The 576716-nt window shown below is 38.1% G+C and overlaps 1 protein-coding gene across 1 annotated transcript; it reads left to right on the forward strand.

Moving 5' to 3' along the window:
• Positions 1-124893: 124893 nt before the first annotated feature.
• NXPH1 (neurexophilin 1) lies at positions 124894-420902 on the forward strand (the record flags this gene model as incomplete). Its single annotated transcript, XM_080936334.1, has 2 exons — positions 124894-124947; positions 420141-420902. 2 exons carry the CDS (start codon positions 124894-124896, stop codon positions 420900-420902), a joined length of 816 nt encoding a protein of 271 aa, XP_080792460.1.
• Between the last annotated feature and the right edge of the window lie 155814 nt (positions 420903-576716).

The raw sequence follows: 576716 nt of genomic DNA on the forward strand, positions 1-576716 counted from the left end.
ATCTCTTGGTTTTGTTGATTCTTTGTATAGTTTTTTGTTTGTTTGTTTGTTTCTATTTGGTTGATTTCAGCTCTGAATTTGATTATTTCCTGCTGTCTGCTCCTCTCGGGTGCATCTGCTTCTTTTTGTTCTAGAGCTTTCATCTGTGCTGTCAAGGTGTGAGTGAATGCTCTTTCCAGTTTCTTTTGGGCAGTGCTCAGAGCAATGACTTTTCCTCTTAGCACTGCTTTCATTGCATTCCATAAGCTTGGGTATGTTGTGTGTTCATTTTTGTTAAATTCTAAAATGTTTTTGGTTTTTTTTAAATTTCTTTTTTGACCAAGCCATCATTGAGTAGAACATTGTTCAGCTTTCATGTGTATGTGTGATTTTTGTTGTTTTTGTTGTTTGAAGACCAGCCTTAGTCCATGGTGATCTGATAGGATGCACGAGATTATTTTGATGTTCTTGTATCTGTTGAGTCCTGTTTTTGTGACTGACTATATGGTCAGTTTTGGAGAAGGTGCTATGAGGTGCTGAGAAGAAGCTATATTCTTTTGTTTTAGGATGAAATATTCTATAGATGTCTGTTAAATCCATTTGGTTCATAATTTTGTTAGTTTTACTATGTCTCTGTTCAATTTCTGCTTCCATGATCTTTCCATTGATGAGAGTGAAATGCTGAAGTCTCCCACTATTGTTGTGTGTAGTGCAATATATGCTTTCAGCTTTAGTCAAGTTTCTTTTATGAATGGGGGTACCCTTGTATTTGGACCATAGATGTTCAGGATTAAGAGTTCCTCTTGATAGATTTTTTTTCTTTATTAAGTAAAAAGTGTCCTTCCTCTTTTTTTTTTTTTTTTTTTTTTTTTTTTTTTTTTTTTTTTTTTGATGACCTTTGGTTGAAAATCTATTTTATTCGATATTAGGATAGCTACTCCTGCTTGTTTCTTGTGGCCATTTGCTTGGAAAGATTTTTCCCAAATCTTTTACTTAGAGGTAGTACCTGTTTTGTTGCTGAGATGAGTTTCCTGTATGTAACAAAATGCTGGATCCTGTTTATGTATCCAGTCTGATGGCCTTTCTCTTTTTATTGGGGAATTGAGTCCATTGATGTTAAGAGGTATTAAGGTATAGTGATTGTTGTTTCCTGTGATTTTTGTTGTTAGAGGGAGAATTATGTTTGTGTGTTTTTTTCTTTGGTGTTTGTTGCAAGAACATACAGTTTCTTCATCTTCTTAGGGTGAATTTTCCTCTTTGTTATGGAGTTTTCCATCAATTATTCTTTGTAGTGCTGGATTTGTGGACAGATATTGTGTAAATTTGGTTTTGTCCTGGAATATCTTGGTTTCTCCATCTATGGTAATTGAGAGTTTTGCTGGATATCGTAACCTTGGCTGGCATTTGTGTTCTTTTAGGGTCTGTATGACGTCAGTCCAGGATCTTTTTGCTTTTATAGTTCTGTTGAAAAGTCTGGTGTAATTCTTATTGGTCTACCTTTATGAGTTATCTGTCCTTTTTCCCTTATTGCTTTTAGTATTCCTTCTTTGTTTTGAACATTTGTTGTTTTGACTATTATATCTTTGGAAGAATTTTTTTTCTATTCCAATCTATCTGCAGTTCTGTAGGCTTCTTGTATGTTCGTGGTCATCTCTTTCTTGAGGTTAGGGAAATTTCTTGTATAATTAGTTGTGCCTTTTAGTTGGGAGTCTTCGCTCTCTTTTACACCTATTGTTCTTAGGTTTGGTCTTTTCATTGTGTCCTGAATTTCCTGGATGTTTTGGGTTAGAATATTTTTAATTTTTACATTTTCTCTGACTGTTGTGTCAATGATTTCTATGGTATCTTCTGCTCCTGAGACTCTCCCCTCCATCTTTTGTATTCTGTTTGTGATGCTTGTATCTATGACTCCCAATGTCTTTCCTAGGTTTTTCCACTTCAGTGTTGTCTCCTTTTGTAATTTCTTCACTGTTCCTATTTCTGTCTTTAGTTCCTTCATCTGTTTGTGCTTTCTTTAGCTTTTTAAGTGATTTTTGTGTTTCCTCTTTAATGGCTTCAACTTGTTTGCCTGTGTTCTCCTGGCTTTCCTGTTCTTTTTAAACTGTGTTATTTGTGTTCTTCTCAAGAATCTCCATCATCATCATGAGGTGTGATTTTAAGTCTGAATCTTGTTTTTCAGGTGAGTTGGGATATCCACTATTTGCCGTGTTGGGAGAACTGGGTTCTGATGTTGCCAGGTTGTCTTGTGTCTGTTTCTTAGATTCTTGTGCTTGTCCTTTGTTATCTTGTTGTTGGTAAGGCTCAGTGATTTTGTTGTTTCTTACTGGATGTTGTTTCTTACTGGAGTTTTTTCTTCTGTGGGTCCCCAGAAAGAGATTGTTCCTTGGTGTTTATCTCTCTGTGTAGGCTGTGAGTTCCAAAGGCAGTGCCCAGTCCTGATGCAAATGGGCTGATTCTGCTCTTGTGTGGAAGTGTCTGTTTCCAGGCAGCACCACCCCTGCACCCTGAGAGTTCTGTGTGGCCTCTCCCTGGATAGACAGTGGGGAGGGAATGTGGACTCCACACTGTGCTCAGAAGTGAGAGCCCTCCTGTGGCTCTTCCAGGTGCCCAGCTACACACACACACACACACACACACACACACACACACACACACACCCCATAAAACCCTCTTACCCTGATTAGAATCTTATTGCAAATGAAACCTCTGTCGTGCTTATCTCTAAGAGACATAGCTGCCAAGAAAATACATTGGTAGTTCTTGTAATTAAAAGTACAAATTGAGATCATTTATGTGCTTTGTATGTACGTATACAATTTCACTTATGCTAATAAAAAAGGTTACAGGAAACTTGGTTAGTTTTACTGGCAATACTGTAATTTAAGAGGGCAAAGTAAACATAAGTGGATGTAAGCTATAACATGATATTCAGTTAGGCACCAACCTGCTCAAATCACTGATGTCATTTAGTAGCACAAGTGAACTAAATCATACCAGCCTCTTGTCAGCCATGTTAAAATTATTCCATTCATTGAAAATGGACTGTTTTCAAATCATGTTTTGTTTTTAGATCCTTCTAGATTACATTATGAGAAAATTGGCAAAAGAAATAGGAAATAAATCAAAAATGGAAAAAATTCACACATGATTTAATCAACTGGAAATCACTGCTCTCTGTCAGCTGTGTTTGGGCAAGATCAGGAGGAAGAAAGATATTGAGCTAATCAGTGCAGCAGGCATCCCAGAGCAGCTGCCAGGGCATTCTTGACTTCGGCTTCTTGTGCTCAGAGCACTTACGTTTTGCCCAACTGATTGGACTCAGCTGCTATCTACCCAGCCATTTACGACTTATATTTTTAAACTTCTTTAAAACTACTTTTAAAAAGTTAGCATGCACAGTGACTAGGGAAGGGAACTAACCTACATGACCATCAACAGATAAATGGATGAAGAAACATGGTAATCACATAATGCAATTGCATCTATCCAGAAAGAAAAAAATAAGATCATGGCATTTGCGGGAGAGTGGATAGTAGTAAAAATCACCATGTTAAATAAAACAAGCCCAGCTCAGAAAAGTGGATCCTGAGTGTTCTCTTTCTTGTGTGGAATAAAAGGCTCATTTATAAAAAGTCTTGAGAGGTTAGTGCAGAGAAGGGCAAGACCACTATTTAGAACCTCATAGCAAACCATCATGATGGGTCGTGAACTAAATGTCACACAAGAAAAGTCACTGAATGGCTGATGCTGCATTTAAAGGTCAGGTTGCCTTGAGGGCTGAGTCTCCACTTAGAATATTCCATGTCTGTGTAAGAAGAAAAGTGTCTGAGTTAATGGAGGAAGTTGGCTGGAAGCTGACCAGACTGTGGGATAAAGCCAGCTCATACATAATCGAGAGAAACAGGAAAGTATGAGAGATAGAAAACACATCTGACTTGACTTGTCAGGGCAGACTTAGCCTTTGACCTTCTAGAGAGAACTTGCCATTAATATTTGTTTCTTGAGAGTCTAATTTTTCTTTTCTTTAAGTCATCTCTATTCCATGAACTTGAAAGACCAATGATAACTTCTAGATAAAACTTTAATGCCACTTTTGATGCCACACAAAGGGAACTATAGTCTCTCTCCCATCCTGCAAGGGGAGCATTCTAGCAATTTCTTGGGACCTGCCCAGGAGCATTCTCACCTTCAACTATTTCTTTAGTTTCTGTAAAACCTCATACAAATTGGGTGGGTCATATTTTTATTGATAAGCCAACTGGGTAGACTGTGTGGTGGGCCGTAGTTAAGGTTTGACCTCCACCCATTCATTTCACTTTCCTGTTTTCTTTTTAATGTTCATGACAGAGTTTATTAGGTAATGAGAACAGTTGTCACCACAAAAACAAAACAAAACAAAAAAAAAAAACCCAAAACAACCACAAAGAAAATAGTACAATGTTCACATTTCATATGAAGAATGACTTTGGTTAAGGATATCGCAGTGTACAGGTTGCCCTTCATAGCAAGCAAACCTTTTCTATGCAGAAGGACTGAGAAAAAACTGAACACGAAACAAAGAGAAACACACTTCTGTGACGTGACACAAAGATAAATAGATGCTGTGAGCACACACATGAATGATGAGTTCAATCCATGGACTTATCTACCTTTAGACAAACAACCGACCACCATGTAAGACTCTCTTCATCCACAACATATTATTGAAGCATTCTGACAAGCTCCCTTTCATTCAACTGCTCAACTATATACAAGAATAAAAATGGGAATTTCTTTTATTAATGGTTGTTTTCATTGTTCCTTTTATTAACAATAGTTTCATTTCCTCACATAATATGTCTAATTATGGTTTCCTTTTTCGATACTAATCCCAGCTCACTACCCCTCTTCCCCTCCCATCCATATCCACTTCCTTTTTTTTTTTTTTTTGTCCTGTTTACAAAACAGGCCTCTAAGGAAAGATGATAAGTTAATATAAGGTATAAAATAAAAACAAAACAAAACTAACACATTGAAGTTGGAGAAAACAAATATAAAGGAAAGAGCCCAAGAGAAGGCACAAGAAACAGAAACTTGGTCTCATGCTCAGGAATCTGATATAAACACTGAACTGAAAGCGATAATATATTTGCAAAAGATCTAGATGACTTAAAGAGAGAAGGAAATTGTATCAATAAAAAATAAGATGAAATTAATACAAAAAAGAGAAAGAAAAAAAATAAAAGAAAGAAATAAGGATGTGTCTAAGTGGTAAGACAAGGAACGTCATTGCTATCAGGTTTGCTTTCTGTTGGCCATCTACTGCTAAGCATGCAGGCTACACTTAATGTAGTGTGTTTTCCCAGTGAGTCTCCCTTGAAGAAAACTCAGATTTTATTTGAAAGTGGTTATTAGCTGGAGATTGCTCCTGGGTTAGGGAGTTGGTCTTGTTTCCACTTCTTTCAGCTCTCAGGCCCCATGTGGTCCATATCCATACGGGTTCTATGCACAATGTGTCAGACTCTGTGGGTTCATATGTGCTTAGTTCATGTTTGATTTAGAAAGCCTTGACTTTTGGTCCTGTATTTCTTCTGGCTCTTACATGCTTTCTGTCTTCCCTTTAGTAGGTTTTCTTTCCTGTTTCCTTAATCCCAACTCTTATGCAGTAAGAGAGATAGAATGGCCTTTCGTGTATGAGAGGTGGTCCAGCCATCTTCCCTGTGTTGCCAAAGTATACAACAGCTTGGCTTAGGCTGCTGCATGTAAGGATAGCAAGGGACAAGACAACTTTAGGCAAGGGATAAATGTCAGCCTCCTTGTTGTCAGCATCCTTGCTGTATCTTGGCACCAGAGATGGGTTTTATAATGATTCCTTCCCTCATTGCTATGAGAATGTAGGATCTCCCGGAATAACAACTGAAACAGAGAGTAGCCCAGAGTGAAAGAAATAAGAGCAACAATACTTTGTGTGTCTCAGCCTAAGCTGTGTTCTCCAATCCAGCTTTCTTAAAAGCTGTCTTGGAGAGTGTTGGCTGTTTGTTACATGTGAGCAGCATGTATTCCACTTCCCATGTGTACTATAATGTTTACTCTCTGGGTAGGAACACTGAGTGATAGAGAGATGTGTGGCACCTTAGCATTCAAGCTAAGTTTCATTTCGTTATTCTAAAGAAAGTTCAAACCTAAATTGTACTTTAGAACTACTTAGTTATTTGCAGAGTTGATCATCTGTTTTAGTAATGCAGAAAAATATTGTCAACTTGGCATTTTGATGAAATAAAATCCCATTTGATAGTTTAATTTCTATTAATGGGAATACAACATACACGTATCAAAAGCTTACAACAAATTCTCAAATTCTGGTAAATGGACACATTTAAAGACATTTCTTGTTCTTTTCAGTTTACTTTATTGAATGAAAATGTACAGAATGCAGGCTCTGGGCCAGAGGAAAGGCTGAAGCCAAGCGATTGCTTATCTCCACCATGAGCACATAGATGATCTCTTTGCTTGGTTTGGGTGTGGGACACTCTATGGAAGTACCAGGAAACTTTGTTGCCAGATAATCAGGGTGGAATATATTTCTGCAACATTGTTTAAACACCCGATAGTCTATTTAGCAAACCCCAGAGAGGGGCCTAGAACAAAACTTCTGTGCCCCACCTTTGGGTGAGCTTTCTGTTTGGTGTTTTGCAACTCACTCTTCTAATCAAAAGTTCCATTTTTCCTTCTCTGTCTACCGTTTTATTCCTGTGATCACAGGTGTTCTCAGAACTTCACATTTTATCCTAGAAAGTATAATTTCTTTCTCATATTTTTTCTGTTATATTTCCCAGCTTCATCTTTAAATACACGTACACTTTTAAAATTTACTCTTTCATAATTTTATATCTATGTCAAAATTATACTTTACATTTTTAAAGGTTTATTCACACCCCTGGAAATAAAGGTTATAAAATCACATGAAAGAAACCTATACCCAACACATCAAACAGTATTGTAACTTTCTATAGAATCTTTCTGGTCTGAGCCATACAGCTTGATTTAATAGATTTTGAAGTATCTGAAGATATATCAGTATTTAATTGTCCCAGTTAGCTTTAACTACCAATTTATCACAGCCGAGAATTATCTGAGAGGAGAAACTTTAACTGAGGAATTGCCTACAATAGATTGGCTTGTGGGCATGGCTGTGTGGGATCATCTTTTTCTTTTCTCCTTGTTTTTTTTTTTTTTATTAGATACTATGTATTTACATTTGAGATGTTATCCCTTTGCCCCGCCCTGCTCTCTTCCCCCTCCCCCTCCAGTTGCTTTCACAGAGGTGCACTCCCTTTTAATCCCCCTCTCCACCCCATTGCCTTGGCATTCCCCTACATTGGGAAAACATGCCCTCTCTGGAACAAAAACCTCTTCTCACATTGATGCCAGACACTGCTATCTTCATCTACCTACACAACTGGATCAATAGGTCTCTCAAAGTGTGCACAAAGGTTGGTGTTTTACTCCATGGGAGTTCTGGAGGGTTTGGTTGGTTGGTGATGTTGTTCTTCCCATGAGGCTGCCACCCCTGTGTGGAATTATCTTGATTGATAAGGGATGCAGGAGGGTTCAACATCTGTGGATGGCATCATACCCTTGGCAGGTAGTCCTGGCCTCTATTAGAAGTCAGAAGAGCATAGAGCTGCCAGCAAGGAAACCAGCTAACAAGCAGCATCTCTTCATGGTTTCTGCATCAAGTTCCTGCTTGAGTTCTTGTCCTTATATCCTCCAGTGATGGACCACAATCTAGACAATGAAATAAACACATTATTCCCTTGAATTGCTCATTGTCAGAGTGATTTAAATCTAGGCAACAGAAAATGCAGCAAGAACTCTAATGCAAACAGCTCATCAACGGGCAGGGTTAAAATAGTGCTGTGCCATTCTTAATGGTTAGTTCCAGGAAGAATCACGGCAACAATAGCTTAATGTTCTGGAGAGTTTACACTGTAACAATGACTTTTCTTATTAAATGGAGATGAAAAACATTGGCAGCTGTTTCTTTATGATTCAGATTGTCCAATATTTGAGCTTTTTCTCCCTAGGTCACAAAATGATAAAATACTGTTTGCAAATAATACCCAACATTTTATATAAATATAAATGTTTTATGTTTATATATCTTATATAAATATAAAATGTCAGGTATCTTCAATAGCATAGTTTTATAAAAGACCTATATATAAGCATTTATATTTAATAATTACTCCAGAGATGTTTGCCATTAACATTTCCACTGACACATATGCACATAAATTTCTTTGCAGATATATATATATATATATATATATATATATATATATATATATATATACTTGATATAGAATAGAAAAAAGCAAGCAACTTTATAGTAGTACACATTTGATAAATCTGTCTCTATCTCTGCCTGTGTCTGTTCTTATTTCCTCTGTCTCTTGCTCTGCGTGTGTGTCTGAGACAAAGGTGTGTGTGTGTGTGTGTGTGTGTGTGTGTGTGTATGTGTGTCTGCTTTTAGAAAGTTCCCATGTTGGAGCATCTTTGGGGTATATGCCCAGAAGTGGAATAGCTGGATCTTCAGCTATGTCCAATTTTCTGAGGAACGGCCAGACTGATTTCCAGAGTGGTTGTACCAGCTTACAACCCCACCAACAGTGGAGGAGTTTTTCTCTTTCTTCACATTCTTGCCAGCATCTGCTGTCATCTAATAAGGACACATGCTCCATCATGTTCATAGCAGCCTTATTTATAATAGCCAGAAGCTGGAAAGAACTCAGATGTCCTTTAATAGATGAATGATACAGAAAATGTGGTATATTTACACAATGGAGTACTACTCAGCTATGAGAAACAATGACTTTACAAAATTCCTAGGCAAATGGATGTAACTAGAGAATATCATCCTGAATGAAGTAACCCAGTCATCAAAAAAAAAAAAAAAAAAAAAAAAAAAACAAAAAACAAAAAAACAAAAAAACAAAAAACAAAAACAAAAACAAAAACCCACACACATGGTATGCAGTCACTGATAATTGGATACTAGCCTCAGAAAGCTGTGAATACCCAATAAACAACTCACAGACCTTATGAAGCTCAAAAAGAAGGAAGGCCAAAATGTGGAAGCCTCAGTCCTCCAAGGAGAAATAAAGAAAGAAAAAGAAAAAAAATCATGAATTCATTGTATATTATTATGTAACAAAATTTGTAAGCTATAAAATAAATAACCTTAAAAAGCAGAGAGAAAGTTTTCATGTACCTCAGCCCGAGCTCCAGCTCAATGCAAAGTCAAGGATGACCTTGAATTAGGGATCCTCTCGTTTCTACCTCCCTAATGCTGGATTGTAGGCAAGCTTCACTCTACCTGCTTTATGCTATGTTGAAATTTGAACTTTGAGCTTTGTTCATGTTAGGCAAGCTTTGTACCATGGAAACCTCTGGAAATTTCTTTTAATGAGGCTTATTTCTAGTTGGATGTATTTGAATTATACTTGATGCTTATGAGTTGATAGATATTTTTAAATGAGAATAAATGAATCAACAAATGATTTTGAAATTAGAAAGAGGGAATCTAATTAAACAGTCTGTTTTTTATAATAATTTATAGGATTAGACAATTTCAATTGCTGCATCATAACATGATAAAAGCCATGTGAAACTAGCCCATGGCTAACATCACATGAAAGAAGGAACCAGGTCTGGAGCAAGCAAGATGCTAACCTTTGCCTGTTCATTAGAAGTCATGGCCACAGCAATTAGAGTAACCAAATAAGAAAGAATAAAGCCAAGCTGTCACTCTTTACAGATGACAGGGCTCTCATCTGAGAAAACTCTGGATTCCACTACAAAGCTACAATACTATCAAGTTAACTTAGTAAAGTTTTAATACACAAAAGATCATAAAACAACAATTCTATATACCAATTTAAAGTTATCTGAGAAAAATACCCCACTTATAACAGCTACAAAAAAGGAAGACAATACAATAAAAACTGTAAAATATTTGCAAAAGGTACTGAAATGACATTAACAATAAAAATTCATTCTTTACTCATGAGCTGAAAAATTAATAGTTAAACTGTCTATATGTCACAAAGTAATCTACAGATTCTAGTCATCCTCTATCAAAAGGAAAATGGTATTTTTCATAGAGATTGGTGGGGGGGGGGAATCATTGTTTTCCCCTAAGAAACACCCTTGACAGTTCAGAACATTCTTGAACAGCAACAACAACAACAACAAAGATAAAGCAGTGCACAATTACCTGACTTCAAAATACACTACAAAGCTACTGGTCACAACAGCACAGCATCAGTATTCAAGTGTAGCAATAAACCAGTAGAACACATTTCAGAGTTCATTTATTAGGGAAACATGAGAATTTAAAAAGAAAAAAAAAAAAAACAAAGAGGGCAGGGATCGAGCGGTCACATGATCCTCGGGGATAGAGCCATCACATGATCCTGCAATCCAGCACTGAGTGCAAAGCTAAAGAAAGTGAGGGTAGGGGGAAGGATTAAGGAATGTCTGTATTCCCAACTAAATTGCGGCTCTATGCAAAATAACCAAAACTCCTAAGAGATGGAAATGACTATTAACTGGTGAGTAGACTTACTGTGAGACATAAACACAAAGGAATACTCCAGTCAGGAAAAGATGAAACTGTTACTTGCAGTAATGGTTGATTGTGGAGGACATTATCCTAAATGATAAACTAGGCCTAGAGTTCTACTGCACGAACTTACTCAAATATGCAGTCTAAAAGCACTAATCTTAAGGAGGCTAGGAAGTTAAATGGGGGTTACAAGAGGTTTAGAATTACAAAGGGGAAGGGATAAGGCTGGTCTACATTAGATGGGAGAAAGTTCAAGTCTGCTATTTCAGTACAGCATATGATCCGCTCTGTATGTCTTGGAAAAGCTAGGAGAAAGCATTTTGAATATACTGTCATAACACAATGAAGGAGAGAGATGGGTTTATTCTGATTTAAATATTTTCACAAGGTACACACATAAAGAACTATGAATGTGGTACCCAGTATGTATAGTTTATTAAGCAAATTAAAATACTTTAAAGTTATCCTGACAGACTTCACGTCATTCCTGAATCTAGTAAGGACGGGAAGTGGGACCAATGTGTTGAGGTTGGTGAGGTAATAGGAGATGTACAGTGAGCTGTTGAGAACTTAGCATGCATTTAATACTGGCCTATGCTCTTTCACAGGTGTTATTCTAGTAAAATTATACAAGAACCCTGTATAGATGATGCCATAGCTCTGTTGACTGGGAAGAATGTATGGGTTCCAAGAACTAGGCAGTTGCTCAGGATGGTGCAGTACCAGTGTGGTGGTACCCGAGTTTGTACTAGTTTATTGGTAGTGGTCCTGAGATACTGGACTTGTCTGGATTTCAGTATTGTTTTATTGAAATACTATAGAATTTGCAAGCTGATAGATGAGAACAAGTTCGAGAAGTGGGAACAAGCAGTATTACATGAAGACTTGAGAGGAAACATGATGACTTAAACACAAAGTGAATCAAGGACATGCTTTCCAGGGCAGTTCATCCCGTTGGTGCATTTATGACTTGTTTACTCAAACTTGATTTGGCATTTCCTACACACCATGAGCTTAGCATTCTCAGACTTGGTGTGGGCCTTGGGAGACTTTCTGGTGCTGTGTTCTGTTTTATTTGGCTCTCCGACGTGAAATCTGTTTATATGTTGATGCTGTGTCTACTTTCTGAAGTTGAGACGGTAATTTGCCTCTGCATCTGCCGCCAGGGGCTTTCCAGTTATTCAGAGAGGTTGGAATGAGGAGAGGGAAGAGCTCAAGGAGGCGATTTGTCTCCATTTCTGCAGATAGGACTGCCCAAGCACATTTTCCTGAGACTGTGATGATTTACAAAGCTGTCTTTCATTTGCTATCTTGTGACTCTGAAAACCAGTGGCCACAGTAGAAAAAATATGCTACTGGGTGGCCAGGGAATACCAGGCATTGGGGACCAGTTTTTCTGTTTACTTTCCTTACTGGACACACATGCTTAGTGAAAGAGGTGACATACAATAATTAAAGCAGATTAAAAGTTAACTGGTTACCTAGGAAGAGAAGAGGGACCAGGGGATACTGCCAAAGAGTATGGAACACCAAAGTGCTACGATGTATTTTTCTGTGAGTCCTTTATGGTGTCAGCTATAATGGGCATGAGAAGTCACAGTCTTCAGATCCCTTAACAACTCTTTAGGAAGGCTGAGCCTGGCTGGTACAGCCCAGAAAGCAATGCTCCTCCGAAGTTCACACGGAACGGCTCCCTCTGGGATTTTGTTGAAAGGTGGGCCCTGAGTTGTCGAGCCGGCTTGAGAAGACGTTGCCTCAAAGCTCTCAGTTCAGGGCCGTGTGTGTGGGTGGTGAACTAGTCTTCAAGTGACACAGATGCAAAACCGAGGATATTACTCCTTAGTTCTGGGGAGCCACAGGATGTTCAGTTATACATACATACACGTGCATGCACACGTGCACATATTTCTGGTGTGTTCACCTCAGGACACCGGTTGTATTACCAAATTACCTTTATTTCTACTTTCCAGCACTTAAAACAAATGAACAAAAAAAAAAAAACAAAAACAAAAAAAAAAAAAAACAAAAAAAAAATCAAAACCATTTATAGTCGTCATTTCATGACACTGGTTGAAGATTTTCCCCAGATACTATGCCTCTCTGCTCAAACTTATATAATAGACCATCCTACTGTTAATTAAGACCATGAACACAAGAACACATTCACTAATTAGGTTGCAGGCCCAAGACACTAACCAAACTCTGATTGTAATTTAATATGGAAGCCTCATGTGGCCCAGCCTGGGCCTCCTTTCCCTGAAAGTTGGCCCTGTAAAGGGACTTTCATTAGCTTTCTCTCTTTTCCCTTCTTGGATCCTTTTATTTAAAGTAGATCGTCTTCCTTCTTGGGTTGTTTTGGGAATTTTTGTCATTTCCTTCCCTGAGGACCTCCTTCCTGCTGTTTCTCATTGTTAGCTGAAAGAGCTATTACAGCTCCAAATGGACACTTGCTTTTCTTGATTTGGATCCTTAGGAGTCTGGCTTCACTCACCACCTTGTGCTGTCTCCCGTGTGTCCCACACTAATACTTGCTCTTCCCTCTGCTTTCTTATTCTGGTCCCTAAGAAGCATAATGATGTGTTGTCCTTTGGAAAACTCTGAAAGGATAGGTGGAGCTTTCCTGAAAGTAGTTATTTTGGCTCCCTGGGTTTAAAAACAAGATCCAGGATCTCAACAGTGCAGTGTCTGGGCCTCCAAATGAGACCGTTTGAATCCTTTATACTACACCCAAAAGACTATTGTAAAAATACAGATATTTATATAACAATTCATAAATGTAGCAAAAGTTACATTGTTCTGAAGTAATAGTGAAAATAATTATATGGTTGGGGGGTCACTACAACATGAAGAACTGTACTAAAGGGGGTAGCATTAGGGAGGTTGAGAACCCCTGCTCTACGAAGTGTGATGGGGGGAAGCTATAAACAAGCCCATTGTCATCCCTCGGTGCTTTCTTCAGAGGTGGCCTTTCTCGTTTTCTCAGGCTTTCCATATTCTCAAGTTGGGTCAGAGGGTTTGGAAGTGAAAATTTTCTTTGACATTATTTATGTTGCCAGGTTTGCCTCCCTTTAAATATTGCTTGATGTTCTCTTATATATAAAACATATAGTGTGATAACCTAAGTGTACTAAGTCAATTATCATGTAGTACATTATGTCTCGTTTCACAAGTGAAAAAAAAAAAAAGAAATACCAAATATTAAGTTAAAAAAAAAAAAAAAAAGCTAGCTATAACCATCCTTACCATACTTAGGTTCTCATAATCTACATGAATGTCAATATTTTGGGGGATGCAGTTCCTGATAGGCTGCCACTGCTATAGTAAGTAGTTCTATACTTCTATATATTCTGGCAACACTAAAGGATTCAGTAGGAGGTAAAGTGTTTTACCAATACCAAAGGATTTGAGTGGGAGGGAGGTGGGGGAGGACAGAGTTGACCAAAACACATCATATGCATGCGTAAAATTCATTCTATTGGATTTCCCATCTTCACTCAAACTCGATGCTATTAGTTGGCTCTTCATTAGGATTCACTTTTGGTGGAGACATGCCATTTAGGACTGAATGTATCAAGATATCTCACTTTCTGCATTGTCTAGCTGTGTGTCTCTGCTAATACTAGGTCTCATCTACTGCTGGAAAAAAATTTTCTGAAGTTGGTTTACCAAGATATTAATCTATGACTATAGCACAATGTAATTAGAAGCCATTGTATTATTATGTTCCTTTAGCAAAACAGTAGTATTTGGCCCATGGACTATCTAGTCTCATATTCTTGACCATCTGAGCCATGGCAAGAATGGGCTCCATCTCTTGGGTCTTGAACAAACTCAGATTGGTTGGTTGCTTGCACAACTTTTATGCCACTACTGTGCCAGTATATCATGCAGACAGGTCACCACTGTACATCAAAGGGGATCTGGGCTGGTGTTTAACGTTCTCCTTTGGTAGTGTGCTGAGTATCTTTCAGTACTGTGAACACTAGGCAGCGGAGGTGAAGACTCTGGGTCCCATCCCTCCCCTTGGAGCTCTGGGAACTTTACAGAAGAGGAGGCAGAAAGAATTAGTGGGGATGGAAGACACCAAGGAAATAAGGTCTTCTACATACAGAAGGGCTGACACATATCAAACTCAAACACTGAGGTAGCATGTACAGGGCCTAAGTAAGCTCAAGCCAAATGGTTCCCAGCACTGAGAGGCAACATCAGCCACCAGATGTAACACAGAACACACTTCCAATCGACCACTCTTGCAAAGGAAAATTTCTTTTCCTTCAACAGAGTCTAACTGGGCATGCAACACACATTAAGGGTAGGACTGATACCCAGCAGTTGATGACAAACTCAGTGGGGTTTGTGGAGAGTGTTTCTCTTATAAATTTTTTGTCTGGTCATTTTATACTTTATAAAGCCTTTTGCTTATATATATTATGGTTTCCGAGTTTGTATTTTTATGAGATTTCTGTATGTGCAAGTGTGTGATGGTATGAGTTTCTTGTATTTTTCCTCCCTTTGGTTCCTTGTCCCCTGTTTGTTTTGTCCCATTCTGTTGGCTTTTGCTGTTGTCATATGTTTTCTAATTAGGGAGAGTAAGTGACTTAGATTTGAATTGATCTGGGAGAAATTGGGGGAGGAACATCATCAGAATATACTATATGAAAAGAATCTATATACAATAAAAGGTAAAATTATAAATAACGGAAAAATCACTTTTTTGGAGTTTCGCAGTGAAACTCATAAATTCAAGGATGTGTACAAGTGCATTTATTCATTGTGATTTTTCTTTTGCTTGGTTGTGAGGTGCTTTTAACTCCCCCACCCCACAATGTACAAGTTTAACTGAGGAGTAAGCCTATTTTTACAATAACACTGAGACTAGCAAAGCGACAATGCATTAACACACGCAAGCATACAATGTGAGGTAAAGAGTAGTGGCTCATTTCTGCTCTCCTATTAGACTCTCTTGGGAAGCTTTTAAATGTCTGACAACTCCAGCATACCCAGGCCAATTAAATCTAAATCTCTGGGGTACAATTCAAGCTTGAAGATCCAAGGCTGTGGTTGAAACCTATCAGGGCTTATGTGATAAATGACCTACTTTAAACCACCTCTTTAAAAAGAGATCAGAGGGGCCACCAGGAAAAGATTCATTCTGGGTAGATGTGCAAGATTTTCTATTAAAGGAAAGCAGAATATTCATGAAAATGCACATCACCCCCTCGTTGCAGATCATGGCAGTTGTCTAGGATGTTTCTTATTGACGCGCTGTGATTGATGACCCCTCTTGAAGACCCCATGTCCTCACCTGGCTTCTATTTTTCAGTTTCATATTTCTACTCTACACTCCACTGAAACTATGGAGCCGAATCGATACAGTTATGTTAATGGCTGTAATATGCACCTCATTTGCAAAGGAACGGTGCTACATCATTTCCTAGGCTCTGAATTACTCAATTCATTGACCAAAAATGTGTCATGACAGAACACTGAATGCCTGAGAGGCACACTGGCAGCATCGTACAGATAAAAAGCAGCACACACAGGAACCTCGAACGGGACGGCACTGGGCATGCTCCCGTGACCATTAATGCCCAATTTGTAGGTGCGCTTGGTATTCAGATCCGACCATGACCCTAGGAGAAAAAGAAGCCAAGGATGTGCTTTGCTTTGTCTTGACTCACAACTCTTTGGCACATTGAACCTCAAGCACAGTTCTCCTGTGAAATAAAACAAAAGCAAAAGCATGTGCCAGTAAAAAAAAAATGTCCTAGTACTGGAATCACCGGATTTCACCCAGACAAGGCAGCAGCAAATGCCTCCAAGCTGCACCTCTATGGGGAACAGAGAGGTGTTAGACATTTTCCCCCTGAGACCGGAGTCCAAGGCCTGAAGGTGGGAAGGAATGAGAGAACTACATTTTTGTTGGAATACTTAAGTGAGGTTGCTGAGCCAAGAGATCTGTTCGAGATAGTATGAGTTTATGTAAATTGAGGGCAGCTTTCTGGCCTATCAGGGAAATGAAAGGCTGGGAACAGTACAGCTCATCACTTTATAAGCAATAGAGAGACTAAAAACTAATTTCAGATATACGCACTCGATGTGCAGTTCCTCTGAGGTTTCCCAAGCATGAACTGCATTTAGGGACTGTTGCTTAAATGTCTCCTATTTGAAAAGAATTAGTTTTAAATAGACTTTGATGAGCCAGTTCTTTGTGAAGGTCTCCTTGCCGGTGCATACAGCAGAACCTTTATAAAGGCCAATGAACAGACACCGACACTTGACACGGGCGATTATTTGGATATGGTTCTTTACAGCTGCGGCACCCTAGCCCGAGGGAATCACTGGGCTTGTTTAATTCAAAAGCGTGGAAAAGCAAAACAAAAACATGAAACAAGAAAAGGGCTAGTGTTTGGGGTTCTAGACACAGTTTTGACTTTTCAGCCAGGAAGTAATTAGATCCTTGTTTCAGGACTTGTCTAGCTTGGATACTACTGCTAGGATCCGGACACACACACACACACACACACACACACACACACAGAGAGAGAGAGAGAGAGAGAGAGAGAGAGAGAGAGAGAGAGAGAGAGAGAGAGAGAGAGAGAGAGAGAGAGAGAGAGAGAGTCACTCATTCACATAAACTAGCCTGGAGCTAGATTTGGCATATTTATTTAAACCAATAGTGACACCTGGTGGCTGCCTATACCAATGACTATTAGCATCCTTCAGACTTCCCCAATAGCATTGTCTTCAGTTTTAAAATGGCTTCCTTTCCCATGTGATACTGTAAAGTATCAAAGGCCAGTTGGAGATCGTACTGGTCTTTGTTGTTTTCGTACAAATTTTTAAAAAATGTTAATGGTCCTTTGAAAATCCACCCCACCCTCCAAATAACACAATAAATAAGACTCTAAATTGTTTAGTCTTTGTAGCTACTTCTTGCTAACAGATTGCACCACCCCACAGTTGCTGGGATTTGTGCCAATTTCAATTTTAAAGTAAGTTAATTGGTTTTATTTTGTCATTCACCCAAGTTCCCATTCTCTGCCAGCCTCCATACTAGGCAGCAGGACTGAATGCAAGATTGCGGTTCGGACACAAAGGCTTGAGTTGTTGGGGGCCTGGCTTGGAGTTCACCAGCTGACCATGTACCACCTGCAGTTCGAGCCTTCATTTTCTAAAGAGAGGCAGGGCGGATTGGGGGTTTTGTTTCTTTCATTTATCCTAATTTTGTAGTTTCTTCTACCATAGCAGGTGCACAGCCCTGCTTTGAATCCCAACTCTGGTTCTCTTGGACCATGTTTGTAGTTTTTGTACATGAGTGTGAACATAGCTCTGTGGGATGCTTAGTGTTTGACCACACTTAATGGTCACGGTTTATTCCGTGTGTAATGTTAATGCTCCCTGTAGCTCACAGTGATCATTGCTCTCATCATTGTATTTCTCCAAACTGTTGACTCAGAAGCCCATTATTCATAGTGTTTTCTAGAATGCTCTATTTTTTCTCCTTTTTCACAAATAAGTTATGAGGTCATTTAAAAATATTATTATTTTTTTTTTTTGGTCATTTGCTGCTTTTTCCTGGTGTGTGTGTGTGTGTGTGTGTGTGTGTGTGTGTGTGTGTATGTGTGTGTGTATATGTTATGATTATATATGTTATATTTTCATACACACATATGAGCACACACATACGTGCACATTCACACAAATGAAAAAAAATCAGGTTTTAGTATGTACAAAAATTTCCTAAGACTCTAATAAGGACCAAAGTAAGGGACTAAATTCAGTTTCTTGTCTGGGACAATGGCTCAAACTCATCCTGAAGGTATAGAGACCTGAGTGCAAATTCCCAAACCCCACATAGAAGCTAGACCCAGCCCAGGCATCTGTAGTCCCATTGATCCTATGAAGAAGTGGGATAGGACACAGGGGAGTCCCCAGAAAGTCACTTCAGCCAACCTGATGTATATATCGGAAAAAAAAAAAATCAGAGGCCTTGCTTCTAATGAGGTAAGGAATAGCACCCAAGTTTGACCTTTAACCTCTGCATATACTCTATGCCATGTGTATGCCCACAGTCACACACATGAATGCTGGCACACATGAGTACACACACACACACACACACACACACACACACACACCCAAAATTCTTACACTCTGTGGTATTCATTTTTTACAACCCACTCAATGCCTCTGGAAGACTTGCCCACTCTTCAACTTCTTCAGGAACTCTTTGTTGAGCACTGTCTAGGGTTTTTGGAATGTCTGTGACAAAAAAGATCCAGTGATGGAGAATGTGCAGAAAAACCTCTTCATCTTTGTTCACCGTGGCTTTGGAAGCCGGAAGTGAAGTCACAGCCAGCTCTCTATTCCCTTTGGTTTTCTTAAGATCACAGGCAGACAGGTGGCTCAAACAGAAGTCTCAATTATTTATAAATGACCACGGGGAAATATTTACTCTGGGAACACTAACCGTTTTCTGCATGAATCATTTATTGTCTTTGCTATTTAGAACAGCAGTTAGCTTTTCTATCATCTATTCATTTCTACGCTGAGTCAGAAACACTTAAGTCAGCAGACATGCAGGAGTAAGCAGCAGGTTCTTTCTTAAATAGTAGACACAGAGTAAATCTGATTGTTATACCTGTGTTTCTAAAATCTTGTTTCTGGATCACCTTTCTCTGTGTAGGAAGAGGAAGGTGAATTGAGACACATAGGAAGGGCAGAAGGGACAGTAATAGCTGTTGGTCCCCAATCAAGGACACGTGAGTCAACCCCCTTAGCACCTGCCATGGAGTACATTGTTTAGAATTGCTGCTTACTGGCTGTGTGGTTGAAGATCCTCTAAGAACCTCCTATAATACAGGGATGAAGTCTCCTGAAGGAAAGTCTGTGACCTTCAACCTTTGCTTTTCTTTCTCACCTCATCCATACAGTTCTATGTATACTGGGGTTTTAAAACATTATCTTATCCAAGGATTTCTCTCATACTGTACTGGCTGGTTTTGTGTCAACTTGACACATGCTTAAGTTATCACAGAGAGAGGAGCCTCAGTTGAAAAAAATGCCTCCATGAGATCCAGCTGTAAGGCATTTTCTCAACTAGTGATCAGGGGGGAGGGTCCAGCCCATTGTGGGTGGAGCCATCCCTGGGCTGGTAGACCTGGGTTCTATAAGAAAGCAGGCTGAGCAAGCCAGGGGAAGTAAGCCAGTAAGTGACATCCCTCCATGGCCTCTGCATCAGCTCCTGCTTCCTGACCTGCTTGAGTTCCAGTCCTGACTTCCTTTGGTGATGAACAGCAATGTGGAAGTGTAAGCTGAATAAACCCATTCCTCCCCAACTTGCTTCTTGGTCACGATGTTTGTGCAGGAATATGAACCCTGATTAAGACACTACTGTTTTCCTCTGTTGGAATATTAGTGTGTGTGTGTGTGTGTGTGTGTGTGTGTGCTTTGTGTTTTTCTGTTCTTCCTCAGATCTCAGTTAAAAATGTCACCTTCTCAGACAGACATTTCCTGGTGCCTTCTTTAGGTAGTTTCTTTTATTACTTGGCTTATTGGCTTTGTAGTGTTTGTTCTAAACTGTATTACAACTCCGCATATTTTAATAAGTCACTATTGGTCATTGTGACCATGGTGGTTTGAATAGGAGCAGCCTCCATAGGCTCATTGGGAGTGGAACTATTGGGAGGTGTGGCCTTGTTGAACTAGGTGTGCCCTGGTTGGAGAAAGTCACTGGAGGTGGGTTTTGAGGTTTCAAATGCTCAAATCGGGTCTAGTGTCTCATTTCCTTCTGCCTGCTGTTCTGGGTGTAGAACTCTTAGCTCCACCCTGTCTGCCTGCATAAAGTCATGCTTATGCTCCCCGACATGACAATAATAAACTTAACCTCTAAACTTGTACGGCAGCCCTGAATAAACGCTTTTCTTTATTAGAGTTGCCATGGTCATGGTATCTCTTCACAGCAGTAGAAACCCAAGGTAAGACAACAACCATAATGAATTTGCTGTGAGTCTTTTAAGATGCCTAAAGAGGATCTGAAGCCAATATATTTTTCCCTATCCACTTTAAACCACAACAGGCTTTTTTACTGATAGGGTCAAAAACCCCCATGGGTCTTGTGATTTTGGTTACACATTTAATCATAATTTTTTCTTTACTTTGTAGAGGAAGACATGCTGGTATTATGTTAGTATTTTCATTAAATATTTCCTGAGTATCTGCTAGGTTCTAGATACAATTATCACTGTGGTTTGACAGTAGGGTAGAATCCCCATGTCTTTTACTCTGAGTCAGCTACACTTTTGAATGAGTGAACCCATCAGTTAGGTAGAAGTGTTTGCAATAATAATAATAATAATGATGATGATGATGATTATACTTGCTGCTGAACCAGTCTTACCCAGTCATTGTCATCCACCCCCTGTGGCCAGCTGCTACCAAACCGCTCAGCACTCCCAAATTTCCAAGGCTAGCTGGGGTGAACTCTCACCAACACATGCTCTGCTGCGGTTACCTTCCCCCCTGGAGCTCAGCACAGTTGCCAGGAAATGGAAAACACTGGACAATCTTCGTTTAGAATCAACAGATAAGTCAACCACTGGGCTCGGACTCTATCATCATAAACTCTTCCACTATTCTATGTTGAACATCTTCTGGTGGTGAATCCGCCTTCAGATCTAACAATGCTTTTGCTCCCTCTGTCCAAAAGGAAGTGCTCTCCTCCTGTGTTCCCTCTTCTTGTCTCCAATCCAGAAGGGCTGCCTCCTCCTCACCCAGTGATTGGCTTCTTGTCATCTTTATTATCCAACCAATTAGGGGAGAATTCCACTACGTGGAAGAAAAAGAGTGTTTTGTTTTTTTGTAGATACGGAAGCTGGAAGCATGGGTTACGTCATGGTGAAGGCCATGATGTCACAGCAGAATTAGCCTCCTTCCTCTTCACAGTCAGCAGGAAGGAGCAAGGATCATGAGCCTTTACAGGGTTTCTGGAGGCTGCTGTAGGACAAGTCCCCTAGTGGCAGCATTGACCACACACATCAACATGGCCTCAGGCAGTGGTGCAGGTCACTCAGATGAATAAGGCTGTGCACCACAGAACAGACCATGAGCATCTGTATGGCCTTCAGTGGCAACACTGGCCACAGACATCAAATCATGTTTCTGTCTTGCATTCTTAATTTCCCTTTTCTGCTGGATCATTTTAATCTGCGTAAAGACATGTTATCTGGATTTCCCTGGCTTCCAAGACCTCATGCAGATTTGCCCATTTTTCTTCTTTTCCTCACACTGAAATTCTTGTGAAGATTTTCAGACTTTTCTGTCACTACTCTCTTAACACCTAATATTTCTGAATTCTGCCCCAATCAGGATTTTTGTCTCTGCACTTTATCTAGACTGGTCTTGTGAAAGCTGTTGGTTGCCTTAATCTTGGCAAATCCAAAAGTCAAGTCTTGCTAACAGTCTATCTCTGCTTTCTGAGGCACTTGGCAGTGAGTTTCTACATCCTTCTTGAAGTGGTTTCATTGGATTTGGAGGCCCCCCACACACTACTTTATACATTTTTTTTAACTAGTATTTTCTAAGCATCCTTTTGCTACCTCCTTTGCCTAGGTTTGGCCCTCGCTAGGTTAGGAGTAAACTGGATGCCTGTGGCTTACTCCTTGGATGTGTACCTTTTATCTCTCATCATCATCTCGTTCCGTGTTATTACTTCTCTGTTGTGTTTATATGACCTCCCAGTTCCCATTTTTTATTCAACTCTCACACTTAGTTTGCTCATGTCTCCCCCTTCGTATCCACTCAGTTCCCAGGTGCTCTGCCTCTCGAGTCCATTAGATGTTCTCTTGGCTCTACCTTGTCAGTATATATGAAATCCAGCTACTCTCCCCTTCAATCACTACCCCCAGATCTAACCCACCTTCATCTCTGGCATGGGATATTATCTTATGATTTTACTCCACAATGGACTTTCAAAACCAAATAAATTAGTCTGTCCACGGTCACAACTCTGGTTATACTATATATAGACAAATGTTATGTACTACTAAATGTCATTGGGTTCAGTTTTCTTATTTGTATAATAGAAAAGAAATGATACTTCCCTTGTAGGCTTTGTGGGATAATTCAATGACTTTGCATGTTAAAAATCACTTAAAGATAGTCATAATTGCATAGTCAGGATGGTATAAGAGCTTTTTACATGTAGTAACTCAAACTTCAATTGCTTCTCTTTACACTTAGAACCCAGACTACCCCCTGTCATTAATGGTTAAGGCCCTATGCTACTCTGGCCTATGGCTGCCTCTTAAAATCTAGTATCCGAAGGTCTTCTTTTGACTTACCCATACTGACATTTTGACCTCACTTTGGTTGTCAGAACTGAAAACATGCTCTTTCTGCATTGCTTATTGGCTTACTCTCATATCCTCAGGATATGCCTGAACTCCAGTGTGCACTTCATAATATCTGTTGTGGAAATCACAGAAGACTCATAAGTGTGCTTCAGTGTATGACATAATTATTTGTATCTTATTCCTTCTGAAAATGTATCATGTCTGTAGTGTGACTCTCTGTCTTTAAATTAACAGTAATGGCTTGATTGAAGTAATTTCAGATTTACTTGACTATATATAGTACAGGCTGTAGAATAATCTCATGATATCATGTTTCAGAGCATGGATTGTTTGTGTTTTCAGGTTGCTGACTTTTTAAAGAACCCTGAAGTGTGACATTTTTCAGTCACTACCAAATTCATTAAAATGTTCTATAAAAAGTTGTTCCTAGTAAGAGTTGTAATTTAAATTCTTTGGAATAGTCAATAATTCTTAAAAAGAACAAGGAAAGTCTGCAGAGGTGGCTCAGTAATTAAGGGCAATGGTTTTCACAGAGCACCTGGGTTTAATTCCCAGCACCCACATGGCAGCTTACAACTGCCTGGAACTCCAGTCTGAAGGTATCCAGTAACATCTGATCTCCATAGGCACTAGTCATGCACATGGTGTAGAGGTATGCGTGCAGACCAAACACTCTTCTACAGTAAACAAACACGTTTTAAAAAGAACAGGGAAATAGGCTGGGGTGTATTCTCAAGAATCACAACCGTTCAGGGATATATATTCTGATTCATATACAGTTTGAATGTATGAATTTGGTCATACATTTGGTCAGTTTGTCAAGAATGAAGACATTTATATAAAATGGTATATTAGAAGCTGCTTTCATTTTCCAAGGTGAAAGGAGATAACAAAGAATGGGTTATGGTTCAAAGAAAGGAAGGATAAGAGCATCAGACATCACAAATTGCTAGAGAGATATAAATAGATAGATCGATAGTGAGAGAGAGAGACAGAGAGACAGAGAGACAGAGACAAAGCTGTGCTTCATAAACAAGGAAACAATCTGCATCCTCAGGTCTAGCAGGGGCTAGACTCCAAAGGACTAGCAGAAGCAAGAACTCTTCCATGAGATGTTTCTTTTCTTTTTTCATAATGTTACTGGGAATTGAGCTCCCCTCCCCCCAAAAAAAGATGCTCACCAAAAGACCCTCAGATTAAGCTGGAAAAGGGATTTATTCCAACAGATCAGAGATCACAACATAGGAACACAGGAAACACTAGAAAGCAATATGGCTTCCTCAAAAGATCACAGCACTCAATAATCAAATTCAAAGATATTGAAATGGCTGGGCTGCCAAAGAATTTAAATGTTTAATTGTCAAAATTATAAACAAATTTAAAGGGAATAGAGGCAAGCATAGGGAACTCAATTCAGGAACTGGATTAAAAAATAGCAACATGGATTAGAATAACAAGGAAACTAAGACTTTTGAAAATAAAACCAAACAGAAATACTAGAAATAAAACTCCTACTCCTTCTTTTTGAGCTTCATAAGTTCTGTGAATTGTTTCTTGGGTATTCAGAGCTTTCTGGTGCTAGTATCCAATTATCAGTGAGTACATATCATGTGTGTTCTTTTGTGACTGGGTTACCACACCAAAATGTTATTCCCTAGTTCCATCCATTTGCCCAGGAATTTTGAACTTATGAAGCTCAAAAAGAAGGAAGGCCAAAATGTGAAAGCCTCAGTCTTTCTTAGAAGAGAGAGAGAGAGAGAGAGAGAGAGAGAGAGAGAGAGAGAGAGAGAGAGAATTTTGCTGAATATTGTAGTCTAGGTTGGCATTTGTCATTTTTTTAGGGGTTGCACAGGAAATGTCCATGCCCTTCTAGCCTTTAGTATCTCAGTTAGGAAGTCCAATATAACTCTGATGGGTCTGCCTTTTATGGTACTTGGACTTTTTTCCTTGCAGCTATTAAAATTCTCTGCTCTGTGGAGGGAAAAAAGGAAAGAAAAACTCAAGAAATCAAAAATCAAATTGGAGGAATCATTAATAGATTAGATCAAGCAAAGAAAGACTCAGAGATCAAAAGCAAAATCAAGGAAATACTATAATCAAACAGATTGATTTGAATCAGGGGAAACAAACAAACAAAAAACTCAACTAGCATGATTACAACTTTTAAGAAGCCTGGGAAATGATCGAGAAATCAAACCTTTGAAAACAAGGGCTAGAGAAAGGATCTAATATACACATTAAAGGTATAGAAAGCATGTTTGATAAAAGTATAGTAGATAAAAGCTCAAAATCTAGTAAAGAAGTAGACAGGCACACACAAGATGGCATAACCCAAAGAAGCCGTGACTCGTACTTTTTCACAGTTAAAATGCCAAATTAACAGACCACTCAGGAAACTCTTAAAGATTGTGCATGGGCTGGTTGGTTCTGTAAATGCACTCTGCTGCCTGTATAGCCAGGAATTTCTTAGAGGCGTCTCCTGGCCAAAAGCTGCATATCAACTTCTTTTTGATATGCAAAAAGGGTTTTTGACGTTTTAGGTTATCAACAGACTAATGTAAACATTTTATATTGTGTGTCTTTCCTATACTAAGTACACTTTAGTTTTACATTGAAATGAGTCTCTAATTCTTCCAAGCTGAGTTTTGGACAAGTATTTTTGTTAGTATTTTTTCTTTTAAGAAAGTGACATGTTGAATTTGACATCCTCTATTGAATCATGGGACTGGTCTTTGTTAGTGCGTTACCTAGAACAATGTGTAATACAAAATGGGATATTTTGACAAGCCTGTCAGAATACAAAATCTGTTTTCTATTCCTGATCCTTAGTCAATTACTGGAAAGTTTGAGTTTCCATGTTATTCATTGTTATAATGGCTGGATTTTATTTTAAACAAAGACGTTTATACTTGTGACAAAGTATGAAGTTAATTTAAGCAAATCTTAAGTGGTGTTGTATTCCATCTAAAGTAACTTCCCATGGATTTCTTCTTCCTTTTGTCCAGTGTGCTTTGGTAATATCCCTTTCTTCAGTTTAGGTCAAACATGTGCTTAATTTGCCAGATGTGATCAGATGACATTCTTATGGTAACACTGTACAATAATATTACGTGACATTCTTCACATATGGACCAGACTCTATCAGGTAAAAGCTGGTAAATGTGAGCTTGACTCCATTTCAGAGATGAGGCATTTTCTACACATTTTTTGTATCCTCCCTCCCTCCCTCCCTCCCTCCCTCCCTCCCTCCCTCCCTCCCTTCTTCCCTCCCTCCCTCTCTCCCCCTGTTCTTTCTTTCTTTTCTTTCTTTTCTTTCTTTCTTTCTTTCTTTCTTTCTTTCTTTCTTTCTTTCTTTCTTTCTTTCTTTCTTTCTTTCTTTATTTCCAGACAGCATTTCTTTGTGTAACCCTGGCTATCCTAGAACTTGCTAAGTAGACTAGGCTGGCCTCAAACTCACAGAGAACCACCTGCCTCTACCTTTTGAGTACTATTAAAGGAACTGTGTCACTTTCCAGTTCTTCTTTTCTTAAGATGGAAATCTCCCAAAGTATGACCGGGCTTTAGAGAGGGTCACATGGTCCTAAATGCTACCCACCAAGTGAATTTGGCAGAGGATTCTGAGCTCCAGAAAGGAACAGAGCCACCTAACACCTTGATTGCAGTCTTTTTACAGAGGCCCAGCTTAGTCACCCACTGGCAATGTTTGTAGACTGCTGTGTTTTATTATGTATTGATAGAATACAAATACAAGTATTCATTCTCTTCACAGGTATACACAAACTGCATTATATATGAGTTCTGTGATGTCAAATATAATATAGTCAGCTTATCTCTGAGCTGTCTGAGAAGTCAGGGAAAGGAAGGAAAATATGTAAAAAGGAGTGGGGGAGGGAAGAACAGAGAAAGCATAGATGAATCCCCAAGCAGACAAATTGTAGCCGGCATAAGGAACTCCTCTTTTGAGGAAAGCAACATGAAGTAGCCTAATACTAGGTGATTTCCAGTCCATTTGTCAGGGTTCCTGTTGTCTTTGGCCCTTTTATAACTAGAGACTCCAGTCCTCTTCCTCTCCAGCCCAGAGAAGAGCTCCTTCTTAGGAACCAGACTTGCTCCTGCAATTGAAAGTCAATTAGATGGTTTAATAAACTGAAAGGTAATGTTATATTTTGACAGGGGTAATTCATGTTAACATATTTTTCCAAATTTCAAGGTCCCACGCCATCTGGCCATTTCTATCTTTCTTAGGAAGAGAGAGTCAAAGGGGGGGGGCAGAGGAGAGAGGACATCAGGTATCTCCCCTCCGCTGCCCGGAACCCACGAGAGCACTAGGTGTCCATGGGAACAGCCACTGCAGTCTGTACTCCAACTGCAGAGCTACTGTAAGGTGGGTTCTATAAGGGACAGATGGGTTCACAGTCACTTCTTTAGGGAGATGTCATTCTAGCCCTCAGCCCATTCCTAACGCATCTCATCTTCCATCTCTGTCACATGAATTTCAGAGAAAAAAAATGACAGAGCTCATATATGACAAAAGTCCAAAGATAGAACTGGGCTGTTCTGTGCCAGTCTTGCTGCTTCAAGGTCATCTGCCTGAAATGGCCTAATTATCTCGCTCTTGGCATCAGAATGGCCCTGTCAAAGCCGTTTCAGCAGTGGCTCATACACTCAATACAGAACCCAGGTACAGCATTACATCAGCACCAGACTTCGTTAGATGGTCTGCCCTTGTCAATGTGCATCCCCGCTATCCATGGTGATTAAATCAAGTCGATAAGGACTCAGCCATGACCTAATGCCATGTCTAACACATCAGAAGCTGTTTGTTTATACCAGTGAGCGGAACAGGGCAGCCAAGCTGTGTAGATAATTTATATGGGACTTTCTAAATGGTGTAGATCAATTTAAAGTGAGTTTGCTGAAGTGGCTCATGGTAGAGCCAAGAGATCAAACTTGTAATAAATAGTGCCTACAAATGGAAGAGGGTGTGACAAAGTTAAAAATAAACATAATAGCATAATTTAAATACTTCAAATAAATGAACCCAGTTAACAACCACTTATTGAATGCCTGCAAGGTCCTGGGCTCAAAAATCTCTACTTCCATGGGGCTTTTTAGTTATGAGAGAGAGAGGCGATTAAAACATTGAAAGATATACTATACAACAGAAAGCAATAAGTATTATGAAAACTAATAGAGTAAACAAGGGCATTTCATATGGAACCACTCTCTTTGTCTTGATAGTTTTCCTTTCAAAATTATGCTCGGAATCTGTACTTTCTTCAATGCCTCTGAACAGGCCAAGCCACCAATAGACCTAGGAAAAGTAAAACTTCCTTTTGACTGTTCCCCTGCCTCAGTGTTTGGCTTTCAATTTATTTCTACTACACAATTCAGGGAAATCCTACTAAAGGGAAGTTTGATAATATTTCCTATCACCGAAACCTCCAGCAGTTTGCAGTACTGCCCAGCATAAACAAGTCTCAAGCCTTCCAAGTCTTCTGCCCTTATCTTTGTATTCCAGTTTTGACACTTCCAGTGTCCCAGCCTGAGTAGCCTCTGGGTGGTCCTCAAACACTTGGGATCTTCTGCAGGACCTCTGCTCTTCTTACTCCTGTGCTGAGGAATCAACTCGATTCATTTGTTGTGCTAGGTATCAGATCCCAAGTCTCTTCTGAAATGTGCACAGGGTTGAGATGATGGTCCAATCACAGAGTAGGACAAGCAGAGTTCTGGACCCACCTCATCATATTTTACCTGTTATTCCTGTCATGCCATCACGTGCCACAGGAGACATTAAAGGACAGTTTTCTCTGTGACCTTCTCATTTCACCTTCGTCTCATGCACCATGACCCCGTTCAGGAATTGCCCTGGTTGTGTCTTGGCTCCTGTGCATAGGACTTTGAGTCTTCTTCATGATGAATACCCACAATGTTTTGGAAGTGCAACCCACTCCTGATTCTGATTCCGGGAGCATTTCTAACGGAGGACCATCATTAAGTTCATCTGTGCCCATTCACAGGCAGCAGGAGGTAAACAGTGCTGGCAGGAGAAAGCGACTTAATTCTAAGAGCAAATAGCAAAATGTGGTCAGATATATCTACATTTATATCTCTATATCTAATCTATCTATATCTCTGTAGATATATATATATATATATATATATATATATATATATATATATATATACATATCTATCTACCTATCTATCATCTATCTATCTATCTATCTATCTATCTATCTATCATCTATCTATCTATCTATCTATCTATCTATCTATCTATCTATCATCTATCTATCTATCTGGTTTTACCTTAGAGTGAGTAATGATGCTTAGAGTGAAGGGGAGGGTCTTCACTCAGCTCCTTCCTCAAAGAATGAATGACTTAGTCTGTCATTCATTCCCCTCCCTTCTTTAAAGGTTACTTTCCTTTTATTCTTCACTTTTTTTTTGTTCCCATCTTGGGGACTATTAAGATCAAGTATTTGAGGTTAGGCTGGGTGAGATAAAGGGACATGGTTCAACTTAGCTTTCTAGTGTCCTTTCTAATTGATAACCTCATTTTCCCCCACCCAATAAAGTATATGTGTATAATCTACACACACACACACATACACACACACACACACACACACACACACACACACACACACACACACACACACCAGGTACACGTGCATGCGCACATACACATATTGCTAGACATACATAAATTGATAAATTTGGATCTTTGTGTCATGATGTCTAGGATGCTAGCTATGAAGAATTAAGTGGCTAGGAGTGAGAGAATGGCTAAGAGCTAGAATTATCTAGAGGCTCCTGCTGCCACAGATGAACCTTGATAATAGGTTCAGTTGAGACACTGACAACTAGAGAGTCTATGTGATCACCATTATGTGGCTGCTGCAGGGAGATACAGCCATGATCTTCATTGTATGTTAAAATGTAGTGCAGTCTGTTATGCCTTTAGCGTGAAACGTCACCCACATGCTCACGCGTTTGTTCCCCAGTGATGGAGCTTTTTCTCCCTTAGGAGGCGGAGCTCTGCCGGAGGAAGTGGATCACCGAGGACTGGGTTCCAGCTTTCTGTGCTTGTTGGCTCCACCTTACCTATCTTGCCATGGGAGACTATAGTCCTTCAAACTGAGTTAGAATAAATCCACATGTCTGTATCCGTCGTTCAGTCTGTCATGCTGATGGTGTCAGTAAACAAGCATTATCTAAAGTGTAGCTTCTGACTGAGGAAGCAGCTCCTTGTTCCAAAGCTTGTCACCCTTCAGTTAATTGCAAGTCTTACTTTCACATGTGGTTCTGTTGTGGATATGTCTCATATTACCTGGCCAGTAGTAGATTCTAAGAAGTTGATTAGACAGGTGAGGTTGGATGCTACAGGCATGTGAACACAGAGGGCAGTAACTGTCTGATGTGCATTAGGGAAATCAATTAGAGGGGATGCATTGATCATCACTGTGAAGCCAGAAGAACTGACTATAGTAATCGATACCAGTCCTCTAAGACAGTGTGGTGGCGAGGAGCATGATTTCATTTCATCTCCCGTGTAAGGACACACTTGACAGTGAGATACTCTTGGTTTCGTGTTCTCTTTTCATTGTGTGTTACCGTGTTAACACGTGTGTGTATACAAGTACACGCTCTTGCACATACATGTACAAGCAGAGGCCAGAGATTTATGTTGCATGTCTCCCTATATTCTTCTCCTCAGTTTTCCAGACAGGGTTTCTCATCCAAACTTGGTATTTTGTCTAGGCTGACTCGCCAACTAACTACAAATGCTTTTTATGCCTTGCTTGTGTGCACGTGTGTGCGTGTGTGCACATGAAAACTGGAGATCTGAACTCGGGTTCTCACACTTTGCGTAGGGAGCCATCTCCCTAGACCGTAGAGATGGAATTATTTCTACTTATTACTCACCCACTATGCTTCCGTGATTTTCTACAACGGACTGCCGACCAGTTTCAGTTCTTATCCTGCTTCCCCTCCCCACCTCACTGCCCCAGTCTGCATATATGTGAGTGTAAAAGGAAGGATTTGATGAGGCAATGTCTGTAAAGCACAAAAGCACAGTAGATGGAAGACGCAGATAAACAATTATGTTATCTCCGAGAGCCCTTCTGATGACCCTGAATCATTACAAGAACACGCTATCGTATGACACTCATTTGCTTTCAGGAAACAAGGAAGCATATACCATCAGTATCACAAATATTAAAATGAGCAGATCATAAATAAAACATTTGTATCACCCAGAGGGCTGGCAGGAAACAGCCGGTTCATATTGAGCAATTTGAAGAATGTTGTTGCTATGTGGGCATTGTAGAGGGAAATAACTGGATAAAGGTGGTAGAAAGTGGATGATAAAATGGCGTTAGTACTCCAAAGCCTTAGCTGAGGCCAGGAGATTACCAGGACCTGAGCACAACGAAGCTGTGTACTAAGTGTTGCTGAGACCTTTCATAGGCCGACAGAACCTATCCCTCAGGGAAGCCAGCAGGAAGGATAAGTGCACTCACCTTGTTCAACTCAGCTGATGTCGTATATCGAAACATTCTAAAACTTAGTGAGTATAAGAGCCTGCTGATGAGGAAGGAGCATGTGGGCTTCCTTCCTAGAGCTTGAAACAGGGCAGGTAACAGCATTCTTTTTTTCATCTTCCAGATAAGAAAAGATGAAAAGACAAACAATATGCAGTCATGTAAGAATTAGGTCCTCTTCAGGTGTAGTTAAAGAGCCTCTGCCTGGATTAGGTATGCTCTCTTGCTTTTCCCTGGACATGTTTTGAGTTTTTATAGATGAGTCATGTGAAAGTGACTTGCCTGTATCCTACAGTAGGCTTTGTGTGGGCTGGTGGGCTGTTTAAGGTAGAAATTATTGTCCCTAGGTAAACATTTTCACTCAATATGTGGGTACAAAACTGAGCCAAAACTATTAAGGAAACTGATTGAGGAAGGGCTCTATCTCATATAAAAATTTATCCAATAGAGAGATAGGACAGGTCCTTAATATGAATACTTCAAGGGTGTGTATAGTCTAAAAAGTAGTTGGGATTCCAAAGAGGGACATCATTGAAGGTATGGTAAAGGGAGGGGTGTTCTCCTGGTGTGGGAGACAGTACAAATGAGGTGTGTTTTGAAGATGGGGTTGTCATCTGGTGATCAAACTCTATAAGCAAGAAGAGTGGTTTGGGGGTCTGTAGTGGTACCAGTTGACACCAGTAACCTTGTCAGCAAGGTAGAACAAGACTGGACTGGGAGGTTTAGGAAAAATTAATATAATATAATATAATATAATAATATAATATAATATAATATAATATAATATAATATAATATAATGAACATCAAAGGAATACAGATGGCTAGCTCATTCTCTTGGTACAATGATAGATCTGGGGTATCACACAGAGAGATCAGAAACTTGTACATGTTGACTTTTAACCAATGCAGAATTTTCAAATGTGATCAGGTGAATTTAACTGTTTTTTCCCCCTTAGTTTTCCTTATGGAATTTGTATAAAAGAAGAAGAAGAAGAAGAAGAAGAAGAAGAAGAAGAAGAAGAAGAAGAAGAAGAAGAAGAAGAAGAAGAAGAAGAAGAAGAAGATACTGACTTGAAACCTTAAAATAACAAAGTTGGTGGATTTACATTCATGAATATGATTGCAGGAATTTACCTAATGCAAGCATTTCCCAAGACTGTACATTTAATTATGCAAATAAACATAGAAATGTACACCATTGCATTTAGGAACATAAAACAATTGTATACTGCAGATGGGGACTGTACTGGCTGGTTTTGTGTCAACTTGACACAAGTTGAAGTTATCACAGAGAAAGGAGCCTCAGTTGAGGAAATGCCTCTATGAGATCCAGCTGGAAGGCATTTTTTCAACTAGTGATCAAGGGGGGAGGGCCCAGCCCATTGTGGGTGGTGCCATCCCTGGGCTGGTAGACCTGGGTTTCTATAAGAAAGCAAGCTGAGAAAGCCAGGGAAAGCAAGCCAGTAAGCAACATCCCTCCATGGCCTCTGCAGCAGCTCCTGATTCCTGACCTGCTTGAGTTCCAGTCCTGACTTCCTCTGGTGATGAGCATCGATGTGGAAGTGTAAGTTGAATAAACCCTTTCTTTCCCAACTTGCTTCTTGATCGTTTCGTTTGTGCAGGAATAGAAACTCTGACTAAGACAGGGACTTTCAAGTGAGCCTCTAAAAACATCAATGTATTTTATTTATATAAAATAAACTATTGCTGGACATGGTCACATATGCTTTAAAACTCAGCACTTGGGAGGTAGAAATTAATAGATATCTGTGAGTTCAAAGCCTGCCTGGTCTACAAAATGAGTTTCATGATGGCCAGGGCTGCTACATACTACACAGAGAAACCGTGTCTTGAAAAGCCAATACATACATATGGACATACATGACCTCCTTGCTCTTGTATTCTTAGAATTGCTATTGTAAGCTTTTAGCTACTCTCTTTTAAATTTTCTTCTTGGGAAAATTCAATACCTATGTGATTTGCTTTATTTCACAAGTCTCTGGTCTAGTTTGTGAAGAAGAAATGAAAGTTATAAGCTGAGGGCAGAGCCCCCCACAAATATTATTTTTTGTAATAAATGCAGAGGGTGGAAAGAATATTCTACAGAGTTAGGGGTGTGACTCAGTCCATAGAGTCCTTGCTTAGCACACATAAGGTCCTTGATCCACAATAGTTCAGAAAATTGACAAGTGTTTCATGTTTATAATCACAGCACATAGAAAGTTCAAGACCAGCATGGTCGGCAAGTATCTCTGTCTCAAGTGAAAATAACTTCTGCCCACCAGGTCCTTTCATATATTTGGTTTTTACTACTATGCATGATAACCTAGTTGATGGCTAATATGATTTCTGTTTTATAGTTTAGGAAACTGGGACTTAGAGAAATTAAATTGGGGCTTAGAGAAATTAAATTGACTGTGGTTAGACAGCTATAAACAGAATCAGGATTTGAATCAGGCGTCATCTAACTCTATCTCGAGCCTTATGACCTTTGTTGTAATTTGCTGAGCTAATTCTTAGGTATTCAATTATTATATTGATAATCAATCTTAGATATTCAATTAAAATATGGTTATATCAATATATGCACTTTTTTAGAATTTCAGAAATTAATATTTCACAAACATTGGTGACTTTTACCTTGGGAATATCAATCCCAGAAAAATATGAATAACACATATTTCCTAGGCTTTTATATCTAAAGTTGAGGCTTTAGGCTTTCCTGGATGACGTCCTCCCTATAGGCATATATTATTTTATATATATATCTGAGTATTGATACCCTAGATAGGTTTTGCATGTCTTTTACTTTTATATGAATGGAAGTCTACAGTGTATATTTAAAGACTGGCATTTTCTCAGTAAAGTATCTTTAAGATTAATCTGTATTTTTCATTGTGCTAATATCTTGTCCATTTTAGCCTATTCCATTAGGAATTCTGTGTTACTAATATACTTGAAGTTTTATATCCCATTGTCAAAACTACTGTATGATATTAAATAGAGTGACTTTTCCTTTGCTAAGTAAAACAGGGAGTATTCTGTGTAAAGGGGTATTTTTGATATAATGTCAGTGTTCTATTACTGTGAAGAGACACCATGACCTTGGCAACTCATGAAAGCATTTTATTGGGGCTTACTTATAGTTTCAGAGGTTTAATCCATTATCATCATGGCAGAAAACACGTAAGTGTGCCTACAGGTATATTGCTGGAGAAGTAGTTGGGAGTTCTACATCTGGATTCACTGGCAGAAGACAGAGAGAAACACTGAGCTTGGTTTGAGCTTTTGAAACCTCAAAGCCCACCCCCAATGAAATATTTCCACCAACAAAGCCACACTTACTGTAACTGTAGGGAAAGGAATGAGTCTACTGGAGCTACTTTTATCCACCCCACCACAGATGGTTAAATGGATTCATTTATCAACATTTTTGACACAGTTGTTTTTGATTGAGGAATGGTATAGAAGACAAATTCTAATTGTGGGCCATATTTGTTTGAATGCAAATTGTCTTGTAAGTACATGAAAGGGGGGGAGAGGGAGGGGGACGGGGAGAGGGAGAGAGAAAGAGAGAGGAATGAAGTGGTCTGGCTGTGGCTCTTTAGTTTGTTACATACTTGTTACATCATTGCCTCCTCTTCCAAAGAGATCCCAGGTTTGACTTTACTCTTCTGTTCTGTGTTCCATGTGCTCCTCTGGTTGTAAGGTCAATGTGTGTGCAAGAAACAATGTGGAAAAGTTGTCATAGATAAGGGTGCTGAGAGCTGAAAAGATGAATTCAGTAAAGTTTAGTTACATTGCATTTTACAAAAATCATTATCATTTAGATCCTTGTTTATTATTTATGTAAACAGCTTCTAGTATTCCACTAATGTACTTTTTCTTGTAGATCTGATGACTTAATATTAATATTGGAGTAAAATAAACTATTCCTTTTTCTTAATACTAATAAAATACTTTTTGTTAAAACCTTTTTCCTTTTCTTTTAGAAAATTGGATATTCTCTATATTTACAATTCAGGTGTTATCCCCTTCCTCCAATCCCATCCCCCTATGCCCTCTCATTGCCTCCAGGAAGGTGCTCCCTCTCCCAATCTCCCTCTCCTACCTCATCCCCTTGTCATTCCCCTACCCTGGGAAAATGAGCCTTCAGCCTTCACTGGATCGAAGTCCTCTCCTCTCATTGATGCCAGAGAATGCCATCCTCTGCTGCATATGCACCTGGAGCCACGGGTCTCTCCATAACAACTCATTAGTTTCAATGTACTTGGTTTTGTGTGGAGGTCTTTGATCCCCTTGGACTTGAGCTTTGTACAAGGAGATAAGAAGGGATAGATTTGCATTCTTTTGCATGCTGGCTGCCAGTTGAACCAGTACCATTTGTTGAAGAGATTGTCCTTTTTCCGTTGAATGTTTTTAGATCCTATGCCAAAGATCAAGTGACCATAGGTGTGTGAGTTAATTTCTGGGTTTTTGATTTTATTCCATTGATTTACCTGACTATCTCTGTACCAATATCATGCAGATTTTATCACAATTGATGTGTAATACAGCTTGAGGTCAGGTATGGTGATTCCCCCAGAAGTTTTTTTATTGTTGAGAATGGTTTTTGCTATCCTGGGTTATTATTCCAAATGAATTTTTAACTTACACTTTCTAACTCTATAAAGAATTTTGATGGGGATTGCATTGAATCTGTAGATTTCTTTAGGCAAGATGGCTATTATTACTGTATTGATTCTTCCAATCCATGAGCTTGGGAGATCTTTTCACCTTCTGAAGTCTTCTTTAGTTTTCTTTTTCAGAGATTTGAAATTCTTGTCATACAGGTCCTTCACATGCTTGGTTAGGGTCACACTAAGTTATTTTATATTATTTGTGGCTATTGTGAAGGGTGATGATTCTCTAATTTCTTTCTTAGCCTGTTTTTCCTTTGAGTAGAGGAAGGCTACTGATTTGCTTGAGTTAATTTTATATCCAGCCACTTTGCTGAAGGTGTTTATCAGCTGTAAAAGTTTTCTGTAAAGTATTTTGAGTCACTTAAGTATACTATCATATCATCTGCAAATAGTGATATTTTGACTTCTTCCTTTCCAATTTGTATCCCTTTGACCTCTTTTAGCTGTATGATGGCTCTGGTTAGTACTTCCATTACTATATTGAAGTAGGGAGAGAGTGGGCAGCCTTGTCTAGTTCCTGATTTTAGTGCGAGTGCTTCAACTTTCTCATTATTTACTTTGATATTGGCCACTGGGTTGCTTTATATTGCTTTTACTTTGTTTAATTATGTGCATTGAATACCCGACCTTTCCAAGACTTTTAACATAAAGGGGTATTGAATTTTGTCAAATGCTTTCTCAGCATCCAGAGAGATAATCATGAGATTTTTTTCCTTTGAGTTTGTTTATATAGTAGATTATGTTGATAGATTTCTGTATATTGAACCATCCTTGCATCCCTGGAGTGAAGCCTATTTTATCATGGAGAATGATAATCTTAATGTGTTATCAGATTCAGTGTGCAAGAATGGTATTGAATCTTTTTGCATCAATGTTCATGAGGGAAATTGGTCTGAAGTTCTCTTTCTCTGTAGGGTCTTTGTGTGGTTTAGGAATGAGTGTAATTGTGGCTTGAATGAGTTGGGTAGTGTCCCCTCTGTTTCTATTTTGTGGAATAGCTTAGAAAGTATTGGTATTAGGTCTTCTATGAAGGTCTGATAAAATTTAGCACTAAACCCATCTGGTCTTGGGTTTTTTTGGTTGGGAGGCTTTTGATGACTGTTTCTCTTTCTTTAGAGGTTTTGGGGCTGTTTAGATGGTCTATCTGATCCTGACTTAACGTGGTACATGATATCCATGTAGAAAATTGTCCATTTCCTCTAGATTTTCCCACTTTGTTGAGTATAGTCTTTTGTAGTAGGATGTGATGACTTTTTAAATTTCTTCAGTTTCAGTAGTTGTATCTCCACTTTCATTTCTGATTTAGTTAATTGGGATACTCTCTCTGTACCCACTCTTTAGTCTGGCTAAGGGTTTATTAATCTTGTTGATTTTCTCAATGAACCATCTCTTGGTTTTGTTGATTCTTTGCATAGTACTTTTTGTCTTTATTTGGTTGGTTTCAGCTGTGAGTTTGACTATTTCCTGCCATCTACTCCTTTTGGGTATACCGGCTTCTTTTTGTTCCAGAGCTTTCAGGTGTGTTCTCATGTTACTAGTGTATGCTCTGTCCAGTTTGTTTTTGGAGGCACTCAGAGCTATAAATTTTCCTCTTAGCACTGCTTCCATTGTGTCCCCTAAGTTTGGGTATGTTGTGCTTTCATTTTCATTAAATTCTAAAATGCCTTTGATTTCTTTCTTTATTTCTTACTTGACCAAGCTATCATTGACTAGAGCATTGTTCAGCTTTCATGTGTATGTGGGCTTTTTGTTGTTTTTGTTGTTTTTGAAGACCACCAGCCTTAGTCCATGGCGATCTGATAGGACGCATGGGATAATTTTGATGTTCTTTTATCTGTGAGGCCTGTTTTGTGACAGACTATATGGTTAATTTTGGAGAAGGTGCTGTGAGGTGCTGAGAAGAAGGTATATTCTTTTGTTTTAGGATGTAATATTCTATAGATGTCTGCTAAATCCATTTGGTTCATAATTTTGTTAGTTTTACTATGTCTCTGTTCAATTTCTGCTTCCATGATCTGTCCATTGATGAGAGTGGGGTGTTGAAATCTATTATTATTGTGTGTGGTGCAATATATGCTTTCAGCTTTAGTAGAGTTTCTTATATGAATGTGGGTGTCCTTGTATTTGGAGCATAGATGAATAGAATTTAGAGTTCATCTAGATAGATTTTGCCTTTGATGAGTAAGAAGTGTCCTTCCTTTCTTTTCATAACTTTTGGTTGAAAATCTATTTTATTTGATATTAAGATGGCTACTCCAGCTTGTTTATTGGGACTATTTGATTGCAAAGTTTTTTCCCAACTGCTTACTCTGAGGTAGTACCTATCTTTGTTTCTGAGATGAGTTTCCTCTATGTAACAAAATGCTGGATCCTGTTTACATATCCAGTCTGGTAGTCTATGCCTTTTTATTGGGGAATTGAGTCCACTGATGTTAAGAAATAATGATTGTTGTTACCTTTCATTTTTGTTGTTAGAAGTACAATTATGTTTGTGTGCCTTTCTTTAGTTTTTTTTTTTTTTTTTTGCAAGAGGATTATTTTCTTGCTTTTTCTAGGGTGTAGTTTCCCTCCTTGTGTTGGAGTTTTCCATTTATTATTTTTTTTAGGGCTGGATTTACGGACAGATATTGTGTAAATTTGGTTTTGTCCTGGAATATCTTGATTTATCCATTTATAGTAACTGAGAGTTTTGCTGGATATAGTAACCTGGGCTGGCATTTGTGTTTTCTTAGGGTCTGTATGATAGCTTTCCTGGATCTTCTAGCTTTCATAGTCTCTATTGAGAAGTCTGTTGTAATTCTGAATGGTCTGCCTTTATATGTTACTTGTCCTTTTTTACTTACTGCTTTTAGAATACTTTCTTTGTTTTGAACATTTGGTGTTTTGATTATTATGTGTTGGGAAGAATTTCTTTTCTAGTTCAATCTATTTGGAGTTCTGTAGGCTTCTTGTATGTTCATGATTATCCCTTTCTTTAGGTTAGGAAAGTTTTCTTTTATAATTTGTTGAAGATATTTACTGGACCTTTAATCTCTTTAATCTCTTCTACACCTATTATCCTCCACTTCAATAGAGGGGGAGGGAGAGGAAGAGAGAAAGAAAGAGAAGTATAGGTAGAGGTGTTGTGAGGTAAAAAAAAAAACTGCTGGAAATTTGATTGAAATTACATTGAAAACAAAATTTAACTGAGTTTAGGAATAATTGTTATGATGAATGCTTTGGTGTATTTAAGTCTTTGTCTCAGCAATGCTATTTTTATCACTTTGTTTAAGGAAGTCCTTCTTTGAAAAGGGACAGCTTATTATGAGAAAGAAAGCATCCCCAAGTATTGCACTGGTGAGTTGAGAGCATAGCTTTGCTTCTTTCAGTATCTCCATATTTTAAGGGCAGAGACTTCTATAGTCACAACCAAGCTACCAACCCTGGCAACCTGAGACTCTGCTTTTGTTTCCCTATCTCTAATGTCTCCATTTTTGCAGTGTAGCTCTTCAACAGACCCTTCCTATAAAAAGGTTACTACATGCCTGGAATTGCAGCACTTGGGAAGTGGAGGCAGGAGGATCAGGTATTCAAGGCTCTCTTTGGCTTCATAAGCTGGAGTCCAACCTATGATACATAAGTCCTCACCTCAACATCCAAAAGAAGTGACCAACTAAAACACAAAGCAGGTCAGCAAGGGAAACCAACCCACTTCCTCCTGGGATCTTTCTGTTTCAGATTTTGGCCTCGCCATCTGTCATGCTCCAGCTTTTGATATTTTTAAGAAGGCATTTGGAATCCCTACAAAATGACAATTCATCCTACACTTATCAGTTTGTGGAAAGAATCAGTGTCAACTGTGTCATCCGCTAGTGCAGAATCAGAGCTCCCTGATCCATTCCCAAGGCAGTTTTGTGAGGAAAAAAAAGATGGGAGGCCTCATGATTAAACTCTTCCATTTGTTTGATTGGTAGAAGAGGTATGTCTTATGGGTAAAAGTATCTGGCAAGCCAGCTCAGAATGATCACTGCTTTTTTTTAAAAAACTGTATTCTGGCTTTGTGATGCTTATGGACAAAGTTTAAATTCTGGAACTGTGCATACCGGCAATGAGAATAAAAAATACTCCTGTGAGTGCACAGGATAACTCTTAATTTAAACTAAATGAGATTTGTTGCTTTTTGTAGTAAACACAATGTATTTATTATTACCATCTCTTCCCTCCAGCAATAGCAACCACTGTGAGTTTCAAGACCTAAAACTACATAGAAATCAGTGATGGATCACTGTCTAAGTTGATAACTGCAGTATCATAAGTATCAGTTATGAATAAGTGTCTAAGTTAATTCTGTAGTATCATAGGTATCAGTGATGGGTTACAGTCTAAAGTGATACTACAGTATCATAGGTATCAGCTATGAATAAGAGTCTAAGTTAATTTTGCAGTATCATAGGTATCAGCGATGGATAAGAGTCTAAAGTGATACTGTAGTATCATAGGTATCAGGAATCACAGTCTAAGTTGCTACTGCAGTATCATAGGTATCAATGGTGGGTTGGATTCTAAGTTGATGGTTCAGACAAGTGCATACTGTCACTGTCTGGAAGGCATTTTATGTTTCTAGACTAGGAATTGATTTCTTTGTTTATAAGACCTGCTAAGTCAAATTTAAAATCTGTTCGGTCAACATAAATTCCTCTTTTTTTTATAGATCTAGATCAGGGTATTATTTATTTAGTATAATTCTGGGTCATGTTTTCCATCTGTAATTCTGGTGCCATCCCGTCTGAAACACTGTAAGACCAGGGAGGTAAGAAACCTCCCCTGGATTTGCTGAGCTGTCTTTAAATGCTTCTCTTCTCCCTGCTCTCTCTGCTTTCCCACCATTAAAAACTAAACCAAACCAAACCTAAACCAAAACAGCAATAATATCCCCCCCCCATACCTCGATTCTATTGGGAAGCATGACTCCTTCAAACAGTTGCTACAGAAGAAAAGATGAAAGATAAGACCCATTTTTCACTGCTTGCAGAGCTGAAGGATGGGCAATTAATTTAAACTTTCATCGGATGATGGCTGAATCTCTCGGGAGTTCCTAGTTCCAGACTTCATCTCTTTTCATTTATGCAGGGACACTCGGGTACTGCAGAGCAGGTCTTCTTTGCTCTGCCACGGTGTAGTCTATCCAGCGTTTATTAGAGAAACACTGAAAAGGAACTAAAAGTGCATTTTCTATGAAACAGTGCCCCCTCTGCTATTGTGGGCTCTAGTTTGAACGGCAAAGTCAGTAAACAATGTTATCAAGTCATAAACAGTTGGCTTTAGGTTAGTACTAATCCAATATAACAACACTATCTGGATCACATACCTGGTAAATGTTTTAAGTGAACTATAACTGAAGACTCCTGCTAGGACTCATTTGACTTAAAATATTAGAAATGGATATCTAATAAGTAGTTATCAATGTGTTCTATAGCATATGTAGTTGATTTTGGTTATAAGAGCAATTTCAATGAAAGTTATTATGGAAAAAAGGAAAATGATGGCAAGAAACACAGAAGTCTGTGATAAATAAAAAGCCTGCACTAGTGAAAGGGCCTCCTTCTCCCACACCCACCCCAGAAGTTAATTTAATTAAATGGGCAAAACTAACTCAAATTGATTTTGTATACTACACTCTATTGCTCAAGATAATCCCTCAGTTTTATGTGGTGAATACCTATAAGACAGGCAGGAGAAACGATGCATTTATATTCCTGCCTCGTGGAAAAGAGATACTTTTTTTTTTTAGCTTAGAAAATAACATATTTTCCTATCCCATGCTATAAAATATGCTGTTTTATGCCGTTGGTTTGCAATTTCAATAAACATTGGCTAAATCCTGCATGTGCTTTTTTTTTTGCTATTATTCCTTGCAAAATATTTCCAAATAAAAGTTGTCAGCACAGAAGGCTGAACAAATGCCAGAGAAGGGAGAGAGACAAGGTTTTCAATCGGAGGACCTTAGATGTGAGAATATCAGAAGCCCTAACATGTAACCTTGAGATCAAAGCACCAAAGAAATGTGAATATGGCACAAAATAGTAGTAAAAATATCAAATTATAGAGTCTTTGGAATAACACAGCACACAACTGTCAAAACATGACAGGTATTATGGCTGAGCTATATTGGGATAGCTTAAGGCGGTTGGCATAGTATTAATTTTAATTGAAATCAGATGTTCGACGTTTCCAGCCATTGAATTATATAGAAAAAGGTCGTTTCTTTTAACACATGATCAAATGGGTTGTGTGGGAAGGAAGGTGAAAGTAAAAAAGACAAGGGTTGGATTTTTAAGTGCTCAGAACAGCCATTGGAAGAAACACATGGAACAGAACAACAACCCCAAGATAAGTGTGAGTATCAATATTACTCAGGATTATAAATATGATGAACCTGGGATGGGGGCAAGGGAACCCAGCTTAGGTAAGTGCAATGAATGTGGAGGGACCTTCTTCGGGAGACCTAGGCTTGGTTCTGTATGACTAAGCTCCCCTAACCTCCCACCTCCCCAGGTGGTACCTGGTAAAGGACACACTCCTTGTGTGTCCAAACTGTTTATTTATGGAAAAAAGGATACATATAACTTAATCAAGGAGAACCAGAGGTAAATACCTTTTGTAGGAGGGGATGCCCGGGAAGGGAAGCTTATTGGCTAAACCCTTGGGGCCTATCTAGATACCTAATCAACATGAAGAACTCTAGGCTCTATACCCAGTGACCTGTTGTCAACCCTTAGTGGGGTGTTGTGGACACGTGCTCCAGGACAGGAACCTGGTGTGAAGTAGACTTAAATCCTAACATTCTCAATTAGGAGAATTCCCTGGGCTCCTTCATCTGCTCGACCTTACCAGGTTTTCTGTCTGGAGGCACGGCCAGCAGACAGGCATATAAAAGAGCAAAAGTGGAAGGAAGCATTGCTTAAAATTCGTAAATTCACACCCAAAGTGCTTTTAACTTAAAGTAGGCAGGGCTATACCTATAAGTTCATTTTACAGTGGAAAAAAACCCCCAGGCTTGGAAAGCCTGGACTCACTTAGTAAGTTGTAGAATAAGATCTCTTCGGTTACAAACCTGGCAATAATCCTTTTACTCTCTTACGGAGTCCCTAAGGAAGAGCGGGAAGGACGTACACTGAGGATGAGCAAGGGCGCTGAAGAGAAAGGAACAGGTCATGATATTGAGGCGTATTCAATGGACATAAACCCCAGGTCTCGAAGGACATGGTACCCACGCTCCAGTTCTTCCCAGATCTCACCAGCCCTGGAAGCAGCATTTAAAACTACCATAAAAATGTGAAAGTAATAGCTGCCCTTCCTAAAGATGCCCAAGCGATTACTGGTTATGCTTTCGCCACCAGTGGCTTTGCATTCCAAGGTTGTCTGACATGGAGCACACACTGGAAGAGAAATTCTGGCAGCCACATAGAGGCTTATCATTTTCAATAAGCTTACATTTCACAGCCTCATCTAACTCTCACATCCATTTTATCCGGGTGTTTCGGATAGTGCTGCAGATGCAAATTTGAACGGTTAGCAACCTTTTTTTCAAGATACAACATAGACATTGGTTGAGGGGGAAAAGGGGAGATAGATGAGCAGTATGATAGAGTAAAACTCCGGGAAAAATGGAGCTAACATCTCATGCACTTTCAAAGGCATTGATTCTTCCTGGAGTCTGCCCGTTTGCTTTGTCCTGTGGTTTCAAAGGTTCTTATGGTCTTTCGACTTCAGTGAACAGGTCCTGGAAGCGGCCTTGAAGGCTATCAGAAAGGTCCTGGAGAATTTATGGAGTCCTAACTATTCTGTGGCTGCAGCCAGGCACAATGTCAGAGCCACACTTTCCTTGCTAGGAATTATGGGAGTGTGCTCCAGGGTCTCAAACAGACCCGTAGTAACGATGCTTCTTGATGCGACTGTAAATCCTATAGGATGCAGATAACTCGGAGTCCGGGTCCTCCTTCCACACAGCTTCACTGACAAGACTAATACTACTCCTTGAGGACCAGCTCAGGATGTGAGGAGCGCTGTTAACCTCTCTTGGACCACGGCTGCTTCCTCTTATCAGATTTAGCGAGTGTTTAGTTTTCCATGGGCAGCCCGGAATCTTCGCTAAATATTTAGGCGTGGGCCCTTCTCACAATATCTGTTTTAGTTCTTCACTTCTCAAAAAAAATACTTTTTGAGTTTCTAACCATAGAGTGGTAAGGAGACACAAGTTTCCTGTTTCTTTTTCTTGCTTCGTTCGAGTTGCCGCTTCCGAGAGGGCGCAGAGTCAGCGCTCAGGCATACCTGCAAAGCTTAATTACTCCTTTCCTCTGGTTGTCTCACCTGCCATTGTTCCTGGAGCCAGGCTAATTAATTATCTCATTCCAGAAATATCCATTCAAATCTATTCTAGCTAAATCAAAATGTCTTCCATAATATACTTTTCAAGGTACTGAGAGAATGTTGATCCTAATGTCTCTCTTTCCCCTCGCACGGTGTGACTTGAAAAGATGCTATTTTAATTGAATGTACAAAATTACCAAAAAAAAAAAAAAAAAAAAAAAAAAAAAAAAAGAGGAGTCTGTCAAACTATTAAATGCATCAGTGATAGCAAAATAGGTGAAATGCTGTAGCAGCGCAGTCTCAGGGTCATTACATTTGATGAATATTTTCCCGTGTTAAGGAGCTTAGCTAATATAGTTTAAGAGAGCAGAGAGGATGGTGAAAATGTATCTATAGATTGTCTTTTGCTAAGAGCTTTAACCCTGAACAAAATCATGTCCATAATCATAGCTCGTTATCTTAATTAGATCTACCCTACATTATCTGACAATTTATTCTCATTACTTCATAGGTGATCAGCCTTTTGAAAGGCATTGGGACAGAAGTCGCTGATTTTGATTGTGATAGTGTCTGTCTTCTCATTCAAACTCTATTTAGATCTGTTGGGCACAATAATGGTGATGCTATATTTAATTAAAAATTACATTAGAAAGATATTAATATTCATTCTGCTGAATGAACACCAGATTAACTCAAGAATTAAAGTCTCTATAATGGCTAATGAGGTGAACTGTGCTGGGATGTTCATAAAAACAGCGATGCATTGTAAAAGCAGCCTAAGATCTGAAGCTTTGCTTCCCCATTATTAAGCCCATTGTTTGGGAAGTGGAGATCTCAAGTAGCAAGTCACCTCAACATATGCTTTTCTTCTAATGATGGTTTCTGATGTTCAAGGTATGACTTCTTAGGATGAAGATTATGTTGCAAAAAAAAGTTATATCTTTTCTCTCTTCTGTCTCTCACCCAGGTAGACACAAACATAGCTCTCTTTCCAAGGCCTTGTCGGTTAAAATGGTTATGTGTCTTTGAAGTAGAAAAATACATACTGCAATGTCGTATTTTTGGTTCCTAATGTAGATTCTGAGGGGGAGAGTCCACGGTTGAAGAAGGTAGACTGGTGACCATCATTGCAAAATAGAAGAGCTGAGTAGAAAACCAAATACTTTTTATAGTAAGACTTTCCCCACAAACAGGGTGAACGCTAGGAATTTCTGCATAGCTTGGTTCTATGTGGAGGGAAAATAATCGAACCACGAAATTCAGTGCCTGGAAGGCTTTTATCCTCATAAACATAATACATAAGGTAGAAGCAGGGTAGAGCAGGCGTCAGTGAAGGACCCATACCCAAGTAATAACGGTCTTTGCTGGCTACTTTTGGTGGCATAGATCATAATGGCTTCCAAGCAAATATGGTGGATGAAAGTGTATAAAGCAAAAGCATATTGGCTCAGACTTGCAAGTGTTCTTGGAAGGAAGGCTAGTGTATGCTGTGGAAATAGCTCTAAGCGGAATCAGAAATAATTCACATTACTTTGCCTATGAGCCATTAACCAAATTACTTAACTTCTTTGGACCTCAGACTATTATTTTTTTCTTTAATTGACATGGTATAGTAGAGGATGGTTAGCAAGATCTCTCGACCCCAAATTTCTGAGAAATTAGGAGAGTGTAACCAATGTTCTATTATTTTGTTTTAAAAAAAGGTAAAAAAAAAAAAAAGCAAATAAAACAATCTTGACTAATACAGGAAGCAGCAACACTACAATCTTGGTCCACTCAAAAAAATCTCATTTTCCCACTGAGGAAGAAAGCTGACATCCCTTACTGAAGGCCACAGCCTTTACTAAAGAGCTATAGGAATTTCAGTTCAACACATTTTATTTTTCTGGCACCTCTGTCTTTCCAGGATGTATGTAATCGGTCAGGACCGAAAGTGAATTAAGATGTACCACCTCAGGATCACTTTTTGGTTCTACCGTTAAAGTTTCCTGTGGGCTGAACTTTTGGCATGCTTACACCTTTCCCTCCTAAGGATAAGCTCTTTGCAAGAGGTTCCTCTGTACAAGCAGGAAACATACTTCTGTAAGTTTGCTACATCGTTATATGAGATAAAGACAAAAGTATTCAAGCCTTAGCCTGGGAAGGGGGGGGGGGATATCCCAATTTAATGTGTACATTGATGAGATCTTCCTAAACCCATTATTTTCTATTCATGAGTACCAGAATCTGTGAGGTTCATCATAGACCTTACTAAAACACTTTGTGGGAGGAATGAAAATGAGATGTACATTAAAAATACACATGAAGTTAATTTTTAGTCAGCTATGCTCTGATTTTGCAGCCACAGTGAATTTTTCATAATTAAAAGGTTTTCCTCTCTCATGTAGAATCTGGCCTTCTAGGCCACAAGAGCAGGACATGTGGAGACCAACCATTATGTCAGTCTTTTAAAGGCTTGATCTTTTTGAGTGATTCCTCTCCGATAGATACAATGGAATTTGGATAGGTGTATATATTAGGTTGGTAACTTCTATTTTCTGCCATCCTTGACGTATCCAATCACCAGTTTTCAATCGATTGCTTACTCATCCACATGATCTCTCAGCCCAACTCCAAGGAAGAAACCTAATGTGTACTACAGCCACTACTTCAAGAGGTCTGGGTTACATGGACGTCTGTGTCAAGTCTGGGGAATCCTTCCTGCCCAAAGGATTATGAACTGTGGCTGCACGAGTGTCACACTTCTCTTGATAGGAAGGTGATACATGCTGTACTCTGGAAGCCATGTTACACATTCCTTGCTTGAAAATAAGACACTGAGCAACAAAATATCACACAGCGGACATGATAAAGATTCAAGGTCAATGCTTATCGATTAGTTTTTAGTTTCAATCCCTAGAAAGGGCTCTTGTTGTTGTTTGTTTTTCAACCAACTGCACTGTCCTGGAGCAAGCTATGCCTGCTAAGATGTCCTATTCTTTTCTATTGCTCTCTTCAGCTACATTCAAGTGGTGGAGAACATGTTCTTTGTTCTACATAGTACAGAGAATCCTCTCTGACAGTTCTCCTTTCAGTTCTGAGTGAGTGACTTTATTAAGTGTGTGTCAAGAAAAGGTAAAAGAATAAATAGCAAGTAGCAGATAGTTAGAGCAGCCGATAGAAAGCCATGGTCACGTCAGTCGTTTTACAGCTTTCAGTTAAGACTGGAGTAGCCTGAATTTTGAGGGGGGGAGGGAGAAGAGAGCACAAACACGGTACCCTAATTGGATTTTGTGCTTACGAATATCCATCAATCAGCTGGAGAAGTCGAGGATGTCAGCCTGTTCCCAACTGAGTTTTCTTTCCATTCATGAGCTTCTTATGGCTGAGTTACAATCTCTGTGCTCACCTTAGGCATTTCCATATCACGGGATAAATGTAACTCTGTTGAAAATGGTTTATCTTCTAGCTGTTCTTAGGGACACACTATTATTATTCTTGGGCTCTTGTGTTGTTCTCTTCAGGGAGGTAGGGGCAGCCCTTATCTTGGTTTTAGGACACTTGGAAACAAATTTGTTTGGCTCTGGACCCAGAGGGAGTGGCAAGCTTGCTTTCAGGGCCAGATTCTCAATGAACTCAACACATGGCAATTGTTCAGTATAATGTGCGTTTTGCCCTCCTTCGATGCTGCAGTTTTCTCATCAATATCCTGCTTTAGTAAAATAGTTATTGTGGCGTGTAGTTTCTACTACCTCTAATATGCTTTTTAGCTCAATGGTTGGGCACTTCTAAGCCTCCCACTGCTAATGTGTCCTTCTCTTTTCTCCTTGCTCCATATGCTAAACCTGCCCTCACTTAGTTACCTGTTTACCTTCTCCTTGCTCAACACCCTAAATCTGCCCTCAGCTTAGTTGCATTTCTAATCTCCTGCCAGCTACCCTAGGCCTAAGTCTGGGAAGTGGCCAATGGCCACTCCACCCTAGATCTTTCATGGCTGGTGGCTCTTTCTCCACCTGAAACATGGGGAATTTGTTCTCCTCTCCTGTGTCTGCTAGCTTGCCTGCAGGAAACTGGAAGTCCCACCATTAGCTGCTAGCATCTTTATTGATGGCTCAAGAACCAATTCCTGAACAGAACCTTCAGCATTTTCCTGCAGATTCCAAACCAAAGCATCAGAACTACCCCCAACAAGTTATATTGCAAGTCTCCAAATGTCATTGACAATCTTTTTTAAGCCTGGGTTTATAGCTTCTTTAACAGGAAGATCCCATGAAAACAGTAGGCTTCTCATCTTCCCTACTCTTAATACATTTCCCAGGCCACCAAGCATACCCAGAACTTCCCTCTAAACAGTTATGAAGTGAGCTTTGAGGGCTTCCTCTCTTCCATGTATTTCTTTCTAAACTTTAGAATGGCTCCTTCAAGTCTTGGAAAGTTCACATACTCAACCTTGCCTTTGTCCTAAGTGTCTCCCCTCCCCCACCCACCTCCCTGCCTCTTCCCTACTTCTCATGGGCATGTCATGTGATTGGTGACAAAGCTCTTTGATACATCAAGTCTCAGTACCTGGAGTTGCCAGTAGTGGTCCCTTTTCCAACTTGTAAGTTTCCCAGTAGCAGGACTAGTCATATCTCTCTTATTTCAATTTGCAAATTACTTGAGGTTTTCCTGAGTTGGTGCATTTTTATAATCTTTTTTCAAACACAGCTAGCATGACTTTTAAATATTTTTTTTCTAAGCCACATGGATCCTAAGTATTCCAGATTACCAGGATTTCAGTTTTTCTAGATATTATTCTTTTCCCTCCCTCCCTCCCCGCCCCCCCCAGTCTCTCTCACCTAGACAGGATGTTTTTATGTAGTCCTTGCTGTCCCAGAACCCACCCTATTAATTAGTCTAGCCTCAAACTCAGAGACCTACCCGCCTCTGTTTCCCAGTGCTGGAATTAAAGGCATCTGCTACAACCACCTGGTTCTTTTTTTCCCTTGATATGTTTTGATTTTTTTTTTTTTTTAGGAGTGGCTGACATTCTCTATGTAAACAAATATCCCCATTCCAACACACTTGCTAGTCCTAATGCAGTTTTCTTCTTTGTTTATACAAAATTAATCTCCATGGTTCTGTCGTATTTCACTGTGGGTTATGATTATATGATATGGTCAGATCAGAGTGAGGAAAATGGAACAGAAGTTAAAGACATTGGGTACTTAGCAAATTTTTCTTATTTTGACCTTTATTTTTAATTATTTTTAATTTTATATGTATGGGTATTTGCCGGCATGTTATCTGTATAGTACCTCTGGAGGCCAAAGAGGGCATCTGGATCCCCTGGAGATGGAATTACAGAAGTTTGTGTGGGTGCTGGAAATTGAACCTTGGTCCTCTTGAGGTGCAGTTAACGATCTTAATCATTGAGCCATTTCTTCAACACCCACAATGTTGCAGTAAATATTTAAAAAGTGGCAACCTGTTCCTGCACTTACTGCTCCATGCTTTCCGGGCTCCCTCTGGCATGGGTGGTCGCTCTCATGCTAGCTTTAGGAACCAGAGCCAATCTATCTCAGTGACTCCATGCTAGCTCCCAGGACATTCTCTGACCCTGGTGGTTCTCAGGTCCTCTAGTGTGGCACCCCGCCACACCACAATTCCCTTGGTGGATTGCCACCACACCGGTTCCGCATATCCCAGTTCCTCAGGTGGGCTTGGTGTCCTGCCACTGCACTCTCTCTTGAACTAAGTCACCACATGAAAGAATACACCACACAGCACCTCTAATCCAATTGATAAGATATAATATTCTCATCTAGACAGCACAAAATCCTGTACACACACACACACACACACACACACACACACACACACACACACCCCTTTAAAATATGCATGACAACCTGTATCTATGCACAGAGAAGAATCTTAACATCTGCCACCATCTTGCTCCCAGCTGCTTCTCCTTGTTCTTTCTTCTCCCTCTCTTTCTAAACTTTGTTTCTGCTCATCCTTCCTTCTTGTCCAATGACAGGCCTTGCTTCATCCTGCACCTGCCTTCCTGCATAAAGACATCATCTTCACCCACAATGACATTTTAAAAACACTGAGATGATTGGTCTCATTCTTCTGAAAGGGTAAAAACACCAGAAGAATATTTTATCAGGTTTATCAGTGAAAATTAGCAAAAAGATATACAAATTCTTCGCTAAGTCACAATCATATTTAGATTTTTTTTTTGTCCCATAGGAGAGGGAATGAGTATTAATTTTTTTTTTTTTTGGTAGACACAAAGCACAGACATTTAAATTACTTATAGACTTTATGGTAGTACTTCAAGAACCTAACTAGGCTGGCAAGATAGAAATGATAGAACCATTTTCTTCTTTGATTATGTGGAAATAGGAATACCTTACTACTGTTTCTGGCACACAGAGCCTTGAATTAATTTCTTCAAGAGAACAAGTGAACAGAAGTTTGGAACATTGAATGAGTGCAATGACCAGCTCTGGATTAGTTATTCATTAACAAAACCTAACTGGGTTTTCTCATGCTCCACTAATCCTGCTTCCGAGCAGCTCCAGAATGCACGCTTATATTTGTGCTGTAAATGTTTTCTTTAGAGTTTTGCTGATGATGTAGAGTTCCACAACGGGAAGAAAGCAGATGGCCTTTGGAAGGAAATTGTGCTGCTCTTTCAACTGTGTTGCTGTTTCTCTTGTTGATGCAGGCATGGAGGTTGCCAGAGCCTTAGTTTCAAACTGCATCATTTAATAAAATACAACGAGAATTAAGGAACAAGGATGGGGGGGGCATTCTGCTTATTATCTCTGCATTGTAAGGACTATATCCCCGCATTGGTTGCCAATGACAGAATTTTTTGTTTGTTTCTTTCTGTCTGGGTGTGATTACGATCCTCAGTGAGAGGAGTGTGAAGTACCACTTTAAACTCAACTTTCAATTCCTCCTAATTCACAAGGGAGAGAGGGGTCAAGTTGTGCAGCTGGGAAGTGATGCTTCTTCCCTGCAGCTGTCACTGAAGAGACACATGCAAACCACAGAAGTCATTTGTCACAAGAACCCTGTCCAGAATTTGCTATGTGTGTCTCACTTGCTAACGTGACATGAAATAGTGAAGCTTTCAAAATCGAGTGCGGAAACTTCCTTGTGTTGACATGGGCAAAATAAAATGAAAAGCGTTGGCAATTACATGGATAAATCAGCCCCAAAGTAACCAACCACCGAGAGAAAAAGTTCCTTGGGCTCAATCATTCATAGTGACTGTCCGTGCTCATTACAAAGTAATGAATTTTACCCTATCCTTTACTTTGTCAGTATAGATATATCTTTAGTCTATGAATTTGAATGACTTTCTGATATTTTCTTTCACTGGAAATTATAATAGGAACAGAATGAGCAAGAACTACATTGAAAGATGGCTACTAAGCTATGATAAGAGTCTAAGAGAATTTAAGCTTCATTATTCAATAGCTCTCAGATAGGACTATCAGATAGGAGCTGGAGAGGGATATGTGAAATCATTAGAATCAAAAATCTGTCTTCCTGTTCCATGGCCTATTACCCGAGAGTATCTTGGTCTGTAGCTCCTAGATGGTTTTCTGGTCATTACAATTTGCTAAATGATCCTGCAAGCCTCATCAGGATTTATATAGAGACCTGTATATGTTTACAAATGGACCCATTGGCTTTCAGTGTTGTAGAAAATACCTAATCTCAATCCTGGCTTCTACCTCACCTTTGCTCATTCAGTGCCTGGAGAAAAGATGCACAACTTTTATTATTTACAACAAGCCATAATCAGCACTAGAGCTGGGCAGATGTCTACCTTCTATGCTAGTACAATCTACTCTCTACTAACCCTCAGTTACTGCTTGCTATGTTTCATCTGTGCTACTCTTAACTCCAACTGGCCAGCTCTCACGGAGAGGCTTTATTGACTCCTAACCCATGGCATCTTTCTCCCCCTTCTTCTCTCTTGGTCTCCGCTGACACCAAGGCTGGGAACACCAAGTCCTGCCTTGCTCAATACTTCTCAGCTATAGGGTGTAGGCATCTTTGTTGTCCAATCAGAAATACCTTGGGGGTAAAGTCACATAGTATCATTTGGGTCTATGTTGGAGTCTCTTGTCTCTGGGGCAACCAGGACTTGGGTATCAGCACTTAGCATTACAATTCATAGCAACAGATGACATCTCAACATTTCTGTATTTTTGCATTCCTTATTTATTTTCAAAGAGGTGAACAATTTAAATGCAAAAGTGATACACACTCAAGAGGCAGAGGTGGGTAGAGCTCTGTGAGTTCAAGGCCATCTTGATCTGCACAGTGAGTTCCAGTCCATCCAGTTGGCAAAGTGTTTAATCATACAGGCATGAAGACTGGAATTCAATCTCTAGAATCCACATGAAAATATTGGGAAAGAATCATGGGCCTGTAATCTTAGAACCGAGGAGGAGAAACAAAAGGATGCCTGGCTAAACTTGTTGGTCTAGCCTTGGTGAGATCCAAGCTCAGTGATGGACTGTCTCAAAAAATAAGGTAGTAAGCCACTTAAGATGGTATTTAATCTCTCTCTCTCTCTCTCTCTCTCTCTCTCTCTCTCTCTCACTCACTCACACACACACACACACACACACACACACACACACACACACACACGGGGGGGGGGAGCAATGTATATTTTTACGACTCCTTGCATTATTATTAAGCTTCAACTTGGGAGTTTAGCATGCTATTTGCTTTAGTCATATTTTTTTTCTTCCAGAATCATTAGAATCCTGATCAGTATGTCAGAAGCTTATCAGAGGTCAAGAGAATAATATGCTGCACCTGGCTGATAAGTTCTTAGAGGTCACTAATCGCGAGTATAGTTATTACAATGATATAATAGTAGGTGGAAAATAAGCATAACACAAATGACCTTTTTAATCTTTGTTACAAAGCTGGGTCATAAGAAAGGAATTTAAAAAGTGATTGTGACTGGCATGTTTCTGTTATATATATATATATATGACAGAATATATATATATTCTTGGGCAATATAATTGACCTTTTAAGTTAGATTTCTTGGTTTTAAATGAAAGTAATAGAACTATCTATTCAAAAGCTTGCCATGGCTCTTCAGTGATATGTGATAAATAAATCATGCATGCATCATGGTGTATAACACTCAATAAATTACAACATAAAATCTGTGTTTTATGATAATTGACAATTTATATGTCTGAAGCAACTCTTCATTTCATAACTGTTGTGTAGCAGTTTCATCTGGACGGACGCTTGTTAAGACACAGGACACTAGAAAAAAGGTGAAACAACAGGATGTTCTGAAGGTAGATGAGATGTTCTATCCTGTAGGGAAGCTCTTTAAACACAGGAAGTCCCTAAAACTGACCAGATATACTACTACATCCTGCCTCCCTAAGCACAGATAAGCTGTAAAAGCTGCTGAGAGAGACGCCCTCAAAGAAGCGGAGCTTAAGAAGGGCCTCCGATGAGCCAAACTGCATGGACGAAGCCGAGACCAGCTAAACCACCTAAAGCAGACACAACTAGCTACCCTGAAGAGCTGCCAGAAAGAAAGTCTCCAACCCATCAATTGATAAATTGTTTAGTCTATTGTCCAGGTTTTTAGCTTTCATGATCTGTCACTCATGGTGGAGTAGGGTTCTGGTAATGCAGCTGTCTTTGTCATCTCTGCTTCTGCAGAAGTAACCCCAGCAAACCTGATCGACTCACAAAATTTGGCTTTAAGATATCCACATTTTAGTCCTCTTATCAGTTTCCCATCTGGAGTGAAGAGAGGTTTCTCCACATCTTCTGGCAACATGTCACACTATTTTCCTGTAAATTCTAAATTTATAAACAACATGCCAGAAGGTAAAATGTATTACCTTACCACAAAGCAGTGTGTGTATGTATATGTGGGTATGTATGTATTCTGTGTGTTTGTATATATCTGTATGTCTCTCTGAGTGTGGGTATGAGTATGTATGTGTGTATTTGTGAATCTATCTGTCTCTGTGTATATGTGTGTGTATGGATGTGTGAGTATGTTTGTGTATGTGTGTATGTGTTTGCATGTCTATGTATGTGTGTATATGTATGCATGTGTATATATATGTGTGTGTATGTATTTGTGTGTATGTGTATGCATGCCTATGTATGTATATATATGTATGCATGTGTATATATGTGTGTATGGTTGTCTATGTGTGTGTGTTTGTGTGTATGGTTAGGTTAGTTTTGGGAAAAAGAAGTAAACATATGAGAATATGCTAACATGCTTTCACAAAAATCTATCAGGGATAACATAAACCTTTACTGAGCAATTACAAAACTCCAGGGCATGATAGGCTGTGTTAAGCTGAGAGTTTAGGGCACAATGGGTTGTATTAAGTTGTGCTGAGGCAAGTATTTGAAATATTGGTGGACAAGGCAACATCTTTCAATTTCTTAGTTGACATGCATCCTATTACTCCAGCCATTGCTAGATTTAACAGTCCTTTCATTTATTGACAGTCTCAGCAAAAAGTCTAGGAAAATCAATTCTGCACATGAATTATGGCATTTCTTTGAATACCAACCATGTCTGTTATTTTTAAAATCTGCACCTTTGGTAGTATTTTTTATTTCTGAGTTGTAGGTTATTAAAATTTTCTACTTGTACCATTTTCTATGCTTGTTATCATTTTGTCAGAAAGATAATAGCAGTTCCTGGCACAGTCACCTTCCCACTGCTTTGATACTTGATTTGTTGCGATTCCTACCCTCGCTTCTGCAGCTGAGGAAGAGGTGAATAGTAAGGTCACTCAAGGGACAGAAATTATCAGAGTGTTTAGAAACTAAGTCACTAAAGAGCTGATATCGTCCCATATGGCAATGATACTAACAACAAGAAGAAATGATATGAAAGCATTTTTTCATGAATCAAACATAATGAAAAACAGGCATTATATAGGATTACCTGTTTCCGTGTTAGTTACATAGTGGTCTTTGGGAGTCATCCTTAAGGGTCCTGGTTTTTTTCTCTACTTTATTTTAAGAATAGCAAGTCCACATGACATGTGTGAGTTCTTAAACTGGTCTTTTTCCCTTTAAAATGCAGCTATTATGTTGGTCACATGTAAATGTTTGCAGTGCAACCTATTGAAATAGTAACTTCACCAACCAAGAGCACCAGAGAAAATTCTTTGTGGAGAAGAATTTTATATTGTTCTGTTCCCCTCACTTCTACATAATTATCCCAACGAAATATGTACATTTTTAAATCTAAAGTTTTTTTATTGATCTACCCATCAACCTCTCTGATATCAAAGTATGTTTGTAAGTAGAACTTCCTCCTAATTTTGTAATGTTATAAATGTCAAAATTTTTTACATTATTGGATATTCTCTGCATTTACATTTTGGATGTTATACCCTTCCCCCAGGGAACAACCAAGAAAAGAAAAGAAAATGAAGAATAAATGATTGTTTAAAGAAATTTTTTTCTATTAATTTGTGGCATTACTCTTAACTTATGATTTACAAACCTAATGTATTAGGAAGTATTTTTTAGAGAAATATTGCCATGGGTTTGTTCAATGCTACTTGTATTATGCTAATTTGATCTCCACATTACACTAGAATCCACATGTCTGCATGTAAGATGCTGGGGGACTCTGCCCCAAGTTGCTTTTGACAGGTAAATGAAGTTCCTGGTTGCTAATGCCTGGGCAGAGAGACAGAGGTGGGGCTTTTAGGATACCTGGGCAGAGGACCTATCAAGGAGGAGGAGGAGGAAGGAGAGGAAGAGGGATAACTGCCAAGTCTGGGAAGGGAGAGAGACTCCAGGCCTGAAAGGTGAAGAAGACAGAGAGATAGCTGTCATGTGCTGTCATGTGCTCTGGGGAACACAGCCCAGTCTGGCTCTGGGAAAGCAAAGATGGAATATAGATATTAGTAAGAGATAGCTCAGGGATATCAGAGGAGGGTACATCAGCCATGTGGAGGTTGAGAAGTGGCCCAGACATTGAGCTGCTCAAGGCATATAAAAGTAAAAGGGTTGTGTGTGTGTATTTCTTTCAGGAACCCAGAACATTCGGGTAGGTAGCAAGGAACGTGTGTTGCTCACCACAGCCGCCAGGATAGATTTGGGTAGCGTTCATTGGGTCCAGCCACAAAATATTTGGAATGTATGTATGGTAAAATATGAAATACTTACATATATATTTATATATGTGTTTAGCTTACATCACAAAATGGTATTTGTTAGACTGGTTCATACAATAGAGACATGCTTGTTTGACAATGACTTTCTGCATGCTGGTGAGACTGAGAAGTTGGTCATGGCTCAGGCCACAAAGGTGGGTGCTGTGGCAGGCTTGACTCAGAGCTGAAGGCCTGCAGTGCCCTGGAGAATCCATGGTAGAAGACTGAAGAAGCTGGAGTCTGACAGTATGGAGGATGGTAACATGCACTTGTGGATACACTCAGGAGGGAGAAGTGAAGGCAGGTCATCAGTACTGTTTCTTCCTTGTACCCCTCTGGATGTAAAATGCCTGCTGGAAGGTGACCCCCAACTTTGAGACTGGGTCTTCACCTCTCAGTTAATCCAATCTGGAGACATTTTAGCAGAGATGTCTGAGGTGTGTCCCTTAGGCGATTCCAAATCTCATCTACTTGATAATTAAGTTCAACTGTCACACCAGGTAATCATATTAAAGCACTTGTTCATGATTATAAAAAATATCTTAAGTTATTAATAAGAAAGCTGTGTGTCTTTGTGTATTTTGTGGGAGAAGTGTCTGAGATGACTTGAGGATACGTTGCTTTTTTGTTTCATTTTTTTGAAATTGGATAATATCTTTATTTACATTTCAGTGTTATCCCCTCTCCCAGTTTCCCCTCTGGAACCCCCCATCCCATCTCCCCTCCCCTGCCTCTATGAAGTGCTCCCCCACTCATCCAACCAATCCCTCCTATCTCCCCACCCTGGCATTCTCCTACGCTGGGGCATCGGGACTTCACAGGACCAAGGGCCTCTCTTCCTGTTGATTCCAGACAAGGCCATCCTCTGCTACATATGTGGCTGGAGCCATGGGTCCCTCCATGTGAATTCTTTGGTTGGTGGTTTAGTCTCTGGGAGCTCTGTGGAGGGCTGGTTGGTTAATATTGTTGTTCTTCCTATGGAGTTGCAAACCCTTCATCTCCTTCAGTCCTTTTTTGGAGAGAAATATTTTAAAGTACTGATAAGAAGCAAATGGGAGAATAGAGGCATCCAGCCCTTACCTGTTCCTCACAAAGAGCTGCAGCAGCAGATGTAATGCTAGATACAGACCGAGTCAGTGATTACAGGAGACCGTTGGAATTCAACAGTAGAAGAAAAGGAAATTTTAATATCCAAAGAGCTGGGACACCAGCAAAGCAGAGGAGAGAAAATATTCTAGTGCTCACTGTTCTGTCTGTACTGCTGGGGGAGAGTGGGTCTCTCCTCCACAGAAGTAAGGGTGAAGAAGGGAAGTGTGAAGGAAAAGTATAAAAAAAAGTAAAATCCAGATTTTAGGATGCATGTATTAGTTAAGGATTTTGAAATCATGCTTTTCTTTTTAAGTCTTTGATATACCTTGGTATTTATGGAAATTTTTAAGTTAGACAAGAAGTGGGGAGTGAGAAAGAAGGAGGAAGGGGAGGAGGGAAGGAGGGAGATAGACTGAGAAAGGTCAAAGGTGGAAAAGAGAGGAAAAGAGGGAGAGGGAAAGAGGAAGAGAAGGAATAAATGAGGAGCTATTAGGACTGGTATCAGAGAAATGCAAAAACATTCCAGGTTATTTGGAAAACTGTATGATAACAAATTGGAAAATCTGAAAGAAGAAAAGACATTTCTGGACATCTATGATCTAACCGTATTGAACTAGGAGAATCTGAATAAAAACCAGGATAGATAAGAGCAAATAGTGCAATCATATAAGTAGTAAAATGTCTCTAACAAAGAACAGCCCAAGAGCATAGAGATTCATTGCTGGAGTTTACCAAATCAGGAAAAAGAAAAACAAAACAAGACATTCAAGCAAACAAACAAACAAATAAAAAAAACTAGTGCTAATGACTCTCAAAATATCTGTAGAGTTCATAGAATTCAAACAATTCTTCTAAATTCATTTTATAAGGTCAGCATTACCATGTTACTAAAGCAGTACAGGAATATGCAAAGAAAAGAAAACACAAAATAGATATAGGGCAACATTTCTGATAAGCCAGATGCAAAAAAACCTCAACAAAGTGCTACAGAATTAAATTCTGCAGCATACATATCACAATTACCACACATTATAATCAAGTTGGTTTCATTTCAGGAATGCAAAATATTTCCACATAAGCAAGCAATCATATAAATAGTAATAGAATTCAATGTGAAAGTCTTATTATCATTGTAGTAGATGATGAAGAAATATTTAATAGATTGTTTCTTCATGATATTAGATCTGAAAAAAATATGTGCAGACTAACCATCTCTCAGCACAATAAAAGCTATATATGACAAAAACATAGCCAAGTGTCATACCTAATTGATAAACCAGAAAGCATTTGTCTGTAAAATTTGGACAGGGACAGAAATTCACTGTCATTGTTTTTATTCAATACATTAACATACATTTTTAGCAAGATTAAAAAGGGAAGAACAAGAAATCGGATGTATACAAATAGGAAAGAAGGAATCCAAACTACTCCTAATGCCAAATGTTATGATTCTGTACACCGAGGTTTCTATCAGTCAAATAGAATGTAAAAAATGTAGAACTGAAAAACAAATGCATTGAAGTAGCAGGATAAGTTTTTCCGAGAGAAAAATCATGAGAAATGGTCTCATGTCCCAATAAGCAGATAATCCCTTAGGGACAAACTTAAGGAAAATGCAGGACAGGAAAAAAAATCACAAAATATTGAAGAAAGAAATCAAAGAATATAGTATAAGGTGGAAAAATACCATGCTCATGGATTGGAAGAATTAATATTGTCAACATGTTCACACTTCCCTAAGAAATCTAAAAGCTTGATACAATTTTGTTATCAAATTGCCAATGAGATTTTGCCAGGGAGGGATGGTAGACATGATATTGGGTAAAGTAATTCTGACACAAATGACAAGTATCATTCATGCTTTATCATATGCAGAAGCTGATTTGAGGGTAGAAGTGGCAATACTCAGGAATAGGAAGTGGCTGAAGTAGTAGAGGATGGATATGGTACAGGACCAGTGGGTACCATGTGTATACTAATGGAAATCCTGCAGTGATTTCTATTAATTTATACAATGAGTCTGCCTTCCTGGTAGTAAATATACTTTATGTGTGAAATGAGCTATGATTAGGAAGTTCAGTCCTTGAAAATTTTCCATACCCATTTTTTTATTTGAACAATCATCTTGAATCCTGAAAAATCAATAACTCAATAACTCAGCCATGTATCTTGGTAGAACATCGTCAAATGTGAAAGGGTGGAAAAAACCCACATTCAAGGCTCTCCATTGTTTCTAGGTACAGGGACTTGGTCTTCCCAGGATCCAGAACAGTTGCTGTGTTATACTGTGAACTCTCTGGCTCTCACTGGTCGATATTTGTTATTTGTCAACAATTAGGCCATCTACGCTGTGAAATTGGGATAAATATGCATATCATGAAGTTGAGATAATCTACATATTGATGTTACAGCTACTTGGCATAAAGATTGGTGAAATAACACAATCAAAGCACACGGATGGTTATACACACCAGTGGCTTAAACAATAATTTAAAATATATACATACCCAGGGTTTACTTGTTAAAGGATACATTTAGGTACTTATCATTTTACAGGGTTTGTTTGAATGGCAATTTGTTAATCCAGCAACACCACACTACATCCCCTGAAATGATGTGAGGTGAACCATTTCTAACGTGTTCATGGAAGAAAGGTAAGGCCAATCTTTGATTGGATAAAATAGAAGGGAGTCAGAGGTCTGTGATGGGCAAAGTCTCCGTTGGCAGTACGTGTCAGTGAAGCTTGTTTGATCTCTCTAGGGAGAACCTTTCAGTCTCAGCTGGGTGTCAGTCTGCTTTAGTAGCAACCTGAGGTACAGGAGCTATTTCTGTGTAATGGTCTCACTAAGTTTGAAGCTTTTTTTTTTTTTTTAACAAAATGGGAAAAATGATACAGTTGGTGTTGGTAAAAGGCTTGAATGAGAACCAAGTTCTGCACCCCACCATCCATGTAAAACAAACAAAACTGAGGGCTCCAGCATCTGACTGTAATCATAAGGCGAGAGAGGTGGTTTCTGGGTTCTTGACCAGCCAAACTAGCTGAATCAATGAGTCTGGGCTCTGTGAGAGGTAGTCTCTAGAAACAAGGGGGAAAATGATTGAGGAAGACACCTGATGTCAACCTTCAGTCTCCACCAGCATATGCATGCTTCTATATATTTATCTACCTGTCTACACACACACACACACACACACACACAAACTCACACACGTCTACACACACATGAATACACATGCACACGCACATAAACATACATACACACACACATGAATACATACACACACATGAATACATACACACTCATATACATGCATACACACACAAACACACGCACTCACACAAAACCATACACATGCATATACACACACGTATACACACACTCATACACATGTATACATATACACACATCTACACACACACAGATTATATGTATAAACATACTCTGTATAGACATACGACTCCACAATTGCTACAGATAGATACAGACCAGATACATTTAGAGTCGTAACTATATTCCCTGCTGATTTAGAGATATTTTCACTTATTTTCTATTTTTGGAAGAAAAAAAGAAAAAAAGAATTTACTGGTTTCCTAAATTCTGCTTGTAAAATTGTAGACATTTTTCTTTTTCTAGCCACATCAAGCAAAAGAAGATATAAAGTCATTCAAAGAAAAGGCTTTCTCATTCTGAACTCTTATCAGCCAAACACAATGCTCAACAAACAGCTAGAAGGTTTCATTCCACCAGAGAAGAGCTCCTGCTTTGAAATGTTTTCAAAGTTTCCATGACAAAATATTCTTTCAGAGTCTCTGCATCAGTGAGCCGCTTTGTGCTTCTAGCAGAGCGAAGCAATTAAAAGAAGATGAATAGATGTATTCCGGCATGTGTGGTAACAAATGACATACTTAAGGTGACAAGGTTTTCTGTGTTAACTGGCTTTGCAGTCACTTGCAAGTTTTTGAAAAATATTCCCTTTTATTGGAAGTTTCTCCCTTCTTAATCTCAGTTTAAAGGCCATTTTTTTTCCTCCAAGCAAATTGGAGGAGAGATCTTCAAGTCATCTTTGATGGCACAAAATATATGTACATTCTCCCTGGGCAAGGCAACTGCATCTTGCCTATGACTATTTACGATGGGCTAAAGTTTTAAGCAGCAAGCCATTCACATGACAAAAGATGTTCAGCCACCCGGGATTTGAATGATGAGACCTCTGCAGGACACTGAGCTGGCCTCTTTAAATGCAACTATGCTGTGTGCTTTGTAGGCAGCTATTACAGGCTAAGGGTAGATTCAGGACATAGTTGGTTTTTTTTTTTTTTTTTTTTTTTTTTAAATCTGGTTCCCAGGAACAGGGAATAATGGCCATTTAAATACCATTTTGGTATCTAAATTCATGATCAAAGGGCTGGATAACACTGAAAGCCCCTGTTGTGGAATCTTTAGTTCCTCTCTGCTTTATTTTCTCTTGCCCTTCTGAAAATGTATTTATTCTATTGAGTTAAGATGTCTCTACCTTTTTGAATGAATATATGTATATTTTTAAATTTGATAATGGGAATCAGAGGAAAAGGCCCACTTCCGGCTTGTCTTAGGAAGCAGGCTTTGTGGTTGAAGGTGATAATTTACAACTTGGAATGGAAATAAACGTGGATCAGATTTTGAAATGAATACTTTGAGTTTTGTGACCATGTGCAAATTAGCTGACCTTGCCCAGCTCTCAATTGCAAGTATACATTGAAGCCAAGGGATCATTATTCTAAGGAATAGTTAAAGTGTCTTTGTGATCCCATAGACTTGTGTGTGCTAGACCAGTTTCACTTCTGCACCTGTAAAATCATCACAATTCTATTGGAATGTTCTAGGCTTGACTAATATTTTACTTAAAAATACTTCAAAACATCAGCAAGTTATAGGGTTATTGCAAAGACTAAACACAACAGTGGGAATATAAAGGATTATTCAGTTAGATTGGGATTGTTTGCCTAAAACCAAAACTAAACCAAACAAACCAACCAAAAGTTAAGAAGTGTGCATTCTACAACCCTCAAAAATGATTCAGACCAGAGAGCATTGTAAGGAAAAGGGATTATCTACTTTCCATTCCTCCTTTAACAGACAGAGATAAAGAGGTAGTATTAAAGCCACATAATGAAGATCCCACAAGATCCCACAGACACTGTGACCCCAGAACCCCTAAGCCTTAGGTACATTCAACAAAGATGCAGCTTATGACAAACTCCACATACAAAATGCTCTGCCCCAATCAGAAAGTGCAATGAAATCTTTTTCCTTCTGTGAGTGTGTGTGTGTGTGTATGTGTGTGTGTGTGTGTGTGTGTGTGTGTGTGTGTGTATGTGTGTATGGTGGGGAATAGTCACAATCACAATGTTCCCCTTTCTGAGTAAAATAGAAAATTTCCTGTAAGAAAGATGTTCTGGACTGATAATAGAATCCCACTTTCATTAGAAAGAAGAGTTAGGGCATTCTTCAAGACAGAGCCCTTTGTTTTGTTCATATCCAGCTGTTCCTTTCAAGAAGGGCAACAAATATCTGCAAACTTCTCAGAAGAGCACTGGTGGAGAAATTTATATAAAATGCTTAAATTCCGTATTCCGGTTTTCATCTTCTCCACACACATTTCCAACTTTCTCTAGCAGCCTTTAAGCCCTTATGAGTTATTTTTATTGTACCTTCACAAAAACAGTTGTCCCTTAGTGCCATTTTAGACACTTCACTTCATTAAGCTGAAACTAACTAGAATTCCAAATAGGAGAAAGGAGAAAACGTGAAGATCCAACCGTAAAACAAATATGTATTTTATGACCTGCACTTTGTGAAGTTACCTTGCTATGTGTTTAGGCGATCTGGTACCTTTATACACAACAAATTGTACTCTGCTAGAAGGCTGCTTAGAGAGGCTAGAATACTGCCCAGCTGTTTAAAAACGTAGAGAGGGACATTAAAAGATAAAATGACTTCCTACATCCTGTGGTCTGTGAAGTAAACACATCTGCCATTTCATAGCTCCATGTGCCCTGTCTTTTAAAGTATCCACTTTCTCCTGACTCCTCATCCTTCGCTTCTGTGTTGGATAAAAACCTTATGCAGAGGCACAGAGAGCAAATATTGTGTTGGCTTTTTAATCTACAAAGCATGTTGGGGCTGGAGCTGTAATGTTTACCCATAGTCTCCAACCTCCATCTGGATAAATAAAGTGGCATCTTGGGACGGGCTGCTCCGTAGATAACGAGTTTTAAACTCATTCACCCTGAGAAAATTTAACTGATACAGTTTGTCTATCAGACGGATTTAAAATGGCATTGCCACTGCCCTGCTTCCTATGGTGATTGCGGCTGCACCGTGGTCCCATGCCTCAGTAGCTGGTTTGATTGTGTGTGTCCGTACTTCCCTCACATGGCACTGATCGCAATGATCTCTAATGCACAGCTCTGCTTTCCTGTAATAAAGCTGCACATGACCCCTTCTGTGATTTTAGCTAAGGAGTTTGTGTGCTTCTTGTATTCCTTCCTGAGAGGAGAAAAATACCCTCTTTTTTTGTTGATGAGTCTGTCTCTTTGTTCCCTTCTCCCCCTTCCTGTCCCTTCCTTCTTTCTTTGATCTAGGTATCTTTTGTTCACAAAGGGCTTAATGAATATTTCTCCTGGATTCTAGTAAAGAGAAGATAAGTTATCTATCCATTCTTTCTTTGTTAGTGGCTTCAGCAGCTCATCATTTATTATCCAAGGGCTGCTTCCCCTGAATAGATGGTGAAGTAGATGTGGCAGCTTGGAAATCTACCCCCCAACTGTCAGGGAATAGTCTCGGGTCTTTGATAGAAATCAAGGGCTGTCACTTGCTTCATATGTTACTGGTTCTAGGAAGGAGGCCAGGGTTATATTATGCTGGAAAGAGAATCTGGTGTATTTCCTTCAAATGTCTTGATTTCATTCACTGGCTCAATTATCTATAAAAAGGGCTTCTTTAGCCAAGAGAATTCACCACAGAGAAATGAGGTAAAGTTAAATGGAATATAAAGAAATCCATTTATCAAACTATCTCTGATAATGATTGAGTATAAACTAAAAGCTGAAGTTTCAGAATTAAGGGAGAACAAAAACCACTACCTCAAAATTTGTTGCTTTCTTGGGGAAAAGGTTGTGAGGCTAGCTTGCTGAAGTGGGCCCCTGTTTCTCACCCCTGACTCTTTGATTTTTGTTTTGAGACAAAGTCTCCACATGTAGTTCAGGCTGTTCATGATCTCCTTGTCTGCCTCCCAACTGCTAGAATTATAAACACACATAGTCACTCATGCTTGTTCCTTTATTCTTCCCACAAAACATTTTTTCTGACCACATTCCTTACAAAAATCATTAAAACATTAATATTAGTTTATCATTAAATTTCGAACTGATCTTGACGTACATAAGAAGTGGACAACTATAAATAAGTCAAACTGGTTTAATCTGGAAACAGGATAAAGAAAAAGGGCTGGGTGTGCAGATATCAGGGTCACAGAAACATCAGTCTATACAAAGTAAAGAATAGGTCAGGAGACACAGAAGTCCCACATTCTACCAATGCTACACCTTTGAAGACATCTCTCTCTCTCTCTCTCTCTCTCTCTCTCTCTCTCTCTCTCTCTCTCTCTCTCTCTCTTCTCTCTCTCTCTCCCTCTCCTGTTATATCTAAGTGCTAAGTGATTAAAAACCCCTCATTTAAATTGTGCTTATTATCTGAGTTTTCTACTAGAATACAACTCAAAAAAGACAATAGCTTTGGCTCTCAAGACCTAGATAGTACTTGTAATAACAGTAGAAGACACACATTGGCTATTGTGCTAGTTAGTCTTTGTAAACTTGACACAGACAAGAGCCATCTTGGAAGATGGAACCTCCACTGAGGACTTGGCACCCATTCAACTGTCCTATGGGTATATCTGTGGGGCATTTTCCTGACTGGTAATTCATGGAGGAGGGAGCAGCCCACTATATACTTTACTACTTTCTGTCAAGTGGTCCTGGGTTGTATTTAAAGGTAGCTGGCTATTAGTCTGGGTGCAAGTCAGTAAGCAGTGTTTCTCCGTGTTCTGTGCTTCCTTTCTGTTCTCCAGATTCCTGCTGAATTCCTGCCCCGTCTCCCCTGAATGATAACAGGCAACTTGGAAATATAGTTTACACAGACACTTCCCTCTCTTCCATTAGTTACTTTTCTATTGCTATGATAAAACACTATGACCATGGCAACTTATAGAGGTAAGGGTTTATTTGGACTTATGGTCCCAGAGGGAAAGAGTCCATCACATGACATCAGGGAAGTGTTGCTGCAGGCTAATTTCTGGCTGGAACGGGAGCTGAGAACTTACATTTTGATCTCAAAGCAGGAATCATGGAGGGAAAAAATAAACTGGAATGATGAGAGACTTTGGATTCTCAGAACCCACCCTCAGTGACATACTTCCTCTAGAAAGGCTGGGCTGGCTGATTGTATGTCAACTTGACACAAGCTAGTGCCATTTTGGAAGAGGGACTATTGAGTATATGCCCCCAACATATTGGCTTGAGTCGGGTGGGGTGCAGCTTACAATGTGTAGTGCCATCCCTGGCTACTAGTCCTGGGCATGATGAATGACAGGCTGAACAAGCCAGAAAGCAGCACTTCTTCATGCCTTCTACGTCAGCTCCGGCTTCAAGGTTCTTGGCCCATTTATGTTCCTATCCTGATTTCCCCCAGTGATGAATAGGGATATGGAATTGTAAGATGAAATAAACCCTTTCCTAACCTACTTGCTTTTGGTCACGGTAACAAACATCCTTATTATGACCAAGGCTATATGTCCCAAGCCTCCCAACACCGGCTCTGCAGCAAATATTCAAATGTCATCGACTGTGGGCCACTTGTCACTCAAATCACCACAACCCCAAGTTGCTTTTGGTCAAGGATTTTACCACAGCAGCAGACAAGCACACTTATTTGGCTGTACCCAGAAGGCTTGATTAAGAATACTAAATTATAGAAATTATCTCAATCAACAGTTTTGGGTCTTATATAAGAACAATGTTTTGTTTGCTATACATATCTTGAGAAAATAAATGTGCAGTCTTTATAGGAATTTCTGATGGACTTCATTCCATTTAGAGAAGTTAAGGTAAGAATCTCTCTTGTTGAGGAAAACACCACAGGAACATGAGACTTAATAGCACGTATCGAGCACACATGGAAACATTTGATGTGTAGTGAATAATAGTGCCTGTCGTGTCGACAGTGGAAGGCAATATTTTCACTCTTTTACACTTACCAGTTCTTTTAACCTTTACAACAAACCTTTAAGGAAGGCTTGCCATTGCCAGGAACTTGGGTTTTTCTTTCTCTTTGGCTCATCAATGTTCTTGGAATTTCCAAGAAATAAGAGTGGTTTTTTGTTTGTTTGTCTGTTTGTTTGTTTTTGACATACATAATGGACCCTGGTTATGAGTGATGGCCCTTATAGAATGTTTGACCTGTTCCCATTCAAATCCAGCTTCCTCCACCCTTACTTTCCCAAAATGTGGAAACTTCATCTATTTAATTGCTTAAGTTAAAATTTAAAGACTTATTTTTAATGTGTGCTTGTGTGCGCGAGTGCATGTTTGTTTCTGTGTGTTTGTATATGCATGTAAACATGAGTACAGGCGCCCATGGAACCCAGATGTGCTGTAGCCAGAGTTAGGGGCAACTGTGAGCCACTCGATAATGGTACTGGGAATGGAATTCGCTCCAAAGGCAGGGAGTGCTCATGAACTTTGAGCCATATCTGCAGTCCCTGAAATAAAAATTATAGTCATCTTTCCCTTGGCTTCCCTCTGAATGCTTATAGGCTCATTTAGCATTCCCTGTGTCTGTCTATCTGTCTCTCTGTCTCTCTCCCCACCCGCTGTGTGTGTGTGTGTGTTTACATGTCTGGGAAGGTCTTTGTGCCCATGCATATATGTCTATGTATGTATGTTCAATAGAGGAAAAAAGTTAGGCCTCTTTGTCTATCATTCTTTGACTTATTCCCTTGAGACAAAACAGAGCCTGGACCCCCTCATTTTCTGCTAGGATGGTAGTCAGTTAAGCCAGCAATCCTCCGGTCTCTCTCCAACAGCACTTATGATGCTCCTGCCTGGCTCTTCATGCTCGAGCTGGGGATTTGAACTTGGAGTCTCATGCTTATGTAGCAAACACTCTTACCCACTGAGCCATCTTTCTAGCTCTTTTAAATCCATTTGTTATTGATCTGCTCACAGCCATACCTCTGACCTAGACAACTATGATATTTTTGTTTAAGTATAACACCCAAAAATAGTAGTTTGGGTGACATAAGCAATTCAATGCCTATTCAAGAGCTGAGAGAGATTTCTCTGAAGAAGAGAAAGTAGTGGTGGTGCTTGTGGGCAGAAAACAGAGGTAATCAATCATAAGTTTGTATATTCATTAAGGCAATTGGTAAGGGGCATTACACAGATGGACTGCATTCTTTTTTTTTTTTTTAACACTTTTTGTTGATTCTTTGTGAATTTCACATCATGCATCCCAATCCCCATCCCTCTATATCCACCCTCTGTCCATGTAAGCTACTCCACAAAAAGAAAACAAAATATAAAGATAAAAACAACAACAACAACAACAACAAATTTTCCATAGAAGCTTCAGTATGTCACAGTGTGTCACACAGGATAGCCTTTTGCCCACATAGCTTTACTTGCAAATGTTTATCACAGTGAGTCATTGGTGTGCTGTGAGGGTCCTCACAGGGACTCCTCTGGGATATCCTGTTGTTTCTTAGTTAGACCCTTGGGTATCCTTTCGCCTACTTACCATAAGAAAGTGAAGTCAGACACAAAAGATCAAAAGCAAAGGCTTGTTTCCTAAAGACTCCTACTTCACACACTCTTGGTATTTTCTCACGCAGACCATCTCACCATCTGGATTTTGCTTAGGGAACTCTATGAAAATAGTTCCTTTGGGGATGTTTTGTTTCATTAAATTTAACTAATTTCCCTCCTTAAGCCCTTATCATTTCTGCATTGGATAAAGTCCAAAACTCTCACCAGGGCTTTTAAGGCATCGCCTGCTACTGTTGTATCTGCTCCTGTGTAGACAAACCCATTCTCTCTGTAGGTGTTTGTGCTTCTGTCTGACATGTATTTTCCCTGCTCTTGATGACAACAGCGTCTTCTTGCCACCTGAGTCTCAACTTCAGTGTCATGTCCTCTCAGAGACGCCCCCTCTCTGTTGATCGAACCCATCCTTCTCAAACATTTTTCTTCTCTGTCTGCTGTCTTCTCTCACTAGAGTATGATGGCCATGAGAGTGGGGGACCTACTTGCATTGCCAGCACTGAGAAGTCCTTGGCTCATAGAAGAAACTCAGTATATATTTGTGAAATGAAGAGTTCCCATCTTTCAGACCATTGCAATGCCATGGAAAAATACAGAGCAGGATTTCAAGTACAGGCCTCTGAACGCTTGGGTAAATCAATTAGGAAAAGAGGAACAATGATGTAATAAACTTTTCCTTCCAGGTGCTCTTTATATATGTTACTTCCCATCACTGGGAACCTTACTGGGTTCTGCCTTCCATTGGTATGAACATAGCCAACTCAACTGAGGTGATTATCTATGAAAGGGGGAAATCATAGCCCTTGTTCAAAGAACAGGTATGGTACTGTACAGGTGAGGGGGCTGTACATCATAAAAATAACAGTGGATGTGCTCTTAAATGAGATCTTCAAGCCTTTAAGACGATTACAAGCAAGTTCAGCTGAATAGTCTTAAATCACTCACACTGAAAATCATTTTAAGAGCTTACTTTAAGTTTGCCTCAATCTTTTTTTTTTTTTAAAACATGATTTTCCCCTCACTATCATGTAATGTAAATATTCAGAAATTAAATTCCACTTCGGTTAAATTTGTGTCATACAGAACTCATGTACTCCGAGTAAATTTCAATGTTTTTATAAGTCTGAAACAAAATTTAAAAATGAATATTTTTAAGCCACATGAGAAGTCTACGAAATTTAATTTTTGTTGGTTGACGATAAATAAAGTTTTATAGAAACACAATGTGCATAAGTTATGTATTATCTATTATTATTTTCTTTTATACAATTATTTTTCATGTATTTGTATATCTGTGTACATGTTGTGTGTGTGTGTGTGTGTGTGTGTGTGTGTATACACTCATTCCACAGCAAACATGTGGAGGTTAGAAGACAACTTAGGGAGTTGGTTATCTCTTTGTATCACATGGGTTCTGAGGATTGGACTCAGACCATTAGGCTTGTACACAAGTACCCTTGCCCAATAAACCATTTTGCAGACCCCATTTATGAACACTTTCACTAGACAATAGTCACATTAAATAGTTAAGACAAAGCCAATATGACTTTTAAAGTCTAAATATATATTATCAGACTTCTTGTGGAATGAGATTGCTTAGCAATGTCTGAATACATAAAATGTTTGAGTAACACTTTTAATTGAGTAACACTATCCATTGTAGGCATAAATTTGTTATTTTATTTTTATATAATATTTTATCATTTTATACTTACTTTACTATTTTATATTATTTTATTTTCACTATAATATTTTTTATGATTTTAAGAAATGTTCGCCCTTTCCTCTTGCCTACTACCCAGTGGAAGTAGCAGAATAGAAAAGCTGTTAGGATATGGGGGAAGTGAACCTGTTTAGTAATAGTTCTTTGGGGACAAGCTCAGTCTTCTTTGTCAGCAGTCCAGTCATATAGCAAACTTCCAGCTACAGTCCAGTCCTCTTGACAGGCAGACAGCACACATGAACCAGCAACTGTAGTTCAATCCTGAAGAAACTGCAAGGCTTGCCTACTGACCCAAGGCCACAAAAGCAGCAAGCACCAGCAGAAACATCACAAGCAGTTTGTTGGTGAGTTTCTCTCAATGGCCGAGTTACCATAAGCAAAACTCAGCAATGCTATGTAAGGCGAACCAATACAAGTGTGTTGTTAGCAAAGTAAACCAATGCTCCGTGCTCTACCACTGTCTGTGGGGTCATATTTATACTCCCTCACCACATGCTTGCTATAGCAAAACATCCTTTCACTGTGTCTGCTTTAGCATAACATCCTTTCACCTCTGTGCCCCAGCAAACTGTCATTTAACATAACCGACTTTCTAAAGTTTACACTTAAGTTCATGTTAATCATCTGCTTAGAATACTGCAATGTAGCTCTAAAATTTGTTATTAAATGTGTCCTTTGCAGAGATGCTCCAACATACAATAAGGGCACATGCACCACAATGTTCATAGCAGTCCTATTTATAAAAGCCAGAAGCTCGAAAGAACCCAGATGTCCTTCAGTAGATTAATGGATACAAAAATTGTGGTATATTTACACAATGGAGTAGTACTCAGCTATTAGAAACAATGACTTCATGAAATTCCTAAGAAAATCGATGCATCTAAAGAATATCATCCTGAGTGAGGTAACCCAGTCACAATAGAACAGGTATAATATGCAGTCACTGATAATTGGATACTAACCCCAGAAAGGTCTGAACACCCCAGAAACAACTCACAGGCCATATGATGCTCAAGAAAAACAAAGGATAAAAAGTGAAAGCCTCAGTCCTTCTTAGGAAAAAAAAATCTATAGCACCCTCTCAGAGTTTGGTACACCTGGACCTTAAATCATTAAAAATCCAAAAGCTAAGAATATAGCCTTGTGGCAATTTTTGGTATTCACAGATCATTATGCTTAATCTCTACAGACCAAGAAAACTGACTGTTCCCATGTTACATTCTGTCCTACATGTAGTTTATGCTTATGGTAACTAGTGGGATTTCAATGCATGCTATTAAACCTCTAAAAGAATTAAGTACTGACAAAAATATATTCATATAGTGTTATGCCAAAATGTCTTTAAAAATCTGTACAAGTATCCCTTTTTTAAAAAATAAAGTTGTAAGAGAAAAAAATGCATCCTTTGGCATTTCCCCACATTTATAAAGTGCATTCTGAGTACTATAATCTCTTACCCTCTATAATCCCCCTTTCACCCTTGTTCACTCCTCTTCCCTATAACTCCCATTCAAGCATTCATTTCATTTTTCATTTTGAGACTCACAAATTTTAACTAAGTTCATCTGTGAGAGCATGGGTTTGGAGCTATCCACTGGAGTCTTGTAGTGCCTCAATGGGTACTCAGTTGAAGACAATGATTATGCCTCCTCACAATCCACTAGTAGCCAATATTTTATCGGGGAGTTATAGGGCTCCACGGGCCTGTTCCCAATCCATAACTCACTATTAATGAGTCGGGTCTTGTGTGGACCCATTGCTGGCATCCAAGCTGTTGTGCCTAGAACTCAGCATTTCAAAGAACTTCTCCCTGTCATCTTGTTCTCCCTCTCTCCCCTACAACAATCAGTCTAACAAATATAGATATAATTTTAACGTTGATTACCCAACTATAAGTTATTTTTGGAATCTTGATCAGCTATGGATCTCTTCATCCACTGCCATTTATTGAGAAGAGAGAAATCTCCGATTGAAGCTTAGAATTGTATTTTCATTATTTGTCTATAAATATAACTATTTAGAAGGTAGTTTGTTGCCATGACAATCTTGGTAAACAACATTGATAGGTTTGACTTTAGGGCCTAAGACATCCCAGTCATCACCCCCAGTCCTTCCTTTCTTCCTTCTTTCCTTTCTCCCTCCATCCCCCTTCCTTCCCACCCTTTCTCTTTCTTTATTTTTTTACTTTCTCTCCCCTCTCTGTTTCTCTCTCTCTCTTTCTTTTTCTGAGTTTACAGTACCCATATGTAATTATCTCTATGCAGTGAACCACATGTCTAATCAGAGAATAATTAGTTGCTTTTATAATAGTGTCATGACTGTGCAGGTGGGCCTACATTGTCTGGCAGGTGTTACTGCAGATTATAAGCTTCACAACTAGGTAGGAATACTGATGCCTTTTCTCCTCCAGAGACACCCCATAGCATCGTCCATAGCATCTTCTGCTACTGTGTCCCTTTTCTTCCAGAAACCCTAGTAAATTACCCTAATAACTACCTGACCATATAAAATATTTTAACAATAATATTATTGACCTGTTAACCTTAATCTTCTAGTTAGAATACAACAATGTTTTTGTTTGTTTATTTTTGAGAAACGACCATATGTAGCTTCAGGTGGATCTCAAATATCCTATTCTTTGGAAAATGACATTGAACTCTTGATACTTCTGTCTCTATTTTCTGACTAATGAAATTGCAGTTATGTAGTGTGGCTGAAATTAAAAGAAGACAGGTAGAAGGCTTGTCATTGGAAGAGAAGGAAGGGTAGGCAGAAATAAAGTGTTTAAAAAGAGGAAGAGAAGCAAAGTGAGGAGAAGGAGGGAAGTTGGAGGAAGACTCAAATGATTCTCTCTGCATGTCTCTGCATAGATACAGGTTGATATGAATATTTTATAAGGGATGGATTTGTACAGGGTGATTTGTCTTGTCTAGATAGGAAAATTAGATCATATCATTTGGCTCTGAGTTTATAATGTGGACATCTTGTGGAGTATACACTTTGTTGAGTAAATCTGAAATAAAGCCATTGGTAAATTACAAGTTTTTGTAGTTTTGAATTTGTTAGGCTGGTTGGAGTGTGGGTAGAGTTCACAGCTGGCCCTCTGCTGGGAAAGAGATGCCAGAGGGGAGAGGCCACTGCTAAGATAAATATATGTTAGTTCTATGTAGGTTGATGTCAAGGTGATATATGATTGGACAGTAGACAGTGGGGTGGGGACAAAGTTTTGGTAAGGCAGAAGAGAGATTCGAGGTAGAGCAACATGGAGGCAGACATAGTTGTTTCTCTCGGTGCATCACTATGTGGATAAAGGTTGTTATGCATATTTTATAAGGGATGGAATTGTACAGGATGATTTGACTTATGTAGGTGGGCAAATTATATCATACCAATTGGATCAGAGTATTTTGATGTGTTCTTTGATGTGGTGACTTAATTAAGATCAAAAGAGGGTGTAGTGGAAGGATGCACAAAGCCTGCCTTGGAGTTGAGCTATATGAGTACAAGGCTTGGCAACAACCCTCCAAGGGAAAGTGAGTGAAAACAACATGCTGAAGTGGTTGTGGACCACACAGATCAAAAGCCAGGGCAGGCAGAATGAATTGCCTGGGTCAAAGGAAATCAGGGTCTGAGAATACTTGGGGGTGGAGTGGAGTTGCTGAGATAAAAATACCCTAAGGTGCCATGTGGCCCTACTGGTGCCAGCACTAGCATGGGATAAACGGTTACCATCTTTTTACTTACCCGCAACAGTTATATATAGCCTGCAGGTGCCGGAACTAAGGTGGGAGAGGTAATTCTGTATGGTAATTCTGTATGACCCACTGGTGCCACTGAGATAAATTAGTGTTAGTTCTAGATGGCCCTTTGGTTCTGGAACTAACATGGGTGGGACCGTCTGGGTCAGAGAGTACCTGGGGGCAGAGTGGAGTGGTGACACACTGAAATCAGTTGTCATCTTTTTAATATTTACTACAACAATGTGCCACCACACATGTTGCTGGAGACTGAGTTTAGGGCTTTGTGTACATTAGTTATGCATCCTGCCAAGTGAACTGCAGCCCTAGTCTCTAGCTATGCTTACCTCTCCAGTCACTAACAATTCTTGTCATTCAAACTAAGAGAAACAGTACCACTAAGCACAAGAAAATGGACTGTTGTTGTATCTTAGACAACGTACATGAGAATAGGAGATTGATTTAGTTGAGGTGTCGATTATTTATATACATATGTTGAAGATCTATTTCAAGTCCTGCTGTAGTAACACGAAGGTAAACCTGGAGTCTCACCTTCATGGTCAAGCAGAGATTCTACATTCTCATCTAATTCTCATGCAGCTCAGTAAGAAATTTATGTCTATGTTACACATAAAACAGCAGAAACGGCAACATTTTCCAAACACTTTGAAATATTTTCTTTCATCATCCCATCCCCTGCATGACGACTGACGAAGTAGGAAACGATGTAGGTGTCTTATTTACAAATAGCATAGTAGTGAACAAGAGCACAGGCAGAAAGAAGAATCCAAGGAGAGTGGACACCTGGCAGGTTCATGTCAGAATATACTGTTTCTTTTGACTTCTGACAAGTCCTGTGTGTTCCAGGTTTAAGGATGAAGCTTAGCAACTACAGGGAACGAGAGGACACCAGATGTCCCATTTTCCAAGAGTGTGCTCTTTAGAAAAAATGCATTTTAGTGGGCCACAGACTCCATGCTAAGTTTTTCACTTAAAAAAAATTCCATAGTAGACTCCCCCGAAACCTGCAAAGTATCAAAATCCGCTGGCGTGTGGGAGAGCAGCTTGGGTGCAGAGAACAGCTCTGAAGTCTGACCTTTCTCAGATGTGGGTGTGATGACCCACTTCCACTCCAGGCAGAGACTGAATTCCAACAATTGCACATGAGGCTGCCCTATGAAGCCCATATGCAGAATTACAAATGGACCTGCAGCCAGAGCACAGCACACCCAAGGACACAGTTGCACTGGTAGTTAGTTCTGAGGCTTAGACTGGAAAGGCAACTCAGGAGATTAAAGCCTTGCCCGTGTTCATTCCTCTTGCCTGAGTTATTTCTGCAACCCAGAGATTATCAGAAAATATGAGTAATCAGAGGAGTACAGAGGAAGATATATACACATTTACCCAGCTCTGACAACTGACTGATACAGAACACCTTTCTGTGGCAACAGAGGTGGTTTGGGTGGCTTACTTTATTCTCTGAGCTTCACTCAAGTGTCCATCAGTATTCATGTCTGGTCTGTTTGTTATGCCCCCCTTCCCTAGCATAATGAATCACTATAATATTATGACAGGCATGCTATTATTAAGTAAGTTTTCCCCACCAAAAGTAGAAAAACACCCCAAGTAAAGTTCAACCTCCTACAAAGGTGTATCTAAGAAAAGGACAATGAAGCCCCTTAAACCTACCACCTAGTGTCAGCCTTTGATATTTTATGACTTCTGTCCTTGCATGGCCTCTCTGTTGTCATTCAGCCTAAGAACAGCTCTCAAGAGACCTACAGACTATGGTGTTTACAGCCCAGAAAAGATCCTAAGCATTACCTCTTTGTGCCTACCAAAATAAAATATAATTTGCCTCTTGTTTGAATGACTTGAGAATTAGCTGGAGATTTTTCTGACACTTTTAATTGTTTTCTAAGACATTGGCAGACTTCCACATAGATAAACATTAACACTATAACCAACACATTAACACAAATCCAAAAATAACCTAAAGCCTCAATAAAAATTTCACAATTGTCCCAACAATGGCATCTGTAGACATTTAGCACTTGACATAAGAATGGAAAAGCCTCAGAACTTGATCAGTGGAGAAAGCCCTTGTTTCAGAAGCATTAAAGACTTAATTGCGGATCCTGAGAAGTCATGTAAAGCAAGACCTAGAAGTACACATCTGTCCCCGGTAGAATACAAGATAGGAGAATTCTCTAAAGCTTGTGGACCAGTCATTTTGAAATATGTAACATTAAAACAACAACAACAACAACAACAACAACAAAAAAAACAAAACAAAAATTTCCCTCAAATTGGTGGGAAGTAAATTTAGACCAACACCTCAGGTGGTCCACCTCTACACATGTTATATGGGTGCCTACATTTACACAAATAGATTTATACCCATATCACACATATCATACACATCCACCCACTGATATGGGGATGGGACTTGGCGAACCAGGAACTTTCACAGATCATACATCATATTGACTTGCCACTTTCCAGTGTCTTTCATGTTCTTTCATTGTGAATGAGTTTCTTTTCCTCTAGGAACCCCATAAACCTTTTTGTAGATTGTTTTTCAAATTGGGTTTGTCTAGTCATTTGCTTATCCTTAGATTTATGGCTTTTGTTTTGTTTTGTTTCCAGGATCTGCCCAGGCTTATATAATGAAGAGACACAGCAGGCCAGTTTGGGTTCATCCTGGTAGGGTTGAACATGAACTTTGGGCAGGATGAGGTCCACCTGATTTTCTCACTATGATAAAGCCATGTAAATAATCCAGATGGCGAGAGTGTGGCTACCCCACCCTCTCACAACCTTCCTCCATATTATAATGTTTATTTCTTTTCTTACCTTTGTCAATTATTACTATTGTGGTTGAAGTAACTTTTGAATCCTATTATCATATCTGTATTTATAAGTTAAACCTATCTAATAAGTTAAATCTACTATCACATTTGTATTTATAATTCTTTTGGAAAAGGGTAGTTATTTCTCTATCCTATAGAAATATTACTTATTTTTCACATTATATGATATATATATATATAATTTATATGCACATTTATAGGTATAAGCTCATAGATTTAAATAATCCATTGTGCTATGATTTACTTATGTTTTTCTTCATTACTGCCTCTTGAATCTGAGTCAGTTGAGTTTACATCTGCTCTGGGCTTCTGAGATCCGTGATGTGTGAATATGTGTTGGACCAAACCTGTCCATGGACTTGTGGACTGTGGCTGTTAAGAAGCAGAGAGAACAAAGGGATTAGCATCTCATGGACCACAGACAGCCCTTTTGCATCTCTCTCGTAGGAGGAGTCCAATCAAGTATTACTCTCTTCTCTGGGATCTGGAAGATGCATGTCTTCTTCCAGTTAGCATGTGTTTGTCTATCTGATGGACCACACATCTTCTGCCATCTGGTGGTCAGTTTATGAGCTTGCAAGAGGAGGCTACATCATTTGGTGCAGAAGTGGGACCTGTGCTTGTTGCTTACTGTCTAGATATCAAATGACCACACTGAATCACCAGAATGCTCCTTTTAGATAGGACTCTTTTGTTCTAAATGCATCTCACATCTAAGCAAAGGGAAGAAAATGAGAAACACTCACTGTTCTATTTGCTACAATCACTTGCAGAGCTACTGAAGCTTGACTTCAACGAGTTTTCAAAGGTGGTCACTATTAAAGGGAATTGAGTATTCTACCATAGTAATATAAAAATTAATACATTGCTTTTTCTCTCAGGGCACTTAAAGACACATTTTAATGAGGATAACAATATTAATGTATTTAATTAGAGATGAAGACACTGAGGAGTCAACCCCCTGCAGCTACTTTAAGAATCCTCACTGAGTCTTCCCCAGCTCACATGCTGCCCAGCGCGTTGCCAAGGTCTTGTGGAAGATGTTCATATAGTATCCGGGTGTTCTAGTTTTGGCATCTGTAAGGTGTCATTGTCTCACATGTTTTTCTTCTGTTGACTATTAGAGAGCTTGCTACAAACTGGGAAGGTTGTTATTCAATCCTGACAATTGCTGCGTATGTTTTGTCTCGTTTTATGGGAGAGTAAGTTCTATGTCAACCATATAATCATGATCAAGATGTGTGTTCCAGAACTGTAATTTGAATATTAACTCCATTTATTCATGCATTCATGCATTCATTCATTCATGCATTCATTCATTCATGCATGCATTCATTCATTCATGCATGCATGCATTCATGTGTGCATTTAATGAGCAGATGTAGCTGTCTTCAGGCAGGCCAGAAGAAGGCATCAGAATCCATCACAGATGGTTGTCAGCCACCAGGTGGTTGCTGAGAATTGAACTCAGGACCTCTGAAAAGATCAGCCAGTGCTTCTAACTGCTGAGCCATCTCTCTAGCCCAAATCTTAACTCATGATCTTACGTTTCCGTTTAACTTTTTATAACGACTTCATAACTAACTAGACATTCATATAATTAGAAACCACAGTTTCATAAGAGATGGAGATAAAATTGTAGTTATCATTTTAGGAAATGCTCAAGATGAAAATCGTTTTTCCAAAGCTAGCTCCTCATTCCACTTTCTAGTGCTATTTCTGGGCGGGCTAATAATTTTATACAAACCATGTCCTCTCTACTGAGATATTAATAGCTACCTTCTATCATAGACTTCCTATTGCCAGGCACTGTGCAAAATTACATATATTGTATTTTATAATCACAGCAGATCTATTTTCCCTCTCCCACTTATAGGGAACATGAGGCTTCAAGAGATGAAGTTACTTGTCATGTGTTCTAAGTTTATTAGACCCGAGACACAGTCCTCATTCTGTCTGACTATAAAGCCTACATTTTTAGCAGGCAGGATGGGGTAATTGCTACAACACACAGTTTTCAAGTCTCAGTGACTGACCAGATAATGACTCTTGGATGTGTTCTTCTCATGCACGTCACAGTCCAGCAAATTGCTGAGCCAACAGCCTTACATATTTTTGATGTTGTTTCACTGACCTTGAGGGTGTGGAATGAATGCCTTGGTATTTTGCTTTATCAAGAAAGCAATAAAGAAGGAGCATGGAGGATCATGTCAGAAGATTTTAGGGCTGTCAAGTGAACAGCATCATCTCTGATCATCTTGTATCTTCATTCAGTTGGAATCTACCTAGCCGCAGGTTGGCTGGGAAATGTAGTCTACCTGGTTATCCTGCAGAAAAGGGCTATGCATTTTGGCAAACAGTAGCCTTTATCATTTCATATCAATTCTCCCCTAGGTGCCTCCTTTGAAAGTTTTATTTTAATAAACTTTGCTCTAAATGAAGTTTTTTTTTTTTTTTCTACTCTGAAGGCCTGCTTTATGGCTACAACCAATCTTCAAACTCAGGAAAAGTGAACACAAATCACACTAGTATATCTTCATGAGAAGAGTTACACTTTAAGATAGTACATCATGTTTCAGGTCATAGGACCAGTAATAATAGCCACCATAGGCTCTGCTTTTAAGCAGTACATTTTTACTGTTAAGAATTCTATTTTAAAGGTGCCATCTACTCTTTTAATTGAAGGGCTGTGTTTCTCCATCATTCTCCCATGTCATGCCCTGGGTTGGAATAGTATGGAGTCAGCCTATCTTTTCTGACCATGGTTTCATTCTTGTATCTTAGAAGAATTCATCCCAGTGAAACCTGTGATTCAGCAGGTACAAACCCAATGTCAGGGTGTTTGAAATTGCCCAAGAAACAGTATCAGTACTAAATGAAGAAAGCAACAATTCCTCTATGTGAGGTAGACATTTCCCCAGACGACTGGATTAGGTTCACTTAGAAAGTAGTATCGACACCTACAAGACCAAGTGCTATACTAGAATGAGGCAAATCTGCAAAGCAGATTAGTATAAGTGTTTTCTTCACTACACCTGAGTCTTTTAACTTGAACACATCTTTCCATGTGTTGATTTGGAAGTCTGAACAAATTTACAGACTTTCACTGCAAATACATGTGCCCTAACCCAGGACTTCCATTTCTCTCTTCATCATGACATTTCCGACTTTTTTCTGTTTTTAACATCTCTCTTTTTGGTTTGCCGGACAGGTGACTACAGTTGACCTGGTGTCTCATTCTTTCTCAGTGGTGTCTTTCCATCCCCAGATCATGACTCTTCTCTACCACTGTGTCTCTGGTTTTCTCCCTTCATGCATCCAGGATCCAGCTATTGTACATTCTGTATTCCCAGAACTTGCTCCAGTTCCTAGCACTGGAGTTTCTTATACCTAGAAACACCCCCATTCTCATCTCTACTCCTCCTATCTTTCCCGTGTTTTGTAGCCCCAGAAATCATTGATTTCTTCTGTGAAGTCTGTACCATGCATCTGGTTAAATAGACCTCCCCTTTGCTTATGTCTGTATGGCACGTTTTTTTTTTTTTTTTTTTTTTTTTTTTTTTTTTTTTTTTTTTTTTTTTGCCAATCATCACTTTGTGTTTTATCTTCCCTCTTACATCACAAGGAGATGGGTGATTTTTATTTATTTCCTTTCTTCCATGCCCAGAACCAAACCCTAGTTAATATAGATACTTAGAAATGCTTAGTGTGAAAATTTTAAAACAAGATGTGACATCAACCATATGAAGACATTTTACTTGGGGTCTGGAGGATGTAAGTCTGTGCCTATGAAGGTTATGTTATTCCCTCTTGGCTCTGTGTTTCCTGGGTACCATAGGGTGAGCATCCCTGCTTGCCTCACTCTCTTGCCATGATGCTCAAACCTTACAATACTCACTGACTGTTGACCATTGAAACCTACAAAGCCATCAGAATTCAATCTTTCTTCCTTCTATTTTTACTGCTCAAGAATTTGCCATAGTCATGAAGTAGAAACATACTGAAAAAGAAATTTAGGCTTGATGCAGTGACACATGCCTATGACCCTAACCAATCAGGAAACAGGTAGGAAGCTCAGTGGAGCCTAGGCATTGCAAATGCCCATCCCAATAAAGAATGGGGGTAGGGGGAGAGAAGAAAAAAGTAAAAACAAACAAACAAACAAACAAAAGCAAAAAACATGGTCTTGAGAAAAAAAGCCAGTTTGTTCAAATAGTCTTTAAATGGATCAATGGTTTTGGATAACCTTCACTTTCTTAAAGATAGTATTATATGGGCTACTTTGGTTGGATTGATAGGTGCTATTTCTATACAACATATTCCAATAATGTGTTTTCAAAAGGCACTGAAAGTGGTCTTTCATGTGCCTAGGATGGTACCCTGTAGGCGTCTTCCTCAGCAAACTTATGGAAACACTTTTGCAAGTAGATCAGCTTGCCTGGGACAAGCACAACTCTTGTTGCAAAGACCAACTGTGGTGTGTAGCAGGGCAATGGGAAAGAGCTGCCTGTGGCTTGGATCCTTCAGAGAGAATGTGTGTCTTCATCAAAATTCATAAGGCATTGGGACTGTCATTCAAAGAGTTAACATCTGTGGAGAATAAAAAAATCGCAATGGAGAGGTTTCAGGCAAAGCACGGGGAGACTGATAAAATTATCAGTGAATTAAATTCAGACAGATGGTTCTGGAACGGGATGAAATGCATAAACCTTATGTAGAGTATAATGGCTCTCACTTTGACAGGGCCTTTGTCAACAGGGAAAGCACCCCCCCCCCACCTTTTAATCAGCAGTGTAAAGCAATTGGAAGTCAGATTCTCCTTTTCTGAAGGTGTTTCTCAGTATTTACAGCAACCAAGACAACAATAAACTTATAACCTTAAAAACAACCTGGACAGCAAAAGCCCCCTCTCAGGGTCAGTGTGGGTGCTCAGCTTGAGAGAATTGGTCTCTGAGTGGTTGTCTGCATCAGTAGGTCCTTGGCAGTTAAAATAGTTCTACAAAACGCATGCCAATCATTAGCTCTGCTTATAACAGCAGGACGGCAGAGGAGGCTTTAGACATCCAAACACAGCTAAACAAACAGAAAACCCCATGCATCTCCCACCGAAAAATGAAAAGATACAAACCAATGCATCTCTGCTGGCTTAAAATGTTCAGTGTTTGAAAAAATCCAACTCCCAGAAGGCTGATTGGGAATTATTCTACATTTAGGCCAAGGCTCTGAGAAAATAACTCATAATTTCTTCCTTGGTTTTTTTTTTTTTTTTATTGTTCTGTTTTCTCTTCTCTTAGTTGGCTCCAAAGAGCTCTCCTTTCAGGTGACAGGACCGGGCATATTCACGCTTGAACAATGATGTCCAGGCTGCTTCTTAGCAATGGACTCTGCTTTTGTTCCAGACCAGATGTTCTGTTTCTCCCTGGAAACAGTTTCCATTGTCGTACCTTATTATGCCGTATTCTCTGGATCGGATGCCAGGGTAGCCTCCAAATCAGCCAAGAGCAGTGCTGAATCAAGGAGACAGCTGGCTGCCTCCCTGGGGAGGGAGCAGATTTTTGGCTTTTTTTTTTTTTTTCTTTTTGATTCATGCAGTCTCCCCTAGTTCAGATCCACGATACCATGAATGATTTTTCTTAGCGAGACAGGTGAGAACAACAACAACAGCAAACAGACAAACAGACAAAAGGCTTTGTAAACCCGATTCAATAGAATCTGGAGACTTGGTGTGTTATTGATTAAAAAGAGAAGACAGACCAAAAGGAAGTAGACACGTGGCTACTTGCATTTCCCCCATAATCGACTTCTGTGCTTCTGTCTGTATTGGACTTGTCAGGTTTGCCTTAAGGAAAAGCTTGAAATCAAGAGTATTGTTTATTGACCTAGGGTTAGGATTTTAATCATGTCTTCATGATTGCCTATTGTCAATAACAGCAAGATTAGCCCCCCAGCCCCCAAAAGGCTATAAAATTCCTTGACTTATTGCTAAATTTGCTAAAAATTTAAGGTTATTTTAATGGGCTTGTTTACATCATCTAAGAGTTAGTGGTTGAAATGTGTTTATCATGCCTATAAATTTTTTTTTTAACATAAGAACCATTCATTTTAACACTCAAGCAAAGGACTAAGTTCTGGTCCTTTTCCCATATCATGCTTACTTTAAGTACACTTCTTGGATCCATAGAAACTACCAGTCCTGGTTTCCCACTGCTCTGTGGATGCAGACCAGTTCCTCAGCCATTTTATTCCACAGGGTCATTGGGAGATAAACACTACAATATCTCGGAGATCCATTCCTGGTGTGGCTGAGAGAAAAAGATGTGACAGTAACAGCAGTCAGAGACCCTGCAGGGCAATGCCTCATCAATCATGGTAGACATATTGGCAACCTGATAGATTATAGCCAACATTGACCTTGGTGGTTTAGCCTTTGTTACATAAGTAACAGAATAAGTTAAAGCAGTGACTCTACCCACTGTCAGACAAGAGCAACAAGCTGAGCCAGCAACAAGAGGAGAGCCCACAGTAGTTGGAAACAGCATCCATATTTCTGAGCCACAAGTAATGGTTATCTTTTTGTTCAACCATTGAATAGTGTGCCGTATTTCAGGAATGGGAAAATGTTGGTATATGCCCTGGTAACGGTCGGGATTTTTCTTTCTTACTCTAAGAATAACTTAGGAGATAGTTCATCTTGAGATGTTAAGGGGTTCATAGATATTCTCTCAGGGTGAGAACTATTAAAGTTTGTTTCTTTACTTTAAGGGTCAGAAAAAAAGAAGTCTACGTTGTTAGCAAATATGGCATCAACTTAAGTGTTAATTCACATTGAGAATATACAGCTTCCAAACATAGTTTTCATATCTCGATTTTCAGTTGTTGGCATATGGTTTGGCTTGGGAATAGAAATAATTAAATTGGAAATTCCTGGTGATTTTTTAAAAATATGGTTTTAATACTTTTCTCTTAAGTAATTTTCTAAAATTTTACCACCTTTTATCACCTATTTCAAATACCCTTTTCTAGAGTTAAGATTATTTGACCAGTTACGATTATTTAAGGAGCCCTAGAAAGCAAGGAAAAACTCCCGGTAAGATGTTCCAATAATGTGTACCTAACTGTTTTCAGGACTCAACAGCTACAGAGAATAAATAAAGTAGAGAAAAGATTGTGCTCAACCAGCTTTTTCATGGGGAAAGTTATGTTAGAACAGATTAAAACAAGAGCTACCCAAATCCTCTCTAGATATTAAAAAGGTATGAATTTGAGCCAGGACTTGGGTCGCTTTTTCTAATAAAAAGAGTCAGTAGCTTCCACCAAACCTTAATCTTGTGGAATCAGGAAATGTTCTGTAATCTCTTCTGGCATAAGTAATTAAATGTGCACAGAAAAGATCCAGGTGCTATGTGCTTGCCTCTCTCGTTTCAGGTCGAAACACTTGAGTTGGTATCCCGGAGCACTCAAACACAAGCACCAATTACAGGGTAATAACATCTGGAGGTCAGACCCTGCAAATTCACAATCTGATCAATCAAATAAGCTTTGTAGTTTTTTTTTTCCCCCAAACATTTAAGCATTACAAAGGTCAGTTAAAGAAGTGGTTTTTAAGACAAAAAAAGCAAGAGCAACATTTATCACAGAAAGCTTTGAAATCCCTTATTTTAAATAGTATGTGCCTACCTAAAGTATTTGCAGAGTCAGGATTCAAGAAACAGGAATGCAGAGGGTGGTGAGATGGCTTGGTGGGTAAAGGTGCTAGCCACGAAAGCTCGGCAACACCCTGGTTCCCATACAAAGGTGGAGGGGAAGAATGATTTGACAAAGTGGTCTTTGAGCACCACACATGTGCCTTGGCACACATGCTCCTCTCCAATTATATTTATTCACACGTAATTTTAACAAGGAATAGATAAATAAAATATGCAATTAAAGAAAGAAGGAATCGAGAAGCAATATTCTATGTGCCTTTCTTTGTTAAAGGTAAGGAACTCAGGAGAGTTTCAAAGTTCACCTTGTCTCTTTTCAGTCTGATGCCAGGGAGGATTGGCTACATTTTCTATTTCAGGGATAACCTAAAGATATAAAACACTTCTCTGACTCTGTAAGACATCTCATGTGTTCTGCTGTTCCTTTGATGGGAACAGATGCCGAGAAGCCCAAGCATGCAGATGGGCTGTCTTTGGCTATGTGGGCTACTGTCTAGAGAGGATAGATAAAGCCAAGTACCAGCTATGATTGTATTCTGGGTGCATTTCTCTTCTTTCTGGATGAAAGCCTATGGTGCTGCTACACTGAAAACAGAATTACTTCTCCAGCTAATCTTTCCCATTCTTCTTGACTTCGGGATTTATAAAACATTGCTCTTTGGGTCCAGGTTTCATTTGGGGATCACATCATGATAACTCTATGTATGTGCGCCGGGAGGGCAGAGTTGCAAAGCAATTGCTCAGCAATGCTGGGGAAAGAAGCAATTACGGGAACACATTTTAGCCCTGCTTGTCAGAGGGAGTTTCATTGGGGCACAAGGGAAGTATTAACTTGGGCAGTATCTCTTTCAGAGCTTAATTTAGTTTTCTTCCTCTCTCACTACTGTGATTCCAGTATTTTAGCTGCAATCCCTAGGCCACGGGAACCTTTAAACAGGGCACAGACTCTTGAAGAAGAATAAATAGGGAGCTGCATAATTTATAGGAAAATGGCCTGATGGGGTCTTTCTTCACAAAGAACAGCAAGGTTACACTGGAAAAATCCACATACCTTTTTAATGAATAGTCAGTAATCAGCAGCCGACATGGTAAGGGCTCAGATTTGCTCTTTTATGTGCTATGTCCATAAATGAAACATCTGATTCTGACGGCAGTCGAGCACGCATAAGCCTATTGCCCCTCCCCCCCCAGATCTGCTGCAACTCACACCCAGTGCAGAGAGTTAGGAAACGTGGACGGCAAGTCTTGATATGTTCTTCAGCTTCCACCCACTCTGAACACCAGTGGAGGTATGGTGACTATACATTTCCTTTCTGGACTCATACCACTCTTTGGGTTAAAAGGTAGCAGTAATATTTCGGAATGTTAGAACAGAAGCTTGAACCTTGAGAGCCATTAAAACGAATGGCCAAAGCATCTTTTATGAAAGTAAAAAAAAAAAAAAAAAAAAAAAAAAAAAAAAAAAAAAATCAGCACAGTTTCATTTCGAGAGTAGCTTTGAGCTCGCTCATTCCTCCCGGATTTGCACATGATCTTTTCATCATCTGGAATGCATCCTTGCTTCTGAGCCCCCACTTCTCCAAGTTTCTAATTCTAACAATCTTAACCAAACAGCCCACAAAACCGCTTGTGTCTAATTTCTCTGACCAGTTCTTGTCTAGTGACTCTAATTCCTGACCTCTGTGCAGTTAATGGAAGCATATTCTTGGTTGATTTTTGCATGTTTAAAAAAATCTTTTATTTTTATTTTTGAGCTTATAGTGTAATGGCATAATTTCTACCCTTCCTTTTTCTCCTTCTAAACCATTTTACATACCATTCCCATATTTGCTCTCTATCAAATTCATGTTCCCTTTCTCATTAATTGTTTTATTTATATATATATATATATACATACATACATATATATTCATATGTACATATTCATTCCTAGATACAACCTGTCAGTTTATATAATGTTACTTGTATGTATGCTTTCAGGGATGACCAATTGGTATTGGATAACCAATTGGTGTGCTCTTCCTTTGGGAAGACTATCTTGCTCTCGGCATTCCTCAGTTGACTGTAGTTCTTTGTGTAGGGTGGATTTCTCATGTGAGCTTTCACTTGTCCACCTTATAATGTCAAGGAAATGTCTCTTTGTACCAGATGGAGGTCATTAAAGAAAACCGCAACCAGTCAAAATGCAGTGATAAAGTTCGGTCCAGACACATTTACAATATAACTCCCACATCTAAGGATCAAAGATCCTTGCAAAAGAGAAACAGAAGGATTGTAAGAGGCAGGGAGTCAGTAAGTTTGTTGTGACATTGTGTCTCTAAGGAATATTAAAAGCTACAGTCATAAAACCTCATCAATAAGACTGCCAAACACCAGGACAACAAGACAACAGTAGACATGATAATACTGTTGATGTTTAACTGAGATAATTTCTGAATGTTTGTGGGTATTTAAAAGAATATCATTCTATTGTCAAGTGAAGGCCATACTGATTAGTAGTTATCAGACCAAGACATGTCATGGGATCTAGTTAATTCAAAATACAAGTTAAGCACAGATATTTAAAGTTTTTTGTTTTTTTTTTAAAGGTAGCAACTAGTCTAAGGTGTGAGCCTGCCCTGGAGTGCGGTTTACTTACCAGGTGTCAGTCACACCATTAAAGAAAAGCGTCTCTTCCTCTATCAGTAGCTACCAAATGCCAATAGCTTCTCTGCTAAGGGGAGGTTTCCTGTCCATCTTCTCTCTCCGTGCGAGCATTTTGTCTGACTTGAGCCCTCGTGGTCCTGTACACAACAGCCCTGCTGTGTTTGGAAAACATGGTTTGTCCCGGCCATCCACTGCCTCTGGTCCTTAGTCTTTCTGTTCCCTTTTCCTTCCCAAGCCCCAGGAGAGGAATAAAGATTTTTGTTTAAATTGAAAATATGTTATCTTATACTACACACGCTGGCCATGTTCTCCTCTTTTTTCACTCTTTCCAGCTCCTCCCAGCTCTCCTTCCATTTCCTTTCAAAGAAGAGAAAGCCTCCAAGAGACAACTACCCAACAGATACAATAACACAAGGCAAAGGCCTCATATAAGGGCAGGACCTTGAGTCCCAGTTGGAGAAAGAGTTCCAAGCACAGGCAAGAGTCAGAGACACACCTACTCCACTGATTAGGCGTCCTACAAAAACAATCGAACAGCCAAGGACATCTACACAGAAGACACTGTATGTGTCACTTCAGTCTCCCTGAGCCTATATCAGCCCTGCTTAGGTGATTTATTGGGCCATGAGATTCTTAAAAGTTTAAATACTGGCCACTGAAAGAGGAATTGCACACAAGCCTAAGCTCCCTTATTGAGAAGGAAGAAGAAATGCCTATACTTGCAAGTCAGAGCAGTTTCCTCAAAGCCCCCCTGGGTGCTGTGAAGCATGTGATAGCATGGGGCTGAAGAAGCATATTTGGGTCTGTGGTTTATAGGGGCAAATACATTATACACACACACACACGAATATATGGAGTTTATTATTCAGTTATGCTGACTTTACAATTGCTATGGAATGGTGTTATTTGATTTGGGTTTCTGTGTTTTTTCTTTGGGCATACTATAGCATTCAGGGAGAGGACAGACTTACTGTATGGCTAGCTAGGAACCTGGCGGAGGTCATTCTACAGAGAACAGATTCTTACCTATGCCACAGATGGTCTTCCTTGTGGAGCTGTCTCTTTATCAGGGTGATTTCCTTACTGCACCTCTAGCCTCCAGTAGTTCTCTGTTTACTGTTCTCAGCTGATACTATTAAACATGTAGCATCCACATTCTCAATCTCGACTTTTTGATAAGTGCAGCGATTTTGTGGTTTAAAGATACACAATATCTCTCATCGTGTGCCGTCAACAGAGAGGCTGAGACTTCTGTCTTCTTTCATATTTTGCTGCTACTAGCCTGAGAGGGGAGTAATGTCATATGAAGGAAACCGAGGAGAGTCGTGTAGAATGTATGCACTGTGCAGAAGCGAAGTGCTTAGAGCTTTGCATTAGGTAAGCAAAATCTCAGCGAGTTGAGATCAGCAGATTTGTGTGATGTTCTGGTAAGCCACTTCCCTCCTGCGGCCCACTCATTAATTTTCGGAAGTCTGACAGAATGGCTAAAAGGATGATCAATTTCAAGTGTCACTCTTGGCTTGTTTTTAGCTTTCTGTCAAAGGAGTTCCTGACAAGTAACCCTGTTAGTGCCCTCAAAATGTCTCCTGTTATTAAATATTGGGAATGAGCTGAAATAATGAAACTAAGATTTTTATGTCACTAGAACTCTTGACTTAGAAGATGATAAGATTAGAATATATTAATGGCTCGTAGGTGGGCTGGAGCACTTAAACCAGAAGGACTTTTATTAATTGACTTGCCTGAAACATGGGGATGTCCTTGCTCTTGTTCCAAGTGATTGTATGACATTGTTACCACTTGGAAATAACTCTCATTCTCCCTTCCTCCTTCTCATCATCTGTAGTTATTCTTGCATGACAGCACACACACACACACACACACACACACACACACACACACACACATTTGAGATCACAATAACACCAATAACTCCTTTTCCTCTTTCTAAACACTCCCACCTACCCCTTTCTCTTTTTTAAAATTTATTTCATTTTTCTTTAATTGTTGTTGCATGTGTGTGTGTATGTGTGTGTGTGTGTGTGTGTACAGGTATAACCTGGTAGTCTTTATAATGTTACTTGTATGTATAGGGGTTTACAAATCCTTGTTGTTTAGTGGTGATCCTTGAATTGTACCAAGGGAATGCAGTTGTGTGTGGTGCTGTCTTTTCTTCCCTGGTTTTGTTTTTCCTCCTTGTATTTTTATCCACTCATTATTTTCCTTCTTTGTTAGATGTCTCCCCCCACTCCTCTCTTCAAGTAGCACATTCTACCCCTACATCATTAGGCTAAATTATAGAGAGCCACTTGAATGTCTATGGAATCTCCTGATGTTGATTTAGCCAACTGATTTTATTTCCAGTGCTCCTGGAAATAATGGGAGACTAATGGGGGAAAGTTATCATGGAACCAGTAGTAGAACTTAAAATTCGACATCAGGGCAAGTTTCAACAAAGATAGGTTCTTTAGAACAGAATCACACCACATGCCCCTGTGTAGCAATAAACAATAGCAGAGGTGAACATCTGCTGGCAGAGGGTTGGCTGGTTCAAGTAAATAGTAGCAACTAAGGATTAGAAGAATAGAAAAGTATGTAGCTATTCATCTCCCTGTTTCTACCTTTCAGCAATGTGAAGAGATAGGCAATTCTTCATTTGATATTAATTTTAAAAAGTTATCTTGACAGTGGTTGTGTGAGGTGAAGAAAGATTACCCTCCCCCAACCATAGAAAAAAGTAAACGAGAGAAAAAGAAATGCCACCTGCAAGCTTGGATACCACTGTGGCTTCTTTGCGACTTCTACCATAAACACTATAAAATACTGAGACAGAATGCCACACTTCTGTCACACCTGGGAAGCTTAATGTTTCCACAGTGGCCTGAGAAGTTTGAACACAGCCACTTGTCTCCATGAGTGTTTCCCCACTCAATTAAAACTCAACAAGTCATCAGAATGGGAAGCTCTGAACTAAGACTGAAAACAATAAACTGACAAATTAAGTAGGCGTCACCTGGTGCCGAAGTATAGAGAACTATCATTTTTAAAAGCTCATTGGATTTGAATTTGTCTATACCCAACCCTGAGGTATATTCTATTTGTTCTTTTGGTGTTTTGTGATAAGATATCTCACTATAAAGCCAATGTAGGTCTTTATCTCATATTTTTTCTCAGAGTTTCTCTCATTTCCCCCATCATCTCACACCTGTGTCCCCATCCATTTTGATTCAGAGAATAGCAGGTCTCCCATTGTTATCAACCAAGCATGGCATATCAAGTTGCAATATGACTAGGACCCTCCTCTCATATTAAGGCTAGATAAGGCAACTTAATAGAAAAAAAAAAAAGGATTCCAAAAACTGGCAAAGTGTCAGAGACAGTCCCTGCTTCTATTATTAGGAGTCCCATATGATGACTATGTGGTTGATATTCAGGTGAGAGAGGGCACAAGATAAGGCAAGGACTGTGACTGGGCAGTAAAAAAGATAGGCGGGAATAGAATTTTCGAAAAGGTGGAGGAGAAGAAGCCAATATGGAGGAGTTGTATGTTCTACCCCCATGTGGCTTTAAATAGCTACAAGTGCTGTGATTATAATCTAATAAGGGATGGCTAACTATACATTGTTTTATCTAGGTGGGCAGTTTATATATCAATATCAATTGGCTCTGAGTTTATTGTGTGGATGTTTTGTGAGTGAGAATTTAGTGATATAAATCTGATTGATAAATCACAAACCTCTAGAGTTTTGATTTTACTGGGTTGTTCGGAATGTGAGCAGAGTCCCCAGCAGGGAGCAGAGGGAGGGTGGCCACTGCTGGGACCAGAGAGTAGGCAGTGGCAGACTGGGATGGAAATTGGGAACTTATTGAGGCTGGTGGAAACATTTTGCTGATTGAGGTGAAAATACCCTGCAGATGCCGTTTGGCCCTATGGTGCCAGCAATAGTGAGGGCTGGTATTCCCCTTTTCTAATATTCAGTGCTACATGACCAAGATACAGCATGTAACAATCATATAGAGGTCCTATATCAGTCCCATGAAAGCTATTCAGTCTCTGTGAGCTCAGGTTAGGTGAGTCTGTGGGTTTTCTTCTGATATCTTTGACCCCTCTGGCTCCTAAAATCCTTCTGTCCCTTTTCTGGAAGGATTGCCTGAGTACCACCTAATGCTTGGCTCTGGGTCTCTACAGCTGTGGGCCTCTGAGGTTATGGTTTCTTGCCCTGCAGGTAGTGTCAAGGGTGAGCTTCCTCCCATGGCATAAATTTCAGGCTGGACCAGTCATTGGTTGGCCACTCCCACAATTTCTGTGCCACTTTCATCCCAGCACATCTTGTAGGCAGGGCAAATTGTGGGTTGAAGGTTATATGGCAGAGTTGGTATCCCAATCCTTCTACTGGAAGTATTGGTTGGTTAGAGGAGATGAATAGTTCAGGATTTATATGTCCTACTGCTAAGAGTCTTAGCTAGGGTGATCCTCCTAGATTCCTGGGAGTTTTCACTGAACTGTGTTTCTAGCTCAGCTGTTAAAAACAACAGCATCATGAAATTGAAAGGCAAATGGATGGGAACTAGGAAAAGTTATCCTGAGTGAGGTAATCCAGACCCAGAAAGACAAACATGGTATATATTCACTTGTAAGTGGATATTAGCTGTGAAGAATAACCATGTTTAATCCACAGCACCATAGAAGCTAAATAAGAAGGAGGGCTCAAGGAGGGATATATGAATCTCCTTAGGAAGGGAAAACAGAATAGACATTTCTGGGACAGTGGGGTAGAGGTGACAGGAACAGAGGGATCAGGTTGGGGGAAGATGGAGGGCAAGAATATCGGGAGAGATAACTAAAACTTGGGGATCATCTCACAGATGTTTTTATGGTGATGATTCCCAGTATGACATACAAGTTCTCAACAAAAGGCTTTCTTTAAAATAGTGGTATTTGGAAGGATTAAAGGTTATAGGCCAGCTCTATGGGACTATGTGAGTCTATTAGACGCAAAATAATTTGTAAAAGGCATTTAAAACCACAGCCTACATTGCATATACACTAATAGCTTGTCTTAGAATGCGTTTTCCTAATTTTGTTTTCTGAAATGTTTGTGCTGTCTGCATGAGTTGTTTTTAATTCTTTATCCAGCTAAGAACCATTTCCTTTTGTCTTAAAAGAGCTGTCAGGCTGTTTACAGTCATCCTAGCTTTCATCTCTGCCAGGAATAGATGCACAGAGAGAAGGGGAGAAGACCTGTGTGTTGGGGCATTCCCCCTGTGAATGCGGAGTGACTGACTTAGCCAAGTGGAAACATATGTCAGATTCTGTGATGGGGCTTGGGGACACAGGGTCATCAGGCCTGAAACCCTGACTGATGTTGGTGTGAAAGGGCTCTGTACGCATCTACTCAGATCTGTTTCTCAGATGCTTGTCTTCAAGGAGGGCCTCAGATCTCAGATGCTGTGTCTTCCATACTTTTAAGTTGGGATAACCTCTAACAGCTTCACGAGTCATTTCACTTTTTCCCTCCTGATGAGTTTCTTCAAGCTGTTGTCCGGTACTTTGGAAATGTGTTGCTTGATGGGCTCCCACTGATGTCCCCAATGTTCTCTGTGCCTCAGTTTCCCTGTGCCTACAAGGAACCTGGGACACAGCTTAGTCTGTAACAGCAAGGCTTACCTCAATGGCAATCTGAACATAATTAATTTTACATCCCTACTACAGGATGCTGTGGATGTGGCTCAGATGGTAGAATGCTTGTCTAGCACGACCAAAGCCCTGGGCTAGATTTCCTGCACTGCATAAAATGGCTGCCACGATAATCCAAAAACAGGTAGAGCATTTTTTAAAAATGTATTTATTTTCACATGTGTGAATGTTTTGCCTATAAGTGTCTATGAACCACCTACATGTAGTGTCTATGAAAGCCGGGAGAAGGCATCAAGATCCTCTGCATCTGGAGGTACAGGTGTGAGCTCTCATGTGGGTGCTGGGATTCAACTCTAGGTCCTCTGGCACAGTAGTTAAGTTTTAAAATCACCAAGCAGAGCCATCTCTCCAGTTTACTTGGGGGAGTGTTGGGATTAACGCAGAATTCCTAAATTCTTGAGTCAAGGGGCACGCATGCTCTAGATAGCCAGTGACCTTGCCACAGTGGCACAGTGAATACTATTCTCTTCCTCTTGGGAAGCTGGGGCTGTGCATGTAATCGGCAGTCTTCCAGCCCATGATTGCTGCTGGCTGTGAGTTGATACCTCTCAGAGTAGGTGACATCATTCATGTTCTTGGGCTCTGTCTGTCATGCTTGCCTGCCCAGTGGCCTTTGCCTTATATCCCTTGAGTAGTTTTACATTGATGGGTGTAGTCAATGCCAATGCTTTGTCCTTTGTCCCTTTTCCTCTAAATCAGGCCGCAGCCCTGGCTCCACTTCACATGTGTCTTCTCTGTCTGGCATTAGATACAGCCTCGGTGTTGTGCTGATGGGATGCACAGCCCAGAGTAAGACTGGTTGGGAGAACTCAGCCACCCAGTGAAGATCATGTCTTTATGAGGCAATTGTCAACCAGGCTTTGCTGAATGGATTTCTGTTTTTTCTGACTGGCCACCAACCTCCTGCTTTGTGTGTTACCCTCACACCCTCAAACGAGAATGATGATAAATGTGCAATGTGATTTTACCTTGAGCAGCTCCGGGCCATGAGGTGAAGACCCAGGGCAATATCAATGGGATGAACAGAGAGGAAAAATACAATCATAGTTAAATTGCTACCGACACACCTCTTTGAGACAGTGATAAAGAAACAAGGAACTTGGAAGAAGCATTTGTGAGCTGCCTTCAAGGTTTTGCACAAGAGGAAAAATAATCTATTTTATTTCAGATATTGGCTTATTGCTTTGGACACTGGATGCTCCTGTGGTGTGATTTCTCTCTGTCCTTTTTGAATGTTTCCTTTATCATTTTTCCCCCACCGAACATCACTTTCCCTAACAGAACTGAATTCAGCATAGCCATGATACTTCCACAGCAAAGGAGTCATGCAACTCCAGTATGTGTGTGACATGTGTAGTGTTTTTATCCCTGGACTCAGCTTTCTGTGAACAGTGCATGTAAACACGATACACACAACTCCATAACAGTTGCCTTGGCAACTTTGAGTAGGTAGGTCATGTGTGATGTAAATGAAGTCCTTAATTAGTTTTCACCACCTGGGCTTCCTTCTACCATCCCTTTTATCAGTACTGTGTTTAGAGTCAGGGTGACATTAAACACTTTCTGGCAGTTTGCATTCTTTAACTTACTAAACTACTTCCAATCTGTGAAATCTTTTTCCCCCTCAGAGTAGAAAACTTTATGATTAAATGGAGTGACTCTAACAGTCAAATAAAAAAATAATTTCTCAGGCCAACCCCTTGTGTCCTGTCCCCCATGTTCCTCACCATGCCCTTACTATGAGACCCGGCTGGCCTGCAGCTTCCCATGTAGAGCAGGGTGGCTCCAATTCATAGAGATTGGCCAACCTCTGCCTCCTGAGTGCTGGGATTAAAAGAGTTATGTCTTCATGTTTGGCATTTCTTGCAGCCTTCTTTTATACAACAACTTGCGAAGAATCTAAGGCTACATGACCTGAGGATTTATGTTTGAAACACACCGTTTTCAATAACTGTCATAAGTCAAAGCACAGATTGCAGACTTCTGTGCAGCTTCAGTATGTGCCTTCCAGCATCTGCTTTCTTTCCTGATCGCTTTTATCTGTTCTCCAAAGCTGTGTGAGAGTTCAGCGCTTCCTTTTCCAGAGGACAATGAAAGGCTGGTAGACGAGGATTTGAGGGAGTCCTTTTGGATCTTTGCATTTTTCTACTCATGCAGTATGCCTCCCCCTCAGTTCAGCCTTCTGATTCACAGGGAACATCAGAGACAGAAACCAGCCCCATCATCCCTTCAGCATAGAGGTGGACCAACATGTGTGCACTTCATGCTTAGAGATGATTGCTCATCTCTGGTGGGGAAGAACTTTTAAGTTTTCTTAGCAGTAGTACTCTGTAGCTTTTACTCTAAAAACATAACCATCCTTCTGAGAGTTTAGTGTAGGATTGTAGGAGAGAGAGAGAGAGAGAGAGAGAGAGAGAGAGAGAGAGAGAGAGAGAGAGAGAGAGAGAGAGAGAGAGAGTTCAGTTAAAGCCAGTCCAGCAGGCATCCAGCGGCCACAACAGAGGCCACAACTTCATTTTGTGTATGTTGTAGAGGTCACTACTGTGAGTGGCATATTTGACATCGTGGTTATAGAATTGACAAACTTTTTGTTTAGTTATGGATTTTATCTCTAAATAGAAACAAAACATCCCCCATTGAGAATAGAGAGAATATTTCTCCAGATATAAAACATTCATTTGGCTTATGCTATAACAGAATTCCACTATATAACGCTATAACATTCTCACTGTGCACATTAATCAACACTTAAAGCTATTGTGTTTTCTAGTGTATTTTATTTGTACAAAACAACAGACCTTTCCCTAGTTACTCAGACTTATTTCTTTCCCCCCTTCTTTTATGCCTTAAAAAATTTACATAGGAAAGAAGACATGGGATACTGTATGTCAGAGAATGCTTATTTCAATTAATGTTATGTCTCTGGTTCAATCATTTATTTCATATAAATGACATTTTATTTTAATGGCTAAATAATACTCCTTCGCATATTTATATGCCTTTATCCATTCATCTGTTGATAGGTACCTGCAATGAGTCTACGACTTGGCTTTCATAGATAGTGCCACAATAAATGTGCATGTTCAGGTATTTTTGCCCATATTTGGTATTTCTTGCTTTTCTTGACATTAGTCATTCGAATTGGAATGAGATGGTGTTCTGATCTGCGTTTCCATGGAGGCTAAAGATGTTAAGATTTTTTTCATATGTTTATTGGTCATTGCTATTTCTTCTGGTGAGTTTCAGTCTATGAATGGGGGAGCATGTTAAGAACATAACAAAGGCTGAGGAAAAACATTAAGAGAAAAAAACTATTGTAGTGAACTTTATTAAACTGATTTAATTAAATAATGCAAACTCTAAGTACCATGAAGAAATATTTTATAATCTGAAAATGCTAGGCAAATGAATGTGATTTGTGAAACAACAGCTTACTGAAAAATGAAATAAATAAAATGCAAACATTCTGCCTTTCTAAACAATATTGGTACTACATTATGAAAAATAGCAAAGGAGGGCATTTTTCTTCTTGCTATAACTATGTTGATATTAGTTCCCCAATAGAATTCAGCTGTTACTCTTCTTTTCTTCCACAAGATGCCTGTGAGCTGTATAATTACCCACATCTCATACTTCACTACTTTCATAGGCAGCTATAACATCTTTCATTGGGAGTGGTCACCACATCAATGCCAAATATTGTCATGTGTGGTTGATATCAGGAAGGACATAGAAGTTCAGGAGGAGAGATCCCTCACACCCAATATTGAGAATTTCCACTCTTTCTGAATGTTTTCAAGGGAAGCATTTGTGAGAGAACAAAATCTGCAACAAATCTGTTTTTGAAACGTAGGGTCACGAATTCCCCTGTGTTGGCTGGAAGGAAAACCAGGAGAGGTGAGCAGTGGCTAGACAGAGGACCTTCATGGCCACTAATCCTTAACCCTCCCTGCTGCCTCAGTGCAGTGAGTCCTAAATTTGAGCTGAGATTATAAAAGTTCACAAGTGGGTGATAGAATGAGGTACTGCTCCTGGAAAGACATCTTAATCTCTAAAACTTGTGCCATGTTTTACATGGCAAGTGTGATTATGCAGATGTAAATGTAAGATCCTGGGATTAGGAGATTACCCTGGATTAGCTGAATTGGTACCCTGTTATCATGCAGTGTACCTTAAAGAAGGATGTAAGCTTGTCAGGGGGGCCTGAGTGGCTTGGATGTGAAGGGACCAAGGACCGAGAAATTCAGGTCACCTCCAGAAGCTGTAAAGTTCTCCCCTAGAATCTCTAAAAAAAAATATAGCACTGCCAATATCTCCACAGATGCTCTCTCTCTCTCTCCCTCCCTCCTTCCCCCCCCTCTCTGTGTGTGTGTGTGTGTGTGGAGTTTTGAGTCTTGTGAATGTAAAGCAAGCATGCTTACTTATGAGATATACCCGTGGCCCCTGCTATAGATCTCTAATTTTTGTAATTTAAAATAATAAATTTATATCATCGCAGGCACTGTTTGTTACGGTATCAATAGGAAACTAACATAGCCAGGCTCCTGAGTCCAGGCATCCGTTTGAAGGTTCCCTTTGTCCTCCTTCTACATAACACTGCTCAGTGATTTCCATAAGCTGAGCAGGCAGAACAATAAAGGCAGCTACAGAGAGAAAGGCTGTGTGTGACTTCTAATGAACTCCAGGAATGTTTCTGTATTGGTTCATTTATTCTAACAGATTTTTTTTATTAGAGAGGATTTTAGTCTAGCTTAGCACACAAAACATTAACAATTTCTAATATATGGAGTCTTTTCAAATTTTATTATCTCCTGCTCACCTGATTTTTGCAAGATAAGCATTTTCTATTATAAATGAATTAGGTATTCATTATAGAAAATTGGAAGAAGACACTGTAAGGAAAGGAAAAAGCTTTTAGTTTTGCATTTTCAGAGGAAAAAAACCCACTCAATGGCCTGATGTATCTCTGTCTGAGTTTTCTGTACACTTTTAAAACTTCTTGCACTAATTTACACATACATAGCATTTTTTCTGTCCTGCTAACTTCACGTATTATTTACATATTTAGATTACAATTGTGGATTTCTTTTACAACTATACTTTTTAATTCTATGCTCTAATTTTGAGGACTCTACACACAAGAGGTCCTGCAAGTAAATTTAAGAAAGAAATGCTTGTTAATGTAAGTAGAAAGGCATTGACATGAAAGGAATCCTGGGAAATAAGGTGGGGCAAGATGTAGGCGGGATCAGACAGAGCAAAGAACTCTGGTCATTGTAATGTTTTCCACTGTCCTTCAGTGTTGCCTGCAGGATACACACAGGTTCAACAGGCTGTCTGTTGTTTTGCATGGTAGTAGTAACACCTTTCTTTTCTTTTATATCTCGGAGAGAATATTTTGCCATCTCTACACACAAAAGTCCATGAGTTGTCTTCAGTTTGACTTTATGAGATTATAAAAATAACTCATTTTGCAAACACAGTTGCCCCGCCTGCTGCCTGCCACCACCAACAGCCAGCTGGCTTTTGTATTGACTTGCAGATCACATTATTGTAATGTCCTGTTTGGCTCAAAAGTTTTCTGGACTAAGTTTGGACGTGGAATCCATGTGACTCTTAGGCAAGGTGGTTAATTGGTATGGTTTGCATCTTAAGTCTCCCTCAAAGGCCAAGTGCTAAAGACTTGTTCCATAGTGGGTGGCACAGTGGGGTCTTTAGAAGGTGGACCAAGTCAGAGGATGCAGACTATTGATGACATGTCTTTGAGAGGTACACTGGAACTCTGTCTCTTTTCCTATCTCTTTGCTCCCGACCACCTCTAGATGTGTGCTTTCTTACACTGTGATACTTTGACTCACTGTAGGCCCACAGGCCACAGGGTCACATGACCATGGACTAAAACCTCTGAAAGCATGAGCCCAAATGAATCTGTTCTCCTAGCGATGCCTGTGATGTCTGGTGTTTTGTCACAGTGGCACTGAGTTCACTCCCCTAGAAAGACACCGTTCATCAGACCGATGTGAACTCTTTCTGATTGAAAACAAAACAATAATATTCTATTTTCATTAAAAGTTATATAATACCCCCTTGCCCTTTGCTACCAATGGCAGTGGAAAAAGGTGGCCCTGGGTTCATGACAGTAGGTGAGCTGGTCCCATCCCTCACTGGCTGCAGCGCTCAGGAGACTGGACCCTGCACCTCACTTGTTCTGGCCCTGGTTCAGGGAGTATGAGTGAGGCAACCTTGAGGGTGAACGAGGGGAGCAGGCCCTGCCACTCCTCTACCAGGAGGTGGTGTGGGCACTAGGGTGGTTCCCTGCTTGCTTCACCCAGTGAGTTGAGAGAGCAGGCCTTGTCTCTCACTGCAGCACTCTGGAGAGCAATCCTGCACCTCACCTGGGCAGCACCGTATAGTTTGTATCGGTAGAGAGAGTGCAGTGTAGTTTTCTGCAGTGAGGTGACCTGAGTACCTTGGTGATGTTCTTTCCTCCTCCGCTCTTGCCACCAGTGGCAGTTGGGAAAGCTGGCCTTGGGGGCATGAGAATGGGGAGAGCTAGCCCTGCCCCCTCACTGGCTGTAATTCTCAGGAAGCAGGTCCTGCCTTTTGCCTGGGTAACCGTGATGGTGAAGGCACAGGTGAACCAGCCTTGAGGGTGTCAGAGCTGGAGAGCTGGCCCAGCCCCTCCCAGGCCGCAATACTTGAGTTAGTGGGCCCTGCACAGTGACGGGGGAACTCAGTGGAGCTGGCTCTAGAGGCATGAGTGAGGGTGAGCTGCCGCTAAGGGTGTGAGAGCAGATCTCTCTTGCTGCTGATGAAGCTGGGTGGCCTAGCAGGAGCAGTTCTGGAGAACTCACCCTGGTGGTGTGGATATAGGAGGGCCAGTAGGCTGACCAGCTCAGGTACCATCCAGGCCCACATCCATCGCTCTAAGTTGGCCCACCCCAAAATCTATATCACCTCACATTGTTGGGATTTGTGATATGTCCAGTCCTGCCAATCCAAAGCTGCAGAATTTCCATGATACAAGGCAGCAACAGGTTAACAAAGAGGGGTCCCAAAGAGGATCCAGTATTGATGGCATCACAGAAGGCAAAGACCTTGATCTAGACCAATGACTCATTGCAATGACCATTTGCAAGTGAAGATGTATGGACAGAGGGACATACTGTGGGACACACTGTGACAGACGAGTTTCCAAGATGAGAAGTTTTTCTATGTTTATTTCATTCTTTTTTTATTACTTATATCCAGATTGCAGCTTTCCCCCCTCCTCTCCTTCAAGTCCCCCTCTCACCTCCCTTCTATTCACCCCTCTTCCCCTTCTCCTCCGAAAAGGTGAGACTTCTCATGAATATCAACCAGCATACTGTTGAGGCTGGACAAGGCAGCCCAGTTAGGGGAGAGAGATCCAAAGACTGGTAGTGTAGTAAGAGACAGCTCCTGCTCCCACTTTAGGAGTCCCATATGAAGATTCAGCTGCACAAATGTTGCATATGTGCACAGGGATGAGGTCAGTTCCATGCATGAATTTTGGTTGGCAGTTCAGTCTCTATTAGCCTGTATGGGCCCAGGTTAGTTGATTTGTAGGTTTTTCTTGTGGTGTCCTTGACCCCTCCGGCTCCTTCCATCTTTCTTCCCCCTCTTCTACAGGATTTCCCAGGCTCCCTCCCCTCTCTTTCTGGTGGGATAAAGTTGTAAGAGTGAAAGGTGAAGCTGTGTGGAACTGAGGTACATGATGCAAAACTCACAAAGAATCAATAAGGTAAAAAAAAAATCTCTTTTTTATTCCAAAAAAAAAAAAATCATGTAATTGATGTTAACTAAATTTTCTCATGAACATCCAAGCTATATTAGCACCTTTGAGGAGAATAACAATTGATAGATCTAACATCCAATGGCTAATATAACTTCCTAGGTCACTTGTCTTCTGCACAAGCTGTCCCAAGCAGTTAAATGGAACTGTAGATTCATTTGTTCTGTCAAGTGGCCGGTCCCAATCTAGACCCTCTCAACACACCAGGGAGGAAAATGGAAGCTCCTGACTTCACTTGGCTTGTGTTCTAAGGAATGAGCTCCAGCACCTTCTTATGTCTCAGAAGAAGACTTGGCTTCTTCAGTCTGAATGAACTTGGATGGTCCACTGTCTGAGGGAGCCTCTTGGTGATGCTTCTTGCTGTGAAAGCACCCACTCTGTTTAATCATCTCCAGTGTGGTGGTTCCTCAAGTGTCACTGTGGATATTTGTAGTCATGGCTCTTTAGATTGTAGTTAAGTTTGGACAGTGATACTGAGTTTGCTGGACAATAAGATAAGGTAGTGGTGCCATGCTCATGACAGGCACATGCAGGAGAGAATCTTTCTTTCGGCTCCCTGTGTTATCTCTTCAGTTTTCAAGGTTATAGGTACATATAGCTCATTGGTGGCGCTCAAGTCATAAGTCATTGCATGGTCACCAACCCTCCCTCCCTGTCTTCTCTTTCAAATTCTCTTCAGATGGAACCCAGACACTAGACATCCAAGACAGATTATTCTGCCACTGACCTACAACCTCTGCCTGTGGAAGGTGAGGGCCTCGTTCCTTCAATTCCTGGGATTGGCCTTAAATCAGAAGAATGCATAGGTGTTGAGTAGGCAAAAAAGGGCAGACAGTTTACAATCAAAACATCTAGATACTTGTCATTTCTTTTTTCCAAATTTTAAACGATATTCTGATAATGGTGTTTTTATTTAATTTTTGGAATAGATTCTCAGAAGTAAACCTTTGAGGTCAAAGGACTTCAAAACCCCTTTAGGATATGTGACGTATATTGTAAATTTTCTTCTGATGTTTTGTGCTGCCTTATTCTACTGTAGCAGAGTTTGAGCGATTTCCCTTCATGGGGTCCTCACCACCACTGATCTGATTGAAGCCATTTGCTATGAGCAGCTCATTTGTTTTTTAAATATCAACTTTTCTTTTTATCTTTCAGACAACATAGCATCCTCCCCACTACTTTCATTTTTTTTTTTTTTTTTTTTCTCCTCAAGCTTCCTAAGAATTCACATAAGCAGCAAGAAGGACACAGGACCACCTTATGCCAGACCCAACCTGGACAGTTCACAGAATAATTGGCCATCAAAAGTGTCAAGACCATAAAAAGACAGAGATTTGTAAAATTCCTGTACCAGTGGAGAAGAGACAAGGTGAGCAAATCCAGCATGTACCTGAAAGGTGGAAAAATTGCTAGTATTTGCTAACCTGCTAGGTTAGTTTATAACATTCTATTAACATTACCTTCTTGGCTTTGGCCATTTCACCATGGTTGCATCAGATATTAAAATTGTAGGCATGAGGGTGAATAACACCCTTTTATTGTGACTTTTATATAAATACAAACTTGATCTAAAATTCAGCTAAAAAGCAGTTTTGCCGGAGGTGCAGCTCACTGGTAGAATGCTTTCCTATCAAGCAGCCTCGGGCTTCATCCCCAGCACCACCAAGCAGCAGAGGCAGGACACAGTGTGTGGTGCTTTTGGCATTAGTGCGCTTTTTTCTGGTGAATAGTTAAAGCCAAAACCAAGGCTGAATTAAAAGAGTAAGGCTTAACATGGAGAAGCAGGCCTTGCTTCTGTGGGTGGCATCCTGTCAATAAAGAATGATGGTGAATAGTTAGAACCATCTCACTGAGAGAAGAAATAAAATCTGACCATAAGAACAAACAAACAAAAATTAAAAAAAAAATACAAATAATGAGTGAAACCTATTCTGTAAAGATGGAATAAAATTGAAATAGTGTTGAAAATATACCAATGATTTGGGGAGCAAGGCTAATTTGGAACAACCAGAGGATGTCATATTTCCAGCATTTCACAGAATAGGAACATTCCTAGGCCACACGAGCATAGGAATTTCAGATCATATTGATAATGTCAATACAGACCTCACTCCACCTACTTTTTTTCAGAGCTTGTAGCTGTCCATACATCATAGGTGACAGGCCTGAGTCTAGACACAATTATCCTTGGCTTTTGAATAGTTGCTTTTTGGCCTCCATGAAGACGGTTGGGTGGGTGCTCCCTGCTTCCTCTGCTGCGTGCACATGCACTTGGTGTTTCCTTTTGTTTTGCCTTCTTTTTTCTTTTTCTTCAGCACATGAAGTGAAATCTAGAGCCTCACACATCCAGGATGCTGGGCGGTTTCTCCAGTTATGTTTTTAGTCCATTCCTTTATTTAACAGATGGAATTGATCACTTACTGTGTACTAAGACGAGTGTTATGCATTTAGAATATATTAGCACATAGAACAAAGAGCTCTTAGTCCAGGCGAAGAAGAAAGATTATCAACAGTGTGTGATATCTAAATCTTTAAATCTATTAGAAAGTGATAAAGCCCACAACAAAATAAAACTCAATGATTTTAAAACAGGATAATGAAGAGTCCAAATTGGTTCATGAGGCCTGCGGGATTAAAACTTTATCATTAATTTTTTCATCTGTCTGCATGTGCAGTACAAAAAACCTGAATGCATATGAGTTTTTTGTATATTGGACATATGCATGTATAGGAGTACATGCACATGTGTATGTGTTTGTGGGTACTCAAGGCTGATGAGGGGAAATATTCCTGTGTTGTTCTTCCATCTTATTCATTCAGGCAAGTTCTTAGGGCCAAACTCAGAGCTAACTGATAGAATTTGCCTTGCTAGCCCGCTTGCTCTGAGAATCATCTGTGGTTACCATTACAGATGCGCTGTTGCTCCCATCTGCCATTTGTATTCATTCCAGGGACCCAAACTCTGGGCCTCATGCTAGAGCAATAGTCACTCTAATCACTGGACCATCTCCCTAGATCAAGACCTGAGAGGTTAATAGGATAGTAAGCACGGGTTTTATAATAACATATTTGATGAAGGGCTTGAGGGAAAGGCAAGCGTTGCTCATTCAGATAGCCAGAGGAAGAAGAGTCTATCAGAGGCAATGTCTGTGCACAAGATCACAGGCTACAGCATGCATGCAGTACTTTTCAAATGTCAGGAGCATATTTCTCTCTGTGTGCTCCATTTATCTTTCCTGCTGGTTACAGTAGCTTAGCTTTTTCCACTGGGCTAGCCATGGTCATCACCATCTTGGGGCAGAGTATTCATAATAATTCTCATGAAAATTCCCTCCTGGAAGAATGTGGGAGTCATGGCACTCAGGAGAGTCTTCCAAGACCTCCACATGCTCCTCACTAGGCCCTATCTTCTCTGAGGTTCTACTAGGCAACCGATTCACTCATGTTAAGATTTTGTGGTGTGGCCACCTAAGAGTTTCCAAAACTCCTGCGTGCACCAATTAGAAGTTGGATGGAATACTTTCTTTGGTCTGGTGCCATTTCTGTCTGGGATGAATATATATCTCTTTATACTTCCCCGGGGAAAGTCTTGAGAGGGCTACTCACCTCAAGGCAGATGTGAACTTCACACACCATGAATTTCATGTCTGGTTATCCATAACACCTGCTGTGCTCCAGATGAATGCCCAACTCCTTCACATTTTTCTTCCCGTTCTCCCTTTCCTCCACAATCATACTTCATACCACCTGTTTCTAAAACGTAGCTGTGTGTCTCCTCTGAAGCACGCGGAGATGACATTTCTGTTCTTCAGTCTGTCACATAACGTAGGGGGAATGCCCTGGTTATATCCAAGAACAGAATGAAACAGGAAGTTTGAGGTTTGGTCAAGAAGAGAACACTTCCACTTTTATGTGACATGGGTTTAACAGAAACAGCATCTAGTATATTGGACTATTAAGGTGGCTACTATTAAAACCAGCATGCTGGAAAGAGGGAATTACCACCTGTGTACCGTTCTATGGTATTGTAGAAATCACCCTGTAGCTATAGAAAACACCCTAGCCTTTCCTCAAAAATTCAAAGTAGAAGCTAGTAATTTGACTTGTATTTACATAATGAAAAAAAAACTGAGAACAGGGTCTCAGATATCCACATATACAAAGTTATGGTGCATATTCTCTAGGGTGAACTGATCTTGACGACTTTAGAAATAAACCAGTCACAAAGGACAAATGCATTGCTTTATGTGAGGTGCCTAGAACACTCAGTTCACAGAGATTGAAAATATTCGGTTTTGCCTAGAGTTAAGCAGGGACAGGGCAACTCTGTAATGGGCATAAAATTTCCCTCATTTGTCTTCCGAAAGGTTAAAGCTTTTGGATATTAGCTGTTCAGTAGTGTGGGCACATGTAACTACTGAACTATTTACAAAAGCTCCCCGTGCACAGCTTACCAAAACTGAGAACATCCAGGCTCTCAAATGGTTCCAAAGGGCTTTGGCGACCAGCTTATGATTGGCGCTTTTGAGCCAAGAGGCTTGGAGGCTCAACTGTCTCTATGACCCTGGCTTCTTCTGATCACACAATATCAGACATTTCTGAGGGTTTCCTTGGCTACCCTTAGGCTTCTCACAGACTAGAGGGTGATCTTTTGAAAGATCACAGGGAAGACAGGTCTTTGCTTTAGCTTTTCTTATGTTAAGACCACATACACCTTCAGAAACTTGGTGAAAAATAAGAAATTAATAGTACACACCACAGATTTTCTTTCTTTCTTTTCTTTTCTTTTCTTTCTTTCTTTCTTTCTTTCTTTCTTTCTTTCTTTCTTTCTTTCTTTCTTTCTTCTTTCTCTTTTTCTTTGTTTTCCTGAAGCCTCCTTTCTCTTTTAGGGTGGTGAGGAGAGGCAGGACTGGGTGGGTGGAAGAGCACCCTCATAGAAGCTGGGGTGGGGGATAGGATGGGGGTTTGTGGAGGGGAAACTGGGAAGGAGCATAACTTTTGAAATGTAAGTAAATAAAATAACCAACAGAAAAGGATGGATGCAGTTAGAAATGAATTCTTTGGAGAATATCTATATGTACCTTTTGTGTGGAATATTAAGTAAATTCTGCAGAGGCTTACAGACATAACATAAGCAATAGATTCTAAGTAGTGGAAAAGTAAGTTCTATTAAATGCCAAAAATTACAACCATTGCTTACAAACTATTGTCTGCTTGATGACTGCCATTTTTTTTAACCAGGAAAAAAAAAAATGCAATGGCAGATCTAAAATGGTAAGGAAAATTTTCTCCTGCTTACTAAATGCTATGAATTAATCCCACATCCTTTTTTCATAAGCTTTCTTCAAATGACTCGAGCTTGAGGCTATAATTAATTAGGTGACATTTCATTCCTTGAATGCATGTTCTGTACCCTTTAGTCCCCTTTTGCAATGGTTTTGGGCAGATATTGAAATTTCTGCACCTTTGTTTGGTAGTCTTCTGGTTCTTTTCTTCTCCATAGACTTTGCATTAGCAATTTCCTGCTCCACTGCTCTTGCCTATAAAGCAAGCTGTAAGGTTTCATAGTCTTACACCAGAACCGAGGAAGAACACTTTCATCTCTCTTTATAAAAATCAGCCTTCTATTTCTTGCCTGGGTCTGCTTTAGCACTTTTTATTCGGGCTTTGAGGATATTTAAATGGCAGGAAGGAACCCAAGAAAACCACCCCATCAACTCAGTTTCTCTGCCTCTTTCCTGCTCCTACACTGACTTTTTATGCCCCTAACTGATCCCCCTTGCAGGGCAGGTCTGAGACCAGTGTCAGAGGATAGGCATTACAGAATGGCTGGGGGTAGTATTTGGGCTACAGTTGCTGCATTCACTCAAATCCAGACAGCAGACTGAAGGGGAAATTTGGCTTGAAGGCAGGAGTCACTGTTGATCTTTCGTAGGCTTTGCAGTCTCTCTCATTGAAAAGAAAAAAAAAAAAAGACAGCACTTGAACAATCCAGAAAGGGATAAGATAATTCTATTTTTATCCAACTTTGAATGAAAGCTAAAGAAAGATAATCTGAAAGCCATTATCTTGGCTTATGGGCTTACAGGCACACATTTTGGCTAGCATTTCCAAATTTGTACCCAGGCTTGCAACTTATTTAAATTGTTTCTAACCCTTTAAGATGTGCCTTAAGATAACCAGTCTTCAAATCTTCATTAACAAAAGTGTATTTAAAAATATCAGTGACAATTTTAGAAGCCTGAAAAATAATGATAAAAGATTTTATGGTGTAACAGTGCTTTGAAATCAATCTGTATTTTACACACACACACACACACACACACACACACACACACAGAGAGAGAGAGAGAGAGAGAGAGAGAGAGAGAGAGAGAGTACTGGAAAATTGTGTTCTCTCTCTATGGGGTGCATAATATCTACAAATAACTCTTGGTTAATTTATAGATTTTTAAGCATAGAGTCAGGAGCAGGGCATGGTCCAAGCAACCAGGTATAAGTGGCAGGTGATTTATTTAACTGATCTTATCAGGAATTTCAATTAAGAGGAGGCAAACGAGAGGGATTGAATATGAGAGGCAGAATTGTACTCTTCCAAAAATATTTACTAACAGACACTATAGTATCAACACATGCCTTTTTATTGCCAAAATGTCAATTTTATTCTTTTGATTTAGGAAGAAGTGTCGTAACTATATTGTAATATCAAAAGTTAAAAAAACACTCACAACCAAATCCTCTAAAAATAAGAAAGCAAACAAAAAATATATTACAAGTGTTCAAATAAAAACAACACAATCCACGTCACTGAACAGTTTTTTATGAAAATTGACAAACTGATCTAAGCTTCACGAGGAAGAGAGAGAGACATGGGGTAGTGTAGAAAAAATCTAAAAAAAGAACAAAGCTGGGTTCAAAGCCTCATGTAAAAACTACGTTAAGTGATACTGCCTGGATTTTTAGTTGTCCAAATGAAGACTGTTCAGTCTTTTTAGAATCACCTGATAACTTGAAGTAGAAGCTTGAGTAAGTCACATTGTTATGATAACAAGGTACAATACTGATGACCATTCATAGAGTTTGGTTTTAGAGACAGTGGGTAAAAATAACTAACAGCAACAGCAGCATCAAAACGCTCATGTTCTCTTGTGGTACTGAGAGAATTAAATTGGTACAACTCAGTGGTAGCAGTTTAGCAAATGTTATGTTAAATCTGAAATAGTTTGGTTTAGGAATTTTATGGAGACACAAGAATTTAAAGTTTTTTAAAATTCTATTTACATTTTAAATAATAGAAGTGTGGTTGAATAAATTATGGTCTGTTAAATAAGAATATTAAGTAGCAGTTAAAAAGGAATATCCACAGGCTTGGGGAGATGGTTCAGTTGGTACAGTGCCTGTTACACAAGCCTGAGGCCTCAGAGCTCATGTGGAGCAGAAACAGGCAGAATCCTGAGCTCACTGACCAGTGATTCTGGCTGAATCAATTGAACTTCAGGCTCAGAGAGACACACTGTCTAAAACATACAGGTGAAAAGCAATTAGAGGAGCAACTGATGGCTACTTCTGCCTTCCATATACATGCCTGCATATGTATGCACACTCACACATACACACATAGGGATGCACACACATGTTCACAACTTTGCACACATCCACATTTATACACTTATATATACCATATATATATGAATATATATATATATGAAAAAATTCAGTCTTTCAGAATAGATATATTATGGCTATAAATAAATTCTTTTATATATTTAAAATAATAAAAATGGTTGTGTTTTGTAAGGATGACTCAAAAATTTTCTTTTGACCTCTATATTATGAAGTAAGTATCCCTTTTGATATATTATTGAAAAGTTATGTGTAGATCTAAAAAGACTGAATTTGATTCAAATTCCAGTTTTAGAATCCAGGTGTATGAGTCAAAGAAAGAAAGGGGTGGTGTTCAAAAGCAGAAGGGAAGGAGGGAGGGAGGGAGAGAAGGAGGAAGGGGGGAGAACACAATAACCTTAGGCTCCAGTAGAAGGTATTAAGGTATTCCAGGTATCCCATATCCCTGGCTTGAAGCAACAGTAAAATGGCAATGCAGGAGATGCAGGGAAGCAGGAAATGCAGGGATGCAGGGAGCCTGAAGGATGGGAGATTCGGCAGGAGAGAGAAGGGGGAGATGGACCAGCATCATGTCTTGTGACCCCTTTCCCTTCCTCATCTTGACTGTATCAGGAAGAATGGTGGAAGGAGAAGGCAGTGCTTCTGTAAGGATTGCTCTGGCTGTGTGCTTTGAGAACAGACTCCACAAGAGCTAAATCAGTAGCAAGACAGTGGACCACTGCCAGGGCAGAGCAGAAGACAGCAATGGCTCAGACCACCACCATTAATGGTGTGCAGGGCAAAGTAAGACTGCACCTCTAGGTGGATCCCATTTCTAGACAGGCTCAGTCACACCTCTGCACAAGGTGGCACTTCCTTATAAAGACTGCCTGGCTTGTGACAGGTTTTGGGAAGTTCTGATTGACTGATGATGATGATTATCTCAATAATAGTAACATTAATAAACAGCTGTTGGAAGGGGTTACTTAAGTCCCACTCTAGAAGCAACATTGCCTTTCATGTTGTTGGATACTTTGAGAAGACTTTAAAAGACTAAGGCAGCAAACCTGATCCCTTTCCCAGGAGGCCAGCCTCATTGTTTTGTGTGTTCTTCCTTACGGTAGGTAGTGTGGTGTCCTGACACATCCCACCACAGATAAACGGAACGGGTCACTTCATCACAATACCATTCCTCCGCGTGCTGTTTTTACTTTCAGTAACTACTGCGAAGACAAATTAGACATCTGTAGCGGTTATCTGTGAGCACATGCTGTGTTCAACCATAGGTTTAAGGTGACCGCCCTGAGGACGGTCCCACTGTCGTAACTGTCCTTTTTGAGAACCAGAAGGATCTGGAATTTTATTCAACAGTATGCAAATGTTGGCTTTTGTTTGCCACCGAATATTTGTTTGCAAGTGTCTACGTGCTGTCCTAATCCAGTCTGATCCAGTCTGAGACACACTTCATTAAAACTCAGCAGTATGATTGCAAGAGCGTGGCTTTTTCCTTTTCCCAGTGACCACAATTGTAGAGACAGTGGTTGTTTGCTCAGTCCACGTTGTCAGTTAGAGAAAGTTGGATGCTCAGTGGTTACTTCTGTTTCCGAGATTTCTTTCCTGCTTCTCTAAAGTCAGTGTGATGCTTTCATTTGAACTGTCAACACAATATTTTTATTGACTTTTTGTGGGGGGATTTCACATCATACACCCCATCATGTTTCCTGTTCCTTCCATTCACTCACTCTCTGCTCTGCCCTTGTGACCCTCCCCTGCAAAACAAAATAAAATAAAATAAAAAACAACAACTAAATCCAATTTGTGGTACCTATATATTCATTGGAGTGATGCCTGCCTCTTAAATAGGACTGAGTCTTTCTCTTCCCACATCCCTGCCGGGACACATCAGTTGTGGACACTTCAGTATCCTTATCACATTTTTAATGAGTTTTTTGTTGGCTTTCTGGTTAGGCTGTTAATTTTAGGGGGTGCTCAGTGAACAGAGGAGTGGGGATAGGAGTTGTCACAGAGCCGTCCCTGTCCCCCGCTCTCGAGTGTGCATCTGCAGTCACTGCAATCACTGTATAAGTTCTTGTGACCCCCTTCTTGTTCTCCACACCGAGCAGGAGCATATGTAAAATAAAGTTTACACATTTTTTTAGAGCATTTAGATGTTCTGCCCTGACATGCCCAAATCAATGAATTGACAAGCAAGTATCATTTGTCACAAACAAGCTAACCTAGGTTATTGCCATGTTTTCAGGGAAACAGCATCAATTAGATGTTGAACAATGGAAATGAACCAAGGATGCATGCGTGTGTGTGTGTGTGTGTGTGTGTGTGTGTGCGCACACACACACACACACACACACACACACACACACAACTTTGTTAAACAAAAAGAACAGTGACATTTTAGAAACTTAAACAGTTAAAAAGTGGAAAAGACGTCAAGATATCAAAATCAAGCCTTGACACATTTCTGTTTCCTTTTATTTAAAAGATGTGACTATCTTTGTAAGAAACTTAATTTTGTTTAATGGGGGAGCAGGGTTTAAGCAATGCATGGAAACACTAGGTGGCGCTCGAGGACCATAAGAATTGACCACAATTAGAGCCCTTTACAAATTACCTCATTGTCAGAATCAAGAGGACTATGAAATCTTACATTAAACATGATGCATGTGATCAGATTTCTTTTTCTTCTGACTATTGCTTTTCTCACTAGAAATCCAGGCACAGTTCTTCCATGAGCGAAATAGAGTTTATGCAGTACTCACGGGGCGAAAACTTTTCAAGACGGATGAGACCGGCTGAGCGATCTTCTTTTGCTTGTGTGTTCTTATTTTCGATTTTTCTTAATATTCAAGGTCACGGTCTTAGTGTAGCTAAGCAGCGATCAGTGTTCTGTAAACAATCTCGAAGGATGTGTACTTATTTTTTATTTTAAAGTTTCTCTCTCTCTCTCTCTCTCTCTCTCTCTCTCTCTCTCTCTCTCTCTCTCTCTCTCTCATCATTGTAAATCTTGGAGCTGAGCAGAGCACATGATGAAAGGTAAAGTCACTGCCTTCATCCTCCATTTGCTCACGTTGTCAAAGAGAATGAAAAACATCTGCTGCATGGGCCAGTCTTTTTCATGTCCCATCCTTACTGTTGGGTGTGAAAATCCATTTCCTAATCATTTCATTGAAGCTATTTTTGTCCACTTTCATTGAAAGGCATCCACTTCCTGGAATCTAATTAACTTTGGGCAGAAGAGATGGCAGTGTTCATGGCTAATTGTCATTGCATTTCTATACTCTAAAAAACGGATTTTAAAGGCATATGCTTAGTTTTTCAGTAAGGGTTATTTGCCCAACTCCTCTGTAGTATCTGGGAGCTTCCATCTCATCAGTGATTCTGAAACCTAAAATAGGAGGTAGAAATAGTAAATCTGAGATTTGAAAGACATACCCTCTAAAGAGACAATAGTTCCTCAGTCATAAATAGCAAGATTATACTCTCAAATTAAACCAAGCTGATCTAATTCATTTTATTTTAAATTATAGAATGTAAATTCCAAACCACTCACATTGCAGGCTCATAATTTACTGTGATAATAACTACGAAATATTTAGTGTTGGATAAAATGAGAAGAGTAGTTATTAACATACAATTATCTTCAAATTAGATTATCTCACCTTGATATTCCTTTATCTAAGATGGTTTTAAAGTGGCTGCTTTGTTTCTATGTGCGATTTCTTCTGAGGCTTTCATACAAGTTTAAGCCTCAGTGCAGGTAATTTTAGGGACAAATCTTGTAAGATGAAGGGCTTGTCTGGGCACTTGGGATGGTGAAGGAAACCTAAGCTAGTTGGTGCCTCTTAGTGGAATATATATCTCATTTATAACCGTGGATGTTGCTATAGACCTTTCTTACTCTTTCTCACCCTTTCTTCCTTTCTCCCTCCCTTCCTAGTTTTCAGAGCTAATGGTTAATAATAAAGCAAAACCACTTGTGCTAAGGGGGATGGCACGTAACTTTAAGGTGGGAGATGGAGGCAAGAGAGTCAGTGGGAATTTGAGGTCAGCCATGCCCACATATCAAGTTCTAGGCCAGCCAAGGATACATAGTTAGACTCTGTTTCAAACAAAGAAAAAAAAATCCAAATCAAAACAAAAACTACTTGTTAAGCTGGAGGAGTTTTAGATACATTCCAGTAAGTGACTCATTTTGATTGCTGTTGGTTCCAAAGTGGAGAAATTAAACAGAGGGTCCAAAAATATACCCATAGCAGAGCCGAAATGGTCTCAAGAAAGTACTTGCTTGATAAATTATTCTCAAATTTGTGCTCTTGAGATTGGGAATCTGTAATCAGAATCACATGATGCATTCCAGAGAGGAAATGTTTCCCCCAGAGAACACTTCTAGTCTGAAAGCCATTGCTGTTTTAGTCAGTGGCCATTTGGGTCTTCAGGTTTAAGTGACCATAGAAAGGAGAGTTCTTAAACAGTAAGGTGAAGCCCTACTATGCTGATAACTTATAAGAAGGTAAGAGTTAGATATTCAAACCAATAATGAGACTCCAAATTGATTTGTTACCAGAAAGGGGGCAGGGGAGGACTAATTGTAGAACTACAATGTTCACTTAAAAAACAAAAACAAACAGAATATCTATCAATTCTAAGTGAAAAGAGACTTGGAAAACAATTTTGAATTAGTGGTGTTATATTTTTTATACAGGAAGTTACTGTTGGTAGGAGAAGAGAGGTAATTCTAGAATTGGAAGTCAGGACTTCATTGCCTCATAATAAATGTGACTTTTTTTTAGATGCCCCAATAATACTCTAGAACCTGTAAAGTTTGTGTCACCCTCATGGTTTTTCAGTAGATTGCATAGAAAAATGTATGAAATACAGACTAGAATTCTTCAGCTATCTTCCCGTTTATTCACTGAGTCATTTATTGCCACGTGTCTTTAAGTATAGTAGTATTTTGTTTCTCATCTTACTTTTAATTGATTCTGAGAACTCTAGGTGACAGATTAAGCAAAAATTTCAAATTGTTATAATTGGTTCAACATTTTTTTAAACAGTGAACTGTATATAAAAATAGAGTTATTTACTGCAGTGAAGAGGGTAAGAAAAACCTCATGTTACTGACGTGTAAACAGTATGACACAAAATCTGAACGACTTTCAAAGCAAATGGCATTAAAATAAGATGTTGGTTCTTTATTGGTTATTTTCCCAAAAGAATAAGGTTCTCTAATTAAAGAAGGCATTCCAGATAGGGATAATACTATAATTTAAAGGACGAAAAAATGACCTATCATAAATACTGAAGGTTGAAGTTAGAGCAGGCCAGCTTTCGGAAATCTTTACAGGTCAATTTGAGAGATAGAAACCGAATCTCAAGGTCTAGCTGTGAGAGCTGAGGCAGGGGCTGCGAAGAACAACAGAGGAATGCTTACTTCACTGTGTCACTTGAATGCTCACGGTGAGTGTGAACTGATACAAAATCCTAAGGGGGTTGCTGAATCTGTGAAATAAGATGGTGATTTGATCCATAATTGTTGGGGGGCAGGGATTTGTGCTTAAAGGGGAATTCACACGTCTGCTGCAGGTCCCTGCAACAGTTGGTCTTTTGATGGGATCAATGTACTAGCTGGTTTTGTGTCAACTTGACACAAGCTGGAATTAATCACAGAGAAAGGAACCTTAGTTGGGGAAATGCCTCCATGAAATCCAGCTGTAAGGCATTTTCTCAACTAGTGATCAAAAGGGGAGGGCCCAGCCCATTGTGGGTGGTGCCATCCCTGGGCTGGTAGACCTGGGTTCTATAAGAAAGCAGGCTGAGCAAGCCAGGGGAGCAAGCCAGTAAGTAACATCCCTCCATGGCCTCTGCATCTGCTCCTGCCTCCTGACCTGCTTGGGTTCCAGTCCTGACTTCCTCTGGTGATGAGCATCGATGTGAAAGTGTAAGCTGAATAAACCCTTTCCTCCCCAACTTGCTTCTTGGTCATGTTGTTTGTGCAGGAATAAAAACCCTGACTAAGACAGTCAATAAAGAGGCAGAAATTTTAGGATTCCTGGGCAGGAAATGGAGAGGAGAACAAGAGCTGAATCACCTTGATCAGACTTAAGAGCCTGGGGCCCCAGGGGCCACTCCCCTGATTGGGTCTGGGGTAGCAGAGATGAATATAGATTTAACAAATATTAACTCAGGAATATTGGAGGGGAGTGTGCTAGCCAAGTGGAGGTCCAGGAGTGACCAGGTGGGTGTGTCTTTCATTCATAAATCCACAGTTCTTGGGCTGGTACAGAGACGCAGGCACTCTCTGGGAGGCCAGAGTGGTTTAAACCATTTACTGTTACAACCAAGAGCTTTCCAGAAGAAGACACGATCAGAAGGAAGCATTTAGTCTCACGGAAGGTAAAGTAAGTACGATCAGTGTATGAGAGAGTCCTACATGGTGTAGACACTTGGGAGAAGGAAGTTGGAGAGATCTTGTAAGGCATCTTGATAGAATAGTCTATATTCACAAAGATGCTCTTATCCAGGTTACCAAGTACTTCTGAATTTCACTGGTTATTCCCAGTCATACATGATTCACTAAAGCACCAGATTCAGTCACTCATTTCTCTCTCTTTCTTTCCACCTATAGCACTAAGTGCCCACTCTCCATCTGCTTGGTCCAACCCATTCCCTGCTACTTCTTACACTGAAGAGCTCCAGGAAACCTTTTTTCTTTATCTATACCTGTTTGGCAGTTTCATTTTTTTTTTTTAAAGCATGAATATGCTGGCAATATACAAACTCATATTTTTATCTTAAAAGTATTCCCTGAATTCTTGGCTCATGATTCATCTCCATTGAGTACTTCATATGCATCTCAAATTTAACAGGCTGTAAGCTGAGCTGACTACTACCTGCTTTACTGTAGTCAACCGTGTCTCTGACATTCCTCCTTTAACCCTTCATACTATGTCACCCACCTTCTTTAACACGCATCCAGAGTCAGTGACATCTTGCCATCCCTTCATCTTGCATGCCACCACGTCACTATGGCCCACCTAGTGTTTGGATTGCTTGGGTGACTGCCTGCCTCTCCCAGGAGCTGCTGCTCTTTTCCTTAGGGTTGTTACTGTTTTTCTTTCACGGGCAGTCTAGCTTATGCAGCCAGACCGACCTTGAATTTTAGATCCTCTTGCTTTGGCCCCCTGGATGCTGGAATTACGTTCCTCAGGGCACAGGTTTCTGTGTGCACAGTAGCTACAGTCACCGTGTTAAACCGAGTTTGGAAGTGTCACTTCTCTGCTAAGCTTTAGGCACAGTGTAACATCTTATCAAGATAAATTGTTTCAGTGCTCCCAGTTGCTACTCAGTCTGTCACTCCTGTTTTCTTCTTTGTGTCACCTCTGTCTGGCTTACTCTTCCTTAGAGGAAATACCAATCCCCTTGCCTCTCCAATCCATGAAGTCTATTGCTGCTTAAACTTTCTTCACTTGCATTTCCTTCCACTTGAAAGTTTTACCCAAGATTTCTAGATGGCTTACTACTTCACCTATGATTTTTAGCTTCGCAAAGAGGCTCTCGCCAGTCACTGCATTTAAAATGGCTTCTGTGTTTTCAGTCCTGTATCTGTCTTCTGCCTCTTCTTCATCTCCTCTAAGGAACGTATTCCTGTCTAACTTGCTATGTACTTTAATCGTTACCTTATTTATTGTTGGTGTCTCTTAATTCCCTTGACAAGGATTTATGTTTACTTCCTTACTGCTGTGTCTCTAGTACCAAAGCCCAGCGTTTGTTTGGTTAATTGGCATTAAATTCCAACCAAGGGGGACAACGACAGAGAGGATTTCGGGTTGGAAATGATTGGAGGGTCATTCACAGTGTAATAGGCTGAAGGAACTGTTCTTGAGAACACTAAATTGCTGCATCTGTTTAAAACACATGTAATCCTGTTATAGGCAGGAAAGATAAGAAAGGTTTTGTATATGTGTCAAGAAGTAAAAGGACACATATGATAAGAAATCATCTGGAGAAAAGGAACCAATTCACATGGGAGGCAGATGTTGACTGAACATACACTGAACAGTAGGTGTCACAGACACAAGAAGACACAATAAAGAAGATGCAGGCCCTTCCACTGTGGGTCTCAGAGCCTCAGAATGAGACTCATGTGCTATAGAAAGATGGCTTCCCAGATACAAGTCATGAAAATCATATGTTTTGCAAACAGCTCTATGTCCAAAATGACAGTGGGTGGAAGAGGTATCCTGAAAGAAATCTGGGCCAGGCAATGTGCTGGTCTTTGATGTATAGGGAAACCAAAGAGAGGAAACTATAAAGTGTAAGACTATGTGAACACATAAAAACTATGCATGTCACTGGTGGAGCTGGGGAGCTGAAAATAGGCAGGTGTGCAACTTGAACACTGCAGATCAGAGTGACAGGTCATGGAGAACGTCCTCTGCTGGGTGGAGGTATTTAATCCTTTAGGTCAAAGAGGGGGCAGAAAGAAGGAAAATATGAGCCAGGAGTGATTAGTAAGGGCACTGAGTACAAGAGAGAAGAAGGAACTGGTTAAAGAACCAGGGAAGATCCCTGGGAAGGACATTTTGATGGAGTTGGTTACTGATACCTCATATTCTATAGTAAAAATAAAGGAAGGTCAGGGCATTTGGGAAAAGTACACATTACTTTGGGCTCAGTGAATAAGGTAATAAAAATATAATCCAAGGTGGGGCTGGAGAGACTGCACACACGAGGAAGCAAAACCCACTGGTATCTATTCTATCTAGAGTTTAACTACAATAGATGAAAAGTCTCGTAGTTTCCTTTTCACCAGAAATGTAATTCAAAAGCCCAGGGCGAAAACACCCAGTGCCCAGTTTTCCCTTGGACGTAGTTAACTAGGTCTAGAGTTGAGTTGGCTTTAACAAGAACAGGGGTTTACTTAGATTTACTCCCTCCATTTTTTTTTCACTTGGTCTGAGGGCAGAGCATGGGGTGGGGACAGTAATAAAGCATAAGACACTGATGACCAAGGGACTCTGATGACTAAGCTTTCTGGGGCAGTACTTGGTCCTAACGAACCAACTGTGTTAGTGCTGAAAACAACCTCACGTCTTGACAGTTAAGAAGTAGATAAAAATTTATTTTTAAGTTTACATGACAGCAGCTCAGCTTGGCATATCTGGACCAGTTAATGTTGTCACTTCTGGTCTGTTTCACATGTTTTTGTGTTTCAGGTCCCATGTTGAGGAAAATGACTCTCTCTGTCTCTCTGTCTCTCTGTCTCTCTGTCTCTGTCTCTCTCTCATGTATATGTGTGTGTGTGTGTGTGTGTGTGTGTGTGTGTGTGTTGGCTTCCTGCTGGCTACAGAAGCAAGTGGAAGCATACTTAAGCTGAGAGAAAGAGTGAGAGAAAGAGAAAGAGAGTGAGAGAGACAGAGAGGAGGGAAACAGAGAGACAGAGACAGATAGAGACAGACAGATACAGATTAGATATATAGAAAGCCTCATTTCACAAAAGGCCTTTTGACCAAGTTCCTTATAGTGTCAGCAATCAAAGTAGTACCAACAAATATGACCATGTAGTCTATAAAGTAAAATAAGGTTGTGGTTTAGTCATGTTAATTTTAAGTATCTCTAAGAGTATGAGTATGTAGACTATTGAATATTTGGCTGGAGGAAAATATCAGGATTGGACTTAGGAACTTGGATATGAATAGTCAGTCATAAAACTGAGCTGCTAAAAGACAAGGCTGTCCTCTCAGGGCAAAGGGAGAAGCAGAGTTACTGATGGAGTCTGGTACATGAGAAGAGTCTAATAAGTGAAGATCAGAGGTTGGAGGCCATGAAAAGGAATGTCTGGGCTTAGTCGGAAAACTTGCAAAGTAGAGGTGCTGAAATCAAAACAGGTAGGGCGCTTTCAAGGTGACCCCCAGTTTTCTCTGTGCTGACCTCATTAGAAAAGAAGAGAATGAAGAAAATACACTTATCTGATCTTATAGGTTTTCTTTCTAAACTAAATTCTTGGTTCAAGTTCAAGTGCTTACTAGGGGTGCTGTAGAAAAAAAAACCAAGGGCATAGTTCCTAGTATATGTAAGTATTGTTCTGTGGTAGCCATTATCCTTCTGAGAAATGCAGCTTTTGAGACATTATATTATGCATTTAACACAAAATCTGATGTGAGACCATTTTACTTTACCCAAAGTACATTATTACTAATTGAAAGCAGAAAAACACAGTATGTGATTCTTATGACATGTTTCCTGAAGTTAAACATTATAGCCCTTTTCAGTTATTGGATGTTCAAATAGGAAATAAGGAGGCTTGTGGAATCCCTTTTTGAACAAGATCTCATAGTGCAAAACAGTCTTACCTTTATGAAGTAGCCTTTGTTCCCTGTTTACGTCATTTTGTTTAAGACTCTGGCTTTATCATGTCTAATCAGGGCAAAGGCTGGAACAACATTAGTCTTTGAAGATATCTAGAAATGTTACACAGTGGAGATATTACAGTTTCGGATTCATTTTTTGGCTTCTAGTTACCATAATATTTGACATCATTGTCCTCATGAGTTCTTTGATCTCCACACACATGGTTGGGAGTTCCAGTGTTCCTTCTAGCTGAAACAAAATACTGCATTTTGCTTTGTCCCCAGAACATTGGCTGTCAAGTTCTTTTTCTTAATGATTCTACTTTAGGCAACTGTCAGTTAATCTCTGGGGGAGGGAGACAATTATGACAAATGTCTGTAGTTAGATTATGATGCAAAGGTTTGTTTAGTTACAATATTTAAAAATTGTAATTATAATTTGGGGGTTACGACCTCAATCTTTCTATCAAGTGCATTCAACTTTCCTTTCAAGGCTGGCTGTCTTTAATTTCTCTTTCTGTATTCATTTTCTTGTTAAAGTTTCTGGGTATAATTAAAACCAACCTACCTTTGAGAACTATGAGTCTTCACCTAGCAGAATAAATGAAATATGGACACAAAGACTGAGCATATAAATTACTTCTAAAAGGAAAAATGCCTTTTACATTGAGCTTTTGATTTTCTTTCTTTATTTTTTCTTCTCAGAACTTGATGGCTATGTTTCCTCTCTAGTCCAGTGATCTTGTTATTAAAGCATTCTTGTTATGGCAATATAACACACATGCCTCGCAGTTATTAACCAAATGCAACTACACTGAAATAAGAAATACTCTAGGCTGGCAAAAACAAAACAAAACCCAACACTGCGCTGCTTCTCGAACGATCCTTAAACTCCTTGTGGGCGTTGAGGGGTCAGACATCTTCTTAGTTGTCTTGGGTGACATTTAGGAATTCCGAAAAAGGACTAGAAATAGCTTTGCCTCTTTTGTAAGAGATATTCATAAAAATATTCATAAATATAATAAGGATGCCAGTCTTGGTGTAGATTCTCATAAATCAATGACATTAAAAACATGAGCAGCACAATTTCTGTGAGAAACTGGTATGATAAATACAATAGAGCCAACCCTTGACCGAGAGAAAAGGTTGTAAGGATGAGGCCGGAACAAAGTACAGAGAAAACTGATTTAATCCACAAACACTCTGAGACTCATTAGAGTGTTGGACAAGACAGTGTGCATTTAAATTGCTAACACATCCTTGAAAATCATGTGATATACGATTACTTTTGTGACACAGTTAAGTTTTTTAAAAACAGCTATGACTCCTTGCTTACTTATATATGATAACATGCATTTTATTCATTATCCAGCCTCACTTCCTCATTAGTTAGAGGTAGACTCTAGGCTCTTGCCCAAGGCTGTAATGAATTCAGGGTAGAAAAAGGATGAAGCTTTACAATTTTGGTGTCACAAGGAAAAAATAGGTATAACTCCATGCTATGTACAGAGCATGCATATAATTTGGCCTGAAGCTTAAGCAAAATCACAGCTGGATATTTCATAACAACAGTTTTCCATTTTACTGGGATTTGGGGTAAAATGTGATATTCAGTGTGTCTTAACATGAGCTCATTTTAGGACTTATTTTTGTCAAATTGGCAGTTAATTTCTATTTCTCTCTTCTCTTTAATCCCAAGATATATCAGCTTCAACTCTTGTATTTCCTGCATGCCAAAAAAGAAAAAAAGAAAAAAAAAAAAAAGAAAAGAAAAAGTAATTGTGTCTAACAGAATTAACAGCCATCTTTTAAATAGTAAATTTAGTCTTTTGTTTCAATTATCAGAAAATTACTTAATAGCTTCATTTCCTTTTGGGGGCGGCCCTTTGAACTCATTTGAAACATATATTGTTTAAATAGAAATAAGCTTAATGGTTCCAGTTTTATACATTTGACCAGGTTGACTTGGAGAGCAAAAGGTGTTGGTTATGTTTTGAAGTTGTTATTTCATATAGAGCAAAAGAATGATTTTCAAGGGGGGGGGGAACTCCTAGCACAGTTTGAAGTCTGAAGAATCTAATACCATTCATTGTTCTTTGTTTGGGCAGATTACTATCACTGTGCATTATGAAATGCTGGAATAGTTGAAACAGGATGTTTAAGAATCATTTTCTTGCCTTCATTTTTTAAATCAAGCCACAGGAATGCAAGAAAAGACGCCACGTTTGTGCCCCTCCCCGTGAGTACTAAGTCATTAAAATGGAAAAGGCCTATCAGGAACAATCACGGGCTCTTGCATGTTTCTCAGGGGCTCCTGATATTTTTTTTCTGATTATGGAAATCACTTCTCTTACGACACAAGAAGTGGTACATTCTTGTTTTATATCCCAGGTCAAGTAGCTTGTAGGATGTAAATATCCAGACAGACATCCTCGGGCTATTAACATAAAACAAAGATCCTTGGCACCTGACCTGTCATAGAATAAAGTGTCTGACCCTATCTCACCGCTGGGTAGCTATGATACTTTTCTTAAATAGGCCCATTCAGGCAGAAATTTTGAGGTCGCCGATCTATTCCACAAGCAATACATATACATACACAGCTGAATGGCTGCATAAGGTAGAATGTTTTTCGAGAAAGTTTAGAAAAGAGCTTGGTATACCTCAAAGCTGTCTTTCTTCATTTGTGTTTCCCAAAGGCCAGAGACATGTCTACCCATGAGAGCACTGTGTTTGGGTATCCAGGCAAACATCCACTCCTGTTCTGTGTTCCAGCCTGGGAGCCCCTGGGAACTTGGGTACCAGCAGCCATTGTATTCATAAGACTCTAACGAATCTTAGAAGGTGAAACTGGTTAAAACATTGTCCATGTGTTTACCATTCAGCAGCAGATAAGATGTTTCCTTGCTTCAATTTTTCTTCCTTAAACGTTATGGAATGTAAAAATTCTAACTAAATGAAAATGTCCAAGTCAACATTGGCATCATGTTACGTACCCATGTATATTACTTTTAGTGTTTCCCAGAGTCCTTATTAGAAAGCATTCTTCACTCTTACTCTGCCTCAATGCATTCCAAGTGATTACGGGGACAGGGTACAACTTATGAAATTAGAAAAGCTTTCCCTTTAAAGAGCCAGTTCTAGTGGGAAGATAATACAGGCCTCAAAGCACAGGAAGCTCAGTCCCGCAGTGGGATCTAATTTGCAGCCTTTTGGAGAGACCTGATTCTCAGTGGGCAGCCTCTTGCCTCTGCTCATGAGCATGGGACTTCTGCTTGATTGTCATTGCTATGTTTGTCGGCTATCCTGTGTTCAGTCGGGGAATTCAGCCAGTGGTTATCATGTCTAAAAGGCACATTTGAGTCTGGGTCACATAGACTGGAACAGAATCCACAGAGCCTGGAGTGTCCAAGAGCTACACTTGGGGGTGGGTGGCTGGGTGGGGAAGAAACTCTAAAGCTCATTAAAACAAAACATGATTCTATTTTAATGTTATGAGGCTCCTGAGGTCAATGGTGACTCAATTCCTATAGACTGATATCAAAACATTGTCCCGCAGTGTGTATCTATCACGCAAGACCAGGTTCTGACGAGCGGAGAGCGAAATAACCAGCAGGCGAGAAAGGCCTTTATTGATGTTCAGCCCTGTGGCCTGAATGTGGGCATGTTAGAAGAAAGACCTAAACTCAGTCTTTCATGAAGCTCATCTCAGGTTTGAGTGTGGGAGATGGTGGGGGGCACAGAAAAAGAGCCAGACTTGAGGTTTGAGGGGGAATGGTGAGCGCTTGGGGAAGAGTGGAGATTTGGAGAGAATGGGTGTGGAAAAATTAAAACCTAAGTAAAAAGATGCCGGGGGACAGAAAGGACTTAGGGGAGAGAAGGAGAAAAGGGAAGAGGAAGGGATAAAGAAGACAGAGGGAAAGATAGAACATAGACGATTGTATTCCCCGCTTTCTGCTTTGCCCAGCCTGTGGAGAAGAGTCCAGAGTCCAAGGTCGCACAGTCCTCTCTGCTGCCTCGCTCACTGAATGGCTGGCAGTCCGCAGCATCCCCGCCTCTGGCCACCGCAGCCACAGGTTTACAGTTCCGGGCAGCAGCGCCCCTCCTGAAGCCAACCGGAGCACCCTGCTCTCTTCTGCACCCACTGTTGCCCTGCGCACCTCCCTGCTTCACTTCTTGCCACTCCCCTGGCGGTCGCTCTCCTCCCAAGGACCCTCTCCCCCCAGGGGGCGCTTTGGCCACCAGAGACGCAGCGGGAGTCATTTCTCCCTGAGGGCCAGGAGGCCCGCAGAGAGCCTGGGAGTGGAACCTATTTACACACGCGGTATTAATTATTCTTTAGGGAAATCGTTCACCCACGTGCCAATGTAATTGTTGGTGTCCGGGCTGTAGGCTCGACCAGCCGCGGCCGGGAGGAGAAAACCCCGCTCACTCGGGGCGGGGAGTTGCAAACCGGCTCTGCGGAGCGTCCCCCGGTGGCCGGGCAGGACCTCGGACAGCGCCCGTGACACCAATCTTTGGACGCTTTGGGGGCTTTCCAGCGTTGCTGGTAAAGCCGCAGTCGCTTCCAGTGCTTGCAGCTTCCAAATTCTCGCCACCACACCCCTTATTCCGAAACTGGGACTCATCGCGCCTGTTGTGTGGCTTTTTCCCCCCTCTTCCGAAAGGCCCGCGTATTATCGCTCAAGTTCAAGTCCGGAGGACTTGCCCAGTCTCCTCCCCTTAAGTCATTCTCCATCCTCTGGCAACCGCGGAGATCCGGGAGTCCTAGGCTGCTGGTGTCAGTGCCAACACAGGCAGTCCGGTCGAGTGCGGCAACCCGGCGCATTCGCCTCTCTCCTTTTCTTCCTTCTTCCATCGTCTTCTCTACCTGCCCCTCCTTCTCTTGCCTCTTAAGTTTCCTGCACCGGGAATCCAACTGTGCCAAGCCTAGGCTACCGCGGACCAATCCCGATCGCGACCCGGGCACTGGGACAACGACTTCGCCAAGGCTGGACGAGGCAGCTGGACCGGTTCTCGCCCGAGCATGGAGACGGAGCTCCAGGGAGGGCACGTCCCGGACGCTGGAGACTCCAGGCCATAGTAGCTCCTTCATGGAGCCTGTTCAAAGCGGTCCTTGTTCGCTGCATTTGCCTCCAGTCCTGTGCGGTATGTACCGGTCGCCTCCACTGTTCTTGGCAGGGACACCTTGGGGCAGGGTGGTGGTCATCACCAGGAAGGGGCAGCGGGGTGGAACTCTACTTGGGCATAAGGCAGATCTGATAGGTGACCCTCAGAGTCCCAGACAGGTTTCTACTGCAGAAGTTAGCAACTGGCTGCGCCCCTTAGTTCCAAAAAGTAGTGCTGTAGATGTGATTGTGTGCGTCTATCTGTATTTCAGGAGGCTCGAATGGGTAAACTGAGCCCTGCTTTCCTGTATGCAAATTGCATTTCCCTTCCCCACCCCCCATCTCACAGGCACCTAATCCGGGTCAGTTCTACCTACCCTTTCTCTGCCCGCGCCCCCCTCGCTCAGTCTCTTGCTCGCTCGCGTTTGCTATCTCTCTCTGCTGCTGTGTACGTGTGTGAACCCTGCCAGGGCTGGCGAAGAACCAGCCGCCGCCTTTAGTCCCAGCCACCCGCCTGTCAAACACTAGGGCAAGTCTGGCTGCCAGAGACAGTTGGCCTCCTAAGCAGCCTGCGAGCTGCTCTCTGTGAGCCTAACACCCCTACGGCCTCAGCCGTTCGGGCACTGGCTTCCGAGACGCGCCTGGCTCTGGGAACCCCCGCCACCGCTCAAGCCCGCCCGCCTGGGACCTCGCTCGTTGGTTTCTGGAGCTGGATTGACTCGCTTTGCCAATCTTCGTGTCCCCCCTTCCCAGCTTTTTGACTCCATCACTCCACACCAAGACCCCCTTTCCCCCCCGCTTGATCATCAGCCTTGCCCGCGTGGTCATGGGATGTCTAATTTCATTTGTATCTAGGCTGCTGAGAGCGCTCCCTGCTCTGTAAAGTGGATGTCAGGTGGATCTATGTTTTTGAAGGAACAAAGACTCAGCCAAGGCACCGCCAAGGAAGTTTGAGAGGTGGGAGGATGCAGACGGCGTGCTGGTACGTTCTTCTTCTCCTGCAGCCCACCGTCTACTTGGTAAGTCCCGATCGGTCCGGCATCTTTTGAGATACCTCCCTAACCTGGAGGCCAAGCAACTGGGGTGGGGGTGGGGGGTGGGGTGGGGTCGGGAAGGCGAGGCCGCCAGTTCACTGAGAGCTGTGTGTTCCCAGAGACGGGGGAAGAACTTTGGAAAGCTGTTGTTTGGGTTCCTGCGGGAGTTTTTCAGGCTCTCACCCTCGTTTATGGCTCTATCCTCCCCATCACTTTGGACCATGATTCTTAACAGCGACGAGTGTACCCGTATCTTACAGGTCCAGAAACAAGGAGGTAGTAGGCGAGGATGCCTTGGGAGGAAGGAGAGAAGAAAAGTATTGGGAATCATGAAACTCTTAGCAGCACTTTTTCACCCACCTAGTTTAAATGAAAGCGAGTGGAGGTGGGGTAGAAAAGCTGAACAGGAATCTACCCACTGCCCCACTGCCCCAGCGCCCCCAGTTTGGATTTGTGGCACATGAAGAAAGTGCAGGTAACTTCCTGACACTTACAGGGGTGCAGCCGGTGTGAGTGTATCCACCAGACACATAGCAAACGGCCAGGCAGTTAGATCAGAGAAACACCTGCAAACACAACCCTCCCTCTCCTTCCAAGGTCTAGTTGCCATTAGATAACAGAACCGTAGCTTCAGTGAGGGGTTTCTTTTTAGGGAATGGCAAGCCTTGTCACCAGAGAGGGAATCTTGCCCTGTCCGGATTCCTCCAGAAACGGTTTTCGGAGGTTTGGACTCGACACAGTCGTAAAACAGACGCAGGGAGAATCGCTCTGTGTGACCTGGGAGTTCTGGGCATCACCGCGAGTCTAGGAGAGTGTGATTTTTTTTTTTTTTTTTTTTTTTTTTTTTTTTTAATTTCCGCGTCTGATTTCTCAGAGGGCCAGGGTCACTTGCATTCTGACAGCGAAGTTGAGCCTAGTGCTCTGAACCCCACAGCTGATTCCGGGCCTCGGGAATGCACCGAGAACTCAAGGTGTTCTGTGGAGGGGCGAGGAGCGCAGGCGCTGCAGTAGCAGCCGGAGTTTTCGAAACGGGCTGGATAAATAGGACTAAGCGTGGTGTTAGCGTCTTTCATTCCCAAGAGCGTCAGTACCCACAAGCCTGGAAGCAATACTGTGCTATCCCTGCAAGTGGCCGTGTTTTTTTTTTTTTTTTTTTTTTTTTTTTGGCCTTGGTTCTGGTGCCTGCGATCGCCGGACTGAGAGTTCAGTGAATCCGGTACATACGCGCGCGTCGTGTGTGTACGTGTATTTACCCGGTTCCGGCTTCCGGCTGCATCTCAAGAACCCCCTGTGTTGCCAGTCTTTGCACCTTTATCGCCTGACTGTAGCAGAAGCAGACGCCAGAGGGCGCTGTGCATCAATGTCCTCGCCCACAGGACACCTTGGGGGTAAACAGGTGAAAGCCAGGGCAGCCAATCCAAAGGACAGCTTTTCTGACTGTCGCGGGTCTGTGCTTTTCCCCTCTAGAGCGCAGACCGAATGCAAAAGGTGTCCTTCCTATTGCCCACCTCTTGTCATTATCGCTCTCACCTGTGTCCCGTAAGCCCACTGACATTGAAGACCCGGAGTTGGAGGGCGGAAAGTTTCATCAAAGAAACCACAGCATTTTTTTTTTTTTAAAATTGGGTGAGGTGGGAGGGGATGAAGGTGAAAAGTGAAAGCCACAGGGAAGGAACACCTTTGATTCTCTTGCTCGTCACAACAACCGAGCCCCTCTTCTCCCGCACACCTTACGATTCGAACCTCTGGACTGTAGTACGTCCTTGGTCTGTGCTCACACACCCAAGACCGGGGCTCTCGGCTATGGTGCAGTTTATTGCTTGAAGCGAGTATTTCGATAGTCTGGAAAATAATCTATCAAAAGAAGAAGTGAAATCAATACGTTGTGTTAAATTTTAAATGTGTTTGTTGGCAGTTAAACCGTTTTCCACTCATTACAGCAACAGTGCTGGATTTATTCTAATGTGCCGGCATTCTCAACAACAAGCGCATTAATTCTCCTTTAATTGTAAACTGGGAGCATTTGAAAACCATTCAGTGTGCAAATTATGCTGATTCAATTACCGTTTAGTTACAGACTTCATTACCTGAAAGCCTTTTGGCAATACAGAGAAAGGAGACGATTTTTCCAATTTCACTCAAAACAATACGAAATGTGAACAATAAAAAAGAGAAGGCGATTTAGAAGTCCGTTCTCTCCTCTCCAAACTAAAGTTGTTTTGTGTGTCGGGGATTAGAAACCACACACAACCACAAAAACAAAAGACTGATGGCTGTGACCCAAGACAAGGTTTCAGGGATTGCAACCCCACAGCTATTTGCCAGGAAAATTCCGGGGCTGTTTTTCTGGAGGAGGAAACTGACTTTTACCATCAAAAGGGGTTCCAAAGGATGAATTGGGGCACTTATGTTAGGGTGGTTTTAGGTAAATGAAGAAGTGGGGAGTCTTGATTAAAACTCTGTGGCAATAAACAGATGCAAACACACACACACACACACACACACACACACACACACACACACACACACACACACAAAGCTTCTTTTTTGTGAATTTCAGGAAGCACTAGTTACATAGAGCATGTAAACCAAGCATTTATTTGTGACTGCACCCCAGGACATTTCAGCCCTTTGCAAAATCTTGCTACAGACAGACACATACAGGTTAGCTGCTGCAGCTTCAAGATAAACCCAAGAAGGCAAGCTGGCCAAACAAACAAAACAAAAACAACACCCAAAACTAATCTCAAACAAGAATCATTATTATTTTTTCTTCCTTGAGCTATCATGAGCCAGGGAGGAATTAATAAGTAATTCCTTGCTTTTTTTTTGTGAATTACACCATCAGTTAAATGACTAGAAAAATCTGTGGCTTGCTTTCCAGCTTATGTTTTCAGTACACCCTTCCTTTATCCCAGCCACATTACCCAATAATTCCCACACGTTGAGCTTGAGCAAGTCTTGCTTAGATCTCTGCTGTACAAAAATATTTTAGGTGAGTGCTTATAGAACATGACTTTGTTTCTGAATTTTGAGAGTCCTTCTTATGAGGGACAGGTTTCTGTCTGGCAAACACCACAGCCAGCATGTGGGTAAATGCTCACAAAGTGTGTTTCTCAGCTCAGAGGTTTCTGAATGTCTGTCTGAAGTTGAAGGCTCTGATTCACCATGTGTTTATTGTGAGGTGTCTTGTTTCATACCAAAGCTTATTTTGTTTTTATTGCCTCGGGAAACTGAAAACAAGCATGTCTATAGGGCATACCGTCTGAAAAGCACTACCCTGAATTCTCAAGTTCCACCACTGAGCAAACTCTAACCATAAAAATAAGTAAATAAATAAATAATAAACAAATAAGGGAGGAGACCATGCTTTATAAATAAATGTAAGAAAAGCTGCTATTTACCAAATGTTGTATATTTTAGATTTAAACATCTGGAACAGCAGGAGGAAACCTATGACTTGTTATCTTTATTAAAGTCCTGCACAGCCTTTATTCTTCTTTCTTTATTCTCTGGACTGATTCCAGGATGTTTTAAATATGAGATAATGAGATAACCATACTACAGCAGTTAGATTGAATCAAAGTGCACATTGGGTACATTAAGCAGATAAATGTGGTTTCTTGTTAAAAAAAAAAAAAACAAACAAACAAGCAATGGGGAGTAGGGGTTATAAACTGGGTGGATCTGAAGACCACACCAGGGGAAAGGGAGAGAGGCTCTTCTAGGACAGAATGTGACTTCTCAAACAGTGAAGTGGATCTGATGGCACTGCGGAGCACATAAAGAAAAGCTAGTCAGAAACAGAGTTCTGAGACTGTGACAAAGGCTGGGTGCTGTCACAGCGATCAATGGTACATTCATGGTCCTCTCCTACTGGAGAGGTCCCATCAGTTGTGTTAGGAATTACAATAGCTAATAAATTTGGCTGTTTTCTTGGTCAAAATAGAAAATTATTGAAAATCTTCTCCAACCCTTCAGGTTTTTTTTTTAGCAGCCGAACTGTTAGCAGGTAGCACATTAGGTGAATCTAACTCACCATATGGCAGTTAGGGACCATAAAGGCCAAAGAAAATCAGGAGAGCAGCCACTCAGACTAGGTCTGTGTACTGGCTGTCCTTTAGAGACTAGACTAGCTGTTCATGGGCAGCTTTAATCAATTTGATTTCTTATAGTTGATAAAAAAAATTGCCCAGTCCCAACTAACTGTGCTTTCTGTTAAAGCTTGTTCTTGGAGGTAGCATGAACGTTTCCTCCTTAGGCCGAATTTCCTCTCCTCTGTGCCCCAGAGCACATATCCAGAGACAGGACCAAGCTCAGATAGTTTGAGGACCCTGTACCACAGTAGCCCAGCATGCGGTCTTGTCAGTCCCAAGGTGCATTTGGGGCCTCTCCAGGACAGGAAGCGGGCCTTGCTACTTCCAGGTTCTTTCTCAAAAGGCTCAACCCTAGCCAGGAAGGCAGCTCTCAGAGGTATAAGAAGCACTTGGGTTGTTCACACTCTTGTCCCATTTACAGGAGTATTATTATGGCCCTGGACCTTCTAGTGTGAGCTTCCAAGACACCGTCTTCCGCCTTGGGAACAGGAGGGAGAGAAAAATTCAGAGATTCACCAACTGTGTTCCTGGTGTTTTCCCAGAAAGCTATTAAATTTGTGGCTTCTTTTGTGTGAGGCTGATTTCTATTTGGCTCTAAATTGTTGACGGCTATTTTCCCTTTAATGAAAGTGTTGTCTGGGTGAAAAATATATCCGGTGGAAGGGAAATTGGTTGATTTTTTTTGAGATAGGTGCCCAATGTCCTACTTTTCTATCCGAGGGAAGATTTTCTGCAGACTACAGAAATTGACAGCATTGTCCTGGTAATAACCGACGTCGACAATATTTTCAAAAGGGCATTTGAGTGATGAAAGCATATGGATATTGCTTTTTCAAATAAGCAATTCTCTGTCTTGAGTTTCTTTGATTTTATAAGGGGTGGAGAATGGAGGTGGGAGCATCAAAGGAGAAAGGACCACATACTGGCAGAGATACCTGCTTCCTGTTCTCAGTCTGGGGTACTGAAGTGTTTGCTGCCTTTAGGCTGGAGTTCCCGAGATCCTAACAGAAAGCCAGGGAAGTCCTCCAGCGCGTCGTTGGCGTTGAGAGTCAAAGGAAAATCTAAGGAGCAATAACACGGATGCCTTACTCTTCTCTGCCTTATAACAGGCCAATGCAAACTCTGCAAACAGAGAAAAAGCTTTTCAAACAGCAGACTAGAAAGTGCACCCTTCCTTCCTTCCTTCCTTCCTTCCTTCCTTCCTTCCTTCCTTCCTTCCTTCCTTCCTTCCTTCCTTCCTATCTTAACAGTACGTGCCTAGCTTTGAATCAGTTCAGGAAAGTCCCCCTGGGGCAATTCTGTCCTCTTGGAGCTTCAGATCTCATTTTAAAGACCTAACAGTTGTCACCGTTTTAATTAAAGGGAGGAAAGCAAGGCTGGTAGCCGGCGCCATCGGGTCAGCGGCTTCTGTGAGCCGCGGAGTCGCAAGGTGGGTCCCGCTGTAGCCTCCCGCTGCCTCCTCCGGGTCACCGTTCTTCCGGGCCCGCCTGGAGTTTGCTGGAACTTGCGGACTTGATTTATCCGCTAGTTAAGTTCGAGATCAGCTCTTTTTCACCGTGTCAGCACTAACCCCTCCCGGAGCTTGGTAAACACACCGCGCTCATTTTTCTGCTGCAGATTGGCATGTTGACGACTCTGCTTGAAGGAATGTGACAATAAAGTGGGGAACCAAAGCTTGGCAAGCACTTAATCAAGGATAAAAAGGTTCCGCTGTAAGGATGTCACTCAATTTATTGTGAAAGTCGAATGAATTACGTTTAATGAAAGTGCTCCCCAGATGAATATTACCAGCAATTTCCTGAGTTGGCTCTGTCAGTTTGAGATGAGGAAATGCCAACCCAGATCAGAAAAGAGCGCCCGTCTCAATTACTATGCAAGCTTTCCAAGAGCGGCTTTTTATTGAGATGATGTGTGTTGGCGGCTTTTTCGCCCCCCACCCCTCGCGCGCGCCTAAGAACATGTTTGTTTATTTTTCAACTTTGTCGTCTGCCTTCCCTGGTACGGTACTAACTGTTGTTTAAACTTCAGATGCGCGCGCTGCCTCTCTGCTGTCTGCTGCAAACCTAATCACCTACTCTGTAAACAGCGTTTCCTAGTGTACTTTACTATAGAGGTGAGGGGCTGGTGTGTGTGTGTGTGTGTGTGTGTGTGTGTGTGTGTGTGTGTGTGTGTGTGTGTGTTTGGGGGGCATACAGAGATAATTGCTTGTTGGGTTGGGCTGCTCTTTATCTTTACCCTCACCCCCCCCCCCCCAGCCATCTCATTGGAGGGTGGAAATCCATGAGTCCAGCGGGCCACTGAGAGGGGTCTCCGATGTAAGCGAGAGGGCAGCATGAGTCCCTCAAGCGGAGCTCCAGAAAAGCTTTCTTAGCTCACACTTCCTTTAAATGAATGAGGGTATTTTACTGGCTCAAGCCGGAAATGGGTTGGGAGGGAAGTGGGGGTGGGGATTCACAGGGCGCCTCATCTGCATGAGAATGGAGAACCGGGAGGCTTTTCTTGTACTGTCCCTTTCTCCCACAACTTGACAAATTGTTGCCGGGAAGAGCCAAGTGTTTCCTTAGAAACTGGCTGCCGAGGGGCTACGCGCGTCCCCGAGAACCTGACACCAGCCCGGCTTCACCTACATTACCCCGGAGCTGCCAGGGGCTCGAACCAAGGCCAAGTACACTGGGCCCGCCAGAGGGAAGGCTCTCACCTCGCACACCAGACGCCGAGTTCTAGGTCCCCTACCCCCACTGATTTGGAAAGCCATTTCAGTCATCTTTGTAAGAATCGAGAAACTTTCTCCGACGTAGTAGTCTTCGTCCCCTTCACTTTGCAACTCACCCCTCAACCCAAAGCTGCAACGTTCAGGCTGGGAAGGTTGCCGGCCCAAATCCTTCGCCTTCACGCACTTCATTGTCTACATTTTTGCCTCCTGTGATCAGGAGAGATCCCAGCAGGTTTTATAAAAATAGGGTTGCAGGGCTCTTGCCTTTGAAGCCCATGCCATCGCACCAAAACGGTACTCCTGGAGATGCAGGCTGGCCAGCAGCGGTCCTCCATCCAGAAGCTCTGAAGTGGACTGGGGACCGAATCTGCCGGACGTCTATCTGAGGCCTGGAGAGCAATCTTCAGCACCACGGCCAGCGCCCCAAGCTCCGCCCCACCCGGGGCGCAGGGCCTTCCCCGCGGTCCTTAAAACCGGGTTAGGATGCTCCCTGTCTGCAGAACCTCCCTAACCACCCTGGTGCGATTTCAACAGCCCACTAGACCCTGCCAGTCATCTAGGAACCCTAAGCTCCAGTCGCTAGGCCCCCAACGTGTGTGCTCTGTGGTCAGAACCTCTGATTTACAACCTCCTCCTCGGACGCCATGGAGGGTTGGGACGTCACGTGATTATTAGTTTATTAGGGGCGGGGCAGGAGAATCCTCCTTTCTCTCACTTTTTTTCTGTTTATTAAGTCTATTCTTTCCTCCCAATCAGAAACATGTATCAGGTAATGTGCAGCTAGAAGACTCTTTAGCAATGCGTAAGTCACAAACGAGGAAACTGAGGCACGGAGAGGGAAACTGCCTTTCTGTTATCAGGAACAAAATCACTCAGGCATAGCTCTATCAGCCCTTATCGCCCTCACTGAGAAGTGACTAGGACTACTCAAACGCCGTGCTGGATCGTGCGCCTTTAAAATGTTGGGCTTTGAGGTGGGAGAGAGTGGGGGGAGGGGCGCAGAAGAGTCCTAATTATTATGAATTTCTAAAGGATAGTAATTATTCACGGGGAGCAGGACAAACCACTGCCTGGGCAAGGGAATCGATATATTTGCTATCGAAAGTGCCTGGCTCTCCTTTAATGCAGACGAATGGGGATAGAGCCTCATTATTTTCCGTGGTTAGGTTCGCCGGCGTGGGGCCTGATGCAGCGTGGAATCTATCATCATTAGACCCGGGATGTGGCGGCGGAGTTCCTTTATATTTAACAACAACAATAATCCGACTCCCCGCTCCTCAAAACAAAATCCTTCGCATCCCCCACAAGCAACCCCCCCACACTTCCATACTCCCCACTGACTTCTCTCTGCACCCTAGAGCCGACACTGCAGTGACTTAAAGTGTTTCCAGCGCAGTCCTTGCTCCACAGCGGCCACACAGCTAATAGGATCCAGAAATAAACTGAATAGTACCAGGTGCTGGCGCTAGGGGTTGTCTGTGTCAAAGGCTAAGGTTGGTTTGGAAGTTGTCTGATTCTCTTGCCTTAGCTGAGTGGATTCTTTCAAGACGTGAGATTCCTCAAATCCCTGAAGTATTAAAGGAGCAGAAATCTAGCAGGCAGCGCTCCATCAACCTGCAGGAGATGTTAGCTTGCAGAGAGATGAGATCCAGAGAAAGAAAAGAAAGAAAGGGAAGATTTTTGGCACACTGTTTCCGGAGCATTCTCCAAGGGTCTGGGATTGGCAGTTTGCGACTCTCTGTGAAATTCTGTCTTTTTGTCTGTAGGCCAGTCTTTCATAATTCTCCAAGACCCAACTACTCCACCCACTGAAGCATTTAGGGTTTCGCTCACTGGATTGGAAGTGTTCTTCCGTTTCTTTTTCCTTCTCTAGCCTTACTTCCTTGTCGCTGTCCTGTGAGTGGCTTGGGATGCAACTTTTATTGGCACAGGCCAGTTTCCTATAATGTTTCAGTTTCTACGGTTAACTGAAGCATGCGTGCTGGTTTGTGAGTCCTGGTCTTCATATATCAGGCCCCAGTGATTGTGCAGAAAACACATTGTGGATTTGAGAAAACCTAGCTCTTCCTTTCTTACAGTAAAATTGTTACTACCCATAACAAGAGAAAAAACAAGAATATCATCATCATCATCATCAACAACAACAACAACAACATTAGACTAAAAACATTTGACCACCCCTGTTCAACCTTGTTTTTCTTAGAGTACAACCATTCATGGTGTCTGTGGCTACCTGGGTGCTTTTATTTCATTGCCTTTAGAGACAGCCAGCCAACACAACAACAGGGCTGTGTGATCTACTGGCACCATTTTTTTCCTCACCATCTTCAGTTTTAGAGGCTTTATAATTAAACTCTGTGAGATATCTGAGACATACATCCAGGGGAGAGGCTTTTTATTTATATTTACGTAGCATGCTGAGAAGGAAAATGAAAAAAGTGCTTATATTGAAGTAATAAGCCTGCTTTGATATTAGCAGAAATGTCCTTTTAATTTACTCTTATTCAAGACTAGAGAAGCATCACTGTGAGTCCAGACCTCATAGTCATTCCTCTTCACAGAGAGGAAGACATTTACTAACATGTACTAACTTACATGAATGGAGGGCCAGGTTTCTCCTTGCTAGAGGGAAGGGCCCTCTGAGGTAGGCAGCTGAACAGAAAGAGTGAGCTGGTACAGGGCCCTGCTTTCTACTGCCTCTTATGCCCCCAGTCTATCAGAAGGCACAGACTCACAGAGACAGCAGAGAGATGCCTCGCCTCACAGCGTAAACTGGCTGAATTTTGATATAATTGACAGTCACAGACGAAAAATCAGAGGTGCTGCTTTCCCTGTCCAAGAGATTATTATTTGAAAAGTTTTGGTAGAAAAGCTAGGAGGGATTCACTTGGTCTTGAAGATTTCTTTTCTTTACAGAGTAAACACATACATGTACATGGAACATACCAGAACTAGGTAGGGTGGAAACACACACACACACACACACACACACACACACACACACTTCTTTGACAGAGTTATTGTGGGGAAATTATTTTCCCTTATAAATTCTTGTCTTTAAAATTTCAGGTGGGGTTTTCCAGCACGTTTTATTTAATACCTGACTGTAGTTTTATCTATAGCATGAAAATAATGTTATTTGAGAGAAACCACTGGAATGATAACTGGGAAGTCAGTCACCTATGTGTACTGCAATTGGACTTTGGAAGACAATCCCTCTCCTTGTAACCTTGTAGCTGGGTATTATTAGAGACCCACAGGTATATAAAATAGCTTATATAAAATTAATGGACTGCTTTACATTCACAACCTCCTACTTGTGAAGCCCTTGTAAAATATTGCACCTGTTTAAAAGAGGAAGATTATAAAGTCAAGTTTGCTGTGCAATCGATAGTCGTAAACGGTTCAGTGAAATATCTGATTGTTTTGAGTGATGGAAATTTTATTGTCCGTTTTTGTGCACTGATGTGCTAATCATAAGGCTGTCCCTCCTTTTATGGACTTGACTCATTTTGCAACTGATTGTTAATGTTTCAAGGTAACATCTAAGGACGTAATAAAAAATTGTAGGACAGATCTATCTATTGTCTTATCAGATTAAAAAGAAACCTGCAGGTCACTGGGAGGTCACAGGTGAGAAAAAACAAAACAAAACATCAAATTGCATTTGGATATTTTGTCTGAAATTATCAATCGTATATTTATGGAAATTATGCCTGTTGATCTTTTGTGTCTTTTTTTGTGTATTTTTGAATAAGCAAATGGTGGACAGACATTTTTGTTCTGCACCAGACTTTACAAAATGACTTTCTGAACACATTATTTTAAAAGAAATCTTTTGTTATTCAGGCATTATTTGGAAAAATTTTAGACCCTCATTCTTTCTTCCTTCCAACAAATATAAAACTACATTTTCTCTAGTATTCGATGATCTGCTTTGTAGACATTTATGCTATAAGCCTCCACTGTAAACTTCTTTTGTTCTTTACTCTGCCTTTTCACTATGAGAAAGGAATAACTGAGAATTATGCTGACCAAGGCCAGGGAAACATTTGAAACTGTTTCCTTCCCTATTCCACTCACTTGTTAGCTAGAATCATTTCTGTATCCCTGGCAGAACTGTTCAGTGCCTCCACTCCTCCAAATGAATAACAAAATATCCGGACTTCACCAACAGGTGGATTGCCTGCTGATGTTGTCCAGGATTTGATGGGAAGCTTTAAAGCCCATGATCTGGATTCTGTGAAGCCCATTACACTCCCAACTTAAATTCCAGCGAAAGTGTCACTACTAATCCAAATTTAATTTTCAAGCTTATTGGCATACTATTGTAATTTATTGTTGGGCATCTGGGTTTTTAACAGGGTGGAACATGGCCTCTGAAATGGCAACTGTGAAATGTTCTTAGTCAAATCCTCAATATGTGAATAATTCTTGTTATCACACTGGCGTTATTTATTGTCTTCCAGAATTAAATGTGGAGAAAAATGCCAACCACTGTGCATGAAAAAAAGTTATTCATAGGTTTACTGACGACTGTTTTTTCAGACTTGATGAGAGATGTAGTTGCTACTGATATGAAGAACTCGAAGAACATGACACGGGTTTTGTCCTTTTCACAAGAAGTATTTAGTTGAATGATGAGCACCTCATTTAGATTTTCAACCTTCTTTCTTTTAGTTTAACAAGGCAGAGTTGAGAAGAGCCTTACGGAACAGGCCAGCACAATTTCTAGCCATTATCAAAGCAATGCACAGCTGCTGCCTGAATCCAATGAGCTGAATGCTCACTTTTGTATCTGTGCCTCCTGATAAACTGTTCTGTAGGGTGGAACACCAAAAGAAAACATAAAGCAGAAACACAAAAGGAAACAATTTGGCTTTAGACATTGTATCCCACCTTGAATTCATGACTGAAGTCCTTCACAATTACAATTGGTCTGAATAATGTGAGGCCAGAAACATTCAGGTTGTCCCACCACCATTTTCCATGAGAAAATGGGGAAAAGAGTTGGGAGTAGGTGGGTTAAAGATGAATCCACATCTCTTATGATTGACTATATTCTCTCAAAAGACACCTTACCATGTGGCTGCTGAGCTGTTACCCACATGGTGCAATGGAGCCATGCCAAGGAGAAGCTGAATGACTTTTTCTCATTCTAATGAATGATGACTCCCACAAGAGGGAGGAGTTAGGACTGTGTTTGGCCATCCCTGGGTTTTTTCTCTTCTTCAGCTCTTTTGTTGGAATTTTTAAAGGATGCAACAAGTAAAAATCTGTGTGTGTGTGTGTGTGTGTGTGTGTGTGTGTGTGTGTGTGTGTGTAAAATGTAAAATGAGAGGAAGGTGATGCCAATTTTTTTCTTGAATTCTTGAGCAAATTTCACTTTTCAGATCTTCCCTCATTTTTTTTTTTTTGTTTGTCATATGTGACTAATAAACTCCTCATGTTCATTAGAATTATTCTTGAAGAGTCACTAGGTTAATATAAGGAACTTAGAACGATGGATAGAGTATAGCAACGGTGATGAATGAATAATGACAAATATTGCTACTCTTTACAAAGAAAGGTCTCTGGGACAGCCTTGCAGGTCAGGTCTGCAGAGTCCTCAGACTGATGACACACAAGAATTAATTGATGGCCACCTTTTTCTTTGTTTAGCTTTTCTGGTAGTTGATTGCTGGACAGCCACCCATTGAGTCCCAGAAACTCATATTTATTTAATGTTGATAATATATCTTGTGACTAAAACGAGGGGAAGACAGTCTTTTTTCCATTGATCAGATGTTTGTGGAAATGGGACAGATCACAGGCAGGATCAAGGATCAGTCTGCTTAACCCAGAGAAGGAATCTGGTAATGTTTCAATGTCAGTCCCAAATACTGAAAGCTGGTGTCGAGGTATAATTTTAGGGCAGTTAATTTGTGACCAGTGTTTGCTTTTAAGTTAGTTTTTAATGCTTGAAAAAAAATTAAAAATTTGTGTAGAGTTGCAATGAAAATGAAAAGCCTGGTGGGTTTTAAGATTCAACCATCTATGTTCAGGTGGAGTTTGACCTTTAAAATTCTTTTCAGTTGAACACTTGGGTGATTACATGAAAGGCATAAACGGAAGGCATGGGTGAACTCCCTAAAATATGTGTACAAGTTAGTTTAACAAACTGAGGGCTTCACTGTTTTTCATTACATGCTGCCCCAAGCTTCTATTAGCCACCACTTATATCCTTCACAGGCATTAAACTGAGTGCCCAAAAAGAGATTTAAAAAATTAAAAAAAATATAAACACTTAGTGTATGTCCTAAATTTACAAAAGAGTTGGGGGGGGGCTGTAGAAACAACAGCCAAGAGATAAAATGTTCCATTTTTCTTGGTAATCAGAACCATGTCCTTGTACATGCAAGCAAGTACCCTACCACTGGTCTACACTGTCTTTTAACAATGCTATGAGGTAATACTAGTTAGATACTATCACTATCATTTTATATCACCATGCTCTTATGCTTTTCTTGGCAGTCTTCATAGTTCATCATTTTATAGATGAGGAAATAAATAAGACATTGAATTATAATTGGTGAAAGACAACAAAATTTTATCTCGGGTGATCTTAAATTTACTCACAGTTTCTACCGTGCTATAGTATGTCTGTTTGTTTGGGTGTTGACCTTTATATATCCGTGTGCATTTATGTATATCTATACAATTGTGGGTCTAGAATATGAATCTAATTTTTTTTCCTTTGGCCTTCCTCCAGGAAGATCTTGCCCACGCAGTGGGTGTATGTGTAAAATTTCAGGTGTTACTTCTGATGAGGCATAACACTTTTAAGAAGTCTGTATCTATTGGCCTGAACAATATGAAAAATGATCACTGAGTCTCAGGGTAAAGCAATGAGTTAGATGAGGGCAAGAGGCACTGGGTCACTGTTGTCTGTGGTGGAATTGAAAATGATCCATCACATCTGTTTCTGTCCTAACAATTCACACACACACACCTTTTGAATTGCTTGCTGTGTCTGAGAAGGTAGAAGTGGGGAGAAAAGAGGAGAGGTTTTCTTGGGAGGAGGAGACACCACATGTCTGAAGCCAAACCTTTGGTTTTCCTGGGATGTTTGTTTTAAAGGGTTTTGTCTGGTAATAGACTTATTACATGTAGAGATGGGAATCCACAGCCTTCTACCATTTTCTGTAAACAGATACAAGCCAACAGATTTAAAATAATACATGTGCTTAGCTTTTAAAATATGTGGTAGTAAAGAAGAGTCCCAGATGGTTTATTTCAATATATGTATTTTTGTTACATCCTGCTAGTGTGGTTTTAAATGAAGGTAGCCAAACTCCCACATAATATTTTATAGAATTATGAGGTTTATATAGAGTCTAGAACTCTTTCTATTTACTAAGAATAAAAGTAGGTTCAAGATTTTCCTGGCTAATGTGGAAATCCTCTGACAGGGGATGATGGGAGGAAGTCTGTTTCATTTCAGTCTTGTGTTACATTTGACCTTGGGAGAGCTTACTTGTGCCTTGGGGCAAAACATTAAACGTTCCATTTTGTAGCAGTATCATCTTTCACCTTTATGTGGATTTAAAAATGTAAATAAAATTGCTTTCTGTAAATGGTACCCATGAAGGTCATGTTCATATTCTCTGCAAGAATTCAAATGCCGTTTGAGCCATCATTGGCTCAATGGATACTAATGTGTTCTATTAGTTTCTAGTAATCTACTTTTTAAAAAGCATTTTATGGCCCTATATTTTCATGCCTGGTTCCTAGTTTGTGAAATAAGAAATCAGAAATAAATGCGTTAGCACTTCATTGAAGACTTATTTATAGAATGTGTTCTCTCAACTCTGAACTTTTAAAAATGCCAAACCTTCCCAGATTACATTTCTTCAGTCATTAAAATGGCCTGGATGGAAATCTGCATTATGAGAAGATGCTCTTGAAAGTGAATGTGTGTGTGTGTGTGTGTGTGTGATCTTTCCTTTCCCAGTTATCATCTGTTTTTTTTTTTTTTTTTCCTGTGTATTATTCTCTAGAAAATGTGGTTCAGAATCCTTAGCAGCAGCCAATGGACTGCTGCTTTCTTTGAGAGAAAAATGGGGCTTGAATTCTTTTTCCTTGCAATTTGGATAATAAGACCCTGATACATCCTTGTATTTAATTGTCATGATTTTGATTGTTAATGACATTTGATTGCTTCTTCTGAAGGCACCTGTCAGCCGTTTCTGGAGCACAGTTGGCTTTGTCAGCATCAGGAGGAATTTCTTTCCCTTACTGACCTTGAGCTACACAGCAAATTTGGAGAAGATGAGCAAGTTTCCTGTCTGTCTTTGAGAGATGATTTTGCTTATTGAACAATGATTTGAGATCACTCTTTTTCAAAAGCTTCTTCTAGATTATTATTCTTTTACTGTGAAGAGCATAGATTCACTCAGAGTAGATGTGTGACAGTTCTTTAGTGGCCAAAAGTGTCTCGGTTTGTATGATAAAGTATGTGAACTTATTCATAATGCAGTGTTTAAATGGGCAACACAGGTGGATACTGGGTCTTTAGGAAATGTTTGGGACAATGGAAGAATGTTCTGTGAGATGATGTTCACATGCACCCTTTTGCACTAGACTTTAGGGTCCAAAGGAATTTGTTTAGGGTCTACCCTTAAGGCATTCCGCATGGAAAAACAGCCAATATTCTTTTATTTACAAATCTTGTGAAATTTTAAATGAAAATTGAGTACTACAGTTAGTCATGGGAAAAGACAGTCTGAGAAGACTGAGTGGTTAGTCACTCACTGCCATTGGGGGATGTGATAGTTTATGGAAGTGAAGGTAGGATTCAGAAAATGACCTTTGTCAGCACTTCTCCAGTAAAGAGATGAACAGTGAAAACAAGCTCATTCTAACCAGGATACTGTTGTGGTCATGACCTTTCTTATGAAGAATCTCTGAAGCACTAAAGAATATTGCTTTGTAAAGTGGTAGCTCAGATGAGTCTATTTAGAAAGGAAAGTGTGTGTGTGTGTTTGTGTTTTTAGAAATAAGTAAAAAAATATTCATGTAAGTAATGGAAGAACTCAAGGTGGAATTGTAAGCTTGTATTCCCCAGATTCTGTCTTCCTGTCCTTTGAATGTTGAGTGTGCATCATTACAGTTTGCTTTTCTCAATCCTGGCTTTGTAGGTGACAAGGGCATATAGCATTTTATTATAGCCTTTTTGTTAATATATCATTACTGATAAAGCACCAGGTAAATAGCTACACCTGTGGTCCTACTGAATATTATTTCTCTTCTTGGTTTTTTTTTTATCAACATCTATTACATACTTCAAAGACATAGTTTTCTTCATAAAGTATCTTTTTTAAAATAGCATCTTGCCATGTAGCACTAGCTATGCTAAGAAACTCACTCTGTAGACCAGGATAGCCTTCAGCCTCCATCCTTTTCCCTCAGTCTCTGGAACACTGGCCTCATAGGTGTGTGTGTCGTTTCTATTTTTTCTAGCATATTAACATATTCCTCATTATGGTTCCAGAAGGCCTCAACACTCAGAGTGTGAGTGTGTTGTGCTAACTTGAGCTTTTCGTTTACATTAACTCAGTAATTGGCATCATGTAGCTGCTATCTTGATTTCTCCTGACAATGGATTCATGAGAAAACGTTCCGAAGATTTGAGGACAGGGTGCCATGCTTATGGGGATTGATGGTAGAATCTCTTCACAAGTTCTCGTGCTTTTAAAATGCAATTTCAAAAAAAAAAATTAACTGGATCCTTCGTTCTTGGTAGGAAGCACCAGGACAGATAACTTCCTAAGTTCAGAAAATGGGTATGTTCCCTAATTTGCTTCCTTGGAAAACTCTTGTTGGGAATTGAACCCTAGGCAGATTTGTGCAGATTTCTGGCAAGAATACATCTAATGTAACTCACCAGATTTTTTAAAATTAAAATGAACTCAAAGCTGGAAAGCATCTCATTCCTCCTCAAAGATGCTTTATTATTGGATTAGAAGATGGACGGGAAAGAACAAGGCAAGACAACAGAGGGAGAGAAAGGGAGGGGCAGACCCAGTATTTACACTGCATCTTCTATATTTAGAAACTATGATTAGAGCATCATTATTCTTCTCAGTGAGCCAAACAGTTGACATGAACTCCTACCTTTTCAGTGAGTCAACATCTGAAAAGCATTCTGAAATTTTAATTAGCAGGAAAGAGGCAAACAAACAAAAAACAACAGCAAAAGGAAACCTCAAACAATTTCATGAAAACTAGCAAATATTTTGTGAAAACACATCACGGCCTTGGTTTCCAGTATGACTATACATCCCATCCCATCCATTGCATATTGTGATAGGATTGTTTTTGTGAATTAAATATGGGTAAGTAGAATTTTATTAGGATTCAAAAAGAACTGTTTGCTCTAAGGGACTTTAAATGATTTTCTTTATTAAGTTCCTGTAGCTGAACATTATTGTAATGATATGGTTTTCAATTGTTGTGAGGACGATTAAAGTATTGGGGCCGTCAAATTCCAAAAGTGAATGGCTCTTCTGCTATATCACACAGACATTATGCTTTTAGAACATTTTTTAACATTAACTCTAAAAACAAAAAAAGTTTAGAATAGCATATCCCTTTTTAAAAAGACAAGGCAAGGACTGGCGGAGTTCTGTGAGTTTGAGGCCAGCCTCTGGTCTACATAGAAAGTTCTGGGCCAGTGAGGGCAACACAGTGAGATCCTGTCTCAAAACATGCAAGCAAGTAAGTGAACAAGCAAGAATAATGCATTTGAGATTTGAAAGATGTCTGGTTAACTTTGGGATAATGGTGAACTGATAGATAGTTTCTGTGTCTTAGTTGTTTCAAGTTTCAGAAGATTATTACCACTATAACAAAGCAGAAAAGTCTTCAGTGCACTGTGTGACATGTTTTTCTCCATAACTTTACAGTCTTTTCAAGTTCTTAGCTCATTGTGTGCCTTATCTTGTGATGACTAGTAGAATCACAGAATTGGGGTCACTCACAGTTAAAGATTGTCTTAGTTAGGGTTAAGATAGGGTTACAAAACAGCAGGACCAAAAGCAACTCAGATCATAATCCATCGTTGGAGCAAGTCTGTAAGGAACTCAAGCAGGGCTGAAACCAGGAATCAGGAGTTAATGGGAGTACATGAAGAAGTGATGTTTACTGACTGTCTCCCTGGGGCTGGCTCAGCTTTCTTAGAGAACCCAGAACTACCAGCTGAGGGTACCACCAGCTGGGCCCCTCCCCCATAAACCACCAATTAAGAAAATACTTTACAGCTACATCTTATGGAGGCATTTTCCTCAACGTTAGCTTCTCTCCTTCCAGATAACGCTAGCTTGTGCCAAATTGACTTAAAGATATCCAGCAAAAATACGAAGACCCTTGGCAGTACGTGTTTGATGGCTTGTCCTTCTCTCTGACTCTCAAATGCATCTCCCTTCCTATGCCTATGATATATTAAACCCCTAGAATGGGGTATCGGGGCTGTAGAAAAGGTAAGAAAGATGAGCAAATTGATATTTATGCTTATCACTATGTATGTTTATCGGAGCCTCAACATTGAGACTTCACATTCAAATGGGCAAGATTTAGGCTTTCTGGGACCCCATGTTTTTGGTGGTCTCTACAGCTAGCACCCATCTTTCCTAGGAGCTGTTGTATTCTATATAGCACCCATGACAAGCTGTGCTTCAGAAGCAGGCAATGGATGTAAGAAAAGAACTGTATATGAGTTTTGCACTCTATGTTACCAACTTCATCATCTGGGCAGTTACACCTTATCAAAATATGTCATGGACTCAAAAAAACTGGGTATTTGTGCTATAAAGTCACAGGTAACCTTGGAATGGATCCTGTTAGATTATTTCCTAAAGGGCTCATATAAATCAACAAATTGTTTGATGAACTAGATAATTCATTCTCCCAGAAGTAAATGCAATGCAAAGGAATGAGTGCGGTGCTTGCAGAACTGTGCGCTAAGAAACAAATAGGCTTAAATCAAAGATCAATTGGCAGCCATTTTAAAATAGTAACCCTAGGACGGTAATTGGTCAGCCTAGTATTCTATGCTTGAAGGTAATTGATGTCCAGTGTATTGTGTCTTGGTGAGTAATCTCTGGCCCTATTGTCCTTTGGGGTGTCATTGAAATGGGAAGTGAGCACATCTTTTCATGGAGATTAAGGCTGTTAGGGCTTTAGCAGGAGGGAAAAGGTAAAGCTTTATCTCCCAGCCAGGCCATTTCGGCTCACAGTGAGTGCAGATCTCCCACTTTCTGCACACCATCTGTACAGTTCTCCAGCCAGAATGGCTGTTGTTCTCTAGAGAAGGTGGCACTTACCAGAAAGGGTAAGAAGAATACTGCACTATTATAGGTTGTAGTGTTAACACTCCCAAGCAATTTGTGAGCTCAAGTTGGGAGGAAATTGCCTGCTGCTTATCAGTGTCCACATTTTGTTACTTCTTCCAAAAAAGGTTTGGGCCAATGCTAAATTTCAGATGCTGTTGGAAGCTACTACTACCCTATAAAATAATGAGTGCGTGTTACAGTGTTCAATGGTGTGAGTTTCATTTATTCAAACCAAATATGAGATGGTGGGGCCTCCTCTCCATATGTCTCAGGGCCTATTTCTTTGCCAAACATTTATTTGACAACCCTTACACAAAAGGGACAATTCTCTGGAATGGTGCACATTGAATATTTTTCTCAAGGTCATCTTAGCTTTGCAATTGAAGGGAGGGGATGTGAGTATTTATAGGTGATTTTATTATGTGGAGAAGTAGAGGCACATTATAGTTATAGCTTACCTGGGTTACACGTTAGGGAGATATCATCCATTGACTCCCACCTGCTAGTGAGCGAAGTTAAGGGCAGCAGGGTTTCATACTGTCTTACTGAGTACCTGTTACAAGACTGAGAGAGTCAATGTACTCCAAACTGAGCTGCTTGTAAAGGAAGTAAGAATTCTGGATCATCCTGGTAGCAGCCAACTAATGTGTCGAATTTTGGATGAATGTTGTAATTGCACATAAGCATTTCTTGATTCTAAGGTTGCTACAGTTTGAGGAATCTCATGAAATGATCCTCCCTTCCCTTTAGAATTCACAGAGGCCGTGGGTCCTTGAGTCTGGTCCAAGTGGCTGTGTGTGCTCAGCATCTGACAAAAATGATGAATGGAGCAGCAGGTTCAAGGGGACAGAGGTCTTATTGGAATGACATCTGCTTCTCGTCCAGGCCAGACATGACATACCAGAAGCCAGTGAATCATGGGGAGAAGGCATTTGACAGGACTGGAAGCGTAACATTTTCTTCTGGTCTATTTGATGTTAGACTGATAAAACTGGATGAAAACAAAAGTAGTTGAATTTCCCATTAACCATAAAATTGCAAATCTATAAAACCATCTTAAATTAAATCCAGGAAGAAATGGATTTCTCATTGTACGAGATATGTCATTTGAACTATGCTGCCTTTTTACACCTATTTACTTGGTAAGATGGAGGCTGATTGAAACATTTTGATTTTTGGTTTATATTTCAGTAGATTCCTTTGCCAAGGGTTTCTGACTTCCCATTTGCACCCTGCTCCCTAGACTACTTTCTCAATAAGCTTTTAAATTCTCCAGCCACATTAGACTTTAGTCTAGTTACACATCCAAGCACGATTCTCATATCAGAGACCCTCTTATGTCCACAAAGCTCAATTGAATATTTTTGTTCAAGGTGGACTTTTACCCTCTGAAAGAACAATGGGTTCTTTATTTTTCAAATTGGTTCGTAAGAGGTGTTTCAGAGTCTCTAGCTAGAAAAGAGAAATTCCACCTTAGTTTTTCCTCTTCATGTCTGGTAGTCTTGGGGATGTGCCACAATGTGTAACTGACATAAATGGGGAAGAATGGGGCTAGGAGGGAAGCCAAGAGGTACTACGCTTGGTTCAGGGTCCAAGTTAGAAACAGAAGGGTCTGTTCTTCTCCATCCTGAGTGATTTGTGTTTCTTAGGAAGCTTCATAGCCTCTTACAAAATAACCCACCCACAGTCCCACATAAAGTCAATGTGTGCCTGTTATATATCAGCTAGATCAGAGCTGTAATACTAATGGACAGTTAGACAGGAAGAAGCCATGGTACAGGAAACAGTTTGGCCTGGAGGCCCTTATTCTAAACACAGCTGAAAAACCGAGAGTTAGACACACATCATTTTTTTCCCTCCCTTTGGGAACATGATTTTCATTGCCTTAATTCTTGACTAGTTTTTTTTTTTTTCAAGAACACTTGAAAGGATCCTAGGAAGGTAGGTACCCCCATTTCATTGGTCCATTTGGTATCATAGCTCTTGGCGTTCTCTTCATTGCTCAGAAGTGCATAGCCACAGCTTTCTCCTCAGAGCAAGCTCCCAGTGAATGCCGCAAAGACTATTCACATATCCACTTGTTTTGTCCCTCGGGGTGATGGTTAGATACGTATTAATTCCTCCATTTCCTCTGTGTATGGGTTTCGGCCGAAGGCAGACATCTCTGCCATTTTTGTTGCCAATTAATTAATTCAATAAGTTTTCCCAGATCTATAAAAATAAGACAATATCCTGACTGATTTCTTTAAACACAAAAGATCACCTAGACCAGTGCTTCACTTTTTGTTTAGTGTGAAATAGCCACTAAGTCAGGTTGTAAGAGTGGTTCATACTAAAATGTTTTCATTTAACTCCCTTTTCTTCTCCCCATCCTCTTCATCATTGTCCTTCTCCATTCTTCTTTATTTTCAAGGCATGGTGTAACCCTGGTTGTCCCAGAACTCACACTGTAGTTCAGGCTAGCCCTGGATTCAGAGATCCACTTGCCTGTGCATCCCAGTGCTGGGATCAAAGGCATGCAACACCACTGCTTGGCTTAACTCCTTTTCTTATTTGATTATTTGGACTTGTTTATTTCAAATTAGCATGTCTTTTAATACTTTAGTTTTAATAATATGTATATATGTATTGCTGTGTGTGCTTTTATGGCCTCTAGTGCAGTGCCTGTCAGTGCCAGAAGAGGGTTTTAGAGCCACTGGAGCTGGAATTATGAGTGGATGTGAGTCACTTGATCTTGGTGCTGGGATACAAAGTCATCAGGAGAAATACATGTTCTGGAGTGCTGAGCAATCTTTGTGGCTCCAAAATTGGAATATCTTAAAGATTATGAAAATCTTCTGGCTCACAAAAAATAGAACAGTGCTGCTAATGCAGCTGAGGTCTAAAGAGATTGCATTGTGAGCCTAACTGATGTAAAATGAAGAACAAGGATGCCCTAAGACTGGTCCTTCCTAAAGTTATGCCAGGAATGCCCAAATAATGATCAATTTATGATTATATAGCTAGCTATACAGGAGGGATCTAAGATCAGCAAGTCCATAGCATGGTGTAACATGCTTAATATTCAATAGCACTGTAAAAAAAATAACATAATTAATGAAGGGATAAGAGAGACAATGGGGGTGGAGCAGGGTGTGGGGAGGAGGAAAGACACAGGCAAATTCAGACATAGAGAAGGAAAGAAGAGAGATATGTTATAATAATTTGGGTAGGGCTTATAAATAAAACAGCAAACTTAGCAGGCTAAATAATTGTCATCAAGAGGAACAAGTTTGTATGACAGAAAAGACTAAAATTGGAATTTGTGGTTAAGATTAAGAAGAAACAAATGGCATATTTTTTGTAGTAGTATATTCTTTAAAAAAAACCGAAAATCTATAAAGTGACTACTGTCTTTATAAACCTATAATAATCTAAAATAATCCCTCTACACATCGTGGATTTCCTATACTATTTTGTTCATGTATTTTCTGAGTCTTTTTCAAAATGAAAGAGTTTAATGAACACTATCTGATGTCTCTGTGATCTAATACATTAATAAATTAATGCTTACCTAAGAGCTTTAGTATTTTTGCAGGAAAGTGGTTAATGAGAACATACAATTAAGCCTTTTTACCCTACTTCTCGATGAAGAGATAAGAGAGAAGAGTGATTAATTTTACCACATGGAGGCTTTTCTAGATTTTATAAATTAAAGGCAAACGCCGTTCACAAAATTTCCTGGAGACGTGACAAACTGATTTATATTCCATTAATTTAACTCTGTTTAGGCGGAATCATGAACTTCTGTAATAAAACACAAAATTAATTAAATTGCCCAATAGTATAATTACAGTTTCATCAACAGAGAAAACAACTCTGAGTGCCAGAGTTTTGAAACGTTGAACTGCGTTTTTAGTTTCATTTGGAAAATTGTGTAATTGTGCTCTGTCCTGCCGTTTTCTTCTAGAAACATCAATGCAAATGCACACACTGAATTTTTTTTCCTGTTAATAACTTTAGTTTTGCTTTCGGTCTATTACACTTGACCACTGGGGTTTTCGTATACTGAAAGACAAGTTTGTAGAGGCAGAAACAGAAATGGAGTGGAAGTGGAGACAGAAAGAATAAAGATGGGAGTAGGTATCAGCTCCGATGGAGAAGTCTATGTGCCTATGAAGGGCATAGAGAAAATAATGAATGGTCAGATTGGTAATAACACTTGTTGCATGAATAGATTCGCAAATGAAATCTACTGACTGTCCCTTGTGAAGGAGAGCAACTGTGGAGTGCTTTCAATGTAAGTGCTTAACCAGACTGAGCTGTGCAGAGATGACCTGTGAATGTATGTGTAATTTTCTGCTACACAGTTCAGTTCTTGTGTTCATATCAAGTCCTTTTGTTAGCTGTATTCAGATGAGAAAAACAAAAGCGTCTTTATATACAAAAGCCTCTTAGAAAACACTGAATCATTTTCTCCCTCCCTTTCCTACATCTGTGACCCCTTATGCCTCTCTTGTTCTTACTCGTTCTCCCCCATGACCTCACACTTCCAAAAAAAATAGAAAGAATAGAAAGAGGCACTCTTCTTATCTTCCCATGTCTATCACTCACTGTTTTGTGCTAGATTTCACAATGAGATAATGAAATAGAAATCCATTACATACATTTAGGTGTTAAACCTTGTGAACCAAATTGATCCCTCTTTGCCAGACATTTTATTTAGAATTTCCCAGAATCAAGTCTACCTCGTTAGTTATAGGATATGATTGACAGGAAAGTTTGGAGCCAACAAGAAGCTTCACTTTCAAAACTTATATCAACTACTGGATACCTCATGCTGGTCTTGCCAGACGACTAGCAAGCTAGGAGAAGTAAGTCAACACGATTTTGAATGAGTCTTATATGCTAAGCTTTTTGTCTTCTGGAATGAAGGGAAACAAAAAGGTAAAATAAAACCTGCCTTATAGTAGACATGACTAGTTCACATTTGGCCCTTCCAGTTATTAGCTGCCTATCACTGGTAGAATTACTTAAAAATAGGCAAGGCTCTATAATGTATCCTTGGATTAGGTGAACTAGTCACCAGCTCTCGAGACTTTGAGGGCACTAAACTATCCCTTACACATGTATTGACTCATTTCATTTCTTTATCCTTGGTTTTCTTTCTATTTAGCTCTTGTGTCTAGAATAGTTATGGATTAGGTACTAAGAAGAGTTGACTTAGGCTGATGGCATAGTACTAGATTTGCTGAAAATGTAGTAGGTAGAGTTTGCTCAGAACAGTGTGGTTGGAGAGGACACTCAGAGAGGGAGGGCGACCCACTTGCTCTTGAAATACTCAGGTTTCAGTTCTCCATCTTTTTGTCACATGACATGACCAGAAAGACAGTCAAAGTGATGTGGGAGATCCCATTTTTACTTGCGATTTTTTTCTCTCTTTATTTTGTTTAACTTCTTGAGAAAGAATAACATTAGCTACTGTAAGGATCTAGAGAAGGATCTAAAAATGTGATTGAAAAGAACCTAAGTGAAGGCTTAGGCTATGGCCATGCCTCTTCAAAGATTTGTTTGCTCTTCTTCCTGAAGCCTGGGGCCCAGAGATCCTATACTCAAACTATGTAGCAATTTTTACTGGCTTGTTCTTGTGTGGGTCTTGTGCAGGTACCCACTGCTTTAAGTTCACAAGATGGACCACCATGCCATATCTAGCAGATAGCAGTTAACAGAACATTTTCCCTTCCTCTGGATGTTTTCATCTCCTTTTGTACAATGCTCCCTGAGATTTGGCAAGAGTGCAGTATTGATAAATATTTCCAACTTAGGACCAAGCACTCAGTGTCTTCTCAGCACATTGATCAGCTATGTATCATTGCATTGGCTACAGCTTACTGTAAACTGAAGCATCTCTGACTTAAGGTTGAGAGCATCCCAGGTCAATGTGCATAAGCATAAACAGAAGGGAATTTGGCTACATGATAATTTAGCCAAATAACAACCTAGGTTCTACCCTAAGACCTATGACCTTCCCAGCCATGGGATTTTGGTCAAGGTTACAGTGCCAAGTATGAATTTTCTCCTGTTGAACAGGCCTCAAATACAATTTGAAACAAGTCTATAGTAGTCAAGTCACATTGTTCTAGGAGGACTCGTCTTGCTTGGCAGGTTAGGTTTGTATTATAGTATGTAGGGCCCAACACAGAGTATGATCATTGGTGTCCTTTTGCCCCCAGCACTCTGCCTATCACCTTCTGGCACTATGAGAGCTGTGCATTGGGATGCAGTTGGGATGCAGATTCTTAGTCAGAGAACTGTTTCCTACAACTGAAATATGTATTGTCTTCAGCAACAGGCTGTTACCATGTAATCATGTAACCAAGGGCAGTGGCAATAGTCTTTGTTGTTCTGGAGACCTCTGGGGCCTCCCTGACAATGACTCATAGGTGTTTTCCCACACGTATACCCTCTCCAACTTTTTAATCACTGGCACTTGCAACGATGAAAAACAGCAACTAATTTTTTTCTGTCATGTGCGCTTTATTCTGAGTGACTTTCGCTTTAATTTTCTGCTTGTCAGAGGGTTTAATGGAGTAAGGAGCACATAGTAGAAATGGGATGCCTGTGGTTTTCTTTTCTTACCCTTGGCAGTTAACCTGGAAGCCGTTTACTCTCCTGCAAATTCAGATACCAAATGTATTTTGCCTTGGGCTGGGGCCATATGTAGACAGTGGTTCGTATGAGCTAAGGTTGGCTTTCCAGCTAGTCATTGGAGTCATTGGATGTGTGTGTGTTTGTGTGTGTGTGTGTGTGCGCGCACACACACGCATAAGTGTGAGGGTGTTAAGTTATCAGAGTGTACTTTAATGAACTAATCTGGTAGCATAAGGTGGAAGAGAAGACAGGGATACCAACACTGTTGCTGGCACTGAGGGAGGTGGAAATAGTGGGGCTTTTAATCTGAATGGTGACATTTACAACAGAAAGGATACATCATGAAAAGGCTGCCCTAAATCAGAGAGCTTTCCATTGTGGGAGGAAGTCTTCATTTGATGGAAATCTCTTGAGTAAAAGCCAATTAAACTGTCCAGAGGATGGTTGTGCATCCTTGCGGTGACACAACTTTCCTTTGGAAATTTTGCTACAGCCTTTCTTTCCTAGGCTTTTTTCAAAGACGTAGAAGAGCGGAATTCCGCACTTGTTCCTTTATACACAGGTGACATTGGGGATTGTGTCTCCTGGAGGATTAATTACCATAAAAGGCCTCTCACCCCTGAAAGGCTTCCTGTTAGGTCATGATCCAACTCAGCCTGGGTCGAGCAGAGATGCTTACAGGGGATGCCTGCTGAGCTCTTGACAAGCAGATAGATGAGCTCTCATTTTCCTGGTTATGCTGGGATATGCCTGAGACAGTTTAGCACTAGATACCAGGAAAGTATTGCAAAGCAGGGGGTATTGTCAAGTCCCTTCCCAGCTGTTGGCTGTTAGCAACAACATCCATTCTTCTGCTGACACCCTGCTCTCCCTGGTGGCGCTAACATGGAGAAATTATTTAAACCACTTAAAGAGGGTAGAATATTTAAAAGTCAAAATGCCTTCTTTCTGATTATTCCCCAGACCTCACTTAGCAATAGCTGGCTTCCTGTCATAAGACGTGACTCTCATGGGGGTTTACAACATCCTTGGAAAGCTATTAAGAAAACTGGAGGCTGAGCCTGGAAAAGGCTCTCCCTCCCCTATGCGCTAAAGTCTTGAGTCCACTGGGCAGGGCATTTTCAATTGATTGTTCATAACATGTTTGGAGAGAATGTTAGACTTCTTCTCTCTCTCTTTTTTTTTTTTTTTTGTGAGTTGCTGCAGTTCACTCATGCCATTTGTAATGAAATGACCTATGAAATACCAGAAGTCATGCAAAGAGGAGTTTTGAGCGCTTGGCCTTTCATGGCTCTCTTTGAGTTTCCGGAGTGCCTTGAGTTTCCGGAATGCCTTGAAAAAGTATTTTAAAAAACACAAAGGGATTAATGAGTTGGAGGCAATCAAGACCTGAGCTGTGGCATGGTCAGGAAGTTGGTAGAATGGGCTTTTGAATATGCTTTATAGTCTTGAAAATAGCATTAAGCAGCTAATGGAGTTGATATATTAAATACAACCCCAATCCATATACAAAATGGACAGGCACTAATCAGTGACTTGGTATATCAGCTGACATGGGGAAGATGAGTTCTTTTTATTAGGTCAGCAGAAGCAGTGATGTACGGAGACACTAAAACGAGGGGACAGATTAGGCTGCTCTTTGCCATTTTAATTATGAATTTTATGAACAGAAAATAAAATGTAGACATCTGTGACCGAGAGAACAAATGTCCTGGCAACTTTTGCTGGACTTCTGATCTATTCATGTTCTGTTCTTCTTTAACATCACAATTAGATAAAGATTTGAAGGGCAGTAGACAGTTGCATAGTCCTAGTCTTTTCAATATATGGATAAGAAAGTCAAGGTAGGGGCAATCCCTTTTGTCTGACTTTTCCCATGACTACCCACATTCCCATAAAGAAGAGAAGTAAGAGACACTATATGTAATGGATTTACTCCTTCTCTGTCTGATTTGCTTCCCTTAGCTCTTGGTGTGGGCACTGCTGTGGAAGACAGGCACAGGGTCTGAATTTATCAGAACTGAAGAGAGTCTTGGCTTCAACGCTATCAGAACGGGCAGCACTGCTCTAATCTTTCTAAGTACTGTTAATGTCTGTGTCCTTAATCAAGGTACAGCTTTTCACCACTCCTGGGCTGTTTTTTGAATGATTAATACAATGGTGGTTGGTACAGATGAGAGAAAACATGGAAATCACTTTGCATATGGGATTTAGTGTTGGCTGAATCTTATTTCAAAGTTTTCATATCATTTGGGTGTAACTCCTGAAGAATTCTACCACTCTGAGAGCAATTTTATTTCCAAGATGAATGTCTGTGGCTACATAAATTCTCTTGGATTTTCCTAATAATGGTACTTAAAGCATGCCTGGCTTTAACTAAAATCTGGTTGAAAAGGTCACTGTATTTTTCACGTCTGTGAAAGGATATTAGTAGCTAAATACTGTGAAATGAGAAACCACAGAAGCATCAGGTGATGAGGCCTCATCTCAAACTCTCCCTACGGCCAGATCTTGCATATCTGCATTGAGTTGGCATATAATTTACAGACGCTTCCTGTCTGTTCTGAGATATTCTCAATTTTGGCTTCTATAATGGCTCCCCTTAGGACACTAATTTCCTGAATTTCTCTAATCTTCTTACAGACTGTCTTCCATCTGAACTCTTTATGTTGTTAATTTTATAAAACTGGATCTGAAGACAGAAGAATAATATATATATTATTTTATAAAACTGGATCTGAAGACAGAATAATATATATATATATATATGTAAGGGGCTGGTATAAATTCTTGTGAAGACGTTTTCGTCCATTTATTAAAAAGTTGAATTGTTGACCCTATTGTCTTTAGGTCTTGTCAAAGCCTCCTGGAGGCTTAGAGGAATTAGATTGTAACTAGGACCAGTTGGTTAATGTTAGTCATCAGTTAAAAAGATAGCACATACTCTCAATTTAGAACTGTTTGGTCGAAAATAAATAGGTATTTTTTTTTTTCTGAAGACAGGAGTTACTGGGTGTTTGTCCTATTTTCCTTTGAAAATTTATTACTAAACATTTGCTGTTTATATAGAGGCTAATTTCAAGTTTTTCAGAGCATCTTACACCATCAGTATTATTGATTACTTTCTGCTGAGATGCCTGTAATTCATATGCAGTTAATTAATAACGTTTATTGAGCATTTAGTGGTAAAATAAATTGTACAAGAATAAAGAGAATATAATAGTGATCCATCTATACTCCATTTAAATTAAGCAGAAAAAAAATTAAAGAACATGTTGTATACCACATTTTAATATGTATCCACCAAGATTATTTAGATAAACTCATCAGGCTATAAATATATAGTTGACTGTAGACCTTCCAGATTACTAAGTATAGTATATTGTATGAAATCCAATCTAAAACTCAGCTAGGACATGACATGCCAGACAGACATCAGACAAGCAGCCAAGTAAGGATGAAGTTGCCCTGAGCTTCTCTTATTGATATAATGGAAACAGATCCACTTGCAGAAGTTGAAGTGGGGCTGCCATTCAGGTTGGGGCATTCTCTCACCCTGCTGCATGGCTTTTTATTATATTGTAGTGTTCAGTGTTTTAGACAGTGTGGTTTTGTGCCTTGTTTATGGAGTTCATATTATAGGAATGTGGCTGACATGTGGTCAGATTAATGAAGAACATGTTTGGGTTGTGCTTCCTTAAAGTGTCTAGGGCTAGTTATGGCTCAGTCTTCCAGGCATGTGGTATGTAGTTTATTGTCATGTATGCAATACTCTCAGTGCCAGATGGATAATGGCGAGACCCTCTTTAACCACTATGATGGTTGAATGCACATAAATGACATCAATTCTTGGGTGGTAACCCAGGAATGTGAGGAATTTAAATAGTTAAACATTTTGCTATATCGACATATTGTCTACATATCAAATTCAGAAATTCAGAATTTGGAAATCATTTTCCCGCAAAGAAAAACATTTTACTTCATAGATCTTTTTTTTTAAATATAATTCTTAGGAATTCATATTTTACTTTAGTCCTAATTTCGAATTTTAAATAGTTTACGGTCAGCTGCCAGTTTTAGAGAAAAATGCAGAGCAGATACAGGCACAGCGTATCTGTGAGGAAGGTAGACCTGATGCCTAGCTGGACCAGTGAGGGATTTTCAGATTTGAACAGGAGATTGGGGAAGGCAGAAAGCACGCACAAAGAAAGGACCCACCTTGCAGAGTTCGCCTCATGCATCCTGCGGACTTATCTTCATAAAGATTTTTATAATGACTCTTTGTCAAGTTCTTTCAAATGTCCTGCCAACCAATTATCGTAAAAACCTCGCTGAAAAGGGGCTATTTTTGTGGAATGCTTTCAGAGATGGCAATTGTGAACTCTGCTCCTCTTTTTCGGCTCTGGCTGTGGTTGATGAAAATTGACCTTTCTTATAAAACCGGGAGGAAATAGCAGGATGGTTGGCCCAGACAGGAGGATGCGATCTTAGAAAATTCTCCAGTTCAAGGTTTTTTACAAATTTCTCTGGAGGTTAGGGTACAGAAAAGAATAGGAGAATAACTTGGAACCTATTGGGTTTCCTTTGCGTGACTGGGTAGAGGGAAGATGGAAGGGAGTGGTCTAGTGGGGCTGTGTCTGAGAATGATAGCTATTTCCGCAGGCTCGAATCTGAACAATTTGTGTGGAATTTTCAACTGTAGCTTTTCAGAACTAAAGGGAGTAAGCAGGAGTAAGAGGCCACATTTGAATCATACTCTTTATTTAGAGATTAGGCTACAGACAAAAAGGGATTGAACATGGACTTGATCCGTACATTGAGGGCAAAGACTCACAATTCTGGGTCACAGGACTATTATTAGCATAAACATGTGTCCCCATGAAACTGAGCTTCACCTCAGAAGATGGATGAAGGGAAAGAGCGCAGAAGGGTGACTATCCAAACATCACAAACTCTCGGTTTTGTTGTTCAGGCCAGCAATGACTGTGTGAACACAGGGTGAGTAGGGCAGAAGACAATTTCTCTTAGGAACTCATTTTATTTTATTTTTAGTACAGAAAGATCCTAACTTGTCATGGAATAAGAAGGATAATTTGTACACAGCCTTCTGCTCAACAGAGAAACCACTAATCCATGTTTCAACTCTTTTATGCTTGAACCTCCTCTCCCTCTCTCATATCTATCTATTTGTCTGTCTGTCTGTCTGTCTGTCTATCTATCTATCATCTATCTATCCATACCTACCCACATACATATATATGTATGTATATATATATACATACACATACATATACATATATATACTTATATCAATCAATATGTATGTATTTTGTTCCCTGGAGACTAGATCAATTCATTTTTGCAAGTTTTTCTTTTTTCATGAACTCAAATGCCTTATTAATCTTTCACATTTCTCATTATAAATGGTATGACAGGTATTACTTTGTTAGACTATAAAGAATGGCATTTTAAATTCTTTTTATTCCAAGAGGAGGCTGTAAACAGTATGTGGCCTACAATCTAAAGACAGATGTTTGTTTACCATTATGTTAACATGAATATTTTTCCTCAGAAGTGCATTGTGGGTAATTCTTAGTCATCTATTTTACTTGCTTACTTAATCCCTGATAATATGGCCATATATACAACAAAAATATTTTATCATGTCTAATCATATAAGAGCGATGTCATACATTATGCATTTCACACCAGCTTCTTTTCATTTCCATGGAAAGTAAAGTCTTTTGTGTGGTAAGAATGAACATAAGTGAAGACGGCATTTGCATGCACTCAGGAGCTTCATTAATGTGTGATCATTGTACTTTGACTCATACAACATCTCTGCTTCTGTTTGACTTTGTTCAAGTCATTTAAGCGCTTGGGGACTGTTCCCTCATCGGTATAATAAGGGACAGCACTAAGTGGTCCCTCAGGTCCTTCTAAAATCCTGTGATTTTATGAGTGAACATTTTTCAAAGTGCTTTTCTATTCGTGATTTTATTTGATTCCCTGACTGCCCAATAAGAAAGAGAATATCATTGGCATATTACAAATGAAGGGCTGACCTGCAGTGGGGTTGGCTTATTTGTCCAAAGTCACCCTGAATCAGAGCTGATGTTAGGCTATGCCTGCCCTTGTGGTTCCAGACTCTGTCCCCAGGCTGCCTCCTGGCTCGCCTCTAGTGATATGGGAGATTTCCCCATCTGGAGCCATGCTTACAGCTTAGGTCCAAGGGCCTGGCTGATAGAAATTTGGGTAGGAGAGCACATTATCAGAATGCTCTGGTGACAGGGGAGAAGACACCAAACCAAAGTATGAAACCCCTCCCCCAAATGAAACAAAACAAAACCCCCCAAAGCAAACAAAGAAGGAAACAAAGACAAACAAAAAATAAATAAACAACATCCCAGGCCAAAGTATGGAAGCTGTTTGTTGAACACTTTTTCTTAGCTCCATATAAAGTAAAGATTTGGTGCTAAAGGCATCATCCTGGGTCCACAAGGGTCCATCTTACCTCTTGGAAGCAAAACAAAAAACAACAACAGCAAAAAAAGGCAACCCAAGAACAAACAAACAACAAAACAAAAACAAAAACACAAAACCTTAAAGAGGGATCCACCGAAGGAAATAACTTAACTTAGCAGTGGGTTTCCCAAAGGCTTGGAAAACTTCAAAAGTTTGATAAAGCCACAACTACTCCAGTGTTCCCGCCTCCATGTGTCAGGAAACAGGAAACAGGAAACAGGAAACAGGAAAAAGCCAGTTTCGTTCCTCACCGGAGCATCTCCCGGACCCTGCACGCAAAGGGGCTGCTTTCTACTAGTGTTCTGTGTTCTTGAGAAAGACAAGGCTAAGAGCTGTTATTTCAGCCACGGTGTTTCGATATGGTGTATCTGATGATCCGTTTGCTTTTTTTCTTAGAATAACCATATTCAGAGTTTCAGGGACCAACCTGTGGATTGAACCTTCAGTGTAGAGAAGCGATTGCTATCAAGTGTTCAGAACTTTAAATGCTTCAGTCATGCAGATCTCCCAACCAAGACTTAACCTCAGACAGCAGTGGGTTGTATCATCTACGTTAGTTACTTCAATGTACCACACACCTGCTGTGTTATCCATCATAAATATACAAGAATGTCTTTTACCCACTGCCATTGGTAAATTCTCGCATGGTGACTCTTTGTCTGTACTCTTGACAGGATGACAGCCAGATGACATTGCTAGTGTCCTTTTATATCCCCTGCTGTCTAAAACTGGAATGGGAGTGGATAGACTCAGTGAAAAATCCACTTAAATAATGACTTAATGGCTTTATCCAGATTACTTGTTAACATACTTATTATTACATCTGGGCCAAACCCCTTAACTTCTTCTGCCTAACTTTAGCTTTATTTTACCCTGTGTGCTTTTGTATGCTGTGCTTTCTATATACATGAGCTCATTTCTCAGCTATCTTATTCTAAAGTCATTCTGAGGCCTCAGCAGTGACTAGCAGTAGACGCTGGAAGGCTGCACTGTCCGAGGAGCAAGTGGGCTGCCAACCCTCCAGTGGATGACACACCTTCCATTTAACTACTTGCTCCAATATGACAAATCTGTATGAATCAAGACCCAAAGAACACACATTTTCATTGTGGGCAGGATGTCATTTCCTCTTTATAGGCTACTCTGATTTAATTTTCCACTTGCTGCAGGTATGTGGAGCCTACAATAAATTACTGAGGAGTTTGATGAATACCTGGGCCATCAGTGAGTGGACAGCTCATGAGTTAGTCTTTAAAGGGCCCTCTTAGACTACACAGAATCAAAAAGCCGGGTTTCTAATGATAGATAGGCAAGTAGCTGTGACACCAAACTTCTTGAGTTTTAGCTGTTGCCTTTTCAAAGCCTGAAGATTTTCATTTCTTTTTATCCTCTTGCCTGGGATTGGGAGAAGATTTTGGTAGAAAAGAGAATCAAGTACAAAAAGATGGTCTTCTAATTTTTACGCATGTTACTGTTTTTAAACTTTAGAACTGATGTGAGCAATTTTTAGGTTAAGTTTTCATCTGGTGAGTGGGGTGCTAAAGGACACAGAAAAGCAAAGATTTCTTCTGGACACACACATATACATACACATGCTTACATACACACGCACACACACACACATACACACACACCTGACATCACAATTTACATATATAGAGACCAGACAAAAAAGAAACTCTCCCACCGCCCTTTGGAAAACAAACTCACACTAGCATAGTGAATATCTTATTGTCTTCTTGGCTTTGTCTTAAAATTACTCCTCTTCTTTGTGTACATAAAAGTATATAAACTCCTGTAGGTTTAAACTCAACTATGAAAGATACCATGAACACTGTAAACTGTTCTGCGACGAGAGCTCTTAGGCTTGTCCATTATACTGTGAAGATGTCCCCAGCTCCGCAAGTGTTAGAAGATGTAATTTGCATAGTTGTATAGTGGTTCACAGGGTTCTACTTAATCTACTTAAACTGGCTCTTTTAGTTATTTTTCTATTACAGCAACAAAGCTCTATGAACAAGGCAGCAGATTAAAAATGGACTTATTTTAGAGGCTTTCTCACAGTTTCAATGGGGGAGGGCCATCATGGCTCGGAGTATGGCAACCTGCAGTCAGAAATGGAGGTGGAGCAGGGTAGATGGGAGTTTACATGTGATCCACAAATGAGAGATTAAATAATGTGTGTGTGTGTGTGTGTGTGTGTGTGTGTGTGTGTGTGTGTGTGTGTACGAGAGAGAGAGACAAAGATAGAGAGAGACAGAAACATAGAGATACAGGAGAGTCCTAGCTAACTAGGCATGGCATGGGCTTTTGAAACCTCAAAACCCACTCCTAGTGACACACCTCCTCCAACGAGATCACATTTCCTAGTCCTTCTCAAACATTTCCACCAACCTAGGGCGAAACATTCAAATACACGAGCCTTTGGGGGGGTCATTCTCTTCCAAACTGCCACATCCGTTCTAGTCATTTAGACTTTCCTTCCAGTCGGCTTCATCTATGCCTGCCTGACCCATCTTTCTGCTTTTAGTAAATTATCGGTCTTCTAGCCCTTCCCCCCTTCCCTTGTAGCTGGATTTCAGGATAAATGCATTATTAAACACTGTCCGCTTCTGCAATGTTCGTTCTTGCAAGCAGGATGCACATGGCCGAGTCGGTGCATGAGAATGGAAATGGTAACGAGGGCAGGGAGGCAGATGGCAAGCTTTGCCTCTGGCATCTTCCCTCCTTGGGAGACCATTCTGGGCAATAAAGGGGCATGCTGGTTTGCTGGTTTGGGGGAGTATGAGGCACGCTCTTCTCTTTGCTTAAGTTTCACCTCATAAGACTCCAACCTTGATGATCTTTAAACTCCAGTTGTTTAAATCTTGTTTAGGGTACTTGCTCTGGGATGCACTGAGGCCTGATTTCCAGTTTCACCTTGCCGTTCTTTCTACAGGCTCCAGTTAAAGCTTACTGCCTGGTCTCCCTGGAAGTCTTGAGAACTTTGTACTGCCTTATTCTTGTCCTATAATTGAAATGCTTCTCTTCTATAATCAAACCACTGAACTGTGCCATGAGGCTCTGACACAAACTTAACAGAACACTCTTGAAAGATTTGATGTTGGCGTATAAGTAACAATTTGATTGTGAACCACAATTAGAGAAACCCATGAATTGGAGATTTTTTTAAAAAATAAGAAGTGAAAATTTCTAGGCTGAAAACCAACTGTCACACAAAGGTGTCCTCTATGAATTCCTTGAAGTACATGTCTTCACAGTCTTCCTCTCTGTTTCCTAAGGTTGGTAGGTGCTAAGGACTGGTGGTTAAACCAAACCATTTCTTCTTTGGTTTCTTTGCACTATGCTACATTTTTGGTCCCCCTTTTTGGTCACTTTTTGGGCCCCTTTACTTCACTCTCATTTTTTCCTTTTCCACTGGAACAGGAAGAATTGGTATCACATATACAGCTGCTAAGGACTAGCATGTGTAAGTTGCTGGGGATTGCTAAACCTTCTAATGGAAGCTGAGCATACTCAGGTTTGCAATGGGGGCTTTGCCAGCATTTGTGTTCTATGGCATTGGCCTCCAGCTTTTTAAAAAAAATTATACCCCATGTCCTGGTCTTTTATTTCTTCCTAATGTCCCCAGTGTCCCGAGTTTCCCCTCACCTTTGTTGGTAACATTATGCTTGTTTATTAGCTGTTGGGGCAATCAGCATGAGGTTGCATATTGATGAGGTCATTACTTCTTGAAAGTAACTTGACTAACTAAGCTCCCCAGCAGGAGGTTTCTGACTGTGTGTGTGTGTGTGTGTGTGTGTGTGTGTGTGTGTGGTGTGTCCAAAGTCACCTTTGGAATCTGAAAATATTTACGAATTTCTCATTTTGAAGAAAGTTACTCCCTTCTCCTGCTCTGTGTGTGCCTTGAGGAAGTTCACAGCCCTCTTCTGATGCTGTGGCCTTTGGCAGGACCATTTAGCGTGCATTTACACATCTCTCTGCCATTCCAGCACGTCTGTGAAATCTGTCCACATGTCCTTTCCTTAATTTCTCATTAAATTTCCAAACATATTCTTTCAAGTACCCGATTAATTTTTATCATGCCACAGATAGAGATGTCAGTGAATTCGGAAATGTGTAGGAATAAATTCTGATTTTTTTTCCTCTTAGCAACCTGCCTTCTTCCCTTGGGCACATCCTTATTTTCCCTGATTCTCTCCAATTGTTTTAGCTCTCATTTTAGTGCCCTAGAATAAGGTATGACCTTTGACCTTCTATCTTTGTAACTTGAAAGTGTGTTTTTTTAAAATAAATTTAGACCAAATAAATTTTTCCCTTATCCAATATGACTCCAATCTTAGCTTGCCTCCAATGACTTTGACTTCCCCTCCTGTATTTTTGAGGTTGACTCATTAACACATACAATATTTTAGTTTTAAGAATCATTACTGTACTGCTTTTTGTCTATTTTTAGTGATATTTTACATTAAACTTTCTCAGATCTGACACTCATAAGTAACACTACATGTATTAGTTACCTTTCCTATATTAGCTATGGAACATGCCACAAAAAAGCATAATTTCTGTTGGGGAAAAAAAAAACTGTTAAATCTGTGGTTAAGATCCACCCCCCCCCCCCCCCGCCCTGAGTTCTCAGGGACTAAACCACCAACTAATGAGCATACACTAGCTGGTCCATGGCTCCTGCTACATACACCTCGGAGGATTTTCTTATCTGGAATCAATGGGAGGGGAGGCCCTAGGTCCAGTGAAGGTTTGATGCCCCAGTGTAGGGGGTACTAGAGAAGTGAGGTGAGGGGGAGTGGGTCGGTGGGTGAACAACCTCTTAAAGGAAAAGGGAGGGAGGATAGAATGGGGGACTTTCAGAGGGGAGGCTGTAGAGGGGGCAACATTTTAAATGTAAATAAATAAAATGACCCCCCAAAAAATCAAACAAAGCAGAACTTGTTTCTTGAGTTTATAAGAGCAGGTCACAGTCCTTGTCTTTAATCCAGACTTATTGGAATTAGAGAAAATGTTCAAGGATTTCATCCCAAACACCTGCACCTCAGCTCAGTGTGGTTACATTGCTGTGAGATGTGAGGTTTGTACCTGAGTGTGGGTCCACGTAAACAGCACCCCAAAACATACTGCTAGTGGGCAGGTGGACATGTTCTTTTATTTTTTTTTCCTCTTGGTTCTAAAGTAGAGAAGACAATATGAGGTAAAACTCTGAATAGTTCCTACTCTTTCTGAATTTGAAGGACAAATTTCCATGGTTCCTACAAGCAACTGAAAAAAAAGAAAGGAAAAGAAAGGAAAAAAGAAAGAAAAAGGACCCTGTAAGAGGCTGGTGTAGGTTCCACTTTCTCTGTCTGTGTCTCTGTCTCTCTCTCTGCTTCTCTCTGACATGCTGCAGGTGACTACTTCCTTAGCTGTCTGTTCTAGGTGGCCGAGCAGAGCCATCCCAACCAATGAACCTGCATTTGTTTGACATGAGGATAACCGAGACCAGCAATTCTCCTAATGTTTTAGCTTTTTGCTATCAGAACATATTAATATTTGTCTATAAGGCAGATGATACCAAGTATTCAAAATAGGAACATGCAACTGTGTTTAATTTTTTTTTTTTACATCTTTCATGGAGTTTTAAATATAACTCTAAGTTTAATGGTACTTCAGTGCCTGAAGTAGACCAATGGTTCTAAATGGGAGTCACCTCCTGGTTCCAGGATAGTGGAGGGGTGATGGCTGTGTCAGGGTCAAACAGAGGTGAGTTTGAAGCACTACCTCAAGGAAACCTGATTTCAGAATTGAACTGTGACCTCTACTTAGTCATCACTCTTCAGTCTCTCATCTATACTTCAGCAGAAGAATGTTGAAGCCCATAGAAGTGGACTGCTATTCAGGTCTCCACTGGAATTCTTTGTTTGATTGTTTGAGTCCACGTTCATGTAAGAGCGTGGGTCATGTTTCTCTCACTAATCATCCATCTTATTAATTACTCATAGCTTTCCTAAGAGTTTGAATCTCATTGCTGCACATGTAGCTGATATGTGCTAAATGAATCAGAGGACACATGATGACAGAACATCATAGCTGGAGATTTCTCTGAGGGGCAGGTGGGGCTGTCTACTTAGAAGTCACCTTGCAGAGCTGTTTACAAATGCATGCCATTGCCTCTTCCCCTTCAAAGGATCATCATAAGAAAATGCTCACCACATAAAAATCCATTGCATTAAATATATGAAAATATAAAGCAAAATGGCTCTGTGTACAAATTCACCATATTTAAATGATCAATATTTAGAAATGAGGTTAAAATGACAGGAAACAAAAATAAGAAATAATATATAATACAGAATAAATACAGAATCAATAATGTAGTAGGTAATACCTCACAACAAACACATCAGGTAAAGAATTAAAACCAGCAGCTTTGGAGACCAACATATGTGAAACGTGGAAAAGGTTTGCATGAAGGATCTGACATCAGGGCTGATGAGAGAGCAGGGTCACCATTACTAAAGCTTGCCACCAAACCTGATGACCTGTGTTTGATCCCTGGAATCCACTCAGTGGAAGAAGGAGATTGACTTCTGTAAGCTGTCCTGTGACCTACACATGTGCTCTTTGACACAGGTTCTGCAGCATACACAAATAAGCAATTCTGACAAAAAAGGACCCAAACATGTATAATTAGAATTTCTGAAGAAGTAACTAAGAGAGCAGAAAAAAATCATAATAGTAAAAATTTAAAACTTTTTCTGAGGAGACAGAAAACTAGAGAGTTTTGAAAAACACATATTGAATCATGTAGCCCAGAGTGGCAATCAGGAACAATGGATGCCAAAGATATGTTCCAGTAAATCCTGGTGTAAAAAAAGGAAGACCCTTATTTGCATATATTAATAAAACAGCTTTTAAGAAAATATAATGAGTAGTCATATTTACGTAAGAACCTTCTCAATAGGAAGTTTATTTGTACAATGTACACTTCAAACACTTTATAACTGCGATAAAATTCAACTCATACATTTAGTCTGAGTACATAAATTCCCAATTCTTCAGTCGTTCCTCAATACCTCTGAAATTGTTGTATGAAGAGATTCAACTAATTTTGGACTTAAAATATTTTATAAACTGTGTCTCCACGACAAACATAAAGGGGTTTTAAAGTCACAATTTTCTAAACAATTTATTAGAACAACCATTACATAATATTTATATTATATTAGGTATAAATAACCTAGAAATGGATTAACCTGTGTATAGGTTTTATGTAAATTTTATATAAAGAACTTATCTATTCAAGGTTTTTGGTACCCAAGGGTGTTCCTGAAACAGCCTTCTATGGATAAGAAGAGACAGCCATGCTTCCAAAACCTCATTACCTTCATTACATTCTGGAGAATCAGTTCATTACTTTGGAGGTAGATAGAGTAAAAGAATCAAATACTGATCTCATATTTCTACTATGAATTAAAAAATTTAAAACCAGGTGATAAATGAAAGGAAGATCCTTTCTTATAAAACTAAGATGCTTAATTAATGAACAGAAAATAATTGACAAAATGAAACTCTCATAGTTTTATAAACTTTTAATGAATTACAAAATCCAGGTATCTTAAATATGTCATCAACTGCTAACATGAAAAGAAATATATCCAGAGATTGTGTGGTTTTGTATGCTGGGCCCGACACCAGTTAGCATTTTTGCAAAGAGGTAGAGTTGAACTCACCATGCCTCTGGATCTAGTGGTTTAACTGTAGTTAATACTGAAGACAAAGTAATGAACCAAATTGTACCAAGTCAGTCTGCAACATATGGATGATGAAAAAAATTGTAGATTCAGTGACCAAGGTCCTTAACCAAATACATTGTAGGGGTGAAGAGTTAAAACTTTGTGGATTAAAAAGCTGGGCATTATAGTGCAAATGTACAATGTTAGCAATTTGGAAGCTAGAGTCAGGAAAGTCACAGATTCAAGGCTATCCCACACAACATAGCAAGGACCTGTCTCACATATCAAAATAAAGAAGGAAACAAAATCAGGCTTAAAAAAAATAGACAACACTAACCTATAGTGCCCAGGAATGCACATGCATGTGATAAAACTGTGAAATGTGAATATTACTATGAAACTTGGAAAAGCCAATCTTTTGGGAGAAAGGAGGTATTTGAGATACGGTCGAGAAATGTAGACAATATTTCCTAGGAGAATGGTAAAGATCTGGTTTTGATTTAGACAGAGCTTGTAGGGTGTTACCTTACAGTCACACACTAAGTTATGAATATGTGTTTTTTATTTGTGTTCGTTATTTTAAAATTAAAAGTTTAAAACAGTGAAGCCACAGACCTTTGAATTTTATCTTTGCTCTCAAGCCAGCTCTGTGGTGCTGTGAGATGAGACCCTACTACAGCTAAGACACTTGAGTAGGGAAGGAAGCACACCTTCATCTGAACATGTGCTCAATATAGCAGAGAATACCCACTGTTCAAAACAGACACCTTTCCTTCTGCTGTGCGGAATTTCTCAACATTGTATTCTCCCCCAGGGAATTATAATGTGACACAGGCTTGTCCCTTGTGAGAATTCCTCACACCTGGTGTCAGGGCACTAATGCCCAGTAGAGTAAGCTATTGCCCTAAGTGGCTTACTTATGTCTCCACACTCCCTGAATAGCTGCTTACAATGTTCACAAAAGCAGTGCTTTCCAGACACTAGAAGTTAATCTTTATTTAATCTAGCCCTCCATTGTGAGAACGTTGTCACCTGGGAATTGTAAGAAGAAAAACGAGTCACCAGGACTTGTATGTTGTGGAAGACAAGCCCTTCCCCCCACCCCTCATCCTCTCTGAGAAGTCTTGGAAATTAGATCTTTCATTGCTTAGCGATTCACTAAGTGTTTGCAATCACTGGCCACACATTTAGTCGTTGTCAAGATGGATGTTTCTAAAGGAATTATTTCTTCATCTCCTGGTGAGGCTCTTTTTTATCTTCCAAACACTTCAATTACTGACAGAAAGCACAGAAGAGGCTCGTGGAGCAGGGTTTCATTCGGGTGCCAGGGCTTGGGGACAGAGGAGAAGCTGATTTCCCTTTTGCTAAGTGATGAATGTACCATTGAGCCTGATTGGTGGACACTCACCCAGATCTCGCTCTCTTGTTTTTATTATAGTTTTGGGTGTTACTGAGTGTATGATGTGTGTACTTGGTACTGTAGGAGTGAGGTTGTGGGTACTCCTGCAGGTCAGTACATCTGTGTAGAGATTCCAGGTGAAAGTCTCCATTTTTAGCCTTTGACACAGGCTCTTCCGTTGGATCCGAAGCCCGTGATATTGACTAGGCTAACTGGCCATTGAGCAACAAGGATCTCCACCCATCTGTCCCCCATCTCGGTGCTAGGGTTAGAGGAGAAGAGCGCTTGGCTTCCTTACGTGGGAGCTGGGGATGTGAGTTCAGGTCTTGATGCTTGTATGAAAGGCTTTTTATTGACAGAACCTTTTCTCTAGCTCCACTGACAAGGATTGCTCAATATATCTGCAGTGGCTCCTCTTTTTTGTTTGTTTTCTGCCAACGTCTTAAAACAAAACCAAACAAAACAAATAATGGAGCTTTCTAATGGTAACTGTACTGGTCAACTTCTTAATTTATTTTTCAAACCTCATGTCAAATAAACAGTATAATAAACAATCCTAGAGTGACTTGGAAGGGCAGAGGGACAATTATCTGCATAACGCCACTGAATGGATTTTAGAAAGACCTTTGCAGATATGCCGGTATTGAAATGCTGAGATGGTCGAAAGGGTGTTGAAGTATCTCCAGAAGGTGCTCCCATACTCAGAAAACACGTGCATAAGAGCATCTCTTTGTGGCTGGGAAAATGTTATGAACGAGGGGTTGGTTTTGATGACAAAATGAAGGTCAGAGGTGACAAAGAGAGCTTGCTTGTATTATTCTTGGATTTATTTGCTTGTCTCTTATCAATGTCACCAGGACAAAGCTAGTAGAGTTCAGAATGGGCTATTCAGTCTGAACACATGGGAAAAACAAAAACAAAACCCCAAAGAACCTCACCCAACCAGTTAAGCACTCACCCACAAAAAGTGATTTACCCATAACAGTGGTTTAAGTTCTGATGACGTCAGCACTGAGACCTCTCTGAAGGCTCTTCACAGACTCAGTGCTGGCAGAGTAGGCTGGCTAAGAGCTGATGACCCCTCTGGCTAGCTTCATTTTAACTTGGACCCGATGCACAGTCTTGTTGCCTTTTGACCAAGCTCTCCGTAAGACTGGCTCCGGAAGCCCTGAGCATCTGGCCCGTGGAATGGATTCCGTGGGCTGGGACTGCGTAGAAGCTTGGGCCCAACAGAGTGAAACTGCTGAACTTCAGCGTTTTCCCCAGTTTGCTTCACTTTAAAGAGCAGCCTCAGCTTGAACAGCTGGGGCTAAATTGCAGGGCAGAGAGTTTCCTTGAGCTTTACTGGCTTCCCCGAACGGGCATGTGGAATCTGGTTTCTGTCAGCAGCGCCCAGACACAGCCATCCTATGGTGTCGCAGTGAATGAGGTTGTTTTCCTTTTCCTTTCTGAAGTCCATTTCCTGCACAATCAACCCTCCCCCAACCAGGCCGCACTCTTCCATTTTTTTTAGCAGGGAGATTCGAGGCCAGGGAGCTATCTGAAAGAATTTATCAGCTCCATGACTTTGGGGGTCTTAGATTCGTCCACTGGGCTTCCCAAGTATGGCTGGAAGATATTGGAATGTAGAGAGAAGTCATGTTTCAGCTTGGATTTCAATTTTTTTGTGTTTCACCTTCTTTTTCTTCTGGACTTTTGATATTTTAAATAGGGGATAATAAGGACTTCAGGCATGCTTCCGTTTCTTCCTCCTGGTCCAAAGCTTAAAGTTACTTATTGTGACTGACTCCTTTCTACTAGAGCTACATTCAGATTCAGGTACTTATTCACTTGGCTGATCCAGAGAGAGCTCAACAGCCGAATCCTGTTTACTACCCTTGCTCCTCAGAGAGACAGTGGAATATAAGGCCCTGGAGACTGGTGAGTGGGCCTTGCCTCTGGACTTAGTGACTGGAGTTAGTGGCTGTTTACAACTGTTTTTGACCTATTTCTGACACTTAGCAGTTAACTACCGATATAGCAGCCACCCAGTGCCCTGGACACTTAACTCTTCTCATTTAAACCCATCTGGACACCTATTCTAAACATAGTGGAGTTACTTCTTTATAAGCAGCATTAAGCCAAAGTGAATTCTTTTGCAACTTTGCCTTGCACGGCATGTGATCAAGCTATGAGCAATACAAAGTATTATTATACTTTTCAGTTTTCTGATTTTCTAGGTGTATAGGAATTGCTGGGTTGGAGGTCTCTTAAAGTTACTGCACAGGAAAGCAGTCTGTTTGGCATTTGCTTCGTTCTGCAACTAATTTTTGAAAATGTCTCGGGCTGTTGGAGTTGCATATTCGCACACACACACACACATACACACACACACACACATATGTATATATAATATAGATTATATGTGTGTATGTGTGTATATATATGTACATATGCATATATATATATACACACATAAATTTAAAAAGTTGAATTAAATAAATGGAATTAAGAATTCCTTTTAGTAGCAGACTATGCAGTTTCTAAAGAAGTATTACAAAATCCCAAGACGTAACTTGCCCATATAATATAAGAATTATTATATACTGGGCTGTGGTAAGTTCTATAGAAATGAGTGTCCAGAATGGCTTCTTCTACAAGTGTCCCCAAAACACTCCTGTGGCATCTTGGGGTCCACTAAAACTCACTCAAAACCCGGGAGGCCTGGTGCTTCTAGAGACCTATTGTTTTATGTGTGCACACATATTATATGTAAACCATAGGCATATCAGTCCTTGAGTTTAAGTAGGGAAAGGCTCCTAAGCTCTCATAGTTTTGGTCACAGTTCTTATTACCTCAAGGGAACAACTGGGGATCTGTGTCATGGCTATGCAAACACAGCCTGCAGCTCTTACGAACGACATCCTTGCTATTTTTCCTTTAAGAACTGGTCTAGAGAGGACGTGTGAAGTATCTCTGACTGCCTTGTCTGTGGAACCATCTGTCTCATTAAGCCTTTGATCCTCCAGATGCTCTCCTTGCAATAACTCGGGTCTGCAGAAACTGCTGACTGTCCTCTGTACCAGGCGCGCTGCTGGAACCAGAGTGGCCAACAGTCTCCTAGATGCAGCCCTGGGTCAAGAATCCCACATAATCGTGGTGATTTTAATCTAGCCTAGCAAATGGCAGGTGAAGGTTTACCTCTCAGGTCATACCTTGCAAGATTTTATTAAGTTTGTTAAGTGGTCAAGAAGAAAAACCCAGAGAGCTTTAGAAAAAAGTATGTTTATTATTTAAAAACCTGTTTGTATGTACGCATGTTATCATGCATGTGCAAATGTGTGTGTGTGTGTGTGTGTGTGTGTGTGTGTGTGTAAAACTGTGAGTGTGTGCATATGTATGGGTGCCTGAAGAGCCTAGAGGCCGTGCATTTCCTTGTGCTGGGGTGACAGGTGGTTTCGGGCCACCTGATATGTATGCTGGTAACTGAACTTGGGTCGCCCGGAAGAGCAGCAGATACACTTCTGCTGTCTCTCTCTTCACCCTTGGAACCTTTAATTTTGTATTTGGAATAATCAGATTATTGTATATACTGCAGGGTTCTTAGTTTGGTACCACTCAGCCGGCCAATGGAAACATTTAAGACTCAGGGTCCAGTGGTGGCAGCTCTCAAGACATTATGGGTCCCTCTCTGTCTCTCTCTCTCTCCTTCCCTCCCTCCCCCCTCCCTCCCTCCCTCCCTCCCCCTTCCCTCCCTCCCCCCTCCCTCCCTTCCTCCCTCCCCCTTCCCTCCCTCCCTCCCTCCCTCCCTCCTTCCCTCCCTTCCTTCCTTCTTCCCTTCCTTCCTTCCTCCCCCTCTTTCTTTCTAAAAATCAACAGAACATTCTTAACAAAAATTTAAAAAATACATTTAAAATACATCTAAACTAAGAAGTTTAGAAGTCATATCAGTCAATGGCATACAATTTTGTCATCTCCCTTTTTAACTTCACGAAATGTAACCACCTGATAAGTTGCTTTAGGATTTTATTCTGGACTCAGTTGAATAAGTGTCATAAAACTGAACTTCTTTAAAAAATGGCAGGGGAAAAATTCACTAATAAGCTATCATATTTTAGGTATAGTAATAGGAAAATGGACATTTGTGGACATATTTAATGTTTTCATATCTTTTCATATAACAGTATATTACTTGTATGTTAATAAGTTACATATTAATAATTACGTATTACTTATACACAGTTGTGACCACTTCAGAGAGCAAAGGTTTATTGCAGTTAATGGTTTCAGATGGTTTAGTCCATGGCTGTTTGGTGCCTTGTATTTATAATGCCATCATGATGGTAGGGTATGCCCTAGGGGCTGTTAACTTCTGTGAACTCAGGAAGCAAGAAAAGGGGAATATAAGAAAGGTCCAGAATGAGATGTAGCCTCAAGCACCTGCTAATGTTGATCTCTGTTTCTCATTACTCAGATCATTTACTCAGGAGAGATCATTCATAAATTAGGGCAAACCTATCAGGATCTAATAACCTTTTGGGAATGGCATCTTAGACACACCCAGAGGTGTGTTTCACTAGTAGTTTAGGAGTTTCTTGGTTTGTTTCAGTTGATCATCAAGATCACCATCACAGTGGTTTCTCTTTCTTCAGCTAGGGAAAATTTTGTATAATTTATACATGTGCGTTTTCACTCTTTAGTGCCAGGATACTTTTGCCTTCCCCATCTTATGGCGTTTTTAGATACAAGGACTTACATGGGTGCATTGTATAATATATGCATGTTTCTTATCCAATGCAAATTATGAGGTGAAGGAATGACAAGGATGTACTCCTTCAGATACCAGTCCCCGAAGTGGTCTGTCAGTTTCTCCTTCGGAGTCCTCTGTTAGTGGAGATTTCAAGGTAGACACATTGTCAATGGAGCTTCCTTCCCAGACCTTAGTGGAAATCTCAGGCATTTATGTTGAATGATCTCCTGGCTTCTCACTGTGCAGAAGGAAGAATTCCTCTGTTCTGGTTCCATAGGGTTCCTTTTGTTTTCCTTCAGAATGTGAGTGGACGTAAAGGTTGGACAGTGTTTTATTTACAGAGGAAGCATGAGCTTAGAATAATGTGAAACAGGGAAACATTCTGGTGTGTGTTTAAAACATATGGTTAAAACCCCTATTTTTTTTAAATAGTCTAATATATCTCAAGTCACATACCAAAGCTAGAGGCAATAAATGCAAACTGTCCTCATGATGGGAGAATTTTAAAGTCAGGGACTGATTAGGACCCTCTGTGAAAATGAAGAGAAAACTAGGGTTGATAAACTCACTAACCAGTTCATAAGCTCAAATCAGTGTCACAAAAAACAAGAATGGCAGCTGCCAGAAACACTGCCCGATCCAATTCACTCGTTTTCATCTAACATTGACTCTGGTCATTAAACTTAGTTTCATCCGGCTTGGTTTTCCATTTCCAGCCAGACATTTTAGGATAAAATGCCTAGAAAGTGGGTTACCTCTCAGATTTTAAGACACAGATGTACAAGGGGACACTATTCATTTTCTTGATTGTGTTTGGACTAATAGAGAGATATTAGAAAGAGAATCAGATCCACAAATATCTTGATTTGTGATCCAATTGCTTCTGGGATCTGCAGCTTTCCCTGCATGTGGATGCTATCATTCTGAAGTCAATAGCATGCAACCCATGCAGCCAAATGGCCCTGTGCCATTCCCAAGGTAGGGCAGGTGTGACTCAGAGCAGAAAGTGAGTCCCCTTAAAAAGTGGAATTGAAAGAGAAGGGCTAAGATCTGGCTTTCTTATCCCTTTACACTCTCTTGGAAGAGTTTGCTTTTTCTGGTATTACCTGTTATCCTTGCCAATTCTCTCGCTCTGGGTATCAGTATTAAGGGAACATTGTTCTCTCAAAAGATAAATTCTTTCTTTCCTGAAGTCTATGCTTGTCTGACGACCAGCTCTGTGGCTTAGATGAGTCACTGCATTTCAGAATCTTTGTTTTCCTGTTTATCAAGGTAATGTAATACAGACATAACTACTTAGCTGACTAAGTAAAGTGCATGCTCAATGTGCTGGGATAGCAGTTGCCTACCTATCCCAACCCAGTCTCTGCGATTCCAGGCCGATTTCCAGTTTTCTTTGCCATCTCCTGTAGAAAGAATATCTTGTGTATTGTATGGACGCATTATCTGTAAATTAAAAACCCCATGGCTTCTGGTTTATGCGGTAAATGGGATGTCTGAGAGGAGAAAGGATTCTGGGAGAGAGATGGCCAGGAGATTTACCAGAAATTTACGACAAGATGGACACATGGTTCCTAGGCACAGGTAACCAGCCACATGGCAGAATGCGGGCTAGAATAAATGGAATATTTTAAGTTATATCCAGTCAAAGGAACGCCTCGCCACACAGCAAGGTGTTTGTAAATATATTTTGAGTCTGAGTCTTATTTCTGGGATCATGGTGCTGGGAGGAAGAACCAGGGCCTAACATCAATAATCTCTCTTCAGTTCTAGGCACATATTGTTTTTCTTTGTTTTCCTGCCATCAGGACTTTGAACACGAAGTTATTTTTATCCAGATATCTCATTATTCCTAATCTGGTTGGTTACTATATTTTATTCTATTCTAAGATGAAATAGTGTTTTTACTTAAGCCATCTTGAAGCTCTTATTTATGTTACAAATATTTTACTTCCTGCTTATTTTAATATGATGCTTAGAATTTATAGGTGTATATGATGTTTAAAATGTTATATTTAGTAAAATATTACTTAGCATGTTTTTTCCATGATCAAACATTATACACTTTTCTCTATCTTGTTTACCATTGTAAGTTTCAAGCCTCATAGAGTAACTGTCGTCATTGTTTAGTAAGTATTTTTGGAGTAAATACATAATCTACTAGTTCATTGTGTGTGTGTGCTCTCTTTAATTAATCATCTGCTTCTAAGCTTCCATGTGGATAGTTCCTTGTTAGGTATTCATGCTCTAATCACACCAGAAGAGCACTCCTTATGAATTAGTACTACATATCTTTAATAATTACAATGCTAGTTACTCCTACTTACCGGGATGAAAATACGGACAAGAAACATGTTAATTTTTGTTTACTACAGCTTATAAGATAGAATGGGATTCATATGGGGCATGCTGTAGAAGCTCTTCACGTCAAGTGAACCAGGAGAGAGCAGCTAGAAGGAGAAGCAGGGTACTAACCTCAAAGGTCTGCTCCAGTGACCCAGTGATCTATTTTCTTTAGCTAAGTCTGCCACAGAGTGTCCCCTGCCCCCACACATAGTGTCAACTAACCAGGCAATAAGCTTTTCAAATACAATCCTGTACTTGGCGACAATTAAGATTCCAAGCATAGCACTACTGAAAGAAAACTGTTAGAATCCTTGACATATAAATCTTCTAATTTAACTCCTCACAGGCTTGTCTAGGAACAAGTAACTATATTCAGAATTGAAAGGTCAGAGAATATAATTTTGAAATTCATCACAAAGATACACAGGATTGTTGGTGTGAGGTAGCAAGAAGGGCTCAGAGTTCACTGTGAGATATGACCCGAGTTGCTGATACCTTTCATACAATTAATTATATTATTTAAAATTTAAAACTGAATTTTCTTATTTTGCAGTTTTAAGGCTGTCTTAGCTAGGGTTTCTATTGCTGAGATAAAAACAGTGACCAAATAGCAAGTTGGAGAGGAAAAGAGTTTACTTAACTCATCATCAGAGGAAGTCAGGACAGGAACTCAAACAGGACAGGAACCTTGAAGCAGGAGCTGATGCAGAGGCTGCGGAGGACTGCTGCCTTCAGGCTTTCTAATCATAGCTTTCTTGACCTGCTTTCTTATTGGATCCCGGACCACCAGACCAGTGACAGCACAACCCACAATGAGCCAGACCATTTCTCACCAGTCTCTAATTTTACAAATGCCCTATATAGCTGGATCTTATGGCGGCATTTTCTCAATTGAGGTTGCCTCCTCTCAGATGACTATAGGTTATGTCAAGTTGACACAAAACTAGCCAGATATAGAGCATGTGATATAGTGTAGATACAAATGAGAAGGGGACAATTCAGGGCCTTGGGGGGTGTTTAATCTGTCAACCTGTGCCTCCAGGTTACACCAGACTCTGTTTTCAGATTATAAATGCTTGGGACAATCTCTGTTCTCCCCAGTGAATCTTCCTCAGTTCCTCTTTTGTATTTATTAGTGTTAACACTGAATGCAAAATTCTAAAGTTGCTACTTGGCCTAGTAGAAGCATTTTTTTCCCACACTCATGTGCTGTGTTGTCTTCTCTGTACATCACAAATATACTCCGTTCTTCCACTACAATATGATGACCAGTTGGTAAATAATCCATTAACTATCGTATCAGTCTTCAAAAAGTAGTGCTTCTTTTTTTTTTTTTTTTACCCTTTTAATATTTAAAATGTTGAATTGTGGATTGACTAGTCAACCATGGAGAACAAACTGATTAAACGATTCTCCAAAAGGAATCCATCTATTCTTGTTGAAAGAAAACTGATCAAAACTCAGGCCTCAGATCTTGTCGTTTTGTGTTCTTCGAACTGTGACGACCATTTATGGTGGCATTATAAACTCTATTATGAGAAACTTTTTTATATTACATATTATCTTTATTCTCTATTTTCCTTTTATTTATTTAGCTTATTTGAAGGTTTATAGAGGGCTTGGCTATTCCAAGCTTTCTTCACGTGGACATTGCTGATGTCGAACATTGACCCTACTATTGTGGGATGTAAAGTAGAACCACATTGAGTGGATTTCCTCGTCTCTAACTTGGTCACAATAGAGAGCAAGAGCCTTAAAGTGTTATGAGGGTTACATTAGATGCTGTATGAACTTTAATTTAAAGTTCTTGGAAGGTAGCAGGTGCTCAACGAAGCTGTTATAATTCATCCGAAGATGACAGGCTCTGCAGCTGTCTTCCTCCACTGTAGATAACTAATGAATCTCAGTATCTTGTTATTAAATCACCCTAAAGGCTTAATCTTGGCTCTGATTTTATTTTGACCCCCAACCTTTCTGACCCATTTTATTTGGTTCCTTGCATTTAGAATTATAACATACAGAGTACAAAACGATGGGACATGGCTTCAGGATCCCATCCTTAGCATTTCTTGTGATCGACAGCTTCGTTGTCTGAGATGAGTTTAAAGCATCAGCCATATTTCTCTCTCCATGTGCTAAGGAGGCCTTGGCTCTTTCCTAGTGGGATGCTTACTTTGTCCTTTAACTGGGAATCCTTTGAAAAGTAGGTGGCCTTCCCACAGAGAAGAGGACCTTTTTATTCCAGAAAGCCTAAATTTTTATGACTGTCCTGACCTTTTATTTTAGTTTCAGAAATCTCAGGTGGTCTAATAAATCAATGAGCTACCAAAGTGAAAGAAAAGAGTGAATAGCCTTGAGTGTGGAGGGGGTGGTACTGTTATTGTGTGTGTGTGTGTGTGTGTATACTGGTATTATTTGGATATTTGATGTGTTCATGGTCCCTAAGCTGTGTTGAGCTAATATATTTGTAGCTCATACTGGCCTCTCTGTAAACAATGATCAAATCTTAGTAACTTAAAATTCCTGCCTTGGTATTTCAGTTGATTAAACTGCTTAGATTTATGGCTTATTTTAGTATTAATTGTGGCTTGGTGAAAGGGCCTGTTTCAGTACATGCTCAATTGATTTAGATGGACATTTCCTCTTCACCTTTAGAGTCAGAATAGCTCTCAGTTCAGAAACTAATTATTAATGGTTCAATCTAGAAGATTTCACCTCATCTTAGTAGCTCTGGTATGTCAGTCTTTAGGTTGAGTTAAACACCTTTCTAACACCCTGTTGATAGGTAATTGGGTCTCTGATTTAATTAAGTCCCAAACCATCTTGTTCTCTGAAACCTAGACCAGAAAAGCCAAAGACAGTGGTGTTACTGGGCTCCCTAAACTAGGGTTCCAAGTAACTTAATCTTGTTCTTTGGAACACTTCCCTTGGAGCATATGCCTAACCTGTGTACTTCACATTCTCTTTATTCCCCCCATGCCCTTTTCTAGTTAAAACAAGCCTTTACAAATATTACTTAAAGGGGAATTATGACTAAATAATAATTTTAAAGCACCACAGAGAACTGGAAAGACTGCATGAGTGGTAATGTAATTAATATTGACATGGCTGGGCTATCTTTTCAATTCACGTACAGTTCAGTGTTTCAGAAGTGAAGGGAGAGGATGAGGGGCATGGTAACACTCACAGACGCAGACACACTGGCTGCTTCCTAACACATTGAACACGTGATATGGTGAGTCACTACAGTTACAATCAGAGGATGCCTCTGCTTCTCGTGAAGATTAATACTATTTCAACAGGTACAGGAGCATTTTGACTACTAATGCTCACGTCTATAAAAGTCTGTGTTATAAAATATGAGCATCACTGCTGTTTTTGCTGTGAGATATCAATAGCTTTAAAATGGCAGTACAGATTTAAGTGAAGAATGAGACAAAATGTTCCACATATCACAAAATTTGACATCCAAAGACGTATAATTTAATCACAATGGCCCCAACCCCCAGTTCTTTAATACTTTACTCAATAATATTCTACCCAGTACATTTCATGAATAGATATTAACCAAATACTTCTGGAGTTTGTGATTAAATATTAACGGGGTTATTTTTACCAAATGTGCAGAACCTTCCACAAGATTGTGTCTGTGAATGTAAATTGCTCTAAAGACATTTTGACAGATGCTTGTGGTTGTTTATAGTGACACCTGCTCTGGTTATCAGTTGCTATTAGCAAAAAAGTAAATATTTTTGTTAACATTAGCATCTCAGTTCTTCCCCCTCAGCATAACTAGCTGATGGTCATCTGAATGTGTGATTTGACCTGGGCAATGAATAATAAAAGAAATTGTAATTTGTCTTAATAATCTTGAACGGGAACCCAACTTGCTTTGGACATTTCCAGCCAGGCATAATTTATCTCCATCCCTGGCTGTGAAACAGTGTGTATCTTCTTAACCGAGTCCCTGACAGATGGTTTCAGTGTTTCCAGGACTCTATTTCCAGTCATTTTGCTCATATTGCAAAACTGGCCTTGAGAAAGGGTAAAGAGGTGTTCTGACACATTAACATCCCCCCAGAGCTGCTTGCTGTGAAGGGCATAAAGAAATGAAAGAAATCATTTCAGGGTAGTGTTTGAAAAAATACCCTACCGGAACTCAGGAACTTTAGTGACAGACTGATGATTCCCAAATTACAACACAGCCTGCTTCTGATTTTGACAGTATATCTCCAAGACAGTAAGAACCGAGACATTCAGTTGCCATGGTTTATAAGCCACTCAGAGGGTGAGCACACTGCAGAGTCAGGAAGGGCTATGGTTTAGGTTGTTTTCGTCATTTCTGTCCCGCTGATCCGTACCACCAGTGACTGTTGGACGAACACGGTAGCTGTGAAGTGCTACAACTGTCCCCTAATGAAGGGTCTGAAGCATCTACATTTTCCCGGAACCAGGAATCGATCAGATTCAGCATGCCAAACTCTCATTTTCCTTTGCAGCTTCAGCTGGCTGACTTCTCCATCTAAAGTGATGCTCTTTTTCCTTTTGTTGCCGTTTAGTTTATGATCAAAATCAATGAGGACTAAAGCTTTCCACGGCCATCTATAAAATGCAATTACTGTATACAACACACAGTAAAACTCCCGTGGTGTATATGTTGAGACATAATTTATGCCATTTACCTCCAGAGAGGTATCGATCTTTTTCTGCAAATGTTTTACAAAAGGGTCTCTTGAGTGCAAGTGCGAGGAAGTATGTGGCTACTGGGGCTGATCTATAATTTGATTAATAATGACCAATCTCTTGAACTTGACTTCTCGCTGCATTTTTATTGTGATACAACCTCAGAATCTTAGAGTTTACTTTTCATCTTATTATTTTGTAGCAGTGGAGTTGTTCCTGTGTTTTGGCATGCCTGTCTCCTTACTTGCTTTATCCACAGTGTGAATGTCAAACAGAAACCCTTACAAGGGATGGATACTAAATTTGACTCAGAGGGTCTAAGTTTGTATGGATTCCAGCCAGTCGATATCCCTGTGACCTTGGCCTTCGGGACTCTGTCAACTCCCAGTTTTTATTTCTACACAATGGAACATGTGATCCAGTTCAGAAGCATTTGATTTCTAAGGTAAAATGAAACATTTTGCACAGCTCATTCCCAAACATTGAGCAACCATGTATTTTGACAGGCTGTTGAGACTTGATTGTGAACGAGACTTACTCAATCCTTATCTCCATGAGGCTGGTATGACATGCAAACGGTTGCATACACTGTGATGTGTGATGCGTGGGAACAGTGGCATCCTCATCTCCGCAGCAGCAGTGTTATCATCCCTGAGACTGGAAGGAGAGGATGCTGATGATGCTCCTAAGAGTCAGTCCCATTGGTGGAAGGAGCAGTTAGAGTTAATGACATGGAAATGGTTCTGAGACTGCACAATGAGCCTTCCTAATGCTCCACAGCGTAGCATTTACCAGCTTATCCCCTTAAGTTTGGCTGCAAACTCTATTTATTGATCATTTCCCTTGTAGCCAGAGTCCTGTAAGTGAAAGAGACAGGTGGAAAAAGAAGGAAAGGCGTTTTTTTAAAAACCCGTCTAAAGTGTAATCTATCAGGGTCAATGAGCTGGGGAAGTTCATTTTCAAAGAATAAACCTTCCTGCTTCATCCAGGGTCCCTCAGCACCCTCAGGATCTTATCTTGGGCTACTTTGTAATAGATGGTCTAGCAGCCTTTCATCTGTTTTCGAGAGGCAGAATGGAATTGTGATTTAGCTATTGTGGTCCTTAGAATATACACTCTTTTAGTCATCACCAGGGTTACGGTGTGGGACCTTCCATCTCACTTGTGCCCGGTAACACAGGATGGCTGCTATCAGCCTGAGGGAGCTAGCTCCCAAAGCTCTGCATTTGTCACGGAGGAAAGTCCATTTCAAACCAATGGTGAGTTAACCTTTATGACAACTTTGGTGACTCCAACATTGCTAGAGGATGGATACAAGTCAAACTGTACTTTGCTGGCATAGTGCATTGAAAGAAGGTAAGTTACTGGTTTAACCTTGATGACTCTGATGGTTGAAGGCTGCTCCCAGAACCTCAAGTTCTCCCAGAGTTTTTATCTGTACCATGTAAAGAGAGAACATTTTGTTCTCATAGAACAGGGGGGCAGCTTGGGCTAACTTTACCTTGAAAAGAAACCCAGAGAGCAATATAAACTTCATTATTATATGGCCACAATCTATTTTTCTGCTTTGACCTAGCGTAAGAAGCCACTTTTGGAATTAGAAAAAAATTAATTGCCTACTTTCAGCTCATGGAGGTCAGCCGCATAGTAAATGACCACAGATATGCAATCAGAAAGATTTCATGGTCAGGAGAATTTTTGAGTGGAATTAAGGGCCACCTTTTAGCTTAGAAGAAGCAAAAAGAGCCTCCAAAAAAACAAACCACTTTTATTCAGATGAGAGAGTTATATGCACGAAAACTGTTCTTTCCTTACTTCTGGTGTGTCTACCTCCTCCACCCTCCCAATCTCCTAAGTTGAGAGAATTCTCCAAAAATTTGGGGTGACTGAAAAGTCAATGGCATTACATTTTTTCTGGATAAGACTAGAACATGATGCATTTCATCCAGATTTTTTTTTTTTTTTTTTTTTTTTTTTGTTCATGTAAAAGTGAGAACACAGAAGTAAAGTATGGGGAGGCTTAGAAAGCGTGTAGACTTTTAAAGTGATTTCTCTGTTGGAAAGTATCTTATATATGTCGGAACAGTTTCAGGATATGGGAGGCTTTTACTGAGTCAAACCACCAGCAGGCTCATGAGGAGACAATTGTCATTTTTATTTTCTAGTCATTTTTGTGCATCCCACCACCCACAGCTGGAACTATCAGTGTGCTTCTGTCCATGTTTCCCATTTTAAACATTATTTTGGGGATCTGAACATCTACAACATGCACTTCCCTGAGTGAGACATCACTCTGGCTCCAAATTATTGGATTCTTTGGTCACTAAAGTAATTTTTCAGTGCTGGCTAACTGAACCTCAAGCTTCACAAATGCTAGGCAAGCCCTCTGACACTGAACTATATTCTCAAGTACATAGTAAAGATTTCAAGAAAATGGCTGTAAAAATCACTATCAATAGGAATGTATTCCATCTTACCATCAATGTTTTTGATTCAGCAAACAAAATGCATTCAGTAGTCTTTTCGGGGTAGGGAGGTTTATTTGGATTATACTTCCACATCGCTGCTCATCACTGAAGAAAATTGGGATGAGAATTCAAGCAGGACAGGAACCTGGAGGCAATGCACGTTACAGAAGCCATGGAAGAGTGCTGCTTACTGGCTTGTTTTTAATGGGTTGCTTAGCTTGCTTTCTTATAGAACCCTGGCTGATGAGCTTAGGGATGGCACCACCCACAATGGGCTGGGTCCTTCACCATCAATCATCAAGAAAGTGCATAAGATAGAACGAGGCCTGTCATTGGATGAGAGGAAAGGAGGGGTGGGAATAAAGTTTTTAGCAAGAGGAAGAGAGAAGAGGCAAGCAGGAGGAGGAGGAGTCAAGATGGAAGCAGACATAGACATTCCTTTTTACGCATCTCTGCTTAGATACAGGTTGTTATGAATACTTTATAAGGGATGGATGTGTACTGGATGATTTGACTTGTTTATGTGGGCAAATTATATCATATCTGTTGGATCAGAAAATAATTCTTTAGCAAAAGGTGTTTGGAGAAAAGTTATGGAGACCAGTGTGAAGAACACATGGGCAAACGATTGCACCTTCTTTAATATTTACCCCGACAACCCATGACTTCATTAGCCCTGAGTGGTTGGTTGGTTTTATAATACCGGCTGTGGTTTTCATATTGTTGAGTAGTCAGTAGTCTTAATCTTTGGGATGTACAACCAATTGGTTTTATCAAGTTGACAGAAACATCTTGAACTTAAAAAACTGAATTAATCGCTCTTGTTCTAAGCCTATTATGGATGAATGCACCTACGAGAATCAAGCAATGCTGTTGCCTGGATTTGATGGGCATGGAGTTAGACTTTATGTTGAAGAGAATGTGTTCATTAGTGCTAAAGAGTCTAGAGCTAAAGTTTGTAGGCTGTAGCTAACCCTCAGTAAATGCTCTTGTCTTGTTTGCTTGTGTCTATATCTCTTATCTGAAAGACTGTGATTTGCCTCAAACTTTGTAAAGATTTGTATCAAAGCAGTTGAAAGAAAAAGTATTCCCTGACCTTGGAAGCAGACCTAGAGGGGTTGGGCTTATACATGCATGGTCAGGGGGAAGAGGATGGTGGTAACAGTATTGAAGTGGTTGCCATGACTTTGGCCTGTACTTCTGGAATTTGTTGGTACAATGTTTGGCAAACTATAGAATAGAAAGCTTTCATGTTTGGCTTTGGGTCTTTCCAGTAGGGCCTTATGAACTGACAGACCATAAAGGGTCAACTTATTTGAATAAGACTAGTTTTGAAGGGCTTGAGGAAAGAGTAGGTGGCTGCTGGTCATTTTGGTGTTACAGTATAGGAGATGAACTACAGCACTGAGATTCTCAAATAGTTCCCAAATCACCACCAATGTGTCAGGGTCAGGATCTTCCAGACCTTGAGAATTTAATGGCTATTACTACTCTGTTGCTTCAAGATCTTCTTTCTTCTTACATAATACTCTCATCCTACCCCCTTCAACCACAAAGTTGCTGGAGCACAGGTAGAGAATTCATGAAGCTATCCAAAGTTTCTCTTTCATACCCAACTCTTCTAGCTGGAGGAGAAAGAGGTAGAAGTTTTAGCACTAAGCTATGTTCAATTTTGAACAATACCATGATCTGGAATTCATTCTTTTATTTAAATATTCAGTTATTAACTGTGAAATACTGTGAGGTTTCACTACATGTCATTTTGATCACGTACTCTGTTCATATTCACTTTTATTTCCTCTCTCTTGTGGCTCCACTCACTTGCCCCAAATGGGCAACTTCCACTTTCAGGTTTTGTGTTTTAATATAAATTTTGGGAAATAAAACACACAATAGCTATATTTATGGTTCTAGCTTATTTTATGTAACATGAATTTTAGTTCCTTTAAATTTACTGCAGTTGGAAAAAAATCTCTTTTTTCTTTCTGACTGAATATAACTTCATTGTGTGCACACATGCACACACATACTCACACTCACATACATATTGCATTCTCTCTTTTTCTCACTCCTCTGCCCTTTTTCTCTTCTCTTCTTTCTTTCTTTTCTTTCTTTCTTTCTTCCTTCCTTCCTTCCTTCCTTCCTTCCTTCTTCCTTTCTTCCTTCCTTCCTTCCTTCCTTCCTTCCTTCCTTCCTTCCTTCCTTCCTTTTTTTTTTTTTTTTGAGACAAGGCTTTGCTATGTAGCCTTGGTTGTCCTTGAACTTGATCTGTAGACTAGGTTGGATCTGTGGACTACTACTACTTGAAAGGTATAGCCCAGGCTGGCCTTGACCTCATGATCTTCCTGCATCATCCCCTTCGGCAAATTTTTCCAGTATGTGTCACCACAGATGGCTACATTCTCTTTATTAATTTATTGGATATTTAGGCTGAATCTATGATTTAGCTATGTGAAAGAGGTAAAATAAGAATATATTTAGGCATATTCTGCATTGTGACTTAAGTGTCTTTGAATACATGCCTAAAATTGATATAGATGGGCCATATTGGTGCTTCTAATTTTCTTTTTCCAAGGAAACTGCATTCTGATTTCTACAGTGGCACATGAATTTACATTCTTTTGAGCAGTGAACAAGTTTTTTAAATGAACCCATCTTCACTATTAATTAAAAATTTTTTGATAGCAGCTATTTTGACTGAAGTGAGATAGACTCTCAATATAGTTTTCATTTACATTTTCCCCATGACTTAAAAGACTACCTGATTTTTTAATCATTTTTTATTGTTTGAGAACATTCTCATTAATTCTTTAGTTATTGATTGGATGATATGTTTTGTTTTTATGTTTGTATTTTTGTGTTCTTTATATATTATAAATATTCTTCTGAAAGAAGGAACCAAACTGAAGCAATTTTGAACTAAAGCTTCCATTTTCAATAGAGGCCAAATAAAGTTAAATTCTCAAGACCTCCCTGAATAACTGACATCTTTCTTGGCAAAGAGAGATATGAATACTAAACAAATCACCTTGTCACAGTTGAATAAATCAACCAGTGAGACTAGCATAAGTGTACCACATAGGGAAATGCTCCTAGGAAATGCCCCCATCTTTGAATCTTGATTGGTGGAAAAATGTAGCTGTAACTTGGCTGGAATTGTAGTTCAGCTCCTGAGTCTGTGTTGTGTTGGATGTAGCACTTTTTTTTTTTTTTTTTTTTTTTTGAGACAGGATCTCATGTAGTTTAGTTTAGGTTTAATTCTTATATAATTGAAAATAACCTTTAATTCCTGATCTTTTTGCATCTATCCCAAGAGAACTGGGACCATAGATATGCTAGGATTAGACTACTGTGTGTCCTACTGTGCGTCTAGTGCATGCTAGGTGTACACTCTCTTAAATGAGCTCCATTCCCAGTCCATAGTTTGAATGCTAACCCTCTGTCAGGCACACAGCTGGTAAGGGCTCTGTATGCTGTCTCTTCACTTGCTGATTGTTTCCTTTGCTGTGTAATCTCATTCATCAGTTCCTGCTCTCATTTTCTTAACTACTAGAATCTTATTTAGGAGGTCATTATCTGTGCCTAGATTTTAAATTTTTCCTTATTATTTCAAAGGCTTTAGATCTTAAATCAAGGTCTATAAATCATTTTGAATAGAAGTCTTTAAGGGTATGAGAAAGGGCTTTAGTTTCAGTCTTATACATGTGGCTATTCGGTTTGTTATTAAATGTTCCCAGCACCATTGTTAAGAATTAGGCAGCAACAGTTGCATAGGTTTACTTCCGACTGTCTACTTAGTCCACTGGTAGGTATGTCTGCTTTTGTGCTGGTACCATGCTACTTTTGTTACTATGGCTGGAGTATAATTAAATTTAGATTCTGCTTTTCTCTTTTGGATTGCTCTGGCTATTTGGGGTCTATTGGATTTTCATATGAATTTCTGGATTATCACAAGGGTTTTCATCATGAGTACATTGAATGATTCCTTTTCACTGATATAGCTTTTGCACCATATTAACTATTCTGATCCACACATATGGAAAGTCATTGCATATTCTGCTGCTCAATTTCTTTCTTTAGTGTTTTAATACATTTCCCATTTGTGAGTTAAGATTGTCATTATAATTTAGGCCAATAGTCACAAAGAGCTTAGGGAATCTGCTCAGGGTTTTTCCTGGGATCAGGGAAGACGAAGGAGAATACTATCATGAGTACTTCCATTGTGTTATTAAAGTGTGGTTGTCAGGTTGTCAGACAGGGCATAGCAGCTTTGTGAATTAAGTCAGTAATGCCGCCTTTGGGTTCTACCCCAGTGCCCAGGGTTCAGGAACTCCAGGTGGTAGCAAACAGCAATTCTGAGACCTTCAGGTGTTTGTAATTGTGTTGAAATTTAAGAATACTTATCTTGGCACAAAAGAAAAGAACAATTGACTCCTCTAATGGTTGGATTTACCTGTTTAATAACAGTGCCTTACAGAGCAAGAGTAAAGAAGGAATAAAACACCAAATTACTTAAGCTACTTTCTTACCACAACTAATATCATATAATTATGTGTGTGTGTGTGCATATGTGGTGTGTGTATATGTGTGTGTGTAAGTGTGCATGCAAAGATACATTAAGCCACAAAATTCTCAACATGCATAAGGCATAGTCATTACAACTGCTGCATTAGCCTGGCTTCTCACTCTAAAGGAATATCCCTGGGGTTTGCTGATCTTTTTACTTTTCTTATCATCTGTGTCAATTAGTTGCTATCACTAGACCATTAGGTATCAAGCAAAAGGGGCTAATCAGAGCGGGAAATGGTCACATAATGACTGAATGCTTTACTTCAGTGAGGAGAAAGAACCAGAGCTGATGAATCCATGTTATGTTATGTTGGTTAGGATAGGATGTTTAGAATAGTTTTCATACTTTCTGGCTTATCAATCTCTGTTTTCTTTCCTCTCCTTTCAAAAATGTTTCTGTGTATCCCACAGGCACAAGCGATCTTATGTGAAACTAACAAAAAACAACGAACTCGAATCAAAAGGGATTCAAGAAAAGAGGCATTGATTTTGAAATTTCTGCTCTAGAAAGTCCTTTTCATTTTGAAAATAGAATCTTATTTTGCTTATTCTTATAAGAACATCTTTTCTTGTCTATCAAGCAATTAATAGCACAGTGAATTTCTGCTTTTATAGATACGGATAATTGTGTGTTAATGTGCCAGCATGCAAGCTGTCAGTGAAAACACTATTTTGGGGAGCTATTATGAGCAAGGATCTATGATATATTTCATGTGTCCTTGCTCCAACTTCTTCCCAAAACTTAGTTGGAGAGATAAAATTGCAATGTGCGAAAGGGAAGCAAATTAGGTGAAGGAAGGCATGAACGAATAATGCTTAGGTTGGAGCTCCGTAGATAATTTCATATGAGAGCTGGGTAGTGTTGCACAATAGAAACCTCATATGAGGTAGAGATGTAAGATGAACTGCCATAGATGATTGGGTAACGATGACTTCTGTTAGACAGGCAGTAGTAGCCCTGAGCTGCATCAGGGCCCAGAGTTTCCTTTGATTCATATACGAAGCAAGAAATACCATTTGTTCTAATTGTATTTATTTTATATTAAAAATCTTTTCTTATCATATCCTTCTCTGTCGTCCATCTCCTCCCAGATCCTCTCACCTACCGAAATTCGATTATTTTCTCTCTCTCTCTGTGCCCCTCTCTTCCAGAAAAAGAGTCAAATGGCAAAAAGCCAAAATTAGAACAAAAGAAAATAAAATCATAATAAGCAAACAAACAAGAAAATGAAATAGTAACACAAAACCAGGCCAACCAGACAAAAGAAAAAGCTATACCCAGTGACACTCCATTGGAGAAATTTGATATTCCCTTTCAAGGCATGGAAGTATCAACTGCAAACAGTTTTCTTGGTTACTGGTGAAACCTTGTGTCTCCTTCTTCATGTTGGAATCTTGCCTGGTTTGAAACTGTGGTGGGTCTCCTATGTGCAACAGTTTCTGTGAGTTCAGATGTGTACCAATCCTGTTGTATAGATGATGCTGTTTTCCTGTAGTTATTCATGACCTCTGGTTCTTCCAGTCTTTTTTGCCTCCTCTGCATAAATCTCTGAACTCTGATGGAGGAATTTGATAGAGACATCCCATTTAGGACTGAGTACTCCAAAATCTCTCACTGTCCTCTGATGAATTCTCATCTATTGCAAGATGAAACTTCTCTGATGAAGTATTAGCGATGCACTCATGTATGGGTATAGCAATATGTAATTACTAGTCATTTTTATTGCTATGTCTCTTTATCAGAATAATGGTAGTAGGTTTACCCTAGGGCCATACTCTCATGCTTATTCACTTTAGTGGTGTCAGATATTGGTCCTATCTCATACACTGGTTCTTAAATCGAATCAAGAAGGTGGTGGTTACTCTCATAATACTCTCATAATTGTGCAAGTATTGTACCAGTGTATATTGCTGGTAGGTCACTCTTATGGGTAACTGCAAAGTCCCTTTCACCACCATGAATGCTAGTCAGTAGGGTCAAAACTTATCATTGGGAATCAGCTTGATTGTTCCATGTTCTATACACAAGTAGGTTGTGTCTTCAGGAACAGACCTGCGGGAGCAACCAATGGCCTTGTCTATTGCCTGTAGTGTTTGCTGGTGTCTATGGACCCCCTTTGTCTAGTGGGTCAAATGAGTGTAGCCTATTCCTGGAACTAGAAGGTTTGTGTGTGTGTGTGTGTGTGTGTGTGTGTGTGTGTGTGTGTGACATAAGATAGGAATAACCAGTCTTAATTCAGGAGCTTTAAAGTGTCCTTCCCTTCTACAACAAATGACCCAAGTTCTTGAGTGTAACAATTTGCCCCCTCTGAAAGAACTTGAAAGAGATACTCCAGTAACTATCAGCTATGACAGCCTTAAGCAGCCACCAGAGAGTTCACCAGTGAACATCCAGTTCTCCAACAATGCTTTCATCAAGTGCCAAAGAAAAGACCTTGGTAATCAGGGTCTTAATACAAACTGATTTTTCAGAACTGTGTTGTGAAAGCCTGTGTGGATCTGAGGATTAACAAGGAAAGCTGGATTTGACTATTTCATGATTTGGTTTCTGTATTTCACTATGAGGCTGCTAAAACTAGCAGTACAGCGATAAACATAAAAGTCAGTGAGCAGAGGAACACAAGTCCTTTACTTAACACTGAAGTCTGGTAAAATCAGAAAACAGATGCTGGAGTGAGCTCAGGGAAGTCCAAACAGGCGTGGCTCTATTATTCACGTGTTAGTAGCACACTTTTGAGTGTGAGCCTGTGTGCCAGACCTCACTAGAAAGGGAGAAAGTATAGACAGAAAGCCTCCTTACACACCCATGCTAGTTAAAAAAGGGAGGACTGTTTCTCTCCCAGGGAAGAAACACAGGCAACACAGCTTCCCCATATCTTTCATAATCTTGTATCAATTCAGTGAACTACATAAAGTCAATAATGTTTTTATAGTGTAATGCAGGCACCAACATTCTCAACAACTTGTGTATGTATGTGTGTGTATGAGCATGTATGTAGGTTTTTTTGTGTATATGTGTGTTTCTGTGTGTGCATGTGTGTGTATGTGTGTATGTGTGTATATGTGTGTGCATATATGTGTCTGAGTGTCTGTGAATATGTGTGTATATGTGGGTGTATATGTGTATATGTGTGTATATATGTCTCTCTCTCTCTCTCTCTGTGTGTGTGTGTGTGTGTGTGTGTGTGTGTGTGTGTGTATGTGTGATTTTATATACTTGTACTCACTCAGAGAAGCATAGACTTGTGCTGGCAGAAGCTCAGGGTCTGGAACTTCAAGAGGACCAATAAGCAGAACTTTCTTTGGTGTCTGACACGGGCTTGCATATGGTGTCTCTTGCACTGAGTCCCCCAGTTTCTAGTGACAGCACTGATTCCTTCTGTCTGCAAGCTCCACACACTACCACGCTTGTAGTTAGCAGTAGTCCTTCTTTTCTTTTTGTACTTTCTCTGGAAAACAGACAACTTCCTGCATTCTGGAAATTCTCCTAGGTAGGTGTTTTTAGAACTTTGTTTGGGTATATGCATGATACTGTGACAATGAAGGACACAGGCTTGAGGCTGTCTGAAGCTTGAATTTCTTAGTGTCTAGCGGTTTTGAAGAAGGAAAAAGGAGTTGGATTTGGCCAAAGTTGTTCCAGTTTGGTTCGTCACTGACCTACTAACAGCAGGAGTGTAACATAGGTAGATGCAGGTGAGTAGACACATGGCTGTTCTGTCTTCTATAATCCGCACAGAAGTCTAGCTTGCATCAGGACAGGAACTGGGTCACACCGAGTCAGGATCCACTCAGTTTTGAGGGACTTAGCAAGAGCACCGACTCCTCTGTGATTCAGAAGTTGTGTGTGGCTACTTTGGTTACTGTGACCATCGAGTGAGGTGCAGTCTTTCAAACCTTTAACATTTTGTAAGATGTATTTGCCATTATTATTTCTAAACACGATCTTTCAACTTTCTAAACAGCACTATATTACTTAGGTTTCTCAGGGTATTTTTCTGCTACTAGAACATCAGCCTTTGAAAGGAATTTATTGTTATTATTTTAAATAGAATGGCAATAACACGGTGACCATTGCATTCGGTGGCTTCATTATATATAGCTCTAAAAACAAATACAAATCTTCTGTTTTCCTAACTTTAAAAAGACCACTGTAATTTCAGATTGTATATTCTTCATTTGACATTCTTGTTTCAGACATATAGTCAAAGATGAATTTAACAGATCTTGGCTTGCTGTTTTGCCTGAATTTGAATATAAGCCCACACCTTCAGCTTTGTGTCCAATAAAACGATATCCAATGGTAATCTGCAGATGAGGTCTGTAAAGCTCAAATCTTTCACAGTTGGGCATGCGGCACTATATGGTTTGCTGTTAAATCTTTCTGAGGCGCTTGTTTATGAGTTGGATTTTCAGCATATGTTACTTGGCTTTTTCTTTCTGGGCTTTGAAAAGCCTGTCAGCTGTCACAGATACGGTTTCTGTCATCTGGCTCTTTCAAGCACTAAGGATCTGTCACTTCTAAATTTCATAATATAATGTGGCTATCAGTTCTCAACACTGAACTGGAGTTAGGCTTTTCATGTGCAAAATGCAAAGCTGAAAAACGGCAGTTTGTCACTGAGTAATAAGAAGGCAAATAGTCCGTCCCTGAAAGCTTTTAGGAGTTATGTCATGCATATGAGATATAGTTACAGAACAATATACCCTAGAGCCCGGGTGCAGCATTTCCCACACCTGGCCAAGCATCCTGGGTATCCATGGTCTTCCGAAACAGAGATGCTTTAGTCAACCTACCCCCTTGGAATCCAAGTTCCTACTGAGTAGAATGTTCAGTAGTGATTTTTTTAGTGAGCTGCTTTTGAAAAAAAAAACCTTAAGCTGGTGTCAAAACCCGGGAAGTTAGGCCGTGGATACTGGGAGGGATTTACTATAACATTTAGTACAATACTGTAATTGGTGGGTGAGTGAGTCAAGGTTAGGAGAGGTTTAGTCATTTAGAACCAGAGGTTAAGAGGAGGAAAATATCTCTTTGATTTCTGATATGTTATTGACATTTAACAGATGAATACATGGAGGACATGGAGAGCTATGTGACTGCCCTAGTTTTATTCAGTGCAGTAGGCAGAGATGAGTCACCATGGCTCCTTTGGAGAAATGGGACAGTGACAGACAATGGGATCCTGTCTGAGAGATGGGGCCGCATCAGGGAAGGCTCATGATGCAGGCATTGATCTGCATGGGTATTTTAAAGTTTTTCAGAGATATTATGCAGAGCAAAGTAATTCTTTAAGGTTCATTTTATTTGGGGCGGTTTTGTCCATCACTGTTGGGGAATGAAGAGGAGGACAGACAAAAACTTTTGACTAAGAGCTGGGAGAGCTCAGGTCTGTTTTTTCTTCACCATCAGGCATTACTGTGGGCATGTGTTAGTCACTCAGCCTTTAACCTGAGCTCCTGCCCCTCAGAATGGACAGTGAAGGTAATTTTCCTAGGAACACCAGCAAGTCATCATAAGTATCGATTAAAAACTATACAACAAAGAATACTGAAAGGAACAGCTTTCATACTGTAATCTTACTGTGGGGCAGCCATTTCAGCAGTAATGACTGATTTGGGACTAAGGAGATAGCTATGAATTTAAGATTTATTGAGCATTTAGCTGGTGCTACAATTAGCCATGAATTAAAATCACATGTGCTTTCACTGGATATTTGTTTAAAAATAATATTTAAAAAATCTTGGGCTTTGCCAAGTATGATGTGCAACCATTTTTATTGTATGAGAATATAATTAATGGGTAAATGTAAAAAAATATTAAATGTATATACAACCCCAGGGATACCAGGATAAGGAATTTTTCATATTATAGTGGATCCAAAAAGTATAGTCATTTCTTTTTCTTGTTTGTTTTTTCTAACTTTTCTGAAGGTTAACATACATTTATAAAAATGCTAAATATATACCCAATACTATTTTCTACTTAATAAGAATTTTATTGCTCTTGCTACAATAGACAAGGTCCAATCATAGCACAAACTTATACAATAGCTTAAATAAGAAATATATGGTATTAATTAGTAATAGAAACAATGTACTGAAGCAATATAGGAATAGTTAGCAAGAAATCAAGAGACCACTAAAATATATAGGGAAAACAAGTTACTCTCAAGTTGAGACACAGTTTCCAAAATGGAAATAAATCAGAAAATGTGTTTCTCTAACTTATGAGCAAGACCTGAAACTTCGTTAGAGAGGGTGTATGCATGGTCCACTGTTTAGCAGAGCAGATTCCAGGGTGAGTCACAGGTGAAATTCATCCCCCCGGGTGCCATATCCACAGGGTATGTTGTGCCTCAGAGCTGGCATCATTAGTGCCTAGAGGGTGCTGAGTGGGACTACCAGGATGGAGGGTACTGCAGGATGTGGGAACTAGGTATGCTAATTTTGTTTTCTGCCAGGCACATAGCCCATCCCAGGTCCCTCCTCCAACACAAGGCCTTTCCTGTTTCAAACAATCCTTATCTTTGAACTCTTGGAGTGCTACATTTTTTTCTCATGACATATTTTTGTTTTGTGGGACAGTAACGTTCACCTCAGTCTTCATCCTATTAGTATGCTCCCTTGCAGACAGGATATTATACTTGATTATGATTCATTAGTTCATTCATGTATATATTTGTCACTGTATTTCCTTTAGCCAAAATGTCACTAAAATACTTCATTGGTTAGCAACCTAACAAGACTCACTTAGACTCTTTTATGCCTACATTTACGGAAGAAGGCTGAAAACCGGAGCTCACACATGCGCAGTGGCAGAGTCTCAGAAACTGCAGCCACTTCCTGTGTGTTAGTTATTACTGGGGCTTGTGATAGGCTGGAGGTTAATAATGGAAAGCAATGCATATCAGAGAAACCCCACACTTTGTGGTCCCTCAGAGCTATATACAGGATGTCTGTTCCCCTCCACCCCTAAGCTTCTCATGCCGAAAGCCCAATGTGTTGGTAACAGGAGCTGGAGTATTTGGGAGGCAGGTAATCAAGAGAGATGCATTGTCATCAATGGAGTTGACACAGTGGTCTGTAAGAGGGACGCATCGTCATCAATGGAGCTGATATAGTGGTCTTTGCTCTGCTACATGAGACTCTGTGAGGTGACAAACAAGAAACCAAAGCACGGATTCGCACCAACACAAGATCTGCTGGTGGCTGGACCTTGGGGTTCTCAGCCTTCTGACCTGTGAGCAGTAAATGTCTCCTGTCTAAGTTTGAATTCGGTCTACTGCATTCTGTTTTACCTTGTCAACTTAAAATACTGCCTAAGAACCCTGATGCAGAAGCGCTTTGAAAGATGAAGGGGGCGGGGCATTCCTTGTACGGTACCGAGCACGCAAAAGATTATGAAAAATTGAATTTCACTTCATGATCATTGTAGATTGTATTTCTGACTTTGCTTTCCTTTAAAAGGACAGCCATTTTCTGCTGTCAAGTAAAAGTGAAGCCTGGAACCTGCTGCTGTTGTTGGTTCTTTCTATATGTGTCCTTACCTGCCTGATTCTCATTTCCACCCACATTGGCCTTTAAAACTTTCCCAATGACTTTGCCTAGTTTTCAGTACTTACAACCTTCTTGATCTTCAGAGGCTTTTCATAGTCTCCTCTCTAGTGATAGATCCTCAGTGTTTATCTATCATTCACTTCTAAGTAACCCAAGTGCATAAAATGGCCATCTGCATACCAGGAGTCACTAGAATGCTTGTGGACTCTTGGGTTACTAATAGGAAGTTCTCAGAAGGAAGAACCCAAAGAAAATAATTAGAGAACCACATCTTTCATATTAGGGAATCAGGGAGAGCCATGTGATTTTAAGTGTAGTTTTATAAAGCTTATGTTCATTAAGTTTCTAATGTGGCTAATGATGTAAGCTTATATTAAGGTTTTATGTTCAATAGCCGTTAGTGAAATGTTCAAGGTTGGTTTGCTCTCAATTACCACATGGCTTATTGTTTACGAGAAAATTAACTCTGAAAAACATGTAGGTGTGCCCGAATCCCTGGCATCATATATTCCATTTCAAATAAAAAAATGTATTATTTATGGAAATTCATCCCAATAATTTATTCATTAGGACCAAGAGCTTGGACCTCTTCATTGAGTATTTATGCATAAGTGCATGTGTGTGTGTGTGTGTGTGTGTGTGTGTTGTGCCGGTAAACACATGTGGAGACCAGAGCAGAAAACAAAGTATCTTCCTCAGTGGCTCTCTTCCTTATAGCCTCAAGACAGGGTTACTAACCTACTAACCGAATCTCCACTTTTTGCCTGGACTGGTTGGTCACTGAGCTGCCAGGATCTGTCTGGTCTGCTCCCTATTGTCAGGTTGCAAGAATGAGCTATGCTCAGATTTTTGCATGGAAGCTGGGATTTGAACTTAGATTCTCATGCTTGCAGAATAAATGCTGTTATCCACTGAGCCACGGCCTCAGCTCTGGCCTCTGAATTATATTTTGTTTTATTCTATCTTTTTAACTTACATGCCAAATCTTATCCCCCTTCCCAGTTTCCCCTCCAGAACCCCCCTACCTCATTCTCCTACCCCTGCTTCTATGAGGGTGCTCACCCCTATCCACTCCCACCTTTCTGCCCTGAGATTCCCCAACACTGGGGCATCGAGCCTTGACAGGACCAAGGGTTTCTCCTTATTCTGTTGCCTGATAAGGTTATCCTCTGCTACACATGCAGCTGGAGCCATGGGTCCATCCATGTGTACTCTTTGGGTGGTGGTTTAGTTTCTGGGAGCTCTAGGGGCTCTAGTTGGGTGACAGTGTTATTTTTATGGGTTACAAACCCCTTCAGCTCCTTCCGTCTTTCTCCTCCATTGGGGTTCCCATTCTTAGTTCAATAGTTGGCTGAGGGCATCTGCCTCTGTATTTGTCAGGCTTTGGCAGAGACTTTCAGAAGACAACTATATCAGACTCCTGTCAGCAAGCACTTCTTGACATCCGAAATAGTTTCTGAGTTTGGTGTATGTATATGGGATGGATCACCAGGTGGGCAGTCTGTGGATGGCCTCTCCTTCAGTCTCTGTCTTACACTTTGTCTCCATATTTCTTCCATTGAGTATTTTGTTCCCCTTTCTAGGAAGGGCTGAAGCATCCACACTTTGATCTTCCTTCTTCTTGAGCTTCTTGTTGTCTGTAAATTAATTGTATCTTGAGAAATCCAACCCTGAGATTCCACCTCACACCGGTCAGAATGGCTAAGATCGAAAACTCAGGTGACAGCAGATGCTGGCAAGGATGTGGAGAAAGAGGAGCAGTCTTCCACTGTTGGTGGGGTTGTAAGCTGGTACAACCACTCTGGCAATCAGTCTGGAAGTTCCTCAGAAGACTGCACATAGTACTACCTGAGGACCCAGCTATACCACTGCTGGGCATAGACCCAAAAGATGCTCTAACATAAAACAAGGACACATGCTGCACTATGTTCATAGCAGCCTTATTTATAATATCCAGAAGCTGGAAAGAACCTGGATGTCATTCAACAGAGGAATAAATACAGAAATGTGGTACATTTACACAATAGAGTACTACTCAGCTATTAAAAACAATGACTTCATAAAATTCTTAGGCAAATGGATGGGACTAGAACACATTATTCTGAGTGAGTTAACCCCATCACAAAAAACACACACACATGGTAGGCATCTGAATTCTTTTTTTTTTTTTTTTCCATTTTTATAGCAAGCATCCAAGCTTTTTGGGCAAGGATACCAACTATTTTATTTATTTATTTATTTTTCTCTTACAACTTAATTTTTTTAAAAAGAGAGATACATGTACAGATTTTTAAAGGAACTTTGGCATAACACTATATGAATAATTTTTGTCAGTACTTAATTATTTTAGAGGTTCGATAGTATGCATTGAAATCTTACTAGTTACCATAAGCTTAAAGTACATGTAGAACAGAAAGTAACATGGAGACAGTTAGGCATCTGAGTTCTTACAGTATCAGTTCTGGTTTTGATCCACATGGTCTGAGGACAGATTTTAGGAATAACTGATAGTGTGTGCTGTCACATTTAATCTCAGCACTTGAGAATAGAAGCTGTCAGATCTCTGTCAGTGTGAGGCCAATCTACTATACTAAGTGAGTTCTAGCCCAGCCAAAGCTACATAGTGAAACTTGGTGTTGTCATTGTTCATCTGATTCAGGCAGCCTTATTGTTCAGGGTCTATGTGTTCATTCACTCAGTCATCTCTAGGAAACCCTTCTTAAGGTCAGAGATACAGCTGACCTGCTAGCACAGACAGGAGAAATTACACTTGTTCTCACCATTAGATGGAGAGTTCCAGGGTGTCAGTGGCTGTTGAGATGAGCAGGTATTTCTGAAGGGCTGAGCTCCTATCTAGGTTGCCCAAGACCAAGTAGTCAGCCATGGATACATACATGCATGTTCAAGCAATGCTGAACAGACTCAGTGATGTATATGTGTTTAAAGACATATATAGATACATACATTGTGCATATATGTACCTATGTACATGTGTGTGTGTTTGTACAAAAACTAATCTTAAATGATTTATTTATATTTAATTTTTATGTACATTACTGTTTTACCTGAATGTTTATCTGTCTGAAGATGTCAGATCCTCTGGAACTGTAGTAACAGACAGTTATGAGCTGCCATGTGGGTGTTGGAAATTGAACCCAGGTCCTTTGGAAGAGATGCTGTGCTCCTGACCACTAAGCCATCTCTCTAGCTCTGTTCAAAAACAAACAAACAAAAAAACTTGAGAAGATATCCTGAATTTGGAGGTAGGAGATGGGAGAAGGTGAGGAAAGGGTGGAGCGGCAGAAACAGCATAAAGAGTTCATTTATGACATCCCCCCCCAAAATAAAAAAGTATCACTGTTAATTTTTATGGATAATGTTAAAATATTTTGTATTTTTAATGAGCTTTATGGCTTACATTGTATAGCATTTGAGGAAGTTCTGATAATTTTGAAAAATAATCTTCCTAAAATATAATTCTTTATACGAATTATAATTTCAACAAAAAGTACAGCTTCAGTGTTTAGTTCAGTTCTCTTTGTTGACTAGGTTGAAAAAAGTCTACCACACCATCAGGTGGGCAATGTACAATAGGTTTATTTTCTTTGTTAGTACGAAAGGCAGCAAAGTTTTTTTGTGTGCTTGTTTTGTTTTTGCTGAGGACTGGAATTCAGAAGACCTGTTTTTGTGGATTGATATCTAAATGTAGGTTAGGGCAGGCACAAGATAAGGCAAGGACTGACTGGTTAGTGAAAAAGAAAGATGGGGCAGAGTTTTGGGAAGTTGAAAGAGATAGAAGACAGGGAAGAAACCAAGATGGAGAAGAATGAATCACCCCTGTGTGGCTTTAAATAACCACAGGTAGCTATGAATTTCTTATGAGGGATGGATAATTACAGAAAATTTTTCTTATCTAGGTGGGCAGTTTATATCAATATCAACTGACAGAGTTTACTGTGTGGACATTTCACAAAGTGAGAATTTACTGATATAAGTCTGATTGATAAATTACAAGCCTCTAGAGTTTTGATTTTGTTGGGTTACGGGAAATTGTGACAATAACCACAGGGGTGGATGCTGGGAATGTGAGCAGAGTCCACAGCAGAGAGTCACAAGAGGGCGGCCACTGCACGGCCAGAAAGTAGCAGGAAGTAGCGTGGCATGGTGCCTGGAATCACTGTGTAATATTTACCAGTACATGTTTAAGCCTCAGCTCTTTCACCCACCTGTTGGCATGAGCCTATAAGAGCAGGGACATGGCCTTTTGACTCACTGTTTTTATAAATAAATTTTCTTTCTCCTTTCAATGGCACCAGTGAAGATTAAATGGGAAGAAAAAGATATTTGGTATGAATTTTGGCCTTCATAAGCTATTTAGTTAGGATACCCACCTTCGTATATTCATTGTATGATTTCAGAGCTGAAGATCTGTATACGTCGGTAGACAATGTCACTGACTTCCCCAAGCCCACTGAGAATGAGGAAGTAAATGCCGTTCTATGAGGATCATTTGACTTCAATGCGAAGAAAAGGGAATGGTGGCAAATGCAACCATTTGGAAAGAGTGGGGGGGGCATTTTGTCATAGAATGTTTGGAGGCATGCTGGTGTGGCTATGTAGTTGGCAGGCAAAGGTTAAGAGAGAAAGGGGTGCCAAACAGCAGGTGCCAGACTTGGTGTTGCTTCCAGTCCATGAAGGTTTGGGGCCTATCTTTGAAAGGCTTGAGTATGTATTTTATGAGTGGATTCACATGCAAGGAATAGATTCAAATACCCATTCTGGAAATGTAAAAGCAGAATGAGATGAAGGCAAGAGATGCCAGGAGGCCAACTGTGAATTTACTACAATAGTATAGGTGAGAAACTACAGAATTTGGCTGTGGACTATATTGGGGTGGGGGCACATAAATTTCTGATTTGCATAATCTTATAGATGGTTCTTAACTGACTAGACTATGGAACATGGTTCAAAGGCCAAGAATTTTACAGTGAAAGAGGATTTACTGTGAGTAAAACAGATGCAAAACAAAACCCAGAAATTTCTGCTTGATCACAGGCAGCTCCCATGAGCGTACTGAACTTTAGACACTGGAGAACCGTCCTGGTGGATCCCCTGAGCTGTAATAATCTGCAAAATTCTAGTTCTGGTTCATAGTGTCGTTTTCACAGTAAGGCTCGGAAGCCACATATTAATTCATGTTACATTTCTTTATTTTAACATCAAAATTACTTATATTATGGATCTTTCCGGTAGCTCTTCAAATTGTGCAAAAGCAGGATATTACAGTATTAAATAGGTGTTCTTGGTGTATAATCTTCCAGCTATTGATTGGATCTGAAAGCTGCTTTTAGGTCATTCCTCAACACTCCTCTGGGGAATGTTACATTAGAAAGACAACAGCAGGCTTGTAAATGAGGGCAATTTACAAACTCAGAAACGTTTGTCACCCTGTCCCTTCCTCACAGGACAGCAGAAAGGGGATGGGCAGTGTTTCCCCACCTCCTCCTGCCTCGTGATTTGTTTGGCATAAATTGCTACCTGCCTTGTGGCTTGGCAGTTAGCTAATTTAAAGGCTGAGTAGAAAAAGCTCTGTGCTTAGCCTGGGTGTTCTATTGAAGTGGACGGCCAGTCAATACAAAAAAGGGGGGATAAGCTGATTAATGATGGAACCAAGAATACCCTCTGAAAAGGATCCTTGTGCTTGGACATGCTGCTTTATTTGGTCTCATATTGACAGTCACCGGCTCCCCTTCCACTGTTTCTGCTTTCCGCAGTAGATACTTCCCAGGAAACTACTCTTTAATCATGACTGATGACCCTTGTAGGAGAACAGTCCTCACCTAATTGTGACTAAGCGTCTTTATATTATCAATTTTGCTGTCACTTTACCTGTGAAACAAAATTACAATTAGATAAATACTTGAAGACTTACACCTGAGTTTAAAAAAACAAAACAAAACAAAACAAAACAAAACAAAAAACCCCCAAAACCTCAGACCCACCTAGAATGCCAAGGGCATGTGGGGTTGGTGTTTGGTTTTCAGGTTTGCTTTTATCTCACTTTTAAAACAGAAATAATAACAGTATCCCCTGCTGGAATTAAATGGATAAAATATCTAAGAAACACCTTGAGCATTGCTTGCTACATGAAGAACTACTGATAAAGACTCACTTTCTGGCCAACTCAGGGAGATAGCGGAAATGGTTTCCTACCACCCATGAGCCTAGTAGCTGACGGTGAACCAGGTCAAAGAACGCACCCTTCACATAACCGAGCTTGTATTTTAGCATGATGTTTCCCTCTTAGTGTTTGAAATGGGGTTTCAAGAGGCTTAGAGGCCTTGCTGGCTAATTTTTCTATAACCTTCATCTGGTCTAGTATTCTGTCCAGGGCCATGGTTTGATCTGTGTAAGTAATGCAAAGTTTGGGGACATGAAACTTTCTCAAGTCTTTGTGAAAGAAAGAGGACTTTTAAAAGAAATGTTAATCCGAGAAGTTGGCAACTTGTCTGTGGTCATTTGTGTGTGTTTGTGTGTGTGTGTGTGTGTGTGTGTGTGTGTGTATGTGTGTGTGTGTGGGTGTATGTGTGTGTGTGTGTGTGTGTGTGTGTGTGTGTGTGTGTGTATGTGTGTGTGTGTGGGTGTATGTGTGTGTGTGTGTGTGTGTGTGTGTGTGTATGTGTGTGTGTGTGGGTGTATGTGTGTGTGTGTGTGTGTGTGTGTGTGTGTGCATTGGTAGGTGTTGGTAAGTATGCCATTAGAGAGAATAGAAATAGCTACCTGGTAAAAATAGAGAGCTCTAATGATTATGATATAGCACAGTTCCAAACAGGATGCCTGTAAACACAAGGGCACATTTCTGGCTCCTCCTGCCTCTTTCACAACAATTGCCTGAGCTGGGCAGGAAGTCCTATGAAACAAAACTTGTAATCATTTTAGTATATTTATTTAAGACGAAATTATAAATTATTTTGTGACTTCCAAGTTTATTCTTTTTGTGTTGGAGATCTATAGTAAAGCTCACATATATTATTTAATAATTAAAAGGTTTATTTAACAGTTGCTAAAAAAATCTATTGTTTTGATTTTGTATTGTCAATTGTGTAGGTGAAATTAATCTTTGAAAGGCACTTTGTGTAATACAAATAGCTTAGGTCTACATCAGTGAACAAGTGGAGGTTTCTGCAATCAACTCCTTTCCCTTGGAGCAGCACATGCAGTTTTGCAGGCAGTAGTTACGTGTGTTTTGTCACAGAGAGTAGCATCCTGCACAGTTTTGACACAGTATTATTGTGTAACAGCCCAGGCTGTGCTTGAACTCAGAGTGCCGGGATTATAGGTATGCACGACCATTCCTAGATAGAATCTGGGTCTCCCCCCACCCCATCCTCGTCCTTTTCTTCTACTTCCTTTTCCTTTCACATCTTGCCTTCCTCTCAGTATCCTCTTGTTCTCTCTCTGATGTCTTATATCCCCGTTTGCCAAGATTTACTAGGATGTGGATCCACCCTAGAGAATCCTGAGCTGCATTTGACTCCTTTTTCTTATTGTGTTCTTGAACCATGTCCTGTGTGTGCTTCCAAAGGGACTTTGGAAGGTCTGTCGAGTGCAGAAACCTGTGTTTTATTTGGGAAAGAAGAGAGTGGGGGAGGGGACTGGGAGAGTGGGGAGAACATGGCTGTTTATGGTAACCATGATTTCTCTCCACATTCTTTGCCAACTTCACCAACAGTAGTTGAACAGCTATCGTGTGTTCTGACAAAGGTAACCTCTGTGGGGCCTCCCCCTCAGTGCTCCATGTAATGAGAAACAGGAAACAGAGTAGTTATATTTTGTCGTGTAGTTGAGAATTAGAAGCAATTCTTTCTTCATCAAGCATCTGCTTAATGACAGCTTTTAAGAACAACACTGGAAGAGAGTTGGGGAAACTCTTTAGTTATAAATCCTATAGTGAAGGGTCCCAGTTAGATGTTTCTTGTTTTAGACACTAGTTCAGTGTCTCTGAGCTAGTCCCAGAGTTTAGGTTGTATACTGTTTACTCTTGTGTGCTGGTTGTGGAAGTGGGGTTTTCTCAATACAGCCTGGAGAGACCTTTATAGGCCAGTGATATGAGTAGAGACAAAAATCCAGGTATGATATGGGGATATGCTAGGGAGGCAAGAGAGAAAAGCTCAACACTGGCAGTTCAGGATACTAAAATAATTATTTATAAGTAATTGATGAGTGTAATCATATTCATAGTTCCCAATATTTGTCATGATTATGTGAGATACAAGGACTTCATAGATTATTTAAGAAACACCAGTTAAAGAAACTGTTACTCTCACTTCATGAATGGCACAATGGAGGATTGAGAGATTTGTTGGTTCTCAGTGAAATACATGAAGGAGAACATAATGTTTTAAAACTTTTTAAAGTTTTATGATTAAGTACATTTTGATTTTAATGAAATAAGAAGCATGAAAGTAGAGACATGGGAATACTACTCTTTCTGGAACTGTACATGAATTTACATGCCAGGATTTGTAAGTTGTAGAAGTATATAAAAACTTGTGCATTCATTGATGGATACTATTACTATTCATTCTACATGATCAAGTTGAAGGGATAGATTTCAAGTGCTTTTTATTTCTTAGTGAAAGTATATGTTGTTTTTCTCAGTCAATTATTGGTTCCAATTCACGTACGTTTTAATATTTGAGGCCTTCCATCGAGAGAATCCATTTATTCTGTAACAGGGTCCTGGTACCTGTAGAAAACTGATACTCATTTGCTTTTACTTGCTTCCTTGACCTCAAATCAACAAGGGTTGAAGAAGTTGCTTGTAACTTTGCAAATAAACCTTATTTCAAGCAAGTCAATGGAATTGGGCTAAAACTAGAATCTAAAAGGGGTATTGTTTTGAATTTGGTTTATTGCTTGCATTATGTTAATTGGGTTTCCAAAATTTCGCAGGAATTCACATGTTTGCATGTAAGATGCCCAGAGTCCCTGCTCCTAGTTGGCTTTGATTGGTAAATAAAGTTGCTGGTGGCTAATGACTGGGGCAGGACTTTAGGATTTGAAGACAAGGGGAATGGGGAAGGAGAATCACCATGCCAGGAAAGGAATACAATAAGTGCTACACAAGAAAAAGAATACAGTCTTATGAGAGCCTGGAAAGAGCAGCCCCAGTCTCCTTTGTCCCCATGAGGCCTAAGGTATCAAAATTTAGATGAAAGATAGATTTTAGTAAGTAATAATTCAGGTGTACTGGAAGGGAGGCATTAGTAACATGGAAGTTTTGGAGTTGTCCAGTCCAGTCATTGAGCTGATTGATTAAGGCATATTAAAAAAGAGGCTCTCTCTCTCTCTCTCTCTCTCTCTCTCTCTCTCTCTCTCTCTCTCTCTCTCTCTCCCTCCCTCCCTTCCTCCTCCTCCTTCTCCTCCCTCCCTCCCTCTCTTCGTGTGTGAGTGTGTGTGTGTGTGTGCCTTTCATTTGAGAATCCAGAGCACTGGGGCAGTTAGCAAGGAGCTTGCACTGCTACCACCGCCAGGGAGATCAGAGCAGATTAATAAACTATGGTAACAGATATTACTTCAATTACAAGTTGAAAGAAGTGTTAGGAAGTAATACTGCATTAGATATAGCATTGAAGAGACATTGTACCCCTTAACAATAGTGAGGCCTTTGGGGCATCTTCAATACCTTACTTGTGAAATCCTGCCACAATTCTGGCTTTGCTATATTTGCAACACTTCTTGAGTTTATGACTAGAGAGTTTTCCTCCTCTTTTTATAGAGCTCACAACTGTTGAAACAAACTATTCAATACAATTTTAATTTCTTCCTGAGTATGGAACCTGTTCTGCTCATGAGTATTGCTCTGAATTTTGATTTCAAATTTCTGTTGCAAGTGGCCTTGGCGTCAATGTAATCTGGCACTATGCCCCTTCTCTCAGGTGTGAGGCCATTATACCCCATGCAGATTGATCACCCATTCGACTGGAGACCTTGAAATGTCTCCTCCACTTTGTACACAGTAGAAACGAACAGACTAGTAGTGGAATTGCAAAGGGAAGACCGAACACTTTCCCTAAATAATTTACTGAATAGCTTTCCTTCTTTTCCTTATCCATGACCTCAGAGAAGTTGTTGCCATGGAGTACATTTTGGCAAAAACACAACACAGGTCAGAATAGTTGTTTAGTGTTAGCTTTAAACTCTGACAAAGAAGATGTGAAGATCCCCCTGTGTCAGTCTTAGTATACCCGTCCCTGTGACATGGTTGGAAGGACTGAGTTGAAGGCATATGTCTTAGTGTCAAGGTTGGCTGAAGGAAAGTAGCCACCAAGAGCTTCTGACAGTTCAGGAATGAGAGACCCTGTCATGGCAGCCCTGGCCCTTGGAGTCCAGCCAGGGAAGATATTGGAGATGAGGCTCACTACAGCTGCGGTTGCCAGGGCTCAAGATTCATAATCCTGAGCTCGACAGCTGCCAAACTGGCCCCCAGAGTGTCTAAATGAGTTGGCTCTTCTAAAGGAGATGACAGGAAAGAACCGGAGGGATTGTCATGGCATCCTTCCAAATGCAGCATTAAAGAGAAGCTAAGAGAAAATTGAAATTTCTTGCTTTAATTTTAGGAAACACAAAGAACCATACAATAATCTTAATTTAGTATATCATTGTGATGGACGGAGGGGTTGTGAAATTGACTTTTTATTCTCCTTTAACTCTCTTTGGTTTTTAAGGCAATTGCTGATTCCGGTAATTGATAGACATTTATTAAATGCCCTCACCACATCAAGCAATGAGAATATAAAGGTGGAGGAGAGTGTAGACATTCACTATGGAATCAAGTGATTTTAACAGAGATACGGTTTTGACACTATAGGGTTATTGTCTAAGTAACGCCTAGTAAATAAATAACACAAGTGAATTTCATAGTCATTGTAACAAATACAAAGTATATGTTTCATGCTGCTGGTAACATGCTGGTGATAAAGTATTTTTCCCCAAATGAAAAGTTGTAGGCTCTCTGTTTGTGCGTATATGATTGAGTGTATTAGTCACTGTTCTATTACTATAATATCCAAAGCAATCACTGCTGTACAAACCAAAAAGGTTTACTTTGGCTTATAGATTGGGTGGTTTGAATTTATGATAATTAGGCTCTGTTGTATTTTAGGCTAGACTTCGCCCTGGCAGTACATGATGGTAGAAGGAGGGATAGTGGAAGCGATGGGAAGAACACAATGCTTCCCACAGTATTCAATGGCCTACATATCTTCAATGTTCTAAAATCTCCCAAATAACTTTACCTCCATTATTGTTAATCAAGACATCCTGGGAATCTCACCTTTAATCTATAGGCCTATGGAGGAGACTGACGTGTCAAATCATAGCACCAACTAAGCCTTCTATGGACATTCTCAATAACACAATTTTATATTTATATATACTAAATGTTAAAAACTTCTGAATACGTTGTTAAGCAAGTAACCCCATGCTATATACAAAGAGGATGTGTTATATTGACCTTAAATCTCCACTAGAACCCAGAAAGTAGGTGAGCGTGAACATAATGAATCTGGACGTTTTTAAATAGTGATAAGCAGGCAAACGATATCATCAAAGAAGGGCAAGTTTCTCTATTACTTCCTGAGTGAGTCTAGGACGTTCCCATGGATGAAGATATGAGAATAGCTTAATGGCCATTGTTTCTTTTTCACATTGCCTTTTTAAAGTGAGATGCATCTGGCTCCAACTCTCCCCTTCTTAACCAGAAATGTGTCCCAATAGATTTGGGCTCATTAATGGCATCTTGGTAATTACATTTGCAAATACATTTGTACCATGTTGTACCAAGGGTTAGAATTCCAGCAGATGAATTTCAGTAGTCTCTTTGTAATATTAGTAACTGAAGGTGTGGATCATCTCTTTGTTCTCCCACAGTTTTAAGATTTTAGTATTCAGGAAACCTGCAAGTTATTATATTCACATTAAAAATATTTCCCTCGTTTCTAAGGATGACTTGGAGAAGTTCAGTAACGTTCTCAAGATCACATAGGACTTAACAAACTTTGGCTTCAATCTTGGGCTTTTGTCCAGCCAGTGAACTGGGAAACAGTAAAAATAAGAGGGTTCTGTTTCCTGGCTATATCTGTGCATAGTAGATAAAACTTAACTTCTCAAGTATTGCTCAGATCATAAGTGTAGACTCATGAACATTGTCAGATAGGTAGTTATTGAAGCTCTCTGGTGGTCTAGATGATCAGTTTTAGAGATGCTGTGAGTCCTGTATCTGTCTCCTTTTCAAACAGTGACCAAGTCCCTGAAAGCAGGCTAGCCTTTGATAGAGGGATCTATCAAGCTAATACCACCAGTTACTCCCCCACTTATCTTTGCTGCTTTAAGCCACTGGCTCAAGTGAATAAGAAACATTACACATTGTAAAGGAAAATTATTTATTGTCTTAATTTTCCAACATTTTGTGGTCAGTTGAATTCGTATAATCTTATGTCCTATAGAGAAACAGCTTCATCCATGGTATTTCTTCTGTTTCAGAGAGAGAGAAGGGGATGGGGAGGGGAAGGGGAACGGAGCGAGATAGGGAGGGAGCAAGAATTCCCGAGTGTATATATGTACCCAGTAGACTGACAGACAGATGAATAAACAGGTCAATAGATGTTTGGCAGTTTTTAGAAACTATCTAGCTAAAATGACCCTTTAAAGCGATTTCTATTGTAGTTGGGCTAAAAATGTTTCCCATGGGGGCTGGTTAAGAGTTAGTAAAAAAAAAAAAAAAATCTTATTTTTAGCCAGATGTGTATTCAGGTGGGAGGTGGGATAAATAAGGGAGCTGTTCTGAAGAACTCCCACTGGCCTGTGGGATTCTGCATCATCATCATCAATTACTGTTTATTGAGTGATAGATCATGGGGCCTGTGGCACTCTGTGCTGTTCCAAACGGTAATATTTTATCCCCTGCCACGAGAATCCTGGGGAGTTGTTACATTTCACAGCTGAATGGTGGATACTTGAACAGTTGGTTAAAGGAGATCATTCATATCTTGTTTGTAAAAAATGTTTACCAGTTTTGGAAATTGAGAGAAATCTTCTAAAAGTATGTAACATCTACCCAGTGGGTGGCAACTCACTGTTCACTGTAGACTTGTTTTTTTCTCCCAGATCCTCCTCTTTCCAAAAGAGGAAGGACTTTCATATCTATTACAATTAATTTTGCTCTTTGACTGTACAATAATGCTTCAACTGCTGAGATTCATATTACTTTCTTATCAGGGTGTTCCAAAGAGCTGTAGATAAGAGGAGACCCATGCCAGGCATAGTGAGGTCCACCTATAATTCTAATCACAGTAGGCTGAGGCAGGAGGACCCTGAGATTATAACCATGTTGGAATTTAAAGTAAGTCCATGGTCAGCCTTGACTACTCAGAATGATCCTATATCAATAAACAAAACTAAAATGAGACCTAACCAATATTGGGACTTGCTCTTGGGAAGTACTCATTTCCTGAATTCCCATCTTTCTCATTTATCAGTTGGTAGAGCTGTAGAGTGTAGCATTTTAAAGGTAGCAGCAAACTCACATATGGAATGTTGGGTATTGTCACATTAGCCCACTAGGACTTGGCAAGTTGAATAAAGCACACATTTTTCTTTTGGATAATTCATGACTTACTTGTTACTCTGCATTCACATTTTCCTCTAAAGCCTCCCTGTTTTTGCTCCAGCCCATCTAAGTACTCATCTAAGTATATTTTGGTACTCTTGCTACAGAAGGCATATGGGTTTAGATCTTTCAAAACCGACTTTATTTAGGGTTATTATACACTTCAACCTCTTTTCTAACCAACTTATCAGAGGTAGGGGGAAAAGAAGGTTAGTAGAAAAAGGGTGTTGTGGTCCTGTTTAGAAGTAGTATCTTGGGGGTGATTCCACTCTTCCTTATCAGGATACTAACATTTCAGTTCAATAACAAACACCAAACATGAGTCAATAGTGATGTCATGATCCAGTAGAAACAGCAAGACTCTGCCAAATTGACACAGGTCAACGGAAGTGCCCAGAATCAGCTAGAATACCAGAAAATTTTTGGTGCATTTCTCTGTAGGAGGTGAAGACCAACGAAGACCACTGAAAAATGGAGTCATCCCAAGGAACTACTTCTAAACAAGTCCAGAACACCCTTTTCTCATTAACTTTCTTTTCGTCCTACTTGTAGTTGGTGAGTTAGAAAGAAAATTGGAGTGTTTATGAAACCTAAATACAGTAGAGTTTGAAAATATCTAAGACCCCCAATGTGGGACACCATATATAAATAAAATTTGTTAAACTCCATGTTTTCCTTTCCCAACATTGCCTCTTGGAATGACGACTTTGAGACTGAATATTTATTATTAAATGTCTGGGCTAAAAGCTTTCGTTCATTCACTGATGAGCTCATAACTTCTTTAACTCATTCAAAGTATTCAATGTCTTCCATTTGGTTAATTACTTCTTTAGTCCCAGCCCACTTCTTTCTTTGGGTCTCCTCAGTGTCGCTCTTCATATTTCCCTGAATTCTTCTATCTGCTGGTTTATATCTGTCTTTCTGCCAGTGTTCCAACTCCTATGTTCTGCCTTAGTTTATTGGCCATTGACTTTTTTATTGACAGATAATATGTATAAGGTTTTCATTCTCCCTACAGAGATAGTTCACATTATTATGCATTAATTATATGTTTCACTACCACCATACCTTTGCATCTATTGTTTTCATCCATAACACCATTTTCTGTTGTCCAAGTTATACTTAAGTTGTGGATTTCATTATGTTACTGCTCAGATTTTCCCAGTTTTTAAGGCCTTTTAAAGATATGCCCCTCTTTATATCCCTCAAAAAGTCTCTTTCCCCCCTCTTCTTCCATCATCTATCTCTTGTGTCATGCATTTTAACTCTTTCCTCTGCCTCCCATATCTCTTATGTTTTGTATGTTTAATATTTCCTTATCAGTCACCATATATCTGCTATCTTTGTCTGGCTGCCCTCTTTGACTTCAAGGCACTCAAGTTATGAATCAGGAAGCCAGTCGATCCAGAATGGTAGCTTAGTTGTCCACTGTGAAGTAACAGTAAGCCTCAAGCGCCTACTCGCTAATCTATTTGCTGACTATGAATAAAATTGTTTTATATGAAATATCACTTGAGAGTCTTCAGGTATCACCTAGGGCTCAGAGATGTTTTCTTCTTACACAGGCTCCTACTAAGTTGATCAATAAAGAATAATTTTTGCCTTTGAGGAAAACACTTGCCCATGTCCTCTGCCTGAGTGAGAAATTACTTTACCAATTCATTTTTGCCCTTGTTGTACACTAACTCAGTTGCCAAGAGGAAGGAGTGTTTTGATTAGAACTTCAGTAAGAAGCAGAAAGGAGAACAAGTGAATAAAACGAAAGCCATTCCTCCCAACTCAAATGAAAAAAAAGAAGAGTAACTATAGAGAGACTACAATATTTAGGGTTTAGAAGGTTAATTGAAAGGAAAAAAAGGCTGAAAATTTCCCTTAAGTATTCCAGAACAGGATGCACAAAAGTTATTTATTTATTTTTTTGTCTTTTAAGGTCAAATTCAATACAATTAATCATCTAATAACCAAAAGTCATAAATTATTATGTGATAAAGAGGTAATTAATTCAATCAAGTCACAAATGTTTACTGATCCACATTAGATGTAGGCATAATGAGGGACCAAATATCTAATAGTGAAGAAGATAGATGTCCTGATACTCCCAATGACCTTGTAAACTAGTATGCATAACAGCAGGTCAATGACCTGTCCCAATGTAGAAAAGTACCATTACAGGGGAAAGGAGGGTGCTGTGGGTCACAAAGAAACCTCACCTATATTTAGGGGTTTGGAGGAAGGGTTACCTATAAATTGGAGACTGAAGAATAATTAAAATTGAAGGGTTACCTATAAATTGGAGACTGAAGAATAGTTAAAATTGAGGGGCCAGAATAAAAGAATGAGAGTTGTAAATAGAAGAATAGTCATCTGTGAAGTAAAGAAACGACATTTTTAAAGGTCAGTGTGACTAAGACACAGAATCTACATGTGACATTTATTCTGAGGAGCCTACCTTTTGTACCAGTGAGCAAGAAGAGTGTCTGACGTCATTCTTCGACTCTAGACTTCACCTGTGTTATTGGGTACTGCCCTTTGAGTTTGCAGTAGTCAGATAGCCACAGAGGTATATTTGGATTGTTTCTCTTTAATAAGAACATATAAATTGAAATATTGAGTTTCTGCTAAAGAGATCTCTACCCATATTTGTATTTGTGATTCTGTGTATAGGAATTGTAGAGGAGGGCTCACAGAGAGGGAAGACAGGAACAGTAGTTAATTTCCTTATATTGTACATGGGATATTTATATGGAGAAGTTCTTGGCAATTCTCTGAGACAGTATGAAATGCATGCTGAGAGGGCAAAAGAGATGACGGATGATGTTTCTAAAGAAGTGATCTATGTTTTATTAGCAAAAGGCATTAGAAAAAAATTTCCATATGTTTAATGCTCTTAAGTAGTTTTTCTTTTTGGACTGCATGATGTTTAATATTCCAATAAGACAGAGCAAGGACAGTGCTTAGGAACTAAACTTCATCTGTGACACTTGATAGAACTGAGGTATGCTTTTAATCTAGATTAGGATTCAATGGTTTGTGCATAAGAAGTATGTAAAATGCTATTGGGTTAAAGATGAAACTTTAGCACATTAATAAAGACTAGCACAATGTGGAATTGAAAGAATTTTCAAGACCACTTTTTTAATCACACAAGTTACGTTCTTATCCTTATACTGACTGGATTGTGTATGTACTATTAGATTTCATGTTGAAGAAATGTATCTTTAATTAAGAGAATCATGAATACCAGTCTTTATTGTCAACAACACAGTTATAGTGCCTCATATCTTCTAAGGTGTATCTGTAGAAGAAACTTGGAAACATGTGGAGTCTGCATTTATTTTCTAGTTCCAGTGGCTCTTGTTGGTACATGGGACACTACTGGACACTCGCTCGCTTCTGCTGCAGTGTGGTGGAGGACTTTGGGAAAAGTTCGTAAAGCCTTTCTCCAGGTCTCCCAAGCCCGGTTCTCCATCATTATCACCATCATCATCATTATTACTATTATTAGTAGTAGCATCCTAGAGTGAATATGATATCATTGGCTTGGGTTTTTTTTTTTTTTTCTTACAACTTTATTTTTTTTTTAAAGGGATACATGTACAGACTTTTAAAAGCATTTTTGCATGAAGCTATATGAATATATTTTTGTCAGTATTTGATTTTTTTAAAAGGTTTGATAGTATGCATTAAAATCTTATAAACACTCCAGGAAAAGAAGACTCAGACTTGAAATCATACTTCACGATGATGATGGAGATCTTAAACAACCACAGGAGGACACACATAAATAGAAGCTCTTAAAAGGGGAACAGAAAGATCACTCAGAGAACTATAGGAAAACACAACCAAACAGGCTTGGGCTTTTAGAGATGGTGTGATGAACAGCAGATTTAAAGACAGCATTGAAAATATATGGTATAGAATGTCTTTGCCATATCTGCTCTTTGCCTTTTTATATCCCTGCTTAACGCATAATCTCATTAGTTCTTTTCACCTCTCTGAGTTCTATCTTCTTTTGTAGGGACAGATAGAATCTTTTTTGCTTTGCTTTATAAAGAAAGACTTTCTTAAATTAATAGTGTAAAGGAAGTTGTTAAATTTAAATTTACTCGATATCCATGCTTTTAAAAATATTGAAGCAAATGAACACCAGCCATTAATTAAGGCAACTGCTTCTAATATAGAGAGCTCTTAAGAGCTGATTAAGCAAAACACTGTATTCATTTGTTCAATTTCAGACCGCCTTTGCCTTGCCTGATTTAGTAACATTTCCCACAACCTTTCTCAACATTACAAATGCTGTTTTGTTTTCTGCAATAAACACAGCTAAACTATAAGCACACCTAAACTCAGAAATTTCCAAGAAAGAAAAGAAATACATATGCATGCACACATATATGTGCACATGTGCATATGCATGTGGTCACATGTACACACAAACACACACACACACACACACATATATATACATATTTTCTCTCTTCGTCTTTCATGCACATTTGCACGAGCACCCAAGCATGGATAAGCGCATGATCCTCCCCCAATATATAATTTGGAATGAGAACATGCACCACTGTAGAATGAAATTTTTAATATTCCAGTCTTGATTAGTAAGATGCCAGGATTCCTTTTCTTATATTTTCTTTTCCTTCCCTTTATCTTTTTCCTATCTTTCCATAGGCATGTGTGGTACTTGAAAGTCAATTGTAGTCTGCAGGGTGGTATAGTAGGGAAAAAAAAAACATAAAAAAACATTGATTTTCACTATGTATTACCATGAAAGGATATCTATTTATATATGTGTGTAGATCTTGACACATACACTCACATGTGTAAACACATGTGTGCATATTTGTACATATGTGTATATCATAGGCCATGTACTTGCTGGTGAATTAAGTACATGTTGATAATGTCTGAAGACCCTCAGGGGCATAGTGAGAAGCTGCTGTAACAAGTGTGTTTTCAGTGTTTGTGCCCATCAGGACTTGTGTGGAGATGACATACAATAAAGATAGTCTTTACTGGTCAGAGAGAAGTTCTGTAGAAATGAGAGATCTCCACCGGGGGCGGGGGAGGGGGAGGGGAACCCTTAAGCATGATGTTAGGAGAGACTGGGATAATCTTCTAATCTTTAATGCTGACCAGGATGAACCACGCAGACATTCCTTTATGGCGCTCCGTTCTCCTCTGCCAGAAGCAAGACAAACTTAACGAAAGGATTTTTTATTTTTGCAAGTCACTGTCTGATTTTTCCAGGCAATTCAACAAATTTTTTAAGGGGAAAAAAAAAAAAGCAGCATTTGTTTTCCTTCAAAGAGTTTCTGCTCTGTGATTGAGACGACATGGTTTTGGGACTGCTCTCTGCAGGAGGAGAAGCCAGATGGAAGTCAGCTTTCTCTCAGCTCTGCCAATTATAACAGTCATAAAACCCCAGGTAAATGGGAACTCTTTTAAACATTTGCAGATATAAATCCGACACAGTAGGAAAGGGACCCAAAGGGATGTACTTATTGATCCATTCTCCCCTCACCCCCCCCCCCCCGAAAGCTGTCAGTGACGGATGAACATCTCATTTAATAGGAGCGGCTCTAAGCTGGCAACGTTACAGGTGTTTGCCCTACAGTTCCTCGCAGGGATGTCTGACCACACTCGGGAAGCTTTGCCTTCATTGCTTCCCGCATATCTGTTAACGGGCACAACGGCCTTAGCTTGGAGACTTCCTGTGGGAGGCAGCTCAGGAGAAATATGCCATCGGGTCGTTTTGTACTACCAACCCATTTTTTTTTTTTGCCAGATTTTATCACTTTATTTTCCCCTCAGTAGGACCTTGCCCGCCAGTGCCAGTTCTTGTCTACCCCAGTGAACAGAGAGCAGAAAGGGAGGTTTGTGCTATTCACAGTTAGTTGTGTGAGACAGACACGACCCTTGCACATCTGCTTGTCTTGGAAGCACACCTTTTTCTGCTGTCCCACAATGCAACCACGGCATATGGAAGAGGCCCAACTTGGTCAGATAGGGTGCTTCCTTGTCACAAATCCTTCTACGGGTGATTCTAGTTTAGAGCCTGTGAGGTGCAGTTCTGAGAACTCCAGTACAAGCCTGGTGATAGGTGTGCTGGGTGAGCTTAAAAGCTCTGGAGAGTCAACTCCAGGGGAGGCCCCTTGCTCGGGAGAACTCGACCAACAGAAATCATACTCCAGATCCCTCTGTGACTTTTTGCTTTAGTGTTTTTAAGAGAAAGAAAGATCATGATGCTGGATGGGTGGACGGGAGAAAGACCTGGCAGTGCTTAGGAGACAGGAAAGAATATGATTAAAAATATATTGTGTCAAAAATTGAATACATAAAAAGCACACAAAAAGAAAAAAAAGAAGCCAAACAAATCGAAGAAAACATTTTCAACAAGCAAAAATAAAATGACAGTGGAAGGTAATTGTTTTGCCTTTGCTATTTATAGTTGTGTTCTCAACAAAAATTCTCAAAATTGATAACCTACAATGAAGAGACTTAAGAAAAATACCTGAATTTTGTCTTGCACCATAAAACAAAATTTACCTAAAAATTCGAAAGCAAGAAAAAAGAACCTGGGGAGTCAGGAAAAAGGCTCATTTTCACCTCAGTCCACTCCCCATCCCCATTTTCTAGGACAGGCTATGAACTCATTGTGGGCTGTGGGAGAGGCTATAGAACCTATTGTGTTTGGCTTTTCAGTTTCCTGGAACATTGGGGAATATTGTACTTCCCAGACCCCTTGCCACTTGGGCTAGTCGACTGTGGGTGCATAGGATGTCTGTTGGTTCCAGGGAAAGGCACTAAAACGTTGAGAGAACAATGTTCCAGTTCTCTTTGCTCCATGGCACACCTGACCATCACATTTTGGAATGGTTATGTTTCAAGATGGAGTTGGAGTAGCTCTCTGAGCTGTCCAAAGATGGAAGACTAACAATCCTTATGGTGTTTCATATGAAAGCTGAATTGTGAACCATGCCTTTCATGGTAGCATAGACTGAAGCTTCTGCCTTAAACAAGAGGCCCAAAGCCAGTACAGTAGCCTGGGCCTAAGTGTTTTCTCAGCACTTAGGAGGCTAAGGAAAGAAAATTGATAGTTTGAGAAAGGAAGAAGCATGTGGAAGAAGGATCATATATTTCCCAATAAAATACTGCTATCTGGAAACCTGTAACTTGCTCTTGTTGTTTGGGGATAGTGTGTTTCAAAATTTAGAGCTGGAATCCATTACTAGCATCTGGGAAGAGAGCAAGAGCATTGGTTTGAAGAAGAGCAGAACAGAACAATGACAGTAATGATGTGTGGGCAACAGGAGAGCGGTATGTGGAGAACGTGCTGTCAGTGAGAATTTTATACAAAGATAGTTCTATTATTTGCTGCCTCCTGCCGAATTAGCTCTTCAGGGCCATGTAGGATTCACAGCAAACACTCTCATTGTATGGTATAGGGGCCTATGAATCAGTTCATATAACTGAATATGACAATTAATTGTTCTCAACATTGCTAAAAAAAATCCCACAGGGAAATCTCTAATTTGTTTTATGTAGTTAATATTCTTTTATTGAGTATGCGTTATTGATTTTATAAAGCAGACATTTCTTTGGAGAGTCTGCCTATGAATTTGTATCAGCTGCAACATTGTTCTTTTTAAAGGACATGGGGGTACTAATGAAAGACTCAGATTTCAAGTCCTCATTTTGAGATTGTTAACTTTTAACCTATTGTCATTGAGATTAATTTCTTCCCAGATTACTGGAAGCTAATTTGTCTATGAAAAGTCTGAATGGTTACCTCGAGTCTGGCTTGCTTAGCCTACTGCCTTCTGCTGTGCCAAAGCTGGATCCATTGCTGTTTTCCTCCTTGAGGTCCAGTCCTCACATGAACCTTATTCTTTTGCTAAAGGCAGTGATCAGTCCAAGTCTGAAGCATAGAAGTTTTCAGGTCCACAGAACCTCAGGCAAGCATTACAATGCACATAGATGCTTCTATTGGAAGGAGGTGGATCTGGACCTTAATTCCACTTCTAGCATGGGTTAGTTGCATAATTTAGGCCAATCAACATGTGTTCGAGTTTCCTCATTTACAAAATAAATATGCCAAATGAATCAAAAACAGTGATTCTAGTTATTATTGATGATAACAGGCAATCAAGATGATATAACTGGATTTAATAATCAATAATGGCAAAGTCTATCTTAGGACTTTCTTTGACTATACCAAATCAATGTGCATTCTGAGTTGCAATCTTCCAGAGTGGTGGCAGAGAGCCTATTGCTTCCTCTTTTGGTGTCTTACAACAGACACAGCTAGAACTCTCAAATAGTGTTCTCCATCACCTGCATCTTAAAGCCAGGATCCTCCTAATCATGCCTTCCTTGCTAGAAAATTATTAAAAGTTTTACTCTTGTAACTGTATGAAGATCATTGCTTAGTCTAATAAATATCACTGTCTGTTCCAGCAAATAATAATACTTTGATATATATATATATATATATATATATATATATGTATGTATGTATATATATATAAAATTTTAAGACAATCAAAGTCAGCTTCCAAGGATGCAATATACTTGCATCTTTAGAGTGCAATTAATATTCTTAGAGTGTCAATTAATATTCTTGCAGTTGAAAATTTCTCAGCTCTTTCACAGACTGATTTGTAGGGAGTGCCACCATGACTAAGAAAGGCAACTGATATTCCAGGATTAGACACATAGCTGAGAGCCTGACTTAAGCTTAGACTGACCTTCAGCATCTAGTTTTAAAACTTTGTCAGTTTTCCTCACATTCCTACCCAGCGCCGTGAATCTCTTTCCTTTTCTACTATATGTTTGAAGACCTGTGAGCGTTTGGCCAACATGTCAAGTATGAGAGAAAGCAATGTTTGTGGGTTCTTAAGGATATATAAAATCTATTTACATGCCCTCAAATCCTTTCAGCATGGGTGTGGCAATCCCAGGTTATCTTCATCCCATATCTACTGACAACCCGGGTCTTCTGGAGAGGCCTAGCTCTTGAATGAAGCGTTCTTAGGAACAACTGACAAGAGTTCCATCTGAAAGGAGCTGCTTCAGACAAGCTAAACCCATCCCTCCATTTCTCTCCCCTCACACAGATTTGACATGGTATGACTTTCTACTTTTTATATAAATAAGGTATCAATATTCTAGAGACAAAGCCCATGGTTCAGCAAAGGTAAGGTATTTTTAAAAAGTTATTTTCCTTGGGTGATGTGAGCAATCACAGCTTTTAATTCCTCTTCTTTGTCTAATACGGCTTTGAGCTACTGTGGTGATAGCTCATCAGGAATTTCCCCACAGTAATTTTCCAAATGAGGCTACACAGACATTTTCTACTAATTGAAATCCAGCAAAATCAGACCTAAGAACCACACCTCTTTCATTAGTGACTAGAGAAACAGCTCCCACTGCATAGAAGAAGGCAAGGCTATTTTGAGTAGCAGCTTCCTACTCTGTAAAGATTTCAGCTGGGTTCAGGTTCACAAGGAAGGGGCTGCCTCACCCACAGCAGCTTTAGCTTTTCTTGAATGGGTTCTGGGCCCGCATGCCTCCAACATGGATGCTGACTGAGAAAAATCAGGAGGAAGCTTAGAGAAGCTCAGATAGTCTCAGGTGACCTTCAGCACGTTGTCTTCAGCAGAGTTGATGGCATCTCAACTGCAATCATCAACCCTTTTATTTAGGAGGAACATTCTCATGAAAAGGTGACAGTCAATGTGGTTTCAGCATATAGAGGACGTAGCAGGCCCACTCACTCAGAAGGGGGAGCTGTCCCAGTAGTCAAAACTCTGACTTTATACCCACAGATTTGTACTTTTGAGTGACAATTTGATATAGCCCACTAAATGATCATACTTTTAAATCCTGACAGGAGAGAACCAGGCTTATTGAATGAGTTGATGAATGTAGAACCTTCAAATAGCTCATTCATTCAGGATCCAACAGGACATGGTTTGGCTGACATTTTCCCTGTTGAAGAAACCTAGCTACCAGACCTTCAAAGAGGCTAAAGAGTGATACCCGCAACTGGATTAGCCTCCCAGTGGGCTGTGAGAATTAACCCACTTGTCTTTGGCTCTACATTCATGACCTTCTTTCTAAGTGATGGTTTGGTGAGAACACATTGCCCTTTGCCTTGTAGCTGACAGAACTCACAGGAATGTTTTTTTGCTTCAGTACCCTGAGCACAATAACGAACTGTGAGAATGAGAGGTCTGGGGGGTACAGGAGCAATTTTATGTTGTTGGGAACAGACAATAGAGAAATCAAGGTAGCAAAGGCTACTACTGTGAAGAGCCCTTTCTCCCTGCTCTGATGGAAGAGTCTGGCCACCTGGTAGTGTCCAACTCTAGTGGTACAGAACGTGTCCTCCACAGTTCCTGGCTGCCTTTCTATTCCAGATCTATGGAGAGCCCCAGCAGGCAGGAGTGCTATGCAATTTAGGGCTCCAAGCTGGACATATTTCAGGAGGCTGTGGTGGGATTTACAGGATTTGGGATTGCAGAATTGCTTTTGTTTTTCTAACAGCTTGTATTGCACAAGTAAACAACATGCACAGGCACAGGGCTTGTTTTAACAGGAAGCCACACAGATGAAGAGCAGAGCTTGGGCCATATTGGAGTTTCTTTGTCTTAAGACTCTATCTCAGAAGATGCTTGATTTGCATATGAAAAATGCTCCTTCACGGGGTGGGCTTTTCTCCCTTAGTTCGTCTTTCCAGGAACAGTTTTGTTTTTACCATCAAGAATTTACTAGGTACGGTTTTATTTAACTAGAGAGTAGAAAGACCTCAGGAAAATTGTACTTAACCACCTAGAATTTCAATTTTCATCTTGCAGCTGAGAAAGCTGCATTGTAGGTAGACCTAGGAAGGGGAGGAATGTTTACTGGGGAAAAAAAAAAAAAAAAAACTTGTTATCTTTCTGTTGCTGAGGCAACAGACAACAAACTTAGTAGTTTAAAATGGTGGCCATTCATTGCCTCAGTGATTCAGAAGTCAGGACTTCAGCATGAGGTAGTGGTCTTTCCTCCAGGTTATTGCAAGACTGACATCCAAGTGCCAGTTCTCATCTGAGGGTTAAGATCTTCTTTAAAATCCACTAGTTGCTGGCAGATTTGGGCTACTTTAAACTTTTCACTACTGATATCTTTTATGAACATCATTCTTCCCTCTAGCCTTCCTATCCCTCTCCCAATGCGTCCCTTCTTTATGGCCCTTTTGTTTTCTGTGACCCACTGGTGTACTGTAACTTATGACGTTTTGGGTGTAGAACTATCCATTGGAGCACACCTAACTCATCTGTGCTAAGGCACAGGTAACAATGACTTCTCTTTACTTAAGACTGAGAATTTCTAAGTTCGGTTCTATACTGTCATCCATGTTCACATATACAAAATATGTGCACACTTATTTTCTTTTTTTTTTAAGTTGAAAATCTTACCATTTAGCCAAAGCTAGCATCAAGCTCACAATTCTTCTGTCTCCCACCCCCTGATAGCCTGGATGATGACCATATGCATTCGTGCCTGGCAGACTGTTACATGTTTCATGAGTAACTGAAGTAGAGGATCTTTACATCTTTGGACACAAGATAATGAAACTTTAATCACCCCGAATTACCTCCTTAGCTTGGTGCTTGTAAATCTTTCCTCCTTGGAATGTGACTTTCTTCAGTGCTGAGCTGGCAGCAGTGCCTGGACCCTTTCCCACACAGAGCTTGCTGTTTTCTTCATCACAACCTCCCCAACTTCTTATGTCTTTTGCTTATGAAGCTCATGTGATCACCCTTGGCTCAAGGAAATAATTCAGGATAAACTCCTTATAGACAGTCACAGAGTAAAAATATTTGTCACCTATGAAAAGGATTTCTTTGGACGAGTTAAGATAATGTACTGATGGGTGGAGGAGACACGGGGGGGGGGGGGCAAAATTCTGCCTGAAGCAGAAGGGAGGAAGAGATGCTGGTGGAAACCATGGAAGAGCTAAGGCGGAGGCATGGTACACATGCAACAGTAAAGGAAGACGGGTTGGCTTTTTACTTTACAAAGAACAATGGTGTTAATGAGACTAGTTAGGGTTAGGATGGAAATCAGTGCTGACCATTCATTGTGCTGCAAAGAAAGTTAGTGTTATAGTTCACAACAGTGTCTAAAAGGATGCTGTGATGTACATTCCAATCTCCTGTGTAAAATGAAGACAATCACAAACATTTAGCTCATAGGGGTGTTGTGAGTGTTAAAATAGTAAGGCATATCTTATTTTATGGTCAGTGCTCAGTTAATTTGGTAATTTTAAAAATTATGATTGTTTCCCTCTTTACTGAACAGAAAAGCTTGGATTAAATGCGAACCAGGATAAGAATTGCTTGGGTCTAATTTCTTTCCTATTTCTCTTCTAGATTGTAGTGTGATCTTAGCGTTGTGTCACAGTTTTGTCATTTTTAAAAATGAAAATGATGCTAATTGTGCCAATCATGTCAAAGGCAAACTGACTTTTAAGCACTTTGAAATAATCACTTGTTACCTTTTGAAGTGTATCTGCTAATATATAGAAAATAATGCTGACCAGAGTCACGCTTTCGTCACATCCTTCTACAACCTGTAATGACAGAAGCCAGAAAATTCTCCTTGGCCCTTACTCAGGTTCAGTTGCTGGCAGATAAATCTGAAGACCATGAAGAGTACGCCAAGGACTATTTTCTCTCATAGAAAGGTAGAGGAGAAGGCTGTTGTATGATTCTGAATAAAAAAGCCAAGCCCCAATGTCCACTGTTGTATGGCTTCTATTATCCTGTATCTCGGAGATACTTTTCTTTCTACTTTTGTGTGTGTGTGTGTGTGTGTGTGTGTGTGTGTGTGTGTGTGTACCTTCAGCAGACATCTTGTGGGAGTTAGTTCTCTCCTTCCACGTAGGTCTGTGAACCTGAACTCGGGTCATCAGACTGTTGGCAAACAGCTTTCCTTGCAGATCTTAATAAATGTTAAGATCGAAAAGCAACATGAGAGATTATAAAGGGAGCTTACAGAGAACATAAACTCTGGACTCTAGTTTGACTTTACGATTCATTAGCTGTAAGTTAAGCTTGTCTTCAGGTTTTATTTGTGAAATAAGAAGGTAATTCTAGCCTAAACATCTCTCCTTTGCTAGGACCCCACTTGATGGTGTAAACTCTAATCCCAGTATTTAGGAGGCTGATGCAGGAGGATTGTGAACTGAAGGAAAGCGCCTGCTACATTGTGAAAACTAACCTTTGGAGTAAAGCAGATATCTCATGAACCAGGCTGCCGGGACTTTGATCTAGTTTGGAATAGTTGGACAGCCATTTTGGCAGACAGCAGGTGTGTCAGGAAGGCTTACTGTGTGAAAGCAGGCGGCAGAAGAGAACCGCTATAGGGCTTCTGTAAGTGACGGTGGGAATGTGCCCAGATGGGGCCACAGAGGGCATGAGGGAAGAGGTGAGTCAACAGAGCAGATGGTCTCATGGAGAGGTGAACATAAATGGTACCATGCAGGGCCTTGCCAGCCTCTCCAGCCCTGCTGACATCTCTGATTACAGGGAGCGTCTATTCAGACATCTGGTTTGTACTATAAAGTTACCAGCCTGTTTCCTAGGTTGATTGAACTCTGTTGGTGAGAGCATCATTTATACATGAGGCTAATACTAATTTATTTGTCTGGACGTAGGAGGTTAAGTTATACTGCTTTCTGAGATGCATTCAGTAGTGAGGTGGAGCGATGTTTATCCTGGTACAAAAGAGTATTAGTTTTGTCTCCAAAAGATAAAGAATTTCCTTTAAGCTTATATGTGTCCTGAAAGCTCAAATAAGGGGGTCACGAAACATTGTCTCTGTTCTATCTCTGGCAGTGAACAGAGATGGGAATCTGGGTACTTTGTAACCTACTTGATGTCACTTCTTATTGATGAAGTGGAGATAACGATTTCTGCCGATTTCTGCCCAGCAGTCTGTTAAGCTATGTAATGTGCTGTGTACAATGTTTCATTTACCAAAAGCACCAGAAGTATGAGCTCTGTCTGATTCTCTCAGCCCTGATATGGTCTCTGCAAAATCTGAAACCACCAATAAAGAACTGTTCAATGCTGTGCCCTGTGAAGTAGGTTGTAGTCTACTTGTTGAGTGAAGCAGCAACTTTCACACAAAGAGATTCACATGTATCTCCTCAAGCCTTAAACATCTCAGCCTACCCAAGTGAAGAGGGAGGTATAATTGCTAGCTTGCCACCTGATATCAAAGATGCTGTCCCAGACTGCCCTATCGAAAACTGAAGTCTATGCTTTATCTTGTCCTTGTTGACATTTTATCACTTCTTGCCTTACATTGCTTATTGTCTTACTGCACCCACTGAAATCTACGAAAAGGGTCCTTTATCTGATATCTTTTTCTCATTGCTATAATCATTACACTGGTAGAACCATGCATAGTAGGTACACAAAAGAAGGTGAGTTAATAGTTCTTGGGAATGCCTTAGTTACTATGCCTTTGTTTATGTGATTAAAGTCCTTTTATGTCAACATAACCTGGATCTTAGGATTTATATTATCCATTGGTAAAACAATGGCAGTATTTTTTCCCAGTTGGCTCCTCTCAGGTTGGATATATGTACCCAGTCTTGGAGACGGTTTGTGTAGAAGCTTTGTCTTCCTAAATATGGTAAGTATAATGGTTTGCCAAGTGTAGGTACTTTTATTCCCAGTAGCTATAAGGGTGTCTAAGTTAGGAGCAACACTAGTAATTCTGCCTTGCATTCCATAAAAAATTAATAGCTATAAAAGTCAAATTGGCTTACTCACTAGTAAATGAACTTTACAACCCGCTTTGGCTTACAGACTCTTAGTAACCAACACGTTAAAAAATACCAACCAGGGAAAGATATTTTCCTGCTTTATAGGCTTTTAAAAAACCATTTAATTCAATCTGGTACCCAGGCTGAATGTAAAACAGCTAAAGCAGTATTGACTGGGTAACACATAATATAATTAAATCTATGTATCAATCCATCAAGTGTAAGATAAAAATCAATCACACACGAGCAGACACCTCCAGGCAGGAAAGGAGACGAGCCTTTTGCTGCTGCTCCGTCCCCAGATTGTGCCTTTACACTTTGGTCTCTTGCTGAAGCAGTTTTCCCCTCTGCCACAGGATTATCTTTTGGCATTTTTCTGGGGTCCTTCTTTAGACAATGCTTTTGATGCAACTGTTTGAGTTTAAGTTGAGGTTAGCTGTCTCTGAGAAAATGACAGACAGTGACTTTGTCCTGTAAGTCACAGAGCAGACAAGAAGCATGGCCAGAGACCTACTGGGAATTTGACTAACTTGCAGAAGCATTGGTCTCGGTTCTATTCTGATTATGCTAACGCAAGTACTTAAGATCAGACTGAAAAAACAGTCATTTGCAGTCTAGGATGAGAACTGGGATACATCACTGGGCAAAGTGACTTTAGGCAAGATGATGGGTCTTTTCATTTGTAGCTCCTTCTCAGAGATGACGAAGGATCCTTCTGCTCTCATTTAACTCTGTTTTCTAGGTAAGTGTAGGAATAACTTACCTAATAATAATGATGATAAGGTAATAATAATACTCGGTGAGGTAATATACATAAGTGTTGATCTTGGACTCTGCTGAACATGGCGCTATGACTGTGGCTAGTTGCTAAGTATTTTCATCTTTAAAATCTCGTGTGTGTGTTCACTTACCCTTATTTTACACAGTTGAGAACACAGTCATATAGAGAAATAAAAGAATCTGATTTTAGTCACATAGTTGTGAAGTAGTTAAATAAAGTCAAGATTCCAGGTCTATGTCATTTTAGATACTGTACACATAACGGTTCACTACTACTGATTTTTAACTAGAGCTTATCTATTGCTTGAAATTATGTCTCTACCTCCATTACCAAATTCCCTATCTATCAGTGTCCATACCTATCTCTATCATGGATCTCTGTATCATTTGTTTCTATCTCCATCCCTATCTGTCTGTCTATCTGTCTATCTATCCATCTATCCATCTATCCATCTATCTATCTATCTATCTATCTATCTACCTACCTATCTATCATCTATCATCTATCTATCAATCATCTATTATTTTTCTATCTATTATCTATCGATTGATTATCTATCTATCTATCTATCTATCTATCTATCATCTATCTATTAATCATCTATTATTTATCTATCTATTATCTATCTATTAATATATTATCTATCTATCTATTGTCTATCTATTTATTTATCTAATTTTGGAGATTATGATATAATCTTTTACTTTTATTCTCACATATTTCTGATTTTTCACCTGCTCAACATTGAGTTATCTTTTTATTGGGATAGGATCTCATATAATTGAGCTTGGCCTCAGACTTAATATGTAGTTGAGGCTGGCCTTGAACTCCTTTCTTGTCTTTTGGTGTGTATCTCCTAAGTACTAGGATTATAGGCATACGCCACTGCATCTAATTTTTAATCTAACCCTGACATTATTCTCCTGGGTAATCTATTGTTCTTTTGTAGATCCTGCAGTTTACCGGTTAACATATGCATTCAAAATTAAGAGCCTACCCCATGGAACTTAAGATGTACAGATAATCTATTATTCTTTCATCTCAGCAGCCCAGATCAGCATTAAGTGGTGTGTAGGATGATTAAGAATAGGTACTAATTACAAGTTGCATGCATCCTTAAAGAGAACAATGAAAAGTCTGAAAACCAAATCAAGTTTTCTCTTGTTTATGGCTACTCTTGGTTAGTGGCATTGTCTTAATTTGATCCACTAGACTCTGTACCTTTAAAATGTACTGTAAAGAGCTTCTATTATTTGTATAGTAGAAAAATACTTTTTCACTTAAAAAAACAAATTAATTGCAAGTAAACCCTTACATGGTTAGACTCCTAACAAGGCTTCTTCAGCCTACTGTTCATATCTAAGCATACATCCTGGTCAGCTCCAAAAGACACAGAGAGAAAAGCTAAAATCGATTAATATCTTGGTGCCAAAAGGAATAAGGAGGGAATAGTGAGAGGGTATGTTTTAAAACTCTCTGTGAGCTCTGTCAGTATGCCTCAGTTCACTGACCTTGAAAATTAACCTGGGGTATCCAGAAGACTAATCCCTGGAATAAACAAACACAGAGATAATTCATTTCTAATTTTGACCAAATGTTAACAAACATTGTGATGCATGATGCCAAACCTTATTAAGTTTCATGAAAACAACATCAATCAAGTCATTGGAAACACATAAAATCAATATGGGTGTTATTTTATAGATCAAGCTATCACTTGATAAATGGAATTTCTCTACTGTTTATTTGTTTGTTTAGTTATTACTGGGTATATACAGAGGTCATTTTGAATTCTGAGCAAATACTGGTGCCTCAAGGATAATTATTATGAAAATAACATCTTGTTAAAGGAAACACAATGAGAATGATTCTAGCATCTTTTTTAGGGCCATAAAAGAACCTCTGGAAACATTTTATTTTTGACAAAGTGATTGCTGTAAAGTGGCATGGTGAAGCCATTTACCAGTAGGTTGGAAACCATTGGTTATAAAAGATTGTATACTGTGTAGAACAATCTGCTTCACCAGTAATCCCCTCCCCGGAACAGGGATGCATTAAGCTACTTTGTGCTGAGTTGCTTGGTAGCTAATGGGATAGAGGGCTCTGGAACTAAAGCGTTTCATAATCTTTCATATAATAGCAGAGTGTCTAAGATGGAAAAAGATGTTATTGTAGGTTTCTGAGAAATTTGAGAAGAAAATCCTATTTATCTGTGTGAGCCAAAGCAGAAATATCTTGTAATAACGATATCTTGAAAAGTATAATCTTCTCAAATATTTGAGATATTTTCAAATCTACTTTAGGGGTCTACTCCAAATGAAGAATTACACTAGGCAGTATTTAAAATTTTTTTAAAATGTGAAAACTAAGCATTCATTCAAAATTATTTTCAGAATAAACGATACAACATAGGCCATTGGCCTACTAACTAGGGCTCATTTATTTTCTTGTGGACCTTGAGCATTTACCATTATGACACAAATATGTCTATGAAAAACAAAAGAAGAAAAGACATAAGCCAAAGGAGGTAGAGGAGAATCCAGTACCTGGCTTATGTTGTTTACATTTAATATTTTTTAATGTAGATTGTGATGTCGATTTCATATGTAATTAATTACATAAATTTAATTACATTTAATACGTAGAAGACACCAAAAGAAAAGAAACACGACATCCTGATGCCTGGATTATTCACAAGCACTTTTCTTCTTAGTTAGATATTTTGAGATAGTTTAGATAAAGTTGAAGTTAATAGATGGGTGGGCCTAGAGACAAAATATCAATGATTATTCAATTAGATTATGCAAATAGTAGACCTTTTGTGTTGGAGTGAGGTTGTTTTGTGTTAAAAAGGCCGACAGTAAAACAAACAAAGACAACATTAAGTAATACATATTACAATGTCATGGTTCACCTAAGATTTTTGGCAAAAGTATTTAATTTATTCACTCTATGTTGTGTTACTGATCACTCTTGTCTTTTAGCAGAAGAGAGACTGACATTGAGGAATCTGGATTCTTAGAATGTGCGGACACTGGGTCTTATTGGGATGCACATTAGAAAAAAGGAAAAAGAAAAAGAAAAGAAAACAAAGAAAAGGGAGCCCTTGCAGAATTAATCAAACAGCACAGTGATCACTCAAGACTCTGCTCTAGTCTCTCAGTACTTAGAGTCCAGGGGAAGAAGAAAGAAATCAAAAATGACAACGAAGCCAATCAGTACATGGAGGTATGTACTGGAAGGACATGGAGAACACACTTAGATGCCCTTTTCAAGAAGAAGCTAGGGAAGGTTTCTCCACGGATACACTGCAACGATCTTCATCAGCTTTTACATGGTAAAAACCTTGGATTTCCAAAGGTGGGCTGTGAGTGGTCTATGTGAAGCAGTGTCTGATAGGACATTTACGCCACAATCATCTCTTTCCCATCAGTCTGCTTCTGTTCCATGCATCTCTCGACTCTCTGCCAGAATAATGCTGCTAATTTATTTTTAATCTCCATGTCCTAATTTAAATAGTCTTTTGCTCAGACAGGCATTATCTCTTTAGTTATTTCCAAATACTTATTGTGACTACTTTGTAAAGAGGCCTCACCTTGGTGATTCTGTGTAAGTACCAGGCTACCTTCTCAGTCTCCTTGGGAGGGTGCTAAATTCATTCTGCTTACATAACTTTCTATTTTGTTTCTTTTAGATCCCTGTAAATATGAAGCTTAAAGATAGGAAGAGTTTATCTTCCAGTCAGGGGTCAAACTCACATGTGTGAATGAAATAATAATACAGAATATTTATGATGACATGCTTAAACGGCCATTGATGGTTCATAGTAGATAGATTTTAGGTTATAAAGATTATTTTAGGATATTTATGTTTTAATGATCTTATTTCAAAGATTGGATTAGCCACACCCCTTTCTGCTATTGTTTATCATTCTAATAGAAGTGTGATGAAATATATTATGGTGACTGTGGTTCTGCTAGTAGGTTGGCTAGTCAACTACCAGTTGACTAAATAAGTTAATTGTAATTTATTGCGCCTATTTACGGAAGTACTCAATAAGTTTAAAAATATGGAAAGAAGGCTATTAGGATTGTTTTTTAAAAAGACATTCTTATTATGAGGTAAAAAATGTATTTCAGGGTCTCAGGTACAGTGTGAAAGAAGGGGAACTATGCATAAAATTATAATCTCCTTAATAGGAATGTTCAGTGGTTTAGATGATATGATAGAAATAGAGATGCAGTTTGAGCTGATTCTCTAAGATATAATCCAAAAATATGTTTAGTGTTTTAGCCATAGATTGTGAGTAAGGGTGCTTGCTGGTATTTTCACAAGAAGTTGATGGTTGTGTTGTTTACTGAGATGGAAAGACTAGAATGTAGGTTGGTTCAGAGTTCCATTATGGAAGTTTGAACTACAAGATGTAAAGTATGAAAAACAATTTTTGACTAGAAAGTATCAGAACTGGTACTAACTTTTTTTCCCCTCAAATAGCAAACCACTTCCATTTTTTCTTCTTTCTTTTCTTTTCTTTTTTTTCTCTTTTGGTTTTGCATTCTGATTTTCTTTCCAGAAAGTGGAGTTGAACCATCCATCTTCTTAAAATGTGTAGATAATGTATGAAGTAAAAATGAATTTATCTTAGTGGTAGGAGTCACTCTGGGATTAGATCTATGTTTGGTTAACCTCTGTCTGTGTAGGTGGAGGAATCACTCATTATTTCTGTATCTCTATGTCATCATTTGTAAGTAGGAATAATAATTTGTTCCAGCTTCAATGATGCAGACTGTCACAGAGGATGCAATGTATGGCAACTGCTTGGCAGTGTTTGTGGCATGAATAGCCAATAAAGAACATCTACCCAAATTGTTTCCCCTCAATCCCCAGTGACAAAAGTTCTTTATGTTACTGGATCATGGCAGAAGTCATATGTACTTTTAGAAGATGGTCTGAATCCAGCAGCCTGGGCAGGCAAAACTATTGATTCAAATGTTTCTCTGGCAAACACTGTCAGAACACTCTAGTTTAGTGTCTGGAGATGGCAGAAATGCTGAAGGCCCAACCACTAACTCAGGTAGATTTGAACAAAAAGGAAAAGGCCAAAAGGCCATTGGAGGGACGTCTGGAAAAGACCTAAAACTGATACATTGTCTGATGTGATTGGAGGTCTGAAAAGCAAAATGTGGAAATATTTAAAGCTATGAACAACTCGTGCAAATCTAAAAAAACACAACGAATCAACTAAATGTTATCATAGCACAAATCCTTTATCCCAACGGTAAATAATATTTCAGACAAATATATAAACAAGAGGCACCCATGTAACTAAGAATTGTAAGTTAACTCTACTTAAAAAAAAAAAAATTCATGGGTAGAAAACAAGATGATCCGGATGAAGGTGCACAGCTAAATGGCTCATCTTTTCTATGCCTGACACTAAAGAACAGTGCTTGCATTCAGAAACATGAACGTGAGTAGGCAAAATCAGATGAGTTACAGATGAGTTGGAGAACAGGGAGGGAGGGGTGCAGTGTGGAGGCTCCTGGCCTCTCTTCAACGAACTTACAGACTGACTTAAGATAGCAGTCACTCTGATTAAGAAAACAGAAAGATGACAGCGATCATAAAATGTAAATATGTACACATATTTATCTCTTTTATCTTTCCTAAATAAGAGTAGCAGTAAAATCTGTGAGAGGACTTTCTCTGTCGCAATGCTTATGAGATTTTTACATTGGTCATGGAGCTACATACCTAGCATGTATAGCCCTGACTGTAAAATGCAGAATTGGGCAATAGAATTTTTATGGCATTTAGATATAAACTTGAAGATATTATTTTTTTTAAAAAACTCACTGTTTTGATCTTCCTTTCTTTTTTCTTTTTTTATTGAACAACTTTATTTTAAAAAACAAAGATAAATGTATAGATTTTAAGCATTTTTGCATAAAAGTATACAAATACATTTATCTTGTTTTACATGTACTTTATGCTCATTGTAACTAGTAAGATTTTAATGCATTCTATCAAACCTTTAAAAAAATCAAGTACTGAAGATATTATTAATGTTGGAAATAAAGCATGCACTGGGTAAACCAACAACAAATTTGTATTGTGAAACCACCAAACATGCCTTCAATAAAATATCAATTATACAAACTTAAAAGTAGGTGCAAGTATAACCCAAGAAAATACTCTACTGCTATAGTTTTAGCTTATAGAATGCAGAAACTGAGTATTACCCACATTTAGTAATTCTTGAAAAATGACATTAATGTATACACATATGTTATTTCTACTAATGAATATTCAATATAGAAAGTAATTATACTTCATTTTAGAGTTTTTGAACCACAAATCTATTTCCATAGGTTTGTTTGTTTTCTATTTTATGCTTTTTAAGCACTATATTATTCTGTCACATATTAATTTTACATTTATTTACAGTTTCTGTAATCTTAAAAATCAATATGCTATCAATTTGGGGGGAAATAAGCTTTGTTACTGTGTAGTCAGAGACATAGCTGAGAAATCATCTGGAAAACTAAGTTGCTTCTGGTTTGGATATTCAAAATACCTTTCTAATTCTAGTGGATCTAATCTTTTCAAAATCCAAAGGAAGGAGTACACAAATGTAGAAATATTTCTCAGGTGGATTCTTTTGAGACTTTCTTGAGAACTAAACTGTAAAGCTAATGTATTCCTTTCATTATTGTAGTGGAAGCTGATTTTCCCACATGAGGTGTGAACCTCTTACATACTGGCATCACATCAAAGAAACTCATACTATAAAGTAATCCACTTAAACTAGAACTGCTTCTTTGGATAAAAGTGGAATTAAAGTGGCCAAGTGAAACAACAACAAACTGATAAAATGTCACGCAAGTTTGAAGACATAGGCTAGTAGACAGCAATGTATATGACCCCTGAGAGTAGGGAAACAATTTTTGTCCGGCTGATTCCCAAACACTGCATCGAGAGAATTTCCAGGCTGAGACACAAGGAAGGGAGTTTATGTGGAGCCTGGTGGATTGTTGAGTGAGGGGTTGGAGCTGAGAGTCTGTATAGAGCAAAGCAACAGGAGTTTGAAACAACCAATCACATTGCATGTCAGTCAAGTAAGATGAAGCCATGAATTTTTTTTTTATGCACTTAGAGAACCAACTCAGGTAACATGGCGGTCCACTTTTAGGGTGGTTCTTTATGCCATAATTAAACTATCCAAATAATTCCTCAAAGGTGTGTCCAGAGAATTGTTTTTCCTAGATTCCAGATAAAGTACACTGGTACCTGTACTTTCATTTAATGATGAAAATAAATTTAAAGTCAATGAAGTCCTCCATAAATTAATTAAAATTTACTTTGCATCAATTCAAGTAAACATATCCTTTGAATTTAGGAGGAAACCATCTATTTCTATGTCAGAAAGGAAAAAAAAATCACCATGTAAAAGTATATAAAAATGACTAATAAAATAATTTCATGTATGATTTTACTCAGGAAAAACAGTAAGGATACTAGGACATAACATGCATTCACCAAAGGGGAAAAATGCTCTTGATAAATCAATTAGGAGACTGACCTGTAGAATTACTACATCTTTTCATTGTTTAAGATTTTATTATACTTGTATATTCTTAAATGTGTGTGTATGTGTTTATGTGTGTGTATGTGTATGCATGTGTATATGTGTGTATATGTGTGTATGTGTGTGTATGTGTTTGCATGAGTGTGTGTGTGTGTGTGTCTGTGTGTGTGTGTGTGTAAGATAAAACAGAAGATACCTTGCAGGAGACAACTTTTAGGAATATTTCCCCCATGTGACTTCTAGGGAGACAGCATTGGTGACCACTGTTCTAGTTGCCTTTCTGTTGCTGTGATAAATGACCAAAAATGCCTTGGGAAAGAAAACATTGATTTCAGTTTATGGATTATAGCCTGGAGAGCAAGAAGCCGGATAGGAACTAAAGCGCAGATCATAGAGGAACACTGTACTGGCATATTCCCAACTACATGATCTGCTATTCTTATGTAGTACAGGCTATGTATCCAGGAACGACAGCCAGTGTTTGCATGGCTGGACCCTTGTACATCCATTGGCAATCAAAAAAAAAAAAAAAAAAAAAAAAAAAAAAAAAAAAACAAACAAAAAAACAAAATCAAAAAACAAAAAAGCCCTCCGAAGATAAGCTTAAAGGTCTTCCTGTTGCAGGCAGTTACACCAATGAAGTTTCCTCTTCCTCTTCCCAGGGTTTTGGTTTTGCATAAGTTCACAAATATATATGATTCTGAAAATATAAAATTTAAGCTTCACAGCTTTGTTCTGAACGCCAATTCCCACTCAGTAGATTATATAGACTTTGTGTCTGGTTCATTTTGGTGGGTGATGTTTTTATTTAATGGCATTTTTAAAAACAAAACATGAAGTTTATTTCCAATACCTATCAATGGAGATTACCCATTGCTCGCGTCTTGCTGGCCCTCATTTTAGTTTTACGTTGCATATACAATCTCAAAGATAACAAGACAAATCTAATCCAGACATATATTTTTAAAGTGATATTTCAATTTATCCTTTGAAAATGGGTGCCTGGTCGAGGCATCATCAGAAATGATTCCCCTGGCAGCAGATGGGAGCAGTTGCAGAGACCCACAGCTCGGTCTTGTGCAGAGGTTAAGTTAGAAGTCTCCATCAGGTCCCTTCGTCCAAGATAGGGACGCCCCGTAGAAGACTGGGAGGAAAGACTGTAGGAGTCAGAGGCATAGAGGATACCAGGAGAATACGGGCCAATCCATTAAGCAAGGCTCACATGAGCTCACAGAAACTAAAAAGTAAGCACGGGGCCTGCAGGGGTCTGCACCAGGGCCTCTTCTATATTATGCCTGTTAGCTTGGTGGCTTTGTGAGGCTCCTGACAGAGGGAGTGACTGTGTCTCTGACTCTTTTGCTTGCTCTGGAGAGAGACATTTTTCTTTTAATTGGGTTGCTTCGCCCAGCCTTGATATGAAGGCTTTTTGCCTTGTTTCATTGTGCCTTGCTTTGTCCTTTTTGGCCTTCATCTCTTGAGGGCCTGTTCTTTTCTGAAGAGGAAACAGAAGGGGAGCAGATCTGGGAGAGATGGGAGGTGGTGGGGTGGAGCTAGCGGGGGTAGAGAGAGGTGAGACTCTGGTTAGGATATATTGTATGAGAGAAGATTTTATTTTCAAATAAAAAGGATGTCATACATGTACCCAGTACATGTTTGTTGTATCTGTGCTCCAAACACATCTCCCTTCTAACTTTATTTAAATAAAAACATTATTTTATAATCCACTGGGTCCAGTTTATGTTATCTTGTGTCCAGGCATTGGGCCCTTTAGGGAAGCATGGCCACAAACCAGTGGCTACATCCCCAAAGAAAAGGGATTCTTCCTCTCTAGGGATCTGTCAACTATCACTAGCTTCTCAGCTGGGGTGGGGTGTCAGGAGATCGTCCCCCCACCCATATGGAACATTTGACTGACTTGATCTTGGCAGATCCTCCACAGGTAACAGTAGCTTCCATGGGCTGCTGTTTGCAGCAGTAATGTGAGGCTCAGGAAAGTGTTTCAAAGCATTGCTCTCCAAGCTCTAGCTTTTGTAGTCTTTCCACCTACCCTTCCTTGAGATTTCCCCGTGTTGGGTACATATGTTCCATCTATGGCTGAATTGTCAGAGTTGCTTATTCTTCATACTCTGACCAGTTATTATTCTCCGTATTAACCACTTCTCACTGAGGGAAAATGTTTTGCTGACCAAGGTTAGGAGTAACAGAAGACTTAAGTATTTTAGACTTAATATTTCCCCCTATAATAACTTTTCTTTAGGGTAAACTTTTCAAATTAGTTTTACTCTATGTGTCGGTAGTTGATGTTTTTAGAATTCCAAACTCTGCATAAATACTGCTAAGAGATTGTACTAATGTCAAGTTGTATCTCAACTCCTAGCCTTCTGTGCCTTTGTTTACGAGGAAACCGCAGAATGTCTTCCCCAGTTCTGTCTTGCTTTCCAAATCTCATCCATTCAAGCTCCATTTCCAACTATGGACTTTCCACATGTTATAATCTGCGAGTTATGTTCAGGTCTTTACTGCAGAGGATTTAATATTCAATAAAGATACAATAGTATAAGCAGGCTGTGATTCATGAATTTTTAAGTTCAATAATTTAAACCAAGGTATGCATTACTAATTTAGGGGTGTTTGTAATAATGCAAGTGCAGGGTCAAATTCTCAAAACTTCATATTCAGAAATTTGTGTTTGGTTGAAGATCTTTAGAAAGTCATGATGTAACAATTTTCATATAATGATATGGGAAAAAGAAAAAAGCCATTTCTTGTTAGTAGATTTCAGTGCACTTGGATACACAATCTCATCTTTCTCTTTATCAATAGACAGCATTGCTTTGTAGATAACAGATGCTGGTCGATTTATTCATAGTGCATTTGAACACTTTGTGCCTATTAATAGAAACATAATAAATACTGATCAGCTTCTTGACATTTAAACTTTTCGTCTCTGCACTCTTTAGTTAGGTTTTAAGAGTGTAAGTGGTTGCATAACCAGTTATTTGATTTAAAAAAAATGCCTACACTTGTGATTCAGCTTCTCATTTGAGCAGTAGATCTGGAAAGCTGGAAAGGATATCAAGAATTAGCTTAGCTTGGTTCTCTCAGGTTTTGATAAGCAACAGAACCTGTGAGAAGTTAAGTGACTTACTTAGCTCACTTAATTAGTAAGAAAGCTAGACTACAGAGACCAAAGCCTCCAGTTTCTTCAGTTTAGGAGTTTCCTTGCTGTACCTGTAGTCAAAGAAAATTTCATGGGCAGTCCCATGAGTAGGGAAATTGAAACATACATTTGTCAGGGTTAAGTGGCTTAAAACTACATCTTTCAGTGAAGAACTCCTAAAAACGATTACTTTAGACATTTGCTGTGGACATTTTGGTGCCCAAAGTCTTCTCTTATGTAGGCTCTCCTATGCACTGTCCACATTTTAGCAGAATCTCTGGCCTCTGATCCCTGGTTCCCGGGACCATCCACCTATCCTAACTGTGGCAATCTACATGTCTTTCATTATTGCTGAATGTCTGCCAGTTGAAAATCTCTGCTTTATCACAAGAGGACATAGATCCTGAGTTCCTGAAAAGACTCCTGAGGGTTTGGCATGTGAAACATGATCTGAAGTCATCACATGTATAAGTCTTAAACAAAGGAGTATTGTTGCTGGGGACGAAGTGTAATGCTCTATCGTAGAATGCACTAAGGCACAGGATGGCAGGATTTAGATTTTATAGCTGTCTTATTTATATGAATTTCATTGCAGTCTTTAAAATGTTATTTTGCAGTGTTACAGTGCCTGTGGCTTCTCTAAGTGAAGCAAGCATTATTCCTTGGTACGAAGAGTGGCTTTCAGCATTTATAAAACAGTGTATAGGTCTGCTCAGCAAGAACAATTAATCATGGGAATTTTTCAAAAGTTAAGAAAAACTATGCCTTGGTGAAATGTAAATTTGTACAGTGTCCCTTCAATGGACAGCTATATCCTCTTTTGATTTCCTTTCTTTGAATGTAGAAGATTTGATCACTTCAGTTAAACTTCACCATGGCAGAATCATTGCTTAATGGACACCTTACTGGCTTGTCTTTACTCTTCTATGCTGAAGGAATGTCATATGTTCTAATAGATTAGGAAACAAGCCTAGAGGTTTAATAGATGAGCAACTCGTTATCCAACAGCAACATGAGAAACATCTCTTTAAAGCTATTATGCCTCTAAATTAAAGAGGACTATTTTTGAAGAGCTCTTCCTCTACCAAAGAATAGCTTGTCTAATAGAATCAGCATGTAAGGCAGGAGGGGCTGGAGATGGTTGAAGCTTAGAGTTCCAGTACTCATTTTGTCTTCAGAACACTTTGTCATTTTGGGATCACTATTATTCATCCCTTAATAAAAATGTTGGGCAAGTCCCTGATGTCACATTTATCTGTACTTCATGACTCCAGTACAAGCTCTGGCTGTTTATGTGTCCAAGATTAATTTTTTTTTTTCACGGAAGCAAGTTTCAAACAATAATTTAAACATCATTAGAAACTTATATGCAAGATTTTACTGAAAGGACTTATACACAGAGAGAACTTGGTACACCAGTGCTTTTATTAAAATAAAGTAAAACATTAGCTTCTAGATGTTTTTCTTCTTTATGACTTAAAAGCATACTGGATTTCCCTGAGGAATATTGTGCTCTGTGAGGTCAACCAGTGGTTTAATATTTAAAGGAAATATTTGATTGTTATAATATGAATGGTTGTCAAAATTAAATGTGTATTATGAATATTAACTATTTGGGTTTCAATTACTATATTAACATCCAGTGGCGAACACATGTGTTCCTTTTTGATATCATTTTTTTCCTCACTCATTCTATGGTACTGAGCATGAACAATCCTTAACACAATTACATCAAAGTCTTCTTCAAGTTAGCTCCTGGCCACAGTCTGGCATAGAAAAACAGTATCTGCGATTAATTATGTTGATGAATGAAGAAGCTACCTTTGTATGTGGGATGAAAATGTTCAGTAGGTAGGGAGAACAGCTGCTGCACTTTTGATTTGCCCTAAAGATTGTAACAAAATGCCAGACATATTCTCATTATAGCTAATGGAAATATCAACAATTAGGTACCTTGAAAGCTTGCTTTAGGTTCAGCGTATGAACTGGAAACTCCTTTTCATGTTCTTCAAGACTTTGCACTTTTCTGTAAGAATTAGGGATGTAAGTGGCAAGAAGATTGACATGCTAGCCTTTCCATGCATATTCAGAGAAATACTCCTGCCGGTCAGTTTTCTCTACCTTACAAAACTGAGCACAGTAACATATGCTCTTCCCACTCATGCCAAGGGGAAATGGAGTTTGGGAAACACACAGAAACCAGAGAAAAGTGTAAACAAAAGAAAAGTAGGTTGCATCAAGTGACCATTGAAACCAGACAGGGCCATCTTTCCCCTGGCTGTGTTCCTGGAGCCTCTTGTCATGCATTTGTGGTCACCTCAGCAGAATTAATTGTATTCTCTTTTTCAGCCACTGTTTTAAACATCTTAGTCAATAAATGATGTGCCTGGAATCCTAACAGCCCAGAGAATGAGCAAGATGATGGCCAGGAGCATCAGGCTAGCCAAGGCTATCAAATAAAACCCTGCCTAAGAAGCAAGTGAGCGAGCAGGCAAGCAAAATAGCACCAACAAATCGAAAACCAATAAACAATAATTCTCAACATCGAAGTGTGGTATCATTACAGCCATTTTAGAGTCACCGGATGTTCTTGTTTAAATTCAAATATACAGCTGGTAAAATAATTCCAAGTGATTCTGATATTTATGCACAGTTCTCAGAAGTCAAACAGAAACATGGATGAAGTCAGTCAAAAAAAGCAGTTTGTATTCTGCTTGCTCACTTTACTGCTCATCAGTCTCAAATTAATCCATAATTTCCTTCTTTGTCTTCATATGATAACTCTTTTGCAGTAAGATGTCAAGCAAACTCTGTTGATGAGGATTTAGGCTGTCATCATTTCTGGTTCAATAATAATGACAAAAATAATATCAAAGACGACAAAGCAGTCATGATAGTGACAGACAGTGGTGATGACATCTGACTATCCTTGAATCTTGTGTGTCATCTGTTCATGACATCTTACCGCAGTCAAAGGAATTTCCCAATCCAAAGTAACCTTAGCCTTGCAAATTTTTCTTGGTGTGGCCATTATAGATGAACTGGTATATCAGAAAATACAATATTCCTGGATACTAAACTAAGATATTTAATGATGACTTGGTTTTTCATGGAAGTAACGATTATTTTCTTTTAAAGTCTAATTAATAGAACTTTTGTTAACTCAGTGTATGTCTAGGTCACTGTTCAAATATAGAAAAAGCAAAACTGGCTAATTGTCCTTAAAGTCGTTTCTTTATCATATTGTAGAAAAACATGTCTTGAGAATGCATTGTGCCTCGTGCTCAGACTTCTAGGCCAGGAACCCTGAGGGTTAAGCTTTATTAGATTCATGTCTGCCTGCATATCTCATTCAGAAATGGATATCTGGAAACCACAGAAAAACATATAGACCATAAATGGTTGAATGAGCTAAAGAAAGGCATGATTTCTGAAAATCTCCCAGATTTCTGATGAGAAATTGAAATGGACCTTTCTGAAGTCACATATCAAACAATGATCTATTTTTTAAAAAAGCAAACAAGCTAAACTTTATGGTCTTCACTGCGTTCTCTGTGGCCACAGCTGCCTTAATCCACATTGCTTGTGGTCTGGGCCTGGTATTACCTCAAAAGGCTGTCCATGGATCTTCACTATTTCTTCAAGAAAATATTCACTCAACAGGCCCTTCTGTACTAAAGGAAATTGAAAAGAATTGAGAGACTGTTGTTAAGTTACTTCTTCCACCAGATAGCAAAACTGTCTGTCTTTGGCATGGTTGGGACTTGAGTTAGTGTCATAAAACTGAGAGAACAGTTTTGGGAATTGATTTTCCTGGATTCTTCACAGATCAGCACTTCCTTGGCAGTGAGGGCCAATCCCTTAGTCCTGTCACATTATTGTTGCATTTTCGTCCTGAACATTACAACTAGAAAGTGATCAAAGTGATCGGTAATTACTAGCAGTATCCTTGCTTTTGTCTTTGCCTCTCATTAGCTTCTTTATACTGGCAAGAACATCACTTTTGTTCTCTGTTTCCTCATCAGGGAACGGGACAGTTAAATGATGGTTGAAGTCACAACATGCTATGTGAAGAGCAACTTTGATCACAACACATGAAATCTTTAAAAAATTGGAGCCACAGCTCTTGTGAAAATCTACTGTTTGAAAGACAAAAATCCACTCATTCCCTAGATTTGAAAACATGTTTTAAAAATTGTAACTAGTTGGCTTCTTTCTCTTAGGGAATGAATGCACTCAAGAGTCAGTCTTGTTGCCTAATGAACCAAGAGCCCAAACCTTGGATTTCATTACTGTTATGATTCCAGAACCCACCAGAGTCTCTTATCAAATGTGGCCTCATTAAGTGCAAGAGGCAATGCACTTTTCCATTAAATTGTGCTGAGCTAACTTGTAGCTGACAAGAGCCCAAATGAAATGTAATTATTTTAAATCTGTTCCTATTGGACTGTAGCTGCCCATCACAAATAGACATTAATGCGTGCAAAAACGCTGTGAATCCTCACTTATCCTAAGTAGTATTCTGAACACCAACATTGTTTAATGAGGCTTTCATCAATAATCAAATCTAAATATAAAACAACATTCAAGATCCCATTCTGTGTAAGTTATTGCTAAGAATAAACAATACATTGTTTTCCTCTGTTGAAAGTGGAACTATATATGTACAGCACCTCCTCCAATTTAAGACAGATTTTTGTTTTGTTTTTTTTGAAGTAGAAAATAAGTTTGTAAATATATCTATACCCTATAAAATGAAGGCAACCTGTTTGCTAGTAATAGCTAACATTTGTTCTGTTCAAGAAATGGTATATGTTGTTTATATTATAAGTTGAACTTAGTGGGTTTTGAAGGGGAAGAAATAGAAGGATAGGAAGATTTATCCCAGATCACATTTAGTTAGTAACAGGACCAGGTTTATAACCAGACAGTCTAGATTGTGTCTGCAGTTGTAATGACTCAAAATTTCTCAAAATGTCCCCGGTGTTGTTCCAGTTTCCTTAGGCAAAAGGAATGAACTAAGTATTGCAACAATACAGATACAAACTGTAGAATGCAAGTTTTATTTGGTGATATTTATGTCTTATTTTGTATCCCAGTGAGATGGACTATAATATCAAATGTGACTCCATTTTCAAACAGGAGAAACAGCTAAGAGATGTTTATAAGATTTGCCTGCGGTGATCTGGAGTCAGCAGCAAAAGCAGAGTCAGGTACAAGCTTCTGACAGATTCTGTTCTTGGCTAAAACCTCCAGAGAATGTGTCTTCCCGATGGCAGCCATCAGTGGCTGCAGGGGATAGAAATATCTAGGAGACAATTAGTAATTCCAGAGGGAACTGACTGATCACAGGATACCAGGGTATAAAAGTTAGATTACAGGGCTCTGGATCTCAGTAATGACTTTACCAACATCCCTGACTCCAAACAAAATTAAGGTGAATTTTAAATGACATTTCAAGAGGATTTTACAACTTCACACTGAATTTCAAGGATCCTCCACTGTAGACTCATCTATATCACTATCCCTGGAGCCCCGTCTTCAAAATAAAATAAAAAATATAATAGAATGCACTGGCAATGTTATGAATTCCTACCTAAATGTCTTGGGGAGCCGAGCATCTTTATATTTTATTGACTTCGACAATAAGATCAACTTATTTTTAAAATAATAGCTTCTAGAAAAGACATTTCTCATGTAAATCACTCAAAGGGAAAATCAATGTAATTGCATCATTCAGAAACTAACATATAACTTTTAGAAATATACTTTTGGTTATAACAACTCTGAGAAGTGCTTGTATTTGTTTTTTAATTTTTTTTACATACGTGTGTGTGTGTGTGTGTGTGTGTGTCTGTGTGTATGTGTGTACTCATGCGTGCATTGAGACATGCATATTATAGCAGAATGGGGGATCAAAGAACTATTTTATTCTTCTACCCTGTTGAACTCAGGAGTCAAACCAGGTCCTTGATTTGGCTGCAAGTATTCCAATCTCATTTATCACATTAACTTTTGGTTTGTTCACAGAGATCTACAGCTTTAAGGACATACATCTTTTTTTGAACATTTTCTTCCAAATTTCCAGCACTCTGGTGTCTTCCCCCCACCCCCTTAATCAAAGGGCACACATTTACTTAGCTGCAAAATTTGTCTATACTTTCAGACATTAATGTGAATCTTCCAAAGTCTGAGAATAATAATTCTACTTGGCTTAACTCCAGTGATCTGCAAGGGAAAAAAATGTACAAAAACTGTTAGCAAGTAATGATTTGTAGAAATCTGCAGGAGGCCTTGGTCCTTGGTCCAGGAGTACTGCTGCTGACAATTACACAAATCGTGTTCCTATGCAATTATCCCAGCAATAACCAATAGCAAGCAAAAATTACAGAGGCCTGATGCGATTTGTGCCCACAGGTTTCTGTGTAGCACTTTGTTTGAATCAAAATGGCTATCTTTATTTTTCTCTTGGCTTTCAAGAAAAGAATCAGCTGACTCCTTGGGAGAATATAATTTTCTTCCATGTCGTTTTAAATGGCATTAGCCTAGCCATCAGATGTCAAGGTGATAGATAAACATGTCTGTTCCCAGTGCATAAACGGCGAAAATACCAGGTAATGTGGGTACCGTCACTCTGACTTTTGCATTTTAAACAGCATTAACCTTGTGCCGTGTCGAGTTATGATTTTTGAAACTGTTTTCTTTCTAAAGTGGCCAATCAGTTCTCCAGTTTAAAAACTAGTCTAGGCTGTCATGTTTTTCTCTTACATATGAGGGTACAGGAATAGAAAACAAAACTTCATTTTATTTTTCATTTTTCATGACTACTTTATTGCATATTGCCCGATTCTTTCAATGTCATTATTTAACCTCGTGCATTCAAACTTGTGTTACCCTTTGCCATGGAAATTAAACTATAATATATTTTAAGTCAATCAAATTAGGAGATCTTTTCTCCTTCCCTTCTCTCCACCCACCACCGCACTTTCAACCCCCTCTTTCCCTCCCTCCTCCCCCTCCCTCTCTCCCTCCCCCCTCTCTTTGTATGTTTTCTAGATTCAGGTTTTTTTTTTTTTTTTTTTCTGGTTATTTTATTTATTTACATTTCAAATGTTATCTCCCTTCCCAGTTTCTCTTCTACAAACTCCTATTTTCTCCTCCCTCACCCTGCCTCTATGAGGGTGTGTCTCTATCCACCCACCCACTCCTACCTCAGCATTCCCCAATCCTGGGTCATCAAGCCTTCACAGGACCAAGGGGCTCCCCTCCCAGTGATGCCAGACAAGGCCATCCTCTGCTACATATCCAGCTGGAGCCATGGGTACCCCTTGTGTATTCTTTGGCTGGTGGTTTAGTCCCTGGGAGCTCTGGGGGATCTGGTTGGTTGATATTGTTGTTCTTTTTATAAGGTTGCAAAGCCATTCAGCTTCTTCAGTCCTTGCCCTACCTTTCCCATTGGGGTCCCTATGTTCAGTCCAACGACTGGCTGTGTACATCTACATCTGTATTGGTCAGGCTCTGGCAGAGCCTCTCAGGGGACAGCTGTTTGGGACTCCAGCTGTTGATGGTCATGTATAAAGTATTTTGAAAATGATATTTACAGGCTATTAATAGCTCAGGATTACCTTGACCATTAGCTCTGATTAAGATCACAGTCTGTAGTTTGCCTGCAGATGAGATCTGATAGAGGTTTAAATTGTCACATAACCTCTGAAAAAGTTGGGGGTTTCCAGTGGTGCTCAGAAAACCTTTTGGTACTTATTTCTGGGCTGATATTTTAACAGTGGAATTGGAAATTAAAGTAAACCATTAAGGAGACAAAATTGTAATATTAACAAGGAAGTTGTGGTTCAAGTCACAGAGGTATAAGGGTCACCTAAGGTAGTCAGGATAGGAGTTGTGTTTGCTAAGAGCTAAAGTACTAGTCCCCACAAGGCACAATCCACAGAATGCTTAAAAATGATAAAGAAAATAACAGAGTAAATGAGCAGGTATGAATGCTTGTTACTGCTTCCTTGTCAGACTTCAGCCATTTAGGATGTACTGAAGTTGCCTAAAAATGTAATAATAGCTAGAGGCAGTTCTTCTGTCTAATGAGACAGATGTGATGTAAAATGGGGAGGGGATGATACACTTGTCAGAAAATAAGAGACATGGACCATATGGTATGAGATCACCTCTCATCCATCAGGATGAACCAGCCCTTCAGGGCTCGTTTCTGACTTGAAACTGAGGATATTTTGCTTCTGAAGTGTTTCTAGGGTTTACAAGGAGACAAACCGTAGTTCCCCATTCATTCAAATTGATGGTATATTGCCATGATGTGGCTTCTGCGAACCTCGGGTTCCTTTGGAATCAGGACATATCTCGATTCCATCTTCTATTAGAGCTTTGCAACAGTGAAGGTTTTGGGTAGTGTGGTAGGACCCTGCAGTTTGGCTTCATCTTTAATAAAGGGTATGCCACCGGCAAAGTCACTCGATGTAATGATTGCCTGCTACTCAGTTATGTGAATGTCAACAACCTCTGGTCCCAATGGCCGGGAGTGAATTTGGTTCATCGACATTTGGAAAAGAAACCCAGCCCACTGGACCGATGTTGTGTGGGGTTCTTCTCTGCTCGTTACTCTATTGGTAGCTGTGCTTGTCAATCAACTAAGAGCAGCGTTTTTCTGCGATGGCCACTTGGCTTCGTGTTTCCCATTTTGAAGTGTGACTCTTTGAAGGATGCGTAAGGAATCCACTTAGACACCTCTGACAGAAGACACCAGACAGAAGATAGGCCCGGACTTTAAACAACCCTGAAGCCACAAAAGCAATGGCATAGACTGCTGAGTAACACAGAGCAGGCTGGCTTGTAAAGGGACCAAGGATTGTGGGACAGAAGCACCTTGTTCCGTCTGCGAGTCTTTGAGGACTGGAGAGAAGGCATTCATCTGAAACAAGAGAAGAAAAACTTCCCAAAGCAGAAGCACACCAGGATGTCAAAGCTCAGAGTCAAGATTTGCTGACCCCGTGTTTCACTCTCTCCAACCTTCTTTCTTTGTTCTTGGCAAGGACCCTCTGTTAGAGTTTAGACTGTCTCCTTTACAGATCTTGTCACTGACTCGTTCATTCCTAGCTTCCAGCCTTCACCCTTTCCATTTCTAACATATTCTGCTTGGGATCTGTGTGCCTCCACTACGGTTTTGATCTCCTTTTACAAAATTGGTTTAAATAGAAGTTGTGGGCAGCATTTTATAACTAAACTGAGCCTTGCTATGGACCGTGTTCCTGATCATCTTTTTATCTGGATGCAGGAACAAAAAGACCTAGTTTTAGATGCTGTAATTTGCACAGGGTGTCAAAAGGTTGACAGTTGTGTTTAGTTATTGCTGCAGAAGTGCAGTCTTTCTCCCCAGCTCTTTTGGAGGACCTCGAGTGTAGAGAGTGCATACCTGTGTTTGCCTGTGCAGTGCACCAGTTTTTCCCACATCCTCTATCTAGCATGGGTCTTGACTGTCTGGCCACAGGTACTGAGCACCTGCTGTGGCTATTTATCACACAGTAGGAAGTATTTTTATAATGGACTCACTCGGGAAGAAGCAGGAAGAGTAGTTGTGTTCTAAAGGTCTCTACTGGATATCAAATTACCATAGTATGGCTCAGCACAGCAATGAGTTAGTTAGCAGGATTTGGATGTGACTGCTAAGTTCTGTTCTATGTGCTGTGACCCTGGTCCTTCTATTCAGTGTAACAAAGGCAGCTCATAGTTAAAAGGCATATTAGAGGTTATGTGTCAAGCAAGCAACATCACTCCATCAGAAACACACACAAGTTATGTGTGTTTTTGAGGCACTGCCACATGACAGAAGACCTCACATATCTTGAGCATATCTGGAAAATATAGATCATTACACATTGATTCATAATGAAACCTCACAAAGTCTCCTTGCTTGAGTAAAGAAAACCATTGTCAGTGAAGTGTGTTCAGTAAAAAATGTCAATTAGCTTTTATTTGGTGCTGGCATTATTTCTTAGTTGATTATCACAGTTGATGATTGGTTTCTGCCCATTTGCAGAGGAAGAGACTGAGATGCAGATGCTCACCTAGTGACAGTCAAATGCCAAAGGTGTGCTGTGACTCCAAGTGGGCTCGTGTTTCAACCTCTGCTGTTGTCACTGTCCTGTCTCCTCCTGCAGGCATCACACTTGATAAAAAGTCCTTTGTTTATGAGATGAAAATGGGTTTAGAAAGGCATGTGGTTATTATGAAACATAATTTTTGTGTGTGTCTGTGTGTGTGTGTTTGTGTGTGTGTATGCCTGTGTGCCTGTGTGTGTGTGTGTGCCTGTGTGCCTGTGTGTGTGTGCCTGTGTGTGTGTGCCTGTGTGTGTGTGTGTGTGCCTGTGTGTGTGTGTGTGTGTGTGTGTGCCTGTGTGTGTTTGTGTGTGTGTGTTTGTGTGTGTGTGTGGCTTTTATCAGACACCAAGAATGATATGTACTATAATTGCTTAAATGTAAAAAATTGTTAGTCTCTCTTCCTAAAACAGGCTTAGTTTCAAATATCTTACAAGATCAATTAACATATTTCTTTAAAACCTTCAGAAGGAAGGTTGCACGGAGTCCTGGGGCACGCTTGCTTTGGAGCCCAATGGATTAGGTCAAAAGCCTTTGTAATTCTTATAATCTTGGGTAAATTACTGACCCCTCCCCTCAGGACCTGATTTTCCTGACTTATAGAATAGAACTAATGACAATCATCTTTAAGGGCTTTGAGGACAAAGTAACACACTGTGTTTAGCAGAGCACCAGGCAGAAATAGGTTCTTATCCAATGCTATTTCCTTTAATGGTGTTTTGAGTGTTGCACAAAACTGGTGCAGTAAAACCACTTCTCTCTCAAATAGCTATGATCCTCTAGATGCAGGACAAAACCCCAATGAAACCCATATGCAGAATCACTACGCAGGGTTCCTTGCGCTGCCCAGGGTGGTTTTCAATGTTCCATGGTGGTTCAGGACCCTCCCTGGGCAAAAACTCTCTTCAAATTTAGTATGAGGAAATCAATCCAGACAACTTCTTTATTTTATGAACATTCTTCTTCCTAATTTATTTCCAGCTTGGAAGCATTTTACTTCTTGTTTTTTAGCCCTGCCCCCTTACTCCTGCAGTGCTAGTATGAAAATAGAATAATATTTTTAAAAAGCCAGAAACAAAACAAAAAAAACCAAAAACCTTTCAATTCAGGTAATTATTTATGTTTTTAATGGATTTCTTTAATATCAGTTTTCATGAAGCAGAATCTTATCTTTATTTATTTGTTTGTTTGTTTGTTTGTTTATTTCAATGGGTGGGCATTTTTATTTCATTTTGAAGTACTTAGAGTTGAACTTGGTACCTTCCAACTACTAGTCAAGTGCTCTAACACCAAACTATGCTCCCAGCCCTTAGCTATGTGGGCTCCTGAGAGTAATACTGTCACGTCTCTATAAGAGGTGGTTGTTGGAATTGGTAATTCTTTAAGTGATCATTGAACATCCTTCAAGACTTGACACATGAGAGAAGCCAGGATCCAAGAAAGAATCTTACTAAAGGGTTAAGAGTAACCCCCTCCCCATTGAAATTTCCTTCCCTAAGTGATCTACGTGAGGACCAATTGCAATGACTGTTATTGAGAATGTCCGTTGACAAAAGAAGGTTTAGACATCTTTTTTTCTTGGCTCTTGTGTTATCAGTAGTCCTACTTTAAAACTCTAGATGCATGGCAAAAGAAAAGTCAAGGTAGACCTGAACTAGAAGATTGGCCCCTGGCTGGGTAGTGTTTATAGCAGGCTGCTGGAAAAGAAGGGTCCCCAATGATCTAAACCAGCAGAGGACCCTGGGAGCTACAATACCAACCTGATAGGAAAGATATAGCTAACAGGGAGAATGGTGGTACTACTGTGGACTGTGTGTGGGTAACTAATCACTTGTTATTGGAGTAAGAGAGGTCTCAAGGAAAGAAACTCATGCCTGGTTCTATAGCCAGTGAAAAACTGATAAATTCCAGCTGAGGGATATCCTCAGGGCAGGATGGTGGACCCGAACTCATGAAGTTCAAGTTTGACCCCCAGCACCTCAAACAAAGAGATAAACAAACAAACTCAACAAATTCTATAGGTAGGGAGATCATGGACCCTCAGAAAAAAGTCTTTAAACATTGAATGTGACTTCATCCTGAGCTGGATTCTCATATCTCATAGGTCCAAGTCACCTGTGGACTAGACTTTAGAATAGATTGCTGAGCTTTTCACTTTACTTCTTGCTTAATTACTTTGTAGAGAGATAACAGCCTTCCCTTTTGTTTATTACTCTGCTACGTTTTGATTGTGTTTGCTCTGCCTTTTAAATAGCATACTACAAGGAAAGATGAAAAATATTGGATAATTACTTATATCCTAATATTGGAATCTACCTTTAGAATACCAGCCTTAACTAGACAAGATGAATTTGATTAGAAAAAATATGTTTTCTCTCTACTAGTATTCCATTTGTGGCTTTGGAGGTATGAATTTATATTTTTGCTTAGGTGAGAAAGCTTTGCCTTTATTTTAGGTGTTTTTACAAACATTCATATATGCCAGACCAAGAAATATGGAGTATTACTATTAGAATTCCCAATTTTAATAAAAATATAGCTTCTCTTGAATTTTCTTTATTCTGTAATTTTTTTCAGCTATCACAGTTAGCTTATGCTGACATATGTTATATTCTATTTTTTAAAAAATTCTATTAGTTGAGTTCCTTAAAACATTTAGCAGTTAAGTCTCTAGGTACATTTAGATATCATTAAAACACCAAGTTGGTTAGAAATCTTGGGCGGTGCTTAATTTCTAGCTTCTTTTTGAGTTATGAAACCAACTAAGTTCATTCAGTTCTGTGATTTTCATGTCATATTTTTCCCTTCAAAACACTGTTTCAGAGACAAGGAGTTCAATCATAGAAATTAAAACATACTGTTGACCTTGGAATGAGCCATTGTGATTGCAGTGTCAGAAGTGGCCGTGATGTACTGGACCAGTTCCCAACTTCTTTGCTAGCTTTGACTTATTTGTAGACTTGTAGTGATTCCTGGGAGCACTGCTTTTCTGAAATCACAATGAGGCTGACATGAAAGATGGCCAGAATTGATTACAGATATCTGTTGTGGAGTAGCAAGGGGGGAATGACAATGGGAGAGCTATATTGTCTCCACTGTTCTAAGAACTAGTTACTTATGAAAAAGTGGACCTCTTTCTGGGTTATTTTGATGCTTTAGGTATAAAACAGAATTCTATTTTACCCAATACACTGAATATTTCAAACACCTGTTTGAATCTATCTGGTAGTGTTGGGTCACCCAAAGAGGAAATCTCTAAAAGTTAAGCATTATCAAAAGACTGCGTGTGCTGATGTTTTCTTTTTGTTTTTAGGTCCAGCCTTCTCAGTTTGTGAAACAAAGAATAATTTGAGACTGGCTTTCCCTTGTAACAGCCCTTGTATGGTCCCTGACATCTGCAGCTAGAGGAGCAGAGCAACAGGCCTGAATAATACCCTTTGGTTCTGAAAGAGAGCTGCTCTAGTTCCGGCCATTGTGTCTGATGTGATATACTGCATTCTTGGTCTCCCAGGAACTCTCGTCTCAATTGTAGCCATTTTAGTCAACCCCACGTTACTTTCGAGTGTGTCCTCAGATGGTAGATTGTAGACAAGTATTCATTACCCTTTCTGCTGTGTGTAAGTGAAACTCCTTTTGGGAGACAACAAGGCCCAGCTGAAGTGTCAGGGAAAGGGGGGTCTGGAGAGGACTCAGAGATGAGATGGCTGTGCCTTCAACTTCCATGCACGCCCCTGGTAGTTCTACTGGATCAACTTTCCTAAACCTCTTGTGCACCACTTCCGAGCACAGTTGTTGAATGAGATAAAGCCACTTCCTTAGGTCAGGGCCCTTTTCTTTGGCATTTAACATGTACATACTTAGGCAAAGGCTGAATTTGCTAAGTTTTTTTTTTTTTTTTTTTTTAAACACTCAATACCTTTTCTCCTTACACAGTGTTAACATGTCGCCTACAAGTGTTATTACAACACATCCAGCTGCAGCACGTGACACTTTGGCTGGGTTTTACCTCACTAACCCCTGTTCCTTCTCCTAGTGTTTAGGAAACAGGACCCTCTGGACTGAAATATTAATGATCATAAGTACAACAACATCCCCTCCACTTTTGAAGTAAGTCAGTGCTAAGCTGAAGGGCAGCAACACCAATTATAGCTATGGGAATCATATATTGTCCCAGTAGGACACACAGATGTACAAACAGGGACACAATCCTTATAATAAAAGGCTTCCTTGTGCTTTGGTGTTTTAATGCTCCAAAAGGGGAAAAATGGTTCTAGGAAAGAGATTTAGTTGGTGATCGAGATCGAGAAAAAGTCACAACCGCTGAGCTGTGTAGGTAATTACCTAGGTGCACGTGTGTGTGTCTGTGTGAGTGTGTGTGTCTGTGTGTGTGTGTGTGTGTGTGTGTGTGTGTGAGAGAGAGAGAGAGAGAGAGAGAGAGAGAGAGAGAGAGAGAGAGAGAGAGAGAGAGAGAGAGAGAGAGAGAGAGAGAGAAAGGTCCTTATCTTTTAAAACTCTTTCTTTTGGAGATAAGGGAAGCCTATACACTTCATTCTGTATTCCTCATGGTTTCTCTCACTCCCCTGGAATGTTTGCAGTAATTAGAACAGGGTGGCAGGGACTAGTGGGAGGCTTTTGTCTTGACTCCATTGCCACCTGAAGACAGGGCCTCTCCTCAGACATGTTCAGCCTAAAGGTAAAAACAAATGAGCAGAGGTTATAAATGCAGTCCTGTCACATGGACCAGGAATCTTGCTGGCAGACACAAATTCCCTGAATGAAACTTCTGTGGCTGACATTTCTCCCAGGTCCCGTAACTCTAGTCTAACAAAAAGACTTTATTTGAAGGTATGATAGGATTTTGTAATTATCCATATGAGCTCACAAATTAAAAATTGTGGAGCACTACAAAAAAATGCAAGAATAGTTCTTTCAAATCAAGAAGCCTAGATAATAATTCAGTAAAAATAATTGTCAAGAAATAAAATAATTAATCATTATTTATAGTAAGGGTATATGATGTTGTATTTTGATATGTATATATATATATGTATATATACACATTTATATCATATATATGAGAATTACAAGTACTAATATGCATTTATTATATACTTAACAAAGCTATTAATCCTCATAACATTTATTTGTTTATATCTTTTATTTGAATTGAGTCTCAATTTTAAAACGAGAATAGATCACTGACTTTCTTATCTATAACAGGAATAGTCCAGTCCAAGAATAGCAATGGAGAACCACATCTCTATAAAATATTGCAAAGGATATTGTCAACTCCCTTTCTAAAGTTTTAGTTCTCTGGACTCTCTCTCCTTCCTAAGTCTTCTACATTATTTAGTTAGGAGAATGAAGGCTGCCCTGTGGTAACTGTGTATAAGAGAAAGTGCCTCCACAGACAAAATCAGTCTTCATTTATGTGGTTATATCCAGTCATTGCAACTGAATCTTTATAGTTCTTTGGCAATATTCACTCACCAGAAAGTTGGATGTTTACATTCCTTTTAAACTCATAGGATGTAAAATAAAAAAAATATAATATCTGTAAGACATAAAGCCCCTTTTAAAATTCCGATGTATTAATGTTACTGTTTTCATAAGAAGTGAGGCGGCATCTAAGACTGTAGAAAGCAGTTTATGACTCTGGTCAATAAGAAAACAATACCATGCTATATGAGACATGGTGTAAATGAACATGGTTGCAGAAGAAATATGATTGTCTTGGAGTGATTTTCTTGATAAGGGAAAGGTTACTCACTTTCTCAGAAGATGCTGTATCTCTTTCTCTAGTATGTGCAAGGGCCACCATTCTCAACTAGTAATGTACCCCAAAATTCTTCAGGAGAGTTATTTATATTAGTTAACTTACTTGCCTGGACTATAAACCCTGGGGAGAGCTTAGTTAAAAATTGATGGGCCATTGAGATTAAAAGAGGAAAACAAACAGCTACAAAGCAAATGAATAAGTGTCACTTCTTCAGTTTGCCAAGGCCGGAAGGGTTCCCTGCCCGTTGGAATCTGAACAGGGTAGATTATGTGCAAAGTGCATAGAAAATGTCATCCCTAGTTCTATGCTGTAGAACCGAGGATAGCCACACTCCATCCTTCTTATTGCTTCAGACCACTGAAATGATAGGAGTATACCACATCACTTTTAACTGCTTACTTGATGGACAAGCATACCCCGAGCCTTTCCAAGCACACTCAGAGGCTATGCGGTCTGCCTTTGTTCACTGTCTGAGTGCCATCCTCTTTTCCTGTAGCAAAACAGATTCAAACCACATTGCAAAAAAAAAAAAAATAAATAATAATTTGGAAAACAACTACTTTAAATCAGTGTAGCAATAAATTAATTTCATGCCTAGTCTAAACGGTGCTGTTAATAAAAATAGAACTCGTGTGGTGCCTGAGAATGACTGTAGAGAAGATGTGGGTTTGCTGGCTCCCTCTTCAGCACTTGCCACAGCTCACAGTTCTTTCCAAAGGCTGCCAAGAGCTGTGTCAGTTGTTGGCTGAGCCTGCAGAAAAGCCTACTGCAAGGAAAGTTGGCAACACCTTGCTAAAGGCATATCTCAAACTGAGGGATCCTGGCTGGCATCTCAGTTAGTAAACACTGTAGTTTTCCCACAAGATTGAGTGTCTACACCATATTCCTGATGGGAAGGGAAAATCAAGGAGAGCAAGTGATATGTGTCCCTCGAATGTGTTACCGATGGGCAATTCATTAAGGCAGCATGTTTTCCTTTTCTAACAGTAGCCATGTGAAGTGTGGCCCATTTCTCTTAAACATCAACAACGACAAAGACCTTAGTTGCTGGATATCGATGCATAAGAGGAGTGCATAGGTTGCATGTACTCTTATATATTTATTCTGGAAACAAATGATGGAGCAGGAATATTGGATAGTTCATTTTCTGCTCATTTTTCTTGACTCCTCAGCTGCCGTTATCAAACTATCTTATGGGGTCTCCTTTCATTTATTGGGCTGTATTATCTCAGGGAGAGGGCCTCAAGAGTCCGTCCATTAAACATTGGGTGAGAGGTATGAGTGGAACTCCAATAGGAAATTTCCACTTCAAAGCAGAGAGGAAACACTGAATCATTTCTCATGACTTTGCTGGTATTTTTCAGGGTCATTCTCAGAAACCTAGAAGGCAAGGATAGATTTCTGGTTACTGTTGCCATGGTTGGTTCCTTTCAAAACACTGTATGTACTTTTGCTAACTAACCTAAGAGTGTCTATTTTTGTCCTCTCCAGGGGGTTTCTCAGGAAGGTACAAGGGAAAGTGTTTTCTGTGAGTCTCCATTAAATACCCATACAATGGGATCTTGGCATTTGTAAAGGGAAAAAATTACCAAGAGCATAAGCCAAATAACAATGGGAATTTAGAATCAACATTTGCTACTTATATCTACTTGTAGAATTCTGGGGTCACGTCTGTGCTTCAGATCCCCAATTATATGTTCTTTTTGTCTCTTTGTTTGATTGTTTTTATTATTGGATATTTTATTAATTTACATATTTTGTTAATTTCATTTAACATTTCAAATGTTATCCCCTTTCCTGCTTTCCCCTCTGGAAACCCCCATCCCATCTTCCTTTTCCCTGCTTCTATGAAGTTGTTCTTCCACCCATCCACCTACCTACCTCTGCCTCCCTGCCCTGGCATTCTCCAACACTGGGTCATCGAGCCTTCCCAGGACCAAGTGCCTCTCCTCACACTTAAGTTCAACAAAGCCATCCTCTGCTACATATGCAGCTAGAGCCATAGGTTCCTCCATGTGTACTTTTTGGTTGGTGGTTTAGTTCCTGGGAGCTCTTGGGGATCAAGTTAGTTGGTATTATTCTTCCTATGGGTTACAAACCCCTTCAGCTCCTTCAGTCCTTCTGTAACTCCTCCATTCGGGATCCTGTGCTTAGTCCAATGGTTGACTGAGAGCATCTGCCTCTGTATTTGTCAGACTCTAGCAGAACTTCTCAGGAGACAGCTATATCAGACTCCTGTCAGCAAGCATATCTTGGCATCCACAATATAGTCTGGGTTTGGTGTCTATATGTGGGATGGATCCCCAAGTAAGACAGTCTCTGAATGGCCTTTCTTCAGACTCTGCTGGACACTTTGTCTCCATATTTCCTCCCTTAAGTATTTTGTTCCCCCTTCTAGAAAGGACTGAAGAATTCACACTTTGTTCTTCCTTTTTCTTGAGCTTCATGTGGCCTATGAATTGTATCTTAAGTATCCAGACTAATTTTCAGACTGGTTGTACCAGCTTGCAATTCCACCAACAATGGAGGCATGCTTCTCTTTCTCTACATTCTCACCAGCATCTGCTGTGCACCTGAGTTTTAGATCTTAGCCATTCTGACTGGTGTGAGGTGGAATCTCAGGGTTGTTTTGATTTGCATCTCCCTGATGACTAAGGATGATGAACATTTCTTTAGGAGTCTATCATCGCTTCAGTATTCCTCAGTTGAGAATACTTTGTTTAGCTCTGTACCCCATTTTTAATAGGGTTATTTGGTTCTCTAGAGACTAACTTTGAGCTTTTTTGGATATATTAGATATTAGCCCTCTATAGAATAGGGTTGGAAAAGATCTTTTCTAAATATGTTGGTTGCCATTTTGTCCTATTGGCAGTGTCTTTTGCCTTATAGAAGCTTTGCAATGTGAGGTCCCATTTGTCTATTTTTGATCTTAGAGCAAAAGCCATTGGTGTTCTATTCAGGAAAATTTCCTTTTCCCAATGTGTTTGAGGTTCTTCCCCAGTTTCTATTCTATTACTTTCAATGTATCTGTTTTTATGTGGAGGTCCTTGGTCCACTTGGTCTTGAGCTTTGTACAATCTTACATTGTCTCAGCTAATTGCTGCATTTTACCAGAATTTTGCTAAAGGCACTTTTACAATGGTATGGCTTTCTAAGGCATAGCTTAGTGAATTGCGCTGGTTGGAAAAACTCCTCTTTTGGTTCAATCTTTCCCTAGAATCATTGCAGCTATCTTCATCCCCTGGAACATGTATGAAAGCATCTTTGTGGCTTCTACCTTTGGGATTTCTGTGGTTTAATTCCAGACAGGGATTTCACTCTCTGGGAAATATGGTTTCTATTCCTTCTGCCTGTTAACTCTAGCTTCCCAGGAAATATGGCATCGCACACACACCTCCTGAGTCTCTGAAGATACAAGGTTTTAACAGTCCTCTCTCCTCTTCCTGGATACCACTTTTTCTGAGGACAAAATGACTTTCCCAAAGGATATTTTTGAAGTTTCTCCATGGAACACATTGTGTGTCTGGAGGATAGTCCCACTTGTAGCTTTCTTTCAATCTCACCAGTAGAAATACATTCCTCATTCAAGAAAAAAAAAATATGGAGGCAGAGAAACTAAAAATGGGGATTCATATGAAAAACATAGATTCTTTCTAGTTTGATTACCTTGGATGAATGTTTTGCATTTAGATTATAACAACAATCCTGTGGTAATTTTTTTTTTAATTTGCTTAGGAATCAAATGAATACTATTATCCACAGAAGAGTCTGTGGGCAGGGACTGCATACTCAATGGCCCTGGGTATGTTATGCTTGGAAGGCAACTATTTATATAGGATCACATATTTAAGCAGGCACATATTTAAAATTGTTATTCTAAATGAGAACATTTAATTCCTGAAAACAGTCAAATACACTTGAAATTGTGAAATACTATGACTGACATTAAGGTTTCTCGAAGCTCTTTCCTTATTTCTTGAGTTGTTCTCACTAGACTCAAATCTGCATGTGTCTCTGAGGTAAGCCAGATTGTATCTATTTGTAGTTAAAGAACACACATGGTTTGGGGGTATTATTGTGATTTTATTTCTATGGACTCATTTCAAAGTTATCCTACCCCCCTTATTTTTGCCACCCAGAACTTAACAAAATCTTAAAGCTGCAAGTGGCCTTATTTCCTACAGTCCAAACCAAGTCCAATTTTACCACAATTATAGGAAAGAATTTATTTTCCTGTTAATTAATTAATTTATTCACCTTAGGTCTTGATTAAAGTCCCATGCTCCTCCCAGTCTCCCTTCACAGAGTCTCCTCCCTTATCTCCCTTCCCTTTCTCCTCTGAAAAGGAGAAGAACCCCCCCCCCTTGGTACCAGCCCACTCTGCCACCTCAAGTCACTGCAGGACTAGTCACATCCTCTCCCACTGAGTCCAGACAAGGCAGCTGAGCTAGAAGAACAGTATCCACAGGCAGGCAACAGAGTCAGGGTAAGCTCCTGCTCCAGTTGTTGCCAGATATCCTTCTATCCCAAGACCCAGCATTTACCCAAAAGGTGCTCCACCATACCACAAGGACAGTTGGTCTGCTATATCCACAGGAGCTTTATTCATAATAGCCAGAATCTGGAAATAACCCAGGTGTCTCTGAACTGAAGAATGGATAAAGAAGACATGGCTCATTCACACAATGGAACACCATTCTGCTATTAAAGCAAGAACATAACAAAATTTGCAGGCAAATGGATGGAACTAGAAAACATCATCCGGAGGGAGGGAACGCAGACCTAAAAGAACTTATTTAAATGTAGACAATCTCTGGTGTTGGAAGTGTCAGGACCTATGTCTGATGAAAAGAGCAAAGCTTTTCTGATGTCCTATGCTACTTCCGAAGATGGGTAAAATGCATAGCTTTAAAATTAGCATTTATTACATGACCCCTTGAAACAGATGAATATCATAAGGAAAACTATGTAGTGCTAACTTAAAATGTCCCGGGTTTAGAAATTTTGTCTCTTCTTACTGGTCCTTAACTAATGCAGTGGGATTTAATTTCCTCAAATGCTTTCTGTATTTAGAAATTTCATGTATGTTTCTCTTTGGGACCCAATTTCCTTTGCCAAGGAATAGGCAAACAAGAGCTAATAATGTACTTTCATTAGCTTCATTCATTTCCAGTGCTGTGGATTTCTTTATCTGATGTGCAATGCAAAATGTTTTAAATGATGAATTTTTACACAATGCCTTGCACATCAGCTTATCATGCAGATTTAGAAAAGAAACGGCTGGATTAGATGATGCAAGCTTTGCTAATGCACTAGGGGAAACTTTTCTTATTTAAATTTCGCTTTACAACATTATGACCTTTTAATTGGGGCTGGATTTTCTTTGCGTAGATCTTCCAATTTGATATTTTTGTCAAACAACAGGTCATCAGATATCCTCTCTGGAATACAGACAAGCTCACATCCTTAGCTTTTTTAATGGATTTTTATAGATTATTGAATCAGTGTCAAAAGACTCTGCACACCAAGTACTTTTGGTGGTACTTGAGGTCTATGCCAATTATGTTTTCATAAGAGAAGTTTTTCTATGGTTCTGGTGTGCATAATAAGTTTTAAGGCTGGAGGCTTATAATTACTTAAAATACTGAGTGAAATATTATATTTATTTGCATTTGTACCTGGCTTATTTACTGAATAGCATGGCAGTGGCTGACTGATAAAAAAAATAATCAGTAAAAATCCCATGTTACAAATGTTAAGGGACTGCCAAGTTAGAAAGATATGCTAGTACAAAAAATTTAGCATGCTAACCTTTGACAATGGAAGCTGATGGCTTCTGAAATGATTTTAGTAAAAAGCACAGATTAATGGATCACACCAGTAGCTGTGGAGTGGTTTGGTTTTGTTGTTTATTTTGTTTTAGATTTGAGAAAATGTCTTGCTGTCTTTGTAGCTTTAGCTGGTCTTGATCTTTTGGTATCATTTTTACTCAGCTTTCTAAAATTCTTCAATTTATTATCATTCTGTTAAATCATGGATGGTCAGACATTATCATGATATAAAATATAAGATGTAAAGCAGGCAGAGGACCACTAGAATAGTTTAGAATGAAACCAATTAGAATTCTAGACTATGATTCCACAAATTTATAAAAGGGAACCTTTTTGTGCTTTGTCTTAAGTTCAGGGTGTAAATGATACTTAATATTTATTTATTCACATTAAAGTTTTATTTATTTTATTTATACGAGTACACTGTAGTTGTTTGCAGACACACCAGAAAAGGGCATTGTGAGTCACTATAAGGTTGCTGGGAATTGAACTCAGGACCTCCGGAAGAGTAGTCAGTGCTCTTAACCTCTGAGCCATCTCTCCAGCCTGATACTTAACATTTATGGTGTTATAAAATCTCTATATAAAAATGCACAGAATAATATTGGTAAATAGCAAACTCTACATATAAAAATTAGTGCACCTGCAAAGTCAGGCTAAAAACACTCATTATTAAATGGACTGGTGACCATTTGGGTGCTGAGCATTGGTCCTGAGCTAGAGAATAGTAAGTTCCACAGAGAATGTCTGACATCTTTGTATATCCAGAAAAGTGACACCATTTAGGCAACGACTGGATGTGCACTTTTGGCAGAGAGCCCTAGAATGCATGAAGGCCTAGAGAGAACAATAGCTTGAGTTGCCAGGAGATGTGGAGAAAGGTTAGAGTTAGAAGATAGATTTTTAGGACTGAGAAAGGGAAGACGGGGCTGGATATGGATTTATTCTGATAGACCGGTTTATCTTTGTAACTCAGTAACAAGACAAAGAGAATAATCAAGGGTTTTAAAATAGAAGCACAGCAGTAATACAATGATTAATCTGGAATGGAAGGATGATTTCTTGAATGTCCACAAAAAGAACACAGAACGTTGTTACCAAGGCTTGGTGGCAGTGGGGTAATGTCCCTCGTCGATTAGCTTCGGTATCTCTATGGATCCGGCTGGAAAATTTACATGTAGAACCAGAACATGAATCTTAACAAGAGGCCTGGGTGATTCATAAGCCCAGGGAAATTGAAGAAACTTGTCTGAAGGAAGCACAGGCAGATAGAGTATAATGCAGATGAAGAAAATAACGTCTCTTATAGAAAACTCCAAAGATGTAAGAGGAGGAAGGGCAGGGTAGGGGTGAAGGGTGGGGGAGAGCACATGGGGGACGTTTCCTCATTCACATTCCTAGGTGGATGGTGATGGGAATTATAACATGGAAAGGTTTGAGGGGTGAAGATAAGGAAAATGTTTTTCTTGCATGGCATTTTTAAGCCCATGCTACATAGGGGATCCAGTAAAAATGTGTGGTTCAATATGGAGTCATGTTATTTAGGAGAAAATCTGGTCTTTCTCTTACTGTCCAGGAAGAGTCCCAGAATGACCCTTTTCTGCTGTCCTTCTATAATAGAACAAGGGCATGCTGGAATTGCTTTTCTAGCATGCATTAAATACTTAGGAAAAAAAAGTGAGTTCAGGAAGTCAAGGATCTCTGACTTTTCTGTTAAGTAGAAATGCATGAAAATAAAACCATAAGGCACAGTGGAGCTTGGTAATTTGTATGTAATTCTCCTGTACCGAATTGGCAGGAATTCAGCTTCCTCAATTGGGAGAGGTTAGGGATCCTGGTGAGGTTTGGCATCAGCGTTGGTGGATTATTTTCTTTTAAGGCTTTCTTTGGAAAGATGCAGAGAATTTAGGTGTTTGAGATCACCACTTGCTGAGTTGAAATGAAATGTTCCACAGGGGTCAGCTTGAAAGGTTATCTAGCCAGATTGTGGAATTTCTGGACAACCAATTACTCTCCAGTCCAGAGTTGCCTGAAGTAGCAAACATGAGTGGAGAAGACCATGATAAATTTAAATCTCAGATGAATGCTAATAATTTAAGTTGGAATTTATCACAAATACTTCAGAAAACATGCACATAAGAAAAAAAAAACACAATTTTTCCCAATTTTAGCTCCATATTATTTATTTTAAATGGCAGTCTTCTTTGAGTGCCCAAATGAAGATTGTAGATATATTAACTTATGTAAAATATCACAAGTATTAATGCTTAAGGACAAAACTGAGGAATTAATGGAGTGTCAAGTAAACATGTGTAACCTCCATCTAGAAAGCATCTATATATCCATTTTGGAGGAAGAGACAACAAGCTTTCTGGGAAAATAATACCGTGATTTTCCTTCCTACGCTTGTGGTAAAATTTCTGATTTACTTTTTAAGCTTCCCATACATTTTATCATCTTGCTTTACAATCTTAATAGAACACTGTCTGGGTAGACAGCCTATAATTAAGGCAAAAGTTATCAAACAGACTGCAGATGTAGAGCCGCAATGGAAGGTGAAACTTGACAATTGGTTTCTAACGGAGGCTCTAATGTTTAGCACATGTGTGTTCGTTCCAAACAAGGAAGGCAGTGTTGAAAATCAAATTCTATTATAGGTAGCATCTAATTTATAGATAGAAAAATGTTTCTTTAATTAGAAATTCTTCAGCCGGGATATATGTTTTTTTTTTTTTTTTGCAGTCAAATCAAACAACTACGTCAAAGAGAAAATGCAATTTAAATTAGCCAGAAGTATGATGTGGGACCATAGAAAAGTTATGGTTTAATTCGATGAAGGGCCATCGGGAGGTTTCTCAGAAGGTAACATGTGAAGATCTTTTAAAGATATTTGACAGCAACCTTCAGTGCATTTTTAGTGACTAAAGACACATATGCAGAAGTTGTGTAATAGAGAAAATGAAAGCAGCAAAGAAACTTGACCTCAGATATGAAGACCTAGAAGCACTGATAATCGATCATTTAAATGAATGTTGTTTTTTAAATTAAAAACCTTTATTAATGTCCTTATATGGGAAACCAATAATGCATTATATGGATGAATAGTGGTTTTTAATAAACTTTTAATTTTGGGCTTTAGGTATACTGTTACTTTTTATCCAATATAAGATGCATTATTGCATATCCAACAAAGTATGTAATTCTGGTTATTTCTGAAGCCATGAAGTAGAATTCCTGGGCTAAGAGAATACAATGACATTTATGATCTTAACACACATACCACCAAACTGTTGGATATCTATTCTAAATAGATAATCCCAATCTAGACTTAATTGTTCACAAACTGAGATGGTAAAAGGTGATCACTGAAAGTCAGAGGCTGGAAAGTATAGTCAATCTCAAAGAGTAGAAGAATGTGCTAGAGCAGACATCATGAGTGGTGGATGGGTAAACCCAAGCTGAAAGAGGGTACTTTAGCATTGGTTTGCAGAAGATCTTAAATAACATGCTATTATAATGAGTTTCTCTTTTTGTACTAGGGAGTGGAGAGCCATGGATGGCCTTTGAGCTGAAAAATGTCATAACTTTTACACTTTCTTTCAGTTAATTATAGGTTATTAAATGTTTCTGAACGTTTTGTTCATGCCCAAATAAATATTTCAGGTGATCAACTATCAAGATTTGAATGCCCCGGAAAGAAACTATTCCCATGAGGTCATCATGTTTAAAGATACCATTGACATTTACTTTATTGAACATAAATTGATTTTTATAAACTTCTGTCAGCGACTGTATTAAGCATTTGGAAGATGGAAAGTGTCAGGGCATCACTATGTCGTAGAGACCTTTAAGTGTGCACTCTGGTGGGTATGGGGCTGTGAATATCATAAAGATTTATTGAGGATTCAACATGTTCCTAGGACTTTCTTGTTTAATGAAGTGCTCCAAATTTGTTCCTTTCTCTGAGCAGAGCTATAGGATCCCAGATACCACATAAAAGACTGTTTGGATACATATTGCTTTTAAACTCGGCACACAGTGTGTCCTTTTTTGATGTTTCTTTTTCTTTCTGACAATATTTATATAACATATAGAGAAACGAATAAGTTCTATCCATAGCTCTCTTTTATATATCCTAGACAGAGCTGCTTTTAAATTTGTTTTTATTTTTGTGTGCAATATGCTTTAATCTCATCCACTCCCACTTCTCTTCAATCTCCACCACCTTTCTACCTCCTCTTCCCAAAGCCCCTTGGATCCCTCTTCAATAACTGTTTTTTTTTCTTTTTCTAATAACACACAGAGTCCAATTAGTGTTGCCCATGGGCACAGAGGAGAAGGGTTCTATCTACCAGAACTTGGCAAGTCTACCTGTGGCCACATGTATAAAGAAATCATCTGACATTAAGAGATAACACCTCCTTAGCATCAAAGCCTAGATTTGTCTTATTTTCTGTCACCACACAGATATTTTCAGGGAAACCAGAATACAGACAGGTTAATCTTATTCATTATAGACCTTACCCGCTGCTGAAGATAAAGCATTAGAAGACATTACTTCTTTTATACAAGCATCCACTACAAAATGAAGGCAGGATAAGCCATAGAGAGAAAGGTGTTAGAACAATTGTAGGTATATTGTATTTCTTCATGCCTCCGTATTGGAACACTCTGGTGCTAAGAGAATGCAAGCTTCTAAATTTGAAATCTATTTAAATGCTGAAGGTTCTGAGTTTCAAATTCAGCTTGATCTTTTCAGCCTTTGGATTCTGTCGCCTGCTGTCATAACATTGCTTCTCGATTCAAAGGAGGAAAAGGAGATTCAGAGCACCTCAAATAAAGCTTGTCTGGCATCAAGCGTAAATGAATCAGAAAACCAAGCATTAACGTTTACTTGAAATAGATAAGACGTTAAAATATAGGGATGAAATTGCATTGATGGTCTGAAATAGCTATTCAAGTGTTTTTATGGCACCTGCATCCAGACATGCTTGGCTAGGAGTCTGAGGCACTTCTTCAACATTACAACAGCCATTTCTGACATTGTGTTAAGCCTAAAATGTAAATAGCTTCTGCCTGTATTCCATTTGAGTCTGACAGTGCTGCTGTTTAAGGGAGTGGAAGTATTTCTGACTTAGCTTTCTAATTTTGTCCTAAAACTTTCCCTAGGATGAAATTTTGCTCATAAAGCAAACTATTTAACACATTTTTCCCTTTTGGTCAATTTAAAGCAAATAAATTAGGTCAGGTCATTTTTATGGCATAAAAGGAAAAATGATATCTTCTCACTTTGGACTCTTTTATTTTTAAATTTCTGCAACTAAAATGTCTTTTCTTTCCTTTAAGTCCAAGATGACAGGTCATTAATCCTTAATGTGAATTTGTACCTCTGGGTATTTAGGGTAGAAAACTCATTAAAATTCTTTTGTTTTATATATGACTGTCCTAATACAAATTTGGAGTTCATGCTTAGAATTTGTTAAAATGAACAGAAAGCATAGACGTGCATTTAATGAGTTGAACTATGTAAAAATTGCTTCTACCTATAGGCAACGTCTCTCCTTAAGTGTCTTCTGGTAATTTTTCAACAGAGGGAAGTTCTACAAATACATTTTTAGTCTCCCACTGGATTTTTCTGCTTAGGTACAACGCAGTCTGTAATTTTTAACTTATCCTTTCTTGCTTTTAGTATGGGTTAGACTTATTTTCTTCAGTTGTACCAAAAGGCATGTCATTGTACTACCATCTTGGTTTTCTTCTTAAGGGAATAGATTTTTAGTGAGAAAAGGTTAGCTAGCCATGGCTAATAGAGAGTGTCCTACGAATACTAGAGGATTCTACATTGTCTTCCTTGATCACAGCTTCTTTTGCTTCCTTCTTTTCTCTTTCTTCCATAAGATGCTAGAAAGCCTCCTGCATAGGAAAGAAGAGCCATCAATGCATACATTCCAAGCTTGACCAGGATTGCTTTACTATCTCTTATATTTCCAAGTCACCTTGTGACAGGCATTTTCAAAGTTAACAAAAAAAAAATGTTTCTTTTCATTCCAGCTGCTGATAAATGTATGAGAACTCATCAAGAGGAATGTCATGGTTTTTATTTTGCAATGCCTTTTGCCAGTGTGCACCAGTGTTACCCGCAGTCTAAGTTAAATTCTATGTAGGCATTTGAAATCCTCATAAATTCAGTCTATCAGTATTCGGTGAATATCAGCTACATGCCAAGAATTAGGAGTGTAATAAAGAGTGGTCACCATTTGTACCCTTAAAATGGGAATGAGTGTAATGTGGAGTGCAGCAAAACTAAATTGTCCTGCATTAAATAAAACTTGCAATTGTGGTAAGGGCTTACACAGGGGTACACAGTGCTATAATGTATCTAATAAAACATGGGGATTCCCACTGAAGACAAAGGAAGGCTTCTTAAAGTGACAATTCATTCAGTGGGAGGACATTTTCCTTAGGAACACCTGCAGAAGTAAGTGGTCAAAGACTGTACTGCAGGACTGGAAGGATTTAGGATGCAAGGGAGGTGTTGTGAGGAGAAGAAAGAGTCTTGTATTGGTTCTATGCAGGGCCATGTCCACTTCTAACTGTTATGTGGAAAGTAGGATCCAGCACGTGGTGGTGGATCTACTAAGGAACATGAAGAAGATGGAGCACTGGGTTTCTGATTTGTGCCTTGACTGGGAAGATGATGTTTGCTATTGAAACACTGCTGTAGTTTTATTTTCTTGGCTCATTAGATCATAATCTCAATAGCAAACCATGTTTCTGGGGTGAATTTACAAGTCTGGATATTAAGACAATCAATTTTGGTATGCAACATTCCTTTCTTATTCTCAATGCCCTGGCTGTTTGGTAGTCAAAATTTACAAATATTTCCTCTGGCATTCAGAAATTCTCCTATAAAAAGCAGTGTCAAAGAAAATGCAAATAACCTTATTATTATTAGAACTTTGAAATGGTAATTACAGAAGGCTTGTATTAGTCAGATGTTCTGAAAGCTCAGACCCCCTGTTCTGTTTATTGTATTTTTGTAACATTCAAAAAGGTCGCTAAATTATAAATTTCCATCACAGAAACGATGCAAAGAGGTAGATTTTTGACAGCATCTAAATCTTTAATCATCATCATTTTCTTACATAAAAGACATAGTCTATTCATTTACATATTTAATTATCAGTATTGTAGTGGTTCAGGAAGACTAAATTTAAAAAATATTGATTGGCTTCAGGAACAAATATTGTTTTCTGCTATCCATAACTACCTTTGCTTAAATCTGTATATTTAAACTTTTTTTTCTTTTTTGATGATGGAACTGTGGAATTTGTATGTGTTCTTATTGGTTAATCTAGCATCTCTCTAGTTATTCTTTTATTGATTTCAGGAACTATAGCTTTCACGTCTCTCATTTGTTGACCTGTTATTCTAACCATGGAACCCTTTGGTTGTTAGAATGCACACTGTGCTGGAGAGCTTGGGCAGAGAAAAAGTGTCTGGAGGTTCAAGGCCTTCAGACTTCTTTGTCTTCCTTGTGTGGATTCCTGTGAAGTCACTTTCCTCAGTGCTTCAAGACACGGAACATGACAGCAATGATGCTGTCAAGTTATCAAGACTTTGTTTTTGAAGCCCTGTGTTTTCTACCTTGTTACCTCTGAGTGACTTGCTCTGACCAGTGCCTGTTAGCCCATTGCACAGGTAGACATTTAAATAGCTCATACTGTCTTCATGGCGAGCCTCTTGTAGACAAGAGCTGTTGTTCATTTGAGTAAGTCACCTTCGAAGTAGATTTTCTATCCCTACTCAAACCTTAGTCTTTAGCGTTCTTTCATGGGTTTGATAGAAACTTTACAAGAGATTCTGAGACACAAATATCCAGGTAATCCATGCTTAAGTTACTTTTCTATAAAAGAAACCCATTCCTTACACAATTGCCAGATAAATAGTTATCATTTTAAGTTATTAAGTTTTAGAATAACTTGCTTTGCCAACATAGGCTGAGATGTTGATCTGTGCCTTCATATTACTCCCTCATTTGTATGGGAGGATTTTACTCTATCTTATATGGATGCCTAGCAATAATAAAGCTGAATCACAGTCTTGGCACATAGAGACATGGCTCCAGTTATTCCTTTCATAAGCCAAACAGTCATAGGTAACTCTAATTTATTTTTGCACTTTGCAAACATCTTTCATGTAAAATAACTGTGACTTACTGGAGACAGGGCAGATGTTACAGACAAGGAACGAGCTAATAAATATGTATCAAGTGACTATCACATTTCTCACAGTGAGTTTAACCATTGAGGTCATACAGAGAGATAAAGAGGGACGAAGTCTATTTTCACTGAAGGATGGATAAACAAGAAAATGTTCACAAGAGTCATTCTTACTGCTGGGGTTCAAGTTCAGGTTGCTATGAAAAATAAAATGAAAAAAGACAAACTAATGTGAGGGTTAGAAATGGCTTCTCTGAAAACATTGTAGTTCACTTATTCGAGGTTTACACAACTGAAGAGCCAATCTATGGTGAAAATGTGACAGGTGACAGGGAGCCAGGCTGGTTTAGTCTATTAAGGCTTTGAACTAGAGCAGTATACACTCTGTGTGAAGAGCTGAAAGAAATCAGGTATGAATGAATAAGGGCAAGTGAGAAGAAAATGCTGTGGCATAATCCTGGAGATGTAAGCAGAGGCTGGCTCTTCAGCACCTTGTCAGAGTTAGTGGGGGGAGATCTGAAAGTGAAGTGTACAGCGGAATGTGAGTGAACTAGAACTTGAACCCAGATTTTTTTTTCTTCACACCTTTCATTAGTGAGAACCTGATGTTTCTGCCAGCTAGACAACCCTAAAATAGGTACCCCAACAGAGAGGAATGAAGCTTAGACTTAGTGAAAGCAAGGACAAGACTCACCAGAAATGGTAACTCATTAGAAGCAGATGCTAGGCATTTAGTTACTGACTTGCTGCTCATTCATACACTAATTTTTGTAAGCAAAAATGTAGACAAGTTAAATGTTTTATCTGTTCGGTGTCTTTTGATCCACATGGTTGTTCTAGCCGATTCCCATCAGCATCTCCTGTGAGTGTTGTAGAGAACAGAGATCAGAGATCCATCAAGGAAGCTTAGAGATGTGTCAGGTTTTACCCAGCCCTGATAAATTCTTTGGGGGCTATTAGGATCCATATGAAAGGAAGTGAGCCTGGTTTGCATATCTCTGTTCAAAATCTATAGAAAATAGATGTAAAGTCTTTACATCAAGATGATGTAAATATTTATCAAGATGTTCAGTGAGTAAAAGAATCTGGAAGTCCCCAATTTCTTCTGTTACTACTTTTGATGGTTGAGGCAATGACTCGTTAGGAAGCACAACTTAAGCGGCATCCCTGTTTGCTCTGCTAGGAAGGGGCTATAAATGTAACTTTTACTCACCTGACTTAACTGTCCTCTCGGAGGTTTACTGCTGAATAAACGCATCCTTTCTATTTCCCTTTGAACTTTGGCTTTCTGGTTCAACTCAGCTGTTCTGGCTCTAACTACTCTCCAAGCTGCCTGATTCAAACTGGCTTTTTTCAGCTTCTCACTGAATTGCTCTGCTTGGCCTCCACCTAACTCTGGCAAGTTGTTCTAATGCTCTGGCTTCTACTCATTCTCTGGCTTCAACAGCTTCTGCTGACCTGCACTGAGCTGCATGAACTCATGAATGAACTCAACTCCATTGCATTGAACTCCCAATGGACTGACCGGAAGTCTTTCTCCTTGAGCTGCTCTTAAATAGCTTTTCACGAGAGAGTTGAGTGTATCCTGTCTCTGTCAAATCTTTCTCAGATTTGTCACTTTATTTATGTCCCTTAGTTGGGTGTCATTGTTCAGTATTAAATTTGTGTACTACAGGATTCCAGCCAGTGGAGTTAAAGGTATGTAAAAAAGGTGTGTCTTCATTCTAACCATATCACATAGATGTAGACAGTTTTGAGTGTGATCAGAACAGCCACATTGCTGGATTAAAATTAGACTACATGGGCAACTTATTGGCTTTGAGACCTTCCATGACCAAGAACATAGAGACCTAAGGGACTGTTAGGTCTGTTAAAGACTGGATATTTTAATTATATTTTTGTTGCTGTGATAAAACACTATGACAAAAAAGGTAACATAAGAAAAGAAAAGCTTTATTTTAGTTTACAGGTTATTTTCTACCATTGAGGGAGTCAAGGCAGGCATCTTAAGGCAGACATGTTTTCTATTCTGCAAAGCATTACAACTGACCAAGGAGCTCAATTCCCAGTCAAAGAAGAATGGCAGTAACCAGAAATGCTGTTTACTAGCTGGTTTACATACTCATCTCATGCTTGAATAGCTATTGACTAGAGGCCAGGATCACCTGCCCAGCACATGATATCTCATGGAGTAGACTGGACCCTCCTAGAACAATCAATAATCAAGACATTTACCCACAGACATGCCCACAGGCCAATTTGATCTGAGGAGTTCCTTTACTGAATCTCCCTTCTCAGATGATTCTTGTCTGTGTCATGTTGACAGGACTAACTAGGACACTGAATCTGGGTGAAAGTTGATGCTGATTACAGATAGAGTCTGCAGAAGAGCTTCACAGGCTTCTATTATTAGCAGCATATTCTTACACTCTCTGTGCCACCTAGAACGACTGAAGGGAAAAAGCACAGAACCAGGGTTTCCTAGTGAGTCTTAAGCTTAACTAGCATCTACGGACTTATTCCTGGCAGCAAAAGATTAAAGACCCGATGATTCTTGAATTAGTAACCAGAGACCATGTTCCTTAGTCCAGGAGAAGCTATTCCTTTGCTTGGAGATTAGGGGGCTAAGAGGAGAAGAAAGGCTGATCCTAGAAAAATTGCAAAGCTGCTGAAGAGGCAGTAGCCAGACACATTCTTCTTTTATTTTTCAATGTTTCGATGTCTGAAGAAAAAGATATCAGTCATAGTAGTGACTGGCAATGATCCAGCTAAATCTCTGGATAGCTTAGTGTTCTCTTGATTGACATTTGACTGAAGTTCGCTGACATCTAGTGAGTCTGCTCTCTTCATGCAGACTGACATGCGTTGGTCACTTTTTTTCTTTCTCGTGGGGAGGGAGGAAGCATGTGTGATAGTGAGACTTGTGAGGTGTCAGGATGCACTACACTCCTTTTAGAGCATTTGTAACATGTCTTTCCCATTTTACCCTTCTAATTTAGTTCACTTTGAGTATCTTCCTCTGCAGACAGACTTGCTTTGTTTTCTCTTCCTTCCTTCCTCCCTCCCTCCCTTCCTTCCTTCTTTCCTTCCTCCCTCCCTCCCTCCTTTCTCCCTCCCCCTCCCTCCTTCCCTTCCTTCCTTCCTTCCTCCCTCCCTCCCTCCTTCCCTTCCTTCCTTCTTTCCTTTCTGTCATTATTTCTTTCTTTATTTATTCTGTTTTCTTAGCACTTTCTTTTATTTGTGGAGATTTTACTTTAAGATAAATTAGACTATCAATTAATATGAGCCTCTGGTTGTTTTGAATAGAGTTCCTTCTTTATAAGTGCTAAAAACCTACATGGCAAAGGAATCATACTGAGATTTCAAATGGGACTCAGCTACATTCAAGTTGCACCTTCTATTTTTGGCCCAGGGTGCTTTCGGGTTTATGAAATTATATTCAGGTAGATGGAATGGAAGTATGAAAGCATAGATATGTATTTTTCATGTCTTCCCTTCCTTTATTTCTCTTTAACTTATAACAGATACTAATTAAGGATATTATATATCTTTAGTTTTTTATATATATATATATATCATAATTATCATATATGTAATGAATAACAGGCCTAATCCTGGAAGCTTGTAGCCTCTGTACAATCTTGTCTAGGCGTAGAGGATTTTCAGCCTGAGGCTTACAGCTGAACAGGCTCATGCTTTCTAGCTTTTTATGAACTCAGGTTGGATGGTCAACTCATGTGTTCTGGCTCAAAACTCCTCTCCATGAAAACTGATTCAAACTGTGTGGTACTTTGTCTTTTTTTGTTTTGTTTTTGTTTTGTTTTTTGTTTTTGTTTTTGTTTTTGTTTTTTTTTTTTTTTTTTTTTTTTAGCTTCTAACTTAATTACTTGGCTTAGACTCATACTAACATTTGCAATAGGTTCTAAACTTCTGGGTCTTTCTCAGTTTCCAACTTGTTCTATTTTCACCAGTGACTAACTTCTTCTCCCTCTGCAACCTGTCTCTATATAACTGCCTTTGTGAAACTTCCCTCTGTCCTCTTCTCTCTCTTTTTCCTACTCTCTTAAGTAGCCTCTCTTTTCTTTCGGTTCTCTTGAGAGTTGGATGCATCCTATTCTGACGCATCTTTCTCTGGCTCATCACTTTGTCTACCTCTAAATTAGACATCACTTTCAAATGTGGGTGTCACTTCTACAAAATAATTTTACCTTCATTATTTGGCATTACCGGCGTGTATTAAGGATATGTCTGCATTTCAGCCAGATAGATTTTTTTAATTAAACAACTTTATATTAAAAAAAGAGATAAATGTACAGATTTTAAAAGTATTTTTGCATAAAAGTATATGAATACATTTTTGACAGTACTTGATTTTTTCAAAGGTTTGATAGTATGCATTAAAATCTTACTAGTTACAATGAGCATAAAGTACGTGTAAAACAAGATATAACCTGGAAATAGTAAAAGTTATCTTGGTGTGTAAAGAATAAACATAATGATATTTTTGGCCTTTGATTTTCTTGAACTTCATATAGTCTGTGAGTTGTATCTGGGGTGTTCAGAGCTTTCTAGGGTTAGCATCAAATTATCAGTGACTGCATGTTATGTCTGTTCTTTTGTGACTGGGTTACTGCACTCATAATGATATTCTCTAGATGCAACCATTTTCTTAAGAATTTCATAAAGTCATTGTTTCTGATAGCTGAGTAGTACTCCATTGTGTAAATGTACCACAATTTTTGTATCCATTCATCTACTGAAGGACATCTGGGTTCTTTCCAGCTTCTGGCTATTATAAATAGGGCTGCTATGAACATTGTGGTGCATGTGTCTTTGTTGTATGTTGTAGCTTCTCTGGGGTATATGCCCAGAAGTAGAATAACTGGGTCTTCAGGAAGGACTATGTCTAATTTTCTGAAGAATCACCAGACAGATTTCCAGAGTGGTTGTATCAGTTTACAACCCCACCAACAGTGGAGAAGTGTTCCTCTTTCTCTGCATCCTCGCCAGCATCTACTGTCATATAAATTTTTGATCTTGGCCAATCTAACTGGTGTGAGGTGGAATCTCAGGGTTGTTTAGATTTGCATTTCCCTGATGGCTAATGATGTAGAGCACTTCCTTAGATGCTTCTCAGCCATTTGATATTCCTCAATTGAGAACTTTTTGTTTATCTCTGTACCCCATTTTTAATAGGGTTGTTTGGAGAGTATTGGTATTAGGTTGTCAATAAATGTCTGATAAAATTCTGCACTGAACCCATCTGGACCTGGGCTTTTTTTGGTTGGGAGGCTTTTGATGACTGCTTCTACTTCTTTAGGTGTTATGGGATTATTTAGATGGTTTACCTGTTCCTGGTTTAACTTAATATCTGTTATCTGTCTAGGAATTCATCCATTTCCTCCAGATTTTCCAGCTTTGTTGAGTATAGGCTTTTGTAGTAGGATCTGATGATTTCTTGAATTTTCTCAGTTTCTGTTGTTATGTCTCCACTTTCATTTCTGATTTTGTTAATTGGGATACTCTCTCTTTGCCCTGTTGTTAGTCTGTCTAAGGGTTTATCAATCGTGTAAATTTTCTCAAAGAACCAGCACTTCGTTTTATTGATTCTTTGAGTGGTTCTTTTTGTTTCTTTTTGATCAATTTCTGCTCTGAGTTTGGTTATTTCTTGCCATCTACTCTTCTTGGGTGTATCTGCCTCCTTTTGTTCTAGAGCTTTTAGCTGTGCTGTCAAGTTGTTATTGTATGCTCTCTCCAATTTCTATTTGGAAACACTCAGAACTATGAGTTTTCCTCTCAGTGTTGCTTTCACTGCATCCCATAGATTTGGGTATGTTGTGTTTTCAGTTTCATTAAATTCTAGAAAATCCTTAATTTCTTTTGTTATTTCTTCTTTGACAATGCTATCACTTATAACTATTGAGGCTCGTTTTGTGACCGATTATGTGGCCAATTTTTGAGAAGGTGCACTGAGGTGCTGAGAAGAAGTTGTATTCTTTTGTTTTAGGATGAAATGTTCTGTATATGTCTATTAATTCCAATTGGTTCATAACCTCTGCTTGTTTCACTGCATCCTTGTTCAGTTTCTGTTTCCATGATCTGTCCATTGATGAGAGTGGGGTGTTGAGGTCTCCCACTACTATTGTGTGGGGTGCAATGCATTTTTTGAGCTTTAGTAGGATTTCTTTTATGAATATGGGTGCTTTTGTATTTGGAGCATATATGTTAAGGATTGAGAGTTCCTCCTGACAGATTTTCCCTGTAATGAGTAAAAAGTGTTCTTTCTTATCTTTTTTGATAACTTTTGGTTGAAAAATCTACTTTATTCGCTATTAGAATGGCCATTCTAACTTTCTTCTTGGGGCCATTTCCTTGGAAGTTTTTTTCCCAACCTTTTACTTTGAGTTAGTGTCTGTCTTTGTCTCTGAGATAAGTTTCCTGTATGCAGCAAAATGCTGGATTCTGTTTATGTATCCAGTCTGATAGCTTTTGTCTTTTTATTGGGGAATTGAGTCTATTTATGTTAACAGATATTAAAGAATAGTGATTGCTCTTTCCTGCTATTTTTGCTTTTAGAGGCGGAATTGTTCCTCTGTGTCTTTCTTCTTTTGGTTTTCTTGCTTAGGTATTTTCTTGTTTTTACTGAGATGTAGTTTCCCTCCTTGTATTGGGTTTTCCACCTATAATTCGTTGTAGTGCTGGGTTTGTGGTCAGATATTGTGTAAATTTAGTTTTGTCTTGGAATATCTTGGTCTCTCCATCTATGGTGATTGAGAGTTTTGCTGGATAAAGCATCTTGAGCTGACACTTGTGTTCTCTTAGGGTCTGCATGATGTCTGTCCAGGCTCTTCTAGCTTTCATAGTCTCTGTTGAGAAATCGGATATGTTTCTGATTGGTCTGCCTTTTTATGTTACTTGACCTTTTTCCCTTACTGCTTTTAGTATTCTTTCTTTGCTTTGAGCACTTTGTGTTTTGACTATTATGTGTCCGGAGGTATTTCTTTTCTGGTCCAACCTATTTGGAGTTTTGAAGGCTTCTTTTATGCTCATGGTCATCTTATTCTTAAGGGTAGGGAAGTTTTCTTCTACGATTTTGTTGAAGATATTTACTGTGCCTCTTAGTTGATAATCTTCTCCCTCTTCTATTCCTATTATTCTTAGGTTTGGTCTTCTTATTGTGTCCTGTATCTCCTGGATATTTTGGGTTAAAAGCTTTTTGGCTTTTGCATCTTCTCTGACTGTTTTGTCTATGTTTTCCATGTTGTCTTCGGCCCCCGAGATTCTCTCTTCCATCTCTTGTAGTCTGTTGGAGATGCTTGCATCTGTGACTCCTGATTTCTTTTTTAGGTTTTCTACCTCCTGGGTTGTCTCTTTTAGTGTTTTCATTTTTGTGTCCATTTCAGTTTTAAATTCCTGCTTCCATTCCTTCATCTCTTTGGTTCTGTTTTCCTCTAGTTCTTTGATTTCCTTGAGTGTTTTTCTTGTTTCCTCTTTAAAAGCTTCTATTTCTTTATGCTTTTCCTCCTGTTCTTGTTTAAGGATCTCTATCATCATCTTGAGGTATGATTTCGGGTGTGAGTCTGCTTTTTCTGGAGTGTTTGGCATTCAGCTGTTTGCTGTGATGGAAGATCTGGGTTCTGGGTGTTGCCAGGTTGTTTTGGTTTTCATTGGGTAAGTTCTTTTGCTTTCCTCTTGCCATCTTGTTGTCTGTGATTTTATGTGGTCTTGTTGTCAGTGATTGTTTCCTGTCTCTCCTGTGTACCTGGCCTGTGTCCTTGGATCTCTGCTGTTTTACATGGCAAATGGTTTGAGTGTTTTGTCAGCACACAAGGGCCTTTTGGGTGGACCTGAGTCTCTAAGGCTGAGTTCCTGCTTCCCAGGAACAACTGGAGGGCCGCACCTACTGCGTGCTAGGCCTAGCCCTCTCTTCACCCTGACAATTACAGTCCAGTCTTGCCAGGCCTGTGTCCCTGGATATCAGCTGTTCCTGGTGGCAAATGGCCTGCGCGTTTGTTCTGCACACAAGGGCCTTCCGGGTTGAAACCGAGTCCCTATAGCAGAGTTCCTGTTCCCCAGAACCAATCAGGGGGGCCACACTTTCTGCATATTCAGCCCAGACCTCTCTGTGCCCTGACTACTCACAGCACAGTCTCACCAGGCCTGTGTCCCTGGATCTCTGCTGTTCCCGGTGGCAAATGGCCTGATCAGCCAGATAAATTAAATGTCTGCTTTAAGGGCCTGTCTGTATTTTAGCTAGACTGGGTATGTTGCTGGAATATCTCTATCTTTCTTTATCTCTATAATCTATCTGTATATTTGGGGATATATATGTATATATATATCCATATATACACACATATATACATGCATATATATATATATATATATATATATATACTCTCACACACATACATACATATACACACATATAATTATATATACATATGCATATACATATATGGAGAAACAATAGTTTTGCTCATAAAGAGTATTTTAGTACTGATGCATCAGCAATATTGTAGCCCAAATAACTGTTGGAGAACAAGATATGCTACTTTTTCTTCTTTCCTTATAACTCTTTCCCTCATTAGAATAATTATTTTTCCTATTTGAAGAAGAAGAGTATGTTTATATTTGTATATGCAAGTCATTGGTTTGGTCTTCATGCCAAAATTAAAGATGAATCAAATGATGTCAAGAACTGAAGATCCAATGAGCAAAACATACTTGTAGAAAGGTAGGCCCAAAGGCAGGTGTCCACCATGATGGAACATATTTAATACACATATGCATATAAATGAGATATAGCAGATGAGCAGTTTCATGGGAATGTGATTAGTGTTATGAATACCAAATTGTTCAGTATGCATTCATAGCTTTTAGATGCCTAAGCACCAATTCCAGATGGAATCTGCGACATTCTCACAGAAGCTTTCTTAAGGATTGACACCGTCTCTACTTTTGCTGTTTAGTTGTTTTCAGTGGTCTTGTGGAAAGGCAGGCTTTCTCAAATTGTTGTCTTTTTCAGTGGCCTTATTATTCCAGATACTGCATTTCATCATAAAATATAACTTAAAATATTTCTATCTCATTTTTATCCCTTCAGACTGACTGCACAGGAAATTTTTAGTGAATCAGGACTTTCTATATCACTTGAATGTAGAAAGAGGTTTCTGTTTTTTAAAAACAGGTCATTTCTCATTGTGATGATTTTTTTTTTCTTTTAGGAAGCCAGTAGTGTTCAAAGGCTGGAAAATAGGTCTATACAATATAATGTTTTTACATAGCTTTTCTTGGGACTGATATCAGGGTATTTTTTAAAAAATCATTTTGCTTTTTTCAACATCTGGTAAAATCATTCATCTGAACTTGTTATATATTTCTATCTCCTTTTCCTTTGTGTTTAAAAAAATATAATCAGATGAATTCCCTGTTTATACTTTTTGGTGTCAATATATAAATAATTTAATCTCCTCATAGGTAAACATATCTACCTGTGACATTCAAATGGGGACACTCTTCCTCTGCTTAGGAGTTCAGTTGGAGTTTTAGGGCTTCTGCTTCAAGCAATTAATTTGGTACTGTGATCTGGATCTTAGAGAGTGAGTCTGTTCCCTAGTATCTCTTAATATGATCACTCCTGGGTAAATCTTCATTAACCTTATCAAGGGAACAGTCAGTCTTAGTAAAAAGAATCTCAGGAACAGGGAGACCTTGCCCCACTTTCTGTAGTTATACATCACAGTGCCTTCACAGATTCTAAGTATTCAATACCAGGTTGCTATCTTATTGCTTTAATTATCCCCATTCCACTGAATTTTCATCTGCCTGTGAATTTATTCTCAGACTCATCTTCCATCTGGCAATATGGCATGTTTTGGCTGGACTGCTTATATTTCAAGGATCTTCTTTTGTATATTAAATAAAAGGATATGTGCATATCACATATGTTGGAACATTTGTAATTAGTTGGTATTACTCTCTTAAGTGACTGGGCAGAAGAGGCAGACCGCCAGCCTTGGCAATCTTTTCAGATTCCTTCTCATGCCAATTTGCAATTTGTGATGGAGCCGCATTTTTATCAGGAGGGTTTTATTGAGCTCTGCAAATGACTACTTCTTCAATAGACTAGGTGGATGCTCAGCTAAACTTGTGATAATAAATTCTTCCTAAAATATTTTTCCCCTGGGAGTACTTTGGGAAAGTTGATACTGGGTAGACATTGATATTTTTACATGGAGTTTACTCTGTGCAAAACTCCATAGAGATGAAGAAAATATGAATGATTTTATCAAAAACACTGATTATCTTCATTGGTTACATAATAACAGAAACAACGCTAAATAGTTTAATTAAAAAATAAAGATAAGCTAAAACTGAAACTTTTACCTCAAAAATAAATTTTGGGAAATGGTACCAAAACTGTAGAGCAAAGCTGGAAGTGGAGAATTTTGTATATGGGGGGGGGGACTATCTTGTAAATATGTTGTTTCTGGACTTGAAATAATGTATTATATGGAATTTAGAATTGATTCATTGAAAATTAATCAGAAGAATCTCATATATTCTCTGGGGTGAAAATATATTACAGATTTGTGAATGAGGACCCAGGGTCACAGAGGAAATTAGAACTCAATGTACTGGGATGGTCAACAGAGATAATTAAAAGAAAGTGGGCTTTTCTTAGTATTGAAGATGAGGTAACAAAAAGTAAGATGGAAGACATGTTTGAGGAAACAATAGTTTCATAGTCTGGAGATAGGGATGGCATGTTAATGGGATATTGAGTGGAGGGAGATACATTAAGTAGAAACTTTAAACATTATATTATAATTTAGATACATGCATATGTATATATATATATACATGTTATAATTGAAGCAAATTATAAAATTTGTCTTCAAATAAAATTAGTGATTCTTCAGAATATTTTCTTTACATGCTTGTACTCTTTTTGAGCAGTGATATATATCTTACGTGTGGGGAATAAAGCATGTAACGTTTTAACTCATTAAATCTATGAGTAACAAAATTAGAAGACAGTTCAATCCAGCTCTTGGGAAAAGTCTATTATTAATTTTAGTTAAGCATCTGGAGTAATTGTGTGTGTTCGTCCACACACACACACACACACATACACATTCACTGATACCCAGAAATAGCTTAATAAAACTGCACCAACAATGTACATGGTTGAATATTCTATCCTTTATTGATTTTAGCACTAATTTGAGAATATGGTTGGAAATACACATGCCAGAGATTTCAAAATGACATTTCTCTTCACTGCCTAGTCATATCCCAGGCACAGTGTTTCCATAACCTTAATATATCTGTGACATTTGCTTCAGTATGCTTGCTCTGGGACTCTTCATTTTGAACTCCCTGGCTTTGCGTATGTAATTCCAATTCTCCTTCACGTGTTGCACTTTCAGAGTATTTTTAAAATATGTTTAATATATTTTATAAAGGCTACTCTCACGTCTGAGTGGCAGACACTTCTTGAACTCAAGGACAGCATTTCAGGATGTTTTAAAGGTAGCAGCGGGGAAGGACAGGTTTTGGTACAGGAAAATAAATTGATTCCCTGTTGCCTTTGCATGGTGGCTCCTTTGCACAGGAGACAAGGCATGCATACCTTTGAAACCTTGCCTGCTCAAGGGTCCTAGGCCAGATGTCCTGAACTCCTCTAACCTGTTAAATTTCATGAGAAGTTTATGTAGCTTGAGATATGTGCCTAATGCACTTTGAAGTCACAAAGAACAGAGACGGTAACAGAGAACCCACTTCATACTATCAGCTGCCCGCCTCTCATTGGTGTCAGGTGGAGCTGTAAAGTAACACTTGTGTTAGAGTATAGACAGACAGGAAGGAACAACTAAAATGTAACTATACAATCATGAAAACTGAAGCTTTTTGTCACTATGATTGTATAAACAAGGTTGGTAGATGTATAATTTGTATATGGTGTTCATTTTACCCCCTTTCTTTAAAATATATTTTCAAATTAGCTTCTACCTCCTTTCTTAAAAAATGCCAACCCCTTTCTTAATAGCGTCCTATAGACATTCACAACAAACAACCTTAAAGTTTTCCATTTTGTAATTTAAGAATAAAACAATGGGTTGTTATCAGTGCAGAGAAAAAGGTTCCAAACATATTTTCTGGTGAAATAAGCTTGCCTGCTTTCACACTTGGATGATTGACCTTTAGAAATAGAAAAAATTAACTTCTGAAATATTTTTTCTGTCCTCTGGGCTTTGAAAACCAGACTACCAATGAAAAATATAAAAGGAGACTAAACTTAATGTATAAGATGAAACTTGACACCTAAGGTAGCAGCAGAATCAAGGAGTGTAGGGGTGGAGATGCAAGGTCTTTGTTTGGCAGGCCTGGCTACTTCCATTATATTAAGCCACAGGGTGTAAGGTTTTAGAAGGAAATTTCTGGAAACTGTAATTTCCTGTGGTTGTAAGATTGGATTCTGCAGTGTTGCTATTTAGAGAAAGAAAGTAACTATGCTTATCAGCCACTGTTATAAAATAGCTGGAAACTATGTGGATGGCATCATGTAGAAGACCAGAGATGCTGGTACAATCCACAGCAGAGATGGAGTATTAGGATCTGTGTAGCCGCAACAAAAGAGAGGAGAAAGAGACTGTTCTCCACTCTTGAACTTGAGTGAGCAGAAGATATGCCTCCAACAAACAAGGGCATCTGCCTTGAGTTTGTTGACATGTGAGCTTGGGGAAAGGACAACAGTTATTTGTTAGATGACAAATGGGTAACTAACTGATAATGTACTCAAAAGCCTCAGGTTAGATAGTTCATGGGCCCTACGTGGAAACTTGCTACTATTATTCTGCTAAAGGCGTATAACAATAAAATGATGCCTAATGATGTGTTTCTTTCTCCTCAATCCCCACCAAAGAAGTTTCTTTCCGCAGTAGATAGGAATTAACACAGAGACCAGCAGCTGGACTCTGTTCAGAGTGTGAGAGGCTGTGAAACACTCACCCCAATGGGATTTACTTATGGAATCCCTCACCTCAACTCTCAGGAATCCACAAGGAAGCAGACTCAGCAAGATTGTCAAAGCTAGGGAAGAAGAATGACTCTAAGGACAGCATCATCCAGGGACAACGAGTTTGGCACACAAATGCATTTACAATGGCCACAGCAACATGAGTAAGACCTACATAAGATTGAAACTGAAAATCCTAGACTGGAGAAGGGAAGTAGACTCAAAATTTCTAACCAACTAGCTATTGACCATGGATACTTGATGGGAAAGGGAAAAAAAGTCAGTTTCCTCCCTTGGAGTGCCACTGGACATAGAACCACACTCCAGGGCAGACTCTGGTCATATTTTGCTGTGTGCTTTTTTGTTTTGTTTTGTTTTTTTATTTTGTATTTGTTTTGATTTTCCTGTTCTATTTATTTTTTGTTGTAGTTTTTTTTTGTTTGTTTGTTGCCTCCTTTTTTTTTGAGAGGGAGAGAGAAAGAGAGGGAGAGAGAAAGAGGGAGAGAGAAATAGAGAGAGAGAGAAAGAGAGAGAGAGAGAGAGAGAGAGAGAGAGAGAGAGAGAGAGAGAGAGAGAGATGAGCAAGAGAGAGATAGAGATGTGGTAGAATAGTTGGGAGGATCTGGAAGAGACTGAGGGAGGAAAAAGAATGAGATCAAAATATGTTATAAAATTTAAATCAAAAATTAAGTGAGCTGATTAAAATAAAAGAGAGCAGCTCCACAGTCTCATGGACCACACTTGATGTAGACAGTGGTTCAAGATTAAAGGAGCATGAGGCTGCTCCATGCGTCACTGCAGCAATGGACGCCTACTCTACCCTGAAGACTAGGCTTCCTTCTTTTCATAGCTACACAGACTTCTCAGGTAGCCCTTAGATCTTTCCATGAATCTGGTGTGTGTGGACAAGCCTCTCTAGTGACACAGATACTAAGGCATGCCTCCGCGTTCAGCTCCTTGAATCGCCCTCCCACAGACTCCCAGCTCTGCCCTACAGAACTTCCTGCTCCCAGGGAAGGCTCCCGTACCAGCAGTGACTCCTGGAGCAGACTCATACTCCATTTGCTTCCTAAAAAAGTCTGTTTCTCAGGTGAACAGTAGGCAAAGGCTCCAGGTGCTCAGACGCAATGGCCACAGCTTCTGTTTCTAGAGAAGGTTACATTACATTTAAGCCATGTTAAAAAATAATTGAATGGACCAGCTATTTTAGATTGTGTCTCATCTCATGAAGGAAATTATGTCAAGGTTTAAGTGGCAAAATCAGACCCTACACCTTCAAGTTTCTTTACAAGAGGAAGTTCTTGCTTTACCCAATACCGAAGACCTCTAAGATCCTAAAAGAACATGGTGAATTCAGTCTCTTCACTTGAAAATAACTCAGAAAGAAATGAAATCCACACCCTTGCAGTTGAACACATTAATGATTTGATTTTGTGTGTTTGTGTATTTATTTTAATTTAGGTCTGTTTTGGCCTCATCAGTGATATTGCTGAGGGTGGAGACCTTTTTACAGCCATTGACTCCAATTCTGTTGAACTGGAGAGCAATTTAGATTTGGACATTTATTTAGTTTAATTTTGCTAGTTTAAAAATAGTGTAGAGAGGAATGTCAGGGCAACACACGGGAGCTCATTGCTCCCCTCCTCTAAAGGTTGCTATTTTTAAATCAACAGTTTTTTTTTTTTTTTCTTTTTAATTGCAGCAGCTTTCTGAGGCTATTAGGCTACTATTCAATTAGGCACTGCTTCCGTATACACAATGGTACCCAGAAGCTTTAAAGCATGCATGCAGCTTCAGAACTGTTTCATTTGCTACCAGGGAATAGCTTAGTTCAAAATAACACGAGAGAAATGGAAAGGAGAAAATAGAGCACCGTTTCCCATCTCTGAAGTTATAAAATAAAGGCAGCGAAGGCAACAGGAGCAGACACTCACTACATGTGTTACCATGTGTGGTCTCTACAAGAGAGAGTTGAAGTATTCAATGTGTTTTTATGTCCATTTTTCTGATGAGAAAGTTGAGGTTTAGAGAATGTTACTGTTGGGATAGGAACTGTCTCTCCTGGGCTCATGTATAGGGCACTGTTGTGGAGGCTGTGGAAAGCAGATTATGAGGTAAATTGGGTCAAGCAATTCTGGATTGAAGTATCTGTGTTTATGAGATAAACACATACCATTCATTCTTTAAGGTATTTAGGTCTGATCCGTTGTCACAGAGACAAAGAAAGTAATAAAGAACTGGAATAATTGACAATGAGACATAGGGTCACGACTTCTATGTAATTTGATTCCACAACTTCAATCATTCTTCAGCATCATGGTTGCATAAGATTGCTGTTCACTAAACATTTTATATAGTTTATATGAGTTTTGTTGGTCTGGGCTGAAGTGTTCTGCGTCTGTCTTCTTTTAAAGATTTATCGTGATTTAGGATTCAGATTAAATCTTGTCTCTTCCAAGGCCTTTTATACCTTTCTAAGCCAACCATTATTCTGTAACCTTGTAAAGCTCTATATGACCTCAGAGCCCTTATAATCTTTTAACAGTTTCAGAGTTGCCTTGTGTTAGAATTGCACGTTTTGTGAACTTCTAGATGGTTATCGCCCAGTTTACACAGAATTTACTGCCTACTTCTTTGCCCCATTCTTAGAGTCATGGCTTGAACACAGTAGACAGTTTGCTATAGGTGATTCAAAAGCTTGTTACAGAGAAGTGAGTGTTACATGTTATGACAGTCGGTTGAGGGGAGAGAGCTGAAGTTTAGTTTTGATAGTTGCTTTTGATTTTGTTTTGGGACAAGCTGGCTGGCATTCTTTTATTGTTGTCTTGGTTACAGGCATTCACCCTGTATAACCCATTGTCAGCTTCCCAAATTCTAATTACTGGACATATCTCAAAGTTCAGAATCTGAAGGCAAAGTTAGATTATAAGAAGTAAGTGCCTTGAGTAAATACTCAAAAAAGGAAACATGGAGACAAAGTGTGGAGCAGAGACTGAAGGAAGGCCACACCGAGACTACCCCGCATAGGGATCCATCCCATACACAAATACCAGAATCAGACAATATTGCAGATGCCATGAAGTGCTTGCTGACAGGAGCCTGATACAGCTGTCTCCTGAGAGACTCTGCCACAGTCTGACAAATACAGAGGCACATATTTGCAGCCAACCATTGGACTGAACACAGGGTCCCCAATGGAGGAGTTAGAGAAAGGCTGAAAGGGTTTGCAACCCATAGGAAGAACAACAATATCAAACAACCAGACCCCCAAAAGCTTCCAGGAACTAAACAACCAACCAATGAGTATACATGGAGGAACACCTGGCTCCGTCCACATATGTAGCAGAGGATGGTCTTGTCTGAAATAAATGAGAGGAGAGGCCCTTGGTCCTGGGCAGGCTTAATGCCCCAGTGTAAGGGAATGTCAGGGAAGGGAGGCAGGAGTAGGTGGGTGGGTGTGGGAGCACCCTCAAAGAAGCAGAGTGAAGGAGTATGGGATAGTAGGTTTCCAGAGGAAAGAAGATAACATTTGAAATGTAAGTAAATAAAGTATCCATTTTTTTAAAGAAAAGTAAAAGAAAAAAAAAGTGCCTCATAAATATATTATTACATGTGGTCCCAGGATAAATGGTGGGGAATGTGAAATTATAGCAAAGACTTAATGGGTTGGAGGAATCGACATGGATGGAGTAGGGTAACACCAATAGCAGATGTGACATGCTGTGCCACCATCCACTCCCATGTCACAGAATAGACAGTCACGTTTGTGGCCAGTTCTTCAACCTTTATGCATGATAGGCTGCACAAAGCTGGATATTGGTAAGACCACACCAGTAGTTCGGTTTTATTGAGCTCCCAATGGCCTGGCCTAGTAAGTCTTCCATTGTGTAGGTATGCTATACTTTAAAGTCATCCTTTTGACTTGAGGTATACCTTCTTACAGAACAGTGACACCATTTATTGAGTCTTACTTGCCACATACTCGCCATTGTATTCATACACTTTCTTTTAATTAGATAAAACCGAGGTCCTGAAACAATTTTCTGTATGGATGCATTACCTATAATTTTACGGTTGACTGTACATGCTTGAAGCCAGATGCTAAAGTTAAGTGGCTTCTTCAATCTTCCCCCACCTTATATTTTGAGGCAAGTGAGGTCAGTCTCCCCAGAACCAGTCTTGTTTGATTTTGTGTACAAAGCTTGATTCTCTACTAGGATGCCTGCTTCTTTGGGGACAGCACTGTTCCCAGTGCTTTTCTTCTTTCCCTCTGTGCCCATAGTGTGCACGGAGAAAGCACCAATCTGACTCAAATGCCCTTCAGAGGGTCTAAAAGTGATTCAGAACTCAAGAGTTTTTCACAATACATAGAAATCATATTTATATTGCAAACTGAATTTAGCCATCTCGAATGGAGCCCCGAGGACTGGTTAGAAAGATGATTAAAATTTGAGATGCAACTTTCATGTCACATTTGTAGAATTAGTGTCACATTATCCGTTTTCACAAGCAAATTGGGGAAAACACACGCACACACACACACACACACACACACACACACACACACACACAAACAAACCCAATTTTCTTTCCTTTGTGGAATGAATTGCCCTCTAGTCCGCTAAGCCATGGGGGATTCTTTAATTTCTTATTTTGAAATTGTGCCTGTGGAGTCAATTAAAGGTAGACGTAAGACCTGTTACCACTCTGTTTTTAAAAAATGAATCATAATAAGTGCAACGATATTTATAATCATTATAGATTATGTAGGTAAAGAACTTGGTCTTACTGTCATGCTGTCCCCCACTGTCCTCCTTCACTTTCTCCTCCTGTTACCCTTTTTTCTCTTCTTTTTTTAAATTGGATATTATTTGTATTTACATTTCAAGTATTATCACATCCTCCCTTTCCTCCCATTGCCTCCATGAAGGTGCTCCCTCTCCCAACCTCCCTCGCCCACCTCAGTGCCTTGGACCAAGTTCAGGTGTGACCATGATGTCTCAGGAATGTGTTAACATGTACAGTATGGTCATTTACATATGGTCATAATGCCTGATTTGTTATGACAAATGATTCTCATAAATGGAGTACTTAAACCATAATTCCAATGCCCAGGAAAGACATGTTTAAGGTAGGTTTATAATATATCACATGCAAGAATATAAGTCCTTCTTATATTAAGCTACAATTTGGCTAAAGATTCAAATTTTGAATTCAAACTTTAAAATGTGGGAGTGAGTATAGTTGATTCAACATTATTCTAAAGGAGAAAAGAGAAGTTGAACACCATTAATGCAGGTATTTTCTGCAAAAATCTCCTATGAAGGCTGTACTTTTTCAGGATGTCTAATGGCCATCTTTCTTGAAAGGCTTCTTTTTTACAGGTGTATTCCAAGTTTATGTGAATGAATGATACATATAAACTTGAGAGAGCAGATTTAAAGACCTGTACACACACTACGGGGCTTTGGGAATAAATCTCTGTCACTCCAGAATTTTCAGGAAGATGAAATGTTCTGACTTTGACCCTCTCTGGGAAATCCAAAGGGCTGTTTTGAAGTTGCACTTATTTTCGATCTGAGGAAGTTCATCGTTCATGAAAATAATGAGCAGCTCGAAAGGGAGTTAGTAGTGGGCATGCTCAGAAGTCTGTGCACAGAGGGAAGCCTAGTTTCCTAACTACAACTGTGCATGAGTCACATAGAGGCATAGTTCATGCTCCTAAACAGTAGCTCACCCACCTTAAAATATGCTCATCTTTGCTTGTTTGAGGGACAAGATTATGACAAAAATAGACTTGGAGAATAGGATCTGGCCTCTGTAGCTGCTTTCTCCCAAGTGATAGCAAGGCCTGTTGGGAAGAGACATGACATTTTTCTGGCTTACATGGAATTTTCTCAAAAGAGGATGGCAAGTTATCTTTCCTCAGAAGTCAACATCACATTACCCTGGTTCAGTGGAGAAAGATTGTCCCTGATGAAACCCTGCTTTATTCAGAGAGAGTCATTCTCCTTCCAATTGGCATTTTGAAATTTAAATAGATTATTCTATTGTGGAAGGTCAACCTTTTCAGTATTTTATCTTCCTCTAGGATAAACTTCCTACATTGGCTGCAGGTTGACTGTGTATTTTCATTAATTATTAATGCAAGAGAAATAAAAATGGAAAGATATGCAAACCTAGGTGCGATGCGAGAGCTCAAGGATCTGACTAAGGCCTTCGTAGGTGGCAAAAATGAAGGTCCGGATTCTGCAGTGGTGAGCAGAATTGTGTAAGCAGTGCACTGTGTTGGTTATCTAATTTTTAATTACAGTGCTATAGAGACATTTTTAAAGACACACTTTTAGCTAGACATTTTTAAAGTGACAGTACATATTTTAGACAGATACTTTGGCACATGCTTGTAATCCATGGGGGTGGATGGGTGGGGTAGGGGTGGCCACAAGAATTATCAAGTGTTTGAAGTCAACCTGCCCACCGAGTTTCAGGCTAATCAGGTCTATCGAATAATAAGATCCTGAGTGAAAAGATAACAACATTAATATTTGATGGTATACAGATGAAATACCACTAACACAGGCATCTAGATTTAAGAATCACGATGATTTCACTTTAAGAGGACATAATATAAGAATATATGAAATACAGGCAATAACTATTTACTTTAAAAAGTGAAATGTTAAATTTTGGCACTTCAAAAGTGAGTAGGAATTAGTAGGTGCCGTAGTTTATATAATAATTCCATACTTAATCATCAGGGAGTGGCACTATTTGAAAAGGATTAATAGGTGTGGCCTTCATGGAGGAAATGTGTCTTTTGGAATGTGTTTTGAAGTTTGAAATGTCCACACCAGGCCCAGTATCTCACTCTCTCTTTCTGTGCATACACAAGTCAGTATGTAGAACTTTCAGCGACTTCAATATCATTTCTTGCTGCATTCCACCATGTCTTCACTATAATATTAATGCTCTAACCTGGGAAACTAAGCTAGTTCATAATTAAATGCTTTCTTCTCTAAGGGTTGCCTTGATCATGGTGTCTCTTCACAGGAATAAAACACTGACTAATACAAAAACTGGTACCAAAGATGTGGTATTGCTGGGATAGTCCTGACCATGCTTTTCTTTGAAGGAATACGAAAGATTTGGGGGCCGTTGGACTAAAATATTAGTGGAATGCTTTATGCAGGGTTTAGTGGACCATTCCAGTAGGAGTGTGGAATAGAATACTGAGAGTAAATAGAATTGTGGGTGCCAAACCCAAGAAAGTTCAGAGGGGCATAATATTAGTAAATGACCTAGAGATTATTTTGGGGAAGAATATAGTGGCTTTCTGTCCTTTTCCAAAAAAATCTGCCTGAAACTAAATATAGAGTTTGGGATTGATGGTGTTGGTAGAGAAGATTTTAAGACAGGCTAATACTGACTGTGATATGTGATTGCTAGTCACTAGTTTTATGCAGATGAGTAGTGCAAAGTAGCAAGCTGGACAGAGAGAAATAAAGTTTATACAGCTTGAGTAGAAAAGGAGCACCAGGAAGTGTAAAGTAGCTGAATCCATTGTAAAGGAGATAAAAGTCTTAATGAGCCTGATGCCAAATGGAATAAAGGGAGCCATGCCCTCTGGACAAGACCCCACTCAGCTAAGTTTCCACTTGGCCAAAAGGAATTAAAGCTTAAACTGTAAAAGAAACCATCAACAAAAGAAAGATGCTGGACATGAATGAGGAGGCCAAGTTCTGCTACCATCAGGCAGCAGAATTTAGCAGCTTCAGCCACATGATTCTGGCTTCAGAGTTAAGAATGCAGGGGTTGTAAAGCCTCCCTCTGTGGTATGGAGAGAAAAGCTGCTGCAGCCAAGAGTGTGTCAGGGGTCACCCTGCACGGAGACATGGAGAGGCCATTTTGTCACACCTGGGGTGCTGGAGATGACAGTATGTTGGAAATGCCAGGATCATAAGATATCTTCCAATGAGAGCCGACGCTCAAGTGTGGAGCCGGCTGAAGAGAGAAATGTGTTCCAAGTAACGAAGCTGGGAGGAGTCGGACATCTGAAGAGTGCTCTGACATCACACGGGGCGATGTGGACTTCGGTGTTTGCTCTACTGGACGTCAGGCTTGCTTTGGCCTAGTGTTTGTTCACCAGGCTCCCTCTCCTCCCCTTGGAATGGTGATGTGCATTCTGTGGCATTGTGGGTAGGAAATAGGCAATCTTTTCTTTCTTTTTTTTTTTTTTTTTTTTTTTTTTTTGATCTCTCAGCAGCTTTCAGTTAAGAAATTGCCATGAGTCTAAGAACTTTGGACTATTAAACACGGGTGAGACTGTGATAGAATTTGAGGACTTTTGAAGTTAAAATGAACACATTCTGCATTAAGATGTGGGTACAAGTTTAAGGGGACCAGCGAGAGGAATATGATGGTTTGGAAAGAATTGATCCCATTGGCTTATATATTTGAATACTTAGTCATGAGGGTTGATGCTATTTGAAAAGGATTAAGAGGTACATATGACCTTGTTGGAGGAAGTGTTTCTCTAACGTAAGCTTTGAGGTGCCAAAGCCAGGCTCAGTGTCTCTGTCTCTGTGCCTATAAATCAGTATGTAGAGCTGTCAGCTGTTTCTTCAGAATATGGCTCACTGTGTGTCACCGTGCTCTTCTAAGATGATAATTCACTGATCTGTGAATCTGCTAGCAAGACCACATTTAAACGATCTCTCTCTCTCTCTCTCTCTCTCTCTCTCTCTCTCTCTCTCTCTCTCTCTGACTCTCTCTCTTGCACTTTCTCTCTCTTTCTCCTTCTTCCTTTCTCTTCAAGAATTGTCTTGTTCATGGTGTCTTTTCACAGCAACAGAACACCACAATTTGAAAAGGGGAAAAATAAAAATAGTCTAGAAATGATGTAGTAACATTGTTTAAAAATGTACAAAGCACATGAAGACAAAGAGCTCATAATTATTCGGTATTATAGAAATATATTGTACATATGGATTATTGAGTCTGTGAATAGTATTAATTCACTCCAATAAGCAGACATTTGGGAGGCCTTTGATAAAATTCTGTTTCTAATGCTGTGATACTACATATCATGAAAGTCAAATTCCATTTGCAATATCATAGTATAAAGAGTAGAGTTTGCATCAGTTCGTGTTATCTCATGATTTGGAGTAGAGGCAATCTTCCTTTTGATCTTTTGAGGTTTGATGTTCTACTCTGAGATCATAGAACAAGGTTCTTCCCTCTTCAACACTTTGAATGATCCCTGTGCCCATTTACAGCTCAATTTTATTCTCTATTCTTGGCTCTTAACAGTTCTGAGGACTAACAAATACAAATTTTATAATTTTTTTAAGTTTTATAGATAAGTTGATTTACAAATGAATGTGTTCCTTGATACACATTGGCATTTAAACCTTAATATGTAAATGTAATGTCTGGAGTGTATATAACCAAAAAGACAAATGGCTGATATATTCACATATGTATTATATATTTTTCTAGGTGTGTTATGTCATTCCTTATTTATCTGGATATAAAATTAGATAAGGCTGATGGCTCCTTAGATTGTGTTTTTCTGATGTGAACAGTGAAGTCAGAAGTGGGAAGTTAATTTGTGCTGTGTGAGTAAACTCATTAGAGCATTCTGATTTACTTAGGAAGTTCTATTAGAAGCACAATAGCAGAGAAATAAAACTCTGAAAAGGTTGAGTGTTTTGAGACTCAAACTTTGAAAAGAGACAGAGTAGCATTCCTTGAAGGAAGTCAGGAAAATGTTTAGGTATCAGGGACCTTGGTAGAATGTTTCCTGTTAAATTGTCCAAGAAATCCTAGCATCAAACCTGCTGAAGTGTTTCAGCTGGGATGAACTTGCCTGTCACTTCTTTTATTAACTCGACCTGTATCCCCCAGCCCAACATTGCATCTGAGATTTTACCATTTATCCACCGGAGATTAATGATAGATCTCACTAACTTTTCAATCTGAAAAGTAGTATCATTTGAACATTACTGGGTTAGAGCTTTACAGAGACCACATTTCATAATCCTCACCTTAGCGTGTATTGCCACAGACCTTATGAAGAGTTGCATATGTAGCTGAAGATTCCATTGTCTGGCATCAATGTGAAAAGAGGCTTATGGTCCAGGGAGGTCATGTTTTCCCAATGTAGGGGAATGCCAAGGCAATGGGGTGGAGAGGGGGATTAGGAGGGAGTGCACCTTTGTGAAGGCAAATGGTGGGGAAGGGGGGATGGGAGTTGGGCAGGGGGGAGGAAAGGAATAACTTCTCAAATATAAATACAGAGTATCTAATAAAAAATGAGAAAAAAAAAAAAAAGAGTTGAGTATGCTGTAGCCCAGAGAGGTTGGGCAACTTGCCTAGTTTCACACAACTTATAAGGGCTGGCGTCAGGATTGGAAATCAGAGAACTTTGTGAAGCCTCCCCACTATACTCTAAAGGCAAACATTAATTATACAAAATTCAACAATGTTATTTCTTGTACATGTATATAACAAAATTTGATGACATTTGTCCTCTCCACTAGACTGTCTTTCTTCTAACTCATCTCCTGTGGATTCCTAATAGTTCCTGTTTTATCATCACAGTTTTGAACCTATAAATTCTGTATATAAATAAAAATGTTTGATATTTGTCTGAGTCTGGCTTTTATCAATTGAGAGAAAATGTCCAGTGCCATTTTTCTCACAAATCACATGCTATTCTTCTTCTTCATGGCTAATAAAACTCCCTTGTATATGTATGACCAACAGATAGGCACCTAGGCCCACTCTGGAGTTTAGCGTTTGTTTGTAAACTGGCTTTGATTTCTTTGGATATATACTCCTAAGTCAAGGAAAGGGTCATATAGAAGCTCTTATCTTACCTTTTTGAGGAAACTTTGTGCTGATTTTTTTTATAGTGTTGGGCTAATGTCTATTTCTACCAAGAAGATGTTGGCTCCCCTTCACCACCCAAACTAATCAAAGTTACCTATTTGTCAATAGTCACTCTGACTGAAATGAGATGATTCAGAATGTAGCTTTGATTTTCATCTTTCTGGAAACTAAGGATGCCGAACATCTTGTTATCTGTTTATTAGCTATTAGATCTTCTTAGTTACAATGTATCTGTTCATTTGCTCTCTTATTGACTGACTTATTTGTTCTTTTGTTGTTCATCTTTAATTTAATTTCTACTATATATTTCTTTAAAATAATCCTGTTGAAATTACCTTATGTGTTCAATATATTTTGATCACATTTGACTTTTTAAATACGAGTTTGACACTAATCTGCTGTGAGTTGAAGACAAGCAGAGAGAGTCTTTCATTGATAGATAGTGCCATTATATTTTCAGTTGTTTTTTTTTTTTCATGTCAAAGCCCATGTTCACCATGACTTTAACACATAACTGGTTGAAGCCATGCAGGAGAAACTTCAGTGGGCATGTGAGCTTCCTAGAGATGTCCACAGTTTAGCACAGCTATGATGGCTGTACTTCAGAGAGGCACAGCCCCAGGGAACTTGTCTCTGGATTGCTTCTTGCTGCTGCTCTGCCTTCTCAGCTTGTCATTGCTATATTACTCATATATTTAGCATGACATGAGTGGGCACGGGAGACCCTCACTGCCGGTAATCTCGTGTGGTTGAGTTTTGGGAGAGAGCACACTATATTGGGTAATTTTTCCTGTAGATCAATATGAAGATGAATTTGATAAAATAATATTGTTTAGATAAACTAATGGTTTTACAGAATTCCCAATTTGCTTTAAACAAGTTTAGCAAGTTAGGGTGGTTAACACAAAGCTGAGGGAGATGGTTTAAGTTGCTCTGTGAGAAATATATAATAGAGTTACAATGGAGAATAGAATGTGCTACCTCCCTTGTAGAAATATGGATGAGAAAAGAAGGACAGTGAGCTTCAATGCATTACAAGCACAGAATTGTACTTTGGAAAGAAAATAGGCCTGGGCTATGTTAACAATTAAAGAAAACATTCATTGTAGGCTGGGTCTGAGTTTTTGGATTTTGTGATCTAGGGATTTCAGTGTGGTCCATAAAAATACAGGTAAATGAATTGAAAATAAATAATTTTATTGTGTATATAAACTTACAGAATAGATGATTAGTCATTTTAGCTGAACAAGACTTCAAAAATAAGACATAAGATAGATGATGATGTTTCTTGCTAAATAGAAAATGTTGTCCACCAAGTACAGAAGAAAACTTGCTACTATATACTGGCTTGCTTAATTTTGTTATTCAGTGATAAAAGAATTATTGCTTTGGAGTTATGATAAACTTTTGGAGAGAAATATAGATGGAAAATGTTTAGTTAGGTATGAGTTTCAAAAGAAGAATTCATAATCAGTAATCATGTTGTAATTTCATTTTGTGTAATGATTTTAATCTCTTTTTGAAGAATATACATTTGTGGTGACTGTTTTGAGGGAATATATAACTGGTGGCTATGAAGTAATCTTATTCTTACATAAAGAACTCTGTGTTAGGTGTGTATATAAAAGATAAGAGAAAAAAAGAAAGTTGTTGGAGTCAACTCATTGGAGTTTGCTCTGTCCACCAAATATGTATATGTGCTTATGTGTGTTTGTGTAAAGTTTATTGGAGCCTACTCATTGGTACTTGCTCCATCCACCAAATTTGTGAAGGTGTGAAGTTGTTGGAGCTTGTTGCAGTTTGTTTTCTTCATCAAGTCTCTCACTCTTTCTCTCCCTCCCTCCTCCCCCCCCATTTGTGTGTGTGTGTGTGTGTGTGTGTGTGTGTGTGTAATTTTTCCCTTTTCCGTTGTTTGTTCTCCCTGGCTCCTAAAGAGTTTAAAGAGTCCAGAGAGTTTCTCAGAAGCCACAGGGAGGGCTGGACCTAGATAATCATGCTTTGCTCCCTCAGAGAAAAGTCTGCTCACTTTTTAAACTCTGATCTGTCCTCAGTTTCCCCTGACTTGTCAAAGCTGTCTTTGGACAGGTAATCTTAGAAAACTTATCTTCTAGCATGAGAGGTTGGGGAGGCATGGTTTTAATATGGGGGAATAAATGCAACCAAAGGACTATGCCCGATAGAGAATGGCTCTCTAGCAAACGATGGTTATACGCTCAGATGAGGCATTTATTGGAGAGAAGAAGAGAAGCCATCCAGGTGAGGAGAATTGGGTGGTATAGTTATATAATTCAGGGAAGAGCAAAGTGAATCCGGGTGGTGGCACTTCTGTAGAGTTTTCTCAGCTACCAGGAATTCCTTGCTAATAGATATGGAGGAGATAAATGTGAGTTGGAAGTCTAGGAGCTGCGAATGGAAAGACTGTCATCCATCAAACAACATGGATCTTCTTTTGAAAGTTAGTAGCTTTAGCCATTAAAGGGACAGCTTTTTAATAAGCTAGATTGCTTTAATGGACAGATATGCACTGGGTAGAAATGGTGGAAGGGAGGCCAACTAGGTGGTCAGTGCTGGATTATAAGAAATGCTTGCTGTGTGCACTGGCTGGTTTTGTGTCAACTTGACTCACACTGGAGTTATCACAGAGAAAGGAGCCTCAGTTGAGAAAATGCCTCCATGAGATCCAGCTGTAAGGCATTTTCTCAACTAGTGATCAAGGGGGAGGGTCCAGCCCATTGTGGGTGGAGCCATCCCTGGGCTGGTAGACCTGGGTTCTATGAGAAAGCAGGTTGAGAAAGCCAGGGAAAGCAAGCCAGTAACATTTCTCCATGGCCTCTGCATCAGTTCCTGCTTCCTGACCTGCTTACGTTCCAGTCCTGACTTCCTTTGGTGATGAACAGCTATGTGCAAGTGTAAGCTGAATAAACCCTTTTCTGCCAACTTGCTTCTTTGTCATGATGTTTGTGCAGGAAAATGAACCCTCACTAGGACAGTGTGTGCCAAGGAACAGGAAGTAAACAGAAAAGCACCTGGATCTGAAAGTGAAGGTACAATGAACGGGCTTGAAGAAGATGCTAAATTGAGGGAGGTTATAAAATCATTGCACGATTACTTATCATTATTACTATTATGTATGCATTTAGTTCTTATATTTACTTACATGACAATTCAGATATATAATTGGTCTAAATATTGATTCTAAATAACCTATTTTGTGGGGATAGCCACTCAGAGGAGTCAGTGCTTAAAACCAAACAGGCAATTTTTCTTGGCACACTCAGTCCTCAGAATTGTCTAAAAACCTTGAACACTAAGGAAATGTGTCAGGCTCTCCTCAGCCCTTCATGTCTGGGTGATGATACCAGGACAGGAGGAAGGGCCCATATCAGAGATCACCCTTATATTTGGTAATGTAACTTACTACTCTGAGGAGCAGTCTTATCTGCAGTAAGTGCTGATTATACAGGGAATTGCCCACTTCACTTTGATACGGCCAATTGAAATGCCCCGGTAGGAAGAGAGTGGTCCTGCTGCATCTGTCTGTCCATTGAACAACGCCATTCTGAGTCCGACTGCTGGGGGATGTAGCCCTATTGTTTCCACGCAGTCAATTAGCCAAGGTAGTACGAAGCATCCCGCTCTGCACAGGAAGCCAATGGATTTGCACGATTGGGAGCCGGCAGCTTTCTCATGTCATTCTCCAGTGATGGAGTCACAGGCTTTGAGATTTGGATCCTGCACACACTGTCTATATAGAACATATGCTATTCTCTCCATCTTTATTGCTATTCATATTGAGGTCAATTATGAGCTGCTGTTTAATGTCACCACGAAATTGTTCAATTATTTTCTCTCAGCATCTAAGCATCTATCCTCAGAGGGATTTAGGCAGACTAGTATTAATGCTGAGGAATTCTTAGGAAACCACTGTCTCTAGACGACTTTTATTTGGTGTTTCATCTCTTCCCCAATTATGAAATTCAAAGTACTTGATAAGTCAATAATGCATAGCTTGATGTGATATCATCTCCTTGGTTAATTTTGGTGGAAATGAACATTGTTCCCTTTATGGTGGGGGAGTAGCAATTGAAAAGAAGCCATTATCCTTGACATCTCTTCCTTATCCCTATTAACTGAATTTCCTTTGGTTATATTTCTGTAGGAAATCATCAGGGTGAGTTTTCTATGTTAGTGTTGGAGGGCAGTTGTTCAAGGAAAAGAAGAGTCTGTGTTGATTTGTTTGCAGTTTGCCAATACAATATCCCTGGATCTCTGTTGCCACTGTGATTCGCAGGAAGATGCGCAGAAAACATTTCTATAAACATTGCGTATTGGTCCTTACCTTTAAATGTTTCATCTAACTATTTTCCTCAGCCCAGTGTGGATTTTGTTTTAAGCCAACTGGATTGCTCCTCATCACCAATGTCTGCTATTGGCTGTGGAATTTGGTTTTACTTTTAGCTATGCAAAGGCAGACAAGTATCCCTGAGATATGGGAATTTCTTCATTTACTTTCATGGGCTATAATGCTCTCTGAAAGGCTGTAGTATGCTAGTTGCTTTTGGGAGAATCGATATAACTGAATGAACCAACTAGGAAACTCTTGAAGAAAATTTGTAGTAGATAGAGACATTAGACACATAGGCAAGGAGTTCCAGGGAGATGCAAACATATCATTGAACTGTGTGATTTTGTCATCTTAGTATTCCCTGTCATCACTTTCCTTGAGGCCATCAAAATCCTGCTCTGTTTTGACCTTCCTAGTTTCTTCCAGTGTTATAAGTAAAAAAAAAAAAAAAATCTCAATTTCCATATTGTTATCATACTGAACATTGTGATTCACAACTTCTATCCTGGCTTTCCAGATTAATAAGTACAATAGGCTTCCACTATCAAATTGAGCCAGACATTCTTGCATGTGATGTATTTGCTGATTCATGTCTTCCTGGACGTTGACTTGGGAATCCCTTGTTATCTTGATGCCTTTACTCTCTTCATCTCTCCAACACTGAATTCCATCACTGGCATCTGTGCTACATTCAGGTGCGAAGAATAGGCTTACTCTATAAGCCTACTTCTTACTTACCATAGCTAGAATGGGTTAGAGAGGTAAAATCTAAAATGATAGAGGCCTATTGAGAAAAAACAAATTTAAATTTAGTTGGTCTTTTATTATTGCCATGTGATGAGGTGGTTTTTAAAAGAGGGAGATAAAATTAGTTAGTTTTAATTACTAAGTAGAGCTTTCAGCTTTAGGGAGTATTCATTTATCTTTTAGCTATGTGATAATTAACTAGACACAGAATAGGGTAAATTTGAAAGTGAATCCTAAGGAATGAAAGGGCATGGGATAGAAGGACTAAAAAATACATCAACGGAATTCTAGTTTAGGTGGCCAAGTAGACATAGAAGTATTGTCCAATACCTAAAATCACATTTCTGATGTGTTTAATGCATATTCTATATGACCTCATGATGTTGATATGGTTTTAAAACAAGAAACAGGATTCAGGAGATATCCATACATGTCTCCTGAGAGGATCCACCAGAGCCTTATTGATGCAGATGAGGATGCTTGCAGCTAACCATTGGACTGAGCACAGGGACCCAGATGGAGGAAGGAGCTGAGGGGTTTCAACCCCATAGGAAGAACAATATCAAACAACCAGACACCCCAGAGCTCCCAAGGACTAAACCACCAACCAAAGAGTACACATGGAGGGACCCATGGTTCCAGCCACTTATGTAGCAGAGGATGGCATTGTCTGGCATCAATAGAAGGAAAAGCCCTTGGTCCTGTGAAGGTTCATTTCCTCAGTGTAGGGGAATGCCAGAATGGTAAGGTAGGAGTGGGTGGGTGGGAGGGGGAGCATCCTCATAGAAGCAAGGGGAGGAGAGATAGGAGAGGGGAAAATCTGGATAGGGACTAACATTTAAATTGTAAATACATAAAATATCCAATAAAAAAGAAAGGGGATTCAATCATTAATTCACGAATAATTATTCAAACGTTCTTTTTTTCTTTTTCTTTTTTTTTTTAAACAACAGATACATTTGTTTGGGTGACTGCTTGATTTTAGTTTACTCTTTTTTCTTCTTGGCTCTTGTAATAAATCCCAGAGCATCCTTGCCAGTGACTGAGAGATGCCACTTTAAAAAAATAAAAATCAAAACAAAAACAATTTAGAGACCTGTAATCTAGCTCCGTGCCTTTTTTCCTTCATTTTTTATTAGATACTCTATATTTACATTTGAGATGTGATCCATTTTCCCCACCCTGCTCCCATCTCCCCTCCCCCTCCATTTGCTTTCACAAAGGTGCACTTCCTCCTAATCCCCCACCCTCTCCACCCCATTGCCTTGGCATTCCCCTAAATGTGGCTTTTTAAGACTCAGTTTATATCCTCCTAACACATGCTTCAGTTCATTCAGTGCCTGACCTACTTGGCTCCTTGCAGGGTTGGCCCTGATTTGTTGAGACTTGGTTAGTGGCTTTAGATTGTATACTTAGACTGTTAGCTGAGATGCCAATCTTCAGTTTACACCTGCTGTGAGAGCCAAGTGTCCAGGACCAGCATCAACTGCTCAGCTTTGTATGCCTAGCACACACTGAATAGAATAGACAAAGCTATTCAAAGAAAGATTGTGGGTTATATACTGTGAACCAATGAGTTGTATTCCTAAATTTTAACCTATTTGCCTTTGAACATTCTCTCTTCTCTACTATTCCTGTTTGTGCTTTGGTCTGAAAGATATATTTAAACAGACTACTTCGTCTTGAATATACTCTACAAATGCAAATATCCTTTTTATAAAGGAAAGGTGTATATACATGTCTATTCCCATGCTAGGTTCATTGTCTTCCTTACCGAAATTCATGAAATTAGTTACAGTCATATCATATGCTCTAAATGTGTTTCAAAAAACCCGTTTCAGGGGCTAGAGCACCCAGATAGGAAGAGCATGTGTTGCTTCTGGAAAAGAACAAGGTTCAGTTCCTAGCAACATGTGAAGGCTTACAACTACCCATAATTCTAGATCCAGGGAACCTAAAATGGTGCTTTTTTGGATTCCCATGAGCATGAGTCATATATGTGATGCATATGCATACATCCAGACAAAACACTCATACACATGAATAAACCTTTTTAAATACCAAAGATTTAAAACATCCAAAATGTACTTTTTAAGTACATGAATCTTCATGTGCTGCAGTGGTAAGTACCAGGGTAACTAAGATTAATTTTCCCACCACATCACGGATGATGTAATATACTGGGAGTATTACTGGGCCAAACAATGTCTCCAAGTTGGTGTCTGCAGTAATTTCCCAATACTGTCATTCCTTAGTACTGCTGCTGCTTCAGATTAGTCCTGGCGAGAGTCTCAATTTCCTCACAAGGTCAGCAGGCACAAGTGTTCCACAAAGGTCACTGTCTGGTCCCTTTTCTCATCAGTGTCAAGCTTTTATTGCTTTTATTGAGAATAGGGACATAGGCTCACTTTGCATTACATCAAGTCAGGGAAGTTGTCTGCCCTTCGTACTTCCTGCTGCCTTATTCTGTGATGGGAAACACCGTACCTTCCCAGCCACCACTGGTCCCCCTTCCTGTAATGCATTCTCATGGTGCTATTCTAGGAGAGACTGCAGGTTATTTGGGAAAGTACCACGGTCATTTGCTGGCTGCTGGAAATATTTGGCTTTTAATCAATAGTCGTAAGTGTCCTGACCACAGGGCAATGACCACATTGTGTCTTAATCAATACTGAAAGTTAAATACCTATATGGTTCTGGACAAATTTTTTTTTGGTCTGGAATCCCTCACATTTAGGTTACAACAATCAGAAATAATATATTTATTAGTGGTGAAAATGATATAATAGTGAGTGTGATTGAGTAGAATAGAAATGTGAATACCAGTTAACATTATTTTTTGTAATATCATTAGAGAAGAGAAATTGCCAGTTATAAAACCTCATTTTGTTAATATGCCAGTGAATTTTTTTTAGTTATTGCTCTTTGTGTTTAAAATATAAAAGATTCATAAGTGTGTTTCATTTCTTTTTCTGTATTAGCAACATGAACATTTCACTCAACTAAAAAAGATCTTTACACAATTATTGTCTGACTTACTTTGGCCTGTAGAATAAATTCATAGCCCTCCTTTGGGTTTTAAGAGTCCTCTTGTTTTTCAAAGAGTTTTACACTAAGCCCCTTTACCCATTCCTTTCTCTGAAATTTGGACACTTGGTCATTTTGTGCTCTTCTCTGATGAATCGTTCTTCATCCTAGTAGGAGTCTTCTCTTTTGAATACCCTCAGTTAGAAGTAAATCTTATTTCCTTTGGTAGTATAGCTCAGCTCTACTAGGAATAATTTATTGCTGGGCTTTTTTTTAGATATGTTTGCAAGCATATTAGATTTCAAGAGTGAAGGGACTTTGATTCTCAGAATGTTTAATACCTTTCTGTTGCTTCCTCTCAGTTTACAATCTGTGTGACAAGAGAGTTCACTACCATAGTGCTAACACCATGTTCTTATTGCTTGGGGGATCTAACTGAAAGATAGACAGGTAGCATTTACCCTGTGTGTTTTTTTGAGCTCTGGCCCCAGTGGTGGTGCCTGAGAAATCGTGGTTGAATCGAATGTACTCCTTCTGATTTTAAAGAAACATGCATCAAATACCCAACGACTATAACTTGTCTCAGTTTTTGGGAACATTTTCAAAGGAAGAAAGCTTATTGCTTTGCACTGTGCTCAGGAGTATAAATCATGTTGGATAGGAATATAGTAAATAAATATTATTCTAGGCTGCACTGTGTATAGCTGCATATTAATAATGACCTCAATATCTGGCAAGACACTTTGAAACATCATTGCTCTTACTATTTTTTGTTGTTGTTATTCAATGAGCTGCATCATCCTTAAGATTGAATCAATAATGATTTCATCTGATACATCCCTTAGGAAGCCAACTCAGGTATGCCTTCATTATTTTGGAGTCTTATTGGTCATCAGTATCATTTGTTTAGCTTTTCCGAATCCATATACAGAACACCTTTCAGCTTTAACCTACTATGATTAGGGTCTTCTTTCCACCTCTACATTTGCTTTATAAATGGTTTGGTTTGCACTCTAAGTGACATTAAAAGGTATGTATTTTTGTCCTTTCTGGGATCCTAAGTAGAAAGGGTAGACATTATCTGCATTCTACTGAGTTCTCCTTTTCAGATTCTCTTTCATTTATTGAAAAAACATTTAAGTATAAATAGCTGGCTATTTTGTTGTTGCTGTTGTTTAGATAGTATGCCTTCTTCATTTAATTCCTTACAAAATAATCGAAAATAATAAAGTTTTCAAACTATATAGAAAAAGTCCATTTTAATAAAATACATTGTTTTGAACATTTAGTGTATTTGTGTGCGCGTGTGTGTGTGTGTGTGTGTGTGTAACACGGCATGTATGTAGATATCAGAGAACAACATATGGAGGTCAGTTCTCTCTTTCTATAATGTTTTCTGTGAGTTGGAACTCAGGTCTTCATGCCATCATGCTGACTCTTGAAATCAATTCTTGTGTGTAGTAAAATGGTTCAAATACTTTTCTTTGACTGGCCAAAGGCAATGAAGATAGTGTGTTTATGTTCTAGATTAGCAGTACGTCATGGAATTAAGAGAAGAAAAAAATGCACTGACGCTTCTCTTCCCTTCTCTTAAAAACATGGCTAGCGGTTGCCTTGAGTGTTGCTGTAATTTTTCAGATCAGAGTCCTCTGATAGCTAAATTCTATGTAGTACTAAATTTTATATAGTAAGAAGTGATTTACATTAAATTGCCATAAACACTTCTTAAAGAGTTTTGTTTATTTTATGCATATGAACATTTTGCCTGATGCTTAAAGAGACCAGAAGAGGTTATCAGATACTCTGGATGTGGAGTCATGGATATTTGTAAACCAGTATGTGGGGGTTAGGAACTAAATCTGGGCCATTTGCGGGAGAAGAACATCTCTTAACCATTGAAACATCTCTCTAGCCCCATACATTTTTTATAAAATGTCTGTTGATTTAAAATTCTTTAAAGTGGCCTCATATTTTCTGTTCTTTTAACACTAGGTTATTTTCTGTAATTTTTTTGAGGAACTACTGTATGGTCAACATTGAACAGTACTTTTCTGAAGGATACAGTGCATAAGGTGTTGTAATTAGAAAACGGACTAAATGAGTGTCACTTGTATTTTCTCACTGGTTTTTCTTTCCAGCATTTGTTACTATATTATCTTTTAATTTTCATTACACTATTCTATTGATAACTTTGCCCTCACCAGGCTTTTTGTTAAAATTGAATTATACAACCTTTCTTCGACTGAACAACTTTGAGAATCGAAAATTCACTAAAAGCTTTGACTTTACAAATGTTTTATTTTTCATTCCATTTTAGATTATCTAATATATTATCACATAATATTTATGTCTTATCTGAAATTTTTTATTTACAGTGGATGCTTTCTCATAAAAGTGTTCTAGGTGGGCTTTGGTATGGTTATAAACTACTGCTGGATCTAGCATAGTCAAATATCAGTCTTTTGGTCTGAACATATAGATTCCTGCTAATCTTGTCACTGAAAATACACTGACATCCTACGTGTTAGAAGCATGTTACTTTACATAAACACTCATGGTCACATCATAGAAAGGATTCATAGAGTATTTCCACACAGTTTATGGAAATAGAAAGGTACTTGCCACTTTTGTCTGCTTAGATGCTTGTTTAGCTGTCACAACCTTACACACAACCACTGATTACTGAGGTATGTTTTGCACGCTCTCTTCACTTCTGAAGCTTTTGATGTTAAGTTTTAAAATGACATCAGATCACTACACTGTTTTTTTTTTTTTTTTTTTTTTTATTGTTAACCACTACATTCCTAATAGCACAGCCTAAGGAGGTAGTACTCTTTGTTGAGAGAGAACTAAAGGTGATATAAAAATGCATTAATGTGGGTGCCTTCTGTGTAATTTTGGATCACTGCAATGCCAGTTGGGCAATGGCAAAGGCTAATACTCAACAGATGGCAGCGTCCTAAAACCTGTAATAATGGATGCAGTTACTCTCATTACTGCCATTTGAAGACACACACAATAGTGTGAAAAGGCTTGAACTGAGTAATCAAAGTAAATATACTCAAAGGATCCAGATGCATTTCAAACAATCAGAACGGTGATGGATATTCAGGCTGAATGCCATTTCTGTACATAGTCTAGGTACACTTATTGCTAGGGTTTAGAAGCAACGTTGCCTTTCGCAGAGAGGAACGCCACTTCCTCTTGTAATAACAAGCAACAAAAATTGACATCTGTTGTAACACAGACAGATCATTCTACATTCTTTATGATTGGGTGTCATTACCGTGCATATAAATGTCTTTTGCAGATGTTCAGCATCAGAGATCAAAAAACAATTTTCCCTACAAAAGAATCTCGATGGATCTTGAAACCTAAGCACTTCTTAAAATAGATAAGTTAAATCTCTAAGAGTGTGGACAGTGAAACCAAATAATATCAGAAAGAGAAAGCATCAAAGACACCAGAAGGCTGTGTAGATTTTTTCTAAAGACCTTAATATTACTATTCCCAGCTCTGTTAAAGCACACTTCTTGGTTTTAATTTCCAGAGGCTGTGTTTGGAATATCTTTGTTATTTTTTTTTTTACTACAGTTAAAAAAATAAAAAAAGAAAGGAGGTTGATGTTTTTTTTTTCCTCCTGAAAGACAGAATCTGTCATTCTAGAGGATTAATTAGATCACATTTGAATATTCATAATTTGTCCTGTGTATAATATGTAAAAATAGTTCTTGGTGATTGCAAGCAGGGGGGAAGTGGGTGGGTAATAATGACCTCCAATGACACTATTAAACATGGTATAATAGACAAATTTCCCTTTTGAGTTGATGAATAATTTAATAACACACACACAGTTGTCGCTTTACTAAGTGTAGGAAAGGTAGATACAAGATGAAAAAGAGGTATTTTTATTTTGTGCCACCTTATATCATACCTAAGAATATGAAAACCTGATGGCAAGCAACCCCAAACCACAAACAACTTCAACCAAAGCAAAGAAACCCAAGTCACTTATTTTAGCAATCTTGAGTCAGCTTTGGAAGGCACGGCTCACATGTGGATGTATTTTGCATTTGCCTCTGGGGATTTACCACTCAATATTAAAGCACTTCCCACTGCGACATTTTTAAAACCGTCTCTTTCCTCTGCTGAGCTAACAACTTAATGGGGATCAAGAAAGCAGTCTGGAACAAATACAGCATAAAATTCCCACCAGGCTTTGGCGGCAGAGGTGTGGTGTTCAGACCTGTGTGTGCAGTGAGTCAGGATACTGCAACTCACACTCTGCCCTTTAAAAGCTTCTTCAATGAATTAGCTTGGCCGTATTGTACATTTGAGATTTTTACACAGGGTCCTTGGTTCAAATCTAATTTTTTGTTGGTGATTAGGTATAGAATAATGTGTGGAAATCAAAAAATGATGTTGCTGACACCATGACAACCACGGAAGAGAGAATAGCCAATGGTGTGTCGTGTCAGATCATCAGAATGTGCAATTTCTCGGGGCTTTGTGAATGTTCATTCCTTTTCTTTAAATGTTATTTATTCTATTTTAATAAGTCGAATTCTAGGTTTGCTGACTATATTATTTCTGGTGCTTGTCTTATAAATTCTGTAAATTAATTTCATTATTCATGTAATTTAGTCTTAATAAATTTAGTAATACAAATACATACATTTATAAACACACACACACACACACACACACACACACACACACACACACACACACACGGGATTGATTCTGGCTTGGCTTGGAACTACAACATTAGAACACGCACTAAAGCTGAGTCAACGAACTTTGAACCTGAGTAGTGAGAAATCACACTGAAACCTTTTAAATTTAGGAACAGTGAGTGGCCTATCTACAATTAATATAGTATTTATATGGATTATTGCTTAAATAGGTGTTTAAATTTTATATGCTCTGGATGATTTCAGCTTAAATTAGTTAAAAGCACAATTTAATTAAGACTGATGAGATGCAGGCAGAATACATTTGCCTTCATACTTTGCCTGAGAAGTGCCACTTTATACAGTGCTCATTTACCAGTGACAAATAAAAAAGTCAATAAATCCCTGTTTCCATCAACTAGACTAATGAACTTCATTAGTTGATCATGTTATCAGAATAATTACTACAGACCACATTTTGCCCTCGGTTATTAATGGAGCAGACTTCTGCATTGTAAGAGCTCACTGCCTGAGAAGTGAACTCAGGCCAGTCTGGAAAAATAACTTCACTTCTTTTCTTTCGAAACTCATCGTTATATTTCTTTAAAGAGGATGCAGGACATCCTAGGAATCCATTGTGATGGCTTTCACACTGTTACTTACATAGTGTTCTGGTACCCATAAACATGACCTGATTTGGAAGAGGATTTTTTTTTTTTTTCTGAGGGTTAAATTAGGATGAGATTATAATGAAACAGGTGTTCCTTTATCTAAGATGATCGGTGTTCCCTTATGAGAACGTGTCCAGACAGAGGGGGATGCTGTGGGGTGGCTGATGCCAAGGTGTGAATGAAGCAGCTGTAAAGCAAGAATGCCCAGACTGGATTGTCACCACTCTTGGATAGGCCCTGGATTTAGTCCCAGCACCCAGATAGTGGCTCATAACCTTCTGCAACTCTAGCTTCAGGGGCTAAGATACAGTCTTCTAACCTCTCAGGGTACCAAACATACACGTGGTGAATTCACAGGCATACAGGGTTGGAAAGCACCAACTAGCAAATAATAAGCCAACAAATAAGTTCATAAAAATATTTTGAAAAGGTAACACTCTATTAAAATACTCAGATAAAATAAATATGGAAGCACAAAAGATTTTGCTTTTGCTACCAAATGAGGAATAAGTGATTGTAATTTTAATTTAGGTGTTAATCTGAAACGTGACACTAAACATATTAATAGTTATACTGTAGAGTGTTGACATTTAAAATCCACTTTTACAAATAGGTAGAACTTCAGAAGGAGACTCACACACAGAAACTAGAGCAATGTTGTATGCTGTATGGCATTTGTCTATCTTTTTTATTGTTTAACAATAATAAGATGTGTAATAACCAGGCTTAGCAATCTAGAGTCAATTTTAGGATCTTCCTATATGGAGCTAACCTACCAAAACCAAAGATTTCATTTTATAAATTTTATAATCTTTTTTATAGCAATAATGCTTTTTATTAGATGTTCTCTGTTCAGGTATTATCCCCTTTCCGCCAATCACATCCCCCTTCCCCATCCCATTGCCTCCATGAAGGTGTTCCCTCTCCCAACCTCCCAGGTCTTACCACTCAGCACCTTGGCATTACCCTACACTGTGAAAAGGAGCCTTTACTGGACCAAAGGCCTCTCCTCCCATTGATACCAGAAAATGCTATCCTCTGCTACGTATGTACTTGGAGCCATGGGTCTCTCCATGTGAACTCATTGTTTGTTGTTTTAGTCACTGGGAACTGTGGTGGGTTTGGTTAGTTGGTAATTTTGTTCTTCCCATGGGGATGCAGACCCTTTCAGCTCCTTCAGTCCTCCATCTAGTTCCCTCTTTGGGGTTCTCATGTTCAGTTTGGTGTTCAGCTGCAAGCATTCTCCTCTGTATTAGTATGGCTCTGGCAGAGCCTCTGAGGAGGCATCCATATCAGATTCCTGCCGATAAGCACTACTTGGCATCAGCAATAATGCTTGGGTTTAATGGCTGCATATGGGGTGGATCCCCAGGTGAGGCAGTCTCTGGATGATCTTTTCTCCAATCCCTGCTCCTCTATTTGTCTCTTTATTTCCTCTCATGAGTGTTTTGTTCTCCCTTCTAAGAAGGACTGAGGCATCCACCTTCTGGCCTTCCTTCTCTTTGAGCTTCATGATTTCTGTGAGTTATTTATTGGGTATAATCTTTTTTAAAAAGATGTATTTATTTGCTTTTAAGTAAGTATACTGTCTTTGTATTCAGACATACCAGAAGAGGGCATCAGATCCCATTATAGATGGTTGTGAACCACCATGTAGTACCTGGGAATTAAACTCAGGACCTCTGGAAGATCAGTCAGTGCTCTTAACTGCTGAGCCATCTCTCCAGCCCCCAAATTCTATAATCTTTAACTCTGAAAATATGTCAAGGACTATAAGTGATCACTTTATAGGCCACTCTGTGCATGGAAAATATAAAGGGTAATTAAATATATAAAAGATTGGCATCAGAAGGGAGAAAGGGCAGAGATACAGACTTTAGTCAGCTCTAAGACTTGCTTCAATCCTTTTGTTAATCCAAGTGCCAATGTGAAGGATGCTGTCTTGGGGATGGGTAATTGGGTTGTGACTGACATTTTGAAGATGGAATCCTTAACATGATAAAGTTTTAAAGTGTATTTTCCAAATTGTTGAATCTTTCTTCTGTTAAATCCAACACAGTAGACTGTGGCTTTCTTATTTTTGCCATTCTAAGAAAGAAATTCCTCCTTTATTTTATGCTGTGGTGCAGAATAGCATTTTGCTGTTACAATCACTGAGGATCATTATCTTTGCCATTTAGACTTTCAAATTCCTTGGTGAGGAAGGTACTACATTATTACAATATACTCGTTTGATTTAGAGGTATTGGTGTTGGACATGGTAAGAGTTATGTGAGTTCATTTTTGACTTATTTGCTGGGTATAGTGAGAGCTATGAAGGTTTCACAACATTTTATTTGAAGTGAAATGGGAAATTGCTCACATAAATAACTTTATTTTATTTTATTTATTTATTTTTTTATAAAAGAAAAAAATTTTAAACATTTTTGCATAAATGTATACAAATACATTTTTGTCAGTGCTTGCCTTTTTTTTTCTTTTTTCTTTTTTTTTTTTTTAAGGTTTGATACTCTGCATTAAGGTCTTACTAGTTACAATGAGCAAAAAGTACATGTAAAACAGGATGTAACCCGGAATTAGTCAACGTATAACTTTATTTTATATTCTTTTTGAGACAACATGGGTTGCAATCTCGCCAAGAAAGATTTTAATTATGGGAAGTGGTGAATATGAACTTTCTTAGGAGATCTTATGTGCCTTGCTGGGAACCTAATTGTAACTTTCCCATGAGAAGTCCAAGCACTCTCCAGGGCAAGAGGTTGAATTGTTTTAAATTTACATTTGCATATCATGAATAATATACCTATCTTCAGTGAACAGGATTGCATCCTAAGTGACCTGTTAAAGAAAGGACTGTTGCTCATTTGTTTTGATGGAAGGGAAGGCAAACATCTTCATGATCCGAATGAATGGGATCCGTGAAGACTGATGATTTAGTTCCAGCTGGCTCTTGGGATTTCAGTTGACCTTTAGATGCAGTTATTGTATCTACAGAAAGTTTCTCTGTAAGTAAACGGGGCTTTGTGGGAGGAAAGCCATTGTATAGATTACCCGCCAGACACCAAAAGTGGAGGGGAAAAAAGTATAAGAGAACCTGAGAGTCTTGGCAGAGCAAAGGAGAATGAGAAGAGATGGACCGTGGATTTCCACTGACAGCAGCTCCGTTAAGGGCTCAACTGGAAATGTTTTTGAGAATTCCAAGTTATTTGTTGGAATATTACAACTTAAATTTATCCTGAGGTTGTGCTGGATTTTCTAGTGACATGGGCCTTGCTTGGGTTTGAAGTGCTGCCCAATCTGAGAGTCGAACTTAAGAAAAATGGAAAATAGTTAGGACGTTTCAGATACTCAATTCCAGGTATATTGTTACTTTAAACATAACTTGTAAGTATAAAACAACAACAGAAATAATATAGAGGCAATTTCCTTTATAAAGTTTTCTGCTCCATTTCCTTCCTAAAAACCAGCAGTCTGTCTGTTTCAAGTATGTATGTTAAGTTCCAGAAACTAAAAGAAAATCAGTAGATATAGAATGTAATATGCATGAGTTTTAATTCACTTACTTGGTAAGCTGTATGAACAGACATTTTCAGTATTTATTATTAAAAGGGATTCCACAGGGGGAAAATATAAAAAACTAACTCAGGGGATTTGGATACAATAGGGCCAATTTTGGTAAACCTTGGGTTTTCTTGTCTTTGTTTTTCTCAAAAATATATTTGTGGATAGATCAAGTTCTAGTAAGACTGAAGAGAAGTTTGAAATAGCTTGAATTTCAAGAACATTCTACAGCTCTCAGGATATCGTAAAAGGATTGATTTACTATACATTTGTCAAAAACTAATTCATGGAACAAGCATTTACACTCTTGAGTTATAAGAGACTCTGCAAACTCTACAGTACACAGTAATTTTGGAATCAACTTGTTATGACAAAAAGAGACCTTTAGAATATTCTGACTAATAAACCCAAACAAACAAACAAACAACAAGACAAAACAAATGTTCAAGTGCTATTGTGCTGGCCCTCCCTGTTCCCAGGGTGCTGTGTTCACGTATTAAATCCTTTCCTCAGTCAGACATCATTAACCTTGCTTAGTAGATAAGGAGACAGACACGCACGGAGGTCAACAATCCTGACAAATGGCTCTGTCCACTCACTGCCACTGTTGATAGGAGATAAAAGTATTGGGAAAAAAAATCCTGCCTCATTTCTTTGTTTATCTTACCTGAAGTTAGGTCTCAATTATCAGCCTGGACTTAAGCAGGAGGTTATCTAAGAATAAAAACTCATTTTGATTTTTATCTTAATGAATTGTGGAAAGATGATGGATGTATTGCTCAGTGTCCTGTCACTGTATATATATGGGTCCTCATTTGTCTAACTATGCTTGAACCTTTGTTACACAGCATTTCAGTGTTTGTGAAAGAATCTGTTTTTTTCCTCAGTCATTAGCTTTATTAGTTGTCTCCTTTTAGTAATTATCACCATATTTTAAGGTATGTGAAAATTTTCTTTCATCCAGATAGGCTTCATTTTAAACATATTAAATGCTAGCCAACCCAGTTGTTGTTTTTTTATTGTCCAGGGCTTTCATAGTACATTTCAACAAAGAGAATCTATACTCACTCAATTTACAAACATCTGGAGGAAAATAATGTGATAATTAGAAGGCAATGTGGGTTCATCAAAAACAAATCATGCCAAACTAACCTAATTTCTCTCTTTGATTTCTTAACAAGCTGAGTGGGAACACAGTGGGTGTTTTTATTGTAGTAAGACACTTGATGTAGCTTCTGAATATTCTTAAAAGCCTAAGGAAACACAGATTAGGCTAAATGAATGGCTAACGTGGCAAGGAACAGGCAACCCTTATTTACCTGTGGTTCCATATATGAGAACTGAGAAGCTGTGTGGTAAATTTTCTTTTATTCACTGGGTAACTATTAAATACCTTAAACTTTGTATTTTGGTTTAGGCACTATTTTTTAGTGTTTCATAATAATAGATGATAATTGACTGTGGGAATTTTATTCTTAAATGTAACATTGAAGGCACTCTGTCAGGCCAAAGAAGATTGTCATGTTACATGAATTAAACAGGTATCAGAAAGACAACTGTCATGTATTTTCTCTCATAAGTGTCTCCTAGATTTTATATAAACCTATAAGGTTATATATGTACGTATGGCATAGAAATGGAATTTAAGGGAAACAATGAGAGAGTGGGAGGAGCAAGGGGTGATAAGAAAGTACATGGTGTGGGGGACAGTCTTAAGGTATAATTACATGAATATGTAAAAATGTCCTCCTGTAACAGTACCATGTACAATGCATTCAGACACACATACACACACATGAAAAGTAACTGGTAATTCCTGTCATAAAAGAAACACATCTGGTCTATTTTTGCATTAGAAAGATAAAAAAATCAAACATATAAACATTACATGAACGTGTTTTAAACTCATATAAAGGTTTGTCTGATTCAGAGCATAGCCTATATCCTTTTTTACACATTGAAATAATTTGATAACTTTCCTTTCAGATTAATTTTTATCAGTGATATTTGAGTTCTTAAGACGTTAAAATATACTATAATTGTCTTAAAGTTTACCTGGTTTGATTATTAATATGCCATTAACATAGTCTTGATGTTTATAGTGTCAATAAGATTACATCAGTGCTGGAGTTTATTTTCTCATCCTTCATTAGATAGACTATACCTTCATAAGAATCTTTTTTTTGAATTATACTTGAATATTGATTATAAGACAAATACCTAACAGAATATTAATGTCAAAATATGGAAGTAGTGAGATTTTTATATGAGCATTCTAATTTCCTCCTTAAAATTCAAGCTAGTTTACATTTCTGCTGTCTGATTCTGAGAGGAGACCAAGCATATATGTATGGAATATGTTTGTATGTGTTCATGTCTACAAACATGTATGCCAAGGCCATTCTTAGTTTAGAGAGATGATTATTTCTTTTACAGAAAATGAAAAGGTCCTTTGTGGGGAACATGAACTTCACTGAAAAGATTTAAGTAATGAAAGTTGTAAATATTTCAGAAGTCCACTTTTCATTATGCTGTTGTGATGACAAAATTTCAAAGTATAGTCTTAAATTGACTTTTCTTCTGCCTCCCTCCAAAGATTTGTCAAAAAAGAGAGATTTATTTTGTGATGGGTATTGTGTCATTGAACGTACTGAAATAAGAATTATTTTATGCCTTTCGGTGATACTAAATTTTTTTTCTTACTAATGTATTACACCAACTAAGGCCTTTTAGGTGTTGTTTGAGATGAAAGCTTCTGCTTTGAATTGTCATCCTGCAGCAGACATTGTAACTTCCCTTTTTAGGTCTGCCCAGTTTCTTTCTTTTCTTTTCTTTTCTTTTTTTTTTTTTTTTTTTTATTCTCATTTTTTCTTACATTTTGCATGTGTGCCTCATTAAAAATTCAAATGAAATTCTATGGTGCTGATTGGAATTGTTTCTATGAGGGTAAAATTTGCTCATTAGCTCTGCCCAGAAATACAATATGTCTGTGATAAGCTATTCGTTCAACACAAGGACGGTGTGTTTCAGGATGGATTTCAGGTGCTCAATCGTGAATGACATTGCCATTGGCTGTCCCTGTAGCAGGCAGTGTGCACGGTGACTAAACATTAGACCCCTGAGTTCCATTGTACATTGGCTGCGTACCTAGCCTCTCTTAGTTCGTTTACTCCTCTCACAAATGCAATGATACAAATCACTTCAGGTTTTGCATAGGATTCAATGAGACATTCAGCACTTGGGGCATAATAGGCTCTCTGCTGGCTATGTTTTGGTGACCAAACGTCCATAGAAGGGAGGGCATAATCATTTATATGTGTTTTTTAAAAAAAAAACTGACTCTACTTGCTCAAGAGTGTTGGAATTTTTGGAATACTTATAACAAGTACACATCTGTAAATAATAATGTGCCAATATTTTCCTCTTACTCTTATGTCCTTTCTCTATCATTTTTGTATTTTTTTCCATTCTGTGGTATTTATTGAGACCAGTGGTGTTCTATGCTCACCTGGCATTAGAGAAGGAAAACTGTATTATAGCCCTTCGCGCAGGGGCTCATGGGTCAACAAAGGAGACAAATATTTATGAGATAATCATATGAATACATGTAAAGTTGCAAGAATACCAAGTGTTCAATAAATAATATAAGCTTCACTATCTGAGTTTCTAATGGAAAGGTAACACATTTTTAAAAATTGTAAGGGGTAAATAGACAAAAGAGTGAAATCTTAATTAGTTGTCGACTTTCACCAAGTGGTCACAGAGTCTGTTCTTCAAATTATAGTCAGTGTGATTCATTAAAATGAAAGTCAGATTACATTGGACTTCTGCTCAAATCCCTTGCAATAAATTCTTACCTCAGGGTAAATCTTCTAGGCTCTACTTCATCTTGTGGAGCTTTGCGTGGTTGCCAACAGCTATATTTCTGACCTCATTTTTCTGCACCCTTTTCTTACCGTTGTCCTCTTGTGCTTATGGACCATACAGATAAACTCATCTTGCTGTTCTCAGCCCAAAGCAGTCTTATCCAGAGAGCCCCTTGGCTTCTCAGTAAGCCCGTCCCTGATGACCTTCTATAAAACATCAACAGTGTCTCCATCAGCACCACATTGTCCTTAGTGGAAAGTTATCACAACCCCACAGTTTAATATATTTAGTTGTTTATATGCTTTCTACTCAACTTGTTAAAAACTTCATAGGACCAGGGGATTCTTACTTACTTCTAGCTCTCAGAGAACTTCCTGGAAAGCCCCCGTGAAGGATAGACAAGGTACCAAGATCACACAGGGCAGTGCTTGCTGGGGCTCCAAAGCAGGTGAAATAAAATGTGCCAGATGTAGGTCTATATGGGTGCTGTTCAACAGAGTGAACTAAATGCTGCAGAGTGACTGAGGCCAAAGAGGTGAGGTAAAGACGTTGCTAAAGATGCCATCTACAATCTGATGGAAAATATTGCATCCTAAATGGAGAAGGTAGAGACATTACTTATTTTGGCTTCAGGGAGGTTTGTTGATAGGGTAAGAGAAAATAAGGACGGATAGGTCAGGTAGTTAAAATAAAAGTCCTGGATATTGAGATGTACTCAGTAAATGAAGGCAACTCACTACTTGAAATAAATGCAAAAAAAATAAGTAAAATCAATTCCGAAAAGTTGCCATTGGAACTGCACTTGCTTGTCATTGTGTGTACGACTTCTTCAGCAACAGCAAGAACAAACAATGACAATGGGCAGAAGAACAGCCCAGGGAGTCTGGAGCTGTTCTACACCACACAGCACATCCTTCCACATAAGGAATTATCCAGCCTCTATCTCAGTGGTACTGAATTAGAGACACTATCATTTTAGAGCTGACCTTAGAAATTGCTCAGTGTTCAAAGCTTGGCACTTGGTACTGAAGCAGTACAGAAGTTAGAAAGGTTGCTATAATCACCTTTAGCTTTGGCTATCCATAGCTGAATTGACAAGGGTTTTTATTCACCGCGGAGGTGTTCTGCCTCTGTGTAGTCATTGGTGCTTTTCTTTATCCTGTATTTTACCATTCTCTTTGAGGAGATAAAACCAGTGGTAAAGAATAGAAATACCTAGTCATGTTTGTACTTCATAATTGAAGTGTGCGTATCTGGTCATATATTTCATGAAAGCGGTATAGAGGTGAGAAAACACATTTGGTTTGATATTTGCACTCAATTAATTAGTGCCAGAGTCCCCAGACTGCATGCATCTGATATGGGTAATACTGATATTAAGAAGAGGATTGATCAAAATGGCCACCGAATTCTTCCTTTGGAGAGTATTACTACCACCGAATAGAATAGTGGATGATCAACTAATGAGTGTCTATATGAAAGAAATTATCAATAATTATCTTATTAACTTCATATACAAGAACCCCAAGCACATTCATCACATTTTCCCTTTTTTCTTTAAGGGCTCCTGTTGACAGGAAGAAGGCAAATTAGCTGTATTGTGTTTGTGAAAAACACCTTCAGGCACTTAGCCATTCATGAGGCTTAGATTTTGCATACAAGATGAGATTCAGAAAACAAGGGATCAGGATTTACCCTTCAGCAAGTGCCTTGTCTCTCCCAAAAGTGTGATCGCTGCTGCATTCCTTTATCCAGCTGCTCTCTTTATTGAAAGTACAGAAGACACCCAGTCCAACACATTTATATTTTTAATCTGCAAAAGAAGAACTAAAGAATGTGTATTTTTTCTCTCTCTCTCCCCACTCCCCCCCTCTCTGCTAGCATTTATGCTAAACATGGTATTCAGATTCAAGCAATGCTGACTTGTATTTGCCTCTTTAAAAGGTATTGGAATTAGGATTGCAATTCTTTCTTTTGCTACAAAATAGTTCATATAAGAATATGGAAGAATATCATTAACCTAAAAATTTTTCATTCTCTCCCTGTCTCTCTTTTTATCTCTCCCTATTTCTCTCTGTCTCTGTTTCTGTCTCTCTCTGTGTCTCTGTCTTTCTCCCTCCCTCCCTCTCTCCCTCCTTCCCTCCCTCCCTCCCCTCTCTCCAGTGTCTTTCTACTGTCTACATAGCCCTGGCTGTGCTGGAACTCACTATATAGACAAGATTTGCCCCAAACTCGCAGAGATCTATCTTCTGCCAAGTGCTATAACTAAGGACATCTGTCACAACACCAAACTATGTCTTACTATGTTTAAGCAAAAGAAAGTTTAGAATGTACAAAAAAAAAGTGTCATTTGACTTTTGTGCTATCCATCCATTGTCTTCTCTACCTTGATAACCTTTGGTGAATGTTTTTACTTTTACCACATACCTATTGTATAGTCTCAGGTAGTATGCATTTTGAATGGTTATTTGTTCTTGCTGGGCAGGCATGAGGCAATTTGTCTAGTCAGCACTCTCTTACTCATCTTCTTTCTTAACTTGGCCTGTCGTCCTCTGTCATCCCATTTTATTAACATTTGTTTCTGCTTAGGGAATAAAGCTAATAATGTTTGTCCATCACAAACCTTTTTTAAATTTTGGTTAGTCCTAGTTTTATTTTGTTTATGTTTGTTTGGGCAAATGATGCTTTGTGATATTTCCGATGATCCACAACTGAAATGGGATCAAAAATTGAAAACTTAAGATATATGCATATTGTAGCCTATACTCTTCCTGTGTGTTTGTAGTGTTTGTTACTGAGCAGCTCCTACAGTCTCTATGTGTACCCTGAACCTTGAAGCATCTATAGATGATAGTATTAACCATGTGGGAGAACCCAGAGATCTTCTATTATCATCTCCTTTATTTCTGAAGTGGGAAACCTAGTGCAAGGAGTTTGAAATGATGTCAATGAATTGTATCCTTCATCAAGTTGAATACTGAAGACTGCAGTAAAGCTGGTGACAGTGGAGAGTTTGGTTGAGTGTCCCTGACCTTCACTCCCTGAACAAAAATGCTGAGATTACTTCAACACTATCAAACTAATCAAACTTAATCACTAGAAACATGAGTTGGTGGTTAAGAGCACACACTCCTTTCGTAGAAGACATATTTTCAGTGCCTCACCCAAGTATTCTTGACCACAACCATTTGTTACTAAATCTCTAGATGATCTGGTGCCCTGTTTTGGACTCTGGGGTACTGCATTTATGAACACAAGTGCACATAAATAAACTACTATAAACACATACTTAAAAATAAAATAAATCATAAAAATAGATATGATAACATGAACCCCAAATTTCCTTTTAAGACTGAATTAGATGTTATCATATAAAGCATAAAGAATCCTAAGATACTTCTAGTTAAATAACAAAATCTTCTTAAAGAATTCTGATTTGTCACTTTAAATGCCCAGTGGATATAGGAAAGGTTTAGAAATGTATGCTCCTATTTGAACTATTCTCTTCTGGCTTTAGTAAAAATTATTTTTCACATAATTTATGAGTTTTGAAATATACTTTGGCATGATTTGTTTAATTCAACAAATAATTTTTGTTGTGAAACTGAGAGAGTTTGGGACACAAGACATTTTATCCTGAAAGATTAATAATGTACTTGGTAGAGAAGATTTTATTGTGAAATGAATACTAAGTTTTATGTTCTCTTTCTCTCTATATAGTTTTAGAAATACACATATGCACATATACATGCATACATACATACATACATACATACATACATACATACATACATACACTTACATGTGATATGTCATTGGGTGATGTGAAGGGAGGGTAAAACCAACATAGATTGCGAAGTGACAGGGATGTGGCAGAACTGAGTATGATTCTTACCCTGTGTGCATGTGATGAGGGAGAGGTCTATGCAGGAACACACGCCATGACTTGGCGTGAAGAAGAATGTTCTTGAGGTTAGTGACTCAACAGGAAGAGTTTCAGCTAAAAAGAAGAGTGAGGAAGAAATCGCTTGGGAATCTCTACCTCTTCCAAACAGATTCTTGGAATAGAACAGACTCTTGGGCTCTGTACTAAGAAATGATCACATAACAATAACATTCTTTAGTTTTGACTGCATATGAGGCATTTGGCTGAATATGTCAGGTGATCATCTCTCTCGGCAACAGTGAAGTACCTCTCAGGAGTCATTATGGCCTTTTACATCTAATACTGAAGTGTGCACATTTACCCATCTTGTAAGAGGCTGAGCCCATCAGATCCAGCTGGGAAATTCATGCAGGGTCTGTGCCAGCAAAAGTTCCTCTCCTCTTTTAGATGAATAGAATAGTCTCTTAGCAATGCCAGGTTTATAGTTCTTTCGCCACTTCAGTGAGCATCTGCAGCTTTGGCAAATATTCAGAGTTAATAGAGTTTAACATTCAAAGTTACTACCTACAAATTCTTCAGATGACTTGATTTCAAGTGTTTGAAGAGTGTCTTTTTAACATGAGATTTGTTCTTCCTTCTGGAGGCAAGAACATGGGTTCTTTTAAATTAGAGGAAACCTTATTTTTATTATTTTGCTACCTCCCCGGCATAGAAAAAAAATGTCTTATCACATTTGTTTTTTTACTTTTAATTAATTATTTTATTTAGTTCTATTCCTGTTGGACCAGGTGGGGAGCACCCTCTTCCTGGTCTTCCCTCCAGAAGAAGTTTTTCCCCTGTCCCCTTTGCTTCTGAGAGGGTGCCTGCCAACCCACCCACCCCCCTCCCATCTCACTCTGCTACCATCCCATTTCCCTGGGTCATCCAGTATCTATGGGATCAAGTACATCCTTTCCCACTGAGGCCAAACAATGCAGTCGCAGTCCTCTGCTACATATGCATGAAGCAGCCCATGTATGCTCTTTGGTTGGTGGCTTAGTCTCTGGGATCTTTGAGGGGTCCAGTTAGTTGATACCCTTGATTCTTCTATGGGTTTGTAATCCCCTTCAGCTCCTTTAGTCTTTCTCCTAACTCTTCCACAGGTGTCTCTGACCTTAGTTCAATGGTTGGCTGTAAGTATTTGCATCTATCTCAGTCAGCTGCTAGTAGAGCCTCTCAGAGGACAAATACGCTAGTTTCTAATCTGAAAGCACAACATAGCATCAGTAATAGTGTCAGGGTTTGGTGCCTGAGTATGGGATGGATTCCAAGTTGGTCTGGTCTGTGGATAGTGTTTCCTTAAGTCTCAAATCCATTTTTGTCTCTACATTTCCTTTAGACAGGAACAATTCTGAGGGGTCAAATTTTTTGAAGATGGGTGGGTGACCCCATGCCACAAATGGGGGCCATGTCTTTCTATTATAGGTGGTCTCTTTAGGTTCTCTCTCCCCACTGTTGGATATTTTGGCTAAGGTCATCCCTGGGAACCTCTCACATCCCTGGTGTCTGGGACACTAGAGTTTCTCCCCAACCTCCCACCCCTGCTAGCTGCATATTTCTATTCATTCTCCTGGCCCACTGGGCTTCTCTCCTGTCTCCCCCATAACTGATCTTGCCCCTCCCTTCCACCCCAACCCCTTCCCACCCAGGTCCCGCCCTCCTTCTGCTTTCTGTGATTATTCTGCTCCCCCTTCTAGGTGGGATTGAAGCATCTACACTTGGGCCTTCCTTCCCTTTTGTTAAGCTTCATATGTTCTGTGAGTTTTATTATGGATATTCTGAAGTTTTTGGCTAATATCCACTTATCAGTAAGTACATACCATATATGTCCTTTTGGGTCTGGGTATCCTCACTCAGGATGATATTTTCTAGTTTTATCTATTTGCTTGCAAAATTCGTGATGTCCTTGTTTTTAATAGCTGAGTAATATTTCACTATGTAAATGAACCACATTTTCTGTGTTCATTCTTAGGTTGAGCAGTATCTGGATTGTTTCCAGCTTCTGGCTATTACAAATAAGACACCTGTGAACATAGTAGAGCACATGTTCTTGTGATATGTTGTAGCATCTTTTGGGTATATGCCCAGGAGTTGTGTAGCTGAGTCTTCAGGTAGAACTATTTCCAATTTTCTGAGGAACCACTAGATTGATTTCCAGAATGATTGTACCAAATTGCAGTCACACCAATAATGGAGGTGTGTTCTATTTTTTCCACAACCTCAACAACATGTGCTGTCACTCAAGTTTTTGATCTTAGCCATTCTGATTGATATAAGGTGGAATCTCAGGGTTCTGTGATTTGATTCACATTTTCCTGATGACTAAGGATGTTAAATATTTCCTTAAGTGCTTCTCAGCCATTTGCGATTCCTCAGTTGATAATTCTCTTTAGCTCTGCACCTCATCTTTAAATTTGGTTTTCTGGAGTTTAACTTCTTCAGTTATTTCTATTTTTGAATATTAGCCCTCTATTGGATGTAGGGTTAGTAAAAATCTTTTCCCAGTCAACAGGTTGAATTTTGTCCTATTGACTTTGTCCTTTGCCTTACAAAAGCTTTTCAGTTTGATGAGGTCCCATCTGTCAATTGTTGATGCTATAGCCTGAGCCATTGATGATGTGTTCAGAAAATTTCCCCCCATGCCAATACATGTATTATCACATTTCTATATCACTCCCTTTTTATAGATAATAAAACCAAAGTTTAAAGCATTTAAATGGTTGTCTAAAGGCACACACTCGGTGTGAGAGGAGCTGGGATTTGCATTCAGGCCATCCTGTCTCATCCTGTTTTTCACCCACTACTTTCTGCCACAAGGAGCCAAAACATACAGAAAAAAAAAAAAACATGCTGTTCATATGTGTTGTTCGCCATTATGAACATCTACAGCAGTTTTTTGCATATTAGTATGATTCAGAAGGGATTAAGTTTCTCTCAAACTCTGAGTTTTACAATAATTTAGTTATATGTTGCCTAGTTTACTGATTAGTTGGATGAATATTTACTGACTGGTGTTTTTTTTTTATTGAAAATAGATTTATTGTTCTCACATTATATAGCTCGATTACAGTTTCCCCTCCCTCTAGTCCTTCCAGTTCCTCCATACATCTTTTCCCATTAAGATCCATTCCCATTTTGTCTCTTATTAAAAATAAACAGGTTTCTAAGGAGTAGGAAAAATGAACAAGGTAAGACACAGAATCAGAGCCCCAATGTCCCCCCACAAAAACACTAAACTGGACGCCATAAGATAGACTGTGCAGACTTGGGCAGATCCATGCGGTCCTTTTGCATGCTGCTCAGTATGTAAATCCCAAGGAGTGTGTTTGATTCTGCTGGTTTAGAGGGCCTTGTTTTGTTAGTGTCCTCCATCCTCCCTGGCTCTCTTACTCTTTATGCCTTCTCTTCCCTAGGGTTCCCTGAAATCTTAGGGGAAGGGTTGTAAAATATTTGTCAACGGGTCTCTGTTTCTTCTCAACTGTTGCAGGAGAAAGCTTCTCTGATGATGACTGATCAAGACAGTGATCTACAAGTCTAGCTGAGTGTCACTACAATTTATTTCATTGCTATGGAACCTGTACCTAATACTGCTTAGAAAACCAAAGAAAAGATAGCTAAGAACCGAGAGTAAAACCAAATATTATTGTTCTGAAAAAAAAGGGGCAATAAAATGACTCCCACTGAATGACTTCTTATTAGGTAACATATAAACTATTCATGAATCTTGTCAAAATAGTATGTAAGAAAGTTTAAAATGAGTCTTGCCATAGTAGAATGTAAAATATAAAGGCACAGTGGTCAATATAACTTGATAAGTTGTACAAGTCTTAAATTATCTATGAGAAAATAGAAAACCTCTGCTTTGAGAGTATGACTAATTATCAAAGAAATGATAAGGTATGAACATTAAGAACTGTGAGTTCCAAGGAAGAAAATGACTATAGACACTGCAATCTTCTAGAGAAATGCCATGATAAATGTTTGCATAGAGCTCTGGAGGTTAGACTGGAGGTTAGTGTGTCCTGAAACCAGAGAGAGTAGAATGAGAGAGATGAGGAAGTGAGACTCACTCCAGGGAGCATTGTCTCTGGAACTAAGATTTAAATCAGGGTCAGTTAGAAATAAAGCCAAAACGTGGGTCAGGACCAGTTTGACGAGGTCTTAAATATAAAATCAAGGAACCTGGGTTTTATGATGGAGGAATGGTTGTTGTGAAGACTGATATTTAGAATGGGAGGATAGAGTTTAGGAGAAGAATTATTCCTTGAGGGGATGGAAATAAGAATCCATGTAGTATTAGGTATTAGTCAAGATTAGGAGAAATAATATAAGGCATGATCTGGAGAAAAACTAGAACTGGTAAGAGTCCTGTAAGTTATAAGGGAAACAGAAACATGATGAACAACCTTTTAAGGAAACAGTCAGACATGATTAAACTGACATTTTCCAAGGCAGAGAATGTCAAAGAAGAAGGAGAAGCAACAAATACAGTTAAGGAAGCAGAATTTGTAAGATATAATTGTGTCATAGTTTAAAGAACTAACTATGAGTCCATCTTGGACATCAGTGAAGATATCTGATGTATGGCTAGTTTTTAGATACTATTAGCAAAATCTTATTATTTTTAACTGTTTTATTTTATTTGGGGTAAATAGAAGACAAATTTAATTGTTGCCCCTGTATGTGTGTGTGTGTGTGTGTGTGTGTGTCTGTGTGTCTGTAAGTGTGTGTGTGTATACTTATTCGTATATACATAAAAAGAAACAGAAAGAGACTAGGGGTTCTATAAATCCTTTTATGATACATTCCAATAACCTTACGTTCTATAAGCCTCTCCACTGAGAGGTTGAGCCATTTCTCAGTATTGCCCAACTGGATGCCAGGTCTACAATACAGAGGTTCTTGGGAGGTATTTGAGATGCAAAGTATAACACTATGTTAACATGCACATGAACAGTCATAACTACAGTTGTTTCTATATCAATTTCCATACCTATAGCCTGATTCATGGACACAAAACCCAAATCTGACATGGTGTTAAAAAATCGTTGAATATAGTCTGTATAGATGTTTAGCAGAGGACTGTGATATTCTTCCAATTCCTCTCTTTGCTGAAGACTTTTATCATAACAACTGAGCTAGGGGAAATGGGGAGAAATAGGTCAGGCATTGGAGCCTACAGCAGAAGCAGTGTGAGTGCTGAAGGAGCAGATGTTGCTGGAATAATTGGGTGAGTTGTTAGCCCAAAGCATCAGAGGGGTTTCTTAAGACTGCTTCTCGACATTGGGGCTTTGCAGATTGGATATGGACACATTCTGGACTGAGACAGGAAAGTCTTTAGGGAAAGAAAGTTGGGAAGAAATGTACTTTACTTCAGAAATGTCTTCTCTGGTAGGGAAGAGCTCTGCAGGAGAGTATTTGCTAGAGAAAGGTTCTCAGGGGATCTGGGCTAGAGTCACCACTTTGGTAGTGGTCAGCTATAGAGGTTAATAATTGAATTCATAGTGATGTGGGAAATTAGTATACAAAAGGAAACCTGAGAATGACCTGTAAAATTGCCTCAAGGTGACAAGAAGAAAAACTTAGTGTCATCAATGCAAACAAACAGACCAAATCATAAGGAAAATTCAGGAGCTATATTATATAATAAAACACAGTGGACACAGTATACACAGCAGGAAGATTGTAAACATTTTAAGCCTGAGTGGAGATCATTAAGGTAAAAAGAGACAAGTGCAGTGTAGACAAAAGGCCTTGGGAATTAGTTAAAAGAGTAGTTTTTAAACCTAAGCAAGAGGTTTGTTCAAAACGGTTGTCATGGCGACCTGTAGAGGAGGCACACCATCACCCCAAGAAGAAAAAAAGCTGAGGTGAGAAGGAGGTGAGACAGAATCAAGGTATGGCTTCTTTGTCTTAAAAGGCCATCTGAGATCCAAAAGGCTTAGCCTTCTCTCACTACTCAGCCATGCTGATCTTGGTTGGGAGCTGTACCACACCCAAGGAAGGAAAATGGTGGTCCCAAAGAAGAGGAAAAAGTCTCTGGAGTCAATCAACTCAACTCTAGGCTTCAACTTGTTATGAAAAGTGGAAAGTATGTTCTGGAGTGCAAACAGACTCTGAAGATGATCCGGCAGGGCAAAGCAAATTGGTTATCTTTGCCAACAACTGCCAGTTTCAAGAAATCTGAATTGAAAAATTATGCCATGTTAGTCAAAAGTTGTATCTAGGACTCCAGTGGCAACAATATTGACTTGGTCACAACATGCTATCATTGACCAAGGTGAGTCTGATGTTTCTAGAAGAATGCAAGAACAGACTGGTGAAAAGTAACCAGGAAGGATTTTCTTCAATAAAACTTTGACAGAGCTCCTTTAAAATATTCACACTTAATAAATGATATCTATCATTCTCTCAACATGAATTCCACTGGATTTCATGCCATTCAAAGCAATATATGTGTGCAGGACTAGACTGGTTTCAGCTATGGTGTCATCCTGTATTGCTATAGAGGGTAGACAGTTTTGTGCACATCTTGTTTTGACCAGTAACAGATGCCGTGTGTCGAGGCAGAAATATTTTATCTCAAATCTCACTGATTTATAATTAAATTACTAGGCTATTGGTTCATGCAAGTATCCATTATTTTGACAAAAGTTAAACATACCGTTGCTAAGGAGCAAAATGATGCTTTACTTTTTTTATGTTTTATTCTTTATTTCTTAAGACATCTTTCACATTTGAATTTTAATTTTTACATTTAGGAAACAATAACCACATGTTCTTTTGACACCTGGATTTTTTCTTTTAATGCTTTAAACCTAAATATTTGAGAGTGGAATTTAATTCTTTCAGGTACTGGGCCATAAAAAGGTAACTCCTTGCTAAAATCCTTACAGAACAATATAAGTTGTACTAAAGCCAGTAAACTTAAATCTGGGGGAAACCCTCTGGGCAATGTTATACTTTTTATATCCAATTTCTTTTTTTTTTTTATTTAAAAGAACTGGAAAACTAACATAATAAGTTGCTATACATTTTTAACTATTTCTAATAAGAATTTATGTAAAACCAGTTCCAATCCTATATCTTTTCTCTATTATAAACCTCTTTAATACCTTATTAGATCTAAATATGTAGAGAATGTATTGTTGGCATCATTCTGCTTAAGTGACTAACTTAGAATGATAAATACTTTCTCTGGCCAGGTCCTGGCAGAGCTAGCTGTTGGTGGCAGGAGGAAATGTGTGGAACAGAGTTATGACTCTGAACTACATGGTTACAGATCTCAAGAGGGGGTGTTTATTTAGGAACCCTCCCATTCCCCTCAACTCTATGGTTCCCATTTTCTCAGAACATTTGCCAGAAGCTTGAACACAAACTGGATTTTCACCAAGTTTCTTAACAAAGTCTTCAGATCTCTGTTATCACAAAACAGACAAAAAGCCCCAAATCCTCTTTGTGATTCAGGCATCTATTCTAGAACAATGTCAATCTAAGAGTTTAGGAAAGGATTTGGAAAAAGTGCATTTGTAGATTAACCCACAGCATTCCTTTAAGTTAATGACATAATGGGGGTTTAGAACAATGAGTCAGAGGTCTGGCCTCTGATCCCAAGGTGACTGATTTCCTCTGTGACCTTCAATTAGTTACATAATATTTTGGTCTGCAAATCAGTTATCTAATCTATGAAAGAAGCTCTTTGTTGTTCTCTTGGTTCATTTAGGGCTACAGGAAATTCAGGGTGCTGTTAGTTCTCTCTTTTGAAATGATTCATTCTTCTTTGAATCCCTGCTAGAGAAAATCTTTCCCCTTGAACATGGAGACTTCACTAACAAAGAGAGGTCATAGTAAATCTGAGGAGGAAAGTCAGTCCAAGAAAGAGGGTCAGGGGAGTCTTGGCATCTACATTGGATTTCTTGAGATTTGGTATCAGATGGCTGATGCACAGCAGGGGCTGTGTGTCTTTGGGTATTTGTCTCCACCATGAGCAATAACTTTGTTAAAATTATGTGCTTTTAAAGCATGTATTTATTTTCCTCATATATATATATATATATATATACACACACACACATATATATATACACATATATATATGAACATTTTACATGTTTCTCCCTCTCTCTCTCTCTCTCTCTCTCTCTCTCTCTCTCTCTCTCTCTCTCTCTCTCTCTCTGTGTGTGTGTGTGTGTGTGTGTACTATGTGCTTTACTGATGTTTACGGAGGCCAGAAAAGAGCATTAGATCCACCAAAACTAGAGAAACAGATGGCTGTTGGCCTCTAAATGGGTGCTAGGAATCAAACCCGGGTTCTCTATAAGAGTAGAAAGAACTCTAAACTGCTTAACTATCTCTCTTGTCCAGATACTAATTTTTGCAACATTTGTCTTTATCATGTTTTTCTTATTAAATAAAATAATCTAATTGTAATGAATATAAAATAAAAACACAAATATTAATTTTGACATTTTTATTAGTACATAACATAATCATTGTTACATGTTCACAGTTTACCCCACCCCCACCCTGTTTTTGGTAGCTCATGATACTACCCTTTTTCTAGGCCTTGCTTTTGGGCAAGGTGAGTACTCGGCTGCTGTTTAAGCTTCCCCACTTTACCAAACACCCAAGTTTCCGTTCTTTTCCTTTAAGTGACCTGTTAGAGGAACTAATAGAGATAGGCTTGGTACTAATATATGCAAGGTTACAACTTTAAGTAATATGAAATGCAAGTATTCTTTATCTAACTGGGAAACTCCAGTGGTGTTTGGTCCTCTGTAATGTAGTTCCTGGTAGTTTCTTCCAGTACTCCTACTGGCATGCTCTGTTTAGATTTTATGTCTTAATAATAGCAAACAAGACATTATGTTGATGTGATATTTTCTTCATTATCTTGTCCAAACCTTATTATACTTCAGAATTTCAAGGCCTCTTCCCCATCATACCCTACTAAACCCATACAACCAGGTCCAAATTACCTTCCATGACCTCTTTTCTCAAATAGGCCAAGTGTCTTTGTATCCATCCTATTGTGAGTATGTCTGACTTCATGCCTCGTCCTTAGTTATTAACTTATTTTTTTCTGTTTACATGGTATCTTTAGTAGAGAATGATCACACAGTCCTTTGAGTGCTTGGCACACAGTAGGTTAAAAATATGTGTGTGTCTGAGTGAATTGGCTAATATTGAGGGACCCTAAGGGCTTTTACAGTCCCACACCCTCCATATAGCTCCCCTCTCCCACTGAGGGCTTTTGCAGTCCTACACCCTACAGGGAGGAGTGCTTTGTCCTTATCTGGTGGTCCACCAGATAAGTGTTGGGGAAGGACCTTGATATACAACCTAAGTGACAAACAGCACTTCCTCCTAGGAAGAGGTGTCTTACCTGGGCAGCTCCTGGGATGTAGGGCATAGATCCTGAGATGCAGCCAATCGACTTAAAGGTCAACTAAACCCACCAATGCTGGCATGTCTGGTCACCATCACTATAGCCCACTGGTTACTAAGTATATAAAAGCTGCACCGAGGGCTCAGGGTTGCCTCTCCTCTGGATGTAGGCCATCCCAGTGCACTGGACTAATAAACCTATTGCTTTTGCATCAATCTCTGATCTCTCGTCTCATTCAAGGGAGTCTCCAAATAGCTAGGTCTCTTCATGTCTTACAATAGAAAAGGGTGAGTTTACTCATTACTTCATATTTACACAGAATTTCATATGCCCTTGGTAACTCACTTATTAAGGTAACTGAGACTCATGTGATCTTGAGCAACATTCACTTGGTGCATGAAATAATTAAAGAATCACTGGTTACCTCAAAAAAAAAAAATCACACATTGACACATATACACAGACACACATACACACACACACACAATATAGGAGGAGAAAATGGGCTCAGTGGGACATTTGTAATGAATGAAACCTCAATTCTGTAACATATATTCTTAAACTATTATCTCATGTAAAACGGATAAGACTTCCAGGCCTTCATTGCTCCAAGTTGCCATGGTAGCAACACCATCAGTCTTGGCTCTTTGAATCATAGGATTTCAGGGGAGAGTGGCCCGACACTATTAGGCAGATTGCCAAGGGGCTGGGAGAGGTTACTGAAGCATTTTATTACTGGCACTGAAGAAATGATTATAGATCTGGAAGCAGGATACCTACCATACCGTGGCAATGAGATTCATTGGTTTCCCCAGAGTTGAATTTTGACTTTTAAAGGAGATTTTTAAAAATGATAGTCAACCGCACTTCAATGGATTAAAAATAATAACCATTTTAAAAGCAGAAGGTAGACAGTAGACGTTGCTACAGAGTGTATTCAAATCCATGCTTCTTAGCAACCAGGCCAGATTTCACCTATGAAAGGCTAGAGTTACAATATTTTTTTTAAAAAGCCTTTTTTTGGTTCTCTAGAGGTTATAAAGGCATATTAGAGGAAAGGAACCACTTTGAGGTCTGTGGATGAAAGCCACTGCCTGGCTATAAAGTACTTTTGCAAAAGCAAAGGACAATGAAGAAGCAGCGTCTAGACTGGAGAGCTTATCTCGGGTGCATAGGAGAATAATTGCTAGAGTTGGAATGAGAGATCATGACAACGAGGAACATTCGGGTGCTCAGAAGTTAGTCTTATTTTTAAACATAGCAGCTATAGTTTCTTTCCTGAATCAAAGCCAAGGAAATGTAAAGCAAAGTTCGTGATGGCTTCGTAACTTGCTGATAATTTCTGCAGAGGGCTTTTGCACTAAGAGGAGATGAAATGTACATATAAAAATATCACTAATGTGTTAGCCTGTTTGATGGCAACCATCTGCAGGCCAAATTTCAGCCCAAATATTGGAGCTTAAGTAACCCAACCAGGAAGGGAGAATTGGAATATTTGTGGATTCTTCTTTAATAATGGAAGAAGAGATACAAAAACCTAATCCCACAACAGATCCTTTTTTTAAAAATAGGACACTCAGTGGGGTGAGGGATGCAATTCCTGTTGACAGTATTGATAAATGGATAGTTAGATGAGAAGTCCTTTTCTTCTTTTTGAATGAAAATGTTTGTACATGTACAAAAGGATTCTATTGATCTATTAAAAATGGATGCAAAAACTTCATCAAGGAAACTCAACTATATTTTCGAGGGTTCTATAGAAATGCAAATGAAAAATGAAGAACCCAGGCTTGGAACTAGAGTGCACACTTTCAGCAGAGATTTCAGCACCATCTGAGCAGACAGTAGGACGAGTTGTTATCAGCTGAGGTTGTTTTATGAAGTCTGCGTTTTCCCTTGGAGCCAGGCCCCATAAGGGGCTAGGGAGACAAAAGCCTCATACATCTTACAATCATTAGGCTAATGAGATTGGTCAAGGCATTCTAACTCTTGGCAAAATTTAGGATAGTTCAGTAAACTGTTCTAAGAGCTTTGTGCCTCCTTCGTTGTTTGGGAGAACAGTGAAAGAAATGAAGAATGGATACAAAACCATCCTTAAGGTTTTACATTAGAAGCAGTGATTCAAAGTGACTTTAAAATTATTTATTCATGCCATTGTTTCTATATTTTGATCACAGAATTAATTGAAAACCTATATTTGTGAGAGTTCAGGGCATAAACACAAACATTATGCAGGGCTTTATCCCCCCCTACCCCCGGAGGATTCCTTTTATCCATCCATAAAAGTTCACAGGATTTAGTCAAGAGTTTTGAAATTCATGCTGTCCAGACACCAAAGCTTGGTTAACTTAGCTCTAGAAAGTTTATTTATAACTAAAATTAACTTCAGAACTTATGGCCAATTTGTAATTGCTATGAAAATCAACTTTGTATGAACCATAATAAATACTTCCTAAAGGAAATTTAGAATGACATATGTGCAATTAGGGGGAATATCATTTCTTTTACAATCTTAGGCTAACTTCTCATACCTAGTTAAAAATAATGTCAGGACCTCAATGACAGATACTCACACATTTATTTTTTGTACATATATATATTTTGATAATATGCACCCCTATTACTCTCTTGTCCTCTTCCCCATCCTAGGTCCCTTCCCTCTCTCAAATAGCTCTCTTCTATTTTCATCCCAAAATTTAAGAAACAAAACTCTCGGCCCTGAATGAGAGAAGATACATGTCTCTCTGACACCACCTATTTTCATATGATCTGCAGTTCTATCTTGTTTATTCAGGTGACATAATTTTGGTCTACTTTATGGTTGAATAAAAGTATTATATTTGCAAATATATCAACAAAATTATGTTACATGCAAATAAAAAATATGTGAGCACATTTTGAGTTTGTTGTGTTAAAATGATACTACAAGCTGCTAGGTGGGTAATTCTCTAGAACTGCTGAAATTGCTCTTTATATTGGTAGGCAGTAACTACAAAGTGTTATCTATAAAGTGGAAGCTACTTGGTGAAAAATGTTCCAATCGCTGTCCAAAGGCTGGAGTTATGGGGGGCTATAGAGCAACACCCAGTAACAAATGGGAAGAAGCATCTGCTGTATATTACAAATGAGTCAATTTAGAGCCTTATGTGAAACTCTCCAAACACAGTCATAGCTATGCTGACAAAGTGAACTACAGAGGCCAGAAATTATCTGCTGCATTTATCAGCCTCAACAGTCACTGTGGATAATTTAGATTCTACAACCCTATGCTTCTGTGGAATTAGATACCTCGCCCTGGATATCTTACATTATGGCTGTAAATTTATATATTCCCTCATCTCATCATTTATAGTGGTAGAGAAACCCATATGGATAGGTTAGCGAATATTTCCTTGTCCTGCCTTTAACCCAAGGGTTTAGAAAAAAATACAATATTAACTTTTCTAATACTATCCATGTTGTAAGGCTGACTGCTGGAGGTTTAATAGCATTACACTAATACAATATTATAATAATATATTGAATCTCAAGTGACACTATACACACCAGTCTTTTGCTTATCAAGAGATGTTAAAGAAGAGATTTTGTTATGTATTTTCTACACTTGGAAAATATTTTCTGCAAATGCTGTGCCAAACTGCCTGTATTTGTGCTTTTATTGCCTTTTTGTGTCTTTCTTTCTTTTTTTCCCCTTGAGGGTATACTTTGCATCTGGAATAACATCCAGCACTGAGCACAAAAGCCACCAGTAAGTGTTTTGAAAATAATGAGGATGTATAAAACAGTTTAATTTTCCAATTAACTTTTCTTCTAGTACTGTGTTGAATTTAACTCAACTCATAATTTTAGAAAAATATTATAAAAATAACTGTGTATGGAATGTTTCTGTCTTATTTACTGCTATATTTCTGTAAAAATACATCATGACCAAGGCTACTCTTATAAGAGAAAACATTTAGCTGGGGCTTGCTTACAGTTTTAGGGGGTTAACCTACTATCTTCATGGTAGGGAACATGGTGGGAGGCAGGCAAGTATAGAGCTGAAGTAGTAGCCAAGAGATTTATATTGAGAGAGAGAGAGAGAGAGAGAGAGAGAGAGAGAGAGAGAGAGAGAGAGAGAGAGAGACAGAGACAGAGACACAGAGAGAGACAGAGAGACAGAGAGTGACAGAGACATATAGAAACAGACACACACAGAGATAGATAGACAAAGACAAAGATAGAAACAGAAAGAGGGAGAAGACAGAGACACAGAGACAGAGACTGGACCAAGCGTAGGTTTCTGAAACCTCAAAGGACACCCCAATAACACACCTTCTCCAATGAGGCCACACCTATTTCAACAAAGCCACACATCCCAATATTCTCAAATAGTTCATCAACTGGGAACTAAGCCTATGGGGACACATTGTTGTCCAAACCACCACAGACTGTGATTTATAAATTCCTATTCTTAAAACACTTATGGATTTGGGACCCAGTACTAGATGCTATTCTAGACGCAACGTATTCCCTTGAAAAATACAAGATATATGTGTAAGAAGCAATGAAATCACAGATACAGGCAGCTTGGCATGAAATTTGTAAAAATATTTTCTGAGTGTTTAAGTACATAATAAAATCCATCCTTACACTTTTGTGGTGTTTTTTTTTATTTTACAGGAGAAAGTATGCCTGTTAGAATTAATAATCTGTTTTCTAATTTTCTATTCATTTTGGGGAATTTTGTAGTATGTATTTTGATCATACTGCCTCTTCTCTGCTTCCCACACATGATCCTTCTTGCCAACCCACTCAACTTTCTGTTCTTAAAAACAAAACAACACAAAAGAAAAAAGAGAAACGAAAAGAAAACAAAACAAAAACCCATTAAGCATGATTAGTTTGGCCATATACTCTCTTGGATGTTTAGCCTTCCCCTGAATCATGGTCAACCCACCAGGAGCCCCAACATTAAAGACAATTTTCTCTTCTTTCCCACACAGTTATCAATTGCTGATAACTTGAAAGATTTTGTATGCTAAAATCCCAAGTACTCCATCCATTTCCACTTCTATGTGCTCCCTCATTTCTGTGCCCCTGTATAATTCTGCATCTTCCTGGGATTTGTCTAGTCCTTTCCCTTTGACTATTTAAGCTGTCAGAAGTAAGTGGCTCACATGTCATGTTAGCTCTTGTTTTTACTATTTTCTCTGTGCCTGGTGGCTAGACTTCCATACTTCTTCAACAGGACTGTTGGACAGTATGTGATATCTCTGAGGTCCAGGTTAGTTGAGACTGCTGTTCCTACAGGGTTGCCCTCCTCCTCAGCTTCTTCCAGCTTTTCCCTAATTCAGCCACACAGGTCAGCAGCTTCTGTCCATTGGTTGGGTGTAAATATCTGCATCTGACTCTTTCAGTTGCTTGTTGGGTCTTTCAGAGGACAGTTAGACCTGTAGTTTTTTTTTTTTTTTTTTTTTTTTTTTTTTTTTTTTTTTTTTTTTGGAGGGGGACACTCCATAGTTGAGACTATAAATATAATCTTGAGAATTAAAAAAAAAAAAAAAAATAACTATTCTTGTCCAAAACAGGACAGAGCCCTTATCTATCTGAAACAGTTCAATAGGTACAGTTTCTCACATGGAGCTTTAACTGCTGAGTAAGAGTTGGAATAGGGGGGAAAAACTGCTGTGTCACTAGGGAAAAGGTGAACTCACAACCGGTGGCATGTGTTTCTTCAGAGGTTATGGAAATGACAGCTGTCAGCAGGCTGGAAGTACAAGTCCTTAAGTGCTAACACACAGGCATCTTTACTTCTGTGTTGGCCTACACTCTCATATCACATTCAATTTCATTCAGTTTGGTTGGACAGCTATTGAACTAAAAAATAATCCTCAGAGTTTCTTTTAAGTGAGACTCTCTTTGTCTCTCTCTGTCTCCGTGTCTCTTTGTCTCTGTGTCTCTCTGTCTCTATGTCTCCCTGTCTGTCTCTCTGTTTCTGTCTCTCTGTGTCTGTCTCTCTCTGTGTCTCTGTCTCTGTATCAGTCTCTCTTTCTCATATTTTAAGTGCACTCAGTAGCTTTGTTAATATTTCCATGAAATTTTCTAAAATTCTAGGTTGTTATGAGGGTTCCTTCACTAGTGAGACCACTATTAAAATTTAAAGGTAATGTCACGGTCAACTGAAAAATTAAACAAGAGAGAGAATGTAGATGAGGGATTGTTGTATTGTGTATCAGAAGATTAGGGAAAAGCTGGGACAAAATGTATCAGAAGCATTTAAAACAAAATGTAAAAAAAAAGTCAAAATAGAAAATTTAGATATTTGGGAACATTTCATAAGTTTTTATCTATGAGAAGTTTGGCTCAGCCACATTTAGAGTATTCATGCTTAAAAATTGGCCAACTGCTTCAGTGAACTTGTAAGATTTTAAAATGTATATTAATTTCTTGTCTTCCATATATAGAAAAGTACTATTCCTTGAGAGAAAGAAAAATCCAGGGGATGCAATTCTTACGGGCATTGCTTTTCACTCTACCTACTGAAGGTCACTTTCTCTGTCCAAGTGGAAAAGCTTTTTTTTTTCCTTTTAGTTTTTAACTGAAGTTGGACTGCAGCCTGCATAGAGCTTCTTTTTCCTTAAAAGATATCGTTTTCTGCCTAATTGTGCTCAGCTTCATTTTCACTCTGAAAAGGATTGTGTTTGAGCTCACAGACTCAGGAGACTATTCCACATAATAGCCAAACTCTGGCAACTGCCCTCTGGGATTTTGAGTGGATGTAAGTGAACGCACTCTGTGTTTGTCTCTGTATCCCTTTTAAACAAAAGTTTAACTCAGGACACTTTGCGAATATTCAAAGAAATTTATCTGAAGAAATGCCTTCTAGATAAGATCCGGGTGAAAAAAATACCGTTTTGGCCCATAAAAGTATTCATCAGTCAGCAGAATTTCCATATTGCCTCTGATATCTGCAAGTCACCCTCTTCCAATATTAATAGGAATGGGATCTAGAGCCATCTGTCCAGAGAAGATAATGAGATTCCTTTAAAAAATTCCATGAGAAGTTAACAGCGGAGGAACGAAAAGAGAAAGGGCAACTCAAGGAGAGCAAATTGATTCCAATTTCAATGGAATACCAATTCTAATCAATTAGTAAGTGGGAATGGAGTGTGAGCCAAGGGGAGTGATGAGACTGTGTCTGGGTTCAGTGGGAAAGCATGCTGTGGTTGACTGCTGATATCTTCTGTGGGTATAGAAAGGCAACTGCTAGCATCTGCTATTCTTTCTTATGGTTCTACTGAAGATGCTTAGCACGGACTTCTACAGGTCTCACTTTCTTCGTCTTCCTGCCTTTGTGATATACATTTTTAAGTTATTAAGTTGGGGGAGTTCATGAGAAGTTAAGGCTAATGGATCCCTTTAATCACTGAGATATTAAGACATGAACAATGACGGAAGGTTTTCCAAACAGGCCAGCTTTTGGAAACTGTCCTGAAAGATTTCAGAAGTAGGTATAGCGTTCTGTTTTTTTATGACCACAACCTACATTGTGTAGCAGTTCTTACTGAACAACCCATTTTTCTCTCCCCACGCCACTGACCACAGATGTAGGCGAGGTTCAACATATAAACCATAAATGTGCTTGGATTTTTGCCTGTAGTTCAGCTCTATTCTTTGAAGCCACATTGCTCATGTTTCTTTCCCCGCACCTTGATTGCTGTTGCTGACTTTAGTTTTATTGTCTAGCTAGGGAAACCAGTCTCTCTCTGATTAACCTCAATTGCAGGTGTATCTGCAGCTGCTTTTGGCCTAAATGTGTTTAGAGTTATTTCAGGTATAGAAATAACTTATGTTTGATCTTTGTTAGTTGGTAGCACAAGATTAGAGACTTATAAACACTGTTGAACATTGTCAAGTTTGCTGCTACATTAGGTATGGGTGTTTATGAAGGTGGCTAATGTATCAGTGGTATTTCTGAAGTTATAGGTACAATACATCAAAGAAATTTATTTTAAAATGCATAGGTTTTTAAAAATTTCATCACAGGCTATCAGACTGGAAAAGACAGTCCTTCAAAATACAGAAGTCAGCTACAGAAAATTGGAGAATTTGATATAAAAATAGATGTGATGCAGGTGGCCATGTTTTATAAAGGAAAAACTCCAACTTGTAGCAACTCTCAGTGGAGAAGCTAAAGAGGACAATGATGATCTACTGAAGCAGATGGTCCAAACAATTGCAGGCTGGGAAAATAAAGCAGCCAGTCTGGGAGAAGAGCCAACATCTACAATGGACTAATAAAAGCGAAAAAACACCTCGGCAACCATGTCCAAGAGCTAGGATTCCAAGTTGGCATAGGTAGATTGGAAAAAACAGAACAGAGGGACCACCAGTCTGTGGATGTTTCTGTTTGTTATGGTCATGTGGACTATGTAGAAACTGAGGATGGCAGCCACAGGACATCCTCACATCCGCTCTTAACTATTCTATGTAAGTGAGGAATTATGGAATATATCATATGAAGAATTAATAATATGTAGGGCAGCATTTAATGATGAATGGGGAAAATGAATGGATTTCTTATCTTGAGATCTACTATATCATTTTTTTTTCAGAAAAACTTGTGTTTTGACAAGGTAACAAATATATTTTCTCTTAGAAGGTAGAGTGAAGACACTTAAAAGTTTATTTTGTCAGTGCTGGGTCCGCCGATTTGGTAAATGATTGCTTTATGTAATTTTTCAATAAATACTCCTGTTGTGTTAATTAATTCTGTGTAGCACAATTCATAACAAATCAATGTATTCTTTTTCCATTAAGATGCATCTTTTGCTTGCATTTCATAGGCACAGCATAGTGTTTAGAACCTGTTGAACCAGTGAGACCTGAACTTGAATTAGCTGTGTGACCTTTGACAAATTCCTCAATCTCTCTAACCATTTGTGTCTTCATCTCCAAACTGAGAATCCAATGTTAGCATCACAAATACATCTGTGTTCTCACAAAGCATCTTCGACTCAGTCACTCACTGCTTAGCATAATACAGCTTGTGTTATAAAGCAAGCACTGAATGACTGACGTTAAAATCCTTTTCCATCTGTTCTACAAGGACATAACAACCATCACATAATTACTAAAATTTATATAAGATGAAGTGTTTAATGATTAATTGATATGATTATTATCTTGAGAATTCTGACCCTCCAAATAACATGTTATCAAACCTCAGACAAGGCTAGAACTGTTTTAATGTTCAAAAATAGTCTGTCTCTATATAGATGACTGGGGATAAGAAAATTCCTTGGGTATTTATACCTCTATGTAGTCACACAGGTTTTTACACCCTGACTCAGACACTATTCACTAGAACACATGATTATATGTAATATAATATAATATAATATAATATAATATAATATAATATAATATAATATATCAAATTATAAAGATATTGCGGAATCCTGCTGTGAAAGGTTGCACGAAAACACATTACTACCTTCAGTGCAAAAATAAAACGGCCTTTAATCTATGTGGTAACTTTGCTAATATAGTAGCTAACCAGCATTTTTTAGTTGATGCTTTCTGAGGTATTAAAGAGATTGAGTCTTTGTCAATGACACGGTTGGCTGTTCACCTAGATTCTGTGAACTGCTTGACCATATCAACTATTCTTCTGCCCCATTCTTTACATGTTTCCTATTGCTCAAAGGAATTGCTATGCAGATTTTAATCCAGTGTACTTTGCAAGTTCTTGTTCCCAATGTCCTCTTTCCCTTTTAATTTTTGCGTCATCTTTTTGCTTCGTAGAAATGATTAGTTTTTATTTTATGCCATTGTAAATCTTTCCCTTTAAGATGTTGAAGTTTTATGATTAATTTAGAAAGAACTTAAAATTTATGTAGAAATCTGCAGCTTATATATGTAATTTTTTTAAAAAAATGATTTACTATATATCTTCAGAGTTCCAACTGACTTTTTAATACGTGAAACAGAAATCTATATATGCTACTGTTCTTGTTAGTAGAACATTTAGATTCTTATCAGCGTTTTAGTGTTGTGTGTGTGTGTTGCTATGAATTACACTAAAGAATTCCACATGTGATTAATCATTAAATACATATCCAACCCACTCACCTTATTTTTCATAAGTTCATTTCCTTTTATCATTTATCTAAAGGTCACATTCATTAAGTATAAAATATATGTGCTGTTGTATAATTATTTTGCTTTCTTCCATGTATTTATTTGTTTATTTTTGCCTCATGTGTATATATTGTGTTGATTACTAATAAACACTATTTGTTGAATTACTACAAATTTTAATTATTAATATAATACTTAAGTAACCTTATGATATATTTTTTTCATATAATAAAGTGCTTACTTACTACGTTTAAAAATTATTATTTTATAATTATTAGCATTTCAGATAAAATTTAGAATTATCTGATAACATTCTAGTAGAATACAATTTAGATTAGGCTGAAACTCAGCACCTTGAATCTAATCAGTCTGTTATGTGAGAAAGTCTCATCCTTGTCTTAGACAATATCTTCAGACATTATTTGTCATAGTCTTTATGCTGACTTTAACCTGTTTAATTTCACATATTCCTAAGTGTTTAATAATTTCATTTATTTTACAAGAAAGCTTCTTCTTGCTATTTTCAAACTTTAAGCTATTCTATTAACTACTAAAATTTGTTTCTAAAAGTAATATGTGAATAAGGTTTAATCATCCAATGAAATCAAAACTGCATTCTTGAACCTTAACATTGATGGGTTAAAACAAGTTTATATGGGTCTCTTGGCCCATATGCCACAAATCTGTGAATTTTACCTCCAGAGAACAAATTTTCAACCTTTACGAGTCTGCCAGAAGAACAGGACCATCAAGTTCCCTAATCCACTGGGAAGAGTGTACTGTGTTTTCAGCAGCCTCTGTGCTGTGCACACGTGTCTCTAAATACCATCATTTGCTGTATCCTTCCTTTCCTCCCATTTATGTCTATTATAGTTGGCCATGGCTGTGGTGTTTGCCTCCTACACCGACTGACAGATGCCTTGCTCTCTTATGCCAGCCCCATGCTTCCTACTCCTCCCCCACTTCTTTTGGTTATTTTATTTCTTCAGGTGCACAATTCTGATGGTGTCAGCACCTGATCTTGACTGTCCAAGTTTGTAATTTTGGTCTCACGTGTGTATATTCTTCCCCCTCTCCATTTGAATTGTTTTGTTTTTCTCTAATCTTCTGTGAATATATTGTTAATTATCCCTTACCATGATTTCATAATTTTGCACCAAAAAAAAAAAAAAAAAAAAAAAAAATCAGGTAACTCCTCACTGGGTAAAGTCTGGTGTGTTCCATACTTGGATCATACAAACATACCTGGCACGCATTTATGTTCTCAGCATTGTGGAAGTTTTCTCTGCTTTAAATTCTGACCTGGATACTTAGGCTGGGAACCCTCTCAGGTAAGATTCTCCTTGCTTGCAAATAATTGTGAAGGTGTCGCTCTGGGCAGCATATGCCAGTGCTTGCAGCTGCATTCCTCCTACTGGAGGCCAGTCCTGGCACTATGCTTGCTTTTTGACTGATGGTCTTTTAATTAATTGTACCCATGAATGCTTGCCCTTTGAAAGTGCTGACTCTGAGCTTGGGTTTCTCTGAAGCTCCTGTGGGAGGAAAGGTCCTCACCTTGGAAGTAGCTATTTCTCAGGCCTACATTGGGCTGAAGTTTTCTCCTCTGTTGTTTCTGCAAGTTTGGTCCCATTCCATTCTCTTTTCTATCTGTTCTGTATTCCGTGTTTGGTCACCGTATTGTTTCTTTCTAATGACTGTACTTATTTTTGTTTTAGAAAATGTGCATATGATTTTTGACATATTTGGAGAAGAATATTTTTATTCAACCTGACGTGTTGGATTGGTAAAATATCTGTTTCAGAATTAATGTAATAAAAATCTCATCAGAGTTTAAGAGAAATAGACTTTCCTAGGGAAAACTCATCAATTGGCTAGCCAATGCCAATGGTCAGCCCTGAAAACACACAAACAAGTCACATTATAAAGATCAAACAAGTGTTATTTAGGGATATGCATTTATGTATGTTGTGTATTGCATATTACAAAAAGTAATGCAAAAATCTATGAATTTGAAAGAGAATGAAAAATACATATAATAGAGCTTGGGGGGAGGAAAGTAAAGGAAAAATGATGTAATTATATTACAATCTCAAAAGTAAAAGAAGTAATAAGAAATTAAACACTGATTTACTTTGTAAAACAAAAAACCTGGGACATAATCATGATTTTAGCATTGCTATGTGGTACTTCCAAGTATACCTCCTGTCTTAGGGTTCCCATTGCTGTAAAGAAACACCATGACCAAGGCAACAGTTTTGGGGCTGCCCTACAGGTTAAGAGGTTCAGTTCATTATCATCAAGGCAGGAAGCATGGCAGTGACCAGGTAGACATGGTTCTGGAGAAGGAGCTGAAATTTCTACATCTTGTTCCAAAGGATAACAGAAGACTGTCCTCCAGGCAGCTAGAAGGAGGTCATTGGCCATCCCCACAGCGATATATTTTCTCCAACCATGATACACCTCCCAGTAGTGCCACTCCCTGGGCTAAGCAAACTCAAAGCACCCCAACTTCTTCCTGAATGTTCTTGACCAAGTTGATTTTTGTGTGTGCATGAGTGTATCTATGTGTGTGTGTGTGTGTATGCACGCTCGTGTGTGAGTGTTAGAATGAAGACTAAGCAATCCAAGGTGTGACTATAAAGGCAGCTGTTTACAAGCATAGGATCAGGAACCATTACTGTCTAGATAGTTGTTATTGAGTTACAGAAATTCAGCCTTTGGGGGCATCAAGATTCCCCACTATGTCTTCTTTCCCAAGAATATGACATGTTTCTAAACATTGGAAGAGAGTGGGGATACCTTATCTGTGACAAAGAGGGAAACTTTTTTTTCACATATCAATCATCCCCATCATCTTCTCACCTGAACAGAGAGAACAAGCAGCTGAACAGCAGCTCAGGGACAGTGGTTCAGAGAGAACTCCGCTCCCTCTCACTCTTCTTACGGATTTTTCTCCCCTCCTTCTTCCCTTTGCATGTGAAATCTTAAAAGATTTTGACTTTGTTTCTAGATGTGTGTGTGCATGTGTTGCTGTGTAGGTGTGTGCATGTGAGTGTAGATGCCTCAGAAGCTAAAAGAGTGTTTCCGATATCCTGTGTTTTGTGTCACAGGTGCTTGTGAGCTGCCAAAAGTGGGCATTAGAAGGCAAATTTAGGTTTTACACAAGAGTTGCATGTATTATTAAATAGCCAGCCATCTCTCCAAGCCCTACAAATGTATATTTTTTGGTTTCTTTCAAATGTTTGTTTCTAGGACATCATTTCTAGATCCTATGAGGATTGCGGACATTGTCTCCATACTAGATTCCAAACAATATTTTGCTTTGCAGGTTTGTTCTTCATGGATGTCTACAATGCTATAAAGTCATGAGGTTTCTTTATATAGTGTCTCTGGTGATCAGCAGTTTGCTGTCACGAACTATATGTAAGATAAATGGAATGAATTGATTTAGATTATGTATACTGTTATCTTTAGTATAGATTCACTCCATAGGTTTTTCTATGTTGTGTGTGCTAGAGTAAGATTTGCTTTCCCACAGTTGCATGTTCTTTGATTCAACAACTGTTTACTATACTTTTATGCACATAATGCTTTCCTAGCTGCTTCTTATATATATAAAGTAAATATACATGTAGAAACATAGGGAAGGCAGGCTCTTTTAGTTTAATTCTGATATTAGAAGAAATAGGGTTGACTAATAATTAATAACATGTATTTATTATGTTTGTGTTGCAAAGACACAACGTAGGTCTTCAATGATATTATTAGAATATTTTGGTAGTTTCTATGAAGTATGTGCATTTGAATATTGACATATGTTGAACACTGAATAAACTTTAATTTGTCTCATTATACTTCAGTTGCTCGATAAGGGAGGGATCATGACACATTAAAGATGAGGAAAGAGACTCAAGATACTAAGTAGTTATCAAATTTACTGTAAGCAATAGAGCCAGTGCTTGACCCAAACCTCGCTTCCTCCTTCTGCTCTTCACTGCTATCTGTGTTAACCATGGATGCGGTTCTGCATCCCAGCTGTGTGTGCTAGAGTAAGATTTGCTTTCCCACAGTTGCTTGTTCTTTGATTCAACAACTGTTCACTTTTATGCACATGATGCTTTGCTAGCTGTTTCAAAATATAGAGTCTAAGCTATTTAAGGGCAAAAGCAGTGTTTTACTTATTTCACCCATCACGTTCTCCTGATACAACAATTAGCTCATGAAACAATACAATAATTCATTTGTCATTCTGAAATTAAATAAAAAATCCAAAGACAAAAAAATAGAAAGAAAACTATCACTACGGTTGTAAAGTTATGGAAGTACTGAAGATACATTACAGGAGGGAAATAGGCAGGGCATCAGGATGGGGCCACGCTCACTGAATGAAAATTGACAGAGGAGGGTCAATGGTTTCTTTGTTTGAATAACAGCAATGAGAATGCTGTAAAAAACAAATTAAGTGATATGCAATAATTCAAAGTTAATTTCACACTTTCTACCTGTGTTCAGACTGATATTTGATGACTGTGGAAATGTAGTTATTTCTAGTAGACATGACCATATGTGCTCCCTGCTAACTTTAAAGAAAATCAGCTGCAATTCCTATATGATCATTTACTATAGGTCTGAATGAGTTCCTGCTGCTGTTTTATTCATTCTTTCATTTTAGTCTTTCCCACAGTGCCTAACTGATATCAAGTGCACTTTATTTAATTAGAGAATGCCTTCTCATTAAATACACAGTAGCATTTAAGAAAACCTCAAGTTTAAATTGATTTATTATTTTAGAACATATTGTAACTACAGTTAAATATATCCGATACACACTATGAGATACCAAGATAACATAATATCTAATGACAAACAGATCTAAGATATAATAGATTATCTTTGTAAGTCATGTCAATAAACTCACAGATTTACTGAAAAGAGATGTAAATGAATCATTGCTACATTCAAATATTTTAAAGAAAACCCTATATAAATGTGTCATTTATTTATACATATACTTTATACAATCAAATGAGATTTAAAGTCATTAAAGATCTTGGTCCCACTCTCCTGCTTATTAAAAACTATCTGTGACCCTCACTAAAATTCCATTATATTGCACAGTATGTTTTACATGTGTTTTCCATGTGTTCCCATGTATTTATGCTCTCATAGGAATAGTTTAGGCCACAAATGTAAAAATACACAATACAGATTAATGATATAAGACCAATGTGATAGAGAAGAATTCGGATCGTATCCTGAAAGAAACTATGCTGTTTTGAATCATCTACAAAGCCACGATAAATTGTAATAGGCCCTGTTTGATTCATGTTCTTTATTAATACATGTTCTTAATTGAATACAACCATATTATTTTCCTTTCCCCCTTTCCTCTCTCCAGACTTTCCCAGCTACCTATCCTTGGACCCTCCTACAAGTTAATAATCTTTTACATTTTTATCACTATTAAATATATAACAATACTAATCATGTATAAGCAAGTACATGTAAATACCCCTTACTGAGTACATTTTGATTTTTGTGTTACATATGGTTTCAGGGCCAACCATTACTCCACAGTGGATAGTGAATAAGGGGTTAAACTTTGGGAAAGGTTAATTTTCCTTTTCTAAAGCACTGATTAATTTTATGTAACTCTTTGTCTAGGTGTGGAACCATGTGAAAATACAATTCTTTTATGTAAACACGTGAATGGATATGATGATTATTTTAGACTACCTTATGCAGCCATTTCTAGGAAAGACTGTTTTACAAAAGCATTCTTGGAATTCTGGTTCTTCCTTTTTGGGTCCCCCTTCTATTGTGTTCACTGAGCCATAGGTATGGGAGTTGTGGTGTAGATGTATTTAATGCACCTGGGCTCCCCATGAGCCGTTCAAGTTTGCATTGTGTCCAGGTATGGGGTTCATTATGGCCTCGGTTTGTGATAAGGAAAAGCATTTTTGATGAGGGATGGTAAAGATGTGGGTGTAAAGATAAGATTTGGAATGTCCTAAGGAATTATGTTGGTCTAACAAAAATGGGTATAAAAGATTCTATGCAAGTGTTCCTTGACCTCACTAATCTTGACACACTGTCAAGATTTCTAGTACTAAGCAGGCTTTCCCTTGTATCAAGTGGACCTTACATACAGTTAGACAGCTGCTGCTTGGCAGTGACACTTGAGTGCCACTTTCTGCAGCTTCAGGTGCATCTTGTCATATGCTCATTGTCATGGTTCACAGGCCTTGCAGCCGGGTAGGACTGTTCAATCGCCTTCCTCTTTTAGCAGCTTGCACTTTTTAGATTCAAGCAAGCTAGATTACAGGAAAGGCTTTCATGTCAGGTACAACTCAAGTCATTGAATTCCTGTGCCCTACCTGTGCAGTGCCTTCAACAATAGGGGCCCATCATCAAACTATGAGGGACAGCTAAAGAAATACATATGTGATCTATATTGCTTTGGGATTCTCTTGGCTGGTCCTAGATTTTTTTGGGAGGGGCTGGGTTAGTCTATGGTTCTTGTGCAGAACATTGTCAACCCAAGTTGTTTAATATCCTTATACACATGCATGCGTGCATGCACACACACACACACACACACACACACACACACACATGCACACACATCCCGCATGTACACACGCACTACATGCTGGCAAGGTTGTGGAGAAAGAGGACCTTTCATTTACTGTTGGTGAAGAGGCACTCTGAAAATCAGTTTGGAGAATCTTCACATATAGCTAAAAATAAATCTACACTGTAACCCAGCTTATTTTTCCTAGAAAAGATGATATTGAATGAGGTAACAAAGTTAGTGCATGTGAACTCTCAGATGTGAGCTTACAGCACAGGCTCACCACAAAAGCACAGAAAGCATTATTAAGGGTCCCTCCCCCCCTCTCTTTCCCTCTCTCTCTTTCCCTCTGTGTATCTAGGGAGGTGAATAGGTGATACAGGTAATATGAAGTAGAAACTGGAATAATGGGGAGGGTACACTGATCTGAGAAGAGGGAAGGAAGACAATACAGAATGAGAAGGGGTATGCGAAGATAAATGACACAAAACTAGTTAATAAAACCTTTAGAGTCATTTTATTTTATATTTACCTAAAACTATAAAGCACGTGCATACACACACACACACACACACACGTGTTTTATAATCTTATACATATAATATATATTGTATGTGGGTTGTGTAATATATGTGTGTGTGTGTGTGTTTATATGTGTGCTCATGTGTGTTTTCTATTCTCAATACTTGTGTTCTCTGACCTGCGGGAGAATAATAAAAGAAAGCTGGCAGTAGAAAAGGCTTTTCCTTTGGTTAAGTTGTGAAATTATAAGCTTGCTACACCAGCAAATGGAGTTGTTCCATGAGTTGAAGGTAAATTGCAGGTACTCCCTTGTATGTGGAGAGGTTGCTCCCTTGGAGGGCCTGAGGAGATCAACAGAAGTATTAAAAGCTAATTAGTGTAGTTGAAAAGAGAGTTTACCAGAGTTACCTGATCAGAACTGGGTGGAGATAAAATACATTAAAGAGGTTTACTAGGCCCAAGAAACATTTTATTTTAAAAACTTTAAATGACTAGAGTCCACAGGAATATTTTAGATTGTCTATCATGTGCTACCAGAAGGAAATAGATGTTAAAAGGAATGAATGAAGGCACGTTGAGAAATGAAATGAGTTACCTTGTCATCCAGCACAGTTATTGTTTGAAGTACAGCTGGAGACAACAGCACAGTCAAGTGCGCTCGGTGCGTGGCAGGGGAGCATCAGGGATCACATAGATCCGCTTTTGAAGTAGTGTATAATGAGGACAGAAATGATGACGCGGGGTATGTATGGGAGTGAAATAAGCCTGCATAAAATTACGTTAGCTAGCATTCTTTGTTTTCCCATATAAACTTATGATTACTTCATCTGTTAATATGATAATGACAAAACATATATTGAGAACCTTTTTACATACTCACACTGTGAACATGTCTCATCCTATTTTTAATAATAAACAAAATTATCCTACCCTTTTGTTATTCCTGTTAAGATTTGGCTGATAAAGAAAGTGAGATGTAGAAATTCAGCTAATAGTCAAAGGCAGTAATGGAATTCAAAATCTGCTTGCATATAAACCTGTGTACAAAACTTTTGAAAAACACACTATGTATCACTGGAAAGTTTTCACAATTAACACAACTCCTGCTAAAAACCAGGGACAGGCTCTCTCATATTTACTTACCTTAAAAACGGCTACTCATTTTAAAAATGGCAGTGCCTAATGCACTGAGATTTTATGATTCAGTAAGACTTGAATGTAAAATGCATGTCATTTGTGGGGGAGGGGCTTATCTGAAGAACAGGAAATTTAAATGTGAATTCAAATGGACAGCTGTGAAGCCATTCACTGAAACAGAAATCCTCTTCAACGGTAACAACTAAGAGATTTTTTTTCAGCATGAGAATAACTGTACAATATTCATGTTTGATTGCCATAGCCCTATGAAAAAAGAAATGATTCACAATATTCTTCCAATTATTCAGTTTAGAAGTAGGCACACACACACACACACACACACACACACACACACACATATATATATTGCATAATAGGCACCAATAATTTGAAGGTTAGCTTGTAAGATTAAACATTCAATTTCTAGCTTTCCTAAATTGTCTTGTGCTTATCTAAACTTTTCAAAATAAAAGTAGTTAATTTTATAATGAGAAATGCAGCCATAGCTTGAAAAATCAAAGGATGTAATTCACATATGGTTCTCATATTTAATAGTAAACATGACTGACACCATTATACATATCCTTAGCTGGAATGATCTTTTCCTTGGTAATCTCTTTTGATTAAACAGTGCTCACTGGCATAGGGAGGAACAGGCACATGGTTGTATCCTCTGAAAGATGTGAAGGGACAATAAGCAGTCACAGAAGAAGTAGAAAGTTGAGGTAGCTTCATTGTCAAACCTCTGAGCATTTTGTCAATTGCTTTTTCCTTTAAATATTTGAAACTCCGAATCACTCTAAATTTGTGGCACATGCAACAAGTTTGATGGAGAATATCAGCTGATATTGAGCTACAGACCAAGTAACTTCCTCCCCAGTGAGGCCAACATCAAAGTACTTACCTCTTACCTATCCATCTTAAACAACAGTCTGTCTCATCATATCTAGAGTTATTATGAGAATTTAATATAATTAGATATAAGAATTACTTCAAGCAATAATTAATACATAAATAAATAAGGTATATTTAAAAGGCAGTGCAAAATAGAAAAAAAATAAGTGTATTATAATTGATGGCTTTGGTTCAATTTATTCTAAGTATTCAAAATATATGAAACTTTCCAGGTTGAGATAAAAGTTCTTCCAATATGAAATTATCATCAATTTGAACTTTCCTAACTAACAACAAGCCTCAGTTTTTGATTGCACTAAAACAATCCCTCTCATATTTGAAAATAATGCTGCACCAAGTATAGGTGGCACATGGAATTACACATCTTAACAACGATCAAGGGCACATACACTTACACACAGAGACTAAGGAGTAAAATATTAGCTTAAAGTCATGAAATGAATAAATATTAAGCAAATAAAATAAAGACTTTTCAGAGAAATTTCATCCCCAAAAATGTATCCTAGATCTTGAAATAGCTTCCTAAGTATCCAATGCCTGTTCTCACCTACTTTAAATATTAATTTCATGCATGTTGAATATGACTTATGAGTAAACACACACACACACACACACTAAGACAGTGATTCCCAACCTTTGTGTCACTGCCCCTTTGGCAGTTGACTGACCCTTTCACAGGAGTGAACTAAGATCATTGTATAATACAACGCTTATATTATGATTTGCAACAGTTGCAAGATTATAGTAATGGAGTAACAATGAAAGTAGTTTTATGGTTAAGTGATGTCACCACTATATGAGGTATTAAAGGGACCCAGCATTAGATTTAGAACCACTGCCTTAAGAGAAAATGTCCCATCTCTTTTTTTTAGCTTTCAAGTTTGATCCCCATTACACTGTAGGTGCATATAACTAATCTGAATGATGTCAATACCTTGTTAGTCACATAAGTGAGCAAAGTCCAAGAACCAAGACATGTCACAGTTATCAGTCAAAAAACTAAAAACCAACAATTTGCTTTGTTTTTGTTGTTGTTTGCCTTCTTGTTTGTGAGATAGAAAGATAGGTAGTTGGATGGATGGATGGATGGATGGATGGATAGATAGACAGACAGACATATAGACAGACAGAGAGAGACAGAGAGCAACAGAGAGACAGAGGTATAGAGACAGAGAAACAAAGAGATGAATTTGGGTGGATCAAAATATATAATTTTTTCAATGAAAGAATATTGATAAGTTTATAAATATTGGAAAATAAGCAAGATACTTATCAATAACCAGTATATAAAAAGAAAAAAATTAGAAGAGCAATTAGAATTATCTATATCCAAAGGAAAATAGATGCTAAATTTACTGAAGCTTACAAAATCGTTTCACGATAAACCTGAACTTGAAAATAAAAACATAGCTCAGTGTGGGCAGAGGGGGAAGATGATGATGAACATTCAAAAGAAGTGAATGGAATAGAGACAAAAGTAGAAAAGACTGAAAACTCCATGTTGATGGCTGTTTTCATGCTGTGTGCTCAGAAAAATATTCAATATGATCAAATCTTTCCTAAGTGTAAAATATACTTTGTTGCTTAAATTCTTCTTGATTGTTTCTGTACCTTTCACAAGACAATGTATGCTATGACCGTTAGATGAAGGCTCTCTTTGTGTGATGGGATCATTCATATAAATTCTAGCTTAATTCTGATACACTCTTGTTTTCTTATACAAGTTATATTTTCTGTATGGATGATTTGATAATTGTAGAAATTACCACATTGACTGAAGTCTCTACTTCCATCATACCATAGCCCATTAGTATCTTTTGAGAGAGTGACAATTTCTTTATTATTGAATTCAGGTGCTATAGTATTAGATACAGGTATCTGCACTATTGTCATGTCCTCTTGCTGAATGAACTCTTTATCATCATGTAAGAGTTGCCTGTGTTTTCATTAGCTTTTGACTTAGTGTCTATTTGATCGTTATAAACAGAGCTACTCCCTTTTCATTTGCATGGAATATGTTTTTCCAACTCCTTCCATTCACTGCTAGTCTGTGGATGTCTATAAAAGTTAATTGAGTCCCTCAAAGGCAGTATATAGTTGGATCTTCTTTATTGAAATCCATTGAAGCACTCTAAGTCTTGCAATTGGATAATTTAATCAACTTATTTTTAAGGTAATTGCTAATAGGTAAGAGCTTAGTACGGCCAGTTTGTTAATGTTCCCTGGGTTCTTTGTAAATCTGTTGTTTCTTTATTCTTCTCTGAGTGTGTTCTAATGTGATTAGATCTTTTTCTCTAGTGATATTTGATTCCTTTTGTTTCTAGAGCATTGATTCTCAACCTTTGTAATGCTGTGGGATCCTTTAATAAGGTTCTCTATTGTTGTGTTGACTGCCAACCATAAAATTATTTTTGTTTATACTTCATAATGTAATTTTGATACTACTATGGATTTTAATGTAAATATCTGTATTTTCTGATAGTCTAGGTGAGCACTATGACAGGAATATTTAGTTTTCAGAAGAACCACTAGCCACAGATTAAAAACCAAAGTTCTATGGGTTTTTTTTTTTTTTTTTCATTTTCTTTCCCTTTCCCTTCTTTCTTTTTCTCCATGGTTTTGATGAAGTTTACATAAAATGAAGTTTAATGTTTTTAAAAAGTAATTTAGCATTTTAAAATGTTTTTTAAACTGATAACCTTGTTCCCACAATAAAAATCTCAATGTTTTATGCTGCATTGCCCTTCTTGTTTCTTCTCACTCTACTCTTGGTCCACCATGAGTTATACCATTCTGGTCCACTTCAGTTGCCATACCATGATTCTCTTTTTGTCACAGGCTCATGACAAAAAGGCTAATAAGCCATGGACCAATGCCCAAGAAACTGTGAGCTGAAATATACCCTTCTTTCAAATTGCCAGTAAATGGAAAGTTTAGTATTATTTCTCTCTCTCTCTCTCTCTCTCTCTCTCTCTCTCTCTCTCTCTCTCTCTCTCTCTCTCTCTCTCTCTCTCTCTCTTTTATTTTTGTAAGGAAGGACTTTTTGGATTGAACACTGAATATCCTCCATACTCAGTGGAAGCTCATGTTTTGCCACTGAATGACACCCATAGCCTCCACTATTAGCTCTTTAAGTGAACTCTTCATATCCTTCATTTCTTTATTTTCCTTCTGGATGTCCTACTGTCCAAATACTTCTTTTGTCTGTATACTATACCTCTTTTGAGATTTCTTTGATCTTCCAGTTTTTATTCTTTCTTCTCTATCATACATCTTCAGTAACTCCTGTTTTACTAATTTTTTTTTCTTTTTGATCAGCTTTAATCTTACTTCTTACAGAATTTCAATTCATGCACTGTTTTATATAATTCATATTTATTTTTATAATTAATATTCTATTTCATTTTTGTTGTTGTTTCTTATTTTTTATGTTCCTACTTTTGAATAATTATTACCATATTTATGGAATGTCTTTATTTAGAAATGCTTTCCCTATCCCATATACCAAGGGATTCCAATAAGGCTGTTGGATTTGAGTCACAGGTGGACATGCTAGAATGTTAATGCAGACTGATCTTCATGAGTCAGCAGATTGGTGAACCTGGTTCTTAGGAATTATCTTTTAAAGGTTGTGGACATGCTAGAATGTTAATGCAGACTGATCTTCGTGAGTCAGCAGACTGGTAAACCTGGTTCTTAGGAATTATCTTTTTAAGGTCCATTCTGTTTCTCCTTTGTGGGTCTGATGACTGGGTTCATGAAAAAGAGGCTACAATCCTACCAGGACAAAATACTGGAATAGAGAGAATGTCAGCTGCCATTTCTTGCCCAGTACTGGCTTTTACTTGGGCAGAGCTTTTGATGAAGAAGTAGGAAAATCTGATGCCAACTCACCCTTCCTTTTCCCATGCAAATAGTTTCTCTTCTCATATGGTATCATTTGGATAGGTGGTAAAGGTGGTTGGATAATATGAACTTGTCTTTGCTATTCTTTTTTGTTACTATCTTGATTTGCTTTTCTTAGCCCCTGTAAAGATATATTTATACAGAAATAGTTTAAAAATTCTAATTTTGAAATCTTGATGCCATCTTGCTCATCCAGAGAGTAATCTTTAGTTGTTAATGACCTAACAACCTTTTATACTAAGAACAAACAGTGAGATTGTTTTCCTGAAGGTGAGTAGTGATTCCCAGTGGTACAAGCCAGTGTAATTTTTTAGTTCTCTGCTGTTTGAGCTGAATGTTCAAATTCTGAGGTAAACCTATTTCTGACTTTGACTGGTTTTCTTTTTTTCCCCTAACTCTCTATTCCTCTCCCTCTTTCTAATTATAGGTGACCCAAAAGTCAGTGTTTTATTCTAATCTGTTAGTCTTTTATCAGGGTAATTTACTTTACCAAATCTACATTTTCCTATTGGAATTTTCTACCATGTTTTCACTAAAATCTTCTCACAAAGACTGATAGTTTAAATAAAATAGGCCATTATATGAATATAAATAGATCCATACTTATCACTTTGCGAAAAAGCCAACCCCAAATGGATGAAAAATCTTAACTGAAAACCAGATACATTTAATGTACCTCATAGAAAAAAAAAGTGAGAAATCTTGAAATCATTGGCGTAGGACAAGCCATTCTAAACACTGATAACAAAGACACCACGATCAATGATTCATAAATAGGACATCGTGAAACTGAGAAACTTCTGCATGAAGAGGACAGCACAATTTGGATAAAGTGGTAAATTACAAAACAGGAAAAAATATCTACCAACTCCACATATGCTAGAGAGTTAATATGCAAAATACATAAAGAATTCATGAAACTTTATATCAAACAAACAAATCATACAGATAACAGTTAATATACAGATCTAAACAGAGAATTCTTAATTGAGGAAGTTCAAATGGCTGGGAAACATTGAAAAAGATCAGCATAATTAGCCTTCAGAAAACAGTGACTCAAAACTATTTGGGATTTCTTCTTACATCTGTCTGAACATGTAAGATCAACGAAACAAGTGACAGGTCTTCCTTTAAAGATGTGGAATCTGAGGAACACTTATACATTGCAAGTAGGAGTGAAAACTCATAAAGCCACTATAGAAATCATTGTGGTGACTCTCCAAGATGATGGGAATTGATTCTCATCAAGATCTGGCTATACCACTCTTGAGCATATACTCCAAAGATGCTTTATCCTATTACAAAGGCAATTGCTCAACTACCTTCATTGCTGCTTTATTTATAATGGCAAGAAATTGCAAATAACTTATATTTCCCTTGACAAAAGAATGGATAAAGAAAACGTGGTACATTTACATTGAGGAATGTTACTCAGCTGTTAAAAACATTATAGAATGTACAGTCCAATTGATGGCACTGGAACAAAACATTCCAAGTCAGGTATTACAGACTCAGAAAATGTTGTATAGATTCACTTGTATGTGGATATTAGCTCTGAAGTCAATGATAACCAAGCGATTTTCCATAGAACCACAGAGGGTAGGTATAAAGACTAGAGGGGGCAGATAGATTTTATTAGAAAAGGAAAGTAATATAGATAGTCATGAATGGACAGTGAGGGGTAGGAGGGGAGGATCAAGTGGGAAGGGAGAGGTTAAAGGAGTTGTTGGCGATATACAGGGGAGACAACTAAGGTTAAGGGCTATTTGAGAGTTACTATAAAAACCTAATATGGTAGGTTTCTTAAACTATATACATATGTGAAGGCAGTGTAAATTAAATCGCCAAATAATGAGGAGAGTCTGATCTGGTCATTTCTTGCTAATGGGATTAGCTAATATCTAAAAGAGGTGAGTTTTTCTTTCTTTTTTTCTCAAGTGGGCCCACAAGAATCTCAAACAACTCAAGCTGTTGAAAAAATGATAGGTTGTTCTCCATAAACTGAAATTAAGGTCCCGATGCTGAAGACAACATTTGTATAAATCACTGAAGATAGAGATGTCAAGTTGTTGCCTATATAGAGCCTTTCTCCATTTCATTCTTCTTTCCTTCCTCCCTCCCTCCCTCCCTCCCTCCCTCCCTCCCCCCCCCTCTCTCCCCTTCCTTCCTTCCTTCCTTCCTTCCTTCCTTCCTTCCTTCCTTCCTTCCTTTCCTTCCTTCCTTCCTTCCTTTCTGTCTTTCTTTCTTTCTTTCTTTCTTTCTTTCTTTCTTTCTTTCTTTCTTTCTTTCTTTCTTTCTTTCCCCCCTCTCTTTCTTTTTCTTTTTAACAGGAAGATATGCTCAAACCCATTTCTAAAACTAGTTGGATGATCATGAACTTGAGTCAAGATAGCCCAGGGACCTAGGGTAAAACCAAATACTACTGCCCTATAAACTGTCTTAAGAACACTATTCCCAAGGACATTCTGTTATACTCATAGTTCAGAGCCTTGTTCAGCTGTCAGCAGAGGAGATCACTTCAGTAGAGTATGAGAACAAACAGAAAGCCAAAGCCAGACTTTACACAGTTAGTGAGAGACTTTGGAAGACTCACCACTAAATGTGCTGTCTTCATCACTACTAAATGTGATGTCTTCTGCACCACTAAATGTGATGTCTTCATCAAATCCTTCACCTCAAAGCTCAGGGAACCTGATGGAGGAGGAGGTCGGAAGAGTGTAGGAGACAAAAGGAAGAAGGTCACCAGGAAATTAAAGCCCTCTAAACCAACACGAGCAAGGCACACGTGAAGCTACAGAGACCGAGCCAGCAAGCACAGGGACTACATACCCGTCTGTCCCAGATCTACATTTCTACTATGGCTTTCAGTTCAGCATTTTTATGAGTTTTCCAAGTGTGCGAACAAGTGGGTCTCTCGGTCTTGTGCCTTCTCTTAGGATATTTTCAATCTGTTAGTTTGTCTGGTTCATTGTTGATGTGATAGTTTTGTTTTCTCTTATACTTTTGAAAAAAAAAACGAATGAAGAAATAAATAATGAAATTAGCCTCACCCAAATTCACATAAAACTAAATTTAACCAGTAGAAACTCATCATGATTTGTGACCCCAGATTCTCTTTAGTGATGTCGATGACTGTATCAATCTCTTCTCTAAAGGAAAACGCCTGCAGTATACTTACCCATCTTCTGTGCCAGCATATCCAGAAACACCCACATCCTTTTTGTTTGATCTTACTGAAGTTTATTTTCCACTCTTTAAGTAAATCTTGTAACTGTTGCTAACATCATTACCTTGGATCAGTCACCCAATCTTCTCATTTATATAAAGATGTATACCCTATGACATGGAAGTTAGTGATAAACAAAGTCTGACATATCACACCTCACTATATAAACATTAAAAAAAAGGAACACTAAACTTTAAAAAATATTTTTATTGAATACTCTCTGTATTTACATTTAGAATGTTATGCGCCCCCCCCACTGCTTCTATGAAGATGCTCCCTCTCCCAACTACCCTCTCCTACCTCAGTGCCTTGGCATTCTCCTACACTGGAAAATGAGCCTTCACTGGACCAAAGGCCTCTTCTCCCATTGATTCCCGACAATGCTATCCTCTGCTACATATGCTACTGGAGCAACGGTTCTATCCATGTGTTTTCATTTGTTGGTGTTTTAGTCCCTGGGAGTTCTGGAGGGTTTGGTTGGTTGATAAAACTTTTAAATATCTAAAGTAACTGAATGGCTTGCTTGCTTCTACCTCCCTTTTCTCCCTCCCTCTCTCCCTACTTTCCTTCCTTTCTCTGTTTCTTTCCTTTTTTAACATGTAAACCATGTACAGGCATTTCTGTTCCTGTTCATCTACACATTTCTAGATTATTATTATTATTATTATTATTATTATTATTATTATTATTATTATTATTATTATTATTACATACTCCTCTTGGGAATCTTGCTTACCAATTCTTTAGATTAATTAATATTTATTGTCTTACTTGGGACACAGGTTGGCTTCTTAATCTATAGGGGTATGTGTGTATATGTATGTGGGTGACAATCTGATTTAGCTAAGATGTTTCCATCTTTCTGAATCACTGTCAAGATTCTTAACCACAATCTCCTAAAACATTGTCCTTAACATACTCACTGGACCAAAGAACATTTATGCCATTTGATTAAATAAATGTGAACACTTTCCTAAGTACATATAATGGTAACAATGTTTCTATACCATGTGGTAAAACAAATAATGAATACTAGATTTTTATATTAATATTTTTTATGTTTTTGTGGAGGAGAGAAATATCAGGCTAGTCATAGTATAAAATTTCCGCAGTTTGAGAATTCTGCATTTGACTAACAATTTTACCATATTAAGCACCTAGTTGTTTTTAGTTAAGTAAGTTTTGAGCATTCTAAAAACAACTGTTTTGATTAGTATAAAGAGGTTTGGTTTTGGGGATACTCTTCCTTTAATATATTTTCTAGAAAGAAGGGGAACCCTGATGCTTTCCCTGAGTTTTAGTGGGAAAAGCATTTTGGAGTCCTGAAATGAGCTCATGCCGAAGGTCGTATAATTACCTCCCATTAAGGGCTTTAAAAAGAGAATGGCTATTTATACTCCTGGAGTTGTCTTAATGAAGCTCTTTCTTCAGTGGGTGGGTAATGCCATCATGGTGCCGAGGTCATATTAGGTCTTATTTTGAATAGTTTTAATAGTTTAGGTAAGGTTGGTTCAGGAAAACACTGATGATCAGAAAAATGGACTTGACACTGGTTCCATTGAAGTTATTTTGCAAATACTAATTCTTTCATCCTTTCTGAAAAAAAATATGCTCAAAGGTAAATTAAATAAAATGGGAACATTCTATTTCCTCTTTAGACAAAGAACTTGAATGATAAATCTGGAATGGTTCTTTGTGATTGCTTCACAAGTTTCTGTAGCCAAAGTGCTGAGTTTAATTGAAGAGTCTGGAAGGAAAGGTATTTGTTTTGAAGAAGGGTGAAATTGTGGATAAACAGTGTTTCATGGAGGTGATGACAGTGATCTCAATTCATATCAACATGAACTATTAATGAATGAATGAAGGCCATCACCAACATTCAGTCTTCTTTCTCACTGTAGAGATCCCTTCTTCCAACTTTTCTTCCAATGGCCCCTCTCCTGCTTCCCTGTCAGTTTTCAAAACCTTATTTGCCGTTCTCCTTTGTTCTCGTAAAGCTAGGGGCAGGAAAACAGATGGGGGTTTGAATCTTATATTGCTCTGTCTTAATCATAGTGTACACACTCATCTGAAAAGGCTGAAACACATCTTGATGCTACAAATAATATAAAAACAGTAACTAGAAAATGGCACAATCCTGAACCCATACTCCATTCTGTATCAAGAACAACTCCTCGTTTTATAGACAATTACTGTAAGTTTAGTAAAAGAATGAAAACTTACTTTCTCAAAAGGAAAACTTATAAAGGAAAGCTGAATATATTTGGGAGATATAGAAGAAAAAAACTAGACTCTCACATAGATGGTTCTAATTGGGATCTAATCTGTCCTTAAATTGAGCAAGTATTGATGACAAACATTAAAGTCACAGATAGAATTCCAGGATAACGCCACTGCTAAAATTTGTATGTTAGAGGCCCCAGTAGAGAAAAAATAGTTTAAGAGGGAAATTAATTTGTTGATGCGCACACTCTGGTCCCCAAGTTGGGAAGACTGAATACATGAGGGTGAAGGATGTGAGCCTTGGGTTTGGGCGTGATAGGCTCTGTCGCTGTTCTTCAGCTAGTGAGTAGTTATCTCACTTTGAACTACCTATCTGCATGTGCTTCATGCTTTCATATAGAAATTTGATAATATTACTTTTCTGTATATTTCATGTGTGTTTGCATGTATGGACAAAACGGAACCAAATGAAGAAAAACTGAAACAGTTTTTGCCTGGCAAAGGCTAAGTATTCCATCTGAATTAGGGGTTGTTACGGTGCCATAATGCCACACAGAAAGAGCAATTTGACAATATCTTCAGAACTCATTAGTTTTGAGCATCAAATACTTCCAAACACCAGGAAAGTGGGTTATTGAGATATTGTGTCTTCCTGGTTTATATGCATATAATAACAATCAATACATACAGATGTCATGAATTTGAAAGAGAGCAAGGCAGTATATGGGAGACTTTGGAGGAAGGAAAAAGGGGGAAATATAATTGTATTATGATCTGATCTCATAAAGAAATCCAAAAGAACTTATTCAACAAGTTTTATTTCACAATGAACTTTGCCATATCTTCTTTTGTTCAGACATTGCATAGTATTTAAAAAGAAATTTCACTTTTTGAAATCACTGTCTTCAGAGAGAGATTTATGTGCTCAGATGGAGACTGGCTGGTAGTCAGAGGCAGAAAGGAAACGGTCTACCTCTGAGCAAATGCAAGTTCCAGACACTCACAGAACAGAAACAAAAATAGGAGATGCCGATGAGTAGGAAACGTGGGAAAATCCAAGCCCAACGGCAGGAGGCCAGGATGGAACTAGTGTTAATGAAGCAGGTTCTTGTCAATTTGGGGTGAATCAAGCTGACAGCCAGCAGCATGCACTAAAGCATAAATCATGCTCTCTGGAGGACTATCACAGAAGGGGTGCAGCTAACGAGGATCTATACATCACTCAGATGAGATATGAAGGCTCATCAGGAACAGTTGACCTAGAAACAGAGACAGGATTTCAGGGAGGTGGGGGAATCTTATAGTCTAGCCCCTACTGCTGTAGGCAGGTACAGTTGAAAAATTAATTTTTTAAACCAATTTAGTGAGAGTGTTGGCATAACTTTGTCCTTTCGGGGCTGGCAGAGTTTGTTTGGACTGAATATGTATTGTTATTTTCTAAAATAGAACAAAGGATAGTTAGGCTAAGTCTCCCTGGTCTTGTGTTTAGGGGAAAGTAAAGGAACATTCTGGAGTCAGCGAGATTGAAATGCCAGCTCTTTCAGCTATTTCTTGTGATGCTTCATACATAACTTATTTTCTCAGACACTGGTGTTTTAATACCTAAAATGAGACTGAGAATACCTGCCTAAAATGCTTTAGATAAAATATGTACATTTTGTCCCATAATTTTTCTTCAGTAAATATCAGTGGTGTTTGTCTTCTTATTTAGAGTTAAGAACTGGAAGACAGTGTTCTAGAAACACCTTATTAATCCTAACTTTTTCAGGTCCTGACGAAATTTATGATTGGTCATTGGACATGACAATCACCAGTTGGTATATCAATTATGATGGAAGATATGCCAGGGAGTGACATAGGAATTCATCACTGTAGAGTTAAAGGAAGTTTCTTACACAAAGCAATGAGTACAAGATGCTTGGGAAGCATCTAGAACAGAGCAAGAGATGGCTATATCTGTAGTGCATTTAATACATAAACCACCTCGGCCAAAGAGGTTGAATATAATGATATTTTTCTTAGGAAATGATGGATATAAAGACAGAAAAGTTTTGTGTGGTTAAAAAAAATTAAAAGCCCATTATTTCTTCTCTTTCTTCTCTTCCCTCCTTTCCTTTCCTTCCTTTCTTCTTTCCTCCTTTCCTTTCCTTTCCTTTCCTTTCCTTTCCTTTCCTTTCCTTTCCTTCTTTCCTTCCTTCTCTCCTTCCTTCCCTACCTCTTTTCTTTCTTCCTTTCTTCCCTTCTTTCCTTCACTCTTCCTTCTGTCCTCCACATCTATATCTAAATGTCTGTTCCCTTCCCTCAATAACGCCTGGGATTGATTCTTAGTCTTCACATATGCTCAGTAAATGCTCTACCATCGATCTTTACCCTCAGCCCCCTTTAAGAATTACCTTTAAGACAGCATCTCAATAATTTTTTAGATAGGCTTTGAACTTGCAATCTTTCTGCCTTAAGTCACCTAAATACAAATTTCAAGCCATTGCCACTAGATTCAGCCCATTAAAACATCTGAAAGATTTCTAACCTCAAATTCAATTAGGCATTGAATAATAGGATAAGCACTTACTGTCTATTTTCTGAAAACATAAATTCCAGCCTGGGCTTTACCTACATTTAATTATCATGCATTTTCTATTTCTTGGCTCTGTAAACAAAGCTCTTGGGACAGGTTTTAGAATTGGGGGAATAGCATTAGATTTTTTTTCTAAACAATATGATCACACTCAGTGCTGAGAATGTGCTAGTATTAAAATATTCAATTTGTGGTACTTTTGAACATCTAAAGAAAGATGCTTCTTAGCCACATTATAGGCTGAACAACCAAACAGGTGACAAGTCCCCCTTTCTAGAGCTATTTGACTCTAAGCATCTATTATGTGTGTTGAAACAGTGTGCTTAACAGAGCACTTACATTTTGTTCTAAGAATCAGAGGGAAACAGCATTCTGAAGCTGTGTCAGCCCAGGTGACCCTGTGAACTAATGTGAGCAGCAGGGAGCTAAACTCACCTGCATACTGCAACCAAGCACCTCAAAACATTCCCTTGAAAAATATAACTGCAACTTTGACTTTAGCTAGAAAAAATAGTTACAAAAGACCTTTTGGAGGAAAACATCCTTTCATTTATGACTTGTTGGAAAATACATATATGTATAAAAATGTATAAATGATCTATCTATCCTATCAAAGTCTGCACACAGGGAAATGTCCAGATATGTAACTATATTTTCAATATATGCATTAATGTTGCTAGAAATGAATTGGTGCCTAGTGACTTAAGATGTCTACTGAGTACTTAATTTTTATATAGAACTTTGCTTCCTCTGGGTAGTTGCTAGTGGTTTTAAACCCATCAATTAATTGCTTAATTATGCAATAATAATAATAACAATAATAATAATCAGCTGACACTTTATGTTCTAGGACATTCTGGTTAGAAAAACAGATGGAATGAAACATACAGCTTTATACGTTTATATTTCAGAACTCATTATTTATTTAGACTTGTTAGTTTGTTATTTTTTGTTTTGACTTTGATTTTTGTGATTCCTTTTGAAGGTGAGAAAGAGGAGGGAGAGAGGTAAACAGGAAGAGAAAGATACACACACACACACACACACACACACACATGAAGATTAGGTTGGGTGGTAGGGGGGTAATATTTGTTACATAATATTATAATTGGGTATTGGGCATTATAGAGGTTATTACACACTAATGGAGAGGCAGTACAAGTACATTAAAGCAATGACAGACCAAAAGGGAAGTGTTGGTGTTGTAACACAAACAGTAGGCACTGGATGATTTATTTGCTAAGACACTGCCAAGAAAATCAAGACACATATTTCCAGAAGCAGTCATGATATCCTTCAGATATCAAAGGGGAATGAAGGTTGTATAAAATCAGATACTTTAGGTATTGGAATATGCATCCTTCCAAAAGTTCTGGGCCAGATAAAACTCATTCTAAGAGGGTAAACGGAAGAAGAGATAAATGTTTTCTATCCTGATTTCTAGAGGAATGAGCCCTTTAGTGAAAGAGAATTCTGACACATTGAATTTACAGCAAGCAAAGTAAAAATAAACAGCTATAGAAGGATCATCTCTTTTTATTTTTTCTTCTTTTTAAATTTATTGATTTCACATCCTGATCTCTGCCCCCCTCTCAGAATCCCCTCCCAGAGTCCCTCCCTCAATCTCTCCTTCCCTTTCTGAGAGGACAGGCCTCACCTGCATATCCAACCTCCAGGTCTCTGCTGGGTTAGGCCCATCCTCGCTCACTGAGGCCAGACAAGGTAGTCCAGTTGGGGAACAGACTACAGACAGGCAACAGCTTTAGGGACAGGCCCCCTGATCCTCCATTTGTTGGAGAGCCTATGTGTAGACTTATCTTCCTCTCTGCTGTATATGTGCCAGGGTCCTCTGTGCCAGGTATGCTCTTGGCCCAGTCTCTGAAAGTACTCAAGGGTCCAGGATAGTTGACTCTGTTAGTCTTCCTGTGGAGTTCTTATTCCATTCAGGACTTTGAATCCTTCTGCCAATTTTTCCACAAGAGTCCCCAAGTTCTGCCCAGTGCTTGGGTATAGGTTTCTTCATTTGTTTCTGTGAGCTGCTGTGTGGAGCCTCTCAGAGGAGAACCATGCTAGGCTCCTGTCTACAAGTGACAGAGTATCATTAATAGTGTCAGGGATCAACACTTGTCTTTGGAATGGGTCTCAAGTTGGACAGGCTATTTATTGGTTGGCCATTCCTTCAATGTCTTCTCTTTGCAGTTGCACATATCTTACACAAATTTTGGGTTGAATGTTTTTTGGGTGGGTTGATATCCTTATCCCTCTACTGGAAGTCCACCCAGGGTACAGGAAATGACCTCTTCAAGTTTCATACCACACTGCTATGTATCTCAGCAAAGGTCACACATATTGACTCCTGGGACCCTTTCCTAGAGGCTCTCTAGCCTTTCTAGGCCCTCCATTGCCCCAGGTTGGCCAGCTGCAGATTTCCATTCATTCTCCTGACTCTCTGTCCCTATTTTCTGACTGTCCCAACACCTCTCCTTTTGGTTGTGAATCTTTGAGAGAGCATTTCATGTAGCTCAGGCTAGCCTTGAATTCACTACCTAGTCAAGGATGGCCTTCAACTTCTGGTCTTCATGCACCTGCTTCAGAAGTGATGAGTTTATAGGCACTGGCCACTCTGCCTGAGCTACAGGACAGCTTTTATTCTTCCCCTCTAAAGCTGTGCTTTTAAAACTATAAAATAATTAAGGCTAATTGAAAACTTACAAAAATTTGGTAAAACATTTTCAACTCACTGTCATCAAATGGTTATTATTATACTTGAAATAGCCAAAGAATTAATGCAAAATGTATGTAGATTATATAATAGGTGTATGATGTAAATAGAAACTTATAGAGAAGATATCTTTAAGGATGGGGAGATGAGAGTTATTTTCAAGGTAACTTGTTGGGTGTGGGAAGAATATATTTCTATTTCAAGTACTCACTACAACAGGTGATCAACTGAGGTTTCTAGCATTTTAGATGATAATTATGGAAACGAGTTTATAATATGCCTCATATCTCAACCACTAGGTACCTAGTCCAATGACTAATTTTCAGGGGCAGAATGACATTTGTTCATGGTATGATGAACTGTCATCATTGGAAAGCTTTGTATTTGGTGCTAGTTGGTTTGCCTCTACTGATAACTGTATAATAGAAGGAAAATGTATTTCCATCAGTTCTCTAGGCCCCGTGAAACATCATATATGTAGAGATGTATGGAGGCAAATTAAGGAATTACTCTGTGATTTGTTTTTAAGGAGGAAAGAAAAGTTATTTTCTTTCAGATGGAAGGAAAAACCTTCTCACATAACATAATGTATCCAGAATGATTGCCTATAGCTAAAGGTAAAAAGACATAGAATCTGCACTTCAAATTCATGTAATACAGGGTTTGAAGAGACTGCTCAGAGATTAAGAGCATCAGAGGATCAGGACTAAATGCTTAGCTCTACTTGGTGGATAACACTGCCTGTAACTCCAGTGCCAGTGGATATAATAGCCTTTCTGGTCTACATAGGAGATAAGAGCCTACATGGGTTTGGTACACAGACATATGTGTAGGAGAAATACATATACACATAAGACTAATCACGAAATTTAAAAATTGTGGAATATAATCTAGCATTTGTAGCTTCAGCTGAGCAAAGCAAATATCCTTTTTTACAGACTTTATTCAAGTGACTCAGAATTAACTCAGGATCATTGCACATGATGCCTGGTTAACATTCACTTGGTCACAGAAAAGTATTTAAAATGAATTGAATGTGTGTGTGTGTGTGTGTGTGTGTGTGTGTGTGTGTGTGTGCGCGCGCGCACGCGTGCGTGTGTGCTTAAGTAAGAAGTAACTGTAGGCTTTCTGAATAAGTTAAGTGATTTGTCCAGACACTTAGAAGTAACTTCGGAAACAATAGAATCAAGATGATCAAGGGAAAGAATGCTTATAATACAAGGGTCACCATAGGAGCTACTCATATAAAGTCAGAACTGGGAGTTGGCATCACTAATGAGATAGCTTCAGCTGAAAATATCTGCTATCAGCATCTCCTACTAGCTCAGAAGTGCTAAAACAGCTCCCACACAACCCATGAGGGGAATCTCTATTAACAGAATGTTGTCACTGGCAAAGGATCATCATGATCTGAGGCTTAGAGAAACTTGAATGCTTCAACTAGGTCATCCTTTGGAGAATGCCTAGTTCTTTCTCTCATTTCGCACATATGAAAACAGGCTCACACAGGTACACTTCATTGTTCAGTATCACAAGCTGGCTAGGGTACAAGTATAGTGTGCTCGTCAGACAGATAAAAGAAAAACTCATTCTTCTATACTAGTTGGTTAGATAAACATGTGCATATGTGTGTGTGTGTGTGTGTGTGTGTGTGTGTGTGTACATATATATATATTTCCAAGTTATTTAGTGTTAGAGGTAGAATAATAATAATATTATTACATACTGTTATAACTATCCAGTTTTTTTACTTTTATATTTGAGGCCTTTCTACCATAAAACACATAAATACTTCCTGACAATGTGACATACACAGAAGTACCAAATTAATATCACATGGATTTGATCTACATTCCTTTTTCTGAATGTTACGTGTTGTTGCAGGACAATCTCACCAGTAATATAGGTATCTTTAATTTCTCAAGGCCCAAGGGACCATGTGTATATGTGTGTGTTATAATATAAAATTTAATAACACTACTCTAAGCAAAGAAACCTTATCAGGTAGCACAGGGCTAATATCCTGACCTCTGCTGCAATAGTAGACATGTCCCTAACTTAAAAGGAATGTCATGGGACTTTGAAGAGGCTTCATAAACATGGAGGACAATGACAAAGGTGAAGAATTTCTTCAGCTTAATAAGTCTGCATAAGGGTTTTGGTCTCATAAGTTGTATTGGCAAGAACTCTTAAATATTATAATGAATTAAGATGCTGCTTCCCGGAAGTTTCTTACTTTGAGAAACACCCATGTCACATCAAGTGGGTCATAGGTCATCATAGACACTTTGGAAACTTAGACAGTTTCGCCTCCACATCCACGTTGAAAGTTAGCCAGCCCATACGTTCCTTGAAGAAAATGGGAAAGGCATTGTCTCTGTTTTAGAAACCTGAAAGTTGAGACTGAAAGACAGGACTCGTTTTAGGTATCAACATCAGGAATCATGAAAGCAAGGCAGGACAAAGAGAAGTGACAGGCGAGCAGGCCTGTGAAAACATCTGTATGTGTCACGGTGGAGGAGTGGTGGCTCACCCTCTCAATGAAAAGTCTACTCAGAGGCAGAACATGGAAGAAGGATGACTTTACATCCTTATGATGAGAGAACACATAAATCAATGTCCAAGGCCAACACCGAGATATAAAAAACAAACAAACACAACAATACAACAGTGACAAAACCCAGGTAGATCTTGAGAAGAAACTAGGAACTAGATGTTGAGGGCTACTACCTAGGATAGTTCACCAGGAACCAAATCCGAGTGGATCAGCATGGGGAGGAAGCATGTCTAGAAGTCCCTAAGAATTGCATGCCATTTGTACTAGTAACACTGGAAGGTAAGATACCTCATAAACTCTGATCAGATCCCCCATGGTGAGAGGTCATTTTAATTTGTACATCTAATGTACAACCCTATAGCACTCTGGTTCACATCTGGTTCAGGGCTAGCTACAGTACTCAGAAGTGTAATGATGAACATGGTGACCAAAATTCAGACTTTCATGTTTAATATAGTCGTAAAAAAACATAACATTTCCACTTTATCACATTTTTTGGGTTCATATGTAGGTCCTTTAAATAAGAGGGGGCAATCAACATACAGCTACTATGTTAAATACAATGTCATGCCTCTAATGCTTACCGTAAGGGAATACCCACTAACTAGTCTGGGCTTGCATAAATGGAATTATTGATCATCAATCAAAAGAAACCATTTTAGACTATTAAGAGGGATTGATGCTTTTTCCAAAATGTAGCACAAAACACTCTGTGTAAAAAATGAACACACTGTTAACCTTTTTGTAGTTCAAGTCATTAATGTGGAATATTTTCAGAGAGCAGAGAGAACCTCTTTTATTTTCCACGAGACAGCTTGTGTGAGCAAACAGGGTCCTTAAGTTTGACTCTCACAGTCTGGGTTCTGGGCCTTATTTAACTTATTATTGGCTGAGGACATTGCATGTTCTCCTGCATGTTCTTGAAAAGGAGGGCCCATATCTTCATGGATATGTGACTAACATTATATGTTATTTGTCATGAAGATTCAGAACTTGTAACCATGGGTCAGATCACACTGCTACAATGCTACACTGATGGTGAGTGTGTGTCTCTGTGTGTGTATGTGTGTGTGTATGTGTGTGTGTATATGTGTGTGTGTGTGTGTGTATGTGTATGTGTATGTGTGTGTGTGTGTGTGTGTGTGTGTGTGTGTGTATTCTTTGCTTACACTGCATAGGTCCTGGGAATGAACTTGGTTTGTCAGGTATAGCAGTAAGTTCCAGTGGTAGTCCTTGTTTTACACCTTTTCAATTGATTATTTTTTCTACAACTGAAGATGGAGATATTCCATAACATATATTTAATAGAACTATTATCTTCCAACAAAAGCAATGGTTCTGCCCTCCCCTCTTCCCAGTACAACCAGTTCAGAAAGTAGAATTTTGAAAGGTGGGGATCTGCCAAGTGCATCTTGGGCTTGACAAGGGCCGCACTGGAAGATGGTGACCTTCACTCTGGGTCCTCAACCTTCTCTTCTGTTCTTGGCCTCTCCCTTGCCTCCTCGCTCAGGAACAGCATCTGCTCTTGAACAATGCTCCTTCAAATCCCTGCTCACTAGGCTTCAAGAACTGATAGCTGTGAATCATCTCTTATTTATGCTATCTGCCTTTAAAATTGCCTTTAATACTCAAACTAAAGGAATTATTTTCTACTTGGATATGTTTTTGAATGGAGAGCTATTCTAGCCTATTAAAATAAATAACATAACCTTTACTCCTCCCACCCCCAGAACAAAAAAAAAAGCCACTTTAAATTAAGTGTTTGATGAGGTATTTCTGAAGCAACTTGCTAAGTATGACCTTAAGTTTAGCAAGTGTGCCTGGTGTTTTCTATCTACAAGGTTCCTGCTTCTACTTTGCATTTAGAATATGTTCCATTCCTCAAGTGTTTGATGTTTTCTTCTAACATCTAATGAAAATTCTGTACGGCTGTCAAAATTCAGAAAGCACAGTTATCATTTCACTGTGGTCGTTCAGGAAAATTTAAATTAGATTTGTACTCCTCAAAATCAGCCTGTTTGGGCAGAAGCAAATTACATGCAAACAATGTTGAAAATATCAGGTGTATTTGTTCCCCTTGAATATGACCTTTGAAGAAATAATAGTGTGCCTGACTGTCTTGTGGGAGAGTAGAGCCGTCTGGCTGGATAGAAGGTCATCTATACACAGATAAACTATAGTTTCTTATGTAATTGCTCATATCAGAATTATATTCCTGCTCTGATAAGAAAGGGAATATAACAAGGGAGGTTAACTCCACAAATATGCTAAAGCCAAAGAGACAAGTGGTGTGATTTCACCAGCAGTTAGTATCAGCCCTGCTAAAAGGACTAGAGTAACAGTTAAAAAATGGCTCCACAATAAATTTGCAGCCCATTTATTGTTTTGTTCCCCCCCCCCCAAAAGCTCAGTTTTATGACAAACTGATACTGTTGCCATTAACATCAGGTGTGAATTCTGCCTAAGAACTCTGCACAATATTCTGATTTTACACATTATACAGTTTAGATTAAGATAATCCCATCATCTGTAAGTTATTGCAAAGAGAAGAATGGCAGGAAGTTTTAGTTTTTAGCAATATAGGTAAATTGTTCTGGCAATGAAGTAAATTGTTATTAATATGATGTGGTTTGGAAATTGTTACCCAAAGGCCCTAGGCTCAGAACAAGCTCTTTGCTATAAAAGTCATGTTATATGTAAATGACAATCCACAGCCTTAGCATGGGGAATGGCTGTGCTCACAGCTTCAAGCTGAGTACAGGTAAACTACCTCAGAAGTGCAAACTCTTAAGGCTGGGTTTGCTTTTCAGAAGATCCGCTCTGTGTGGGGAAACCAATGGAAGTACTGAGGCATTTATGTGGCAAGAAAGGATGGGGACACTAAAATGCAGAGAAAAGCATTTAATCAAGATTTAATCAAGCCCTAAGAGTATAACTAATTTTAGGTGTATTGTTTCTTGATGCACCCATTTGACACTTCATTTGTAAAGAGTGAACATGCAGAGGTTCGTGTAGGATAATATTGCTTTGAAACAAGTTTTACCTCTACTTTTTTTCACTGAAGAATCTTTTATTTTTTTTATTTTTGTCCGATCCGTGTCTTTGGACCTTTCTGTCTCTTGAAGTACTTGGGTCCAGTATCGAAACAAATGGGTTTCAGTAATGGTTTCAGTCGTTGAGGAGCAAAGAGAATTTAGGAAAGTTATTAACTGTAGTAATTTTATGGAGGGTTTGCTGTACCCACATTGTTCTCAGATATCTGTAAGACATTTTTGTGCACACCTTATTCTGTGTATCTCCTGAACAAAAGACAGATAAGCCTGGCTTTTCTATTAACACACTGTAAGCCTTAACTGGGCAGTTTCTGAGAATTCTAACCCAATTAGTCTCTTAATAACTAGATGAATTCCCTGTTATTTGCCAACTGCATCTTGTTACGTTCCATGGGTGTTCTCAGAGCTAGCTTTTCTTAGCCACATGCTCATGGTCCGTCCTTATGGTTTATCCTTCCTTCTGGCAATCTCCTTCTTTTCCTTCCTTTGTACCTTCTTCCTCCTAGTAGTCTCTACCTGGAATCCCTTCACTTGATCCAAAGTTTTGTCTTCCTCTCACTCCTGCCAACTCACAGGCTCTGGTCTTTCATTAGCAATCAGAGACCATTGGGGAACATTTTTTATAGTACCTTGGTCAATACGATGCCCATATCCAGACTGAAATTTGAAGATGGCCACAGAACTCAGTATACACAGACAGTGCACAAGACCAGTCCTATCTTAGTTCTACTGCTATGGACAGAAATCATGACCAAGGCAACTCTTACAAGGATGACATTATAAACCCAACATACAGTTACACAGTTCACCCTTTTTCTTGTAGTAAAGGTCCAGTATTGATGAAACTCTATGTGAATAGAGATGATACTTGTGTATTATCTGACTAAGTGCCTGGTGCAGGGCACTGTCAAAATGACCAGGTATCAGTACTAGTTACTTGATACTGATACAACTCTATCTTTCTGTTGGCATTTTAGAAAAGGTTTTCTATCTTAAAAACAGTTTTAACATCAGATACATAAGAGATTTTAGTTTCTTATGGGTTCAAAAACAGAACTACCAGGTTCTATTGCATTTTATTTGAATTGTTTTAAATATTTAAGTGTGTGAAAGTTTTGTAAGTATTGTAAATACTCAAGTATTTGAAGTAATTTAACTTGGGATAAAATAAATCAGTTAAGAGAGCACAAATCCAGATTTTAGTGTCAAGAAACATAGAGTCCATGTTTGAAAACTGGAGCAGACAATTCTGTTATGCTAGACATTATGAAGTGTACCCACAACAGATGCTTTCCTGGTGTCTTAGAGGAGCCTTTATTTACTTGGTATGAGCCCTCTAAATGATAGCATCTTCAAAATGCAGAACAGACAGGCTGAGCTGATGCTCTGGAATCTTATTTCTCAATGTAGGTAAGAGAAATGTAAAAAGTCAACATAATGTTAATGTAAGTCATGGGGTTGCATTATATGTTGTGAGTTTCTTTGTACATTGGTTTGTAAAATTAAGTTCTTAAGTCTGTTCATGCCCATAATTAATGTAGTATTGTTTGAATTTTAGTGTATTAATTGGCTTTCTTGTCATTGTGACAAAATGCCTGGCCAAGCAATTGATGAGATCAATGACTCACTTTGGGCTCCTGCATTTTAGTTCATTATAAAGGCACAGCAGCAGGATCATGTACCTGATGATTCTCACTTGGTGACAGTGTCATTCAAAAGAGAGAGAGAGAGAGAAAGAGATGGAAGGCAGGGATAAACTCTACCTGCAGAGGTTCATCCCCAGCGACCGGCCCTGTGCCATCCAGGATTCACAACCTAACAAACACCTGCAGCAGCTAAGGACCAAGAACTCAAACACACTAAAATCATCATTGATCAATGTGGTTTTTCACCTTTCCACTGAACGTAAAATTTTAATGCTGCTTCTGCATTATTTTGCATGCTCTTCTCATCTTAGACAAAAGATGGAGATTTCTTACATCTGACGGGTACCAGACATCGATCTGTGACACCACAGCCAAAACAGATATGCCTTGGTTGAACTTAGTCTGTTATATTATACTCAAATTAGAAAAATTAATTTATCTTCTACAACATTTTAGGCACTCATAAAGAGGCAGTGTGTAGCTAGAAAGGAGAATGAATAATGAATTCTGTTCATATCTAGCGATTTCTTAGAGATTGTAGACAGTTGTTCCTTGTCAAGACACAGAAAATGATTCAGATTTCAATTTACTAGAAAGCATTTGATTAGTGTCAAAAATGTTTTATGGCCTTTAGGCTATCCTAATGATGCTCTAATATCTTATAGGGTTACATTTTAAAGCAGATACCTTATGGTCTCCAGGTAACTTTGTATTGAATGGAGTTTATTTTGTTTTTGTCTACTGATTTCTCTAACTAGTTCAGTACTCAATACATAGGAACTTACTTGTTTGAGAGGGGAGGCATGGGATTGAATGGATGGAAAGGACCTGAGAGGGGATGAAGCAGAAACCATGACAGGAATATATAGTATAAAATTATTTCCAATAAGATATACAGAAATTATTTCTAAATGAAAACATATTCATATGTAACTAAAATATTTCCTTTTTATTTTTTAGTTGTTTTATATACATATATAATACATTTAGATATTATCTACCTTCTCCTTCTCCCTCCAACTACTCCTGGACACCACTATATTCATCTCTATTCATGTGCTCTTGTGATTGAGAAATTTACAAGAACTGTTTCCTTCATTTTTGAATATTGGAAGCAGTTGACAAGTTGACTAACTTGTTACAGAATGGCAGCATGAAGCTTTCAGAGATCAGGGACACCTAAAACTGAAACTTGTTCTTCTCTGAGCTTAAACTTTTTCATAAGCAAATTAGGTATGCCTTCTACATTCAGGTCATAGCTAGATTGGAAAAAAGGGAGGACACATTCCATCTCCAGCCTCTTAGCTAGAAATACACAATGCATGCAATTGGGGGTGAAATTATTTAATTAAAAGTGTAAGCACAATTGAAGAATTTTACGAGGTACTATGAGCATCCTGGGGAAGGTAACAATGGAGAACCATTTACATGTCTTTGTCTAAAGCAGAAAGAGGATGGGTTGACTTTAGAAGCCAGAATTTGTGCTGTGGCTTATTAGAGAGTTGATGAGACACCGTTTTCGGAATAGAGGGGTGCAAATAGACCTTAGCCAGGAAGGCAACAGACTAGCCCATAAAGAACCTGGCTCCACATTACTGAAACTGCTATGGTTTCTGATTGACAGTATTCACTTAGAAAGCAAGCAACTAAGAGTTCACATAGGCCAGCTTTGGAGAAACGAGCAAAGTGAAGGGGATATGAAATAAACATATTCAGTTATTTTTCTCTTTATGAATCTATCATGAACAAAGTGATCACTGCTTTATTTGGCTGTCTAAATTTCAATCTTTTGATAATGAAAAGAAAGATGATTATTCCCAATTGTAGAAAACCTTGAGCCATAGAACACAAAGATGACAGGAAACCCTGAGCTCAATTTTTCCTTAGTAGACAAGGATAAGGTTGAGGGAATAGAATGTACTTCCGATTCTCTGCCACCCTCTCAAGATCTTTCCTGTTGCGACACAGTAACATGGGCATTTTGAGAAAGAAAAATTGGATTATCTTAATGAAGCAATCTGGACTCATCCATCTGTGGCAGGCTTGCTAAACTTGGCAATTATGATTGAATCCCTTGATAAAAATCTGCCAGAGGCATGTGAGAGGTTTAAGTCTTTCTTTGAACCTGTATCCTAGTAGCTATTTAGTTAAGTAGTCTCCTCTGCTTAGAAACCTCTTGTGGACCCTAAGAGCAGAAGAGGAAACAGATATCATGAATTAGTGAGTGGGGTGCTCAGACTTGAAAGGAATAAGGTGAGCTTTCCATATCCCTGTAACTATTGTCTTTGAGTCTTATTTACATCTCATAACTAATTAATTCACACTCTGACTTGCTGATTTGCCTTACAAGATACCTTTTTTTTTTTCGAGGGATGGCAAAGGTAGTCATTTACAGTGCCATTACATACCGTACTGAACAGTACAGAAAAAAAAAAACCATAGATACATATACAATGAAAATCATTGAACATTGTATAATATCCTGATAGGCACATATGAACTCAATGACAAAAATAACTACTTAAATAAAGCAATGGAGATATAATCACATGTGAAGGGCTGCATCACACGGGAAATCCTAACTGTGAAAATCATGAGTGATTTACCATTTATAGGTTTACACCTATACGTGTGTTGATTAATACTTTTAACAATATCAGTTGGGAGGTGAACAACCTTGGTGTTTTCAGGTTGCTAATATGAATTTACATGGACATTTATACTGACCTTCTTGTTACAGACATGCCAACTTCAGTAACAGATACTTTCCTTTTGAAGTTACTTACCTTCTTCAAACCATTTCTTTTGTTTGGTTTCAACAAGTCAGTTTGCTGATATGCTCTTAAATTGGTTCTTCTGACACCCAGATTAAAGTAAAGACTCCTTGAAGAATTATTTATTTCTTTCATTTAGAGACTTCCTTTGGGCCAACAATTGGAAGAGTCTACTTGACTCTGATTGGTTGAAGTGACATATGGCTCACTCAGCTCTGATGCGTTTTCAAAGCTCCCTGAGAGATAAAGTACAATCCCTAGGGAAAAATTCTTTATAACTTTCCAGTGAGTTCTTTCTTTTCTGAGGTTATGTCCACAAAAAAAAAAAAAATGAGGAATTTATGTCATGTAACATTGACAAGCATGTTTTACGCAGGTTTATCTGATTATGAGAAATGCTTTTATATGGCTAGCTAGATGGTTTTGTGTGTTAAGCACTAACTGAACAAGAATGATGTCCTGGCTTTGAATACCCAGAACACAAGTCAAGTACTGGCCATTATGGTTGCTCATTTGGATGACATGAATTTCAATGGAAGTCTGGGTGACAAGAGATGCTAACCAGGCTCTGGTCTGGAGAGATTACTTTTTAGTCAGCAGGAGGACATGGCACAAAATACCAGGATCCAGGAACAGTGTGGTTATCTATGGAGGTTGGACTACATAAGGAAGAGGTACTACCGATAATAAGGAGGGCCAATAAAGGATGATAGACTTTAAAAACTTACAGAGAGTTCAGATTTTATTCTAGATGCTCTGGGATATAATTGGCGTACAGTTCATTGAAACAGTAAAATTAAATGATCTGATAAAAATATTTTCCAGATAACTCTGGCCCCTGAAAGGAGAATTAATCATAATTAGACAAGACTGAAAGACTAAAAGTCATTAGTGGAGAGAACATGATCTACTTATAATTTCAAAAAAAATTACAAAAAACAATTTATGGATAAAACACTTATTGGAAAACATATAGTGCCTTTGTTAAGGGTAGAGGGAACCAGGATGATCCCTGGACCTTTCTGGCAGGTTATTCTGTCACAATGGCAAGCTCTAACCTCGCACTCACAAACACGCATGCATTCTCAGGGATATGCATTACATGTACACATGCACACTCATACAGACAATGAGGAAAATTAAAAAATAAAACTCATGTGACTATAACGTTAAGTGAGTAGAATCAAAAGACTATTATTGTTACAATAGAATATCCCAAGTAAGATCCAAAGAGAGATTTATACTTGGCTTGGTTACTATCTTTTCTTTGATTAATTTTCTTAAACCACCTCATCTAAAATGGTGGGGGCTAAATTTTCTCATGGAAAGCTGTGGGACAAGTTTTCCACTGCTTCCTCCCACTCTGATCATGTGCCTGAATGCTTTGTGTTAGCTCAGCTCATTTTTTTAGATATTTGTTTGTTTCAGAAAAGGGTAAGGGTTACTACAGAACTAAAGGTAAAAAAGAGACATCTGTAGTAGAAAGGAGTGTTCTTGCTGCAGAGGACAGCATGACCTGCACTGAATACTTTTGACATGGAGAAGGGATTTGAACAAATCAGCCTTAGACAAAACACTACCTGTAATTGGTACAAGGAGGTGAGTTACTGAAGCCCCTTACAGGTAAGCTATGACTGCTGACAAGTCCTAGTCTAACATCTTGATTTAACATTTAGGAGGTTCTCTAAGGGAAAGGAAAAGAAAATTGAGATGCCAGGAAGGGGAAATAGAGGGTAGCCATGGAGCTTAGCCAGAGTCAAAGCTCAGAGGAGGGAAGTTTCCACTGAAAACATAAGCCAAAGTAAATCAGTAAGAAAATCTCATTCTACAAACAAAATCTAGTCCATACTTGGGGAAAAGAACATAGACACTAGAGTCAGGCAGATCCAAGTTTGAGTTTGTATTGCTTATTAAACATGTAATCCTTAACGGACAATATTCCTTAGACAACATCCCCTTTTACACTCTAATGTACCAAGTAGGAATACAGTGTCTAAGCGATCGTGATCTTGTGAAGAATGGAGTGAGCAGAGCTCTAGTTAAATTTCCAGCATTTGTGATCTGTCTTTTACTGGAGGCTTAGTTATTCCAAACTTTATTTCCTAGCTCTGAAATGTACCTATGCACATACTCCAAGATGGCCGTTTAATACATTGGCATTACTTTATGTTTTATTGTTGGTGTTTTGTTTGGTCTAAAAAAGATAATAATCATTACTTTTTAATCTCAATTTCTTTCTTAATTATTTTTCTTTTCTCATTATATATAAACTTCTCCCCACAATGTTTATCTTATACATCTATGTGCTTTCTTAATTTATTGTGTGCTGTCCTTATATTTCCATGAAAAGTCCAACTTCGGACATGTTACATGACCATCTTCCTAGAGTGCATGTTATTCATGTGACTCTCCAAGAATCAATTGAAAATATCTTTGAAGGTTTAAGGGTCTATAAAGAAAGATTCAAGGATTTTATTTGGAAAAATGACTTTCTGGTTTAAAAAGAAGTTCCGTATTGGCCAACTGTGTACAAAGATCACTACCCCCACCCCAAATGATGGGTAAAGTTTTGATGGCCTGTCACTACTGAAACAGCAGTGATTGAACAGACACATTTGTGTGGGCCATTTTTTTCGGACTGTATGTAATGAAAGTCTCTTGACATTGGCATGTTTTCATTGCTCCGAGGATTTAATCTTCTCAGTCCAGATTAAAGAGATCTCTGTGATCCAAATTCCTGTATGTGTCATTGGTAGGAATGGATTTTCCTTTGCTGTCTCCAAATGCTTGTCAGAGCATCACTGATTTTTACGACAGGAGGTTAGCATTTTAGGTCCCGTCAGAAAGTTTGGATACATGGTTCTGGTTCTTGGAGATGTTTTTATTTCTTGACATTTTTATATAATAAAAGAAAAATCCTTAAAACTCATTGGCTTGTAGATTGCCCCAATAGTGTGTTAATAGGGTGACATGCTTTAAATATCCTGGATATTTTATTCTTTCTTGAATTCTAGCAAGTAATTAATGAACAAATGATAATCACCTACAAAGATTCTCATTCCTATTTTCTATCCTCCCATCTGTAATATGACCAGAAAGTTACCTGAAATGACTTTCCCTTCAGGTAGCTCACTAACTTCCCAGAAGTGTAACACATTGAAAAAAGTTGAAAAAAATAAGTGCGAAATTAAGTTTAAAATGAATATACTTCAGGGCAGGATTTGGAGTTCCAGTGATAATTCAGTCTAGGAAAGAAAATCTCTGAATACATTATTACTTTAAACCAAGTATTAGAGAAGTTAGACTTTTAAACGCACTGGACAGAATTTTAGATTTCTGGCAGAAGTAGAAAATCCACTTTTATTAACACATCTCCTTTGGAAAAATTAAATATTCATTGGTACTACTGAATAAATCTTCTATATTAAATCTGAAATCAGAATAGGATACTTTTCGTCTCTCTGATGACAGCTGCATTATGTTGTGGGTATAATAGCAGTAATTAGCTTGATGGAAGATCCTCTTTGAAGTGTAAAATGATGGGCGTTAGCATCATATTTTACTTCCAGACTCTGTCACTTCAGTCATAACTTCCTCTTGACCTAAATACTTGTTGACTATCTCCACATTCCTTTACTGACAATAGAGTCATCTAAAGACTCAAGTGCACAGAGTTACATGCCTTTCCTCTCTCCTATTGTTGAGCATGTTTGATAGCTCCTTGGCTTTCCTTCTGAAGGACTCTGACTTTCACTTGGTCCTGGACTGTCAGGTTGATCTTAACATACTAAGTATTTTATACTACATTAAAACCTGACCAGCAGTGGCAGGAAATAACATTTAAAGCTTTCTCATAAAGAACCAAGTCCCACAACTCTATTACTCCCACATGAGGACTTGCTTATCATTTCTGGTGATATTTCTAATGGAGTAGTAAAACTGCTGCCATTTCCCAATCCATCACCCAGGACATATTCATAAAACAACTCCTTTTCTTTAATTTTCTTCTTTTATTGTAATAACACTTAAAGCTAAAGATGATTGTAACGTGTATCAGAAGATTTTGAGTCAATGTTTCAAGCAGCTGCTAAATATTTGAAATTTCACAGAAAGCATGATTTAATCTCACAAGATCACATAAATTGTATAGTCTAATTTATATTTTGTTCTTGTCTATTATATAAATAAATTTCAAATTGCATGAAAATACTTTAGTAAAATATATCACATTTTGCTATGGCTTTATCTATATTTTGGTGTATTTTTTTTTTTTTGCTAATTCCTACTAATCTCTAGGGTTATTCCCATGCAGTTTGCAAATCATGATGCTAAAGAACATATCCAGGATCCCTACTATTCAGCTTTTCACTCAAGTATTCACTCAACAGATGCACTGAAGAATGACTATACAGGTAGTGAGCACATCTTGATGATAAATTTGAGTGAGATTCTTATTTTCAGGGGAAGGAACTTAATAAAGATTGAAGTAGATAATTCAAAAAGAACTGGGGTGGGGCTTCCTTGAACTCAAGAGAGTAGGAAATATATTTCAGGGACCATAACATTTTAAGTATAACCTCTGATTAGATGAAGTCAGTTACATGATTATGTTGCATAGTCTGGCAGGCACACAGATCTAGGAAAGAGCTGAAGTCTTCAGTAGGAATGAGCATGACTTTCGTTACCATGATGAACGCTCTCTCTCTCTCTCTCTCTCTCTCTCTCTCTCTCTCTCTCTCTCTCTCTCTCTCTCTGTGTGTGTGTGTGTGTGTGTGTGTGTGTGTGTCTAGAGAATGAGCAGGATAAAAGTGAACAATGAGGTGGGGGAACTATTGATGATGGACAGACACTCTTGCGGATCTGGGGCCAAGAATTTGAGTCAGGGTACAAAAAGTGATAGTATTGGAGAGATGGAAAGCAGGACAATATGACCTTTGTTTTAAAAATGTCACCCTGGGTGTTGTGTGGAAAACTGAGGCGAGCAGGGGCAGTATGGAGTTGAGGGGGGTGTGATTAGGTATGAGAGGGATAACACATAAGACTGACTGAGGGTGAGACAGTCTGTAGGGTTCCGACATGTATCATACGGCAAGGCACTGTGCAAAGAAGAGGGTTATCAGAGATTTCAGCCCAAGCCACTAACTGGACATGTGCTGTTGAATGAACTTTAGGGGAATAATTAAAAAATGAGTGAACACATTCTGTAGTTTGGGAAATAATCCAGGAATTTGATTTAAAAACATGACCCAGAGAGGGGATTAGGCAAGCCTAGTTTATGTAGGAACTATATGCATAAAGCATCCAGTCAGTATAGGGTTTGGGGATTTTACAACCAGCAAGGGAGTCAGGGTATCTGGTACATGGAATGAGAGTCCTGATGGGTATTAGATGGTAAAGGTGGTTGAAATAGGCTCATTAAAGGTCTAACTGCCGTGTAAAATGGATTATTTCCCAAATATGACAATAGATCATTAGTGGTTTACAAAAGTAACATGGTATAATTAGCAACGTCCTTAAAGTATGTCCCTGGCTATTACATAAACAATTGATTTGGAGGAGTTCTGGTAGCCGGAGGTGGAGATGAGGAACTTTATGAGGCTACTACAGTAAGAAATACCAGTTACCTTACAGTGCGTATGTGATTTTTATATAATAAAAAACTTGCACTCAAAATTCATTCTTTTCACCGGAGATTCATGCAGGCAGAAGCATACTCATAATATGTATTATAAATTCACATTTTCATAATTTTACTGTATACTACATTTTCTAAAATGTGATTATTACGCACATTGAAGGAAACTTTTGTGACTGTCTTGTTCAGAGCCATACTACTAATCTTTGCTTATTGTTTGGAAAAGTCAAGCCATTGACAGCAATGCTATACATGGTATTTTGCAAGTTGATTCTTAGCATTTTATTGATGACATTCTGTATAAGAACCAGACACCCCATAGCTCTCAGGGACTAAACCACCAAACAAAAAATACAGATGTAGTGACCCATGGTTCCAGCCACATATGTAGCAGAGGATAGCCTTGTCAGGCATCAATGGGGGGGGGGGGGTGTGGGAGAAGCCCTTGGTTCTATGATGACTAAATGCTCCAGTGTAGGTCAATGCCAGAGCTGGGAGGCAGGAGTGAGAACATCCTCATAGAAGCAGGGGTCGAGGCAATGGGATAGGGGGTTTCCAAAGGGGGAAACCTGGAAAGGGGATAACATTTGAAATGTAAAGAAAAATATCCAATAAAAGAAAAGAAAGAAAAAGAAGCAGCAGAAAAAAATAGGACTCTGACTTCAGCATACCTTATCTGTATCTGAATACTAAATACCACTTGTGGGGGCAGTGCATGTAGATTTTGAAGTGTGTGTAAGCTATAACCACACATCTTATTTCTGAGTAATAAAATATCTTTTTATGTGAGGGAATATTTGTCTGCTAAGTTGAAAACTGCTTCTAGGGATTGGTGTTCTAGACAATCTTTGCTTTCTGAATTTCTGTACTTGACTGATTTATTCTGGAAAGAACAAAATTAGCAATCTCTTAGATGAACTTTCCCAAGACTCTCAGCTATTGGCTTCAGGTACTGTTTTGGTTTTTTGGGTTTTTTTGGGGGGTGGTCTCTGTATTTACATATCAGATGTTATCCCCTTCCCCCAATTCCATTCCCCTCCCCCTCCCATTGCCTAAATGAAGGTGCTCCCTCTCCCAACCATCCTTTCCCACTTCAGCACCAGGTACAATTTTTTAATCAAATAGCTCCAGAGACTCCACTCATTGCATATTTACAGATTGCTTTTCAGAGGTTAGTTGGTTGTAGTATAATACCCTGATAATATTCTTTACACGAATGCTTACATTTTAAGTTGTGCATCTACTAGTAATGGAATAAAGTTATCAATTGAGTCATTTTAGTAAAAAGGTAAATTTGGAGGGGAGAAGGGCTGTGATAATTTTCAGTCTGCTCCCACAATTTTTTTTTAAGAATCATAATTGCAGCCTTTTATTTTCTTTTCAATCCAACTATTGGGAGATATAATAAGAGACCATCTTTGGTCACGATTTTTTACTTCAGCTTGGAAGAATGTTTGTATGTGTTTTGAATTCTCTCTTCTTGTCACAGGTCTGTCTCATCACACTTGATTCATGAGTCTTACAAGCAGAAAAACCTATAGATTTGTAGTTTCAGATCTTAAAACTTGCAGTTGTTCATAAGGAAAGCTGTTCATTTTATGTCTGCCTTCTTTGTAGACCTTCACACGGAGAAATGTTCTCTTTAGTGTCAGTGTTTTATCTTATCAGCTACCAACAATATTATTATTCTGAAGAAGAATAGCTGAGAAGAATTAACTTGGCAGTAATTCTCACAAAAAAAAGTAATTTTGAAGAGATTTGACAGTTTTGTGAGCCATAGTTCCAGACACTCTCACCAAGCATTTTAATTTCCACACTGAAAAACTTTGCAACGTTTAAGAAAAATTGTTACCAGCGAATAAATATATCTACATGCTCTGTACTATATCAAAAATTTTTGACAGTGTTCTGATGATGGAAAAAGCACAAGTTAACATAATCTGTCTCTGTCTGTTTGGGCCAGCCTGCATTGGAAATGGACATGGTATTCAAGATTGATTTTTAGCATTTCACTAATCTTCATGGTGCACCTTGCTTCTCATGGTGATTTGTGTCTAGCTTTGTCTTACGGTTAGAAAGCGAAGAGCCACTCACTTACTTCGTTGAAGATATAAAAGAAATTAATTACACTGCCTGTGGTTACTATCTGCACAGAATCAAATTACTTGGTTTAGGAAATATTTCATCTGTTAAAAAAAAAAAAAAGCCCGTGTGGACCAGAGATACTGCACCTCAGCCAAGCAAATGGGGAAACATGAAGATAAATTTGCTTTCTATTATGCTGTCTGCAAAAGGCACCCGAGAGGCTGGCATCCTTTATGCACCACATTAAACTGTAAGTTCATTCCATCTGGAACAGCTGGAGTGTTCTTCACATTCTTTAACGTAACGCATGATGCTGTTGGTTGTGGTCCTATAGTTCTGTGAAGAAGGTTTCTGTTGGTCCCACTTCCCTTTTGCATTCGTGCTTGACAGTGATGACAAGTGAAATTTCTTCTCTAAAACTTAGTCAGGCTTCATGTGTGCCTGTCGCCCAGAAAGGAGGAAATGTTCCTTGCTTCCTGATAGTTCTTATACTCCACTGTTGTTCATTACTTAAGTTCTGTCAGAAATGCTCTACCTCTCTGGCCTTGCCTTCTAACTGTCTGCTAGGGCCATACGTGCCTGGGTCTGATCATATAAAACTTCAAATGTTGCTTGACTTTCAAAGAAAAAGTACTTTCCCAGCAGCACTACAGCTCAATGTTCTATCCCTTCCCTACTGGATTGGTCTCTTCTAATTCTGGTTCTTTCTGGCCAGAAGGACAATGCTTGTGCAGCATTTGAGAAGTCTCTGTACCACAGCTATCTGATCCCTACACATGGCTGACCTGGTGTCTACAGCATCTGACATTCCAAGAATACACAAATCCCCCCTTCTTCTGTTTTCTCTATTTTAATCGTGGAACAAGTATGGTATGGGTCTGGTCCATCTGATTATCTGGCTTTGCATATTCTGGGACAGGAGACTAGCTGTTGCAATTGCAAATGGTTGAGAGCAAAAGTTTTTTTTTTCTGATATATGAAAATCAGTTGAAATAAAAATTTCACCATAAATAATAAATGCTTTCTTGGAATGCATCCACATTTACATAGGAAGGTATTGCCTATATCTGCTCTGTATATTAATACTGAAGTGATCAGATGAACATTATCCCCAGCTCAGATGCCTCCTTTTAAAGTTTTCAGAATCTTAGGGCATCTTTGTGAGATCCTTTTCAACACTTCTTTCAACGTCTGATCTTTCTAGTGCATTTTGTCTTTACCCGTATCAGTGCTCGTATGTGAACATTAATAACCTAGAGAATTCCTCTCTCTTACTGAGAATGCTCTTAATATCCTGCAAACTGCAGAACTGAGTGTGTGCACTGCAGCATTTGAACAAATCTTTTTATTCATTGGGTCCAGTTTCTTCTCCAGCTTCAACCTCCTGTCTGTGCCTGTCCGTTCTGTGTCCACCCCTTGCATCTTAAACTCTGTGGACACAGAGGTACCAATTGTTCCCTAATATCTTGCTGCCTTTCATGAGTCTGACTTAGCCATGCAGCTGTCTCATCTTTACGGCCCTTTCATTACTTTCTAAATAGCAAGCTTGATGTTGGATTGTTAGGCTTGTCTTAATGGTCACTGTTGTGAATCATTTCCTAGAACTTGAGAGTAGGAATAATTCCTTGCCCACTGCATTTTATGCCCACATTCCACTTGTTACTGTCTACGTATAGATTCAATCCATTCCTCATTTTCATAGTCTCAGAATGTAGAATTTGTCACAAATTAGATGGTAAGTATTTGTTGGCTGAACAAGTACTCATTTACTTGGAAAGATGTCCTTCAGTTTAATTCACTGGAGCTAAAGTATTGAAAATAAAGATGAGGTCTATAATCCTTTTCAGATTCAGAGAGTTAAATACTATGTTCTCTCAGTCTCTCTGTCTCTCTGTCTCTCTGTCTCTCTGTCTCTGTCTCTGTCTCTGTCTCTGTCTCTCTCTCTCTCTCTCTCTCTCTCTCTCTCTGTGTATGTGTGTCTGTCTGTCTGTCTCTGCTTCTCGCTCCCCCTTCTCTTACTTGTTTGGGGTTTTTTTTTTTAACAACTTTATTTTACAAAACAAAGATAAATGTACAGAATTTAAGCACTGTTTGCATAAAATTATACAATACATTTTTGTCAGTACTTTTTTTTCAGATTTTAAAATAATTTTTACATAAAACTGTATGAATATATTTTTTAGTCAGTACTTGATTTTTTTAAAGGTTTGATAGCATGCATTGAAAACTTAATAGTTACAATGAACATAAAGTACATGTGAGACAAAATGTAACATGGAATAGTCAAAGTTTTCTTGTTGTATAGACATTTTTTTGTTTTTTTTGTTTTGTTTTGTTTTCTTTATTTCTTGAACTTCATACAGTCTGTGAGTTGTTTCTGGGGCAGTGCGAGCCTCTGGGGTTAGCATCTCATTATCAGTGACTGCATATTATGTCTGTTCTTTTGTGACTGGGTTATCTCACTCAGAATGATATTCTCTAGATGCAGCCATTTTCTTAAGAACTTGGTTAAGTCATTGTTTCTGGTGGCTGAGTAGTATTCCATTGTGTAAATGTACCACAATTTTTGTATCCATTCATCTTCTGAAGGACATCTGGGTTCTTTCAAGCTTCTGGCTATTATAAATAGAGCTGCTATGAACATTGTGGTGCATATATCTTTGTTGTGTACTAAGGTGTCTCTTGGGTATATGCCCAGAAGTGGAATAGCTGGGTCTTCAGGTAGTACTATGTCCAATTTTCTGAGGTAGGCCAGACTGATTTCCAGAGTGGTTGTATTAGTTTGCAACCCCTCCAAGAGTGGAGAAGGGTTCCTCTTTCTCCGCAACCTCGCCAGCATCTGTTGTCCTCTGAGTTTTGGATCTTGGCCAATCTGACTGGTGTGAGGTGGAATCTCAGGGTTGTTTTGATTTGCATTTCCCTGATGGCTAAAGATGTCGAGCAATTCCTCAGATATTTCTCAGCCATTCGATATTCCTCAACTGAGAACGTTTTGTTTAGCTCTGTACCCCATTTTTTAATAGGGTTATTTGATTCTCTGGTGTCTAGCTTTTTGAGTTCTTTGTATACCTTAGATATTAGGCCTCTATCTGATGTGGAGTTGGTAAAAATCTTTTCCCATTCCGTTGGCTGCCGTTTTGTTTTCTTGACAATGTCCTTAGCATTACAGAAACTTTGCAATCTCATTAAGTCCCATTTGTTAATCTTTGACTTTAGAGCTTGAGCCATTGGTGTTTTGTTCAGAAAATTTTCTCCTGTGCCTATATGTTCTAAAGTTTTCCCTACTTTCTCATCTAATAGTTTCAGTGTATCTGGTTTAATGTGGAGATCTTTGATCCACTTACACTTGAACTTTGTACAAGGAGATAAGAAAGGGTCTATTTTCATTATTTTGCATGTTGAGTGCCAGTTGGACCAGCACCATTTGTTGAATAGGCTGTCCTTTTTACATTAAATGTTTGCAGCTCCTTTGTCAAAAATCAGGTGACCATATACATGAGGGCTCATTTCTGGATCTTCTATTCTATTCCATTGATCCACCTGCCTATTTCTGTACCAGTACCATGCAGTTTTCAGCACAATTGCCTTGTAATATAGCTTGAGGTCAGGGATAGTGATTCCCATAGATGTTTTCTTGTTGTTGAGGATGGATTTCACTATACTAGGTCTTTTGTTGTTCCATATGAAATTGCACATTGATCTTTCCAATTCCATGAAGAACTGTGTTGGAATTTTGATGGGGATTGCATTGAATCTGTAGATTGCTTATGGTAGGATGGCCATTTTTAAAATGTTGATCTTTCCAATCCATGAGCATAGGAGATCTTTCCATTTTCTGAGATCCTCCTCAATTTCCTTCTTTAGAGGTTTGAAGTTCTTGTCGTACAGGCCCTTCTCTTGCTTAGTTAGAGTCACGCCAAAGTATTTCATAGTTTTTGTGACAATTGTGAAGGGTACCTTTTCCCGAATTTCTTTCTCCACATGTTTGTCCTTTGAGTATAGGAAGGCTACTGATTTGTTTGAGTTGATTTTGTATCCAGCCACATTGCTGAACTTGTTTATCAGCTGTAGGAGTTCTCTGGTGGAGTTTTTGGGGTCACTTAAGTACACTATCATGTCATCTGCAAATAGTGATTTTTTACTTCTTCCTTTCCAATTTTTATCCCTTTGATCTCCTTTTGCTGTCTAATTGCTCCAGCCAGGACTTCCAGTACTGTGTTGAATAGGTAGGGGGAGAGTGGGCAGCCTTGTCGAGTCCCTGATTTTAGTGGGATTGCTTCAAGTTTCCCACCATTAAATTTGATGTTGGCTATTTGTTGGCTGTATATTGCTTTTATTATGTTTAAGTATGGACCTTGGATTCCTGTATTTTCCCGGACTTTTAACATGAAGTGGTGTTGAATTTTGTCAAATGCTTTCTCAGCATCTAGTGAGATGACCATGTGATTTTGTCCTTTGTGTTTGTTTATATGGTGGATTACATTGATGGATTTTCTTATATGGAACCATCCCTGCATCCCAGGGATGAAGCCTACTTGGTCATGATGAATGATCATTTTGATGTGTTCTTGGATTCGGTTTGCAAGGACTTATTGAGTATTTTTGCATCAATGTTCATAAGTGAGATTGGTCTGAAGTTCTCTTTCCTTGTAGGGTCTTTGTGTAGTTTAGGTACGAGGGTTATTGTAGCCTCAAAAAATGAGTTGGGTAGCACTCCATCTGATTCTATCTTTTGGAATAGTTTGGAGAGTATTGGTGTTATATCCTCAATAAAAGTCTGATAAAATTCTGCATTGAACCCGTCTGGACCTGGGCTTTTTTTGGTTGAGAGGCTTTTGATGACTTCTTCTATTTCTTTAGGTGTTATAGGGTTATTTAGATGGTTTATTTGGTCCTGGTTTAACTTTGGGATCTTGTATCTGTGTAGGAATTCGTCCATTTCCTCCAGATTTTCCAATTTTGTGGAGTATAAGTTTTTGTAGTAGGATCTGATGATTTCTTGATTTTCCTCAGTTTCTGTTGTTATGTCTCCACTTTCCTTTCTGATTTTGTTAATTTGTATACTCTCTCTTTGCTCTCTAGTTAGTCTGGCTAGTGGTTTATCAATCTTGTTGATTTTCTCAAAGAACCAACTCTTTGTTTTGTTGATTTTTTCAATGGTTCTTTTTTGTTTCTATTTGGTTTATTTCTGCCCTAATTTTGATTATTTCTTGCTGTCTGCTCTTCTTGGGTATATCTGCTTCCTTTTGTTCTAGGGCTTTTAGCTGTGCTGTCAGGTTGCTGATGTAAGCTCTCTCCAGTTTCTTTTTGGAAGCACTTAGGGCTATGGGTTTTCCTCTCAGTACTGCTTTCATTGCATCCCATAGGTTTGGGTATGTTGTGTTTTCGTTTTCGATGAATTCTAGAAAGTCCTTAATTTCTTTCTTTATTTCTTCTTTGACCCTGCTATCATTTAACAGAGCGTTGTTTAGTTTCCATGTGTACTTAGGCTTTTTGTTGTCTTTGTTGTTGTTAAAGACCAGCCATAGACCATGGTGATCTGAGAGGATGCATGGGATTATTTCAATCTTCTTATATCGATTGAGGCTTGTTCTGTGTCCAATTATGTGGTCAATTTTCAAGAAGGTGCCATGGGGTGCTGAGAAGAAGGTGTATTCTTTTACTTTAGGATAATATGTTCTGTATATATCTATTAATTTTAGTTGGTTCATGGTCTCTGCTAGTTTTGTAGTGTCCTTTTTCAGTTTTTGTTTCCATGATCTGTCCATTGGTGAGACTGGGGTATTAAAGTCTCCCACTATTATTTTGTGGGGTGAAATGTATTTTTTGAGCTTTAGTAGGGTTTCTTTTATGAATGTGGGTGCTTTTTTATTTGGAGCATATATGTTAAGAATTGAGAGTTCCTCCTGACAGATTTCCCCGGTAATGAGTAAAAAGTGTCTTTCCTTATCTTTTTTGGTAACTTTTTGTTGGAAATTTACTTTATTAGATATTAGAATAGGGACTCCAGCTTGCTTCTTTGGGCTGTTTTCTTGGAAGTTTTTTTCCCACCCTTTTAGTCTGAGATAGTGTCTGTCTTTTTCTCTGAGATGAGTTTTCTATATGCAGCAAAAGGCTGGATTTTGTTTATGTATCCAGTCTGATAGCCTATGTCTCTTTATTGGGGAGTTGATTCCATTTATGTTAATAGATATCAAGGAATAGTTGTTTCTGTTTCCTGCCATTATTGCTTTTGTGGGTTGAGTTGTGTCTGTGTCTTTTTTTTCTTTTAGTTTTCTTGTTTAGGAGTTTTCTTGTTTTTACGAGGCTGTATTTTTCCTCGTTGTATTGGGTTTTCCACCTCTAATTCGTTGTAGTGCTGCGTTTGTGGTCAGATATTGTGTAAATTTTGATTTGTCTTGAAATATCTTCATCTCTCCATCTATGGTGATTGATAGTTTTGCTGGGTATAGCAGCTTGGGCTGGCACTTGTGCTCTCTTAGGGTGTGCATAATGTCTGTCCAGGCTATTCTAGCTTTCATAGTTTCTGTTGAGAAATTGGTGTGATTCTGATTGGCCTGCCTTTATATGTTACCTGACGTTTCTCCCTTACTGCTTTTAGTATTCTTTCTTTGCTTTGGGCACTTGGTGTTTTGACTATTATGTGTTGGGAGGTATTTCTTTTCTGGTCCAACCTATTTGGAGTTCTGAAGGCTTCTTTTATGCTCGCGGTCATCTCATTCTTTAGGGTAGGGAAGTTTTCTTCTACGATTTTGTTGAAGATATTTACTGTGCCTCTTAGTTGATACTCTTCTCCCTCTTCTATTCCTATTATCCTTAGGTTCGGTCTTCTCATTGTGTCTTGGATTTCCTGGACATTTTGGGTTAGGAGCTTTTTGTTTTTTGCATCTTCTCTGGCTGTTTTGTCTATCTTTGCAATGTTGTCTTCTGCCCCCAAGATTCTCTCTTCGATCTCTTGTAATCTTTTGGAAATATTTGCTTCTGTGACTCCTGATTTCGTTTTTTGGTGTTCTGCCTCTAGGGTTATCTCTTTTAGTGTTTTCTTTATTGTGTCAATTTCTGTTTTAATTTCCCTCTTCCATTTCTTTATTTCTTTGGTTCTGTTTTCCTCTAGTTGTTTGAGTTCTTTGAGTGTTTTTTTTTTTTTTTTTTGCTTTCTCTTTAAAAGCTTCTGAATCTTTTTGCTTTTTCTCCTTTTCTTGTTTAAGTATCTCTATCAGCATCTTGAGGTATGATTTCAGGTCTGTGTCTTCTTTTTCTGGGGTACTTGGAATTCAGATGTTTGCTGTTATGGGAGAGCTGGGTTCTGGTGTTGCCAGGTTGTCTTGGTTTCCTTGGGATATACTCTTTCGCTTTCCTCTTGCCATTTTGTTGTCAGTGATATGTTCTCGCCTTTCCCTTGTATCTGGTTTGTGTCCCTGGATCTCCACTGGTCCAGGTGGCAGATGGGCTTAGCCCTGTTCTATGCCTCAGGGTCACCGGCTTTGAACAGAGGTTCCAAAGTTCTGTTCCTGTTCCCCGGATCAGGAAGGTCGGAGGGTGCACCCAGCGTGCGCAGTCCACAGAGATCTCTCTGCTACCCGGCCACCCATATCTCCCACTCACCAGTCTCTAAACCTTAGGAGCTGGCAGTCTGCGTGGCAGCTTGTTTGGGGTTCTTAAATGGACAGTTTATTATCTAAAAGGTACAAGTTTATTTTTTAACTATTTCTTTTTTAAAAGTAAAAACCTATCTGCATTCCAATTTTGTTATTTTGCTTTATATTATCCACTTGAATAATTAAAAAATGATCATTCTAATGGATAATAATTGCACTTTCTTTGGGGCTTTTTGGACATCTCAATAGACTATTGTAGTTGCTGAAGCTGATGTGCAACTGCCCACGGCTGTGTTTGACAGTGCACACTTCTGTCCACTGAGGAGTTAGCTAGGCACCCCAGTGTCTCATCCTTATGCTCCTAGCATGGATCCATTGCTTGTTAGCAACTCTGCAGGAAGTTAGGTGTCAATCTCAGTTAACTGTTGTGCATATGCCTTAGACAGACTGGCTGAATAGGAATGAATATAAAACCATCTAAAAGAAGATTTTAAAGATTATCTGAATTTCATTCATCTATTATTTTCCTGTTTCCTTTAGTATAGACAATAATAGTGGCGACCACTTATGATTTTATAGCAGTCTATACTTCTTCAAAAGGCTTGGCCTCCATTATGCCTCTTGTGAAGAAGGCAGATGCAGTATTGTTAGGAGAATTTTTCATGTTAAACTAATGTTCAGAAATATGGAATTGCCTGTTAAAATTCTTCTGCTTCGTTGGACATATGGTTGAGATTAAAACTAAGTTCCTAAGCCTATTTTTTTTCTGTGACTTTTTTCCCTATCTTGTTCTTATAGCATGTGTCCTGGTTATCAAGGTATTTTCATTTGGCTCTATAGCTATCCATCCATGAAGACACCAGTCTCATTCTCTTTAAGCAAACCTCATGCTTGTGTCTTCCAGTAGGAGGTACCTGAAAAGGATTAGGGATCGCAGTGGAAGAAGGTAGACTTAACTTACCCATGTGCTTGGCACTGTCAGCATATTCTTAGCAGTGTAAATGGACTTGAACTTCCAGGACTCACCAAACAAGCCCCATCATACCTTCTCAGAGTTGTTCAAACAACCATGCAGCAACAGTCCCCAGAGTTACAGCTCTTTTTCCTTCTATGAGCTTCTAGCACCTGGATAACACCAAAGCTCCCTTCTGCAGGCCATAATCCTTGTACAATTGTTATCTTTGCTGTGCACTGTCCCCTACATCCACCTTTTCTAATATCTGTGCAAACAACTCTCCGTGTTATATACTCTTGGTGGAAACACTGGATTTAGTTTTAGTTCCCCGCCCCCCAAAAGACCCTCTACATTAACAATGTGGCTAGTTCTATGAGTGTTCCTTGGAAATACACTCTGGCTTTGGTTAAAACTGTCAGATTGGTCTGGTTAGGTATTTTCTTGCAAGTGGTACTGACCACTTTGGTCTTAGTACGTAGTGGCACATAATTAAATCCCTGCCTCTGGGGATTTAAATGAAGTGTTTGCTGAAGTAAGATATTGGGGTGATTATATTGGTGTTGGATCTTGGCTAGTGTTGTTAGGGTAGCAACAATTACAACAAATTCTTTGGGTGGGATGGTAGAATTGTTGGCTACAAGAGGATGAAGATTAAGAGCAATGGAAAGATATAGAGAATGCATAATACTCATTAGGATTTGATGGGCCTTAAGAAGTTTTTCTTTTCAGTTTGTTAGTGCATGCTAGGGTGGCTATAAGTAACAATAGGTACTATATAATTGAAAAAAATCAGAAGAAATTATTTTGGATATTTCATCATGAAAAGATAATGACTGCTTAAGAATATGGCTGTATTTAACCTGATTTAAACTCAAACTGCATTGGTGGAGAAGATATTTGTAAACATATTTGTATTAGTCACCACTTCATTACTGTATTGGTAGTGCAAATAAATTAAGTGTTACTTAATGAATATCTATCTATCTATCTATCTATCTATCTATCTATCTATTATGTATATATCATGATGCCCTGTAAATATGCATAATTTCTGCATTTTCACATATCAGGTGAAAAGACAAGTTTGAGTTATTTAATAATGGCCAGATTCCTGCTTTCACTTGTATGGGGTTCCCTGAGCCCAGAGGAGAGGGGTTTGATGGAAACATCCTTGTTAGGACTGAATGTTTCAAGGTTTCTCACTCCATGCCTGTTGTTTGCTGAGGCCTCTGTTTTGTTCCTCTCCACTGCAGGCAGAAAGTACTCTGATGATGGCTGAATAAGGCACCGAACTATAAATAGAGCAGAACATCATTTGTAGTGATTTTAGTGCTGCATAGTTCTAGTAGAACAGTAATATTTCATTTTCTCTTAGGTCACTGGGCTATCCAGTCTCAGGTTCTTTGTCACTTAGGCAGCATCAGATGGACTTCAAGAAACATTGTTCTCTAAATCAACAGCATTTATACGCATGTAAGCCCACAGAGACTTGGGCAACGTACATAGGACATGGGTCTGCATCAGGTGAGGCCCTAGAATTGAAAGACAATGAAATATGTGCTTCCATCCCCAACCCAGAACCAATTTCTAATTGATAACTAAATGCAATTGAAAATTTAGTTTTCTCCAAACAAGTCTCACAGGGGAAACAATCTATTCGTAAGGCTGCATATTCAACAAAATGAACTCAACAGCATGTTTAGAGATTCCTTGTATACAGTGTCAGTTAAAAACTTTTTTCTTATATTTATTGCATATTTATTTATTTATAAAATTTACTTGCTTACTTTTTTTTTCTCTTTTTATCCCGCAATTCTTTTGCTTATATGTTATATAACTTTCGGTTTTATATTTTCATAGAATTCCTGAGTATTCAAAGGAATAGGTTTATATGTTTATATCTGTTTCTTGTTCTTTTCTTGGGCTCTTTCTTTTTTGCTGTTTGTTTGTGTTGTTCTCTTCATCTGCAGTCATTTATGTTTTATTTTGTTCTTATTCTTCAGAATCCCGTTTGCTTTCTAATGTGAGGTAGACAGCAGGTGGACCTGGTGGGAGGGAAAGTGTGGAGGAACCATGAAGAATAGAGAGAGGGGAAACCACATCAGAATGTATTGTATAGAAACATCTATTTTCAATAAAAGAAAAAGGAGCAGAACAAACTCATGATTTTAAAGGCCTTCTCAAATCATTTGAGAACAGCTTTCATGGTATCCCTAAATAGCAAAGAAAAAAATTATGTTATGCTCACCTTGCTTAGTGTGTTTGTAGGAACTTGGGACATTGGCTTTTTAAAGGAATGAAAATCTTCTCAAGGTGTATTCAAACCCCATGTATTGTTATAGGCCAGTAACTACAATCAGGTATCAAAATACTACCTTCAAGTATGATGCATGACTCAAGGCGATGTGTTGTACTGTGGAATCATTGTGATTGTTGGTATTTGTATTGAAATTTCTGGGAATTTTAGACTGAAGAGCAACTTAGGACTGAATAAGTCTGAACTCATTGATATGAGAGTTGTGACGTGGCGTTTCAGCCTGCACAGCTGGAAGTGGTTCAGGAAGCCGGCTAGTTACCAAAAATCTTTTATTGAATCATGATCTGCATCCACAAAGGTTTAATTTCTAGTACTTCTGAGCTATTATATTGGGAAGAAATTCCAAAGCATGTGTAGGCAGATACAGAGGTGAATTGAATTTCAGTGACCTCAGTCAATTCCTGCCTTCAGTGCTACCACAGCCACAGCCCATAGCTTACCCAAGACAACCAACCCCAAAGATACTCCTTTAGGCTAGAATAATAAAGATGAATTGTCTTGCAGAGTCACCCAGATGTTATTTTCTATGGACCAGTGGTGATTAAAAATTTTGCATTGAGGTAGCCTCTCTGGATATAGGTAATATTACAGTTTTGGAAGAGAAAGGACCCAATGTCAATGTGTAAGATGTAGAGTCCAGAGTACAGGACATCAGTACAAAGTAGCAGTGGCAAACAAGAACTCAGCATTTATTAGCTGTATAGACTTTTTGGTGTAGTAGATTCTGTGGCTTTCATAGCAACATAAAATATGGGTTTTCTTTCTACTGTATTGCTTTATTCATTAAAACCATAGAAAAACCTGCATCTAATGGTGGAATTATCCCTTGAATTTGATTTAAACTTACAAACTTGAAGGTCAAGTCCTCACAAAGTAAACTCTGAAACTACCTTAAGTGTTTGCTTGCTCTTTTTACCCATACTCCACAAAAGAGCCTACAGCCTCTAAGTAGGTAACTGTTTTGCTTCCTCAAAGGGATCAGCAAATACTGCCTTGGATAACAATACACTTTGAGGATGAAAGTTTTAAGTATATTTAGGTATTACTAGACAACCAACCAAACAAACAAAACTGTAAATTTATTTTAATTTATGAGAACCCCAAATAATATCACAAATACTTGGCAATATGTGGATATGGTTGTCAACTATCTAAGGCCAAGACAAAGATGGAATGAACTAAGAATTTAGGATACACAACTTTTGAAGAAGCTTACATATTTATGCAAGCACTGGCTAAGATCTCAAACCTGAATGTGCATGTGTAGTTTGGAGAAAAGTTTGTGTTCTTACTAGGTCAATTGGTCCACAATGTGATTATTACTTTATTGTCTTTCTGTGCAATTAGAAAATGGCTATATGTCAACTGTTGGGTCTCTTATCCTGACCCCAACTAATATGGTGAGACTTATCACAGCAAGAGATTAGAAAACTCTCAGAGCTTCCCATCCCTGCCTGGATAACGATGGTGACGACAGCTCCAGATAAACTGCAGAGCAACGGAGTCATCAAAACTTGAAATATGCAAGTGTAGTGATTTCTGTTATGTTCTCATTTAACTCACTTGGGTTTTGAAGATGGATGTGTCTTAGAGAACTGCTTCGGATTATCTTAAATGCAATCAGGCATTGATTCTAATTGCAGCTGTCGTTCCAGATGTGTCTTCTCTGCTGAGGCAGATTAGCCAAGCCCCTTGGACCTGATACATATCAATTGATTAGAAAGAAATGCTTTTGTTTCATAAAAAATTTAAAGTTACTACAGAATGGTTTTCCATGGTAGAATCAACAGTGAACTTTTATTATTTTTCTTAGAATTATACCATGTTTTCTGTCAATTTAGTTTTCAATGACCTAATGCTTATTGAACTTATTTGCATTTGGGGATAGCACATACCATACTTGAGTTTACTTCTCCCTGTTTTTACAGAAGAGGCTAGTCAGACTGTAGTGAAAACCATGTTCTATTTGTGACCCAGAAGGTCCCATAATATTTGATGTATCTTAGACATAAATAAACTTGTGTAATATCTGACAAATTCCTAGAGGAAAAAGAATCATTGTTATGACCTCTAGAGCTTAGAGCAAAACTTGGTCAATTTCTGCCAATCTATTGATCTTTTACTTTTTGTGAAATGGTCCCTGGAAAGCTATCAGGCCTTGATGAAGTTGGAATGCCCAACGACAGGCCATCAAGTCAGCATGCAGTGTTAGCCACCCTCATAAACTGAATATGTGCCTGGGCATGTGCAACAGCACTCAATCATGAATGGGAGAAATTTTAATTACTCTGAAGCAGTTTCAAAAAGTCAGAATAGATGTGTGAGACTATCAGTATCCATTCTCTCATATGACCTCTACTATCAAATGTCTAAGGTCTCATGGGAGTAATTTCTTTTGTTTGTGTGTGTGTGCATACACACATGTGCACTCATACACACACACACCCACCCCCCCACACACACACATGTATGCTGAGGCATGAACCCAGGAGCTCATTTGTTCCCAGCACATACTTGATTATTGTCCATGAATAATTTCTTATTAGGTATTGTGTATGAAGACTTGTTTTTGATGTACACCTAATCTTCCAGAATGGCCATCATGTAAAGCCGTTTGAGTTTCTTATGTGTATTAACCAAAGATAACCTTCAAAAGAACAGCTCAGATCAGTCTTGTAAGCTAGTTAAACTTATCCTCTTACTGCTAGGATTTTCCTTTTCGCATGAAGCCATTCTTATTCTACGCAGTGGGCCCATGTCCACAGTGTACATGTCAATAGAAATAAAGTTTATCTCTATTGCTCAAAACATGGACATTTCCTTATCAGTACTGAATTAATTACTGCTAGTCCTTAATGACAAATTCAATAGCCAAAAAGGTCTTCTATGAGAATGGCACAATATTTAATTTGAGGGAAAGAAAAAAAACTTATCTGAGGATGGTTGACTCTATTATATTCCATATGAATATCTAAGAACATGTTTAGTATGTTGTTTTTCTTTGGGGGGAGTCTTCTCTCTCTTTTTTAATTGAACAACTTTATTTTAAAAAACCGATAAATGTACAGATTTTAAGCATTTTTGCATAAAAGTATACGAATACATTTTTGTCAGTACTTAGTATTTTTTAAAGGTTTGATAGTGTGCATTAAGATCTTACTAGTTACAATGAGTATAAAGTATGTGTAAACCAAGATGTAACCTGGAATTAGTCAAAGTTTTCTTGGTGTGTAAAGATTAAATATAATGGCTTTTATTTTTTTTTTCTTGAACTTCATATAGTCTCTGAGTTGTTTCTGGGGTGTTGTGAGCTTTCTGGGGTTAGTATCCAATTATCAGTGACTGGATATCATGTATGTTCTTTTGTGACTGGATTATGTCACTCATTATGATATTCTCTAGATGCATCCATTTTTTTCAGAATTTAATAAAGTCATTGTTTCTGATAGCTGAGTAGTATTCCATTGTGTAAATATACCACAATATTTATATCCATTCATCTACTGAAGGACATCTGGGTTCTTTCCAGCTTCTGGCTATTATAAATAGGGCTGCTATAAACATTGTGGTGCATGTGTCTTTGTTGTATGTTGTAGCTTCTCTGGGGTATATGCCCAGAAGTAGAATAAATGGGTCTTTAGGAAGTACCATGTCCAATTTTCTGAGGAATCGCCAGACTGATTTCCAGAGTGGTTATACTAGTTTGCAACACCACCAACAGTGGAGAAGTGTTCCTCTTTCTCCACATCTCACCAGCATCTGCTGTCATCTGAATTTTTGATCTTGGCCATTCTGACTGATGTGAGGTGGAAACTCAGGGTTGTTTTGATTTGCATTTTCCTGAGGACTAATGATGTCCAGCACTTCCTTAGATTCTTCTCAGCCATTTGATATTCCTCAATTGAGAAGTTTTTGTTTAGCTCTGTACCCTATTTTTAATAGGGTTGTTTGATTCTCTGGTGTCTAGCTTTTTGAGTTCTTTGTATATCTTGGATATTAGGCCTCTATCAGATTTAGAGTTGGTAAAGATCTCTCCCAATCTGTTGGCTGCCATTTTGTTTTCTTGTCAGTGTCCTTAGCCTTACAGAAACTTTGCAATCTCATTAAGTCCCATTTGTCAATATTTGACCTTAGAACCTGAGCCATTGGTGTTCTGTTCAGGAAATTTTCTCCTGTGCCTATGTGTTCTAAGGTTTTCCCTACTTTCACTTCTAATAATTTCAGTGTACCTGGTTTAATATGGAGATCTTTGAACCACTTGCACTTGAGCTTTGTACAAGGAGATAAGAAAGGGTCTATTTTCATTCTTTTGCATGCTGAGTGCCAGTTGGACCAGCACCATTTGTTGAATAGGCTGTCCTTTTTTCATTGAATGTTTACGGCTTCTTTGTCAAAAATCAGTTGGCCATATACCTGAGGGCTCATTTCTGGATCTTCTATTCCATTGATCCACATGCCTATTTCTGTACCAGTACCATGCAGTTTTTAGCACAATTGCCTTGTAATATAGCTTGAGGTTAGGCATAGTGATTCCTGCAGATGTTTTCATGTTGAGGATGGATTTCGCTATTCTATGTCTTTTCTTATTCCAGATGAAATTGCACAATGCTATTTCCAACTCAATGAAGAATTGGGTTGGTATTTTGATGGGGATTGCATTGAATCTGTAGATTGCTTTTTGTAAGATGGACACTTTTACGTTGTTGATCCTTCCAATCTATGAGCATGGGAGATCTTTCCGTTTTCTGAGATCTTCCTCAATTTCCTTCTTTAGAGGTTTGAAGTTGTCGTAAAATCCTTCACTTGCTTAGTTAGAGTCACACCAAGGTATTTCATATTTTTTTTTTTGTGACTATTGTGAAGGTTATCTTTTCCCTAATTTATTTCTCTACATGTTTGTCCTTTGAGTAGAAGAAGGTTACTGATTTGTTTGAGTTAATTTTATATCCAGTCACTTTGATGAACTTGTTTATCAGCTGTAGGAGTTTTCTGGTGGAATTTGTGGGGTCACTTAAGTACACTATCATGTCATCTACAAATAGTGATTTTTTACTTCTTCCTTTCCAATTTTTATTCCTTTGATTTTCTTTTGCTGACTAATTGTTCCGGCCAGGACTTCCAGTACTATGTTGAGTAGGTAGGGGGAGAGTGGACAGCTTTGTTTAGTGCCTGATTTTAGTCGGATTGTTTCAAGTTTTCCATTGTTAAGTTTTATGTTGGCTGTTGGTTTGCTGTATATTGCTTTTATTATGTTTAGGTATGGGTCTTGGATTCCTGTTCCTCCTGAGACTTTTAACATGAAGGGGTGTTGAATTTTGTCAAATACTTTCTCACCATCTAGGGAGATGACCATGTGGTTTTTTTTTTTTTTTTTTATTTGAGTTTGTTTATATGGTGGATTATGTTGCTGGATTTCCGTATACTAAACAGACCCTCCATCCCAGGGATGAAGCCTACTTGATCATGGTGAATGATCATTTTGATGTGTTCTTGGATTTGGTTTGAAAGATTTTGTTGAGTATTTTTGCATCAATGTTCATAAGTGAGATTGGTCTGAAGTTCTGTTTCCTTGTAGGGTCTTTGTTTGGTTTAGGAACAAGGGTTATTGTGGCTTCAAAAAATGATTTAGGTACTGTTCCATTTGATTCTATTTTGTGGAATAGTTTAGAGTGTATTGGTGTATTGTTGTTACTCTCATGGTTAAGGTGGAAGCCAAAATGTATCTTTGATTTCTCTCTTCCAAGCTCTTTATTTTTCTCCTGCTCTGTATTCTTGTAGTCACAAGGAATGCATGTGGGTTTCTTCTAAATTCTCAAAGACAAGATTTTTTTGTTATTTCTAGCCAAAACCAATCTAATTCTAAAGACCTATTCTAAACTTTATTTCTTTTAGTTTCTTATATTATTTCATATGTACATGTTACATAACTCTTCTCAGATTACCCTGGATGTGTTTTAAATCATTGTCCTTGAGTCTACATCATGTGTGTCCTTGAAGGAACTACTAATACTGTCCAGGATTGCATTCTGCATATATGTCACATATCTGTATAGTGACACTAACAGGCAGTGACAATTATGTTATTGGTTCTCCATATGTAGTTGGTTATTTATTGAAACATATTTTGTACCTTATAAAAAATGGAAATGATTCTGAAATCTGTAGGTCAACTAGAATGCGTTGGTATTAAATGTGGCATAGGAGATTTAACTGTGAATATATTAGTCAAAAGTAGTGTGACCTTGGGTGCATTCTTTAATCTCCCCCAGCTGTGTTTCTATTTTGTAAAAGGAAGCCTCTTTTAACTTGTAATTTTACTTTTTCATGACTTCACAAAAAGAAAGAAATTGTTGTTATAGAAACAATTAACTTTAAAAACTTCTTCTCCTTATTCTTCATATTCACATAGTTTAAAATAATTGCTTAAATAGTGTAGATAAAAGCTTTCCTTTTTTCTGTTGAAAATGATCAATGCCTGAAACTTTGCTAGAATAGAAAACATAAATCTTTAAATAATTTAATATACACTCATATACATGAATATGCAAATTCTAAATTAGATTAATATGAAACTGAAAATATTTATAACATGCTATTATAAAGGCTTCATCCTATATTTAGAATCACTAGAGTGACAAAGAACTAAATTGCAGACTATAAAGTACTTTTAATTCTTTTCTTAACAGAAAAAAGATCAGATATAAAAGAATTGATGCTTATTAATTAATTCATCCGACATACATGAAGGGAAATATGTTGTTAGCCTTTTTCTGATTTAAGTGTTTTAAATTTTTACCTCAAGACAAAGCACACATTAGGAGAAATGTGTGTCCAAATAACTGTCTTCTTATTCCTACCATAGAAAGACACTTGCAGAATTGCATTTATAGAATTGATGAGTGTCAGTATATACCATGAATATGCTATATGAAACTGATGAAATTTATTATTGGTAGATTTCTATCTAGATTATTCTCACTAGTATCCATGTCTTTCTGATCAAAGTGTTATTCATGAGCTAACACCTCTCATATTATCTGAGCTGTGAAAAATTCAGAATCACAAGCTTTATCCAGAGATCTTTGGAATAAAAATCTCAACTTTTTTCATTAATTTTTTTTTTACATACATTGATTATCCTCTTATTCCTCCTACATCTTTTCTCGGACTCTCCCAAATTTCCCATCCACCCAACTTTATGGGTTCTCTTTCTTCTCTCTCTCTCTCTCTCTCTCTCTCTCTCTCTCTCTCTCTCTCTCTCTCTCTCTCTCTCTCTGTGTGTGTGTGTGTGTGTGTGTTGAATATAAAAATAAATAAATCCAAAAGCACAAAAACCTGGATAAGGTCAAACCAGACAAAATTATAGCAAGGTGAAGGGAAAGTGTACTGTTTTTCAACCCTAACCAATAGGACATTTGCAGTTGATATGTGCTGGGAAGGGGTAAATCAGTTTTCTTCAATGGAGTGTCATTAGGTTTATCAACTGTACTTCAGCCAGAACCCTTCTTTAACTATTGCTCCCGAGGCGATGTGTACACACAGTGTAAAAATTTGTAGGTATCGTGTCTTAGTGGTGTCCATTGGTGAGATTTATAATAAAGTAGCTACAAAAATATCACGATAGAACACAAAGTCAAGAATAAAAACTGTATTTCTCCAACAGTGAATTTTATGTTGTAGGTTTTAATCTTTTCAAGACTAGACTTTATGGCTGATCCTCTTGCCCTCCTTTGGCTACCTCAAAGGCACATGCTTTCAAGCACTGTCTGCTGGGCTTTTCCAAATGTTTCCCTTTCATCCTTCAGTGTGTTTGCAAATCTCCATATGCTTCCTTTGCCCTGGTTCTACTAAGTTTCAATTATCCTAAGGTGTTTGGGGGCCTTATGTCTTCTGTATGACTAGGCAAAGAATAAAGGAACAAAAGTAAATGGCATAGGCTAAATATTTTCAGGAATTTCAGAAAGATCTGCGCCTCATAGGCCTTGGCTGCTCCTGTTCTTTGCTATTCACTTTTCTATGGTACAACAGTTTTTCAGGTAAAAGATCTTGAGGCAGTCTGGGAGGTATAGATATCAGGGAAACATTAAGTATCCTCAGCACACAGTACTGTAGTTACTGAGCCAGAAACATGCACTAATGTGTTTGGTAAGGATGTTAAGCAAGAACGCAAAATGCAGAAGATTTCTTGCTAAACTGGAACATTTGCTTCCAACAAAATATATGCTTTTTTTTTTTTTAAATGAGTATTCTGTCAATTATGGGTCCTTTTTAGATAATTAGTCTAGCTCTTTTAAAAGGGAGGCAAAACAATTTTCTAGAAACTTAGGGATTATTCACATCAAATATGTACTGATAGAATCAGTAGCAGGTAAATCCTGAGCCAATGTCAGATTATATATCTCTACCAGCAGGAAGCCAAATAGCTGAACGGACTGCCTCGGGAGGCCATTGAGCCAACTATAGTGGCTGAATAATTTTATGACCAGTAATAAGGCTCACAAGCTACACATGCTAAGAGAGGGGTAATCAAATCTTATGCTTCGGGGCATAAATTAATCACTGCAGGGGTCAAAAAAGAATCTCCTTTGCCCTATGAGTAGAACAGTATAATTAGCAGTAGCCATATTGATAGTTTTAAAAACCTTTCTCTTCAGCACCGGCTCTGGCTTGAAGAATAATTTTGAAACGTTATAGGGGTGTTTGAGCTTTTGATTAGAACAGGAGGGCTGCAGCAAGTTGAACAGTTTTTTCTTTTTTTTTTTTTTTTTTTTTTTTTTTTCTGGCAGACAGATAGGCTGGGCAGCTCCCTGATACCATACCATTCAACCTGATTTTCATTAAATGCTCAAGTGCCTGCTGCTAAAATGGCTCTGGGCTGCTGGGAACAAAGGGCTTCCTTGCCTATCTGGAAATCTTGAGGTAGATTTCTGCCTTCTAATCAAGTCCCGTTCTGAGGAAGAGGGACAGCAGTGTGCTAAGGTGTGAACCAATTCTCTATCTTCTAAAGATAGAATGAACCACACTTTTCCTAGGATTGCTGAATTAATGCTTGAGTTTCTTTACAGCAAAACAAGCTCAAGGAGAAACCTGTTAGTCAAATAGTACTGAAGGCCAAGTGTAACCAACTGTCACACACATACATCTTCTTAGGTTTGCCTATGTGTTTTATTAAACAAAATCAGGTCGAACGCTATGGTTTTATGATAATTCAAGATACCATATTTCAAGAAAAGTAGACCATGCATCTATACAAGTACTTCCATTTTCAGCAATTTCAGGTAGAACAGAATAATGTTCAAGTCATCTCCTAGGAAGATTTCTAGTAAAAGGAAAATAAAAAGATGGGTCATTTCCAAATAATGACTGCCTATGAGAGTCCTAGATGCTCAGTACTCTTAGGAAGATATGCTACTGACATGTCTTCTCATGGACTCCAGTGGTTTTTAGATGTTTATATATTTGATTTTCTTTGCCTTTTCCTGTTTTTACTTTTCAGTCATTCCATCAATGTTATATGGCTACCAAATCAGTGGTTCAGACATCTTTACCAATAATATAAGAAAGATAGCCCAGTTTTCTCATGAGAAGATAGCTGTATTCTTCCAATGGGCCATAAAAACTAAAATATAAGCTGACACTTCCCCTTTATAAGCTTATGCCTTGACTTGGAACATGGGGTGAATCTATAAACACAGTTAATCCTTGCTGTAACAGTATAAAGTTGTGTATTTTTAGAATAAGGGTGTCAACAAAGATGTATGGCAGATTTGGTAATAGAACTAATACAGCTGTGGAGGCTGAGGAAAATGTTTTGTTGGAAAAGAGCCCAATGTGTGGCGTGTGGTGTGCTGTGTTTGTGTGGTGTGTGGTGTGTGGTGTGTGGTTTGTGTGTGTGTGTGTGTGTGTGTGTGTGTTTTGTGTGTGTGTGTGTAGTGTGGTGTGTTTTATGCTTTGATGAGAGGGAGAGGATCTAGTGTTAAACAGAGGCTTGTGCTGGAAGAAACTGTGTGCGGTGATTGTGGCCACATCTCATATAGCTTATGCAGCTACTGTGGAAAGTAAACTTTGAGAATAGCCTTGTGGTGGCAGTACAGGTGATAGTCTGTGGCAAAAACTGACAGACTGTGATGACATCATTCACTGTGCATCTCTAAGGCAAGTTGGACTCAGTGTGCTTAATTTTGTGATCAGATTATTTCTTATTTTTTAGACCAAGAAATGTAATATTTTACAGGTCTGTTTTATTGAATTTAATATACATTACATACTTCACCTAGATAATAAATCTTGATGTCAGCAACTATCAGATTCTTACTGGGTTTCATTTTTCTACATCTTTCTGGTGACGTACAACAGCTAAGTAAATCAACTTCTCTGACAAATGAACATGCAGTTTAAACTCCTTCAAAGAGTCAGTCAGTATTGGCGGAGGACCCATTGAAGGAGTCTTTCTTCCTTGAATATGCCTTAGAAAGACACAAAGAAGCCTGAAGCCATTACTCCCATGTGTCTAGACTGCAACAGTATAAGGAAGAGAAGGAAAGAATATTAAACTGTAGCCCAATAAAAGCTCTGAACTCATAAAGGCAAATGATTGCTGTGTACAAGATTTCCAGACATTATCTCATTTACTTCTTCAGTAAACACCATGGGATACATTTCTAACACCCTTGATTTTTTTAGACAAGGTGTCGGGCTTCAAGAAATTAGCCATTTTACTTATGTGGCATCACTCATAAATCAGAGCCCACATCTGACCTCCTGACTCCACAATTTTAAGCCAGATTCTTATAGGGGTACTAAAATAAGTCATCAAAAGGCCAAAAATGTTTGTTGTTTTTTTTTAAAGCACCAAATAAAGTAAATTTCAATGATTATGATGAATTATGATTTGGGGAGAACTATGGTAGTGTAAGGAAACAGATTCACAGAGGCTTCACCTAAATCCTCTCTAAGTAAGAGAAACAATAGCCTCATCTTTATAATGCATAAGGCTACAGATGTGCTTTAGCAATGAGGTGAGTGATGAAAGGAGACACACTGTAAAATAGGAGCACCACCAGTACTTAAAATTCTGATTAGAAAGGCTAGTGCTGAATGCAAAACCGGAATGCCATTATATATTGGTTTGGCATGATGGTGCTGTATGGACAGGGACCATGGATGGGAAGGGGAGGGGAAAGGAAAGGGAGAGAAAGTGAGGGAAGGAGGAAGGGAGGAAAGAGGGATAGAGGGAGAGAGGGAAAGAGAAACTTGACTTTGCAGTCTTTGACCATATGAATGATTTTTGAAATTTAATTATATAAAACTTATATTTCTATACTTTTTGTAGTCTTGTAGCTCTTGAATTTCCTGAACATATGGATCAAATAAACACTAGTTTGTAGGTCTGTGTTCCAGGATTCTCTGATGAATGGAGAGTAGTAATACATCATCTGCAATGGTTGCTCAGGTGGTGTGCACCACTGGGAAAGCCCTGGAATTCTGTGTGAGATCACTGGCATACATTCGTATAAGTTTCTTGCCTCTGTTGGGCATTTGACTCTGGTTCTTACCCCAGGATCCTTTCCTTTCCCCCTATGCTTAAGCCCCTGTGCAGAAGGTTCCAGGCTACTCTAGGATGCCTCAGGATCCTCCCTTGACCTGCTAATGATTTTGAACTGTGTCCCAAGAATGAACATGCTAAGTACTCTTTAATGGATGCAAAGTACTCTTTAATGGAATTGGGAATTTCAAATGCACCCATTTCTTCTTTCTCAAGTGGTCCTGGTCTGCATCTGCCCTGCTCTGCTCTGTAGGTTTGCCGAGGTGTGTGAACATGGGGCTGTGAAGGGCTGCATCTTTTTCTTGAATGGATGCTGTTTCTGGTCATACTAATTCTGTTTCCTAGACCTTAGTTTAGGAAAAAAAAATTTTAAAGGTAATGGTTTTTGTTAGTTTGCTTTTGTATATGTATCAGGACTTGAGAAAAAAGTGGAGATTTTATTCTGTGCCTTCTCCACCTTACAATAACCTCTGATGCTGATACAGAAAAAGCTAAAAACAAACAAAAAAAAAGCTAACATGAAGTAAAAACTGTTCCTATGTTGCAGATGAAAATATATTTTTTATAGTTTATACATTTTGCTCTTTAAAATTTGTGTTCTGTTTACTATTTATGCATGTGTGTGCATAACATATGCACACAAATGTGTATGCATGCACACACAGCATGTGCACCCACAGGTAGTCCTGTGTATTTCGTGTCTGTTCAAGTCAGAGGACAACTTGCAGAAACTGGTTTTCTCTCTACCACATGGGGACAGGAGACCAAACTCAGGGTACCAGGCTTGAAAGCAAAGGTCTTCACCTGCTGAGCTATCTCACCAACTTTTGATGAGGCTCCTAAAACTCAGTCATTAGTTTAATGAGAATTTTGAACACCAGCTAGGGACTTCTATCAAAGCCTCCTCTTTAACTTTTATTTTTTATCTGCTATTTTTAAATTAAAATGTAATTACATCCTTTTCACTTTTCGTCTTCTCCCTCTAGTCCTCTTATATCCTTTCCTTGATCCCTTTTAAGTTCATGGCTTCTTTTTTTTTTGTTAACTATTATTGGTTCAAAAATGTATATTCATGGATATATATCTATAAGTGAATAAATACAACCTGGTGACTCTATTTATTGTTGCTTACGTGAATATCTTTTGAGGGTTTACCACTTGGCGTTGGATAATTAATTATATTTTTAACAACAACAACAACAACAACAACAACAACAACAACAACAACAACAAAACCCTCCAATTTGAAATGTTTTTATTTTCTGGACCACAGAAATGTTTGGTGAGATATCACCCACAGCCATTCATGTTCTGCTACACCACCCCTGGGAAATGCTTGCTTCTTCCTGGTTCACAGAGCATGCAATGAACTTCTTTTGTTACCCTCTGAGAATGTGGTTTAGTAATGACACAATGACAAACTTCTTGTGGTTATAGCTTCTATGTTTAATTTAACGTGACTCTGACAGCAATGGATTATAATTTTTCTAATAAATACTAGGCCACGAAATTTTCACAATGGATCGTACGTTTATGTATACAGATCTGTTTGCACACATGTGTAGAAATTGAATGTGTTCATATTCACTGGTCTGCATCTCTATATTTTAATCGGAACATGTAATAATGTATTCATATATTCCTGAGAATAGCGGTCTCCAAGTGCTCATAGCATCCCTCATGGGGAGGCAGTGCCTTGCCTTCGCCTCTCTCCTTGAAATAAATTTGCTGTCTTTCAAAATTGAGTATTTACACAGCCACACTGAATGTGAAAAGAAATATCTTTCTTTGCACATATTATATGTAAAGCAGGCTTAAACTCAGTTTCTGATTAAAATACAGTGGTGTGGCCTTCCAGCTCAGTTTTAATTGCATTTAAAATTCTTTCCTGCACCTGTATTGAAGCTCACAGCCCAGTATTAATAAAGTAGGCTTAGAGCAGCACAGCACCTGAGCAATTGGTTCTTGAAAGACGTTGTTTACCTAACTAGAGTTTCATTTCAAAGTTAACATGTCTCTGTGCTACTCGAATAAAGCACTCATCTGAAAACTGTGTTAGACATTTTAACCCAATTTAATTTATTCCCAGAAAGTTTAATCCCCTGCTGAAAAGAGGAGTTGCAAATGTCCCCGAGTTACAATTCACTGATGTGAAAAATGTTTAATGACATCATAGGTATTGAGGTTTGAGAGTTTAGTTAAAAATCTTTCTCAAAATGTAAAATGGGGGCAAGAGTTAATAGGATATTTTACACAGCTATGTTTCAATCCCTTCCCAGATCTCTCTAAAGTCACTTGTGTCTTTCCCATTAAAGCTTTGTGAGTTGAGCCATTTAGACATCTCCAGGGAGCACGAGCTGTTGGCCAGGGAGGGCATTTAAGTTTCTAAATAGAAAAGAATCTTTCTTTTGAGCTTTGACATTAGAGTGTTCATTCAGTCAATTTTGGATTTTATAAAAGTCTCTTTGTAATCACATTCACCAATCAAAGCAATGTTAGGTACCAATCTACAACTTCCTACCTAGCCATTTATGCAACAGCCTATACTTCACAGTATAGAGTGTGTGGTTCCCACATCATCGCCACCCAGACTTGCTTTCTACTGTATATTGTGTAAGAGATGTATATTTATTTGTTGTTGAAATATTTTTGGTCTTAGTGCCAAAGAATGAGGATTAAAGCCTTGGGAAGAGAGAAAATAAAATCTGAATTGCCTTTGCTTTTGGCACAGTGAAAAACATTTTGGTACACTTTATGGTCTCTTAAAACTCTAATTATTCATTTGGCAGCTACACCTTATAGGGTAACTGGATGTTTATTTTAAAATACACAAAGCGCAGATTTCAGATGTAGTAGGAGACAATGACTGCTTATACCCTATCCGGTCATGGCCTGTTTAGCCTAGTTACATAGATATAGCTTCACGGTTCAGTTCCTCCAGTGCTGATGATGGCTGAAAGCCAACAGAGGTGTGACCATAATAGAAAGTACAGATGTCTCTGAAACACTAATGGGAAGGTCTGTAAAGCATAGATCAAACATGTCATGACTCTGCTAGAACAACTCCTTAGGGGTATCAAGTGGTATTTTTAATTCTTGTGTTATTCAAAAAGGATAAACAACCACAATTCTGTATGGATGGTTATACTTTAACATTCTAAAACTAGGGTTATTAATAAAAATATTTTTCGAGGATAACCACTTAAAAATGATAACTGGATTTTTGCCGGCCAGAATGACTTGGACACTCACCCTTTAAGCAATTTCCATGGACAAGAGCATCTGCTTTCAGGGTCTAGATGCAAGGCTGCAGTCTGGAACCAATGTCAGCGCTCAACAGTGATGCCAAACAATCTGATAATGGCCAATATTTGCTAACCGAATTTGAAGTATGGATCTTAACCTTTTACATACAGAGTTATTGATATACAGCCATATGGCCACCTTTATAAAAAATAACTTTTATTGAATCTTAGTGAATTTCATGTCATCCACCCTATTTCACTCATTGTCCAGTCTATCCATATCTACATTTCTTCCTTGTTACCTCCCCCACTAAAGAAAATTAAAAATAAAAAGCAAACAGAGACACAAGAACAAAACATCTTGCTGTGGAAGCTGCCCTGTGTCATGGTGTTTCCTACTGCATTGCATTGTTCCCCACTGAGACCCCTGGCTTCGGCTGCATCGTCAACACTGGTTCCTTATGAGACTCCTTTCTGACATCCTGCTATGTCCCTGAGTCATAGAGATCCTGCAACTTTAGTTCTGAAGGACTGGCCCATTCATGTGCTCCAGCATCTCAGAGTTGGGGTAGATGTTGGGGTGAGCCAGCTCAAAGCTTTGAGTCTAGGACTTGGTGGCAGCTGAGTTGGTTACCCTGCTAACTCTCCCATGTGTATGTCACCAGGGCTACCTCTCATGCAACCATGTCACCAGGGCCAGGTCTCCCAGACTGCCCAGGTGAGAGGTATGGCCCTATGGCCATCTTAAAGAGTGGAAGTTAAGTAATCCCTTTTTATCAGTTAACACACATTATCTTTAATTCTGCATATCATGCTATTATGGGGGTGTTGATGTTTTATTTAGGATGAGATGTTCTCGGTCTCAGAGGTTATGAATTTGGAATTCCTTGTCATCTGATTGTGTAGTCCTTGATGGCTCTGTTGTTCCTTTGGGGATTGTGGTTAAGATCAGGCTTGAACTCATAATTCCATATCCATGAATGGCTGATGACATCTTTCTTGGTGAAATATATATTTTGCAAACATGTCCATTCATAAGGGAATCATTTCACGCACATACTTGTTAAATGGTAGCACCAATAGGAAGTAAATTAACCTTCTCCTTTTCTTCCTTCTTAGTTTTCCTGATTTCTCTGATGCCAGAGATATCTTCTGAATTTAGGTTAGAAGTGCCATGTTATAAATTAGAGCTGTGTCTTAGGCACTGGACCTTTTCTTCTCTCTGTTATTTGTTATTCACTGTTTCCCAGAGTTCACACAAAAAGAGTAGTATATTCAACTGCATATGATATGTATTACTTTATTGTTTTTCCTGAGTGACTTGTTATTCTATTGGTTAAGTGCATACTTCTGTTTTCCAGGGTTCTCCTGAAGAATGGAATGGGTAGAATGAGTATGGATTTCAAAAGAGGGTTATTGGAGTGTCTTACACAGTGTAGGATACACTGTCCAATGCTGCTTGTATATATATATTGTAGACACTGAGAATCTGGTAGCTGCCTTAGGAGACAAGGCTGGTTAGCTTAGCATCCTCAACCCGGTACTAAAGACTTAAATAATTCCTGAAGAGTGCCTGGTCTTCATGTTTGGAGGGTAAACAATTGGGACTCCACTGACAACAATGTGGAGGCAGCACCAAGGTGGATGTGCCAATAACCATGGATGGATGTGGGCAGGCAAAAGGAGCTCTGGGTTTCCTTAGACTAGTTCTGGGCCATCATGAGAACAAGTTTACCCATTCTGAAGGAAGGTCTTCTTCTTTCACTTAATCCTTCCAAGAAATTCCTTCATAGAGCTTTTCACACTTTTTAGTTCCAAATCCAATTAAGTTGACAGTCAAGATCGACCATAACACTTGCACTATTATTTAGTTGTTAGTTTAGAGCACATTACTTCTACTTATTAAAAAATGTGTGGCATGAAAGAGTCTCCCATGTTATTTAGCAGCAGCCTCATCTATCTCACCCTTGCTGATTTCAAAAGACCACATCGAGGCACTGATGAATTGTAGATAGTGGATGGAGTCTTGAGTGTTGTATGCATACTGTTGACATGGGAATAATCAAGCCAAGGACCTCAATTCCTCAGGTCCATGAGAATGACAAGGCCTTCTCTATGTTAAGCTCCAAAGAATAGCAAAGACTCCTCTGGTCCTAGTATAAATGCTGCAAACATTGAGCTTGAGATAAATCCAGTGCATGAAGAAACTACCAGCCATGGGTTCTTCCTCACCAATGATTGCAGTCTGAAACCACTCCACTTCAGAGACTCCCTACCAAGCTAACTAACCTGCTTCTTCCTCTTTCTTTTACTCCTCCTCTTACAAGTCCTCCTCTTCTTCCTCCTCAGTCATCTGTGTCCTCTAAACCCATCCCCTAACTAAGTGATATATAATGAACACACTGAGCTCCCGGGCTGTTGGTACAACTATCTCCAAAAGAGCATATGGCTTACCAGATATTGGACTATGTGTTTTTATTTTCTTCATTCCTTCTTTACTGCAGTCAGTTAGAGTCTGAAACCATGCAGGTCAAGACAGAAGACATCCTATATAGGCTTGCATTATATTTGTACAATGAGATAAAACCCCTATAACCAGAATGTCTCTCTATCATTAAGTGATACTTGTATCTAATGTCAACATCATATTGGTAGGTCAGTTCAGTGAATCCAGCAAGTAAAACTTTTAAACATTAGCCTCCTTTAACTAAAATGAGAAAAGAGGAAAATCACAAAATGACAAGTTTTAATGAGTTTATTATCAATCATACCAAAACAATTGTTATATAATGTAGATTAATTGCCTGTAACATTATTAAGTATTCTAGATGCCTTTAAGACTAGGATTTAACACAGTGCAAAATTCTTTTTTCTACAGTTACTGACAACATCACTTCCTAACGTCTCAGATCAAGGGATACATTTTCCCTGATAGCATTGTGGGCAGTCTAAAGTTCTAGAATCTTGTTTTATTTAAAGTGACTGTCAATAAACATCAGTGGAAACTGCACTGAGGGGCATTTTAGAAATTACCTAACAATTGTAAAGAAAAATAGCAGACAAAATTGCAGCCAAAGAAATATGGCACCCAGAGACAGAAAATACATCACGCTTATTGAATCCTCTATTATGATAATCATTACAGGATGGTTCTAGCCTGGCAGATGTCATTTTTGCACTGGATTTATATTAAATCACAACAATGTGCTGATGTTTAATGTCTTGATTTTGGTAATACAATGGGGTTACATATGAGCATGCATTTTCTCCTTATATTCAATAAAAAAGAACCCCTTAAAGACATATATAAGGATGAACATGTGCTTGATTTCATCTTGAAATGGCTCAAAAACAAACACATACACAAATGTCTGAATACATGTAAGAGAATAGAAGACCAACAATGTATTATGTGAGTAAGTAAATTTAATTGGTTAATTCACATAAAGGGTATGTGAGATTACGTGTAGCTGAGAAATTATATTAAAATAAAACATTACAAGCATTTAGACACAAATACTATTTATCACAGCAAGTAAAGACAAATTACTCTTTCAATCTACTTAAAGAACTAAAATTACATAGAGAAAGATTGCTTCATTTTTAAAAGCATTTTCTGTCTAGCCAAGTGAAAGAAGATTCCAACATGAGGAAAAACATAGTCATCTTATTCCATCATATCTTTATATGAGATCATGATATACATATCTTTTTTTTCTAAAAACAAAGTAGTGGTACATTTGGGGCATGTTACTCAACATTACACACATTATGCCAGACCAACTGTTGATTCACACATGATCTTCATATTACATCTCAGTTCATGAAACTCAGATCCTGTAGTACTTCCTGATGAGAATCAGTGAATTTGAGGCTTGTAGCAGAAAGGAAGTTGTATTCTTTCATTATTGAGATTTTTATCCAGAAGAACTGATCCGAGTATAGCACTATGTCATTTTGGATTGCATTATTGCCGTGTTCATTTAGGAAAATAATTGTAATAATTTTTTTCTTCAGGGACCATTTGTTATTTAACTAGTCTCAGGTTCTTGACTCATTAATGGTGTCAAATATGAGTACTATGTGATAGGGTGGGCCTTACATAAATAAACATATGATTGGTTTCTCCTATAATATTTGTGCCACTATCGCATAGTGGATATTTTTAGTGATATGCTGATAATGCAGCTTACAGGGCTCATAGCTGGGTAAGACTGACCGGCCTTTACTTTTCTCTCTGGTAAAAACTGATATCCCATATTCAATGACCTGACTACTTACTGTATTTTTCGATAGTGTCTTATTAGTTTTGGGAGGGTAACTAATGACATTGACTATTAGTAGCCTGTGATGCTTGGGGAAGTCTGTTGGACCTCTGTGGCTAAAAAGATGTCAGTGAGAACATTTTTTGTTCATCTTGAAAACTGTGGTTTGATTTCCAAAAACTATGTGGTGGCTCAAAACTATGTAACTACAGACAAAGTTTGTCTTATGTCATTGCTTGGTCTCCTCAGCAAGAAATGAATATAATACACAGACACAGATACACACACACACACACACACACAGCAAAATGCTCGTACATATAGTTAAAAACAAAGTTTTTCATCTGCACATGTGTAATGACTTGAGTTACAGAAAAAAAATTGACATGCAATTTCATGGAAGTGCTTTTTGAAAAATTTAAAAAACAGTAGATTTTTAAAATTTATATTTTGCTGGGGAGGAGGAAAAAACAACATGCTTTTCATTTTGACTTTCTCTTTTCAAAAATAAACGTTCTGAAAATGGAGGTAATATTTGCACGGGAGAGATTGACTATCCTTCTTATCACATTGTGAAGAATAATTGTGCTGTCTTATCTTTTATTAAATTAAAGGCCTGTGACAATAGACCTTGTTTAATTTTTTTCTCCCTCATGGTGATCAAGGGTCATGGTTTAGTTTAGACATAGGTCTGAGAATTCACAAGTACTTTTCATAATCAAACCTAGAGAACCTTGTGATATTGCAAATCCTTAAGTTATCATCCTATTGTATCAGAGTTGACAAATGTTGCTGAATTTCTAACATTCTCTTCTTCCACAAAAATCAAAAGGCTCCTTGAAAAGGAGCCAGTATCTTATCTTACTGTGACATGATGATTTAAGTCCCGAAGGAGACTCTAAACTCTGACTTTCAATAAGGGGACCTCTGCATCATGAATAATGGGCTGGAAGCGAAGAAAACTTTACCACAAATTGATCTGTCCTAAATCATTGTGGTAGCTCATATAAGCTCAACACTATGATTATTAGCTTCTCAAGTTATAACATACTTTCAAAAGTCTCTTTAAGAGTCAAATATTTTGTTATTCTAACAGTCATGGATTTTTCACTATGTGGCCACAAAGCAATAACACCACAACCAAACTTCCTTTATTTACAATTTGTTGTTCTTTTAAAATAAAGCCAAAAAACCTTCAAGACTCACGTTTTAATCCATGCTGTTAATGGACACTTTGTAGCATCATTTAAATCATTTGGAACTATACTCATAATTTGATTTTTCCCTCATATTTCAAAGTCTGATTGCATTTCCCAAGCAAATGAGCATTTGTGCAAGGAAATAAACTAACATATGCCTGACTCCCTCCTTCAAGGAAAGTATTACTTCCTAGTAGAAATGTTCATTTGAAAAACAAAATCCCTCCAGGAAGTTTGACAGGCTCATGTTGAAGGACTCTGTTCTGTTTGACTCTTACTTGCATCTCTCTTTCTTTGTTTCTTTTTTCTTCTTTTTATTATTAATCATTCCATTCCATTCCATCTCAAATGATATCCCACTTCCTGGTTACCCCCTCTACCAATTCCCCATCCCATGATATCCCACTTCCTGGTTACCCCCTCTACCAATTCCCCATCCCATGATATCCCACTTCCTGGTTACCCCCTCTACCAATTCCCCATCCCATGATACCTCACTTCCTGGTTACCCTTTCACCAACCTCCCATCCCACATCAGCCCTTCCCCCTTTCCTTTACCTGTATGAGGGTGCCCCCCTCATAATCTCCAGGTTCAAGCATCCTCCTACTCTGGGGCATCAAACCTCCCCACAACTAAGGGCCTCCTCTCCCATTGCTTTCAGAAAAGGGCCATTCTCTGCTACATGTGTATCTGGAGCCATGGATCTCTCTAGGTACACTTCTTGATTAGTGGTCTAGACTTTGGGAGAACTGGGAAGTCAGGAAGCCAACGTTGTTCTTCCAATGGGGTTGCAATCCCCCTCCGCTCCTCCAGTCCTTCTGCCAGCTCTCCCACCAGATTCCCTGAGTTCAGACTGATGGTTGGCTCCAAGCATCCACATCTGCCCTGGTCAGTTGCTGGCTGACTTCCCTAGGAAACCACCACACTAGGTTCCTGTCAGCAAGCTCCTCTTGACCCTAGCAACAATGTTGGTTTTGATGTTTGCAGATATAATGTATTCTTAGGTGGGGCCATCCTCGTTTGGACCTTCCTTTAGTCCCTGTTTTATTTGTTTTTGTCCCTGTTTTTCCTTTGGAAGGAATGTTTCTGGGTTAAGAAATCTTTGAGATGATTGGGTGGCCCCATCTTTCAACCAGGCACTGTGAATAGCTACTGGAGGTGGCCTCCATAGGTTCGGTTCTATCTCCACCTCTCCAAGAATTTTGGCTAAAGTCCATCCCAGGTCCACAAAGCCTCACTTTTATCTGGTGTCTGGGACCCTCCAGTGGCTATACTCAGTTCCTTATCCCCTTTGAATCCTATGTTTATTCAGTTTCCAGAACCTTTGTATCTCTTTCACATCTCCTCCAAGTTCTGATGCTGTCACTCTAATTCCCCCCCTATTCATTCTCCCTTCCTTGTCTCCCACTTCTTCCACCTTCACAATCATTCTGTTCCCCCCTCAATGCAGGACCGAAGCATCAACCCCTTGTTCTTCCTGCCTTCTACATTCCATATGGTCTGTAGGTTGTATTATGGGAATTGTGAGCTTTGAGGCTAGTATCCACTTATTAGTGAGAACATACCATGTGTATACTTTTGAGTCTGGGTTACCTCACTCAGGATGATATTTTCTAGTTCCATCCATTTGCCTATGAATTTCATGAAGTCATTGTTTTTAATAGCTGAGTAGCACTCCATTATGTAAAGTTACTAGTACAATTTTTGTATGCATTTTTCTGTTGAGGGACACCTGGGTTCTTTTCAGCTTCTGGTTATTATAAATAAGGCTGCTATGAACATAGTGGAGGCATCTATCCTTGTTATATGATGGAACATTTTTTTTTGTTAAATGCCCAGGAGTGGAATAGCTGGGTCTTCAGGTAGAACTATTTCAGTTTTCTCAGGAACAGCTATACTGCTTTAAGTGGTTGTAACAGCTTGCAATCCCACCAGCAATGGAAAAGTATTCCTCTTTCTCCACATCCTTGCCAACATCTGCTGCCACCTGCATTTTCTTATCTTAGCCATTATGACTGGTGTAAGGTAGAGTCTCAAAGTCATTTTGATTTGCATTCTCCTAAAGACTAAGGATGTTGAACATTTCTTCAAGTGCTTCTCAGCCATTGAGATTCCACAGTTGAAAATTCTTTGTTTAGTTCCGTCCCCCATTTTTTAATATGGTTACTTAATTCTCTGGAGTGTACCTTTTTGAGTTCTTTGTATATTTTGGACATTAGTCCTCTATCAGATGTAGGGTTGGTAAATATCTTTTCCCAATCTGTGTGTTGCTATTTTGTCTTTGCTTTACAGAAGCTTTTCACTTTTGTGAGGTCCCATTTGTCTATTGATGCTCTTAGAGTATAAGCCATTGTTGTTCTGTTCAGAAAATTTCCCCCTGTGCCCAAGTATGTGATGCTTTAACTCACTTTCTCTTCTATTAGATTCAGCATATCTGGTTTCATGTGGAGGTTCTTGATCCACTTGGACTTGAGCTTTGAGCAGGGAGATAGAAATGAATCAATTTGCATTCTTCTACATGCTGGCTGTCAGTTAAACTGGCACCATTTGTTGAAAGTTCTGTCTTTTTTCCACTGGATGGTTTTATCTCCATTGCTAAATATCAAGTGAATAGAGGTGTTTGCATTAATTTCTGCATCTTCAATGTTATTCCTTTGATCTATTTGCCTGTTTCTGCACAAATACAATGCACTTTTTAATCACTATTGCTCTATATTATAGCTTGAGGTCAGGGATGGTGATTCCTCCAAAAGTTTTATTATTGTTGAGAATAGTTTTCCCTGTCATAAATTTTTTGTTATTCCAAATGAATTTGAGAATTGCTCTTTTTTAACTCTATGAAGAATTGAGTTGAGATTTTGATGGGGGAAATGCCTTGAATCTGTAGGTTTCTTTTTGTAACATAGGCATTTTTACTATATTAATCCTGGTAATCCATGAGCATGGTAGATCTTTCCATCTTCTGAGATTTTTGATTTCTTTCTTAAGGGATTTGCAGTTCATGTTATACAAATCTTTCACTTGCTTGTTTAGAGTCACAACAAGATATGTTATGTTACATGTGACTATTGTGATGAGTGTTTCTTTCATAATTTCTTTCTCAGACTGTTTATCCTTTGAGTAGAATAAGGGAACTGATTTGTTTGAGTTAATTTTATGTCCACCACTTTGCTGAAGTTGTAGTAGATATCTGGTAGAATTTTGGGAGTCACTTATGTATGCTATCATATTATCTGCAAATAGTGATGTTTTCTTTTTTTCTCTTTCTAATTTGTAACCCTTTGATCTCTTTTTGTTGTGTAATTGCTCTGACTAGAACATCAAGTACTATATTGAATAGGTAGATAGAGAGTGGGTAGTTTTGTCTTGTCCCTGAATTAGTGGAATTGCTTTGAGTTTCTCTCTATTTAATTTGATGTTGGCTATTAGTTTGCTGTGTGTTGCTTTTATTATATCTAGGTATGCACCTTGAATTTCTACTCTCTCTAATACTTTTAACATGAATGAATATTGTATTTTGTCCAAGGATTTATTTACATCTAGTAAGATGTGTTTTTTTTCTCTGATTTTGTTTATATAGTGGGTTACATTGATAGATTTCCATATATTGTACCATCTCTGTTTCCCTGAGATGAAGCCTATTTGATCATGGTGGATGATCATTTTAATGTGTTCTTGGATTCAGTTTACAAGAATTTTATTGAGTATTTTTTGCATCAATACTCATAAGGGAAATTGGTCTAGTTTTCTTTCTTTGTGGAGTGATTTTGTTGTTTAGCTATCAGTACAACTGTGGCTTCATAGAAAGAATTGCATAGTTTTCCTTCTGTTTCTATTTTATAAAAAAAGTTTGAGTATTAGATTTTTAATGATGAAAACCCAGAACATGATGCCAACTTTATTGTTGGTCCACAGATTATTTCACTGTTTTTTTCTCTCACACATTTTTCACAGTGGTGTTTTGTGTTGGTTTAGGCATGTTCACTTCTTTTCTCTCATCTCTCTCCATAAGGTAAAATATTCTTATGTATTTAGAAGTTGTGTGTGTGTGTGTGTGTGAGAGAGAGAGAGAGAGAGAGAGAGAGAGAGAGAGAGAGAGAGAGAGAGAGAGAGAGACAGAGACAGAGACAGAGACAGAGACAGAGGCAGGGAGCACAACTAAAGAAAAAAGATGGTATGAAATTGGGAGAAAGGAGACATATCTAAGAGGGTTACTGGGGAAAACTGAGAAGAAATAAATACTGCAATTATATCTCAAAAACTACAGTAATTAAAAATTTACTCATTCACAAATTTTCATGTAACAATTCTGACTGGTCATTGTGGCTAACCTTCCCCTTATGTCACTTTACATGTTTAGAGGATTGAATAAAACCCACATGAAAGATTACATCATAAATGCATCTATCTGATGCAGAAAGTGAACTTCCTATTTGTTTATGGGAAAAATACCATCTACAAAGTGGCGTGGTTGTAGTGTGAAAAGGCATTCTGCCCAAACATAAATTTGCTCATCTAATGAATGTCTGTAGAGTATTTGTTTGGTATATGGATTGAATAATGTATAATAGAAACACATAGGATGACTCTCAAATGAAGATAATAGTCTATAGAAATTATACATATATGCATGTATGTATGATGTGTGTATGCATGTATATGTGTATGTATATTTTCTCCTTCACATATGTTTTATATTTACAAAGGAATAGGAAAAATATGTTATGGGAAGACCTATGGTTTCATTTAGAGGACTAAGTTGATCTAGAGAATGTAAAATTATCTTAGTAAAAGTAATGGGTAGAAGGAAGCTAGTAAATAAAAGAATTTTACGCAATGGTTCTATGGCTTAAAGAAATAGAACATATGAAAAATGACAGAAATGACCAGAACCATGATAGTAAGATAATGTTAAATGTTAAGATATGTTCTATTGTCCTAGAGGGCTTTATAATATATAAACAAACCAAAAATATTTTGTCTTTAAACAATGCTTTAGAAGCCATAGAAAGTCATAAGAGCTTCTTCAAGTGACTATGGCTTTTAATAATTCTTTGAGCAACACATGTTCTTACTGTTTTCTGCAGCTCGTGGAAGATGCAGCTTTCTGATGTTGTATCAACCAGTAGTAGGAATAAATTTTCCTGGTACATCCTTGTTCTATGAACTCTCTGACAATTCATGACTCAGTTGTCTGATTTCCAGCACCATGAACAGAGACAGCTGTCATGTGTCCCAGTTGCTCCCTCTAGTGGACCTTTATCCAGCTCCTTAAAGAGAGGTAACTTGATGTGTCAAAATGAGGAAGTTATATAGGGGACATACAGAGGAGGAATGTCTCTTGACCTCATGTCTTTTTTATTTCTCATATTTCAGAATGCATCGCACATAGTGCTAGGGATTTGTTGAGCTCTTACACAAACTAAGTTTTATCTGATCTTTCTGACACAGCCTCTCCTACAGTTCTCACTGTCATTGGGCTCTTCTGCTCAGACCATTCTGTTGATAACCTGTTTCAGCCTTTAATATAGTATTGAAATATACTTTGACTTAGTGCAATTGTTTTATTCAAGTTCCTCTTAAAGAAAGTGCTACATTCTGTTCTTTTGGTTTTACTGCAAGCATCAGTTCATTTGCTTTCTGATCAGATTTCCTTAAAGCAAGATTCAAAATATAGGTATTATCTTTTTGTTTGTTTAGAATATCCCCACATAAATATCATCTTTGCCACCTGGTCCTTAATTATGTTACTGCATATTACATGCGATCAACAACATGGAAACAGGGAAAGGAATTGTACAAGTTGAGTTTAGCTCAGACTACTGGAAAAGAGGGAGAACAGATTCATATGTATTCATGTTTCTGAGTCTATTTTTAGAGTTTCATGCTGTGGTTATAGTGGTTATATATGAATATTGCTAAGAATCTTATATAGAAATAGGCCTTAGAGTTTTCCAGAGAAACAGGTTGTATATGTTCCTGCATGTGTGTGTAGTCATGTATGTAGCACATCTATAGTCATAGGCATGTAATTGTTCTCTTACACATGTCTTCTGAGAACTATGTTTAATAGTTAACTGGACTCTGGTCCTGTGGGGTGAGTATACTCCATAAAAATTACTCTTTCTCTAATGAGACATGATTCAAAGATATCCATTTATGTAATATCAAAAGTTTTGACTCAATCGAAACCACAGATTTCCAATTCTTGTTAAAAGGAGGAGATAAGGAGAAAGCATCTTTCTGCCATGGTTTATTTTTCTTGGAAAATGCAACTAGAACATCCTGGCTTTCTCCTGCTTCAAGGAAACCCTTGGCCTCTGAAATGTTTAGAAAATTTGGAGTTTGTTCACTCCCAGGATTTTTGCCCTATTACATTTTTCTGAATTGGTCAATTTATTAACTACACATCAGAAATGTTCTCCTCAGTGTATGCACATTATAGTGTGATAAGAAAGAGACTGTGAATAACTTCTATTGAGATAATCAAGCACTTTAACACCACAGATTTGGCAATTCTTTTGCAGCTGGTACTGTTCAATTGTTTATAGAATTCTTTCTCTGTCTAAGGAAAGGTTTTCAAAACAATCTCTTAATATCACAGGGCATTCCATAGGCATCGGATTTACACTATCAATAGCTCATGGATTCCAAACTGCATTTGATAGTGTGGTTATTTCTACTCAGTATGTTCTCATGTATCATGTAGAAAAGGTCAAATGCTTGGCATGTATTCATTTTATTACAACTCATTTCCTGGTAAGTAGTACCACTTATTAACCATAAAAGAGCAAAAATGTAACTACCATAAATATGTTTTACACAAATATCTCCTTAAATACATCTGGACATATGCACATACACCTTGTTGAAAAAGGTTGAATCCTGACTTGCTCTGTTTTGTGTTGCTATAGCAAAATACCTGAGACTGCATGTTTTATAAGGGAAAGAGATTTAATTTGGTTACTGATTATAGAGGTTAAGTACAAGCTTGGGTCACTCTGTGAGGGCTTCATTCTGGGTCAGTGGTAGACAGTATCACATGGCAAAAGGTATGAATGAAAATAAGGAAGGTGGCTGATATGAAGTGGCTCATTTCATAACAGTGTGTTCTCTCATAAATGAGCCAGATGGGGAGAGTTTGCTTACTCTCCCAAGAAGGATATTGCTTGCTTCTGAGTGTAGAATCTCTATGACATAATTTCCTTTCGCTAGATCTACCTCTTTAAGATTCAGCCATCTCTAAATATGTTATAGAAAACGTCCCTAGCCCATGAACCTTTGACTATCATAACATGTACAAATGCTACTAGAGTGTGAGTTAATACTCCTGCTGTTGTCTATGATAGACATACCTGTGCCTTATTTTACTTTTAGTATCGGTAGACTTATCCATTAGCATCTACAGAGCAGGCCTGGCCATGTAGTCAATCATTCTGATCTCTGATTCAGATAGAGAGAAGTTATTCATACGCAGAATACTTTTCTCCTCTGCCAGGGGAAACCTAGATGTACTAGCACATTCTAACCATTTTAGAAATAGTGAAAAATGATGAGTAATGGCTTTGAATTCATGAGAAACTAGACCTCCATTATGCTTCCTAAAGCGCTTTGTTCATTATTAAAACTATGTACCTAGGGTTCATCACATAAGATGCTCTGTACATATTTCACAAAGAAGTCATAAAAAAGTTAACCATATCATTCTTAGTTTTCATTTGCCACTGAAATTTCATACATATATTAACAAGAACAAAACTTTGGCAATGCAAACCTGAATAATCTGTAATTCTATTTATAGAGACTAGCTAAGCAGGGTTATGTAGATTAATAATTATTAATTTCTCATCAACATTAATGAGTGTACATAAAAATTTGTGTGTATGTGTATACAGTAAGTGTGGTAAAAAATGTAACATTTTCAAAGGATGGAAAAGCCAACTTCTCAGCAACATTTTACTGTTCTCCATAAATCATGACCTCCCCAAGTGCTAAACCACTGAGAACATTTAGTTCTTATGAGCTTTTGCACAAAGCAGAATTAAAGAAAAATTTCAATATTCTCACACATGAGTCAGCGGCAACTCTCAGTGCAGAAACACATGGGACAGTTGATGCACGGTGTTAGAAGTGAGTGGTCCTCCACAGGGTGAATGTGATACATTTACATTGAGAAATCTTTGAACGGATGAGAATGAATGGCTCGAAGACAACGTAGGATATATCGGTGGACAAGTTAGTCTTTTGTCCTGTTGACACTGTAACATAATCAGAAAGGTCTTCCTTTACCCAGTTGCTCTTTCTCTGAGGATTGTTCAAACTATGCAAATATCCATTTCAGTTTGTTTAGACCTTCCAAGCAGACCTAGTGTCTTTATTCAAAGGATAGGCCAAGTATAGCAGTGTACATTCTTGTTCTCATTTTCCCCAGGCTCTTATAACCTAACAGTCAAGTTGCTCTCACATGTATTCAGGCTGTGAAGGGCCTTTGGTTTATTCACTTGATGTGTAGGTTCTGTATATGTGTTTATTATAGAGAAAATACTATTTTGGTTTTGTTAGAATTATCCAGTTTTTAACCCTGCAGGAAAAACAATAGTACCAACCAACCCAATCCCCCCTTCAGAGCTCCCAGGGACTAAACCACCAACCAAGGAGTACACATGGAGAGACTCATTGTTCCCGTCATATATGTAGCAGAGGATGGCCTTATAGATCATCAATAAGAAGAGAAGCCCTTGGTGCTTTGAAAGCTTGTTTCCTCAGTGTAGAGGAATGCCAGGGTGTTGAGGTGGGAGTAGGTAGCTGAGAGGTGTAGTGTCCTTGTTGAAGCAGGGGGATAGGGGCTGGTAGTGGGAGAGTTGGCAAAAGGGAAAGGAGATAACATTTAAAATGTAAATAGATAAAAACCCAATAAAATGCAAAAAAACATTTGTGTAATGAGAAAAATATAAATTCAAATATACAGGCTTGCTCTTAATCCTGTCAATTAGCCATACAAGTCTTTTGTTCTTTACAAAACCTTGATGGGTGCTGTAAGTGACCTTTGCATTTCGTAACTGAAAAATAGTTACCTTAAAATAATATTAATAATGAAATATAAGAACTCACATAAGCTAGGATATTTCATCCAAAGCCTATTTGTTAGTCAGTTTTCTATGACAAAAGTGTAAGAAAAACTAAATTAGAAGAAGTTTTCTGGCTCCATGACAAAAGTGTAAGAAAAACTAAATTAGAAGAAAGTTTTGTTTGTTTGTAGGTTTGGTTTTGTTTATTTGCTTTTTGGTTAATAGTGCCAGAGGTGTCAGTTCACATCTGACTGATTCATTAATTCTCTGGGAAGGATGCTATTCTATTATTATTATTATTATTATTATTATTATTATTATTATTATTAGTAGTAGTAGTAGTAGTAGTAGTAGTAGTAGTAGTAGTAGTAGTATTGTTGTTGTTGTTGTTGTTATTTCAGCTTGTATTAGTCCAGTTGGTATCCTCCTCCTGGTCTGAACTCTTACTGTTCCTCTAGTCATACCTCCTCTCCTGTTTCCAAGAGGATGTCTCCATCCCCTCACCCCCATCTCACCAGATCTCCCCACTCTCTGGAGCTTCAAATCTCTCCAGGGTTAGGTGCTTCTTCTCTCTCTGAGGCCAGACCAAGCAGTCCTCTGATGTATGTGTGTCAGGACTTTGGACCAGCTGGTCTTTGCTGCCTGTTTGATGGTTCAGTGTCTGAGAGATTTTGGGGGTCCAGGTTAGTTGAGCTGGTCTTCCTATGGGGTCACCCTTTTCCTCAGTTTCTTCCAGCCTTTCCTTAATTCAACCATCGGTATTATCTACATCTGACTCTTTCAGCTGCTTGTTGGACCTCTGGGAGGGCAGCCATGACAGGTTCCTACGATAAATGCCCTAAATTTATGAATAGGTCAAAATGAAACTAAACAAGTTAAGAAAAGAATGAATATGTATGACACTGAATGCAAGTCAGTGGACAGTGAAAATATTTTTAGGTGTAGGTAAACCATAGTTTATCTTATGCAAAATTTTTCTGTAACACTCACATAGCTTATATACTTAGACAATCTAAATTTTCATGTCAGAGAAGGGAGTGGAATGTCAGGATGTTTAAAACACTATTTTACCTCATGGGATAACTAAGTAGTTGTTTTATCCTATGAACTTTAACACTCCATTAGTAAGCTCCAGTTGTTGTGTATGTGGCACACAGCTTAAATAAAATGCAATACTATGTCTAAGATGCTAGATAAAGTAAGTGTTCTCTTAACTGGAATTACCTGATGTTCTGAAGTAGATCTTCAGCACATTAATCATAAGATGACAAAATGAATTTACAATCATAGAGCAGTTTATTTGGTGATTAATTTCTAATTTATCAGCAATATTGCTTAAATATCAAGTTGTCAAAAAATTTTTTTGGTTTCAAGCATTCATGCACTTGATACAGTGAATAATACAATTTCAAGGTAGATGTAGGATTATTTATAATTTATATCCAATAGTAATAGATCACCAGTACAGTGATGAAGTTGGTGGAAATTAAGAGGCATCTCATTGCAATTTTATAAATATGGAAATATGAGTGCTTGTAGGTTTCTCTCTTACAGAAGGCCAGAAATATAGTTCAGGTGGGAAGGAAGTTGAAGGATGGTTTACTTCATAAAAAATATTGTTTTTTAATGAGTCCACAATAGCACATTGACATGTGATATAAAATTGATGATGAGAAAAATTTGAAGGTTTAGCCATATGACATACAAAGATGAACCATTCAAGGCAGAACTAGTATCTGATGGGCACCCTTCACCTGCATTGGTCACCGTTTGTTTCCTCTTGACTTCAGTTCCAAGCTCCTGCCTCAGATGTAAGTGTTTCATTTCAGAACAACACTCGTCTCTGTGCTCAATGCTTATGTGCTCTAAGATGCATAGTCTTAAAAATGCACACACTTTTAAACATTTAAATGGATGGCACACAGGAAAATATACCTTCTGGACATCATTGCCCTTATCATTTGGAAGAAAATAATCACTTAGCAAACATTTCAGGTGTTCTTGCTAATATTATGGGGAAAATATTATTTCAAAACTTTCCAGAATGCTTTTGTTTTTGTCACTGGGTAAGTTGTTTTCCCTTCAGACCCATGTGTCCCCATTCTAGTTGGGTGGTAAGAATTATTTGTGGAGGCTTCTAGGAGATTTAATTTTGTATCCCAGACAATTGTTATTTTGGCACTCTTTACAAGCATAAACATTTCATTAATTTTTAGCCTTTATGTGTTTTTGTTTAGTCAGCAAATAAGAAAATTTAATCACACTTAATGGCACACAATAATTTTTTCATTTCAAATGTAGAAACAGGATCCTGATCATGAGTTCAAAAGGAGGCTGAGCTATATAGTAAGATTCTGCCTCAAAATACTAACTATTAAAAAATAAATAATGAAAATGATTTATTTCTCTCTGTGAAATATTGGTTGAATTTGTGTCTTTCACTTCCTCTTTTGTCTTTCAGTAGTTAGTACTGAAGTCCTCAACATGTCCTGCAATTAATCATTTAGTAGCTTCCCAGAGTTCAAGATTTTCCTCTATCAACATGTCTTTGATGCCTAGTTGGTGATTTTTCTAGAGATAATATTACCTACCTAAAAGAAAAACAAATCCCAATCTCAATAATTCTCTATTAACTAAGATTAAATTAAATTTAATAGTAGATCATTCACCATATGGAGGTGGTCTCCTATATGTACTACCCATGTAGCTGACAAAGTTCCTAGAGCCCAGAGACAGAAATTTACCTTTCATCTTCTTTCTCTCCCTCATTTTCTTCCTGGAGAAAAATTGAAAAGTGAGTCTACTGTAGTGTATTATAGTATGGTGTAGGCATATTGATATATCTATAGGCACACATGCACCTATTCACACGTATCATGAAATGGTTACATTGAACTATCTAATAAATATATGTAGTAGCTTATACATTTGTCTTGGCTTGATTTCATTATGCATGGAATATAAATGTTTGAACTCAGGAAGAAAATAGATGGTAGTTGCTGGAGAGATTAGGGATAGGAAGAAAGAAGAGATACTCCTCAAAGGAAACAAAGTCAAAAAAATAGTAGGAAATAATTTTCCATGTCATCCTTTGTCATGTTTTCTTCTGGACTTTGTTATTTTTCCACATTATGATCCACATGTTTGGAAGAATTCCTCTATCTCATTATTTAATATGTGGGATCATCTTTTGTGTTGTACCCACACCGCTTTTCAACCTTGAAACTTTCAGAACATTACACCAGCTGCTGGTAGTTTCCCAGAAGGGACTGTGAAATCCTTCTGATCAAGAACCGTGTGTGCACCATTTATTTTTGCTTTACTCTATTGAAGTTCTTATCAAGAGTCTCATTTCACAGCTACTGAATTTATAGAACCAACGCTATCACCATAGTTAATATTAAAAACATAAAGTGACCTGTTAAGGCTTTTTTATTTGGTATTTCATTATTAATATTCTTTCATAGATATTGTCCTATTCTCCTCAACTGAGTGGGAGAAAAAGCAAGAGTGTGTAGCATATACGGTTATGGTTGACCACAGTTACCACTGGAAGATGTTTTGATTTGGAAGCCACACTCCAGATTTTCTTGATTGCACTGCTCAAGGTTTTGCACCCGACTGCCTAAGGCGAAGACATTCATTGCTTTTGGCGCTTGAGATATTTAATAATTGAACTTAGACTCATCCTTTGTTACTTGGACTTTTGCTGCTTATTTAACTGGCCATGTTTCTTAGATTGTCATGTCAGCATTTGGAAACCATGTGCTCCCCCTTCTTTAAAAACTGTTTTAGCACATTTAATTATGAGATCCGATATAACATATTTTATAATATTTTATTTTGGTGAACATGTTTCCCCTTAGGGCTGCCTTTTGGACAAATTTGGGAGTACTGAATACCGTTTTGCTGGCTAGAGTCACAGTTCTGCAGAGCAGTTTTCTAGAATTTATTTCATTCATGGTCACATGAGAAACTTTTGGCATGTATCTTGCCCATCTTCTCTCACTCTCAGCGTGATATTCTTAAATTGTTTACATTTACAGTTCTGCTAAAGAGAGAGTTTCTTAAAATGTTTGGCTACATGTAAATGCCGTCACGTTGCCCATAGGCATTTATGTCCATGAGCTACACGTGAAATTGTGATGATGTTGATGATGAGTATTAACACTGAATACTCAGCACATGCCTGAGACTTTCCTTGGTGTTTCTAATGAAGTGTCCCGTGTAATCCTTACACCATCCCTGGGAGAGGTACAGGACATACCTACTAGTTTCTAGATCGAAAAACATGTTTCTATACAATAAACAAGATTCGGGCATAACACAGTTGTCAAGGCCCTAGTCTGAGATTCAGGTGGTTTACTCCACAGTCCATACTCATAATCACTATGGTTGTGGAGAGTATAATTTAGAGATGAACAATAGGTATTCTGCCTAAAAATTAGTGGTTTGTTCACTTGTTAGAATCATAGTATATCCTGGATACAGTGGTTCTTTAAATCAAATGCCCTACCTCTACACAATTTCCCCCTTTTATTCCCCACCTGCTGTTGATAAATTGCACTGTAAGTGTTTTTTTCCTCTTCAGTCTTGGGACAGTTTCACTAAAGCTTTGTTAACAAGTGCATGGCAGAAATATTACATTACAGTCCTTTGTTGACTCTGAGATAAAGTGGCCTAAAAGCCACTCTGTGTATACTTGAATTTATCTTTGGTAGCCAAACAATGGGGACACAATAACACGGAGGAAAAGAATCAGAGGAAAATATATAGATTTATGTCTTTCATTCTAAAGAATAGATATGAGGATTGTGGGAAGATGATGCTTATATCTTTAGGCAAGTACACATTTGAATGTTTAACCACAAAATAGATGTTGTTGAAATATAAAAGGCAAATACTCAGAAAAAAACATTCTAAAACTAAAGGATCAGTACTACCAATTACATATATTATATACATATATTATAGATTATAATAGCTGCCTATGTCATAACATCATAAAATGAGTTTTTTCTACCTTCATTTATCCCTTTTCTTCCAGTGCTGGGTACTGAATCCAGGGTACCTGCTGGCGAATGCTCAAAAATTGAGTATGTCACTTCATACTAAAACAGAATACTTCAAAGTGCATTTAATTTAGTAAATTATCAAAATAAATTTAGCTGCTTCTAACATTTAGTTATTATTATGGATAATATTAACTCTAAAACTATCACAATTTTTATTTCATATGAGATACTAATATCAGCCCATAACAGATTGACATATTAGGCAAAAGGATACTTGGGAAATTAATTTTATACTTATTCTATACACAATCCTATGTCTAATTCCCTTCCATTAAATAATCTTTCCCCTTCTATTTTAGGTCATAGTATTCAGTCTATGTTAAAATTTTACTGTTATAAGTCATGAATGTTTCTTGAATAGGATCCAGTCTTGAAGAATGAGGAGAAAACATAAGAAACAGTTTGGGTAGATGGAGAACAGAGAAACCAATGTAAAGGCAGAACAGGATCGACAGAATAAAGAATGCTTAGTATGTCTTCTAAAGGAAAATTGGTAGCAATGATACCCTTCTCCCAATTCCCTGCAGTACTCTAAGATAGAAATGCTCTATCTAGGCCATGTCTGATGACACTAGTGATTTCATTTGCATAGGTTGCACAGCTTTAACCTTGGAGATGCCAAGAACATGCAACAGGATATGGAGTCTAGACTTGAAATTTTTTTGTTTGTTTGTATTTTAATTTTGTGTCAGCTTCTACTGTATCTTAGCCTTGGTTTTATAAGGTGAAGGCATGAGATATAAGCAAAGGAGAAAACCAGATTTTATCTTAGATGCAATAAGTTTACATGGAAGTTAGTAAAGTATTTCTTAATATCAGCAGTTTTTCAAATAAGACAACTTTGGCTGCTATTTATGAGAATGACCCCACACCAATTATGTTGTCTCCAGGAAGTGACAGACTGGGGAGTAAACGCTGGCTCCCAAGATTATGGTCTTTAGGAGGTGGTGTAGACTCTTTCTGTCATAAGAATATGATGATATGATGAAGGATATTGTTGGTAGAGATGTGTGTCATAACAAGAGATATACATGGATAAGTATGGTGTGGGCATGGTCTAGAACACATTTATACTTTCTAATGCAGCTCACTTGTGAGAGCATTCTGGCAGTTATCTTTCACTCTCAGAACTTTTTAGATGAAGGTGAAAATAGAGAGTACAAAGAGGCTGATGTGTGGCCATCCTAATGAGCCTCACTTAGGAGTAGTCTCAGACTCATGTTTGAGAAACTCATTATTGGGAAACAGCTTTACAATGTGCCTCAAGTGGAATTCCTCCAGCAACCTCAGTCAAATGAATCAGTCCACATGGTCAATGGTTTGCCTTCATTGGCTATTTCTTCCTTTGGGTTTGGGTTGTGTTTACAAATTGTGTGTCCTAAGTGTCCCATGTCAAAATGAGACATTGTTGCTTTGAGGCCATTAAGGTACTGTTTATTTTGAACCCCTGGGTCCTTTGAGGTATTGTTTCACAGAGGAAAGATGGGATCTTGGAGAACGTCTTCCAAATGAGACTCTTACAACTTCACTTGATCTCTCGACTTTGTGTTTCTTTTCAGATTGTCAAATGTGTACCTGCTAGTGAATATTACCTTACACCTTTTCTTTTGAGACTACATTTTCAGCCCTGAAATAAAAGAATAAATGACATGTGTTGTGCCTGGTGATTATGATTGTGATAATAAGGACATGTGATTGTGTATGTGTGTGTGTGTGCGCGCACGTGTATGTGTTGACAGGTTAAAATATGCCATATTCTCTCTGTAAAACCTACTGTTTTTAATAAAATATTCATATAAGCAATGGAAAATTTAAAAGTAAATAGGTTATCAGCTACCATATTTATAAGGATCATATAGTTTTAGAGCGTGATTCTGAAGCAGAAAAATAGCATAATGATTATAAAGGCTTACTTCAAAGTTGGGGTTTGGTTCTGAGAAATTATTTACTTTAGTTGATATTTCAATTCAATTTGACTTACTCAGGCAAGGAGGCCTTTTCCTCTGTTAGTCAATGTTTTCTATGGATCTTCAGGTCGGGCTTGGTGGCTTTTAGCCTCCCACACCTCCTCTTTTCCACTGTTGAGTAAAAATAGAAGTGGTATTTTATCACAGCTTAATAAACAGTGGCCGGATACTGGAGGTGTTTTTTTTTTTTTTTTTTTTTTTTTTTTTTTTTTTTTTTTTTTTTTTTAGAACAATAACAACATAAAAGTCATCATTTAATTTTAAGCCTCCCAGCAAGGTCTGCAATGCATGTGTTGCCTATTCTTAGATGTGGGGATGTAAATAAACACTCATCTTTTAAATCTCTTCTCAGGTCACGTGTGCCAATCTAACAAATGGTGGAAAATCGGAACTTCTGAAGACAGGGAGCAGCAAATCCACACTAAAACACATATGGACAGAAAGCAGCAAAGACTTGTCTATCAGTCGGCTTCTCTCACAGACTTTCCGTGGTAAAGAAAATGACACAGATTTGGACCTGCGCTATGACACCCCAGAACCTTATTCTGAGCAAGACCTCTGGGACTGGCTGAGGAACTCCACAGATCTTCAGGAGCCTCGGCCCAGGGCCAAAAGACGGCCCATTGTTAAAACCGGCAAGTTTAAGAAAATGTTTGGATGGGGTGATTTTCATTCCAACATCAAAACAGTGAAGCTAAACCTGTTGATAACTGGGAAAATTGTAGATCACGGCAACGGGACGTTTAGTGTTTATTTCAGGCATAACTCCACTGGTCAAGGGAATGTATCTGTCAGCTTGGTGCCCCCAACAAAAATTGTGGAATTCGATTTGGCACAACAAACCGTGATTGATGCCAAAGATTCTAAATCCTTCAACTGTCGCATTGAGTATGAGAAGGTTGACAAGGCCACCAAGAATACACTCTGCAACTACGACCCTTCAAAAACCTGTTACCAGGAGCAGACCCAAAGTCACGTGTCCTGGCTCTGCTCTAAGCCCTTCAAGGTGATCTGTATTTACATTTCCTTTTATAGTACAGACTATAAACTAGTACAGAAAGTATGCCCAGACTACAACTACCACAGTGACACACCTTACTTCCCCTCCGGATGAAGATGAACAGGGCACGAGACTGAAGCCTGAGGAATTAAAGGTCATAGGACAGGGCTGTTACCTAAAGGAAGAAGGTCACATCTGTCGCCTGGAATGTGTCTACACTGCTGCACTTGTTGACTGGTGCAAACATGCTCGTGGAAAACAATGTAATTTCTGCACAGTCAGCTTCATTTCTCTCAGCATCGTTGTAAATCACCGTAGATCTCAGAATCTCATCTGAAGACATGCTGTCACGTGTAGAGGCACATGAGTACCCACTCCAGCACATTTCAGCCCACATCTATCACTGCTCCCTTTGAGAGGGCTTTCATTGTCTGACTCATGATGGTTCAGGATAAACTGTGATCAAACAACAAGAATTAACTAGACAGAGGATGCGTCTAACACGCTGTTATGGAAATCTCTTTTAAGGTCTTGAGTCCCTGCTAATCAATAACCCCCCACTCATGCATTCCTACTGCTTGGAGTAGCTGTGCTGGTGAATACTACTGTAGGAGTTATATGCTTGTTAAATGGAAAAAAAAATGTGTCTTTAGAGCTCAGTATTCTTTATTTTACGAACACACACAGTGTAGTAGCTTTTCCCCAGCACACAGTAGGCACATTCAAGGTGATACAGGATGGCTTTCCTTTCTATGGAGGGAGGAGCTTGTTCTCAGCAAAGATGAGCAAGCATTTGGAATTTACATGTGGGCAGACATTGGGATTACAGCTTTTCTTGCCTATCACCGGACCTTTGCAATGTTGTGACCAACTAAGGCTGCTTAATACAAGTTCTGATCATTATATAAGAAGGGAAATGCCGGGCAGACACCATGTAAGTTATAAGTGTCTGTCTATCTTTACTACCCATATTGTAACAAACTCAATATCCTAGTCTTCATTTGTATGGATGGTTTGTACTGTATATAGTTTAACCAAGTGTTATTTGAGCTGCTTATTAATATTAAATTGTACTTGTCTCTCTGCTTGTTATTGGTTAAAAAGAAAAAAAGGATCTAAGGAATCAATTTTATCAACGTAGTTGTGAACTCCATTAAAAAGACAAATTTAATATACAAAGCATCTATTCAGCTCAAGTATTGTTGAAAGCTATACATATACAACATTACACTGTCTGTATTTAGATATTTTATTTCTGGAAAAAATGTACATAAAAATAAAACACTTAAAGTTGAGTTTCAATACGTACGTGTGTAACATGGTGATTTAAATGGTTCTGACAAGAAGAATGCACTGGAATGCAGCCACAGATTTACATCACATATCTTTGAATTTGAGCAGAATTATCTAAACTGCTATTAGCTGCCTAGGCAAAACAACTTTAGAGTCTCAGTCTCAAGCCTGGGAAATAATTGTGGCATACAACATTGCATGCATTTTTGGTTTACTATAACGCTAGCTATTCAAGTGTACTAAGAAAGAAAAAAATCAGTGAACATAGGGAGAATATAGTTCTTGCCTTAGTTAATTATAATGAGTAGACTTCCTCCCATGTACAGTATTTATTTGATTGGAGCATTGAAGTAAGGGCCATGTCTTCTCTCTAAAAGAAACTGGAGCTGTCTGGAAGATGTGAATTTCCCTGAATGATTGTGATGATGCCGTTCTACTGGAAAAATTGGGACAGCCGTGGAGAGCTCCACGTCTCAAATTACTTACACCAGAGGAGATCAAACTATGTATGTAGCATTGTATATGGACACTGAGATTTATTTTTTACAGTTGCTGTACACAATCCTAGAAAAATAAACATCTGAAGAAATGTACAAGGTCACTCCTTTTTGAGACCACAGGTTTGGTGTTGAAATGTGAAGAATCTCAGAAGCTAGCCAAAGAACTCAGAGTAAGCATGCTCACTGTCACCTTCTCTCATTCTTCTTAAGCTGGGGTCTTTCTCACAGATAAAACAATTCAAGGGCACCCTGCTAGGTGTCCTTAGAACTACCTGCCATGCACAGGTAGACATTTGTAAGTATGTGCATGGACTGTCCTTGAAACTTAGAACTGTGGCCAAACAGGCAGTAAGAGCTTCATGCATTCCAGCTGTTGGCTATGTTGGTTTCAAATAAGTCTTTCCTGGTGCTTATAAATCATGACCACTTCAGACTTGTATCTCAGCAAACAAAAGAGATAAAGGGAGAAAGCAGTTGTTTCCTTTAGAGATATTTGTTGATTGAACTGTGGCTTTGATTTATGTGGTCTGAAGTGTCTTTTTTCAATCCATAATTGAAAATGAGATTAAAAACCTGCTTCAGTCTCCACCTTCTATTCTGTTCTGCCATGCCTCTACCCAACAACTGCCATACTGTTAATATACCTATTACAAGCATAAAGAATATACCTAACAGTGTGATTTATTTATCTGCCATTCCAGTGATCTTTTTAGAGAAACAACATGAATACACACAGACCACTTTTGATTTCAATAATTTAAAAATCCAAACTTTTAGACTCTTTCTGGGTCTTTAATTATCTTTCTGAACTCTGACACTTTCAAGACTGACTATGTATTATACCAAGAACTTGCGATAACACAGTTTTTAACAGTTTATCTATATCCAATATATTCTTCCTGGGGTTGTCAGGAACTAGGTAGAGGAATATCATCAATGTGGAGATTTCAGACATGAATGCTAAAATTTTATGAGAGCAACTTGCTACTTCAGTGAGCTAGTTAACCAAGTTTTAATTATATCTAAAAATGCACTGGTCCTGTGAAAAATGAACTTTATGTAGTGATAAAGAAACATCTCAAATTTTGAAAATTATCTTACACTTTTGAGAAGATACAGAAGAAAACCACCAGGAGTGTAGCAAATCTGAAGGGAGCAAGGGCTTGTCAATTATCTAATTTTTTTAAACATTTCAAGAGAATTGAAATTAAGAACAAAATGTATTGTCATATTTTTTTGTTTCTACGAGGAAAACTGATGTTCTCAATTTATCCATTTATGGTCAAAAATTTAAAAGGCAACATACTATATTTCAACTTTTGATTGCATGAGGATCAATAGGGCTTTTGTGCTTGAGTAGAAGGGGAGTCATGGTCATAAGGCAGATGCTAGTGTTATTCTGCACAAACTTGAGAGGCCTGTAAAACATAAATGTGTTTCCCGATTCTTCATTTCAGCAAGGAATTGTAAGCCATATTTTTTTAACACAATAGATTTAAACAAATCTTGAGAAGCCTGAGAAACTGTTTTCTCACTGCTTTGCATGGAAAAGCTGCTTAGCCAATATAAACTGCCTTTTGGAAGAGCAATTTACATCTTCATATTCAACTGTGAATACCAAATTTTAGCCAGAAGCAAATACAAATGGATATGCTTATAAACTCTCAAAGACTTAGCTGACACATCAGCTGCAGTCACTTTATTAACTGCCAATGTATCTATTTTATTTAGTGTTATTTTAATCCAAATCAAGTATGCCAGTAGATACCTTTAGAGATTAAAAAATTAAAGTTGATTTACTTAAATATGATCATTATTTACTTAGTTTATACATGTCAAAAACATGAATTCATCTGTGTAGCCTGAGAAGAATTCTTAAAATCTCATGACTGAGTCAGCCTTTTGAAGAGGTTTCAGACACATGTGTATCAGAGAATGGTTGCTGGGAAACAGTGGAAAACTTAGGGTCTGCTCTTCAAATTTTATACTCAATTTAAAAAATGGTTAAAGTGAAATATATAATTATGTTTCTTTTTACTAGGGTGGAAGAATGTAAGTCTTACAAATAAAGAATTCTAGCTTTGATTTTTTTCCCCTTGAACAATGTTGAAACATTCTAAAATTAGTGCCATGCATCTGGGAAAATGTCTTCAGTTTGACCAGATGAACTTCAATGTTTGTATTTCTGCCTCACAGGGACATGCATCCCATCATTGATGATTTACCGAGAGGTGGTTAAACTACTAGGAGTGTGAGGGAAGCTGTCTTTCATCGGTGGCTACAACAGCTATTGTTAGGAAAGGTCTAGGTCTATTCCAGGTGTTAAACTGGATTAGACAATCACATCCATTTTTCTCTGTCTAGCCCTGGCTGTCCTGGACTTGTTTGCTCTATAGTTCAGGCTGTCCTTGAATGAGTAGATCACCCGAATCTGCCTCCCAAGTGCTGGGATTAAAGGTGTAACCACCACCAACCCAGCCCCCTACCCCTCACCCCCCAGCCATTTCTATTCCCACCTGGCTGACACTGATTATTAAAGATTCTGTGTTAGGGCCTCACATAACAGCTATAGCATTGCTAGTCTCTGATGCTCTGTTCTAATCAAACAAGGGCTTAGACTTGCAATTTTGACCTCTGAGAAAACACAGCAAGAACTTTGGGAGCATGCAGCAACTACTAAGTACCTACATTTTTTAAAAAAAAATAAAACACACAATTATTATTGTCAAAATTGATTCTTTTAACCTTTCTGAAATCCACGTTTTATATTAAGTTTATTTATGTACTTATTTTTGCATTTCTAACAGAGTTTCAGGAGAACGCATATCCCATATATGTTTAGGGGGTGGTTATGATTTCATGTTCAGGATCCCTCAAACAAAATTACTATATGAATTTCAGCCCTGGCCCCTATTCAGGCAGAAGTCAGTTATGATTGTCATTTCCAGTGTATCAATGTAGCAGTCAAGGTCATTTCCCAAACTACTATTTGCTAAGTCATTTTTGGATTGGAGACAGAGAGATGTCTTCTAGCTTGACAAATATGAGACTTGCAGATCAGCAAGATGAGGAGCAGTAATGTAATTCTGAATTACTTCAGGTTCCTGCTCAGAGCCTCATTTCAGGGAACTGTCCGCTGTTTGCTTAGGGAAATTTTAACACTGAAACTATTTCTCACTGAAAATGACTCGTGTACTTATTATATATGTTTAGATAGGATCTTCTTATGTTATTAGGAGATGCACTGAGTTTTCTCACAGATGCACTTTCACACATGTAAAACATAGGACATTTTCTGCATGTAGTTGAGCACATAGATACGTTTGGAAAGATTGCTTAAACTTAGGTTTTAATTTGATTTATTTCACTATTTTATTATGCAAACAAATACAGCAAAAACTAATTTTGTGCCTGCCAAAGTTTCTCCATGGAAGCAGTTTGGGGGCTGTTTTGCTGTTTCATCAATGTTTCCTGGTATCTTATCAACCAAGTAAAGATTCTACTCATGCAAGTTTTAAAATTTACCTGAACATATTCTACTGATGTTCGAAACAATAATTAATTAAAAGAACCATGATGTGAAGGAGAGTACTTTCTACCATTTTTGATAACTAGAACCATGTTCTTTTTTGTCCAGTATAGTCTAAGAGCTCTCTTCATCATTAGCTGAGCCTAGCCATCAACTTCACATTCTCTTCAAGTGTTAAGGGAATATAACTTATCAGTAAAACATTGCGTAAAATATCATTAAAATATTTCATTCGATATAAGCCATACGAGAATAGGTGTGTCTATTGAGGTCCACACGATATATAATTAATTATGGAAACATACAGTCCCTAGTGTTGCACATCTGTGGGTGTATACAAACCACCATTGCAGTGGATGAGAAGAACTGTGTTCACTGTCCTCCCACAAATTTCCTGTTTTCATCCTTGGCAAGTCCTCCAAACCTTATACCCTTAGGTACTTCACTGCTATGCAATTTGTACCCTATGGTTGGTTCCTGCATTAGTTCGTTCTTTTAAGATACATTATGATTTATTTTGTGACAACTTACATATGCACATAACGTCTTTTAATCATACTCAGCTCCCATTACCCTGTTTTGTCTCCCTTTCTCTCCTCATTAGTCGAGTTTAAAATTCTTTTCATTTGATTTTTTTTGTAGTTCATCAAGTCCCCTGCCCCCTGTCCAAGGAGAAGCTCATCTTGATTTCTTAAATCTTGAGGGATTTGTACTAAAACAGAAGTCTTGAAGCACTGGGACCACATATTCTCCATTGTATCTGCCGTGTTTGTTGGCCAGGTTAAGAATATATAGTAATAGTCCCACCCTGCACATTCAAAATGGTTGTTTCTTATCTACATCTTAGAGGAGTTTTGTTGTTTGATTTCCTAGAAATGAACTGATTAATTATAGCATATCTCCAGAAAGAGTTTTAGGAGTTCTTTGAACATAAGACCCTTGCTTTTATGGAAAAATTTTGGAATGTGCAAGGCTCTTAATAGGAGGCATATAAAACACGGGGAATGAAGTTAACATGTTGAGTGCAGAGGCTGATGTAGCCACAAGATTGGGATGCAAGAATACATACAAAAACTATTTGACATTGTTGACTGTGGTTGACCAGATGGAATGTGGGCCTTTGGAGATTGCACAATGGGATAATCGTGAGTGAAAATCAGGTAATGCCTCCTAATAAAAACCAGTGCACTATACACAACCCGTGGAAGCCTGATGGAACCTTTGGAACAGTATGAGGAAACCCCTCAACAAACCTGAGTTCTCTGAGGTACTGGTGTTTGCTGTATGAATATCTGGGTTCCAGAGTAAACTTAGGGGATATTAGATTTTTTCGACAACCAACTATACAGTGTGAAATTAATATCTGGTGGGTGTAACTTCAATCATTCAATGGAGTTTGTGGCTGTGCTTTTATAGATGTAGAAGTGGTGCATGAATCAGGTTCAACACAGAGTGAACTCTGAAGGACACAGTAACTTAACAGCATGCAGAGACCTTTTTGCTACTTTATGTCCAGTATAACACTATAACTTTGTTACATAACAATCACAATAATTTTTTGGATTAAAGGCATACTTCCAGAATGAGGAAGGAGATGATAGAGGTAAATAATGTTTGCAACCCAACTGTCAATGCTCCCATTTTTTTTTTCTAGTCCTATTTTGATAGTTTCCAAATAATGTAGTAAACATTACACAGAAAAGAACAGAGTTTTTAAAGGAGAGCTCATGGATCATTTCTCTAGGTAATATACCCAATTACAAATGTTATTCAATCTTATGCTAAAGGATATCAGCATAATGTTTTCTTTTCATTACAGTACAAATCTAGTCTATACTTCCTTAATTACCTGGCTTATTTATTAGGATTCTGCATTTCTGTATCAGGCCCATAGTTTGTGCATTCAGATATCAGTAAACTTCAACAGAAATTCTTCCAGAGCTTTTGAGCAGGGAGTTATAGAGGCTGGAAAGTGTGTCTGACAGTCCACCTTACCCCGGGTATAAATTTATCTAGTGAACATATTTATTGCATGTTTTTTACATACTGTACACTGATTAGATTTTAAAGATACAGCCATAAAAAAATCTAGACACCGTACCCAATTTGTCAATCTTGCAACATCATGGGACAACATTCACTAAACAAGTACTCTGTATGCTTTGTGGTAGTTAAGTACTATGAAGGATACAGAAGTTGACTAGTTGATTGTTCTTATTTACCATTGGTAACTGGTTTTTCTACAGTGACATTATAAAGAAAGAAGGGAGCTAGCCACTCAGTTACAACGTACTAAGTGCACGGACAAGCACAGCATTGTAAATGGCTGTGGTACATTTGGCTAGGTAGGTACAGTCTAGAGGAGACAGAGCAGAGAGAAGCCTGAAGAGAAAGATAAGCTAAGCTAATAGCAAGCAATGTTTTCACTGCAATAGGAAGGCCAGCAGGATTTTGAGCAGATAAATTATAGAATAGAACTATTTATCTAAAAGGGAAGTGTGACTGCAGGAAGACCAGGTGTGAGACTGCTGTAGGAATGCAGGTAAGAGGTGAGACATGTCAGATTCCGATCAAGGTGGTGGGAGTGTAGGATGCAAGAAATGATTAAATCCTGGATATACTGCAAAGGTGGAGCCCCGGATTTGTTTGTAGGTGGTGAGACGTGAAAGAAATGGGAGCCAATGATGGTGTAGTTCTGTTTTATATCTGGATTGTATACAGAGGTAGACATTTTAAAATGTATCATCTAAACCCAGGGGTCAAGAGTAGTAACTGTTCTTGCAGAGGACATTGGTTCTGTTCCCAGGAACCACATGATTGCTCACAATCATTAGAAACTCTACTTCCAAGGGTTCCAATGCCCTTTTCTGGTCTATTAGGGCATCTGGCGAGCACATGCTATGCATGTGCCCATGAAGACCAAGCACGTGCACACATGCAATAAAAATGAATGCAATCTTTTTTAAAGGCACATTTTGAAATGAGCTGCCAGTTACTTAGGTCCACGTATTATTTGACAGCTGTTAGTTATTTCCTCTGACCTGTCTCTTCAGAACCCTTGAAAGGGATAGGAGCTTACATTTTGAAAAGTCTGTATGTTTTCTAAGGGTGTTTATAACATTAAAATACATTGTGTTATTTTGTGCAGTGATTTTCCTGAGTTGTGACTCTTTAAAAATAATTGAAGAACACTTTATTTCATATTGGGTAGAATTCATGTTATGTTAATTCAGTGTTGGAAATTGAGAGGGAAGTTATTATGTAAATTGGAAAGAGCAACTAAGTAGTCAGTGGATTCTGAAGATGTCTTGTTTCTTACTAAGGTATAATAATTAAATAAAATAATATATTTTATTATGTCATTTTCATATATGCATATCATATAAGTTTACCATATACTCTATGCCCAATATTGTGCAATTACTTATAATTAATGTCTAGCACATTTTTATATTGTCTAAAAACAGGGTGATGATTTCAAAACAGTATTGATTTTCCAATGCTTACATATGGCTCTTTTATTGGAAGACAAAATTTCATTTCCATTACATATGAGAAAGTTTTTAAATGCAAACATTTTAATAATAGTGAAGTTGAATGAGCAAAAGAAATTGTATTATTACTTGAATTATTGGGAAAAAGTTTAAAATTTTAAGATTTCCTTTTAAAGTATATCTATTATATACTTAACTATATGGAATTTAGTAATTTTAACAAACATTGTAATAATAATTAATAATTGTTAAAGCTTACAATTTGGAACAAAAATAATAATAAACAAAATATTTCATCACTAAGTCTTTGCAATGGTTCAACCTTGCAGAAAAACCTTTCCAAATCTGTAGTTCCTGACAGAAGAGTTCATCTCGGTTTCCTTTGAATTGTGCAACTAGAAAGTCACATCACAGGGCACAAGCTTTGAGTTATAAAATGCAAATATCATGATAATTAATGTGACTAGAAAAAAAATACTGTTCATGTAATTGTGTATGTGATTGTGCCTTCAGGGGTGTCTCATTTGATCCAGATAAATATGCTCTTGTACAACAATTGATTCAAAAGTTTTGTGCTGTAGATTAAACATATGGAATCTATATTTATTTAGAAACAGAAATATGTTTGCTACCCAAATAGTTACAGCATAGGTTCTTAGAGACTTATACAATTTGTAAAACAATCCAAATTAGGTAGAACTGATTAGTTTCATATGTAAGATTTGTTTCATATTATTTATACGTGTCCTCTGTAAAAATAGCTTAGGATCTTATGTTACAGAATAATAGTTTAGTACACAGTTTTATGAGCCGAGCATATTAACTATTAGTCTAAACACGTTGCTGATAATGAGTTATCTAGGTGAAGATGCTGAATAAATACCATTGAAAGAAGACTAGTTTCACATCCATGAGTCATGCCTCTAATGTTTATTTTATATGTGAATGCATATTGAATGTGAGGGCCGAACTTGACACCTTTAGACTTATGGGAGAAAATAATGTGACAAATAAAGGAGCAGGGGTTGGAGAAAAGGCTCTGAGGTGGGAGAGAGCGGGTGGAAGAGGGAGCACCTTTATGGAGGCAATGGGGGGATGGGACTGGGGAAAAGAGATAATATCTGAAATGTAAATACAGAGAATATCCACAAGAAAAAAAAAGGGGGGGGGAAGAGAAAAAAAGAAAGCATATTTCAAAAGTTTGGTCCGTTTTATATTTTTTTGGCTCCTCAATTATAATTATAAAAGACATATTTACCTTTAAATGTGTAGAAATAGCATGTGGAGGAACCAACGTTTTCCTTGACTCAAATATGCCAATGCCCATCACTTTATGAAACAGCAATTGTGCTTTAATTGTTGTGTGTGCCCTTCCAGTAATGCACCAGAGCTGGACGAAGTCTTCCTTACATCTCTGGTCCCCTTATCACCTCAGTCCACATTTTGTAAACACTCCTTTTCTGAAAGTCTTCTCTGACCAGTAAAATGTACTTTACTTCCTGTGCGGCAGGCTGGAAGGGATAAGATAGTAACACTTTGTTTAGGGTGAGATTTTCGATGGTTACGGCTGTCTTCATTCAGAGCTCTTAAGCAGAGAAGTTGTATGTGTTATATTGGCTCTCATGGCCCATACTCAACTTGCATAGTCTACATTTTTCACTGTCTTTCTCTTCGTTCTCCCTTTGCTTTTTCCCTGCTCAGTTCTCGATTCCACTACTGAATTCTGTTTACAATTGCCCACATGGTAAGCTACAGTCACTAATATTGAGATAGGAAAGTGTTTCTAGGAAATCTATATCAAACCATGACTACACATTTGTATTTGATCATATGTTTGTTCTCAGTGAGGACTGCAAAGTGATACTGTAAATGAAGATTTTAGAAGGCATATTTACTGAGGTAAAAGTCACATAATAACATGTAATCAGTTTTAAAGTATAGTTTAATAGACTTGTGTATAACTGTACTCTTCATTGCAAACCTAACACAGAACATCCCCATCACCCTAAAATATTCCCCTGTGTCATTTTGTGGTCAGTATAACACCACTATTTAAACGCCATCTTTGAACAAAGATAAACATTCTAGGTTTTCATGGTGAAATGTACATTCTTTTTTACAAGCTTCTAAGATTTTAACTGTTTTTGAGAATCATTCAGTTTATGTTCTATGAATCACTTGAATTTCAGCTATTATAAAGGCAGTGGCTTTGGATATTTGTGAATATGTATTCTCTGTATGGTTGAGTCTCATTTCCTTAGGATAAATGATTATGACTAGAAATATGCGTTCTGTGATCATAAGAGTGTAATTTTACAAATTAGAGAAACTAGCTTATGAAATGGTTTTATTCATTTAACATTCCTATAACATTAGAGTTATAGTCCTCTTGTGGACTTCTCACACTGGGTATTGGAAGTCTTACTTACTATAAATCTCATGTAAAACTATCTCCTAGTGGTTTGACTTTATATTTTCTTCATGATATGTGATTCAGGGTATTGTCTTAGATGCTTCTTAACAATATATAAATATATTATTTTTCGTAGTCTATTGAAATGTTTTTATTTTGAAATTAAATTGTAGAGTTTCTATTGTTTATTTTTAAAGTGTATACTATAGACATTAAACCTTGACAGATAAGCAATTTTGTCCACTCTTAGCTTACTGTCTAGTTTTATTAATGAGGTTTTAAGAAAAAAATAATTTCAATGTGTCATTTAACTAGTTGATGCATTAGTTTTCTTCACACTGTTTTGTCTCTATATATTTTATTTCAGAATTTTCTGAGTATAATTATTTTTATGTAGGTATAGGATATGTTTAAATTTAGCTTTTGAGTTCTGTAGAAAAGTTAATACAGTGGTTTCAAAGTAGAATGGTTTTCCTCTACTATCTTTGTTGACAAAACTGTGCTCCCTGTAAAATTAATAAAACTTTGTAAAATTCAGTGAAGGAACATATGTACATAGTTTACTTTTCAACATATTTCTGTCACCTTGACATCTGTGTCTATGCATTTTGATACATGCTGATTTCATTCTTATTACTATGCGTTTCCAAAGTATTCTTGTCTTTGACCCATGGTATAGTTAGATATATGGTATATAATTTTCAAATATTTAAGAATTTTCAGAAAAACTTTGGCTACTTATTTTTATCTTCTCTGTGACCTAGGGCAATAACCTAATTGAGTGTAAACTCTAGATTTATTGAGAGTTATAGGTCAGCATATATTCTATTACTTAAGGCTTGTTCATATGACTTTAAAAGTGATGTTTTACTTTTTTCGTTGTAAAGTTGTTTAATGTCAACTGTATCATGTGGTAAAAAAAACATTTAGATATTCAATATCCTTCCAGATTTTGTGTATCTTTGATTTTTCCATTAATAAGTATATTAAAAATTGAAATTATTAATATTACTTTCATCTATTCTCTGATTTATGTCATTTAGAAGTAGATATAACTTCATCTGTTTATGTATCTATTTCTCTATCATTTATTTTATGCATCTGTGTGTACAGTTATGGGAGTTCATGTCCCCCGCATATGAACTGTCTGCTGTACTCCATAGGAATTGAATCCAGAGTCCTTTCATAATAGTGAATGCTCTTATCTTTTGAAACACCTTTTCAGCTGTAGGTCTGCCATTTTTGATGCATGCATTTTTGATAATTTATTAGTTAGTACCTAAAGAGCTATATTATATTTTCACGTTATATTTTCACGTTATATATGTCAAATCATGGCTTTTGTTTTTCATTTTGAAAATACCATCTTCCATGGTAATAATCAACAAATATTTAAACATCATACAATGAAAACTTAATTGATTTAAAAGTAAACCCAAACTATAACCTACTTTGAATCAAAAGGTGATCTTGTATATACTTGGGAAGTACTCTACCACTGGGCCTCACCCTCAGCGTGTATAGTTCTAGAGAAGAGAATATACTCTATTCTCTTTTTCACGTTCCCTGTCTAAGCAAGTGAATGCTCACATTTTTAAAAGACATGTTAAAACTAACTGAGGGAAGTAATGACCTCATAATGTCCTAAGCATTTTATTCTTATGACTATAGGACTTCTAAAATTATTTAAAACTTGAATGTGAATTGTAATTTCATAGAATTTTTTAAAGTTACCCATTGTTTTTCATAAATCTATGAAAATCTTGCTTTAAACAATCAATTTTCTTTGGACTGTGTTTTTAAAATACTGGTTTTTATTTTAAAAATTCTATCATGTTACTATTCTTTCTCATATCTATCTTCTCAGACTGGTAGGAAAAAAAAACAGTGTTAGAGAGATGAGAAAATCAAGTCTTTGGCTAAATCACGGGTTTAGGTCATAGAAGAGTAAATTCCTGATTCCTGCTCTGCCAGACTATCCTAAGTGACCTGATATTTTTGCTACAATTGATGGAAGGTTTACGTAAACAGAGAATTACAGTTAATTAAAAAGTGAAAAGACAAAATCTACAACTAACTGAAGAATCTTATGGCAATATTATCAGAAAAATAGACGTGTGCTTGTAGCGAGGGATAAAGTAGCTCGTAAGGCATGAATAAAGCCTTATAATATTTCATACCAAATTATATTCTTGATTTTAATCCAGTTTATTTGCATTAAAAATGAGATGCAAATCTTAAATTTTCTAAAAAAAATCACATGTGTAGAATATCACACAAATATTAGAAAACCTCATCTACTTTCTCATCAAGGTAAAGAGCTTCTTGATACATTTCTCACTAACCTTTACATGAAATCTATTGTATCAGCAATCCATTTCTGTGCAATACCCGAGATTAGCAATTAATTAAATGGAAGACTAATTTATTCTTTGTTCCCAGTCACTGGCTTCAGTCCATGCTTAAATTGTTTCTTGCTTTCTTGAGTGGTGGTGAGGTAGAACTTCATGACAGGAAGTATGTGGTGGAACAAACATGCTCACTTCCTGGTTGCTGGGAAGCAAGAAGAGAAAGGAAGAGACCAGTGTCTCAATATTAATTTCAAAGCATTTAACCAGTTGGGTGGCTTGCTTCTTCAACAGCTTACATTACAGAAATTCCATCTGCTTCCAACAGTGCCTCGGTCTGGTGACCTTTCATATGGTTCTTTGGGGACTGTGTAGAATCTTTACTATTAAAACTATGGCATGAGATTGCAGGCAAAATAAACACCAATCTGACTCTGGTCTGAAATATATTTCTTTTAAAACCAGGAGGAAAGTAAGTTGATAATTTCACCCCCGTGCTAGTGACTTTGTAATTCTGCTAAAATACTCTATGGCAGTGCATGAGATTTAGGGCTTTCGGGGATGATTTATGTTCACTAAATCCAGCAAGCTGTCATCCCAAGGCATATTTATGGATTCAATGTCTCAGCTATTGCTCTTTTGCAGGAAAAAAGCATCTCATTCTGGATCCAAGTTCCCTAAAAGGAAAAGAAATTGTTACTGCACATTTTGATGCTATTTTTCAAGGTTTACCTCCCATTTTTGAAACTTTTATGATGGGAAAATATAGACCAGTATATCAGTGTTTAATTCTTTACATCGACTAGTAGAGAAGGCTGGTCCCTGGCCTGAGGAAAAAATGGTTTCTTGATTGCAAAATAAAAAGACAGGTATGGAACCTGATCAGTTCATTTGAGGGATTGGATTTGGAAAAAAAGATTTGGTAAAATTTATACATGGGATAAGTTGTTTTGGTGTACCTGGCAAAAATCCTTTTACCTCTGTTGAGTCTCAGATTGTTAATTTGTAAAATAGATGTAATAACATTTACCTCCAAAGCCTGTAAGGATTTAGTAATATAAGGTTTACAATGTAACTCAACTTGATGCTGTATACTTGATGAATGCTGTGTTATTGATTTTTGTACAAATATATTCTAACCTGAGAATTCATGTAGAATGTTAAGGACAATAACAACAGTACAATATCATGCTTATTTCAGTGACAATTATATGTTCATCTGAGAAGTAGTGCAGAATGTTAAAAAGGAATGACAACGATGTCGCTCATTTTAGAATTACGACAGAAGCATACACAATAAGCTTGTGAAGGCACTTGAGACAAAGTGATTTATAAATGACTGTGTTCCTTTACTACCTGTATTTATGTGGACAGATACACCTTCAGTATAAACTAAGCCCTTTTTACTACTCCTACTGAAATCCTGAGAGATCTAGATACTTTTGAAAAACAGATGTGATAAATATTTAATCTCATTGTGAAAGGGGGGGTTTCTCTACCCCACCTTTGATCACTCAGTTCCCAGATAAAAGACACAGAACTTTTATATTTATACTAAGCCTTAATCAGCACTGAAGCTGAACATTTATCTACCCTCCACATTATTATGTGTACTTCTCTGCCAATAACCCCAAGATAAATGGCTTGACATATTTCACCCGGGCAATATTAACTCTGACTGGCCAGCCTTCATTGCCAGTTCTCACAATCCTTTACCCCACAGCATCTTCTTGTCTTCTGCTTGCTCTACCTTCTTCTTCCCCTAGTGGTCTCTGTCTCAAACCCCAGGCCAGAAAACTGAAACACCACCTGTATCTCATCTGTCCAGCTCCAGGCAGTGGGCATTTGTAATCACCAGAGATAACTTGGAGAGCAAGGTTACACAGTGTCACTTGGTGTGTGTAAGAATCTCCTCCTCCCTGAGGGAACCAGGGCCATTTAACATAATACATACCAACAGACCAAATCTTAACAAGTATGGGCTTAGGCTTTCTCTTTGTAACCCCAATCAGATTCTCAAAGGTAACGTCTGTGCTCCGCTGGTCTTGAAAGTTTCTAATGCTGTGTGTTCATTGAGATGAACTTTTGGTCTTTCATCCATCTTGTCCTAAGACTGATATGTTTCTTTTTTAAATTGTGTGCCATAAAAAGATTTAATTTATGTTAAGGATGCAAGTGACATCTTGTGCTGTAGTGCTTGAGAGTCTCTAAGCCGTTTCCTGCCTAGATTCTAGGTAAGACTAGAGATGTGTGCTAAAGTCAGGTTCACCAGTGCCATGGCATGCAGTAGGGCTACTATGGGGTACAAACAAACAAACAAACAAACAACCCAGGATTTTCAGTTAGGGAATTGAATAGAAAATGATGGATTGTTGATCACTGATGAGTTTTTCAGCTTACTATTATTTTTCTAAAGGGATTGCAACTAAATCTTAAAGAAGAATGCGCCCCAGAACATAGTGCAGAAGTTAAGTATGTCTAAGGCTTGATGAAATTTGACTGAATTAAACATAGTGAGAAAGAGGAGGCTAGGGAATTCCTCAACTGGAAGTTTCAAAGGACTCTGATAACTGATCTCTACAAGGATAGAAATTTATATACTATCTTGGGGTTTTCACAATTGTTATCTTATAAAAAGCTGATAGACTCTAGATAACTAAAAAGAGACATTTCTTTCTCTTCTCGTTCTCTCCCATATATATGTGTGTGTGTGTGTGTGTGTGTGTGTGTGTGTGTGTGTGTGCGTATGTGTGTGTGTGTGTGTGGTGTATATATGTGTGTATATATTTATATATGCACAAATTAAAAGTATTCAAACATTATAATGAACTGTATGAAAATATTCTTTGCTGTCAGATTTTGTAGCTTAACCTAAAGAATATGCAAATCATTTGGTTCTCCCTTTACATCTTAGTGATCCATTTCTTTTCTGCTAGATACTTTTCATTTATGTAGCTTCCCCTCTTGATAGCATAGTCTTCTTAGACATTATTAGCACTGAAAAGTTCACTGTAACACTGAGAGTGCATTTTTCATTACTGATAAATTTGTGATTGATTCTAAATGTACCGTTTGATATTTCTCTAGGGCAAGTGCCCTACTTGTGACTATCTCTTGCTTCACTCTCTGTGGTTTCAGGAAGTCATTGTCAAGCGTGGTTTGGAAATATTAAATGGAAAGTTTCTGATATAAATAATTTATAATTTTTCAGTTGGTTGGTGTCCTGCTTAGCATGATGAAAGCCTGGACCAGCCTGCTTCACTCTTTCCTGGATATGAATCATCTGTTACCAGAACATCATCAATGAACACACGACCTGCCTATTTGTCACGTCGGCATATCTTAATTATCAAATTAACACTTTTAGTGTCCTGCTTTAGCCCAAGCAACATTTATTATTTTCTGAATACTATTACTGACGCACAGCTATCTCAAAGACCGGGCATGGGTTCCTTCTCAAGTCCAGTGGTTCTTTACATTCAGAATGCAGTGACCCTTTAGTACAGTTCCTCTTGTTGTGGTGGCTCCCACCATAAAATCATGACTGTAATTTGCTCCTGCCATTAATCATAATGTACATATGTGTGTTTCTCAATGGTCTTATGCTACCCCTGTGAAAGGGCCATTCCACCCCCAAAAGGGGTTGCCACTTGCAGGTTGAAAACTACTGATCTAAATATTATTTTACAACATCACAAGCTGTGTGGAGTAAAGGGCAGTAAAAATACAGGCATAAGATTTTGTTACAGTATGTTGCTGATGCCATTTTTGTCAGTCTCCTACATGCCTAGTTTATAAGGTAATCTTATCAAAAAAGTGCATATAGAGAATAAAATAAATATAATACAGTGTAAATCTTACACTCTATGTAGTTATAGACATCCACTAGGATTGTGAGATCTATACCTCGAAGATAAGTTAGTTATACCTAAAGTTTTGCTCTAACTGTATATAGAAAATAAGATTGCTTTCTTATTGAAAAGTACATGTTTCTATATAATTTTAGAGGTGATATTATATGTGTATTCACATTGCTTACTCTAATAGCTTGTATAATTTTATCAAAGAAAGTCATGATAGCTTAAATTTATTAAATCAATTTTTATCACTTTGCACATAAATATTTTAAAGTGGAATACATGGAACATAAACTGCTTCTGCCTTCTATCTTTAATAAATTTCAAGACAAAACAATTTTTTCTAGTTTAAGAAAACAATAAATTACAGTTTAAAATCATTTCATAAGCAATAAATAAATATTGATAATATTAATCAAAATCTATGTAGTCTTAATTTTTGCTCATTTTGAAATCTAATTCACTCATATTCTAAAACAATCTTAGCAGACTACCTGGAATTGTGAAATTATCATACATTTTGTCTTATATATTTGCTATTTATTGTTTCTTTTATAATAGAACAAGAAAAGTGAAACCTTCAAATTTTATCTCAGATTCTAGCTCAGAAATCTATCTAAGATTTCATTCGGAGGATTCACAAATCCATACATAAGTACTCAAATTATTTGATTTTATAAATGAAAAATAATCAAAGGAAAATTTTAAAGAAAATATTGAATGTTTGATAGCAGAGATAATGTATCCTACTCACATTGTTCAAAACAAGCTCTTTTCTTTTAAGATTTATGTATTATTCTGATGTATATGTGTGTGTACCTACATAAATCTCCTTGCATCACATGCATTCATACATGTTCAGGAAAGTCAGAGAAGGCCATTAGTTCCCTGAGGTGGAGTAAAAGTAGTTGTGGGCATAGTTGACTGAACGTTGGTTCTTTGCAAGAGAAGTAAGCACTCTTCAGTACTGAGACACCTCTTCAGTCTCTGAAATAAGCTTTATTAACAGATATCTATCAATGGATACTTTGTGGATCAAGAATGATTTATCACACTCTATGAAAAAAATCTCATAATCTCAGAGTTTTAGTTATTGTGTGTGTGTGTGTGTGTGCATGATGACAATAACAAGATATAAATATGATATTCTGTGCATAAATATATTTTGAGAAGATGTAATATATGCTGAAAAAGATTGCTGCTAGACTAATGGCATTGCAAATAGTTAAAAATATTAAATCAAAAGGAAAAGAGAAAGTGACATAATTATATTTTAAAATATTAATAACATAAAAATGATTTTCCCCTTCATTATTTTATGTATTTATTTTGCTTAAAATAATTATGTAGTTTCTTAATAAAAATATATAATTATATAGCCAGTCTCTGCTACAACTCAGTACAGATAACCATGGGTCTCTAAGTTTATCACCTCACAGTATTTTGGTTAGTAACTGGAGAAAGACAGCCTGAGAGAAATCTGCTCTAGAGCCAAGAGAACAGATTATCCCAGTCAAACACAGGAAGCCAGAAGATACTCAGAAGCTTCCACTGACCTTGTGCCAAACTCAGAGGCTTCATGACAACTCTGCTATTCTCAAATTCAACAGCTTCATAGTAAGACATGTTTAATTCACAACAAAGAATAAAAGGGCAATGCTGTAAAAATTTAAACACTACAATGTGAAAATTACAGCAGTTTTGGAAGAAATTTGTAGTAAACATCAAGAGTCTTTAAAATGGTCATATTTTGGAGTAATTAATTTCTATTCTGTAGATTATTTTCAAGAATTTTAAGAAAACTACTTAAAATACTGTACACTTTTTTTGTTTTAATATGCTCAGCCAAGTGCTACTTTAAATGGTCAATATTAGATAGAAATTAAATATCTACTAAGAGAGTCATTAAATTAATCACAGGATATTTACTTGATAAGCTACTATGGAGACATTAAAAACATGTAGCAGAGAATAGCAGTGTCTGGCATCAGTGTGAGAAGAGACCTTTGGGGCATATTTTCCCAATGTAGGGGAATCCAAGGCACTGAGGTGGAGAGGGTGATTGGGAGCTAGTGCACCTTTCTGAAGACAGGTGGAGGGGGAGTGGAGGGGATGGGCAAAGGGGATAACATTTCAAATGTAAATACAGAGTTTCTAACTAAAAAACATTTTGAAAATACTTTAGATGTGATAATTAAACAAAAATAGAAAAAAAAAAAAAAAACACCAGAATGTATCACTAAATCTCCCCAAATGGTGTTAAGAATTTTGCTTAGAGAAACCTCAAAAGAAAATCGAGAAAATACTGAGGTGTATTTTGTTCATCTGTTTTGTTGGTAGTCAATGATGTGACTTTTTCCTTTCTTTCCTAAATATTCAGGTTTGATCATTACTTTGTGAGATTAAAAAATGAAATATAGTGTTTAAAAGACCCATTAGAATGTAACATTTTCATAAAAATGGGACACTGAAGAATACCTTTACATATTTTATGCAAAAGTTGACCATGACTCCATTTTTATGTTGACCATGACTCCATTTTTATGTTGACCATCTTTTGATCAGCCCCAACTTAGTAAGAGTCTGCCTTTCAGAAACCCTACTGTCAAAGAAACCCAAACCTCACTGTTCCCTCAGAGCCTGGGATGAGCTTATGTGTAGAGGTATAGGAAGTAGTGTAAGAAATGGTGGGACAGAAAGAACTCAACAATTAAAAAATATGGAAGAAAATAAGTTTGGTTGAGCTTTTTTATTGAAATTTTCACAGGCAGGTAAGGAAGAATCACTATTATCCTTCAATCTAAAAATATGCATTAGATTTAAGTTGTAAATTTAAACAATGAAACCCGAGGGTAGCTCAGAAACCTATGAGCTCAATATCAACCTCTTCATGGTGTGATTGGCAAAGATATGTTAAGAGCAGAAACATTCGGTAGCCCCACCTATTTATTTGAATCTCCAGTAAATGATGGTTATTTATAAATAACCCCTTCTACATAAAGGCAAATGGTACTAGAGTAAAGGAAAGAACTTCTTTATATGTGAGCAAACAAATTACTTCTACTTATATTCCAAGCATCAATGTGATACTGGTTGGCAGTGATTTAAATATGTAATGGGCAGAGTTTATTATATGAACCCAGAGAACCAGTTAAGATCCACTTTGCATTCCATAATGTCAGAAAGAACAGTTTCTCCTGTCTTCATCATATCTTCTCTAACTTGCGGAAACTCAGAAATAAGGGAATGTATGTTTTAAAATTCATTCATTCAGTCTATAATATTTTACTCTTTTTATTGGGTCGACAATATTATATTCTACAGTGCATCTTACTATAGGTACTAGTTGCAAAAAAAGAATAGCACATGTAAAGTTCTGTCCTTACAAAACTTCTATCTACTTAAATTATCAGCTATGTTGACTGAAATTCAAACAAATAAATTCTTTATATTTAAATGTTCGTGAGATTGTATTGTAGAGTGCTGTGAACTATATACTTCATATTAGAGGGCTTTTCACAAGGTCTGAATGACGACAATGCATCTTCAAGTTAGTATGGCTTCTTGCTAATTTCTGAGGGAGTAAGTACTGCAGCTATATAGATGTAGTGTCAAGACAGAGTCCTACCAATTCTTCCAGTCCTGACAGTGAAGGAACAACTATCTTTGAAGAACCTGCTTTATAAACAAAGTGGGTGTGGGAAAGAAGAGCTATGAAGGTAAACAGAACACTCTGTCTGTATCCTCTGCAAAACTCATCCACTGAAGTCCTTATTCCCAAGATGATGCTAATAGAAGATGGGCCTTTGAAAGGTGAATTGGTTTTAAGTACAAAATGCTCATTAATGAATTAATGTTCCTGTAAAAAATGCCTGAGTCACCTCACTCCTTCTCCCAAGAGGACAGAAATAAATTGCCATGTAAGAAAGAAAATAAGATACCAAACCAGATGCACCTCAACCTTGAACTGTCCATGCTAACAGTAAGAAATACATTTCTGTTGTTTATTAACTACCCAGAGTATTTTTGTTATATCAACCATAATGAACTAGAAAACAATAAAATTTGGACCACAACAAACCTAATACAAATTCAAACCTCCCCTCAAGGTTACTGGTTTTGTTCATTCCTAAGAAACTAAATGGTTAGACATTCTTCACACCGAGCATAGGCTTGACTTTTCTTGAATCATCATGAATACTTTAAAACTGACTCAAGACAAAACACGAGCAAAAATAAAGTCTACATTAATAAATTGTAATTAACTGCCATGGAAACAGCTTGTATTGATTTTTCATACCTGTTCACCAATACTTAAATGTGGCCTTATTAGTAATATGGAGAAGTATAGTTATTTCCTGTAAACACATGAGTTTCAAAAAACAGTCCCTTCAGGCACATTCACAACACATGTTGGCCAAATACAGCCTCTAACTTATTTTTAGATAAAAACTCCACCAGTGGCCAGACAATGCAGCTCGTTGTTCCCTCAACACCTAATATATACCACACCCTGGGTTCAAGCCTTAGCACCATCAGAAACAACTAACCAACTAAACAAAATAAATCCGAGTCAGCCACTCTGTGGAACAAGTTCCAGGAATCAATTTGGCTCTGCCTATAGTGTTTCTGAAGGATTTGACCACAATAAGTCATTTCTTTTGATGTTTTCTTGTTTCTAGAAACATCAATTATAGCGATGCAAATGTACATTTAAAGGGTTTCACTAAAGTGGCTTAAATGTTTCACTAAAAAAGTTTTGAAGAAAATTTAATTGAGTTTTCCTGAATGAAACATACAGTCATATTTTATAGGTAGTGACAACCTGAAAAAAATATATTTTGAGGTCTTTGTGATTATGTGTTTTTTTCCACTGAAAGTCAAAATGATATGAAAATAGCAAATATATTCCCAGGCCACACATGGCTGATGGCAATTTGTTGCACAAATTTGCACTGGTACATATTGAATTTTTACCACTCACTTCAAGCTGATTACATTCTTTGAAGATGTTCTACTTTTCCCTGTCGCTGCAATACAGACAAACATTAGCTGGGCAATTGCTCGTAGTTTTTGTTTTCCATTCTCTAGCTTTTAATGGCCTTTGGAGATCCAAAAACCTTCAAGAGGCAGCAAAGCAAAGAAGTGCTGTCCTGCTTACTAAAAGAAAATAAAACCACTTCAAGGTACGCTCATTCCTCTCATTTCATGGGTGCTAAAATCCAGGAATGAGTTTCATGGCGAGGCCATTTTAAACAGAGTTATAATGCTGTGTTTCTGATGGTGGGTCTCCCCACCTGGGAGTCTTTTTTTCCTGGGAGAGGATTTCATATTAAATTTGAGCAGCAGCATTTCCCGAGATTAAGAAAACTTTGCAATGGCTTAAGTTTTAGTCGTGACAGGATATGTTAACATAACAAACAACAGCTCCTTAGCAGTAACTGCATACTTTGGGCAAAGCAAAACCATATAATTTATTTTTTTCTTTTGCTATTAATTCAATTTATTATGCAAATAAGTAGAAAGTTTGTTATTTGTTCTGAATAGGAGTGATATCTTTTATTATTAAATGATTACAGACTGTAAAAACTATATTTTTTGTGAAGGGAAACTATTTGCTCTCTAAAGTTCAGATAAATAGAATAGTAAATAGTTATTAATAATATATTTATATAAAATAATCCTATGAAATGAAGTCATTTTCAAAGTGAAATCTGATCAGTGTTTTAGCTAAATTATAAGTCTACTTCATAGCAGAATAATACTCAACAAAGATCTTGAATAATATGAAACTCTCCAAGAAGATTCAAGCCACATCTATAGGCTTTCTAATATATATAAAGGGATATAAATGTAGTTACCATATAATTGAAATGCCCAAATTAGATATCTTATTACATCTTGCAAAAATACAGCACTGGAAATGGATGTATCATGTTGATATGCTGACCAGAGAGGTTTCCCAAAGTTCCCAAATATCACAGACTTTTTCAAAATTTATTGTTTGCCCTTCACAATATGAGGGTGAGTTCCTATAACAGAAGAGACCATTTATTTATAACATTAAACAGAGAGTAATAAAGCTGGTACCCAACTGGAAGCTTCATCCCCATTGAATAGCATTTGTAGGACTGAAGGAATGATAAAAGCTACTAGAGGTAAAAAATGATTATTAACATCACCCAGCTAAAAGCCCTGTGACATACACTAGTGACCTGAGACAGATCTACTAGAACAATACAATAGTGAAAAATATGCTATAGAAATAACAAATTACTCTGTGATTGGCTATGAAGGTCATTCAGTAAATAAGAATGTGGCACTGAGAATGAGACCCCAAGCTTGAAACTACATACATAATGGACCCAAGTGACAAACCTACTATTATTCTGCTAAATGAACATAGCACTAAAATTACTCCTAATGAAATATTGCTATATCCCTAGATTAATGTCTCACTCAACCCTCATCAGAGAAATTTCTTTTGGACATTGATGGTAATTAATACAGCTGAACAATGCAAAGAGTGCAGGACTTCAAAGCACTCCACCCAAAATTTGATTTTGATATGAAGCCCCTCCCTTCAGAGCTTAGGAATCTATGGGGAAGGGAAGAAGGAAAGATTGTTAGAGACAGGGATGGATGGCTCCAAGGAGACAATGTCTTCTAGAAATGACAGGGTTGAAGCTCATATAAATATACAGAGATCATAAATGAAACCTGCATAAATTTAAGTGATCCAAAACCCCAACAGGGACAGAGGAAGAGCCAGTCCTATCCAGGAAGCTATTTACAAATGACAGATGCTGAGAGAAGTGAAATCGGTTTTCTCCAATGGAATGGCACTTGTGTATCAGCTACATTCCAACAAGGTGGGCCTCATACTCAAGGGTAGTCGACCAACACAAAACCAACACCATGTCTTATTGTCTGCGTTTTTCGAGAGACAGGGACTGATATGAACAAAATATATAATTTGAAAAATATTTAAAGATAATAATAAATAATAACAGTAATAACTACCACTTTAACTAAATACTACAAAACAGAAAGTAAATAGTGGCTAACAGACTGGCATGTAGCAATCTTGACTTGTGTACTAGGGACCATGACAGACCTTAAGAAGACAGAGAGCAAAGCCAGAGTATCACCACTGAGTGAGGTTTACTCAATCGAAAAAGAAAGAAATGAATAATGAAACTTATTCAGACTTATGGAGTAATGACAGATTGGCCATTATGAATGCAGTAGGTAGGAAAACTAAGCTGATTGGTGTCTTTTAGACTGAGAGCACTGAAAGAAGAAGATATTACAGGCAGAATGCCTGCTGTTTCTGACAGGTTAGATTAATGTATGCATATATGAATGAGATGTGATAAGGCTGGAGAATTAGGTAGAAGTTCCTGATATGCCTTGCTGTGTGGTTAAGGCTTAATGCAGCAACGAAAAGCAGAGTTTTTTTTTTTTTTTTCCTTCAAGCAATATCATAGTTGACTTCCATCAAGGCATAAAATTATGATTTAAGTAAATGGCATTCAATTTTTGGAAAAGAGAGGGAGATGGGTAGAGAGTCGGAGAGGGACAGAGAAAGAGCAAAAAGAGAGACTCAGGTATGAAGGCCTGGTGGAGCTCAGTTGAGACTTGCTTTGTGGTGGTGTCCAGTGTATGTTAATTAGCATGTGAGGGACACAACAGAGGTAGTAGAATAAAATAACATTTCTCTTTGGTGTCTGAAATTATTTAGTATTTGGAGCCAAATGTTAAGAGTTTTGCCCTGCTTCTTCAACAAAAAGAAGACTGGTGATTCTTGTCACAGTCAAGGATGACCAACATTTCTTGAATCCTTCCCTGCGTGTTCATGTAACTTCATTTCCTCCATAGACGTCTTAAGGTATTTATTAATTATATAATAAAATTAAGTTTTCAGTGAAAAATCTTCTAATTATGAAATGAAAACCTGGGCTGTTCAGATGATTCAGTGGGTAAAGATTCTTGGATTCTTGTCATCCAGTGTAATACCACAAAGCCTAAAGAGCCGAGTTTTATTCGTGGGATCCAAATGGGAAAAAAAAAAGAGAGAGAGAGAAATGACCTACAAATCATGTGATCATGCATGTGGGCACACACACACATACACCCTGGGGTGGGGAGACAGAGACAGAGAGACAGACAGAAACCAAGACAAACACAGAGAAACAGAGAGACAGAGAAACAGAGACCAAGGCAGAGAGACACTGAAACACAGAAAAAAAAAAAAAGAGAAACAGAAAGTTAGACACAGACACAAAGAGACAGAATTGCAATGAAAGACATAAAAATCCACAAGAAAAATGTAATTCAAATATTTGTTTAAATCACCTTAAAGCTACACCATCCTAAGACTACTTAAACTTTGCTAATAGAATGCTCAGTTACATTCCTCAAATGCCTATATCATACAGCTGACTGGTCCTTCCCATCTAGTCTACTTATTGTACCTTCCATGTATATATATATTTTTTTCACAGAATATATCTGTAGTATCACTATTACTGTTGGGGTGAATTGATTTCAAGTTATTGATACTATTTGGATTCAAAGTTTTATTAGTAATTCAGTCAAGGGAAGCAAGTAAGCCAACGGCAGATCTTCATATTTCCCTCTTTCCTTTAATTCTCCAACTTCATCCTCAGCTCTGTAGAAGAATACTTTACCTCTTCCATCACTCTCATCTTCAAGGGAACCCACAGATTTGCCCCCAGAGTCTTACTCACCCAATTAACAACTTTGTGTAAATCCTCAACTCCAGTAGGCATTCCTTGAGAATTTATAGCTCACTCTGGAGAGAAAAGCTAGTAGTCTAAAGATGGAACTCTAATTCTGCCTCCAGTCCTCCAAATCTAATCCTTTACTTTCATTCCCATCTCTGTAGCAGACAACCTAATGTGGCTTCATCTTCCTCTCTGTCTTAATCTCTAATGGGTCACACATTTCTTCTTTAAACATCCTCTCCACTTACTGCTATTCCAGCTCCCAATTCTAACAGGCTTTCTCTGGGAACCCTGCAGCCAAGCCTGACAAAGAAACAAGTAAGGCACGCAGGCTAGCTTCAGATCTTCACTCTCTCTCCTACCCTCCATATTCAATTCTGCAGCCTCATCTCCAGCTTCATAACAGATGAATTGTGCTCTTTCACTCTATGACATCACTGCCAGGAACTAAGAAGATCCAGCTTTCCTCCCTCTCATTCACTGTCTAAGATGCTCTCATAGCCCATCAAATTCCTAAGTGTCAGCTCTGAATACCTAGGAAAACATTCTTCTGTAAATGCCTGTGGCCATACCTATCAAGATCCCAGAAGAATATCCTACAAGGCAGAACAAAGCAACCATAGTATCCTAAGAAGCGGAAAGGGCAAAAGGAACCAAGGAACAAACACTCACCCAACAAAGACAAGGTTAGATAACAGCACCTACAAGTATAATCGTTCCAAACTCTGATTCCTGGATACCAGTATGAAAAGAATCTTTAAGAGCCAGAAAAATAAGTCCCCAAGAGAGTCCAGTAACTTAATCAGTAGGCTGTAAGTATTACAAGAATGTGAAACACAAGACAGAGAATTTAAAATATCTTCACAGAGGTTCTTAAATTTTAAGTGAATAAATTCCTTAAAGAAATGGATAAAATGCAAATAAACAGTGGAAGAAAATACATAAAATTGTTCAATACCTGAAAGCAGAAATATAATAAATTAGAAAATCCCAAGCTGATGGAAATCTAGAAATGAAAAATTTAGGGACACAAACAGGATACTTAGATGCAAGCCTCAACAACAGAATACAAGATATGGAAGAGAAATCTTAGTTATTGAGAATACAGTAGAAGAAACAGTTATATTAGTCAAAGATAATGTTAAATGTAAAATTTTCTGACACAATACATCCAGGAAATATAGGGCACTAGGAAAGACCAATTCTAGGAATAACAGGAATAGAAGAAAAAGAAGAAACCAAGGTCAAATATACTGGAAGCTTTTTCAACAAAAATTATAGGAGAAAAAAATTTCTAACTTAAAAAGATCCCCACCAAAATAAAAAAAGAATACAGAACACCAAATATATCTATACATAAAATTAAATAAAATATATCACAAAGAAAAAATTTCTCTGAGCACATAATAATAAAAACACCAAACAAAAAATACTACATGTTACCAGAAAAAAAAAAAAAAGATAAAAGCACATCAATCAGAATACCACTGGACTTTTCAATGAAGACTCTAAAAACTAAAAGAGTTTGAAAAAAAAATGTTGTACAAAACTCTAAGAGACCAAAGACACCATCCAGACTACTATACTCAGCAAAACTTTCAATCACAATAACTGGAGAAAATAAGGCATTTTATGACAAAAGTAAATTTAAGCAATAGCTCCCTACTAATTCAGGTTTAAAGAAGGCAGCTGAAGGAAAAATTCAACCTATAGAGGTTAAACACACTGAAGAAAACACAAGGAATAAATAAAATTTAAAGAGTGGAAACACACATACAAACCACCACTACCACTACTACCACTGCTACTCTCACCCCACAAAACAACAAAAACAGCAGCAGCAGCAGCAACAACAACAACAACAGCAAAATAACAGGAATAAACAAACACTGCTCAGGGATAATATCTCTCAACATTAATAGTCTCAATTCCTTGACATGAGACACACATATTTAGAGACTGAACTCGGAAACAGGACCCATTCTCTACTATATCCAAAAAACACATTAATATCAAGAATAGACATCTCATCAGGGTAAAAGGATATGCAAAGCAAACGAACCTCGTAAGTAAGCTGGTATAGCCATTTGAATATCTGACAAAATTGACTTCAAGACAAAACTAATCAGAAGAGACAGGGAAGGACACGACATTACATACTCAAGGAAAATTCCACCAAAAAGACATTGAAACCTTAACATCTAGGCCCTAAACACAAGGATACTCAAGTATGTAACATATTCTTATAGTATAATAACTCACATATTCACTCTCTCACACTCAGCAACCGACTGTCAACAATAGACAGATCATGAAGACAAACAGAGAAATTTGGGAATAAACTGACATTAAAAACCTAATGGAACTAGCAGATACTTCCAGATAAAACATTTCACTCATACAAAAAGAATGTACTTTCTCAGCATTTCATGAAAATTTCTCCCAATTAACCGTATACTGACCGCCACAGATTAAAGCTGTTTATAAATCAGAACAGAAACAAACAAACAAACAAAAAGATTACAAGTTCATGGAAACTGAACAACTCATCACTGCAAGACAAATGGGTCGAGAAAAATTTTAAAAAGACATTGTAGAAATGAATGAAAATGAATATACATGACACACCCAAACTTGGACATGGAGAAGGTGGTTCTGAAAGGCAAATGAATTGAGCAAATTCATCAAGTAAATATATACAAATATTGGATAAATTTCATGGTAGTAGTTTAACAGCAGTTAAACTGAAAGCTCTAGAACAAAAATATAAAATCACATCCAAAATGAATAGATGGCAAAAATTAAACTCAGGGTTGAAATAAATAACAGTAAAAAAAGCAATCAACAAACGTAACAACAAAACAAGGCACAGAATCAATAAAACTATGAGTTAGTTTTGGATAAAGTCAATAATGTCAACAAACTTATCTAAATTAAATAAAGTGTGAACAGAGAAGATCTAGATTAAGAAACCTATAGTTAAAAATGTGGGCATAACAATAGATAATAAAGAAATTTAGAGAACCATCAATGTGTACATTAAAAACCTGTATGATACTGAATTGAAAATCTAATAAAAATACTTAATAATTTTCTCCATACATATGAGTTACCAAAGTTAAATCAATATCAGATAAGCAATTTGAACAAACCTTAACCTCTAGTGAAGTAGAGGCAGTCATTAAAATCTCCCAACCAAGTGCCAAATGTCTTTAGCACAGAATTCTACCAGACTTTCAAAGAGGAGTTAACATCAATACACTTTAAATTATTTCACAAAATAGAAGCAGAAGACATTGCCCAATTCATTTTATAAGGTCACAGTTATTCTGATACCAAAACCACAAAGTTTCAACAAAGAAAAAAATTATAGACTGTTTTCCCATAGATGTAAACATTCTGAATAAAATATATGCAAACCAGTTCCAAAAATACATCAAAAATAACATCCACCATGATCAAGATGCAGGGATGGTTCAGTGTATATCATATAATAAATATAATCCACAATATTTCAAACTGAAACAAAACCAACATGATTATTTCATTAGATGTAGAAATGACCTTTGTCAAAATCTTACACACAACCATTATATAGACTTGGAGATATTAGGGATACAAGGGACAAATGGCAACATATTAGGGAGAGTTTCAGCAAGCCCACAGCCAACACTAACTTACATGGATAGTAACACAGAGCATTTCAACTAAAACCAGGAATGAGACAACGTTATCCACCCTTTCAATACATATTCAGTACAACACTTAAGGTTTCAAATAGAGGAATAAGACAAATGAAAGAGATCGAGGCGATATAAATTGGTAAGGAAGACGCCAAAGTATATTTATTTGCAGACCATATGATAGTAAGTGACCCTAAAAACTCCACAGGTAAACTCCTCCAGCTGATATACACTTTAAGAGAAGTAGCTGGATATAAAATTGATTCACAATTACTATTCCTCCTATATATTAGTGTCAAGCAGAGAAAAAAATCATGGAAATGACACCTTTCACACTATAATATACTATTTTCTAAAATAATTCTAATCAAGCATGTAAAAGCCTCATATGATAAAAATGTTAAGGCACTGATGAAAAAAATGAAGTTGATATCAGAAGATGAAAAGGATCTCCCATGCTCATGGATCAGTGGGATTAACATCAATATTGTAAAAGTGGCCACCTCAGCAAAAGCAATGTACAGATTCCATGCATTTCCTATCAAGATTTCAACACAATCATTGACACATCTTGAAAGGGCCGTCTTAAAATTCATACAGACACACAGATAAACAGGATAGTTAAAACATTGGTGAACAGCAGGAACTGTTGGAGAAATCACCATTCCTTATTTCAAGTTGTGTTACAGAGCTCTAGTAATACAAGCATTAGAGCATTGGCAAATAAAACGGCACAAACATCAATGGAGTAAAATTCAAGGTCCAGGTATAAATCCATACATCTATGGACACTTGGTATCTTATTTTAAAAAATCCAGAAAAATACAGTGAAGAAAAGGACAGCATCTTTAACAGATGATGCTGGTTAAAACAGATGGCTGCATGTAGAAGAATCCAAATAGACCTACTACACTCTGCCCCCTGAAACAGTTGTAAATGGGTCAGAAATATCAAACATAAAACTATACACACTGACCCTAGTAACAAAGTAGATAGGGAATAACTTTGACCTCGTTGGCACAGTAAAAGACTTTCTGAATTGATGTGTTATACTTCCAAAGGTGAAATGTAAATTAAAAGAACTTCAAGTCTCTGAAGAAAGAAATTGATGAAGATCCCAGAAGATGGAAAATTTTTCCAGGCTCATGGATCAACAGGATTAGTATAATAAAAATGGCCATCTTACCAAAAGCAATCTACAGATTCAATGCAATCCTCATTAAAATTCCAATTCAATTTTTCACAGAGATTAAAAAGAGCAATTCTCAAATTCATTTGAAACAACAAAAAATCCAAGATAGTGAAAACTATTCTAACAATAAGAGAACTTCTGGGCAAATCAACATCCCTGACCTCAAGCTTTATCACAGAGCAATATTGATAAAAACCATATGGTCAGGAAATTGAACAGAGGTGTGTAGCAATGGAGGATGGGAAATGGGGTAGCCTCCAGAAGTTCCCAGATTCCAGGATAGCAAGAGGCTCCCAGGACCACACTGAGCTGGCATTAGCTGAAATACCCAAAAAAGAAAGAGAGAACCTACAGAAACCATATTCAGAGTTTAGGCATGCCCACAGTTGAGGGAAAGCACCTGTCTCAAAAGTATATCCCCAGAATTCCTGTTGTCTAAAGAAAATTCAGAGACAAAGAGTAGAGAAGATACTGAAAAAAAAGGCCACCTGGGGATCCATTCCATTTGCTCCCACCAAAACCAAGCACTATTGCTAATGCTAAGAAGTGCTTGCTGACAGGAGCTTAAAATAGCTGTTTTCTGAGAAGTTCTGTGAGAGCATTGCCAATACAGATGTGGACAGCTGCAGCCAACCATCTTACTGAGCACTGGGACCCCAAGGGAGGAATTAGGGGAAAGACTCAAGAATCTGAAGGAATTTGTAACTCCATAGGAAGAACACTAACAACCAGCCAGATCCCCAGAGCTCCCAGGGACTAAACCACCAACCAAAGAGTACACATGAAGGGACCCATGGCTCCAGCTGCAGATGTAGCAAAGAATGGCTTTATCAGGCAGGATCAGGCAGGAGAAGCCCTGGGTCCTATGAAGACTGGTTGCCCCAGTGTAGGGGAATGCAAGGGTGGTGAGACAGAAGGTATTATGGGTGGGGTAGCACCCTCATAGAAGCGTGGGAAGGAGGAGGGGGAGGGTATAAGGTCTTGAAGAGCAAAAACTGGGAAGAAGGATAACAATTTAAAATGTAAATAAATAAAATAATCAATAAAAACTTTAAAAAATACCAACATAGACACAGACTATTTGTTTTATAAGGTTTTCTGCTTTCAAGATATGCTAGGGTAATGCTGGTACAATTCTGTGGGAGTAACCAACCAGAAACCTGATTTTACTGTTGTCTTACTCCATAATATGGAACCCAACCATGAAACTGCTTGGTTGATCAAAACCTTGAGATTAAATACCCAAGGGGACTACAGTAAAACCAAAATACTACTGTTAAAAAAAAAGGCAAAGCAAAAGAAAACAAAAAATTAACAAAAGAGCCTAAAAGGCTTAACAAGACAAACAAACAAAATCACCCCAAAAACAACACTCCACAGACAAAACCCCAAACCATAGCAATAGAATAGCATTCTGTTGCAGTGCCTTGGTCATCCATTGTCAGAGACGCTTTCTTCTGCAGCAGACAGCGATGAATACAGGGATCCACAGCTAGGCACAGTAGAATGAGTGAGCCATCTTGGAACACTCAGCTCTAAGTGGGAATTCTTCAAATCTCTCTCCCCAGAGCCCTATAGTAAGAATATGAGAGCAGGAAGTCATCGAGGCCTTCAGGAAACCAACTCTTTAAAAGAGGAAGGATCTTTTGAAGAAAGGAAGCCTCAGAAATACAGTCCCATGTCAAATTTAATTATGCTCATCCATTTAAACTAGTTGGTTATGTCCAATGCTGAGCTGTGACTTTAGTATAAGCTGAGATCATTCTTGCCTGCATAACATCTAAGGCCAGAGAAGTCAAATAGGAAGACCATGATCCTCCTCTCAGTTACAATCCTGATCATGAACCCGAGAAACTGCACCTGTACCTCTCAGTCCTTACCCTTGCTTACAGAACAAAGGGAGCAAGAAACTTTGGGATGAAAAGTGTTTGCCACATGAAAGTCAGGGTGGGTTAAAATTTGCATGATATGCCTCTAGAGACATTTACGTTCTTATTAGTAGGGAATCAAGGAAATCTAGCACCGGATGTGGGAAAGAGGAATAAACAGCACCAATAAGAAGAAGACAAACGGCAGTGTCTGCCGAGCCAGCAGAAGGTCAGGGGAGGTTAAGTATCAGGCAGTTTTCAGGAGAGATTCATAGAACTAATTCAGCTTGCACTACTGCAGCAGCAAGAAGTTCAGGTCCCTGTGAGCAGACCCCTGGTTCAAAAAGAGGAGTGAGTCTTCCTGCCCTGAATATAGGAGGTCAGAGTGTGCAGGTGATGCTGAATTTGTCAAGGGTTTATTATCTCCTTCATGAGCCTCCCCTTAAGACCTCTGTTGTCTGTCTTCCCCTTATTCCTGCCCATGGTTTAGTCATTTCACTGCTCATTAGCATTCAAATGAAAGACTAGGGGCTTAGATGCTGGGGGAGGGAAAAGAAGAAAAGCGGCAGCAAGTTCAAGAGAATGGCCCAGCTGTTTATTCAGAGGTGGCAGTTGTGTCCTTCGGCCCCCACATCCCTTCCACAGAGCACCTCTCCACTTTCTTCTCTTAGGTACTTGGCTGTACGTCCTATTAGTCTTTTTTACAATTATTAATTTTATACTTATACTGAAAGTGGAGTTTTCCTCACATTACATATATATATATATATATTACTGATTTTATTGAATATATTTTATTTACATTTCTAATGTTATCCCCCTTCCCTGGATTCCCCTCCATATTCCCTATCCCCATCACCCTTCCCCCTGCCTCTATGAGGGTGTTCACCCACCCACCAACTCCCTCCCACCTCCCCACCCTGACATTTCCCTACACTGAAGCATCAAGTCTTGGCAGGACCAAGGGATTCTCCTCCCATTGATGCCCAAAAAGGCTATCCTCTGCTACATATGCAGTTGAAACCATGGGTCTGTCCATTTGTACCCTTTGGATAGTGGTTCAATCCCTGGGAGTTCTGGTTGGTTGTTATTGTTGCTCTTATGGGGTTGCAAACCCCTTCAACTCCTTCATTCTTTCCCTAATTCCTCAGTTAAGGAACCTGTTCTCCATTCTATGGTTAGCTGCAAGCATCTGCCTCTGTATTTGTTATGCTCTGGCAAAGCCTTTCAGGAGACAGCTACATCAGGCTCCTGTCAGAGTGCACTTCTTGGCTTCAGTAATATTGTTTGGGTTTGGTGGCTGAATATGGGCTAGATTCTCAGGTGAACCAGTCTCTGGATGATCTTTTCTCCAATCCCTTCTCCTCTATTTATCCTGTTATTTCCTCCCATGAGTGTTTTGTTCTCTCTTCTATGAAGGGCTGAGGCATCTACCTCCTGGCCTTCCTTCTCATTGAGTTTTAGGTTCCGTGAATTGTTTCTTGGTTATTCCAAGCCTTTGGGTCTAGTACCCAATTATCAGTGAGTACATATCATGAGTGTTGTTTTGTGACTGGGTTACCTCACTCAGTATAATAGCTTCAAGTTCCATCCATATTCCTAGGAATTTTATGACGTCATTGTTTTTAATAGCTGAGTAGTACTCCATTGTGTAAATGTACCACATTTTCTGTATCCATTCCTCTGTTGAAGGACATCTGGGTTCTTTCTGGTTTCTGGCTATTATTAATAAGTTAGACTCTGGAGAGTCAAATAATACTATTAAAATATGGGGTGCAGAGCTAAACAAAGAATTCTTAACTGAGCAATATCAAATGGCTGAGAAGACCTAAAGAAATGCTCAACATCCTTAGTCATTGGGGAAATATAAATCAGAACAACTCTGAGATTCCACCTAACACCAGTCAGAATGGCTAAGATCAAAAACTCAGATGACAGCAGATGCTGGCGAGGATGCAGAGGAACAGGAACACTCCTCCATGCTTGGTGGGGTTGTAAGCTGGTACAACCACTCTGGAAATCAATCTGACCATTCCTCAGAAAATTGTACATAATACTACCTAAGGACCCAGCTATACCACTCCTGGGCATATACCCAAAAGAAGCTCCAACATCTACCAAGGACACATGTTCCACTATGTTCACAGTAGCCTTATTTATAATAGCCAGACGCTGGAAAGAACTCAGGTGTCCTTAGCCTGCTCTTTTATACTACCCAGTACCTACCTTGGAGGTGACACCACACAAAATGGGCTGGATCCTCACAACACCTAGAATGTAGAGAGCCAATAAGCAGAATTAATCCCTCTATGGCTTCAGCTTCAGGACCCACTTCCTCCTTGTTTCTCCTTGAATTTCTAATATGAGTCCTTCAGAGATTGACTATGATGTGGAGCTGTAAGCTAAAATGAACCCTCTCCTCCCCAAGTTGCTTTAGGTAGGAGTTACACTAAGACAACTTTACTACTTTTTCTTATGAAGAAACTTTCCTGATGCCAGTTTTGAGATCAGCTCGTCTTACCTGTCAATCACTTTCCAGTATTTGATGGTTTTATTCTTTACCAATGCCGTGCTTAGTTTAAGATTAATGGTTTATCACATTAGTAATTCCTTGCTATTATACTTTTTCTTACTCTTTCCTTTTGCCATATTTCTGTGGCAGAATCTACCATCTAATTTATTTGTATCTATTCTCAGGTAACAAAATGTTCAAGAGAGAGTAGTACTATAAATAGTTTCCTGTAATTTTCATGACTTTTCACCTTTGATCAACTCCAGGTATTGTTTAGCAAGCCTAATGTATTTCTCCTAATTTTCACTCTGATATTCCAGTTTGCCATTGTCCCAGGTCTTTAAAACCCATGTTTCAACTCCACCATCATTCCAGGCTGACCATGAACTTAGGAATCTGCTTGCCTTTGTAAGTAAGCATAAAGCTTATATTTAAAAAAAAAAAAAAAACAGCTGGGCAGGATCTTGCCTTTCAGCTACCACTCCCTAAATCTCTTTATCTCCTTCCTTAGTCTCTTTCTGGCTCATAGTGCAGCTACCTCAGTTCCTTTAGAACTGTGAAACTCCATATAAAATTCTTTTGTTTTTATTATTACTTTTTTTTTAATGGTCCTGGTCCACCCTCCCACAGTTCCTTATCCCATTCTTCCTCCTGCTGTTTCCAAGATGATGCTTCCCCCCCCCCCACCCCAAGGGCCAGGCCTACCCAATTTCTGGGGCCCCAAGTCTCTCTAGGGTTAGTCCTTTTTCTCCCACTGAGGTCAGACAAGGAGGTCCTCAGATATATATATATATATATATATATATATATATGTGTGTGTGTGTGTGTGTGTGTGTGTGTGTGTGTGTGTGTGTGTGTGTGTATGTGTATGTGTATGTGTATATGTATATGATGGATATGGATATGGATATGTATACTAGTTCAGGTCAGCTAGTTTATTTTGCCTGGTTGGTAGTTCAGTGTCTGAGAGATCTCAGGGTTCCAGGTTAGTGAGACTGCTTGCCTTCCTATGTATGGGGTCTCGCCCTCCTCAGTTTCTTCCAGCCTTTGCCTAATTAGACCACAGGTGCCCCTGACTTTAGTATATTGGTTGGAGGATGTGAGAGATTATATGCTTGGGGAAAGTAAAGTGAATACTAGAAAATAAAAATCTTATGTAATTATATATGTATACATATAAATAACTATGTAATATTTAACTTAGATGAGGGAAAAATATAGTCAAAATATGTTTAAAGATAAAAATTGTTTCACATGATTAAAATATAATAAAAATAATCCCAAATTGTAAATAACTTCAGTAAAAATAGAATGGAATATTCCAAAGAGAAATATTACTGGAAAAAAGATTAAAATAAATATTATTCTTCTCAAGTTTAAATTCATTGAAAAGTTAAAAGTAATATGCTGAAAAGAATTTAATAAAATCATAAAAAGGTATGTTTTAGGCTGTGTTATCCTAGAGATAAAATGTTGTAACTTATAGCAAAAAGATAGCACCCAAAGAAGACATGATTTGATGTACAGTTGATTGTGCTTTGAGGTATATCAGATATAATAGCACAGCCTCAAAGAATATGAAGCAACACAGGGATTATGTAGACCTACAGGAAAAATTGGCTGAATATATTATCATGTTACAAATGTTAATGTTCTGATAACATAAGCAGACCAGAAATACATATGCAAATTCAAATATAATATTTTGTAAACATATATAATATACACACCCAAAAACATATGATCTGCATCTATAGATCAGTTGAATATCTCATAATATTTCTAATGAATATGGAACATTTGTCAAAATAGATTATATGTCTCTGCAAATAACTTTAACAAATATATCAGAATTTAAATACTATATGAAATGATCTCTGATAGGTTAATTAAATTTGAAAGTAGTAATAAAATATAAAGTTAAATATGAAATTAAGAGTTAATCAATTAATATCTATTGGTTAAAGGTATAAAATACATAAAGCTTATAAAATATTTGAATTAAAAAATAATAAAAATAACATTTTTGAACATGTGGAATGCAACAAATCAATATTTTAAAAAAGTTTATAACCATATATATATATAATATGTATATACAGTATGTAAGAAATAAGATTAAATATATATGTATCTGTAAGTCAGATAAAAAATCAAAATATAATCAGATAAACTAGTAGAAATTAACTGAGAAACACAATTTGTAAGAAAAAAAAACAGTGTAAAGGACCTATTAAACCAAAACATGATTCCTAATATAGATTAATAGAATAAGCATCTATTGACATGAACAAGGATGAGAAAGAAGGAGGAAAGAAGAGGAACAATAAAATAGAAAATGAAGCACACTGACATACAAGCAACTATTCTTTGTTGTTATCATTTCATTGCAATATTACAAAGATTCTTCTTGATCAAGCAAACATTCCTTAACAACACAACATTGGAAATGCAGGTGATGAAAAAATATTCACCAATAGTCAAACTGTGAACCCTATAATCTCAACAAAGGCCTCTCAAGGTATAGTCATTGGTACAATAGTGGCATGAGCATTATTGGAGCCATCAACTGGAGTCCATTGGATTTAAAGCCTACTCCATAAGATACAACTCATGCCTTGTACCACCAGGCTAAATCCCCATCACTGGCTAGAGCACACTAGAGAACTGATTATTAATCTTACGCTAAATAAATACAGTAATACTTTAACCCCGATTTTTATTTCATAACTAGAGACTAATGAACGTCTCAACCATCATCAGAGAATCTTCTGTTGGCAGTAGATAGTGACTAATACAGAGACCTACATCTAGTTAACCTATAGAGAATAAGAGGCTGCGAAGTGCACAGATCTCAGTGGAGAACTTATTTCACACACTTTTCCTGAAGACTTAGAGGTCATCTTAGAAGAGAGGAGTGGGCAACAAGGTGACAAGAAGCAGAGGTATTAGACAACCGCAATGAAGCAGTATTTGCCAGTCATGACAGGTTCATTACACACATGAGTTCATATTAAATGTGATTTCACGTACAAGGCCTACATAATACCAAGTCAACAAAAGCACCAGCACGAATGAAGTGGGGCCCAAGAAATCACGCTCCTACCTGAGGAAATATTGGCAACTAATGGATGCTGAGAGATGGAGAGTCATTTTTCATAAGTGATGTGGCCCCTAAGAAGCTTCCCATTTTCTAGTAGATTGTCCTACACGTAGGCACATGTAAACAAATACTAGTCTCAGATTTGATCAGGGAAACACTTCTTTGCAGTGAATACCGATGAATGCAGAGCCTTGTGGCTGCTTATAGAGGTAAGAATAGTGATGGTTGATGTTTTTACTAAAGAGGACATTTGAACTACTATCTTGCATGCTTAGGGAATATCAGAAGAAGAGGAGAAGAATGCTGTGAGCTGAAAGGTTGGGAGAAAGGGTAAAAAACACTGTCTTTAGGGTATAACATAGCTAGTGCAATCATGAACTCATAGCAGATTCAGTTATAAGACTGGACATGTGCTTTGGTTGGTTTTGTCAATGTGACACAAACCTAGACATATCTGAGAAAGGGAATCCAAAGTAAAAAAAAAAGAAAAAAGGAAAAAACCGCCTCAGGATCAGTCTCTAGGCACGCCTGTAGGCATTGTTTTGATTAATGATTTTTATGTTATGAGAGTGTGTGTTCCCTAATTGTATAGGAAAGCAGACTAAGCAAGCCATGAGGAGCAAAGCAGGAACCAGTATCCTCCACTTTTTCTATTTCAGTCTTTGCCTTCAGGATCCTGCATTTCGTTCCTGCCCTGACTTTGAAGATGGGTTGTGATGTAGATTATAATCAAAACTAAACCTCTTCCCAAACCCAAGTTGCATTTGGTCATGGTGTTTCATCATAACAACTGAAACCCTATCCAAGACAATTATTTGTAACAGTCATTCCTGGGTAAGGATGGGGTACATGGCTATGACTCCCTAGTGAACTACAGACTGCAGTCTCTGCCTTTCATAGTGAACCTTCTGATGATTCCACCAGGTTCAAATGGATAGTTACATACGCAGAGTCAAGGAGATGGCCTTCATTAAATTTAGTGATTCACCCCCCACCCACATACACAGGAGGGGGAGGGAGGGAGTGAGAGAGAGAGACAGAGACAGAGAGAGGCAGACACAGAGAGATAGAGACAGAGAGACAGAGAGAGATAAAGGGATCTGGAAATTGAGAGTAATCAGATTGAATGTCATTAGCAAAAAAAAAATAGTTTTTAAGATTACAAAACCATAAAAATGCACAAAGCGTTCTTTACTAGTATAAAGGTCTAGCAATGGCAGAATAGAGCTTGCTGAAGAGCTAGGGCAGTAGCTGTTACCAAAGGGAGGTTCTGGTTATCAGGATTCTTGATAATCCTCTTGTTCCCTTCTAGATAAGTGCATTTACCATGGTCGCTTATTGACCAGAGCACTTGTCCTTTCTTTCCTAAACAAATGAACTTGAATACAAAAAAGCCTTTGTTAAAATTTCATATTTTGGAATTAGCAGAGTCCTGGAGAGATTTGTAGGGCAGGAACAGAGGGAACATGTTCTTCCAATCATGAAACGTATTTTCATCAAGAAGGAGGAAAGAACAGCAATAAAATTTTACCAAAGAACAGGTATTTTTGTGTATCTATCTTAAGTCAACTGCTTACTAACTTTATGACCTTGACTTTTATCGCACGGTTTATTTAAATATTTGCTTGTAAAGAAAATGCCACTACAGGAATATATAATATGCATCATTAGACAAAAAGTGTCCTTTCCTTTATGCTAGTGAATTTGGTGCTCAGAGCTGCTTAGAGAGTGGAGGCGGCATGCTCCCAGAACGGCTTTCAGCCACAAGATGTGGCTTTGTGGTTACTCTATTTCTGCTTCTTACATGCTTGGAAAAATGCAACTTAGAAAAGTAGAAGGTGTCAATGACACAAAATCCATAATCACTTTGCTTTTTACCATACTCTGCATCCTGGTTAGATCCCAGGCTGGTCAAAACACAGCAAAGGCAAGATGTATTTACCTATGCTGAACTTTCTGTCAGTAAACACAAATAACAAATATTATTTGGGCCAAAAGTAAGTGTCTTCACAATCCTTCCTGACTTGCCTTTTAGGGGACTTGGCACACCTGGTTGCCAATTGCTAGCTGTTAATAATTAGCTTTCAATTATCATCAGTTCTTTTGTCACCTGTTCAATTTACAAATCCTGAAATCTTTTTTTTTTTCCTTATCCTTTTAACAAGTTTGGATCTCATCGGTCCTCTGTGAACCTGGCAATGTGAGAGGGGACAAGTTCTCCACTAGGGAATTCCCTTTCATCTGCTGTGCTGCCCAGTTCCATCCATCTGTTGTTAGATGGGAGTCATGCTCAATAGAGACACTTGGAGATCCATGCCTTGTTTCAGCTGCTGTGTATACAGAGAGCCAGGCTGTCCTCCCCCTCCCCCTGGAAGTGTTTTAATGATGTTTCTCACTTTGTTCACAAGCAGATAAATGAATAACCTTACACTATAAATTAAAATTTTAAAAGACGAAAATTAATTCCTCATGTTATGAATTAAAAATTTAAGCTTGTGTGTGTATGTACATCTGCATGTGTGAATATGTGTGTGTGTGTGTGTGTGTGTGTGTGTGTGTGTGTCTGGTCCTGCAGAGCTTTTTACAAGAAGGCTGGGGACTCAAACATAGGTACTCAAGAAAGAGTAAGCACTTTCCCCCCTAAATCATTTCATCTGAACCTTGTAAGAAATTTAACAATGATGAAATTCTGATGTAATTTAATGATGGGTTTAGTAAAACATAAAAGTGGCAAGCTTAAAAAAGGTAATATAAAAGTTTAATTAGAAATACAAAACTATCTTAGTGATTATATTTACAGATACTTATTCATGTTAATTAAGTAGAATATGATAATTAAATGATAGGTAGACTTGGGACATACAGTTATAATGAAATGCTAAATATTATAGTATTATTTTAACAACTTTATTTTAAAGAACAAAAATAAATGTACAGATTTTAAGCATTTTTTTGCATAAAAGTATATAATACATTTTTGTCAGTAATTTTTTTAAAAGGTTTGATGAAGTGATCAAGATCCCACCAGTTACAATGAGCAAAAAGTACATGTAAAACAAGATGCAACCTGGAAATAGTCAAAGTTTTCTAAGTGTGTAAAGATTTTTTTTTTTTTTTTAACAATGAGCAGTCAGTACATGTAATACAGGGTCAATGTATTCTTGGTGGGTAAGGATTGAGCATGACTTTTTTTTTTGTTTTCCTTTTTTCTTGGACTTCATACAGTCTGTGAGTTGTTTCTGGGGCAGTGCAAGCCTCTGGGGTTAGCATCCCACTATCAGTGACTGCATATTATGTCTGTTCTTTTGTGACTGGGTTATTTAACTCAGGATGATATTTTCTAGATGCAGCCATTTTCTTAAGAATTTGGTTAAGTCATTGTTTCTGGTGGCTGAGTAGTATTTTATTGTGGAAATGTACCACAATTTTCGTATCCATTCATCTTCTGAAGGACATCTGGGTTCTTTCCAGCTTCTGACTATTATAAATAGAGCTACTATGAACATTGTGGTGCATATATCTTTGTTGTGTATTAAAGTTTCTCTGGGGTATGTGCCCAGAAGTGGAATAGCTGGGTCTTTCATTCTTCTGTATGCTGAGTGCCAGTTGGACCAGCACCATTTGTTGAAGAGCCTGTCCTTTTTCCATTGAATGTTTACAGCTCCTGTGTCAAAAATCAGGTGACCATATACCTGAGGGCTCATTTCTGGATCTTCTATTCTATTCCGTTGATCCATGTGCCTATTTCTGTACCGGTACCATGCAGTTTTCAGCACAATTGCCTTGTAATATAGCTTGAGGTCAGGGATAGTGATTCCTGCAGATGTTTTCTTGTTATTGAGGATGGATTTTGCTATTATAGGTTTTTGTTATTCCATATGAAATTGCACATTGATCTTTCCAACTTAATGAAGAACTGCGTTGGAATTTTGATGGGGATTGCATTGAATCTGTAGATTGCTTTTGGTAGGATGGCCATTTTTAAAATGTTGATCCTTCCAATCCATGAGCATGGGAGATCTTTCCATTTTCTGAGATCTTCCTCGATTTCCTTTCTTAGAGGTTTGAAGTTTTTGTCATACAGGTCCTTCACTTGCCTAGTTAGTGTCACACCAAGGTATTTCATAGTTTTTGTGACTATTGTGAAGGGTATCTTTTCCCTAATTTTTTTCTCCATATGATTTTCCTTTGAATATAGGAAGGCTACTGATTTGTTTGAGTTAATTTTATATCCAGCCACTTTGCTGAACTTGTTTGTCAGCTGTAGGAGTTCTCTGGTGGAATTTGTGGGGTCACTTAAGTACACTATCATGTCATCTGCAAGGAGTGATGATTTTACTTCTTCCTTTTTGGTTTGTATACCTTTGATTTCCTTTGGCTGTCTAATTGCTCCATCCAGGACTTCTAGTACATTCTACTACATTGAATAGGTAGGGGGAGATTGGGCAGCCTTGTCGAGTTCCTGATTTTAGTGGGATTGCTTCACATTTCCCACCGTTAAGTTTAATGTTGGTTGTTGGTTTTCTCTGTATTGCTTTTATTATGTTTAGGTATGGACCTTGGATTCCTGTTCTTTCCAGGACTTTTAACATGAAGGGGTGTCTCATTTTCACTAAGAAAAAGAGCAAGGTTGCCCACTCTCTCCGTAAGTATTCACTACTATGTACTAGTAGTATTCACTAGTACTCAAAGTCCTAGCCAGAGCAATTAGACAACAAAAGGAGGTCAAAGGGTTACAAATTGTAAAGGAAGAAGTCAAAATATCACTATTTGCAGATGATATGATAGTATACTTAAGTGACCCCAAAATTCCACCAGAGAACTCCTAGAGCTGGTAAACAACTTCAGGAACGTGGCTGGATTTATGATTAACTCAAACAAATCAGTAGCTTTCCTCTACTCAAAGATAAACAGGCTGAGGAAAAAAATAGAGAAATGCCTCCCTTTCTAATAGTCACAAATAATATAAACTACCTGGGTGGGACTTAACCAAGCAAGTGACAGATCTGTATGACAAGAACTTCAAGTCTTTGAAGAAAAAAATTGAAGAAGATCTCAGAAGATGGAAAGATCTTTCATGCTCATGGATTGGCAGGATTAATATATAAAAATGGCCATCTTGCTACAAGCAATCTACAGATTCAATGCAATCCCCATCAAAATTACAACTCAACTCTTCATAGAGTTAAAAAGAACAATTTGAAAATTCATTTGGAATAATAAAAAAACCCAGGATAGCAAAAACTATTCTCAACAACAAAAGAACTTCTGGGGGATTACCATCTCTGACCTAGATCTGTATTACAGATCAATCATGATAAAAACCACAAGGTATTGGTACAGATACCGGCAGGTAGATCAATGAAACACAATTGAAGACCCAGAAATGAACCCATACACCCATGGTCATTTGGTCTTTGAAAAAGGAGCTAAAAATCATCCAGTGGACTAAAGATAGCATTTTTATCAAATGGTGCTGGTACAATTGGCAGACAACTTGTAGAAGAATGCACATCCATCTAGTTCTTTTACTTTTCTGGGTTTTTTTATTTTATTTACTTATTCAATTTTATTGGGAATATTTATTTACATTTCAAATATTATCCCCTTTCCCAGATTCCCCTCCATAGCCCCTATCCCATCACCCATCTCCCTGTTTCTATGAGGGTATTCACCCACCCACCCCCTCTTGCCTCCCCACCTTAACATTCCCCTACATCGCAGCATTATTATCACCATGTACAAAGCTCAAGTCCAAATGGATTAAGGACATCCACATAAAACCAGGTATAGTGAAGCTAATAGAAGAAAAATTGGAGAAGAGCCTTGAACACATGAACACTGGAGAGAATTTCCTGAACAGAACACCAGTGACTAATGTTCTAAGATCAAGAATAGATAAATGGGACCTTATAAAATTGCAAAGCTTCTACAAGGCAAAGGACACTGTCATTGGGACAAAAAAGTCACAAACAGAATGGGAAAAGATCTTTGCAATCACATATCTGCTAGAGGGCTAATATCTAATATATACAAAGAATTCAAAAAGTTGGACTCCAGAGAATCAAATAATCTTAATAAAAATGGGGTACATAGCTAAACAAAGAATCATCTGAGGAATATGAAATAGTTAAGAAACACCCAAAAAATTTTCAAAATCCTTAGTTACCAGGGAAATGCAAATCAAAACAACCCTAAGAGTCTACCTTACACTAGTCAGAATGGCTAAGTTCAAAAACTCAGATGACAGCAGATGCTGGTGAAGATGTGGAGAAAAAGGAACACTCCTCCATTGTTGGTGGGATTGCAAACTGGTACATCAACTCTGGAAATTAGTCTGGAGGTTCCTCAGAAAATTGGACATAGTACTATCTGAAGACCCATTTGTACCACTCCTGGGCATATACCCAAAAGATGCTCGAACATATAACAGGGACACATGCTCCACAATGTTCATGGCAGCCTTATTTATGATAGCCAGAACCTGGAAAGAATCCAGATGTTCAACAAAAAAATAGAGATATTCTCTGACTTCTTTGAATTCTCTTAGAGCCCTCTTCCTTCAGCTAGGTTGCTTTTTCCAGCCTTGAAATGGGGGATCATGCTTAGTCTTATTGCATTTTTTTTTGTCAAGTCCAGTCGATGCCCCTGGGGTACCTGCTCTTTTCTTTTTTTCTTTTTTTATTGGATATATATATTTAAATTTCAAATATTATCTTCTTTCCTGGTTTCTGTTTCAGTACAACAAAAAACATGGTACATTTACACAATGGAGTAATACTCATGTATTTAAAACAACGACTTCCGAAATTTTTAGGCAAATGGATGGAACTAGAAAATATCTCCCTGAGTGAAGTAACCCAATCACAAAAGTAACATATGGAATACACTCACTGATAAGTGAATATGACCCAAAAAGCTCAGATTATCCAAGATACATTTCACAGAACACATGAAGCTCAACAAGGAAGACCAAAGTGCAGGTGCTTCAGTTCTTCTTAGAAAGGGAAACAAAAATATTTACAGGAGGAAATATGGAAACAATGTTTAAAGCAGAAAGTAAAGCAAAGGCCATCTAGAGACTGCCCCACCTAGTGATCCAGCCCACATACAGCCACCAACATCAGACAATATTATTGATGCCAAGAAGTACTTGATAGCTGTCTCTTGAGAGACTCTGCCAGATCATGACAAATACAGAAGCACATTCTCACCATCAACTATTGAACTGAGAAAAGGATCCCCAGTGGAGGAGTTAGAAAAATGATTGTAGGAGATGAAGGGGTTTGCAACCCTATAAGAACAACAATACCAACTCACCAGAGCTCTCAGGCTCTAAACCACTATCCAAAATGTACAAATGGAGAGACCCATCGCTCCAGCTGGATATGTAGCAGAGGATGGCCTTGTTGGGCATCAATTGGAAGAGAAGCCTATGGTCCTGCAAGGCTCGATTCCCCAGTGTAGGGGAACATCAGCACAGGGAGGCAGGAGGGGGGTTGGTAGGTAGGAGGGCACCCCCATTTAAGCAGGTGGGAGCAGAAATGAGATAAAGAGTTTATGGAGGGAAAACTTGGAAAGGGAATAACATTTGAAATGTAAATATATAAGTCCAAAAAAAAATAATAATGTCCCCAAGGGGCATCAACTCAACTTGGCAAAAAAAAAAAAAAAAAAAAAGATGCAATAAGACTAGGCATGGTCCTCCATTCCAGTGCTAGACAAAGCAACTGAGCTGAAGGAAGAGGTTTCTAAGAGAATTCAGAAAAGCAGAGACACCCCTACTCCTGCTGTTAGGTGTCCAACAAACACCCCAAGTTAAAAAAGCACAACATGTGTCCAGAGGGCCTGGTGCAGACCCATGCAGTATCCTTTAGTCTGTCACGTAATTTTGTCATTTTAGTCTCTGTCATTCTTTATTGATTCTGTGGGACATGCTCTCGTGTTGTCCTCAACCCCTGTGGCTGCTACAATCCTAGCTCCCTGTTGTGAGCCAGGTTAACCTGAGCTCCACCTAATGTTTATATGTAGGTCTTTGCATTTGTTTCTATTAGCTGTTGGGGGAAGCTCCTCTAATAATAACTGAGCTAGGCAATGATCTTTGGCGACCTTTAAATTTATTTTGTCAGTTGTGTTTGGTATCTTTTGTTTCTGAGACATGTAGTTTCAGGATATGGGCCATCTAGACAGTGTGGGGCATGGGTTCCTTCTCTTGATTTGAGCCTCAAGTTAAATCAGACATTGGTTGCCTACTCCTACAAGGTCTTGGCCACCAATGCCTCAGCACATCTTGTAGATAGGAAGGTTTTGTGGCTGTGTTGGTTTCTCATTCCCACATGGGGAAAGTAGCTTGATTACAGAAGACAGCCAATTTAGGCTCTATATCCTTCATTACTAAGAGTCCTTAATATGCTCACCCTCATAGGTTCTAGAATATTTCAACTGTAAATGCTCACCTATTCCCCTCATCTCTCTCGATCCATTCCTCCCTCACTCAGGTCAAATTGTTCTGATCAAGGTAACCCCGGTCATAAAAGATATAGTATATTCTAATTATAAGTGGATATTATCTGTTAACTAAAGTATAATTATACTACAATCCACAGATCCAGAGAATTTAGATGAAAAGAAGAGGTCTAGGGGGATGCATGGTTCTCCTTGGCCGGTCATAAAAGATATAGTATGTACTCATTATAAGTAGATATTAGCTGTTAACTAAAGTAAAATTATACTACAATCCACAGATCCAGAGAATTTAGATGAAAAGAAGAAGTCTAGGAGGATGCATGGTTCTATTTGGGAAGAAAAAGTTGAATAGACTCCCTTTAACAATAGTTTTAAATTAAAATGGCCTTAAGAAAAGCTTATCATCTTAAAACAAATGAATGAACAAAAAAACCCGAGATCCACTTACCTGGTTTTATCTTGTCCTAGTTTTATACAGGCAAGAGTAGCTGCCATGGATTCATGAGTGCAGTTGCCAAGTGACGTCCTGTAAACAACATGCCTCACCATCTCTCTTCATCTTCTGCCTTTACATTACTTATTCCTCCTATTCCATGATTAATATTGGCAGAAGAGTTGATAAAGATGCCTCACTTAGAGCTGAGCACTACAGTGATTGATTCTCAGAACAGTTGACCTGTCATTCATATTTCCATCGACTACAGCCTATTTCAAAAACTAGCTTCTCTGACCAATGTTGAGAGAAACATGGGTCTAAGGGTATAAACATAAATATTTAGAAGGCATTTTGATGCAATGTTCATTGTGGAAATCAACAGTAATAGATCCTCCAATCTAGGATCTATGTCTTTCATATCTGTTGGCTTTAAACATGGCTTACAATATGAGACATGGATTCCCTTATACAGAGCAGGCTTCAGATCCAATTTGTTATCATATGTAGTCGTTACTTTCTGCTACTGTGTTAAAAAGCTACAACCAATAGAAATTTAAGGGAAATTTTATTTTGACTTTTGGTTCCAGAGGCCTAGCTGTTGACAATGGAGGGAAAAGCATGGCAGCAGGGTTCAGGAGTTAATAGAAGACATTTTAACAATTCTCAGAAAAAAAGTTTAGGAAATGAAGGGTGGCTATAAAGTATTAAACCCTAACCTCAGAAATATCCATCCTCCAGGGGGATTCCATGCCCATCACCTGCCAAACAATGCTATCAACATTAGCCTATGGGTGACATTTGTTATTCAAATCACATTCCACCATTGCCTTTCATAGGTGTGTGGTCATATCATAAAGAAAAACTTGTGTAAGGTAACCTCAAAAGTCCCTATAGTCTTTAACAGTTTCAACACTGTTCAATATCCAAAATCTCTCCTGAAACTCAAGAGACTGTAGCTCTCTATAGAATAAAACAACACACTTCATATTTTTATTTTAAAATGACACAGAATGGTCATTTCAATTCTGATAGAAAGGAATGGGAGCAATTGAAGAAAAGAGTAGGCCAAAGTAAAAATGAAAGCCAGCAGGCAGAATTTTAAATCCTGTAAATTTTTGTGTGCTCTTCAGTGCTTTTATTTCAAAGTGCTTAGGTGAGTCTACTTTTCCAGGTTTGCTTCATGCATACATCTTTTTTTTGGGTGGTACCATTCCTGGTATGACACTATCTTTGGCAGATGTTTCACATCTCTGGCATCCTCAACATCTCTGGGTCTCCATTACATTAAATTTTCATAGCTTGATCCAATAGATGAAACTGTGGAGACTCTAGGACCCCTTCATTCTTGTATCTTTCACACCTCCAACTCCAGTACTATGTGAAAGGTTTATGGAGAATCCTTCTTGGTGATGGACCACATTTGAAAAGGTTTTCTTATGATTTCTAGGAGCAATAACTCCTTAGGCTTTACAAGTTGTATACTTAGGTGAGTGGGATTTTGAACTTAAGGTACCTTTGTTATCTTCACAGTGAATACATCTCCTTGACAATTATAGCCTTCCAGTCACCATAGGTGTTGGCTGTAACATCAGCTCCCTAGTGCTCTTCCCACCCAACACTGTGCAGTTTGGTTTGGTTTGGTTTTGGTTCAGTTGCAATGTTTTCATTGTGAACTTCTTCAGAGTAACCAGTAATAACCATTTCACATATTCAACATTATCTTGCCTCAAATTTTTCTCTGCCAAAAAGAACATGTTCATTACTTTTCGTTTAGTCTCAAGCAAGTTCTTCATATACAGACATAAGCCAGGTAGATTTATCGTGAAAGTACCAGACAAACAACTTCCATCTTATTTGCTAAGAAAGTCATTGATTTCCCCTGAAGCTTCATATGCTGGACCTCCATAGACCATATTACTCTTCACACTGCTGTTTTCTAGTCTCTGGCTAGAATGGTCCGTTAAGCTCTGCTTACAGCGTCCAACCACTTTTCTAATCCAAAAATCCAAAATCCTTCAGAAAACAACATGGTCAAACTTTTTGCAGAGACACCCTACTTCTTGGTACCAACTTCCTCATTAATCACTCTTCTGTTGTTTTGATAACATACAAAACTTAAAATCAACTTAAGAGAGAACATTTATTTTAGCATATGTTTCCAGAGTCCTAGATATCCAAACGGAGGGAAAAGGCATCATGGCAGGAGCTGGAAGATGAGAGATCATATCTCCACAGCCCTTATGAAACAGAACGAGAACAGGAAATAAAAAAAGGGCTATAAATTCTGAAAGCCTATCTCAGTAACCTATAACTTCCTTCAGTAAATTTCCATGTCCTAAATGTTCTGGACTGTGTCAGCTGGGGATCAAATTTCCAAGTACATGAACCTATCGAAACCATTCCAATTGATATTACCAGTCTCGTATAACATGTCTCGAACCATTTCACCAGCAGACAGGTCTTACTTTGTAGGCCAGTATTGTAGCATGCAGGGTCCATCTCTGTATATTAGCATCTGGTGTTTTTCTTCCCCTGTGATCTTCCAAATACCTTCTAGAACCATGAAAGCTAGCAAAAGGCAAGTTTCCTGGTTGGTTTGAGAATGATTTTACAATATTAAAGTAACTCTTTTAAAATTCCAAGTTATTGGGACTGGAGAGATACTTTAGTATATTTCCAAATATGTGATTTATTTCTATATTCATTCATTCATTCATTCATTCATCCACTCACTCCGTGTAAGACAGAAGAACACCTGATGAAAACACAACACCAACAGACTCAGCCATAGCACTGACAAGAATTCGAAGGTAAAAGATGTTAGGAAGTGAGCACGGAAAAGTGGGCTTTGCCAGTATCACAGATGTGAATCACAGAGGTGTTGTAGGTTATCTATAACATTGCAAACATATTTTGACTTCACAATGTGAAAATACTATTTATATACACTTAAATCACTTAAAATTTATTGCATCACATGCAATATTCTCTAATTTAAGAAAACATGTTTTAATTAACTTGTCAGTATAAAAAGTATTTATGGCAATTTTTAGATATTAAAACTTATCATTTTTACTTCATATTCATGCTCCAATAGGATCAGCTGAGGTTGCCTGAAGGCAAATACTCTTAAAGCAAATACTTGAAGAAGTAGGTTTTAGGCTTCATATCAAGTAAAACTTAACATGTGAATCTCTAAACATCTTTAAATACTATTACATTTCTTAACACACCATGTTCTAATTTTATAAATATGGAGAATAAGGTTATAACTGAACCTCCTTTCCCTGAATGTATACTGATGGAAAAATATCAGCAAATAATAGGAAAGAGTGATGATGGCTCAATTAGGTGTATGCTTCAATGAAATTTGTCAGAACAACATGTCTGAGCATGTGTCAAATATACACAAACAGTATGTCCCACCACAAGCACCATTTTCATGTCTCGTTGTAAAGAAGAATTCAAAGCCTGTTTATTTGTTTAGTGTGGTTACTCATTGTGCTCCAGGCCTCTGTATCTCCAATTTCCAATCTCCAACGTGATTCCCAGAAGACCACTAATAGGGCTTGACATCTGTGTGGGTGCTGGAGATCCAAATTGGTTCCTTACACTTGTGCAGTACATACTTTTTCTCTTAACCTTAATAAAATATTGATCTCTGAATAAAATTTATCATCAGCTTAACAGCTGTGTTAGTTTCAGATAAGAAGCTAAATATGTCTTTTTTCTCGCCTAAATTGAGACACATAACAAAGAAGTCCATTGTTTGTATAAACAGATGACATGGTCACTCCACTATATGGTTTTTATTGAAGATATGGGGGGGGGCAGGGGTTTGAGAGAAAGTGGAGAACAGAGAAAGAAAGAAGTGGACTGAACATAGCTCCAGACTGGAATATCTGCCAGAGATGGGAGAATAGTAGGAGATTGAGATTAGAGAAAACAGAGAAAGCGAAACAGGAGTAGAATGAAGCAGAACAGAGCTGAACACACACACACACACACACACACACACACACACACACACACACACACACAGACACATACAAGAGGGGGGGAGGGGGAGGGGGAGGGAGAGGGAGAGGGAAGAGGGAGGGAGAGAGGGAGAGGGAGAGGGAGAGGGAAGAGGGAGGGGGAGAGGGAAGAGGGAGGAAGAGAGGGAGAGGGAGAGGGAGAGGGAAGAGGGAGGGGGAGAGGGAAGAGGGAGGAAGAGAGGGAGAGGGAAGAAGGAGGGGGAGAGGGAGAGGGAAGAAGGAGGGGGAGAGGGAGAGGGAGAGGGAGAGGGAAGAGGGAGGGGGAGAGGGAGAGGGAGAGGGAGAGGGAAGAGGGAGAGGGAGAGGGAAGAGGGAGGGGGAGAGGGAGAGGGAAGAGGGAGGGGGAAAGGGAGAGGGAAGAGGGAGGGGGAGAGGGAGAGAGCATATAAAATCAAGAATAGCAGGGTTATAAGGAAAATGAATGACAGCTGTAGGAAGGCTGTGAGCTGGAGGGAGTTTAGGGTGGGGGAGGAGGTGAGAAGGGCTGGGATGTTAACATGGACTCTGAAATGTGTTGCCCGTACTGAGAAAGGTTGGAGGCCAACAATAACTTTGACATGTTAATAGCACAATATGTAGCCATAGTGAAGTGACTTCTTTTGTTAGATAGGAGCCAGTGTTACAAGTTCCTGAAGAAGGCTGCCTTTTATCTAACTATTAGAAATCACCTTATGGTCCAGGTTTAGTTCATTGAATTGCCTACTGGAGTTCGGGAATTGGGGTTTTCTTTGGACCAAAGAGTATACATACTTAGTTATACCATAACACTTAATATTCAGATGACTTCACCAGTACCATAAAGCAAAATAAATAGGTTAATGCGAAAAAGAACATTATTTTAAACGTATGGTTTTATCAACTGGTACAATGTTTTGTTTCTGTTTTATTGTAGCCTTTACCTCAAGATAAGGGATAAAATCTTCATCCTAATTTTTTTTTTGTTGTTGTTGAAGGTTGAGACAAATGATACTATCTATTTCTATATCTCTATGTATATCTATCTATATTTGTATATATTGATATTGATACCTATCTATCTATATCAATATCAATATCTATATCTATCAATCAATCTATCTATATCTATCTATCTATCTATCTGATTATCATAGGCTCTGAAAGTTTATTGCTCACATAGTAAAGTTGATGTATAAAGCAATCTTTTCAAGTGATAGAAAAAGTATTAGAGACAATAGACAAAAGTCCAGCTTCAAAGGTGCTGATGACTTTTTACTTGCTTCAGCAGAGACCTTCACTCATGAATATATATATATATATATATATATATATATATATATATATATATATATATATGCCACACACATATACATATATATATATATTTAAAAATAAAAGCAGGATAGAGATGGAAAGAAGAATTGAGACAGAAGAGACAGACAGAGAGACAGAGATAGGAGAGAGACAGAGATAGAGAGATAGACCCACACAGATACACACAGAGGGGGGAGAAAAGAAGAAAAGGAAGAAGAAGAAGAAGAAGAAGAAGAAGAAGAAGAAGAAGAAGAAGAAGAAGAAGAAGAAGAAGAAGAAGAAGAGGAGGAGGAAGAGGAAGAAGAAGAAGAGGAAGAAGAAGAAGAAGAAGAAGAAGAAGAAGAAGAGGAAGAGGAAGAAGAAGAAGAGAAAGAAGAAGAGGAGGAGGAGGAGGAGGTTGGGATTTTTATGATGAGTAAGGCTGTTTCTCATGTTCCTCATGTAGAGAATGATCTTAATGTACCTACCCAAGAAGAGAGAGCCTGGGATTCTGAGAAGTTTATACAGATGCTGAGCAAATCAGAAAAAATTGAGAGTAGAACTTAAGGCTTGTAGGTGGTCCTACAACCATTTGTAATTTGATATTAATCCCACTTCCCCAAGAAGGGCTGCCTAGTCATGTACTCATAAAGGTGACTTTATCTTAATCTTCCATTTTAATTAATAAAATAAAGGCGAGAACCAGTGATTGGGCAAGGAAGTGAGGTAGAAAGAGAGAGAGTCAGAGGTCAGAAGACAGGAAGAGAGAAGCTCCAAGATGGACATTGGGACAGCTGAATTAGATCAAAGTGGGCTTAATTGGCATTAAGTAACTATAAACATTTAAGAATGTTATAGGTCTACTATCTCATATATGAGGGCAGTTTGTATCTTTGTCCATTTGATGTAATCTTGTTGTGTGGAGGGTTTGTGGATTGAGAATTGAATATATAAACCTGTATGAAAATCTATTGGGCCTTAGAGTTGTGTTGGAATTTGGGGTAAAGAAACACCCCGGGATGGAGGTAGCAGGGCAGGCAGAGTAAATGTCAGGGAAGGGAGTCGTGCAGATGGAGTGAGACCTTGAGGGCCACTTGGACTGAGCTACAGAGTACGAGCTGGTGGTTCCATACTAGAAGCAGTGTCCACAGAGTGAGACTGAAGGGCAAAGAAAAGGATAAGCTCTCCCCTTTTTAAAAAATATTTTCTGCAACAGGTGGTGCCCAATGTATGTCCTGTCTGACTTTTTCACAAAAAGGTGAAAATGTAGATTATCCTGCAGTTGTTTTGTATTTTGATATTAATGCCTAGTCACGTACTCATGAAGGTGACTTCATCTGAACCTTCCAATTTTAATTAGTAAAATAAAGGTGAGAGTCGGTGATTGGGCAGGGGAAGAGAGGAGGAGATAGAGGGTCAGAGGTCAGAGGATGGGGAAAGACCAAGAGGGAATTTCCAAGATGGACCTTGGGAAGCATGAATTAGATCCAGGTGGGCCTAACTGGTGTTAAGTAGCTATGAATATTTAAGGATTTTATAGGTCTATTATCTCATATAGAAGCAGTTTGTATCTTTGTCTATTTGATGTAATCTTATTGTGTAGAGGGTTTTGGGACTGAGAGTTTGATATATAAACTTATATAAAAAGAAACACCCCAGGATGGAGGCAGTAGGGCAGGCGAAGTAAACCACCAAGGAATAGACTTGTGCGGATGGAGTGAGACCTTGGGGTCGCTTGGACTGAGTGACAGAGTCCCTGAGCGCTGTGCTGTACAGGTAACAATTCTTGGTATTTAAAAATCATCATGTTTAATCTATATACACCAAAAAAACTTTGACTATTTCCATGTTATGTTTTGTTTTACATGTACTTTATGCTTATTGTAACTAGTAAGATTTCAATGCATACTATCAAAAATCAAGTACTGACAAAAATATATTCATATAGTTTTATGCAATAATGCTTTAAAAAATTTGTACATGTATCTCTGTTTTTTTAAATAAAGTTGTAAGAAAAAAAGAAGTTATCCTGCTTAGGTGAGATATTATTATTATTATTATTAATTATTATTATTATTATTTTGTTTTCTAGTAATTATATTTTTAGAGAGACATACTAATATAGATAATATGATGTTTATTATTTGCTTCAAAATAATATATTGAGAGAAAATGCTGTAGAAGTATAAATGATATAAATTTGTCATGAGTATGCATTTGAGACACGAGTGTATATACTTGTACCTGAAATTTCTATTGAAATAATTTTTTAAAGACATAAAACTAAGACATGAATTCTCAATCTGGCTCTAATACTCCTTATTCACTTATGAGATGTATAACATAGAAAAGTTAACTAATTTTGTTCATTTTTAGAGTTTGTCTGTGTCATTGGGCTAGTCTCAGACTCATGATCTTCCTACCTCATTCTCCTGAGTGAGGTGCCCAGGACTACAGCTTAGGTTTGCTGATCTGTAAACGATGAAATTAGTGTTAATCTTAAGACTGTAGGGTTGTCAGATTAGTAGTCTATTGAAAGCTTTAACACAGCATGCTGCATGAAGGGCTCAATAAACATTTTCATTACTTAAAAAAAAAAAAAAAAAAAAAAAAAAAAAAAAAAAAAGCAGCATCCAGGGATTGAGATGAGATGGCAGGGGTTGATAAAGAGATAAGCAATCCACTTTTAAAATAATTACTGCATCATTAAGCGGCCAAAAAAAAAAAAAAAAAAAAAAAAAAAAAGTCAAACTTTTAGGACATTTGTACATATAGAAATCCTAAGTAATTTCTTAGAACTGATTAAAATTATCACAAAGAACTGATCAAAAATAGAAAACTAATAAAAAGAGAAAAGATTCATACAAAAATCAAAACTCCTATGAGAGGTTTAGACACATTATCAAAGATGGATCAGTAATTTATTCCTTATTAATTTTAAATTATGTTTCATTTCTTCATTCTTCCAGAGTACTTATATTGGGTATATGAAATTAAAATTTATCAAAATAGAAAATAATATTTGAAATTCAGAGATGAAATTTGCAGCTTAGGGTTTAAGCCCTCAATCCTGGTTTGCAAAAGGAGTACAATCTGTTGTCTTCCTTTTTATATTAAGATGTCAGGCTTACAGGGATCCACCACATATGCAGCCACCAAATCCAAGTACTATAGCTGAGCCCAAGAAGTACTTACTGGCAGGAACCAGACAGCATTGCCTCCTCAGGGACTATGTTAGAATCATATAGATACAGCTGAGCATGCTTGCAGCTAACCATCTGACTGAACTCCAGGACCCCAAGGAGGGTGCTAAAGAAAGACTGAAGGCAGCTAAAAGGCTCTGAAACCACATGGAAAGACCAATGTTATCACCCAACCAAACCCTCCAAACTCCCATGGACGAAAACACCAACTTTTGTGCACACATTAAGAGACCTATTGGTTCAGTTGCATACATAGCTGAAGATACCAGTGTCTGGCATCAATGTGAGAAGGGGCTTTTGGTCTAGAGAGGGCATGTTTTCCCAATGTAGGGGAATGCCAAGGCAATGGAATGGAGAGGGTGATCAGGAGGGAGTGCACCTTTGTGAAGGCAAATGGAAGAGGAAGGGGGATGGGAGCAGCACAGGGAAAGGGATAACATCTCAAATGTAAATACAGGCTATCTAATAAAAAGTGAGAAAAAAAAGATGTCAGACTTAAAACCAATAAAAAAATTGAAAATGAGACTATGAAACTCTCAGAGAAGTAATATTCCTTATAATAATAAGTTATATATTTGTATATAGTCTATAAAATATGGAATGATAATATTAATAGAATATTGATTATAAATATTGAGCTACTAGATTTTCTTCCTCATGTTTAAAGCATCTTTTGGAATATGGCACATTATAATGTTTAAATAAATATTTTTTCACCTGACTTAACAAAATGATAAAACATTGAGAAAAAATGTTTTATATTTCAGTATTCTAAATCTAATATCTGCTTCTCCCAGAAATGAGCTGTCGAGAACATGTTTTAGTTCGTTTCACACTGTGTTAATTGCGTAACACAGTGTAACCACTACCTTTTACCAACTACAATTGCTCTTCTAATGAAAAGTGATGAATTTATCAAGAAATTATTAGATCTGGTTGATCTAAGCATGAGTAAGTGGTTGATGGGGAATGCTTTCTAATGAATAGTTAATTTCTGTAGTCCCACCCTCCTTCAATTTTCTAATTACATTATCTGCTTCAATTTAGTTAAATAAGAAACATAAAACCCTTCTGACCACTGGTGGCATTTGCTTTTGATTCTCCCCATATGTGAAAGCAAATATTTAGTTTCATTTTCTCCAATTTTTATTTTATTATTAATTCTTAAATATTTTTCTCCCTGACAATTGTCTCTCCAAATGCACTGAATATATATATATATATATATATATATATATATATATATATATATATATATATCTTTAATACTTGACTATAGAAACCATTATATTAAAAATTCTAGTCTGTTATTTTCCTTTCTTATCTAGTTTCCTACTAAATCTCTGTTAGGAAAATTATAATAATCGTATTATGCTTTGAGTATTTTAGTAGGTTCCTAACATCTGTAAAATAATGTGTAAGGCATCTACTGGGATATGTTCTGGCTATTTCTCAGTGTTACCCTCCCCATGCCAAAAGTGTTGTATCTACCTAAATTTCACCTAAGAATGCTCTCAACTTTCCTTATGTTGCAGCCCTTTAATATGGTTCCTCATGTTGCGGTGACCTTCCACCATACAATTATTTTTTGCTGCTACTTCATAACTGTCATTTTGCTACTATTACAAATAGTAATATAAACACTGATGCGCAAAATATCAGTTATGCAACCCCTGTGAAAAGGTCATTCAACCCCCCAAAGTGTATTGACCCACAGATTGAGAACCACTGAACTAGGTCATTTATTAAACTTTTCTCATTAAATACAGTTTTGAAAATGTTCCATGTAATTAAATGTTCTGTAAAATTGTTTTCAGTGGTATAGATTAATCACTCTGTTTTGTTTATTTTTTGGATGCTTCTGTTCATGTCAATATGGTAAGTTATTTTTTATAGAACTTTCCATTACTTAAATTGATACTGATAACAGAATGTATTCATGGTAATCATATCTCAATATGAATCACTTTGGAAAAATGTTGCATATCATATCATATTTTATTATAAAGTATCCAACAATTTAGAGTCTTAAGGCGATTTACATGCTTAGGTTTGGAGTTTCAGTTACTTGCAATGTTATATGAATTTTCCAATTTTCATGATAATTTATTTAATAATCACCTATTATTTTGTTATTTCACTTCTGTCTTCCTTAGGGTTTCTATTGCTGTGAAGAGACAAAATGATGAAGGCAACTTTTTAAATATTATTACTATTCCTTACTGCTTTATTTCAAAAAGGGGGGACACATTTACAGAGTTTTAAAGGCAATTTGGCATAACATTATATGAATAATTTTGTCAGTTCTTAATTCTTTTAGAGGTTTGATAGCATACATAGAAATCCCACCAATTACCATAAGCATGAAGTACATGTAGAAAAGAATGTAACATGGAAACAGATTTCTTGTTGGATATAGATTAAGCATAATGATCTGTGAATACCAAAAATTGTCACAAGGCTACTATCTTAGCTCTTGGATTATTAATGATTTGAGGTCCAGGTATACCACACTCTGAGAGGGTGCTATACATTTTTTTCCCTAAGAAAAACTGAGGCTTTTTTTTTTTTTTTTTTTTTTTTTTTTGGACTTTGTTTTTTCTTGAGCTTCACATAGTCTGTGAGTTGTTTCTGGGGTATTCAGAACTTTCTGTGGTCAGTATCCCATTATCAGTGACGGCATATTATGTCTGTTCTTTTGTGACTGGGTTACCTCACTCAGGATGATATTCTCTAGATGCATCCATTTTCTTAGGAATTTTATAAAGTCATTGTTTCTGATAGCTGATTAGTACTCCATTGTGTAGAGACCAAGGCAACTCTTATAAAGGACATTTATTTGGGGCTGGCTTACAGGTTCAGAGATTCAGTCCATTGTCACCATGGTGAGAAGCATGGCAGCACCCAGGCAGACATGGTGCTACAAAAGCGGAGAGTTGTACATCTTGCTCTGGGGGTAAACAGAAGACTTTTAGAAAAGTAGGAGGATGGTCTTAAAGCTCACCCACCAAATGACTCAGTTTCTCCAACAAGGCTATACCTCCTGATAGTGCTGCTCCCTGGGCCAAGCATATTCAGTCCACCAAACCCTACACACATAACAATCTCCCAAAATTATGTACTCCATAAGATATTTTCCATTTACATTTGAACTGTGTAATAGGCTTTAAAAACCCTATACAAATACAAACAAGGTTGACCATGTAAAAGGAACTTTACCAAATAGTCAACATATAATTGATAGAACTTGACAAAAGGTAGTATCTTCATTTTATCATTTCTAATTCTAGATGCTGTCTTCCCTTATCATGAGCATCAACACTTATGATTACACACACACACACACACACACACACACACACACACAAGCTTAAAGTTTTGCTTAAGGCATGTGTGTTTTAAAACTTTCTCTGAATTTCTAGATTTTTTTCATATATGTCCTTTATGTATATACACTAGAAAAATCATGATACAAACCTGAGTGTTTATATTATAGAGGAGAAGAGAACTGATTTGATATTCATTTAAGTCATCATAGCCCAGGATCAAGGTTAAAGCTGCACATCTTATCATTACAATGGAGAGATCAGTGCACAAGATCACTAGTCACGTGCTAGACTCTTTATGAGAGCATTATATGCATTATCTGCTTATGACATCTTCTAGTAAAAAAACAAAAATGTGTGTACATCTGAAGTGTATTATACTTTTATTAATTTTACTCAGATTTCGGCCCATTGAAGCATTCATCTAATTGGTAGTTAGGAGCATAAAAGTATTTTACGTTGATTTTCATTTAAAACTTTTAGTCCATTTAAAACTATTATTTCTTTTAAAACTTTTATTGTTTAAATTATGTATATTTTTATGTAGACATAAGGGCATATGGATGTACATGCAGGTGACTACAGAAGGCAGAGGTGCTGGTGTTACAGGCAAGTGGGAGCCATACGATGTGCATTTTAAAAAACAAACTTTGGTCCTGGAAGATCAGAACTATCTCTTAGTCACTCATATTTTGTCTATTCTAAAAATATTCCCTCATTCCTGTTCTGAAGTTATCCTAGGTATGCTCCTTTCAATGGCTGAGCTCACTCACTGATACTATAGGTGATTAGCCAGGTCCTGACATGGAGTTCTGATCATTATCATTCTATAATTAAGCATTTACTAAGTGAGAAATTGTGCATCCTCATTGAAACATGTTTTCTAATTGATTCTGACATCTAGAAATCAGTCACCCACTAGGTTGAACTGTTGAAAAGAGTATCCTACAAGAATGGGAAGCTACCCTCCTTGTTAAAGTTGTTTTCTTACTAAGGCTTATAGTCTTCCCTTTTTCAGAGAAAGAATTTATCCTGATTATATACCACAGAGGAATAGAAATGAAGTTGATGCATGTATGTAGTCCATTACTAAAAGAACCCGAGGAAAATAGTTACATTATTCTTTCGTACACCATCAAAATAACTTGCAGTACTTTTTGATAAAGGAATGACTCAAATTCCAGACACACAGATTACCTAAACTCAGTAAATAAAATACAGAGAAAAACATTGATAATTTGTTTTACTGCAAATGGAACACTTTATATTCAAGCCAAAAATAAAAGGCACAAACAAATTTAAGAGAGGAGCCAGAGGCTAGAAAAGGGAATTTGCAATGCATGAAACCTCAACAAGTGAGGATCAGAGTGAATTGCCTTCTTTTATTCTAGGACAGCACTTAAGAAAATAAGCAACGTGTATGAAGATGAAATCGAAGGAGAAGGAAGACTGTAAGCTCACAAAGGTTGATCTCACTGCTACCCCTAAAAGTGCAGGCTAGGGACCCATTGTAGGGGGTTAAAAATATAAAGTTAGCATTTTGTGGCTATAAATTTAGCCCAGAGAGTAGACCTTAAAATTTTTCTCAGGGTCCTGTCCTAAGGACTTGGAGAAACTCCACTGAAAGAGACAGAGTCCAAGGGGATGGAGGGCACCAGGAGGACATAGTCCACTGAATTAACTAAGGGCACACACTGGCGCACAGCCTGAGGGGCAAGCATAGGGCCTGCAGGGGTTCTGTACCAGGTCCTCTGCATTTCTGTTATGGCTGTTAGCTTGGCGTTTTTGTGGGACTCCTAACAGTGAGTGGGTATATCTCTGAGTCTTTTGCCCATTCTTGGGACTGTTTTCCTCCTATTGGGTTGCCTTATGCAGCCTCCGTATGAGGGTTTTTGTCTTATATTAGTGTCTGTTCCTTTCTGCAAGGATTGGATGTAGTGGACAGACCAGTTGAGATTGGGAAGCTGGGAGGAGTGGAAAGATGAGAACCTGTGATCAGGATTATCTTACGAGAAAAGAGTCTACTTTCTTTCTTTCTTTTTTTTTTTTTTTTTTTTTGATAACTTTACTTTATTTTTTTTAACAACTTTATTTTACGAAACAAAGATAAATGTACAGATTTTAAGCATTTTTTGCATAAAATTATACAATACATTTTTGTCAGTACTTTTTTTTTAAAGGTTTGATAGTGTGATAAAGATTCCACCAGCAACAATGAGCATAAAGTACATGTAAAACAAGATGCAACCTGGAAATAGTCAAGGTTTTCTTGGTGTGTAAAGATTTTTTTTTTTTTTTTTTTTTTTTTTTTTTTTTTTTACAATGAGCAGACAGTACATGTAATACAGGCTACAACCCGGAATTTGTCAATGTGTTCTTGGTGGGTAAGGATTGAGCATGACTAATTTTTTTTTGTTTTGTTTTGTTTTATTTCTTGGACTTCATACAGTCTGTGAGTTGTTTCTGGGGCCATGCGAGCCTCTGGGGTTAGTTTCCCACTATCAGTGACTACATATTATGTCTGTTCTTTTGTGAAGAGTCTACTTTCAAAAAAAAAAATTAACATCAACATAAAACTTAAATGATTGGCTGGTGAGATGGCTCAACAGTAAAGAGCACCGACTCTTCTTCCAGAGGTCCTGAGTTCAATTCCCAGAAACCACATAGTGGCTCACAACCACCTGTAATAGGATCTGATGGCCGATTCTGGTGTGTCTGACAGCTAGAGTTTACTCATATGAATAAAATTTAAAAAATCTAAAACAAAAAAATGGTTATTAAAATAGTAATTAATTTAGTTTTATTTTTCTGCAATATATACTAGTATGAAAACATTATATAATGCACCATATTGAGTTTTTAAAATGCAGTAAGTAATAAATGCAAAATATTAAAGAGTAAAATTAAGATGTGGGAATATCATAACTTTCCCTAAATGTTTCAATATAAATTACTGCAAAGTTACTGGAAATCAATTTGGTAGTCATAATTATTGCACAAGCTACAGATAATATGCTATCCCACCATTTTACTTTTAGCATGGCTTCTAGAGTAACCTTTTCAAAAGCAGTCTGGAGCCACCAAGATACCTAAATGGGCCCAACCCATCTGTCTGCCCAGGCTTGTCTGAACGATCTCTCCAGTTATAGCTAAACGAGAAGTCAACACAGGCCAGAAGAATTAACTATTTTAGTTCAATGACCAAAGTTTTGAGTGATTTTTATATAAAAAGACTGTGTGGTACATTTTCCCACAGAAATGCTGTTGCTATCTATGTGAAGATAAATTTTAATGCAGTAGAAAATAAAATAACATTACAGTAATATAGACTAATGCTTCTATAGGCCAGATATTTATTTCCCATAGAAAGCTAGTCACATGGAATGAAAATTTCCATACTGAACAAGATTTATTTTTATTGTTCACTGTATGTGTATAGAAACACAGGAAAATATGTAGAGAGGATTGTATTTCTCTTTCCGTCCCAATAAAGCGTGTGAGATTTCTATTTCCCGTGTCTGGGCTCTGCCTGAGAGGAGATATTTAGAGATTTTGATGGTTTGTGGTCACAAAGTGAATTTGCTTTGTCTTACTCAATTCAGAGGCTTGCTCTGAGTCGAGGAGGGTGAAGTGCCCAGATCTAAAGCGAAGAAGAAAATTGTGTTAGCTCAGGTTAATGCCAGAAGCAGATACAGAGAAAAGGTTTTGAGTGCTCAAGGTTCATTTGGGAAATTCAGCAAATACAGGAGACCTAAGTTTCTGTGAGAGAGAACACAAGAAAAGGCCCGTTGTTTAGTCTGCTCTTCAGTCCGAGCACCATTCTACACGGAAACGGTAAAGCTCCAGACCCAAGCACTTCTCTGGACTTGCTCCTCCCGACTGAAGGGCGACTCAGCTGTTTTACTGCCCACATCATCAGTGCGTTCTTCGGGATAGGAAGCGTCAACTTTGAGGAGATCATGGGAATTCTGGATCTAGAACACAAAACAAATCAGAGCAAATGAAACAAACAAACAAACAACAGTAACTACCACCCCAACAAAACCCCAGCTAAACCCAACTACTAAATTAAACCCCCAGAAACAGCGGAGTTCACAAGCAGCACTGAAAACAAGATCTGCCCAGTTTAGTCTGAGCTGCTGTCTAACCCAGGGAGCCTTCCCAAGTTGACTGAAAAGAAATGAGACTGATTTGAGTGTTTCAGAACTGACTTACTTGCCCAGAGGTTTGGATGGGTTGCCTGGAAATACGGAGGAAGCGTGGCTACCCTGGTTAGCATAAAGCAAGCACTTGTGGACATCATTAGCCCTCATTTCGGATTGGTCTGAGACCACAACACTTTCGTCAACAGGAAGAACAGCTCTTAAACTTGGAAGTGGGGCTGGAGAGATGGCTCAGTGGTTAAGAGCACTGACTGTTCTTCCAGAGGTCCTGAGTTCAATTCCCAGCAACCACATAGTGGCTCACAACCATCTGTAATGAGATCTGATGCCCTCTTCTAGTGTGTCTGAAGACAGCTACAGTGTGTGTGTGTGTGTGTGTGTGTGTGTGTGTGTGTATACACTGTGTACTTATATATAATAAATAAATTTAAAAAAACTTGGAAGTGTTTGAAGGGTATGTACCTTTATGGAGTGGATCACATTTAAAGTTCTTTTCTAATGACAAAAATTAAATCGCCTATATTCTGTAATGTTAGAGTATTTAATATGCACATGTAATGTTTGAAGAAAAATGTCCCTCATAGGCTCCTGTATTTGAATAGTCAGTCTTTCACTCTTGCTGTTGATGCCATTTGGGTGAGTTTAGGAGACTTGGCCTTGATGGAGAAAGTATGTCATGGGTGTGGGCTTTGAGAACTTAAGGCCCTCTACTTCTAGTTCACTCTCTGACTATGCTCTCAGTGAAGGATGGGTTCAATTCCCAGCAACCACATGGTGGCTCACAACCATCTGTAATGGGATCTGATGCCTTCTTCTAGTATGTGTCTGTGGATAGCTACAACATGCTCATACAAATTAAATACTTTTTGAAAAACCTATGTTTTTTTATACAATTGTTTTGATAACCATTTTCCCTTTACAAGCTTCTATACCTAACCCAAATGAATACCCTTTTGGTGTTTGAGTCATCCAAATCTATTTGTTAATTTTTCTTTTCATTAATATTAAATTTGTGTTTAAGTCACTCTTAAGAGAGATGAGAATTTAAGGTCTGTGACTCACTTTTCCTCATCATTTTTCCATATCTGATTATTTGTTGAGTTTCCATGATAGAGAATAGGTGAACCAAAGTCCTATGGGCCATCTTCTTAGATAGAAAAATCTCCATATTGGATCTTAAGCACCATTTCCTTAATTAAAAATACTAGAAACTCTCTGTCTTAATCAGGATTTCTATTCCTGCACAAACATCATGAAAAAGAAGCAAATTGGGGAGGAAAGGGTTTATTCAGCTTATACTCGCATATCGACATTCATCACCAAAATAAGTCAGGACTGGAACCCAAGCAGGTCAGGAAGCAGGAGCTGATGCAGAGGTCATGGAGGGATGTTGCTTACTGGCTTGCTTCCCATGGCTTACTCAGCCTGCTTTCTTATAGAACCCAGGTCTACCAGCCCAGGGATGGCACCACCCACAATGGGCTGGGCCCTCCCCCGTTGATCACTAGTTGAGAAAATGCCTTACAGCTGGATCTCATGGAGGTATTTCCCCAACTGAGGCTCCTTTCTTTGTGATAACTCCAGCTTGTGTCAAGTTGACACAAAAACCAGCCAGTACACTCTCCCAAAGTAAAAGAAAAATACAAGTAATTTTCTCTCATCAATGGCCCATTGATAAGATTAGGGACACATCAACAAGGCATATTTAAAATTTGGCCACCAGTAGTACATAAGCAAGGCTTTTCCTGTTATCTTCAGTTGGTCTGGTATAAGAATGAGAGGTAAGTTGTAGACAAAGTTCCGGTGTACACTGACTCAAGAGAGGTGTGAGGAAGCAAAGCAGCCAAGAGGCACAGGCATTTAGCTCTTTTATTCTCCTTGGACTTCATGGAATAGTTTTTCAACTTTGGTTTATTATTCTTCACACAATGATGGGGATTCTATGGCACAATGCTTGCTACTGTCTGGTTCCAGAGCTCACAGAAACCACTCACTCAGGCGCCATGGATGAAGGGCTAATGATGTCTGGGAGGGAAGGAAGGTGATAAAATTAATCAGCACTAATGTCCCAATGTGGTATTACTGCCTTAGTTCCTTTCTCTGAGTAGAGCTTTGGAGGTATGAACTTATAGAAATGCTCTGGAGAGGAAATGAGAACACAAGGCTGAGATTCTCAGATATAGACTTTCACCCATTTTCTGTCTTCTAATGTATACATTACTTTTGGTAACTGTTGTTGATTTTATTATTTATTTATTTATTTGTTTGTTTGTTTATTTCTGTATTTATTTATTTATTTATTTTGGCAGGGCACATGATCGCTCATTTTATTTTATTTTTAACGATTGTTTTATGTATTTACATCTCAGAAGTTATCCACTTTCCTGGTTTCCCCTCTGAAATCCCACTACCCCCTCCCACTGTGGTTTAGTCCCTGAGAGCTTTGGCAGCTCTGGTTGGTTGATGTTGTTCTTTCTCTGGAGTTGCAAACCCTGTCATCTCCTTCAGTCTTTTCCCTACCTTCTCCATTGGGGTCCCCACGGTCAGTCTGATGTTTGGCTGTGTAATCTGCATCTGTATTTGACCAGCTCTGGTGGAGCCTCTCAGGGACAGCAATACTGAGCTCCTGTCAGATTTAATTTTTTTATTTACATTTTTTCTTTTATCCTTTGACAGATATATGAATATGAAATATTCTGGATACATTTATCAGCTCGCCAACTTTAATTCCTCCTTCCATACCAATAGGCAAGCTCATTTAATTTTTGAATATCTCTTTGTTTCTATAAATGGGAAACAATGTCAGTCTTTTCGAAGATTAATACATTATGATAAGATATATGTATACACAATGCCTAGGCATATAGACCATGCAGTGTTTGGATACATATTTCCATTTTAAGTTTTGCTATCTTTACTGCTATTATGCTGTGGATCATTATTGAAATAATTCACTTTGTTAAAGACTCAGGCATTTGCCAGAAATAAAAATGGCATTCTATAGGATTCAACTTCCTTGTAAGCACAGCTTAAAGATGAATTACAAATAATTGTTTAGCTGTAGCTGTAGAATATTCTCTTCCTCAGTGCTGCTGAAGGGTAGGCTTTCTAAAATTCTTTTAAAATGGTAATAAATCTATATATCTCCCGAGAAGCTAATAAATAAATCTGAGCACATCTATAAACTCATTCATGAAAATCCCTGTAATATAAATTGGGGTAGTAGTTACTAAAACTAGATGATGTACAAAATCATTTGGGGAGCTTTTAATCCACACATACAATACCAACATATGTCAAGTTTCCCAAATTGTAGTTGTCAGTAGATTACCTATATAAATATAGGGAACACTCACAATGTGGAGATTATGCTGACAACCACTTATAAGCTTGGTTTATTTTAGAAATATGTCTGAGTTACATTTATGCAAAATAGTCCATCCTTGTTGTTTATTTTTTCAAGCCTTTAGTCTGGGAGTCATTTTATTCTAGGCTTCTTCATATCTAAGAATCCTGGTTCCCCAGTGGAGGGATGTAGAAACCAATCCACCTACAAATTTTCTACCCCAAATTGCTCTTGTCTAAAAGAAATGCAGGGACAATATGAAGCAGAGACTGAAGGAATGGCCAACCAGTCATCAACCTAATTTGTGATTCATCCTATGGGCTGGCACCAATCCCTGACACTATTACTGATGCCATGTTGTGCTTGTAGACAGGACCCTAGCATTGCTGCCCTCTGACAGGCTGTACCAGCATCTGACTGAGAAAGATGCAGATATTGACAAGTAAGCATTGGACTGAGGTGGGCGACCCTTACGGAAGATTTAAGGGAAGGATTGAAGGAACTGAAGGGGATGACAAACCCATAAGAAGACCAGCAGTATCAAGTAATTCTGGACCCCTGGGAGCTGCCAGGGACTGAGCCCAACCAATGAGCGAATACAGGCTGTTCCAAGGCCTCTGACACATGTAAAACAGAGGGCTGCCATGTCTGGCTTCAGCGGGAGAGGATGCTTCTATTCCTGAAGAGATTTGATAACCCAGGGTGAGGGCTTACCTCGAGGCATCCTCTCAAAGGTGAAAGGGAGTGGAGAGGTGTATTTATAACATAAAAATCAGCAGTTTATATAAAACGCTGCAAAATAAGGTACAGCTGAGGTCTGTGGGTTAAAGAAGAGACGATATTTCAATGATTTCTCTACTGAGTTTTCTTCATCAAAGCCCGTGTTTTCAGTGGCATAAAACTAATTACAGAGAAAGGCTGACCATGTGAATGAAAGAGGCAGAAATCTGTACAGAACAGCAGTTTCAATGGCTTGTCAATTTCTCTCTCCTTCACTTCAGAAAATAAAGATATAAGGTTTATTAATAATTTTAGTCAACATCTCAGGAAGCCTTTGTATTCTGGTTTATCTAAAAACTGTGGGTCTCTTGGTAGAGTTTTATTTTCCTTTAAAATTTGATAGGAACACGGGCTCTACAAATCTCTCATTTTCCTCTTTACTCTCCTTTAAGAAAAGTGACAGGGCTAGGAGAATGATGAATGGCAGCTGACAAAGCGCTTCAGTATCTGGAGACAGCAGAGAGCAGCCAGGATGCTGAATAATGGAGAGCAGCATTTTCTATCACAGAAGAGCCATTTTGAACCCTGCCGTTGCTCCGTGAGAAGAAATACCCAGAGCCTCTGATCTGGTATCTTTTGTAAATGATGTCTCCGTGTGTTTACGAATTGGGAATGAATAAATAGTATTGAAGATGTGCAGTATTCAGTGCAATGAAAATCTACCTCTAGCACTAGGAATGACTCCAGTCGTCCTAACTACAGGATGGTCCAGAACCACAAGTCAGTGTTAGATTGTCTTGAGAAATTGTCATCTTTGTATTTAATAGATGAATTAAAATAAGGCAATAACAGAGTTTCCAAAAGTTTTTTCTCTGTTCAATGGCAGAGTCATGAAAGTCTAGGTTGTGGCAGATTAAAGGCAATCTTCTGCATTTCAGTACATCTTAGATTAAGTGAGAACAGATGTGGAATTGGCAAGTAATTGCTTCATTCCATGATTAAATCTTACTACTTTTCTAAGTATTCGTCATATAGGTGAATTATTTTTTTCTCCCAGTACTGAACAAAGCTTCAGGATTCGTCAATTAATAGAGCACTGCTTTGTGTTGGTTTTAACAGTCTCTTGAAATTCATGACGTGTCAGTTTTCTTTAATCTCTTTGTATATATTTATTTCGAGTTTGTTAGCACATTTATAGTAACTGCTGAATTCTAGACTCTTTTCAGCAGAACCCGGAGCATCTACCTTTAGTCTTTGGGAAGTAGCAGGTGATAATGCAGCTATTTGGTTTCCGTTCAGAATTTGCTATTTCTTGGTGTGGAAAGATACAGCGTAAATCCCATTTCCAGTTTTATTACCTCTCAGAATCTGTGAGCAAGCATCTTTCCTGGTCCTTTTACTTGTCTGTCTTGTCTATTGGCTATCCATTTTCCTTTGTTGTCCCAGGTTGGCTGCCAATGGTGCATTTCTCAGGCACTTAATAACTTTACTTAGACAGATTTATAAGAGAGCAAGTGCTGTCAAGTCCCCGAGATGTATAGATTGAGGCATTCTTTCCCTTCTCCACTGGTTCCAACTTTACAGTGGAAGTCTGTCTCTTTAATAGCACTTTGGTCCTAATAGAGTGTGTCTCTCAGGGTCTGGCATCCACTGCATTGTTGGGGCATAGCTGACGCTCATCTCCTCTGAGCTGGATGGCAGTTAAATAGGAGCAATTTATTTCTGCTGTTGTCAATATCACATTTCATGAACCTGAAACTCATTACATGTTTTTTCTCAAATTACTTTGCTTGGCTTTGTAAGGAAGGGCATTCCACATTGGCCGCCGATCATTCTTTTAGATTTGGAAGGCACTGAAACTTTCTGTTACACTTTTCATTGTTTAATAAGGTACAATTTAGGCAGGACTACTGACTGTAGAAAGTGCCCCTGATGTGCACAACAGCAAAGAGAGTGCTCGAGGAACTTCTAGCTCTCAGTGTAATTGAAAGCTTACAGGTCATGTGCACCAACGACTTTAGAGACACAGAAGGATTAGAGTTTTTTGGGGTTTTTTTTGTTTTTTGTTTTCTCAGAATGAATTTAAGAAATGTATCAAGCAAAGTTATCAGTTTTGTTAAGGGCATGTCTAGGTGGGCACTGTAACACTTAAGTCAAATAAAAGTTTGATTTTTCCTCCAAGCTCATTTATACTTTGGTTTCACCCTGGTTTGTTTTCAGATGTGTTTATTTAGAGCAGGTGTTAATCTACTAAGATTGGCTCTTTGTTCTCATGAATAGTTTTTTGCAAGAGCTATGGATATTTTTACATTATTAAGTAGTTGATAATCATCTAAAGAATAACCTTTTATGACAAATAAACATTATGTGAGCTTTAAATATTTTTAAGCATGAATCTTCAATTTTAATGTGTGAAATTACTTCAACAAAAGTAAAACATGTTAATCAAAAGTGAAAATTCAATGCAAACTTCACACAAATTAATAGTTATAACACACATAAAAATATTTTTTATCCAAATTACATAAGCAATTCTTGCAAACCAATAAAAGTCTCCATAGCAGAGACAAAATAGATCATTATATTATTTTATAAACAAAAGAAAAAACTAGGAGAGAGTTTTCATCACATTTGTTTACAGGAAAATGAAAATGATGTCTGAGAGAATCTTATTAAGGAGTGAGCTTGCAAATGCTAAAATAAAATGACAATATATGTTCATGAACACAGGCATACCTTTGTGTGTGCCTTAACTCTATGGTTGTCTTTAGGGCACAATGATATTGTTTTATAGCTATAAAAAAAACCTCTTTGGCTTGAGAAGTCTAAACTATGTACTTTGAAACTTCACAGGAGAAGTTTGCCAATGATTTCTCTAGACAGTAAAGGTGGACCATCAAGCACTTATTTTTCTTTAATTATGGCAATTCTGTTACTTGGAAAAAAAACTGATAAGAAGAGCTGCAAAGTCAATGCTGGCCTTTGGCCTAGATGAGGTTGCATAAATGAAATTTATAGAATTTATCAAAGTTTTGTCTACTTCCTAGTGTTTTAGTGTCCTGTCAAGATACAGCTATCTTATTCTTATCTGATCTCCTTCCGTTTTCTGATTTATGTTCAGGAGCTAATGGGACAGATAATTTATAGAAAGTCACAGAAATGAATTTCACAATTTTAAAAAGTCTTGAAATAATAGTTAAGAACTTTTGGATTTATTTAGGAGTAACAATAACTTCGATGGATGCACTTGAGCAAGGCATTTGAGCATTTGCTTTATCCTGTTGACTAAAAGTTATGAACTACTTCCTCTTTTAAGACCTGTGTTCCTTTTGATTGTAGGTCTTTCAAACATTGGGTAGGTGCTTAAGTGAGTGGTATATTTATGTCATTAGTATGATAAAATTAATAAACTAAATGTATAGTCACTAAGGTAAAATCTAGTAATTTTATCTACGGTGAACAGTATTTCTCAACTATCCATATCATCTAGCAAAAAGGGACATGGATATCCATGCGTGGACAAAGAAGAGATCTAATTGTCACTGTGTAGACTATTCAGTACCGTGTCCTTAAGGTTTCCCTTCTCATGGAAGTCAGTCTTTGTGATCTGTGTCTTTCTGTATGGCTATCCCACATACTTGTGGACTGAGAATTAGCATGACCTTTTGCTACCCTTTCTAACACCCTGGCCTACATTCCCAGTGTGCTTTCTGTAGGCATGGGTGATTCGGTACAAATGACAAAGTTGAATTAGCTGGTGTTCCAGAATTCTGACATAAGTTAACTCTTTAAATTCCCATAGGTAGAGACTAGGAACCCTCTGGAGCTAAGTAGCAGCTTGAGAACATTGAATCAAATGAACAAATCACATTTTTAAAATGAAGTCCAATAATTTGAGGAACATCAATAGTTAACTGTTGTTCTTTATAGATTTTGCCGAAGCCAGTGCATTGTTAAGTGTCCTTTGACTGGTATGCCTATGGTGACATCTTGATTGGTACTCAGAAGCTCCTATAGCTGTCTCCTTTCCAACTTCAAAGTGTTCCTTCGATTCCAAACAGCAGCTAAACACATGTTCAAGGAAGCAAAAGACACAGTCTTTTCACAACGTTTGTAACTTTGATGTTTAATTTAAATATTCATAACTAGTGTGTGGATGGAAACTTTAGACTTCAAAAATAAGCTGTTGTAAAGGAATCTCTTAAAATATATTTTAAGGTCCTGTCTACAGCAGCAAACAATTTAAATGTTAGTTTTCTAAACAGTAGAACACTAGTAAAGTCTGAGTCCCACTGAGGTCCTTGGAGTCCCCAGGGAATTGAGGCAGACAGGGAAAGAAGGACCATGCAGGTGGTCTGCTAAAGGGCTGAGGGTTAGTCCAGGGATTTGCAAAGGTAGAAGAGGAAAAAAGTGGAGATAACCTATTCGGATGTCAGGTTAGCTTGTCCACCAGGTTTCCAAGTAAAGACTCCTGAAATGATGGCTGACAAAAATTTCTAGAGTGAGGGAGGAAGGCTGGGTCATGCACAAGCCCCCATCTCAAAGTCAAAAGCTACTTCCAGTTGATAACTTCCAGCAAATGAAATTTTTTTCCTTCAAATGGTGTCTTACTAGATATATAAAGCACACTTAAGAACAGACTCCAGGTCTGGTAGTGAATGGCCAACATAAAAGTAACTCTGTCATAGCTTTGAAGAAGTTTTATCTCATAATGTGTTGTCTAAGCATTTTTTAAACCATACCAATCTCTTTCTTATATATCAAGGATTCTTGTTTTGTTTTTATGGGATTTCTCTTAGTGTTCTGCCTCAGTATTGGTTCTCTCTCTCTCTCTCTCTCTCTCTCTCCTGATAGTTTGTTTTATCCTATTCTAGTTTGGTTTTATTCTGTTTTGTTTTATTTTATTTTTATTATTTAGATTCTTGTTTGTATTTTAATTATGAGGAGAAAGAAAGGGTATAGATTTGGGTAGCTGGAGAAGTGTGCAGGACCTGGTAACAATGAGGGGGAAGGGCAGCCACAGGCAAATTATGCTGCTTAAAAAATTTATTTTCAATGAAAACAAAAGGACTGCAAAAGTTGTTAGCTGACTTTGCTGTATCATAAAAACTTAGGAAACCTTAGTTCAGCAACTGCAGGATCACACAAATACAATACAGTAATTGCAAGTAATTGCAAAGGACACCTTTATTTACTGTTCTGTCCTGTCATTCACTAGGCAACGACAGTAGGAAGAGGGCAGTTGTTACAATTGTAGAAAATGAAAACAGAAGGAATCCAGAACTGAAGCACAAGTCTAACTATTTCAGAGGTAGACCAATGCAATCTGCATCATTCTAATTTCTGCAAATGTCAACAACGAAGTTGCAAGTTATTGTTTTGGTCAAATCTCCAGATGACATTAGGAGCCTGGAGGGGCAAGAGTTCATGAAACCTATGTTTGTACTTTTATATACTTGTGATATTGATGTTGTAATCTCTATGGGTTCAATGGGTAAAGCAATAGAGGGAGGGGGAAACAATGGAGGCAGGGCAAGAGCTGAAAGTGTGGGGAAGATCACCTTAGGGAGCCTTCCTTAAACCAGTTTTCTAATGCTGGCTAAATGCTAGCAGTTCTATACCAACAGGATGTCTGAACTCAATATTCATTTAAATAGTCAACGGTTTTATGTATGGGGAAATGTGTTTATTTTGCTATGTGTGGACCACAAAACACAAGACATTGACTCATTTGGATGTAGTTGCGCTAAATTGCACATGTAACATTTGAGATAATATATCAGTCATGTTCTAGCTTATTGAATAAATAAATATCTGTGATATGTTATTTTAAATATTCTGGATCACACATAAAATTTCAATTGTTATGGTTATCAAGGTTTCAGAGGTACAAGAACATTATTATGTTCTGGCTAATTTAATGTCAGCTTGATACACATTGAAGTTGTTGTTGAAGAGCAAATCTCAGTTTCAAACAATGTTCCTACTTGATTGGTCCTGGGATACATTTTCATGATCTTGACATGAGAAGGCCCAGCTCAATGTGGGCAGTGCCATAGCAAGACTGGTAGTTATGGGTTCTAACAGACAGAAGGCTGAACAAGCAAAAGGAACAAGCTTCTCCTCTTCTATTGCTTTAGTTATTTAGCCCAATATATGATATTTACTTTGTTAAGTAAATAACTCTTATCTATGCTCATACACATACAAAAGATATGAAAGTAAAAGTGGGACTTTGCAGAATAAGAAGGGGTTCACTGAAAGGGAAAAGGGGTAATGGATAATGAGGAAAAATATTATCAGAGGATATATACATACTCATATATATATATATATATATATATATATATATATATATATATGAATTCGTCAAAATAATTAAATTAGGGAATACTCGTCTTTTATGAGTATACAAGTTTTGTTCCCTTCCTCAATATTAATGTACTATACAATGCATTTTTATGTTGTTTTCACATGTAATTGATAATTGAATTTTTGGTAGCTTCTCTCTGTTTGTATTCCACTGATTTTATTTTTACCAAGGTTTTCATTAAAATTACACAAACTTCAGTACACCCCCCAATACTTTTCAAATATTTTGGGAGTTCTTCCATCTTTTAACTGCAGTCTTGATGTGTCTCACAGTATTTCCCTCAAGAGTGAGCATTCTGCAACTTCTCAATGTTACTCCTGCTTCCTCTGATGTATGCTCAGGTAGTTCTTTTGCATTAGCATGTGCTTACTACTTGGTACATGGCCCAAGTTTTCATTTAATTTCTAGAGACAGGAGACATGAACTTTTATGACTTTAAAAAACTCTTGATCGAAGTACATCATAATAGTACATCCCACTAATCCAAGTCCTGGAAAGGCTGAGGTAGGGTAATCATCTTGAGTAGAAGATGAGCCTGGGCTACATAAGAGACCTCACTTACAAGTGGAAGCCACTACCAAAATCAAAATGAAGTAGAACAAATCAAAACATGTTATGCATTCAATGTGAAGGTTTCTTAGAGCCAAAAACCAGTAATGAAAATAAGACATTTTTAGTAAATGGGTAAGACTGGCAATTAGCATTTTTAGACAGAAACCAGACTCAAAAAGGAATACTCAAAGGAAATGTTATTGTATTTCTCTGACCTGTATGTTATCCTTTCCACATGATATCAACAGTTTCATGTTGTCTTACTATCTTATTGTTTTATTTTTGTAACTCTCTTATTAAGAGAGTAAAAAGAAACATTAATAGGTTTAGCCTGTTTATCACATTAGATCTGATTTCCTTCTCCCAAATCAAGACTTTGCTGTAGAATCTGAACATCAGTTTGGTGAGTTACAATGCAAAGGTTTCCAGTACATAAACCCTATTAAAGTCTCTATTAAAAATTACTTCAGCTATTGTGATTATTTTTTTTTATTTTGTCAAGATTTTCAAATCATCTACTGAATTTATTTTTGGTGGAATTTTCCTGAATATTTTCTGTTGTTGGTAAGGTATACATAGGAAAATTTAGTTCTTTGTTAATTGGGCTGATTTTTCTATATCATGTTGCTGTAGAACTTAGATTTTTTTAATCTTTTACAAATTTCAGGAATAAATCTTACTTTTTCATAATATGTAATTCTTTTAAGATATTGCTGTATTTAGATTACTAGAATCATTGTTGAGAATTGTTTAAATGAATATATATGAGGCTTACATATTCTTTTCTCATTCTTGTCTGAATTTTACATTATGATATTAGTTTTAGGTTTTTATAAGCAAAAGAGAGACGAGGAGTTTCTATAGATCCTTGTATTGATTTTCGAATGAACATTTTATTTTCAATTTTAAACCTTGTCAGTACATTAGGCTTTTACTGTTTCTAACATGAATTAACTGATTTTACTAGGGGCTATACAATACAAATAGATAGAAATAAATTAATGTGTTTAGTGTGATTTCCTTGAATTCAATTATGTTTCTTCAGTCTTTGTATCTTAATTACCTAGCCCTAGGTTTGATATGGACATTTAAATGAATTACTTTGTCAATTAAATGATTCCTCGAAAAACTAAACAGATATCTTAAATAAAATATGTGCATATTTTTAACTTTTAAAGTAAGAATATTATTAAGAACAAAAATTAAATATTTATATAACCATCTTAATTGTGTCATCTTATACAAGGAGCTCACTAAAGTTGATTTGGGGGAAGGTTAACGTTCTGATTCGCTGACTGCATGACTACTTACAACTACAATTATTGAGAATGCCCAATTTCTAGACTATGAAAAGCAAGACGTAGGCAAACCCCAAAACTATTACTTTAAACAATCTTGCAGCAGGACTTTTAATGAACGTGAAGGGCACTATATCAACTTTACACCAGAGCAGCCCCTGAGTCATGAGGGGGCTGCCTTTGCACAATATTGTGGAGAGTGTATAAATGTGTCTCTAGGATTAGGCATATAGTTCAGCAGAAGAAAACGCGCCTAACAGGTATGAGTCCCTAACTTTGGTCCTCATTCTTAGAAACAGGGCCATACATTTGACTCAAATCCACGTGGGCACTGTGCTTTGAGTTATCTACCATATATCTAGTAATACTGGTTAATGACATCATGGTTCTTTAGCAGCTTAAAATGTCATCAAAGCAAAGTGTTATTACTAAAATAGAGAGACTTTTGTCTCATTTGAAATCTTAAACTAGGTCTGGCCTGATAAAAATAATTGATGGGACTGTGACAAAGTATTAGCATGTGGAAACTGGTTACAGCAACCAAAACTAAACTCCTCAGTAAGTAAGGATTGTCTTTGGGCTCAAAGCCACAATATCAATTCTTTTCTGATTCTATATATTGCACACTTGCCTTGCAAATTTCAGACTTCACAGCTTACATAATCTTATGATCCAGTTCTTTAAATAAGCACGTTCTTTCTATGAAGACATATGGTTTGCCTGTGTCTCTGGGGAACACTAACACAGCACTACAAAGAATGTAGAAGAAGGCTGCTTAGTTTGATCTTTGAAAGTTGAGAGGGGATTAATAGATAAAAACTTGAGTAAATAAAAATAACTGGAAAAACATGCCCCCAGACCCTCAGTTGAGAAGATGCTAAGTTTTCAAAAAGCAAACACAAAGAGTGCTGAGGAGTATGCCCTGCAGAACAGGGTTATTCAGAACTCAGTATGAAAGAAAATGCACAAACTACATATTGGATTTTTTTATTTGACAGTAATTATTAAATCACTTTATAAATTAATCCTACATTGCATTGGTATTAACAAATGCTATGTCATAATTCAAATAATTTAGTAGTATCCTTTTTTTTCCTCTCCATTAATAAGATGATCAAGCATGAACTATTAGGTGCTCCGTGTTGTCTAAATTCAGAACCACTTTGTGGAAGAGACAGAAACAAATACCACATGGCTCAAGTAGATGTTTGCACATGTGAGAAGAGATTGAGTATCTGCTATGTTGAATCAAAATAACAGGACAACATTTGCCCAACTTTAGTAAGCCTGGCAAAAGGTAACAAAATCATTCTTTTAAAATAGCAGGAAAGACAGTTTGAATGTGAAGAGACAGAGCTACATTTATATTACTTAATAATTTCCATCATTGTACTTAAATAAAGTGTAATTTCTCCTCCTTTTAAAATGCCCACACACACTTTATAAATTTCACAGAACATGTGTTCCCTGCGTATGCTTACTTTGGGTCTTTAAGTGTTGTTCTGTATTCTTTTGAGATTGACAGTTATTTATGAACTTGTACATTCAGATGTGTTAAAACAGTAGAAGGTGGAAAGTTAAAAGAAAAAGTTTCTGAGGCCAAGTAGTGCTTATACTGGCAGGAGCCAGATATGGGTGCCTTCTCAAAGGCTTTGCCAGAGCCATATAGATACAGTTGAGGATGCTTGCAGAGAACCATCAGAATGAACAGGGGGACCCCAATGAAAGAGTTAGAGAAGGAGCTGAAATGGGTTTGCAACCCCATGGAAACAACAACAATATCAATTAACTAAACACTCCAGAGCTCTCAGGGACTAAAGCATCAACCAATGAGTACAGGTGGAAAAACCCATGGCTTCAGTTGCATATGTAGCAGAGGACAGCATTGTCTGGCATCAATGGGAGAAGAGGCCTTTGGTCCAGTGAAAGGTGGTTTTCCCAGTGTAGGGGAATGTCCAGGCACTGAGGTGGGAGGGAGTGTTTGGGAGAGGGAGCACCTTCATGGAAGCAAGTGGAGGAAGAGCCCCATGGATTAGGGGAAAGGGGATAACATTTGAAATGTCAATACAGAGAATATCCAATAAAAATTTTAATTAAAAAAACGAAATAATTTCATGAGATAACTTAAAAAACAGTCTGGATTTCAAAAATACAATAGAATTGTTAAGAAGGAATAGGAGAGCGAATGAGCACATTTGGTGTTTTCTTCTCTGAATTGAGCCCATTTTTAATCAATTGAAAGGCAGAGTGTGATGGTGACAATGATGCTACTGATGTAGGCAGAATAGGTGTTGCCATTTTGCCTAAGAATCTAGGGACGAAGTGAAAAGCTTTTTACAAGCCATATTAAATAAACTCTTCCTACCCCAAACCACATAAGATATTGGTTTACATGATTATGGAAGCAAAAACCAAAACCCAAAACCAAACCAAGCCAACCAACCAACCAACCAACCAAACAACCAAACAACAACCAACCAACCAAACAAACAAACAAACAAGCAAGCAAGCAAACAAACAATCAATCAATCCAATCAAACAACAAAACAAACAAAAACAATAACAAAAGACAACCAGAAACCTAGGGACACAAAAACTACAGTAGTGAAGGAATGTAGTTCAAACAGAGAGGTGGAGAGCAGATCGTATTGATTCCATTGTTTCAAAGCCCAGTTACAGGAAAGCCAAATGTAGGGGTGAGAGAATGTTATCCCACACAACCAGGTGGGGAGAAGCCAGTCTAGCCTCCTGCTATCTGTTTCCTTCAGGTCCTCAGAAAGCTGTAAGATGCTCACCTACACTGGGGAAGGCCATCTGCTTTCTTGAGTCCATCCATTTGAATGCTAATCTCTCCTGGAAGTACTCTCACAGACACACTCAGGGATATTATTTGATCTGATAGCAGGACATCAGTGACTTAGTGCAGTAGACATGTAACCATGACAGTAACATACATAATTGTGAGAATGAAAACCTAATGTACATGTTACTGGCACCATAGGGTTGTTTAGAATGCCATTCTTACCTTGATAACAGATCTCATGTCCTGCACACCTGTCTGAGCAACTGCCTCATTTTGTTGGTAGTGACACTTTTGCTGTCTAAATCTTCACATTTTGTTTCTTTTCTTTTTTTCTTCTTCTTCTTCTTTTAATTAGATATTTTCTTTACTTGCATTTCAAATGTTATTCCCTTTCTCAGTTTCCCCTATGGAATCTCTCTATCCCATCTTCCCTCCCCCCATGCATCTAGGAGAGTGTTCCCCCACTTCCTCCCTCCCTCCCATCTCCCTGCCCTGGCATTACCCTACACTGGGCCAAAGGCCTCTCTTCTCATTGAAGCCTGATAAGGCCATCCTCTGCCAGGTATGCTGTTGGAGCCATGAGGACCCTCCATGTGTACTCTTTGGTTGGTGGATTTGACACTCTGAGCTCTGGGCCATTTGGTTGATGATGTTTGCTTATGGTGCGATCACCAGCTTTTAGTGTCCATGGCAGTTGTCTTTCAGTTTTGTTCTAGGCATCTAAGAATGACTGTGTTGCTCTGCATGACTGCAAAGAGGATTAAAAAACATCGAGAGTCTTTGAGACTGCTGACTTAAAACTATGGACCCAGTGAAGGGGTAATAGGCAAATGAAAGGAGAGGCAGACTCAAGACATGGCTATCCTCACCATCAGGAAATTTCCTCACCATCAGGAGACTCTGAAACCTTCTCACAGCTTCGTGGTCTCAGCTTCTTGGTCTCAGAGAACATTGCTGTTGATTTCAGGAAGATATTAAGTTCCAAGTACATACACTTTATCAGAAACTCTGGGCATAACCAAAATTCATATATAGATAATACTACCTATCCTATATGTCTAAAATACATATGTGGGTAATGAACAGCCTTGTTAAAGATTCAGGCTTATCTAGTTGAGATTTGTGTTGTTCTGGGGATCTCAGATAATTAACATTCAATAATTCTTAACTTCCCTGACAACATCCAGGCCATCTTTCAAGAGTCGAATTTAATAGGCTATTTGGTTAGGAATTATAAAGTTAAATTACCAAGGACTTGATCAAATTAAGTATTAAAGCGATTTTCTGGAGTTAGAGATTTAGATCTTTAGGAAACAATTGGCTTTGTATTTCTTCACCTTGGTTTCTTATTTCTTCAAGTGCAGAACTGTGGCTGAGTTTTTGTTTAGTTCGCTGAATATTTATCACCAATGAAATAGTGATTATGTCCTAACAACATATCTAATTTCAGATAACAACAAGATTCTCAGAAAAGAGCTTGGTCCTGCTTCAAATACTTTGTACTGTTTGTCCAACTCTCCAGGAGAGAACATAGAAACAAGCAACTCTTTGAACGGACTCCTCCAGGACAAATGGCTATTGTTCTCTTAACCCGCCTTTGTGCTGCACACCCAGCCCACTGGTAAGTTAACAAGAGCTTCGGGAGTGGGTGGTTTTGGCCAGCTCTGTCTGCCAAATAACTATAGCAAAGGACTGTGCCCTTCTTTTCAAACTAGGATCCCTTTCTTCATCAAGGAATGGATGTTACACTAACTGATTGCTTGTGTTATAGAACAAACCATTACTGAGAAGCAATTTGGTTTTTAAAAATGAAGCTACTAGGGAGAAACTTTGATTAAAACTCAGGAGGAAATAAATCAGCTACAATGTTGCAGCAAAAAAGGCTGGTTTACCTTTCCCGGGGAGACAGACAGCCTTTGGTATTGGGATTCAGTACCTAGAAGAATGGTGAACAGCAATTCAAAGGTTATGTGAGTTTTTTTGTTTTGTTTTTTTTTTTTTTTCTGCATGAAAAACATTACAGAATATGTGTGGTGGTGTTTGTTGTTCAAATGGCATTGCTCTTTGAAAATGACAAAGTTGAAAGAATGAGCTAGCCTTTAATCTCAAGTAGTGTTATCCTAAGCAACAGTAGTTCAATGATTCTGTTCTTTTAATGACCTACACCCAGGGTAAATGATTTATAATGTTTGCTTCACTGTCACACCAGTAAAATCATATCGCAAATATAATCTCTTTGTTTTTTTCTCTATGTTTTTATGATGGATTACTTTGAATAAAATCATACTTAGGAAATAGCCAATATTTACCAGCCTCTTCCAGATATCTGTAAATTACAGCAAACAGTAGGCTAGCTGCAGATTACTTTAATACTTTCTTACCCCTAAACCCAACTCCATGACCAGGAATAAGTTATTCTAAGAATGGTTATTTCATATAATTATAGGGATTAATTTTGCATAAACTCAGTCTTTTGAAGAAGCATATATGAAATAGATATTTGATGTAGAAATAAAAATACAATATTAATTTAGCCAGATATGAGCATCTTAAGTAATATACTGTTCAATTAAATTTACAATTTTATTTTTCTTATAGAATTAGGGTTTTATGTTTCAGTTTATATTTAAAAGTGTGGATAGATCCATGAATTAAATCAAATTAACACAAAGTCTTACTTGAAGAGTGTATGAGATTCAGAAAAAAATTTACTCTTTTACATGTCCTAGGAACTTTAAATTGTTTTTTGCTACATAAATTAATGCTCATATATGTTTCAATATTTTTGATGTTGAGCTAATCATCTTTGAGTCTGTGTAGAATTCATTGAGTAAACTAAACTCTGAGAATCTTGTGATTTCCTTTACAAATTAAGGGGTTAGAAACATTGTCAGTATATTACTGATTATCTATTAGAAAATAGGAGGTCATATGTTTCTCAAAAATATTTCATTTCTGTGTGTTTAGTAATCTCTAGATAAGCTTTGTGTAATAAGTCTTTATGTTGGTTCTGAGTAAACCTTACTCAGATACCATACTAATTATCATACCTTGACCTGTCTGATAAAAATATCTGAGGACATGTTTGAATCAGACACATTTGTAATTCCATACAATTCTTCTTAGGAATAATTTCCAGGAACTAAACGTTTATTGCTCTCATTCATACATGTATTTGTTTGTGTTTCTCTCTCTCTCTCTCTCTCTCTCTCTCTCTCTGTGTGTGTGTGTGTGTGTGTGTGTGTGTGTGTGTGTGTGTGTGTGTGTGTATGTGCATCCACACATATGGCAGTCAGAGAGTTTGAAGAGTTGATTCTCTACCACTACCCATGTAGGTTTTGGGTATCGTTCAGACTGTGATGCATGGCTTAAAGAATCTTTACCCACCAAACCCCCTCCCTCTCTCTGATATTTTATTTATTTACATTTTAAATGTTATCCCACAGGCTTCCCCTCCAGGAAACACCTATGCTATCCTCCCTCCACCTACTTCTATGAGAGTGCTCCCCCATTTACCCACATCTACCTCCTCACCCTGGCATTCCCTCATAATGGGGTATTAAGCCTTCCCAGGAACAAGGGCCTCTCCTCTTTTGCTGTTTTTTCTAAGGCCACCCTTTGCTACATATGGAAATGGAACCATAGGTCTTTTCATGTATACTCCTTGGTTGGTGGTTTAGTCCCTGAAATATCAGGAGGTTCTGGTTGGTTGATACTGTTTTTCTTCATATGGAAAGCAAACCCCTCAACTCCTTCAGTTCTTTATCCAACTCTTCCATTGAGGACCCAGTGCTCAGTCCAATGGTGGGCTTTATATTTTTCTGGGTCTGGCAGAGCCTCTTAGGAGACAGCTATATCAGGCTTCTATCAGCAAGTACTTTTTGGTATCTGTAATAGTGTCTGTGTTTGGTGTCTGTATGTGGGATGAATCCCCAGGGAGGGCAGTCTCTGAATGGCCTCTCCTTCAGTCTCTGCTCCACATATTTTCTCAGTATTTTCTCCCTTGAGTATTTTGTTCGCCCTTCTAAGAAGGACTGAAACAGCCACACTTTGGTATTTCTTCTTCTTAAGCTTCATGTGGTCTGTGAATTGTATCTTGGGTATTCCAAGCTTGTGGGCTAATATCTACTTATCAGTGAGTGCATACCGTATGTGCGCTATTGTGACTGGGTTACCTCACTCAGGATAATATTTTCTAGTTCTATACGCTTGCCTAGGGTTTTCATAAAGTCATTGTTTTTAATAGCTGAGTAGTACTCCATTATGTAAATGTACCACAATTTTCTATATCCATTCTTCTCCTGAAGAAAATCTGGGTTCTTTCCAGCTTCTGGCTTTTATAAATAAGACTACTATAAACATAGTGGAACATGTGTCCTTCTTATATGTTGGAGCTTCTTTTGGGTATAAGACCAAGAATGGTATAGCTGGGTCCTTAAGAATGACTATGCCCAATTTTCTGAGGAGCCACCAGACTGATTTACAGAGTGGTTGTACCAGCTTGCAATCTGACCAACAAGGAAGGAGTGTTGTTCTTTCTTAATATCTTCACCAGCATCTGCTGTAACCTAAGTTTTTGATCTTAGCCATTCTGATTGGTGTGAGGTAGAATCTCAGGGTTGGTTTGATTTGTATTTCCCTTGATGACTAAGGATATGGAACATTTCTTTAGGTGCTTCTCAGCCATGTGATATTCCTCAGTTCAGAATTCTTTGTTTAGCTTTGTACCCCATTTTTAGTAGGGTTAGTTGGTTCTCTGGAGTCTAACTTCTTGAGTTCTTTATATAATTTGGATATTAGTCCTCTATCGGGTGTGGAGTTGATAAAGATTTTTTTTTTTCCCAATCTGTTAGTTGCCATTTTGTTTTTTTGACAGTGTCCTTTGCCTTGCAGAAGTATTGTCATTTTCGTTTTTGATCTTAAAATATAAGCCATTGGTGTTCTGTTTAGAAAAAAAATTTCTCCTGTACCCATATGTTCATGGCTCTTCCCCACTTTCTCTTCTACTAGCTTCAGTGTATTTGGTTTTATATGGAGGTCCTTGATCCATTTGGACTTGAGCTTTGAACCATCTCTTACTTCCAAAATTTGTTTTAAAAAAAGTGGTAGAAAACCAAACATGTAGACCATAGATGCAATCTACGAGTGTTCAAAACTGATGATAAAATGAAGCTTCTCAGTCAGTCCTGGTATTTGTGGAGCTGGATATTTGACAGTCTACTGGCTGGGTTTGTGTCAAATTGACACAAGCTAAAGTTATCACAGAGAAAGGGAGCCTCAGTTGAGGAAATGCCTCCATGAGATCCAGCTGTAAAGTATTTTCTCAACTAGTGATCAAGGGGGAAGGGCCCAGCCCATTTTGGATGGTGCCATGTCTGGGCTGGTAGACCTGGGTTCTATAAGAAAGCAGGCTGAACAAGCCATGGGAAGCAAGCCAGTAAGTGACATTCCTCCATGGCCTCTGCATCAACTCCTGCTTCCTGACCTGCTTGAGTTCCAGTTCTGAATTTCTCTGGTGATGAACAGAAATATGGAAGTGTAAGCTGAATAAACCCTTTCCTCCCCAATTTGATTCTTGGTTATGATATTTTGTGCAGGAATTAAAAACCCTGACTAAGACAGACAGGAATGTACTAACCCTCCACAATCTAATCTGATTTATATCTAAGAGTGTCTCTTGACATCACAAAACTGAACTATTTGCATTTTTTTACATAACAGTCCATGAAATTGAGGGATGATGGGAAGTTTCCCATTCTTAGCAGTGTGAGCATATTTATTTGGACATAGATGCTTTCTTTTCCCCCTTTTAGGTCTACTTTCTTTTTCAGAGGTATTACAAAGCTTAGAGAAAAAAATCTAGGTAGAGCAAATATGCATAAGCAAATTGAATTAATTGGGGAAAATCAAACTTTATCCTTGGTCTAGTAGTTAATATGACTTTGAGAGTATATAATCTCTGAGAATAATTTGTAAAATAGAAGAATGGTATTATAGTTTAAATGTATAAAAAAGATTAAGTGCTTTGAACATAATAATAATAAATTCAGAAAAATAATGAAATTCACTCAGTTGCTAATATGCAAACACCAGGGGTGCTCTAGGAAAAGTATAACAATAAAATTCTAGTTTCCCATTAATTATTTCATTTGACAAACTGAGCACAGAGTTGCTTATGTCCAACAGCCTTTCTATAGGCAAGATCACAGACATAGCCTAAGATGTTAGAATGCTGGAAATCCATCTTCCCAGGAGGAATTTTTGCCAATTAGTTTGGGACTAAAGAATCCTGCCAGGCATGATGCTGCCCAGCAAGGTAGAGGATCAGAAAAAGGAAAAGAAATATTTTGTAAGAGAGCAGGAAAAATCAGGCACTCAGCTGGTAGTAAACACTATTTTGAAAAGTTATGTCAGCACTAGGAATTGGTTTGAGTGGGTTGCACTGTGGAGAGTTTTGAGGAAGGTTTGCTAATTTTTTTCTGTATTAGAAGGTGGTGTGAAGATTACTGAATGTGTTTTCTCACTCTGATAACCTTCTCCTGAAGAAGCCAATTCATTTGTTTGGCCATGTGCTACAGGGGCAACAACAGGATCATGATGGACCAAATTATCACCTTTGAATGAGGGAACTTTTCCATGGGATTTAGATATCTATAACAATTAATCAGATGGACCTTTCCCTTCTCTATCTTTACTTGGAAATGCAACATCAAGATATTTATGCCACAGTTCCTTTTTTCTTCTTTTTTTAAAATTTTCTTTCCCTTTATTTCCTTTCTTCCTTCCTTCTTTCTTTCTTTCTTTCTTTCTTTCTTTCTTTCTTTCTTCCTTCCTTCCTTTCTTTATTTCTTATTCACTTAACATCCTGCTCACTGCCCCCATCCCAGTCACTTCCTGTCCCACGATCCTTCCCTCATCCCTCTCTACCTTTCTCCTCTGAGATGGTGAGACACCCTTGGGTATTTCCATACCTTATCACTTCAAGTCTCTGTGAGTCTAGGCTTTCCTCTCCTACCCTGGTACATCAAGTCCCTGTTAGGTAAAGTGCAGTCCTTCCCACTGAGGCCAGCCAAGCAGCCAAGCTAGAAGTTCATATCCTATGAACAGGCAACAGCATTTGGGTGGCCCTTATTCCAGCTCCAGTTGTTTGGGACCCACATAATGACCAAGTTGTGCATCTGCTACATATGTGCAGGGAGGCCTAGGTCAACCCCACATATGGTTGTTCAAACTCTGATAGCCACAAGGGTCCAGGTTAGTTGTATCTGTTGGTCTTCCTGTGGAGTTCCTATCCCCTTTGGCCTTTAATCCTTCCTCCTGTTCTTCCAAGATTGTCTCAAACTCCATCCACTCTTTGCTGTGGGTGTCTGCATCGGTCTGAGTCAGCTGCTGGGTGGAGCCTCTTAAAGGACAATTTGTTTCTTTCTGCAAGCATAACAGATTATCATTAATTGTGATTGGTGCTAGCCCATGGGAGGGTCTCAAGTTGGGCTTGGTTATTGGCTGGCCATTCTTTCAGTCTTGGCCTCATCCACTGCAGGGTATGTTCTTAGTTCTAACCCATCTCACAGTATTAATCCAGAATTTCTCCTGTCAAAAGGAAATATGGGGACAAAGAATGGATCAGACACTGAAGGAAAGAATCCAGAGACTGCTCCACCAAGGGATTTATCCCATCTGCAGACACCAAACTCAGACACTAATGCTTATGGCAAGAAGCATTTGCTGACAGGAGCCTGGTATAGCTGTCCCCTGAGAGGCTGTGACTGAGCCTGACCAATACAGATGTACACCATCTGACTAAGCATGGGGTCCTCAATGGAGGAGTTAGGGGAAGGACTAAATAAGCTGAAGAGTTTTGCAACCCCATAAGAAGAACATCTACCAACCAGGCACCTCCACCCCCTGGAAAGCTCCCAGGGACTAAGCAACCAATCAAAGAGTACACATAGTGGGTGGGAGTCATGGCTCTAGCTGCATATGTAGCAGAGGATGGCCTTGTCTGGCATCAAAGGGAAAAGAAATCATAGGTTTTGTGAAAGCTTCATGCTCCAGTGTAGGGCAATGATAGGGTGGTGAGGTGGGAGTGGATGCATGAATGAGGGAGTATCCTCATAAAAGCAAGGGGTTGGGGAGGGAATAGAGGATTTAACTAGTAAGGTGGAAAACATTTGAAATGTACATAAATAATTAATAATAATAATAATAATAATAATAATAATAATAATAATAAAACCAAACAAAGCAAAGCTCAACACACCAGTATGAACTACAAATCACTGAGCAGCTCTGAGACATGGAAGGAAATGAAGTAGAGAACCATCCTTTCCTTGAGCTCTATCACCTGATCTTTTCCTGGCAAGGTGCATACCTTTTATATACAGAAAAAAAAATGCATTTTCTTTTCAGTCTTTTTTTTCTCTCCTTGTATTATTTCATTTCTAGAGTCTCTATCTGCAATGGTCAAGACATCAAAATCTTGTCACTATATAGAACATATTTCTCCTCCGATTTGAAAATATTCCTAGGAATATTCCAAGGAACCACTTGCAAATTCATATTTTTTCTTAGAATAGAAATAAGCTTTATGGCTAAGAGGCACAGGCAGAGCTGGCACACAGCCTTCAGGACTAGCGACCTTTCCACAGTGAGCTGAATACATGGTGAGTCCACACATTCTCTCTAATGCCTATCTGGGGAAAGACCTCCTGAAACTGAGGGTGCAGGGATCACAGTGCAGTCTGGAATCAGACTGGTTTAGCATCCATCCATGCCCAGAGCCCCAGGCAGAGCCAGCACACAGCCATCAGGACTAGAGGCCTGCTGGCCTGCCCACAGTGAGCTGAGCACCCAGAGGAAACGTAGGAGTGCTCTCCCTACTGAGCCCATGGGTGAACCCACACTCTCTCCACTGCCTAATTGGGGAGAGACCTCCAAGAACTCTCTGAGCAAAGGTATCATAGTAGCTTTTGGGTTTGTATCCTTTAGGCATTCATCTGCACCCAGAGCTAGAGCTGGACTGTCACCATCAGAATTTACAGCCTATAAAGAGCTGAACACCCAGGACCAATCTCTATCTGGAGCCCATGGCCCACAGGCACAGAGGATAGAAAAGCTTTATTCAGAGACAGCAAGATCAACTAACCTAGAAGATAATAAGATGCCAAGAGGCAAGTACAAGAATCTAAGTAACAAAAACAAAGAACATCAGAACCCAGCTTTCCCACCACAGCAAGTAGTATATATATATATATATATATATATATATATATATATATATATATATATATATGTATGTATGTATGTATATAAACACACCAGAAAAACAAGATTTTCACTTAAAATTGTGCCTTGTTGATGATAGAGGGCCTCAAGAAGTGCATGAATAACTCCCTTAAAGAAATACAGGAGAACACAGATAAACAAGTATGAGCACTTAGAGAAACATAGGAAAACACAAGCAAACAGATGAAGGAATGAAACAAAAAAAATTTAGGATCTAAAATAAAAATGGAAACAATAAAGAAAATACAAAGGGGGATAGCCCTGGAGATAGAAAACCTAGAAAAAAGGTCAGGAGTCATAGAAACAAGCATCATGAACAGAATACAAGAGATGGAAGATAGAATCTCAAGGGCAGAAGATAACATAGAAAGCATTGACACAACAGTCAGAGCAAATGTAAAAACTAAAACGCTCCTAAACCAAATCATCCAGGAAATCCAGGACACAATGAGAAGACCAAACTTAAGAATAATAGGTGTAAAAGAGAGCAAGGATTCCCAACTTAAAGGGCTAGTAAATATCTTCAACAAAATATATAGAAGAAAACTTTCCTAATCTAAAGAAAGAGATGAGCATGAACATACAAGAACCCTCTAGAACTCCAAATAGATTGGACCAGAAAAGAAATTTCTCCTGACACAAAATAGTCAAAACACCAAATGTTCAAAACAAAGAAAGTATACTAAAAAGTAGTAAGGGGAAAAGGACAAGTACCATATAAAGTTAGACCAATCAGAATTACAGCAGACTTCTCTACAGAAACTATGAAAGCTAGAAGATCCAGGATAGATACCATACAGACCCTCACAAACAAAAATGCGAATCCAAGTGATTTTATGTTTACACATCTCCTGAAATATTTAATATTTCTTCTTAGTTAAGACAATCAAAATCAAAATTTATTTGCCTTTTTTTCTTTTCTTTTCTTTTTTCTTTTTTCTTTTTCTTTTTTTTTTTTTTTTTTTTTTTTTTTTTTTTTGAGACGGGCTCTTACCATGTAACTCTGACTGTCCTTAAAATCTGTGTAAATCAGATTGATCTTGAATTCACAAAGATTCACTTGCCTCTGCCTCCCTGGTGCTAGAATAAAAGGCATACACCACCACATCCAGCTCTTCTGCTTTTGATTGGTATAGTACATCATTACCTGTACTCGCTCTCCTGTGTGCACACTGGAACTGCTTGCACTTAGCTTAGAAGCCACTGATCAATCACTTCTTCACAGTCCTGCCCACAGAAGCTGAGAGCTGAAAAATTGATATCTAGTATTGTTTTCACCCTTAAAAGGAGAAGAAGCTTTAAACTTCATAGTCATTTCTCATTTTCAAAACTATTTTTAGGACATATCTGTGGGTGGGAACAAACATAGACCTTTGCAGATTGAAGAAGAGGTACTATGCCCAAATTAGTCATTAACTACCTCTACTTCTACATTTCCTTTTGTGACATAGTTCAATCCAGTGTCTGCACATGGAACGAGATATTAAATTTATTTCTTTATTTCTCTGAATGGGAACCCAATTTTCCTCACTCTCTTTGCTGTTAAATACACTGTCAGATTTTGCCATTATTTTCTGTCTCTGATTTCATTGGCCACTTTACATACCATAAAGAGGAGATTAGAGCAAAGCTGTGAATTGCTTAAAGCTGGAAATCATTTTCCAAACTACATCTAGATCCATTAGCAAAAGGAAAAAAATCTGAACTATTTTAAGGGATAATGATTCATGGTCAAAGATGGGGAATTTTATACAGATACCAAAAATCTTTTACATTCATAAATTTATCCACATTTGTATGGAATTGTAAAGCTCTATTGATCAAGTATACTTTATTTAAGTAAACAGAAATTTAATATACTTTGATTCTCCACATATTCACTTCTTTAGTTGTTCTGTGGTTAAAAACCATTGTTTTTAATCTGAATATAAAGTGAAAAATAATAAATGCAATCTTCACCAAGCTTCCCTTTCTGGTTTTTGTTTGTTATTTTGTTTTAGGTCCTGGTGGTCAAACCCAGAACATGCGTGTTCTTGGCAAGTGCTATACCAGTGAGTTTAATGTACAGCCCTTAATATTCACAAACATTTTAATGTGACAATTTAGAATGATTGTAAAGTAAATTATTTTGCTATCCATCTTCTCCAAATATACTTGGCAAGTTATGTGTCCATCATACATTAGTTATAATATAATTTAATAGATAAATTTATTAGAAATACAAATGCCAAAGGCCATATGCTTTCTGATTTATCATTACCATTCAGTTGTTTGTAATTTTTGATCTTAGTAAGACATTAAAATAATATACAAAAAACTGGGGAGGAGTAATAGTTTAGGCAGGTCTCCAAGTTCACTCTATTTATCATTATGTTATAACACATGTTCATTTCACTAAACTTAATGCTGATTAAATGAATGAAATGCTTTGACTCTTACTCAGATTTTTTCAAAACCATAAACAACATCTATGCTTTAATTAACAAATTATTTCAGATGTAGTGACATATTAACTTATTTTTATATTATATCTTTTATTTATGAGATTATAATTAAATCATTCCCCCATTCCCTTTCTACTTCTAAATTCTCCCATATCCCACAAACCTCCTTGCTCTTTAATTAATTGTCCTTACATATGTGGTGTGTATGTGTGTGTGTGTGTTTATTTCTAAATACATAAATATACCACCCTCAGTTTGTATAATGCTATTTGTATGTCTGTTTTCAGGGCTGAGTTAGGGCTGGCATTAGATAACAACTTTGTATGTTGTCCTTCAGGAAGACCATTTCTCTTTCTCACATCATTCCTTAGTTGTATGTGGTTCTTGGTCTAGGGTTGAGGTCTCATGAGCTTTCCTCCTTCCACATTAGCCTGCTTGTTGGTATCATTTTTCTTCAACTCATGTTTAAGAAATCTTGCTGATTAAACTTCATGGAAGTTTTCTCTGACATTCTTGGGAAACAACTTATTTATTTCAAAATTGAAACCAATTATATTTAGCTAGAACCTTGATATTGTCTGAAACTGTGTAGTTTGCTAATTCCAGATAATCATACATATGGATACACACATTGTCTCATGAGGCAAACTACTTGCTCTTGTTGCCATTAGCTGAGAGATGACCAATACTGTAGAATAAAGCTAGTACCCTTGGTGCATATTGTGTGACTAATTTTTCCCAGGAAGATACAACAGAAAACATTTATTTCCTGCAGATAGGAATCCCACTACAGACCAATGTATACACATCAACAAAGACCAACTTGAACAGCCAGTGTATTTCAGTGTTTTCTATTTTCTTTATATAAATAGGAGTGAGGAGTTACATGAACAGAAATGACTCAAAGACAGCTGTATTGTCAGAGCTCACCCCAGCACAGGTAACAGCTCACAAAACCTATAAGCCTAGAACATCTGCCTAATTGGCTGAACCTCAGTGGTCTAGAAAGTTTTCTTTACTGGTGGCTCAGCTGATCCGGGCTTCCGCTAAATAGCTCTGCTCTCCCAGTTCGCTTTCAGGTAGCTTGGTTTGTCTTTGCTTCTTCCAGGGTGCTGGGCTTATCTCAGAGTCTTTTTCTCAGCTCCACTTTCCTGAGAAGGGCTCTCTATAGCCTTTTTAGTGTTTACTTTACAGAAGGAGTAGTCTAATGAATTTGGCCAGTTTCAGGGACTTCCTGAGTCTATTCTGAATAGCTTATTTTCTGTCTTAAAGAGCTTCCCTGCAGGATGAGGCATTTCAGTACTGGAGGAAATTGTTATACTATAGTATGACTTGCACTTCTGCACTTGGGTGGCAGAACATATTAAATTGGTATCTTCAGACTCCGTAGTAAAGTTCAGAAAACTGGACTTACTGATTTCCTCAAATATTTTTAAACATTAGTTTTTAAAAATGTGTGTGTGTGTGTGTGTGAGTGTGTGTATGTGAGTGTGTGTGTGTTTACACATGCAGAAGTGTGCATAACTTGTGTGTTATTGTAGTATACCACTTGGGGTAGTTTGTTTTTCCTTATACCATGTGAGTGTCAGGGATTGAATTCAGATCCTTAGGTTGGGCAGCAAAAGCACCTTTACTCAAAGAGCTTTATCTCCAATCGTGTAGTACTTTAAACCATGACATTTAAAATCAAATGAAAAAGAATTTAGATGTAAATTCTTTCTAGAAAACTCAAGGAATGTTTTAAAATATTTTGAGGAGACTATTTGTAGAATACTATTTAATTTATTATTCTCGTAGGCATCCGAGAATATTTGACTTCTACCTTTGTTTTACACTTGTCAAAGTGTTGGGTTTTGTATATTGACAATCCTGTATAGGCCTTGAATAACCAAATGCTTCACAAACCTTCACTGTCTACATTGTAATACCTTGAGGAACTCCTTAAAACTCATAGCTATTTAGTTGTTGTACTTAGTTGCCATTTTGTATAGTTTCTGTCATTTGGCCAAAAATATGTATTTTGGAAACATGATTTCTCTGAATAGTTACAAAACCAAGTGAGTTTTTTCTTTTTTTTACAGGAACATGCATCAATACATATATACAATTACTGGACTATGATAAAAGAAAATTACAGTATATATTTGGTTACTGACTAATCTTTAAACATGGTGTACCAGTAACGGATTAGTGGAGTAAGATGAAATCTGTGCTCCTTTTTTCCACCTCAATGCATATTGGGTGGCATTTCAGTTGGGTCCTATATTTATATTTCATTAAAATTTTTTTCTGCCATACAATATTTTAAGTTTAATCAAAAGTCAACTTAGAAAGGCCATTCTGCCTAAGGGATATTTTTCCATTAAGTATTATGACATCTTGGTGGCCTTGAGGGATTATTGGTTTTTCAAGAAATATTAACAGCTGAAAATTTGCATTTTAATACAGTTCTCCTCAGCCACTCAAGCCATTTTATTTTTAAGACCTGTGACAGGTTTCAAAGCTTTAGTTCTAAAGCAATCTAGTCAAGTAGAGCTAGCATAATTTCATTACAAATAACTAAGTTTTAAGATAGTTTTTATTTTTTTTTTCACCTGAAAAATTTAGCTGAAGATGTCAGAGAAATCAACACCCAAATTTTATGTCTGCACTATAACCAGACTTGATAATTAGAAACAGCGAGGAAGAATTCTTTATAAGCGTCTCCTTTTCAGAAATTGAAGAATAAGAAAATAGGACATCTAATTAGGTTTTTCCTGATTAGTAGTTAAAACTGAAGTTGATGCAAAGCAGCCCTTCATAGGAATTGTTTCAGCCTATCTAGGTGTCTGCCCCCAAGGGCGATGATTCCTGAGATACCACAAGAAGATACTGTGAAATGAGAGCTGAATCTTTCACCTTTTATCCTGGTATTAAACATGGATTCAAAATTGCTATTGGAATTAATTGGAGATTTGGAGTCAGTATCAAATGACGCTGCCACTTCAGGGGTAGTAGGGAATGGAAGTGGGTGTAAGAGTAACAATTATAAATGGATTTTCTTCTGGCAACGAGTAAGTGGCTAAATGTCTTAGAATGGGAGATGGGGCTAGAGATAATTGTCTTTCCTTCTGACTTCCAATCTGAAATGAAAATCTGGGTTTCTGTCCATCTGCACAGCTGCAAGTACTGAATCGGTGCACGGACCCCTGTTCCCTTGCTAGTGGCTGAGTCAAATCAGTGTTTCGGTGCTTTCATAACTTCAGAGTTTAAAAATGCCATTCTGTGTGAGTGGATGATAGAGAAGGAAAGAAAGAGATAGAGATAGAGATGGATCATTTGAATTTATAACAGGGATGGAGAAGGAAACCCCTGAATTTATAGGAATGCTACTGTGAGGGGAACAGCTGAGTTCATACAAATGGGAGGATGGGGAGCATGTGTGTCCACAGCAAATTGGGTCATATAGTTCCTTATCTTTTGTGTTTTGTTTTCAATTGAAATACATTTATTTTAATTACAGTACATTCTGATTACAGTTTGCCTCTCTCTACCTTTTCTGAAATTGCCCCACCTCCCTTCCCAGATACACAACTATTCTGCCTTTTGTTAAAAAACAAATAGGGATCTAAAAATTATAATAGCATAAGATAAAAACAAAGCCAAACAAATTGGAATAGGACAAAACAAACAAACAAGAAAATCGAGCCAAAGAAAAATCACAAAAAATATAGATGCAGAAATACATGCATTTCACTCACAGTAACAGGAATCCTATGAAAGCACAAAACCAAAAAGTCATAAAAAATATATAAAGGATCTCTCTCTCACTCTCTCTCTCTCTCTCTCTCTCTCTCTCTCTCTCTCTCTCTCTCTCTCTCTCTCTCTGTGTGTGTGTGTGTGTGTGTGTGTGCGTGTGTGTGTGTTCTGAAAAAAACATTATGAGAAACATACCACTGGGTTCATTTTGTGTAGTTATCAAGAGAACTTGTTTTCATTCACTAGAGGTTATGAATTGGAGACAGTCTGTTAGTTAGGGATGTGGCTTATGTCCATTTCTTATCTCAACTCTGGGACCCCATCTGGTGGAGCCTCCTGCAGGCCCTGAGCATTTCACCACAGACTCCATAAGGTTTTGTGTACCCTGCTATGTTTATGTGTGTTTAGAAGGGCAGACACCTCAGTAGACTCTGTCTCCTGTGCCACCTTTTTTATCAGGTGTTTTATTTATTTACATTTCAAATGTTATCCACTTTCCCCGTTTCCCCTCCAAAAAACACCCATCATGTCCTCCTTCCCCCTGCTTTCCCCCTGCTTCTATGGCGGGTGCTCTGCAACCCAGCAGCCCACTCCTGCCACCCTGGTTTGGCATTCCCCTACACTGGGACATCAAGCCTTCCCAGGTAGAAGGACTTCTCTTCCCACTGGTATCCTAAAAGAACATCCTCTGCTACATATGTGTCTGGAGCTATGTCCCTTCATGTGTACTCTTTGGTTGGTGGTTTAGTCCCTCGGACATCTGGGTGATAGGGTAGGTTGGTATTATTGTTCTTTCTATAGATTGCAAACCCCTTTAGCTCCTTTAGTCTTTTCTCTAACTCTTCTACTGAGGACACCATGTTAAATCGAATGGTTGGCTAACAGCATCCACATCTGTATTTGTCAGACTCTGGGAAAGCCTCTCAGGAGACAGCTCTATTAGGCTCCTATCAGCAAGCACTTCTTGGGATTCCAAAATAGTGTCTGGTTTTGGTGTCTGTATATGGTATGGATCCCCAGGTGTTGTGGTCTATGGATGTCCTTTCCTTCAGTCTCTGCTCCAGAGTTTGTCTCTTATTTCCTTTTTGAGAATTTTGTTCCCCCATTGTACTGGCTGGTTTTGTGTCAACTTGACACAAGCTGGAGTTATCACAGAGAAAGGAGCCTCAGCTGAGGAAATGCCTCCATGAGATCCAGCTGTAAAGCATTTTCTCAACTAGTGATCAAGGGGGAGGGCCCAGCCCATTGTGGGTGGTGCCATCCCTGGGCTGGTAGACCTGGGTTCTATAAGAAAGCAGGCTGAGCAAGCCAGGGGAAGCAAGCCAGTAAGTGACATTCCTTCATGGCCTCTGCATCAGCTCCTGCTTCCTGACCTGCTTGAGTTCCAGTCCTGACTTCCTCTGGTGATGAACAGCAATATGGAAGCGTAAGCTGAATAAATCTTTTCCTCCCCAACTTGCTTCTTGGTCATGATGTTTGTTCAGGAATAGAAACCCTAACCAAGACACCCATCTAAGAAGGACAGAAGCATTAAACATTTGGTCCTCATTCTTCACAAACTTCAAGTGGCCTGTGAATTGTACCTTTAATATTCCAAGCTTTTGGGCTGTTATCCAATTATCAGTGACTGCACACCATATGTGCTCTTTTGTGGTTGGGTTACCTCACTCAGGATGATATTTTATAGTTCCATCCAATTGCCTAAAAATTCATGAAGTCATTGTAGGTGTGTGATGGCTGGGTCCTCAGGTAATACTCTATCCAATTTTCTGAGGAACTGCCGGTCTAATTTCAACAGTTGTACCAGCTTACAATCTGACCAACAATGGAGGAGTGTTCCTCTTTCTTTACATCCTCTCCAGCATCTGCTGTCACCTGAGTTTTTTATCTTAGACATTCTGATTGTTGTACACTGGAATCTCAGAGTTGTTTTGATTTTCATCTCTCTGATGACTAGGATGGTAAACATTTCTTTAGGTTCTTCTCAACCATTCGACATTCCTCAGTTGAGAATTCTTTGTTTAGTTCTAAAGTGCATTCATTAGTAGAGTTAGCTGATCCTATGGAGTCTAACTTCTTGAGTTCATTGTATATATTGTTTGTTTGCCCTCTCTAATAGATGTAGAATTGGTAAAAATATTTTCTCAATCTGTTGGTTGCCATTTTGTCTTAATGACAGTGTCCTTTGCCTTACAGAAGCTTTGTAATTTTGAGATAACATTTGTTAATTCTTGATATTAGAGCATAAGCCATTGGTGTTATATTCAGAAAATTTTCCTCTATGCCTATGTGTTTGAGGCATTTCTCCATGTACTTTCTATTACTTTTAGTGTATCTCGTTTTATGTGGAGATCCTTGATCCACATGGTCTTGAGCTTTATATAAGGAGAGATAAGAATAGATTGATTTGCATTCTTCTAAATGCTGACCTCCAATTGAACCAGCACCATTTGTTGAAAATGCTGTCTTTTTTCCACTGGATGGTTTTCACTTCCTTGCCAAAGATCAAGTCACCATAGGTGTGTGGATTCATTTCTGGGTCTTCAATTCTATTCCATTGATCTAGCTGCCTGTCTCTATACCAATAACCTGCAGCTTTTATTTCTATTGCTCTGTAGTATAGTTTGAATTTAGGGATGGTGATTCCCCCCAAACTTTTTATTGTTGAGGATAGTTTTTGCTATTTTGGGATTTTTGTTATTCCAAATGATTTTGAAAATTGCTGTTTTGAAATCTGTGAAGAATTCTGATGAAATTTTGATGGGGATTGCATTGAATTTGTATAGTGCTTTTGACAATAGTCTCATTTGTTTCTATTAATCTGGCCAATCTATGTGCATGGGATATCTTTCCATCTCCTGACATCTTCCATTTATTATTTTCAGAGACTTGAAGTTCTTTCCAGTCAGATTTTTCACTTGGTTGATTAGAGTCACAAGTTATTTAATATTATTTGTGACTATTGTAAAGTGTGTCATTTTTTTCTCAGCCCTTTATCCTTTGAGTAGTAGAATGGTAGTGATTTGTTTGAGTTAATTTTATATCCAGCCACTTTACTGAAGTTGTTTTTCAGCTATAGAAGTTCTCTGGTAGAATTTTGGGGTATCATATCCTCTGCTAATAGTTATATTCTGACTTCTTTCTTTCCAATTTTTATCCCTTTGGCCTACTTTTGTTGTCTAATTGATCTGGCCAGGACTTAGAGTACTCTATTGAACAGGTAGGGAGAAATTGAGCAGCCTTGTCTAGTCCCTGATTTTAGTGGGATTGCTTCAAGGTTTTTTTTTTTTTTTTTTTTTTTTCTTTTTTTCTATTTAGTTTGATGTTGGCTACTTGTTACTGTATATCATGTTTTACTATGTTTACTTTAGAGCTTGAATTTATAATTTTTCCATGACTTTTTACAGGAAGGAGTTTTGAATTTTTCAAATGCTTTCTCAGCATCTAGTGCAATAATCATATTTGTTTTTCTTCTTTGAGTTTGTTGATAGAATGGATTACATTGTTTTTGGTTTGTTTGTTTTTGTTTGTTTGCTCATTTTTTTTAATTGAACCATCCTGCATTCCTGGGAGAAAACCTGTTTGATTATGATGGATCATGGTTTTGATGTGTTCTTGGATTAAGTTTGCAAGAATTCTATTCAGTATTTTTGCATAGATATTCATTACTGAAATAGGTCTGAAGTTCTCTTTCTTTGTTTGGTTTTTGTGTAGTTTATTTATATGTATAACTATGGCTTTATAGAACAAATTGGGTAGTGTTCTTTTTTTTTTTCTATTTTGTGGAATTATTTGAAGAGTATTGGTATTAGATGTTCTTTGAAGGTCTAATAGAATTCTACAATAAGTAAATCTGGTCCTCTGTTTTTTGTAGTTGGGAGACTTTTAATGACTGCTTCCATATTTTTAGGTTTTAAAGACTTTATTGATGGTTTATAGGAGCCTGATTAAACTTTAGTACAGGGTATCTGTCTAGAAAATTATCGATTTTGTTCAGAATTTTTTCAGTTTTTTTGAATATAGGCTTTTGTAGTATGATTTTTTTTAACAATTCCTCAGTTTCTATTGTTATGTCTCCTTTTTCATTTCTGATTTTGTTTATTTGGATATTGTCTCTGTGCCCCCTGCTTAGTCTGACTAAGGGTTTTTCTATCTTGATGATTTTCCCAAAAAAACAGTTCCTAATTTTACTAATTCTTTGTATAGTTCTTTTTGTTTCTACTTGGTTTATTTCAGCCCTGATTTTGATACTTTCCTGCCTTCTACTCCTCTTGGGCATATTTACTTCTTTTTGTTCTAGAGATTTTAAATATGTGGTCAAGTTGCTAGTGTGTCTCCAGTTTCTTTTTGGAGTCACTCAGAGCTATGAGTTTTCCTCATAGCACTGCTTTTATTGTGTTCTATAAGTTTGGGTATGTTGTGTCTTCATTTTCATTAAATTATAAAAAGTTTTAAATTTCTTTAGTTTTTTTTTCTTTTATCCTTGACCAGTTATCAGTGAGTAGAGCAATTTTTAGCTACCAAATCTTTGTGGGATTTTTGTTGTTTTTGTTTTTATTGAAGACCATCCTGGCCACATATCGATTTGATAGCCTGCCTGTCGTTATTTTTTATCTTTTTGTATCTGTTGAAACCAATTTTGTGACTGTTATATGGTGAGTTTTGAAGAAGGTACTATGAAGTGCTGAGAAGAAGGCATATTATTTTGTTTTAGAATAAAATGTTCTATAGACATTTATTAAATCTATTTGACTCATAACTTCTGTTTCACTGTGTTTCAGTTTACTTTCTTTTTTTATGATCTGTTAATTGATAGTGGGGTGATTAAGTCTCCCACTATTATTGTGTAAGGTACAATGAGTGCTTTGAGCTTTAATATTTTTTTTTTTTTTTAATGAATGTGGTGTTCTTGCATTTGGAGCATAGATGGTCAGAACTGAGAGTTCATCTTGCTAGATTTTTCCTTTGATGAATATTCAGTGTCCTTCCTTATATTTAAAAAAAAACTTTTTTTTTCTTGAACTTCACACAGTCTGTGAGTTGTTTCTGGGGTGTTCAGAGCTTTCTGGGGTTAGTGTCCCAATATCAGTGACTGCATATTATCTCTGTTCTTTTGTGACTGGGTTATCTCACTCAGGATGATATTTTCTAGATGCATCCATTTTCTTAAGAATTTCGTTAAGTCATTGTTTCTGATACCTGAGTAGTACTCCATTGTGTAAATGTGCCACAATTTTGTATCCATTCATCTACTGAAGGACATCTGGGTTCTTTTCAGCTTCTGGCTATTATAAATAGAGCTGCTATGAACATTGTGGTGCATGCATCTTTGTTGTATATTGGAGTGTCTCTGGGGTATATGCCTAGAAGTGGAATAACTGGATCTTCAGGTAGTACTATGTCCAATTTTGTGAGGAATCACCAGACTGATTTCCAGAGTGGTTGTATCAGTTTACAACCCCATCAACAGAGGAGAAGTGTTCCTCTTTCTCCACATCCTTGCCAGCATCTGCTGTCATCTGAGTGTTGGATCTTGGTCAATCTGACTGGTGTGAGGTGGAATCTCAGGGTTGTTTTGATTTGCATTTCCCTGATGGCTAAGGATGTTGAGCACTTCCTTAGATGCTTCTCAGCCATTCGATATTCCTCAGTTGAAAAAAAGAAAAGAAAAAGAAAAAACCATTATGCTCAATCCTTACACACCAAGAAAACTTTGACTAATTATGGGTTACATCCTGTTTTACATGTCCTTTTTGCTCATTGTAACTAGTAAGACCTTAATGCACACTATCAAACCTTTAAAAAAAAAAAAAGCAAGCACTGACAAAAATGTATTAGTATGCTTTTATGCAAAAATGCTTAAAATTTATACATTTATCTTTGCTTTTTAAAATAAAGTTGTTCAAAAAAATAAAGTAAACATAAAAAAAGAAAAGGAAAACACCTCAAATAATATAAAATATTTTTGGGTAACTCTAACTACACAAATGAAAGTCTTGTAAGATTAAATTGTCACATCTTTGGACAAAGAAATAAAGACGATATCAAAAAATTAGGTTCCAAAAATTAAAATAAAATAAAAAAATTTGGTTAAAAGTCGATTTTATTGAATATTAGAGTGGCTACCCCAATTTGTTTCTATGGACCATTTGCTTAGAAAAATTTGCCATCCTTTCTCTCTGAGGTAGTGTCTATTTTTGTCACCAAAGTGTGTTTTCTGTATGCAGCAAAATTCTGGGTCCTGTTTATGTATTCAGTCTGTTAATCTATGCCTTTTGGGGGGGATTGAATTAATTGATGCTAAGAGATATTAAGAAAAAGTGATTTTTACTTTCTGGTTTTTGTTGTTGTTGTTAAAAGTAGAATTATGTTTGTATGGTTATCTTATTTTGGGTTTGTTGAAAAAAGATTACTTTCTTGCTTTTTCTAGGGTGTAATTTCCCTGCTTGTGTCGGAGTTTTCCACCTATTATCCTTCGTGTGGTTGGGTTTGTATAAAGATATTGCGTAAATTTGTTCCCCCCCCCATGGAATATCTTGGTTTCTCCACCTATGCTATTAATTGAGAGTTTTGCTGGGTATAGTAGCCTGGGCTGGCATTTGTGTTCTTTTAGGGTCTGCTTTGCATCTGCCCAGAATCTTCTCCCTTTTAGAGCCTCTGGTGTAATTCTGATATGTCTGTCTTTATATGTTACTTGACCTTTTTTATGTACTGCTTTTAGCATTCTTACTCTGTTTTGTGCATTACATGTTTTGGCTATTATGTGACAAGAAGCATTTCTTTTATGGTCCTGTCTATTTGGAGTTCTGTAGGCTTCTTGAATGTTCATGTGCATTTCTTTCGTTAGGTTAAGGACGTTTCTTCTTTAATATTTGAAGATATTTAGTGGCCCTAAGGTAGGAATCTTTGCTCTCTTCTATACCTATTATTCTTAGCTTTGGTTATCTCTTTGTGTCCTGGATTTCCTGGATGTTTTGGGTTAGGAGCTTTTATCATTTTGCATTTTCTTTGACTGTTGTGCCAATGTTTTCTATGGTATCATCTGCCCCTAGATTCTCTCTTCTATCTCTTGTATTCTGTTGATGATGCTTGCATCTATGACTCCTGATCATTGTTCTACATGTTTTATCTCCAGGTTTGTCCCTCTTTGTGATTTCCTTATTGTTTCTGTTTCCATTTTTAAAATCTGGATTGTTTTATTCAATTCCTTCATCCATTTTGTTGTGTTTCCCTGTAATTCTTTAAGGATTTGTGTGTGTGTGTGTGTGTGTGTGTGTGTGTGTGTGTGTGTGTGTGTGCTTTCTATTTAGAGGCTTCTACCTCTTTGCCTGTCCTCCTGTCTTTCTTTAAGGGAGTTATTTATGCCCTTCTTAAAATCCTCTATCATCATCATGAGATGTAATTTTAAATTACATCTTGCTTTTCTGGTTTTTGGGGGGTATCTTGGACATGCTCTAGTGGGAGAACTGGCTTCTCATGATGCCAAGTAGCCTTGTTTTCTGTAGCTTAGGCTCTTCAACTTGCCTCTCACCATCTGGTTATCTATGGTGTTCATTGGTCTTGTGGTCTCTGACTGCAGGCTCTCCCTACTGTGAGCCTGTGAGCCTGTGATCTCAGGTATGTCAGCACTTCTGGGAGACCAGCTCTTTCCAGGCAAGATTTTGGTTCATAGAGCCATGCCACAGCGTTATCTTTGTGGCACAGTCTAAGACCAAAAGGATCCTGTCCTCAGTTCTCTGAGGTTGCTGAGCCCTGTGTTCTCCTGACAGGGCCCTCTTTGTCCAGTTATTGGTGCAAAAATATGTGTTTCACCTGTGGACTTTGGAGAACAACACTCCTGGAGACTAACTCTCTCCAGGTGGGATTTGGATCAGGAGACCTGTGCCACCTAGTTCTCCACATGCCTCTTATACTCTTCCTGTCTCCTATTCTATAGAGTTCCTTGAGCCCCAGAAGAGAATTTTGATGGATGCCCTCCACTGTGGATAGTGTTTTCCAAGTTCTCTCACTTTATGAACTTTATTTGTGATTTTCTTTATTTGTTTCTATCCCCTAGAAGATGAGGCTTGTCTGACGATGGCTGAGCAAGGCACTGATCTTTGAGTATAGCAGAATGTCAACATCGTGCATGAAGTTCTTCTGTCTTCATCATTATCATCAATAACATTATTTCTCCAGAGATCCTACGTTTTCATGTTATCTAATAGATAACCACTTCTATCATTGCAACCTTTAAGTTTTAGTTTTATCTATGCTTAATAAGCCTTTGGATATTCCACTCTGTTTCAAATGAAGAGATAATATATAAAGATTTGTGAGTATTGATTAACTAAGATTTTGTTTGCTTGCTTGTTGTGTAACTGAAGGGTAACAAATGTTTCTCCTAAATTTCTTTTATCTAGAATTATAATATTCTCATTAAGACCATAAAGTCAAATTGTCATGAATATGTTTCTAACCATGTTTTAAAACCTGGTGATTATCACTTTTGTTCCATAATAATTATGAAGTATTCTGATCATATATAGTTCTGTTTGAAAGTTATGAGTAGATTAAAGAAGACCAGTTTTCTAAATATAGTGTTATATTTCTTCAACATGAGCCTGGATGAGAATACTTTTTGTTCTAAAGCATGTAGTAGTATAGTTTTGTCACCCATATGTTATTAGTACGAAGACAGTGATATCAGTTGATTAGAAAATTTTAGGGAATAATGTCAGATGGAAAAAACAGATATCACCCCATGACAAACCATTTTTTCTTTATAGGATTGTTTCTCACAATATTTGATTTTCAGAGCACATATCCTCTGTCATGCCATTCAATATACTCTGCATTTCAGTATTTGTTCAAAAGTGTAACAAATTGGGAAACCATATTCTAGACAGAGTGGCTCATGCTTGTCACTTCTGCTCTCAAGAGACACATCTAAGAGAACTGCCATTACACAGATTACATAGAAAGTTCCTAACAGATCTTTGCTACAGAGCTAGACTGTCTCACAAACACCCAAACACAGGCATATGCATTAAAATTAATTATGAATAAGTTTATATGCTATTCTCAATAATTAGTAATCTTATTTCTGGGCTCCAGTTCACTCCTTTTCCAATAAGGAAATTCCCTTGTATTTTCTGAATAAAAACTATAAGGCACAGGATAAACAAAGTAACTCTGAAACCAAATATGCTCAGTACGCACTTGTCTATTTTTCTTTGCCTCCTGAAAAATGCACCTTTGTTGTTTCCACAGGTCCCTACAGATGAATGTCCTGCATTTTGACCTAATTTACCCTGCAAATTTCTGGATGCCACATCTGAGTTCCTGCAACTACATGCCAGGTGACTTTTTCTATGGAAATTAGAGGTGAATGAAAACTCAGAACTGTCCACATAGTCTTTCTGGTTCTTACTTTACCATGACTGACTTTCCTTCTCAGTGATCTCAAATGGTAAAGCATGACAGATAGCCTCCACTACCTATTAGTGTGTGTCTTTCATATTTTATTTCTCTCCTTCCTTTCTTCTTTCCTTCCCTCCCTTCTTCCCTCTTCCCTCTTTCCCTCCCTCCTTCCTCCCTTTCCTTTCCTTATCTTTTTCTTTGTATATAGAAGGTTTTGATGTTGAATAAATTACCTTGATTACAGTGTTTTAGTGTCCTAATTAGAAAGGAAAAAGAAGCAGGCATGGAAGCTGTGTGTCAGGCCCTGTCTCCGGGCTTGCTTAATTGGATGAGGGAAACATGTCAAGATATTGTCTGTTAGAGGAGAAACAGATTTGAAGCAAGTGAACACAAGGAAGAGTGAGACAGCATTTGCACTGAGAACTGATAGACAGATAAATTGCCTGATACAGTAGGTTTTGTGTTGAAGATGGAGAAGACTACAGGCACAAGGTAAAAGTATCATTGCAACAAGGCTACGAAAGGTCAACCAGGGATGGGGAGAGTCACACAATGGTGCAAAACACAAGGCATTCATGAAGCTCATGAAGGCCCAAGCTGAGCTGTTCATTCAACTGTTGTTCCCCAGTGTCTAGAAGACCTCATTAATAAATGAGTCCAAGTTGGTATGTGTCCTGGTATTAAAATGCTTGCTTTTCATATGCCTAAGATCTTGGGTTCAATCCACAAAATTAATTTTTTTAAAGACCAACACAAAGAATGCTGTTAAAAATGGTTTCTAGGGTTATTTAAGTTTATAGGTTCAAAATGAATATCTTTCTAACACTGTTTTCATAAATCTGTTGTTTCAATTCCCACTGGTATGTGAAAGTGCTTAACTACCTAAATTATTTAATAGTTTCAGAGATTTTTCTACAGCTATATTGCTGTTTTGTTATTTTTAATGCATGTGAATGTGGTTGTTTAATTCTTTGGCAACTCAGAAAATGTTATTTCTAGTGTTTATACATGAATATCATCCACACACATATATCTATAGCTTTCAATATGGAATATTTTGGAGAGTGTTAAATATCTTCTTAAGGAATACTATAAGGAAAGTACCTAATAGACAAGATGAATGATAGCCCTTTTCCCATTGATTGGCAATGAAAGCAATACTAGGAATGAGGCAGAAGTAAATCTAGCATCTGCTTTGGTAGAAATACCAAAGTGAATGACATTCAATCTGAGACATGTAAATAATAGGCAAGAAGGAAATCACAGGGATGGCCAGATGGGTTTTTGTTAAGACTCATGGTGAGCCAGAATCTTCAGGAGCACCTATGCAGTTTTATTTTCAGCCAGGAAGTGCCTTGGGATTTACATATCCTAATTATACTAGATGTGTATAAGTACAAATGATAAAAAGATGTATTCATTGTGAAAACAGAAACACTGGAAAAAATGTCTCACAAAGAAACAGAAGCCTTTAGAAAATGCAACCATGATAGGCACTTGATGGAGTGAGGAAAATAATAAGATGTCTGTCTGCACAGGCCCCAAAAGCCATATACACCAAGCAAAAATAAAGGGTTGTGTGAAGTGAATACTCAGGTTATTTAATAGTCAGTAAGTACCAAATACAAACTTTCTACATTTTAACAGCTGAGTGAAAAAAGTAGTTGTACATTTTCTTAGGGACGTGAGACACTTTTGCATTCCTCAAAACCAAAGATCAAACTACTTCTTCCTATTAATTGAGGTGAGGCAAGATGTGTAGGGGAGGCAAGTACCAGGTCTGGCAGAAGCTTCTAGATCAGAGCAATGGACAAACAATTCAGTTTGCATTGCCTGAAGAGTATCGCCTGTGCCTGTGTATTCAGGTAAAATATTTTAAATATCCCTTAAAACATTTTCAGCCTTTATGCATGCCTTTGTACTGTCAGTCACCAGTACCTTGTGGAATGACTGAGTTGTGCTAAAATCCTGTTTTGTGTGTTTGAACTAAAACTTATTATCAAACCAAATTGTGCCACCAGAAGCATTCACTCTTTTGTGTGTAAGTTCATTTGCTTGGTCTTTGTTGTTTTCTTTTGTTATTGAGACAAGGTCTCACTATGTAGCTCTGGCTGTCCAGGAGCTCACAATGTAGAAGAGGCTCACAGAGATCTACATGTCTCTGCCTCCTGAGCGCTGAGATTAATGGTGTGCAGCTCTCTGGTTAGTTCTCAGATGTATTCTTTTAATTTCTTATATGTTTTAATTTCTTACATTTATCTGCTCTTCAATTCCCTTAGCCAACTTATTTGATTATTAAGAAAGTAGAAATCTCTACAAATTTGAAGATCAAAAGGAAAGTTAGGTCATATCTTTTCTTGTTTTCTTTTTAATGTTTTTGGTTAAAAATTAAATAGAGTTGGCATCAAAGTCCTTTTTCAAATTGATGTAAAAGATCTGATTTCTGAAACAATATTGTTTTTTGTGTTAAAAAATCTTTTCTAAGGGGGCCAGGGAGAGAGTTTAATAGGGAAAATGCTTGTTATACCCACACAGAGATCTGAGTATAAAAAAAAAAAAAAAAAAAAAAAAAAAAAAAAAAAAAACAGATATGGTGGCATACACTTATAACCCCAGTGCTGAGAAGGCAGAAAGAAGAGCATGGCTGGAACTCTGTCCAGAAAACATAGCTTACTATAGGGAATTCCAGCCCAGTCGAAAACCAGGATGAAAAAACCCAGAAACAACCTCTAGGAATGCCTTATGGTAGGTACATGCATAAAAGGTATAACAGCATTTCTCCCTTCCATTTTCTTTCTTCAAGTCCTTTGATGTACCCATTCCACTCTCTTAAAAATGTATGGCCTCTTTTCCTATTATTACACACACACACACACACACACACACACACACACATGCATATATATTCCTCAATAAAACAAACAGATGTTTATTTTGCATACTGTTACTTGTATAAATGTTTCAGTAGATTTTATTTATCTCATTTGATGTATGAAAAACAGAATCTTAGAAATAGATAAGTTTCTCTCTGTATCACAATAGCACATACATGTGTTAAATGTGCATATAGGTATTAAGTAACTAATTTGGAAAAGTGATAATCCCTATTACTATGTAGCTGATACTTGAGTTTATTGCTTTTGTGGGAATCTGAACAATAAGAGAATGCCATCAATAATACTCCAGACAATTGATCATAGAAATATTCTTTGAGCTGGGAAGTACAGTCTTATGTCTCTTACTCTAGTACTTACTCTCAACTCTAGCCAGGTTGAGACAGAAGCAGGATTACTACTAGTTGGAGGCCACCCTGGTCTGTATAGCAACTCATTTTCAGGAAATGACATTCGAACCTGGAAGTGAATGATGAGGAAGAGTCAGTCAGTCAAGAGATGATGCAGGTAGAAAAACATCAGGTAGAAATGTGTATGATGAGAGATCACAGCACTAGTTTTATGCGTGGATTGTGACATGGAGCTGAAACGCTATTTGAAGTGTCCCACAGCCTGTAGCTGCTTTGGAACTTCTTGTGTGGTACCATCTCTTAAAATGTATTTATACAGCTATTTTCTACATACAAGTTTTTTAGCATTCAAAAGTGTCCTTGCATCTCTAGCAATAATTCTAAGGGTGAGACTAGGTCCAGGCTGTGCTTTCTTTCCTTATTTTTTTTTTTAAAGCTCTTATATTCTCCAGCAGCTGTAATATACCATGAATATTAAATTAAAATCAATTGCACACTTACTTATCCCACTCAAGGGATAAAAAGCATAAGCTAACTTGGAATTAACTTTCACTTTAAAAACATGACTTCATTTCAAAAGCTTAGGGTGCTTTCTGAGAAAATTTGATATCCATATGTCTCTTCATTAGAAGTCACATGCAGCAAATTTGGGTAGAACTAGGGGAAAAAAGAGGACAGTATAAAGTAAGTACCTCAAAATTCAATGTATACCAAGCAGACACATCAACACACACTGTTGTTTTTTCCTGGATTATTTATGACCTTTGGAACTGTCGATAGGAGAATTGGATGTTCTTCAAACATGTTCTCCCACTCTGATGAGACAAAACTGAAGTAAACTAGAGTCTCAACAGTTTATTACTCATCCCTCTGAGGCTGGGTGCTACAAAAGATGGCATATTTTTATGAATCTAGAACACTTATGCTTGAGAAACTGACATTATCATACAGTCAGTTAACTGCTCAGCCCAGAAGTGAGGCTGGATATGAAGTGATCAACTTTTCCCCCATTGGAATATAGACAAAGGTAGCCCAGGATTTTTATATGTGTCATGCAACTTATAGTGCCATTTAGATGGATGTTGGAAAGGAGAACTGATATCCATGACTTAGGAAAGAGGCGAGGATATGCTATTAGGATGAGACTGACGACAGTGACAGTTGACAGCAGGATATGGTGAAATGTATGCTTTGTTTTTGAAGGTGAAAATGGATTTTTAGAATGAGGTTATATTAAAGCACCTATAATGAATGGTAGTGTTTAAGGCTTTGGCATTTTGGAATTTACTCTGAGAGAAGAAAAGACAGGGGAAAACTGTATACAAATTCTAACATTTTATTAAACTGTAAAGAAAAAAATGGTCTAAATAAAACTCAAATATGGAAAAAACTAAGGGATTTGAAAGCTCTATGGCATGGAGGATAGTATTTCAAGATCAAAGGGGAAAACCAAGATGTATTAATACTGAGACACAGGAAACACAAAGGACAATCCTCTTCTAGCATCAGCATTCATGGTACTTAGGAAGATGCAGTCATTGTGATGTTCTTGACTAGGCCTGACTCAGTGATGGGAAGATAGTTTGAGTAGGAAATGGGAAAATGGTGTCAGGCTGTGTAATCAAGATGCTTGATGAGTTGGATGTAAAGAAATTCTAGATAGTGGGTTCTGTGGGACAGCAGAGGATGAGAGATGAGATGATAATGAGTGCAATGTTTTTACCAGTTCTTGAGTCCAAACCACTGGAGAAAGGAAGGAAGGAAGGGAGAGAGAGAGAGAGAGAGAGAGAGAGAGAGAGAGAGAGAGAGAGAGAGAGAGAGAGAGAGAGAGAGAGAGAAAAGCTGGAAGTACAGGGAACATTTAGTCCCAGGAGAGACATTTTCAGCTGCAATAGAGAAAAATAGGAATAGAGAAGTGAAAAAAGGATACCAGGAAGTTGAGATATTTTCATCTTCTAAAATGTGGCAAACAAAGAAAAAAAATGGAAATCTGCTGAGTGTTTTAATGCCATGAAGTTCTGCTTGGTCATTTCTTCCTACATCTAAGTCTTGAAACATAATCCTGTTTCCTAAACAATGCACAGATCTCACAGGGCATATCTAGTCTGAGACAGAGGTTCTTGACTTTCTTTACCCATGTGTGAGAGGAGCAAGGAGGTTTGCAATACATTCTACACTGGGTTGGGTCCAACAAAATTGGAGTAATAAAAAAAATCATGTAATAAGTACCATGAGAGAGCATTATTGATGAGGTCAGCCATCAAATGTCTTTCTACTTTAAAAATCTAAGACATTAAAAGACGGACTCAAATCAATGTTGTCAGTAAGCAGTAGAGTACAATTAGTCTTTGGTCCTTTTACTAGAAGGATGATAAATGTAAGCCAATCTGAATGGTTTCCTTTCCAAAGCTGAAGAAAATCACTTAATATATGGTATGAGAAACTGGGTATTCTCTGTGATCTTTTCTTAAAACAGTTGTTCTCAACCTTCCTGATGCTGTGACCCTTTAATAGAGTTAATATGTTGTAATGACCTCCAAACATAAAATTACTTTCATTTTTACTTCATAACTGTAATCTTGCTACTATTATGGCATAATGTAAACATCTGTGTTTTCTCTGATGGTCTTAGGAAACCCAATGTAAACGAGTCCTTGGACACGCCCCCAGAAAGATTGCTACCCACAGATTGAGAATCACTGACTTAAACATGACCTTTTCTTAATTGACAAATAATTTAAAACTGTCCCTGTGCAGCAGGATCCTCATATTGAATACTTCCCTGCTATATATCGCATTCCTTACCACAAATTCAATTGAAAATGTTTAAATATTTAATCAATTACAAGAATAAATAAATAATAGATAAAACATGCTGTAACAATAACATTCAAATATTTGCTATTTAAAAGAATATATATCTCATAACTATTGAGAAAAATGACTAAATACCTGCTTTCCCCCCAAATTTTAGTAAAGATTCACTTAAAATGACTGAGGGGTTTGAAAGAAAAATTTGAGCTTTCTTTTTCTTTATATATGTATAGAATCTAACTTTTAGGGTAGCATTTTATAAAGTGAGTGTTTAATATTGGTTGGTTCAAGAAATTTAATGTAAATTTTCAGGAGCTAGTATTTCAAATAATATTCCTGTTGTCTCTGTTACAGATGCTACATTCAGTGTCTTTAAAGATTAGTTTCATCCATGGTAATTCATCATTTATCTATGATTTCACTATTTATTTGGTTTCTATAGTATTGAAAGAAACAATAAAGTTACCTTAGTCACAAGTTAATTTGCATTGATAAACCACTTCCAAAATGGGCTAAGAAAGTTTATCATTTTTTACCTTTTAATTCAAGTCAGGACAAATGATCCTATTGCTTCTAGATTTATGATAGCTTCAACATTAAAACTTTGTTTATGCTTCTTTTTATTAAAAACATAATACTTTACATTGAGCCGTCCCTTGTAAGTACTATGATGAATGTCATTTAATTCATTTGGAAACATGAACATTGGTTCCATTTACTTGATGGGTCTTGCTATTAACAATTACAACACAATATTCTTTTTTACAGCTACCACAACATTTCAACGTATTTAACTGAAACTTTTCAATTCAAGATACTTAAAAGGTTCAGCCCTGTACTTCTGATCCTCTAGAATCGTTCCTGGCACCAATTCTATCTAGTTAGAATGTTCTGTATAGTCAGTATGAGTCACTGTGACCAAGACAACACTTAAAAAGGACAACATTAGTTGGGACTAGCTTCTAGGTTCCAGATGGTTCATTATGATCAAGGAAGGAAACATGGCAGTGTCCAGGCAGACATGGTGCTGGAGAAGTAGCTGAGAGTTCTACATCTTGATTCAAGTGCAGTCAGAAGAGGATCATCTGGAGGCAGCTAGGAGGAGGGTCTAATTGCCCACCCTCACAGTGACATACTTACTCCAATAAGACCATGCCTACTCCAACAAGGCCATATCTCCTATGGTGGCACTCTCTGGGCCAAGCACATTCAAACTATTATACAATACATATGATTATGCCTTGTCACGCTCACTCCCACTCTAGAATGTTGATACATTCCATGGTGGTACTAATTTCATGGGTGCTTTTTCAGTTTAATATTTTTTACAGCTTTTGGTTACAAATGCATGAGAAGAAGTATATAATTACTACTTACAAAATTAGCATCTGGATGCATGAACTAACTCTATCTATTATTTTTTGTTAATGATGGCTGTTTCCAGTTTGTCAAAGTTCATTAAGAACATATTATGATATTATATGAACACTAAAATTATCATATCTTAATACATGCACCTATTTTTGTCTTCTATCCCAGATCGAAATCCATTATTAAGATTGATGTTTTATTCTGCTTGTGTTTGTAATTGAATTCTTCATTGGAGTAGACAGTAACTATTCATATGAGAAAATTAGGATTTCTCCAACCAGAAGAGGACTTCTTTGCCTAGTTAAGTTGTCATGCTCAAATTGTATATTTTGTTTCTCTCATTGTTTCCAGTTCTTTTAAAATTGAAAAGTAAGAAAACAAAATGTGGTCCTGAGAGTTCTGGCTTTGCTAATGTTGTTTTCAACATTTTTTCTCTTAATTATTTCTCATACCTAGTAACTTAGCAGGGAAGCCTATTCCAGGCCTGTGGTTTGCAGAATGAATCTTACAGTTTATGCAGAGTTTCAGTGAGGAATCGCTGGGAAACCTTGCATTGTGATTATACTATGCCAGCCACAGTATATATTTCCTTTATATATTTTCACCTGAGATGCTAATTGCTCGTAATACTTCTGTGGAAAGGCTTGTCACAGTGAAAATTACATAGCAACTCTAGAACATAAAGATAGATTATTTCCCATGGCACTTCAAAACTCTAAATTGTGCCATAGGATTTGCTTCGAAAAACATATCGCCATTATTTTATACAAGGGAAATGGTTGTTTTTTTTTTTTTCCATTTAAAAACGTTATATTACAATAATAGCAATGACTTCAAATGTGCATAGGGATAAGGTTAGAGAAAGAAGCTCTTTGTTGCCTGCTTGCTTTCATTTGCTTTTCATTTGTTTGTTTCTTTATTGGCTTTTGTTTGTTTTTCTGAGGCAGAGTCTCATACAGCCCAGGCTGCCATGGAACTTGATATGTAGCTGAGACTTGCTTTGAACTCCTGATCCTCCAAACACCACCTCTCCAACTCTGTGATTACACACATGTGTTACCATGACTACCTAGAAGTTTTCAATGTTTTGAAATTATAGGGGTGGCTAGTCTAAATGAATTAATGATTTTGAGTTCATAAATAATATAAAAAATCAGTGATTTCTCTCCCAAGTTTTATTCTCAACCCATAGAACACAATATTATTTATTTTGACACCTATGATATTTAATCTATATGACCACTTATATTAATGCAATTCCGTCTGTGTTAAACATCAAATTCTCTTTATATGAGTCATAGATTATAAGTTGGTATTTTCTTACCTAGAGGACTTTTTTCCTTTGTACAACAATTTATGGAAGGAAAGAGTGTAAAACTGTGTTATATGTATTAGTGCAGCCAGAGTTGAGTATCTATAAAAAGCAAACGTTATTAGAATCATATCTGCATTTCTATTGTAATGAAAAATATTTGTGTTCTAATTTAGACCTCCCTGTTTTATTACTCTCATTAATGCCTCTCAGTAAGAGATAATCAGCTAGATTTACATAAGGGAGTGAATAACACAGGCTTACAGTAGCAGAAGGACTCATTCCGGTCAGTATTTCTCAGAGTGATATTTCACCTGACATCATAAGAGTCATCCTTAAATTGATAGAGGATTATATAATATAGCCACAAATAATGAAACAACAATTGCATTTGCTTATAGACTTTTGATATATTCATATACTTACCTATGTTCCCTCTTAATACGGTGATAAGTAGAAATGCTCACATATCATATCAATGTAGACCTTACTCATATTTAGAAAGGAATGTGGTTGCAATGTTAGCTTCATGGCTTGCTGTGTGGCTTGTGTTAACAGAACTATATGAAGAAATAAATACATTTATTATAAAAATAAAGGGAATTAGCAGCATTCCTGGAGACTGGAAAGAGCATATGACTACTACATGGGGTAATCAGTAACAGGCAAGTCACTGGTACTGGGAGTATAATGGAGCTGGAAATCTAAGCAGAGAGTTTGTTTTAAAGCACTGTAGCTAGACAACACTAGAGAAGTCAGGATTCCTAATATTACTGTGAAATGTTTAAAAGCTTTGAAATATGCTTATAAAGTCCTTAAACATGAACAATAGTAAATAACAAATACCAGTATAAAGTTAATTTTATACAGTCTCTAGAGAGCTGAGAATGTACATTTGTCTTGAACTTGCTGGCTTGAGTTGATGGCATAGACGGGCCCTGAGTTCTCTTTGATTCATATGCATTTAGCAATTTTCCCCCCTCATACTTTCCAAGTTGAAATGTGTTGTTTTCAGAGTGACTACTCAGCAATTGTGATCTAAAGAAAAGATGAAGACGAATAAACCTACTTAACATCACAATAATAAAAAGTAAGAATTTTGATCATTGTTAATTTTTTATGATCTTGGGAAAACATAAATGCTGTCAGTTAGCATGAGAATAAATATCTGTTCACCTGAAAAATCCCGTGGAAAAGCAATGATGATGTGATAGTAGAACTTGGACTCAAAAAGGCTTAGTGACCATTCTGTCTAAGACAACCTCCCACCCCACTAAAGCACATGGAAATGTAGGTTTGGTTACTCAGCAGAGAATACAGTGTTAACCAACTGTTTTGCTTCAGTACTCCTATTCTTATGAACACTTCAATTACTGTAGAGCCTCATGTTTTGATTAATGTAGCTATTTCTATTTGACGGCTTGCCTCAAGGTCCGAACCATTTTTGTGGAATGTAATGCAGTTTAAGCTCGTTAGATCGATCAATTCCCATATCAGATAGTGATAAACATTTACAAACATCTTTTAATCCAAAAGTTGCATAATAATATATTTCAGAGGCTCTTTAGTGTAACTCAGAGTAATCAGCCAACTATGTATTTGAAATGCTTTATTCTATAAACATATTTTAAATATGAAAACAGTTTCTGTGTCATATAGCATGCTGAAAGAATTACATGGGTGAATTGGTGCATTATTGAATTTGTTATGCAACGAATCTATACAGAAAACATTCTCAAAACAGATTACTATTTTGGAGTATAGTAATATATGAAATACACAATTCTGGGGCCAAATATAAACAGCAACACAATCAAGTGCAAACAGCCCTTATAATCTCCGTGGGCTCTGCAGTGACTGCTCTGAATGAAGGAAGAGGAAGAGGATTTATAGGGACACATTTTGGTAGCTAAGCAGCCAGGTTCCGGTAGTGTAATCTCACTGGACTCATTGTTGAGGAAGATGTCAGAAATCCAAAGGGAAGCTTTGCTATTAGGTAATGTAAATCATAATTAGTATAAAGATGAATAGATTACAAACAAAACAATGTAGGTGAACACAGCAGACCAGGCACTTTTGCTGAGAAATCTTGTCAGTTCTTTGTAGTCCATATGGCAATATACTTAGCAAAGAAGGGATGCTTCTTAGAGATACAATATTATCATACAGAATGGGTGAAATGGATTGAAGACTTTACATCATCACGGATGAAAGTCAGGGCAAATGTCTCCTTTGCTCCTTGGGTGCGGAACACAGTGGCCTTTAGGAGGCTGGCTGTTACTGCTATTTTGTCAGTGTCCCATGGTTAAATTGGTAGTATATGTTAGACAGCAAGGAAAATGACACTCTTTTCGAAGATCCATATGAGTTGATAGAACAAAATTCGTGTTGATTCTTAGTCCTACAGGCGATTTCCTCACACAATGGGGATTTTTGAAAAGATCCAAGCTGAGCAACACAGAACTCAGTAGGAGCTCAGTCATGATTGTGGCTTGAATCAATCAAAGCCCCAAGTCTTTGTCCATACTACACAGAATAGTACCCTCAAGAAGAGAAGTGTATTATCTGTTACTGGGCTATGATGGAAATAGCAGTGGATCCCCGCATCTCATAATTGTGACTTTTTGTGTAAATATATAGCACAGTAATCAGGAATGAAAGAAGTATTCTTTTTATGTGCAGTCATAGGAAGTTTAACAAAGCATCATTTATTGATGCAGTTTCCTTAATTCTTATGCTACTTAAGCATGTCCTGTTTCCTGGAGTTAATTCATGGGTAATAAGTACAGTGTTTAGTGGTAAGTAGACAGCGTCTGTACTAAATGCTGATATTATTAAATGGTCAATCATGGTTGTTTATTTAAATATATTTGAATTGTTCATATTTGTTTTAACAGCCGATAAACCATGTATAATTATGTTTTGAAAGTTTGTATCCTAAAAGGCTGACAAGTGAATCCATGACAAAAAATATTTTCAAAAATCTCTCTCTCCCTCTTTGTGTTCCTGTCTGTCTGTCTCCCTTGCCCCCTCTTTGTGTGTATGTGTGTGTGTGTGTGTGTGTGTGTGTGTGTGTGTGTGTGTGTGTATGTGTAGGAGAGAGTTCCTTGATGATCCCAGTGGTCAAAGAATCCCCATATTAAGACATTTTTAAACACACACATAATACAATTAAAGAAAAAGAATATGGATTTGAAATAGAAAAAGGAGCCTATATATGAATGTTTGAGGAAAGAAAATGGAAAAAAAATGATATCATTATATTATAATCTCAAATTAAATAAAATTCCTAAATCCCAATAGCATTACTTCATATTCCAAGCCTTCTCCCACCAAGGAGCCTTAGAGGACCCAAAATTTGTATGTGGATTATCACAGCAAACATACACTCATATATTATCTGTGGCTGCTTTTTGACTTTGACAAAATTGATTTTCTGTGTCATAGGGGTCTGAGAACCCAAAGTATTTACTATGTGCCTTTTAAGAAGATGTTCTTGAATATACAAACTGTATAAAATATAGGTTGACAGTTTTTAATAAAAATAACAATATATATCTGGCTATTTACCCAACACGAACGTTCATGAACAAAGAAGAAAAGGCAATATACTATACTCCTATAGTGAAACACTTGTCAGTAATGAAAATTTGCTACCTACAGTGATGTGGGTGAGTTTGCAAACATTGTATTGGCTGAATTAATCCTATTTACATGGAGTTCGAAAGCACAAACTGCAGTTTACATTAGCAAAAGCAAAACAAAGATGGTCTGTTTGAGGTTGACAGTTGATTGAGGGGATTACAGACTAACTTCTATGGTTAGGAAAATCTATGTCTTGATTGGAGCAGCTACCTTGACATAGTCTACACCTGTCAAAATGAACTGGCTAAGTACACTTACATGAATGTGAACTCTGTCCAAATAAAAAACTAGAAAAGCACATGAATACAAAATTAGCAATAGGGCACTTTATATTTAGAATTTCAAGTACACATTACCTGTGAAGGATACAAACTTTATTTGCTTTTGTTTTATTTTTGTGGTGCTTGGTGTTTGAAGAGACAGAAGATCTTTTGGTTTTGATTGTTTATGGGGGGCAGAGTTATTTTTTTCTGGTTTGTTTTACATACAAGGTGAGAACTGAACTGTGGAGCCACATTCACACCCTTAAGGCTACTAATATTAATTATGAAAAATTTTGTTTAGAAATAGTGTTAAGTTTTTTTTTAACTTGCTACGTTATCTTTGATCAAACTACATAAGCTTAAATTCTTTCTTCAATTATTTTTTTGTGACCTCCCTTTCTGCCCCTTCACCCTCTTCCATCTCTATATATGTGCATACTGTTATGTGATCTTTTCTTCTCCCTCCTCCCCCTTTGTGTGTGTGTGCCTCTGGTGTGTGAGGTGGTGTATTCATGGAAGACAAGTAGCACCAGTTAGTTTTCTTTTGTGTTGTGACTTCTGAGAATCAAACTCAGCTCATCAGAGTAGGGGCCAAATCCCTTTAACGACTGGCTGTCTATTTCACTGGCTCCTTTCTGAGTTTTTAACAACCTAACTGTAATGCATAGAGACTCCAATGTCCTGTTCTTCCATTGATCTTTTCACCAAATTGTCCTTTTGTCTTCTATTTCAAATACCCCAGCAGTTGAGCTTGCAGGAAAATCTTCAGGGTCTGTTGTTTTTGTTGCTAAGTGGTTATTTGATCTTTGTAAATCTCTGTGATTGTTTTTAGAAAGAGTTTTTCTAAGTACTAACATTTGTGAGAGAATTGAAGAATGTTATAAACATTTTACAATCTGCTGGTATCTGTAATGTGCTATAAGTAAAACTTTTCATGACTTAGTATTCCTACAGTGATGTGCTATGAAAACTAGTAATCACTTCCTCATAGAGACTTGGGAGATGATTTAAAGATGCTGAAACCAACAATGACCATGAGCACTCTTCAAAAGTATCTGCACAATAGAAATAGAAAATATGCACCTGCACATTGTTAGGACTTAAGGTAATTTCACTTCAAATGAGACTGACAAATATGGATAAAGAGATGAATAAATAACTAGCAACCCCATGAAGCTATCCTTTGTGACAAATGCTAGATTTCTCATATTTAAAAGATCCGTGTAATTTGTTATAACAATATGTCCTTGTTCTTTCTAGCAGTGCCCCAGAGTTTGAGTAACTGTACAAATTCCAAAGTGTGTATTTCTAAACAGGTATTTGCATTTTAAGTTGACTGTGTAGTACTGATCAAATTTGTTCTAGTGTTGGGAACAAATTAGAGGTGCGGTGGGGCCTGTGGTCCTGGCATATTTCCTCATAACTGGCTTCACATGTACATTTTTCATTCTCCTGTGTGATTACATGCAGCTCTATACTATAAAAAGAAAAGCAACCTACTGTTTAAAATGCATTTGGGGTATAAAGGTCACAATTGAAAAGTGAATTGAGTTTAGTTGGTCTGAGTTTCAATTCTAAATGCATTTACTTTACTGTGTAAAATCCACCTCTTTCGTGCTGTTTTGAAGATTGCACCTGTGCAGAGAAAGGTCTCATTTAATTCAATAAAACTTTGCTTTTCTATGTAGTCATTCGTTAACACCATGTTCAAAAAAATCTGGGTTAAATAATATTGCTCCAAAATAAAAATTTAAAAAATGATGTTGGAGAAGAAGAAATTAAATAGCCACACAAAAATGGGGAAATATTAAGACTGATAATTTTTGTATTGTTAAAATAGCCACAACTTGAGCTGGAGAGATGGCTCAATGGTTAAGAGCACTGACTGCTTTTCCAGAAGTGCTGAGTTCAAATCCCAGCAACCACATGGTGGTTCACATCCATCTGTAATGGGATCCGATGCCCTCTTCTGATGTGTCTGAAGACAGCTATAGTGTACTTATGTACATTAAATAAATAAATCTTTAAAAAAAATAGCCACAAATTTAGAGAGCTCTTGCTTGGTTGAGCAAATGCTAGAAAACCATAATAGCATACTTCCAGAGTTAACACAAATTGTTTCTTCTACACTTTCTCTTAAATGTCCAAGCTCCTGATCTAATATTGTCAGACTTACTAGAGAAGAATACAAGATACTAAGTTAAAATGAAATTTCATATGAATAATGGGCTCATTGTATATATGAAAGTTGTGTGTAATGTATGGCATATATTACCAAACTTTAACTAACTGAGTATCTTATATTTTCCAGCATCTTCACACTTGCCTGGCAGGAAAGTCACTGGTGGTATTTCTGTTGACATACAGTTAGAGAAAATTAAAAAATAGAAATGTACCTGAGATACCTAAATTTAAATATAATTCATACTATCATATCAATTAGTCTAAGGGGCAAGTAATGTGTGTATCAGAGGGTAACGTGGACTTTAGATGAGAGAACTGTTAGTGTTTGAGACATTCTGCAGAGACAGGGCACAGTGACATTTGTAAGTACCTAAAGATGGATATATTAGTCACCAACTACCTTCTAAGTCACATGGATCCTTGGAACTAGCTTAATTCTACCAGAACTTGCTCTCCATCAGTGGGTTCTAAACACCAAACCAAAGGGCATGCTGTGTTTTCGTGACCTATTACCACCAGGGGAACCCAACTAGTCCCCCTTTCACTAAAATGAAATCAATTTGTTCTTTCAACCATAAGTTTATATTTTAATATGTTTTTGTAATCAAGAGAAGTGTCATTGTCAATAATTTTCCCTGGAGTTCGAAATCAATTACTTGTCTTTAGCCACACTTCAGTCTAAAGCTGATGATAAGGTGTCGTGGTATTTCGGGTCGATGAGACTTTCCATTTCCATACAGAGTGATTAATTCAAAGGAAAATGTACTTCCCTTAACAAGTAAGCTTATCGTCCTAGACAGACCTATCCATCCTGTTAGGGGATTAACAATACTGTGAATATATCAGGAACTTGAAATGCAGACTTCTTGCTAGAAAATTCTATCTAGTCTTGATAAACCTTCCACATATCCCAAACTTTATCTTGCCACAAGACTTAATCTCTAAATATATTATAACATTTTACCTTGTGAATTGATTTACCATGGAGATGGATCAAAACAGTATATATGGTAATGGCATCTGTAAAAATGTGTTCTATGCAAACACATAGTATCAGCACTCAGATAAGTAAGGAAAAAAGAAATGTCGAACTTTTCTGAATACAATTAATATAATCAGGCGAATTATAATTAAGAGTAAGAGAATGAATACTCGTGTAATTATCATTAATAGTGGAGTCGGGCAGCCTTTCAGAATTCATTAAACAGTTTCAGTGATACTCTGTAATAGGATCTGAATAATAGGATTAATATAGCTATTGGCAGTGTGAGGTCACCTGGCAACAGTTCAATCAGAAAACATAACATATTAAAGGGATTATAGATTAGAAATTGGATAGTCTCACAAACAAGAAGGAATCCTCTGGCTTCTGTGCAGTTAACAGAGATAGCATGTTGATTTTTTTTCTCAGTTTATAATCCAGTAGTTGCTTCTACAGACATCTAAGTGATGACACCAGGACTGTGTTCATGATTGACATAATCAGACTGAACTCTCCATATCCAGACCTGGGTTTTCAAGGGACGAGATTATAGCATTCAGTGAAGGGCACACTTGTGAAATACAATAAAGTCATTTGAAGGATAAAGGACTCCATGTTAGAGTTCTGAGAGATAGCTCATAGCCTGTATCTTAGAGATTATATTTAGCTTGACGTTTCCAAGCATTTGTGAGCTACAAAGTTATATGTAACAGAATTATCTGTTTCAATGGATGAAAAAAAAATCAGTGCTGCACATAACAGCTACCGTGTCTATTGGGATTTCACCTTGATGCATGCTTTAAACTTATCTATAATAAATAGCTATCTGAGTGTCTGTCTGCTTTACTGTCTTCTGCTGAGTTATGGGAAAGAAATGAAGAGATGGAAGCTGCATTTGAATTTGCATTATATAAATGACTGTAGTATATCGGAACCTATTCATATTTAGAATCTAATTTTTGATGACTTACAAGGTCATGACTAAGGATTTTGCACCATATTCCTATGGCAGTTGAATTGTTGTCAGAAATATTTTGATTATTCTCATAGAATGATATAAAATCATTATTTACACTAGTAGGCTAGAGTGTATACCACCATTTATTTGTCTTATAAGTATATAAAATCTTGAAATATGTGCCTGCTGAGTCCCATTAATTTGTGTGGAATAGTCTAAACACACCTGCTAAAAACAATGGATTTATTTTATTGTAAGACAAAATAGAATATATAGTTACATTAGTTTGATTTCAATATTTTCTCTCACAAGCTTATACTTTGATAAAAAAAATTAAGGGATTAATTATTTTGATCTTTCTGATTCCCCATACCAGCACAGAGATGTTGTTACACTGATGTTGTAAATAAATGAACGTACTACACAAATGAATTGCAGGAAAGTTATTTAAAATCTATCAATGTTTTCACTGACCTGTGATGACTGAATTTTCTAAAAAAAACTTTTCAAAAATGGGATTCATCACTGACCTGTGCAGGAGTGACCTTAGCGTCAGGACATGGAAAACAAGGCATAGGACAGTCATGACAAAGGCTCCTTGGACAGGTACACTCAGCGCTGCAGGGCTAGTGTGATCTTGTGGTTCCAGAAGTTGGAACTGAGTAAACGGTGATACTGACACTCTCTTCTGTGTGTCTCTCTGCCTTTCTCCTTTGTTCCCTTGGCCCTCTCGAATCATAGGTTGGCTTTGGACTCACTGTGTATTTGAGGATGGTCTTGAACTTCTTACCCTAAATATTCAGTTGCCCACCTTGTGTGGTACTTGGGATTGAACTCAAATCTTTCTGGAGGTTACATGAGTACTCTACCAAGAGAGCTATATTTTCAGGTGGCCTTAAAAATCAATTTGCTGTTGCCCATAATCCAAGTTCTTGGATTACACCTATGTACAATTCTTTTTTTCCCTAAAGTGTGAATTAGGGTTGATGGAGAAAAAACCTTTCAGCCAGACTCCTTCTAACCATGAAGACAGTGAATTCATTGGCACTTTTCAAAGAAGTTTCGATAAAACACCCTTTTGTATATTTACGAAAAAATAAATAAATAAGGCACTCATTGTTTTATTTAAAAGACAGGGAAGTTAAATAATTAGCTGAAGGTCACAGAATTTAAGTGGCCTATACAATCTAATTTTTTAGTCACTAATTTACAAGTACTGCCCCCTCCTCTACAACTGAAGTTGGTTGTAGTAACTATTTGGAATCCCTTAAGCACATGGATTGTTATAAATTATTTTGCAATGTATTAGTTGCCATTCATTGCCTTTAGTATATGTTCATATCTCTAGTAACAAAAGTTGACTTTCTGACAAGGACACTAGATCACCCAATATATTTTGTATTTTTATAATGTGCAAAGGAAAATTATAATTTTCCCAGGTTCAGCTTTGTGAAAGAAATTGAAAGTAAAAAAAAAAAGTAAAAATTTTCCATCATGACACTAGTTCTGGAGCAAAGCTATTTCTATAGGCAAGAATTTAGTTTAGCTGGTGAAATGAATACCATTCCTTTCCTTACAAATAGCTGAAATCTGTAGTCACCTAACTGCCCCTAGCCATGAACTTCAAAGCCTGCCAAAAGCAGGAGTGTCAGAAGTTTCTTTTTTCCCATTTGGACTTCTTAATCAGTCCTCCACACTCACTAACATTCATGCTTCAGAAGTTGGGGGGAAGAGAGCCTTGAGTTTTAGCTGAATATCACAGAAACAAAAGCCAGGAGGCAAAGTAAGTCTGCCATTTTCCCTCAGCTCTAGTTTAACCGAATCTGAGGCACCTTCTGAGCTCCTTCTACACAATGAAGAGTCTGACCCAATCACTCACAAACAAATGGGATTTCTGTTTAAGATGATAATTTCCGGAAATACAGTAGCAGATTAAGGAATATAATTAAAAAAAAAAAAAAAAAACCAGCAGGTCACACAATGGACACAGTCATTCCAGTCTGTGTTTGTTCAGCTCAGAATGTACATTTTCGACACACGGCTTGAACTGTCATAGTGCCTTGTGTTTACTTCCTTTCCATGAGGAGTAATACAGGGAAGCTCCTGAACCATAAGGCACAGAGGTGCATGGAGCAAAACAAGTAATTTCCAGGACATGAGTCAGAGCATAGTTCTGAATTGGCTGTGGCAGTGTTTCCCATCTCACTTTTTAACAAACAAACAAACAAACAAAAAACTGCCCCAAACAATGGTAGGAAGTAGTGTGAGCTTTTTTGTGATTTCCCTTGATAAATATAATATGGCAAAAGTCGCAATGTATGTCTATTGGATAAAGGTTAAACTCTAACTTCCTTTTCTGTCTCTGTCTCTCTGTCTTTGTCTCTATGGGTCTCTGTCTCTTTCTGTCTCTTTGTCTCTGTCCCTTCCTCTCTCCTTTCCTTTCCCTTCTCCTTTTTTCTCTGTCTCTCTCACCGGGATACTCCAAGTTTAAGAAGTTGATTTTCCTGAGGTTGCTGTACTGTATAGACCACAGGAAAGGCTGTAAGGAGGTATTCAGTAGGATCTAAGCCAACCCCCTGCCTCTTATCACCTTAGCTGCCACTAATGTAAAAGCAAGGATAGCTCCTCAGAGTCTACTCTAGCCGAGAATCTGTCCAGACACTGAGAGAAGGACAGATATCCTGTAAGAAAAAAAAAAAAACAAAAAACAAAAACAAACAAACAAACAAAAAAAAAAAAAAAAAAAAAAAAAAAAACCCTGCCTATACTGTCAATTGGTAAGAACACAATGCAGTTATTTAAGTCACTACTGTTGGAACACTGCCAAAAGTATAACCCATGGTAAACAATGCCTTAGGGGAACTGTGAGAGAGGCTCTAGGATGTTAGGACATAGCTATAGAATCCAGGCTGGTCAGTGCGCCCTGGACGTGGATACAGCCTTCTGCTTTGCTTTCCTGCTTTCTCAGTTGTAATCTATAGCATGTGCCAGGCAGTTGGGTGGAAATGCCCTTCCTGAGAATGTTTTGGGGAAGCACTGCCCTGCTAACATTTAGTATGTCCACACTGATCTTCATTTACATGTTTCTGATCATCTTCTGACCACATTCTACCACAGATAGGAAAGATGCCCAATTGACTGTTCATGGCTGTGGTAGGAGGGCCAGCACCTTCTTCAGTGGTATTGAAGGATTAGTTAGGAAAATAAGTAAATAAAATTAAGGCAGAAATTGAGCTGGCAAGATACTCAATGATTAACGGGGCTTGCCATCAAACTGGAAGACCTGAATTCCATCCTGGAATCTACCTCCTACTTGATAGACATAGAGAACTAGTTTTGTTTTTGTTTTTGTTTTTTGGTTTTTTTTTTTGCTATTTTATTCTTTGACTTACAAATATACTGTCATACATGAGCCCCCTGCCCACATACATAAGGAAATGAATAAGATGTAAGAACACACAAACAAAAATTATTATAGGAGCTGAAGTGATGACTCCTGTTGTTTGCTGATCTTTCAGTGTACACTTGTTCTGTTTCCTGTACCCACACAGGATAACTCATAACCATTTGTAACTCCAGGCTCAGGGGATCTGATGACTTCTAACATACACAAACACCCGTGCTTCATGGCATGAGCATATCCACACACAAAAAGACATGTAGATGGATAAAATCAAATATAAACAATTTTTAAATAATAAGAACTAAGGAATGAGAATATTGTGTCAGTGGAGATATATATATATATATATATATATATATATATATATATATTCTGATAGATATGTAGCACAAAACTAAGGCAGATATGGAGAAAGGGAACTGAAAAAGAATAGCATTCCTAAGAAATAAACATATGAATCTTAGAGGATAAAAAGACACAGTATACTTTAATACAAAAAATAGAGTGTTGGAGAATTCTCAATATAATTCATCAACTACAATGTACTTTTATTTCAATATCTCTGTAATCATGGCATTTCCTAAGACAAGACTTGACATCAACCGGGAGATTCTTAATCTCAAAGGAGTATGTGCTTTTGTCTGCGCTCTACATGTTAACATAACTCTAAAAGCAGGAGAAACATACACACACACACACACACACACACACACACACACACACACACACACACACCACACAAAGAAAGAAAGAGAGAGAGACAGAGACAGAGAGAGAATACCTGTGTAACTTATAGCAATGTATGATTTAATCAAAGAAAACAGAGAAATGGAGTGTATTTAAGAAGTAAAACGTGCTGAAAAATCCAGAGCAGGTTGTTTTAATTGAGAGTAAAATTCCAAGTATAGCCTCAAGCATGTGTTTTAAAAAAATCTGAATCACATAGTTCCTTGGGGGTGAAATTGGAAGAAAATGTTTCAGACACTTTCTAGTGCAGGAAATAGGTCCAGACTCTCCAGAGCACACGAGAAAGATACAATCAGACTGAAGACACCAACACTGTCTTCGGTCATAATTCACTCCTTAATTCATTTTACTCTTGCTACTCAAGGAGATGGTGTGCAGCATAGCAGTAGCACCTGGGGGCCTGTTAGCACATGATGTCATCACTTTAGACTTGTAAATAAATGCAATTACAGTTTCTCATTATGAGACCATGATTTCAAATGGCGATTAAAAATTTTAAAAGGGAGTACAGCTTCTCTGGGGTGTCTATAAAATGTTAAATCACCTTGAATACATTCCCATACCATCTTCCAAAGTAGAAAAGCTAAAAGTAAAATATAAATAAGACCAAAATATCAAGTAAACAATGAAGCACGTGTGCTAACTACAAAGTATATACCAACAGTCAAAAGAAAAGAAGAATGAAGACATTATGAAAGAACAAAAGACAAATGGATGACAGAAGTTATTAGCAGTGGCTAGGAATGTTCCCACACTGATAGAAGAAACAAGATTGCAGATGAAACAGGTATAGAGAATTCCCAGAATTACATTTGAAAAGGTACCACCTAGCCCACACAAGCATGCTGAATAAAAATTATAGAAGCCAAATGAAAAATATCCTGAAAAAAAAAAAAAAAAAAAAGAGAGAGGGAAACCTTTACCTCTGTTACATATAGAGCAATAAAGATTAAGAATCCCATTCCAGAGCTAGAAAGGAAGCTCACTGGGTAAAGGTGCTAGCTTCCAAGTTTGATTCCTCAGCCTGATCTTAGGAATCAATAGAGCAGTCACAAAGTGGTTCCCTGATCTCCTCGTACAGATCATGACACACAGAATAAAATGTGGCAGTAGCGAAATAATAAAGAAACGGATCACAGGAAATTGCCTCGTGTAAATTCATTCAAATATTTTTAACGCTTTAACAATTATTTACTTGGTGTTTGTACATTTGTCCATGTGCATAAGCACACATGTGCCATTGCATATATGTGGAGGTCAGGGGATACATTGCCAGCGTCATCTTACCTTTGAATAAAATTGGTCCCAGGAATCAAACTCAGGTGGTCCAGCTTGGTACTGTCTTTATCTGCCAAACCCTCTTGGTGGTCCTCAACTTCGATTTGAACAAAAGGTACAAGAAATTCAAAATAAAAACAAATGAAAGAGAGAACTTCCCCTCCCTCCCCCCAAAAAAATAATGCTGTGGAGTAACTGAACTCTGCATGCAAAAAATAAAATGATTTTATATGTAGAACTTATATCTTTCACCAAAATTAAATGTGTTATAGATTTAAATATATTATTTCATAAATTATAAAAATCCCATTAAAAACACAGGACAAAACTGAGGTGATATTAGCTTTGACAATGATTTTTGTAATTTACAGCAAAATGATAGTCCTCAAAGAAATTATTGAGAAGCTAGTTTTCATCAAAATTAAAATTAAACATTTATGCTGTAAAGGAGACACTTTCAAAAGAATAGGATGGGAAAACACTGACTGAAAGAATATATTTGCAAATGGCATGTCTAATAAAAATGTGTTTTCCAGGAAATGTAACATTTAAAATTCAACAGCAAGAAAATATGTAGCTTACAGAAAAAGTAGATCAAATACATATTTGTGGGTTGGGGGTCTGGGCGAGAGAGAACATAAATGCATACAGTGAGTTGTCTGTCCAGCATTATTTCTTAAAATACTTAAAGACACTTAGCACAAAGTGATATAAAAGCACACCAGAATCTGAGGTTCCAAAATCCCAAAACCAAAGATATATCAAATGTAAGAGATGTTCTAGAGTACCAGAAATACTTAATTTTTTTTTTAAAAAATTTATTGGGAATGCAAGATAATATAGCTAGTTCAACAAACCTTCTGGTTATGCATTGCAAAATTCAATAAAAATAAACTATGAAATAATATAATTTCATAGCTGGGTTCTTATCAGAAAGGTTTTTATTTACACAAATTTTCACATAGATATTTATGTTAACTTGCCCAATGTATGCATAATTGCCAATGTTTGAAAGAAACCACGTTGTCTCTCTGAGGGTGAATGAATGAACTTGTAACTGGAATACTATTTAGCATCCAAATAAAGGAACTATTAAATCATGAATTGTCATGCAGGAGAATTAACTGCAAAATAATAATGACAATAATTTGATCTACCGAGATGATTTGCTATATAATTTCATGTGTACTACATTTTGAGCATGAATAAAAGTGGAAAGAAGACATTATTTAACAGAGGGGTAAGAAGCATATATAGAGAGGCACAGCAAAGTACCAATACTCTGAATGATACCATGAAGAATATGTCTCCTTATGGCTATGGAGATCCAGTGGCAAGAATAAATCCTGATGTTAGTAAAAGTATGGGTAGTTTTGACACTTCAAGTTGTGTTCATGGAATTTTGATGTAAGTAGTGTTATTGAGGAAGTTATGCTTTTGCAGGGGTAGGAAGTAACTGGAAAACCTGTGTACTTTCTTCCTAATTTTATGAAAATGTAAACTTCCACTGAACACACTTAAAACCCATTAGTATAGGTATGTATCACGTATTTAGTAAAGATGATGGATGTACTAACTCTAAAAAGTGTAGGAAAGATCCAAAACTCACACACAACTTTCATTTTACTTAAATTCTTCAGGAAGAGTGTTGACCTTTTGGGTGGAGAGAAGATATAATTTGTAATAATATTTAGTGCTTTAGTTTCTTCTTGTATAGCATAAATGGTACGTTCATTTGTACTAATTTTAAGTTAGTTTATAAATTTCTTACTTTTCTTCATATGATAAGCATATTTCTCGTCACTGGCGCAAGAACATGAATAGGTCCCATTTAATGAATATTAGGCTTTAAAAAATATAGATGAACACAAATTCAATTAGTTTTGTAATTTCTTGCTTAAAATAAAATTAATACCCCCTTGGTAGTGGGCAAAGAGACACCTTGTTGGTGGTGTTCTTATATCAGTCGGGCAGAGCAAACATAGAGCTTAGTTCATCCTTGCCTGAGTCCTGTTTTGGTAAAGACAAGCTTGTCTTATGCCCAAGACTCATAAAATTCAAATCAAATCAAACCCAAGCAGAACAGTGTGGGAGGAGGGGGACAGAGAGATCTGTGGACCACCAAACCACCCACAGACCCATCGTTCAGTTCACAGCCTAAAGGGGTCGCAGACACCCATTTGCCATCAAAGTACAGATGGAGTATGTCACCCAAGGCACACCAGCTGTGTGGCCAGTATGCATGCAGCAACAGTAGCCACCATGATGTGTGAGTATGTGGTGGTGAGATGGGAGAGAAAGACAAATGGAGAAGTTTGACCATTATGAAGAGGGATGAAACTGAAGAATCCAGAGTAGTGTAGCCTAACGGCCGCCTCCCTCCCAACCCACAGGGAGACTCCAAATAGAGCTGCCACTGAGCGCCATGTCTGAGTCTGTCTGCAGTCAGTGCCCATGGCTCATATTACCATTAAGGAACATGGGGATATGTCTGGTTGGGACAGCTTCTGCAGGGGACCACATGGATGTCCAGGGGTTGTGCATCACTGGCCTTTACACCTCATTGGGTTCAGTGCTCAGATCTGGCCCCATCTGTCACCAATGACAACAGTCAGGAGAGCTGGCCCTGTGCCTGGCCCAGCATGTACAGTGTAACTGAACTTAGTTATAAGTCTGTGGGTGAGATAAGTCCACAACTCATCTGTGTGGGTTGGCATGAGCACAGAGGTGATGCCCCTGCCCCATTGCTACCTCCAGCAGTCGGAAGAACTAGCCCCGGAGTCATTAGAGTGGCTCTGGCCCCTGCCTCTAAGCAGCTCCAGCACTCTAGTGGGTCCTGCATCTTGTCTGGGCAGCACAGTAGAGCTGGCCCTGGTAGAGGGGTGCAGGTCAGGCATCCCTGAGAGCAAGAGCACAGGAGAGCTGTCGGTGGTATGGGTGAGGGGGTGACGCTCCTTCCTCCCTTGCCACCTGCAATAGCCCTGAGAACTGACCCTGAGGTCATGAGAGTGGGAGCTCTAGCCCTGCCCCCTTACTGGGTATAAAGTACTGTGGCGCTGGCCCTGATGGCCAAGGCATGAATGAGCCAACCTTGAGGGTGTGAGAGAGGAGGGCAGTCCTAGTTCTTCACAGAATGCAACACTTGGCAGAATGGTCCCCAACACCTTGACTGGGCAGCACAATGGAGCTGGTCCTGGAGGCATGGGTTCAGGTAACATGCACCAAGGACATTACATCAGGGGAGCTAACCCTGCCTCCTCCCAAAGGTAGCATTGTGTGGCCTAGTTAGAGCAATGCTAGAGAACTCTCCCTGGTGATGTGGATAACACTGAGAAGCTCATCTATGACCCAGACCCAGATCCAGAGCTCTGAACTGGCCCACCCCCAAACCTATATAATCTGTAAATGGCTGGAGATGGTGAAAGGGCCAGTTCTGTTGTTCCTAAGCTGTGAGACCTCCATGACACAGGTGGAGTCCTGTAAGTTGGTACATGATTGGACAGTAGAATGGGGTGGGAGTGAAGTTTTTGTAAGATCGGAGAGAGGAGGAAGGAAGAGAAGCAACGTGGAGGCAGATGTAGATGTTTCTCTCTGTGCACCTCTATATGGATACTGGTTGTGAGTATTTTGTAAGGGATGGAATTGTACAGAATGATCTGACTTGTCTAGGTGAGCAAATTATATTATACCAATTGCATCAGAGTATTTTGGTGTGCTCTTGAGTTCAAACAAGGATGTAGTGGCAGGATGCACAAAGTCCACTGCAGAGATGGGATATGTGTGTGTGCCAGGCATCCTAACAACCCGCCAAGGGAAAGTGAGTGAAACAGCACATTGGGACAGTCGTGGACCACCTGGTCAGAAGCAGCCAGGGTGGGTGAAGCAGATCGCCCGGGCCAAGGGAAGATGGGTTCTGTGAGTACTTGGGGGTAGCGTGGAACCCCTGAGATAAAGGTACTCCACAGCGCCATGTGGCCCAAAGGGTGTGGGCACTGGAGACTTCCCTGGTCAGAGAGAGCTGGAGTCAGAGGGAGATGGGGGTCAGAGAGAGATGGGGGTCAGAGAGATCTGGGGGTCAGGGAGACCTGGAGGTCAGGGAGAGCTGGGGGTCAGAGAGAGATGGGGGTCAGAGAGATCTTGGGGTCAGGGAGACCTGGGGGTCAGGGAGAGCTTGGGGTTAGAGAGAGCTGGGGGCACCACAGAGTGATAGAGAGCCAGAACCGGTCTAGCTTTTTTATTTTTATCACAACAAAGTCCCAATGAGGATCCAGTATTGATGGTGTCACAGAAGCCAACGATCTCAAAACAGACAAATGACTCATTGTAAAGAACATTTGCAAGTGCAGATGTGTGGCCAGAGGCACAGACCGTGGGATGTACTACAACATACTACAGCTCCGAAGAGGAGATGTTTTCTATGTGATTTGGTTGTTGTTGGTGGTGGTGGATGTCTGTTTGTGTGTGGTTTGTTTGGTGGTGAGAGGTCCAGAGCAAAGGGTGGATATGAACAGATTGTGTATGTGGTATGAAACTCACAAAGAATCAATATAAATTTAAATAAATGAATAAAATGTATACACTGGCAGTGAAATAAATTCCAGCAGAGTGGAGGCACAGAATTTCTGTTCAGTATGAAATTTTGGTATAATTTTTATGAGCAACTATAGTCAATTGTATTGGAGAATTCACCCTTCCACAAGCTTTACATCATCATTAATACTTAAGTTTTATGATTTATTTAACCTTTGAATTCTCATTAATAGTTAAGCATTGTGATTTGTTTAAATTGATAACGTTTCATTCAATTTTTAAATTAACATTAATCAAATTAAATCCAGTATCATTGAAAAAAGATCATGAGTGTCAGGGTGATAAAGAAGCATTACTTTAAGAAATTTATTTTTAATTAAGAAACAGCATTGATTCTGGGCCTTTAGTGCTTCATAAAAGTACTTCAAGATATCAATTTCTGGAATGCAGAGGGTATATTTGCTTACTGAAAGTTAAATTTATGTGTAACAGTCTTAAAGGTTCATCTCTAAGTATGTGAAATAACTTAAGCCACTTTTTACATACATATTAAAATTGTTAAGTTTAGGTAAAATATAATACACATGTATGTTTAAATATAAAATATATGTGTTATATATGTAAAATATACCATATGTATATAATAAAAAGCTGCCTTCTTAAAGTTAGTGGAGTATGATATGATCTTGACTTTTATGAACTGTTAAGTGCAGATACTGTTACATTTCGTTTTCCCTAATATTATGCAGTAACAACGTGTTTGGAGTGAGATTTTTTTTTCCCTCCTGTGGCACCGAGAATAAAATGGCAGTGCACAGCCTGTTTGTTATCTTATCTCATTCCTAACCAGTCATTAAAGAATCTCCACCTTCAGTTTCAGAACTTCAGTAACAATGGTATTTCTCTGTGTAATAAAATACCATTTATTGAATTCACCCCCTTTCTTCTTAAGTCAATAACCTAGCCCCCTGAACACAATTTCATGGACTATTTCTTAGGCAGTATTTTCAGAAATGTCACTATAAACTAGGGAATTGGCATCTTCCGTGCCAGGACGTCATTCCTAATAACACTGTGTCTGAGGAAATGAGGCTGGGAGAGATTGCTAGTGTGGTGGTGAAAGGCAGGCTGGCCCATCTGTGAATAACAGTGATTTAGGGTTTGATGACTTGCCATCAGAACAGATCTCCCCTCCTCCTCATCTCAGGATCCTTGCACAGGGTAGGTCTGTCAGGAATGCTATTGGGAGTACTAAGAAGTCTCCCTGTTTGCATTTTAGACAGTAATAAAAAAAATTCTATAGCTTGTTTTAGTCCAGAAAGTAGCAGCCTGTGCATATGGGCAGATTTTTCTCATCTTCCCAAACTGTTAGGTGCAATTCCTTTTTTTTTTTTTGACAGATTTTCACTAATTTTGTAATTCAGCCTAAAATGCTTCTCAGGGGCATGGTAAGCTAACGCGGGCAAAAGACAAGGCTCCTCTCCAGGTAGAGATTTAGTGACATAATCTGTGATTGATAGTGCCAAAGTCTAGGAATAATTCTCAACCCATTGAAACATAGATGATTTAGAGAGTTCATTTCGCTTTTCCTCTGGCAAAAATGGAAAAGCCACCGTGGTCCTTTCAGTCATGGAGGATCATACAACACTTTATACAGAAACAGAACCACATATGAGAATCCACTTTAAGAAAAGATCCCACAATGAGCTGCAGGGCAGCTTCAGTTGCTTCAACATCATGACTTTGTGAGGAATATGAATACCTAATTTCAGGGACTTCAGAAGTGGACCCAAAGAAGCATATGGCACTAGTATGTCTCTAATTCTGGCTGGAAGAATTACTGCTCTACCCAGCTGTTTGCCAAGATACATGTGTTCAGAAAACGATAATTTTAAATTTTAATTCCGACAGTATTATTAACCACATTTAGAAAAAAGAGTATCATCCTGTGATTTCTACTATGTGGAAGTGATGTCTCCTCTTCCCAAAATCAACTGTCCGGGTTGTTTGCTTTTAAACTCAACAATATGAAGAACTTGAGAGAATTTGTAATCTTTTTTCTTTCATTCATTTTTATAAATTAAAAATGGGTGTTTTTTTATACAATACATCCTGACCATAGTTTTCTCTCATAGTTTTCCCACCTCCCACCACCTCCCCTCCCCCGATCCACTTCCCCTCCCCCACCTCCATTTCCTTTTCAGAAAAGATCAGGTCTCCAGGGACAGGATGACAGCCAAGCAAGACATAACAAAATACAGTAAGGCAAGGCCAAAGCCCTTATATCAAGGCTGAAAACAAAAACACAACCGAATAAGAAGAAAAGAGTCTCAGGAGCAGGCAAGAGTTAGAGAAACATCCACTCCCGTTGTTATAAGTCCCACAAAACCACCACGCTAACAACCACAACATACACACCGAGGACCTGGTGCAGAACCATGCAGGCTCTGTGCCTACTGTTTCCGTCTCTGAGCCCATCGAGACCTGTTGAGTTGGTTGGAATCTGTATTTTCAAGACGGCTAGAGACTGTAGCTCTGTTCTGTGGGATATCAAGCCCAGGCTTGTTTCATCAGTGATGAGTAACCTTTTATCCTTTCACAACGATGAGAACTAAAAAATTATATATATATACACATACATACATACATACATACATACATACATACATACATACATACAAACATACATACATACATACATACATACATATATATATCCAAACTCAAGTAATTTGAATAAGAGTGCCTTGCTAACTTAAACCAGACATCCTTGAGGCAGGGTGGTAGGCAATTCTACCACTCAGTCCGCTCTACAGTCTATGAACCAGAGTGACCACGGCGCATGCTCTGAACTGACTTCATACTGCAGCGGAGCCCAACACTCCAAGAGGTGCTTCCTGTACTCATCCAATTGTCTCTTCGTTTTGGCTTCAAGGAAGAGGGACTAAGAACTAAACTAGAATCACTTTTATTTTGCTTGTCTATTAGCATCTGCTTAGGGTAGTAGTTAGCTAGAGCCGTTTGTGCTTGCTGCTAGTTCACGTTTATGAATTCCTCTCCATGGAATTCTAGATTTTGGTGATACAATTTTTAAAAACCCAGATCTTAGGTTATACTGAAGAAAACTGAATGTGGAATGATAATGGGAATGGTCCTGTTACCTAGTTCTTCTAGGTCTGTATCAGTGAAATGGCAACAGTGAAAGCTAGGGTTTACTTGGTGTCATGTGCTAGGCACTGTTGAAGATCTTTGACTGATGAGCAGAGGAGATCCACAGAAAACTGAAGAAAAAAAACTGTTCTCACTTTCAGTCTTACACAATAGAAAGTCTTTAGGCAATAAGAATCCTCACTGCTTGACAAGGAGTTTGTGGGAGGCCAATGTTTGGATCCATATTTAACTGACACAGACTACCTGTTAGTTAAAGGGCATAGTGCAGGGGGTTTAAATATTTGGGCCATCACTGATTTATGAATCACATATCAGACATTTCCAATATGATTCATAAGAGTAGCAAAACTACAGTTATGAAGTCACACGGAATAATTTTAAGGTTGGGAGGGTCACGACATGAGGAAGTGTATTAAAAGGAATACAACATTGCCAATGTTGAGGTTTTTGACATAGTCCTTTAAATGGGCTCTATTCAAATGGCTAGCTGTCCAATATGTAAAAGTCAGAGTGAGAACAGCCTTTGGAAGAACAATGAAGCCATTTAGGAATGAACAAGGTTATTAAAAATTGGTGTAGACTTTAAAATAAATTCAGCGCAGGCTTGCTTGCTGTTTTGCAGTGTGTCAGCTGTCAATTAAGAGGGTTGCAAATATCTCCAACTAGAAGCATTAGGCATACAGTTTCACTGGTAATACGAGAAGGTCATTTGTACCCATCAGAAATATCTGAAAATAACTTCAAAAACCTTTTCTAAAAGAGCAAAATTCTTGTATCCGGGCATCTCCCCATGTTATGTAACTTGATGTCTTTTGGCAAGAGTTTTCTGCAGGAGGCTGTAGGTATCAGCAACTAGGTAAAACAAAAATAGAAAGACTTTACCAGTTCTGTGATTGTTCTCTTTTATTTATTGTAATTAATTAATTAATTTTAATTGGATTTTTAATTTACATTTTAAATGTTATCCCCTTTCACTCCTGAACCCCCCCTCCCCCTGCTTCTCTGAGACTGCTCACCCACCCACCTACCTACCCACTCTCTCCTGCCTCCCCGCCCTGGCATTCTTGTACACTGGGGCATCGAGCCTTCACAGGATCAAGGTCTTCTCCTCCCCTTGATACCTGGCAAGGCCATCCTCTGCTACATATGTGGCTGGAGCCATGTGTACTCTTTTGTTGGTGGTTTATTCCCTGGGAGCTCTGGCAGCCGGCATCTGGCTGGTTGATATTGTTGTTCTTCCTATAGATTGCAAACCCCAATAACCAAGATACAATTCACAGACCACATGAAGCTGAAGAAGAAGGAAGACCTAAGTGTGGATGCTTCAGTCCTTCTTACAAGGGGGAACAAAATACTCAAGGGAGCAAATGCAGAGACAAAGTGAGGAGCAGAGACTGAAGGAAAGACCTTTTAGAGACTGCCCGACCTGGAGATTCATACCATATACAGACACCAAACCCAGACACTATTCTGGATGCCAATGAAGTGCTTGCTGGCAGGAGCCTGATATAGATGTCTCCTGAGAGCCTCTGCCAGACCCTGACAAATACAGAGGTGGATGCCCCCAGCCAGCCATTGGACTGAGCATTGGGTCCCCAATGAAGGAGTTAGAGAAAGGACTGAAATTCCATGATTTCTATTATGATCATTCTTTCTGACTGTTGGAACTAAGTAACAGTGCATGGGTGTGCATGTATCAAGCTAAGAAAGCAAATATATGTGGCAGAAAAAAGGAAACTCAAAATGAAAATGGGTAGTTATGCATCTGAGTTAGACTTGTGCCCAGGCAGGCAAAGCAGCTACAGCTCAGAGTTGATCCACCAGACAGCCTTTTTCTGACCTTTCAAATGTTCACACATTTAATGGAGGCTTGGGGTTGGCTTAGCTTGGTTGTTATTTTTTCCTCTGAAGCAGCTTTTTCCTCTTTAGTTAGGAAGGCAGAGCTCTGACTCTGTTGTGGAGAAAAAGCTATTAAAAGGAAATTGTGGTGTATAAAATGGAGACACTTTTTTGATCATATTTCAAAGGATTTGAAGGGAAAGACAAGAAAATCAATAAATGCACAGATTCTTTTACAGTTTAAAAAGACAATTCTTTCCTTTCTAAGGTCCTGCTTCTGGGTGATCCTGCTGTGAAATCAGCCCATAACACCAAGATTTAATGGAAATTGACTTGGTAAAAAAGTATAAAATAGTAAACACAGTAGTCAGAGTTTGGGTACTTTCTTTCTTTTCTACTTTTTGATAAATTACAACACCTGCAATGAGAACCCACAGCTATTTGTTTACGTGATCCCTGTTAGAAGGGGTTGATATTGAATTTCAGTTCTGTATACAAAATAACGTCCTTTAAAAATCATAATAAAGTTTTTCAGGTTTATATTTTGTCTAAGGCAAACTTTTTGTTGTTGTTGTTACTTGGCTTAATAAAGCCATAAAGAATTTATTGCTCTATGTAATTGTTTAACAAAGGAAAAAGGACAGAGTTACAATAAAGGCAGTTGTGAGTATACGTCTCCAATTTAGATTTAGGTTCTTCATTCTAAAATCTAAGGCATCTTGAAAATAAAGACAGTCTTTGATATCAAAGAAATTTTTCCTAAACAAATATATATCTCTCCAATAAGTACAAAATGAAGACTCAACCTCCTTTAAATAAGCTATAAATTAGAAGTTTTGTCTCAATTTATCTATATGTTCTGATTTTTGCTAATGACAGACAATTCTATTTTCTTTCAAAGCTATGCTTGATGAAACACTTTTTATCCTGAGAAACTTTTAAAAAAATTAAAAACTGAAATTGCAAAACTGTAGAAAAACAAAGAAAGAATTTATGCATTTGGCAGAAGTAGTGGGGGAGATGCCCATGTATTCTGACTGATTTCTCCTACAAACACCATCCTACAAACACACTTTGCAATAACCAGAAATGACAAGGGCACAGTGAACCAGCAGAAAATTTTGATGGTGATGTGATTCAGGTTGTTATTTTATTGGAAAAGCTGTTTTTTTTCCCCCTTAACTCTTAGTTGGCAACAGTTCACATTTGTAAATATTTTTTATTTCATAGGTGATGCAATTGGAATCATATAGTGTTTTGTCTTCGCATAGTGTTACTATACACAGTGCCAAAGACTCTATGGCTTAAGCAGGTATCATATTTATGGCTTAAACAGCAAGCATCATACATGTGCTTGAATAGCAAGCCTGTACACAGCGAGGGTTGTGGTTTCAGAGTTTTGTAGCCTGCAGATTTCAAGATCAAAGGCCTGATCAGTTTAATTCCTAGTGAGGGCCATTCTTTGGCTTGCAGAAAACTCTCTTCTTGTGTCCTTAAATGACCCACATTTAAAATTAACAAGGCCTCTGCTGTCCCTTCTTATAAAGGCACTAATCCCATTATGAAAGCCTCTTACACATGATGTCATCGTCCTTTATTCACTAAACACTACTGCCTTAAGGACCAGTGTCAACATGCAGATCACAGTGGGGGTGGGTGTCAATCACGGGTTTCTAGCACTAAACATGGCTTAAGAAAAATTTGGGGGTGGGCCTTCTTTCATTTATAATGATTAAATTCCTTTTCTAGTCATTGTGTACTTCAATTTCACACTGCTTTTATGACAGAGTAGTAGGCTCAGCTGTGGATGTACTATGAACTATAACCTGTTATCTTCTTAAGAAAATATTAGATAATTTCTATTTTTGTCTTGAATGAAGCACTAATCCTCTCTGTGTCTCTGTCTCTTTATTTTCTCTCTGTCTCTGTCTCTTTGCCTTCCTCCCTCCACCCTTTCTATCCTCTCTCTGTATGTATTCACAGTAAGTCTTCTCTTTTGTTTATATAAATGCAAAGAGATGTGACTTCTATACCATGTATGCTCACTTTGTGAAGAAACTGACATATTGATTTTCAGAGTGATGGCACCCCTTCGTTTTATAACTATGAGTTTTCTTACATTTGTGAATTATGGTTTTATTATCAGGGTTAAGATTCCTGTTTTCAATTTTTTCCTACGCCATATTTTATTGGTCTGTTGGTTGGAGAGTGGGTATCATTGTATAGCTCTGGTTATCCTGCAACACACTATGTTTATGAGTCTTATGCTGACTTCTATTTTTTGATAATGTGTGGCCAATCATTCCAACATTAACTGTTAAAAGCAACAATACAACCAATCCCCAATCCTTTTTTCTTTCTTTATTTTTAATTGAATAATCTCTGTATTTACATTTCAGGTGTTATCCCCTTTCCACCAATCCCATCTCTCCCTCCCTCCCATTGCCTCCATGAAGGTGCTCCCTCTCCCAAAATCCTTCTCCCAACTCAGTGCCTTGGTGTTCCCCTAAACCAAGAAACAGAGCCTTTGCTGGACCAAAGTCCTCTCCTCCGATTGATGACAAACACTGCTATCTTCTGCTGCATATGCACCTGGAGCCATGGGTCTCTCCATGTGTGCTCATTGATTGGTGTTTTAGTCCCTGGGAGGTGAGATGGGTTTGGTTAGTTCATAATTTTGTTCTTCCCATGTTTGTTGCTATTATCTCAGGCTGACCAGAATCTCAGAATCTTCTTACCCAAGTGACTTGATTCCCAAGCTCACTGGGTGCATTTTTTCCATGAAACACTGTCATTCACACCAAGATGATGAATTCTAGACTTCTGTCAAGATTTCCTATATATTGCCAATCATTTCGAGTTTTATTTGTCATATTAGCAAAGATATTAAAACCCTTTCCCTTTCCATTGCCATATAGTTTTGCACTGCTAAAAATTGGAATAATCTCCATATTTGGAAATATGGTTTTGGTTGTTCTAGTCACTTGGTATTTGAATAGAATCATTTTAACATTGTCACTCGGTATTATTGTCACAGACCTGATCTGACAACCTGGGCCAGGCTGCTTTTATGGGTTCAGATGTGTGAAAAGGCTGGAGTGATCTTGAAAGGAGAGTGACCTCCTTCCTCTTACATCAGCTGGACAGAGGTCCATGTCATAGAGTTAAGAAGGCACCTGCAAGCCTTAGATATATTCACTAAATACTCAATCTATTTGGTTTAAGCTATACGTTCAAGTTATGTATATTATGGGTATCTATGATCTAATGGTCAAAAATAATTCTTCTACTCTCTCGATCTAATTCTCTTCTGAGTTCACTCAGAGGGTTGTTAAATTACCTTAAAGATTCTGAAGATGGGCTTCATCTCAGTCCTTCCAGTGAATACTCAGACTGAGTGCATTCTTGCAAGGCAGTAGACTCATATTGACTCCTCGACAATTTATTCCAGATCAGTGCAATAGGGCTGTGGTCCTGCTCTCAACAGATATAGAAAACTTTATCTCCATCAGATGAAGCAACCAAGAGCTGTTTTGTTCTTTGAGAAAGTCATAGGTAATTTAAGTTTCCTATACATATTTAATCTGCAAAACAGTACTTACCGTGCTGATAAAACATTTTGTTTTTATTGTACTCCAATAGTAAGAAGAGGAAGAGAAAGAAGAAGAATCTGTATTACTGAATTAAAATAAAACATTGCATTAGGAAAAGAGAATGACACATTCAAGGTCTTATCAATATTCTCCTCCCGGTTCATTTACAATTTATTGAAAGCAGCATCACAAACAGAAGCCTGAGAAAGGTCAGCTTCACTGAACAAATTGTTATTTTAACTGAAAGCATTAAGAAGCTCCTTAAATTTATCTTTCAAAGACATTTTTTTCAGAGCTGTTATAGACAAAGCCAAAAATGTTATTCCATATCACAAAGGTACAATCAGTGGTTCCCAGGTTTTATCTCCATTCCCAAGGTCCCTGGCTAGTCTTGTGAGTTATCTACGTGTGTTATTCTCAATCACTGAAATAAATGTCTCTATTGAAACTCAGTGATTTTTGAGAATAAATGGACTCACAATGCCCTGAAGACAGCAAAGTAACATGGAGGGAAAGTCAACATTTCTTTTTTTTCTTTTCTTTCTTTCTTTCTTTTCTTTCTCTCTCTCTCTCTCTCTTTTTTTTTTTTTTTTTTTTTTTTTGGTAGACATCTGAGGCTGTAGTGGGTAGAGAAATTTCTTGCCCTTTGTAGAGTGGCAAATGTTGTCATAATAGCATTGATATCTTTGAGATCTTTTTCAAAGTCACATTAAAAAAAATCTCAAGAAAGGGTAAAGCAAAACTATTTGGGGGTAAAAATGTATTAATTTTCTAGTCTGCATTCTGTCTGCTATCTGTATAATTACTGGTTTAATTTTTACTTCAGGATACAAGAAGTTCTTTAAAATAGTTTTCTATGTTAAATTATGACAGCTGCTTTGATTTTGACAGACATCCAGTGAAGTGTTTCCGACGCAGTGTGACAGTGCCAGCCATAATGCTAATTGCATCTTTTGTTGCAAAAATGCCACATGTAACATTTCAAATGGAATCCAAACACCAGTATGACTATCATTTATTTCACTCAGCAATAGAAATCTAAAATATTAGCATTCATTTTGTGTTTCTCAGTCTCTTAATTGACTGTCTCAACTGTACACACTGATCCCATTAATGGGCACTATCAGTTAACTAGACAGACCAATCAAATATTCCTGTTATCAAAGACATATTAAAAACCAGTGTATTTAAGAAGAAGATAGTTATAAATTAGTTTTTGTTTTAAGCATAAAATTAATTTGAGAAAAAAAATCCAGTATCACTTTCCTACTGAACCATAAAATATAACTTCCAGTGTGACGGTATTGCATTATTTTTGTATAAAACAACAGAAATTAATCATTTAAACCAAAGCTAAAGTTTCTACAGTTCATCTTCATCCACCTTTTTGGACAGGAATGTTGCTTTTTTATCAGCTGCAGTAGTATTTAGGATAAATTGTGTGGTTTGCGACTGTATATTTAGGCACTTATAGATTTATTTAATAAGTATTACAGAACTTCATCAGTGTTGGCAAGCAACCATATGTCTGCTGGTAATAACAGGTTTACATTGTTTAAAAGAAATTTTTGAAATAGTACAACTCCAAAGGGATTCTGCACTGAGCCAGCACTGGAATCTCTAAATATAATTTTATCTTAGAAACATTGTAATAATTTTTGCTATAGTCTTTGAGTTTATTTTTCTTACCTTGTGATTCTAATCTGATTGCTGGAAATAGTTTTTAGTGTCTATAAACATGTTTGTCAGAAAACAATATTACCATGTGCATATAGCATGAATACACTTCTCAGATTTGTTTTCAAAGAGCTGTACTTTTGAAAACTCTGTCTCCAGAAACAAGCATTGTATAATGTACTGGCTGGTTTTGTGTCAACTTGACACAAGCTGGGGTTATCACAGAGAAAGGAGCCTCAGTTGGGGAAATGCCTCCATGAGATCCAGCTGTAAGGCATTTTCTCAACTAGTGATCAAGGGGGAGGGCCCAGCCCATTGTGGGTGGTGCCATCCCTGGGCTGGTAGACCTGGGTTCTATAAGAAAGCAGGAGAGCAAGCCAGAGGAAGCAAGCCAGTAAGTGACATCCCTCCATGGCCTCTGTATCAGCTTCTGCTTCCTGAACTGCTTGAATTCCAGTCCTGACTTTCTTTGATAATAACAGCAATGTGGAAGTGTAAGCTGAATAAACCCCTTTCTTCCCAACTTGCTTCTTGGTCATGATGTTTTGTGCAGGAATAGAAACCCTGACTAAGACATATAATATCTCAGAACGGTTAGTCAAAGTTAAACTTCCTTTTTTTTTATTATTGATGGTGTCTTGGAAGAAAGAAAGGTTTTAAATGATTAAGAAGACATTGATTATTAGATGTTATCAAAGTATTGAAGGGACTTTATGGCCTACATTTGCTGTTTAGAATCTTGCAACATTGTTATCTGTACTGGACCAAATAATACAGTATCTACTTTATTACATCATCTTATCATAGATTGCTCACAAAGACATGACTCATGCATTGAGCTTTGACTGCTACCCAAGTATATGTCCTTCAAACTTCTGTTACTATTTTTCTTATTTCTGTCTTTACACTCCCCATGAACAGCTTTGTCTCTTTTTTATCTTTAATTCTATTAATGACTTTCTTCAAATATAGATCTCTTTCCTAAATGCATTTTCCATAACAAATTCTATAATCTTATATTCTAATGACTGTGATATTTAATTGATTCTGTAGAATCCTGCAGAACATCTTGTTTTCCAGATTTCTCTGCCTTCATTAGTTTAAAATATTATGATTTCCTTTATCCCCATCCATCTCTTCTATTGTGATGACCAGTTCTGACTGTCAGGCTGATGTATTAAAGCATGAGTAAGAGATTATTACAGAATATCTCTGGGTGCATTTCTCTGGACATTTCCAGAAACAACTAGATCACAATGGCTCTGCCCGCTGATGATTTAACTCATTGACATATTATCTTAGCATATACTGGAAAGTAGTGGGGTAGTGAAAGTAAGGCCTTACTTTAAGGAAGTGGGTATGTAGGAACATAGCTTTCAAGAGATTATCTTGGCCTAAGGTAATTTCTACTGTCTTTGCTTTCCTGTCAACACAGGACAATCAGTTGTGAGCTGGCACACCTTTCCACCATGTTGATCTCCTGTACAATGGCCCAGAAACATTGTACACAATTGACCCTGAACTAAGAGACTTCATAAATGATAATCCAAAACCAATCTTTCTTCCCTTGTTTCTGTTATCTATTTTCTTCTCATTGATTAAAAAGCTAACACAGAAAAGGAATTGAAAAGTGAAAATTTTTTCCTGTAGTTTTGCATAATTTAGGCTTTTTTATTATTATAAAAACAATTTCTTATTTTGGCCAAAATATTTCCTGAAAACAATAGACACACCTTTATTCCTTAAAATTGGCATCTCACAAACATCTTTTTATTGTTCCACTTTAAATTTATGGAAATAATTGGTTTTAATTTCTATTGGTGCCATATTCTTTATTTTTGTTATTTATTGTAATGTTTTTTTTAATTTTTATGTAATTTATTTGGATTCTATTCACACCCTCCCTGGTAAATTTCCTTTCTTCTCTATTTATCAAACTTTGTGTCATCATAAAATAATTTTTGAAAACTCAAGTCTAGTTTGTGCTGCCCATATCTTTCTAGGTTTATGTCTATCCACAGATGAATTGTCAACCTACAAGAGGCCACAAGCTTAAAGGGAATTGATTCTTCATTTTCTAATGACTACTAACTTATCAATAGCTCCTCAGTTAAGGGCAGGGCTTTGTTTGCACTATACCTTACCTTGTTGGGATTTGATTTGACTTAACTGTGTGTACGTTTTCTGCATGCTGTCCCCAATACTGCAAGTTCCTATGCTGTGAGTGCACACCTACACTCATGTAATGTTATGTTCAGAAAACAGTTTCCTTCCAGTTATCCCACAAAGCTGACTATGACAGTCTTACTGTCTTCTCTCTCACAATGATCCTTGTTACATGGAACAAGTGTTACATACGTCCCATTTATAATGGGGTATTGCACAGTCTTTTGTTCTTTGTAACTAGACCAGTTATGGAACTCCGTGTTAATCATCATCTGTACAATAAAGTGATATAAAAGGGCAAAGAATGGTATTACTAGCATCTTCTTCATATCTTACCACTTGATAAGCCCTCTGCATACTAAAATTTGTTCTTTATAGTTTTCTTACATCTAGTCAGGCAACAGAGAAGGATGTTAAGCATACAAATCAAAGCTCATTCCAAACCTGCCTTAAAAACAAAATGAAACAAAACAAAAAACAGTGCCCTAAATATTTCATTGACTTAGAAAATAAACCTATCCTTAGTCATCATCCTCTTATTCTGTGCATGGTGAAGCCCTGTCTACATGCATTCATCCAGAATCTGTATCTCAGTTGTTCCTTTGCTTACCCTGTCCTGAGGATTGTACTTTATAATCAAAACTACGTAATTTACAAAGATTTATTTTTTATGTACTGGCAAAGAAAATAATGTAGCAGGCCAATTTAAAGGGGAAGAAGAAAATTATATGGAGACTAATCACAGTGATTCACTTACTCTGCAATTAATAAAGCAAAGAAAAGGAGTCATTATCCCTAGAAATTGTCTTCTGTGCATGTCGTTGTTTTCTTATAAATGCTGGAAAATGTGTTAGTTGTGGTTCTTAAAAACTTTGAGTTTGCGGAGATATATAAATATTAATAAATGTGCACCATTATCTATATGAACACACTCATGCTGATGAACTATAATTATGTACAGTCCAGAAAGCCTCTGTGTTTAGATGAGATTGAATTCTGTTTCTGTAGAAAAGTCAACATTTTCCCAACTTTAGCAGACTATAAGTCCGGCATCTTGACTTTTTCAGTTTTATTTGATTGACTTCATTACCTCACAAAAACTCTTGCATTAATTGTCTATTTACCCCTCTACTTCTTATTTGAGTATGCACAGGTGTGAGCTCATATGTAAACATGAGCAAAGGCACTTGGGGCACTCATAAGACAACTTGGAGGAGTCTCTTCTCTCTTTCCACATGTGAGTCTAAGCGCTCTAACTCAGCTGTTTAAACTTGGTGGAAAGTGCTTTGACCTGCTGAATTGAGTCATCTTGTCGATGCTCAAAGCATCATATATTTTTTTGTTGTTGCTGTTACTTTGGGTATCAGCATAAACATCAGAGCATAACTCTGCAGGCTGTGCTATGTGAAATTGGAAGCAAAGGAGAAATGGCTTCTACAAAATGGTTGTGAGATTAAGAAAACACTAACATCTGTGTTCTCTTAGCTCATCCATGTGTTTCTACAAAAAAAAAAAAAAAAAAAAAAAAAAAAAAAAAAAAAAAAAAAAAAAAAAAAAAAACCCTGTAAAGTCACTTTCAAGACCTTCCATAGACTTACCATAGAACCAAGGGACCAAACATTCTCCAATTACATTAAATTAGAAGTTTGTTGCAAATCTTCATGTAAATTATAGCTTGAGTCTTAAGATGTTTTGTTTATGATGTGAAGTATGTTTGTGTGTGTGTGTGTGAGTGTGTGTGTGTGTGTGTGTGTGTGTGTGTGTGTGTGTGTATGTGTGTTTGGTGTATTATGGCTTTCTTACTTATTTTGTTTTGTTAACTTTAATGTCAGGTATTACAAAAATATTTCAAAAATTAATTTTTTTAAGAATCTTCTTCTACTTCTGAGATAAAGCTGCAATTAAAGTCCTGACTGATATATGCACTATATCTAAATGAAGGTCATGTACAATGCTGCCCGGTCACTGTCGGACTAGACACCATCTTATAGTAGAACACCGTGTAACATTATTCAGAATTTAAGATACTTTTAAAGGATTATATTTTCAGTACTATGGATTAAACATCTTCAGCTGAGTGTAAGGTGACAGTACATGCTCGCTGTGAAAACTGAGTTTTTGTGTCAAAGGGAAGTCACTTATATGCCAATACCAAATTGTTTTTATTTGAAATTAATTTATACAAGTTTGTAATGTAAGAAATTAGCTTCAGAAGACAGAACAATTAGTCTCATAGTGTTAGTAGAATCAACTATCCTAACATTCCAAATGCTTTACTATTCCTGTTTATTCACTTTGTAGTTCCAATGCTGCACCTTTCATAGGATGCAGCCTTTACACTTGTGCATGTTGTGTTTATGGATGCTTTAGGGACGGAGGATTGAATCTGCATGAAATCATCACATTTCCCTAGATGTCACCATGAAATTGCCACTTTCCCCTGTAAATTTCCATGAAATTACACAATTATTGCATCTTTGTCTCTGGATATCTTGCTTTAAAATATAAATGAGATTGAGCCACCCCTCATAGCTAAGTTTTGGGTCTTGCCTCTGATTTATGACTTTGTAAATTAATCATAGGAGGAAAAGGCATACATTTTACATAAAAAATTTTTAAAGGTGAGTCTAATTAAATGTCTAGGATCAATAATTAAAGATTTAATTTAATGCCTGTCTATTTCCTGTGGGTACCAGACTGGGGCATAAGCAAGTTATCTACCTTTACCAGTTACACAGTTAATAGTCATTGCAGCCACCAAACAATTTCTATGAATTATCATCAAGATTGTCTAAATTTATGAAAAAAAAATCAGAATGGAGGGTAATTTCTTTTGATTTGCCTACAAAAAAATGTTCTTTCAAATATGTTTTAAAAAAGATGCTACCACTCCAAACATGCATAAAAGTACAAATGCTTTTCTTTCATACTTATAAGATGAAGTCTAGTTCAAAGCTCTCAACCCTCCTTTCTCTGCCTTTAGGCTATTGAGATTACATGTGCATATCAGTAGGCAGAATTCACAGTCCATTTTGAAATGTATTTTTATTTATCTCTGTAAACTTGAAATGTGAAATATTTTAATTTTGAAAGAGTCCAGTGTATCCTTAAACTTGCTTAGAGAAGGGACACATGTGGCCTTGAATATCTGAATCTTTTGCCTGTATCCTCCCCAGTTCTGATATTGCAGGCCTTTCCTTCTAGACTGGCTTATACAATGCTGGGTATCAAATCCAAAGCTTTGTGTGCAGTAGGCAAAAGCTATTCCACCCTAGCTGCATCTTCAACTCAAGATATCTTTGAATAAAATCTTTTCTTTCAGGTTAGGCTTATACATTGCACACCATTAACATTAAAATCAACAAAGAAATTACTATATCATTACTACAGATTTGAAACAGGATTGGTTAAGGCCATTCATTGCATGTCACTTGAAGAGACTCTAAACATGCCTAGCACATTGCTTTGAGAGCAGTATGTGGGGTTCTACCATTGTGTGCTTTTCTTTATATCACAGAATGGACCTGAGTTATGTACAAAAGAACTACTTTTTTATCCATGTCTTGAAATAAGACAGCTAAGAGAAATTTCAGGCCCCAACAATTAACTTAAGATATGAACAAGCAGCAACTGTTTACTCTTTTATAGTAATTTTACAAGAGTGGAGATTGGCTAGTGAAACAAATGTATCCCAATTCTCTGAAACCAAGTAAAATGTGAGGTTATTTCAACTGGTGTAAAACTGAAAGAGAGAAGAGTACTATTGGTATTTATATTCTCGTTTCTGGTACAGAAATAAAAGGTAAAATGTTAAGCTGGCCTTTATCTCGCTTCTTTAGAATTATGTAACAATGAGTCTTGATATGTGGAGTCTCAACACGATCAGATTAACCTGGTCAAATGTGACATAGATCAATGATAAAATAATGCGCTTTGAGCCATTCTCATTCAAATATAGGAAACCTCTTCGGTTGTGAACTTAGAGCACTATGATCCAGATTTACAGCTTTTAAGGACCCATCATCCCTTTTGTCATGGTCGATTCTTAGACTTTGTCTTAAAGAGGAATCAGTACCAAAAAAAAAAAAAAAAAAAAAATGTGTTCATAAGTAATTCAACAAACATTTTGTTTTCTGCTGTAATAATAATATATATTAGGGGTTATCTCTATTTTAAGTATTGTCCCATGTAATTTCACCAATGTAAGTCTATGGGTTGATCTCCACAAACTGTGAGTGAGTCCTTTCTGCTGAAGAAAACACTGACATAAGTCAATGCACATGGAGATGTCAAACTGGTGCCTACATAGAACCTTCACCCGTGTGTTCCGGTGTCTTTGGAAGAGTAACATACTCACAGTCCCAAAAGAGAAAGGTGAGAACCAAGACAGCCTTTATTTATTATGGTGTTCTTCCTGTAAGATATGTTAGGACAGTGGTCACACAAAGCTTGTGGGAATATCTCAACCAATAACTGATTTGACTTAATGTCCACTCTACAAGATAGATTCCACATTCAACACGGCCTGGGTAACCAAGAACCTGAGACTAATTAGCTCAGGGACCTAGGATAATATATATATATATATATATATATATATATATATATATATATATATATATATATATATATGATTTTTAAAAGAAAGAACTGTAGTGATAAAATGACTCCTGATGATACTCTGCTACAGTTACATGTCAGAGCCTTGTTCAACTGCCTTCAGAGAAACTTCCTCCTATATCAGATGAGAAAAATTATGGAGACCAAAAGCTACACATCATATGGGGAATGGGAGCCTTTGAAATACTCAAACCTAAATAGGATGTTTCCATCAAATCCCACCTCAGAGATCTCAGGGAATACCATGGAAGACTGTAAGACCAAATGGCAATACCAAAGCAAACAAACCAACTAACCAAACAGCAACAACAAAAAGAACAACAAGCCCCCAAGAAAACATGAGCGAAGCCATATGAACTCATAAAGAGCCAAAAGCTTATGTCTGCAACAGGAACTCTAAGTACACATTATGACATCCAGTTTAGAGTTTATTATGGGATTCCTATGTATATAAATGGGTGAGCACCTTCCATTGGGCCTCAACAGAAAGATACTGTTTGTATTGGCTAAATTTGATGTGACTTTTTGTTTCATCTTTTATTTTGTTTTGTTTTGTTTTTAATGCTTTTAAATGAATGGATGAATAAAACTTAGTCACTAGGGTAAATCCTAACCCAAAAACAAACAAACAAACAAAAAAAACCCAAAATTAAACAAAAACAAACAAAAAAACCACTGTTCCCTAGAACAGATAGGAGAGTAAGTCAGTTTTCTCTAATAAAATCACACTAGGAATATCAACCACTCTAGGATAGGCCACCTGTTCAGGAAAAAAAAAAATGACATACATATGATGTACCTCAGGTGTGTGTGTGTGTATTTATTTACTATTTAATATTAGCTATTGATTTCTTTTTCCTTTTTTAATGTTTTTTTTTTTCTTTTTTGGGGTGCAATTGTTGGTGTATTGAGATTTTATTTGGTTTTTTGAGAAACAGTTTAGAGTTGTGTGTCTATGGGGAGGCAGGGAATCTAGAAGCACTAGGGGGCAAAAGAATAAAATAAAAATATATTTTAATTTAAAGATAATTTCAAATAAGAGACATAATTTAAAGTCCTTTTGAAATTATTAATATTATAATTTGTTATTGTATTTATTTAAATTTCAAATGTTATCAACCTTCCCAGTTTCCACTCCACAGCCCCCCTCTCTCCTCCACCCTCCCCACCACCTCTAGAAGGGTGGTCCCCACTTGCAGGTACACTCCTGCCTCAGCACCTTAGCATTCCTCTACCCTGGGTCATTAAGCCTCCATAGGACCAAGTGTCTCTATCCTACTGATGTCCAACAAGGCCATCCTCTGCTACATATCCATCTGGAGCCATGAGTCCCTCCATGTGTACTCTTCTGTTGGTGGTTTAATCCCTGGGGTCTAGTGAGTTGATACTGTTCTTCCTACAGCATTACAAACCCTGTCAGCTCTGTCAGTTTTTGCCCTAACTCTGTTGGGGTCCCTGTGCTCAGTCCGATGTTTAGCTGCAAGCATCTATATCTGTATTGGTCTGGCTCTGGCAGAATCCCTCAGGGGACAGTTATATCAGGCTCCTGTCAGCAAGCATTTCTCGGTATCAGCAGTAGTGTCTTGGTTTGGTGTTTGCAGATGGGCTAGATCGTATGTGGGGTAGTCTCTGGATGGCCTTTTCTTTAGATTGCACTCCACTTGTTATCCTTGAATTTCCATTTGGATTATTATTTTTGAGGTGCATGGGTAGTCTCATCCCTCAACCGGGGGCTCTGCCTATCCAGTGGATATGGTTTTTACAGGCTCTATCTTACCTTTGTTGTGTACTTTGGCTAATGTTCTCCCTCTTGGTCCCTGGAATTTCTTGGATCTATGGCATCTGGAACTTTCTAGTGGCTACCCCCAGTTCTCCTTCCCCGACTGCTACACACCTTATTTCTAATTCCTAACCCTCTGTACTTCTCCACAATCTCTGCTCATATCTGAACTGCCCCCCCCCCCCATTTTTACTCTGGCTCCTCTTTCCCTCCCAGATCCCTCTATCTCACTACCTCTGGAGATTATTTCTCCTTCTGAGTAGGACTGTATCATCCACACTTTGGTGTGGTCTTCCTTCTACTGGGGTTCCATATTCCCTTTTATTTTATATATTTTTGGCTAATATTCACTTACCAGTGAGTACAAACCATGTGTGTTCTTTTGTAACTGGGTTACATCACTCAGGATGATATTTTCAATTTTCATCCAACTGCTTAAGAATTTTATGAAGTCATTATTTTAATAGCTGAGTAGTACTCTGTTGTGTAATTGTACTACATTTTCTGTATCCATTCCTCTGTTGAAGAACATCTGGGTCCTTTCCAGCTTCGGCTATTACAAATAAGGCTCCTATGAACATAGTGGAGCATGTGTCCTTGTTGGGGCATTTTTTGGGTACATGCCTAGGAGTGGTATAGCTGGGTCCTCAGATAGTACTATCTCCAATTCTCTGAGGAACTACAAGACTGATTTCCAGAGTGGTTGTACCAGCTTACAATTCCACCAGCAATGGTGAAATGTCATCTGAGTTTTTGATTTTAGCCATTCTGACTGGCGTGAGGTGAAATCTCAGGGTCATTTTGATTTGCACTTTCCAGATGATTAAGGTTGTTGAACATTTTTTATGTGTTTCTCAACCATTCGGTATTCCTCAGTTGAGATTCTTTGTTTAGCTCTGTACCTGATTTTTTTTATTATCATTTCTATTGGACAAATACATATCTGTATTTATATTTCAAATGTTATTCTCTTCCCCACTCTACCATCTTCTCTGCTCCTCTCCTTGCTTCCATGAAGATGACCCTACTCCCAACTACCCACTCCCACCTCAGTACCTTGGCATTTCCTTACACTAGGAAAATGAGCTTTCACTGGACCAAAGTCCTCTCCTCCCATTGATGCCAAACAATGCCATTCTCTGTACACCTTTTTAATAAAGTTATTTGGTTCTCTGCAGTCTATCTTACCCATACAGATATAGATGCTTACAGCCAACCATTGGACTAAGCACAGGGGCCCCAATGGGGGGGAATTAGGGGAAGAATTCAAGGAACTGAAGGGGTTTGCAAGCCCATCGGAAGAACAACAATACCAACCAACCAGATCCCAGGCACTAAACCACCAACCAAAGAATATACCTGGAGGGACCCATGGTTCTACTTGCATAAGTAGCAGAGGATGGCCTTATCTGGCATCAGTGGGAGAGGAGGCCCTTGGTTCTATAAAGGCTCGATGCCCCAGCTTAGGGAAATGTCAGGGTGGGGAGTTGGGAGTGAATGGGTGGCGGCTGGGGGAGCACCCTCATAGAAGAGAAGCAGGGGGAAGGGAGATGCGCTACTGGGGAGGGGGAGTGGGATGACATTTGAAATATAAGTAAATAAATTAACCAATAAGAAAAGAGAGTGCTAAAACTGGATTAAATTTGTCTACTTTCCACAAGTAGCAAAGCGTCATCGTCATAGCAAAAATCATGCTGTCAGAATTAAATACCTGAAAGAGATACAGTATCTCATTTTCTACACAGATGAAGGTATCAGCATACAATGTTCATTGAAGAATTCTATAGCATGAGATTCAAGCAAAGTTATATTATTATAATAAGTATAGTTGTAAAAATAACATACGTGTGTGTATATATTTATGCCAGTCACCTAAATTCATAGGAAACCTGCTCTCTGAGAAATGTGCTGACATTTGTTATCTTTTTTATGCAAATGAGAAAATTCCACTCAGTAAGATGTATCAATTTACACAAGGTCAGCAGGAACTTAATACGTTTGTGGTTTGAATTCAAAGTTAGCATATTTTTTAACAGACTTTTCACTGTTGATCATGTGTTTAAGTGGCAGTCATAGAGTAGACTTTACTTGTATTTTGATAATGGATTAGATAAATGTAACTGGATCGACAAACAGAGCCTGTGGCAATGAAATTCACTATGCTTAACTATAGAAAATCAGTAAATTTGATTTTAATCTGTCTTGGAGGGCTGTCTAGTTCTCAGTCTATCTTACCAGATTGTTTAGTCCTGAATTAACAATACACCTGTGAATTATTGCTAACAAACATTTGACACAAATGCTGTCTGTTTGCCATTTTCAATATATTTCAGCTGTGCTTTGTTGTGGAAAAGGATTGAAACCACAGAGGACCCCACCCTCTGATTACTGTGAGCGACGTTCCTGGTCTTTGTAGCATCTGTTCAATTCTCCTTTTTGTCAGCATTTGTTTCCAGTGACTGAGGTTTCAGAAAAGCATATTCTTCTTGACAGAAATCAAGGAATGCAATGGCACTGACATTTCTGTGCAGTTCAATTGCAAGATGGAATAGTGAGATGCAATAATAGGATTTGTGTGCTTATCTATGGAATAATTCATCCCCAAAGCAAACCTTTCCAAACGATAGTCTGCGCTCCTACAAACCTTAACCTCTTTAGATTTTAGCAGCACAGTTTACTGATTTTAGCCTTAACACATGCTACCTGGGTTCTTCAATTTGAATTTTAATTCATGGGATAGTCAGTAATGGTTATTCTAACTTTCATTCAACACCAGTACTTTCTCTCTAACTTGGCCTTCAAATTCAGAATAATGACTAATGTTTGAGTTAAGGCAATGTTCAAGTACTAAAGTGAAACCATACTTCAAAAGAAGGATTAGCTTGGAGTTTTCTGTGTGTATGCTCAAAGCTACTTGGAAACAGATTTGCAGGTTTTGTGGATTCTAATCTTATTTATACATGTGACTTTAATATCTTCTAACATTTCCCTCAGCCACACACTCCCAACCTACTTGAAAATTTTGTACTTGCAATGTATAAAATAATCTTTGTTGTTTGACATGAATCCCCGCTTTCTACCAATACAGCATTGTGTCTTTCGCTCTTAGTTTAGATGAATGCATGTTCATTGTAACATATATTGTTCCATTGGGACATTTTCATAATACATATAGCATACTTTAAAATTAGTCACCTTTGTTTATTTATTTATTTCCATCCATTCCCTTACCCTTTCTTCCCATGCATCTCCCACCATATTTTTAAAAGGTCTAGATTTTTCATTTGAAGAAAAGCTTGTGACATTTGATACTCTGTCTTTTGCTTATTTCCTTCATATTAAGAATTGTGGTTCTAACCATTTTCCTGCAAATACAGATGTTGGTTTCTTTCTTTTAAAAACTTCCTTGATTTATTTATTTTATGTGTATAATCTTTTTTTTTTTTTTTGGCCATAAGTATATATGGGCACCATGGTACCATAGAAGTCAGAAGAGGGTGTCAGATCCTCTAGACCCAGAATTACAGATATTTGTAAGCAGATAGGAATAAATACAAAAGCCTCTTGACATTATGTAGAGAGTGAGAGACTCTGAAATAGTCAGTCTTAAATGGGATTCTCCATCAAATTCTTCCCTTCCTCCCTTCTGAACTTATGGATCTCTGGAGAAGAGGAGGCATAAAGACCCAGAGGGGATAGAGAACAGCAAGAAAAATCCAGGCTCTCTAATCAACATGAAAAAAGCTCATATGTGCTCAGAGACAGAGGTGGCATGCCCAGGAACTGCACAAGTCTATTCCAGATCCTCTGAGCTTATTCTATGGCTGTTGGTTTAGTGTTTTTATGGGATTCCTGAGTCTACTAATGAGTGGGTCTCGGTTTTTTTGTGTTTTCTCTTGGGCTTTTTTTCCCCTTCTGTTTTTCCCATTCCAGTGTGTCAGTTTTTGTTTTATCTTGTTATGTTTTATTTTACTACATTATTATTATCCCTTAGAAAGCTGTTTGTTTTCTAATAATAAAAAGAAAGCAATTGAATCTGGATGCGAGGGGGTGCGGAGAGAAACCAGGAGAACTGGAGAGATGGGAAGCCATAATTAGGATATATTATGTAAGAAAAATTCTATTTTCAATAAAAGAAAAATAAAATGTAATGGCCAGTTATAGAAATAGGGTAGAAAACAGATTAGACTTAAATGGCTTGTGGTACTTGAACCAAGTAGTAAATCCCCCCTCAGCCCAACAAATGAATAAAAACAAAACAAAACAAAAAAAGCCCAATAATTATGCAAGGAAAAGTCAAAGAGATGTAGAGACATAGGGATGAGTTCAGTGGCCAAAGAGTTAAAAATCTGAGCAATAATAGAATAAAATGGGAATAAAGTTTGGAGTGATAGCTCAGTGGTTAAAGCAATTACTGCTCTTGAAGAGGACCTGTACTGAGTTGTCAGTACCCACATGCCAGCTCACAACCATCTCTAACTCGTTTTAGCAAATCCAAAGCCCTTCGCTGGCTTCTGAAGTCATTAGGCATGCACATGCTTCTGTGGTTGTTCTATATGCCCTCAGACTGTTACATGGTACATACATACATTTAAGCAAATAATCATTTATGAAACAATACATCTTTAAGTAAAAAAGTATAATTTCATTACAAAGTTATAAATTATAAAATAGTATTCCTAGGCTCTTTAATGACAAGGAATTTCATCACAAATAAATAAGTAGAAAAGTTAAATGAAGAATTTTCTAAAGTAATCTGTAAAGAAGAAAAATAACCTTACCATAGAGAAACTATCTCTAGAAGAAAAAAAACCCTCATGATGTATGTCATGAAGTAAGCACTTGACTGCTCCCTAGCTCAACATTCTCAAGAGTGATGCACATTAATTTTCACTGTAACTACAATAGAGATCTTTCCTACAGGCTTCCTCATGCTTTGTTGGCATAGGATCTACAGATCCTTTAGAGTTCTCTTGACAGCACACATGCTCATGGTCCAGACATAGATTGAGACCGGTGGCTAATTTTATATGTCACCTTGTCTGTACCCCACAGCACTACAATTATTCCTAAATATGACTGAAAGAACTCTGAAAAATTCGATTGATATTTGAACCCATTTGAATCTTGGTTTCAGTTCCTGAGGGAGAAATCCAAGTACAATAAAAAGGTGGAGAAATTGGATTCAATGTCATTTGCTTCCCATGAACTGGCTTACACTAGACCATCTGTATTCTCAGCTTGGACTGAAGCTCTCAGATCTGTTCTCATGACTTCTGGAAGGGAATTCAGACTGGAGACATACTCCAGCTATATTTGTTGTTGTCTATGATCAGGTGAGCCAGTTACTTCTACTACAAATAAATATACAGACTTGTATTAATTTCTGTAGAGAACCTAAATGTGTCATCAATATTGTTTGTCGGGTAATGAAATCATTATCTTTTATTCAAATTTTATCACAAACTATTGACATAAGATATCATTAGTTGCATTTCCAGGGACCAGAGAGATGGATTAGAAGGTCAAGGCACATGACAACAAACTGAAAAACCGAGTCAAATACCTAAAATCCAAATGGGAGAATAGGAAATACAGGCAAGGGGGAACTATTTTTCTATTCCCTGAGGGCCACCTGTGTGCCATGACATATACATGTGTACCTCCCCATCAACACAAATAAACAGAAAGGACATCTTCAGGAAGATAAAACAGAGAAATTTTTCCATCATAAACATAAGTCTACCTCATAAACAGTCCCAAAACTTCTTTATACCCCACAATAGAGAGCACGCCATGTTGCTCTTGCTTTAGGGTAGCCTATGCCAGTGTCTCTTTGGAGTACTAGTCTTTGCACTTGTTACTTTGATAAGTGAGCGTATGCACAGACTCTCCCCAACTATATTGTTTGTTCAAGGAGAACAAAATCAGAGGAGCCCGCACAGCATCTCTGTCAATCTCTCTTCTCTTTTAATGCTAGTGCTAAATTTTAATGCCTAAAATGACATGGCTAACCTACTTCAGAATGATGACTGCATCTTTCTTAAGTACCAATTCCTATGTTCGCTGCTGGCAGGTGCCCACCTCAAGAACTATAGGCTGGCTGCTACTCTTGGAAGAAAGACTTAGATTCCAATTCTGGTAACTCTAATGTAAATGTGCATATGTGTATGTCCTTGCTTTATTTCATTTTAAGTTGTCACACTGATACTGAAAGAAGAGATGAGTTGAGGATTTTTTCCTTAGTTTTGGCTAAAATTATAAAATCATCTTTCTTTTTCTGTAACTCTCACTGTGTGTGTGTGTGTGTGTGTGTGTGTGTGTGTGTGTGTGTGTGTGTGTCTGAGAGGAAGGTATTGAAGGTATTGAATCCTTTGAAACTGGTGTTAAAGGTGGTCATGAACCATCCAATATGTGGGGTGGTAACCAAATTCAGGTCCTCTGTAAGAACAATGTGAGCTCTGATCTGCTGAGACATGTCTCCCATATCCCTCTACTGAGACAGATTAACTTTTGAACTACTGTCTTACAATTTATTTTCCAATAAATGCCATATTAACTCTCAGCAGTTGAGATGGTTGCAGAAAATAAAAATGGTTTTGCAAAAGTCACAGCCTAGATGCCATAAAGCCTAGCCACTGTGTACTGCTTAGCCTAGCCACTGCTGTGACTGCTTCATCTGCAAGGAAGATGATTTAAATTAGGAGGAAAACACATCAAGTCTCATAGGGGAAGATGGGTATTGATAATGAGCCAAGGCTTGTAGTCCATCAGTTGCTAGCTGCCTGTTTTTTTCTGATAGGCTGACTCTTCAAAGCCTTGAGGGTTAGTATTACCAATTGATTGAAATACTATCAAAGTATACTTCCCAAGTAAAGGTCTAGAAACCAGGCTTCTTGTGCACTGTGTAATTTAAGGAAGTCCTGTCATTTTTGGTAAGGCTCAGGACAAATCTTATGGCAGCAT

The sequence above is a fragment of the Micromys minutus genome, assembly GCF_963924665.1.
Source record: "Micromys minutus genome assembly, chromosome: 23".
NCBI classification, from domain to species: domain Eukaryota; kingdom Metazoa; phylum Chordata; class Mammalia; order Rodentia; family Muridae; genus Micromys; species Micromys minutus.